Source organism: Panthera pardus, unplaced genomic scaffold, assembly GCF_024362965.1.
Source record: "Panthera pardus isolate Hobbes unplaced genomic scaffold, ASM2436296v1 HiC_scaffold_26, whole genome shotgun sequence".
NCBI lineage: Eukaryota > Metazoa > Chordata > Mammalia > Carnivora > Felidae > Panthera > Panthera pardus.
Window position 1 is genome coordinate 34135951 of NW_026526832.1, and position 517088 is coordinate 34653038.

General features: G+C 46.6%; 7 protein-coding genes, 2 long non-coding RNA genes, 1 other non-coding gene and 1 pseudogene across 25 annotated transcripts; 6 read left to right on the forward strand and 5 right to left on the reverse strand.

Annotated features, from left to right (window-relative positions):
- Nucleotides 1-9518: 9518 nt before the first annotated feature.
- YWHAQ (tyrosine 3-monooxygenase/tryptophan 5-monooxygenase activation protein theta) lies at nucleotides 9519-49023 on the forward strand. Its single transcript, XM_019452411.2, has 6 exons — nucleotides 9519-9649; nucleotides 10042-10398; nucleotides 42691-42814; nucleotides 45491-45654; nucleotides 45855-45950; nucleotides 47943-49023. The coding sequence occupies exons 2-6, from the start codon at nucleotides 10105-10107 to the stop codon at nucleotides 48000-48002; spliced, it is 738 nt and encodes a 245-aa protein (XP_019307956.1). The 5' UTR covers nucleotides 9519-9649; nucleotides 10042-10104; the 3' UTR covers nucleotides 48003-49023.
- Nucleotides 10869-37012, forward strand: LOC128773699 (copper transport protein ATOX1-like). The gene is made up of 2 exons (XM_053891213.1): nucleotides 10869-10913; nucleotides 36563-37012. Exons 1-2 carry the CDS (start codon nucleotides 10869-10871, stop codon nucleotides 36821-36823), a joined length of 306 nt encoding a protein of 101 aa, XP_053747188.1. The 3' UTR covers nucleotides 36824-37012.
- Nucleotides 49024-67711: 18688 nt separating the features above from the next.
- On the reverse strand, nucleotides 67712-70400 carry LOC109268836 (uncharacterized). Its single transcript, XR_002080812.2, has 2 exons — nucleotides 69898-70400; nucleotides 67712-67907 (listed from the first exon to the last, which is right to left on the reverse strand). It is a non-coding gene; the product is annotated as an uncharacterized LOC109268836 (long non-coding RNA).
- Nucleotides 70401-70526: 126 nt separating this feature from the next.
- On the forward strand, nucleotides 70527-123677 carry ADAM17 (ADAM metallopeptidase domain 17). 5 transcript variants are annotated; one of them, XR_002080805.2, is made up of 19 exons: nucleotides 70527-70762; nucleotides 81062-81194; nucleotides 87355-87485; nucleotides 88293-88381; nucleotides 93025-93193; nucleotides 94886-95019; nucleotides 97881-97970; nucleotides 100004-100117; nucleotides 102187-102331; nucleotides 102439-102527; nucleotides 103897-104049; nucleotides 109899-110098; nucleotides 111196-111299; nucleotides 116342-116476; nucleotides 118033-118163; nucleotides 118482-118560; nucleotides 119727-119815; nucleotides 121259-121377; nucleotides 121469-121519. XR_002080805.2 is itself a non-coding variant. In XM_019452425.2 (19 exons), the coding sequence occupies exons 1-19, from the start codon at nucleotides 70666-70668 to the stop codon at nucleotides 122290-122292; spliced, it is 2487 nt and encodes an 828-aa protein (XP_019307970.2). In that variant the 5' UTR covers nucleotides 70528-70665; the 3' UTR covers nucleotides 122293-123677. The 5 variants fall into 5 exon arrangements, 4 of the variants coding, with proteins under 4 accessions (XP_019307970.2, XP_019307994.1, XP_053747144.1 ...); XM_019452425.2 differs by lacking the exon at nucleotides 121259-121377 and adding an exon at nucleotides 121939-123677 and having other exon boundaries at nucleotides 70528-70762; XM_019452449.2 differs by lacking the exons at nucleotides 121259-121377; nucleotides 121469-121519 and having other exon boundaries at nucleotides 70528-70762; nucleotides 119280-119806.
- A 105-nt stretch (nucleotides 123678-123782) lies between these two features.
- IAH1 (isoamyl acetate hydrolyzing esterase 1 (putative)) lies at nucleotides 123783-137081 on the reverse strand. Its single transcript, XM_019452459.2, has 6 exons — nucleotides 136987-137081; nucleotides 135534-135586; nucleotides 130009-130157; nucleotides 127310-127471; nucleotides 125277-125398; nucleotides 123783-124118 (listed from the first exon to the last, which is right to left on the reverse strand). Exons 1-6 carry the CDS (start codon nucleotides 137056-137058, stop codon nucleotides 123936-123938), a joined length of 741 nt encoding a protein of 246 aa, XP_019308004.2. The 5' UTR covers nucleotides 137059-137081; the 3' UTR covers nucleotides 123783-123935.
- A 2665-nt stretch (nucleotides 137082-139746) lies between these two features.
- CPSF3 (cleavage and polyadenylation specific factor 3) lies at nucleotides 139747-179285 on the reverse strand. 3 transcript variants are annotated; one of them, XM_019452483.2, is made up of 18 exons: nucleotides 179078-179284; nucleotides 174587-174650; nucleotides 173408-173505; nucleotides 172154-172282; nucleotides 170757-170934; nucleotides 169513-169602; nucleotides 168913-169063; nucleotides 162487-162662; nucleotides 161070-161228; nucleotides 160023-160169; nucleotides 156763-156915; nucleotides 153304-153412; nucleotides 152002-152100; nucleotides 150535-150629; nucleotides 148942-149029; nucleotides 143968-144037; nucleotides 142468-142564; nucleotides 139747-140046 (listed from the first exon to the last, which is right to left on the reverse strand). In XM_019452483.2, the coding sequence occupies exons 1-18, from the start codon at nucleotides 179125-179127 to the stop codon at nucleotides 139945-139947; spliced, it is 2055 nt and encodes a 684-aa protein (XP_019308028.1). In that variant the 5' UTR covers nucleotides 179128-179284; the 3' UTR covers nucleotides 139747-139944. The 3 variants fall into 3 exon arrangements, 2 of the variants coding, with proteins under 2 accessions (XP_019308028.1, XP_019308037.1); XM_019452492.2 differs by lacking the exon at nucleotides 179078-179284 and adding an exon at nucleotides 174784-175788; XR_002080828.2 differs by lacking the exon at nucleotides 143968-144037 and having other exon boundaries at nucleotides 139858-140046; nucleotides 179078-179285.
- Nucleotides 179286-179386: 101 nt separating this feature from the next.
- On the forward strand, nucleotides 179387-192067 carry ITGB1BP1 (integrin subunit beta 1 binding protein 1). 6 transcript variants are annotated; one of them, XM_019452508.2, is made up of 8 exons: nucleotides 179387-179529; nucleotides 182636-182745; nucleotides 183714-183818; nucleotides 186431-186509; nucleotides 187793-187929; nucleotides 190588-190680; nucleotides 191202-191351; nucleotides 191835-192067. In XM_019452508.2, exons 3-8 carry the CDS (start codon nucleotides 183747-183749, stop codon nucleotides 191904-191906), a joined length of 603 nt encoding a protein of 200 aa, XP_019308053.1. In that variant the 5' UTR covers nucleotides 179387-179529; nucleotides 182636-182745; nucleotides 183714-183746; the 3' UTR covers nucleotides 191907-192067. The 6 variants fall into 6 exon arrangements, with proteins under 6 accessions (XP_019308053.1, XP_019308081.1, XP_019308075.1 ...); XM_019452530.2 differs by lacking the exon at nucleotides 179387-179529 and adding an exon at nucleotides 179591-179613; XM_019452518.2 differs by lacking the exon at nucleotides 179387-179529 and adding an exon at nucleotides 179652-179761.
- Nucleotides 192068-192442: 375 nt separating this feature from the next.
- ASAP2 (ArfGAP with SH3 domain, ankyrin repeat and PH domain 2) lies at nucleotides 192443-366409 on the reverse strand. 5 transcript variants are annotated; one of them, XM_053891165.1, is made up of 28 exons: nucleotides 365909-366409; nucleotides 303981-304053; nucleotides 285483-285628; nucleotides 267694-267768; nucleotides 265883-265932; nucleotides 263664-263793; nucleotides 258192-258277; nucleotides 252208-252283; nucleotides 251582-251668; nucleotides 243070-243173; nucleotides 242891-242960; nucleotides 236757-236844; nucleotides 233291-233339; nucleotides 233043-233209; nucleotides 230080-230213; nucleotides 222989-223083; nucleotides 216665-216854; nucleotides 215185-215270; nucleotides 213551-213666; nucleotides 212417-212484; nucleotides 211071-211184; nucleotides 208309-208561; nucleotides 205529-205663; nucleotides 204051-204222; nucleotides 197745-197794; nucleotides 197218-197306; nucleotides 196668-196790; nucleotides 192443-195023 (listed from the first exon to the last, which is right to left on the reverse strand). In XM_053891165.1, the coding sequence occupies exons 1-28, from the start codon at nucleotides 366032-366034 to the stop codon at nucleotides 194949-194951; spliced, it is 3027 nt and encodes a 1008-aa protein (XP_053747140.1). In that variant the 5' UTR covers nucleotides 366035-366409; the 3' UTR covers nucleotides 192443-194948. The 5 variants fall into 5 exon arrangements, with proteins under 5 accessions (XP_053747140.1, XP_053747139.1, XP_053747142.1 ...); XM_053891164.1 differs by having other exon boundaries at nucleotides 197218-197309; nucleotides 365909-366408; XM_053891167.1 differs by lacking the exon at nucleotides 205529-205663.
- Nucleotides 207534-207640, reverse strand: LOC128773713 (U6 spliceosomal RNA). The gene has a single exon (XR_008418149.1). It is a non-coding gene; the product is annotated as a U6 spliceosomal RNA (small nuclear RNA).
- A 12110-nt stretch (nucleotides 366410-378519) lies between the features above and the next one.
- LOC128773709 (U4 spliceosomal RNA) lies at nucleotides 378520-378601 on the forward strand (annotated as a pseudogene).
- A 74383-nt stretch (nucleotides 378602-452984) lies between these two features.
- LOC128773643 (uncharacterized) lies at nucleotides 452985-455219 on the forward strand. The gene is made up of 2 exons (XR_008417988.1): nucleotides 452985-453096; nucleotides 454124-455219. It is a non-coding gene; the product is annotated as an uncharacterized LOC128773643 (long non-coding RNA).
- The last annotated feature ends 61869 nt before the right edge of the window (nucleotides 455220-517088 follow it).

Here is a 517088-nt window from a genome sequence, read left to right on the forward strand (position 1 = left end):
GCAGGGAGAAGGGCCGGGGATCGTTCATTCATTAGCATTGATTAGAGCAATTGCTTTCTCCAGGCATCTCGTGGCATATTAATAGTGGAGTCAGGGCGGGGCGCCTGGGTGGCTCAGTCCACTCTTGACTTTGGTTCAGGTCATGATCTCAGGGGACTTGGGATTCTCTCTGTCCTCCTCTCTCTGCCCCCCCCCCCCACCCTTCTAAATAAACCTTAGGAAAAAAAATAGTAGCGCAAGGGGGGCATCAGCGCCTTTCTTCCAGGGGCAGCTTTTGATGGCACAAGTTATATGCGTTTTGTTTAGATGTATGATGCCCCCAAGTTTCTTGCCCGGGCTTATCCTGGCTTTAAGGAAATCCAGAAGGGAAATTGTCCAAATAAATGAGGGAATATCATATTCAAAAGAATTCCTTCCTCTACGAAAGGTTGCTTCCCTGGGTTCTCTTCATTCCCAGGCCTGGTGCGGTTGGGAGCTTGTTTACAGAACTGGACAGGACTGAAGGGAAGGAGGGCCACAGGGGGCTGCCTGGAGCTTCCAGCCCCTCCCAGCCAGAGTCCTGGGTGCTTCCAGCTGGGGGCTGGCCCCGGGCCAGCCTGAAACCTGAGCAAACAGCCTCAGCTCCCCCTGCCCTGTGGCCACTGTGCCCTTCCCCGAGACTCCTCCCTCCATCCATCTTCTGTCCATTTCGTGGCACCCAGTACATCCACCAAGCACTCTGCTAGGCACAGGGGCTACCCAAGCAAACCACAAAGGCATAATCCCGCCTTCCTGGGGCCTCAGCTTCTAAGGGAATCAGACCCAGGAGAAGTGATGTCATGCGCTTCATGCTCAAGGAGCTCACTCAGCTGGGAGTGGACAGAAACCCAAGGACAGCTCTGAGAGGAAATGTCATTTCTGCGGAGATTCGGGAGTTGAGAAGCTAGCCAGGTGGGAATGCAAGCTGGTGCAGCCACTCTGGAAAACAGTATGGAGGTTGCTCAAAAAACTAAAAATAAAACTACCCTACAACCCAGCAATTACACTACTAGGCATTCATCCACGGGATACAGGTGTGCTGTTTCGAAGGGACACATGCACCCCCGTGTTTATAGCAGCGCTATCGACAATAGCCAAAATATGGGAAGAGCCCAAATGTCCCTCGATGGATGAGTGGATAAAGAAGAGGCTATATATATGTATATAATGGAGTGTTACTCGGCAATCAAAAAGAATGGAATCTTGCCATTTGCAACTACGTGGATGGAACTGGAGGGTATTATGCTAAGCGAAATTAGTCAGAGAAAGATAATAATCATATAACTTCACTCATATGGGGACTTTAAGAGACAAAACAGATGCACCTAAGGGAAGGGAAACAAAAATAATATAAAAACAGGGAGGGGGACAAAACAGAAGAGACTCTTCAATATGGAGAACAAACAGAGGGTTACGGGAGGGGTTGTGGGAGGGGGGATGGGCTAAATGGGTCAGGGGCATTACGGAATCCACTCCTGAAATCATTGCTGCACTATATGCTAACTAATTTGGACTAAAAATAAAAAAAAAAGAAGCTAACCAGGTGAAGATATGAGCAAAGAGAGGACAGCGGAGCAAAGCTTAGAAGGGACTGAGGCCCCAGAGAAAGGGGGGAAAGCCAAGAGATAAGGAGAAAAGCTACAGTGAGATCACTGAGGGCTTGTGAGTCCCCGGAAGGATTCTGAGTTGATTCTGTTTAATGAACAGGTACATAGCACTGTTCAAAGCGTTTTATCAATATTAACCCATCAGATCCTCATAACGACCCTTTGAAGAGGTATTATTGTTATCATCATCTTCATTTCACAAACGGGGAAACTGAGGCACGGAATAGTTAGGTAACCTGCCCAAGATCACATATCTAGTGAGTCGTGGAGTCTGAGTCCAACCGAGAAGCTGCTGCTAAATGCTGCTGAAGGATTTTAAGCAGGAAAGTAATGCAAGGGGCAGACTTAACATTTTTTGCAAGATCCTCCCTGAGAAGGGGCCAGGAGGTTAGCGTGACCAGTCTTCCCAGTGTTGCCTGCACTTGTTAAGCTGGTTATGTGGCTGAGCTGGTTATGGCTGAAGGAAGGGAAAAGGCAGAAGAGATACCAAACTCTCCGTGGGTGGTCTGCATTCCAACATGCTGTCCAGAGCCATCTCCTGGGGTCACCCCTGTCCAAAGCGGGCTTCTCACACAAGGAAAAGAGACTGTCGCCTTTCTGCCCGTCCAGAGTTATCCAGCAGCGCAGCAGAAAGGGGGAAAATACAGACCTTCCTCCTCTTGGTGGCTCTTCCCTTTTCCTACGGCGACCCCCTTTTCCTAGTTTTCTGACGCCTGACATCTTCTGCAGTCTCTCCAGCCCACACTCGTGTCTCCCTTCCCTCGACTCCCATGGCACTTACTGTGAGAGCCACACAATCAATTCCTGTGTACATTGTTCTCGGACGGTCCTCTGTTCATTCAACTGCTCAACTGCCCTGAATTGTGGGTAGATGAGTCATAATTTGGGAGGTGTTGAAGATTTGTTGCTTTATGTACCAAAACTTAAATACTGAAATACATACACACACATGGACATATAACTGACGACAATGAAAAATGAGAACATCATGGACATTTTTGTGGGATGATTAAGGCTCACTGCTACATACGTAGGCCCTTAGATACATTTGTCGTGCACACTGTTACTAAATGGTGCAAACCTCTTGAGCTTTTTCTCGTGCTTTTCGTAGGTTTGTTGTCTCTGCCCTGACAACTGATTGTCTTGCATGGAGCAGACTCTGGGGCAGCCCCTGGGCCAGGCCTTCCAAAGCCCCAGCTCTTCCTCTGCTCTAAATCCTCTGGCAAGAAGGTAGAGTGGATTCAGAGGGATTCTCGGGTGTAATTCCACTCCTGTCTTCTTTTTCTTTGTTGTTTTATTTGATAGAGAAGGGGTGCAAGCAGAGGAGAGGGGCAGAAGGAGAGACAGAGAATCTTAAGCAGACTCCACGCTGCAAGCATAAGCCGGAGAGGGGCAGAAGGAGAGAGAGAGAGAGAATCCCTCCTAGCCTGGCACGGGGCTTGATCCCATGACTGACCATGAGATCATGACCCGAGCTGAAATCAAGAGTTGGACGCTCAAACAACTGAGCCACCCAGGCGCCCCTCTACTCCTGAGCTCTAATCAGCTACCTCTAGACCAGTCAGTTGAGCATGTGAGAACTGAAAAGAGAGGGGAAACCCCCCCGCCCAGCTCCTCCCTGAGCTCTGGGTTTGGCACCCTACGTCTGGGCTCTCTGCCAAGTTCCTCGTAGGCACAGACTGTGTCTTAATCATTTTTGGAATCCCAGACCCTACGATGGTGGCTGGCACGTGGCAGATTCTTCAGTTCTTTGTCGAATGACCTAGCGAGAAATTGATCCTGATTTGGGGTGGGGAGTGCTCCTTCAAGTGTGGTTTTGTGTGAGTATTCACGCAGGAAGTTTAGGAAGATTTTCTTCTGAGTGCTCAGGGACCTTCCGTGCTGACTTCAAGGCTCTTCGTGTGTTCTTCGTAGCATATGCAATGCTGTGTTTGTGGCATTTGTGAATTTACTACCGCTCTATGATTTCATATATGGTTAGGTTGCACAGGAAGCATACAGTGCGAACAATGGCTATTATTGGAAATGCCCCCCGTGACGGCCTGGATTCATTTTCAAAACAAACCTTCACTGAATACCTTCTATGGGTCAATCAGAGTCACCGGGGGCACAGAGGGCAGATGAAAGTCGGCCACTGGAAGGTCACAGGCTAACCGGAGAGATGGACATGTAACTAAAGGGAACAGACGAGGGGTAAGAAGGTGCCCTCTCCCTGCAGATGCGTTGAGTGTAAAAACAAAGACTTCCACATGAAAATAAAATCAGCCACTGACCCACTGGCAGACATATACTCAGCCACCCACTAGCCTCAAATAACTCAACATTATTCCCAGGCTGGTAAACATCAGGGCTTCTGTCTTTCGTCGCAAGTAGCACCGTGTCTTGTTTACTGTCGTAAAAGAAGGTGGAAATCAGACAGCCCTGTTTTTGAATCTTAATTCTATTGCTTACCAATCTGGACAGGTAATCTAGCTCCCCTGAGCACAGTCTATTCGACCACATAGTGGGGATTATAATACCTCATTTTTGTTGAGAGGGCACTAGAGATACAAAAGCAAAAAAGAAAACTCTTGGGTGCCTGGCTGGCTCAGTTGGTAGAGCATGTGAACTCTTGATCTCTGGGTTGTGAGTTCAAGACCCATGTTGGGCATAGAGCTTACATCAAGAAAGAAAGAAAGAAAGAAAGAAAGAAAGAAAGAAAGAAAGAAAGAAAGAAAGAAAGAAAGAAAGAAAGAAAGATGAAGAAAGAAAGAAAGAAAGAAAGAAAGAAAGAAAGAAAGAGGGAAGGAGGGAGGGAGGGAAGGAGGAAGAAAGAAAGAAAGAAAGAAAGAAAGAAAGAAGGAGGGAGGGAGGAAGGCAGGAAGGATGAAAGAAAGGAAAACTCTTACCCTTAGGAAGCTCACAGTCTGGCCGAGAGAGATTGATATGTTATAGACATACACTTAAAGCTATTAAAAAATATCATATTATTTGTTGAGTGAAAAAAGAAAGTTACTGGTTGTATTAGTCAAGATTCCCCAGAGAAAGAATACCAATAGGATGTGTATATATACTGAAAAATATTTATTACAAGGAATTAGCAAATCCAAAATCTGTAGGGTGGGCCTACAGGTTGGAGACCCAGGAGAACCAGTATTTCTGGAAACTACTCTTCTTTTCAGGCCTTCAAGTGACTGGATGTGGCCCACCCACATTATAGGAGAGCAATCTGCTTCCTCCAAATCCACCAATTTAAATGTTAATCTCTCCCCAAACACCCTTGCAGAGTAACGTTTGATCACCCTGTGGCCAAGTTGATATATAAAATGAACCATCACACTGACCAAAGTGAAGAATGTCATTGTGTACATGTAAGGTCACATACATGTGTCCAAATGAAAACAGATGTCTACAAAGAGGTCACCAAAACACTAACAGTGGTCACCTCTCAGAGTCAAGCTCTTAAATTCTTTTTAATCTCCCTTGTACATTCACGTATTGTTTCATTTTTTGTGTAGAATGGGTGCTATTACATTTTAATTAGCATTATCATCAGCACTATCATTATTACAAAAGCAATCAAGGGTTTTAAAAAATACTCTATTATGGGGATCCTGGGTGGCTCAGTCAGTTAAGTGTCTGACTCTTGGTTACAGCTCAGGTCATGGTCTCATGGGTTCGTGATTTCGAGCCCTGCGTTGGGCTTTGTGCTGGTGGTGCAGAGCCTGCTTGGGATTCTCTCTCTCCCTCTCTGTCTGACTCTCCCATGCTTGCTCTCTCTCTCTCAAAAATAAAAAAATAAACAAAAAAATAAAAAAATAGGGGCGCCTGGGTGGCTGGGTTGGTTGGGCTTCTGACATTGGCTCAGGTCATGATCTCACAGCTAGTGGGTTCGAGCCCCACGTAGGGCTCTGTGCTGACAGCTCGGAGCCTGGAGCCTGCTTCAGATTCTGTGTCTCTTCGCTCTCTGCCCCTCCCCCACTCTTGCTCTGTCTCTATGTTTCTCAAAAATAATAAAATGTTAAACAATTTAAAAATAAATAAAAAATAAAAAATAAATAAAAAACACTCTGTTGTCTGGCATATAGGAAATGCTGGGGAAATGTCAAGAATGCTGGAACCCTTCCCCAAAAGGCCAGCTGACCAAAAGCTATTTCAGGATGCCTGATATTCTACCAGTGAAGTTTTGTTCTTCAAATGGAACAGCTTTCTTTCTTCTTAAAGATGAGATCATGACCTGAGCTGAAATCAAGAGTCAGACGCATAACCGATTGAGCCACCCAGGTGCCCCAGACTTACGTATTTTTTAACGAAGGAATGACTTGATTTGTTTTTTTCCTTAGAACACACGGTGAGGGTTGGAAAACAATTATGTGACCGAGGGGTGTCCAAGAGATGCCAGAAATGGGGCAATCATGGGCACAGAGGGATGACAACAGATGGCAGGAATAAACCTCACCAGGTGCACCCCTGATGGGAAACTGAGTTCTATAGGCCTGATGTGGCCCGAAGCCGGGGAATGTGTAGAAGCCTTCCCTGACCCAGCTCCCTTGATTTCCTTACCTGGCCGGGCTCTGTGTGAATCTCCTTTAGCACTTCCAGGGAGAGTGAACGGTGGGGCAACTCTTCAACTATCCACGAAACAGAGGATTGGTAATGACGATACAGGAATATGGGTGAAGAGTCCCACTCGAACGTTTGCTCGTCGGTAAAATATCTGCCATGTGGCGGGAGAGGAAGACGTTGCTCTGGAATGACCCACTGCTCTGTGCAAATAAACCACTGAAACAATTTATGAGTAAACTCAACTGAGAGGACTCATTCATTCTGAAATGTACACTGAATGTGGCCATTCTGCAGACCATTAACTCCAGTAATTACAACAGTGACTCGAGAGATAAGGCTCCTTGCCGCAGACAGGCATCTCCCTCCCTCCCTCCTCTGCGCCCCATCCACAAAGAGGGGGAAAGAAGGAAAAACACCTAGCATTTACTGAATATTTGCGATCCGCCCGCATCTTCCTACGTGATAGCTCTACCACAACCCTCTGAGGCAGGGATGGTTTTCACAGATTAGGAAACCGAGGTTCGGAGGGGATCACGGTGTCCGAGGTCAAACTGCAAATTAATAGCAGGGTTGAAATTTAGGATTTTCAGGCTTCAAAGTTCAGGGTGCTCTCTCTTGCTCTAGCAGCTTCTTCTCACCAAGTAACTCGGTAAAAATAACAAGAACAGCGAACAAATAAGTAGTAACTGCTCAGGACTTTGTTAGCTGTCTGGTCCCTAGAGTTCTTCCCAGCATGGCGGATGCGGATGTTTAATGTGTTTCATTTTGACGGGATGAAACTCCCGGAGAACACAGGCTAGTCTGATCTTTCCTAGAGTCCCCAAAGCACTGGAGCAAAAATCCAGCAGAGTGGAAACAACAGAGACGGGCTTCAGTGCCCAGACGTCGAACACAGGTCCACATGCAGGCGTTGCCAACTTCCTAGCTAGGAGTTCTGTGCAAAATATAACCTCCATGAGCCTCAAATTCCTTATCTGTGAAACAGAGATGATGATCATAATAGTACCTACTTCACGGTGACATTAAGCAGATTAAATCAGTTAATCCGAAAGTCTTAAAATGGTGTTTGACACATGTATCCACTTAATGAATGTTAGCTTTTTGGAGCATCTGGATGGCTCAGCCGGTTGAGCATCCAGCTCTTGATTTCAGCTCAGGTCATGATGTCACGATTCGTGGGTTCAAACCCCGCATCTGGCTCTGCGCCGACGGCGCAAAGCCTGCTTGGGATTCTCTCTCTCCCTCATTCTTTGTCCCTCCTCCTGTACGTGCTCAATCAAGCTCTCGCTCAAAATAAATAAACTAAAAAGTATGTATATTAGCCTTTTATGTGTCAGGGGACTTGAAGTTCCCAGGGCTTTAATTTTCTCTACCTGAGCTCTTCCAGGTGCAGAGGTCTTCAGACACATACTTGTCCCTCTAGACCTTCATAAAATACTTTGTAATTTCATAGTGTGCCTTAATTTCGAAGCAGTTTTCACTCATGATTGCAGATGATTGTAACTATTCGAGTTGGTGCTCAATGAATATTTGATGATTGAATGAAAGCAGAAATTTTAGAGACTGTGTTACAGAGAGCAGCAGAAACTTGCTCAAGGTCACCCAGGGATATGGCAGTACAGCCCAGACTTTCTGGCAAAGAATTAGCGTGCTTGCCCCTTCCCTCGCTGCCTACCACGGAGTTTCAGTCCCCTGACAATTCCCTTCAAGGGTCTCTGTCCCCCATCCACCTCCACTGGTATGTCCCCTCGCTTGGGCCGTCACTAATTTCTAAGCCTGAAATTCACTGGTCATACACAAAGCATTTTATCTGGCCTTCCACATGCCAATTCTTTCCATTGGGATTTCTTGGTGTCAGCTCCACCCCAGCCCACATGGCCATAAACACTTGTGTGTCTGCAGCCTGGCCCCAGGGATTCCAGAAATAACAGCGGGGCCCTACATTAGAACGCTAGAACATAGTGAGGCATTTTTGCGTTGACACAGGCCCTTTGCAACCCAGGCCTCCCCTGTCCGTCAAAGCACAAAGCAACCTTTACGAGTCTGGACAGGGAGGGGCGTGTAGGAGGGAATTTAGATTTCTGGAAAGTCTGTACCTTCTCCTGCCATCTGTGTGACCTCTCAGATCTTCTATTCTAGAGATTCTCCAGATCTGCTCCAGCCCCCAGTTAGATTTAAAAATCCTTCCTCAGCTGTGGCATTCTTTGGCTTTCAAAGATCCACTCCCTTGGACGTGCTGGAATTGGAATCACAGCAGCGTGAGCCCAGATGGCAATTTGCAACTTAAGGTGGCACAGAAGCCTCTTCCCAGACGCCCAGAACAGTCACCTTATTTGTCAGGCACTGGGGAAGTGCCAGGAGAGAAAGGAGTGGCTGGAGGGGTGTGCCTAGTTTAAAGAGAAAAGAAAGTGCTGGTGGTGACCCTGAATAGGAGCCATCTGGGGCAAACTTTCTCCCTTCAGAAGGGTGTGACCAGGACAAAGTCGAGAAGAAAGTCAAAAGTCAAAAGCGAACACCTAGGGAGAGAAGTTTAGGTTTTCAAGGGTCCTCTCAAAAATAAAACCCATACACACATATAACAATGTGGGAAAAAACATGTGTTCAGATGCATAACCTGGAAAGACTAGAAAGAAATATAAGAGCTGCTTTGGGCGGGGAGGGGTGTTTAATGGGTGTTTTTCTCCAAATTATCCCGAATGTCATTTCCCATTTTAAAGAAAATCAGAATATCTGGCCATTGCCGGAGAGACCTGCTTGGACTTTCCTGGGGGTTTCATAAGGGAGTTTTCGGTTTTAGGTGCCTGTCTGAAAACTCGAATTAATCATGTAAAGTCATTCTTAAGCCACCTTCTCCAGGAACGAATTCTTCTTTAATGGGGATGGGATCATTTCTAATTCGCAGCTCCAATCGCAACGTCATTAAAGGCTGGGTTCGGTGTGTGGAGCTCCAAACCTTTGTCTCGAAAAGGAAGGTGGCGGTTCAGAAAGCAGCTCGTGCAGCGGTGCTGCAGCAGGAGACGCGGCCACCGCAGGAGAGGTGGTGCGAGCCTCCCGCTCCCGGGCCGCACCCACAAGTGCTGGGGGTGGCGGGGAGGATGAGGGGAGTTGGTAACAGCATCGCCATGGCAACAGTGACGTCCTTTTACCCTGGATCTAATTGGAGGAAACCCCGTGGCCGAAGCCGCAGCCTGCCGGCCAACCGAACTTGCCCAAGCCGACCCACCCTCCTAGCCTCCGCTACCCCTCCCGCCCCGCCCTCTTTGCCCCCTTCCGCGCGCTCAGTGTTCATTGGCCAGCCGCGGGGCTGGAGGCGGGACTCTCGGATGCAGCTCGGCGCGTCATTGGGCGGTAGGAGGGAGGGCAGCCGCGCGGCGGCCCGCCCCTCGGCTCCGGGGTAGGCTGAGACGGGAGGGTCCTCGGCTAAAGCCAAAAGCGGATCAAAGTGGTGGGACTCGCGCCGCGGCCGCGGAGACGTGAAGGTGAGCGCCACGGTCGCCGCTGGCCCTCCTCGGGCCTGGCCGGGCTTGAGGGCAGGGCGGGAGGCCGGCCCCCGGGAGCGGCCGGCCTCGACGCCGCTCTCATCAGGGGCGGCTCTGGCGGCAAGGTGTGGGCCAACGGCCGCTTCCATCTTGGGCCGGGCGGGCGCGGGAGCGGCCCTTCCTCCTCCCCTCGCCGCGGGCCGCCTCCGCGGGGCGCCCCTCGGCCTCCCGGGCGCCGGCGGGGAGCGTGGGCGGGGGAGGGAAATTCAACTGGGCGGCGCGTGCGGGGACGGACAAAAGGGGCGGCGGGCGGGCGGGCGGCCCGGGGCGGCGGGCGCATTGTCTGACGGCGCCGCCCCCGCCTTTCTGTCCGCGCCCTCTCCCGCCCGCAGGCCGTCCGCACGCCTCCTCCCGATCCGGGTCGGTGCTCGCCCTCGCTCTATCTCCCCGTCCTCATGGAGAAGACGGAGCTGATCCAGAAGGCGAAGCTGGCCGAGCAGGCCGAGCGCTACGACGACATGGCCACCTGCATGAAGGCCGTGACCGAGCAGGGCGCCGAGCTGTCGAACGAGGAGCGCAACCTGCTCTCGGTGGCCTACAAGAACGTGGTGGGGGGCCGCAGGTCCGCCTGGAGGGTCATCTCGAGCATCGAGCAGAAAACCGACACCTCCGACAAGAAGTTGCAGCTGATTAAGGACTATCGGGAGAAAGTGGAGTCTGAGCTGAGGTCCATCTGCACCACGGTGCTGGTGAGTCTACACTCGTCGGGGTTGGGGGTGGGGGGGAGGAGAAGGGGCGGCGGGAGCCGGGGAAATGTGCGTCTGGGGCGCCAAGGCCCTTTTGTGTGAAGCCTTTCATTGAGAATTTCATGGGAACGGGAAAGAAATGTGGGCCGGGGCTTGCCTAATTGTCTGCCGACGTGTGGAGGGTTTGAGCAGGTTAGCTTTGGCCTCCTTCATGTGTTTAGTTCCTGAGACTCAAAAAGCTGCTTTTCCAGGGGTGAGCAGATCTTTGCCCAGATGCTGGGTTGCTTGCTACGCTGTGTAGCTTCGAAACGTCCGAGTAGGTTTGTGCGAGACTGAAAATCATTTCTAAGCTTGCAGAGGAGATCTGGGCACCCTTTAAAGGTACGGAAACAACTCACAGACTCGAGCCTTTTTGAGCGGAGGTGCCGATGGAGACCATGTGTGAATAGTAGGTTTTCTTCGTAAACCTAGCAATGGAAATTTACTTAGAAAACCTGAACAGATACTTCGTTTTTCGGGTAAGAGTATCTGCTGAGCTTTTCCGTGTAGAATGGAGGGGGTGGGGAGAGTTCGGGAACTGTGAAAAAGGTGCAGCTGAATCTAAAGAACAAAATGTCCTGATAAATTTCGGTATTTGGTGACGTTTTCTGGCTATCAGTTAGTTACACTTCAACACTGATGTATCGAATCAAATTCATTTCTGGTGTGGAGCGGGCGAGCAAAGCTTTCCAGGTTTTGAACTGTCCAGTTTTAGCAAGGGTGGCAATTGGGTGGAGTAGGGGACTGCTCTGATTCACTCTTACTAGTGAGAGAGAACATTTTTAGCTTTGTCATTGCATGCATCTTTTGGTCAATAACATAAGTTTTTAAGCTTCAAATGCCAGTGTTGTATCCTGAAGTGGTTTTTTTTTTTTTTTTCTTAGTACTACTTTTACAAAAGGCTTACTGATTTTTAACGTTTTAGGTGGGCTTTGAAAGGCAAGCATGCTAGATGGATGATTGATTATTCAGGAGGGCATAGAGGGGAAAATGCCTCTTTCCTTCCCAACCTTCTCTTCCTTGCCCCATCAGATCATGTGGGCAGGATTTTTTTTTTTTTTTACTTCTCTTTCTAATACCAATAATGGTTGATCTGGTCAAAATCATGGCTGATGGAGAGAGCAGGTAAAGGAGCAATGCAGAACGTGCACTTTATGTTATATTTATAGATCTCCTTAGCTTCCACACTCTGCCTGGCATGGAGGAGGCACTTTAAAAGCTTTTTGAGGGGCGCCTGAGTGGCTCAGTCCGTTGAGCCGCTGACTTCAGAGGGTTGGAGTCCGAGTTGGGCTCTGCTGACAGCTCGGAGCCTGGAGCTTCGGGTTCGGTGTCTCCCTCTTTTCTCTCTGCCTCTCCCCTGCTGGCTCGCGCGCGCGCTCTCTCTCTCTCTCTCTCTCTCAAAAATAAATCAACATTTAAAAAATAAAGTAAAAGCTCGTTGAGCCGAATTGCTGCTGTCTTCGAGAAATTTGCCTACTTGAAAGCGAAGGTAGACTTGAATAGCATATGGTGATGGTTACTGACGACATTGACTCTATTCGCGAAGGAAGACTCCTACAAATCCCTTGTGTGAAAAGGAGAAGCTTTTCCACGAATGTAGTACTTGGGTGGCTCTCGCAGCACGTTTGTCTCTTTCTGTTCAGTTATTACTTTGCACTTTGTTAGTTACCTTGCAGCAATTTAGAATTACCCCAGAGCTTTTCCTGTTCCCGAGCAAGTGAACTGTGGGCCAAAGGGATATTTAAGTTTGTGGTTCCTACAGATTTGGTTTTTATGATGGCACGAGTAGAGGAGAGTTTTGTTTGGTTGATAAGTGACTTGAAAGAGAGACCAGGGATATTAAAGCAGACTTTCATACGGACCATTTCAGTAAGAGAGAACCCCTGAAATGAGGACAATTTTTTTTTTTTTATGCCTAGTGAAATAGAAGAGTTTTAACTTGATTAATTGGCGACACCAAGGTGTAAGGAAAATATTTTTATTAACAAAATGACTTGACAAACTAATGATGACTTGATGGCTAGCCTATAAAGAAATGCTGGGAAAGCCCGTCTTTAAGTTGGCAACTGTATTTGAGGGTTTGGTATGTGCAAGGCACTCTGCTAAGCAGTATGGGGAAGAACAAAGCTGAGAACCATAGATTTTGTCTTCTGATAATTCATGGTAAGGAGTGCATATGGGCAATACCCAAATATATAATTTCCCTAAGAGGGTTATGAACAAAATGCTACATAGTTCAAAGAAAACTGAAACCTCAGGAAAAAAGCCTCACAAAGCGAGGTTTTTGGAGTGAGCTCTGGTGGAGGAGCATCTGCAAAGGGAGGGAGGTGGGAACTCCGTATGACAATGTCATGGCTTTCCTCCTTTGGTTGACAATGGTGGAGGCATTGATTTTTGAATGGGTGTTGAAGGCCCTGTGTGTAAGCAGCATCTAGAATTCATGGTTTGGGTGCTAATTTGTAATCGAACTGATAAGGAAATGATAGACTAGGGAGCAAGAGTCTGATGACTGATAAATTAGTGGTTTAATGTCGAGTCTATCAAAATAATGTGACGAGTGAAACAAGAGGTTTCCGAACATGGGTGCTATAACAAGATTTTTCTCTTTTTTCCTTTGTTGAACAGGAAGGGAATTTGGTGTGGAGGAAGTGAATTGTTATAGAAGGTGAAACTGACTTGTAGAAGACTAATAAAAGAGTAACCTGAACGATAGACAAAATTTTGGCCCTAAATAGACATTTTCAGCCTCTTTCCCTTTTTTTTTTTTTAATGTTTATTTTTGAGAGAGACACACATACACACAGAATGTGAGTAGGGGAGGGGCAGAGACAGAGGGAGACACAGAATCCAAGGCAGGCTTCAGGCTCTGAGCCATCAGCACAGAGCCCGATGCGGGGCTCGAACCCACAAACTGTGAGAGCATGACCTGAGCTGAAGTCAGACGCTCAACCGACCAAACCACACAGGCGCCCCAACCTCTTTCCCTTTTATAGAGCAGTAGGTTGGGGTGGAATTATTTAGACTATTTAGTCAAAATGACCATGGTGGACAATTCTTTAACTTTTTAATTTTATTTTTTGTTTTAAAAAATCTTTCTAAATATTTGTTTATTTTTTTTTTTAATTTTTTTTTTTTAACGTTTATTTATTTTTGAGACAGAGAGAGACAGAGCATGAATGGGGGAGGGTCAGAGAGAGGGAGACACAGAATCTGAAACAGGCTCCAGGCTCTGAGCTGTCAGCACAGAGCCCGACGTGGGGCTTGAACTCACGGACCACGAGATCATGACCTGAGCCGAAGTTGGTGGCTTAACCGACTGAGCCACCCAGGCACCCCAATATTTGTCTATTCTTGAGAGAGAGAGGGAGACACAGAGCCCGATACGGAGCTCAAACCCATGAACCAGAAGATCATGACCTGAGCTGTAGTTGGATGCCCAACCAACTGAGCACCAGGACCCATCTTGTGATAAACACTATATTGAGAGAGGATACTGAACTGTAGAGGCAGAAAAAAATGTTAAAATCCAAATGAGTAATTGAAAGAGCAAAGGAGAATAAGAGGGCCCAAATGGCCAAGACCAGACTCTATGTAGAATCTTAGAGAAGTTAAAGATTTCACCAAGTTACCTGTCTCTCAGTTTGTGAAACTGGAGGGTTGGGCTAAGTTTCTGGGGTCTCTTCTCATTCTAATTTTTGGGGACTATGAAGTTATACAGGTCATGGCTATTCTTTCTACCTCTGTTCTGACTTTCTCTGAACTCTAAAATGAGTAATATTTAAAGTCCAGGTCGAAGAACATGTCATCGACAGTGTATGAAATGTTGGAAGAACTAACAATAGTGAAATGGTTGCAGGAAGAGGGGGTGCATGAGTTGCTGGTTTATTGGGAGTAGCAAAGTTTAAGCAAGAAAGAGTAGTAAGTTGTATGACAACCAGGCATGTGTGTAAGGGTCACCAAAGTCTTCTGGGACTTGGGAACAAAATCTCTCCTTTACAGAATCAGTGACCTTGAAGAAAGAACAAGACACTCAGAATGTATACAAGATAACCGCTATCTCAGACAATCCTATGTTGTCCTTTTGCGTCAGTGATCTCTTAGTAGACTAATTTTAATAAGCTGCTTCAATGTAACACTAATAATAACAGAAACTAAGGTGTATGTAAATAACAATCATTTAAAATGGGATATAGAAACTGAAAGTTGTCCGTGTATAAAAGCAGTGTAGCCTTAATTCAGTAATATGCTTGAATTTAGTTAAGGGTTCTAAATTAATCTTTTAATGAAAATTTGTGTTATTATTTTGAAGTAAGACTGATCATATTACTCTTGATAGTTAATGAATCTTAGCCTAATTTTATTGACATTGGAAAAATTCTGGGCTCTGGAATCAGACGGACTATTTTTAAATCCTTATGCCATAGCCTTACACTGTTTTGACCGTGGGCAAGTTTCTTAATCTCTTGGCCTGTTTCTTCATCTATAAATTGGTGATAACAGTGCTTGTCTTAATAGGTTTGTAGCTAAAATAATAGCAAATAACTGACATTTATTGGACACTTACTATATATTAAGCACTGTTTTAAGCATTTTATACTCACTTTGTTCCCGTAAGTTGATAGTATTATTTCTGTTTTAAAGTTAAGAGAACTTAGGCAAAAGGAAAATAACTTGGTCAATGTATCACGAAGTCAGTAAGTGGTGGAACAGGGATTTGAACCCAAGTAGTCTGACTCCAATGAAATTGAATGGAACTCATTTGGCCCTAAGTACAGTGTAGCTGACTGAAGATTACAGTGTGAGTCTTTTTTGAGGCATTTGTACAGTTTGATATGAGCCATTATGTTTGTAAGTTGTGAGGGAGGGAAGATAGATCTGTGGTGGACAAAACACTCTGAGTCTATAATTTTGAAGCCCTCTTTATATGCAGGATATTGCAATAAAATTCTAAAATTCTTGACTCTTGCATCTTTTGTTTTTAGATTGTTAGCTCTTTGAGCCAAGAATTGTTTTTTGAAGAGTGAAATGGAAAGGAACGTTGTACGTACAGACATCCAAGGGTAAAGTTAGATCAGGGGTTCTCAACCAGGTGAATTTAGCTCTTAGGGGACATTTGGCAAGTTCTGGAGATAGTTTTTGATTGTCAAGAATGGAAAGGAGGGGTGCCACTAACATATGAGTTAGAGACCTGAATGCTGCTAAGCATCCTTTAATGCACAGGCAAATCCACAACAACAGAATTACCCAGCCCAAAGTGTCAGTAATGCCAAGGTTGAGAAACTGTGGACTGGATCATGAATAAAATGAGCAGTATTCAGTTGGTCTGGATTGTATAATGCCTGTCCTTCGGGTCCTTATTAACATGTTGGCATCTTGTCAGAACCCTTTGTCTAGAGTTCAGTCATTTGTGTTTTTTCTCCTTGTTACTATTGTGTGTGTGCTGTTTAATTCTAGAGTTCACTTTTCTGGAACTTAATCTGGTGTCCTGTATTTTCAAGGATACGCATCATGGGTGCCTCCAAAGCTCTGAGCTTTGCTCTTTGAAAAACTTGGCATAGAAGAAAAAAAGATCCAACTGAAATTATAGTGAAATTTATTAGGAAGAGATGATTAAAACTGATGAATGGCAAATATTCCCCTCTCATTCATAACTGCCACATATAGACTATATAGCAGTGCATATCCACAGGTGGTTCCAGGCTTTTAAACCCTTGGTGTGTGTTTATTTTAGGATGTTGCATAATTATACTGATGGCTTATTGAACATTTAGGTTGTAAGTCTCACGTATGGTTTTACTTATAAAATGGTACCATAGCATGGGATTAGTTAATTCAAGGTGCTTAACACTTGGGAGATCTGCTTGATCATATTGATATTGATGTTCCTGTGTGATACTTCTCAATACCGGCTTTTGTGTTTAGCTCTGTTTTTTTCAGAGTAAGAATAGAAAATATCTTTATACCATTGACTCTCTAGGTTTTAAGGAAGGGTAGTAGAGAAGGCATCCATTTAAAAGATAGGAAGAGCTGGGGTGCCTGGGTGGCTCCGTTGGTTAAGTGTCTGACCTCAGTCGGCCATGACCATGAGGTAATGATCTCATGGTTCTCGAGTTCAAGCCCCACTTTGGGCTCTGCACTGACAGCTCAGAGCCTGGAGCCCACTTCAGATTCTGTGTTTCCCTCTCTCTCTGCCCTCCCCCACTGTGGTCTGTCTCTCTCTCCCTCTCTCAAAAATATTAAAAAAATTTTTTTTTAAGATAGAACAAAAAATAAATAAAAATTATAGTTCATCCATTGCTACTTTAAACTCTTAATCTGTAGGTAAATCAGTGATGAAGTTTTCTTGAATATTTCATGATAAATAATTTGACCAGATTTGATAACATTGTTTGCATTTTGAAGTATTTCAAGACAAAATGACGTTATATAGGACTTCAGAATAATGGGTGGGGGTGTAAATAAAGAGTGGCTATGAATCAATATAAGTGCAGCTGGCTTTAATGGGAATTCATTATACTATTCTTTCTTGTGTATGTCTGAAATTTTCCATAACTAAAAAGGTTTTCCCCTCCCAGAAATACCACTCGCTAGGTATTTACACAAGAGGGATGAAGACGTAGGTCCAGAAGAAGACCTGGACAAAAATCTTTATCCTAAAAGCAAAAAATTGGCAGCAATCCATTAGTAGTAAAGTGGATAAACTGTGATAATGTATATATGGTGGAATACTGCTCAGCAATAAAAAAGGAATGGACTGTTGATATACACTGCAATATAGACAAGTTTCAAAAACATGCTGAGTGAAGGAAGCTGCATGAAAAAGTACATTGTGTGATTCCCTTTATATGAAATTGTAGAAGAAGCAAAAGAGTAGTCTGTGGGTGAAAAATCAGAATAGTGGCCTCTGTGGGAACGTAGGCAGTGATTGACTTGACCAAAGGGAGCTTTTCGTGGTGATTATGATGTTCTTTATGTTGAAATGGGTTGAAGTTCCACAGGTATATGCATCTGTCAAAACTCAAAAAATGTACACCTAGCATTTATGCATTTCATTGTATGTAAATTTTGCTTCAAAAGGAAAAATGAGTGAATGTATGTACTGATATCTTCAGTTTACATGCAAACTAATAGAAATGAGTGGATATGTGATAGAGCGAATATAATATGACAGAAGGTTAATGGTAGAATCTGGGTGGTGGGTATAGAGGTGCTCACTGTAATTGGTGGTAGCCATGTATTAGGGGTATGACATTCCCCACTGTTGTGGTTGAATGCCTTTAAAACCTATAGCAAGAAAAAACAGTGAAACCTAAGTCTTACTGATGTCAAGATACGAGCATATATAGGAAGGTATTGATACCTACCTCAGAGAAACGGACTGATAGACTTGGCACCAAAGGGGTTGTTTTTATTTGGTGATGAGTGTTAATTAGATTGGAGTTATGGGGTACAGTGGAAGATTTACATAATTGACCGATACTCTAGGGCAGTGGGTTTGTTTGTTTGTTTTTAAGTAAACTCTTTGCCCAACGTGGGCTCAAACTCACAACCCCGAGATCAAGAGTTGCATGCTCTACCAGCCAGGACAACCACACCTACCTCTAGGGCAGTGGTTTTCAAACTTCTTGGACTCTGGACACCTTTGCAACCTAAACACATTGTGGAACCCAAAAGCTTTTGTGGAAATTATTACCTATAGATGTTTACATTATTAGAAATTAAAAGTAATTGTTTAGAATGCATTTGGAATAATAAGCCTCTTAGTTAATATAATGTGTGGTTTTTAAGATTGTGGTAAAATATATATAACATAAAATTTACTATTTTAAGTGTACCGTTCTAGGGCATGAAGTACGTGTACATTGTGCAACCGTCACCACCAGCCATCCCCAGAATTTTTTCATCTTTTCCAACTGAATTCCCTGTTCTTCCCTTCTGGCAACCACCATTCTTTCCATCTGTAAATTTGACTACTTTAGATACCACATATAAGTAGAATAATAACTTCTAAAAAGAAAAGTAAATAGTGGCATTGCTTCACGTTCTGTCTATTGTAATGTCCCATCTCTTGTAGCTTCTAGAAAACACTCATTTAAGAGTGACGGTGAGAAAGCAAATAGCATCTTAATATTGTGAAAATGGTTTGACTTTGTGCCTTCTCCCCAAAGAGTGCGAGAGAGACTCCTAGAGATCCCCAGATCACACTTTGAAAATTGCTACTCTGGGGGGATTCTGCCTTGAAACTTGCTAGTCGTCATTGTGATGAGTGATTGAGCACTTTTCTGAGTAGCTGAGTCCATATTAATTCCTGAAAAATGAAAGAACTGGTATTTTGGAATGGCTTCTGCTTCCTTAGATTGAGAATGTTAATGTAAGGTTAATATAATCTCTGTCTTCGCTCTGATCTCTCAACCCAAAAGCAGAGTTGGCATTAATGAAATATGTAGATAATGATCTTTTGGAGTTGCTTGCATTTAAAATTTTTTTTTCAACGTTTATTTTATTTTTGGGACAGAGAGAGACAGAGCATGAACGGGGGAGGGACAGAGAGAGAGGGAGACACAGAATCGGAAACAGGCTCCAGGCTCCGAGCCATCAGCCCAGAGCCCGACGCGGGGCTCGAACTCACGGACCGTGAGATGGTGACCTGGCTGAAGTCGGACGCTTAACCGACTGCGCCACCCAGGCGCCCCAGGAGTTGCTTGCATTTAGCTTTGAAAGTTACACGGCTTTGGGGTGCTTGGGGGGGCTCAGTTGGTTAAGTGTCTGATTTCGGCTTAGGTCACGATCTCACGGTTCCTCGGTTTGAGCCCCCATTGGGTTCTCTGCTGTCAGCACAGAGCCCGCTTTGGATACTCTGTCCTCCTTTCTGTGTTTCCTAGCTCATTCTCTCTCTTTCTCAAAATAAATAAACTTAAAAAAAAAAAAAAAAAAAAGAAGTTACACAGCTTTTGAAGACAGGTTAGTTGTGAACCAGCATGGTCCAAGCATCTCAAAAAAAACCTTTGTCTTTCACACAGATCTTCCCAATCCATTTTACATTTTTTCTATCTACATGAGCTGTATTCCATTGATCTCTTCATCCTCTGGACCTTTTATTCTAGCTGGGTTTGGCATAATGTGGTACTAAGTGTGTGTCGTAACTATTCCTTAGTTTAGCGACGGTGAACATGGTCTCTCCTGTATGTTTGCCTAGGCTTTACTTGCAGAAATGGGGAAACGGTGGTGCAGGTGGTGAGAACGTGACTGAGGATTTCTAGAAATTTAATGTAAGTGCTTTCTTCTTAAAGGGCAAGCTTAGATTGCTGTTTATAAATGTCAGGGTAACCGGGAATTAAGTGAGAAGGTACATGAAAATACTTCTAAATACTTAAGAGTGTGATACTGATGTTCACATCACACTTTTTACTGGTCAGGTTACTCTTGGCCGGCGTTAGTCCTTTAGAATTAGTACTCTCACTTCGCCTCTTGTTTTGCTCAGTCCAGGCCATTACTTGAACATAGCTCAGAAAAGTTTTGCTCTTTAAGAACTATAGTATTAGAGCCCTGCCGTTAACACACATACATAAATGGTGTTTTGACCTTTCTGCCTGGTATTATTTCCACGTATTGAGCAGTATATTTTTTAGACCTTCAATGCTTGTGCTGTCTTCTCATAATTCTGATAGACTAGTGAAGAGGTCGGAAAGGTTACAGTAAGGGTTTACGCATCTTTTAATCAGAAAATACTCTAGATTATTTGGAGGCTGGTTACAGAGACCATCTTGGTGATGTCAAAAACTTAAGAGTTTGGCAGGATTGAATATCCCATTAATATCATTATGTTATGTGAAAGTTATTTTTAATGTAATTTAGCTTTTACTGTATTTAATCTTGTAAGTATAATAAACATCCAAGGACCGACATTTGAAATGGGAAATGGTGTAGTATGTTGAAGTGACTTCATATTGAGATGAGAGCATTTATCAAACTACTGATGGTCCCCAGAAAATTTTTATTTCTTCCTCCTTTCCCATACCTGCCAAGATATTTGAGGTAGAAAAAACTTGGGAACCATATAATTAGAGGAATGATCAAGAGAGTAACAACTTGAGTAGATGAGGGAAAGAAGCAGAGGAGTGTGCCTTGGCTGGGCTCAATGGCTAAGTCTAAGAGTGAAGAAGATATTTAAAAGGCAGTGTTTATTCGGCAAATTTCTTTTATCTAAGGGCATTTCGTTTATTTTGCACAGAGATTAGACTATAATTAAGAAAATGGCATTTTTTATTATTTTATTTCTTGTCACTATTTTTTATCTTTATTGCTGTATTTAAATATGGCAGAGTGGAGTCCCTGGCTGGCCCGGTTGGTAGAGCATGCAACTCCTGATCGTGGGGTCGAGAGTACAAGCCCCACGTTGGGTGTAGAGCTTACTTTTAAAAAAATAATTAAAAGTGTGTGTGTGTGTGTGTGTGTGTGTGTGTATATATATATGTACGTATGTATGTATGTATGTATAATTCAAATACTGTAAAATTCGCCTATTTAAAGTATATGGTTCCGCAGTTTTTAGTGTATTCACAAAGTTGTGCAATGCCACTACTGTAATTTTGGAACATTTTCATCATTACAAAAAGAAAAACTATGCCTGTTAACAGTTACTCCCCATCTTCCTTTCCCCCAGGTCCTGAGAACTACTAATTTACTTTGTAATTCTTTTTTTTTTTTTTTTTTTTAATTTTTTTAATGTTTATTTATTTTTGACAAAGAGACAGAGCATGAGCAGGGGAGGGACAGAGAGAGAGGGAGACACAGAATCCGAAGCAGGTTCCAGGCTCTGAGTTGTCAGCACAGAGCCTGACGCGGGGCTCGATCTCACAAACCTTGAGATCATGACCTGAGCCGAAGTCAGATGCTCCACCGACTGAGCCACCCAGGCGCCCCTAATTTACTTTGTATTTCTATAGATTTGCCTATTTTGGACATTTTATCATATAACTGGAATCATACACTCTGCGGCCTTTTGTGTCTGACTTCTTTCACATAGCATAATGTCTTAAAGGCTAAAGACTTAGCCACGTCTTTTTATGGCTGAATGATATACCATTGTATGAATATACTACATTTTTATCCCATTATCTGTCTGTGGATATTTGGATTCCTTCCAAATTTGACGATTTCCAATAATGCTACTGTGAACATTCATGTACACGTTTTTGTGTGAACATGTTTGCATTTCTCTTGAGTATATACCTGGGTCATGTGCTAATGCTTTTTACGCATTTGGGGAACTACTAAAGTGCGTGAGCGGCTGCACCATCTGAAACTCCCACCATCGTGGAATCTGCATCCTCACCAGCGATGCTAGTGGGTGGGAAGCAGTATCTCCCTGTGCTTTTGATTTACATTTTCCAGATGATTAATGGATGTTGTATATATTTTCATGTGCTTACTGGCCATCTGTGTATCTTTGGGAGAATTGGCAGTTCCAAATCTTTGCTCATGTTTTAATTGGGTTGTCTTTGTTAAGTTGTAATATTACTTTATATATTGTGGATACTGTGCTTTTATCAGTTACAGGATTTACAAATATATTCTCCCATTTTGTAGGTTGTCATTTACTTGCTTGATAGTGTCCTTTGAAACACAAAAGTTGGTAATTCTGATGGAGTCCAATTTCTTTTTTTTCTTAGGTTGCTTCTGCTCTTGGTGTAATATGTAAGGAACCATTGCCTAATCCAACGTCATGAAGATGTACACTTTTCATCTAAGACTTAAAGTATCTTAGGTGTTACGTTGAGGGTTTTGGTCCATTTGAGTTAATTTTTGTAAATGGTGGGAGGAAGGGGTCCAACCTTCATTTCTTTTCATGTGGTTGTTCAGTTGCCTGGCACCATTTGTTGAAATGCTAGTTAATAGATCCTTTTTTTTTTTTTTAATTTGTTGATTTTTTTTATTTACAAATAATACAAATAGATGGTTAAAAATTCAGTTCTTACGTAAAAGGGTATACGGTGAAAAGTATGTCTTCTCTCAGACGCAATAACTGTTACCAGTATGCGTCCGGAGGTAATTTCATACCTGTGCAAGCATGTCTCGGAGATAAGTTCATGTCAGTACACATAGATTTTGTAACTTTTGATAGTTCTATGTTACTTTATTGTGAGCATTACCGTACTTAATTTGACTGGTAACCTAGTGCTGGACATGAGGTGGCTTCCAGTTTTTGTGACCACCTAGTGCTTGCATGACTCTCCTTGCCTTCAGGTCTTAGTACTTAAGAGTTTTGAATAATTAATATACCCTTGATTTGAAATTCTCAACTTAAGGAAAAAATAGAAATGGTTTGGCATAAAAGTTCACTTAAGGAAAACTTGTGACTCCTCCGTCCTTAAACTTGAGCCAAATTGTTTACCCAAAGTACTCCATAGTTTGTTTCTTTCCCTCTACCATTTTTGTATGTTGAAATCACAGCTACCCTGCAAGATAATTTAGGTGCCCCTGCACTCATTCCATAGTCGGTTACAAATTATTGTTTATAATACTTTCAGATCTGTTTCCTTGCACTACTCCATGTGCAGTTATGGATAGATGAGACGTGTGTTTACCTGTAAGAAAACTGAAGCATATTAATTTACATACTTACATAGCCAGTTAGCTGTGAACTCAAATTCACCTTTTATAGAAAAGTACTCTTCCTTTTGTCCACTGCCTTTTATCATAAAGCCTTCCTTTACAGACCACGTTCATCTGAGATCATCTCTCCTTTCTCTGGATTCTCTTTTGTCTGGCAGTAGGGAGAATTGGGGCTTTACACAACCATGCTCTTCAACGAGAGCAGCTCCCATTTATCTCTTTCGATACATACTTCTGTTTAAAAAGAGTTGGGGAAGGAAGGAATTATCGATTGGTAAGACATTCAACTATTACCATGTTAAAAGAAGTCCATTTTCCTTAATGGGACTTAGGAGACCTTCCAGTTTTTCTCGAAGCCTCCTTTCTCACTCTTCCTTCCCTCTGTGCTCCAGCCACATGGAACTACTTTCCTGTTCTCCTGTATTGTGAACTTTCTTACTCTTGCTCTCATGCTCTCCCCTGTGTAAGAATGTGTTATCACATTTACGTAACCTTTTCTTTCTCACTAGGCCTAGTGATGAGGCCCAATTCCATAGGTAGTGTCTGGAGTTTACCTGTGTCCTGCCTTCTTGTGGCTGCCCCCAAAATAAATGGTAACCAGTTCAGATCAGTATTGGCAAGCTGTAAGGGTATGTAAGAATAAAGACTTCATCTTTTTTTTTTCCCTCTCTATTTTACTAAGCACTACTTTATTTTTCAAGGTTATTGTTTTGTGCTGTACTCAGTAGTTCAGTAGAATATAATCGGTAACCTGCATAAATTTAGTTCCAAATGTAGAATAATTTCCTTACCACAGTCTCTTAAATTCCTGTTGACTCTTTTCTTCCCTTTGTACCCTATGACAGCTATCTGATAGACGGGAGCACTGTATATAATATAGCAGCAGAGATAAATGTATGTGGCACGGGTTAGCTGTTGATGGGAAAGTTAGTCTACAAATAATTCTATAATTTCCGTGCTTTAGAAATGGCTTAATCCAGCTTGTCATAGACTTACAAAAGACAGAGTTCATGGGGTGCCTGGGTGGTTAAGCCTCTTGAGCATCTTGCACTTGTATTCGGCTCAAGTCATGATCTCATGGTTTGCAGGATCGAACCCCGCATTAGGATTGAGTGCACTGTCAGCATGGAGCCTGCTTGGAATTCTCTCCCTCTCTCCCCGCCCCCCTCCCTCCCCCTTCCCCGTCTGCCCCTCCTGTGCTCTCCCTCTCAAAATAAATAAACTTTAAAAAAAAGGCAAAGTTTGTATAAAAGTACACCGGTGTCTTCAATAGTATAAGCTATGAACTATTTTTAGTAGTTTTCCTAGGAAATCTCAAAACTTGACCCATATACTAAGCTAGCAAGGCAGTTTTGACCTGATTTTAATTACTAGAACATGCTTTGTATTAGAGATCAAGATGTCTGTCAGTACCAAACTTAAGATTTGACTTCCTGTTTTGTTTTGGTATTCCTTTTTTTTTTTTTTAAGTTTATTTATTTTTGACAGAGATAGAGTGCGAGCATGAGCTGGGGAGATGCAGAGAGAGAGAAGGAGACACAGAATCCTAAGCAGGCTCCAGGTTCCAAGCTGTCAGCACAGAGCCCGACGCAGGGCTCGAACTCACGAACTGTGAGATGACCTGGGCTGAAGTCGGACGCTTAACCGACTGAGCCACCCAGGCGCCCCTGTTTTGGTATTCCTTTTAAGGAAACCTCTTGTTTCTCACTATCATTTTTCTTTTCATTTGCAAATCAGTGGCTAGAGTAGTTTCATATCAGTAAATTGCATAGTTTTCTAAGGGGAAGGAAGTGTAGACGGTGGTATTAGCCTTGGTTCTTTTAGTAGCACTGATATTTCAATGTTGGTAAGTTGTGGTTGTGTATGTGTCATTGTTTCTTATGCAGATTGACAAATTTGGAAAGTAGTGTTAGTACTACCAGCCGGATGTATTAAACTGTCATTCCAAACCTGTATGTCTTGGCCAGAGAGTTGAATCTTTGAACAGAAGGTATACCATTCCTGTTAAGGCAGCTCAGCATCCAGCTGCTAAAATGTGAGGAAATAGCAGACAGGTCAGAGATGAAGGACTGGGCATTACATTTGTTTCTAACATGTGGGTGGATTGGCTCTGCTGCTTTGTGTGAAGCGAAGTACAAAGACTGTGCGTTTGCTTTGCTGTGCGCGCACGGCAGTTCACACACATCCCAACATTTGTTAGAGGCTAAAACTTTGTTACGTGTCTTCACCACCATAGTGGTGACAGCTGTGCAGGTGAGTTAGAAGATAGGATGAACATTCTTCTACAAGAACAACATTTTATTGGTTTGGGGTTTTCTAAAGTACTGATTGTTTAGGGGAGCAGAGGAGGTGCACTGTGTTCATAAAAAGGCCATCTTGGCCCCTAAAAAAAGCACCACTGTGCTGTAGCAGGTGTTGATAGCAAGACTACTGTCAGTGGTAATCGTTTTTCCTCATTCATGGCATGGTGGTGGCTGGAGATCTGATGGACCAGGAGAAAGAATTTAAAATATTTGGGGCAGAAAGATAGGTAAAGTTTTTTTCTTTTTATTGAGAGCTCTGGGTTTTTTTTCCTGCCTTTCCCCTTACCTGTTTATTCTCTGGTTTCTAGCTCCTTATTTTCTTTTGCCCACAAAAATAATCAACTGCTTGACTGCTTGGACCACTCTGGCTTACTTTTTGCTTTTATTATAACTATAGTGACACATATCCCTTTGGGTCTGAAGAATCCATATTAGTTCTCTATGATAACAATTTGTCATGACAGAAATCATATTATTTTGATTTCTTCATTTGACAAATATCTCAGCCAGTGTTGGATTTTAGGTCTGTTACTTTTAGAATTATGCTTCAAAAGTTTGAATACAGTTGGATTTTAGTTTAACACTACAGTCAGCTCTTTCTCCCAAGAATGCATGTGCGCATTCATGAATGCCCTGGGTTTGTATGACTTTTAATAAATAGTAACTGTTGCTATGATGGCCCAGTAACAGTTTTGCAAGGATTCCCTACTGCCACCAAAATCAGGATAAGGAAGAGTTTGTTTGGCAGGGGCACCAGATGAGTAAAAGCATAGTGGACATTGATGGCCCAGGGTTTGTCCCCTTGGCCTTTTGGGCTCCATGTCTCATTTGTTGGCAGTCTGAGAGTGGAACTGCAAAAACTGTAAATCGATCAGAGAATAATGTTAATTGCCTACAGACCAGTTTACAGGAGGAACCAAATTCAGCATTAGGAAATCGCTTGTTGAGCACAGAAATCAACAAAAGGCGATGGTTAGATGATCTTAATGACTAGTTACTCTGACACCTGCTGCATCCAGCCATGGTATAGGTGCTTTGGTTTTGGAAGACTGTGTTCATGGACCCAAGTACCTTGTCACTAGTGCTGGAGATTACTTGGTGTTTGCTTTTTCACTTTCTCCCCAGTACCTGCCGTGTTACCAGCTTCTAACGTAATTATTGCCAATATGTTTGGCTTCAGGTATATGGGAGGTGCCTCATTATTGCTCGGTGCTTGCTCTTCCTGCTGTTGCAGGAATGGTAATCATAGAAATAAGGTTGGACCTCAGTCAGGACAGGGCTTCCCAAATGTTTTTGTGTTATGGTACACAGAAAAACCATCTTTATATGACACACTGGGGAAAATGGATTCCCCCCCCCCCCCCAGCTCACCCTGCTGCTGAGAGGTTCAGTATCTCTTTACCATTTATATTAGTTGAAATCTATAGGTTAGAGTCTTATTCTGGAGGATGGTGAGTGCTAGGCTATGAATTTATTCTTTCTTTAGCAGGCCATTGGGATTTTTGAGCAAGGGATTATTAATATACCCAGAATGGAATTTAAGGTTAATCTGGCAGCAGGCTATAAAATGGATTAGAGAAAGACAGCCCTAAAGCCTGATAGATCAGTTAGGTGATTGGATTAGTTGAGGTGAAATGATACGGTTAACTTGGATGATAGAAATAGGAATGAGGCTTGAGAAGATCAACATGTAGACGCAGAGAGGGCTTGACAGCTGGTGGTAGGATGAGAAAAGCAGAGTGAAAGTCAAAGGCAGTGCTGATGGACCTGGGTGGCTAGGAGGGGAGGGAGGATGGTGGAATAATGAGTAGAAATAAGGACTGTAAGTATAGTAACAGGTTTGGAAAGACATTTACTTCTGTTTAGGACATTTTGAGGTCTAGTAGAAACTCATGTTTATAAATGTATGAGGACGCTCAACCATATAACACTACAGAGAAGTTGGGAGTGTGGATGGGCTGGTAGAAGGAGTTGGTTGCCTTACCTCCCTGAGAGTAGTGCACTTCAGAGCATGGCCTTTAGCTTTGTGGACTCAAACACACTTCAGGGATAGATCCACACCAGTCAGGTTCAATGTGACTGGTGTATAAAACCAAGAACATTGGGGTGCCTGGGTGGCTCCGTCAGCTAAGTGTCCGACTTCAGCTCACGTCATGATGATCTCCTGGTTCGTGGGCTTGAGCCCTGAGTGGGGCTCTGCACTGACAGTGAGGAGCCTGCTTGGGAGTCACTCTGTCTCCCTCCCTCTCTGCTCCTCCCCCAGTTGCTTGCTCTCTCTCAAAATAAATACACTTAGAAGAAAAAAACCAAGAGCATTATTCGTTTACGGTGAGGAATAACTGGCACAAAGATTGCAGTACTTGTATTGGCATGACCAGCATGTTCTTTTTCAGTGGGCAGATAGACTCACATAGGAATCGAGTCATCGTCAGGAAGTTGCTTAGTAAGTGTGGGCTCCTGATGAGTTCCGTGGCTGCTCAAGTGTATAATGGCCATCGTCTCCACGGCAGGGCATGGGTTTGTCAGTGGGTTGATGGACTATAATTCACACTCCTTGGGCAATATGTTGGATTGTTTTCTTCCGTGTCTGTCCCTTTTCTGTGTCCATGTCTCTCTGTTCTTTCTGATCGACTCCTCCTTATTTTTAAAATATATTTATTTTACATACTGTCAGATTACAGGCGTTTTGCATTTTTATTACTTTGCTATACAAAGTTTTGTATCAAATCTAGACAAAATAAAGCCTTCAGTGGTGTATAGTTAAGGAGAGGGAGATATATGTTCCCAAAGTATACAATGCTTATTGGTCTGAGGTTTCCAAATGAAGTCTTGACTGAGGTAAAATTACATCCATGAGTTTAGGTGACTAAATACCAGAGGGCCTGGGGAGTAAGGCCAAAGGAAGCATTAGGATGACACCCAGGTTTCTAACTAGGGCAACCAGGTGCTTTTGCTAAGAAAATTGAATAGGGGAAGAGAATCAACAGTAGACTGTGTTAGCAAGGCAAATTTAATTTTTTTTTTAATGTGTAAAGTTTAAAGTCTCAAAGGCCCGTCCAGGGGGACTTGTGTGTGTGCGTGCGCATGTGTGCATAGGAGCACTCGCTCAGTCTGGTTGTAAGAGAAAAATACGTGTGGTGGTACATGGTCATTGCGGCTTATGTGTCACATAGTGTTCTGGATCAATTTGCATGAACTCCCTTAATCTTCATGACAACCCAGTGGAGTAATAGAGATTGGCATTAACTCTGTTTCACAGGTGAATAGACAGGTTTAGAAGTGGAAACGTTAATTGCCCAAATAGGTAGAGGGCAAATCTGTGGGTCATTAGCATGTAGATGTTGGTTAAAATCATGCCAATAAATACCTCAAATGAACCCACACCTTGTCAGTTACCTTAAAATGGTAGTGAGCTATTGAGATATTTGAGATCTTTGATTATTCTAATGAAACCTTTCTTCCTGGTAGCAAATTAATACTTGTCAGATTTTAGAAAGTGTAGTCAAAAAGGCAGACACTTGTTGAAAAAAAATACAACCGTACTTAAAAATGTAGGGGCTCCTGGGTGGCTCAGTTGGTTAAGCCTCCTGCTCTTGACTCTTGATTTCAGTTCAGGTCATGATCTCACGTGAGATGGAGCCTTGGGCTCTGTGCTGACAGCACAGAGCCTGCTTGGGTTTCTCTCTTTCTCTCTCTCTCTCTGCCCCTCCCCCACCCCCCCCAAATAAATAAGTAAACTTCTAAGAAAAGGTAGATAATCCTCTAAAAGAGGGTTGGGAGACACATGTCCTTTTTATAACCAACTCAGTTCTTTGCACATGCTAAGTACAAAAGAAGTTCTGTATTTCTAAATAATCCAATACAACCCTCTGCGAACATGAGGTGTCACACATGTATTGTTATTCAACATGTTGTAATAATTTTGTGTCGTTACGGTTTTAGGAAAGTGGAAACTTCACAGATCAAGACCAGGAATTTTTCAGTTACGTGAAATTTCAGTTACTGTAATTAATTCTAACTGGTGACTTCTCTTTTATTCCATTATTTCTTCCTTCCCACTCCAAAAGGGCTTTTTCAGTAAAGGTCTGAGTGGGAACTTCTCTCTTTGATAGATCATTTATTTTGCACCTGCTTTTATATGGTACTTTAATTGGTTGAGGAATTCTGACTGACAGTTGTTTTTCTCAGCACTTGGAAGATACTTGATTGTTTTCTGATGAAAAATCAGCCTGTCGGTCATATTGTTGTTTCTTCCTTGATAGGTAACGTGTCCTTTCTCTGGTTGCTTCTAAGAATTTTCTTGTCTTTGGCATTCTTCATCTTACCATGCTGGTCTAGGTATGAATTTATGTTTATTTTATCTTGCTTGGGTTCAGTGTACTTTTCTACTCTGAAGATGGTGTCTTTTATATTATAACTGGGAGAGTCTCAGCCTTATTTCTGAATAGCATCTCTTCTTCATTCTTTCCTTCTCTGGAATTCGTATCACATGTTCTCTTAAACATCATTTTTTAGGCATCTCTGTAGAATTCTACTTGCATCTATAGACTTATCCATAATTTTTTTCATCTTGGTAGTTATTTGTCCTCTGCTTTGATTAGTTTCTTAAAGTAAGCCTTCCGTTTTACTAATTTTCTCTCTCTTAATTCTAAAAACCTTTCCCCCTCTTCCCTCACTTCCAGGCTGCCTTTTCTTAATTTACTGTATCCTGTTCTTCCTCCTAGCTTCTGTTCCCTCCCCCTTTTTTAAAAAAATATTTTTGCTTATTTGAATCAAGTGAAAGTGTCAAACTTCTACAAAGATAAAGAGAATGCTGTAATAACCCATTTCCCAGCTTTAACAATTATGAATTCTGTTTTGTTTATATCCCCACCAGAAACACTCCTCTGCCTCCATTTGAAGCTAGTCCTGGGCATCATCTGTTTGATCCATAACTATTAAAATGTAGGTCTTGAATCATTGTTAACATACTTATTTTAGGGGCGCCTCGGTGGCTCAGTTGATGAGGCTTCTGACTTTGGCTTAGGTCATGATCTTATGGTTTGTGAGTTCAAGCCCCTCATTGGGCTCTCTGCTGTCAGCAGCACAGAGCCTGCTTCAGATCCTCTGCCCCCCTCTTTTCTGCCCCTCTCCTGCTGTCACACATGCACATGTTCTCTTTCTAAATAAATATTTATCATACTTTATGTTTTATTACACACTGTCGTTTTTTTAAGTTCTTCGGGTTCTAACCATCCCTTGTTTGCGTGTTGATCCCGTAGAGTGGATCTGTCCCTTGAGTAGCTTTGTTGTTGTTGTTTTTTAACGTTTATTTATTTTTGAGACACAGAGAGACAGAGCATGAAGGGGGGAGGGTCAGAGAGAGAGGGAGACACAGAATCTGAAACAGGCTCCAGGCTCTGAGCTGTCAGCCCAGAGCCCGACACGGGGCTCAAACTCACGGACCCTGAGATCATGACCTGGGCCGAAATCAGACACTTAACCGACTGAGCCACCCAGGAACCCCTGTTGTTTTTAATAATATGGATGTAGCTTTTTCCATGGAACTTGTGGCTGTGCCTTGCATTTGTAGAAGTAGCTTTACACAGTGCTTTTGGGGATTTGTTTCTTCTGGGCACACTAAGCTTCAGCTCATTTTTACATACATTTTCAGCCCGTGGATTCACACATTGTGTATGAAATAAAAATCTAAATAAATAGCACCTGCACAGAACATGGGTTTGAGTTTCAGTGTTTTATGGGACACCGCACTCACCTGCCAGAAAACCCCAGGAAATAGCTTTCTTGCTACCTTTCAGCATTGATAGGTTTTTCTAGGGTCCCCAGTTCTGGCACACACCACTCTCCTTGTGTTACAAACCTTGACTTTTTGCTCTTAGTTTCATCTTATCCAGCATTTCGATGTCTCCTTTTTTCTTTTGGAGCTCTTGTAGTTTTTCTATTTTATTTGCTTCTATTTAGCGTTTTGATTATTTTTAGAAGGGAAAGTCTGTTCAGTCTCACTGTATTGCCAGAATCAGAGCCTTTTCTGCCCATCTATTTTAAGGTGGTGAGTCAGAGATTTCTTAAGTACTCCACTCCACCATACTAAGAGTGCATGAGTGTGTGTGTGTGTGTATTTTAATCTGTGGTACTGCTCTGCAAGTAACATTTAAAATGTGTAACCGTTTCATGTGGTCAGTAGACAGTACATTAAACACATTCAGACTTGTATTTCAGTTAAAAATCTTCTGTCCTTGTATTTTATTTGGGCTAAAATTGAATAGTCACGTTAACTTGGACTTCTCATACTGAGAAGTATTTTGGTTATATTATATATGACTTAATGTAATAGAAAATATTAATAAATGCCATTTAATTGCCAGTCTTTAGATACATGAAACTTATATGAGATACATCTGGGAAATGAATCCATTAACGTATAAAGAGTTCTTACAAATCAGGAAGATGGCAAAGGACACAAATAGAGTGTTAATAGAAAAGGATACACAACTATTTACTTCATTTATAATCAAGAAAACTGCAAACAGAAGCATAATAATGTATTCTCCCCTTACTAGATTGGAAAAGAGAAAAAAGAATGTCCCCTGGGTTCAGAGGATATTGAGAAGTAGAAACATTAATCACATTGCTAGTGAGGTTATAAATAATTGAAATCACCTGGGTGGCTCAGTCAGTTAAGCATCGACTTCTGCTCCAGTCATCATCTCGAAGTCCTTGAGTTTGAGCCCCGTGTCAGGCTCTGTGGTGACAGCTCAGAACCTGGAGCTTGCTTCGGATTCTGTGTCTCCCTCTCTCTCAAAAAATAAAGGTTAAAAAAAAATTTTTTTTTTTTTTTTTAATAAATTGGAATCACCTCCAGGGAGGACAGTTTAACAATTTATCCTAAGGATCAAGTGTACATTTTGTGCGCAGTTGGAAATATCCAAAGATTTGAAGCAATTTAAATGTTCATCAGTGGAGAGTATTTAAACATTTATAGTATGCCCATTTAGTGTACTACTGTGCAGTTTTAAATACACGGATATGGAATGATCTCAGAGGGATTATATGGAGATGAAAACAGGGTACAGAATAGTGTGTAGTGTGGTGATATGAGCGGGGTGGGGAACATGGATTTTAAATGTATAAAAAATATCTGGAAGAATGTATAAGAAACTGGAGGAAGGAAAGAACCGGATGGCTAAGAACCCAGGGGAGGGAGAGAAACTTTATTTAGCATTTTTGAATTTTCTGGGATGTACGTGCATTACCTCTTATTTTAATGGCAACCAGAGTCTTCTTGTGTGTGAAGAGAAGATACAAATAAGGAAGAATCCTGTGGTGTTGATTTGAATTGGAGATACTAGTATGAGGTCATGATTTAAAAAAAAAAAAAAGGTTTCCTTGAAGGAGCAAAACCGTGAAATAACAGAATAGCAAGACTATTATTTTTCTGTAGGAATAACAGAGGGGTGGTTAACTCTTGCAGTTATTACTTTGATGAAAATAAAGAATCAGAAAAAGAAATGCACCCTGCACCGTTTCAAGGTAGTACTGTGCGTGAAATCCCGTTGCTCTCGCACCTGTGTCAGCATGCTTCTGTGCTATGGCCTGGGTTCATTGGACAAAGAATGAGTCTCACTGTGTGATAGGCACTGTGCTACATGCTTAACATGCCATATACAGAATTTTATGAATGAAAAATGGCAAGAAAACATTTTTATCTAGAGGTCGACTTGCTTAACAGATTGCTCTTTGATTTAATGCCTTAATAGCATAGGCTATTAAAACTCAGTGAATATTTTGTTTATTTTATTTTTATTTCACCTAGGCTTTTGTTTCAGATTTTTATTTAAATTCTAGTTAGTTAACGTATGGCGTGATATTGGTTTTAGGAGTAGAGTTTAGTGATTTATCACTTACATATAACACCCAGTGCTCATCACAAGTGACCTCCTTAATACCCATCATCCATTTAGCCCACCACCCCTCCAAAACACCCCTCCAGCAACCCTCAGTTCTCTATAGTTGAGTCTCTTATGATTTGCCTTCCTCTGTTTTTTTTCCTCCTTCCCCTTTATCTGTTTCGTTTCTTAAATTCTACATATGAGTGAAATCATATGGTATTTCTCTTTCTCTGACTGAGTTTCACTTAGCATAGTATACTTTAGTTCCATCCATGTCATTGCAAATGGCAAGATTTCATTCTTTTTGATGGCTGGGTAATATTAGAGTGTGTGTGTGTGTGTGTGTGTGTGTATCTGTATCTATATTTATATCTACCACCTCTTTATCCATTCATCAGTCGATGGACATTTGGGCTTCCTCCATAGTTTGGCCATTGTTGATAATGCTGCTGTAAACATTGGGCTGCATGTGCCCTTTTGAATCAGTATTTTTGTATCCATTGGGTACATACCTAGTAGTTATTTTGCCTATTTTATAGAAGAGGCAATGAAATTAAGGAACTTGCTCTAGATGCAGACTCTAGAACCAGATTATCAATCTAGCACTCATTCCATTGAGGCGTTCGAACGTAATTCATGATGGATATTAGGAAATTTGGTGCCTTTTAAAAATATTCCTGTGATTTGGGAGTTTTTTGTATTTTTCTTTTGAAAAGATTGCCATCTTCAGTACTTTCCACCTGTTTATGCAATTGTACGTTTGTGCCACAGACTCCTTCCTTCGGAGTGCCTTCTTCCCCCATGCTTTCTGCCTATTTTTGTAAAATCGTATTTACCCTTTAAGACACGGGTCCCTTGATACCTCAAGAAAAACTTGTAGGGACGCCTGGGTGGCTCAGGTGGTTAAGCTTCCGGCTTCGGCTCAGGTCATGATCTCACGGTTTGTGAGTTCGAGCCTGGTGTTGGGCTCTGTGCTGACAGCTCAGCCTGCTTTGGATTCTGTGTCTCCCTCTGTCTCTGCCCTTCCGCTACTCAAGGCTCTGTCTCTCTCTCTCAAAAATAAATAAACATTTGAAAAATAAATAAAAAAGAAAAACTTCCAGTTGCTTAACAGAGTAGTTATTTCCTTATATGAGCTCCCATAGGGCTATTATATATACATATATATAATATATATGTATATATTATATATATGTATTATATAATACATATATATATGTATTATATATATATTTATATGTATACATAATTCATATAAATATATGTATTATATATATATTTATATATATATGTATACATATATATTATATATTTATATATAAATATGTATATATATTATATATGTATATATATTATATATGTATACATATACACATGTATATATTATATATGTATACATATACACATATGTATATATTATATATGTATACATATACATATATGTATATATATACACACACACACATATACACACACACACCATTGACTCACTCATTGTTTCTGAAGAAGTGTAGGGAAGGCAGCACGCTGAGTGAACAGAGCTCAGTGACACTAGACCTCCCTTAGTACATAGACATACAGTCTTGGGTAATGAATGTCCAGCTGCTCACTCATTTAGGTAGAAAACTGTTTTTACAATTATCTGAGGCTAAGACCTAATTTTGTTTTATTAACTAGTTAAACACAAAGGGTTCCCCCCCCCCCCATGGTTTTAATGTATACAAAATTAACCAAGAATGCAACTACTATGTAAAAGTCGAGAAGATTTTACTTTATTTTGTTTGTAATGACTGGTTAGACTGTTAGTGATACTTGTACAGACTGTGGAAGTCTGTATCTGAAAGTTCTCCTATTCATGGTGATTTCTTAGAGGCAAACATCTGGCTGTGTTAATGCTTTACACTTCAGGCGTATAAACATTTACATAGGGAAATACATACTGTTTTACTACAAATTGCTTTTATTTCTCCCTTGTCTTAATGTATATTAATGTAGATTTTAAAATTATGTGTAGACATATTACCTACTAATTTCATTTTAGGATAGTTAAGGACGCATAAAATACTAGTTATGGAAGGGATTATTATCTGAAAGGATAATTGAATAGAGGAGGAGGGGAGAGGCAAAAGTATTAAAGTAAAAGCTGTAAAATTTAGGTCAGTATTGTTACTAAAGATGCTTTGGTTTCATTTTTTGTCATTAATGAGGCTGATATTTATAGTTGGTTGTCCAAATTTGCATCTATTCAGTTGACAAATAGGTGATGTTTAAAAGAAGAAGTTCAGAGAAGGAACTAGTTACATGGCCCCACCTTCGGTTGTCAGTGCATGCTTAAAAGTTTTAGCACCTTCTGTATGATTGTTAAAGGGTATGGCAAGAAGTTTAATCCCTGTTAAAGGGTATGGCAAGAAGTTTAATCCCTTAACTTTTAGTATTGAAATAATACTCTGAACTGTGACTAGGTGTCTGCAGGATGATTAGATATCTTCAGAAATGGGTACTTCTTAAGAATGAAAGAGATAGCATTATAACTGTACCGAGACAGCAGGCTTAAGCCAGGCAAACCAGGACATAGGGTCACTCTACTCCTCTGGTAGAATTCACTAAAAATTTGTTTTGTTCATTTGTAGAGGTTTGGGATTTGATACAGGTTTGAGTAAAGAAGGTAGGGACCTGAATATAGGCATTGCAACTTGAGTTTGAGCTCTTACTGATCTGATCTGCCATGTGATGTCAGCTAAATCACACAGCCTAACCTATGGGATCCCTCACATTGGTGATTAGCCTCTGTGAAAATTTTTACTTCATTCCTTCATTTTTTTAGTTAGGCACCAGAGCTGGGGTTTAAGACTTGGATTCCAAGGCTTAACAGTTCTGAATCAGTAACATTTTTTTAAAGTTTTTCTTTATTTGAGAGACAGCGTGAGTGAGGGAAGGACAGGCGAAAGGGAGAGAGAATCCCAAGCAGGTTCCATGCTCAGCATGAAGCCCAACGTGGGGCTCAAACTCATGACCCTGAGATCATGACCTGAGTTGAAATTAAGGGTCAGACACTCAACCGACTGAGTCACCCAGGTGCCCCAACCAATAACGTTTTTAAATAGTGCTGGGGGTGGGGGCTTGGGTGGCTCAGCAGATTAAGTGTTAAGTGTCTGACTCTTGGTCTTGGCCCATGTCATCATCTCACAGTTCGGGAGATTGAGCCCCATGTTGGACTCCGTGCTGACATTGCAGAGTCTGCTTGGGATTCTCTCTCTGCCCCTCCTCTACCCGTGTGTTCTCTCTCCCTCAACATAAAGAAATAAACTTAAAAAAAAATAGTGCAAGGGAGAGAGCCAGCAGAGGCGTCGCGTCGCTACCACCACATCCACAGTCCTGCTGAAACACGAGTTGTTTGTGGACATGACCTGTGAAGGCTGCTCCAGTGCAGTCAGTCGGGTGCTCAACAAGCTGGGAGGAGTTGGGTTTGGCCTTGACCTGCCTAACGAGAAGGTTTGCGTCAACTCTGAGCACAGCGTGGATCTTCTGCTGGAGACCCTGGGAAAAACAGGACAAGCTGCTTCCTACCTCGGCCCCAAGTAGTGAGGGCCTGGACCCTGGGCCCAAGATGGAGCAAAGCGGGCAGGCCGCTGATCCTCTCCTGCCTTCCCGACAGACCTGGGCCTGGCAGTCCTACTCAGCAATGGGAGTTCCTACAGAGACCCTCACTTGCCCTGCTCCTCCCTAGCGTCCCTGCAATAAAATCGAGCCACTTTGGTTGTAAGTGTTAAAAAAAAAAAAAAATAGTGCAAGGGCAATTAATTGTGCAAGGCATTTATTTTATTAAGGGTAGAAAATATTTCCATAGATTGATAATGTGATAGATGATTAACTTGGATCATGTTATAGATGATTCATTGCCTCCTTAGTTAAGGCAACAAGTCCTTTATGAGATTCAACCCTAGCTGGTATACTTAGAATGGTAATTTTTTTTTTTTTAAGTTTATTTATTTTGAGAGAGTGAGAGAGCACGTGGGAGCAGGGGAGAGGCAGAGAGAGAGAGAGAGAGAATCCCAAGCCAGCTGTCAGTACAGAGCCCAGCGCAGGGCTCGGACTCATGAACCGTGAGATCCTGACCTGAGCCGAAATCTAAATGTTTAATCATCTCAGCCACCCAGGCGCCCCTAAAATGGTAATTTCTGAGAAGAGAAGGCCTTTGGATCATCATATTCTCATTATATAAAGAAGCAGTTTTGAGAAGCTGTGATTTGCCACCAGGTCATAGAGCTAATGACATAAATCACTTTCACAAAGGAATCTAATTTCTCAAATCATACATTCTAAAATAACCCAAAGTTACCCTGGTCCTTTATCTTCCTCTCTTTCGGACCCATCCTGTAATTCCAGCCCATCACATGCAGCCTCTGAAAGGTCCACTCAGCCACCCCAAATCAGGGTGGTTATGTGTGTATAATTTCTTTCTGGATGAAATGTGATTTCCTTCTTGAGTCTTAAATTTTACTTTGATTTCAGTGCCTTGGATTAATCAACCTAATTAGGAGACAGTTAATGTCTAGAGACTATTTTTCATGCATATCATGTCAGTGGTTTTTTTTGTGTGTGCTACATGATACTTGAGGTTGGAATGTCAGAAAAATGTAGCTCTTACCATTCAGTAAATGTTCCAGTTGTTAAATAATCATATTGCCCTGTACACCATCATTTTGTTTTACTAATTGTAATAAATATCTAACATAAGGACAAATGCTTTTAGGTATTTTTGGGTATTATTAACCTTTATTTTACAGGGTAGGGCTTAGAAATACTACCTCCGGTTTCAGATAGTGGCTCCACTTAATTGTATGACTTGGACACGTTTTTGGACTCCAGTGTGCTTTTATTCATTGTCACGATGGTTTGTTTAGCTGTAAATAATACATAAAGTGCTTAGAATGGGGCTTGGCATATGTTGAGCATTTGACTATTTGCTGAATGGATGGATGTAGTTTTGGTGGTAGTATGTGCTGATTAAACTGATAAAAATATATGGATAATGATTAGTATGTGTCCCCTAAAGTTAGAGATTGAATGTGTTTAATAGCGTTTTATTAATTTCAGTAAGTTAAAAAGAGGAAATTGAAAATCCTTAGAACATCTTTTGTTTCCTTTTGATTATATTTTGTTTGTATTTTAACACTCTTCATCAGTTACCTACTCTTCTAAATAAATCAGCTTCTTATATAAAGAATAAGCTAACTGGGGCGCCTGGGTGGCTCAGTCGGTTAAGCGGCCGACTTCGGCTCAGGTCATGATCTCACGGTCCGTGAGTTCGAGCCCCGCGTCGGGCTCTGTGCCGACAGCTCAGAGCCTGGAGCCTGCTTCAGATTCTGTGTCTCCCTTTCTCTGACCCTCCCCCATTCATGCTCTGTCTCTCTCTGTCTCAAAAATAAATAAACGTTAAAAAAAAAAAAAAAAAAAGAATAAGCTAACTATATGATGAGGGACAAGAGCAGTTTATTTTGTCTGTAAACAGGAATCACTTATAAATGAGTTTAAGGTAAACATATTATTTTAGTTTGTCGAATGCCATGGAATATTACCACTGAAGCCAAAGGAATTGTTTAGAAAAACTGTTGATGTGATGGTAGGATTATTATAAGCCAAAATAATTCACTCCTGGGGATAGAATTAGTATTAGAGTTTTGCTTTCTTCCTAGCCTTTTCTCTAAGACATGGGCTTGAAGAGGAATAGTTGCTGTACTCAATTTACATCAATGTGATTGCATGACAATTTCATTTCTTATACAGTTCTCCATAGCTTTTCTGATACCACCTTTTATTTTTATTGCCATCCTATCTTTATGAGATTAAGCTTATTCTTAGGTCCTTTAGCGTCTCTCAAAGTGACCTGTGTAGTAACTTAAACATTTTCCTCTGATTTTGCTCAGGTTTGTGTTTCTTTGGTTTAGCCCTCAGTTACGAGTCCACCTTGTAATTTTGGGTAGTGAGTACGTGGACTTTACAGATCTCTCAGATTTTCAAAAAAGAATGACCATTTGCCTTCTACCCGAGTCAAGTCACGCAGTCAGTGCTGGAGGAACCCCCGTCTTAGCTCTCCAAGCCTCCCAAGATCATAAAATCTGCAGGTCGAAGAGTTACAAAGGGGATCTCCCGCTTAACTGACAAGAATAATGTGCAGGAGAAATCAGCGGGGGAACTTTTAACTACCTAGATGTTAAAACTGATTCTCTTTCTGTCTCCTGACTTCTTACCAGTTACCTTACATGGAAAGATTTTCTTATTCAGGTACTTACCATTTATCATTTTGGTTCTCTCTCTCTGATCCATGTTGAGTCTTTAAAATAATTTTTTAAATAAAAGTTGTACATTTAGACTTTATACCTTGAAGTATAGCCTTTTTTCTGTCTGGTATTAATAATTAATATTAGTATTTTTAAAAGTTATTTATTTATCTTGAGAGGGTGAGCATGAGCAGGGGACGGGCAGATGAGGGCGAAGAGAGAATCCCCAAGCGGGCTCCATGCGAAGCCCGATGCGGGGCTTGATTTCACGAAGTGTGAGATCATAACCTGAGCTGAGGTCCAGAGTTGGATGCTTCACCGACCGAGCCACTCGGGTGCCCCAGTACTGGTATTGATACTACCTGGTAATAGCCATGATCATTTTGGTAAGACATGAAGCAGAATCCACTGTCTTTTGGGGCTAAAATACACATCTCTACTACTGGTAACGTGTGGCAAGACAGAGTTATTCTGTACCTGTTGTTTCCATCCTTCCTAGGGAGCTAGTGATGTGTGGCATCTGACAAAGGACCCATAACATCTAGCTGAAACTCCAAGGTGGAAGTAACGTACAAGTGACTATGTAAAAGCCAGCCTTGTCGATCGTGTGTCGTGGCTGTATGCAAGCTAGTAGTCAAAGTTGGCAGTTTTAGAAAGGACGAGTTTAGCTCACGAGTGGCTGCGTACTTACTAACGCAATAGTTGTTCGCAGCTTTCCCGATCGTTTGGAGGCCGGTCAGCCGTCCTCATGAGCGCGCCCACATCGGGCCGCGTGACTGAGGAGGGATCGGTGCTACAACCGCCTCCTTTCTCTTCTCGCCCCAAGTCCTCGCCCGGGTCCGGCTTTTCTCAGCCTCTGCTACCACACTTCGGCCACGTTCCATCGCAGAGTACTACGTCTTAAAGGAACCGAGGAGCTTTTGTTGTGACGAAATGTCTTCACCAGAGCTGGCACCTTTTTGGAGCTCCTCTGTGTGATCTCGTCCTAACTGACTCACTCGGGAGGACGAGAATGTCTTATGTGCCAGTTCTCAGTTTGGGTGCAAGCAGAGGTTGTGGCTACCACACAGTCGATACTGTGTTTGTGTTGTGTAATGCAGCTTCTCACAATCCACTCTTGTTGAATTTTTCCTTAAAGGTAGGGATGGCTGCGGTTCAGTTTGTGATTTCAAAACAAGGCCGCTTCTTTGCGGCGGTCCCTCCACGCAAAAGTCCTAAAATCTGGTGTTCCCCAAAAATCATTTTTAAATTGAAAGTCGTCCGTGATCTATACAAATGGTATTAGAGGGAAAAGTTAAAGTAGTACGAATTTCTAAGATTCTGGGAAAGATCAGGTTCATGTTAGCGAATAGCTATTAAAGTTGAATTGGTGATGCTGAGCAGAAGAAATTCTTACAGGCTTCTCTTTTGAATCTTTTCTCAATTAAGAGTTTGGTGGTCGGGAGCCAGCGTTAGTTTTCACTGTTCCCTCTAGTGTTTGGGTGTGGCCCTTAATGACATCTATTGATTCATTCCTGGCCACAATTTTTATGCAGTTTGCCAGTTTTATAATGTATAGACTCCTGGGGCTTTGTTAGGTAATTTTAAAATAAAAAATTTGCCTGAGCTTTAGGCCCTTTTAAAATATTTTTTATGGAAACTTTTAAAAAGTAAATTTAAGGATTTAAAATATGTTTTCCTGTTCATTTCCGTTAAAATAAGTTATGGATGTAATCATTGCATTTTGTTTAGGCCATTTTTAGTCAGATAAACAATGAGAGAGTTCTTGAGTTAGAACCGTTTTCTAAACTTTTTCTTAGCCTTTTTTTTTTTTCTTTTAAACTGTAAACAACCTTTTGCTTCTTCAGTAATACAGTTAGGTGAATTTGAAACCGTCTTAGCTGGATTCTTCTCTAAACTTCCAGTTTTGTAGTTTGTTTTTTTAATGTTTATTATTTTGGGGGAGGGAGGGAGGGAGCAAGCAGGGAAGGGGCAGAGAGAGAAGGAGAACACAGATCAATGCAGGGCTCAAACTCAGGAACATGATACTCATGACTTCAGCCGAAGTTGGACACTTAACCGACTGAGCCACCAAGGCACCCTTGTAGTTGGTATTTTTGTATAATGTTAACTGGTAATATCTGTGGCTATTTTTCCAGAATGCAAAGATGACTGTGGCTGTTTCTTGCTTAAACTTTTTCACTAGTTTTCACATTGCCTAGATCAGTGCTGCTCAAACTTTGCACCGAGTCAGAAGAGGGGCGATACCTGGCTGGCTGACCACTGACACCAACCGCCTAACATGTGACACCGCACTGCGCATTGCTTTCACATCCACTGATTGGTTTCACTTCCAAAACCAACCTATGAGGTATAGGTATTGGTGTCTTAAAATTTCTATGAGAATTTTACTCTCCTCCATGATATTTATTGCAAAAAAATTTTTAAATTACTTACCATCGAGTAAAATTGATAGTCCACAAAGATCTCTATTCCTATTTGTCTTCTGTGACTTTTTTTTTAAAGATTTTATTTGTAAGTAATCTCTACACCCAGTGTGGGGCCTGAACTCATGACCCTGAAATCAAGAGTTGCATGCTCTACTGACTGAGCCAGCCAGGTGCCCTTCTTCTGTGACTTTTCTTCTGGCACACCTTGTACAAATTCCTCAGTTTGAGAGGCACTAGCTCATTGGATCAAGTGTACGTTTCTTTGAGTAAAATAGGGAATAAAGACATACTTAATTACTAACCCAATATTTTCTTTTGAGTTTATTTATTTATTTTGAGAGAGACAGACGGTGGGAGTGGGGGAGGGCAGAGAGAGAGGGAGACACAGAAGCCGAAGCGGGCTCCAGGCTCTGAGCTGTCAGCACAGAGCCTGACGTGGGGCTCGAACTCCCAGACTGCGAGGTCATGACCTGAGCCCAAGTCTGATGGTCAACTCATTGAGCCACCCAGGTGCCCCCAGGCTCTTTCTAATTAGTGTTCGATGTGCTCTAGCTCTACTATTAGAAACTGTGACTTGGCCGTGAGCCAAAGCTTTCAACTGATGACAACCTTGTGACCCCTGCTCTCAGTCCATGTTTCAAGTCCAAGGTGGTATGGTTGTAGTTGCTGTGGTGATGATGCCAGTGCATATTGTTGTGAGCTCATATTAGTGCCTAATATTTTATCTTATTTCTTTCAGGAATTGTTGGATAAGTATTTAATAGCCAATGCAACTAATCCAGAGAGTAAGGTCTTCTATCTGAAAATGAAGGGAGATTACTTCCGGTACCTTGCTGAAGTTGCATGTGGTGATGATCGAAAACGTAAGTATGTTTGGTTTATGGATAAAGTTAAAAATGTAAAGGACAGGAGGATAAATGGGACCCTGTACCAGTAGGCACTATGTCATCTCCAGGCCCTCTTTAACTTTTTAAAAATCTCGGAGTCTTAAAAAAAATCTAGGAATCTATGGAAAAGAAAATTAATAATGTTACCTTAGTTTTCTCAAAAATGAAAATAGTCATGAATTGACCTTATGTGCTGCTGTTTTTGAAAAATTAAACTCCTAAACTCTGATTATAATCTGATAAGATATTTTAAAAATAACTTTAAAAAGCTTAATCTTTTATGCTTTAGAATTTGGCTAAGTGTATTTTTAGCCCCCAGTCATTTGCATATGCTTTGAGTGATTCTGTTGTCTCATGGCCCTTAGTGTCATTATACCTTACAATTTAAGATAATTGGAAATTACATACAGAATATAGAAACAAGATGTTGTACTTCTTCTGTTTGACATACTAATTTATTAACTACTACCTGTTCTGAAGGATCATCTTGTTGACTAATTATAACTACATTTCCGAGGAAGAGAGGTGAGATGAAACTATTATTGCTCGTACATAATTTGTCATAGAAAAATGTAGGTACAGAAAAAGAGAGTAACTGAATTGCCAGTCTTGTTTGTTTAAAAAAAAAAAATCAAAGTGAATGTATTAACACTGAACTCTGTCTCCCTGGAATATTAGTAGCTAAGTATAAGGCAGGTCCTATAACTAAATTTTGTGTATGTGCCTGCTACCAAATTTATCAAGTTCTAGATAGAAGCTTCACTTAATTCCTTATTTCCAGTAGGTTCATTATTCGAATTTTGCCCCATCCAAAAAGAGCGTGCCCCTTCAAATAGTTACTGTGGCTTCCTGCCCGCACAGAGTTACTAACTGAAAGTGGGACAGTGTGACCATCCCAAATATCAGTGTAGTTGAAGATACCAAGAGAAGACTGTTGTACTCTGCTGTAATAAAACTTGTATACTAAACTTAATATTATTGATTTATGATTTCTGTTGCCATAAAGATAAGCAAAACTGAAAGTGACAGATACTTGCAAGTCAAAGGGGGGTCTTTGGGAGACTGGGACATAGGCCCAGCCTTAGTCTGATGATTTAATCCTTTCTGGTTCGTGGGCATTTCTGGTCCTCTCCATAGAATACTCTAATCGTCTGGGATTCGTAGGTAGTCTATATTTACAGCCTAGATGCTGAGACACCTTTACGGCTGCTCGTTGTATGTAGTACTTCCTTACATCCCAGTCAGCGGGAACTCCTTCGTATGTGAGGGCCATATTTAGATCAATAAATGTGCCATTTCAGAGGACGGAAAATGCACATATTCAGGCCAGAAAGGGCTAACCTTAAATTTCTGTTAGGTCAGTATTTCTAAAGCTGTACTGGACCAGTGGTCTCGTTGAGAAAGCCTGCCTACCCCTGTGAACGCATGGATACAATCAGATTAGTGTCGGTAATAATTACTGAACAGTTTTTTCAGGAAGGTGACATTTTTATTAGGTCAGTAATCCACCTCTGGTCAGAGCAGATTTTGTTCTATATGTTGACACTTTCATATTGCCTTTCACGTAATACCTCTTTTGATACCAAGAATCAGTATTATTTTTACAAATAAATCACAAAAATACAGATATTGGTGGTGATGATCTTTGTAAAGTGTTTTCATTATTTTGGAAAGAGGTGTTATAGCCCAGTTTTTTTCTGGTTTTAATGATATTATTGACCCATATCAGTCAAGTTATTATTACTATTTATTATTATTGTTATTATTATTTTAAATATTTTATTTTTAAGGTAATCTCCATACCCATTGTGGGGCTTGAACTCATAACCCCAAGATCAAGTATCACACGCTCTTCTCGTAGGGGCCCCTGGGTGGCTCCGTAGGTTGAATGTCCGACTTCAGCTCGGGTCATGATCTCACAGCTTGTGAGTTGGAGCCCTGCATTGGGCTCTGTGCTGACAGCTCGGAACCTCGGAGCCTGCTTCGGATTCTGTGTCTCCCTGTCTCTCTGCCCCTAGCCCACTCACATTCTGTCTCTCTCTCTAAAAAATAAACATTAAAAAAAAAATTTGCATGGTCTTCTGAATGAGCCAGTCAGGCAGCCATCAGTCAAATTATTATTATTATTTAATGTTTATTTATTTTTGAAAGAGACAGTGCAAGCGGGGGGAGGGGGTGCAGAGAGAGAGGGAGACACGGAATCCGAAGCAGGTTCCAGGCTCTGAGCTGTCAGCACAGAGCCTGTCACAGGGCTTAAACCCACGAACCATGAGATCATGACCTGAGCTGAAGTTGGATGCTTAACCAACTGGGCCACCCACGTGCCCCTCAGTCAAATTATTTTTAATTGCTGCATTTCCAATTAGTAAAATTAAAAGATAGGAAAAAAGTGTCTTAGTCCGAGAGATTGAAAAATCTGGTCACACTCTCTCATGCTGTTTTTTAAAAAAGCTGATTATAAGCAAACAACATTGTAAACTAGTTTTTAAATAGCCTACTACAAGAATGTTTTTGTGGTATAAGTGGTTTTAAGAGAAAACCACAGAAAAATCACTGCTACGTGAGGTAGTAGCGTAAGTTAAAGGTGTTAACGTGCTGCATATTTGATGGATATTTTCAGTATTGTGCTTGTTTTTTTCCTTCCCTTCCCAGAAACGATAGATAATTCCCAAGGAGCTTACCAAGAGGCTTTTGATATAAGCAAGAAGGAGATGCAGCCCACACATCCCATCCGCCTGGGGCTGGCTCTTAACTTTTCTGTATTTTACTATGAGATCCTTAATAACCCAGAGCTTGCCTGCACACTGGCTAAAACAGTAAGTTTCAGATCATTCTCCTCAGTTCTTACTCATACTGATAAGGTCATTGCCATAAACTGAGAATCTGTGAAAATGAGTCCGTTGAACTTTATTTTTAATGGATAGTAGAGTATAAAGTGGTTGCTCACCTATTTAGTAAAAATGGCTTGTAATTGTAATCACTCTGTGTTGATGCAAATATCGTTTACCACGCATAGGCTTTTGATGAGGCCATTGCAGAACTTGATACACTGAACGAAGACTCCTACAAAGACAGCACCCTCATCATGCAGTTGCTTAGAGACAACCTAACAGTGAGTTGTTCCTTCTTTCAATGTTGTTATCCTTTGTCTTTTTTAAGAACAAAAATAGTTATTTCAGTCTCCCTATATTTTGGGGCAGAGCTCAACTTTCTCTCAGAAAATGAACACAGGTATGTAAGTGAAAGTATTATTGAGTGCTTGTTAGTATTCTGTGTGGGCCAAATGTTCTTTTGTAGGCAGACTTTCAAGTTGAATGGGCGTTTTATTAGACCTTCCTGAGAAGATACGAAGATTGTAGGAACTCTTAATATTAACGTCATTGACGATTGCATTGGAATGAAGATGTTGATAATTATGTTAATATAGGAAGGTTTTATAGTTGCAATATTTTCTTGTTTTGGATCAATTAGCGACAGCAATTTAGGAATTGTGTAGGTATCTAAGCTTTCCTAAAATCCCGTGAAATGCCTTGTTATAATGAAAATTTACTTTGTGATGTCTTACAGTCATTTGATAGGGAGTAAACCTTAACCTCAGTTTACTCCACTTCTGTCTCTAGGCCAAGACCTGTTTCACTTGTTTATCTTTTTTGTTTTTCTTTTGTTTTTCTCCTACTTCTTGGATAGGCAGATAATGAAGGGGAAAATAATGGGCCAAAAAACACAAATTGAGCTGTACTTAGCTTCTTTTATAGGCTCAAGTAAATTTAATATGTCAAAACGTTTAGACAAAATGTGGCCGAAGGGACTATTCCTTTTAATATAAGTGTAGTTCTCCCCAGTTTGGAGCTTTATTTTTGCTAGAAAGGATTTTTTTTTTTTTTTTTTTTTTTTTTTTTTTTATGTTAGCACCATATCTGGTCAACTTTGCTGAGCAAGGAAATAATGAAGATACTCCATTCCCAGCCATTGGAAATCTCTGTTCTTGTGGGGTAGTGGTAGAAGAATGATCAGTGTAAAGAGCTTCCATAGAAGAAAAGCAAACTGAGCCATTATATCTCTTCTCAGGAATATTGTGGGGCTGCCTTTATCTTAACTGGCTTTGTTTTATTTTTCTCTCTTAGACAGTTCTTTAGGGATGTTTTGTTTCTATTTATCTTAGTTTTTTAACATAACTTAAAAATTATATACGATTCTTGTTTTTCTAAAATTACCCGTAGTCTCTTTGTGTTGATCTAATAGAAATTCATTTTGTGAACTGTTGTTAATAGTCAGTAAAACTTGACTATTTCCTTCTTCACTTCATTGTTCCATCCTAAAATTGGAGAGGTCCTTGGAGATCAATTCTGTTTTAACATCCTAGCTAATTCAAGAATGCTTTCTCAGGGCACCTGGGTGGCTTAGTTGGTTAAGTGTCTGACTTCGGCTCAGGTCATGATCTTGCAGTTCGCGAGTTCAAGGCCTGCATCAGGCTCTGTGCTGACAGCTCAGAGCCTGGAACCTGCTTCAGATTCTGTGTGTGTGTGTCTCTCTCTGTCTCCCTGCCCCTCCTCTGCTCATGCTCTGTCCCTGTCTCTCAAAAATGAAATAAGTGTTAAAAGTTTTTTTTAATTTAAGAATGTTTTCTGTACATCTTCTTGCCCACTACTGCGTCCTTCTAATTTCCATCACCTGTTCTCGTTTAACCCTTTGCAGCATACAAAATAGGTCTGCTCCTATTTCAATACAGTCACCCTTGAAATATTTGGAAACCGTTAAAATGACTATGGTTCACCTCCTTCCTTAAAAATTTTTTTGCCTTGTTAATTTCATGAATTATATTTCAGTAGTGCTTTCAGGAAGAACATTTGGCTGCTGCGAGCAGAGATAACGTTAAATTCTAACAATAATACGTTTTTTCCTGAAATTATACTACTATTAAAAAAGAGCTTTAAAAACGTACGGAAGCAGTTTGTGTCATTTTGCAAATGCATATTGGGAGGTTTACAAAAATACACTTCGGGGGAGGAGTTGATGGTGTTTGGGAGTTTGAGAAATCTAACTTCTAGTCTTTAGTCACAGTGTCTATTGTCTGGATAACTTAATATGATTTTTTTTTTCCTAGTTATGGACATCAGACAGTGCAGGAGAAGAATGTGACGCGGCAGAAGGGGCAGAAAACTAAATGCGTACAGGGTGTCATCCTTCTTCCCCTCAAGAAACCTTTTTACTCATCTCCATTCCTTATTCCATTTGGATTTCCTATAGCAAAGAAACCCGTTCATGTGTATGGAATCAACTGTTCATAGTCTTTTCACACTGCGGCTTTGGGAAAACTCCATTCCTTGATTTGTGTTTGTCTTGGCCTTCCTGGTGTGCAGTTACTGCTGTAGAAAAGTATTAATAGCTTCATTTCACACGAACGTCAGTAACTTCCAAACACTTATGTAGAGGACTAAAAATGTATCTGGTATTTAAGTAATCTGAACCAGTTCTGCAAGTGACTGTGTTTTGTATTACTGTGAAGATATGAAAATGCAGTTCATTACAATTTCAAAAGTGTTCTACATAACTTCTTAATTTCTCCATTCCCTCCCTTACTTCTTTGGGGGTTTCCTTTTAGTAAGCAACTTTTCCGTGCTCTTCCTGTATTCCTTTTTGGTAGGAATCCAGAAGTATTAGATTGAACGGAAAAGCATTTGGCATTTCTGCGCGGGGGGTCGCAAATTGAAATTCCTCCTGTATCAAATATGATGGAGGTCTTGGGTATCTGTGACAACAGGAAGTTTCCTTATTCATTCTTCATTTGCTGCTGTTTGAGTTGACAACTTCCCTTCCCAATAAAAATTCACTTACACCTCCTGCCTTTTGTAGTTCTGGTATTCACTTTCCTATGTGATAGAAGTAGCATGTTGCTGCCAGAATACAAGCGTTGCTTTTGGCAAATTAAAGTGCATGTCATTTCTTAATACACTAGAAAGGGGAAATAAAGTCCACAAGTCCGAGTCTAAAACGTTAGTACTTTTCCATGCAGGTTTGTGCACATGTGAGGGGGCGTCCGGTTTGTCTAGCGACCCTCGTGTAGAGAGTTGGACCACTGTTGTGTGTTGCTGATCATCGACTGTAGTCCCAAAAAAGCCTTGTGAAAATGTTATGCCCTATGTAACAGCAGAGTAACATAAAATAAAACTACATTTTATAAACCACTTACTATGGCTTTGTAACGGTTGCATACTCATTTTAAGGGACAGACGAATTTACTACTTCCTGAAGTTTATTGATACTCCTCTTTTATCTTATGTAAAATGTAGTGATGCTTGTACCTGCATTGTGACTTCGCTTGTCTAGCGGTGCCTGGAAATGGATACAATTGGACTACATGTCTTAGAGTTAGTGTTTTACCATAGAGCAGTTGTGTGGACCATCTCTTCTTCAGATGTAAATGTTACCCAGTTAAGTGTTACATGGAATAAAGTGGACATTTTAAAACTAGAAAAGTTAATTATGTGAGTATGAGTGCTTTGGTTGGTATTAGAATCATGCTTCCGTGGATATTCAAGCCGAATGTCAGAGTTCCAGAGTATATTACTTGTTTAGTTTTCAAAGAATTCTCTCTCTAAACATTCAGTTGTACCATGAGTGAGGTTCAAATAATTTTTGTTTTATAGTATCACATTGGCTGTTAAACTAGAATGTCTTAAGTGTTGACCTGAGAATTTATTTCAAAGTCAGAAGATAATCTGAAAAATTCAGCTGCGTAGAATCAGCCTTTATCTCCTTAAAACGTGACTATGAAAAGATAGAATTGAATGAGACTTGGGGAAAAATCAGTAAGACACTATGTTTTATTTATTTTTAACGTTAATCATTTTTGAGAGAGAGAGAGAGAGAGTGTGTGTGTGTGTGTGTGAGAGAGAGAGAGAGAGAGAGACAGAGAGAGAGAGAGAGAAAGGGAGACACAATCCAAAGCAGGCTCCAGGCTCTGAGCTGTTTGCAACAGAGCCCGATGTGGGGTCCGAACTCATGAACGGTGAGATCATGACCTGAGCTGAAGTCGGATGCTTAACTGACTGAGCCACCCAGGGCGCCCCAAGACACTAGAAAAAACGTTGTGAATTAGAAGAATCATCACATTGTAACAAGTACTGGTAAGTTCTGAGTAATCACCGAGTTTACCAAAGTAGCCTTCCTTCTTAAAAAGCAGATTATTCTCAGTGTTTAGTCTCAAATTTAAATAAATATGTCCTTGCTTTAGCAGAAATCGGCATCTTGCAAAGAGTCCAGCCTGTGTTATCTCCTTTTAATCCTCTGATTCGGGGACTTCTTGCACTAGATGTAGAGGATTTTTGTAGATCTTTGCTGAGAACCTAGTAGGAGAGAAAACACCTTTCTTCAGGGGAAAAATACATGAATAAAGTTTCTGGTGGAGGAAAGGGTGATAGGCTTCAACTTAAACTTTTTAAATTACTTTCAGACATCAGAAATGTTAAATGTCACCTGCTTTGTAGTTCGAACTTAATTAGCAGAGTGGTTTTTTTTAATGTCATTTAGGTTTTAGTAAAATAATTGGGGGGATTGCATTCTAACATTGACGAGCATTGGGGATTTCTATTCAACATACAGTGCAGTGAGCTATGGTTTGTTGATTTTAGATTGGAAAAGAAAAACTACTTGTCGATTGGGGGCAGGATTGGTAGAATACACTCATGTATATCAAACTTAATTATCAGTAGAGACTGTTATTTTTGTTTTTTAAAATCATGAAAAACACTAGAAAGACCATTTAAAGATGTGTAAAATTTCTAGTAGTAAAAATAATTTGAGAAAATCAGAATTGTAGTCACTTATTTTTAAATGCACTTATTTTTAAATGTAGTCACTTATTTTAAAAAGCCAAACGTTCAGAAACATTTGAGGGTCTATTACAGGCATGCCATGGGACTGTTTTTGTCAAATTGTGAGCCTGATTTTATTCGGACTGATTATAGGTGAGTGTCATCTGAATATATTAAAATTAACACCTAACTTCACCCTTCTTCATAGTTCAGGAAGATTTTCACTTTAAAATCTGATTAAGGCAGTTATGCTCTATGTTTTATTCTGACCTACATCTATCCTCTTCCCTTCTCTGATTTGTATTTAATGAGCTTTGCAAGTGGACAGTTACCATGTATGTATATCTTGTGTATTACTATTGAGTTTTGAGGACATTGCAACTAAGTACCTATATAAACCACAGTTAACTTTTTGTGATCCATTCAGCAGGTGCTTAGGGAACCTGGTACCTGAAGATGTGAAGATCATCATCGTGAAATCCAGTTTGAAGCCGTCTTGCCATTTACTGCTTATCTACATTTCACTTGCAAATGACTATATGCCTTTAGAACTAATGCCTGAAGGGAATAAGTAATAATAAATACCCAGAGAACAAAGCGAAGATTTCCTCCTCTTCCATTTAAAATTATAACACCTTGAGCATATCCATAAGTGGTCCAGCCCTTTTGTTTTACTGACCGGGAACCAGTACTGATTGGATTGTGGTGTCTGATCATGTGCTCTGCCCATTCATATTTAATCCTCTCAAATGCCCTGCCAAGTAAATTTCCCCTTGACTGATAGGGCATCTCATCAGGGTGGGGGGAAATTATCAAAAATTGTGTGTCTATTAAATGGCAGACCTGGAGTTTGAACTCAGATGCTATACCAAGTTCGTTTCTGTGCCACTATTCCCCTGCCACAGGTGCTACAGTTTGAAACGTACGGAGTCCAAACAGACCAACTGACTTAGCTGAGGGCCCAGCAACTAACGAACGTTTGGCTTGGAACTAGACAAAAGAACCAGATGCAAATAACCAAATTCTCCATAATTCTCTACTGGCTAAATTGAAAAGGATTTTCAGTGAAAATTACTCTTAATTCTTTTGGTCACTCAGATTTAGAAAACGAAGGCTTTAATTTATGCTTCTCTAGTTTTTTTTTTAAAGGTGTGAGCCCTCTGACAACCTTTAGAAAGTAAGGAAATAACATTCGTTGCCAAGCATCTTTTTTTGTCATATCTGTGGCTTACTGCGTATGTTTCCCGTTGAATAACAGTCCGTGTTAGTCATGCTCGGTGCTTTGGGCTGCCAGTCCGCTGGCCCAGGCTTCCACTCGTATTGCTGTGTGCGGTCTTGGGCCAACATATTGAGGCCCGACTTTCCCATCTCGACAGGTCCTGTCTTTTTTAAGCATCTTCACAAATATAACTCCCAATAAAATCTGGGGGTTAGATTTGTCTGAAAGGACTCCTCTAAAAGGAGGAGAAAGTTGAAGCACAGAAGCTAAGGACGGGTAGTAGCATCAGGGTTTGAACCTGAGTAGGCTGCTTTCAAGCTGGTACTCCTAGATCCTGTGGTACGTTGCGCCCCGCCCCCTTTTTTGGGGGAGATGGAAGCAGTGACAGCCAATCAGTACTTTTCCCAATTTTAGGCTAAAACCAGATACCAGATGATGGGTTGTAGAAACTTAATGGGTCGCTGCCAGCTTTTTTTGGTTAGGTTTTAACAGGATGAAGAATCGAGGCACCTGGCTGGCTCAGTCGGTAGAGTGTGTGACTTGGTCTCGGGGTGGTGAGTTCAAGCCCCGTGTTGGGTGTAAAGCTTACATCAAAAAAATAGCGTGGAAAATATATGGCATGTTAATAAAGGTAATAGTTTGTAAAGTCAGTTTCTGTGAGTAGGGTCATGTAAAATGGAGTTCAAATGAGTTTGGAAACCATTTCTTCTGGGTGATCTTAAAGTTTCTTTGCAATCCATGTTCTAGGACTGTGCGTTGATCATTTTACCGTAGTGAATAATATCCATTTTTAATGGTTGGGGCCTTTCCGCTTACAGCATTTTGATCTTGGCAACACTTTTCTGCTTAGGAATGTGCTGAGCAATGAGTCCATTAATGCCCTTTAGAAAAAAGGGGAGACTCCCACTTTTGAAAGTGGTGTTTTGATTTCACATTGCTTGAAGGATTGTGTAAAGATTAATTCTTTTATCTTTCCTCTCCGACACTTTCTGCAACGCAATCCCAGCCTTGGCCTAAGACTACCAAGGCAGTACTTAAACCCTGGAAACAGGGCAGAGTTAGGATTTACCCAACTAGCAAAGAGGTTTTTTAAGGGCTTTCATGCGATTGGAATCATTCATCGCACTTAAACTCAGGGTTGAGCCTGGAGTAAAAAAAAAAAAAAGTACAGTAGGCCTCACTACCCTAGGCTCTTAAATCCTTTTGTGTGAGCTGGAATACATCTGTTTCAGGAATATCTGGAGATCTTACTCCTGCTTATCAAAAGGGTGAAGTGCTACAACTCGAACTACAGATTTCGTAATTTCCTGGCTAATTCAGACACAAAGCGATCCGCTGTAGGCTCGTTGTTTGCCATGCTGGGCCGTGGGGGGCTGGTTTGGGGCTCTAGTTCGCTAGGGCATTTGCTTTGCTCTTGCTTGTGATATGTGCCCCTGACTGAGGGTAGCTTTCATGGTCACCTAGGCTATTTAGAAGCACCCTGTTGTGGTTATTGATAGATCTTTGCCTGTACAAAAGTCCTCATTGTTCTTTCTGTGAGCCTTCTGTTGTTTCCTAGATGTCACTGGTGAAAAGTAGAGGAGGTTTGTTTAAAGCCAGCTGAAATTGAACTTAGAGGGCAGCCTAAGGGCTGCCTAAGGAAGCCCTAGAGGGCTTCCACTGCGGTCACATAGAGGAATTAAGCCCTCTTAGTGAGGCTCCGGTTAACGTTATTTCTGAGTGTGGGTGGATGTGTATACTAGAAGTGAGCGTGTGTTGTGAAGCTACCTGCCATTCATTCCACACCAGCTGACTTGAATCAGTCAGGCCCCTGAGGGAGACTGGACCTCTAGTTTCTCATTTTGAGCTCCCATCACCAGGTTTTTCACCATCTGGACTTGGTGAGCGCTCTTTCTCCCTCCTAGACCTGAGGGTCTTCAGACAAGGCTGTGTGTTGCAGCCATTGCCCCTCGACATACGCTGTTCTTTCAGCTATTCTGGAACTCGGATTCACTGGAAAGGTTTTTCTTTTTTCTTTTTTTTTTTTTTGGTTTATTTTTGAGAGAGAGCACGAGAGCGGGAGGGGTGAGAGAATCCCAAGCAGGCTCCACCGGAACTCGAACCCACGAGCCGTGAGATAGGACCAAAGCAGAAATCAAGAGTCGGATGCTTAACTGACTGAGCCACCCAGGTGCCCCGTCACTGGAAGGATTTCTGAAGACTTGGCATTCTCCGACTCTGCAGCGCCACCACTTGAGAGTTGGCGCTCTGAACGGGACCAGATTGTTAACTCTCCCAGGCTAGACTTGCCTCTTCCCACAACTGCAGAACCTGAGGGCCGGTGACCTAGCGGAAACAGTGGCGGCCTGGAAGCTTAAGGTCTAACTTACGTCTTCCTTCGTTGGTTGTTTGGTTCGTTCGTTCATCCGTCATCCACCCATCCCTTCACTAACGGAGAGCCTGCTAGGAGCCAAGGACTACTGGGCACTAGAGCTGGGAACTTTCACTCCATAGCTGTAGAGTCCCATCTCTCCTCATCACCTTTCTTCCCTGTGACAAAGATAGATCCCCTGTTCTGCCCGTGAGCCTCTTTGTGTTAGCATTTCCAAGTGTAAAGGATTTGGAATAGATGCCTGTGGAACACAGGTGGAAAAGAAGCCTAATTTCAGAGTTGGAAAGCTCCAACAAAGTGAAAAGGCTTGCGGATAAGAAAATCGACCACACTTTGAATAGACCTATTGCCCTAGATTTTCAAGGACGCAGACACAAAAAGAAAATGACGGTGTAACTTGGGAATGCAAAGTTAAAAAAAAAAAATTAAGCTATAGTTTTGCTTCTAATTAGCATTCTCTGATGGAATAAAATGGGGAGAGGTCATTGTGTTAAAATAAGAAGAATCGAGACCCAGAGAACAAGCCAAGAAGAAATGCCTCTGTCTCTCAAGAGTTAACTGGTGAGTGACTGATGGTGCCTCCAGGCCATAACTATCAAATGTTAGCACATCAGGAGTACTTGGAGGGCTTGCTAAAACAGGTTTTGATTTAGGAGGTGTGGGGTAGTGCCCTTAATGTGCCTTTGTAACAAGTTCCCAGGTGATGCTGATGCTGGCCAGGACTTGGTACTTCTAGAACTACTGCTTTAAGGAAGTTTGAACAGTTATTTAAAGCCAAAGTAAAGATCCAGTGAGTTTCACAGCAGGGGAGTAAAGTTAAAGGGTTCTGGGTAGAGCAGCACATTGTGAAGCTAATGAAGGAGAGGGTCTTCCTTTCAGCCGCTGAAATTGATTGGGTTGTATGTGCACAAGAGCACCAGAGGCCCTCTGGATAATTGCCTCTGTCCTTTCATTGCCCGTATCAACGATTTTGTATTAAGAGTAAAAACACAGGTTTACTCTTACCCTGATCAAGCAGGTTTCGTGATTTGACAAGATGCTGAGGCGATGAGTTAGTAGACTTGATCCTTAAAGTCTTAGATAAAGAGATTAGGGATCTGGCTGGTATGAGGCCAGAGGTCTACATTCGGTGTTAACGGGAGATCAGTGTTGATGGGAGATTGGCCTCAATCTTGAGGCAGGGGGCCCAGGAACTTGTTAGGGCATCTTGTGAGCTAATGGTTCTGTGAGTCGCCGGGGTCAAACTGAGGGCCCAATATTCCTATCACAAGCTAGAGCACTTGAATTCCTTCCTCTATTTTTATTCACCAATCCCTCCTGCTCCTAAATTGTTGATTTTAAAGCAAAAGTACAATACGAGTGAGACTTTTAGGAGACCGAATAGGGGCGCCTGGGTGGCTCGGTCAGTTAAGTGTTTGGCTCTTGGTTTTGGCCCAGGTCGTGATCTCTCAGTTTCGTGACTTCGAGCCCTGCATCGGGCTCTGCACTGGCCACACGGAGCCTGCTTGGGATTCCTTCTCTTCCCCTCTCTCTCTCTGCCCCTCCCCAACTCGCTCTGTCTCTCTCAAAATAAATAAACTTTAAAAAAAGATCTAATAGAAGCAGTAATATGCAGTCATTTAGTATTGTGTTCACATATTTCACGTGCCTTTAGGGTGCAGGGCTGTAGAAAAGATGAAAAGGCTATTTCAGACCAAACCACAAGGGTTTCTTACGGGGTGACAGATACCCCAAAGTGAGCTCTGCACGTTTTGCTTAAGTTTCTAATAGATCAAATAATGAGAAGGCTGGAGAAATGATGTTCAAGTCTTTGTTGCTCACCTAGTACATTTCCAATCCTGTGTTTGGTAACAGATTTGAAAATCTCTAAGGGCTGGCTTCACCTGTCAAGTGAGGAGATGTGTGTCATGAATGCACGGAACACCAACACGCCAAAACACAGTTCCTGCCCCCACGTAGCGGCTCAACGTACTCATCGGTGAATGAAATGTGTGCGGTGTGCTAACAAATGTCAGAGTTTAGGAATGGGACGCGAGTGCAGCCTACGGAAGTGTGGGAAAGTAGGCTCAGGATGCTGGCTACCGTCCGTTTTGCCACCTGCCAGAAGAGTTCCTGGATGTCTGACAAATCCCACGGGTGCTTGTTAGGCGGGTGAAGTGAGATGGCTCTGGATTCGAATCTTGTGACCTTGGGCAAGTCACTTCGAATGTGAACCGGGGATAATGCTTCAAAGGGTTGTTAGAGGATCAGAAGAGAAAATTTATGCATCGTGCGTGCAATAGATACCTGATTTTGAGATCCCAGCCCTTCTGCCAGGTGAACAAAACAAGGGATCAGGCAGTGATAGAACTTGGGAGATGTTTCCATAATGTACTGTGTTTCATGCCACGGTATGGTTCTGCCCTAATTCTTTATCAGGAAATTATTGCTCTTGGCTGAAGTATTTTAAAGCAAATAACAGGCATTATGTATTTTTTACTCCATAATTCAGTGTACATCTCCTAAGAAATACAATGTCTTCGATAATAATGGCCATTTTCACACCTAACAAAATCACATTCATTCTTTGGCATCGTCTATACAGTTCGTAGTCCTACTGCCTCAGTTGCCTCAAGAATCTATTTTTAGTGATTTGTTGGAATCTGGGTTCAGAGAAGGACCACATGTTGCATTTGTGGTGTTTCACATCTCTTAATCTAGAGCGTGCCTCTTTCTTTGGGTGGGGACGTGGGCTTGTTGCAGAAGCAGGGGTAGGTTCCTTTAGACTGCCTCCCATTTTAGATTTGTCTTTTGCTTCCTTGCGGTTTTATGTAGCTGGTTCCTCTATCCCCCATCCATATCTCCTATAAGTGGAGGTTAGCTCAAGAGGCTGCATTAGATTCAGGTTCAGCTTTTCTGGCAAGAAATCTAGAACTTGTGCTGTGTCAGTGTGGCACATCTAGAGTCGTGCTTGTGGGTCCTTATCAGTACTGCTCCCTGTACCTAGCGTGTCCTTTCCTTTTCTGCCTAGCAAGTTCCTATTCATCCTTCAAAATCTTTTTTCTTTGAAGGAAAGCTAGAAGAGACCCCGTTGCTAACTCAATTCAAAGTGAAGAAAAGTTCCTGATGGCTCCAGGGAGATGTCACTTCTAAAGTAGAAATGGGATGCTAATCACTTCCTCCTCAATTCTTCAAAGCTTAAACCAGAGTAAGAGAGATCACAAACCCAAATTAGGCTGCCCTCTTTATCTTTCTTTCCTTAAGAATCTCAAGAGCAAGTATGCCCCTGCATCTCCAGGAGCTAAGAGCTCCTACGGTAAAAGGGAACATTGTATCCTCTCAAGTCTCCCAAAACTCACTTGAATTTTGCCTTAGGGGTTTGACTGCCCTGTTTTTGAGGCACATTGGAGGTGAAAACTGGTGAATAACTGGTGGTCCAGCTGTTCTTTTTGTATATATTGTGCTGCGGGGACGTTCCTGTCACTATCTACTGTTGGACTGCACACTCCTCTGTCAGCCAGCAATCAAAAACTAGCCTGTCTCAGCTGGGGCCCCGTTTTAGGAGTTGTCTAAAGGGTTAACCACCATTGGGGTGGACAGAGCCCCAAATTGGAGATCAGAGAGGCCTGGGCCATCATTCCTGCTATTAACTTGCTGGGGACTTTGAGAAAATCTCTGAACTTCTTTCTGGAAAGTTCAGAAACACTATGACGATGTTCCAGGAGTATTTCAAACCCTGCTTTGATCTACATAAAATAGGTATTTGCATTGTTTCTGCAAAAGATTCCTTTGGGGGATAGAGTGCTGTGGCTGAAAACAGCATCACCAGACCGGATAACAACTGCATTCTTTTGTATATTTAAAGTTTATGTCTATGTCACTAACTGGAGTTTGTTTTATTTTTTTTCTTTTAAGATTTTTTTTTTTTTTAGAGTAATCTCCACACCCAACATGGGGCTCCAACTCAACCCTGAGATCAAGGGTCACATGCTCTACTCACTGAGCCAGCTAGGCTCCGTGGCATCTTTAATGGATGTCTGCTTCGAAATTATTTCTAGAACCAGGCAGAATATAAGTCAATACATAGTTAGATTGTCCTATCGACGAAGCATCAAGGGCTGTGCGTGATACCAACAATAAGCCGCAGCGTCAACTTACTTGTCTGATCTGTACTGCTTCAGAGTAAGCCAATAAATAAATGGTAATGTCCCCCCACCCCCACCCCCCAGGCAGCTCTGTTATGTTCTGGCTCTTCAGCGTGACCTGTCCCTCTGAAGCAAAGCACAGGACTGCATGGTGACCATGCAGGTCAGACCAGCAGGTGTCCCTGGTTTTCATGTATAACCTGAACAGCATGGAAGTGAGAGTGCTTCCTTCTGTTGCCTAGATTCTAGGATGTTTTTATAAGCAGATCTCATTGATCAAGATCCTAGACCCTGACCTCATGGCTCCCTGCAGCAATGCCGCGGTCAGCTAGGTACGCTGCCCACTGCCCAACTACGGACGCCATTCCCATCAGCTACAACCGGAGTGCCACCCCCTTAGAGCAAAGGAGTCTGGAGCACAGATAACCCCAGCTCTGTCACTTCTTCCTCCTAAACCACATTATGGGTAAAAGATCCGCTTTTGTATAAAAACGATGGGCTCATTCCTTATCTGCCAGGACTCCCCAAGCCTCAATTTGTTTCTTTAATAAACTTACTGAGCACCAACTGTGGATGGGGTTGCACTCCTCGGGCCTCCAGCCAACCTGTTTCCCGAAAACCCCTGAGCTATTTCAAAGGTGTAAAAAGCACTCCCCGAAGATCCTGACGCTCGGTTCAGGGCGCACTTGCCTCCAGCTTTGCTGCTCTGCTCTCAGCCTCCTGCAGCCTGATGCCTCGGTTATCTTACGTGTGACTCATGACAGGCTCTCTGCCAGCAGGCAGGGCAGGGGGGAGAAGGGGCAGGAGGCCAGGCACACAGCTACTCCATCGGAGGCTTGGCAAGTGGGCGCAGAGGTTAAATCGCTGGGCTAGGTCAAAAACGTGGGAGTTTCTTGTGGATTTTATTGTTCAACCTCAAGCAAGAAGAAACTGGAATTTGCCCAAAAGCAAAGAACACATCCTTCAAGACTGTTAACCAGTTACTTTATTTTCTGGGAACAGATTCGTGAACTAAGGTTCCTTAAGTGGAGTCAGTCCCCATGCCCAATAAACGTGTTTTCTCTGAACAGTGTATGGGGGCCAGGACAAGGAGAGTTTTTCCCCCACTGTGAACAGAAGCAAAGAGCTTGGGTCCATGCCTAGCGTGTGACCTGGCTTCAGGGCTTCTCAGAGAGAATGGAATCAGTTGAAGAATAGCGATTAAATCACTACAGTTTTCATATTAAAATTTAGGAGCCTGGAGGAGAAGGGAGGAGAAGAAAATGTAAACTAGTCTCTTCTCTGCTGGCTACCTGACATCATCATCCTCCATCAGAAGGGCTTTGGAAGACCGAATATTTGCAAAATGTGTGGTTTTTCTATTTTTCCTTTTATCATTCTGCTGCTCCAACAAATTGCTTTAAAATGCTACAGTTATGGGGCGCCAGGTGGCTCAGTTGGTTAAGCACCGACTTCGGCTCAGGTCATGATCTCACCATCCTGAGTTCGGCCCCGCGTCTGGCTCTGTGCTGACAGCTCAGAGCCTGGAGCCTGCTTCCGGTTCTGTGTCTCCCTCTCTGCCCCCTTCCCACTCGTACTCTATGCCTCTCTCTCAAATATAAATGAAAACATTACAATTAAAAAAAAAATAAAAAACAAAATGCTACAGTTATTTTCCCATATTGCTACCTGACAACATCAGCTTCTCATTAAATCCCTACAAGGTTGGTACTCTTCACTCCCTATTTTAAACACGAGGTAACTTGTCAAAGTAATTGCCAAGTGTTCAAGTCCAGGCTGTGTGGCTGCAAAGTCCATGCCCTCCTTTCTAAGCCACAATGAAATCCTCAAAGAACAGAGCAGAAACTTAGCAATTATGGTATAATAAAGGATGAGATGTAGCTCCTGGACCAGTCCGCATTGGTCCTTCTGCCCCCTTTGCTAGGAGGGTTGCTGTCGCAACGACATAGCATTTGGAAGAACCTGGGGAAAGTGCTGAATACTGTTGAAATTTATTAAATCCGCCTCAAAGCTTCACTTAGTTGGGTTTGGATTAGGGGATTGACTAATTCTCAGGGTGCAGTAAAAATTGTCTCCATGGGGCACCCGGGTGGCTCAGTCGGTTAAGGCTCCGACTTTGGCTCAGGTCATGATCTCACTGTCCGTTCGAGCCCTGCGTCGGGCTCAGTGCTGACAGCTCAGAGCCTGGAGCCTGTTTCGGATTCTGTGTCTCCCTCTCTCTCTGCCCCTCCCCTCCTCATGCTGTCTCTGTCTCTCTCTCTCTCTCTCTCAAAAATAAATATTAAAAAAAATTTTTTTTTTAATTGTCTCCTAAACTCTTCTGGTTAACTGTTCTCTGCCTACTCTTTTTCCATTACCCTGGAATCTTCAAAAGGTGACAAGTGCGAAAAACTGGTCCCAGAGACCTGGAATCTACAACAATAGCTTAAGTTGGCCACTGAAGGGTGGTTAGGTTTTTGATAGCTAGAACTATGTTCTGGGCAAGAGGAATTTCAGAAGAAAAGGCAAAGGGGGAAGAAACCCCCTGGTGTTTGCCATGAGCTTATGGGTCTGTGAGGTCTGTGTAACACATTATCATAAACCCAGTGGCTTCAAACAGAAGAAGTTTATTCTCTCACAGTCCTGTAGGTCAGAAGTCCAAAAATCAAAGGTGTCAGCAGGGCCATTCTGCCTCTGAAGGCTCTAGGAGAGAGTCTTGCCTCCCTCTTCCTGGCTTCTGGTAGTTGTGGGCAACCCTTGGTCATTCTTGGCTTGTGGCTGCATTACTCCAACTTGTTCTTGTTCTTGTTCTTTTTTTTTTTTTTTTTTTTTAAAGTAAACTTGGGATGCCTGGGTGGCTCAGTGAAGCATCCGACCTCAGCTCAGGTCATGATCTCCCGGTCCATGAGTTCGAACCCTGCGTCGGGCTCTATGCTGACAGATCAGAGCCTGGAGCCTGCTTCAGATTCTGTGTCTTTCTCTCTTTCTGCCCCTCCCCCGCTCATGCTCTGTTTCTCTCAAATAAATAAATGTTAAAAAAAAAATGTAAACTCTATGCCCATCCTGCGGCTCAAGCTCAACCCTGAGCTCAAGAGTCGCACCGACTGAGCCAGCCAGTTGCCCCTACTTCAACTTTTGCCTCAACATCATTACATGGGGTTGGGGGGGGGGGGTTTCTCTTTCATATGCACACTAGTCATTGGATTTAGGGCCCATCACAATCCAGGAACACCAACTCTCAGCTTGATTAAATCTGCAAAGACGTTATTACCAAGTAAGGTCACATTTGCAAATACCGAAGGTTAGGACTTGAACCTATCTTTTGGAGATGATACGATTCTACCCACTCCAAGCATTACAATGGTCTCATTTATTTGATTAAAAATGGGAAATTGTGGGATATCTAGCTGTCAGATAACTTACTGATAGTTATTGAATAAATACTGTTGAATTCCTTATGCACAGCAGTGTTACTTGCTATGGAAGGCAGCAGGATCCTTGCCTTAGGAATTTTGCTCTGGTGAAGAAAAGTAAAATATCGGTAGACAACAAGACAGGTTAAAGCAAATATTGACGATAAAAGAAGCAAGAAACATGCCATGAGAAGACATTAAGCCAGTGCTCCCTAGACCAGTAGAGGTGTTGGTGGAGGGCAACCAGAGGCAAGAAAGTCACTTCAGAAGCTGTTAGACCAGTACAGAGGGGAGGTAGTGAAGGATCCCGCCGGACAATTACCTTGGACGCCAATTAAGCAACCTCAACTAGTGCTTCCCTACAGAATGAAATACTTTGAAACAACTTTATGAAATCTAAAGAGTATAAAGTGGGGGCTCCTGGGTGGCTCAGTCGGTTGAGTGTCTGATTTTGGCTTGGGTCATGATCTCATAGTTTGGGAGTTCGAGACCCATGTCAGGCTCAGTGCTGACAGCTCTGAGCCTGGAGCCTGGTTCGGATTCTGTGTCTCCCTCTCTGCCCCTCCCCTGCTTGAAGTCTGTCTTATTCTCTCTCAAAAATAAATAAGCATTAATAAAAAGAAAGAGTAAAAAGTTAATGTAGTTGAGGCACCTGGCTGGCCCAGTCAGAAGAGCGTTTGACTCTTGATCTCAGGGTCTTGAGTTTGAGCCCCACCTGTGTGCAGGGATTACTAAAAAATAAACTGAAAAAAAAAAAAAAGTTAACGTAGCTAAATGCAGTGTGGTACCCTGAGTTGGACTGGGAAACAGAAAAAGAACATTAGTGCTAAACTGTGTGATCTAATTAGTGCTTGCTAGGGGCTGGGAGGTGGGGGTAATGGACAGTGTGGGTGTGAATTTCTCTTTGGGGTGATTAAAATGTTCTCGAACCAGATAGTGGTGATGGTTGTACAAATACTGAATGTCACTAATGGTAAATTTTATGTGTTTGATCACTATTTTGAAAGGCCATAAAAAGATACATTGTCCTTAAAATTGTGAAATCCGATGTTAATTTTTTAGTTTTGACAAATATACTATGATTATGTAAGATGTGAACATTAGGGGAAGCGGAGTGATGAGTATGTGGGAACTGTGTGCGAACTTTGTAAATTTTCTGTAAATCTAAAATTATTCCAAAGTGAACATTCTATTTTAAAGAATTAACGTGCAAAAACTGCCTGAATCCAGTATTGTTTTTAGGCCAATATCACATTGTGTGTGTTTTTGTTTCTATGTACCTTTCATCTTTGAAATAGAAGTCCTTTGAGGGCAAATGTTGAATGTCGGTCTCTTTGGTACCATTTTTCACCCCACCTTTATTGAGGCATAATCAACAAATACAAACCGTGTATTTAAGGTGTACAACATGACGATTTGATATACCGATACGTTGTGAGATGCTTTCCACAATCAAGCTAATTAACACGTTTATTACCTCACAGAGTTAATTTTTTTTGTGTGTGGTGAAGAACACATACTCTCAGCAAATTTCAAGTATACAATACAGTATTAACTAGTCACCATACTGTACATTAGATCCCCCGGAACTTACTCATTTTGTTTTTTAATGTTTATTTATTTTTGAGAGACAGACCGGGGTGGAGGTGGGGAGGGGCACAGAGAGAGGGAGACACAGAATCCAAAGGAGGCTCCAGGCTCCGAGCCGTCAGCACAGAGCCCCACGCGGGGCTCGAACCCACGAGTCATGAGATCATGACCTAAATCAAAGTCGGAAGCTCAACCGACTGAGCCACCCAGGTGCCCTGGAACTTACTCATTTAAAAACTGAAAGTTCGAGGCACCTGGGTGGCTCAGTCGGTTGAGCTTCCGACTTCGATTCAGGTCATGATCTCAGGACTTGTGGGTCTGAGACCCGTGTGGGGCTCTGTGCTGACGGCTCAGCCTGGAGTCTGCTTCGGATTCGGTGTCCCTCTCTCGGCCCCTCCCCGACTCATGCTCTCTCTCTCTCAAAAAATGAATAAACATTAAGAGAAAAAAAAAGAGGGCACCTGGGTAGCTCAGTCGGTTAAGTGTCTGACTTTGGCTCAGGTCATGATCTTGCAGTTCATGGGATCGAGCCCCGTGTCAGGCTCTGTGCTGACAGTTCAGAGTCTGGATCCTGCTTCAGATTCTGTATCTCCCTCTTTCTCTGCCCCTCTCCTGGTCGCACTCAGTCTGTCTGAGTCCCTTCCTTAAAAAAATGAAACTGAAAGTTTGTTTCTTTTTTTTTAAGTTTGTTTATTTTGAGAGAGAGAGAGAGAGAGAGAGAGAGACAGAACATGTGAACAGAGGAAAGGCAGACAGAGAATCCCAAGCAGGCTCCATGCTGTCAGTGCAGAGCTCGACACAAGGCTCTGTCTCACAAACTGAGATCAGGACCTGAGCCAAAATCAAGAGTTGGACGGACACTCAATGGACTGAGTCACCCAGGCACCCTGAAAGTCTGTGCCTTTGACCAACATGTCCCATTCCCACCCCTCCCATCCCAGCCCCTGGCAACTACTATTCTACTCTCTGCTTCTTTGAGTTTGCCTTTTTAAAAATTCCACGTATGAGTGGCTTTATACATATACAGTATTTGTCTTTCTGTGTTGGATTCCTTTCACTTAGCACGATGCCCTCCAGTTTCATTCATGTTGTTGCAAATGGTAGGATTTCCATTTTTAAGGTTGAATAATATTCCATTGTATGTGTATACCACATTTTCTTTATCCAGCCTTCTGCCCATGAATACTTAGGTTGTTTCTGTACCTTGGCTATTGTAAATAATGCTACAGTGAACATGAGGGTGTGGATATGTGTTTGAGACAGCGATTTCATTGCCTTTGGGGATATTCTCCTTAAAAAAATACCAGTAGAGGGGCGCCTGGGTGGCTCAGTTGGTTGGGCGGCCGACTTCGGCTCAGGTCATGATCTCATGGTTTGTGGGTTCGAGCCCCGCGTCGGGCTCTGTGCTGACAGCTCAGAGCCTGGAGCCTGTTTCTGATTCTGTGTCTCCCTCTTTCTGACCCTCCCCCGTTCATGCTCTGTCTCTCTCTGTCTCAAAAATAAATAAAATGTAAAAAAAAAAAAAAAATACCAGTAGAATTACCGGATTTTAAACATTCAACAACTGAGTTCTGTTTTTCTGAAAAGTGCTAAATAGAACAGGTTTTCAATTAAGGTCGCTGGCCACTGAAGATCTGGAGGGTAATTGGCGATAGCCTCCTCTCTGGGGCCTGTCAACCCAAGAGTAATGACTTATGGCCACTTTAGACCTGAGGTAATTTCAAACCAGCACAAGTTTCCATTTTTTCTCTTTATCCAATCTACTCTCTGTGTTCAGTTATTCATGTGGTTCAATTACTCTGAGATCTCAAGGGAGAGAGAAGGGATTTAAGAACAAAAAGAACCAACACAGCTCCCTTTTTTCTTTTAAAAAAAAATTTTTTTTTTTAACGTTTATTTATTTTTGAGACAGAGAGAGACAGAGCATGAACGGGGGAGGGGTAGAGAGAGAGGGAGACACAGAATCGGAAGCAGGCCCCAGGCTCTGAGCCATCAGCCCAGAGCCCGACGCGAGGCTCGAACTCACAGACCGCGAGATCATGACCTGAGCTGAAGTCAGACGCCTAATCTACTGAGCCACCCAGGCACCCCATAGCTCCCTTTTTTCTATGGCGTATGATATATATATATATATATATATATATATATATATATATATATATATATATAGGCAGTATGATACCTCTGCTCACAATGTCCAGTGATTCACTACAAATAATCCCGTGATAAAGATTCCTAATAAGAAAAAGTCATAAGGGGTGCCTGGGTGGCTCAGTCGGTTAAGCATCCGACTTCAGCTCAGGTCATTATCTCACGGTCTGTGAGTTCGAGCCCCAGGTCGGGCTCTCTGCTGACGGCTCAGAGCCTGGAGCCTGCTTTGGATTCTCTGTCTCCCTCTCTCTCGGGACCTCCCCAGTTTGCGCTCTGTCTCTCTCTGTCTTTCAAAAATGAATAAATGTTAAAACATTTTTTTTAATAAAAAGTCATGAAAATAAAGTGTGGGGGGGGGCGGGGAGAGGAGGGAGGAAAAAAGAAATGGTTACTAAAATTTTAGAAATGAATCTCCTTGAAATAATATTTTCAATGAAATGATTGGTTTTCTTCTCGCATTGAACCTGGGGGGAAATATTATTCCAGTTTCTATCAGGCCTGGTTCTTTTTTTGCCCATTAAAATAATCCAGAAAAGAATCATCTGTTTATCAGTGAGGATCCTCAAATATTCTGCTCTGCTCCATGCGTGGTATATTTTTCATGTTTCTTTCTAAAAGACCCTGCAATGGGTTAAAATTTCTGAACTGAAATCTTGGAATCTAGAATTCTTGGTGTATAACTTTGTATATAGTCGTGTTCCAGGAATGGCGTTTGTTATCTGATGGAGATTTGTGAATTGATTCACGTTTCTTGAAGTAAGTGCTAGCTTTACAGAGACTTGTTCACTGGCAAAAAAAAAAAAAAAGCGTACAGATGTAGGAATAATTAGCATTTTAGAAATGGAGTGAGGAAGGCACTATTCATCTATAAGTACTGGTGGGATTAGGACAGAGAGTGGCTAATAAGAGAAATAGAGCTAGGATGACAGAAGAAGTAAAAACAAAAAACAACAAAAAAAACAAACAAACAACTCATTTAGAACCAAACAGCTATCTCTCTGATCATTTAGACAAAAGATCTTACCAACACTTGTGTGGATTTGGTAGTTAACTCCAGAACCAGATGTGGCTATATGCATTTAGTATTTGTAAGTATTTTACTTTTTATATTTTAACTTTTTTTTTTTTTAATGGTTATTTTTGACAGAGAGAGCATGAGGGAGGGAGGGACAGAGATAGAGAGAGACACAGAATCCGAAGCAGGCTCCAGGCTCCAAGCTGCCAGCACAGAGCCCGATGCGGGGCTCGAACTCACGAACAGTGAGATCATGAGTGAGATCATGACCTGAGCTGAAGTCAGACGCCCAACTGACTGAGCCACCCAGACTCCCCATTACTTTTTATATTTTATTCTCAAGTTCACTTGCATTAAGTATATAAATTATAAACAATTCAGTTTATAGCAGATCAGTGAATCTCAAGTATCTTTTACTTATCTTTATTGAATTCTAAATTAAAGGAACCACTTCTGGTGTTAAGGAAAGGAACCTAGTGTTGCAGGATTTTTTTACCACAATCCCTAGGATTCGTTGTCTCGCCGCTTGGAAGAATGGAGAGGTGGACACAGAATGAGCAGCGGGCAAAAGTTTATTAGAATATAAGATTAGAAAGGGAGACTAGTAGGAAAGCTCTCTTTACAGAGAGGGGACTTGTGAAAGCGAATGCCTGTGACTCTAGACAAGGGTCCTTGTTTTATAAGGTTCTGGTCAGCGCCCACCTCCCCTTCCCCCTCGTTCCTCCCCAGGTCCTAACCCTATTGGGCGGATAGCTCTGGGTGTTGGCTTGTCCATTCCTGATTGGCTCGTGTCCATTGAATGAGGGGTGGCCCATGGCCTCACTTAGGTCTTTTGTCAAACTCCTGAGGGGAACCCTGAGGGGGAGTAGGTGGGGTCTTACAGTCTTAAGAGGAAACTTGAGGGGGTTTGCTGTGTTCAGACACACCCAGCATTATTCCAAAATGGGTGTCCCCCCCCCCCCCAGGGACCTCAGGCTCTAATCTTTCCCTCTCTGCCTAGTGAAACCTATTGTCTCCTATCATACTAGTCAACCTGCTCCTGTATTTTTTAAAAGCAGGCCCTATGCCCAATGTGGGGCTTGAACTCATGACCCTGAGATCAAGAGTCACGTGCTCTCTAGACTGAGCCGGCCCGGTGCCCCTGGCTGTAGTGTTTTTAAGTGGATAATAGTGGCTGTGTAACAAATGACCCCTACCTTAGGAGCTTAAAGCAACGTTTATTCTCTCCCCAAGTGTCTGAGGGTCAGGAATCAGGGAATGGCTTAGTTCAGCGTTTCTGCCTCAGGGTCTCCAGAGGTTGCTGTCAAGCTGTCGGGCTGAGGGACTGTGGTCACCTCATAGCTCGCCGAGGGCTGGAGAATTCACTTCCAAGGGGATCTTCAGCAAGTCTGACCTAAGAGAGAGTGAGCAAGCCAAGTGAGCGCATCAGATGCAAGACGCAGTCTCTCACAATCTTGGCAGTGAAATACCATCACTTCTGCTGTACGCTGTTGGTCACACAGACCAACTCTGGGCCCAGTGTTGAAGGGGGTTGGCTATACAAGAGTGTGCGTATCAGGAAGCAGGGATCACTGGGGGCTACTGAGAGACCAGTGGCCATGGAAGCTACCAGATCTCTGATGTTTATATCCCATTGGGTAAATCTGAAAGAAGGACTTTTAACAAATTCAATTTTAAAAGTTGTTTATATTATGCTGGAAATTTCATCCTTTCATCCTGATCAATTCTTTTTGGGATAAGAGAATAAAAGCTTGGAGACAACTGGCTCAGACTCCTAGTTTTCCTATCCAATATGTCCCTCTTATCATGTTCCTCTGACTCTTTACCTCCCCCACGTGGTGCTCATTCATCTTATTTTACTTATTTATTTATCTTATGGACAATGAGAAATGAAAGACAAACATCAAATTGGAATTTGGGTCCTGATTTGTAAACGGGAGAGATTGCTTTGAATTCCTGAAAATCTAGGACTTCTGGATATGAAAAAGAAAGTAGACCAGGAGCTTCACTTTTACGGGGCCACTGGGCAGGCATAGCTGGTAAAGCAGAAGACTCCTGGATTGTGAGTTCAAGCCCCACACTGGACATGGAACCTACCTAAAAAAAAGGGCTGCCCGGTTGGCTCAGTTGTTTAAGCATCTGACTTCGGCTCAGGGCATGATCTTGCGGTTTATGGGTTTGAGTCCCGCTTCGGGCTCTGTGCTGACAGCTTGGAGCCTGGAGCCTGCTTCGAATTCTTTGTCTCCCTCTCTCTCTGCCCCTCCCCTGGTTGCACTCTGTGTCTCTCTCTCTTTCAAAAATAAATAAACACTAAAAAAATTAAAAATGGCATTTATGAAACAGATAGCTTAAGTGTTTTCTATGAGCAAGTGTAGAGCCGTGGAAGACACCGAAAGAATATAAGTGAAGATCTAAATAAAGTTTATAAGCTGGAGAGTATGGTGCCTAGGTGTTCAGGAAAAAAAAAAAAATTGTACACAATGGTCACATTTTTTGGGGAAACAATTTTTTTATTTTTAAAAAATGTTTTATTTTTATTTTGGGAGAGTGCACACAAGCAGGGGAAGGGCAGAGAGAGAGAGGGAGGCAGAAGATCCAAAGTGGGCTCTGCTCTGACAGCAGAGAGCCCCGATGCACAACTCGAACTCTTGACTCGTGAGACCATGACCCTAGCCGAAGTCGGATGCTCAACTGACGGCCACCCAAGATACAATTTTTTCTTAAGTTGGGTACAATTTGCAGAGGCAAAATTCTGCCTACCTTTGACTAGGCACGCCATCAGTGTTTCTATTTAATGAAGGCCTACCTCAGATGAACCAGTTGGGAGGTAAACCAAAAATGCACAAAGCCAGTAACTATGGATAACAACGGTTGGAAAAGATGCTGAGATTTTACTAAGGCCCTACCACAATGAACCTAAATTTAAACCATCGTTTGTGTATTTTATTAGGAGCCAGCCTTGAAAGTTCACCAAGCAAGGCTATATTCTATTCCCAACAAGTTATCACTTCATAATGGAGAAAAGGCTGTTCCACTCACTCTCAAGTGGGAAATGTGTTATGTCCTACTTGTATAACTTTTAGTTGAACCAAAATAGCAATACGCATCAAATGTTATTAGAATGTTTTCTTCAATACTATAAACACCCAACTACTAAAATTATGCGAAGGATTGCAACACAAGATACAAACTGCTTTGGGAACTCTCCAATCTAAGCTAAACGAACCAAGCAGGACTGAGTTTTTAGAAAGTTGGCTGGAAGATTCTAGCTTCTGTACTCACAGATGTGGAGGAGTTAGGGCTAGGATTCCAGTTTCCGTAAAAGCTTGCAGACCCTCTACCTACAGCGGGGCCAACGAGAAAACTCGCGTCCAGAAGGCTACCTTTCATTTCCCGCCACCAAGCCTTGTTGATCACGAGGGACGCCGCCGGTGGCCGCACGTTAGGCGCCGACGGCCCGCCTGGACACCCCACTTGCGTCCGGGAGGCTGGTCTCCCAGGACCCTGGCGCGTGGACAGAGATTCTCCCGGGTCAGAAGCTGGGCCGCCTCCAACCGGCGTCCCAGCCCAGGCGCCCCTCGCGGTAGGCCCTGGGCCGCAGGGCGCTTTCTACAGCCGTGGAGTGAAAAGCGTAACGGGGATCCTAACCAGACGTGGGACTCAGACGACGGAGGCGGCCCGACGCGCCTCTGAGGGCCTCGTCACGAGCTCCCGCCTCCCTCGCGGCGGTCACCCGAGGACAGAGGCGAGGCCCGGATGGGTCGAGTCGGGCCGTGTAGGCGCCGGCCGCGCCCCTGGGGAGACGGAGCGGGAGGGCGGACGGGCGCTGAGGGGGCGGGGCGCCGGCACGGGGCGGGGCCAGCGAAGGCCTCCCGGCATGCCGCGCAGGGCCAGGCTTCCGGCTGTGGGCGGTGCGGGGGCCGGAGGCGGCCGGAAGCGGGTTGAGCCGCCCTCTCCGAGCGCTTCCTGCACTTCCGGGGACCTGGAGCCGAGGTCTAGAGTCTTCCGGTAGGCGGCGCGGGAGGAGTCAGAGTCTTGAGGGGCCGGGCCGGGCGGATTCCCTTCTCTCCCAATGTGAGCGGTGTCCTGAGCGCCCCCCCCGTCAGGCGAAGGCTGCCCAGAGAGCTGGAGCCGGTGGCCGGGCCGGGAACATGAGGCAGTGTCTCCTCTTCCTGACCAGCGTGGTTCCTTTCGTGCTGGCGCCGCGACCTCCGGACGGGCCGGGCTTCGGCTCCCCGCAGCGACTCGGTAAAGACCCGGGAGAGTTGGCTTAGACAGGCGCCGGGCGCCTGGAGCGCGCTGCTTTCGGGGAAGAGCAGGGGAGCAGGATCTTTCAGGTGTTTGGGGGCGGGGTGTTGGAGGACGGTGGCGCGTCCCTAAGTTTTCAGTGCAGGAAGGGGGTGTGGCCCTCGGAGTTTAGGGAAAGTAGGAGGACCGGCTTGACTTTCTGAATGGGAAAGGGATACTGGAAGGGCCCCCTGTGGTGACTGAGGCCCGGGGAGGGGTCGGCCTCCTGAGTTTGTGTTTGGGGAGTAGTTCGGGAAAGAGGGAAGCACGGGGCGGTGGGGGGGGGGGGGGGTGTTGGCTCGTGTTTGGGGAGGGAGATGTGGTGCAGGTCCCTGTCCTACTAAGGGGTTCCTACCAAAACCGGGACTTGGTGGAGGATGGGAAGGGCCCAGAGCCCCACAGCTCTCCCTGGCTCTCCAAAATGAACTAGAATTTCTGCTGTAGGAGGTACTTAAAGTAGTAATCTGGTTGGAAGGCGGAGACCGGAGAGCTCAATCTTGAACTTGTGTTTTGCGAACTTTTAAGCAGGTACTTATTTAAATTGTAGCTTATTGGAGGTGCTGGGAGGAGGCGCTTAAACCTACCAAGTGGACTTTTTGATGCTGCGTGAAAGCCTTCCTTGCCATTTTAAGACAAAGAAGTTCTCAGAGACGACCAGTTTGATCAGTTTTGAGCCCAGAAAGTAGAGAGTTCTTATTTAGATTTTCTAAAGAGGCTGGATTTTCAGGATGGACGTATATTCAGAGATGTGAAGTTCGTGTAAAGTTACAATGTCCTAGGGTCTTTTACCTTCCAAAAGTTGACATGTAAGACAGTTTAATTAGTAATTACATATGAAGCCTAGTATATTTTCCCAGTGTGCAGGGTTGATTTTTTCATAGTTGTATTGGTCCCCAAATACCACCATGATTCCATATATGGTGTTGTGAAGATTGAGACACCACGTGGGCTTTCTTTATAGCTAATTAAACCCTTCACATTAGTTTGCCTGGCAATTCTTTTATTTAAGGGGAAGAAATTGTAATTGACTGAGGGTATTAAAGGTGTTGAGTGTCCTCACTGGAACAGCTGCTTTGTGGTTATCTCAAATTGCAATGGATTACAGGTGAGTAGTTTAATGAACGACAAGGGAGCTCGTTAGGAAGGGCCGAGATGTGGTAAGTCAGTTCAGACTGAAGGGGAACTTTGAGGGAGGGGTGGTCAGGATGGAGGGATAGGGTAAGGATCTCCTTCGTAAGGATAAATGTTGATAAAAGGAACGGGTGTTTTGAGACATTAACATTATATTTTCACCAGTGTAACACGGCTGTTTCACTTTTATTAACACGCTCGTGTTCACAGCTGGAAAGTCAGTAGCATGTGAATCCTAAGGGTGCGCACAGAGTGGAGGAGAACCTTACTCTCTAGATGAACCCTCTACAACATTTACAGATCGTAGAGGTGTGTGTGTGTGTGTGTTGGACGGTGTGCTTTGTATTTGTGATGTGGCTACCACCAGTGCCAGAAAAATGCGTAGACTTATCCATGTATTCACCAGATGTTAGAAGAGCACGTAGCGTATGCAAGTATTACGTGTGGCGCTGGCAATAGGAAGATGAACAGTGTTCATCTTGACGAAGCTTTCCCGTTAGTCGTGTAGAGAGGTCCAAACGGACAGTTCCAAAGCAACATGGAGGAGACTGATACAAGTGCCTCATGGCAAGTATTGTTACCACGAGGAGGCACCCGACCTGGCCTGGGAAGGTTATGGAAGCTCCCTGAGGGAGGTGATAGTCAGAGCCCAGACTTTAGGTAGATGAAGAGGGAAAATAAGGACACTCCTGGCGGGGGCACTTAGAGGCTGTAGAGTGGCAAGGAATCTGAGAGATCATGTTTTAGTTTTTAAAATAAAACAGGAAAAGATGAATCTAAGGAAGGTGTAGTGAGTTGTCCCGTTGTCACAGTGATAAATGTATGCCTTGTGGGTATTCTTTCTTTTGAAGAATGACTGTGTGTGTGTGTGTGTGTGTGTGTGTGTGTTCGATGGCTTAGGATGTGATTGGTTGCTTAACTGCTCAAGATCAAAGAATAGTTTTATAGTTAAAGAGCATGGTTTTTGGTAGCCTACTTATTCTATAAATGCTACTGTAACCTCAGTATTACTTTTCTTAAGTAAATTCTACCCCCGACATGATGCTTGAACTCACAACCCCAAGATCAGGAGTCATTGGGATTTGGCAACAGTTTTTGAAGGATAGAAATACATACTAGAATCCTGGCTTTTGAAGTACTCCGTGGGACACCCAAGATGATTTCGATTGAACTGTTATGAATTGCATAATTCAGGAAAATTATGAGTCATGTGAACTTAGTCACGATGATATCTTGTTGAAGTTGCGGCTGGGGTGTATAAGTCTCACTCTGATTTCAAAAGTGTTTTCCTTTTGTGTTACTTATAATAAAAGAGGATGTAGTGGGTGGAGGGAAAAAAATATAGGTCATAGATGAGGGATGAAAGTTTGTATCAGAAACGTTTTGAAATTTACCTTGAGGTTATTGGTGTGGGGATTCTCCACGTTGCAGTGCTCGTTTCTCATTATTGGCCACCATTTTGCTCAATGGTTTGACATCTGGCTTCCTCTTCTGATGTTAATTTTGCTTACAGGCTGCATTCCTTTGAAACCGAAACACTTAACCACCCTAACTGCTCCAAGAGAGATTTAATGCCAGTCTGCTTTGAACTAGTCAAAGAGATAAACTGTATTTCATTGAGAGAAATCCCTTTGGCCTTTGCAGAGTTTTCCAGAACAGTAAGTGTAGGTGTCCTCTGAGGCCAAGGGTGGTTGATTTTTGGGTTCTTTACCAATTTGTACTTGTGAGAGATGGTGTTTTCAGTTAGAAGTATAATTTAAAGAAAGTCTGAAAAAAGACTGATAGAGGGAAGGAGGGACCAGAGTAGAGAATAGATTTTACTGAGGTAGGGAAGTGAAATCAAATGCTTTTTTTTATATACCTTAACTTAGTCCTAAAATTAACCAAGGAGAGTGGTATCTCCCTCCCACACGTTTCTTTTCTTTTCTTTTCTTTTCTTTTCTTTTCTTTTCTTTTCTTTTCTTTTCTTTTCTTTTCTTTTCTTTCTTCCCTCCCTTCCCCTCCCCTCCCCTCCCTTCCCCTCCCCTCCCCTCCCCTCCCACATGGGTTGTCGACTTTGACAAGTCTCATCTGCTGCCCTCCTTTCACTTACATATTCTAATAACTAGTAAATCTGTATCTCTGACTTAGACTTGTCCGAAGCTCCACACTCCTGTATCCAACTGCCCACTTGATATTTCTGTCTCCTGTTCACAGGCACTTCAAATATAAGTTCAGAATTACTTACCATCTATTTGTTTGATGAGAAGAAAGTATTGGGTACAGTGGTTAGGAATAGGCAGAGGTGCTGGAAGGTGTGGAAGTAGTTCACTGCCTATTTTGGATTTGCATCCCTTTCAGCTACAGAGCTGTATGGACGGATCTTGGTTTCCTTACAGGTTCCCTTGGGTTGTGCTAACTTTTATTTGGGCTTAAAGTTGCCATGTGGCTGGTCTTGCTGGAGAATCTTGGCCCTGGTGAAGAGTTCTTGATAAGGAATTATTGAGACAGCTCATCCTCCATCACCCCTAACTGGTGTATACCCATGAAATTAGGTTTTTAGTTCCCAGGCTCTGGGGTCCACTGCCCGGCAGAGAGCACCGCTCTCCTTTTTTCTCATCCTTTAGCCCCAGCGAGGGATTTACCCACATCCAGAGCCCATTTCACAGTAACCTGGCCAGGCCACTCCCTTATCCTGCATAATTTGGGTTTTGGGGAGTCCTGAAGAGTGGTCAGGTCTCCTGTGTCTTCTGCACAAGCAGACTAAATACAGCAGTCCTGCCTTTTTCCTTTTCACGTCTGACATTAGAAGTAGGAGCATGACACTCATGTGTCACTTTGGGGAACTCTGTACTCCACCCAGCAGAGCAGTGGTGAGTAGGCCGAGGGCTACAGTGGTTCTGCATTATACTTGGAAGTTACGCAATTTATTGTAAAAAGAAAAATTAAGTAAAAGTCCACAAATGTTCCCAGACTCTTCTCATACAACACCTGATTGTTTAAAAATTGGTTTTATCATAGAAGTGTTGGCTCTGGGCTAGATGAAAGAAATATGGATATAGTTTGTATCAGTCAGTGGCCATAAAAGCAGATCCCAGAGATGAAACAGTTTGGGTGTAAAAGAAGGATGGAATGGACGGTTTATCAGATCTGTAGGCCACTTCACACCTACATGGAGAAAGCCAGTTTACTGCAAGCCTGAAGCTCCAGTTTTCTCCTCCTCCTTTGACAACATGTAGAAGGAATGAAGTATCAGCTGCTTTTTACTGCTCATGTCGGTGTTGAAAATTGTATAAAACAGATTTGCTTTCTCTGCCTGAAATCACTATGTGACTTATCACTGACAACTGCAAATGTATGATGACTAAATGCAGAAAAATCTTACGTAAAGGAACAGCGTAATTGCAAACTGTATAAGAAACAAGATATAGTATGGAACTCCAGAATCTTTCAGCATCCAGCTGTCCCCCATCGTCTCTTCCCCCAAACCTGCTCCTACTCGTGTTTTGTTTGTGTTTTTTTTTTTTTTTTTTTTTTTAATATCTCCGTGAATGTGGTGCCACTATCTACCCAGGTACCCATGCCAGGAACCTGGGGGTATTTTCATGATCTCTGCCTGGATGGCTTGTCTGCTTACTAGCCAATTTCCCAGACTCCGGTCTTGTTCCCCTTTAGCCCACTTTCCACACTGCAGTCACATTGAAATTTCTTACAGCTGTTGCCTTATCTAGAGTCCAAATCCTTAATTTAGTTCCATGGCCTTCCTTGACCGAATTCTGCCTGCCTCCAGTCTCACACCTCTTGTGTCGTTCTGTACTCTAGCCTCAGTGAGTTACTTTCATTTCTTTGAGTATTCTGCTCTGTTTCCCGTGGACCTCAACGTATATGTTAGGCCTTCTACTTAGAACCCTGTCCTTTCTTTCCCTGGTGGACTCGCCCTTTTGGTCTTGGCTTCAGTACCATTCCCCAGGAAAGCATCCTTGGCTTGCCAGGCAGGAGTCATCCTGCTCTGTCCTTCCATGACTTCTTGCAACTTCCTCTCCCTGGGTACCTGACATACTTTATAATTTTTTTTTGTATGGTGGTCTTCTCTCCAGTGTTATAATTCTATCATATATCTATTTCTATTATATCCCTAGTGCCTGGAAGGTGGGATATTTTCAACAAATGTTGAATAAATGAGTAGGTGGGGTCTGGTAGGAGGGAGGAAAACTGTGCAGACTGTGTATGCAGGAAAGGAGCAGTGGGGGTGGGAGAGCAGTAAGGACAGAAAGAGTAAGGACAACTAGACAGAAGAGGCCAAGTGAGGGAAACCATAGCATGTGGCAGAGAAGAGCAGGGAGGGATGGTAGGCAATACCTAAATAAAGTAGTACTCTAGTCTGACCTTTTGAATTGTGTCTGTTGTTTTCTAATTTTGTGTTTGTAGCCAGCTAAATTGAGAAAAAAGCTCAGTTGTTTACGGGACTGCTGAAAGGACTTAGAAAGCAAGGAAGATGTCCTCATTGTAGAGAGTGCTGGGCAGCCTTGGTGGAGTGCTAAGAAAGATAATTAAATGGATTCTATTTAAGTTTATTCCGAGATTTGGATATGGATAAAAGATAAACTCTTGGGAATTATTTCAAATTCTGTTGAAAAAGCAATTGAAAGTTGAGATGACCAGTGTGTTTGGAATTTCGGAGGTGAGGTACGGCGGAATGCCAAGTATCTGAGAGACTCCTTGCTGGTGCAGGCGGGTACTGAGAGCAGGATCTCTGTTGGATGAGGGGCGAGCGTTTACTCTGTCGGATGAGGGGAGTGGTGCCAGGGGATCCAGTGGGAGATATCTAGTAATTATAATATGGCACATTACAGTTGAAACACATTACTTAGGCATTTCCAAGTACTTTAGCAAGCTACATTTTAAAGGTGCTTGTTATGGAAAATATACCTAAAGATAACCAGTGATGTTACTATCGTGCTCTTTCTTTTTTCTAGGCCTATTTTTATACATAGTTAAGATCATGCAATATGAATAGTTTTTTTTTAATCTACTCTTGTTTATTTATCCTTGTTTTCTTAATCTTGTTTACTTATAGTGTATTTCCCATGTTCTTAAAAACCTATTGTTCCCAGCGTTTTTAATGATTGCAGATTTTTTTGTCATTTTGAAGTGCTATAATGTCTCTTTTTCTCAGTTTATTAATGTACCTTGTTTCTGATTTTTGTTCTTAAAAATAATGGAAGGCTGAACAAGGACCGTCTTTGTGCCTAAAGCTTTGTCTTCACTTTGAGCTACTTCCTTGAGCCTAGTTCAGGGGTTCTCAGACCTGAGTGCATCAGCATCACCTGGAAGGCATGTTAAACACAGATTGCTGGGCCTCAACCCCAGGATTTCGGACTGAGTAGGACTGAGAAGAGGCCTGAAAACTGGCCTTTCTAACAAGTTCCTAGGTGGCGCTGCTGGTGTAGGGACCACACTTTGAGAACAACTGGCCTATCTTATTGACAATGACACTATAGTATTGAGGTTAAGGTTTGCAGCCAGTAGGAGTGATTATGATCTTGAATGAAACTGAGTTCATGTACCAACCTGTACCAAGGAAGTTGAAGAGCTATAAAGGATTGTATCAGCATCTTGGCATTGAGGATTTGTGCAATTGGTGCACACAGCAATGCTGTTTTTTGCAAGGTTCTATGCTGGGTGTTGTGAAGTAAGGACACTGTGAGTAATAAAACCCAGCTCCCTTTCGGCTGTTTTACAATCCGTGAGATAAGACAAACATAACACAGAAGTACTGGAAAAAAGAGTTGTAAACAAAGGGCTACAGAATTCAGAGAGAGGCAAGGTCATGTTTGGTTGACACATCAGAAAGTAGGAGGTCAAGAAGTAGAAGGTCCAAGAAGAGCTAGGATATTTTTTTTTTTTATTAAGTTTATTTATTTTCGAGACAGAGAGAGACAGAGCATGAACGGGGGAGGGGCAGAGAGAGAGGGAGACACAGAACCGGAAGCAGGCTCCAGGCTCTGAGCCATCAGCCCAGAGCCCGACGCGGGGCTCGAACTCACGGACCGCGAGATCGTGACCTGAGCTGAAGTCGGACGCTTAACCGACTGAGCCACCCAGGCGCCCCGAGCTAGGATATTTTTAAGGAGTTTCACAAATATGACATCAGTGAAGCGTGGGGTTTTCAGCCAGACAAGCCCAAGTTCAAATCTTGGTTCTGTGCTGCATTAGTCCTGTGATATTATTCTCCTTGAGTCTGTTTCTTCATCTGTAAATGGGGATACTATGCTAGGTATGTTGTGTGGATAATGTAATAAAATATCCAGCAAAGTGTCTTGTAGGAAGTACACACTCAAAAATTGTTGAATAGGGACACTTGGCTGGTTCAGTCGGTAGAGCGTGTGATTCTTAATCTTAGGGTCGTGAGTTTGAGCCCCACGTTGGGTGTGGAGCCTACTTAAAAAAAAAAAAAAAAGTAAAAAAACGTTTTTGAATAAATGGTAGCTTCTTGAAGGTTTCTCATTGGTACTGCTAAGTGTTATACTTAATAATGCCAAATCAACAACCATCCATTGGCATAAAAGTGATTGATGCCTTTTGAAACAGCTTTTCTGTTGATTAAATTTTAAAGGAAATTTTATTGATGGAAAATCAATGGTACCCAAAAATGTGAACTTTGCTGCCACTTTATTTAATCTTATCTTGAGTTAGAGCCTTGAATGGATTTTGATGAAATTTACTTTCAGGGCCTCTGGCTGGTTCAGACGTTAGAGCTTGTGACTCTTGATGTCAGGGTTGTGAATTTGAGCTCCATGTTGGGCATGGCACCACTTAAAAAAAAATTTACTTTTATCATATAACAGCATGCTTACCTCTTGTTTTCTTCAGGTTTGCCTAAATATTATGTAACAGTGAAGCATCTTTCCTTCTTTGACCCCTCTTCTTAAACTGGTCCTGCCTACTGCCTGTCTTTGCTATCCTGCTTTAACGTCCACAGTACTGACATTTTTGTGCATTGTCTGTCTCTCCCACACTAAAATGAGTACTTCAGTAGACAAGGACTTTGCTTTATTTAATGCGATATCAGTACTTAGACTAGGGCCTGGCACATAAGAGGGAATTAATGAATTGGTGACTCAACCAACTGAGGATATTTAGGGGAAGAGGGACGAGTTTTGGATCAATTCTTTTCAAAGTGGTTTTGTGGGCATATTTAACCTCAGTAACAATATACTTGTATTTTAAGCTCCTGGTGTTATATTTTAAGGACATTCTAAGTCCAGTGGAATGATTTTGAACACCATTGCTTCTGTAGTGGTATTTGTTGAGAGAAAAGGAAAACATCAGCTCCAATATTTTTAGACAATTTCTACAGACTTCAGTCACCAAAATAGTCTTCCAAAAATCCTCCTGATTTTGGAAGAGGCAGCAGAGCTGATGATGAAAAGTGACTTACATGGGTATCATATACTTTATAGTGTTTACTCTTGCTCTATACCAAATAAAAATGTTTTTGTGCATGTTTTGTTTTTGGGGCAGTGCATCTTTGCTTTTCTTGGGTTCCAAGTCAGTCTAGTAAAATAATTAACGTTGGTTGTTTTTTTTTTTCAGGGATTAGTTTGGTCATATCACTTCTACTTCCTCATGTCCAGTGGATTGATCATTCTGCTGTGTCTGTTGAGGGCAGCAGTGATGGGGATATTACCTGTTTTTTGCTCTTTAATTTGGAATATGTAATTTTTCTGTAAAAGATTTACTTTCGGTTTGTTCAGGCCATTAATACATTTGTTGCTCTTTCGTACTACACATGAATTGTTAAGGAATTGATATAGCCCTGGTTAACAGTGGTCAGTTTGAGTTGGTCACCTTCATCTTAGCAATTCTAAGCTGACAAGCCAGAAATGCCTTTAATTTAGAAATTAGCTCATTGCGTAACATGATACTTTTTGAGATATCAAAATTATTAGTAGCTAGTATGAATGTGAACTCATGTTCAGATTTCCCTAATTGTCACAAGTATCTTTTCACATTGGTTTGTTTGACCTAGGATCCAAAAAGGTCGAGGTGCCTGGCTGGCTCGGTTGGTAGAGCATGTGATTCTTGATCTTGGGGTTGCGAGTTTGAGCACCATATTGGGTGGAGAGATTACTTGAAAATAAAATCTTTTAGAAAAAAAAAAAGGTTCACACATTGGCTTGCTTGCCATATTCTTGTCTATAGTAGTTCCCTTCGTCTGTGGGGGATACATTCCAAGACACCCCTCCCTCCACCCTGTAGATGCCTGAAACCATGGATAGTACTATCCAAGCCCTGTGATATATTGTTTTTTCCTGTAGGTGCTTACCTATCGTAAAGTTTCATTTATAAATTAGAGTAAGAATTAACAGTAATAATAAAATCGAACAATTATAACAACATACCGTAATAAAAGTTTATACGAATGTGGTCTCTCCCAAAATCTTTTTTTTTTTTTTTTTTTAAAGTAAGCTTTATGCTCAGCATGGTGCCTTAACTCACAACTGCAAGCTCGAGTGGCATGATCTACACTGAGCCAGTCAGGCACCCCTCCTAAAGTCTTATTTTACTGAACTTACCCTTGTGACAGTGTGAGCTGTTAAACTAAACTGCATACACGTTAAGAGGAAGTAAGGTGAATGATGTAGGCATTTTGACCTAGTGTTAGGCTACTGTGTATTGACCTTCTGACGGTAGATCAGGAGGCTCATTTGCTTCCAGACCACAGCTGGCCTTGGGTAACTGAAATCTCGGAACTGGAAGCCTCAGATAAGGGAGGACTGCTGTGTTTTGTCTCTGCCCCACCCTTCTTTCCCATGCCATTTATTTCCTGAAGAAATTGGGTCATTTGTTCTGTAGGAATTCTAACATTCTGGGTGTGGCTGATTGCTTCCTAAGGGTGTTAGTTAATTTGGCAATCTAATCCCTTTATGTCTTAAAAAGTGGAAGTTAGGTTTTGATTAAATTCAGGTTAGATTTGTGTTTTTTGCCTTTTAATTAATTAATTTAGGGGGGCAAGAATGCTTCATAGGTTATGCTTAGCACTTCAAAATGCGTCAGGAAGAGTTTGTCGTCAGAACTTGTCATTTTAGTGATATTACAATTGATTAGTAAGTTTAGGTGTTAATAACCTTTTTACCTTTATTTCAGAAAAGCTTGATTCTTTACTCTCAGACTACGATATCCTCTCTTTATCCAATATCCAGCAGCACTCAGTAAGAAAACGGGATCTACAAGCCTCAACACATTTAGAAACACTACTAACTTTTTCAGCCTTGAAAAGGTAATTCGAACTATTTATAGAAAAATATTGGGACTTATAGAAAAATGAGGGACTTAGTTTGGCAAAAGGAGAAAAATAAGGTGTTTACTGAGGTCTTAGGAAGTTACATTTTAAAAATTTGTAATCGATATAATTACAGTCGGTCATGATTCTTAATACTGCTTATTCTAAAATTCATAGTGATGGTTATTAAAAACAAGCAAATGGGTATTCCAGAGGTATTAATGATGGTAATAATGTTTATGGGATGGGTTCTAACAAAGGATTTTGATTGATTGAATGATTTATAATGCCTTAAATTTTTTGTGCTACTTTAGAACCATCAGCTATGTAAAATATTTTTATTTATATATGAAGATGCTAAAGTTTAGAGGTAAAGGATTTGTTCAGGACCCCACAGCCTGGTGGTAAGCTGGATATAGAATTCAGTGCTGTGCATATATTGGATTCTTGTTAAGTTGTAGCATAAATTGATAGATGTGGTCTATTTGGGCAGTAATTTTACTTTCTCTTATGTTTTGTAGATGTAAGTGATAGATAATTGCAGGCCTTTTTCTAAAATCTTTTTAGGGAGATTTACTAATATCAAAACAAACACTGAGAGAATATAAATGGACTGAATCATTCTATATTCATAGGTTAGGTCTTCCCTATCAAATATTTAAAAAAATTTTTTTAATGTTTTTATTAATTTTGAGAGACAGAGCACGAGTGGGGGAGGGGCAGAGAGAGAGAGGGAGACACAGAATCTGAAGCAGGCTCCAGACCCTCAGCTGTCAGCACGGAGCCCGACGTGGGGCTTGAACTTACAAACTGTGAGATAATGACATGAGCTGAAGTTGGATGCTCAACCTCCCCCCGCTCCCCCAAACAAATATTTTAAAAAAGAAAAGTAATACATATATTTGGTTTAAAAAGCCAACTATGAAGGGTATAAGAAGTTTTCACTTCCTCTTCAATCAAACTTCCCAGATCCAGAGAGGTTTCCTGTATAAACCTCTAAAAGGTTTTAAGGCATATTTTTTGCGTACAGATGCATATACATGTAGGTGATATAGATAAGTGTATCATTTTTCACAACCGCATAATGTTCCTGTTGCATAGAATTGTAACTGTTTATTGGCTAGTAACCTACAGATAGATCTGTCTAACCAAAGTGATTTTTTTTTCCTATGGCAAATAATGTTGTAATAAATATCTTCGTGAAAATACCTTGTCTAGGTATTTTGATGGGACACATTCCTGAAAGGAGAATGGGTCAAGGAAATATATACTATAACTGTTTACTGATATTACCATATTTCTTCCCAGCCCAGTTTATTCTTCTAGCAGCAGTATATGAGTTTACCCATTTCCAGTAAGGTTTTATCAGCCTTTACTTTTTGTCCCTGTGAAAGAGGATGGTATCTCATAGTTGTTTTGATGGTCATTTTCTGTGAAATTGATCATCTTTTCACGTCTAAGTCATTTGTTTGTGTCTACCTTTTCATATCCTTTTACCATTTTTCTGTTGGATTCTTTTGGTTACTGAATCAGAGTCATGCTTAGCATATTTATCATTTATCATATGTGTAACTGATATTTTATGCAAATATATTTTACAATGTCATTTTGTTTTTCCTAGTTACTGCCATCATCCTTAGATTTTTTTGAATAATTTCTTTCTCTTAAGAGTTCATGTCAAAATATTGCAATATTGGTGATAGAGCTTCCAGACTTGTAGAAAATTTGAGCAGAGTGGTGATAATTATAGTTTATCAGTTGCTTATTTTGTGTCATTCACTTCAGTAGGCCCTTTGTGTCTATTATCTCTAATTCTTACCGTGCTCCACAAAGGAATTTTTGTAATCTCTGGGAAAAAAAAAAAAAAATGAGACTCAGAGAGGTTGGGTAACTTGCCCAAGGTCATTCAGCCAGTAGTAGAAGATAAAGGATTTGATGATAAGCCTGTGTTATTTCTGCTGTGCTGATGGAGATTTTGGTGAAGGAGTGGATATGGTAGTGAGAGATGAATAGGAGCAAAGGGAAAAACTGCAAAATAACTCAAAATTTAGCTTTCTAAGGTTTTTTGTTTGTGTGTGTGTGTTTTTTTTTAAGTTAGGTTTGAGGTACCTCATAGAAACTTTTCTGTGGAGGAAAATAGTCCCGTAGCCTTCCATATTCTTTCCTGCTTCATAGATGCCATTGATTCATTAAGAAAATGTTCAACAGTATCTACCTATTATCATCTCTGTGTAAGGCAGCAGAGAAATTTGTAATTTATTTTACAGTTTCCATCTCAGATGTTTAAGTGGAAATGTATCTAACAATGAACGATAACTTTGGACCAGTTACATTAAAATAGTTGATTTCATTTTACCCTGGAAACCATTCAGTTGGTAGGTGGTATTATTTTCATTTGTAGATGAAGGTTCAGAGGTTCAGAGGTTAAGGCCAAGATCAAGCATGAAGCAAGTGGTGCAGACAGGATTTAATTAAACTAGGTTTGTCAGACTCCAAAGCCCACACCCCTTCTTTCTGTTACACTCTGTTGTTAAAAGAAAAAAAATTAGGGTATTTGAAATGATCTCTTTATATACAGCTGAACTTACCAATGTGAAGTCACTCATTACTTGATGGTGATGGTAAATGATTAGATTTTCTGGATAGTAGTAAAAGGCAGAGTAATTTAAACCATGATCATAAAATTAGATGTGTGTGTAACTATTAGCAGTTGAAAAGCATGGAAGCACTGAGAAATTGTAAGAGGATTTAAAAAGTAATTTTATGGGGGCGCCTGGGTGGGTCAGTTGGTTAAGCGTCCGGCTTCAGCTCAGGTCATGATCTCACGGTCCGCAAGTTCGAGCCCCACGTCGGGCTCTGGGCTGATGGCTCAGAGCCTGGATCCTGCTTCCGATTCTGTGTCTCCCTCTCTCTCTGCCCCTCCCCCATTCATGCTCTGTCTCTCTCTGTCTCAAAAATAAATAAACGTTAAAAAAAAAATTAAGTAATTTTATGAAGAAAAACTGTTTGAAATATGCCTAGAAGTTACATTTCCTCTGTTTTATAAATCAAAAAATACTATTATTCTAAAGCAATGAAAAAGTTAAAAATACTGTTTTAATACTTTTTAAAAAATGTTTATTTATTTATTTATTTTTTTTTTGAGAGAGAGACAGGGTGAGAGCAGGGCAGAGCAGAGAGAGAGGGAGACACAGAATCTGAAGCAGGTCCCAGGCTCTGAGCTGTCAGCACAGAGCCTGATGTGGGGCTTGAACTCATGAGCCATGAGATCATGACTTGAGGCAAAGTTGGAGGCTTAACCGACTGAGTCACCCAGGTGTGCCTGTTTTAATACTTTTTGATAATGTTACCCTTAAAAAGATTTAGGTATTTTTTCCTCTTTTTTTTTTTTAATTTTTTGTTTTATGTTCTTTATTTTATATTTGAGAGAGAAAGAGAGGGAGACACAGAATCTGAAGCAGGCTCCAGGCTCCAAGTTGTCTGCACAGAGCCAGACATGGGGCTCAAACCCACAAGCAGTGAGATCATGACCTGAGCCGAAGTCAGATGCTTAACCGACTGAGCCACCCAGGCACCCCTTGTTCCTCTTAAGAGTGAAATATCTCCAGTTACTTGAAGGGGGCTAGAACTGATAAAGAAATGGAAGTGACATTGGAACTTCCATATCCAGCTGAATGGACCATTGAAAATAGTTACAAGGTGCAAACTTCCAGTTATAAAATAAATAAGTCATGGGGATGTAATGAACAGCATGGTGACTATAATTAATATTGTATATATGAAAGTTGCTAAGAGAGTGGATCTTAGAAGTTCTTATCAAAAGAAAACAAATTTATAACTCTGTGTGGTGACAGATTTAATTAGTCATTGTATTATCTATACAGAAAAGGATAGGAAAATACTATTAATTCAGGTGGATTAAAAAAAATTTTTTTTAATGTTTATTCATTTTTGAGAGACAGAGACAGAGCATGAGCTGGGGAGGAGTAGAGGGAGAGGGAGACACAGAATCTGAAGTAGGCTCCAGGCTCTGAGCCGTCAGCACAGAGCCTGACATGGGGCTCGAACCCACGAACTGCGAGATCATGACCTGAGCTGAAGTCTCATGCTCAACCGACTGAGCCACCCAGGTGCCCCCATTAATTCAGGTGGATTGACACTAGTTTGTAGTTACTGTAAATCCTTAAAACTGAGAGAAACAAAACTGCTGAAGGAAGTCTCTAAGTACGTGATTTCACATAATTTTGGTAGGATAAAGCAAAATCTAAATTCCGACTGACCTATCCTGTCGGAGGTTTTTATAGCTCAGAGGTGAAGATTGGAATGTCAGAAAACAGTGGTACCATTTCTTGGTCCTTGTCTTTACAGAAGAGCAGATTTTTAATGTCGAAAACAAAGAGTGGGAGTCCAGTGATTTTTCTGGAAAGAACATTCAATAAAAGTAATATTGAGACTGCCAGAGGACTCTCAAACTAAATAAGTCATTTACAATAGGATGCTTTTCCTTTCAGAGTCCTCGGCATAACTGACGGGGAAAAGTTCGTAGCTGTGAGTGTGTGGGAAGATATGTTTTAGGATAACAGGAGAAAATGTTTCAAGGGTTTCTGAAATAATGTCCTATTGTCTCTCCCTCTGACCATTAAAAAAACCACAAGCAAACTGAAATTACTTTGTTATGCACAAAAAGTTAAAAAGATGTGTTACCATGGAGACGGTCCCAGTCTAGCTTCTTTTTGGCAGTTCAGACTTACGCATACCCACAGGGAATTAACATTTCATGCTTTTAACCCCACACCTGACAAAATTTGTTCCTGTGGTTGAGATGAATCACATCTTTATCTTCGGTGTTCGTGGGCACACTGAGAGGGTAAAGAATAATTGAAAAATTCTTGCTCACCACACCCAGATTTTATGTCAGGACTGAAACTGGTAGAAAACAAAAGAATATTAAGCCAACTAAAGAACTGGTGTATGTATTTTAATGTTTGTGTTGGATACCTTGTATTTATTTTCCTGATAGTAATTGTGGATTAATTTTTTTCAAGATAGGTTCTCTTTAGAAGGAGGAAAAAAAAGCTTGAGTGCTTTTAAATATAGAAAGTAGCATTTATTAATTTTGCACAGCAGTAAGACCAGCTTGATTGCTAGAGGCAGGATGGTACGGGGGTTTTGAAATAAACCAAGTTCAGTTTCCAGTTTCATCATTTACTAGCTGTGTAACCTTGAGTATGTTGATGAACCTCCAACCCTCACTTTTTACTGTGTTAAGCGTAAAGAAAGCATGTAGTGCTGAGCAGGTATTCAGTAAGTGGTGTCTAGTAATATCAGTCTGATAAATATTTCAGACAAGCAGGATTTTAACTTAAATTATCTAGATGTGGGTTTCCTTATTAAAAAAATGTTTTTAGTGTTTATCTATTTTTGAGAGACAGAGCACAAACAGGGGAGGGGCAGGGAGAGAGAGACAATCCGAAGCAGGCTCCAGGCTCTGAGCTGCCAGCACAGAGCCCGACGTGGGGCTGGGACCCATGAGCCATGTGATCATGACCTGAGCTGAAGTTGGACACTTAACCGACTGAGCCACCCAGGTGCTCCATGTGTTTCCTTACTCTTCACAGTCTCCAGAAAAGATGAATGCATAAATTCTTTGAATCCTTTTTCCCCGCAATTCTGGTTTTTTTTTTTTCTTGGCCAAATTCTTTTTTTTTTTTTTTTTTATGCTTTTATTTTTTTAGAGAGAGAGACAGACAGACAGACAGACAGAGGGCGAGCAGAGGAGGGGCAGAGAGAGAGGGAGACACAGAATCCAAAGCAGGCTCCAGGCCCTGAGTTGTTAGCACAGAGCCTGACACAGGGCTTGAACCCACAAACCATGGGTTCGTGACCTGAGCCGAAGTCGGATGCTTAACCGACTGAGCCACCCAGGTGCCCCCTGTTTGCCAAATTCTTACAGTTAAAGAAATCAGTCTGTTCGTCTTTATCGGGGATATAACACTAAGTACCTAGTAAAATAGTAGTTGTAACTTGCATAGTCGTTTATTAATGTCAACTCTCTTGTCAGCTTTTTGAAGAAACTTCAATTTCATGTTCTTAGAGTAAAATTTTGTGCGAAACTTTTATGTGCTTTGAGTAAAATATGGACGCAATCTTTCCTTAGGCATTTTAAATTATACCTGACGTCAAGTACTGAACGCTTTTCCCAGAATTTCAAAGTCGTGGTGGTAGATGGTAAAGACGAAAGCGAGTATGCCGTCAAGTGGCAGGACTTCTTCACTGGACACGTGGTCGGTTAGTACGGAGCTTGCTTGTTTGCCCTTGTGTCCCGGGTGTCGGGTGTCTGGATCTCGTTTGACTGCCTGTTCTTTTTTGGTGGGGGGAAGAGGGGATGTCAGAGAAGTGCCATTCTTTGTTTTATTTGAGGCATATAAGTTTGAAAGCGGGAACATTCAGACAGGAATAAATGGGTATTATCCAGCACGTATACTGTCTGTTTAAATGATTAAAATGAATTTCCTCTCAAGTGATAAGAATTTAACCTCCTCCTGACTCCAGGAAAGGATTGTAGGCTTCCCTTATGAGATTTCAAACAGGTGAGCTACAAGATAAAATAATTGGCTTTACGATCCTGTTAAGTATTTTTTTAAGACCTACATCCAACAAGCAATTGTGGTTTACTTCTGAAACTTCCTTTGCAGAAAAAAGAAATGGCATTAAAATCTGCAAATAGTGCAGTTCAAGCCCTGTATAATCCAGATCGTGCTTTTTGCCTCATCTTAGTTCTTTCTTAACCAAAAGTAGGTAAAGTTATTCCAGAAGAGCATCTACACCTTTGTTTTTTGTTTTGTCTGTAACACACTCTAGATAATTCTCATAGGAGGATTGAGGGAAAGAGGTTTTAAATGAGTTGAGGCTACTCTTTAGGAGTGTGAATACCTTGCTGCTCGCTGGGGCCTGTGTTTCTTTGGTGTAGATTTCTACAGTCCCTAGGCAGATTCCACTCTGATGAAGGGTTTGGTTGATTTGCATTGACACTGGTGCATAGTTTAGTTTTTGATATAAGTATTTCTTAATGATGGAATGTTTTTTTCTTTTAAGGTGAGCCTGACTCTAGAGTTCTAGCCCACATAGGAGATGATGATATTACAGTAAGAATCAACACAGATGGGGCAGAATATAATATAGAGGTAAATCTACATGTGAATTTTTTTTTGGAGGGGAGCTGTTATAAAAAGCTGTTTCTCATTTGTTTTAAGAAGGCAAAGGTCTTTGGGGCACCTGGGTGGCTCGGTCTAAGTGTCTCTTGATTTCGGCTCGGGTTATCACCTCATAGTTCGTGAATTTGAGCCCTGCCTTGGGCTCTGTGCTGACAGTGCAGAACCTGCTTGGGATTCATTCTCTCTCCCTCTCTTTCTCTCTGCCCCTCCCATGCTTGTGTTCATGCTCTCTCCCTCTCAAAATAAAGGAATAAACTTTAAAAAAAAAAAAAGACAAAGGTCTTTAATTATGCTTACTTTTCCCCTTGTATTTAAAGTTTTTACCAGTGAAGTAAATGATTATGATTTTTTATAGTAAAAAAGGTAATATTTTTTTTACATGGCTGAGAGGCTGTCATAAGATGCACCCTGTATTTCCTTTTTTTAAGTTTAACTTTTTTTAATGTTTATTTTTGAGAGAGAGCATGGGTGCACGTGCACATGGGGAAGGGGCAGAGAGAGAGAGAGAGAAAGAGAGAGAGGAGGATAAGGGATCTGAAATGGGCTGTGTGCTGACAGCAAAGAGCCCGATGTGGGGCTTGCACTCATGAACCGTGAAATCATGACCTGAGCCAAAGTTGGGTATCTAACCGACTGAGCCACTCAGGTGCCCCCTTTTATTTATTTATTTATTTTGTAAGTTTATTTAGGAGTGCCTGGGGTGGCCCAGTTGGCTAAGCCATCCCACTCTTGATTTCTGCTCAGGTCATGATGTCATGGTCACGGGATCTAGCCTCACATTGGAGCCTGCTTGGAACTCTCTCTCTCCCTCACTCTCTGCCCTTCCCCCTCTCATGCGTGCTCTCTCTCTCTGTAAATAATTAAATAAAATAAAAAATTTATTTTGAGAGAGAGAGAGAGAAAGCACGAATGGGGTGGCAGGGAGAGAATCCCAAACAGGCTCTGCACTGTCAGTACAGAGCCTAGTGCAGAGCTTGAACTCAACCACCAGATCATGACCTGAGCTAAAATCAAGTCAGATGCTTAACCGACTAAGCCACTCAGTCGCCCCTGATTTTTATGTTCTTTATTGCATAATTCTTATCTGCAGTTACCTTGATATAAAAATTATTGTATTAAAATCTTAGACATAAGAGTAAACAGGAAAATGTATATATCTTATTTTTATCACATCACCATTAAACATTTTAAGCCATCACTAATTTTATCACCAAAGCTTGCTATAAATAAGGCTTATATGAATAAGCCTAGGTTAAACTTTAATCATAAGATGATTGTTTTGGAATGCCTGGATGGCTTAGTTGGTTAATCATCTGACTCTTGGTTTTGGCTCAGGTTGTGATGTCATGGCTCTTGAGATCTGCATCGGGCTCTGTTCTGGCAGTGCAGAGCCTGCTTGGGATTCTCTCTCTCCCCCTCTCTTTCTGTCCCTCTGCAACTTGCACGTGCACCTTTTCGTGCACACACACTCTCTCTCTGTTTCTCTCTACATAATAAACTTTAAAAAAAAAAAAAAAAGATGATGTTTTTCCTCCCCCCTTTCTGCTTTGAAAACGTTCAGATTTACAAAAGGACTTTATAGATACCCTGTGACCTTTCATTAACTGATAGCATACTACCACGTGTGCTTTATTGTTCTTTTTTTTCCCCTCAAAGGGAAAATAAGTTTCAGACATCATGACACTTTACCCCTAAATGCTTCAGTGTACGTCTCCTAACATTAAACGTACTCTTCTACATAGCCACAATAAGCACACCTGAGAAAATGAAAATAATTCTGTAGCATTATCTAACAACACATAGTCCAGATCTCTAGTCATCCTCAAAATCTCCTCCATAGATCTTCCCCCTCCCAATGTAGGGTCAGTTAAGGTTCTTGCCTCTTAATTAGTTGTTCATCAGTTGACTTTTTCTGGCCACTTGTTGATAATGGTGATAATAGGATTTGCTTCTATTAGTAGTAATAGTAAGTACCTTTGTCTTGAAATCTTAATATATAACTAGATTCATTATGTTATCTTTAAGATAGATGTATCAGTACTTTACCCCATGAAAAAAATTATGTTCAGATAAGTTACTTTTCGAAGGCACATAGTAGGGGTACAGTTGAGGTCTGAACCCAGATATCTCTGATCGCAAAGCCTGCTGTCTTTTTCTGTGTTAGACTGGCTGTATTAGGAAACTCTTAATATGAATTTAGAGATGTTTGATCCAGAAGAAAACATTTTTCTCTCTTCCTGTTTGTAGGCCAAATGACGGTCCCTACAACCAAGGAGTTGGTTAGGTAACTTTTTGAGGTTTCTGCTAACCCTGTGGTTCACCATCTCTTTCTTTTTTTTTTAATTTTATTTTAGAGAGAGAGCGTGAGCAGGGGAGAGGGGCAGAGGGAGAGAGAGAGAGCTCAGCGAGGAGCCTGACATGGGGCTTGATTCTGCAACCCTGGGATCATGACCTGAGCTGATCAAGTCAGACACTCAACCGACTGAGCCACCCAGGAGCCCCATTGTCTTGTTTCTTAAATCTACTCCATACATGGATTATGAAAGAAGACACACACACACACACACACACACACACTTGACTGTTGAACAACATGGATTTCAACTGCACAAGTCCACTTACATGCAGGTCTTTTTCAATAAATATATTAGAAAATTGTTTAGAGATTTGCAGTAGTTTGAAAACACAGATGAACCATGTGGCCTAGAAATGAAAAAATTAAGGGAAAGTTAGGTATTGTAAGAATATAGTATACAATACATGTAATGTACAACATATGTGAATCAGCTGTTTATGCTGTTGGTAAGGCTTCTGGTCAAGAGTAGGCTGTTAGTATTTGTTTTGGGGGCATCGAAAGGTACGTGTGGTGGATTTTCAGCTGCATGGGGGCGTCAGCGCTCCTAACCCCTCATTGTTCTAGAGTCAACTATATTTAACAGCTTTATTGAGAGAAAATTCACATTCCGTACTGTTCACACGTGTAAAGGGTGTACTTCGTTGGCTTTTCGTGTCTCCTAGAGCTATGCAGTCATCACCACCCAACGATTTTAGAACATTTTCATCATCCCCGGAAGAAACACTGTACTCTTTAGCAGCCCGCCACCCTTTGCCCCCAACTTCCCTAGACCTAGGAAACCACTAATCCACGATCTCTGTAGATTTGCTTGTTCATTCGTGTAAATGGAATCCCAATATGTGGTCTGTTGTGTTTGGCTTTTTTCACTTGGGATGTTTTTTATTTTTTTTTAATTTTTATTATTTTTTAAAAATTTATTTGAGGGAGCACGAGTTGGGGGAGGGACAGAGAGAGAGAGAGAGAGTTAGTCAGTCCCAAGCAGGGTCCGCACTGTCAGCACAGAGCCCCATGCGGGCTTGAACCACGAACTGTGAGATGATGACTGGAGCCGAAGTCACACACTCAATTCACTGAGCCACCCGGGCACCCCTCGCTTAGAATGTTTTCAGGGTTCACCCATGTTGTGGTTCGTGTCAGTACTTCATTTCTTCTTATTGCCAAATAATAGTATATTTTATGGATGTGTCACATTGTGCTTATTCATTCATCAGTTGGGCACTTGGGTTGTTTTCACTTGTTTGGCTCTTGTGAATAATGCTGTCGTGGACATTTGTGAACAAAAGTTTTTGTGTGAGTATATATTTTCTCTCGGGTTTGTAGTAGGAGTGGAATTTCTGGGTCAGATGCTATCTCTATTTTTAACCTTTTGAGGAACTGCTGAGCTGTCTTCCCCAGTGGCTGCACTTCGCATTCTACCATTTTTCATTCCATAGTACGTGAGGCTTCCGACTTCTCCACATCCTCACCAGTACTTGTTATTACCTGTCTTTGATTCCAGCTATCCTAGTGGATGTGAAGTCATGTCCTTGTGGTGTAGATTTTCATTTCCATAAGTTATGTGTATTATATAAATGTGTGTACGTGTGCACGTGTGTATATAAAATATCGTTTTGGTACTTTTCCTCACAAGCTGCCTAGTTTTGATGAGACCGGCATCCGTACAGGAGCTTTGTTCTTGCCTTGGGTAACTTTTCAAGTATGTTAGCTCTGATTTACTGTGACCGTGCGGTAGGAGAAGTGAAGATTTTTTAGAAACTGCTTTCTTGGGAAAGCGATAATAGGTTTTGGGTAACATTGCTGTGAGTTTTCAGTCTTCCCTCCTGTGGGCAAAACCTTCGTGGCACAAAGATACCGAGGAAGCTGGAATAGGATACCATGGTCAGTCTCCCTCCTTGCTAGAGGCCGTCACCCAGAGTAGGGTTGGTATGCAGCAGGCGCTCCACAAATGGTTTTGAATGATTGGAAAAGGTTATGTGTTTTCTCTTCTGGAGCTTCTAAAAGGTTTCATAACTTGTACAAAATATATACATAAAATGCTTTTTTCATATATACATAAAATCGAAGAGTGAATAATCCATGTATTTATTTACCAGCAGAGAAACTCTGAGGAAAATTGAGATGATTTATTTTTGATAAAATGACTAATCGGTTTACTTAACCTGGAAATGAACGTCATCTAGAAACAAAGAATGTTGTTAAGAATTTAGTGGTGAGGAATTCTTACATTTTGCATCTCAATTTATGTTTTCTATTTTAGCCACTTTGGAGACTAATTAATGATACTAAAGACAAAAGAATGTTAGTTTATAAATCTGAAGATATCAAGAATATTTCACGTCTGCAGTCTCCAAAAGTGTGTGGTTATATAAAGGCGGATAATGAAGAGTTGCTTCCAAAAGGGCTAGTAGACAGAGAGCCACCCGACGGTAAGACTTAAATAGTTTTTCAAATGAGAAGCAAGCATGATGTCTGTCTTCAGTAGGGGTGATTATTAATTGGGGGAAAATATTATCAAGTTATTATAGTATTTGACTTGAAAATAGAGTTTTATTCAGAAATTTAATTCTTTTGCCTATAATGTAAGAATCGAAAACACTAGAAAATAATGGAACAATAAAGATTGGAAAAAGACTGCAGAAAAGGGAAATTGAATAATCTGAGGGGATTTTTTTTTTTTTGTAAATATTAAAGAAGGATTGAGCACATATAATGTTTCAGTGGATGTGGTGAGGAAGGAAAGTTTTTTATTTGGAGAATTTAAAAATGAGAAAATAGTACCATTGAGAACAATCTTGAGATAAGTTTATAAGAAATTAGTTGGTACCAAGAGAGGTCTGTACTTTTCAGAAAGAAGGCTATCAGCCTTGGGACAGATCACTTCAGAGTCATTTAAAAACAAAACCATCTTGGAGAAATACTCTACTGTCCTCATTTTTTGAAAACTTAGAAAATTTATTACTAACATTTTAGTATATAAATACATAAATTCTCAATTTTGTATTTGATAAGGAAAATGATCTGTTACCATAAATGTTTTTAATGCCTGATTATCTTTATAGTTTTATTATTACTTTGGTTAATTCATAGACTTCTAGAAGAAAATGACAGTTTCATAGCCCAGAAGTAAATTAGTTGCTTATTTTACTTGAAGTACTTTTTTTTTTTTTTAAAGTTTTTTTTTATTTATTTATTTTTGAGACAGAGAGAGACAGAGCATGAACGGGGGAGGGTCAGAGAGAGAGGGAGACACAGAATCGGAAGCAGGCTCCAGGCTCTGAGCCATCAGCCCAGAGCCCGACGCGGGGCTCGAACTCACGGACCGCGAGATGGTGACCTGAGCCGAAGTCGGACGCTTAACCGACTGAGCCACCCAGGCACCCCTGAAGTACTTTTTAAAGTATCCTCATTTTAGAAATTAAGGAGGCACTTTCCTTGGTTTTGAATTCCACGTTAAAAAAAATTTTTTTTTAATGTTTATTTTTGATAGAGAGGGAGCGTGCATGTGCACACTCGTGCATGAGCAGGGGAGGAGCACAGAGTGGGGGTGGGGAGACACAGATATGAAGCAGCCTCCAGGTTCTGAGCTGTCAGTACAGAGCCCGATGCGGGGCTCGAACTCACGGACCGTGAGATCATGACCTGAGCTGAAGTCGGCACTTAACCAACCAACTGAGCCACCCAGGCGTCCCTGAATTCTATGATTTTAAATTTTTTTTTTTTTTAATGTTTATTTATTTTTGAGACAGAGAGAGACAAAGCATGAACGGGGGAGGGGCAGAGAGAGAGGGAGACACAGAATCTGAAGCAGGCTCCAGGCTCTGAGTTGTCAGCCCAGAGCCCGACGCGGGGCTCGAACTCACAGACCGTGAGATCATGACCTGAGCCGAAGTCGGACGCTTAACTGACCGAGCCACCCAGGCGCCCCTATGATTTTAAAACCTCATATGACTTTTCATTTTTCTGTCTTCCTCCAAATTGTTTTTTTGTTTAAAATATCTTTAAGGATACTGAGCACAAATAATGTTTGTTTCAAAAGTATGCTAGATTTAAAGCGTTACTATAAAAAACTCCTTGTTTTGATGAATTTTGATTTAATAGTGCATACAAATTCATATTAGAGCTTGTTCATCGGGTGAAGAGACGAGCTGACCCTAATCCCATGAAGAACACGTGTAAATTGTTGGTGGTAGCAGATCATCGCTTTTACAAATACATGGGCAGAGGGGAAGAGAGCACAACTACAAATTACTTGGTGAGTATCTGATACTGCATCAGGTCACTGGACACAAAGACCCAGTTAGGTAGGCGAATTCCGTCCGAGAGAAGACTGCTGTGATGTGAAATGTGATGAAACAAGATTTGTTTCAGATGCCCTGTCATTTCCTAAAATATCTGGGAGCTCTCTGAAGTTCTTAACATTACTCTGTAGAGATTCTAGTTTCAAATATTTGAAACCCCATTTTACCTTTGAACTACTCTTTTCTGCACAAGAGAATTTTTATGCATACTAATTAGGTTTAGGAAGAGTTCATAACATAGGCTTCCCTTCTGTTCAAGTGAACTTTCTGGAAACATCACTGCTATAATGGCCGTGATCCTGTTGGTGACTCATGTATGGATGTATGCTCCAGAGTGGAAAAAAAAGTATTTGTATGAACCTCTGTGTGTTCTTCGCCTCTATGTTTATTTCAGAGGAGATGGTCTGCTTGTTTCATGTTGTATAAAATAGCTAATTGTTGGAATATAAATACGTGGAATAGATGGGATTTACAAGGTCCTAACTGTAAAGATTCAAAGGAAAGATTACAGAAGTACTGACATGGGTTTTTAAGCCTTTACTGTTATAATTTGAAAAGCCAAGGGAATCCTATTTCATTGACATTTTTTGTTGCTATGATCTCATTCGTCATGATAACTGGGCACTGACAAAATGTTGTTGTTGAGGGAATAAAAGAGAATACAGCTATTCATGATCCAAGAGCCTAGGCCTTTCTCATTGCCTTGCTCATTGCCTTGCTTGTTCCGTTCTCTGTGTTTCATTTGTACCCTCCCTCACCCTTCTTTCCCTTCCCTTCCAATGTCAAGTGAAAGAATTTATTATGAGGGTAGTAGGAGTAGTGTGTGAAGTCACTGTAATTCTTGTTCCGAATTGAGATTCTTTCTTGAAAAAGCTCCTTTCTCAATACGGGTTTTGTATTAAAAGATCTTAATTTCCTTTTTTTGTTCATTATACCACAATGTGAATATAATGAGAGGTCTAGTCTTAGAAATTGTATTTTTTAGTTTTACACTTACTATAAGCAAAGAACAGTTTCTTAGATCTGTAATGTGCTTCACAGTTACTGGAACAAACCTCATCTGGCTAGTTTTTGAACAATAGAATAGTCTCCTTGAGGAAAAGATGGGTAATGAGCATTTTGTTCTTACGTAGTTTGAATCATCCTTGACCCTCCTCCCCCAGTATTCTTTGTCTGCCTCCCTTCCCAAAGCAGAGAACAGAAGAAAGGAGGAACGTGGAGCCTCACTCCTCTGTCCATCTCTTTACCTGGTCCTTGGTGCTGGTTTGCCCAGGGAGGGTCGGGGAGGGATTGAGCAGTATCTGTCCCTGCTCCTCATCTCTTTTCTTCTCTTTCCTTTCCTTTCCTTTCCTTTCCTTTCCTTTCCTTTCCTTTCCTTTCCTTTCCTTTCCTTTCCTTTTTCTTCCTTCCTTTTTTCTTTCTTTCTTTCTTTCTTTCTTTCTTTCTTTCTTTCTTTCTTTCTTTCTTTCTCTTTCTTTCTTTTTGAAATTTTAAATTTTATTTAAATCCAAGTTAATATACAGTGTAGTATTGGTTTCAGGAGTAGAATTCAGTGATTCATCACTTACATACAACACCCAGTGCTCATCCCAGCAAGTGCCGTCACCCATCTCGCCCATCCCCCAACCCAACAACATGCCTCCAGCAACCCCCAGTTTGTTTTCTATATTTCAGAATCTCTTATGGTTTGCCTCCCTGTTTTTATCTTATTTTTCCTTCCCTTCCCCTATGTTCATCTGTTTTGTTTCTTAAAATCCACGAGTGAAATCATATATTAATCTTTCTCTGACTTATGTTGCAAATGATAAGATTTCATTCTTTTTGATCAAGTAATATTCCATTATATGTATATATGAGGTATATATATATATATATATATATATATATATATACATACACATACATACATATATCATATATTCTTTATCTGTTTGTCAGTTGATGAACATTTGGGCTCTTTCCATAACTTGGCTATTTGGGTTCCTCCTTTCCGAGAAAGACATTTGAGGTTCTTGCTAAAAACTAGAGTGAAGAGACTACTTCTTAGAAGGGAATATTTTAGGTACGTTGATTGACTTTGAACTTTCAGTATTATGGTTGAATGGAATGGCAGTTTTTTAAAAAAGTCTGTTACTTGATATTTTGGTTCCATATGCAATTGATAACCTAAAATTTGAGATTAACTGTATCATTTCTTTTTTTTTTTTTTAATGTTTTTTTAAATTTATTTTTGAAAGAGACAGAGCATGAGCAGGGGAGGGGCAGAGAGAGACAGAAACACAGTCTGTGTGATTCAGACTCATGGTCGCAAGATCATGACCTGAGCCAACGTCGGCTGCTGAAGGGACTGAGCCACTCAGACACCCCTAACTGTACCACTTCTTGGTTCTGGTAGCAGTATGTTTGCGGCTAGGAATCATTGTTAGTGTTGTCAGTGATGAAGACTAACTTCTTTTTTTTTTTCCTAAGTTTATTCTTGAGAGGGAGAGAGCTCACACACGAGCGCAAGAGGGACAGAGAGAGAGAGAAAGAGAGAGAGAGTCCTCAGCAGACTACACAGTGTCAGTGTAGAGCCCGACACGGGGCTTAAACTTGTCAACTGTGAGATCATGACCTGAGCCCAAATCAAGAGTTGGACACTCAACTGACTGTGCCACCCACACCCCCCAAGAATAACATCTTAATGCTTGTTTTCTCATTGGTGGAAACTTTCACAGTGACATTTTCTCTAAACTGGCGTTTGTAATCCCGACAAAATTTATATTACATTGCAAAGCGTAGTAAACATATGCATGTCTTTCTTTTATAAACACAGATAGAGCTTATTGACAGAGTTGATGACATCTATCGGAACACTTCATGGGACAACGCGGGTTTTAAAGGTTACGGAATACAGATCGAGCAGGTACTTACCAACGGATGTGGCTTTTATTACTCAGCTGAGTGATGCCATCTAAGTATTTGTCACTTGTATTCAGAGTCCAGAAGCTTATCTTAGATTCTGATCTTAAATATTTTCAAATGCCAGTGATTTTTATCTAATAAATTGTGCAGCGTTTTGAAATAATTATTTATAGATTGTGAAGTTTTTTGTTCTTAGGCTTGTTGTAGGCAGAATGCTTTTTTACATTGCTGTGATTTCTTCTTTCTCAGAATTTATTGTTTTTATCCTCTTCATTGTTTTACTTTTTTTTGATGATGCTTTGCATCTTTAGTCAGAATGCCGATACATACTGCTGAATCCTTAGAAAATGTATTCAAAAATACTGTGTACATTTGTAAGGCATTTATGCCTATAGAACCAGTGGGTCTCTTTTCCCCAGAATCTTCTGATTTTTTATAGTCTGTCAATGGAGTATGTCCAGCAATGATGTCTCAGTGTCATCTTATCTTGCAGTAAAAATTGTGTTAAATTGGTAATACTGATTAAAAAGATTTCTGAAATCAGCTATTGCTTTCGACAGACATTTTAATGTGTAAATTATCTTTATTTTTTCCAAGCTGTTTGTATTAAATTAACTATATTCTTATAGGTTCTATAGCCTAGAATTTAGAGCTTTAAAAAAAAAAAAAAACTTTAGAAATCATGCATCATACTATACTTTATAAATGTTAAACGTTTGTAGTACTTGTATAAAACTAAGAGAATTATTTTTCCCTTTTCCATTCTCTTTTACTGTTTTGCATTTTCTTTTAAGTTATTATCTGAATAGGTAATGTATACACATGGTACAAAAGCCAGTGAAAAGTAAGTCTCTTCAGCCTCTGCCCACTGTCAAACCAGCCCCTTCCCAGAGCCATCCATGTCACGAGTTTCATAAGTATCGTTCTAGAAGTACTTTGTGCATGTATGGCATGTGTATGTGTATGTGTGTATTTGACACATGGTGGTCTGCTCTACTCTTGCACCTTGCTTTTTCATTTTGCGAATATGTTGGCGATTATTCCGTTATGGTACATAGAAAGCTGCCTCACTTGTTTAAAACAGCTGCATTGTGTTCAAGTTTTAGGGAACCAAGAAATAAAACTCCTTTTTTGCCTTAAGAACTTGGAACCACTTGGAAAAATAGGTGCAGTATAGGAGATAAAAATCTCAGCTTTATGATAACGATGACACTTGGGTTGGAGGATGTGGTTTAGCTGGGCAGTTGCACTGGGCTTCCCTCTATTTCATCCCAGAATTGATCTTGACCACCTACCACCAAAGCCGCAGAGGCAGAGCCCTCCCCTGTGAGCTTACTGCTTGGTGGCAGACCATACACACTCTGTCCAGGCAGGCAGATCCGGAAGAGAGGCCAGAAACGGCTGAGCTGAGCATGGCTTAGTTCTTTTTCCTAAACAAACTCACCAGTTGATAACGTTTCATTTCTTTTGGAGAAAACCCTTTGTTCCCTTTTTTATTAAAGCAGGATTAACATGAATTTTTACTGTATGTGCAAGGAAAAGCCCCTGTCCTTTACAATCTTTTATTCCTCTGCAATGATAGACATGTAATTGTTCTGTGTCTCTGAATCATTGATTATATTGGAATAAATATTTTAGGCTCATAGAACCCAAGTTCTCATTTTATCAGACCAAATATAGAGGAAGTAAGAATTTTTTTTACATATAATTTATTGTCGAATTGGTTTCCATACAATACCCAGTGCTCATCCCAACAGGTGCCCTCCTCAATGCCAAGGAAGTAAGAGTTTAGAAGCACATTTATAAATTGATAAATCATTCATTGACCTACATATTTTCCATACCATATGCTTCTCAGTTTGTTTTTAAACATTGAATATTAGAGCTGAAGAATCTTATGGAACTTGGGTTTAAAACATTGTTTCTAGAGTGGTAGGTGATCTTATTTTGAATAGCTAAAACAATGCAGTATTATTCCAGAGTCTTCTGACTTTTTTCTGAAGTGTTCTAAGTGTATCGTCTCTTTAAGTATAGATTCGCATTCTCAAGTCTCCACAAGATGTGAAACCTGGTGAAAGGCACTATAACATGGCAAAAAGTTACCCAAATGAAGAAAAGGATGCTTGGGATGTGAAGATGTTGCTAGAGGTAGGTGGTGGAATCCTTAGTGGGACCCTGTGAGCGTCCTTTCTGGTTTCTAATACACGAGGTGTGTCTGCATTAATGAAGGGGCACATCAACAAAGGTTATTGAAAATCAGGAGCAGCTTCCCCCCCCCCCCGCCCAATCCAGCAGTGACCTCACCCCTACAGCCGGGCAGACAGCACAATGGGCCAAAAAGTTATGAAAATGAAAAATGCTTGAGAGTGGTGCTTCTTAAACTTAGTATCTTTGAGAACCTAGTGAAGTATTGGGACTTCAGAAAGTAGATGGATACCCAATATGTACATTTTTTGCACACCGTTTTGTGCAGGTTTCTTTGAAACTCATCAGTAGATCTCCTAGGCCAGGATATGTCAAACAGTATGACAGTGTATTGGTAGAAATATAACTTGGAGATCTGAAAGTTTTCTACAGGATTTAAAAATCTTTGTATCTTGGGGCACCTGGGTGGCTCTGTCAGTTAAGCAGCCAACTTTGGCTCAAGTCACGATCTCACGGCTCCTGGGTTTGAGCCCCACATCAGGCTCTGTGCTGACAGGTCAGAGCCTAGAGCCTGCTTTGGATTCTGTGTCTCTGTCTCTGTCTGTCTGTCTCTCTCTCTCTCTCTCTCTCTCTCTCTCTCTCTCTCTCTCTGCGCCCCTCCTCTGCTTGCTCTCTGTCTCTCTCACTCAAAAAAATAAACACTGGAAAAAAATAAAAATCTTTGTGTCTTTATTCTGGTGATAAATCTAAAGGTAGCCTAATCATTTTCTGCCATTTGGATTCTTGACAGGGATGATTGATCCTTTTTGCCACATGATTTCAGTGTCTTGGGTTTGTATATGCTATTGCTTTGTGGTAAAATGGCCTTCTATGAAGTGATAGTGATCTTTAATATGTTAGTAAGTGTATTGGTGTCCAATGGTTGCTCTCACAAATTACTGCAAATTCAGCAGCTTCTAACAATGCTTATTTATCTAATAGTTTCCATGGGTTAGGCCATGCATAGCATGGCTCATCAGTCTCACAAGGCAAAAATTAAGTTTTCAAAGCTTGAATTAAAGGATATTCCCAACTCTTCATCCAAGTTGAGATCGATAGAGTGCTTCATCGTATAGTACCCTACATGCCTTATCTGCTGTGTTTCACTGCCATCCCAGAGGTTGAGACAGCACTGTTTCCCCCCCCCCCCTTTTTTTTAATGTTTGTTTATTTTTGAGAGAAAGAGAGATAAGTATGAGTGGTGGAGGGCAGGAAGAGAGGGAGACACAGAATCCGAAGCAGGCTCCAGGCTCCAGGCTCCAAGCTGCTAGCACAGAGCCCGATGCGGGGCTTGAACCCATTAGCCGTGAGATAGTGACCTGAGCTGAAGTGGGACGCCCAACTGACTGGGCCACCCAGGCGCCCCTAGCACTGTTGACTTCTAAAGAGGCTCACCAAGTGAGTTAGTGTGTTAGGTCTGCTAGTAACAAAGCACCACAGACGAGGGGGCTTAACAGAATTTTATTTCTCATAGTTCTGGAGGCTGAAAAACCAAAGCAAACTTAAAAAAAAAGAAAGAAAAACCTGCAGAACCTGGGCACCTGGCTGGCTCAGTCAGAAGAGTATGCGACTCTTAATCTTGGGGTTGTTTGAGCCACGTTGGGTGTAGAGATTACCAAAAATAAATAGGGGGGAAAAACCCTATAAAACCAATAGAATCCTTGAAATACTTTAGAGGGATCTGTTTTGGTATGAGGTCCTACATCTCCTCAAGGAAATATTCAAGCACTGAGACTGACAGAAGTGGAATGTCTTCAGGGCCAGGCTGCATGTCTGCACACTAGCCCTCTTAGTTTTGAGCTGTTCTCAAAAGCTGCCAAGCTCTTCCCTGTCATACCCTCCTCCCTGACTAGACAGCACTCCGTTCCTTAATGTGTGCAGGTGGGTGACAAGTGTAGGTAATTGTACTCAGTTTTGTGGGCTGAAGCAGAAGTGCAGTCAGTCATATGTTATCGTTCCCCGGTGTCGGGCTGAAACGTCTTTTAGTCTGATGTCATTGTTAATCTAATTAAGAATGCTTTTTTTTCTTAAAGCAATTTAGCTTTGATATAGCTGAGGAAGCATCTAAAGTCTGCCTCGCACATCTTTTCACCTATCAAGATTTTGATATGGGAACTCTTGGATTAGCTTACGTCGGTTCTCCCAGAGCAAACAGCCACGGAGGTGTTTGTCCAAAGGGTAAGTTTCCATTTGTTGTGTGGCTGTGTGAGAATGGCAGACTGAGTAGATTGTATTGTAGTTCTGTGCTAAATGAGCAATCTGTCTCTGTTTCCTTTGTCCTCTAGCTTACTATAGTCCAATTGGAAAGAAGAATATCTATTTGAATAGTGGTTTGACCAGCACAAAAAATTATGGTAAAACCATCCTTACAAAGGTATGTTCTCTTATTTTTTAAAAGGATAGATTTTGAGTTTATTGTGGTAGAACCTCAACTTTATATATTTACGTAGGTATCTTTTAGAAAAGTAATACATGCTTTTGTTAGTTTGTTTCCACCTAAAAATATAACATGTGTTTTGGTGGGAAATGTGAAAATAAAAAATACAAAGGAAAAGATAAAATTACCTGTGAGATTTCTTTTGAGACCCTCCCACCCAGGGCCATTGTTTCTCCTGAAGACACCACCACCCACCCACCCCCCCACTCCCCGCCCCGGCCCTGCCCCGAACTCTTCATCTTGTGGCTCCTAGGCTCCTGGTCCTGCTGTGTAGCTGTCATTTGAAGACCTCTCCATACTCCGTCATTTCCTGAACCTCATCTTCTTCCTCTTTGTTGATTTATACCATCATTTTGGTGTAGCGTATGTTCCAGAGCTTCCTAAGAAAGCATACGTGAGAGGCAAATTGAGATTTTTACATATCTGAAAATGTCTTTACCCTACTCTTAAATTTGATTGATAATTAAGTTTTCTCAGTGCTTGAAGGCATCGCTCCATTATCTTCTACTGTTTTGTGTTACTATTAGAATCTGAAGTCATTCCGATTTTTTATCCTTTGTATGTGACCAGTTTTTTCCTCTAGAAGATTTTAGGATCTTGTTTTTGCCCAGATAGATCCATTAGGAATGGGTAAGGCACATTCCAGCAAATCCATACAACTGAAAAGCCAATAAACATTGACTTAAATAATAGGGGTATTTGCCTCAGTCAACGACAAGGTCATGGATAGCATCCTGTGGGTGCTGTAGCAGCTCGGTGATGCCCTCAGGGAGCCCGGATGTTTCCAGTTTTCACTCAGCCACTCTGAGCACAGGCCTCTGTCCTCCTGCTTATCATCTCCTGCTCACAAGGTGGTTCTCTTCTGTGTTGCAGAAAGGAGGACAAAGCCTAGTCTGTCCCTTTCTAAAAGCTTCTCTGTGGAAGTCCCACCCACTGGCTTCTGTTTATATCCCACTGGACAGAACCAGTCACGAGGCTGACCTGCCCTCAAGGAAATATGGAAAGGTGGTTTATTTTAGTTGAGTGTATTGCCACCGGAGTGGGATTAGGAAGGGGAGAATGGATATTGATCGGAAATACGAATCTGATACGCTGGTAGTTTGGCTACGATGTTATAGTTGGTGTAGGTATTTTATTCCACTGTGCTGGGCCCTTCAGTCCAGACACTCCCAACTCCCACAGTCCAACTGATACTCTGTCGTTGATCGCATTCATCAAGACCCCATTTAAGAAATCACGGCCTAGCTGGCCAATGCAGCTGATGGTTGGTGTCAGGAAATAATGTTTTCTTTGCACGATCCTTAAGGAAGCTGACCTGGTTACAACTCATGAATTGGGACACAATTTTGGAGCAGAACATGATCCGGATGGCCTAGCGGAATGTGCCCCAAATGAGGACCAGGGAGGAAAATATGTTATGTATCCCATAGCGGTGAGTGGAGATCACGAGAACAATAAGGTGTGTATCTTTTGGAGCTTTTTAAGGTTAGGAAAGAAAGAGGCTATATTTAATTATAATGAGAGCCCAGTAAAGCATTCAGTTCTAGGGATGGAGCTGCAAATTACAAAGTACCCTCAAACCTGGTTGTGTGTTTGAGAGTGAAACATGGTCCATCAGATCTGGTTAAAGCTATCATTTCGACTGGTATCAAAGCTAATCATATGTTGATTTGGGCTATATGGAAAATCAGTGACAGTAATGGCTTGTATTGGAGGTCTAAATGGCAAGGTCTGGTGCAAGTTAAAAATTTCCTGTCATTTCTTATACAGGTTGTCATTCATTTTAAGTCTACAGTACTTAACAATTGGTATGGTTTTTTGTTGTTGTTTTGTTTTTAACATTTGTTTATTTTCGATAGAGAAAGAGACAGAGTGTGAGCCAGGGAGGGTCAGAGAGAGAGAGGGAGACAACAGAATCCAAAACGGGTTCCAGGCTCTGAGCTATCAACTATCAGCTCAGAGCCTGATGCGGGGCTCAAACTCACAAACTGTGAGATCATGACCTGAGCCGAAGTTGGACACCCAACTGACTGAGCCACCCAGGCGCCCCTGGCATGGGTTTTTAAAAAAAAATTTTTTTAATGTTTATTTTTGAGAGAGAGAGAGACAGAGACAGAATTCTAGTTGGGGAGGGGCAGAGAGAGGAGACCCAATTTGAAGCAGGCTCCAGGCTCTGAGCTGTTAGCACAGAGCCTGACGTGGGGCTCAAACCCATGAACTATATGAGATCATGACCTGAGCTGAAGTCAAACACTTAACTGACTGAGCCACCTAGGCGCCCCTGCATGTTTTTATAAACTTCAACACAATCCGTAATTTGACAGAGTATAAGCCTCCCGCAGGAAAGGCCTGTGCTTGTCGTGTTCACAGCTCTGTCTCCAGTACCTAGTAGGGGTACCTGGCATATAATAGTTTGTTGAGTAACTAAATTAACAGTTGGCTCCTAGGATTTTTGAGAGTACACCAGTCCTTGGCATGGGGTACTGTGAGCCTCTTGAGAGACCGTAAGAGTGGCTGTGGCTGACTTAGAGTTTGGATTGAACGTGTTCATCGGTGTCTGATTCTTGCATTTTACTTGGTGTTAAACAGCATGAGGCATAATGAGGAAAACATACTGGTTTTGTTGCTGAGTGAGAGTTGGCTGGCTCTACCCAGGAAAGACGGTGAAGTGTTTCTCCTGACTCTTCTTTTGAGCCGGCACTTGGCTCTTTAGAGCCTGGCATGGAGCTAGAGGACCAGGTTATTTTTGTGTTTCCCTGGTCCCGGCCCTGCTTTTTTGAAAGTGTCTTTCTCATGTTCTTTTGTCCTCTTTTTCCTTGGCTGTTATGTATAAACAGTCTCTTCTTCTTTTGCATTGCACCTGAAGTTTTATTTTTCCTCTGCCTGATAGCTCGCGCCGGAGGCCCTTTTCCCTCCTCATTTCTGCCTACTCTTCCGACTTATCACATTCCCTGTTGAGTTTTCCTCCATTTTTCTGAGTTGTCTCTGCATTTCTGAATATGTACATTGTAGTTCAGGGCTGTTCAGTAGAAGGTTCTGGGATGATGGCAATATTCTGTGTTAATACAGTAGCCACTAGCCAGATGTGGCCATTGAGCACTTGAAATGTAGCTGGAGAGACTAACTGAATTTTAAGTTCTATTTTATTTAAATTCAATAGTGATTGCCTGGGGCTGGAGGTAAGAATGGGAATTAACTGTAAAAGGACACAAGGGATCTTATTGGAGGCAAGAAAATGTCCACAATGTGGTGATGGCCACGCCACTTGATAAAGTGACTGGGAATCGTTGACTTGTACATTTGAGATGGGTGAATTTTGTGATATGTAAAATACGTCTTACTAAAGCTATTAAAAAACAACAACAACAACAAACCAGTGTGAGGGCAGAGGGGAAGTGGTGAGGGTACAGAAGAGTCATGAAGGCGTGAGTCGGTCCTCGTAGAAGCTGGTGAGCGGCATGTGGGTGTTGACAATACTGTTCTGTCCATGACGAGTGAACATTTCTTTTTTTTAACTTATTTTTTTAATTTTTATTTATTTTTTAAATTTACATCCAAGTCAGCATATGGCGTAACAATGATTTCAGGAGTAGATTCTTTAATGCCCGTTACCCATTTAGCGCATCGCCCCTCCTACAACCCCTCCAGTAATCCTCTGTTCTCCATATTTGAGAGTCTCTTATGTTTTTGTCCCCCTCCCTGTTTTTATATTATTTTTGCTTCCCTTCCCTTATGTTCATCTGTTCTGTGTCTTAAAGTCCTCATATGAGTGAAGCCTTAAGATTTTTGTCTTTCTCTGACTCATTTCACTTAGCATAATACCTCGCCGTTCCATCTACATAGTTGCAAATGGCAAGATTTCATTCTTTTTGATTGCCGAGTAATACTCCATTGTATGTATATACCACATTTTCTTTATCCCTTCATGCATCGATGGACATCTGGGCTCTTTCCATCCTTTGGCTATTGTCGATAGTGCTGCTGTAAACATGGGGGTGCATGTGTCCCTTCGAAACAGCACACCTGTATCCCTTGGATAAATACCCAGTAGTGCAGTTGCTGGGTCATAGGGTAGTTCGATTTTTAATTTTTTGAAGAACCTCCATACTGTTTTCCAGAGTGGCTGCACCAGTTTGCATTCCCAGTGAGTGAACATTTCTGTAAGTGTGAAGTACGTGGTGAGGAAAAATAAATTCACGGAGCCACACTTGGCTCGTGGCTACAGTATTGGACAGTGCGCTCTAGATTGTAGTCATTTGCTTCTTTGTTACGAGGATGGGGTCGGTGTTTTGGGGGAAATCGTCTTACTTTTTGGCAGACTCTTTTTGTACAAGTTCTCCTCAGTGAACTTTCCCCACGAGCTCTTCAAGCGGCCCGGGAAGGACTTCTAATGAGAACAGCGCCTGGCCAGGCCTTTTGTTTTTTAATTCAGGAAGTGTTGGTCTGTCCTTGTTGGATGTAGAGCTTACTTAAAAAGTCAAAATAAGAAAAGATGGGCCACCTGGGTGGCTCAGTCGGTTGAGCGTCTAACTAGCTCAGGTCATGATCTTGCGGTCAGTGGGTTCGAGCCCCACATTGGGCTCCATGCTGATAGCTCAGAGCCTGGAGCCTGCTTCATTTTCTGTCTCTCCCTCTCTCTCTGCCCCTCCGCTACTCACGCTCTCTGTCTCTCATAAACGAACGAGTGTTAAAAAATAAAAGAAAAAAAAAGTGTAGGACAAAAAAAGAGGTGTTAGTCTATCAAAAACAATTTATCCATTTATTTATTTTGTTCCAAGCATGTCATATTTTGCGTATTTTCTATTAGTTTGGTTTACCCAACTAACAAACTTGTAAAAATATATTAGGTTATCTTCTAATCTACATTTTAAATCGATTCCTTAATAAAAATGTTTTTAACTAGATTAAAAGGGCTCCAGGTTCCTCGACCTCAAAAGACAGGGCCTGGCACCTCCCGCAGACCAGCTGCTGAGAAGTGACATGTGGCCTAGTGACTTGTGCGGCAGGCCTTCTGTGTGGCCAGATGGCCTGAGGGATTTTTGGCACAAGAGGAGAGAGTGTGGGAAGGATGCAAAGAGAAGGCCAGAGGTCTTCAGGGAGCGTGGAGGCCACAAAGGGGAGACCAGAGCAACGGCCACATTCCCCTTGAGCCCTGCCGAGGGGCCCTGCTGCTCAGGTGTGGCTCTGATAAGTTAGTGAGGAGTTCTTCTTATGGCTTCGGTGTCCATTCGAATTACTTATGATCTCATCTCCCATAAGTGAACTTCTAAAGTTGAGTTCATGGATCTGCAGTGCTCGTGAATAAACCCAGCAAATTCTAACCGCCTGAGGCTAGACAGCAATAATACCCCTTAAATATCTTTATTTAAAACAAATACTTTTACTATAAAATAAAAATCTTTACCATAAAAAAAAAAATCCTTTAATTTTTTTTTTTTTTTTATGTTTTTATTTTTGAGACAGAGAGCATGAGCAGGGGAGGAGCAGAGAGAGAGGGAGACACAGAATCTGAAGCAGTCTCCAGGCTCTGAGCTGTCAGCACAGAGCCCGACGCGGGGCTCGAACCCACGGACCGTGAGATCATGACCTGAGCCGAAGTCGGACGCCCAACTGACTGAGCCACCCAGGCGCCCCCAAAAATCCTTTAAAAAAAAAAGCCCGGGGCGCCTGGGTGGCTCTGTCGGGTTAAGCCTCCGACTTCGGCTCAGGTCATGATCTCACGGTCCGTGGGTTCGAGCCCCGCGTCGGGCTCTGTGCTGACAGCTCAGAGCCTGGAGCCTTGGATTCGGTGTCTCCCTCTCTCTCTGTCAAAACTAAATAAACATTAAAAAAAATTAAAAAAAAAAAAAGCCCAGTTAGGATTTCTGTTCAAGGGATAAGGTCTTGAATATCTTCTAAAAGTAATCTTTCAGGGCTCAGTGGTGGCTCAGTTGGTCGCGTCCAACTCTTGATTTCAGCTCAGGTCATGATCTCATGGTTCGTGAGTTCAAACTCCGCATCAGGTTTTGCACTGACAGTACGGAACCTGCTTGGGATTCTCTGTCTCTCCCTCTCTCTTTGCCCTTCTCCTGCTCGTACTTTCTTTCAAAAATAAATAAACATTTATAAGTTAAATAAATAGATAAAGAGATAAATAAAAGTAATCCTTTTGTCATCTGATTTCGGTGGTCACAATTACCTTTGGAGGGTCCTGTGTTCTCTGCTCCTCAAGGGAATGGTCTTCTCTAGGGAGAAAGTGAAGCCATTTTAGCAAAAGTGCAGCAACTGTGGAGACCTTCCCTCAAGAAACTGCACTAAATTTTCCTCAGGTCTCTTGCTCCTTTTCTTGCTAATTTCAGATGGTTTGCAAAATGGACTCCATTTTAGAGCTCCTGGTAAAAAAAATCCCCAAATTTATAAGAAGGCCATTTCCATGGTTCTGTACCGAAAATGGTGGGGGAACTAGGGTAGAGGCTTCCTTTGAGATACTGGTCAACTGTAGAAATCACAAAGAAATTGTTAAAATCACGGGGATCCATGTGAATGTTTAGGTTACAATTTGGGATTTAATCTTTTAGTAGACCATATGTAAGGTAATCTCATGCCTCTGACTATGCTCAGCTATTTAAAAGCTTTGTTGTTTTTTTTTTTTTTTTTTTAATTTATGTTTGAGAGAGAGTCTGCAAACGGGAGGGGCAGAGAGAGAGGGAACCCAAGAATCTGAAGCAGGCTCTGTGCTGACAGCAGAGAGCCCCACACGGGGCTCGAACTCACGAACCCAGAGATCATGACCTGAGCCTAAGTCGGTCACTTATCCGACTGAGTCACGCAGGCGCCCCTAAAAACTTTAAACATGGGTCATTCATACCCATAGGCAGGGAAAGAGAAGGAGGTGAATCAGAAATTCGCGGCATCCCCGAATCGTTATGTCCTGGAAGATGATGGTGTGTTCCTAATCCTCACTGGCACTGTGGCGGTGTCAGGTGCCATGCCTGGGGACAGGACAGCGTAGAGTCTGGTGGAGCCAGACTGTTGGTCCTCTCGAGGGACAGGCTGGGATGCACGGTCTCACTGTACAGCCTGCCTGTGAAGAATTTTTAGGCTCTTACCCAAATCCACACCAGCTTTTAGCCCCCTACTCAGGGAGGTAACTTGATTCCATATAACTGGCATTTTGAGGAGACAGTGATGGAACTTGACATGCCTTCAAGGTGGCTCTGACTGTGGCTTTTACATTGAGAGTTTGTCTCTAGGGAAGAAACACGAACACTACGTGGGAATGCATTTTTATTGTTACTTTGGGTCCTTTGTGGCCTTCTTTCTTTCAAGATGTTTTCAAACTGCAGTAAGCAGTCCATCTATAAGACCATTGAAAGTAAGGCCCAGGAGTGTTTCCAAGAACGAAGCAACAAAGTGTGTGGGAACTCCAGGGTGGACGAAGGAGAGGAGTGTGATCCTGGCATCATGTACCTGAACAACGACACCTGCTGCAGCAGCGAATGCATGCTCAAGGAGGGTGTGCAGTGCAGGTGAGCGCACGTGGCTGTGGGGGAAGAGCAGTTGGAAAACGCAGGGGCTTTGGAATCGTGAAAGGGTGCGCGCGCGCGCTTGCACGTGTGTTTGTCCTTTTTGTCCTTGTTACAGCAAGAAAAATGCTTTCTGGAAAGCAGTTTGACTTTATGTTACAAAATCTGTAACCTCGTGTACTCTTTGATTCCGCATCTCATAGCTCAGAGAGTCTTTTCTAAGGAAACAGATGTACGAGAGAGGTGATTTCATGGCTACATTCTTTCATAGTGATAAAATATTAGACACAGAATGACAGTCCTCCTGAGATCGAAATTAATTCTTGTGTTTCTCTCCAATAAAATAATGTTAGAGATTACTGTTTAATGGCCTAAGCTAAATACGGAGGAGGCAGGTTACAAATTAGAAGGTACCTGTGTTTCCATTTTTATGACCAGTGCCTGGCTTGGCAGTACAAGGGGAAAACTTGGTGAATAGCGGATTTGACTATGAACATATTGATGTTGTAAAATCTTTTTTTTTTTTTTAAAGATTTTTAAAAAGTGTTTATTTTTGAGACAGAATGAGCATGTGTGGTGGAGGGGCAGAGAGAGAGGGGACAGAGGATTCAGAGGGGGCTCTGTGATGAGAGCAGTGAGCCCGATGTGGGGCTTAAACTCACGAACTGGGAGGTCATGACCAGAGCCAAAGGCGGATGCTTAACCAGATGAGCCATGCAGGTGCCCTTGATGTAAATTTTGATGGGAACTAGGACTCTGGTTGCCTGGCTTCCTTACCACGGTTGCCTTGCAGACCCATGTCTTCCTTTTTTAAGAAATTATGACACTAAGTTAATGAAAACCAAGGACACCAAGGTGTTTTAAGGATGAGTCACCTTGGGCCTGTCTGTACTTACTGTCTGCACTGCTTCCTGACACCATAGTAGGAAGGGCCGTCAGTACATGCAGGTGGACCAGCACCTGGGGGGGCGCAGCACGCAGGCCTGGGTGACCCAGCCACAGGCCTTCCCTGCGATCTTCAGGACCTTGTGACATGACGGTAGTGTGTGCCGCGGGGCTGATGTTTGACTTGGACTGTCCCGTCTGCTCTCCCTCTGCAGTGATAGGAACAGTCCTTGCTGTAAAAACTGTCAGTTCGAGACTGCCCAGAAGAAGTGCCAGGAGGCTATTAATGCTACTTGCAAAGGCGTGTCTTACTGCACAGGTATGTCCCCCCGGGGCTCCTCGGGATACTGTGCTCAAGTGAGCATGTGCGTGTGTTTGAAACCGCATTGTATTTCATTGAGATGAAAACAACCCTTCATAAACCTCATGTGCAGGCTTGTTTTAATCATACTCCTTAGTTTGAGATACACTTGTCACTGGTCTTTGCCAGCCCCATTCTGTTTTTTTTTTTTTTCGTTACTTCCCTGTCATTCACCTCGTCCCCATCGTCCCCTTCCTCTCCCGGGCAGTGTCCTAATGTGTTTCGTATTTGCCTGGCCGTGTGTATTTCCTTGAAAGTTCGTGTAGTGTTATTCTGTGTATATGGGTGTTTTTAACATGCCAGAATGATATTCTACTTTAGATCTTTTTTGAAACTCAGTGCCATGTTTTTAATCATCTGTGTAATGCTGTACGTCTTTGTCTACATGTCTGTATCCGTGTTTATACATAGTTCATCGTTGTGGCACCTGCTGAGTTGACGTGTATGATTTAACGTATTTAGCGTACTCAGCTGTTCACTAAGTGATGGCTTGGATTGCTTTCATCTCTGGATCCTGCAGATAGGACTACAGCAGACGTCGTCACACATGTCTTCCAGGTGTTGTAAGAGTTTCCTGGGTACATGGGCAGCAGTGGAATTGCTTGGCTACAGAAAGCGGCAGAACATTGATGTCTAGAACGGCGGTCCTGGTGTGTCAGTGCCGCCAGGAGTGCGTGCGGAGTCCTGCATCCCAGTGTCCTTGCCAACCCTCAGTATTGTCCAGGTGTCTTATGTTTTGCCAATCTGATGAGTGTAACGTGATCTCTCATCCCTGTTTGCATGTTTCTTGAACATTTTCTTAGATCTGTTAGCCATTCAGAATTTTCCTTTTGTGAATAGCCAGTTCATATACTTGGTCCAAATTTTTTTCTTTTTTAATGCAGGCTTCGGGGCTTGAACTCACGATCCTGAGATCAAGAGTCCCATGCTTTACTGACTAAGCCAGCCAGGCACCCCTGTTTAGTCCATTTTTAAAAGTTGGGTTTTATGTCTTTTTGCTATTGTTGATTGAAGGAATTCTTGCATAACTCAAGCGGTTTAAACATTGCATATGCCTTCCTCCTATCTGTTGTCCTTCTTGGAACACTTTTTATGTGTTTTTTTGAGCGAGCATGCGCGTGGAGGAGGGGCAGAGAGAGAGAGAAGGGAACAGAGGATCTGAAGCAGGCTCCACACTGACAGCGGAGAGCCTGATGTGGGGGCTCGAACTCTTGAACCATGAGACCATGACCCCAGCTGAAGTTTGGATGCTCAGCGGACTGAGCCACCCAGGTGCCCCTCTTGGAACACAACTTTGATTTTAATAATTAGATCTTGCCGTTGTGACGGGGTGTGTATTTTATTGAACTGTGGACAGTTACAAAGATATTTTCCACGGTGTTTCATTAGGTTCATTATTTTACCGTTTACCTTTAGACTTTAATCCACCTGGAGCTAATCTGTAAGCTATCTATATGAACTATGCATATTTTCTCAGTTCCGTCAGTTCCTTAAAAATTTTCAAAACTATGTTATTAGGTACGTAACTGGACATACTGTCTACATTTTCATGATCTGCTCTTCCTTTACCCAGTATATAATGTTTCTTTTTGACCCTTGTGACTTTTTTGACCTTAATGTTTTATTTGATACTCAGTTACCCCAGATTTTTTTGTTCCTATTTGTCTGGTGTATCTATCCCATTCTTTTATTTTTTTAACTTTCTGTGTTTTTTGGTTGGTTGGTTTGGTTCTCATAACAGCTTTATTGAGATACAGTGAGGGGTGCCTGGGTGGCTCAGTCGATTAAGCGTCCAACTTCGGCTCAGGTCATGATCTCACAGTTCGTGAGTTCGAGCCCCGTGTCGGGCTCTGTGCTGACAGCTCAGAGCCTGGAGCCTGCTTCGGATTCTGTGTCTCCCTCTGTCTCTGCCCCATCCCCACTCACACTCTGTCTCTCTCTGTCTTAAAAATAAACAAAACATGAAAAAAAATAAAAAAAAAAACCAATTGCATTAAAAGAATATATATATAATGAACATACCATACTGTTCACGCATTTAAAGTGTACAGTTCGGTGTTTTTTAACGTATTCGCATCTGTGCAGTCACCACCACGCTCCGTGTTAGGACATTTTCATCGCCTCGAAAGGAAACCTGTCTCCTCTAGCCGTCACCGAACCTCCTCATCCCTCCCAAGCCCCGGACAACCAGTAATCTACTTTTGGTCTCTGTGTATTCGCCTGTTCTGGATGTTTCGTGTAAGTGGGGTCCTACAGTGTGTGGCCTCTTGCATCTTTCATTCAGAATCACGTTTTCGAGATCCGCCCATGAGGTAGCCCGTGTCAGTACTTCGTGTATTCCCAGCTCTGCATCCCGTCCCGGTGTCCTAGGATGGGCCGCCATCACCTGACGGACTTTTGGATTCTTTCCGCCCTCCGGCTCTCGTGAATACTGCCGTGAACACCTGTGTGCACGTGTTGTGTGGACATATGTTTTCCTTTCCCTTGTGTGTGCCCAGGAGCGGAACCGAGTCCCGTGGTCACTGTTGAATCGTTTGAGGAGCTGCCGGGTTGATTTCCACGGCGGCTGTACCATTTTATGCTCCCCCCCGCCCCCGGCGGCACCTGAGGGTTTCTGTCCGTCCACACCTTCACCAACACGGGTTGTCTTTCTGATTATAACCATTCTAGTGCAGTTTTGTCTCATTTCCGTTTTTCTTTGAACTCCTAAATGTGCATTTTATCGGACGGCACTCGCGATTCTTGCATTCTGAGATCTGTCAGCGTGCCGGCCATCTGCCACGTCAGGAGCCAGAATGTCTCAGTCAAGTTTACATCAGCGTTTTCTAGCTGTGCTCAGTGTTTCTGTCTTTATTATAATAATAAAGCAGATTCAGAAAAGTGTTTTCAATAAGCATAAGCAAAGCAGTTTGAAAAACTCGGTTCATTCTCGTCAAGTAGCCTTTTGTCTCCTTGGTATTTTCTATGGAGCAGCACTCGCGGAGCGTGAGCGCGTTACAAGGTCACCATCCCCGACCAGCAGCGTCGCATCACCTGCCATCTCGTTAGGCGGGAAGTTCTCGGCCCCCTCCCCGGGCCCCTCCCTGCCGCACTGCCCTACCTGCTAGCTCTGACGCACCCTGAACGGGACAGCCCAGTGAGACAGGTGACACTGTGCCTTTACGGATCTTCCTCTGTGTCGCTACTCTGATACCAGTCTCTTGAGAACAGGCGTTTGACAGATAGTCGCGAAGCATTTTTTACGTATCTGCTCAGGGCAGCGTCGTAGACCGAAAACACAGTGACAGTGCAGAGTGTCCCCCTTCACCGCTTGCTGTGCTTTCCTCGCAGCCTGCGCTCCGCAGCGGCAGGCCTGTCACGTGCCTGCCCCGTGGACGCCGAATGCCCGGCGCCCACGAAGGGTTCCGTGAGACCAGAGGCAGGTGTGGCGCACCTGAGTTAGGCTGGGGTGTATCCCGGGCACTTAACGAAACGGGGCAGGTTCCTTTGCGTTTGGTGTCACTGCCGCACTGACTTGGTGGGTCGGTTCCATCCCCCCGTGGGAAGGCCAGGCCTCCAGCTCTGGTCCCCGCCCATTGTTTTCCTGCAGCAGTTTCTCTCGTGTCGTGCTCGTGCTGTTCACTTTCCAGAATGAGTCACTCATTCCATCCTCTCACTGGAGTTTAACCTCCTTCGGTGGCTTTTATTTGTCCTTAAGAATCATTGATTCATTTAAGAGATATTTGTGATGTCCTTATGGTGTGATAGGGATTGGATATAAATGGATTCATTAAGAGGTTTGATCTTCGCTCTCGTGGAGCTTCCCATTCTGTGAGGGGAACAGAAAGCACATCATCAAGTAGATGTGAATTGCACCATGTGTGCTTGAAGGACAGAAGTCGCTGTAGCTGTAGCAACGGAGCACAGTGGGGGTGAAAGCGAGGGTCCCCGGGAGGGGAGGTCCGAGGGCGGTCTGTGAGCCAGATTTAAAGGGGGAGTAAGAACCAGCCCTTTCCCTTAGAGATGGAAATGAGGGCATTCGGGGCATTCCAAGTGGACGGGACAGCCTTCGTTAAGGTTCTGTGGTGAGAGACCTTGGAGCAGTGAAGAAATGGAAGGCGGCTGAGCGTGAGGGCTCGGGAGTTGTCGCTGGTGAGGTTGGAGGGGCCTGGCCGGCCGCTTCTGTGAGCCTTCCCCAAGCTTGCTTTTCAGTCCAAGTAAACGGCTCTAATGTTTGTTCAGTAGCGTGTAGATGTTATTGTGTATGTATATATATAATTTATCTATTTTGAGAGAGACTGAGAGCGTGAGCAGGGGAGGTCAGAGAGAGAGAATCCCACGCAGGCTCCGCTGACAGCACGGAACCCGACGCGGGGCTCGATCGCACACACTGCGGGATCGTGACCTGAGCTGAAACCAAGAGTTGGCCGCTTCACCGACTGAGCCACCCGGGCGCCCCTGTGTATATTCTTTTATACGTAGTTGTGTTTCACGACATAAAGGTAAAAGCAGGGCTGCCTGGGTGGCTCAGTCAGTGAAGTGCCCAGCCGGCTCAGGTCACGGTCGCCTGGTTTGTGGGTTCGAGCCTCAAACTGGGCTCTGTGCTGACGGTGTGGAACTTGCTTCGGATCCTCTGTTTTCTTCTTTCTCTGCCCCTCTCCCGTGCACAAGTGCACACGCATGCTGTTGCTCACTCGCTCTCTCAAAAAGAAACAAACACGGAAAAAGAAAAAGTAAAAGCAAAATGTGAAATAGTGGCTGAGGGGAGGCCGGGGAGACTGAGTGCGCACGTTTGGGAGCACGGAGACTTCGCACCGCGGGGTGCTCGGTACCCAGCGAGGCACTCGGTGTTTATCGGCCGGTTGGATACAGGCTGCCGGCGTCCCGCCCCGTGGGTCGCTTTTTCCTCTTGGTGAGGTGAGGCGCGGTGCGGCGCTGACCTGCGAGAATCCCGGGCCTGCCCCGTAGGACCGGTGGTCGCGTGGCTCCCCGTGACCTGTGTGCTCGTCGTGTGCTTCCAGGTAACAGCAGCGAGTGCCCCCCTCCCGGAAACGCCGCGGATGACACGGTGTGCTTGGATCTTGGCAAGTGTAAAGACGGGAAGTGCGTTCCCTTCTGTGAGAGGGAGCAGCGGCTGGAGTCCTGTGCGTGTAACGGTGAGCGCATCTCCATGCTGCGTCCTCGCCGCCGGAGGGAAGATGGCCTGTGTCCGCCGGGCCCTGTCCCTCCCTTCGGGGGCCCAGCAGGATTAGCCGCTCGCCCCGGCCAGGGCGGCGGTGAGAACCCAGCCAGAGTCGGGGAAAACTCAAGGGCGGTCTGGGAGACGGAGCTCTCTGGATTCAGGTCCTCGCCCCTCTACCTGGTCTATGAAAACCGTGCTGTCGGTCGGCCTTCCTTCTCGCGATGTTTTCAGACCACGTGGTGGTGCAGGCTGAGGGGTGGGATAGGAGGGAGTTTTGCTGCGGTTGAGTGGGTGGGTGGAGGTCTGTCCTCGCCGCACACACGCACGCACCATGTTAGACGCCCCACGAGCGCAGCTGGCGCCGTCTGCATCTTACGGGCAGTGAAGTGCGATACCTTCAAGGCTTCAACCGGGGAGAGCCGATCCCAGGACCTGACCCTGGCAGGGTATTCGTTGTTGTCAACAGGCTGGGCCCGCTGCCGGGTGTCTGGGACAAGGGCCCCGCTTAGCGATGCCTGGTGACATCATGCTGGCCTCTCAAGACACTCGTCCTCAGGTTTCCACCTTCTATTTTGGAACTCCTGGGTCTGAGAAGGGGCCTCGGGGACTGACTGGGCTCCAGCCTTCCCGCCCTGCCTCACCTGAGAGAGTTCTATTGCTTTCCGAACCCCCCAGAAGTCAAAACCGCCAGGTTGGGAACTCACCATCCGTACAGTGGAGTAAGGGCCTCCTCCAGGTGGAATAAGAAATGAATAAGGAAGGTATTTGACACAGTAGATGTCAAACAAATCATTTATCGAGTGTGTGGCAAAGGCTTGGGATGCCCCGGAAGAACACATAGTAAATGCCCAGGAGATGCTCGATAAGTGAAGGAATGATGAAAAGGTTTTTCTTTCCCCATTGAGGCGGTTTGGCCTGTTGTGTGTTCTAGTGAATTTCTGTTTCTCCAAGTAAGGGTAAATATGGGCTGCCTCCGGGTCAAGTACCGTCCCGAGTTACACCGCCAGGTGACTTTTTGGGCATCTCCGCTGTTAGTGTCTGTGCCACGTGGCTTATGTGGTGGCGTTATTTCCATCACCCCACGAGCCGTGCTCTGGTCACACGGCGGGTGACTCACATCTGCAGTGGGCCCCTTCTGTCACAGTGTGTTGGCTTCTCACTGGAGCCTTGGCTGTGCAAGGAGTATTTCAAACTGAGAAGGGAAGGATCGAAAGCAGTGTAATAAGAACGTTGGGATAAAGGGAAACATGTAGCATCATGAAGGATCTGAAGTAGAATAAGTTGGCTTTTAATCCCTTAAAGAAAGGAAACTCTTGGGTGTGAATGAATTGTTTTTACCTTGTGGCCTGAGGACCCGGGAGCGTGAACTCAGAAGTTAACTCTTTGGGGCTGAACTAGGGATCGTTTGCTGTTGAAATGAAAAATGAGTGGAGTTGCTTCCCTTTGGGCGTGGGGGTGGGGGCGGGGAGGAGGGACGGGAGGAGCGCCCTGACCCTGACCGGACTCCCGCTGTCCCCGGTTCCGTTTCAGAGACTGACAACTCGTGCAAGGTGTGCTGCCGGGACCCTTCAGGCCGGTGCGTGCCCTATGTGGACGCCGAACAAAAGAACTTATTCTTGAGGAAAGGAAAGCCCTGTACGGTGGGATTTTGTGACATGAATGTGAGTGTTTCCTTCTGTTCAGCTTTTTCTGTAACGGTCAGGTGGGCAGTTTTTATATCGCAAAGATTTGCTTTTGCAAACGGAAGGAGTGCCTTTGGCGCCCGCTGTTCGCTCTCCCGCACGTCTGTCTGTCTGTGGAAGGAGGCAGCCGAGCCCGGGAAACCCGAGCACTTTCTCCATAGCCAGAACCCTGAGTCCAGAGACCGGGTGGGAGCTGGGGCGGCCTTTTCGGTAAAGTTGGTTGGTTTTAGGTGGTGAGCGTTAATTACTTGGTTTTTTCCTCCACTGATTGTAAAATTGACTGTTTTCCGGTCCTAGGGCAAATGTGAGAAACGAGTCCAGGACGTCATCGAGCGATTCTGGGACTTCATTGACCAGTTGAGCATCAACACTTTTGGTACGTGATTTCCCTGGGTGGTTGTTTGCGTAGAGCTGAGCTGCTTTCAGTTCTAATGATGACATTAGAAAAGTGTGGTTTCAGATTCATATGCTCTCGTCTGGCAACAGAAGATGGAAATATTCGTAGCTTTTGTCTTATTATTACTACTATTATTATTTTATTTTTTATTTATTTTTTTAACATTTTTATTTATTTTTGAGACAGAGAGAGACAGAGCATGAATGGGGGAGGGGCAGAGAGAGAGGGAGACACAGAATCGGAAGCAGGCTCCAGGCTCTGAGCCGTCAGCCCAGAGCCCGACGCGGGGCTCGAACTCACAGACCGTGAGATCGTGACCTGAGCCGAAGTCGGCCGCTTAACCGACTGAGCCACCCAGGCGCCCCTACTATTATTATTTTAAATGTTTATTTTGAGAGAGTGTGTGCAAGTGGGGGAGGGACAGAGAGAGAAAGGGAGAGAAAGGATCCCAAGCAGACTCCTTGCTGTCAGCGCAGAGCCTCATGTGGGGGGGGGGGCTCCATCTCACGAACCATGAGATCGCGGCCTGAGCCGACATCAGTTTAACCAACTGAACCACCCAGGTGCCCCTCACAGCTTTTGTCTTGAAACATGTTTGTCAGCTAAGATAAAATGGACTCACGGGTCTCCCCCTGTGTAGTGTGGATACGTAGATTTTCAGACCAGGAAAGTCAAATATTGGTTTCCTTCTTTCCTAGAAAATGAACACGTGACCGCATAAGCACGGTTCAGTGCTATGGGTTGTAAATCTGAGTCGTGTTCGATGTAAGCATCGTTTATTTTAACAGTGGGCCTCAGATGTTGCAGAAGCAGCAGTGTGTTCTGTCCCGCAGGGTTCATCATTCATCGTCACAAAAATAGAACCCAGAAAGCACCAACTTTGTCCTGTTAGGCAGCAGCACGAGTAGGAGTCTCCTATGTGATTAGTCCCTCGCCATCACTCAAGGGACTGTGTGGAGCATCGTGTGATGTAATCTGTTCTTCTCAATAAGCGTGTCGGGGCTCTGTCTGCAATGACACTTCTCAGCAGTACCGCCTGACGAACAGTCTGTGGCATTTGACACAACGCTGGTATACTAAGAGCGCAGAATTCTGAGTGTCTGAGGTACTCAATCAGGATATTCACGGTTTCGAATTGTTCACAGGGAAGTTTTTAGCGGACAACATCGTGGGTTCCGTCCTGGTTTTCTCCTTGATATTTTGGATCCCTTTCAGCATTCTTGTCCATTGTGTGGTAAGTCGCCGACTTTAGGTAATGAAGCGCTTATTACGATTTTGCACAATTCCAAACTTACAACTTTTGGAAAAGGTAAAATTGTTCTTAGCAAGATTCGACCTGATGTTTCCAATGACATTTTTTGCTGTTGTTCCTAGGAAGGTTTATTTTGTGAAAATTTTAGCTAATATGTCTTTTTTTTAAGCTAATAGTCTCTTAAAAGAATTATGCTTTTTGTGTATGGATGTTTGTTCTCACGTGTAATTTGAGGACTGTTCTACTCCTGAGCCTGGGGGGACTGTTTAACTGGATTTGTGCAGGACCTCTGACTGAAGCTTTGAAACGAGCGTTTCTGGCTTTGTTAGACCAGAGCATTCCAAAGACGGCTCCCTCTACCCTATAGATCCCTGGCCTTACATAGGGATCCTATGTAAGGATCCCTTACCCTGAATAGGGTATTCAGTCCTCCCATCTAATAAGAGGGAGCAATCCTCATTATTCTCGTTCAAAGCGAGTAACAGCTAACGAGTTGAATTGGGCTTTCTCTAATGAACCCCACGTGATTTATAAACTTGGGGGCTTTAACATTTTTTTCTTACAAATCACCCACCTTGCTTCTATGGGAAAGTGAGAATTTGTCTGCTGTAGAGATGAGAAAACCCAACCCCGGCTTCCAGACTCGTGCTCTGGAACAAGTCTTGTGCAGTGCCCCCTCCTTTGAGCACCTGGAAAATTCCGGCACAGCTACGTCTCATGAGTCTTTGCTGCCTCTGCTTCCTTACGTGTCTTGCCCGGGCTCTCACTGAGCAGCTCGTCCCCGGGGACGGTGAGCGTGATGGGTGTGGCGAGGGTCTAGGGAGCAGCTGTGCTAGAGCAAAGCTGTGGTGAAGGTGACGTGGCTGAAGCTTTGACAGGTGGCCGCGACTGCCGCTCTTAATGTTGCTTTTGCTCGCGGCCAGCCTCCTCTGTTTGCGTCGCAAGCTCCCATTGTGACAGAGGCCTGGCCCTTGGTTTTGGAGCAGAGCCGCGGACGGGAGGATGCCGGTGCCTGGTTCCTGACCACGGAACACGTGACGACAGCTGCACCGGGAGCCAGGCCTAGATTGTCGGGCTCGGCCTCCTGTCTTGCCCGTCACCGTGTTTCATGTCGGGCAGGGGCTGGGGGCAGGGACAGTACCAAGCGTTCAGCCTTCTGCAGAGAGTGTGATGTGGGGGCTCGAGGCCCAGTCCCTCCGAGCATTTGGGCCGCGGTCACCGTGGACAAGGCTGAGGAGAGTGCGCGGGCCTTGGCGGCCTGGGGCGTCTGAGCCGGCGCAGCGCCCTCTGACCCCCGCGGCTGCCCCCGCGTCCCCAGGGGTGACGTGGTTCTGACCCCTCAACACGTGGGGAATGGCTTTGGGAGACATCGCTCAGAAAGACCGTACTTAAACATTCCTGGACCGTTTGCTTCGTTAACACCAGTACACTGACTGCCTCAAGGGAAAGAAACACTTCAGGCTGGTGGCAGAACTCCTAAAGTTTATCTGAGACGTTCTTCTCCTCTGCTGGACTTGCTGCCACTTTCCACACTCACGTTCGGAGTGAGTTCTTCGCTTAGGAGGGGCCTGAAGGGAAAGAGCGTGTAACTGAATTTTCCTAAGAGTGACCTCTTCCTGCTCGTTTTCCTTCTAGGATAAGAAACTGGATAAGCAGTACGAGTCGCTGTCTCTGTTCCACCCCAGCGTAAGTACCCACGTGAAAGCAAGTCGCCTTCGGGTGCGTCCTGGGCCCCGCTGTGGCCTCCCGTCAGCCCCACGGCCGCCGCCGGGGCGGGGGCCCTGGCGGCGGGAAGGCGGGAGGCTGGGACTTGGCGTTAGTTGTGTGGATGGAGGGAAAGCCGAGGCTGCCCTGCCCCGCCCCCGGCCCGGATTTAGCGCCTCGGCAGTGACCTTCCCGTCTTGGGATCCGAGCTTGATAGGGTTATTTGTGAGTTCTCTTTTGGGTCCTCAGAGGGCAGGTTGTCAGGATTTCGGGAGGTGAGGGAGCCTCACCTCGTGCTTCCCTTAGCGGAGGGGGTCACGGTCCCCGTAGGGTACAGCCGCCCGCCGGGGGAGGTTGGAGCTCCGGGACCCGGAGCCGCCCGTGACTCCCTGTCTCTGCAGAACGTGGAAATGCTAAGCAGCATGGACTCGGCCTCGGTTCGCATCGTCAAGCCCTTCCCCGCGCCCCAGACCCCCGGCCGCCCGCAGCCCCTCCAGGCCGCCCCCGCGCCGCCGCCGCCGGTGCCTGCGGCTCCCAAGCTGGACCACCAGCGCATGGACACGATCCAGGAGGACCCCAGCACGGACTCGCACGTGGACGAGGACGGCTTTGACCAGGACCCCTTCCCCAACAGCAGCACGGCCGCCAAGTCGTTCGAGGACCTCACGGGCCGGCCCGTCACGAGGAGCGAGAAGGCCTCGTCCTTCAAGCTGCAGCGCCAGAACCGCGTGGGCAGCAAGGAGACAGAGTGCTAGGCCGGGGACCCGGGCCGGGCCTCGGGTGTGCGGGCTCGTCACACGTGGGACTTGAAGTCGCTGCATCTTTTTGTGAAGATCTGGGAGACCCGAGTGACTTCACGGCGGACGCCGGTCACGTGTTTGGGCTCCTTCACACGCAATGAACGACGCTCGTGTGCTCAGGCCCTTGTCCTTTGGAAGAGGGAAGGTGAATCTAGCTTATTTTGAGGCTCTCAGGTTTTAGTTTTTTTGGTTTTTAAAATATCCTTCAACCTGTGGTGCAAAAGCAGAAAATACAGCTGGATTAGGTTATGAATATTTACGTTTTTGTAAATTATCTTTTTTGATAACAGCACTGATTGAGGACACGCTCAGTTGCTTTTCTATACACTGTAATGATCCGCTGACTCCAGGGGGGCATTTAGCAGGCCTTAGTTCTGAGGGCAACTGGAACACAGATTTTATCTTTTGCCTTCAGGCAAAGACAAAGGAGATAAAAACGGAGGAGTTCTCCGTTGTTTCCAGGACGTGGGTTCTGTTCAGAGGCATCCGGAGCTTGTAGCAGCGGGGAGAGTCACCCCAGTTATTCCTAAACTCAGACGGGGTAATGCTTCTTCAGATTCTGAGGTTGGCACTTTCTAGAATTAAAACAGTCTAGCTTACAAATGGTAGCCCAGTTGAATTTACAGACTCCTGCCCACTGTTTAGGACCCCAATTTGCTGGGCAGTTTTTGTCGTCAAAGCAGGTCTAATACTGTTGCCACGCTGGGAAAATGCTCACCATTCTAAACTGCTTCCAAATGAGAGCACGTCGCCTCTTTGCAAATTAGTGGCCGAGGGGGCGCGTGCGCGAGTTCTCCCCAAAGAACAGGTGGTCTTGAAAGGCCAAGGTGCTGGGCAGGCGGGGGACGCTGCCCCTCCCGGGCCTGGAGCTCTCTCCCTACACAGCTGGTTCCTAAAATCCCTCTGCAGTGACCTGCGGGTGGGGCATCCGCACTGCTCCCGCTTTCGTGCTTCGGGACTGTCTGCGTTTACTTTGTGAAGGATAAACATCATCAGAGTGAATTCTGATTTCCTTAAAATTACAGCTAGGGGGGAAGAAAGCTTTGAAGTACTGAAATGTGCTCAGCAGCCAACACACTCTGACCGAGACGACTTGTAAACTGAGGGCAATTAACCAAACCTGTGACAAATCAAATCTTTTCTTCTAAGGACGTTTATTATGCAGATGCCTGTTACACTAATACTTGAACTCATACCTTGTGGTGTTTGCTGTCTTCTAACTAGTTGTGATATATTACACTTTTGGAATCTGCTAGGTGAGTGGGTGTATGTGTGAGAGTGAACAGTTCCCAGCTCCGTGTAAGAAAATCGTTTTTTATAAAATGGACTTTTTAAACAAATTTGTCTTCGCCTCGTTTCCACTTACAGAATTAATTTTGTAGCTTGTGGCGCTGATGACACCTGCATCAGATGTTACCAGAACACAACACACGTAGGTACAAAGCTTTCGTAAAAATTCTGATGCTTTTATTAATCTTGGTGGCAGATGGTGTTTTTTATTCCAAGGTCGTGAGCAAAGGTCTGATCGCTTATCTCAGGATCTCTGTCACACTGGCAGCCTCGTCTGTAAGTTAACAGCCAGATTGGGTTTTCTGTGGCTAATGGTCCCCGTCTCCCAGAAGACTTAGTTCGGGTTTGGCTTCTGCTACGTCTCGCCAGTAAGGGAGCAGCAAAGGCAAGGAGGAGACTTTCTTCTCGATCAGAGGCCAAAGGTGGGAGAACAAAAACTCATTTCCCTCCGGGGACAAGTGCAGTCCGTCTGACAGAAAGGACGAGAAGTCCTGCAGGGGAGAGAGTTGGGAGAGCGTGTGGGGGACGTTTCCGGGGCCCCACGAGGAGGTGCAGTTCATCGGAGGGGGGGGGAGGGGAAGAGGCTGAACGAGTAAATAAGGTACATTCACGTGAACGACAAGAACGACATGTGCTGTTAGAGGAGCTCAGGGCCCAGGGTGCCCGGCTGCTCCGACTCCCCTAGTCTAGGTATTAAGTCGACGGGCGGGTTATTTAGGTGTAAAGAACTTGAACCATCCGGCCCAGAAGAGTGACGGTCCCGTGCTCACGGCCCCCGGGAGCCGCTTCTCCTGGGTGAGCGGTGTCGGCCCTACGCCAAGGCCCCGTCCCTGCCAGAAGCCGGCCGGCCCACAGGTTCACGGCTCCTCCAGACCACGGCTTCCCGAGGCCTCGTCTCGGGGAAGGCCCCTCCCTCCCCACCCTCCCCCATCCTAGAGCCCTGGGGGGTGAAATCTCCAAGGACTTCATCAGAGCCCCTCTCAGATGGACACTTAGCCCAGACAAAAGCCAGGACTGTGGCTGCGTCGCTGCTGCTCCGACCTGGGAAGCCACAGGAGGACCAGCACCAGGTCTAGGCACGGCTTCGGAGGGAGGCCGAAGCGCAGGGTTGGCTTCGCGAGGGAAGCGCCAGGCTGCTGGGTCCTGTGGACACAACTGTACGGAAAGCGCCAGCGCCTTCCTCGGGGGCTGGGCTGCTCCGTGGGGACCCGCTTTCACCGTTTCTGGCTGTAAACGCGCTTTCTGGCTTCCAACAAAACCACGAGAACCAGATAGCTCAAAAGACGAATTTTAGCCAACACCATGTCCTGCTTAAATTTGTTTTGCCTCTTAACGAGTTTAACCTCCTCCTCCCCCACATTCCAAAAGGACTTGCTCTGAATGTCCTTCACTATGAACCACTGATTTCACTCTGTTCCGGGTCCCGCCCGGCTGCTCAAGGGGTCCCCGGAGCAGGACGGCAGCGGCTGGGGCCGCAGAGGAATGAGGCCGTGGGCGCCGTCCCGGAGCCTCCGTGCTTCCTCCCCGCAGTGCTCTGGTTCAACTGGGGAAAGGGACAGCTAACGGTCTTACCCGCTCAGAGCCCCACGGAGCAGGGTCACTTCTGCATCATCCTCCCGGCCCCGACAGGGCCGAGCAAGCCCCCGTACCTGACTGTCCTTCTGCATCAGGGTCCACAGGTCAAGCACATCAGTCCCACAGTCCCGGGCCACTTGCAAGCAGGCGCCCGCGTATTCACCAACGACCAAGTTCAGGCGATTTAGTTTGCAGCCTATTGAGGAGAGACAGTGCGGGTGGCAAGTGGCCGCTGTGCAAGTTCTACTGGCCTGGGTGCTTCTCCGTCCCCGTAAATAGGCACGTGCTTATGGACCCGACCTGGGTCCGACCGTGTGAGGGCCGTCACCGTGCGCTGCCCTCCGCGGCACGGGGACGGGGGAGCGCACCATCGGTGGTCGCCACAGAGGCAGGAAAGCCCTGTGGCGGCCGCCTCCTTGGCTGAGTACAGGCCAGAGGCAAAGAGAGTGGGGGCTGATGGGGAGGGACGGTGGGCCGAGACCCCTGAATTTGTTGTGTCATGTGAGGCCGCTGTGATACGATGGAAAGATCAGGGTTCGGCCAGAGAAGGGGGAGCTGGAAGGGGCTGCAGAGGTCACTTGGACTGGCTCACGGGTCAGTGACTTTTTTTTTTTTTTTTACATTTGAGAGAGAACACATGCGCGCCTACACACGCGTGAGCACACACACGAGTGAGCACAGGAGGGGCAGAGGAGAGAATCCCAAGCAGGCTCCGCACTGTCAGCGCAGAGCCCGACGTGTGGGGCTCAAACTCACAACCCGGGAGATCGTGACCCGAGCCCAAACCAAGAATCGGACGCTTAAGCGACTGAGCCACCCAGGCGCCCCAGCGACCTTTCTCCACAAGGGGCCGGGCAGTAAATATTCCAGGCTGTGCGGGCGTAGAGTCCGTGCCCGTAACTGCTCTGCCCTCTGCCGTAGCTCAGGAGACACGCAGTATGGAAACCCGGGGGCTGGTCTTCGGTAGAACATTCCCGTAGCCAGCGGCTCACAGACCCGACCCACACCGCCATGTTCTCCACCGGGACTCGCTACGCGTCTGATAAGTGAAACACGGCTCGCACGCGGCGCCGGGTCCCGGACGCTGAGGTTTTCCCTACTCCGTTCCCAAAATGTAACTCGCTTGGTTCTGTGCCCACGAGGGGGTTGTGACCTGCAGTCTGAGAAGCAGATGTGGCTCTGACTCGCACACCTCTGCTCGTCCAGGCGCGGCACGAACACGCTTGCTACCTCCCGAGCGATCCTGATCCTGACGCGAGGCAGACGCCGTCACGAGGGGAGGCTCCCTGGGGGGCCGCGCCTCGCCCTCTGGAGCTGACGACAGGGAGCGTCGTCTACCCCCCGACCGACCGGGCCCTTCCAACACCTGATGACAGCAGGCCTGGCCCCATCCTCCCTGTCTGTCCTCTTCTTCTGGATAAACTTGCCCTCATTTCCTCCTGTGGGGAACTTTCCCGGACCTTTCTAGACGCCAGTACCTTCAACAGAGGGTTTCCGTGCCTGCCACGCCATTCATCACGTGGCTGTCACGTGGCTGCCGGTGTCTGTACGGGACTGTCTCCCTCCCTACTCGACACGCGGGAACCAGGTTCTAGTCACTTCTGTGTCCTGACTTTGTACTTTACGTGCTAAGACGAACGGTCGCAGGGACAGAAGTGGCTCCGTCACAGGTGCCGTGGCCGCGCCCTCAGCCGAGCCTTAGTTTTGGGGAAGGAGGGGTCTCGTCGCCGAAGGCCGCAGCCCGGGCGAGGCTGCGTGGAGAAGGGAGCGCGTTGGGCCAGAGGCGGGCAGAGTGGCGGCTGCGGGCAATCGCGGTCACCGGGGTCGCCGGGAGCCTCAGTGCCACATAGGCCGCCACACAGCTCCGCGGCCGCGCTTGGGGGCCGGGGCCGCCCCCTCCGCAGGGACAGTCCCTTTTCCGGGCCACGGTTCGCGCCTAGAACCTAATGGCCGCTCCGCTCGTTTTGCTTACTCTCTGGTGGCCGAGAACAAAGGCCGAAAGGACTCGGTGGGGAGCCCGGCCCGGCGGCCGCGAAGCAAGGGGCCGCCCGGCTCTGGGCCCCTCGCTCGGTCCGGTCGGAGGACACGGCGCCCGCGGCCCGCTTACCTTGCGCGAGGCACTCCCGCTCCCAGGCCGCCTCGCAGAGCGGGGGCGGCGAGATGAGGACGATCCTGTGCTCCGGGACGTCCACGGACTTGAGGTAGCGCACCATGCTCTTTAAATTCGCCACGTACTCGTCCAGGGGGACGTGCTGCTTGGGGTTCTCATCTGTTCGGGGGGAACACGGACACTTCGGCCCCAAACGCACACGTTTGTCGCGAGGGACAACGAAGACTGACACGAGCTCCCCGATCCGCAAGGCTCAGGACGTCGCCGGGGAGTAGTTCGGACCGCGGACACAAACACGGGGTAGCGGGAGGGGGGAATGGCGGTCCCCGCTCTTCGTGGGACAGACCGCAGAGGCTCAGGCTCTGTCCTCTGGTGGCCAGCGGCCTGGGCTGTGGAGGGAGGCCGCCGAGTTCCACCCCTGCTTCCTCGCGGACCGGCCGCCTGCCCTGGGACAGATGCCCGGCTTGCCTGTACCTCGGCCTCCTCACCGGTAAACCGAGGACGATAACCGGGTCTCCCTCACGGGGTGGTTGTGAAAATCGACAAGCACGCAGAGCACTACAGCAGGGGGCCTACCACACAGGAAGCGGCCGCGGACGACCGCCAGCTGCTGGGGCAGCTGGGTGGCTCAGTGGGTTAAGCATCTTGACTCTTGATTTTGGCTCAGGTGATGATCTCACGGGAGAGTGAGCCCCACGTGGGGCTCCGCACTGACAGTGTGAAGCCTGCTGGGGATGCTCTCGCTTTCTCGCTCTCAAAATAAATAAATAAACTTAAAAAAAAAAAGCTGTTGCTTCTCCTATCATAGTGCAAAGGACTTGTTTTTCCTTTAGAGCACGTGTGCACACGTACGGAGGGGAGAAGGGCAGAGGGAGAGACAGAATCTTAAGCAGAATCCAGGCTCAGCGTAGGGCCCGGTGCGGCCTCGATCCCACGACCCCGGGATCGTGCGTGACCTGAGCCGAAATCAAGAGTCGGAGGCTCAACTAACTGAGCCGCCCGGGTGCCCTGCAAAGGATGACTTCTAAATGGGCTCGCACGTAAGTATCCTAAGACTCACTGCAGGCGCTTTACAAACCACATGTAAGGATAATTATAGGAGCAAAATAAAATCCCTCATGATGCCACCACCCGGAAAACCACTGTTGGCACTCGGAGGTACTTCATTCTAGTCTTTTCCCTGTTGATAGGTGTACTTAAAAAAATAAAAGTAGCATTACACTGAAGATACCTAACCATATGGTTCTTTTTTCCACCTAACATTATGGGCATGTCTGTGTCCACGAACAGTCCTCAAAAACGTGTATCTGCTGGGGGACCGAGAGGAAGCTTCTATCTCTGTGCCACCCAGCATTCTATTTTTTTGCTGTTAGAAATACAATTCGCAGAAACGTCTGCACGTACGCCTGGCTGCGTTACTGAATTTTTTCTCAGGCTGGATTTCTAGATGCGGGAAGTCCTTCGATGCACGCTGTCAAGTATCTTTGCAGAAAGATCACAAGTTTCCCCAGGGACTGGAAGAGAGGAGTGCCCATCTCACTCCACACTCAGCAGCCATAAGAATCAGTGCTTAAAAACACTTTCCAATCTGAGTCTTTATAATCTTTTGAGATTATCTCATTTCACAAAGCTACTTTTTTCCTTTGTGATTTCCTCCATTGCTTTTATGCTTGGGAGGGAGTTTTTTTGTCCTAATTTCGGTGAGAATTCACGTTTTTTGGAGTCTCCTTTCTTACGGTTTTTGGTGTAAGATCAAGTGGAGATCTGACTTTTCCAAACAGTGAGCTCACAGAATCCACAACACCTACGGCTCATACGTCTTTCTCAAGGCGGCGAGCGTCCCTGCCTGCCCTGCCGCCTCGCCTCCCCTGAGCCGTCCCCACCGTGTGCCCACAGATAGCATTCTTCTGGAAGCGGACTTTCCAGAATACAGGCTGACTTTTCCCCTTCATGCTGCGCAAAGGGCCCTCCTCGCAAGAGCAGGAGGGAGAGCAAGGCCTGCGCCCACCGGTCTTCCAAAGACAGGGACACGGTGCCACTTCCCAGCACCCAGGACCGAGTCCGCGCCTGGGCAGGGGTGCTCCCTGAGCTGCTCGGCCATCAGTGTGACCCACGTGGCAAGGCGGGCCCTCCACCGCTGATTCCACCAACTACTGAGAAAAACCTCTGAAATCCAGCACAACACTAATGGACTCAAGAAAACATTTTTGGGGCACCCGGGTGCGTCCAACTTCGGCTCGGGTCATGACCTCACGGTTCGTGGGTTCAAGCCCCACGTCGGGCTCTGTGCTGACAGCTCAGAGCCCGGAGCCTGCTTCGGATTCTGTGTCTCCCTCTCTCTCTGCCCCTCCCCTGTTCATGTTCTGTCTCTGTCTCTGTCTCTGTCTCTCTCTCTCTCAAGAATGAATAAACATGAAAAACAACAAACACATTTTCAAGTGTTGGAGATCAGGTCTGCCAACAACCCAGGCGAGTAGAAAATAAGTTGGGAACAAAATGCACTGACATTAAAGCCAGAAGAAATACGCTTAATAAACTCTGAGAACTCATTATAAATTTGGCAAAACTCATTGTAAGTTTTCTCTCCCAAAAATCTATTGGGAGAGAAGGACACAGTTGAAAAAAATACAGAAACAAGCTGTCTTCATGTCAGGGCAGGCTAAAAATGAACTAGGAAAACACAAAAATGCCTTTACCTTTCAGCGCACTGTCATTGGCACCGAAGAAAATTGTAACTGCTACTGGGCTGTCCAAACTGGTCCCTTTTTTGATTAATCGTGGAAGGATGATTTTGGCCCATCTGGTATTGTAGCCTGAAAATCCACGATTCAGAACATCACATTTTCTGAAATGAAGAATTTTTAAACAAAGATGAATTCCACAGTCCCACAAAGAACAGTTTGTAGCCCCCTGCAGTGAACCAACAGTGAGGGTGTGCCCTCCCTCCGGGCTGTGGCACCTGCCTATGTCCGGGGGCTTTGATGTGCTTGCACTTTTTTTCCCCTTAAGTTCGTTTATTTTAAGTAATTCTATACCCAACATGGGGCTTGAACCCACACCTCTGAGATCACAGGTCACGTGTTCTTCCGACAGAGCCAGCCAGGCACCCCCGATGTAATGTCCCTTTGAGGAAGACATGCCATCCTTAACAAGATACAGGTAAGTCCGTCACATTCCTCCACAAGAGGGGTTATGAATAATTTTGAGCAAAGGGGCTATAATCTTGTCTGCAGACTCGCTCACTCACGCATGGGCAGTGAGGTCCTTCTAACAGGGAGTTTACAGCAGACGGGTCTCGGTTTGAGCGTCTTCAGTAGAGTCACTAAGAAGCTGGAGCTCAAGGGTAATGACGCTTTGGGTAATTTGGGGTGTATACAGAGTAGTTTTGAGACTTTTACAGAGTATTTTTTAAGAGGCATTTTAGGTCTGCAGCAAAATTGAAAGGAAGGTACAAAGCATTCCCACACACCCCTGCTCCCCACGTGCACAGCCTCCCCGACTAGCAACAGCCCCACGAGCGGCACATTTGTTAGATGTGATAAACCTAACACATCACTATCAGTAGCACCCACTGGTTTTGATTCAAGAATTTTAATAAATTACTTAGCGGCTGTGCCCCCGGGACTATGTTTATGGATGCTTCAGGTTGTTCATAATAACAATTTTTTAAAAATGATAAATCTCAGAGTTCAGTTCATGGTTAGCAAATTAATGTGGTTGACTTCGGTATAGTTCAAATTCCCACATACGAGCAGCTAAGCAGAGATCCCGGGGCACCAGCTAAGAAATTCTGCGCGGCTACGAGGCCAGGCGACAGACGCCAAGCAGCAACAGGAGGGGACCTGGTCTTGACACTACTCTAAAAGCTCTCAACGTTTAGAAATCTCCGGGAAAACAACAAAAAAAATTCAGCCCCATTTATTTCTAAGTGTGATTCTTGGTGTTTTTAATGCAGAATGATTACAAAAAGCTGACTAGCCTAGCCATTTTGAAGACTCAGTTTAAAATGGAATACTCTAGGATTTTGACAAGAGGAGTTGGCTTTCCATCTCTCCAATGGTATAGTCACTGCGACACTCCCTAAGGCCGGTGTGGTGTGGCAGTCCAGCACGAGGGGCTGGAATCAGAGCGGTCGGTGCCAGGATCTCGCTGCCTTTGACTAGCACATCAGGCCTTGGCCACTTACTTAATTTCTCTGAGCTTCAGGCTCCCCAACAGTAAGAGATGAACCTAACACCTAATCTGCAGGCAGTGTGAAAATTAAAAGTACGGTAGTAGCCAGACACACGTAAGGCGCCCAATAAATGGCAGCTATTATAGACTGAAAAAAAGATCGTCATTAGAAGAAGGCTATGAGCCAGGAAAAAAAGACAAGTGAGGCCCAGGGTTGGAACTGTTAAAGTTCCCCTCCGAGAGGGGAAAGATATCTGAATCCCTCTGGATTGAATAACATAATCAACGGTGCCCAATTTATTCAAAAGGCTACCGAAACTGGAAAATTATGAAAGGTTTTTAGTTAAATTCATGGCTCATAAAAAGTATTTAAGTTCAGATGAAGAGAGAAGAAGAGTTAATTGAAAGATTCCTTGCCAAACATCCAGACTCTAAGATTTCCTTCCAGAAAAATGTAAATTAAGCTGCTTCATAAAACAGGCAGGGGCATATTTTTAAACGCAAACAGCAGAAGCTTTTAAAAACTGAAATCGTGGGGCGCCTGGTAGCTCAGTCGGTTAAGCACCCGACTTCAGCTCAGGTCATGATCTTACGGTTCGTGGGTTCAGGCCCCATATCGGGCTCTGCACTGACAGCTTAGAGCCTGGAGCCTGCTTTGGATATTCTTTCTCTTTCTCCTCACCCCCCACCCCCCACTCTCAAAAACTAAATAAATATTAAAAAAAAAAAAATGAAAACGGGAAGTTTATTCTAACTCCTTCAAATCCCCCAAACTAAGTATTTTTGTCTAAAGAAATACGGAAATAAGATTGTTTAAAAAAACTGATGAAACTATATCCATAAATTTTAAAAGGATTTAAATAGATTTAAGAATTATTAAAATGATTTTATAGTAAGTATACAAAGATCTTATTTAAAGCTAAAACTTAAAAGATGTCACTATGGAACACAATATATTTTATTTAAAAAAATTTTTAATGTTTATTTTGAGAGAGGGTCACAAGGGGGAGGGGGAGGGAGAGAATCCCAAGCAGGTTCCATGCTGTTAGTGCACAGCCCAACTCGGGGCTCAATCCCAAGAACCACGAGATCGTGACCTGAGCTGAAATCAAGAGTCGGGGGGCGCCTGGGTGGCTCAGTTGGTTAAGCGGCCGACTTCGGCTCAGGTCATGATCTCGCGGTCTGCGGGTTCGAGCCCCGCGTCGGGCTCTGTGCTGACAGCTCAGAGCCTGGAGCCTGTTTCAATTCTGTGTCTCCCTCTCTCTGACCCTCCCCGGTTCATGCTCTGTCTCTCTCTGTGTCAAAAATAAATAAACGTTAAAAAATAATAATAAGAGTCGGACATTTAACTGACTGAGCCCCCCAGACGCCCCCACACTGATATATTTTAGATTTTTCACTCTCCGTGGAGGTCATGTGCACAGGGGCGGTTTTAGTGAGATGCCTCTGAACTTTCAAACCCGGAAACTGGGTGACATTAAACACGGAATTAGTACACCTGAGACTAATTGAACACTAGGTTAATTAGACTTCAAAAACACCCCCAAACCACCGTGAGCGGGTTCAGGGCTGTGCAGACGGCTGAAGCAGACATCAGGAGCCCAGATCGGCAAAGAACACCCCAAGCGGCAAAGAACACAGCTGAAGATGAAAGTGTCCCTCAAAGGGGCAGTTGTTTGGTGTGGCACGGAAAGAAGTCCGTTCTGGCGCAAAAACGCAGGGCGGTGAAGCGGCCGCCGCCTCTGACGCCAGGCGACGCCGACTGCAGCCCCCTAGTCTCTCCCCTCCGTCGCCCGGTGGAAGAACGTGGGCCTAGGACGCCAAGGCCAGTGTCCCCTCCGTCTGGGCCCTGTTGCTCCGCCGTGGCATTTTAGCTTCTACACGGCTCTCGCGAGTTTGGCTGGGGGGGGGGGGGGGGGGGTACGGCCAGGAGAGGCAGGCTTTCTGGGTGGGGGGAGCCCGGATGGGGAAGGATTCACAGAGGCGAGGCCTCTTTGGGGTCAGCCAGCAGCGGCTCGGCTCTGTGTCTCGACAAGAGGCTTCTCGGGGGTTAGAGACTGGAGGCGCAGCAGACCACACACTGGCTACAGGTCTGTCTTGCAACTTCTCTCCATTCTGAAAAATAACTAGCTTCTAATGAAGTGGTCTCCTAGCAAGCAGATCTGCAAACTAGCAATTCTGGCAGGATTTTAGTACTAAACTTAACCACTTACGAAACATCTGTATGTGGGTAAAACATTTGGGATGCCTTGTTTTCCAGGCCACCTGAATCATTATTTAGCTTTTCAGAAAAGGTTAACAGACCAATTAAACGGTTACTGGATTACTAAACATGAAAGCTGCTATATATCGAGCACTTCCAAGTTCAAGGCACCTGAGCAAGCACACATTAATGTTTCCGTCCTCCCAACATGACAGCAGGTGCCCTCATCATCTCCGGAGGCTCAGGACCATGGGCTCCGGAGCCTGGACACCTGCCACTTCTCAGCTGTGTGACCTTGTTATTTAACCTCCCCTCCTTATTCTTCTCACCTAGAAAATGGATCGGAGCCTAACTCACTTTGTTTACAGGCTAGTTGTAAAGATTAAATAAGCCAATACACACGAAGCATTAGTTTTTGGCACATAGCATTCAGTAACACTTAGCTATTATAATCATCCCATTTGACAGAAAGGAAAACTGAGGCATGATGTCATATTTTCATGTTTTTAGATTAAGTCTAAATAGGGAAAGCATTTGGGAACAGAAAAAGCTAGAAGGTCAATTTTTTCATTTCTAGTGTAGGGGATAAAAAATGGAGAAATTGAAGACATTTTAAAACACATTTGGAAATAACTTACAACATATTTTCTTGGTGTATTAACCATACTGGTGAAGAAGATTATCAAGTACCGATAAGCTGGTAGGACATCTAGCTTATTTCTTCTAAAGGAGGAAAAGACATGGGGTGCCTGGGTGGCTCAGTTGGTTGAGTGGCCGACTTCGGCTCAGGTCACGATCTCACAGTCCGTGAGTTCGAGCCCCGCATAGGGCTCTGTGCTGACAGCTCGGAGCCTGGAGCCTGTTTCGGATTCTGTGTCTCCCTCTCTCTGACCCTCCCCCGTTCATGCTCTGTCTCTCTCTGTCTCAAAAATAAATAAACGTTAAAAAAAAAAATTAAAAAAAAATAAAGGAGGAAAAGACAAAACTCCTGATCAGTTTATGGATACTCTACATACTTGGTTTACTGTTTTTAATGTAGAGAATATTTCTACATATTTTTTAATCTCTTGTATTGGGGAAGTGTTTCCCTTTTGATGCCTTCCTTAGCATATGCTTTCATCAAGTCTGGCAAACAAAATACCAAAATCATCGCTATTTCTGATCTATTTTATAAAGAGAATTCGGGAGACAAAAACTTCTCTCCAAAAATGACTCTAACTTTGGTTTGCAAATATATCTTGCTTTCTTTTCAATCAAACTCCTTACTACTCATTTAAATCATACCTACTAGAGTAACTGAAAAAGAACTGATCTTCTTCAGATAGTGAATAACTGTGTCTGTTTGAATCCAAACCCAATATATTTTCAACAACTCTTCGGGTTTGATTTCACATCGGACAAAACTTTTGCGGAACCCTGAGTGCCTGCCCCTCTTCCTTCTGTCCCCCAACCTTGTATATCTACTAACCAGGAAAGGCCGGCAAAGATTAATAAGGGAGGAATTTACTGTTTGACACTGTGTCATTCACTCTCTTTCTCTTCTGAGCTGCAATTACAGTTTTCGATCGATAAGCACTCAAGTATTGGGGCGCCAGGGTGGCTTAGTCGGTTAAGCATCTGACTTTGGCTCAGGTCGTGAACTCGCAGTTCTGTGAGTTTGAGCCCGCATCCCTGCATCAGGCTCTGTGCTGATGGCTCAGAACCTGGAGCCTGCTTCCGTTTCTGTGTCTCCCTCTCTCTCTGCCCCTCCCCCGCTTGCACTCTGTCTCTCCCTCAAAAATGAATAAACATTAAAAACAATAAATAAATAAGCGCTCAAGTTATTAATCTAAAGACTATTCTCACCTGACCAGCTTGTCAGCCAGTGATGCTCCCCATCCACCCTGCTGGAAAGAAAACTGAAAAGAAAAAAAAAAAAAGGCCATTACTACTTATCAGTGTGATTAGCACATTTTAGTAAGGGGCATTTTGATCAGCAACTCCTTTTGTTCTCCCTTTGTACTCCCTGACTTTTTGGCCTTCATCGCTCGCTTTCCATGGAGGTCATTTTAGGGATTACCATAACGAAGCCTCAGCGGCACTCTGGAAACGAGGGGAGTTTTCTTCCCTATGGACTGGATTTGAGCCAGTCATCTGCGTTTCACTGAGACCTGATATTAGAGTCATTTTTACTTAGAAAAGCTACTTCAGTTTATGTGTAAGAGAGAAAATCAATTGTACCTTCAGTAAGGAAATGATGTCCAGCTGTACTACATTTGCACAATCGAAAGAATAAGGAAGCTAATTCTAGAACTCAGGGGGTGAGCCTTTTTAAAATATACATTCCAGTAAGTTTGGAAAGCCCTTCCTGCCCTACTTGCCGAAAAATGGCATCACTTATTGGCACGTACGCAGAAAATTGGTTGAGGAAGTCATGTTTGAAGAGAAAAAATAAGAACAGAACACTGCACCACCGGGGTAATTTTTAAGTGTGCTTCCTCCCCGAAGTAGGACACACATTCTTCCTTAATGTGAGTTGAAATGATCTTGGGTGAGAAGGTGATCTACTGCGTTATTCCTGGGAGACATTTTATCAAGATCAACTCGCTCCACCAGAGGAAGCAGAGGTGAACTGGCTCCAGGGGTTTTCTGCACGGAACGGGCTGTACAGACCCGCAGGAAGTGATTCAGCCGCCGCCGTGCTCTGGCAGGTGACCCACCAGTGGAGCTCCGCGTGGGAAAGCAAGCCCGGGCCGTGCGGTGAGCCACTGAAGGAGGCTTCGTGGAAAAGGAGGCGCACGTCCCCGCCTCAACTTGTACCAGGCCTCCCGATTCTCCCTAGGACACTGACGAAGCGCGGTGAACTCGGCTTTGTCACTCCCAGGGCGTGGCCTGGACGAGTCACTGCACTCCCCCGCACCTGACCTCATCTGGAGGACAGGGTACACGGAACGGGTGTGCAAGTACCGCGCTGCCCACACCGTCATCCCGAGGCCAGGAACAACTCGAGACGGGAACTCTGTCTGCCACGAGGTTCCGAAGGGGCCGGTTAGGACACGACGACCGTGAGGTCGCTGCTGGACGCGGCAGGCATTCCCGAGCAGATCCTGCTCAGGGGCGCTCAGCCTTCGGGGCCGCCTGTGCTGGGGGGAAACGGGGTGCAGGGACGCGGCCTCGAGACGGGAAGATGGGAGCCTGAGAGCTGGGAGAGGAGGGCCAGCGAGGCTGCCAGGCCGGCGCTCTCAGCGGGGGCTTCGCCCAGAAGGCGCGACCGTGGACGCCCAAGGGACCGGGCCACACCAGGGCCAGGCGGCGGTACCTGGGTGATGGAATCTCCGAAGAGCAACACCCGAGGCCAGTACAGAGAACTCGCCGCCTCGCACAGCGCCATATTGCCTGCCGGCAGAGGGGCGGGGCGAGCGGGGCCTGGGCGGGGTTCCTCGCGGGCGGGGGGGGGGGGGGGGGGTGGAAGGAGGCGCCTGCGCAGTTCGTCGCCCTCCGGTTATCCGTCGGGGTGGCTGCCCGCCACACCCCTGGGTCCTGGGGCCGCGCTCCTTTGGCGACCGACCGGTCATTGTTAAGACACGCGGTAGCCGTTGCCCTTGGAACGCTCATTTTTGTCCGTTTCCCAGAGCTCGGCCTCGTGCCTTCACTCCCGGTCCGTTCGTTCATGCCGGCGGAGTCTTTCCGGCGCGGAGCGTGCGTCGCCGCCTGCCCTCGGGGCGCCCACCGACCCTCCGGGAGAGGCACCTCCCCGCGCCCCGCCCGGCCGGGAGGGAGCCACCCCGCGGCTTCAGGTGTTTCCGCAAATGGCGGGAGTGTGAAGTAGGAGCGGTGGGGGTAGGAAGTAGTTCCAAGGCACTCAGTCATCACACAACCAGCTCTTGTTAAATAAACGTCCTCAACCGTTGATCGAAGGTTTTGACCTTAAAGAGAAACTTAACGGCATTTGCTAAAGACAGGAAGGCAGACTATCCAAGGACGAAGATGGGGTTTTGCGGTAGGGGAGAGAAATCAGGAAAGGCGGGGACCCAGAGCCAAGGAGCAGGGTGAAGGGTGGAAGGCTGTAAAATTAGTAAAAGGTAGAGTGTTTACGAAACTGACAAAACCAGATTCTTGTTGCAGGTAGGCCAGGGAGGGAAGATACCAGGCGGGGGGGGGGGGGGGGGGGGGGGGTGAGGAATTTGAGCAGATACCCCGGGGGAACAGACCAAGGGTGGGTATTTTTTTCACTAAACCAACGCAGCAGGATTCTTGCCAGAACTGGTCTGGAGGGGAAACGGACAGAGCCCACGCTGGGTTCCTACTGAGAAAACTCACAGGAGCTTGACTCCTTTTCTGTCCTTACCGCCACAGCCGTGCCATTTAGTGTGACCCCCCCCCCCCCCCCCCCCCGTGCCGGTGATAAAAAAAACGAGCCAGAAGGATGTTTTGAAACAGCCGAGCTTAAGGTGAACACCAGAAGAGCAGAGGGAGCAGTGCGCCATTGAAAAGCAGACATACCGGGGTGCCTTGGTGGCCCTGGGTGAAGTGTAGGACTCAGGCTTGGCTCAGTTTGTGAGTTCAAGCCCCGCATCGGGCCCTGCGCTGATGGCACAGAGCTTCCTTGGGAGGTCTCTCCCTCTGTTGGCCCCTCCCCAGCTGTGCTCTCTCTCTCTCTCTCAAAATAAATAACCTTAAAAAAAAAAAGCAGACATACCTTGGTGTGGCCGGGACAGGGTGTCAGACGGGCGAATGGCTCGGAGAGGCAGGCAGGGGGATCAGAGCACGACCAAGTCTTCAGGCCAGGAGTTCCCTGGCTTCAGCCGGATCATCTGCGGAGCTTTAGAAACGTGCTGATAAAGGTCGCTCACTTCACTCCAGACCAACTAACTTAACCTCTGACGGCAAGATGCGGGCATCAGTGTGTTTTTACTGCTCCCAGGTGATTCCAATGTGCCGTCCATGTTGAGAACCCCTGGCTGAGTAAGGTGTTTGGACTTAATCTTGGTTACAAGGGAGGCCTGAAGGACTTTCAGCAGGGAGGGCTCGAGAGCAGGTGCGTATCGTAGGAGTCAACTATGGGGAGAAGGGAGGCTGTGGCAGGAATCAGAGGGGCCAGGAAGACAGACTCACAGAGCCACGGGGGAGAGATGGCAAAGGCAGATTCAAGAGCAACTGAGAATCCTGAACTCAGACTGGTTACCTCGGGGAGAAGGACTAGGAGAAAACACACGCACGTTCCCTTTCTACTCTATATGCTGTCTTACTGTTTTTAAACCTATCGTAACAAAGTCTTATATGACACTTCTAAAAGGCGACCCTCAGAGCTTTGGTTTGGGCCAGAGACAAAGTGGGGTTCCTTACAGAAGAAATGTATTTCATTTCAAGTAAAACTTCCGATGTGTGCACTGGAGTTTGTCACTACCCTGCTCAATGGCTGTGAAGTTACCAACAGGTGAGGCGACAGGAGGACTAAACAGTGTCGGTGGAGCTTAGTGACTGGTTGGCACGCCTTTCGCTTCACAGAGTGGCTCTCGCGTTAGACGGTAGGTAAAGGTGGGCTCGTTCCCTCCCTAGGGGCGGCCGTCACGCCCCTGTGTGGCAGCAGAGACCGGAGACCCCTGGTGACCTGCTCCCTCAGCACACGGCACCTGCCACTCCTGTGTCCAGTGATGTGCCAGTCTGAATTACACGCACTCCAGGAAACCGGTCTAATGATTACACAGAAAGCAATTCAACAACTCACACCTGAATACTCTTGAACTTGAGTCATAAAAATTATATTCTGAATATCGGAATTGAACGTGCAGGTATTATACAAAGAAAATACCACTGAATCCCAAAAGTCGTCATTTTACAAATGTACAAATTAAGGAATCTGGCAAGAGTATCAGGAGGGAAGAAACATAAAAGGGGCTTTAGGTGATAATCTCTATGCATTCAAGCTCAGAATATGCACATGAAAATACAAACCGTTGTGTATTTTCTTTCCTTTTTAAAAAGGACAGTAAGGCATTCTCGTTCAGTTGCTATGGGCAGACCTGAAAGGTTTCCGGGGCAGCCGTGCACATGCCTGGAAGCAGAATCAGTAAGCCCCGAAGTAACAGTTTATTTGGTAGTTCTGGAATCACGGACAGAGGAGTTGGTAACTTAGCAGCATTTAAGCTGTTGGAACACAGGCCATTTGACATCACAAGTAAATAGGCTATTCCAGAGAGACCAACGTATTTTATTTTAAGAGAAGTCGAGTCAAGCATTGAAGACAAGCTTTAACGTGTCCACAGACCCGCGGTTCTCAGTGAACTGGCGTGAGGGCCTCGTAGAGTCTGTGCGCGGCCAGCTCCACCATCTCCCGGAGGGACTCATCCTCCTCGCTTCCTTCCTCACATTCGACCGTCTGAAAGTGGAAGCACAAACAGGCCTTTCGACCTTAAGTGTCTAGAAGTGCTATAAGGAAGAGAAACTCCTCTTTAAGAAGGGTCATTTCTGGTGGGGGGGAGGGAGGCCACACGGACTCTCAAGAACCCGAACCGCGACACCACACGCTGGGGGGCAGGTGCCTGGATGCAGTTTCCCGACAGCACAATGACTGGGTCTCATTAGAGATGTATTTTGGAGAAAAAAAGAATAAACGGACAATCTATGGTGAACTATATTTACTTCAAAGCCCATATTCTGACCCAGTAAATGATACTACAAGGAAGTTAGTCTTTGTAATACAAATTACTGAGCTCTGGATGTGCTCATCTGCTCAGCATTTGGAAGCTTTTTTTTTTTTTCAGCATTTGGTATTAAATTTGATTTAGGCTTACAATCTTCTAGTTATTTCTCAGCTACAAAACACTATAAGCTGTTTTATTGATTTTTTTAATGTTTATTTTTTGCGGTGCCTGGGTGGCTCAGTTGGCTGAGTGTCTGACTTCAGCTCAGGTCATGCACTCGTGGTTTGTGAGTCTGAGCCCCGCATTGCCCCGCGTTGGGCTCTGTGCTGACAGTCTCCCTCTCTGCCCCGCCCCTGCTCGCACTCTGTCTCTCTCTTAAAAGAGACCTGGAGTTCTCAGTGAACTCAGAGAGAGACAGAGAGAGAGAGAGCAAGCGGGAGAGGGGTACAGAGAGAGGGGAACAGAGGATCCAAAGCGGGCTCTACAGTGACAGCAGTGAGCCCGATGTGGGGCTCAAACTCACGACCTGCGAGATCATGACCTGAACGGAAGTCAGATGCTCAACTGGACTGAGCCACCCAGGTTTTATACGCTGTTTTAAAATTTTTTTATACCATAAATATTGTTCATATCAAAACTTAGTAAAGAAAAAAAATAACACCCTTATTCTATGACGTAATGATAACTACTGTTAACATTTCAGGGTATAACATTCCAGACTTTTAGCTATACATATATATTTCTTTAAAACCAAAATGGGGTAATTTATCATACTTGCTATCTTGTAACTGTTCTTTCCACTCAATAATGCAGGTGGACACCTGTGCACATTAGTCACCCATATGGCCCATCTTCCTGATGGCCTGTATATATATACTTCCCGATATATACAGTACTCCATGTATAAGCACACACCATACACATACTCTATTTATTCGGTTATTCTGTTTACTGTCTCCCACTCTTGGATATTTTGGTCTCTTGCAGTTTTGTTTATATTATAATCACTGCTAAAATGGAAATCCTTGTATATATATCTTTGCTCTATTTTATCATTAACTTGTCTAATTATTTTCTTCGTTTAAGTCCAGTTAAGTGTAATTGTAGATAAAGGCATTTATTTTTTGAGCCTTTCATGCATATCACCAAACTGCCCTGCAGAAAGAACGTGCTGTATCATTTAAAATCGCCTCCCCACCCCAAACTGCACCTGAGAATAAACTTCCTGTTTTCACCATCGCTGGGTCACAGCACTCTTGTTAACAATCTGTGCCCACATGATCGGCAAACAGTGATATTTCATACTTTCAGTCTGTATTTCCTCTAATTATTAGTGGACTGGATCTGAACATTTGTTTCCTGTGTTTGCTGGCTATCCATCCATATTTCATCTCTAGAGATTCACTTGTTTATGTTCTTAGCTTATTTTTCTACTGGGGTAAGATAAACTCAGTGTCTCCTCAAAGCATCTGTATAGTTACAGAACATAAAAGATATTTAAAACATGTTATTTGCTTAGAACTGTTTTAATCTTCAAAACCAAGCCCGCAAGGAAGATATACTTATTCATTTATGCTTGTGCAATACTTATGTGGGATCTGCGGTGTGAGACCAGAGCAGGCTCGAATCCTATTGTCTGGAACAGCCACTTGGATCTTGCTGGTGCAAACCAGAGAGCGGCTTCTCTGAGAAAATCTAAAATCAACCGGATGCCAAACTAGAGAAAATGCCGGGGTGGATTCAGGCCTCTCGTGGAACAGGAAGACAATGGGGGACTATACACATACCGACGTGTGCTGTGGAGTGCCACGCAAGAACACTTAGACAGGATGGGAAAGAAGCAATAAAGTGGGGGGCCTGCCCGGCTCAGCCGGAAGAGCACCCCACTTCCCATCGCGCTTGAAGTTGTGGGTTCGAGCCCTGCACTGTGTGTCGAGATTGCTTAAAAAATAATTAAAAAATAAATAAAAGAAAAGGCAAGAACGTATGACTTTACGTATAGTAACATAAACCCAGCCTGTGAAAAGCATATGTAGGAAAAATCTGGAAGGACATGTCAGAATGGAAAAGTGTGCTGTCTGGTGTGAGACCAGATCATTTTTGTTCTCGCTTTCTTTCCCAAATGTCTTGATGTGTAGGAAGGAGCAGTTACGTACCCGTGTCTCCAGGTTTATATTAGCAGTTTTTCCATCCACTGTGACACTGAGAATGGAACCGTCTTTTACACTTACACAGTCTTCTCCAAATATGTCCCTTAAGACAAACAAAGACGCAACATTAGTACAAAGTACATTTACAAATAAGTCAAGTACACTTTCATATACTGAGGGAAAAATAATATTGAACATAGCCCCTAATTCCAAAGTAGACGACTTCTATCTATTCCTGAGATGTACTTGATGTAACTTCACGTATTTTGTTAATTTTATAAAATGAGTAAAATCCACAGCTATCATTAAGAATGCTTGCTTCAGGGGTGCCTGACTGGCTCAGTCGGTAGGGCATGTGACTCTTGATCTCAGGGCCACGAGTTCAAGCCCCATGTTGGGCCAAGAGCTTACTTAAATCTTAGTAAGAAGCCCCTTCTACACAGAAGGAAAACGAGACACATGGAAGGGATCTGAAGCCCCAAGGCTGGAAAGCAGCGGAGCTGGTGTTCAAATCCAGGCATCTAGTTGAAGTGGCTCACAAGTCCACAGGCTGTCTGCCCCCTTGAGTCAGTTCCAGAAGCCGCTGAGTCAAACTATTCACTGAGCATCTTTTGTGCGTCAGAAGTCACGAAGACACTGCCTCTGTCATTGAGAAGCTACAGTTTTTTATTTGTTTTATTTTAGAGAATAAGAGAGCACGCACGAGTGGGGAAGAAGGGAGGGCGGAGGGGGAGAAAGAGAGGGAGAGGGAGAGAGACAGAGACAGAGACAGAAAGAGGGAGACAGAGAATCTTAAGCAGGCTCCATGCACACCTCGGAGCTCAATCCCACGACCCTGGGATCATGACCTGAGCTGAAATCAAGAGTCAGACACTTAACAGCCACCCAGGCGCCCCTCAAGGAGCTACAGTTTAATCATTAATTCGCACATCTGTCCCCATCAGTTACAGGGGCTCCTGCAACAGCAGTCCAATCAGCAGGCTGGACACAGGCAAGAAAAGGCAGTCAGCGAATCTTCGTCAACTATAACAGAAACGGCGGACCACAGAGGTCAAAGGTATCTGGAATTAGCTAGAGTGTTTAGCTGGAAGGATGCAGTTCAAACCACGAAACAGAGGGGCGCCTGGGTGGCGCAGTCGGTTAAGCGTCCGACTTCAGCCAGGTCACGATCTCGCGGTCCGTGAGTTCGAGCCCCGCATCAGGCTCTGGGCTGATGGCTCGGAGCCTGGAGCCTGTTTCCGATTCTCTGTCTCCCTCTCCCTCTGCCCCTCCCCCGTTCATGCTCTCTCTCTGTCCCAAAAATAAATAAAAAACGTTGAAAAAAAAAAAAAATTAAAAAAAAAAACAAACAAACCACGAAACAGACACAAACTCAGACATCCAGAGCGGTCAGGTAACCTGTCTGAGCCTCACAACCATTAGTGAGTCAGAACTAAATGCCAGCTGCCTCCTCCCCGCCCTCTGCCTTGCTCACCCTTGTGGGGCAATAATTGGGGCAACACTTACTGGAGCATGATCTCCAACCTTTTGCTGTAAACGTGCATTTCTAATTTTTTAGAAACCTTCTGTACTGCACCTGGGGGGAAAAAAAGCAAGAGTTCAATTTCCAAATTCTTATTGAAAAGAATTCCCGAGTCAGTAATCTGAACAGTTATTGATTAGGTAATTAACTATGGAATCCTTCAAGTGACCAACACTCCATCCGCCTGCTGCGGCAAACTGCTTTTTTGTTCTTGTTAAACAAAGAACACAAAATGACATTGAAGATGATTTCAAATTTTATTTGTAATGTTTCTCAAACTTTTCCACATTTCCTTCGTGAGTGAAATGAAATCGTGACTCTAGGAGTTCTAGGGGCACATCCATGCTCAGAGATCTCTGAAGTTTTTGCTTTACCTAAAACATTATACAAATTTAGCACTGTACTATATATAATGCACCTGTAATGATTTTACTAAAATTAATATTTAAAATCATTTGCCAATTAGGGGGTACCTGGCTGGCTCAGTTGGTGGAACGTGTGACTCTTGATCTCAGGGTTATAAGTTCAAGCCACACACTGTGTGTAGAGATTACTTTGAAGAAAAAAATCTTTAAGAAATGGAATGAAATAAAATAACTTGTCAGATTACTTAGCTTCCCCTTCCCAAAACAATCTGATGGTTCAGGAAGATGATCTGGAGTTTCAAGTGTGCCCAGGGACATAGCCATCTCCCAAGCTATCACCAGCAATAAAACAGTACAGAACTATCTGGCCGTTCCTTACAAAGTTATTTTGCCATAAAAAGGAGTGAAGACTGATTCATGCTACAGTGATGAACCTTGAAAGCATTATGCTAAGTGAAAGAAGCCAGTCACAAAAACCCATGTGTTATAATTCTATTTATATGAAGTGTCCAGAAGAGGCAAATCCATAGAGACAGAAAGTAGATTAGTGGTTGTTTGGGGGATTATAGCTAGAGATACGGTGTCTCTTTGTGGAGTGATGTAAATGTTTTATTTAAAAAAAAAAAATTTTTTTTTAACGTTTATTTATTTTTGAGACAGAGAGAGACAGAGCATGAATGGGGGAGGGTCAGAGAGAGAGGGAGACACAGAATCTGAAACAGGCTCCAGGCTCTGAGTTGTCAGCACAGAGCCCGACGCGGGGCTCGAACTCACGGACTGCGAGATCATGACCTGAGCCGAAGTCGGACACCCAACCGACTGAGCCACCCAGGCGCCCCAGATGTAAATGTTTTAAAGTTGACGGTGGTGAATCTACTCTCTGGAAGAGTCAAATTGTCATTTCTTCTAAATTACTCTATAAGTCAGACGATAATAACTCTGATTAATTTTAATTCATGAGTCTTTTTCTTTTTTAAAAAATGTAGATATCGGGTTGTCTGGGTGGCTCAGTCGGTTAAGCGTCCAACTCTTGGTTTCAGCTCAGGACATGATCTCACAGTTCGTGGGATTGAGCCCCGTGTCGGGCTCCGTGCTGATGGTGTGGACCCTGCTTGGGATTCTCTCTCTCTACCCTTTTCCTGCTTGTGCTCTCTCTCTCTCTCAAAATAAATATTTAAAAAAATGTAGATCTCATTGACATAGAACATTATAGTAGTTTCAGATATACAACATAATGATTTGATATTGGTATACATAGCAAAATGATCACAGTAAGTGTAGTTAACCATCCATCACAACACACAGTCACAAAAGTTTTTTTTTCCTTGTGATGAAACGGTTTCATGAGTTTTAACTAAATATACAACAAACCAGATGCCAGCCTAGAAAGCTATATAATAAAACTTTATACTTCAATTATGATCAATTCTATTAAGTATCATACAAGTACTTAACTGACATGTAAAATCTCATAAAAGACAGCATTAAAAATATTTAAGCCATGAAACTATTAAAAGAAACTTTCAAAAATGTGAGTGCACATGTATGTATATTTGCATATTTATTACTAATATTTAATAAGCTCCTCAGACACCTAAGTTTACACTGTGTATAATGTGAAATCATAGTTATACACGTATAACTGCCCTTAGTAGTGTGTGTGTCAAAACAGGACACAGGCGCAGAAGAATGTAATGGAATGTAAGAACATAAAATAATATATTTTGAAAAATAAGCTTTGCTGTGCGTCCTCGTCCTCAGTGAGAAGGGATACAGAAATTGAAGTCGGGGCTAAACACACACACACACACACACACACACACACACACACACACAGACACAAATACAAGTTTCCCGAATCTGAACCCAAGTGTCAACAGGCTAAGAAATTAAAGGGGAGCGAAATGCTAGCAACACAGAATCAGACTGTTCACAGAAGCTGCCTCTCAAATAGACTTGGCAAACTTCTGGAAATGGCCAGATCGTGTTTTAGGCTTTATGAACCACATGGTCTCTGCTGTCAACTACTCAACTCTGCTGTGGCTGCTCAAAGAGCAGCACTAGACGGTATGTAAACAAACGGGCATTGCTGTTTCAATAAAACTTTATAAAAACAGGTGGAGGGCTGGACTTGGCTCGTGGGCCTTAGTTGTTGACTGTGCTCTAACACGTTAAAATACCATGTTTGGATACGACAAAGTCAATTCTTGCCACAAGAAACGTACAGAATGGACGTCCTTAACTGCCCCCTGTGCAGCAAATGAAAAGAGGGAGTGTGTCAGTCCTTGTAATATTTTCCAGATTCTGAAGAAGTACTACCTAGTAAACCCTGTCACTTAGCCCTGAGGGTGACAGCAGGGCTCCATGCTAAGGTATCACTTCCTGAGTCACTCCTTGGGTCACTGTCTTCTCTCTGTAAAATTCATCTGTTTTCTCTCACCCTCTGTATCTGACCCAGCAGGAAACACTGCTGGCTTGACCTTCGACGTATCTCCAGAATCCAACCACTTTCTGCCACCAGCACCACTCCCACCCTCCCCGGAGTGCCACCTCCTACCTGCAGGGCCACAGGAGCTCCAACCTGAAACATCTGCTTTCTTACTTGCCCTCCCCAATCTCCTCTCAACAAGCACCACAGCAATCCTTTAAAAACCTTACAGTATTACTCAGTATTACAGTATTACACTTTACTCAGACTACAAGTCCAAAGTCATTCCAATGGCCCACAGAACCCTACACGTCTGCCCCCACTCCAAACCCCGTGAGGCTGCCCCAGCGCTAACATATCCGCTCCCAAAGCATAACAATCTGCTTTGTTTGCGGTACCTGAAGCACCTAGAAGAGTACCTGCCAAACAGAAGGTGCTCAATCAGTATGTGTCAAATGAATATGCGAGCCCCTCACTACTCCAGAAGAAAATAGTATCCTTTTCATGTAACACAAAGTAGGCAAGAACGAGGGAAGATAGGCCAGCCAGCTAATTTAGCACAAGAAACTCATGGAAAAAAACCTATTCCTACTTGTCTGCAATGAATCTCTGCTGAAATGCCCAGAGGCTAACTTTAGGGAGAAATGTTTATATAATTATTGTCACTGAAAATGGATCACTAATAATAGTTGCTTCTGACTCAACGACCATCAATCAGAGGGAAGGTGCATTTTCACGCTGGATCAGAGCACTAAGAAAAATACCCGGTGTAAGGTCGGACCTTAGGATGGCTCCCATGTTCCTTCCCTACAACACAGACGGGAAACACGAAGCCCGGCCGTGTCCTCAGCAAAGTGGGCATCAACACCGAAAGGTGAGCCCATGAAAAACCCCGCGTGTAATCCTTGGGTTCTTGTCCCCTGCGTTTCGCGCCGTCCCTTGTTCCGCTGCTCCTAACTGCTGTGCCACTAATTAGTGGTGGCCTCTGTAAAAGGTTCCCCCTCCTACACACACCCCCCACCCTGCACTTCGTCCTTTACATTTGTATCACCTAAGATAAGCAAAATGTAAAACCGTCAAATAAGAGAAAACTGACAACTGCCTTTAAAACTGTTCTGGCCTGGGCGTGTTTTGTGCTCCAGGGCAGAGACTGGGACGCTGAATGAGCATCCTGTGAGAATCCGAGCTGGATGTTCTCCTGTGGCCTGTATAAACACACAGCTCCCTCCCCGACATTAGGTGCACACAGGGGGATCCATTACCCATTGATTCAATTAGAACACATGATCAGTGGTGCCCAAATTGAAATTTTTAGTGTTACTCAAATTCAAATGCTTACCTCAGATGAGTAATTTACACTTGTCTAGGTATTTATTCATTCCAGAATTTAGTTGTTATAAGAAGATGCATTATGAACTATTCAGTAAACATTTTTTCCTTCTGAAATCAAATACTACTAACCCATTTTTTATTTTTTTTAATTTTTTTATTTTAAGAAAGAGAACTATTCTATCAGAGAACAAGATCTGAGGCTAGGAGAGGGGTACAGGCTGGCCTTTATTTCAGGCTGGCCCCTGAAATTCTTCAGGGTGACTTCCTCCCATAGTAGCAAAAAGGGCTACTCTATATGCCAATGATGCATACCTTAAGACACGTTTAATATTGATTTATGTATAAAATAGAATAAAACTATGAAGAAATAACACAAAGGTATCTTTACTAACACAAAGATATCTTTCCTTGTCTGAAAGTTGCTACGTACCAAGAAAACAAAAAGTGGTTGCAAAATTGTCCTATAGAGAGATTCCATTCAGTTCAACAAGTTTTACTAAATACGTATAAGGCAGCATTATTTTTTATTAGACATGCTGGCTCAATTCAGCAATACTTTGGAATTTCTGTTAAACTGTTTTTAAGAGGACTATTACTAAGGAATTTTATCTTTGTGTTCATGGCAACCAGAATTTTGGCAATAGCACAAGTAAAGACCCAAAACAGAAAGTAAAATATTAGTAATCTGCATTGTTCTACATATATTATATCTTAAAGGTGACAGGAAGGGGAAAATCAGATTTCAAGTTCTAGGACTCTGTCTTCTGCTTTTTAGTTCACAGACCACGGGAGAAGCCAAAGAATTAACTGATAAAAATGAAATAATGTTATACCTTTCCTGATTTTCGGGTTTGACTGAACTTCCAGGATCACGGTTGTTACTGTATCCGCATACATATCGTTGGAAGGGTTTGCTAACCACTGGGAAGCAAAAGGCAGAATTAGGAAGGTAGGAATACAGCTAACCACAAAAGACTGTACATATGGGACTTCTGTTTCTAGCATTTTCCACTGACATTAACTAATTGTTTCCTAAAACTAATAATGCGGGACTTCTCTAATGTCCTAACTAATAACAATAGTAACATGTCCAGAGCACTTCCTCTGCGGCAGGGGCCTGATACACATTCCCTCATTTAATCCTCCTACCCAGCACCTTCGTCTCACAGAGGTCACTGGTGTGAGGTGACCGGTGGGGACTGCTGGCAGCGGGCCGAGCCCTAAGCACCATGTTTCAGAAGCACGCCCAGTGCCGGCACAGGGTAGTATCTCGAAACATGTACTTTTGTTTCTCACACGAAGCCGAAGCCTAGGACCCTGACACTTGTGCACATGCCGGGTGGGTGTTCCAAGATAGTTTTCCAGGCCTGCCAGGCCAGGGAGAGAGCAGGTGAATCACTTCAGGAACACGTGCCTTCCCTACCTGTTACCTTTTTCAAAAAGCGCTTTTACAAGCGTTGTGAGGCACTTGAAAACCTTTCTCTGAGACGCTCTTGGACATGTTAATTCCAGGGAATACAAGTACAGCATTTAGTAGAAAGAGCTAAATGGACGTCTCTAATAATTTTTCCCTTTCCTAGGGCAGTAATGTTTATGTATTATTGTGTCTGACATCGTGTTATAGACAACTACTCCTTCTGACACTTTCTTCAGTTACTTTCATCTTTATGAATCAAATTTCAACTTAAATCCCAGAACTGCAGTGGAACCCGAGTTGGCAGATCTTTTTTAGTTTTAAAAAATAATGTGTATGAACAAAATAGCGCACCGTCTAGCTGGGAAATTTACATGCAATTCTCCCTGAGGCAGAGAACGAAACCAGGCACCTCCCTGGATCATTCAGTTCGAGGATTCACTCTACAAGTCCTTCTTTGAACCGGACAGAGGCCAAGCTATCAAAATCAACCATCAAATTAATTTGGTGTCTGGGTTCCAAATTCCCCCTGTAGGAATTTAAAATTCTAATAGTAGAAACCACACTCAGTGGTTTCTAGCCTTTGTGTATTTGGGTCATTTTAATATTGCTTATTTGAATTTTCAAAATTCCACTGTCTTAAGAGTGTTAACATGACAAGTCTATTTGTTTCAATGTAACAATTTGATTTTTCTCTTGAGAATGTCGGATGTTCTGATGTAACTGAAGACATCCAGGGCCATCACAAAATTAGTTGAAACTTCTCATCTGAGAGACCTATACTCACTACACATGCTAAATATTAAGCCTTAATTTAATACTAGTTTTTACGTTACTAGAACTACATAGAAAATGCCCAGCGAGGTCATATTTAAAGCTGGTCTTGGAAAAAAAACATGCATGGATATATTTTCCAGTAATTTTTTTCTTAAGAACAAATTTTCTCTACAATTATATGTGAAGTCTTAAAACTTTTTTCCCCTCTTTGTTTAGGTAAATGATCTTATCTTACTTCTAATACCACCATTCCTGGTTCCTGTATTACAGTAATATTTTTGAATACTTTCAGAGCAGGTTTTTCTTGAATTTCTAATTCTTCCACATCACCTGAAAAAAGGAAGTAATATTAAGATGTATATAATTTTCTGATAATCTTCCAGAGGCATCATTATTCCTTTGTTTATAGAGATAGCTGAAATAAATCTGATTCACAATGAAAAAATTAATTACTCATTTGAATAGTGAGATTTCAAATAACTAAGTTTTATATTGATTGCTTACAGCAACTGAAAGATCTCAACATGTATTATAAAAATTCATATAATGAGGCAGGATTTACCCGGGACATGAAACATTTTATCAGTTGCAAACTTTGGTGATTGTTAAATATCTGTGTTTAGATAAGAGATTTAGTCACTAGTGTCTTAATACTCCACTAGTATCTTAAAAACTGACATGAGACTAGTCAACTACTGCCAATAGTCACCTCTTCCTTCTGTCTTCATAAGCTTAATCATTCTTTAGGGAAATTCTATTGTCTAAGAGGAGGCTTTTCTGGTCCTCCCAGTCACCTCTTAATTAAGAATTAACTCAGCCATATTTTATTAACTTTCTATGTTATGACCTGTAATTCTCATGTGAAGATGAAGCAAAAAAAGATTTTCTTTCTACTGATTTATTTTATAGTAATATTTTGCTATTTGAATAACAAAGAGCACATTAATAGAAAGTAATTTAAATTGTTCCCGCTTTGGGGTGCCTGGGTGGCTCAGTCTGTTGAGTGTCGGACTTCGGCTCAGGTCATCTCACAGCTTGTGGGTTTGAGCCCCGCACTGGGCTCTGTGCTGATAGCTCAGAGCCTGGATCCTGCTTCAGATTCTGTGTCTCCTTCTCTCTCTGCCCCTTCGCTACTTGTGCTGTCTCTCAAATATAATAAATAAACATTAAAAAACAATTATAGAAAAAAAAGTGTTCCCGCTTATTAGAGGGCATCCACGCCTTTTAACTTAGTCATTGTCTCTCATTATGTTAATACATAAAAATCTAACTCAAATGATCTAATATGAAAACAGAATAGGTTTACTGTTTTATTGGCCTTTGGCCAGTGTTCGTTGTTCTTCTAAAACCTGCCGTATAGACTGGTACTGATGGAACCAGAAAACCTATTTTCACTGAACAAAGAAAAGAGATAGATAAAATTTAGAAGAGTAAACTAAAGTGGATTTTAAACATGAGCAGCAAAGGTTACTGATATTTTTAGAATTTTCAGTGGATCAAAGCTAAGAAGTATAATGCAATTAAAAAAAACTTAGGAGTATATTTTCAAAAATTTACCCAAAGGTGATAACATGTCCAAAGTGCACATAACATCTGTGCAATTCTGAGACAACAACCCAAATGGAACAGTCTCCTTTCCTGGGTATATACTTCTCTTACTCAAAAGCAGAAAACAATTAGGTGAATTTCAATAAATACCCACCTGTCAACTTCTGTAGCTGGTAATAGAGCAAATTAAAAGGACCAGTATACGGAATGGCTTGGGTCTGTTTCACAGTGCTCATGGCCAAGTCAGTATAATCTGAAGAGGAAATGAGAATAGATACACTTTAAGTAACAATACTGGTCGCAGAAAATAGAGCCTGTAAACACATACACGAGTAGAGAGAAATTAAAGCAAAGTAAAGGAGAACTTATTTTTGAGAAAGCTTAGAAGATGCTCCTTAATTGGTTCCTGCCCTACATTCCCCCCTTAACTCCCCACATGCACCCCCCACTAGTTAGCTTCTGCTTCAGCCGTAAGAAAGCAGCCTCACTGCCCTCAAAAAACCAGGTCCCTGGAGATCTCCGAGCCAGGGCACCAGCTGTCCTCTGCTTTCTTCTGGGCCAGGCAACCCCGGCAATCCTTCACCACCTGCCACAAGGGCTACCTGGTTTGCAAAACTTGTTCCGACTTGTCTGGGTCCGTTCTCTCCTCATGCACTTACCATGCACCTCTCTGTCACTCGTCAGTGCTGGGACTAGCTCTTGACAAGGCTGCGCCTCTCCCCAGACAGCCTTCCAGGGGCTGGCACCATGCTCTGTAGCATACCTTTAGTCCTCCAACGCCTGGCACAGTGCCTGGCACAGAGTAAGATCCACTAACCGCTGGATAGAGAACAAGTTACACCCCACTGTGTGATGGGCTAGAAGCTGACAGCTGGCCCAGCTCAGATGAATCCCTAAACACTGCTATTTCTTCCTCCTTCATAAGGTGCTCATACTCTGTTATGGCTATCTGCATAAAACTGAGCACCGTTATTGCAGATAATAATACCATATTTACTGTGAAAGCAGTGATGGCTCAGCATTTACACAGGCACACGACATAAAGGCCCAGCAAGGAACGTACAACTATAGGTCACAAAGACCAAAATGCGTGTGTGTGTTGGGGGTGGGGTTGGGGGGGGCATTCAAGTTTACGTTAGAAAACAAAAGTACCAGGACTCCACTGTAAAAGGTGGAAAACAGGCTTGTAAAGGGTCAGCAGCAGCAGTCAACCTGTCTTAGAGGTCAACTTATGTTCCCAGTTAAGAAAAAAGTTATTTTGCAAAGAATTCAAACATTTAAGTAGTTCAAGGAAGATTTTTTTTTTCCCCCGTAAAACTATGTGGATCATTAATTCATCAATTTCTATTTTATTATTTGGCTGCTACTTAAGATTTGGCCATTAGTATGAAAAGTTTTCACAGATTTTCTTTCAATATTAAAATAACTGATATTTGATGTTTAATAGTATACTTACTGGAGAGGTCACAAGGAGAAAGTATGTGATAATTAAAGTTTCTTTTAACAAGTATTCCTGAGACCCGCTGGCCTTGTTCTGGTTTTTTGTCTGCTAAAAAGCCCATGACCTATTATTAAAAAAAAAAACACAAAAAACTTGAAGAAAACAGAATCTTGGAAAATGCAATTATTTAGATATTCAATCACAATGATGACCATCTGACATGTGAACCATGAAAATGACATGAATTTTAACATGAAAAATAAAAAATGTTATATAGGTCTATGATGAGGACAGGAACAGAGCCACCAAGAGACCAAAGGCAAGAGTCACGGGGCAGATCTGGCAAGAAGAGCTAGGTTCAGTTCAGTTCAGATCAGTTCAGCAACCAAGTAAACGTATAGGTGCTGGGGCCTCCGAAAGCTGTCAACAGTTGTAATATGGTGGGAAGGCTGCAGGTGCAGGCCAGAAATGTACGTGCTCCTGCACGCTGGTTTAGGCCTCGTACACGGTGAGCTCCCTCATGCAAAGGTGCAAGTCTATACTAGGCTCAACACTAGCAGAGGAGGAGCATCTTTGGATAGAGAGGTCAATAGAGATAGGTGATATCTCATCAATAAAGATAAGATTTTGCCAATATCTGTCCATAAAGACAGGTGTTGAAGAACTCCTACGACCAAGGGGCAAGAATTTTTAAAAGAATGATTGCTCAAAAACTAACAAAACCAAATACCTTACAAGCATGAAACCCAACTTTCTTAAATGTGACTGGTCTTCGCTACTAATAAGTGAACCCAAAGAGGAAAAAGCCAGTGTATTTCAAACTTGTTTCCTCTCATCAAGTAAGACAAAGAGCAGCCAGGCAGTGGTAACAGCGTTTGCTCTTATAACTGTATGAGGGGACAAAGCTCTACGTCAGATGATTTGACAGGGTGACTTTTCCCTTAAGTGCTGGTGAGGTAATGAAAGCAGCACTGCCCCCAGGAGACAGATCTTAAATACAGGGATGGCCCAGATGCCGAGAAGCTGGGTGAGCTTGTCTGCCTGCACACGAGCACCTCAGAGAGCAAGACCGAGAGAGAGAGGATTCCTCTGACTTCGCCCGCTGCGGCCGGCCGTGCCGAGCGCGTGGTTTCCAATGTGCTGATTTATTAACATACATACAACTGGCTGGCCTGACACGCGTACAAGGTGAATGGCTTTTCTGATAGTTCTCTGTGGATCTGCTTCCCTTCACCTACTTCTGAGTTTCTGTTTTGCATGGTTGAGGATGGCTGCCGTAAAAGACTTCACCGTAAGTAAAGTGACTGCACTTAGGAGAAAAAAAAACTAGAGCTAATGATTTTAAGTAACCACACCTATGGCTGAAATCACAGAACCACATTCTAATACAAAGCTATATTTGGTATATCAATACCTGTACAAAGAAACAGGTATTGACAATAGTTTCTCTATGCATATACACAAGTTATACATAAGTGACATACATATCTATACTGTGTTCCCAGTTCTGTAGTTAAAACTTTTTAAAATGCTGTGTACTGTATTTCTTGAAGATTTATAATGCATAATGGTATAACAAAACTCTGAAAAGTCCAGCGGTAAGGAAAACAGCTTATTTTTGTTCAACTCCGCTTCTCCTAAATAGTCTGACTATAAAACCTCTCCTCCCTCCCTCTCAACCAGCAGAGTCTGGGAAATCAGCTCTCAGATTGCCAACTGAATACATTTTCCTATAGGTATAAGATTGCTTCCATTAAAAAGTTTTGTGAACAGGAGTCAATACAACCCTCTGTTCTTCTCTGGCAACAAAAGCCTCAAGTCCTAACTTTTTTCCCCCTCAAACTCAACTGCAAGGAAGGATATTCATCAATTAGTCTTCTTATATCTGGCTCATTATATATTAAAAGAATTGCTGTAAATTTGCTCATTAAAACATGTCTGATATTTAAAACCAGATAAATCATTAAAAAGTTTCCCTTAGAAGTATCTTAAAAAAAATCTTAACAGAAGGGGTGCCTGGGTGGCTCAGTCGGTTAAACGTCCGACTTTGGCTCAGGTCATAATCTCACAGTTTGTGAGTTCAAGCCCCACATCGGGCTCTCTGCTGTCAGCACAGAATTGGCTTCAAATCCTCTGTCCCCCTCTTTCTCAGCCCCTCCCCTGCTCACACACACTCTTTCTCTCTCAAAAATAAATAAACATTTAAAAGAAAAAAAATCTTCACAGGAGGCACAAATGTGGATACCTTATAGTATCGCTCTGAAGTCTCAGGTAAGATTTTTAACGATTTTATTTATCTTTTTAAATGTTTATTTATTTTAAGAGACAGAGATAGAAGGTGAGCAGGGAGGGGCAGAAAGAGGGTAACAGAGAATCCCAAGCAGGCCCTGTGCTGTCAGTGCACAGCCTGACTCAGGGCTTGAACTCATGAACCATGAGATCATGACCTGAGCAGAAATCAGTAATTGAACGCTTAACTGAGTCACCCAGGCGCCCCTTTAACTATTTTTAAATTCTGAAAATACTATATTTCAACATCAAAAAAGGACAAATTTTTGTAAGTTCCATCATACCACATATGTTTAAAGACACAGACCTATCTATCTTTACATTCTCTGGGAGAAGGACCAGTAGACATTATACTGTATGAGATGTAGTAATAAAACAGTAATGAATTTCCTTCCTCAGATACAGGAATGAAAAGGAAGTGGAAATGTGGTTTAAAAAGCTATCAAACTCAACTGCATTAAGATCTAACGTACTTGAAAATTTTCTATGTGAAGAAATGAACTAGAAGAATCAGAAGAAGACCTAAAAGAGCATAAGGAAACAATTCCTTCAGTTCCCTTTTTTTAAATGCTTATTTGTTTTGAGAGAGAGAGAGTGAGCGAGTGAGCAAGGGGAGGGCCAGAGGGGAGAAAGAGGGAGAGAGAGAATCCCAAGCAGGCTCCAACCATCAGTGCGGAGCCCGACTCGGGGCTCAATCCCACGAAGTCATGACCTGAGCCCAAATCAAGAGTCGGACGCTCAAATGACTGAGCCACTCAGGCACCCCAAGATAAAATTCTTTTTTTAAAAAAAAATATATTTAATTTTATTTTTTTAAATGTTTATTTTTGAGAGAGAGAGACAGACAGACAGACAGACAGACAGACACGGATTATGAGCAGGGGAGGGGCAGAGAGAGAGGGAGTTACAGAATCTGAAGCAGGCTCCAAGCTCCAGGCTGTCAGCACAGAGCCCAAGGCGGGGCTTGAACTCATAAACCATGAGATCACGACCTGAGTTGAAATCAGACGCTTAACCAACTGAGCCACCCAGGTGACCCCAGGAGAAAATTCTTATAGTATACTAAGTAAACAGAAATCATCATTAAGCACATTATCTTGCTTTGATTAAAAGAAGGCTGTATTTTTAAGTATACATTTCCCTTTAGAAAAGACCTGGGTAAGATTAGAAACCACAACCTTTTACCTTGGCTAGCTTTTCTCCTCTGAAATTCAAGGTCACAGCTTCTGTATTCCGAGGATTATGAACCTCTATGTGAACTTCATCGTTATCTTCATATTCTCGAATCAGGGCTGCTTTCAATCTGGCCATTTCATTTTGTTCTCCATGGACTAAAATCTACACAGAATGAATTTTCAGAGAGCACAGGGAAACACTCTTAGTGTGGGTTAATGATGGCCCTTATCTGACTTAAATATTGAAACACATATACTCGAAATTATTAAGCTGAACTACTTTGAAGGATCTCCAGTCAATCAAACTTGTATAGGTATTTTCATTCTGTTTGGCCTTAAAAATCCTGAAGTGGAACTATTTTAAGAGAGAGTAAAGAAACTTCAACTTCAGTTTTTTGCCACTAACAAGGCATACAACTTGGTGGACGTGGACTTTTTCTAGACTTCCGTACTCAACTGCAAAGGGCTGGACCACGTGACTTCTGTAAACTCCACAGCCTCTACCAGCTTTAGACACATGATTCCTGTATGAAACTATTGCCACTCCTACTAATGAAGAAAACACCCATAGTTTTCTTTACATTTCTTAATACAAGCCTGTTTTTTTTTTTTTAAGTTGACTTATTTTGAGAGAGAGAAAAAATCCCAAGCAGGCTCTGCGCTGTCAGCACAGAGCCCAATGCAGGGCTCCAACTCACAAACCAGGAGATCATGACCTGAACCGAAATCAAGAGTCGGACGTTTTACTGAGCCACCCAGGTACCCCATCTTAATACAAGGCTTTCTAAAGAAGCTTTTTATAGGAGATAACAAAGACCTTTGATATTTTCTTCTGTTTATTATAGTAATACCAAATAAAATATTTCAGAACCAAATGAAATTGTGTTTGAGGGGTATTGACGACAATTGCATCAGATACCAGTCTCTTCCTATTCACTTTTATAACCTATATTTTACAAGACAGATCATCCTTAATCTACAGATTGCTGCCTGGGCTAACAGAAGCCAACCCGGCCTCACTACTAGACCTAGCAAAGAGTCCAGGCTTCGAGGCCTGGCTGCTTAAACACAACGCCCGGCTCTTCGAACACTTACTAGGCTCCGTAAACTTGAGCAAGTTAATGTAACATCTCGGTTTTCTCATCTATAACCAGTTGTTGGTTGTAAGGAGTAAGCAAGTTGATACACGCAAAACATGAGTACAGGGGTGCCGGGGTGGCTCGGTTGGTAGAGCACGCACTCTTGATCTCAGGGTTGAGAGTTCAAGCCCCACGCTGGGCCAGAGATTACTTCGAACATGAGTACAGTACCTGGCACGTGGTAAATAATAACTGATAGCTGTTGCTCATTATTACTACTAACACTATTGTTACATTATCATGTAGACATACTTTTGCTGACCTGGTTACTGAAGGAAGGTAAGCATCGAGCTGAATCCAGGAATTTTAACTGTCAGCAGAGAGAGAGCCTGAAGAGCAATGAAATGGCCTGAGGATGAGGTGGTGACACCAGAGAGAAAGGGCAGTACAACACTCCCTCCCTGGCTTGAAAATGTGGGGGGAATATCCATAAACCACATACGCTAGGAAACACCTGTAAGGAGCCTGCGCTGTAGCTCAATTCGACCGTTCATGATGCTAAAAAGGAGAGGGATTTTTCCCCACCCGAGAATCTGCTTCCTAAGTAAGGACCAATGGGAAAATACCTGTGAGGACTGCCATGCTAGAAAGAACTCAAAAACGAACAAAAAAGCACATGAAGGGATGCTCAACATCATCAGTCGTTAGGAAGTGGAAATCAAAACCACAATGAGATACCGCTTCACACTTACTAGAATGACTATAATTAAACAAAGGCAACTAGCAAGTGTTGTCGTGGATATGGGGTAACCAGCATCCTTGTGCACTGCTGGGGGGAAAGTAAAATGGTGAGGCCACTACGGGAAGGGTTAGTGAGTCCTCAAAAAGTTAACAACACACGATCCAGTGATTACACTCTTTGGCATATGTGCAAAGGAACGGAAAACAGCGACTCAGATTCTTACAGGCCCACGTTCACTCTAGCGTTACGTGTTCATTGGCAGATGTGCAGGCAAAATGTGGGACCTACACACAACGGACTGTTATTTTCATCCACACAGAGGAATGAAGTTCTGATACATGTTACGATAACAGATGAACCTTGGACATATTATATATATTTTATATGAGTTCACGGACACGAAATATCTAGAATAGGCAAATTTACGGAAGTTAATTAGAGGTTACCTGGGGCTGGGGAGGAGGAAATGGAAAATTTTTGCTTAACAGGTACAATTTCTTTTTGGGGTGATGAAAAAGTTTTAGAAATAGATAGTGGTGATGGCTGTACAATACTGTGAATGTAATTAATGCCACTGAATTGTACACTTAAAAAATGGTTAAAATTACAAGTTTTATGTTATATATATTTTGCCACGATAAAAAAAAAAAAAAACTTAAGGAAAAAAATTAGCAGAAGGCTATTTCCTCTAACTACTTGCAAATACATTCAGAAAGGGCACTTCATCTGTTTCCCAGACACATATTCCCTGAGTGTTCTGTTGATTAAAAATACATGTTTTTTTTTAGCTTTTCCCTCTTATCCCCTCCCTAGTCCCACCAAAATATAATTGTTATTTTCATAATTACATGAAACTTAAAAATATAAACAAAGCACATCAGTAAGGAGCTATGTAATACATTTCGTATCTATTTGGATCTTTAATTTCTACCATTACATGACTTGTCTTTCCCTTCTTTCCATCTTATTAAGCATTTACTACATGCCAGGCACCATTTTAGATGCTTTAGATATATATGTTCTCTCACTCCTTCCTCACAATAACCTTATGAGGCATTGTTATCCCTATTTACAAATGGGGTACAGAGAGGATAAGTAATTTGCCCAGGGTTACACAGCAAGTAAGGGATAGAACGGGGATTCAAAACCAGCATACTGCAAAGCCTGTGCTCTTAAGTTACTGGGGAGGCAATAGAAAGGGACAGAAAGAGCACTGGGTCTGGATCTGGTGGATCTGATAAGTGACCTCAGGTAAGTGGAGAAAATTACAGTGCACAGCTTGCCTAACTCAAAGGGGAGTTGTAGAGGTCAGATCCAAGTACAAGCAAAAGTGCTCTGTTGAAAGGCTACCTTAGTGACAAGCGGTGTTTGACTTGAAAACCAGCTGCTACAGTTTCTTGGGTATGTTTCTTTCCCCTTTAATGTTAGAAATCAAATTCATAGACTAACCACATGAGGCGGTTTCAAAGCACGGATAAATTCACTGGTTTGTTGGTAATCTGTGTGAGCAGAGAAAGAAATGTAATCAACAGACATTTTCAGTGGTAACTTCTGTCCAGACATGGTAGTGATTTCTTCTGGTTCAGACATGATATGCTGTTAAAAAGAAAGAAAAATTAAAAAAAGCAAAACAAATAAACTACCCAATCAGAAAAGAAAAGGGACATTTTCTATTTTTTAACGCAGCCATAAACTCTTACATTAAATTTAGGACCTTTAGCACAAAAAATCATTCTAATAGTGACTTAGTAAATATCAAATACTTATTTTCTTGAGCAAGCAAATATTTAATCAGGAAAGCAGGCAGGTTAACTAAATTTCAATGTATTTGAAATACTGGAAGTGACAATTGTTAACTTGTACAATTGTACAACACAAGCCAAACTTGTATTCCCAACTATTCTCTTGCCTGGTAAAGCCGCTTTTCAAACAGATGTGCTTCTATTCTGGAAGTCAATTTTATTTTATTTTTTAAACATTTATTCTGAGAGAAAGAATCCCAAGCAGGCTCGTGCCATCAGCACAGATGGATGCGGGACTCGAACTCATGAACTGTGAGATCATGACCTGAGCCAAAACCAAGAGTTGGACATTCAACCCACTGAGTCACCCAGGTGCCCTGGGAATCACAACGTATTTTAAGGAATAAGACAAGTTATATAGATAACAGGGGTAAGAGAATGTGATGCTTGGATGTTCAGAAACTGTTTCTAAAGTTCTGCACGTACTTCCCACAATGTGTACATCCCGAAGAGCTAACATCAACCACTCTGCATCATTAGGAAGAAGGGCAATCAACCCAAACACCTTCTACGGCTTTTCAAGAGAATACATATTAGTAAACTTCTTCAGTGAATGAGGGTATTCATGTTTTTGTTGGTCTCAACTAGGTTCCTTTCCATACTTTTTACTGCAACAAGATTAAGTGCCTCTCAGACTTTAACGTGCCACCTTGGCAATTCTGATTAGGAATGACACAGTGGTCTCATAGCTGACCTTGGCAAGTGTCCCTTCTACACAGTACCCTGCTATAATGACGCCGTTCCTCTTATCCGTGCACCAGCTTTCAAAGAGCTCTCTGGATAAGCCACTCTGCATCATGCCCGGGGAGGCCATGACGACACTGGGACCAATGTCATCAAAATGATCCATGCTCTAAGAGAGAAAAAGGAATGGTAAAAGCGTGCTAAGCACCAGGGTTTGGCAAGGCTGTCCTTATTTTTAAAGAATAACGAAAAGGTAGGTGAAAAGATTGATCACACTACTGTAAGGACCTCGGAGACGAGCAAACATTTTAAGTCTAATTTCTCAGTTCCTGAACAACTGAAGCTAGGAATGAAAGGAAAACAAAGTGATAAGAAGCAGTTAGTTCACACTGTCCTTCTAAACCTTCTACTGGTAGTTAATGGGCTATTATAGGACCATTTTCATTGCTTAGTGGGCAGGCAGGAAAAAAGTAAGAGTCAAATGGCTTTCTATCTGCCCAAGAGAGAATTCCAAAAGAACTTTCCCACTCACAATGGCTTTGCATACTTCACAAATATTTTGAGCTGGCCTAAAAAAATCTAACCAAAAAGTTTAACATTGTTTCCAGGGAAAACTTGGCTCTAGTTCTTAAGCAATTAACTTAAAAAATAATACTTTATGGACAGAGCCCACTTACAACTGGAAGATGACTTCTAGCACTTGAATTATTTGGGGCATTATTTTATTAAGAGTATAGCATTAACTTTAATAAAACAACATATATATTTAAAAAAAATGTTTTTTACATTTATTTATTTTTTGAGAGACATAGAGAGACAGAGCACAAGTTGGGGAGGGGCAGAGAGAGAAGGAGACACAGAACCGAAGCAGGTTCCAGGCTCCAAGCTGTCAGCACAGAGCCTGATGTGGGGCTCGAACTCACAAACCATGAGATCATGACCTGAGCCGAAGTTGGACGCTTAACCAACTGAGTCACCCAGGCACCCCAATAAAACAATACATTTTTAAAACAACATTTTTTTAACTAAAGAAAATCAGCTTTTATTGAATGCTCTAGAAAAGTAAACATATGAAAATGTTCATACATGGAATTTGCAGTGCAAATCAAAAAGACGACTAGGTTTGAGGAAGGACAGAAAAACGTTAAGACATAACATAAGATATTTTTCTCATCAAGACTTTCTGTTTCTATGGCAGGGAGACTAACTTATTCAGCAATAGTAAATACTGAGAACCAATGGAGACTTGGAATGACTGGCAAGATTTAAGCAGAGGAGAATGCCAGTTGCTAAATTTTTGTTTTCCTGCAGGAAAATGGTGCCTGCTACAGAAAAGGCGAGACCTCAGCCAAAAGGACTCGGCCCCGGAATCAATGTGCTATCGACTTCTCTGTGTTTACCGGTCCTTCCTCTTCCTCAGCACTCACCTTGAGGTTACTGATGTGCTTGAACACAAAGGGATTGTTGATGTTGATCTGTTTGCGGATTTTGTCGTTCATGGCATTTACGTACGTCTGGTACACTGCCATGCACTTCTTGGCCAAAGACGACGCGTAGTATATGGGAATATCATGGAGTTCTGGGTGATTCTGCCAGTACTCATCTAGAGAGATTTCATCAGAAGCAAATTTCATTTTGTTATGTGGGATAAATAGTTCAAATAATAAGGGATACATGTAATTAAAGAAATTCAGACATCCAAGAAATAAATCAAAACGTTTAAATATGTATATAAATCTGTATCTATAGATTTATATCTATATTTATAGAAATAAAAAAACTCTATATATCCTTCTCTTGCAATTTCCACAAATCACTAATTTACGTGTTAACAGCAAAGATATCAAGATTTGGAACCCCCAGGAGTGTTAGAAATGCAATTTGTAATTACGAGCACACAACAATTTGTTCAACATGTCGGCTATGTCTGCAGTAATTATTACCCTGCTTAAGGGTAAGCCACATTTGAGACATTGTTATGCACAGGGATGGAAAGCCAGGGGTGGGGGTGCTGGGCTCGGACCTTCCTTGTTTTCCTTCAGGCCACTTCCTCTCTCGGGGTCCCTTCTGGTCCCTCCCGCAGTTGGCCTTGTCCTCATGGCTCTGCACCTGGTAGGCCTCTCACAAGGCTTGGCCCTGCCGGCGGACACCCAGGTGACAAGTAGCGGGCACTCCTTCCTGGGACGCATTCCGAATGGATCTTGCCTCCTGCCCTCAGGAAGGGCCCTGTTCCAGGCTCGCTTCCCACTTTTCCTGGACAGTCTGGGACACCAATACCTTCCGGTACATTCCCTCCTGCTTTAGTCAGTCAGCCTGCTGTAGGCTGCTGGTAATCAAGACTCCGACTTCTGCCCCTTGGTGTCCCTTAGCGACCCTGCAGTCCTGTGGCGGGGACAGTTAGCTGCACTAGCAGCAGCTGCTATTTCCTGAGCACAGATTCTACGCTGGGTGCTGAAGAGGGCTCACGTAGGGTGTCTGCAACCACACAGAGGGCACGGTCCACATTTTACAGAAGGAACGGAAGCTCAGAAATACCAAACCACTTGCCCAAGGCGCAAGATCACGCACTGGAAGGCAGGCAGCTAGGATTTGATACTAACAGATGGCCCGAGGCCCTGGGATGCGGCCTCTGGTTGGAAAGCACGCCCCTTCATTCAACACATGTTGGCCCCCCTTGTGCTTTAGCTCTGATGCAAGGTACAGAAGCTACAATAGAGCAAGGGAAGGGACTGTCAGGCTCTGAAGGTTTCCTAAGTGCCCAGCCCCGGCTAGGCTAACATTTCTTTTTTTTTTTTTTTCCTTTCAAATTGAAGTATAAAGTATAATTGACATATCCCATTAGTTTCAGGTGTACATCACAGTGATTCAATATTTTTATACATTACAAGATGATCCCCTACCTAGCATCTGTCGCCAAAATTATTACAGTATCACTAACCATATTTCCTATGCTGTATGTTACATTTCCATAACTTACTTATAACTGGGAGTTTGTACCTCTTAATCCCCTTCACCTATTTTGCTGGACTCCTAAGCCCTCCGACCTCCAGCAACCAACAGTTTCCTGTATCTATGAGTCTATTTGTTTGGCTTTGTTTATTTATTATTTTTTAAAAGATTAAAAAAACACATTTATTTCGAGAGAGTGCTCAAGCAGAGGAGGGGCAGAGAGAGAGGGAGAGAGAAAATCCCAAGCAGGTTCCTCACTGTCAATGCAGAGCCCAATGAAGGGCTCAGACTCACTAACTGTTGAGATAGTGACCTGAGCTGAAATTAAGAGTCAGACACTTAATGGACTGAACCACCTAGGCACGCATTTTATTTTTTAGACTGTACACGTAAGTGAAGCCATACGGTATTTGTCTTTCTGTCTTATTTCACTATGTAATACCCTCCAGTTCCATCCATGTTGTTGCAAATGGCAAGACTTTGTTCTTTTCTAACGTGGAGTCACATTCTCCACTGTATATGTGTGCCACATCTTCTCTGTCCACTCATTCATCAATGAACACGTGGGGCATTTCCATGTCTTAGCTATTGTAAATAACGCTGCAATGCACAGGGGTGCATATATGTCTTTAAACTGGTGCTTTCCTTTTCTTCGGATAAAAACCCAGAAGCAGAAGGGGTGCCTGGTGGCTCAGTCGGTTCAGTGTCCGACTCTTGATCTCGGCTCAGGTCATGATCGCCTGGTTCATGAGTTCGAGCCCTGCATCAGGCTCTGTGCTGACAGTGCAGAGCTTGCTTGGGATTCTCTCTCTCTCCCTCTCTCTCTCTGCCCTTCCCACACTCTGTCTCTTAAAATAAATACATAAACTTAAAAAAACAACAACAGAAGTGGAACTGTTGGATGGTACGGTAGTTCTCTTTTTAATTTTCTGAGGAAACTCCATGCTGTTTTTCAGTGGCTGCACCAATTTCCATTCCCATCAACAATGTGTGACGGTCTCCTTCTCTCTATATCCTGACCAACATTTATCTTTTCGTTTGTTTGTCTTTTTGATAACAGACAATCTGGCAGGTATGAGACGGTATCTCACTGTAGTTCTGATTTGCACTTCCCTAGATGATTAGTGATGCTGAGGATCTTTTCATGTGCCTGTTGGCCATCTATACGTCTTCTTTGTAAAAATGTTTCTTCCAGGCTTCTGCCCGTTTTTAATCACGCTTTTTAAGTTGTGTAAGTTCTTCATATATTTTGGATATTAACCCTTTATCAGATGCATGATTTGTAAACATTTTCTCCCATTTAGTAGGTTGCCTTTTCATTTTGTGGCACATAACTATGTTTTAAAGAGTTCAAAAAAAATTAGCCTGGTCCTTACTAACTTAAACTTACAATATCAAAACTTATTTCTGAATACTAGTGCAAGACCTAAAAAGAAGATTGTGATCATAGTCCCAAGCCATGGAAGCTTTTATTTTTAATTAATTAATTTATTTATTTATTTTGAGAGAGAGAGAGAGAGAGAGAGAGAGCAAGCACAAGGCGGGGAGGGGCAGATAGACAGGGAGAGACTGAGAATCCCAAGCAGGCTCTGGGCTCCACGGGGAGCATGACACAGGACTCACGCTCACTAACAGTGAGACCACGATCTGAGCTGAAACCAAAGTCAGCGCTTAATGGACTGAGCCATCCGGGTGCCCTGACGTGGAAGCTTTTAAAAATGACTCAGTAGAAGTTTACGCTGAGTAACAGACCATAACTTATTACCTTAGAGAGACTAAATCCTGTGACAATTTTAAATAAAAATGTATTCTCAATATTTCAAAGACTTATCAAAATTAGACTTTGTGTAGTTAAACTTTGCCAGTTAAAAAACAGGACTGTCGAAAGAGTTAAAATAGTTTCTGAACACATACAAACAATATTACTGTATGACTATATTTTTTTGAAAAGCTGCTAAACAGTTTCTCATAATAAACAAAACCTGTCAGGGTATCTGGGTGGCTCAGTCGGTTAAGAATCTGACTTCAAAAAAAATCTGACTTCAGTTCAGGTCAGGATCTTATGGCTCATGAGTTCAAGTCCCATGAGCCCCACGTGGGCCCCTGTGCTGACAGCTCAGAGCCTGGAGCCTGCTTCAGATTCTGTGTCTCTCCCTCTGCCCCTCTTGCGCTCACACTCTGTTTTTCTCTCTCTCTCAAAAATACATAAATATTACAAAAATTAAAAAAAATAAAGAAACCATCAAATCATTAAAAAAAAAATAAACAAAACCTGTTGGCAATATATGCTTACAAATTGTGTTTCTTTTTTTTTTTTTTAATGGTTATTTCTGAAAGAGAGAGAGACAGAGACAGAGCATGAGCAGGGGAGGGGCAGAGAGAGAGGGAGACACAGAATCCGAAGCAGGCTCCAGGCTCCGAGCTGTCAGCACAGAGCCCAACATGGGGTTTGAACCCATGAACTGCGAGATCATGACATGAGCCAAAGTCAGACGCTCAACCGCTGAGCCACCCAGGTGCCCCTAACATACACAATGTATCTTTAAAGGAAGGCTCATCTTACGAGAAAACTCTCATTAAATCCCAAAATATTATAAGAGTATATGGTCAAAAGGTATCATTTGTTCTCCTAGGTGTACCTGCATTTAGAAAATGCATTAAATGCCTAGTATGCTATTTACATTTATCATTTCTAATTTTTAAAACAATTCATCTCCATCCTATAGATTAGGAAACTGAGACTGAAAAAAGGTTGAAGAGTGTGGGAATGATATTTTCCTACTTGATTTATAAGTAAAAACTCTATATAAGGACAGGGACTTCTGTCATGTAGGTTAAAGCCCTTTGCTTTATTCTGCTCATGTTTTTACTGGTGAAATTCAAAATTTTAATGCTGCCTAAGTTTTCTCTTTTATTTCTCAAATACCTTGCATTGCCTACTGCATCCCAAGATCACATCACATCTCCTATTTGTGTGTGTGTGTATTTTTGTGGATACATTTTAAATATCAAAGAAAAGTTGAGTAACTTGCCCAAGGTCACACGGCTAGAACACAGATGAGATTTGAAACCACTCATTCAAATGGCTGCCCTCTTTCTGTTAATACTACACCACAAGGGAGAATTTAGGGGAAAAGGAACAACCAATTGCACAGAGGAGGAATCACTATATGCTCTGATGGCAGACTTGCCAGGTAAAATTATCAAATGCCAAATTAAACTTGAATTTCAGATAAAAAAACACAAGATTTTCGGTATAAAAATAGGTTACTAAATCTTTGAGACACTTGTGCTAAAATATTCTTCATTATTTTTCTGACGTTAAAATTTAACTGGGTGTCCTATATTTTTATGTGCTGAATCTGGTGACCTAATTTGACGGTAACAGCCATGGCTTCAGCTTCCCAATTTGTTCTGTTCTTCAAATTACTTTGTTACGGAGACGTTTTAGTTTGAGACTTTTGAGGGCAAATTTGACTTGCAGTTAGAAAAAAAAAAAAGGAGCAAGAGGGGAGCCTGGGTGGCTCAGTCGGTTAAGTGTCTGACTTCGGCTCAGGTCATGATCTCGCGGGTTTTGAGTTTGAGTCCTACATCGGGCTCAGAGTCTGGAGCCTCCTTCGGATTCTGTGTCTCCTCCTCTCTCTGCCCCTCCCCTGCTCATGCTCTCTCTTGCTCTCTCAATAATAAATAAGCGTTAAAAAAGGAGCAAAAGAACATTGGATTGGCTTAGGGCGCAGAAAATGCAGTCCTACTATGTCTGATCTCTCTCACAGATCAGCTTTCGAGCTGAGGTCATTTACTCTGTTTTTCCTTGTTTTCCTTGTCAGTGTAACAGGGACAGACTTATCCGCATCATCCTAGAGATGGGAGAGCTGAGAGCAACAGCTTGATGTGACCATTTCTAGTTCTTTGCACTGAAGCTCTTTACACACAAGGCACTCAATCAGTCTTTAAGAAGAGTGCTTTCCCCAAACAGCACCATGGAATGTCTGAGTTAGAATCATTAAATATAAATACATGCAAAGAGTGGTACCCAAAAATTTATACATGCTCATTGAAGTATTTGCAAAGTAGAGAAAAGCAGAAAATAAAAAAAGAAATCATCCACTTTCTCATTACGCAGGCTTAACATCTTTCCAGTCACTGGTGTATTGTTTTTTAAGATTTTAGTCTTATACATCCAAAGTGGGGATTGAACTTAGAATCTCGAGATCAAAAGTCTCATGCTCCACCAACTGAGCCCGCCAGGCAGCCCTATTTGTATATTTTTAAATAGGATCAGAGAACATGCTGTTCTGAACTCTAACCTTGTGATTCCAATTAATTTTTTCCTTTTTCTTTCTTTTTTTTTTTTAGGTAGGCTCTGTGGGGCTTGAACTCACGATCCTGAGATCAAGACCTGAGCCGAGATCAAGGGTCAGACGCTTAACCGAAAGCCGCCCAGGCCCACTGGTCCAATTATATATATTTTATATATGTCCATATGCATTTTATGTGCCAACATATAATTACTCATCTGTGATTGATTTTTTCCTACAAGGTGATATTTCCTGACATGATATTTCTTTAAAAATACTGAAACGATGATTACTCTTATTCATAAAATTGTCTTTACATCATTTATTTCCCACACGTGGTACTGCTGGATCAAAGGGCAGCAGATTTTTCGGACTTGTGAGCTCACTGCAGAGAAGTCTGAGGCTGATGGCAAACAGAAGGGGGAAATATTTATTCCCAGTAGCAGCGCCCAAGGGCCACTGTTTCTCGGGGCTTTTATATCTGCTTTTAGATGCAGAAACTGAAGCCTGGAAAGACAGAATGACCTAGCCAAGGCCAGGCACTTATCTTGACAGAGCCACACTCCAAGATTATGAAAATCCCCCAAACAAAAAGGAAAAGCATACCTAAGATCAAGAGCAGCTCCTGAGCCCTTCCAAGAGCAAAGACAGGAATGAGGCCTCTGCCCCCTCTGTTTACAATGTCATGAACAGTGTTACAGAATCTTGCTTCTCTCTCTTCACGCTTCTCATGGATGTGCGTCCCATACGTAGATTCCTAAATAACACATTAGAAGTGGGAGACCAAGATTGACGATTCTCAAAGAATACAAAAGTGAAACATCAATAAAATGCAGAAGCAAAGTGATTCGTTTCTCTGTTAACATGCCATTCACTTGAACACATACTGTTATAATACTAATTGGAAAAAAAGAGCAAATAAAAATGTTAGAATTCAGATCTGGCCAAGCAGTAAGAGACTTTTAGAAAATGGCATCAGGACTGGGACGCCTGGGTGGCGTTGGTTAAGCATCCAACTTTGGCTCAGGTCATGGTCTTACAGTTTGTGGGTTCAAGGCCCATGTCGGCTCTGAGCTGCCAACTTGGGATTCTCTCTCTTCCTCTCTCTGCCCCTCCCCCACCCACACTTTCTCTCGCCCTCTCTCTCTCAAAATAAACAAATAAACATTTAAGCGAATAAATAAAATACACCACACTAATACTTACAATAATGAGAATGTCAGGTTTAATATTCGGAATTTCAGCTGCCATTAAGTGTCTATCTTCTTGTCTTGAGAAATCACCTGTGTACAAAAGCTGTGAAAAAAAATAAAGCTAGAAAGTCAGGATTTGGAAGGCTTTGTTTTACTAGTAAATATATTTAGCTCATAAAATCTGAAGGTGAATTTCAGTAGAAACAACAGCCCACAAGGGATGAAACTTAGATGCAATATTAGTAATTCAAAGTGTCTAACTTAGTTCAGTCATAAACCATCCAGTGTTTCAATTATTCCCTCTTAACTTGGGGGAATGATACACTCCCAGATGCATCCAGCACAGGTAACCTGTGTATTAATAAACTTGAGAAGGTGCTCTGAACACCCAAGAGGAAAAGGGCATGATGAGGAAAGAAATCTACTGAGGTATATGGAAAAACCATCTAAAATGGAGGATAAACACCAAATTTCACATGGGAACATCGATCTGCCTTAGTGTTATTCTCTACTTATTTTTTGTGCCTCTGAGCAAACAGTAAGGATAAATGATTTAGCAACACTTAGTATAACTCGATATGTAAACGTTTCACATCTACGAGCGGCTGCTAACTATTCAGGACAATATTACGCCGGAGCATCGATTCTCAGCTCTGCCTACACAGAGGAATCACCTAGAAAACTTGAAAAAAAAAAAGGGCAAAGCCACACCCTCAGATTGATTCAATGAGTGTTTTTAATAAGGCTCCGCAAGTGATCCAACGTGCACTGGAAGTAAGTGCTGGTGCGGCCATCCACCGGTCTTTTGCAAGTTTATTGACTCCCTTTGTCTTTTTTCCTCAAGGATGGCGGCAAGGATCTGTTCTGATTAACACCTGTCACTCATGCAGCACCCCCTTCAGGGGCTTACACGTGATTGCCAAATCACAGTTTGCTGTTAAATAGGTGCAGCCAGGAAGAAAGTTCTGCCCTCATCATTCTCCTAAAGGACGCCGGAAAGGAACTGATCCTATGATATTGTGAAAGAACGTTAGTCTTTTAAGGAGCTTATTTTACTCTTTATAGTCGCGATAGAGGAAGTTGTACCGTGGGGGTATGAACTGTGATATTTAAAAGGAAGAAGTCTCAATTTAATTTTATCCTATGTTTCAGTGTGTAGCACTCTGCAAGTCTTACGGAACTTTCTTCAGTATCCCTTGCTGGCACAAAGCTCTGCACTCATTACTTCTGGGGAGGAAGTTGCCAGAGCAAAAGTACCTTCACGCCCGCGATCTCAATCATGAACATGGCAGCTCCTAGAACGTGGCCTGCATGGTAACACCAAAACTTGATTCCTGCAACTTCTTTAACTTCATGAAAGTTGATGGTTTCGATTTTGTCCATGCTCTCTTCCAAATCTGTCTCCGTGTACAGCATGTCGTCTGCTGATATGTTACTAAATTGTCAAAGATGTCAACAAGAAAAAACTGAAAGTCAGATTTTTTAAACTCTTGAAACTCAGAGACTGTGAATGAAGGAGCCACAAAGTTATTTCACCTCAAGGATTACACTATTTAGAATCTCTCGGACATTTTTTAATTCTGCAATTATGATAATAAAAATGTTTGGTGTATACAGCTACAAAACATGATTTTAAGCAAAGTACATAGTAAATTAAGGCAAAGTACTCTATGATGGTATTTCTCCACGTCTTTTTCTGCCCCGACACTCCCCAGTGACAAACTCGCTCATATACATTGAACAGAGATCCTCATATCAGGATGTGAGATTTCTCTAAAAAGGGTAGTGTAAGTTTTCTCCTGAAAATTATACGAATGTACTTCCAAAAAAGCAAAAGGGAGTGGTGGCTAAGGACACGGACTCTAGTGCCAGATTGCTTGGGTCTAAATCGTAGCTTTGTCTCTTACTATGACCATCACAGGCATGTCACCTAGCCTCTCTGTGCCTCTGGTCCATCGCCTGTACAATGGGATTCTTAACAGAACGTGCATCATGAAGTTGATATGAAGATTAAATGAGTTAACATGCTGAGGAGTGCGGACTGTGTCTGCACATGGTAAATATCATTCAAGTGTTAAGCAGAATAATTATTACTAAGGGCACCTCTTCCATTCTTTTGTATTTATATGTGAAGAGTAATAAATTGTATCCAAGCTACTCTTGGAATATACAAATTAAACAGTAAGCTTTCCAAGGCTAAAAACGTTTGCTGTACCTATCACAAAAATACTTGTAGCTTGTCTGATTATCCTCTTAAAACTGGAAAAACCTTCCTTGGGAAACTTTTTCATTTCTGACGGTAATGTGCTTTGATCAAATAATCTAAAATAACATTTCAGTATATGTCACTGTATCATGTACCTGATCTTAAATTTTAATAAAATCATAAAATTCTGTTTATAGAATACTGCTAGCATACCTTATAATTCACCTAAATTACAAAGATTCAAAAGGATGTAAAAACTTCATAAAGACTTTATGGCCAGGAAGGTGCTAGGTACATGCTGGGTATCTGAGGAGTTGATACTGACAAATGAATGACATCCTTGTGAATAAAAAGAGTGTCTCACTTCAAAACATAAAAAGGTCCATATCTTGAACTATATGTATTCTGTAGAATCAAATCCCTGTATAAATCTAATAGAGGTATTTACCTAACTTTGACATAATCTGAGAGAAGCCATCTATAAATAGCTTTTGTAGCGTGAGTCATAAATGTCCTTCCTTTGAAACTTGTCTTCTGTAGAAACCAGGGCAAAGCTCCACAGTGATCCAGATGGAAACTTAAAAAGAAACAAGAAGATTCTGTCAATTCTATTTTTTTATTTAAAATTTTTTTTAACATTTATTTATTTTTGAGACAGAGAGAGACAGAGCATGAATGGGGGAGGGTCAGAGAGAGAGAGGGAGACACAGAAGCGGAAGCAGGCTCCAGGCTCCGAGCTGTCAGCACAGAGCCCGACGAGGGGCTCGAACTCACGGACCGTGAGATCATGACCTGAGCCGAAGTCGGACGCCCAACCGACCGAGCCACCCAGGCGCCCCAGATTCTGTCAATTCTTAAAGTATTATCCATCAAATACCACCTGAAAGAAAGTGCTGCTGACTGTGCAGCAAAGTTCTACGTAACAAGTGCGTATGGGTACTTTCAGAACACCAAGGCTAGGTTATACGCAGAGGGAAGGAATAATGCATCCAGCTCTACCATATAGACGACACTGGAAGTATTTTTTAAACATCAAAACATTTACCAATGATAATTACGGAAGGAGGAACATACCCAAACCTCCTCTTGACAGCCAGAATCATAATAAGCACTTCAGTGGTATGAAGCTAAAACATTTACAAATGAAGCTCCTACAAAGTGTGTCAAGGACGTGACCTCAAGGAGATATTCTGGGAAAGGGCTTTCTTGGTCTCAAGTTTTACAGTGACCCAAAGTGTATGCTATCTCTTTCTCACGTACTCTACAAGCAGGAAAGTAAGTTTTTCAGAGTAAGTGTCTCTAAAGTTAAACTTATTTATTCTGAGTGAGTGAGAGAGAGAGAGAGAGAGAGAGAGATAGCGCGCGCACATGTGCACACAAGGGGGCATGAATGGAGGAGGGGCAGAGAGAGAGAGAGGGAGAGCGAGAGCATCCGAAGCAGGCTTCATTCTGTCAGCACAGAGCCTGATGCGGGGCTTGATTTCGTGAACCGTGAGAGCATGACCCGAGCCGGGATCAAGAGTCAGATGCTTAACCCAATGAGCCACCCAGGAGCCCCATAAGTGTCTCGAACCCGTGATGCCAAGAGGGAGTGTTGTCCTACCCGACTGCAATATGATTCCTAGTAGTCTTAAAATCTGAGAATGATCTTTGGAGTGAAAGTTCTTGAAAAACCGTGTCATGAGTAAAGAAAAGGACCTACTGACTAATTAACAGGAGATCAATCTCAGCGGGGTCGATTAAATCAATATAAGGAAGCGCGTCCATTCCTTCCAGGCCAGGGTGGATCCCGCAGTCCAACTGCAAGAGAAAAAAGGATCGCAGTTTCCTACACGTTATTAAAACTTATTTAATAAACAGTATTTATAACAAATCCATCACACACGCAATCAGGATGGACTGTATACACTGACATCTGGAATCCAGTCCTTAGTCAACGTGGCACAGATGCCGTTAACAATTCTAACTCCTCAAACATAAAATACAGCCCACATTTCAGTCATAGGAAACAAGATCTAAGACACCTTCTCTTCAGCTGGTTTTGTGAATGCAAACTAACAATGCATGAACTCTTTTTCAAAAACCTTGGTTATCAGAACATGGGGGGCATTTTAAGTTCAGAGATTCACTACTACCAGACCTGACTGTTGTGAGAAGATGCTAATCAAAAATGGGAAACTGAGCGGGTCAGGGCAACGTAAGTATTTTAACGTATTAGGGAGTGAGTTCTTAAAAGTCAGTCATTAATGAGTTACCTACTCATTTTGGGGGCATGACTACCACATTCACACAATAAATGACTAAAAAGATGACAGTATCTGGCATATGCCTGTTCTTTAACGATTGGGAGAAGCGAGAGAAGTGGAACCACAGGAACAAGATGAGCCACTGAAATGCCTTTCTAGTGAGGACTATGGAGATCATCTCTCGTCTTTCAGACAAGGAAATGGGCAGAGAGGGGCAGACTGCCTTGCCCAAGGTCAGGGGCCCCCGAACTTAGGCATCTACACTGCCGAACCAGGGCTCTATCATCCCGGGCAGCATGGGGGTGGCTGGGGCTCTGCACCTGTTCCGGCACTCAGTTCCTTGGCTGTCCTCCACGGCGGGTGGGGCCAGTTGGTTTGACCCGACCCTCCATGAGCAGAAGAGGGACCTGGTTGACAATTTTACAATTTTAGAATACATCTTCTCAGTTAACTTAATGTTTCGTCAAATTACTAAACAGAAGTCTACGTTATTCACATTAACATTATGCAGCACAGACTACATACACAAACTATGACATTTTTCTGGGAGCTGAACAGACAGCTACAGTACCAGGAAAGACCTAACCCCCAATGCAGACACAGCTGTACTATTAACCTCTCTACAAAATAATTACCATTATTTTTCTTCCTTTGAACTCCAGGATAATACATGATCTTCCTACTTCTTGCCCAGCTCCACTGCAAACATTCAAGGGGAGAAGTAAAAATGATTAGAAACAATCAAAATCAAGCCCAATAAATCCAAACTTAAATAGTGCCCCATTTTGACGATAACACTTATCTGAGGCAGGTAAGAGTTCTAGAAACTTACAAAGATAGGGAAGAGCGGTGTCAGTGTGGGAAAAGATGGAACTTAACCCTTGGGAGTTCAGGGATTTTGCAGTTGCTAAAACTTGAGAGGAGACGGTGCAGATACGTGAAGCCCAAGGTTAAATCCAATCTTCGGAATGTTAGGGCTAAATTATGATGTTAATGGAAAAGTAATCTAGCGGTTACGCAGATTATCTGGTCATACTTTTAGGATCAGCACTTGAGTGTGAACCCGTAAGAACTTCCAAATTCTTTCATTTTCTTTAGGAGAATCATGCATTTACTACATAGCTTAGATTTAAATAGACTTATTTTATTCCTGGCTGTGAACCTCAGTCCCTTTTCCCTCTGGTTTGTTATTTCAGGGTACTGGATGCCAAGTGATTAGGCTATTCTCCTTTCTCCCTAAATGAGTAAAACAGCCTTAATTTCCAATTATCCTAAGATGCACTTGAAGCTAAGCCCCACCCGTTTTTTCCAGTCCCTCACCTTCTGTGATGCCTTTTCCCACCCATTCTAGGTATCACTGAATTCACTCCCTGAACATCAAGCACTGTACTCTATGTGCCTCTCATACGGAAATGCCTATTACACGGACCCTGACTTCAAGGACCTCAGTCCACTCACTGGGAGACAGACATGGGGCGGCTCCATCACCAAATGGAGATCCTACCACCCAGGGGGACTCTGATGAACAAAAACCAAACAACCGTGGTGCTGCCATGAGTTCCTGGCCGCCCACGTTAACTGGCCCTCTAGGCAACTTCTTAGGTGTCCCCAGCTCAGTTTTCTCTTAAGAGTTTCCACAGCGACGATTTCAAACTTTGTCCTCTTTCCTAACTTTCCCAACCTTCTTTCTTCTTCACTTGAGGCAGCGGCCGTCTCTGCATCAAAAAACATACAACTTAGGGGCGCCTGGGGGGCTCAGCCTTCGGCTCAGGTCATGGTCTCAGGGTTCGTGGGTTCGAGCCGCGCATCGGGCTCTGGGCTGACAGCTGGAGCCTGCTTCGGATCCTGTGACTCCCCCTCTCTGCCCCTCCCGCGCTTACACTCTGTTTCTTTCTGTCTCTCCAAAATAAATAAATGTTAAAAAAACATACAGCTTGTTTGCCAGTTTACGACTTCACTTCCCAACTAACCCACATATTTCCCCTCCATTTCTCCTATAGCAAACAACAGAGCTCTCTTTCTGTCCAAGGCTGACCTTGCCACCACGGGTGTCCGCTCTGCACGCTCTGTCCTCCGGAGGCCCTGGACGCCTCCCCTCCCGCCTACTTTTGCATCACGACCCAGACCTGCCGCGGCGTTCTCACCCTAACATTAAAAGGCCTCCCTTCTGATTCCCCTCGGTTCCCACGCCACTCCTCTGCGCGGCCGCCTCCTGAGAGCCCCGCACACTCCCTGTCGCTGGCCTCTCGGCGGCTCCTCGCCGTTCAAGCCGGCCTGGGATTTTGGGCTCTTCTCCCTTGGTGTTTCTGAGTCACGCTCTCCTCTGTCTCACTGGTTTTCCTCTGGAGTTTCCCTACACTCACAGGCCTCTGCCCACACTTCAAACGTTGACACTGCGCGGGCCTCTCCTCGGCCCTCTTCTCAGGCTCCGTGATCTTCGGTCCCACACGTGTGACAGGCTGATGAGTTCCAAGTCTGTACTTGTAGGCGGTTAGGTATTTCTACCGGCAAATCCCACAGGCACCTCAGGGTCAAATACGCCAAACTCGTCTTCACCTCAAGTCCCTTGTCCTTGCTCTTTTCCCTAGAATGCTCTGCCCTCACATGTTGACACGATTGGCTCCTTTGTACCCTCTGGATCTCCGTCCAAATGTCACCTTCTGAGGCCTCCTCTTGACTACCTCCTCTCCTTTGCCCTTCGCACAACTCTACCTATCACAACATTCATACCTACACGAGGTTACTATATCCACTTACTTACGGTTTGTTTCTATTAAAATGAAGGCTCCCTAAGAGCAGAGACATTGTCTTTCTTACACTATTTAGCTGTAGCGCCTGGAATGCGGTAAATCTCAAGAAATTCTTGCTGAATGACAAAAACTTCCAAATTATAAACCCTGGAAACATAAGGCTAAGTGAAAGAAGTCAAAGCCAGTCCCAAAAGGTTACATATCATATGATCCCATTTAAGTGAGATGTCCAGAATTGGCAAATCTGTAGAGAAGGACAGCAGAGTAATGGTGGCCAGGAGCTGGGGAAGTTGGGAGGACAGGGGGGTGACTGCTAATGGGTACAGGGCTTATATTTGGCATGATGACAATGCTCTGGAATTAGATAGTGGTGATGGTCTTACAACTCTGAATATACTAGAAACCACTGAATTGTACACTTTTAATGAGCCGTATGGTATGTAAATCGTATCTCAATAAAGCTGTTATAACACAGCAGAACTCCCACCTTTATTCCAGAACTGCCCCAGCTCCTGTACTCAAGTGACTAACACGACCCCTTACCAGTTGCCCAGCTTAGGAACCCAAGACCTCCTAACACTCCTCCCCACAACTGCCCCTTCCAATACATCTGATCAGCTACAAAGCTGCAAAGATGTCACCTCCTTACTCTCCGAAACCTACTTTCCAATTCATTCAATGCTCATCTCATTCCTGCCAAGCCCTCACTGCTTTTTACTTGGATTATTTCCATTACATTCCTCCTGGATTCCCTCCACCGAACTCACTCATCTGCTACACTGCTGGAGCAGATCTTCCTAAAGGAGCGATCTTAGGAGAGATCTTCCTAAAGCGAGAAGATCCTTAGGAGCGATCTTCCTAAAGCCGAATTCCCACTGTATCTCATCCGTGCTTAAAGCCTTCATTGGCTCTCTAGAACTGACATGACAAACACCCAAACTCCTTAGTATGTATACAGAGTCCTTCATAAGCTGGTCCCTGACAGCCCTTCTCCCACCTCACCAGCTCATCTTTCAGCCACAGCCATGAGGAAACCAGCCACACACTGTGACCACTCTTTTTCACATGGGCCACTTCCTCTGCCTGGAACATCCTTGCCCGACACTTTACCGGTCTTTAATTCCTACTTATTCTTTAGGACTCAGCACTGCATCCGCCGGGATGCGGGAGCTAGGTTTTGCTTGTCAGCTTGTTAGAAATCCCTTTTCCGTAGTCTCCCAGCACTCAGTGCAATGCCTATCGGTACTCTTCTAAGAGTTACCATTTACTGAGCACCTACTATGAGCTTCACTCCTTGCAATGTGTTGCTCTATTATTTAAACGTGAAGAAATGGGTTCAGTGAGGTTGCTGTCCTAGCAAATGAGAGGAGGGACTGAATTCCACGTCTGACCCCGAAGTAATGGTCTCCTATTGTTCCAAACGATCTCTCCAGAACTTTTCACTTTGCATTGCTATTCGTACCAAGAGTGAATTCAGTTAACTCAGCGCTGTCTTAGTGCCTAGTGCGATGCTTGACACTTGCTCAGTGTTCGCTGAACACAGGGAGAGAGGACAGGTGTGAACTAAGCAGTGGGGAACCTGTTATGTCTCCGGTAGGTGCTCAACTAATCCTTACTGGATGGATGCAGAGACACTGTCTACCTTTTGAAAAACGCACGAGTTAATGCGATGCTAACTTCTACCTAAACATGCATTTGTGAACGCAAACCGCTCATCTCTAGGACAGAGTTCTCCGCTTTGTCTAAGTTCTAAGCAGCATTCTAGATCTGTGAAGTGTTTCTCTGGCAGAAGGCCAGCTCCACTCAAAGACTAGCCTTCTCTCGTGGACAATTAAGGTTTGAGTTTTTGTCCTTCACATCTCTGCTCTTTCTCCTCTTTCTCCCTCCCTTATTCTGCTGGGGTCTGAAGTCAGAAGGTCAAAACTCAGAGCTCATGTATTTCCTCTTTCACATCCTGGCAAATGTCAAGTCCTGGAGGTAACGTAAGAAACAGATCTGGCTCTTCTTCACACCTGCCAGAGCTTAACCCAGGTCCTCGTCTCATCCTGCCGTCATCTGCATTGCCGCTTCCACTCTTTAGCGTCTAGGAAAGCGCCCAGCGGCCCAAAGAGACATTTCTTCCCGCCCCCAACTCCCACACACTCTCCCCTGAGACTGAAGAAAAAGCAAAGTCCCATTCAACCTAGCAGGCCCGTTCCGATCCACAGTTCTCCAAACCCCTTCAGCCCGAGAGGCCTGGCCCGCAACTGCGGACCAAGGGCAGGCTCCCGAGGCCTGCGAGCGTGCGGGCGGGCGACTGAGGCGGCCAAACATCCGGTTACCCCTCCTCGCCTCTCACAGCCCGTGGCTTCATTCCCTCTCGCGCTGGTCCCTTACAGGGGTCGGATCAGCAGCTGGTCACTTTCCTCAGCAGGAATCGCAGACATCTCGGAAGTCTGAAGGCGAAGCGGGGCTGAGGATCAGGTCACGGAGTCTTTCTAAATTGGAAGCAGAACCTCGGGGAACCGCAGGTAGGAGAAGCCCATCCATCCAGAGCACAACTTCCGGCCCTCCGGCGCCCGCGACACTAAGCTCCTCCCCCCCGACTTCCGGTCGGAGAAACCGGGACGCGAGGTTCCTCCCCTCAGCGGAGTCCGGAAACCTGGGGCGGGGTCAGTTCTGCGCCTGCGCGACGTCTCGGGGGCGGGGCCCGGCGGGCGGGGCCTGGGGCGCCGGAAAAGCTGGCACTGGAATTCGAACTGGAGTGGCTGCCCCAGTGTCCGCTGCCTGGGCTGTGGGCGTCTGACCCTGACCGCAGGCGGCCCCAGGGGCGGGCCAGAGGCTGTGAGGTGAGAGCCGGGCCCTGGCCGGTCCCGGACTGAGCCTGGCCGGGAACGCGGGCCCCGAAGGCGGTGCCGGCGGGGAGGCCCGCGGTAGGGCGGATGGGTGGGGCCGCGGGGGCTGCGGTCTCCCCCGGGACCCGCCTTCCCGGGGCCGGGGACACAAGTCCCCAGGTGGCGCGGAGCGGGCGGCGGGAGTGGAGGAGCAGGCCCGGGCCTGCGGGAGGATGCGGTGCCCCAGGTGCCAGGTTCCTGTTTGGGGTGGGACTGCAGCGCTTGTGACGGCAGGTGTCGTGTGTGGATCGGTCCCGTCGGACACGGAGACAGGAGTGGGAGCCTCCGCGGGGCTGCTTTCGGAGTCGGACTCCGCTTTGTGGGGCCGTGAGGAGCGCTGTCTTTTTGTGCCGGCTCCTCTTGGTTTCTCCACGGCTCCAGCCCCCTCCCCCCACCGCGAAGGGCCGGCGTGGTGTCTGTCCTGTTTGCTTTCATCCTGCGCACCTGCACGTGGCAGGCGCAACACAACAGTGCGGACTACGTGGGAAGCAGGGTGGGGTCTGGAAAGAGCTTCGGCGGTCGGGTGTGTCTTAGGTTCCAAACTTGGCCCCACCCATTATGAGCCTAGCGACCTGGGGCAAGACGCTTAGAGTTTTGGCTTCTTCATTTGAAAGGGGCTGTGATACTGCAGCCTTGCTGGCCAGTAGCGAGGGTTACAGGTTTGTATAGCGCCCAGCACTGGGCGGCGCACGGTAGGTGTTCAGGACAGGAAATTGGTATCTGGGAGAAGGTTCTTCAGTTCATTAAACGTGTCCTTTGCCAGTCTGTGCCAGACGTCGGGTACACAGATGAAATACCTAGCGCCCATCTTTGAGGAGCTCACAGTTGAGAGAGTTCCAAGTGGGCAATAGCCGGCTGATGCTATGACCAGGGTGTATGCTCAAGCTGTGCAGTGGCGGTCCCTTAGCCCAACCTGGAGGTCCAAAGGAGGCTTTCTAGTAAAGAAGAAGCCTGAACAGAGTCTTGAAAGGTGAGTAAAGTTAGCTGAATGAATAAAAAGGTGGAAGGGCGTCTGAGGCAGACAGAATGGCAGGAGCAAAGCATGGAAACAGGGAGCTGTGTGCCTGCTCTTTGCATTCCTTCGAGATGAACCTGTGAAGCTGGTCGTGGAAGACGAGACTGGAGAGGTCGATAGGAGCCCCCGTCACGGAGGACCTTGCATGTCCTGGCCAAGAGCTTTGGCTCCACTCTCTCTAACTTTGGAGAGCCAGTGAAAGATTTTAAGCACATTACTGGCATCAGATTTGAGTTTTAAAGAAATCTTTTTAGCTGGAGGTTGGTAGTAGCTTTAAAGTGGCAAGGAGTCCCGTTGGGACACGAATTCCTTCCTCAAGTTGCATGCCAAACTCTGGGCATCTGTGTCTCGCTGTGGGTTGGGGATGCACTGCTTTCATCAGGTGATGAAAGAGTGATTATACCCAGCAGCGGGCTAGTGATGGCATGCACCTGTTAGAGGTGTGGATGAGCCAACGGTTCAGGAGGTTTATTCAGCAGATCTTAGTATTTTATTGGAGGTGGGGCTTGGAGGACATTGCGGAGTTGATGACTTCCTGGTTTCCACCAGAAATAATAATAATTTACTGAAAGGGAAAGGAGAGGAGCAGAGCAGATACGGAAGGGAAGGTGAAGCGTTTGCTTCAGCCATTTTTTGCATTTGGTAAGTTTGGAACATCCAAGTGGCAATCTGTATCTTTCGCCTCATTTTTGTGCGTGAATAATTTAGAGGCAAGAATAATTTGCTTCAGAACATGCATCAGAATAGCAGCAGATATCAAAGACTTTAATAAGTGCCTTTCCCTCCCTCAGCTTCTCAATCGGTGGTGGAAAGAAAGTCTTAAGGAGCAGCAAAGGCGTGATTGTGCCAGTGTGCTGATTTCCAAAGCATTCCAGTATTCCAGGGACTTGAAGGGATGCTTCAGGATTTCACTAGGGATGGCATAAAATTTTATTTTAAAGTCATATTTAAAATTGTTGTATATTGAAACATACACACACACACACACACACACACACACACACACACTTAAGATATAATGTCCTTAAATGTGCTGTGCAATATTTTGACTTATCAGAGACTGCTAACATGGTGCTTTATGCTGCTAGGTTAACCCAGTTTGTGCAGACTTCGGAATAAGGCTCTCTTGCCATCTTGTTCTTACTGAAAAGCATCCCATGAATGCAAGGTGATTGGTGGCAGCAAATGATCTTCAGTAGCCTGCTAGTCTCCCTCTTTTTACTTACACCTCCTGCGGGTAGTTCTGTACCCACAGCCAGTCATCTTTCTAAAACAGAAGTCTGATCCTATCGCTTGACTGCCTTTTAACAGCCTCTGGAGTCTTGCTGTTAAACCTAAAATAACCCCCAGACTTTTGTTGTGGTTTGCAAAGCCCCCTTGCACCTTTCTGTTCATCTGTCCCTCTCCCTCCTGCTCCCGTGAAAGCCAAGTTGGCCTCTCGCTGTTCCTGGCAGCAGGCATGTGCCCTCAGGACCTTTGCACTTGTGCTGCTCTCTGCTGGACTGCTTTTCCTCCGCACCTGTGCGGCCACCCTCCTTTCCTTCTTCACGTCTCCTTATTGCTCACTTCCTCGGAGCATCTTTTTCTAATGTGCTCACCCTTCCTTCCATCAGCTGCGTCTCCTGAGCTTGCCTTCATTTCCCTCATAACAGTTCTTTCCTAACAATGTGTGTGTATTTGGTTTTCTTGTTGGTCTGTCTCATCTTTCTGAGAATGGGCCCCCTGAGGTCAGGGCCTTTACCTGTCTTATTCACTGCTGTATCCCCAGCATCTAAAAGGCGCTCACTGGGTACCCAGGAATGAATGAACGAATCAGATTTTCTTGCTACTCCACAGATGAATCAAAAATGTAGAAATAAGTTGGATGATGGGGCTAGTGAAAAAGCTTGGGCTTGGAACTCAGTCTTGGGCAAGTGGCCTAAGGACAGACACTGGTGAGTGGCCTGAGAATGATGGGGTCTCCAGATAGAGTGGGAGAAACTTCTCATGGGAGCAGGGACATTCAGTGACCACCCCACGATTTATTCATTCTTGTTCTTTCATCAGGTACCTTGTTTTTCTGAAAAGAACCGATCATGTCGGAATGACAGGAAGCTCTCTGTGCACACGGCCGTCTGTGGGAGCTTTGAAGACAATAAAATAGTCTTCGTTCTACCGTAAGCAGATTCCCTTGTTCCCTTGGTAGGATCCAGTCCTTAGTAAAAATTTGTTAGGTTATCTTACTCATAAATCCTCCTGAAAGATGGGTCACAGTTCCCTCGTCTATAAAACGCAGATTATAACCTACCTTCTATAAGCCCCCAGCTTAATATGCGGCACAGATGAGGGAAACCCTTAGAACAACCTCTGGAGCAAATGAATGTGTCACCAGGTTGCTGTGACAACAGTGACATGATGCATTTGGAAGCATGTGAACCCTGAAGCATTGCCATGCAGGTTACTTAGTAATTTTTCAACTATAATAGATGTGCTCCTGTGAAACAGGCAAGTATAAATTTTGCTTCCAAGGCGTTAATTATTACCTAAGAAAAAGATATATACAAGACTGACTCTGGAAGACTCAAGGCCGCCTCCTTCCCTGGCCTCACGAGAGTGCGGAGGGGAGAGCTGGCACCTTGGAATGTTTTTATGTCAGTGTTTTCTGAAAATTCGCTCCAGACCTGGAGAAAAGTGCACATTTCTGGGCTTCCGCTCTAAGCCCGACCATTCACAGGATGTGACCCTGAGACAGCAGCTAAATCTCAGTGCCTTGGTTGGTCAGCTAATACGTCACATGTTTTACTAAGGCCTTGAACTGATTAAAGAGCAGTGAGGCACTTGAGTGTTTTGAGGAGTAGATGACGTGTGTGTGTGTGTGTGTGTGTGTGTCACCCCTGAGAACGATGCTTCTCACGCCCCTGGATAGGCCAGGAAGGTTTCTGTCCTTCTGGTTCATTGCGTCAGATTTTTCAAACTTAAAAAGAAAAAAAGAACGAAACAGCAGCCTCCGACTTCTGTGGTCGAAGGAGACTATTCGTTTCCGGTGAGAGGACCCAGAAGGAATTGGTGATCTTTATTCCTGCGACGCATGAAGTGACGGGAGGTTATTTCTCCTGCCATGACTAACTACCATTTGTCCTTCCAGGGGGAGCTCCTCTGCGTCGGGCGACGGTGAAAAATGTTTCGGAAAGGCAAAAAACGGCACAGTAGCAGCAGTTCCCAGAGCAGTGAAATCAGTACTAAGAGCAAGGTAGGGGGAGCGGACGTAGGAACAGAATCCTAAAGCGGGGAGAATCTTGTCTGTCCTCACTGGCACCGCACGAAGGTACCAACCGCGGCACAGCTGCCGGTGTTTTTCGGACTAGGCGCGTCTTCACATCCGTTGTTGGTGCCAGAGACGCATCATCCCGCGCTCGATTTAACTCCGTTCTGTTGTGGAGATCTGCCGAGATTCTTCCATGCCCGAACCCAGCTGGGACAGAGGACGGGTGAACGGTCTCAGTGAAACACTGGTTTTGCAGCATTTTACATGATAGAAATTGGCAGGCAGTCGGGGGGCCGGAGCTCTCGAATTCTGGGATCGGTGGTTGTGTGTACGTAACTATAGTTCTATTCACTTACCGCTGAGCTAGGTGGATGGTGAGGCAAATGCCACGTTTAGGGCTCTGGAGAGAGTGAGAATGTGGTTTGTAAAGGGGCCTCAGAGGCCTGAGTCCCCGTCCCGGGACCGGCCTGTGTTTCTCGGTTTCACCGCTACCCTTTCCACCCCCTCCCGAGCTCTCGGTTCGAAAGAGACGAGTGTGCTCATTGCTCGCACGCGGTGGGGTGGGAGAGGAACCCGCGGCACAACGTGGGCGGGTGCCCGCCCCCGGGGAGGTGAGCCCTGCGCTAGCCCGTGCGGCCACACCTCGGTGGCGGAAGACCCCGTGACGGCCACTCGGGAGTCTCACTGAGCCGGTGGGCTTCTAGCCAGAGGCACGGGAATTTGGCGTCTTTCGGAATCCTGCCCGAGAGTGGGAAAAATCGACCGTTTCCCTGAAGGGTTTTGAACTGAGGCTGGTCGAGAAGCTTCCCGCTGTTACCTCTGCAGCCCTTGTGTGGGGCCCCCAGCCTGGGCATCTGGTCCGGCCCAGTGTCGTTCTCTCGATGGGAGAGCGGATAAAGGGGCCTTGACCTGCTCGGGCAGAGCAAGACCGGAGCTCGGATTTTGCGGACTCCAGAGGGAACCTGCTAATGGCCTGAGATGTTGGTTCCGGGCCACGGGTTCTTTGAGGTGGCCGGTGGGGCCCGGAGAGGTGCGGAAGGGGCCACCTGCCGTGGAGTGAGGGCCTGAGCCCCAAGATGATGGTGACCGCCCGCCCTGTGGCAGTTGTAACATCATCTCAGTTCCGGCTGCCTTCCCCCCACCCTGAGTGTGTACGCTCTTTCCAGTTTTCAGTCCCACACGGAACGTTACGGTGAACGTCTCTGTGCCTAGAGCTCTGTTCTCATTGTACGTTCTGCCCTAAGAGGCGCCACGACGGGAAAAGGGAAAAAACATATATAAGGCCTGAAACAGTTTTGTATTCTCCTCGATTTCACTTCTCAAACACGGAGAAAATATGAGTACGTTGTACTTTTAAAATCTCACTTTGATTTGAGGTGAAAAACAGTGGCTAATTTTTTGAATCAGGAATTTTCACGGAACGCCATTTCTAACGAAATGAAGCCTATCCAGGGTACGATTCTATAGAACAGACCACGCTAACATGGATGATTCTTTGTGTTTTGCTTAACAGTTTCATTGAGTTTTCTCTGCAATTCACATTGAGAATTGCGCTCTGGTTGCCGGTCGGCCCGCGCGTGACCGCGTGAGCCACGTCCTCGTCAGAGTAATTGCAGAGGCGCGGGAACGGGGATTAGGCCTCGACTGGAAGTCTGGGGTATTTTCTAGATGTAACCTTGGGTGAATCACTTCACCCCGCTGGGTATCTTTGCTCATTTATAATATGGGATCATGCTCCCTGCCTGCTTTCTGCACCGGCTTCTTTTTGGGGTCAGTGGAAACTAAGTGAAAGCAAGGCGTAGATTTTCACACAACGACCTGACTACCAGGTATCTTACAAGGAGGCGGGTGTAACGGCTGTAGTTTATAGCGGGAATGTCCACACCGTGTTTGTCTGATGCTGTTATGGTAGGAACAATTGGGACTACCTGAAGTTTGCTATAGAATTTGTCTTTATTTATTTATTTTTTAACATTTATTTATTTTTTTAATTTTATTATTATTTAAAAAAAAATTTTTTTTTTCAACGTTTTTTATTTATTTTTGGGACAGAGAGAGACAGAGCATGAACGGGGGAGGGGCAGAGAGAGAGGGAGACACAGAATCGGAAGCAGGCTCCAGGCTCCGAGCCATCAGCCCAGAGCCCGACACGGGGCTCGAACTCACGGACCGCGAGATCGTGACCTGAGCTGAAGTCGGATGCTTAACCGACTGTGCCACCCAGGCGCCCCAACATTTATTTTTGAGACAGAGAGAGACAGAGCATGAACGGGGGAGGGGCAGAGAGAGAGGGAGACACAGAATCGGAAGCAGGCTCCAGGCTCCGAGCCATCAGCCCAGAGCCCGACGCGGGGCTCGAACTCACGGACCACGAGATCGTGACCTGAGCTGAAGTCGGACGCTTAACTGACTGAGCCACCCAGGCGCCCCTAGAATTTGTCTTTAGAACAACCTGTCACGTTCGATCTGCCTGAATAGTCGACCTGCTTTTGTACGTGTTGATTCAACTATAAGAAGTAATTTGAGTGTTTGTTAGAGGATTTGAGAGAAGACAGTGCTTCTAATTCTGTTTCCATTTTTGTTTTGTTATTTCTCAGTCTGTAGACTCCAGCCTTGGGGGGCTCTCACGATCCAGCACTGTGGCCAGCCTCGATACAGATTCCACCAAAAGCTCAGGTACGGAGAGGAGTTGGGCCGCTTATTAAGGCTTTTAACCGGTGTTCACAGAGTGTTCCCGGGGTAGCACAACGAATTCTTGTGCGCTGGGCTTTTTTTGTTTGTTTTTTTTCTCCTCTGCCATTTTGGACAAGAGTTTGGAAATGGCCCAAGATCTGGTGGGACGCAGGTCGAAACGGCTGGCGAGAGCCACTGCTGTGGTGGTGCTAGCACACGTGGGCGATCTGCTCGTCAGGGCTTCTAGAGCAAACACGTGTGAAAAATAGCATGGTAGCAATTTAGGGGTCTCAAAACAGCTTTTCAGGACATGGGGTGGCAAAGCATGAGTGATATGGGAATGACCTTGTTTGAGGGCCGTGGGAGAAGCATCTTGCTGTTGGAAGGGTAGCATCTGTCAGTCTGTACCTTCTCATCCAGGCCAATAAACGGCTAGAGTCTAACTGGAAATATAAAAATATATATATATTTTGTCCACACTCTTTCTCCTTTTCCCTTCGGGATCAGAGACTAATCGGTCTATGAAAGTGGGGATGGCAGAGGGGTGGGATGAAGGCAGGAACCAGATGATGTAAAAGAGCTTATGGTAGCGTAAGGTCTATTATTTTTACTTCCAGATGTCTTAAAAACATTAGAAACGTGGGCATCTTTTTCTACATAAACATAACCTAAAAGTAACCACGTAGTATTCCTTTAACGTGGAAGATTACGTAGTGCTTTGTGGGAATTTGGGGACTGGCTAGATCTTCCAGCCCACATGGTTCTGCAGCCTGATGCCGTCTGTCGTGTAACAGAACATCTGTTAATGTTAAGGGACTTCCTGTCTGGCATTATTCCATCTACATGAAAAAAAAAATTGCGTTTTTTTTTTTTTTTTGTTTTTTTTTTTTTGACCGGTAGAGGTAGACCAGATTTGCTGAATGGGGAAAGCAAATTAATAGTTAACATGGTAAAGAGGAAGAAGAAACCAAAAAAACTCTAAATATTTTAACGTATCATGAAGGTACCCAATCATTATCTAGTTGACAATTTTTCTCCTGTGTTTTGGTTTATTCCTGTTGAGATTTTTATGTTTAGTGTATTATGAGTCACTGAGGAAACGGTTAGTGAAATTCCAAGTTCTTTCCTATTACTTCAAATAATTTTGCATTAAAAGTTTTTTATTTTCATTCATGGTGAAGTTCTGATGACAGTCTGTTTTTTATTTGCAAAGGGGTTGAGGATACCCTGTAACGCAGACATTTCTTTTGAAGTCTTACCATTAACAATTTTTCTTTCACCTTTAGGACAAAGCAATAACACTTCAGATACCTGTGCAGAATTTCGAATAAAATATGTTGGTGCCATTGAGAAACTGAAATTCTCTGAAGGGAAAAGTCTTGAAGGGCCCCTAGACCTGATAAATTATATAGATGTTGCCCAGGTAAAAAAAAAAAAAAAATAAGAATAATATTAGAACATTCTAGAGAATAAATTCATGGCTTTGGAAAAAATGTTCCATGCTTTTATCACTGTTACAATGTTTACTGAGCACTGTGGTTATAGGTGGTACAAGGTATGTAGGACGGAGTCTCAAGGGAACAGGGACAGTTCTTTCCTTCAAAAAACAGCACTTTTTACGTTCTCGGGGCTGACTGAGCTCCTCATTTAAATGAGGAGCTGAGTGCCGTGACTGGTTACACACCATAAGTTTGTCTTTTCAAACAGTCTGGCAAACCTTACTGTATTTCCGTTGAACTAGTTACAGCTCTTTGGATAATCTAACTCCTAGTGGTGTTGACCTATCGATTAATACCCTGTTTGCAACAAGAATTGAGGTGAAGTGGGTTTCAAAAACATCCCAGTCAGTGGGGTGCCTGGGTAGCTCAGTTGGTTGAATATCCAGCTCTTGATTTCGGTTCGGGTCATGATCCCAGAGTTGCAGGATCGAGCCCCATGTTGGGCTTCATGCTAAATGTGGAGACTGCTTAAGGTTGTCTCTCTCCCTCTGCCCCTCTCTCCTGCTTGCACACTGTCTCTCAAATTAAAAAACAAAACAAAACATACCCTAGTCAAGAAGATTTAGACAAAATAGTTGTGAAGGAAAATCAAGAATAAAAATTAAGACAAATCAAAGATGTACAGTGAGTGCATAAAATACCGTAAGACCTGTGCCCTTGCCAGTGTGGAAGTGGACGAACCAAAAGACTTAAATTGCTTCCTGAATTTCCACAAAATGGAGCCACAGGTCTTTGTGTTTAACAAAGGGATATTACCACAGTTACTGGTTATAGTTAACCAGTATGCTGGTTACTCTAGGGATGTTTGGTCTGGTAAATCATGGAGAATGGGATCATTAGATACAAAGTCACGTCCTCAGGAAAGCACAGGAAGTCTCTTCTGTCTGAAGGGAATAAGCCAATCTAATTTGCCATCTAACAGAGACCTCTTGGTAGTCTGGACTGATACAGTTAGTGCCCCGGCGTTCAGTTTGGGATACGGTCATTGCAAAAGTGTGCAAGCAACAACCAGTCCAAGTATCGTACTGAAGGATGGCTAATGTTCCCCCCAGAAGCAGACTCGGATTATTTTCATTCTGATAAGGACCCGCTGAGTTTCTCAGATCACCCCGGGCTTGTCAAAATTCCATCAGTGACAACAGCATTGCTATTATCCCATCTTTTGGTTCTTGAAATGCTGGAAGCCCACGGTGAGAGGTCCCTGGCAGGAGGTTACTAGAACCATGCGAGGAGCCAAGAATGGAGGCATGCAGACATAGCTTCTTTATCAGAATTTCCTTAGCGTAGGCAAATGTTTCCACACAAACGTTTATGGCACGGAACATCTACTGAATGCCAGCGCTATCTTGTTAGTTGTGCAGAAGACAAGTTAGGCAGTATTCTGACTTAGGATAGAACTGGAGAATCTGCTAGGGAAACCATCAGGTGTCATCTGCTCATCAAGCTCAAAGCCCTGGGACGTGGCGGGGGGTGGGGGGACCCAGACCTACCTAACAGCTGGGAAGGGTGTAAAGTGGCTTTGAAACGTGCTTCCTGCAGCTGTTTCCTGATGGTTTCATGTGCTGACATCAGCATAAGCTTGGAGTATTTTAAGATCTAAATACCTTCAGGGGCACCTGAATGGCTCAGTTGGTTGGGCATCCGACTCTCGATTTCAGCTTGGGTCATGACCTTGCAGTTCATGAGTTCGAGCCCCACATTGGGCTCTGCGCTGACAGTGTGGAGCCTGCTTGGGATTTTTCTCCCCCTCTCCCCCACTCTCACACACACGCACGCTCTCTCAAAATAAAGTTAAAAACATAGATTTAGGATCTAAATACTTTTTTTTTTTTTTAGTATTTACTTTTGAGAGAGAGAGAGCATGTGCATACAGGCGGGGGAGCGGCAGAGAGAGGGGGACAGAGGATCTGAAACAGGCTCCGTGCTGACAGCAGAGAGCCTGATGAGGGCTTGAACTCACAAACCATGAGATCATGACCTGAGCTGAAGTCAGACACTTAACCTACTGAGCCACCCAGGTGCCCCAATAGCTTTATTTTTCTGATGTAAACGTTTAAGCGTCCCTGGGACCTGTGAGAAATGTTTTCAGTTTATAACTGAAATTATTAACGTCAAGACAAATGGATGTGAATTTTGCTCAGCTCTGTGAACTGTGAAAACAACAAAATCCTGGTGAAAATTTTTCTTCTGCCTCTTTGGAGAACGATTCTTGCCAGGCTACTGTGTACCCTGCATTCTTTTTTTTTTTTTTTTTTAATGTTTATTTTGTTTTGAGAGACAGAGACAGAACCCGAGTGGGGAAGGGGCAGAGAGAGAGGGAGACACAGAATCCAAAGCAGGCTCCAGGCGCCGAGCTGTCAGCACAGAGCCCGACGCGGGGCGGGAACTCACTAACTGTGAGATCATGACCTGAGCCGAAGTCGGACGCTCAACCGACTGAGCCACCCAGGCGCCCCTTGTGTACCCCGCATTCTTAAAAGGGTTTGGGTTTGTGATGGCCAGAGACTAAGCTTGGCTAATGAGATTTAAGGAATGTGACATAATTGTTAATGTAGACCATGTAATTTATTTTTACTTTAAAGCAAGATGGAAAGCTGCCTTTCGTTCCTCTGGAGGAAGAATTTATTATGGGAGTTTCCAAGTATGGTATAAAAGTGTCAACATCAGATCAGTATGTAAGTAATATTTCTTAGAGAATCTGGGAGGCAGGCTGGGAAGGGGCCACTGGTAGTTTTGTCTGTTTGCGGAATTGTTGGTTGGTAAATGTTCCTGGCAGCTGGTCTTACAAAAATGACTGATTTCTGAGAGGTAACGGAGACCCCCTTTGGCTCCTCCTGTATGGCAGGGCCCCACCAGCACCCCGCACTGCTGGCCCCTAATGCGTTTTTAACTTAGGATCTCATGCCAGCTCAGGGCAGATGTCAGCTTGGAAGCCTGGCATAGAGAAGAGGCTCATGAACTCAGATCTTATTCCTGTCTTTCTGGAATTTTAAGTAGGAAGGGATAACCCTGAAGGCAAAGTACCCATTAACTGAACATTCTGGAATGTCCGTTTGGGTGAAAAGCCTATAGAACTGTTTTCTGCCAGATCCATAGCCAGGCTGTCTGTGTAAAGCCTCACGATTCTGCACGGAAAATTAAGTATGTAAAACACCTGTAACACAGTCACCGTCTTGCGTTCTCCTGACTTCCGTAGGATGTCCTGCATCGGCACGCTCTGTATTTAATCATCCGGATGGTGTGTTATGATGATGGTCTGGGGGCAGGAAGAAGCTTGCTGGCTCTGAAGACCACAGATGCCAGCAATGAGGAATACAGCCTCTGGGTTTATCAGTGCCACAGCCTGGTGAGGTTCAAGTTGGCTTGCTTAGGCTCTCATTCATCAGACGAGATGGTGAAACCACAGCGTGCTTACGGTCTTCTCAGAGGCCGAAGAGATGCCACCCACCGTGCCTGACACCTGGCGTAGTGTGGGTGACTGGCCCCAGGTCAGCCAGCTGGCCAGACCTGCCGCGGGCGGGCAGTTGCCCGGCGGGGATCTCGAGGTCGGGGCGGTCACAAGGCCGGTGGGCAAAGCGGTGTGCCGTCCTGAGCAGAAGCCCCCCCCCCCGTTCTGTCCCTGTTGTCTTCCGGACTCATCAAGGTCCCTCCCAAAGGCCAGGTTCGAGTTACCACGCATGCTTCTCTAAAGGCACGCAGGAAGGGGGCACGTGACACGTGCAGGTTTAGGAGAGGTGTTAAGAGGGTCCGATGTGAACCTCTGCTGGTCAAATTAAATTCAGGAAGAGATGGACAGAGTCTCTTACTCTATCTTTTTCACTTAATATAGGAGCAAGCACAAGCCATCTGCAAAGTTTTATCCACCGCTTTTGACTCCGTATTAACATCTGAGAAATCCTGAATTCTGCAATCAAGTGGAAGCTGACTTCGTGTGGGAGTTCGGCGGCTTTTAGTCTGCAGGGTTGAGCTGTTGTGGGAGTAGGAAGTGGTGAAAGCGAAGAAATGCGGTGTGTAACATACTGATCATTTGCTTTTCTATTAAAATGTGTCTTATTACGGTGAGTTAACTCTCAACGAGGTTGTCCGCTTTCTGCGACTAAAAAAGAATCCTCCCCTCTCGCTTTTAAACACAAATGAGCTTAACACCTAAGCGTCACAGAAGTGCCCTCAGCGAGTGGCGAGCACGGAGCGCTTTCCACGGAGGTCACGTACCGTCCCCGGGGCGGCACGTGGGCCCCCCGCTGGCTGGGAGCGCCGGTCACCTGGTCTGGAACAGCGACGCAGCGCTGCCAGCTCACGACACAAAAAGTAAGACCGTGAAGGTGCACCGTCAGGAGGACGTGCTCGGAAACCAAAGCATCGACCTCGGCGTTCCCAGACCAGAGATCACCGCGCGTGTTAAACAGCACAGAAAGAATCTCATGTACAGGAGGCTGGTGGGTTTTTCTAAAGGACCTTTTTAATATGCAATGCTTAAAGGATTAAAAACATTAAAAATAACACTATGTCCATTTACAGGTGTTTTATTTTTTTCCAGTCAAATGACTAGTTCGCGGGAAGAGCCAACTTACTGAACATGCTCTAATTATAAATCACTGCATTAAGGACAACGAAAATAAGAATCGATTTAGGTTATACAATATATACAGTTGCGCTGCAACCAGATCAGAGCGATCAAGCGAATGAACGGAGTATCATTGTCTCGAGTAGCGTTCCGAGCTGCAGGCCACACCATCCACCCCTCAGCAGACCACGCGGGAGCTGGGAGTCTGTGCACGTGTGGGGCCTCATCCCTCGAAGTCGCGTCTGATGGAAAACGGCACACGACATGCCAGCGTCCCGCAGCTACGTTCGTGAGGCGTCAACTTCAAATATAAATAGATATCTACAATGTTTTCCTTTCTCTCAGGTTGTTTTTTGATTTGCAAAGAGCAAAGAACTAGGAAAGGATGTTAGCAGGGAAGGTACTAGAATTTCTCCTCTGGCAAGAGTAATGTTAACGACTGCACAATAGCACCACCAAATTGCCGAGTGGAAAAAATATTTCCTAGATATTTCTGTACCAGTGAACCTGATAGATTAGTTTGGGACTGGTGTCTGAATGTCAGTGAGAATCAACTTTAATTCCTTATAAAGCTGGCACCAAGTAGTCAAAAGGCTGATTATAAGACACGAATGCAAAAGGACTGTGTTAAAATATACATAAGAAGTGCACTGTGCAAAATATACCTGTTTACTTTCTTAAATCTATGAGGGAAGTAACCAAATGAAGGGTTCAAACGACAGAAATGAGCAATTAGTGAAAATACATGTAGTGCTTTAAAAACAAAACAAAACCAAAAAAAAAAAAAACAACCAAAAACACCGAAAACCCAACCAAATTTAATTACAGATCTAACATTTTTACCCGGAACTTTGAAAGGCAAAAAGCAGTTGCCACACCACATCATAAAACATTCCAGTTTGTTCTGTTTTCCTTTATAAAAACAATAAAAAGTAGAATGCAATTAATAATTAAAAAAAAAAAAAAAGCTCTGCACTTACAAGAGTCTTGCCTAATAAAGACAGGCTGCTCCGATCAAATGTACCATCGTAACCGTGCGATGAAAACATCGCCGCCTCGCTTTCCAAGCCTAGACCTAAGCTTATCCCTTCACTTCTGGTCAAGATCCGAGTGGGCATTATAGGCCTATATATTTTCAGAGAGTACCACGATGTCCAATATTCCTATCACGAATCTTATACTCACAATTACTAAAAAGAGGTATGATAATCAAGTTCGTTAAACTCATGAATTTTGGTTTGTCATACACAACCTAATCCCCCCACCCCCAGTAAGAATGACGTGATGGATTTTAGCAGTGACAGTGGGACGTCTGTTCAGGAGTATTACCCGGGACCTACAAATTTCGGATATGCTCTTGATTACAAATGGACAGATTCAATTTCAAGACAGCATAACTACCATTCCTGTTGGTACAGTATATAAATACAAGCCACTAAATTGAGTAAACATTCTTGGGGAGCCGGAGAGGGAAGGCAGTGGTACACTCAACAGGAAACAGCAAGTGTGTGTGAACACAGTGGGGTCTGCGCCACGGTACTCGAGCTGGGTGACGGAGGAGGGTCAAGAAGGCAAGTTCCAAGACACCTAAAGCGTATCGACTAGTTTAAAGAACTGTTTTGCAATCCATCATCCTTAGTTTTCAACCAAATTCAGGAAATGCAGTTTTCTCTAACGTGGAACTGAATTAACCGCTATGACCGTATGCCGTAATAAACCATGGGTAGTTTGGTTAAGCAGGATTGTTCACAACAGGCTACACGCACATGCAGAATACACTGATAGTTGCAACCTCACAGATGAGGGCTGGAAAGTACAACGCTAAGGTGTAAATTTCCAAGTTGCTTTAGCTAAGCCTTGGGTGGGTTTCAAAGGAACTCTTTAAAGGTTTCTTTAAAAAAAAAAAAAAAAAAAAAGTCTTTAAAGGTGAACTGATAGCATTTTTTCTAGACAGTCCAGGACTGGGCTACTTCTAAAGCAAGTTTACCAACCTAAGACAACTGTAGTAACTGACCCTAGAAGCAGGCCAAGGAAAGCTGAAGAATTTCTAATCCTCAAACTTTTAGGTTCAGCTAAATCTGTAGATTGAGGGTCTCGATTATGTAGTTAAAATGACTTCTCAGTTCACCTTTTAGGAAATTCAGTTTTTCCTAATAAAAGTATGGCAGTATTTCATGAAAACCACAAATTATAAAAACAATTCATTTATACACATAAAGTTGCCTTTGAGTTTGTAAAACAGAAGAGCGGTGTTAGAGAAAGTGGGCTACCGTACAATACATTTCATGAAACGGGTCATTCTGGCAAGAGTTTTGGTACCAATAACAAAACAGGAACATAACGAGCGTTAAAAGAAGTGTTTTTTTGTTCAGTAGCAATTCAGTCAGCAATAAAGTGCACAAATGATACAGGAAATGCTCCTTTGCGACTGGGATCTCCGTCAATGTGGCCAATCTGAAATGAACAAAAGTTCCGGCGGTTATAAAAATTCTCAATGTTGGAACCTTCGAAGGACATTATATAGCATTTGGAGAAAAAAAAGGGAAGATTTGTTCAGAAGAATTTCTTCTGAGAAAGAATTACCTGGGTCAGACATCTAAACTGTTTTTCCTTTTTTCTTTCACTCATGTTTCAAATATAGTTGACCCTTAACATGGGGTGGGGGGTGGTTAGAAGTGCCACAGCCATCCCCCTCCAAGCTGAAAATCCACCTATGACTTCCGACTCCCCCAAATCTTTGCTATTAGTAAACCTGTTGACCAGAAGCCTTCCAGATAACATACATGGTAAGTTAACATGTATTTTCAATATGACAGGTGTCATATACTGTGTTCTTACAATAGAGCTAGAGAGAAAAAATGTTAAGAAAATCATAAGGAGTAAAGAATACATTCAAGTGCTTGCTATACTGCATTTACATATAAAAACTCCCCACGTAAGTGGACCCACGCAGTTCACACCCACGTTGTTCAAGGGTCAACTGCGGGGTATGCCGGCTGCGTAAGCAAGACTATTACGGGCGGGCCAGGTGTCGGCCCAGAAGCACAGTCCCCAGGGCCCCGGCGTTCTTGGGGGGCAGGCAGGACGGCTGACTACTGCCCCCAATTGCCTTTATGTTTTGTTTTGTTTTTTTAAGGAAGAAACGGAGTGTCAGAAGTTTGTGCGTTACAAAGTCCCAGAAAGTGGCAAACGTGTGGTTGGTTCTATTTAAATGTAGTCAAGCATTTACCGAAGGCTGCGACAGATTCACTTATTTTCACTCTGGGTAAATTATAGAAGTTCTACACCAAGTAAGATCTCAACAAGGCAAATTATGGAGATAAGTAAAAGTCTAAAAGAAAATCGCCCTAATACAACTGATGAGACTTGGGTGAGAGTATGGGCAGCATTTCCTTCTTTATACCTTTCTGTATTTTCCACAGGTTCTGAAATGAACAGGTATTTTCCAGAGGGCTCAGCCTACTGTCCGGCTGGGGCCCCACCCTCGTGCCGGGTTGGACACGAGTGTGAAAGCGCTGGGGGCAGTCGGGAGGGAGTCAGTTCAGGTCCCCACGCTGCGGGCGCAGGCCGGCCACACAGCAGCAGCTCAGGAACAGAGGCTTTGCGACACGGGCAAGCTGCCCAGCGTCCCTGAGTCTGTGGAGCGCGGGGTCTGGTCTCTCAGGGTCACCAGGCGAACCGCCACACTCCTGCTGTTCCTGCTCCCACCTGGATGTCACCACTCCTTTCAGGACCCAGACGGACACCCAGGGGCTCTGCCCCCACGCCGGCTTCTTACACACCTCCCCAACAGACCCCCAGTGTGGGGGAGGATCGGACCGGCTCTAAACTCACGGCCTCATTTCAGGCCCTCGAGTGAACTCTGGGAACTGCAGCCCCAGTGCCCGCCCACCCTCACGTGGGAAAACCCACCCGGGGGGAAAGTGGGCCCGCTCAGAAGTGGGTGTACACGGGAGAGACGGGTGGGGGGCAGATGGGCCTGAGGGCTGAGGATGCACCGGCAGAGGGCCTCGCCTGCGAGCAGACCTCTCGTGCCAGGTGGGCCGGGACTCACCTCCGCCCTCCCAGCCACATCCCGGGCCCAGACCCCCGACTCACCCACCACTCTTGGTCCTCCTCCCCATCCACGATGATCACATCCCCCTCGGAGAACGTCAGCTCGTCTGGGTTGTCGGCCACACAGTTATAGAGAGCTTTGACCCGCTTGGGCTTTAACTTGGTCTGGACGGAGGAGCGGGAGGGTCAGAGGTTAGTGTGGCAGGGAGGCGTCAGCTCCTGGGGTGGAGGGTGGGGCTGCTTCGTTTCTAATTAGTCCCAGGGCTCCCGACCCAGCAGGCCCGGGAGCCCACGGGTGTCAGGGCGGGAAGGTCCGTGTGGCTCAGGGGCAGGGGGACCTTCTACCAGGCTCGCAGGACAGGGAAGCAACCCCAGCTGAGTGCAGAGAACTGGGGGTGAGGCAGCCCGGTGCCTGTGCCGGAGGAGCCGAGCCCTGCGACTGCGGATCGGGGGTCGTGTCCCGTCCAGATTCAGGAAGAAGCCTCCCCTCCGCCCCGCCGGGGGAAGAGGGCGAGACTGGTTTCCTCGGAGACTCTCCCGCTCACTGCTGGCCAGAGCAAAGAGGCAGGAAAGGAGGGGCCCTTCCACTTACGGTCTGTGACTTCCTGGGCATGGGGGCTGGGGGTTGGAGGACCGCGCTGTTGGACAGAGGACCCAGAGCTTCTGTTCCAGAGAGATCCACTGCTTGAGGGCCAAAATGAATCAACTTCACAATATGCCCTCAGTGGTGACCAGCGAGTTACAAACAATATAAATGCCACAGCGTCATGTCTGAAAGGCAGCTTTCCTGAGATTTTCTCATCTACAGAGTGAAAAGTCCCCTAAAGGCCCAAGAACCACGTGACTTCCATCAGTCTCTGTAAAGCGTGCGGCGCACATGAGTGTCACAGAGCCGGACAAAGGCCGCCAGCTCCTCTGCAGATTTCTAGATCCCTGCTGGGGCTCCCTGCCCTGCCCCCATCAGAAGGGGCCAGACACAGGACACAGCAGACAGCAGCCCTGTCTGTGAGAGGCAGGGTGGCTGCTGGGGCCCGACACAGGGTTGAGCACGGCTGGAAATGCCTCCCGCTTTGCCCCCACGGACCACGCAGCAGTGAACCCCATAAACGAAATCATTACCAGGTCCTCTCGGCTGGCCTTTGTTGATCAGTGGGATCGACTTGTCAGCCCTAAAAGAAGGAGAAGGTAGATTTATTGACGTCTGAGGCCCCACAGCACGTCAGCTGTCCCCACCCCACACCGCTTCATAAAGGAACCTTCTGTGTCGTCTCAGAAGGAAGGTGAAGAAACATGGCACTGATTTTACACCTATTTTCAAGGAACTCAAAAGGTCTAACGTGTGAAGGCCCCACTCATCTGACCCGTCTCGTCATTTGATTTCCGTCAATGTCAAGACAGAAATCACCATGCTGGGGGTGCCTGGGTGGCTCAGTCGGTTGAGTGTTTGACTCTTTGATTTTCGCTCAGATCATGATCCCAGGGTCGTGGGATCGAGCCCCATGTCGGGCTCAGCGCTGAGTGTGGAGCCTGCTTGAGCTTCTCTCCGTCTCCCTCTGCCCCTCTCTCCCACTCGCACTCACTCTCTCTCTCAAAAAAAAAAAAAAAAAAAAAAAAGAAATCATCATGCTGACCCCCTTTGCCTTTCATCACTCCCAACTACAAAATGCCTACGGGAAAGGCCTGAGCCTCTAAGACACCAGTCAGCAAACCTTCTTGCTAAAGGGCCTGACAGTTGAGGCTCTGTGGGTTACAAAGTCCATCAGGACTACCCAGTGCTGCCACCACAGCACGAGAGCAGCCACGGATGATGCACAAAGGAGCGTGGCTATGTGCCGAACGCTTTATTTATGGGCACTGGAATCTGAATTTTATAGAATCTTCATGTATCAGGGTGCCTGAGTGGCTCAGTCAGTTAAGCATCCAACTCGATTTTGGCTCAGGTCACGATCTCACGGTTGTGGGATCGAGCCCCGCGTCGGGCTCTGGGCTGACAATGCAGAGCCTGCTTGGGATTCTCTCTCTGCCCCTTTCCTGAGCTCTCTTTCTCTCAAACTTAAAAAAAGAAAATCTTCATGTATCATGAATAGACTTCTTTTGGTTGTTTTCAACCATTTGAAAAAAAAGAAAACCACCTTAGCTTGTGGGCCATACAAAAACAGGCACGGGGCTGATCAGGCGTGCAGGAGTAGTTTGCCAACCGCTGCTCAAAGAGAGCAAAGGTGGGGTGCCTGGGTGGCGCAGTTGGTTAAGCGTCCGACTTCAGCCAGGTCACGATCTCGCGGTCCGTGAGTTCGAGCCCCGCGTCAGGCTCTGGGCTGATGGCTCGGAGCCTGGAGCCTGTTTCCGATTCTGTGTCTCCCTCTCTCTCTGCCCCTCCCCCGTTCATGCTCTGTCTCTCTCTGTCCCAAAAATAAATAAAAAACGTTGAAAAAAAATTTAAAAAAAAAAAGAGAGCAAAGGTAAAAACCCAGATTTATACCCAGGATAAGACTGGGGGGGTGGGTGCTTCCTTACGAAGAGGCCACAGCGGTGTATTCTTTTCAAACGGAACTCCCTCGGGCAGTGATGACAGGCTTCCCTCCATCCAAAGGGGTCTTGGAGACACCCCAGCATCACCCGCTCTGCTCCCTCCCCACCTCTGCTTCTGGTCACACGAGATGAGAGAAAAGGATTCCACGGAGCAGGTAAAACCAGGTAAGACTACACTAACATACCCAGCAACCCCAGCTCAGACTCTCCTGCGAACCAAGGAAGCAGGGAGGCCTCAGAGCCCCCAGAAAGACCGTGCCCAGGACCCTGCATTAGCGACCAATACACCCCATTCTCAGAACCGCCGGGTGACGGCTGGCAGCCGACTGGTGCTCATCTAGAAGTTCAACACGGGATTCGGTGTCTCAAAGAACAGCTCAGAAAGAGCAAGTATGCAGGAGCTACAGGGCAAGAGGGGGGCAAACAGAAGCGGGCACAGACCCTAATGCAGAGAAGCTCGGCCTGTGGCCACTGAGGGTAGGCGTGAGAGTGTATTCCCCACCACATAACTCGGTAACTCATGAGACTGCATATGTGCTGCCTGGAATAGGAAGGCAAGGATGTTCACATTCTAGTTTAGGAAGAGATCTTACAAGGCAGCGTTAAAGAAGTTCTGAGAGGCTTCTGGTTAAAAAAGTAGGTCTGAGGGGTGCCTGGGTGGCTCAGTCGGTTAAGTGTCTGACTTCGGCTCAGGTCATGATCTCGAAGTTCCTGAGTTTGAGTTTGAGCACTGGACTCCACATTCTCACTCGGTCCTTTCTCTCTGCCCCTCCCCTGCTTGTGCCTTCTCTCTCAAAATAAATAAACTTAAAAAAAAAAAAAAAAGACTGAAATACATTTACTTCCACTTTCTCTCAAGGAAAACAATTAGAAAAAACTTGAGGGGCGCCTGGGAGGCTCAGTCAGTTGGGCGTCCGACTTCGTCTCAGGTCATGATCTCACGGTCTGTGAGTTCGAGCCCCACGTCGGGCTCTGTGCTGACAGCTCAGAGCCTGGAACCTGTTTCGGATTCTGTGTCTCCCTCTCTCTCTGCTCCTCCCCTGCTCATGCTCTGTCTCTCTCTGTCTCAAAAAGAAATAAAAACATTTAAAAAAATTTAAAAAAAAGAAAGAAAAAACTTGAACCAGGCGTGCGTGGGTGGCTCAGTCGGTGAAGCGTCTGACTCTTGATCTCAGCTCAGGTTGTGACAGCAGTTTGTGAGATCAAGCCCTGAGTTGGGCTCCAAACTGAGCATGGAACCTGCTTAAGAGTCTCTCTCTCCCTCTCTGAGAAAGAAAAGAAAAAAGAGACAAGAAAAGAAAAGAAAAGAAAAGAAAAGAAAAGAAAAGAAAAGAAAAGAAAAGAGAAAGAGCAAGAGAAAGAAAGAAAGAAAGAAAGAAAGAAAGAAAGAAAGGAAGGGAAAAAGAAAGACAGACAGAAAGAAAGGGAACAAGCTTAAACCAACAAGACAAAGAGAACTGAAGAGGAAACATTTTGGAAGTGGCCACAGGAGGGAAGAATCCTAACCACGTCAGCTCATCTGAGGAGGGAGAACCCTCACGCAGTAAGGAAGCCCTGAAGGACCCCCATCTGTGCACAAGCCCCCAAGGCTTATGAGCCCGTGGGAGGGGGCATAAGGCATGGCAATAAACACAAGGATTGGCTCAAAATCTGCTCAAGGAGCTACTGAATCCCCGGATTCCCAGACCAACCCTGAGCAACTACCCTACCTCAACCCATTGAAGACCAGAAGCTTCTATTCTCAGAGAGGGGAGAATAGAGGGTATCTGAACTTGGGGGTACCAGTGTGATTGTTGGGGGCATCTTTACAAAAAGGGGGACTAAGTAAAAACTGCCGAGTGAGACCCTCCACAGCGAAGTCCACACTGGACTCTGCACATGAGGGTGCAGTTTGCAATCAGGTTTTTTCAAATGTTTAGAGAGAGAGAGAGAGAGAGAGAGAGAGAGAATGAGAATCCCAAGCAGGCTCCGAACGGTCAGCGCAGAGCCTGATGTGGGACTTGATCCCACAAACCATGAGATCATGACCTGAGATGAAATCAAGAGTCGTAGGCTTGACCGACGGAGCCACCCAGGGAGCCCTGCAGTTGGTTTTAATGCCTCAGCTGCAGTGGCAACTTTTGGGCAGAAAACACCAGATCTATGAGGAAAAGCCCCTAACATAACAGAAACGAAAACAAAGACAATGGACAGGGAAGAAACAAACTATGCAGAAAAGCAAAAGCTAAACTAAACAACTCCCCCTCCATCCCTATAACCATCATTAATAATCTGAGACAAGAGAAAATGATTTCATGAAACAAAAAGGATACTACTAACTTGAAAATTATATGACGGCCGAAACAAAAAAATTCAATGAAAGAACTGGAAGATGACATGAAGGAAATCTCCCAGAAGGCAGACTTAAAAAGCAAGCAAGCAATGCAGAAATGGAAGCGACAGGTGGCAGAGAGCGGTCCCTCCACGGAGCAGAGCTGCACTTCCAGCCCCGGCCTCCAGGTGGAGCCATGGGACTGGCTCTGGTCAAAGGCACCCTTCGCGGGTCTCTTCCTCAGGAAATAACCCTAGGAACAGGGTTCAGAAGTAGAAAGGGTCTGGGTCTCTGACTCGCCCCTTGGGGCTGCTGCACAAGCAAGAATATGGGCGCTCAATTTTGTGTAAGAAGTCAACTTCCAGCTGTTAAAACAGGGAGATTCAGGGGCAGGCTGACAGAGCTATCAGCTTACCCGAATGAAAAAGAAAAGACGATACATGTAGAGGAAAAGCCAACGGAGTCTGACATGTGAGTAACACGAATTACATTACAAGCAAGAACAGAGGGGCACCTGGGTGGCTTGGTCAGTTAAGTGTCCGACTTCAGCTCAGGTCACGGTCTCACGGTTCATGAGTCTGAGCCCTGCGTCGGGCTCTCTACTGTCAGTACAGAGCCGGCTTCAGATCCTCTGTCCCCCTCTTTCTCTGCCTCTCCCCCGCTTGCGTTCTCTCCCTCTCTCTCAAAAGTAAACATAAATAAAAATAAATAAATAAACAAAAGAACAGAGAAAACAGAAATTAAGACACTAAAAAAAAAAAAAAATCAATGAAATTTCTCAGAACTGAAGGAGGTAGTTTATATCCTGAAAGGCTCCATCATCTACCTGGTGGCAGGGATGAAAAAAGGCCCATCCTGGGGAGTCGGAGCCTCGGCAGGGACAGGAGGCCTGAGGGGTGCGCCTGAGTGGGACGGAGGAGGGTGCTTGGCGGGGCAGTGAGAGCCCCAGCAGGGTGAAGATGGTCTCCATGTGAGGCCCCAGATCTCAGCAGGGAGAGGAGGAGGTGGAGGCAGAGACGGGAGACTGGCTTCATGGGGGTACTGATCGTCAACGTAGAAGCCAGATTTCTCATCACCGGAAAAGGGAGTAAGGAGCCCAGAAAAGGAGATTAGAATAGACCCTGTGGTGCTTTGAGAACACTGCCCCCAAACCCTTTCCTGAGAGCTGGAGTCTACACCACCCTGTGCTACCATCCCCACGCCAACCCTGAGTCTGGGATCTGCCACTGTTTGACCAGTGACACATGACAGAAGTGACAACCTGCCATTTTCCAGGGCTGGGCCTGTCTCTTGGGACTTGTTCTTGGGCCCAGTCGCCATGATTCGAGGAAGCCCTCGCCACATGCAGAGGCCACATACGTGCAAGCTTTCTAGCCAACGGCCCCAGCTGATAGCCAGCATCAACCACCAGACGTGTGGGCTGGAGAGATGACACGAGCCTCAGCCCGTGAGTCACTCTCTGTGTTGGACCATCCCTGGCCTTGAGTCTTCCCAGCTAGGGCTTCAGATATTGTGGAGACCAGATAAGCTAACTTCACGATGCTGATCCAAATTCCTGACAGAGTCTGGTAGCAGAGTACAATGGTTGTGTCCCACGTCAGTAAGTCTTGGTGTGGTTTGTTACTACAACTGAAATGGGAGATAGTGTGAACTCATGGATTTTGACCAGAAATAGAAACACAGAGATAAATGTGTTTATAAATACAGATACGCACAGATATACACCTACGTACGTACATGTGTGTGTCCCCAGTTCTGACCACTCAGAAGGCCTGCCTGGGAGCAAGGATACCCCAAGAGCAATGAGCACACACAGTATTCGGACCTTGGCTTCTAAGTATCACTGCCGCTAAAAGAAAACCATCTTTCACTATAAGGATCCAGCTGGAAACCATGAACTGGATCCCTCTGTGGAAAAGGACAAACCTTTGGGTAAGTGGCAAACCCGGTATGGGTTTTAAGAACTGGAAGGTACTAATGTGTCTATGTTAACTTTCTTTTTTAAAGATTTTATTTTTAAGTAATCTCTACACCCAACATGGGGCTCGAACTCACAACCCCGAGATCAAGAGTCGCACGCTCTACTGTCTGAGCCAACCAGGTGCCCCACTGTGTTAGCTTTCTGATCGTGCTGGTTGTAGTGTGCTTATGCAGGAGAACATCCTCGTCTGTAGGAAATATATGCCCACATTGCAGAGGATGCATACGAGTAAGATAACCTTGCGAGCAACAAACTGAAGCTACAGGCCCAGCATCTCGAGGAACTTCGTTCCCCCAAATCCAGTGCCTGTGCTACACAGAAACCTACACTCGTCATGTGGATAGAAGACATACGTTTGTATGAAAATTTTTAGCTTAATAATGTTGATAAATTATTTTTAAGACGCTTAAGCCTGATGAATTCATCAGGTGACACCGGTACTCAAACGTTAGAGTAGAAATTTCAAATGTCTGCACGGAAATTTCAGGATTGGGATTGGGGCCCCAAGGATTGGGGCCACTGCCGCTTGGAAGCTCCTTGAACGCAAGAAGCCAGGATGGCAGTTTGGCCAGGCCCTGCGGGCCACATGGAGACAGGCGGTTACCCGGGAGCAGGCCTCTTCTGCGGGAGGCGGCTGGGCGGCTGGGGTGGCAGGGGCGGGGGCGGGGCTTTGCTCAGCGGGATCCCAGGCTGGGCAGACTTGCTCGGCTGGCCCAAGGCTTCGATCACACTGGGCGTTTTTGCTACCGGAGGGGGCGGCGTGGGAGCCAGGGGATCTGTGGAAAGAAAAGGAGAGCCACACAGATTGTCAGACTTCCTCACGTCCCCAGCCTTCTCACCCAAGGCTCCTCTGATAAGGGCTTCCTTTTCTCTATGGTGATTTCATAAGAACAAAAGCCTCTTTTCATTGCAGGTTTTTATTAAGCAGTATTGGCAGGGAGTCCTTCCGAGCCTCAAGTCAGGGTTAAAATGCCTCTATGAGCCTGTACCTTCCCCGTTGGAAGTCCCTGTGGGGACGCCACCACAGTTTTGTGCTGTCCACCCTGAGACCTGGAGAGACAGCAGGGGGGAGGCTCAAGTCTGGGGCCGGGCCTTCCTGGGCCAATCCTCTTTCTGCCTCAGCCGCCCCTGTGGGCCCTGCACATTTCACCAGGCTTCCAGCAGGTCACTGTGAGACCGCCCTAAAGTGCTCACTCTGTGAAGACTCCACAGTCTGTGCGGAGGGCAGGGCAAAGACTTGGGAGGCTGAGGATCAGAGAGGTGACGTGCTTTCCCCTAAGGTCAGAAAGCTGGTGAGACGGGCAGTTGGGCCTCGAGCCCTTGGCTCCTCTCCCCGCTTTCCCCTCTCGGACAAACACTAGTGCTGTCCCCAAATATCCAGGGTCCTCGCTGAGGCAGTTAACTGTCCTCAGGACAGGACGGGGACACCCAAGGAGCCTTCCAGTGCCACCAGTGCACGTGCACATGGCACTTTACTGCAGCTGGGGTTCGGTTTCTCCTGCCTTAGCTTAAAAACTGCAGGGGAAAACCTGGGGGAAGTCCGTGCTCCCAGTGTGGGCCCCGAGGTGCCAGGACCCCTCCCCCTGCCAGCCCAGCAGAGCAGGGACGAGACAGGCTCAGGGCCTGCATCCAGGGCTTGCCTCACTGCTCCAGGAAAGATGTTCCTCTTCTCCAGCCCCCTCCCCTAGGTCCCGGGACTTTCACCTACATGTTGACATTGAAGAAAAACACATGCCAGATTATATCCAAATGACTGTGCCCAAATATTGAGAACCGCCAAGTGGCCAAAGGAAATGAAGCCCCGGGCTCATGCGTGACAGGAGGAAATGTTGCTGAAATGCTCGGGAAGACAGAGGAGGAGAGTGTGCGAGCACCCCCCTGGCATGGGGTGCGGGACAGACAGGAGCCTGCAGCTGGGGAGGGCGGCCGGAGGGGCCAGGGCTGGGAACACAGTGCTGGGCTCCCGGCAGTGGCTTGCGGGCGTGCAGCGTCGCAGCTGTCCCCTCGCGGCTGCCGAAAGCACCCCCCAGCCATCCAGATCGAAAAGCCCACTGGCAAGAAAGGAAAAAGGAAAAAACGTACTGGTAGATGTCACGCGAAGAGGGGGCAGCGGTGGATGGACAGCTGGCGGATCTGACGAAGATCGCTGCCTGCTTACACCGTCCACACTTACAGAGTTTGTCTTCCACAGGGCGTTAGCGGAGGAGGCTGGCTGAACTGCACACGCACGCACATGCACACGCACGCACATGCACACGCAGGCATGCACACACACACACACGAATGCACGCACAGGCACAGAACAAAAACAGAAACAGAACACTGCATTATTGATCCTCTCTCTCAGAAAAACGATAAATATGACCCTTCTAGAATAGCATTAAGACCACCAATAGAATGTTGATTTTTTTTTTTTTTTTTTTTTAATTCTTGTCTCTGGTATCTGGAGGATGGACACTGCTACACACAGTGGTGCTTCTGGGAAACTTATCAGCTGGTTTTCACAATCTTACGGATTTTCTTTCTCCAATATGAATACCATTTGAGGAGGGAAATGAGTAACCAAAATGACATATGTCCTGAGCATTGCACTCCAGCCTGTAGAACATCTGCTGGCCTCTACCCATCCATCAAGTCCTCCCCTGGGTGCACGCACAGGGGAGCACCTGTCCTCGGACCGCATGGAGAGAAGGGTACAAATTAGAGACAGGTGAGGGCTCCCCACCTCCTGCAAACATTTCTGGCTAGAAGTCAGGTGACACCAAGGAGGCTCGGCTGACATACCAGGGAGACGGCACCTGCCCAGGTCACAGTCCCTCCTCTGCCCCACAAAGCTCTGCACACAGGGGGGGGGCCCTGTGTCTGAGGCTGTGCATGACCCACAAAGTGGGGCCCCGGGCTTGGGGTGGAAAACAGGCACCCCCACGCAGGGCATTTCTGCGGTGGACGAGGTCCGTCCCCAGGTAGGGCATGCAACGTTGGCTCCCTTTTCCGTCTGTCATGTGGGCACCAGGGTGCACTAGACTGAGAACCAGGGGGCCCTTTGGGGGGTCATAGGGATGAAGTGCCAGTATACCATCAAAGGAGAACATGAAGCTAACCACAGGAATAGCCAGAAAAAGGAACTATGAAAAACCCCAAAGCCTCTAAGACTTTAGGAGAGCAAAAAATAAAGATGAACAGTTTTTTATTCCTTTTGCATGACCACAGAGCAAAATAGTCTTTCCTCCAATGACACACAAAGTCAGTAAAAGCCACTAATGGGGTGGAAGGGACCAAATCATTGCAGCTGCAGCCTTGCACAGTGAATACATGTACACAGGGCGTGGGAGGAGGCTGGGCAGACAGGAGGCCCCACAAGGACCCGACCATGGCGGGTTGCCCTGGGCCCCTCCTGGCCAGTGCAAGAAGCCTGACCTTGCGGCCTCTCTCCTGCTCAGGAATTGCCCCAACAAGCCCAGGGGTGTGGGCACGAGGGGGGCACAGGCTCTGTGGGGGAGGGCAAGTGGGCTGCTTCTGGGGCCTGCCTGGGCAGCACCCGCTCTCCTCTCGGGGGTCTGCTCCAGTGACCTAGACGACAGGCCCCTCAGCCTTCTCTGGGCCTCCCTGAGAGCTGGGGACAGGGCCATGGTGGGGGTGGCCTCGACCCAGGTGCTGGCAGCTGCTATCCTCGCTCCCCTGCCAGGGCTACAACCCTCACTCACGTCCCCTCCCGGAGAGCAGCTGTTGCACAAATGCCACGTGGACCGGCAGCAGCCTCCAGCGGGGCGGGGACATCACACCCTCCTTCTCGTGGGAAGCCCTCCGGAGGCCACCGGCCGCGTCGGGCAGCCCCAGCCCACAGCTATGCCGGCTGCTTGCTGGACCGGCCTTCAAGGAGCAGAATGGCCAGCTGGCCGTCAGTCCTGGGAAAATTACCTAACTTTTGGGGGCCTCAGTTTGCATTTTTTTTTTAATGTTTTAAAATCTTTTTATTTTCTAAAATTTTTATTTATTTTTATTTTACTTTTTTGAGTTACATCCAAGTTAGTTACCATACAGTGCAACAATGATTTCACGAGTAGATTCCTTATGCCCCTTACTTGTTAAAAATAAGGAACGCTTCATGACTTTGCGTGTCATCCTGGCACAGGGGCCGTGCTAATCTTCTCCGTATCATTCCAGTTTTAGTGTGTGTGCTGCCGAAGCGAGCACCTCAGTTTCCATTTTAATAAAACTAAAAACCAGCATCTGGGAAGTCCAACTCATTGCGTTGTGACAGAACAACTAACGTCAAGCACGGCAAGCTCTGGCACTTAAGGCACCGGCAGGACCCACGGGGATCATTTTGCATTTTTACAATTAGGTTGCGCACCGTTCCCCAAATCAGCATCTTTGTATCCTTCATTTCATGGGGCTGGCAGAGATAGAAGGTACCAGGCATCACAAGCTGGCTGCAGGCAGGCGGGGGGCGGGGGGGGGGGGGCAGTGGAGGGATGATGACACAGGACAGAACTAAGGCAGAGGGAGGGGTGGTGAGCGGTAAAAGCAGACAGAAAAGAACAGAAAGGAGGTCTGCGGGAAGGTCTCACAGGACCAGCGTCACGAGCTGAGCCACCCGCCTCAGGCTGCCCTGGTGGAGTCTGTGCGCACTGCCAGTGACACAAATGCCACACCTCTGCCCAGAACAAGGACAGAGTCAGAGGCTCCACCACCATCCGGCATCCTAAGACCGGAGAGCTCCTTGAGGAGGTCAACACCATGACCATAGGACACAAAACCCCACATGTCATCGAGCAGGGGGCAAAGCAACCAGAAACTTCCCAAAGCGAAAACCAAACAACGCCCTTCGTGCGCCGGCGGGAGCTACGACGGTTCAGTACCTTTGGCAACGTTCCGCGGGGGCAGTGGGGGGGCGCTGGCCGTGCTGGGGGCCGCGGGCTGGGAGGGCGGCGGGCTGCCACTGAGGATGGCTCCGTACGTCTCGTTCTGCAAGATGCTGGGCACAAAGCCCCTCTGCTTGTCCTTGGCCAGGCTGGCGGCATCTCTGGCCAAAGACGCGGCATTCGACTGCAGCTGGCTGGACCCCAGCTGGTAGAAGCTGACGGGCCGGTCTTCTCGCCGACTGGGACTGGGCTGCAGAGGGCGAAATGCACACACGCTGACCCCCTGGTCACAGCGCCCAGGCTACTCGTGCACACCACTGCTACTTGGGCCCGGTGCCTTTTTGGCTCTCAGCCATTACGTGAGAGCTGCAAGACTTTAAGAGTTACTCTCACCATGTGTCTTAACAGACACACACACACACACACACACACACACACACAGCCATGATTTATAATTTACACATCTCCATTCTGTGAAGGATTTAAAACACGGGCGATTTCATCCTTATTAGCCAGAGCTAATTTAAGCTAGATCTGCATTTTCATTGCATTTCCCCTTCGTACACATGCTTTCCATTGAGGACCCAGCTACACTCAATCCCCAACAGCTACGTGGCAAATTCGGGGGAGGTCAATGTTTCTTCCAGTATGAATGCACCTCTTGAGATTCCTCTAACTCAGGGTCAGCAGACCACGGCCTGGGGGCCACCACCTGCTTTATAAATAAAGTTTATTAGAACACAGCCATGCCTAGTCATTTACAAATTGCAGTTGCTTTCAAGCCACCCTGCCAGAGCTGAGTAGGCGCAGAAAAGATGGTGACAGTTCAGGCCCAAAGGCCTGAATATTTACTACCCGGCCCTTTTGGTTTGCTAACCCTAGCTCCGTCTGAAGGTCATGTGCATGGAATCACGACTTGGGTGACTCAGATCTAATTCATTTTAAACGTCAGCTTCATTGTAACAGCTATGATCTTCAGCAACTATCTTAACCTGGCTGACCCTGTTTCTCCTCTGTTCAATGGGTAGAACTTTGCTTCTCTAGCACAGTGCCAGCTTAGCAGTTAAACTGCTGGCTGATATACCCCACTTCCCCTCACAGGACCACCTGCCCAGTCAAGGCTCTGGCCAACCCAGTGGCCCAAACTCAGCTCAGCTATGCAGAACTCGATGGCTAGTGGTCTTCACACATATTTTGAATTCAACAAAGCCCATGGCTATATGAACTACACCCACCTCTGCTGGAAACAGGGAGTGGGTAGATGAGTGTTAGCACTTGCTGTCAGACTTCTGTTTGGACCATGGGACCTGCCGTGTCCTGCTCACGCAAGAATGGGATATGTGTGCTCACTCTGGGGCCGATGCATCCAATCTTTTTTTAAGGTGGGTAAGTGTAACATTAGTCAGCTCTCCTTACTTTGATACCGTTTTATACCTAACTCAGTGGAGAAGTTTCTTATTTGAAGACATAGCAAGCAGGTATGTTAACGGCTCCATGAACGAGGAAAGTCAAGGAAATTTCGGAAATGGCGTATATACATGTAATCAGACAGGCTCAATGCACATCAGAATATTCAATACGAAATTTTACGTGGAGGACACCTGGGTGGCTCAGTCGGTTAAGTGTCCGACGTCAGCTCAGGTCATGATCTCAGGTTTGTGAGTTTGAGCCTTGCATCAGACGGGCTCTCTGGGGTCAGTACAGAGCCTGCTTCAGATCCTCTGTCCCTCCCCTCTCTGTCCCTCCCCCACTTGTGTGCTCGCTGTCTCTCAAAAATAAAGAAAACATTTTTTTTTTAAAAAAAGGAAAGTTCAGGGGCGCCTGGGTGGCTTGGTCAGTTAAGCATCCGACTTCGGGACTTCGGCTCAGGTCATGATCTCACGGCCCGTGAGTTCGAGCCCCGCGTCGGGCTCTGTGCTGACCGCTCAGAGCCTGCAGCCTGTTTCAGATTCTGTGTCTCCCTCTGTCTCTGCCCCTCCCCTGTTCATGCTCTGTCTCTCTCTGTCTCAAAAATAAATAAATGTTGAAAAAAAATTAAAAAAAATAAGAAATAAAAAAAGGGAAGTTTACATGGCATTTTCCACTAATTTCACAGCAGCTAGGAGTGTGGGCTCTGGAGTCCGCCTGCTGGAGTCTGACTCAGCTCTGAGACCTGTGTGAAGGTGGTAGGTACCCTGCCAGGAGCCCTCCAAGTGTGCAAGACAGCGTGCCATGAGCAGGGAGCTGGACTCAGAGGCAAGTGCCCTCAGTCTGGCCCCAAGCTGGTCTCTAAATACTAAGCTTCACTGTGGCCGAGTCAACTTCTCTTGACTCTCAAAGCTTCCGTGACCCCATCGAATAGAGGAAAAAGTTGGACCCACAGTTCTAAAGGTCATTTAATGATTCTAGTTAAGGTTTTAACGGCTGATGAGTGGACATGACCCGCGACACTGGGGGCCCCTGGCTCTTTATCACATGCACAGTGCAAGGACTTCCTCTAAAACCCACTAGACTCCATGGCCCCCCCATTTCTTTCCCTCAGATCAAACGGTGGGCAGCTAATGATGACGACACAAGGAATGTTCCCTTGTTCCTAAGAGCTGGGAGACAGGTGGCAGCTGTGGGAAGGGTGAAACCAAAAACCTACTGAGATCAACGGAGGCAAAAAGCAAACTCCACTTCTACAAAACAGCTCTGTGCACAGATTAGAAGCCAGGATCCACCCCGCTCGCCACAAAGCTCACGACGACACCCCTGGCGTCCCTCGGCCGGGCACTGACCTGCAGTTTCTCGTCCACGTCGTCATCGCTCTCATCCAGGTCTTCGTGGAGCAGCCGCCACTCATACTCGACGTGGACGTGGGAATTGAACCTCCCAGATAAGGCCTGGGTCAGCTGAGAGGACAAAGGGCCGTCAGTGACACTGCACGCGAGGCGAGCAGCCCTGGGTGGCACGGGGTGGGGGAGGCAGAGACCCCAGGGTGAGGCCGGCTGAAACTCCCCTCCCTATTTCACAGAGGACCTTGAAACGCAAACCTCGTAACTGCCCTTTCGTGTTCTGTAAACGGTACAGGGCGGTGGGCAGACAAGGGCTATTCGAGGTCTCAAGGACGGCCCGTAGGTGCTGACAACCACACACAGGAGCCAACTCAACAGAGAACGGACGTTTCCACTGTTAACCCAACCGTTCTTGACCAGCACTAAAGATGATGCCCCAAAGAAAAGGATGTGAATGACTATTTTCACAATACTCTCGGGGAACAGGTAGCTAGTTCCATTTTAGATACACGGGAGAGAAGCAAATCCCTTTCTTAGCACGTTAGCCCTTAATTTCCTCCAGAGCCAGAGAGTAGCTGTGTGACCTTGGGCAAGTTACTTAACCCTTCTGTGTCTGTTTCCTCACCTGTAAAATAGGGATAACAGAAGAAACCGTGTCATGGGTGGCTATCAAGATTGAACGAGTTAGGGGATATCAACTACTTAGAATAGCACCTGGTACTCATCCCACACTTCCGTAACATTTACAACGAATAGCTCTCTTTACCGAGCACTGGTTGAGCTTCCGAGTGCAACACTAATTCCCACAACAACCTTGTGAACTGGTAGAGCGGACTCCACTTCACAAACAAGGAAACAGCGAGACAGTTGGCATTGGTGCGGCCTTCCCGAGTCATGGTGGTGGAGCCCTACCGCCTGAGCCCACGGGCTCTGCCCCCTAGCTGCACTGTCACTGCCTGATCTAGAACAGGACAGGAAACGATGGTGCAGAACCATCTGGAAGATTCGGGGTTGGGGAACAGAGTAAGAACACCAGCTCTGGATGCTGCTGTGAAGGGACGAGCCGGTGGCTTCCCGACTCCAGGGATGAGCCAAAGCCACGGTGGCCCCCGGATCTCTGCTCCTGTTGCCCCAGATTAACGCCAGGACCACCATCAACATGTCCAACCAGCAAATGCCCGCTGGCGTTCTAAGTGTCATTACGAGGGGGTGGCCACCTCCTCTTGAAAGACCCCCCGGTGTGCCTTCTCCTGGCTATCCCCTCTAGGGTCCACACTTCGCAGAGGGCAGGGCCCCTTCCTGGCCCAGGAAGGGCCCCCTGGCCACGTCCACACCGGGTGGAGACTCACCAGCTCCTCACAGTGCTCGTGCCGGAGGCGTCTGGCGATGTCCAGTGGCGTCTCCCCCGACTCGTTAGCTAAAAGGCAGGGCGACAAAGGGAGGCATTATGACAAAAACAAGCGAAGGCCGGATTATCAGGAGGCAGTTAAAAGAGGTACAGAGAAGCAGCACTCAATCGAAGTGAGCACGATTAACGAATCCCACGGTTGAGTCTGGGGCAGGGGCGGAACTGGTCTCGTAACCGTACAGACCTGCGGTGGAACACGGTCGGGAGACGTCAGGAGACCGTTTGAGTTGGCCATGGGCACAGAACGGCACTCCTCAGCAGTCTGCAAACCCGAAACCGTGCATTTTCTTCTAAATAAGCCTCTGCCAACAAGGTTTGATTAATAATAAGAAAAAAAAAAAAGCCAACTCAGAGACACCTGGGAAGCTCAGTTAAGCATCCGACTCTAAATTTCGGCTCAGGTTATGATCTCACGGTTGTGGGATACAGCCCCGTGTCAGTCGCGTCAGGCTCAATGCTGGGCAAGGAACCTGCTTCCAAATCTCTCTCTCTCCCTCTACCCACCCCCCCAAAAAATAGAAAAAAAAAAAAAAAGAAACTTGACTCAAGAAGGTGTGTGCCTTCTTTGTGTTCTCTTTGCTCTCTGTTCCACAGTTCTTCCAAATCACTTCCTCCCAACACAGTCACCACCGCCTGCCTTCGGATGGCTGCCAGCGTGTCAGGGTCCCACGCGGGAGGGAGAAATGAAGGCCCAACAGATCAGGGTCCCTCGTGGAGGAGACTCGGTGCCACGAGTGGCAGTGAACAGTGTCTCTTCACTGCCCCGTAAGTAAATTTTCCACCCCGGGGCCAGGAAGAGACTAAGCCTGATGCTGGGTGGGGGTTCTGAACAGGAGGGCAAGACGCCCCAGAGCTTGTTCAAATTCACGTCCGCGTGAGTGTTGTCTGTGGGGCTTGAGCTCTGCTTCTCATAACCTATAAAATACCTGCCGAAGGTGGGAGGTCTACGTATCGGAGGGAGGGCGACTGCTGACAAATACGGGACGCGGCAGCCGTGTGGGGCACGCGGGGAGAGGCCCCCCGCCTTCAGAAGGCAGGGCCCGCACACGGGGCCGGGCCGGCGCCACCCGCTCACCTGTCTCGATGGAGGCCTTCCCCCGCAGGAGCAGCTTCAGGCACTCGGCGTTGTCCGTCAGGCAGCAATAGTGCAGGGCGGTGCTGCCCTTCCCTGTCTGCTTATCCAGGTTCCCACTGGCCAAGAACGGGGACAGAAGAGAAAGAGCAATGAGGGGAAGGCCAGGGGGCCTGGCAGGTGAGCAGGGGAAGAGTCAAGCAACACCAGACAGTAGGGGATTTCTCCGAATCCCCCTCCACGGTGGGGGCACAGGGCAGCACCCCCGCTCGTGGGGGTGAGGCAGCCGTGGCGGAAGGCCACCAGGGAGCCAGCAACAATGGCAGAGAAGGCCAGAAAGGGAGAGAGGCACCCCAAAAGGCACCGTGCTCCCCAGACGTGGGACAAGCCACTCAACCCCCTGGTGGGCGAAGCCCTGAAACGTGGCTGTCATCATGAGGAGGAGGGACAGTGGGGCTTTGTGGCCCCGGGAAGGACAGATGGGGACGGTCACCAGGAGGAGACATCCACTGCTCTTCTCAGGACAGAACCTGCTACACTGTGAAAATAAGCTTCATCTTCTGACCTCTCCCCTCTTCCTGCTGCCCCCCTTCCATTCTGGAAGAAAGGAAACCAGGATTTCCCTTCTCACGCTCCAAGAATCTGCACTGGGAGAGGATGACGTCACTGAGCTGTTTCATCCAGGGTCCGCGGAACCGCTGTCGCGCGCTAGGCGCTGGGCGGGCATTCGGGCTCCATCAGCGGGCGGCTTCCACTGAGTCCAGCAAACTGCTGACCGGCCCCCAGCCGCTCTGCCTCTGGCTGCCTCTGGCTACTTCTTCACTCTCTCCCCCAGCAACAGCAGGGAAAGGCAGAAATGCTGAATATGACCTTGCCATTGCACTGTGGAATTTTCCACTCCGTTTGGAGCCGTGTCAGCGGCCTGTGACCAGCATCTCCCGCAACACACGCCCCAAACCACGATCAGGGAGTCAAGATACACCTTAACGGGTGTTTGTGGCTGGCTGGCTGCCGCCAGGCAGGTGATAAACCAGAGTAGGGTGGGACGCACCAAGCAGCAGGACTATGCAGTGCACACACACGTGCACGTGCACACACACACACACACACACACACGCGCGCAGCGCGCTGCGCGCGCACGCGCAGGTTCTTTAAAGGCTACTTCTAATGAAGATATAGAAACAACTTTTCAAACCAGACAAAATGCCCACAACCCGGTGTTGCAGTTTACAATCTCAGCTTAGGCGGGTGGCTCAGGTATGGATCCCTGTGTCCCTGTGACCTCTCCCCACTGCTCTAGGGTACCCCACCTGGGTCTTATGGGACACTCACAAGGGACGTGAGTGTGGGGATGGCCCTGTGCACACAGGCGGTTGTGGGGGCCACGGACAGCCTGCCTTCCGGAGCCCAGAATTCAGATGTATCGATCTGAGATCTGCTGAGTCCCAGACGCCAGAAGCTGGATCTTGCAGATATCCCACGAAGGGTCTCTGTCTTCACGTCCTAGGGTCTCTCAGGACTGGCCCCTGATGGCTCACTTCCTGTCCCACAGCCACATAATGAGGCAGGAACCTGATCCTTCCTCAGAAACACCAAGGAACAAAATCAAACGCCTCCCCTAAGTTTAGAACACCTACCTGTTCTGGACTAAAAAGTCTACGATGTGGAGAGAAGTCCGGTCCACCGATCTGACTGCAAGATGCAGGGCAGTTTCATCTGGCTCCTGAAGACCAAAGAGAAACATTCCAGAATTCCAAGGGGAGCGTTCAGTTTTGTGTTCAATGTGAGCAAAACTGTGTCTCTCTCTTCCAAAAGCCTTTTATTCTTTCTTTCAAAATGCTTCTAAGACATATGGTGTCTCTCTAGTCTCCAGAGCAAACTCTGCTCTTGGGACCATTTCGAGACTGGTCTTCCTTTCTCCACAGAAAATAATGAGAAATTCAGGGAGTTCACCTCAAAGTCCCCTCAATCTTGATATTCCTATCTCTGCACTAACAACATGAGGTGTTGCCTATAAGGTGCGTGTGGGGGTCTTCGTCCAAAGACCCTAGGAAGTTTCCCCAGGCCTCTTATACCCAATCTTTTATACCTGCTGCCTGAATAAACATAAATTCTTATTTTAAAAATAGCATTAGAGTTTTTCATTCTGTATTTACGGACAAGGCCAGGAGTGCTAATGCCCAGACTGTCTTCAATTTATACCAGGGGACACATGACCTCCACTGCCTTTTCTGAAAGAGTTCTGGCAGGTGGGGGAGGACCGACCAGAGGAAGATGGTCTCAGGTGGGTGGGTGGGCGAGAGGGCTGGAGGCAAAGGCAACATCCATGGAACAGGGAACGTGGGACAAAGAGGGAGGTGGCCCTCAATCCACCTGCCGGACCTGCTCAGCCAGCCAGGGCCACTCCCCCGTCCTCTGGCTGGGGCAGGGCTCTGAGCTGGGCATGCCCTGAACCACCTGGGCTTGACTTCTCTCTGTCTCTCTCTCAAACATTGGATATCAGGCTCCATAGAACACGTGCTCGGCTGCTAAGGGGTAACGCCTGGCATCTCGCACCTTCATTATGAGGACAAGGAGGTTTCAAGGGAACGTGAGCGTGTGTCCACAAGGTCACCCGTGGAAGAGAATTAGGACACATGCCGAGCTGTGACACTGGTAGCCGGTTTCCTATGGGATCGATCCTGCCATACTCGATCCCATGCTACCCTGAGACCCCACCCTCTCCACAAGGCTCTCCCAGGAAAGTGGGGGGGATCCCTCCTTCTCCGGCTCCCTCAGGGAGGAGGGCACAGGTGGGGAGCAGGCTGGGGAGCTCTCCCTCCCAGGGAAGCCTCAGGAGCTGCTCCTCAAAGTCTGGCCGTCAGCTGCCCTGCACCCAGGAGACAGGACCCTCTGGCCTCTGAGAAGATGCTCCCTCCCCCAGGGGATGGGCTTTCCTTCCAAGGCTGGCATCATATTTTTGGTTAAAGAAGAATAAACCATGAATTTCTCCCCAGAACCAATGTTGTCTTCCTTCAGAGAATTATGCTACTTTCTCAGCATTTGTGATGACGCTGCCCTGCCACTCCCCACCTCCCCTTTCTTTTCTTTTGTGAAAGTAGCAAGCCACGCTCTTACGTGTCCGTTGGCCAGTGGGATTTTTTCTGTAAGATCCACACCATCAGCATACGCTTGGAGTAATCCAAAAATATCTCTGGTTTTGACGGCCTCACAAAGGCTGTGGAGTTTGGCCGCATTATCCACATGCTTTTTCCTTGCGTATTTCCTCTCAATGTACTTGGCAGTAATGTAGTCCTTCCTGGCATTCCTGAAACCAAGCATAACTGCCTTGTAAATGATTAAGGGCCTCTATTCAAACGTATCTAACCTGCAATTATCTGTAACCGTTAAAAAAAAAAAGAAAATCCTGCCTACACCTTCCTTGCGGAAACACTGGCGGGTAGGGAGCAATCTGCTGTGTGACCCTGGCAGTGCCTGTGTCCGGGGACACCCAGGGCAGTGAAATCCTCCAGTTTCCAACACAAGAGGCCTCGAGGCCCAGCGCAGGGTGACTGGGCCTCACTCAGGTGCCAACGGTAACTGGCCAGGTTAGGCAGGCTGGGAGGCCCTCCTTGAGAGCGAAGACATTGTTGGGTCCCAGGGTGGCTCAGTCGGTTGAGCGTCTGACTTTGGCTCAGGTCATGATCTCGCGGTTTCTGAGTTTGAGCCCCGCATTGGGCTCATTGCTGTCAGCACAGAGCCTGCCTCGGATCCTCTGTCCCCCCTCTCTCTGCCCCTCCCTGGCTTGTGCTCTCGCTCGCTCTCTCTCTCTCTCTCTCAAAAATAAATAAACATTAAGGGAAGAAAAAGAGGGAAGACCGTTATCTTCTCGTTCGTGGGCACTGTGCCTGGCAGAAAACGCACCACTCATCTGATGAACCAGAACAAACTGTCAGCCTTTGTGGTCTATTTTCTGGCCTTCACATGGCATTGTGTTCACAGACTCTACCTCCCCCATGGAGCCTGGAACAGCACCAACTCCGGGGAGGCCAGGAGAAGTGTGGGTTCAGATCCCGCCCCCACCATACTGACGGTGTGTCCTGGGACAAGCATTTCATCTCTTTAGGCCTCAGGTCCTATTTGCGCAAACGTGTAACACACGCCCTCGAGGAACTGGGAAAAATACATGAACTGACACATTTGCTGGGTACATGGTGGGTCCTTAGAGCCCTGGAACTTGCTGATCGAACTTAAAAGATGGAGAGCAAGGGGTGCCTGGGTGACTCAGTCGGTTAAGCGTCTGATTTCGGCTCAAGTCATGATCTCTCGTGGTTTGTGGGTTTGAGCCCCACGCCAGGCTCTGTGCTGACAGCTCGGAGCCTGGAGCCTGCTTCGGATTCTGTGTCTCCCTCTGTCTGTACCCTCCCCCTGCTCATGCTCTGTCTCTCTCTCTCAAAATAATAAACATTAAAAAAAATGTTTTAAAAATGGAGAGCTAGAGAAACAGTAGCTCCTGGTCAGGAGGACTTTCAGCATTTTACTCCGAGGACCTTAACAAACAACAGCTGCAACAATAAAAAAAAAGTAGACAGGATTTTTGAGAGCTACAGTAAAAACGAAATTCCCTGTGGCAATCAAGTGAGAAGGGGCAGGAAGCAGCCCAGCTACCCATCAGCCGGTGAAGGGACGAGCACACGTGGTCCGCCTACACAACGGAGTACTGTTCAGCCACATCGAGGAACACAGCTCCGACAGGCTACATCATGGCTGAGCCCTGAAAACATCGTGCGAAGGAAAAGGAGCCAGACGGACACACAAGGCCACATGCTGTATGATCGCATTTACACACAATGCCTGGAAGAGGCAAATTCGTCGGGACAAAAAGCAGATTAGCAGGGCTGGGGGGTGGGGGGTGAGGGAGTGGAGGGGAGGGTGGAGTGGGTGATGCCTGACAGGCACAGCGTTTTGTTTCGGGGGCAGAAAAATGTTCCAGACTGCGGTGATGGATGCATACTCTGTGAGTAGGGTGAACGTCACTGAATCTCATTTATTTATTTATTTTTAAAATGTTTTACTTTTTTTTTTTTTTTTTTGAGAGAGGAGAGAGACAGAGTGTGAATGGGGGAGGGACATACAGAGAGAGAAACCGAGACAGAGACAGAGAGAGAGAGAGAGAGAGAGAGAGAGAGAGAGAGAGAGAATCCAAAGCAGCTCTAGGCTCCAAGCTGTCAGCACAGAGCCCAACGTGGGGCTTGAACCCATGAACTGTGAGATCATGACCTGAGTTGAAGTCGGACACTTAACCGATGAGCCACCCAGATGCCCCTGAATTTCCATTTAAATGGGCGAGCTGTATGGTATGTGAATTGTATCTCAATAAAGCACGTCAGAGAAAACTGAATTCCACTGACAATACAAAAACTTAACGTTAGTCAACAGATGCACAGAAAACGACGCAACAGGATCGATTCCCTTGGCTCCTTTCTGGAAAGCGTGAAGCACACTGGAATTTCAAGAAATTGGGCGGGGGAGGCTGACGGAAAAGCCAGGGCCTGGTGGTCAGCTCTGGGAGACCGCACAGTTCAGAGCCCGGGCCCCCGGTCAGACGGCTGCTCAAACGGGTTCCACTGCTTCCTGTCGAGGGGACAGCGGGCAAGCCCTTCCCGTGACCACACCTGCTCGCGGGGCTGTTGCAGGTTACACGAGATAGCGCAGCATTCTGGAAACGCCAGCTGTCAGGACCACAACAGCATGGGAGGAGGGGCCTCACAGTGAACCTGGTCGGCTCTTCTCAGCTCAGGGACTGTTCCTTCCCATCCTGCCGCCAGGGCTGTGCCAACTGCGTCTGCCGTCAGCCACCGAGCCCCTCAGGTCAACACCGCGGGCCCCAGGGGGCGATGCAGGTCTGGGAGCGGGCAGGCCAACGCCAGGCTCCCAGCGATGGGGGGCTACTCTCCCCACTACCGACCGCCTGCCCTAAGACACTCACTGCCTGGGTGCTAATGAAGTGTGCTAACACACTTTCCGTGCGTCACCTCACAAACGTCCAGCCCCTGGGCTTACAGGTCGAGCTGAGACAGGCGGTCTCATTTGGTCCTCACAACAAATGCTATCAATTTTTCTCGCCTCCCCCCTGCGGATAAGTAAACTGAAGTCTATCAAGAGGACCCAGAGTTCTGTTTCCACACACAGTGGGAAGCTCTCTGAGGGCCGCCCCTGCTCTCGGGGTCCAGGTTCTCCTCGGGGGGCCTCCTAGCACAGTGCGGCATGCGGGGAATTGCTTAGTGACGTTTTGGGCTCGATGACGTGCCACATGTGACAACCTGTCTAATGATTCAAATTCTCCAGGTCTCTTATGATGAGCGGTGGGACCAGACAGTTGTGAAGTTCTAGGTAGTTTCAGTAAAACCCTTGTGAGATAATCATCACTGCGACCTCCCCCTGCCTTCCTTGGAAGGGGCTCAAGACATCCCGGACCCTGAGTTCTTAATGTTATTCACCTATCCGGGGCTCTGTGACCCCTGGAGGTCACGCCCACACAAGCATGGGCACACACCCGGTCTTTGCACCACCACGCTCCACGGCTTCATGAGGGCAGTTTATTTACTCTGTCAGCATGCTCCCCTCCCCACCTCTTGTTGTTTTGGAAAGGATTAGACTTTTGGAGAAAAGCAATGAACTTAAAATAACAACACATTTGGCACGTACTTCTGAAGGATGGGCCTGTGTAAGGTCCTTAATCGCAGAAAAGGAACAGCGCTGCCTCCATAAACAGACACAAATCTGCCTGCTTCCCCCTCCCACCTATTTCTCTCTCTCCACACCCACCCCCAAATCCAAAATCTGGGGATTCATAGGCCACTAGAGGGTCTGTGCCTTCCCTGTCAACAGATTTATGTGCAGATGGTATGTTGTCCCGAGATAAAGCCAGAAGCATACACTCCTTTTCATCTGCAAGTAAAATACAGTTTATTTAAATAGCCACAGAGCTGGGACTTTATCTTTGACTTGTTGATTCGTTAAATATGTATTGAACCACCACAAGCAACATATTGCGGTGGGAAATACAAAAATCAGGAAGACGTGATCTATTAGAGAAATATGTGTAAATACTTTGGTACGATATAAAGTGGCACGGAAGGTTTTAAAATAGAGCCAAAGGCTACAGGAGCAGACAGACCAGCAGTTAACTTCACCCGAGCAGGTATGAAAGCAGGTGGCGTTTTGCCATCACACTGGCCAACCGCCCTCAATTTGGGGGAAAAAAAAAGAGGGGGAGGGCTACACTTCCGTCTCGTTTGTGCCAAGGCTGGCGGTGGGTGGGGGGTGTTTCAATGCAGACAGAACGTTTATACTGAAGGAGTCAAAGCAGATCGTGTTCATGTTTTCGAAACATCTAGCCCCAGAGTAAACAAATTCTCTGCTTTTATAAGGCACCCCTGGTACTTGGAAGAAATTACTTGTCAGACGCTTTGCTCAAAACTGATCAATATTACGGCGACTTGGGAGACCGGCACCTTCCCTGTCTGTCGATTAGACTGTAAACAAACGCAGCGTACCAGACCATGACATTTCCTTTGTTGAACGGGAGCTTCCAGCAATCTCGGGAAGAGCTGGCTCACCTCTGGGTAACCCTCCAATTGAAAGCTAAACGGAGAGGACCCTGATCTCTCAGGGTTTGTGGGTTCGGTGTGCAGCACTTGAGTCGCCTCTACTGCCCACACCCAGGGTGAGCGCGCAGAGCTGAGGACACCACCTGGGTCCAGCTCTACCCAACTGTCCCGCTGACGACCACTCCGCTGGCTCTCTGAGCGGGCGAGGGTGGTCATATTAGAGGAGGGAGCTCAGAGCAGCCCCGGAGCCTGCCCAGGTCCCACGATTGGCTAAGGTCCTACGTCCTATACCACCTGCCTCTCCGGGTTTGGGTAAGAATACAGATTTGGAACTCAGATCTTCATGCAGAGAGGACAACAACCTAGGCTCGTGCCTCGTACCCAGTCCCACAAAACCACTATTGCCAGCATCTGCTACAGGATTCCAACAGGAAGCGACCCTAATCCAACGCCAACCAAATGCTCATCGCAGATACCCGATATCTGAGGGGGTGTATCACGAACACGGTGTGTTCATGCCTGTACATGTCTAGGCTCTCTCACTGCATTGTTACCTCACCCAAATGCAAAAGAACACAGATCCCACCATCTCAGCTTCCCAAAGACAGGTCCCAACAAACTGGTTACAAACACTTAAAATTCTCTGCCTTTGCCAAGGGCCTGTACTCCACCTGCTATGTGAAAAACCACTCCTAGAGCACTGTCCACGGCTCCTCACCTTATGTCCTTTAGGAGAGACCTGTGCCATCAATCCCCTCTCAACCTTCTTCCAAGGGCAATGTTGTCTCTGTAAAAGAATTTTTCTACTCTCTCTTATCACATTTTTCTCATTCCCTCCTGTCCTGCCGGATCACTGTGGTCCAGGCTCAGCACTCGAATGCAGGCGCTGGGTCTTTTAACTGCCCCGGGGACACCCCTTCTTCCATCTGTCTGTCCCACCTTGCATTGTATGACAGTAGGTGATCACCCTCTAGCCACCTGGAGCAGAGAGGCCATCCACTGCCCGGACGTGCCAGTCTTCCGTCCACCTCTCATGCCCAAAGACCAGTGTAAGCCGGGTGACTTATGCTCTATTTGATAAGACTGGCAGGAAAATCTCCTGTAAGCTCTGCCCCATCGGGCCAGCAGGATGCATGAGGCACAAAGCTTCTCGGTCAGGTTTTGGGTCAAAAGTGAAACAAGAATAAAAAATTCTTGTTGAAGAAAACAGCACACTCTCCACATTTGCAAGGACACTGGGCCAGAAAAGGATACGTGGCTCAGAATCTATGCAGAGAGGGGCGCCTGGGTGGCTCAGTCGGTTAAGCGTCCGACTTCGGCTCAGGTCGTGATCTTGTGGTTTGTGGGTTCGGGCCCCGCGTCGGGCTCTGTGCTGACAGCTCAGAGCCTGAAGCCCGCTTTGGATTCCGTGTCTCCCTCTCTCTCTGCCCCTCCCCCGCTTGTGCTCGCTCTCTTTCTCTCCCTCTCTCTCAAAAATAAACATTAAAGAAAATTTTTAGGATCTATGCAGAGGGAAGGGGCTTGAACTCCCCTGATGCAGAAGGTGAGGGGGTACCCATATGCCACCAGTGAGGGCGACACTCCTCACTCCTCTGTCATAGACCTAGAGCATCGGCCAAAGCTGCCTTGCTGTGGCTTCTTCCTAAGAAAACCAGCCACACCAATTTTTTTCATCTGGATGCCCAAAAAGGTGACTTGCCAGAGAAAAAACGAAAACAAACCAGGGTAATCTATTCCCCAACGAAACAACAACTGAGATCCCCTACACCTGTTACTGTCCTGCCTCACGGGGCTTGGGTACAAGGCCAGTCTTTGCTCAGAAAACAAAACCAGGCAGGTCCATACTTACATGTCGCTGCCCGGGTTGGGTTTGACCGAGTCTTCAGCCGGAAGGCAACACTCCATGATCTCATTGAAGCCTGCATTCCCAATATTCTTGGCAAGCTGCAAAAGCAGAAGTCTATTTCAGGGTACTCAATTATTAATGCATTCCACTGCTGCACACTACTCATGCGTTGATGATTTATTTAATGGCCACTAAGAAATAGAGCAATAAAGTGGTTTGCCGTTAATAAAGATGGACAAAACCCAAACCCCAAAGGTACTCATAAAACTAGAGATAAGAAGCAGCAGGTCTATTACAGAGAAATGTTCTTATAAAACGTCCCCTGGATAAAGCACCGAGGTGGACAGGAAGGGGCAGTAACTTGGTCCAATGTCAGTTTCCACCCTTATCCCCTCCCCCGAAAAAACCTGTGCTCCCACTGAAATGGACCTAAAAAGATCTACTTATGCCAGCAAGGAGGCGGCTCTCATCCAGTGGAGAGTGCTGGGCCAGGAAGTCAAGACTCGGGTTCAAATCACGGTTCTATTCCCTGGCTTTGTGACCACACGCAAGTCAGTTTACCTGAGTTCCAATTTCTCACCAGTAAAACAGGGATGGTACCTACCTTGTAAAAATAATAGAGTGGGGCAATTTAGGCGAAAGCCTAATTCGGTTCCATAAACCGAAGCACAAAAATGTACTTGTTCCAAATGTAAGGTCCTCATGCAACGATCAACTTTCTTATTCATTAAAATTTAAATGAACACATTTTAATCAACGCTTCCTGAATACGAGGCAGTGTGTTCAATGCAGCTAGACTAGGGAGACAACTGTCACGGCTTGTCTTAGTCAAGCACAATATGGCAACTGGCACTCTCCTGAGTGGAGGCACAAACTGGGTGAGCAGGAGCTCCTTAAAAGCAGGGGTTTAATCACCTTATTTGAGCACCCAGCCCAGCACCTGACAGAGATTAGCTTCTTCAATGTTTAATGAAACCGAACTGAAAGGCAGCACCTGGCCCAGGGCTCTCACGAGAACAGATAGTTCACCTCCCGCGTTGAAGAGGGCACAATGGGGCACGTGGAGCCTCTGATATCTCTGTTCTCGAGCAGTGACGCGGACACAGGGTCACAGGGCATGTTCTGGAAGATCAGGCGGCTGCCTGAGCACCCCTTCTCTCTCCAGGGGTAAGTGACTGAAGTGACAGCCAAGGGGATCTGAGTTAGAGGAGCCTGAACTTTCTGGCGGTGAGAAACGTGAAGCAGTGAAATGGGATTGCGAGGGACGCCGCCGGACAAGGGATGTGCGACACCTTAGTAACCGTCCGATGCACTTCCTGATTTTACCGTCCTTGGTAAAGTGAACACAGTGTCCTAGATGGCTCAGAGCACCAGGCACTAAGCAGCCCCACCTGGGCCCTCATTCCCGGCCTGGTGGCCTCAGGCCATTGTCAGGGGACAAAACCCTGGGGCTGCCTCACTGTGGTTTCCCCAAGAATGAGGCTGATGGCCAACCACACCAGGCGACAGCGCCCATGTACCACGGACGCAACGCCCGCAATGATTTCTTGGATCGTCAGGGTCAGATCCGGGACTGAACCTCAGCGTCAGAGCCCCTGTTTGGAGCCAGGCATGGCTGAATGACCCCATGCTTCCGTGTAATGTGGACACCGTGCCCTCGCCAGGCACAGTCGTCTCTCTTCAGAAGGTAAGTGACGGAACGGGCCCCAGCGCCCTTCTGCGAGCGAGGGCCCCGCATGCCTCTGAGTCTATGGAAAGCAGATGGGAGGTGGGGCGTGAGGAGGAGAATTCCCCGCGAATCAGCTGCCTCCCTTCTGCTTGGACTTGGCTGGTTTACCAGGGGACAGCTGGTCCAGGGAGCCACCGCATCCGTGCGTCACACTTGCCCAGTGCAGAGAAATGTGCCGCCTCACAGTTTTGCCAAGTTCCAGCGAACAGTTCAGCCTGCAGAGGACTCCTTTAGAATCATCAACAAAAGCAAAGCATTTGCAGATGGAAGCTGCAGGGTCACGTCGAGAAAATGCGGGTCCCAGTGGGCCCAGTGGGCGGGAGTCAAGGAACCAGGAAGGCTGGTGTTATGCAGCCCCCAACACACATGCCCCCCTACTCCTGGAGGTCTCCCTGCAGCAGACACAGGGCCAGATCAGATCTAGGAAGGTCTGGGGCACTTTAAGTGCTACATCACTCACCAATGCAAATCCCAGCCCCAGGTCAGTCCGCGAATGCACACCGAGACCTCAGATGCGCTCGGTACCGAGCATGAGACACAACCCTGCTTGGGGGAAGCTCTGAGCTCAGTCTTTGTTTTGTTTTCTTTTCTTTTTTAAGTTTATTCACTTATTTTTTGAGAGAGCACGTGCACGAACAGGGGGAAGGCAGAGAGAGAGGGGGAAAGGGAATCCCAAGCAGGCCCCGTGATATCAGTGCAGAACCTGACATGAGGCTCGATCTCCCGAACCATGAGATCATGACCTGAGCCGAAATCTAGAGTTAGATGCTCAACCAACTGAGCCACCCATGTGCCCCAGAGAGAGCTCGGTCTAACGAGACAGAGGTGAATACAGAGAAATGCACGGTGTTGGGGGCTGGGAAAGAAGTCCACACTGAGCACAGAGTATGGAGACAGCAGGTGTATGTCAGCAGGAAAGCTGCCTGGTCAAGACGCCCACGACACCACACACACCCTGTGTGGAACCCTGGGTCCCTCTCCCTCGCTGCACGGAAGCACCTGAGGATGGGGACAGAGTCACGTGTTTCTGGAGACTCTTAGCACTGACCTGTGCCGGGCCTACGGACCCAGACCGAGACCTCAGACTTTACCCAGAAATTGTTTTCCGAGTTTGGGGTGAGGAAACCTGCCCGTTTTACTGTTTCCGGAGGGAGGGAAATCTGCTGTCACCTTCTTCCCTGCTCTTACGCTCCCTGAGGGGAGGAGCGGGCAAATGACAAGAAAGAACTTCCGTGACTGTGGGCCTCAGCACCGCCACACACACAGGAGGGGCTGTGGGCTCCTCCTGTTCCCGCCTGTGTGAACCTCATCAACCAATCTGGCTTCTTTCAACAACGAATCAGACTTTTGATCTCTCAACTGGTCCCAAATCCAGGAGTCGGCTGCTTAACTGAGTCACCCAGGCGGCCCTGGCCTCATTTTTAAAGACAGAGTTCTTGTTTGGGTCAGACACAGTGTATGTAAAGCACCCTAGGACAATGCCTGAGTGTAACAGTTGCTCAATAAATGGTAGCTGGGACCACATTTCTTGCTGCCCTTAGGGTCCTGAGAGCAGCTTCGCTGCAGTCCCAGGGGAAACAGCGGTTCCAGCTGTGAGCTATGAGCTCACAGAAGACTTTGGAAGAAGATTTTAAAATTACAGACACAAATAAAATTTCGTAATATCAGAATTCCCTTTATTTCATGTTTGAGGTCAAATTGATCATACGATACGAAGACCCCAGGACCAACGGTACTATCTTACACGTGAGCTGGAAATCAATGCTGAAATGATCTGTGTTGGGGCAGGAGAATCTACCTTTCCAAAATCTGTATTTACCAGGAGGGTTTCTGAAAGTGGGTTTGCTTTGAAATCTGAGGACACTGAGCGCACACGCTAGAGGACCAGTTCAAGTGGGGTGATCTCCCAGGACGAACCAGTGCTTCACGCACTCATGTGTTTCCACTGAGTAAGACATGATTCTGACAGCAGGTAGAGGGAGGAGAAGATGACTGCTAACTAGCCACCTTCGCAGATGCCGCCGAAACCCGTTCAGGTAACATGGAAATCAAGCATATGCTCTGAAACCAAAATAAAAAAAGAAGGAAATGAGATGTTACCGTAGCACATACGTGTGTTTCCAAGGGAACAGTGTGCAGATGCGAAACCAGAAAGTAATTTATGGAATTAAGCAAAATGATTTTTATCGTGACGAATAATACGGTGAGGCCATATGGGAGGACAGGAGTGACCAACTATGTGGTGAGGGTCTGTTTAGGGTCAGCCAAGGATGAAAGTCTGCGCCCATCACAGCGCATCACCCTGAGATTCGGGCTCCAGGACTGACTTACCTGAAGGACAGAGAACCACTGCACCTGTAAAGCAACTTTGCCCAGGATTCTCCCCTGGGGACGCTGGGAGTTAACTTTCCAGGTCACCTCTTATTTCCTCTCATAGGGTGCAAGGCGGCTCAATCAACATTTGCTACACAAGAACACACACTACGACAAACTCAAGCAGAGACCCTGATGTCCCTGCTCTGCACATCCTCAATGTTCATACTTGCAGCAGAAAACCGGAGTGGACTCTCCCTGTGGATTCATACGTTAGGACACGTGGATTGTTCTTCTGAAAGGATTCAGTTAAAGTCATTCTGGAGTAGAGAATAATGAGAGCTAATCCTTCATAGTCTTTACTGTGTGCCAACATAATTCTAAACACACACACACACACACACACACACACACACACACACAGGTCTATGTGTCAAGCCTTCAGGAGATCTTCTGTTCAAGCATCCAACTGTCTAAGCAGAATAAAAATAACCTGGGTGCTTCAAAAAGGCTTGAACTTCTCATGTTTTAGAAATGAATCCTAACACCCTGACAAACACAAGTCAAGCCATGCAGTGCTTGACTTAACGGCTGAGCGGTAAGGGTTCTGGGCAGGACATCAGGCTCACTGTCCTGGCACGCGGTGGGTGGGGCTGGGGAGATGCCCACCTCCCATGAGCAACCAGATGACCACACAGGCAGAGCTGAGGGGCAAGAGGAGAGCGGGGAGAACCCCACAAGACTCGGGGGCCTTTTCCCTCTGTTTTTCTGCAACAACTGAGGGTGAGGCAGACCAGGAGAGTCCGAAACTAAGGCAGAGATCAGGTTCTGAAAATACCTGCAGATACTAAATAAGCAGTCTCTCCTGATGGCTCAAAAGGGCTGACAGCTGGCCAAATGTTAACCCCCCCTGTGAGGAGGTGCAGACAGAGGCTCTGGGAGATAAAGACCAGGGTTCTAACCAGGGGTCAGAAGCCACCTCACTGTTTCACCAAGACATGAACATCTTCCCTTCTACCTTCTTTGGTGTTTTCCTGCTTAGTAGGCAAGAGTCTCATGAAGACCATCATTTTAATATTTAAGCAGGTGTAACAGATGTGCTGGGGTCAAGCCTCGACCAGCTCACGAGAGCCATTATTAAAATTACATTATATAAACTCCTAGTTAAGTAAATTACACTAAAAACAAAGTAATAAGTGCTCAAAACTCATCACCTCCTAATCATTTTACTATTCTGTTTCTGAAGCCACGGACAACCAGTGTTTGTGCGGTGAACTCAGTTACATTCAGTGACTCACGCTGGTTACTGACGATGGCACAGAGTTGAGAAAATGGCCACGGCGGGAGTACGGACATCTGTGGACCGGCTGACTACAAAGCAGGGCTTTCTTTTTCTTAAACATTTGCTGGGGATGGGGGATGGGGGGTGGAGGGTGGGGAGTGGGGGATAGGGAGGGACAGTAGTGATGCTTAAATGCTCACCACACAGCAGGACAGGCCACCACAAGGACCAGTTCGTTTCCCAGGCTCTTCAGAGGTGAATCGTGAGCTCTGGATTAAAGGGTCCCGCCCTAGATCTGGCACTTTAATAACTATACAACCTCGGGTACATTAAAACATTCTAAGCCTCAGTTCCTCTGTCATAAAGAGGGGATAAACAGCAAGGTCGCTGGGTTGTAGTGAAGGACAAATGAACTAATACATACAAAGAGCTCTGAGAAGTGCTTAGTACAAAATAAGCAATTATTATGTCACCACAAATCACTTAACACTTCCCGCTGTTTTGAGGAAGTCAGTATGGCAGCAGACCAACTGCCAAGGGTTACCAGTGCTTCCTGAGAATTGGTGTTTCTTTGAAAATATACTGTGGGAATCTCAAGGCTAACCAAAGTCAGTTACCCAGGCTACCTCTTGTACACACACAGCTCCACCGCAGAGGCTGAATGCATCACGACAGTAACAAGAACGGCATCGTGGAACCAGGAAGACACTGCCTGAGTCTTGCTGAGTCGCGCTCCATTTCTAACTTGAAGTAATCAGGGACGTGACCAACCGGGCGACCAGAATTCACTCTCGTTTCTCCCAGCTTCACCTTTCAAGACCATAAAGGAATTCTTTGCCAAGACCAGGAAGATTTGACAAGATAGTTCAAAATGCATTACAAGTTCAGACCCTGGTTCTAGAGTAGTCATCGATAAAATTTATGGCCCCTTGAGAGGTATACTGACCACAATAATTGATTTCCTGTCAAGATGATTGCTCTTTTCATTACAGCCAACGGCGATCTATATCCACTTAATGTTCACTGCCCAGTGCCCAGCTACACCAAGAATTTCAAACACTGCTTCTCAACCAGCAATCACAGGCTTTGAAAACAGTCCACCAAAGCTCCATTTTAGGTGGCCTCCAAACAGCTAGTGTGATGTGCCTTTTCCTCCGTGGGGCTGGTCTCAATACTCTGGATGTTACTTCACAGAAAATGCTTCAACCTCCCAGTATCCTTCTATACCACGCCGCAAGGCTCATATGTTATCACTGAGCCAAAAAGGAAAGACTTCTTTAGAAACAAAGGCAGTAAAAGCAGAGGCCGAAATCTCACCCAGAGAGTGACAGTAGAGGCAGGGGAAAAGTGGGCCGGAGGCCTGAGCCATGTCGTGACCACAGACTCAGCAGGGATCTGCTGGGGGCTCCGGAGAACGAGCCCTCAACTGTCTCTGGGCTTTCCGTTGTGCACGCGTTTAAGGAATGGGGTGACCCAGACTGTGTCGCCATCGTATTCCACGTCGTACACACGTCTCAGCTCTCCTTTTTTGTGTCACTTCACTTTATTCGTTTAGGAAGAAGGTTTTACAACAAAAAGTGCCTTCAACTACCAGTAGCTGAGAAGGAGGAATTACCACTGAGGTTCTCATTGCCCAAACCCATCTGGCAAGAATCAACAACCATCAGCCCAGGGGAATTGCAAGAAAGCAAAATGGGTTCGAACGCCAAAAGGAAAACTTAGAATTCGGTGCATTCATTTTCATTTCAAAATCAATGATTTGAGAATTACCAGCAGCTCAGACGTTCCCAATACATCTAACGTCAGGGACTGCATCCTGGAATAGTGAACCCCGAGCTCTCGGTGGATTCCGGAACACTCAATACAGGTCAGGATGCCCAGATTGGTGGAGAGCCAGGTAGGATCTGCCAAAGAGAACAGGGAAAGTTGGAGTTCGCAGCGAGTGCAGGGCTGGGGTCACAACACTTTTCCCGTATAGTTATTGCACATGGAGTTTTGAGCATGAGCATTTTCTCAACCCTGGACACAGCTGGAGCCCCCCTTCATCACTCATTCTGCATTACCACCCACTTACACACAATACACACATATGCACCTGTCTGCTCCCCCTCCCTCCATTTACTTAGTCGTTTATCCTGCCCACCCTTCCGTTCATTACGAACTCCCAAGTGACAGGTGTGTGTCCAAGAATAAACAGGACACAGTGCCCTCTAGTGGCCACGGGCCCCTGAAGGCTGTCCTGAATACAAACCACGCCCATCACCAACCCTGGTCATACCAGCAAAGGGGAGAGAAAAAACGAGGGCCGCCAGTCTAGTGCTGTACAGGGAACAGACTTAAGACAGGTCTACATGTTCACAAAATGCTAACAATCACGACGGAGAACACACTACGTGCTGATGCCACACTCTGTGCTCAACACTTCGGTGGCAGCAGAAATAGTTCCGAGTGCAAGAGCTTCCGCAATTACAGATGCTGTCACCTGATCCTTCTTCAGCACACACGAGAAGGCCAGCAGGCAAACAGGGCAGGGGTCTTCATGGTGCTCCGAAAGGAGAAGGGGCTTGCTCGAGGCCGCAGGGGGTGCGGAGCCAGACGCAGTCCTACCTGGGCCCGAGCCCATGCTGGCACCGTGTCACCGAGCTTCTCCCGGAGCACAGCTCCTAAGTCACTGAGCCATCCTACCGTGTGCTGGGTACACAGCAGACACCCAAGGGATGCGTGACACACGGATGCTGAGTGTACCGAAAATGGGGCGTTCAAAACAAAACACGCCAGAGCACACTACCCCGGCCCTTGCGTACCGTTCTCTTGCGAATTACCCGCTCCCCTTAGAAACTTGCTGCGGGGAACTATCGCAACCTTGGTCACCAGCGAACTGTCACGTTACTTTTTCAAAGTTCAAGCTATAAAAAATTTTACCCATTTGGGAAACTTCTGGGCATCTGTGTTTGCATTTCTGCCATACCGGCCGTAGCACACTTTCGGGAGGCAGGAGTATGTTTAGATCACTTTATATCAATTTTCACGTCAGCTATCTTGTCCATTTCCAAACAAAAACGTCCGCAGCTTTGACTTCTTTATGAAAGTGTCTTAAAAGTCCCAGTGAAGTGTTACACAGCCCTCTTTGCTTAAGGAAAAGCACAATTAGGGTCACCCGGGGGGCTCAGTTGGTTAAGAGTCCGACTTCAGCTGAGGTCAAGATCTTGGGGTTTGTGAGTTCGAGCCCCACATCGGGGTCTCCTCTGCTGTCAGCCCGGATCTGCCCGCCCCCACCCCCCTTGAGCTTGCTCTCAAAAATAAATAAACGTTACAAAAGAAAAGAAAAGAAAAAACACAATTCACTACTTACCACTCCCTACACCTCATTTCCTGCCAAAAGGTACTTTTTAATGGATCCAAGACCCTGAGGGAATACCTACCCCTCACTACCCCCAGACATACAGCTTTTTGGGGCAATAGGAACCTCCTAGCAATTCTCAACTGCCCACTCTATTTTTGTTGTGTGCATTTTTTTTTTAATTTTTTTTTTTAACGTTTATTTATTTTTGAGACAGAGAGAGACAGAGCATGAACGGGGGAGGGTCAGAGAGAGGGAGACACAGAATCCGAAACAGGCTCCAGGCTCTGAGCTGTCAGCACAGAGCCCGACGCGGGGCCTGAACTCACAGACTGCGAGATCATGACCTGAGCCGAAGTCGGACGCTTAACTGACTGAGCTACCCAGGCGCCCCTGTTGTGTGCATTTTTTTAGAAGAACGGTCATAGAACTGGAGGAATGAAGAAGGTAACTGACACTCCACAAGCTTTCTCATTTTGTGAATGTTCAGGAACAGCTATCCCAAAGCTCCCAAAGCACCCTTCCTCCTTAATCAGAATAACTCCACTCCTTAAGCTTTTGAAAATACCAGCTCTTAGAATCTGCAATGATACCGCTCTATGTCCATTACAGAATGGAGCTCCTCATAGGCTTTATCAAAACGCAGACATCAACACCTCTTTTCACAGAACGTGACGCCTGGAAGGGACCGGAAAACAATCTCGACCAGTTCCTTCATTTTCCATACAGGGAAACCGACAGCTAACAAAGAAAGTGGCTCTCCTGGGGTCACAGACTAGACAGCGGCTTAAAGTCACTGCACAAGTTCTACAAAGTAGCACAAAGGGAGGCTGGAGTAAATCCCGGGAAAAGCCGCCCGACGCAGCCTCCGAGCCAACACAACGAGCAGATGACCTTGGTCTCACCCGCGTTCTGTGCTTCGGCGTTCGTGTCTCAAAAGGCTTTATTTTTTTTTTAATTTTTTTTTTAATGTTTATTTATTTTTTGAGACAGAGACAGAGCATGAACGGGGGAGGGTCAGAGACAGAGGGAGACACAGAATCCGAAGCAGGCTCCAGGCTCTGAGCCCTCCGCACAGAGCCCGACGCGGGGCTCGAACTCACGGACCGCGAGATCATGACCTGAGCTGAAGTCGGACGCTTAACCGAATGAGCCACCCAGGCACCCCTCAAAAGGCTTTAAATCTTTTCAGCTCTGTGAGGCCATCTTCACGCTCCTGCGTCTTCCCACCCGCCCCCTGCAGCTATGCACACGGCCCCGTGGGCCACGAGCTCCCGCACGGGCTCGCTGCACGCAGCTCTGTGTCTGCAGTGAAAGGGAAAATCCGTGACTGGTTTCCATGAATCGGGATGAGAGTCAACGGAGGGGTGGGGCGGGGAGGGGCGGGGCTCACCTGGCGCCCCGCAGTCGCAGCACACGTCATTGCCCGTCATCCTCTGCACTTCCGCGATGATCTCCTTGGTCAGCTCTTGGACGATGTTATTTTCCCCGGTGTTGTCATCCCCCTTAAATGCATTGTTTAAAGCTTCTTCTTTGCTGTTCTGCAGCACAGACATCCATCTAGAAAAATGAGAGAGATGCTGTGTTAAATCCCAGGGACTGCCGAGTCCCGGCCCCAGGGCCCACCCCCGAGGAACTTACATTTGGCATTCCTGTTCGTCTTCTGCTTGGAAGTGGTACGTCCTGTCATCTGCATGGCAAGAGAAGTTTTATCTGCTGGGAGCCCGGCACAGTAATCCGTACACAATACCGGCAGAAAGTGTTTATAATTAACCTCGGGAATGATCTTAACTCTCTGCTGCGAAATGAATGATTTGTACAAAATGGCGCACTCTCTCGCGTCCTTCACCCGCCGTGCCTGCCCTTGCTCGGTGATTGTGGCTTTGGAATCCAAACTAACAAACCTGTCCACATCCAAGCTTAAGAAGAGATAAAGCTTCCCCAAACAGGAGCTACTCAGGGATGGAAACCATCATTATCCTTTCAAAGGCTTTGTTTTCTTGAACTCGCCAAGAAGTTGGCGCCCCAAAAGTAATTGTTACAGCCCCTTGAATAATAAAAGCCTTTTCTAAATGAGTATCTCACACGTTTTCTGGCCTTAGAAAAAGATGAGAAATCCTAACCACAGGCCGTGGGAGTGCTGTATTACAAACACCACGGAAGCAGGAGGAACAGCTGAAGGCTGTTGGGACACCAGATCCTTTTTTAAAAAAATCTCTTTAATGTTTATTCATTTTTGAGAGACAGAGACAGAGCACGAGTGGGGGAGGGGCAGAGAGGGGGACACAGAATCCGAAGCAGGTTCTAGGCTCTGAGCTGTCAGCACAGAGCCCGACGTGGGGCTTGAACCCACAGACCGCGAGATCATGACCTGAGCTGAAGTTGGACACTTAACTGACTGAACCACCCAGGCACCCCTAAAATAATTTTTTTTTTAATTAAAAAAAAAATTTTTTTTTTTTAACGTTTATTTATTTTTGAGACAGAGAAAGACAGAGCATGAACAGGGGAGGGGCAGAGAGAGAGGGAGACACAGAATCCGAAACAGGCTCCAGGCTCTGAGCAGTCAGCACAGAGCCGGACCACGAGATCATGACCTGAGCTGAAGTCAGACGCTTAACCGACCGAGCCACCCAGACGCCCCTAAAATAATTTTTTTTAATGTTTATTTATTTTTGAGAGACAGACAGCACGAGCAGGGGAGAGGTAGAGAGAGAGGGAGACACAGAATCCAAAGCAGGCTCCAGGCTTTGAGCTGTCGGCACAGAGCCCGATGAGGGGCTCAAACTCACAAACCTCGAGATCATGACCTGAGCCGAAGTCAGATGCTTAACCGACTGAGCCACCCAGGTGTCCCTGTTGGGACACGAGATCTTACACTCACACACAGCCGTGTGCAAACACGGCGATGTCTCCAAGGGCTGTGCCAGACCGCTGACCCCTGTACGCAGAGCAGAGAGGAGGGGCATGTGATGCGCTATTCTTGCCCCAAATGCAGAGCCTCAGGCCCCCGTGGGAAAGCAGTGGAGAAAACTAAGGGACATTTGACCAAAAAAAGGATCAATCTTCTTCAAAACAAGTATCAAGGTCACGGACGACCAGGAGAGGCCTCACAGAGTGAGGGTGACTCTGGGGCCTGCGAGACTCACATCTGGAGCAGCCTCCTCACTGCCTATAGTGCAGCCTGACTTTTCTTCTCCAACCGCCAAATGTTTAAAGGCCTCGCTCATCGTGATACAGGTCCCACTAGCCTGGTCAGCAGGCGGGGGAGAAACAGAGAGGGTGACAGCCTCGTTTCCTGAGTCAGGCACAATCGGAAGTGAACCCAAACCCAAACCCCAACCTTCTTGGGATGTGCAACAAACCAGGGTTTCACTGCTCTGTGGCGGCTCCCTGGATCACTCCCGCGGGGTCTGGCTGTTTTTTGGAATTCTCTGAGACAAGCAGAGCCACACGGCACTGGGACAAAGCATTTTCACCAAACTACCCTCAGGAGAGTAACACCGTTTGAAGACTAGGATGAGAAATTTGTAGGATCGGGATTCACTCTAGTCATGGAAGGAGAGCGGGAAGAAGAAATGAGCTTTTCTCAAAGAATGACAATGCATTCTGGCACATTTATGAAGGCTCCTCAAACCGAATTCAGCAAGGCCTTCTGGGTGTCTGAGGCAGGAAGCCGTGGCCTGAAGAGGTTTATCATGCAGCAGGTAGTACATCAAAGATACTGAAGGCATCTTGGCAAACGTCAGCCTGCCGGAGCGCTCACGCGAAACCAGATTTGCACAGGCCCGCCTTCCCACACGTCCCAGGAAAGCGGTGACACACGCCTGCCATCTACCGACCCTCCTCGGTGCCTGACCGGAAGTTACAGGCGTGCGGGCTGGAGAGTGCTTCTGGGTTGTCTGCAAGAGTGGAAGAGATGCTCCCATGACTCTCTCATGGGAGGTCCCCAGGGGTGCTGAAGGTGCCCGGGGGCAAGCTGACTGGCACCCAGTAGTTAACGAAGCTTGCCCGGTTGTGCACACATCGGGGGGAAGATGTGAACACTTCTTAGGGACATGGGGTTTGAAGCAGGATAAAGTCAGTTTTTATTTTACAAATTAGTCTGGAATCTGAAGGACAGAACAGTGCCCAAACCCTTTAGGCACATCACACTGCTCGACACTCTCCTCCAAATTAGTACGGTGCGTATTAGAACAGGGAAACCAGGGCACGAGGGTAAGCTGCCATGGGCCTCTGCCTCCTCACCCAGACTAGTGGAGGTGGTAATAATTACCTCGTAAGCTTGCTGTGAGCAATAAATTACACCGGAAATAACTCCCTAGCCCTCAATAGTGTAATCCAACAGACATCTCAGAAAGCAGCCACTCACACTCTGGGAAACTGAGGCAAATAAGAAAGCACCCACCTTCCGAAAATGTATGGTACAGACTTTTCCTCTATAAGTACAACTCTTGTGCCCAAATCCCTCGTGACCCTCTTGTGTAAGGGGTGCTGGCCCCTTCCTTCCCCCAAACTGTAACCCTGCCACCTAAATGGGCCAGGAACAAAAAAGGCCAATGTTGTTTCCTTTAAAACACACTCGTCCGTTCCTTTTTCCTTAGGGATGCCGAGTAGACACTCAACACAGCAGATGGTTCTGTGGTCACTCTGTCATGTGTGCCACAAAAGAAGAAAGACGTACGGAAGCAGGAAGACTAATTCTGCGGTGGGGAAGGCAAAACGATTTCAAAAACCAAAGTTTCCAGGGTTTTGCCAAAGACCTTATCACATTAGCCGTGCAGCATGTCTAACATCACCCAAACCACGGAAGCCTGGATGACAGAGTCGTCCTTTTTTATAGTTAAGTGAAGGGATTTCAGGCTTGAGGGCCAACCCAGTATAATCTCCGTGTTTACAGGAGCCCATGAGGAGAGCGGGGCCACCCTCAGCGTCAGGTCCTACACTGGACACCAGCAAGCAGACAATTATGAGTGGAAAGAAGAAGGTGTGGATGTCACTTGAAAGGAAGGCATTTCTCCTCGACAGTCAATTCTCTGAAATGGGATTGATGCCCCAGCAGCCAGTTTAATTTCTCGGTGGAGCAAAATCTGAGAAACAAACTTACGTGAAATAAGGTCAAAACACTTTTTCTCCTCGGGGTTGGTCTTCACTTGACAGGTTAACAGGTTGAGCTTCGCGGGAGGCCGGTTAGCCTGTTTAGAAACAAAGGAATGGAGATGGGTGGGAAGGAGGACAAAATCATACCGCACCATTTCTCACTAAAATACAGCAAGAACAGGATTTCCACCAGTTTGCAAAAAGATCGCTTTCGGAAGGCAGATTTTGTGTAGGAAGACACAACACAGGCACGACACAGGGTGTCCTTGAATCTCAGCTCCCCGGAGGGCAAGCTGCCATTCCCTGGGAGGGACACTTGGTGGCCCACACACCCACCCGGCCAGGGGGACAAGGGCTGCTGGCTTTGAGGTCGATAGCACTGGGCTTCCTGAGAGCAAAATGCTCCACGGCTAAAGCTCCGAGACATTCCTACCGATGACACAGATGGTTGGCTGGGTGACTTGGGCACCAGCTCTATTTCTGGTGAGCTTAAAAGTGTTTCCCTGAGTGTAAACACTTGCTTCTAAGGAAAGAAATCTCACGGCACAAAAATGACAGAGAAATAATTTTCCCTACTTTTTGAAGTCACGACAGGTAATAGATAAATAACGTTAAATGCTAAACATCTGTCACTTACGTTTCAACAAAACCCAACTCGTTCACATAAACACCCCGAATCTCCCCAACACAGTGGCAACAAAAGATCACAATTCGTTTCTGGCAGACAGGTCTCAAAATGGGTATTTTACTACCGTTTCAAAAACTACCACGGGTAGTCCAAAAACAAGCAAAGATCAAAGGATAACATAATTTTAGGGGGGAAAAAAAAGAACCTGTGACTATTCAAATGGCAAAATGTCTCTCAGAAACCTTGGAGAACTCTCCAAATATGAATGGGCTTATCCTACCCACCTCCCAAGCTGCTGAGGGAAAGACCGAATAAAATGCTCTATATGTGAACCTCCTGTTCAACCTCCCGTGGCTGCCGGCTGCATTTACAAGTTGTAAAGGCTTGGATCCGGGATTCATCGAAAAAACACATGTACGTGCATCCACACCTGGGTAGTCCCATGAGACCTTCATTCATTTACAGACCCCTTTCCACTCAACTCACAGAGTCAGTGGTAGAGGCAGCATAATCCCTGTTAAAACAGGACGGATCCTTACAGTGCAAACAGTTTGGGTTTGATACAAGGAAGGCGGGATGAGAAGGTGGATAAACAGGGTGGACCAGACTCTCCTGGCTTGTGGGATGTCGGCCTCATCTCTTATACGAAAGTCACTGGATGTTCTCCACCATAGACGCCTAACAGAATCCTTGGATCATCAGAAATCAGCATTTGTTTCAAGTTATTTATTTATTTTGAGAGGCGGGAAGGAGGGTCAGAGAGAGAAGGAGGCAGAGAATCCCAAGCAGGCTCCCGGCTAACAGTGCAACTTGGGGCTCAAACTCATGAACCATGAGATCATGACCCGAGCTAAAACCAAGAGTTTGACGCTTAACTGACTGAGCCACCCACGTGCCCCAGAAATCAGTATTAAAAGACTGCAAGTTCTGTCTAATCTTGCGAACCTTGACAATTCCAAGTGGAAGGACCATCAATCCAATTTTGGATCTTTACCAATAGAATTACCTGGCTCATCCGGGAACCAATACACTGAATGACATATTTCTACAGCACCAAGTAGGAGACCATACCACGACGCGACCACGTATTTCACCACGTAAAGTCTGTGTCTGTACCATTACCTCCTGTGATGACACAACCATATATATGTGCATTTAGGGGACATTCCTGGCCTACTTCCAAACTGCGGCTGTCCGTGGGGTCTTAGACACAGGAACAGTAAGAGGGGTTGGTGAAATCTGGTAAATACAGGAACGTTTTCACACACAAGTGTTCTAAGTATGTTTAGTAAATTAGCTCATTTAATTCTTCTAACTGACCTTTGAGGCAGGAACCGCTCTAGTTTTACAGATAAAGGTACTGGCCCGCACAGGCTAATTAATGTGATGGACCTTCTTTTCTACAGCTTGGGAGGCAGTGAGGCCCCATGTGAGCCCGCCAGCCTGGCCTCGGAGCACAAGCTCTTAACTCCTGCTCCCGCCTGCCCTCTGCATGGCTTTCTGTGGGAAGCAGTCACCGACCTGGACGTATCAGTGCGTATCTCCGGGTGCAGCAAAGCAGCACAACCTAATTAATACCAGCCCTGCCCGGGCCCCTCTCGCTTATATTCTTTCATTTTCCCCGCACCACGGGAAAAGCTGTCCCTTCTCACTGAGACAGCTACCATCAAAGACAGACTTCGCCCTTCATGGCATACGAACACCACAAAACATGGGAAAATATTCGGTGCCTACATATGAAGTTGGAGTAATTATAAAGGCACAGAGGTGGCTATGTGTAAAAAAGAACAGCGGTAAGAGGAGGTCCACAAAATTTAGAACGGCCGATACCGCTTAAGAGGGTCAGGTTCCATGTTTTACATTAATCGTTGTTTGCTATTTGTCCAGCCAGATTACCAGAGCTGTAAGAAAAATCTATGGGAGAATATTTTTAAACGGAGAAAACTCTACCCATTAGATTCCCTCTCCTGCTGCTATTTGGGGAAAATGGTGTCACCATTTAATTCAGCTACAGAATGGTTCTAATTCATCAGATACCAGCGCTCTCCAAGGAGTGGGAAACAGAGACCCCTAGATTGCACGGATGAGTAACTATGACTGAAGGTGTGGATTATTAGGGTTCCTATCATTTTAATCATGCCATTCTATTTTTTCCCAATTTGTCAGGCTTTTAAAGTTTGTGGGTTTTTGTGTTTTTTTTTTAACATTCATTCATTTTTGAGAGACAGAGCATGAGCAGGGGAGGGACAGAGAGAGAAGTAGACACAGAATGGGAAGCAGGCTCCAGGCTCCGAGCTGTCAGCACAGAGCCTGATGCGGGGCTCAGACCCACGAACTGTGAGATCAGGACCTGAGCCGAAGTCACTTAACCAAATGGGCCAGCCAGGGCCCTTAATAGGTAGTCTGGACTCTTCATGACTAACAATCATTTAAAAAAGAAATTTAGACTGCAGAAGAACCAGTGGACATTTCTCGCAGCTTAAACAGTCCCCAGTCCTTGGCAGTGTGGCAAAGCGATGCATGCATTTGGCAAAGGCGATACCCAGTCAGTTATTTTGTCCCAAGGATCACTTTTCCCAGTGCCAGAAAACACAACGAATCTCAGCGAATGGGGAACACCAACTAGGCTTTCAGCGAATGCATCAGGACGTAATCACCGTCCCTCTGCTAGAATACGGAGCACGCCGTCTCATTTCCCGAAGGCTGCCAGCTTTCGGGGAAGAAACCGATTTGGGGAACATCGCAAACACGCACCCTGTGCTTCCACAGCATCAAGATCGGATTCTCCACTGAGGGCCAGATCCTGCTCTTAGAGCCCCATTTACTCAGTCAGGTCTTTGAACCACCGTCCTTCTCTCCCCGGATGGTAAATCTGCCTCCTCAGGGAGGTGCTGGCTACCTAGGTAGGCCACACAAGGAGCCAAATGCAAACAAAATCACACAAAAAGGCATCTCTCAGATCCCTCTCTCGGCAGAGGTTAATTCACAGCACCGCACGTGAGCGCTCTGTAGGTGCGACGGCACACCTGTGTGCGTGTGCGCGCACGCATGCGCACGGAACAGGCAGGATGCACACAGAGGAAGGAGAAAAGGAGAACCCTGTGGTGTACACACAGCTCCTTCTATAGTACCCCTCTTGTCTTCCGGGCCAGAGCCCCCGCCTGCCACGCGGCCGGGCTGGAGGCAATGTCTGCCCCAGCAGCTCCCAGCCCGGGCCGCCCCGGGCAGTGCGAGTGAGTCATACAGAGAGCACGGATTCCCTAGAGAGGGAGCCCCCTAAACACAAAGCACTTGTTAAATATGCAAGTTGTGTGGCGAGCTGAGCCGTCAGCAGGCTACTCACGCTAGTTGTCACTGCACCATCTGCCCAAGACTGGAGCAGCCCATCGACGTCCACAGGAAACCGAGTCTGCGTCTTCCAGAGACAAGTACGGGTAATGGAAGCGACAGGAGCCCAAGCTGACCCTGCCAGCAAACGAGTACTAGGCCTGCTTTCACTTCCGTCGCGGAGGGAGGACCGCTCACTGGCTTAAGCTGAGGCCCTGGGTCCGGGAGAACATGTTAATGAGGCAAAAATGCCAAATGCCTTAAGAGCTGTGAACAAGCACGAAATGAAACTCGGTCTTGCTTTGTCAAATTTTCTGCATCGAGGCAGTAAACCTGAGTTAAAACAAACAACCGAGTGGAAAACCATTTGAAAGCAAATCACAGAATCATAGGTGTTTAGAGCAGGGAGGGAACCTGGCCATCACCCAGTTTAAAGTTTATTCACTTGGAGAGAGAGAGAGAGAAAGAGAAGGGGAGGGGCAGCGAGAGAAGGAACAGGGAGAGAGAATCCCAGGCAGGCTCTGTGCTGTCAGTGCAGAGCCTGATGCGGGGCTCAATGTCACAAACCGTGAAATCACGACCTGAGCCGAAACCAAGAGTTGGCCACTTAACCGACTGAGCCACCCAGGCGCCCCTACGGTCTTGAGTTTGAACAGGCATGGTGGTGACTGAATAAATTTGCCTCCCTGAATCTACAGCACTCCTCCCCAGACACACAGGCATGTCTATATGGAGAGCACATCACATCAGGGTCCAAACTCCAGGGCCCCAGGAGGGAGGTCATGACCATGAAGGAGCCAGTAACAGCTCCATATTAGAAAAGAGGAATGACTTCTATTTGCCCGGGCAGGAGATACATTCAGCCCCCAGGCCAGAGGGCCAAAGAGATGGCTACAGACACTTGACGTACGCTAGGTCCCAGTCAGGGACGATGAAGGGGCCCCAGGAATTGTAGGTCCAGTCTTCCCATTTCCTTCCAGAGTACTGGGAAGAGCCCACACTGAGCCGTGACCTGTCTACAGGAGCCTGTGCTCCTGCCCAGCTCGGCCTGTCACCAGGGGAACTGGTGGAAACCAGGGGGAGGGGAGGAGACGACAAAGACCCAGGGTCATGTCCACTCCCATCCACCCACAGGACGGAGGCCGCCAATATGCACACAGCACCAGGCCTCCTGCTTGGGGAACAGAAATGCAAGGCACCACCCATGCCGCGTTCTCATTAGCACCAAAATAGCAGCAACTCTGCCTTTAGAATTTTCCAAAAACATCTAGCAGCCTACGTGGTATTTACCGGATTGTGTCATACAGGTAAGGTGACAATATGCCTGAGCCACTGTGGGAAAGAGCGCTGTGGTGTGAAGGGCTGTGTTGGGAACTGTGGTTAAAATCCTCGGTTTCTGAGGGGCGCCTGGGGTGCTCAGTCGGTTGAGTGTCCGACTCTTGGTTTCAGCCCAGGTCATAATCTCACGGTTTGTGAGATTGAGCCCCGTGTCAGGCTCCAGGCTGACAAGCACGGAGCTTGCTTGGGATTCTCCCTCTCCCTCTCTCTCTGCCTCTTCCCCTCTCGTGCATGCTCTCTCTCTCTCTCAAAATAAGTAAACTTAAAAAAAAAAAAAAGTCCCCAGTTTCTGAAAGCTGGATTAGTAAGTCATCTTACTCTGACTGATTTCTCAACAGGCTCAACATACAGGCCTCAGTTTCTTGCAAGGACTCTTACACACAGGATGACAGAAAAAGGACTTGACGAAGGTTGGACGCCACGTGTTGGATTTCTATAATAATATTCCTGAAGTTTCTCTTCTCTTGGATTTCGGCTGCCCGGAGTCCTGACCACTTGAACGCTTTTCCCTTTATGGAGAAGTAGGAAACCTTCCCAAGTAGGAAGTTCAATTTCTGGAGACGAAGACAGCTGGGAAGTGGTGCGCTGTTGGTTTCTGGAAGCCTCTGGCTTCTAAATGACCTGACGCGTCAGGTATTCCTAACTCTGCCAGGCAGCGAACGACACAAAGCTGTCCCTGGCCAGAGAAGCACAGACGGGGCAGGTGCACCGACTCAAGAAGGACCCCAAACAAAACTCTCCCAACAGGAAGGCCTTTAAGAGGCAGGTGCAATGCTGTCCTGGGCATGCGGCTTGTATCACTCTCTCACCTCACTGCAGCAGACCGAGAAGTAAAAGGGAATACTTACGGTGCCGTGGGATATGGTCAGAAAACCGTTTTTAACCGAACACTTCCTTTTCTGCCACACTTTTCGGATCCTGACAGATAAATGGGGGGCAGAAAAAAAAAAAAAAAAAAAGCAGACTTCAGCAATTCTGGACACGGAAGGGGAACACGCATTCAAACTCCGCAGCACATTCTGCTTACCCATCGCTCTTCTTGTACAGGCTGCCGTTCCGCTCGGTCCCGTGCTCTTTGTTTCCCTGAGGCTGATGTAAACTATAGGCTGTACTCTGGCGAATTTGTGACTCCTAAAAACGGTCAAGAAGTGGTTTTTAATCCTGTCCAGATTCCAAGCTTAAAAAAAGCTGTCCTTAATTTTTTTTTTTTTTTTAATTAGAGACATGTCACCTATCACCACACCAAAAAATGGACAGAAGATTCATACCCAGGAATTCATAAACGTCACCTACCAGGCTGGAGAAGGAAATGTCAAACCAGCATCCCCCAACTGGCTGAAAGAAATGAGCCATTTGGAAATTACAGATTTTGCTTAATTATGAGCCTTAAGTCCCCGATAATGGCAAGAAGCTCTTGGTGTGGCAAAAGCAGTCCTCAAGGAGAAAAGTAACCTATGTGTTAGAAAAAGCAGCACTTTTAAGCAAGAAAAAACCCAAAACAAGGTTCTACCCCTGACTTTAGGCAAGTTACTTAAGCTCCCTGCCTCAGTTTGCTCCTTGGGAAATAGGAAAACAATACCCAGCAAATGGTAAATACAGCAAGGTCTGAGTAAGATGACACGTGTGACCACCTGGTACATAACAGGTATCGAACCACATTCCCTTCCTGACCCATCAACCCAGCAGAGGGGCCAGAGCACTGGACCTAACTGCCTTAGCCTCAGGGTAGACAGGCCACTTGCTCGGCTGAGAATCTGGCTGAGTCCGCCACACCGGGGGACTCCAGTCTTCAGCTTCTTAAGGGCAAGGACCGTCAATGAAACCCTGGACATCCAATGGGTGCTCAACTATTTGACAGATGGGATCGGAAGCCCCGAGCTGTGAGTGGGAAGGAGCTGTCCAAACTAGCACTGGAAATTCTGGCAGACATAAGGAACCCAGGGGGAGCAAAAGACAAACAGAGTTCACAGGCCAGCTGTTTATTGAGAACCTCCCACCCAGTCCATTTCATGACGGAGGAAATAGAAACACAACGAGAATCAGAGATCTACTTAAGACGCAGAGCTTGTTAGGGCCAGAGAGGAGACTTGAAGGGATTGCCACCTCCCTCTCGAAGCTCTTTCCATGAGCCCTCACCACGAGCCCTCACCTCGTCCTGAGACACGAGGGCCATGTCTCCTCTCCACCGTCAAGCAGGTGACCATCCTTGGGGAAGCCAAGGCCAAATGATGCCAAACAATGAAGAAACTAATGCATGACAATCAGTGTTATCCAAGCCAAGAATACAAGTGCTCAGGAAGTGAAGAGCCAAAGGAGGAAAGCGTAGGAGTCTAGAGAGAGGGAGTTTTCAAGATGAAAGCAAGAACAGGCAGAGAATAGGGGAGGGTAGTGGTAGCTGTGGTCATCCTCCATGGAAATTAGAACAACCAATGTAGCTAAGGTAAAGTGGGCCCAGTGGTTGAAGGGACAGACAGGCTTGAGTCAGAGTTCAGACTTTATCTGAAAGCAACAGCAAGCCACCTGGATTCTTGATAGGTCTTACGGTTTTTGAAGCATAACATATTTAAAAATTTGTTGAAAATTATCTATAGTTTCTTTTGTCATTTGTACTTTAGATGTCACATCTAAGAAACCATTGCTTGCTCCAAGGTCATGAAGATTTACGCCTATGTTTTCCTCTAAGAATTTTAGCTCTTAACAGTTAGGTCTTTGATCCAGTTTGAGTTAATTTTTGATTATGGTGTGAGGTAGGGGTCTAAATTCATTCTTTTGCTTGTGGCTATCCAGTTGTCCCATCATCATTTGTGAAAAAAACCATTCTTTTTTCTCTGAATTGTCTTGACTCCCATGTTGAAAAATCAATTAATTGGCCATAAGAGTTAGGGTTTATTTCTGGACTCTTGATTCCATTTCAGTGATCTGTAAATCTATCCTGTGTCAGTCCCACACTGTCTTGATTACTATAGCTTTGTGGGGACTGAAATCAGAAGTGTGAGTCCTCCAACTTCTGTTCTTTTACTGTTTTGGCAATTCTGGGTCCCTTGTGTTTCCTCATGAGTTTCAGAATCAGCTTGTCAATTTCTGCACAAAGGCGGGGGTGGGGGTTGATAAAAATGGCACTGTATCTGCAGACCAATCTGGGGGCTCTGGCTGTCTTAAATGTATCAGATCCACCGTTCCATGAACATGGTCTATCTAGCACTGACTTTTTTTTTTTAACTGTGAAATACATCTGGGACAACTTTGCAAAAAAAAGAAAAGTAAAAGAAAATCTTGATCTGAGAAATCAATAATGGGCTCAGGCATCCCATTACTGAATTGATCACAGAGCCTCAACAAGCAGACCGAAGACGGGAGAAACGTCCTCATTCTTCATAGGGAGTTCACGCGGCACTCCTGCCTCCAGACAACTGGGGCAAACAACTCATTCATCAGGTGAGGATAGTGCCAGTTTCCACATTCTCTCAAAAGGGCAGGATATTAGCACTAGAAATCCAGAGCAAACCCAGCTTTAAGCATCACTGGGAATGAATGCAGGGGAGGAGAAACAGAAGCGTGCTCACCTCTATGAATCTCTGCGCAAGACTAAAAATAAACCTGTCAAAAGACTAAATGGCACAACCAAGAAATACGACTATTGATCTGGGGTGGGAGGAGGGGGGACAGAGCCTGCACAGAGTAAATGGTGGAGTCATGTGATAACACTGCTCAAAGTGTTTGTGCCAAGCATGGTGATCAGAGCCCTCACAGGCCTGAGGCACAGAATAAGGGGCTTTCCTCTTACCCACAGAATTGGACTCTCTACCAGACGTTAAGGAAGAAACTGCCGTTTTTATTCTTTAGACCAGGCATTTCTTGAATCAGTTAAAAAGTGGAGGAAAGTCTGAAGCTGCACAATTTGAAATGTGTACATCGGAGGAATATAATCCGTTTGACAGAAAACCGAACCTGCTCTCGTACTAGTTATCTCACCAACTTCAAGGTGACTTGTAGGTGATCCAACAAAACCAGCCCTCCTTCATCTGCTCATTCAGGTCATTTTGTTCACACCTGGTCAAGTGAACGGGTAACAAATGAAGTCCGCCTTTTCACATAACCAAGACTGCAATTCAACGGAATATAATCTGAGGGAAAAGAGCCTTTACTTCTGGGGAGAAGGAGAATCTAACATAGATGGAGGTGACTGGTGGGGGGCAGGGGTGGGAGAGACCCTTGGAGACTCTCCATCATACTCTGTACTCTCCCAGAAAGCCAAGGATGCCCTAGGATCTGAGTCTCACCACATGGAGATGTTGTCTAAAGCACATAGGTTAAGTCGGCATTTTATGGACCTTCAAAAGGCTCTCCTAAGATCTGTCAATATGCACATATCCTCTATCCTGTGACATCCAGCCATGTTCTCGGATCCCAGGCACCATCCGTGACCTTATATTCTGTGTGGCCGTATGAAATACTAGCCATTGGGTCGTGCCAAGGCAGACTGCCCAGGTGAGCAGAAGACTTAGCATTTGAAATGTTCGGGAATAGGGGAAAAAAGAGTGATGATGTTGCACGTGTTATACATATAAAAGTTTACTCATTAAATCAGAAGGATCCCCAAGGTCCCTAAGACTCTAGATCATAAAAACATACACACTTTATCTGTCTACCTCTTAGAAATTCTGTATTCAGACAATTCTTGCAATGAATGGATTGCCAAGGGGTCACCCCTGGACACTGAACGCTTCTCTACCAAGGGAGAGCTGTAACGTCCACGTATCTCCCAAGTACGTCCAAGTACCTTCTCAGGCTACGACAGGTATGTCCACCAAGTGGACACAACCTAGAGCAAGAGGCTTTGCTAAGTAAGCACTAAGCTGTGGTCTAAGAACAGTGTTTTCGCTGGTCTCAGTATCACACATTCCCCATTATTTCTGGATAATTTTTAAAAAGATTCTGTCTGATACAAGGTATTATTAAAGTCATATAACCTAGCTAAAGGGAATATGCTTGCAGTGGAACAGACCGCGCTTCAAATCCTGGCTCTACCACTACTAAGTGGACCCCGGCAAATACACTTTTCCCCTCAGACTGAAGGCGTAAACGTGGACTGTGATACCACCTGCCCTGCCAGGCTCTTGTCTGCATCACTGCTCACAGCTACAAGGTGCCCAGAAAGACCTGTGAAGTGAGGCAGGTAGGAATGGCCAAACCAGAGAGCAGACCCCAGAAACAGTGAGGGGTCAGGCAGTCAAGTGCTAGTGAAGGCAGGGAATGGGGGAAGTGGGCGTAGGGGTCAGTCTAGATTGGGGTGTGACGGCTCCTAGGTCAGAGTGGGCAGGGGGCCAGTCATGAAGACAAGATGCCAGATCACAAGCCGACACTGGGGGCCAAGTGGGCATTAGGATGACCTATCAGAGACAACACCACCAACATCCGTCTGTCACTCTCCAACCCACCAGCAGTGGGGAATTAGGTATTTTTTTTGCTCACTATGGTTCCTCAGCACTAGGAACACAGTATTTACTGAATGAACGAACGAGCGCCTGTTTATCAAGACACTGTGTTGAGTGTTTTATAGAAACTATCCCTTAGATCTCATAACAACTGTGGGAGGTGACAGTATTATTCCTGATTGACTGATGGAGAGACCAAGGCACGGAGAGGTCGGGAACCTTGCTCCATGCCTTCCTGGTAGGAAGCGAAGACCCACGATTCATCTATGCTCTTCTGCTCTGCTAGACAGCTACCCAGGCAAATTTTCCATCCTGGTCAGAAGCTGGCCCACCTGCCCCACCTGCTGGGACGCTATTAACTCCGAATCATCTTCCAAACCCTCATTCCTGACACACACCCGCCTACCCCACACTAGGGAGACACCCATTCTTGGACTGGCCTCCACTGAAGCCATCGTCACACTATACCCCAATGACTTTGTGACCCACTCCCCGATTATGAGCCCCGTAAGAGGTGAGAGCTGTATCTATCTTCTTCTGTTTGTGCACTGCGGTGCCTAGCTTAACATCACTGCTAAGGAAACGGGATTTCACCGTGTGACTCAAGGAACAAGTCTTCCACGGAAGGCGCACTGACGGCCAGTGTCAAGCCACCTGGGAGCTTGGCAGGAGAGGCCAGGAAGTGGACACCTGGCCAGAGGGTTGTGACGAAGGCCAGACCCCGGCATGAGAAATGCAAGCCTAGACCAGAAAAGCCAGCGACGGAAGAGAATTATGGCCGTCGTGGACCTCTGCTCCCTGGACAGTGCATATTATTCAAACACACTCCCACCACACAGGGACACTCGAAAAGGGGGGAGTGTAAAGCTGACATGAAGAGAGACCACAGTCGAGGCATCCAAAGTGGGAAAGTCACTATAGCTTCGGCACTCAGGCTCCCAGAGGCTGAGTCCTCCCCGCCGGAGGGACGAGCCTGGGTTCTCGACATCCAACGACTCAGAACCCACATGCCAACGACGAGGTTCTGGCAGAGAATCTGCGAGCACTGCCACGGACCTGTCCCACAGGACTCCGCGGAGATGGGACGCACATGGGACGGGGAAGCAAAAGGCTGATGCAAAAATCAGCAGTACTGAAGGGCTTTAACTTCAGAGAAGGGATCTCTCCCAAGTGTTAAAACTGTGGTGCGTACATAGGTGCTCACCATACATTTTTTTTTAACTCTTCTGTAAGTCTGAAAAGTTTCATAGTGAGATAGTAGAAAAATCAAACAGTAGAATCTTCTCTACAGAGAGCAGAAATACGAAAAAATAAGCATGTCAGTGATTCGGAGGTGTGGGGGCGCTGGCATCATAATGGCATAGTCTCCTTTCCAAAATGTAGCCACAGGGTGACAAAGAGAAGCAGGCCAGAGCCACCATATGCAAGAGCCATGCTCTTCATTTAAACCAAACGATTCATGTTTGAGATTTACAGGAAGGCAACAGGAAAGGGGCTCCCACCAACCATCAATGCAGTTTCCTTGGGGCATGTTACCTAGTTTTTATGAACTGAAATTATGGAGTAAGAATTTTTATAACATTAAATAAAAACCATAAACACCGGGGCGCCTGGGTGGCTCAGTCAGTTGAGCATCCCGCTCTTGATTTTGGCTCAGGTCATGATCCCAAGGTTGTGGGATGAGCCCATGTTCGGCTCCCCACTGAGCATGGCACCTGCTTAAGATTCTCTCTCTCTCCCTCTGCCTCCCCCCACCCCAACTCGCACACACTGTCTAAAATAAAAACAACAACAAAAAACCGTCAATGCCTTCAGTTTTCTAAGTCACAGGAAGAATCCCAAGAAAGGGGTTGAGAGCTAAACAGTGCCCAATGTTTCATTCTTGCTGCAACTGGAAGGATATGAGACAGACCCCCCCCCCCCCGCCCAATCATAAACATTATTTAGAAATATATAAAATTCTGCTTCTACACATTTGCTTCTTCCTGGCAACTGTGTCCACAGACCATCCAATCTATGGAATGCATCATCGAAAAGCAATGCAGAGTGTAATATACAGTACAATACAATCACAAGCAAGCGCCCGGAGAGTTCGATGTTCGGGCAGAAAGCTGAAGACGAGTGGTAGAGAGGGTTCTTATGACCCCTGTGTGCAGCAGGGCAGCTGGGCTGGTCCACAAAAACACACAAACACAACAAACCGTAAAGACTTCTGATCTCTGCTGGCAGACTTCTTACACTTCTCTGTAAAGCTATAAATAACCAGCTGACAACAGCCGGTTTTCCCAAACCTCCTGATTCCACACAGCCAAAGTAAACACGGCCTTTGCACTGCGCCCAGAGGACCACTCAACTCCAGCATCTGCTCTCCTTTATCGTAAACCTGAGCTTCCCTTCACGGGACCGATACTCCTTTCCAGGCAGGAGCAGCTCTGAAGCACTCCCAGCGCCGCACTGGAGGGCCGGCTGCCTCCGTGGCGGTGGGGCTCCCACACCCAGCACCACCCTCTTCCAGTCATGATTGAGCCCGCTCTTTTCCCCACACTCCAAGTTCTTTTGCTCCTTCTTATTCTTCTGCGTGCAGCCCATGTTTGGGAATATCGAAGTGTCAGGATCTATATTCCGCAGACTGGAAGGAAGGGAGGAAGTCACCATCCTGTGGGTAACTTCGAGCACTCCCATGTAACTGCGATCTGCCAATCTCTCACTTAGCTGACCCGCGCTCACCAAGAGCCTAGCGAACGAGCAATATGGTACAACGTGATGGCTGGCGCAGAAGGCGGGAGGGCATCCTCAAGCTGCTCAAGGTCTAGCTAGAGAGAAGAAGCATCTGTGCACTTGAAGACACAGCCAACAACCCCAAAAGAAAATATCATGATTGAAATAACACGAACTCAGATCACTGGGGCTGGGGCGAGCAGAGGGGGTGTCCAGAGACAGGTCTGGGGATGGATGAGAAGGACATGGAGACTTCAGCTAGGCAGTGGCGGGAGGGGGTGGGGGGGCAGAGTCACTTCGCGTCCACAAAGGAACAGCAGCAAATGCATAAACCGTAAACTTGGAAATTTTCCATTTCACTAATATTTGTGCATTCAAATTCGTTAGCCTTTAATAAAACCCAGAGAAAGGGTTAAAATGAAAAATACCACTGGCCACTAGCAGACGCATGGAAGAAACTAATTTTTTAAGTTTATGAAGAAAGCATGCAAAACTCTCCAATTTATGAAAATACTGAACTACTTACTCTCCTAGACTTCGGTCACAAAGGTAAATGCATTTGGGAGAAAAACAACAATATTCAGTTATAGTACAGGAACTTAAAACAGAGCACACGAAACCGCCCACCGCGAACATCATGTTCTAGGTAGTTCAACAGTCATTCGTCTAAACTCTACTAGTAATACATTCAGATAACAGTCCTTTATGGACAAGGAAGTGGACAATGTTAAATTTCCCATCATAATATCCACTCTGTAGTAAACATACCATATAATTACCTTAAAAATGTACTGTTTGGTATTTTTTTAAACAAGCCTCCAAAACACAAACTGTCACTGTGAACGTGTCAGCATGCAGAAAAGGGAGTACAGGACAGACACGAGGCCAGAGAAACTGAGGTCTCCTGCTCATCCGAATGCAGCTGTAAGAAAATGTAGCTCCCCATGTTTTTCAGGGTACAATCTCGGGGCTGGAGGCCTAGGTGGCCACCTGTTACCTGCTGATGCCCCCGAGGACAGAGAGTCCACAGACACGGGGGCACGGAAACCACAAAGTTCCAGGTAGAAAATCAACGGCATAAATAGTGAGCATCTGAGTAACGGAGATGTTAAGAGCTACTCGTGAACAAAAAAGGGTTTAGGAGATGTTAAGAAGCCACACCCACAAAAGGGTTTATATGCTGCTGTGAAGGCCACACCTCCAGTACATGCCTCCCCCATGAAATAAACACATCTAAAAAGATGGTCTTATAAAACCAAACTCAAAGAACAAACCACAAGTTCGGTGGTGGCTGACAGAGCCCCGCTGAAAGTCACGTTCTTGAGTCCCAAAGCCCCCGCGACACCGGTGTAAAAACAGCAATCTTTCAAAATTAAATCCCCTCACCTCTTTCTGTTCAACCTGCAAGGCTGATTTCAAAATATCGCGAAGCTGTATCAACTGCCTTCTCTCTTCATCCTGGGCCTGCTTGATCTTGAAAAAACAAAACAAAGCGGAGAGAAGCACGCCTGAGGTACAGTGAGGCGCTGGGGCTCATAGGGCATCTCCACATAAGCGCCTCAAATGCATCCCCCTCCGATCACACCCTCTCGCAGCCAAGACAGAGGACGGGAACGGAGGCTTCCACGAGGCATCACGAGGCTGTCAGCATCCGGGTAGCACGGCACGCAAACACAGGGGCGCGCAGAAGCAGTGTGGAAGTCAAAGCATGTGCTGCATAAAAACCACTTCAACACTGGGGCGCCTGGGTGGCTTGGTCAGTTAAGCGTCTGACTTCGGCTCAGGTCATGATCTCACGGTCCGTGAGTTCGAGCCCCGCATCGGGCTCTGTGCTGACGGCTCAGAGCCTGGAGCCTGTTTCAGATTCTGTGTCTCCCTCTCTCTCTGCCCCTCCCCTGTTCATGCTCTGTCTCTCTCTGTCTCAAAAATAAATAAACGTTAAAAAAAAAAAAATTAAAAAAAAAAAAAAAAAAAAACCACTTCAACACTAACGTGGGAGGGAAGCCACTTACTGTGTGAAGGTCTGTTGAAAGTGTCTCAATGGAAGGCTTGAGGCTCTCAACTGCTTTCAGTCCATCCTGGAAAAAACTAAGAGGACAAAAGAAGAAAGAGGAAACAATGTTGTTAGATGGAGAAAATACTTCTTTAAAGGAAAGTGAGTGAAATCGTTATGTAATTCCTGGGGGGGGGGGGGGGGGGTGGGGGAAAGACTGTGGGACCCAAACTTTAAAATGTCAGGCAAACAAAGAAGAAAATCACACTTAAACTACACGAAGTGACAGAAAAGGAACGGCAAGAAAGTCTACGTGTTTATCATTGTTCTTGACGCAGAGGAAAGGAGCCCTAAGTTTTCTTTTTTAAAAAAAAATTTTTTTTCTTAATGTTTTTACTTATTTTTGAGACAGAGAGAGACAGAGCATGAGCAGGGAAGGGGCAGAGAGAGAGGGAGACACAGAATCAGAAGCAGGCTCCAGGCTCTGAGCCATCAGCACAGAGCCCGACGCGGGGCTCGAACTCACGGACTGTGAGATCATGACCTGAGCTGAAGTCGGCCGCTCAACCGACTGAGCCCCCCAGGCGCCCCAAGAGCCCTAAGTTTTCAGTGTGTAGCGGGAAGCAGGAACCTCCTGGCAGCAGGCAGTAAAGGCTTTGGCTCAGGAATGGAAGGATGTGAGGTCAGAAAAGCATGGGGTGCAAAGAATAAGACACTGAAGCCTCTTCCTTCACAGTTAACAGCAAGTAGAAAAGAGAATGCAGGGAACCGCCATGCCCCATCTGCAGCGTAGGGGAATGTGGCTGCAGAACTGGACCTCAGATAGAAAAAGGAAACTTTTTGTTTTAAAGCTCAGAACTCCACGTTTGTGAGGTCATTTATAGTAAGTGAGGCAAGAAATGTCACAGAAGGCAGACAAGTTTTCCTGCAGGAACAGTGAGCTGATGCTCACCACTGCCTCCGAAGCATGTTGTGTACCACCCTCTTGACAGAAATGAAGAAATCGCTTCCCCACAAGCTCAGGACAGAGTTCAAAACCTGTCATGAGACCTGTAGCACCCACGTGCTTTGGCTTCCGCCTGTGTCTCCAGGCCTCAAGTAGCACCATTTGCCCCTTCCATTCACTAGATTCCAGACCTACCAGCAGTCTATGGCCATCAGATCCCTCCTGCCCCAGGACCTTTGCATATGCTGCTTCTGCTTTCTAAAAACCTCTCCCTGCGAGTATCTTCTGTTTTGCCTGGATTATTCCTACCCATTCTTCAAGTTTTAAGTTAAATATCACTTTGTTAGTGAGGTCTCCATGCTTTAAAAAGAGTCTCCTTGCTATATTCTCTGAGCACTCTGTCTCTTCCTTCAAAACCCTTAGCACAACTAGCATTACGTAGCCATTAGTGTGATTGTTTAAAATACACCCACCCTCCCTTAGATCTGAAGTTCCAGAGGGTAAACACACGGTATCCACAAAGGCTCGCACATTTCAAGCACACAGTATGTGCTGAATAGAAAAACAAACTGATGAAGGGAGGAAGGACTCTCCAGCTTTGGCCGGATGACTGGAAGGAGACGACCTTCAAAATGTGATGTGGGTCCCACATGTGTTCACGTGAGGTGATGGTTATTCCTTCTAAACTCAGCAACGGTCCTGGGGGACTTTCCCTGGTGAAGTATGGAATGGACAGGAGGAGCTATAAAGGCCACGCAGCGTGACATTTAACGCGGTAATTCCAAGGGGGAAGGGAGAGGAATATATATGGACGGAATGTGGGTTATGAACCGTTACTAGCCAGGCAGCAGGAATCACAGAAGCTGTGCTGTTCTCGCCTGAATTTGCACATACAGGCGTAACTCTTTGTCCTATATTCTCATTCCTGTATTTTACCGAAGTCACGTCAGAGTGTTCAGAGGACTGCTCCACGTGTCTGCGTCCACCGTCAGGGCGGAGGGGCTGTGCCTTCCACCCCCTGCCACCACGGCCGGCAAATGACAGGCGCTCCTCTAAACTGGAAAGGAAATCAGGAAGCACACACGCAGGAATGGGAAACTGAGCTCCTCCCCTGCTGTCACCAACTCCTCTGGTTCTCATGCTTTGCTCCGGTTACATTTTTTCTTTATAGAAACTATCTCTTCAATCACTCCAAATTCTTGTGGAATAGGTGGAAAGAGAGGGAGAAAGAGAGGGAGAGAGAGAGGGAGAGAGAGAGGGAGAGAACACCAGGATGAGGAGCCAGAAAAGTATCACAGAAGATGGCACGGAAATGGTCCTGCTCCTGGGGACCCACGAAGGGGAGCAGGTGCACAGCTCCAAGAATCTCTACGCCTGCAACCGTCCGTGGAGAGGAGAGCCCTGTTGTGGAGGCAAGTACTCAGAGCTCAGAGAACTCAGAGTACAAAGAACTCAGGGCTTCTAGTCACACATGTCATTTCCAGCATGACCCTGGATGGTGCGCTGGGGGTAACGACACAAACTTGGGTTTAAGATGCGGTTCTTATCTTTGTAATCACCCAGCCGATCTTGACCATCTACTTAGAGCACCTCCTCCCTCTGACTGTCAAAATCCCTATCTTTCTGTACCCTCCTTTTTGAGGCGTGTTTTGGCACCTCAGTATACCCTCCCAAGCCTCAGGGAAAGTGTCGAAGAAAAGGGCCGTCGCTGCTTCATCACCTGCCACCACTGTGACATTTCCTTTCTTTTTTTTTAAGAGTTTATATTTAAGTAATCTCTACACTCGACGTAGGGTTCAAACTCACAACCCTGAGATCGAGAGTCACTGGCTCCACTGACTGAGTCACACCCCATCACTGTGACGTTTCTAAGTATAAACCCTGGCACATTTTTCTTAGGTTGAATCATCAACACTGGCCCAACCTTCAGTCAAACAACGTTTACCATCAATACCACCAAATATCAGTTTTTGTTTGTTTGAATTGTTTTTCGTTAAATGGTTTCTACACAGCCTGACCGAACCCTCAAGCCTTTAAAATGCACCTGCCGAGGCTCAGTCTTCAAGCTCCCGCCAAGCAGGGTGCCCTCCGCCTCTGGCTGTAGCCTTCCCAGCAGCATCCTGCCATCAGGGCCCAGGACTCGCCTGCCCTTTGCGCCCTGGCCCTGCCTTTCAAGGCAGCAAGCTTGTCTGGGGCCCTGGACCTGTGTCTCCCAAGTTCATCAGGCAACAGCTGGTCATGGCGGTTCTCAGCAGAGAATATGCTAAGGGAGACCAGGAAGGAGCTACGAGAACGTGCGGCGTGCAGCCACGTGGTCCTCCGTCCAATGGCCAACTCATTCCAGCCCTGCATTAACCTCCAAAATGTGGATGAGAAAAGTCAAAGCTGTGCAAATGATGGGAAGAGCATGCGGTACACACACACACACACACACACACACACACACACACACACACAGGAAGTAATGGAAGATTCATCATTCTCAAAGGTTGCTGAGCTCATGCCCATAAAAGGCCAACTAATTCACTTTTCCACCACTGGTCTGTTGCTACCCAACGGATCAGTTTGGGCAAAATAAAGAGGAAAAAAAGGAAATCCCAGAATAGCTCTTCAAAATAAAATATTATCAAGGAAGCGACCCACTTCCTAATCTGTCTCACATAAGGTTACAAGGACAAGTACTGAAGAAGTAATTTGTACGTTAATCACAACGTTAGGATTTTGAGTCTCCATAAAATAATTCATCTTGGAAATTCTACAAATTAGAAGCCGTTTTCTGTCCTCTGAGACTCTTTCCAAGCTTGGAGCTCTTCCCTTAGCCTACGGAGAATCACACGGCACGTCTTCCTCGGTGGTTTGACCTCGAGTGCACTGGAGACGTGCTGTCACCAAAACCGTAGTAAGAAGGCCAAAGCTGTGCCAAGTTCAACAGTGCGATTTCCTACGCCAGGTAAATGCACCACGCATGACAGACTGAACAAATGTCACGGCCCCTTTCCTTGAAGTCTACGTGGTTCGGTGGGAGACACGCCACAGTATGAAAGATGCCACGCTGGAAATATACAGGAGGTACGTGGGAGTGTCGAGATAATGCAGAAGGAAGAGAAGTAATTCCATCAGGGGAGGACCAGGTGATTTCAAAGTAGCAGTTAGGCTGGAGGTAGGTCTTAGGGATGGACAGAAGCCCGGGGAAAGCACAAAGGCCCAGCAAGACATTCTAGAGAAGAGAGCTGCATGTGCAAAGATACATTAGCGTGGGGCATGGCCTATTTGGGGACAAGCAAGCAGACAGGCGTGGCGATTCAACCTCCAAAGACTTCTCACATCAGTCACGCCCTCCATGGGCACCGTCCCCAGTCTAGGCCAAGACATCGTCATCTCTGGACTGCGCCGGGACAGAGCTGTGGGCGTAAGTGATCACTCACACCCACTCTTGCTCCTCGTTAAAGCAGAAATGGAATCGAGAAGCCTTCCCAGAGGTTTCCCATCACCCCTGCTCTCCTCTCCTCGCCTCACACTGCTCCACTGTTTCACAGCCGACCCCGCCCCCCGCCGCCAAAACCGTTACAGACATCATGTGTTTACTATCTGCCCACCTCATTAGAACCGGAGATTCGTGAGTAAGAAGTATCACCAGGACCCCAAACAGTGCCCGGCCCATATTGAGCCTGGGAGCTCGGTATCTGCTGAACGGAGCCCCGATTCGCAACTTTCGCGAGCTTCCTCCGTACATTTAGGATAAAACCTAAAACCTGTCACAAGCCTCCTAAGGCCGTCCACGTCTCTAGGCTCTTCCATCTGGTTTCATATCCCAATACCTTCCCTTGCCTCATTATGCTTAAGTCACACGAGGCTTCTTCCTGCCTTGAGACCCTGACCTTGCCTGGAATGTTCTTCCTCTACTTCTTACCTTCTTGACCTTTAGATCTCGGAGTCCATGCCTCCTCAAAGAGGCCGGCAGCTAGAGCCAGAAGGACGTGAGTATCCGCTATATCCTAGCAAGGATATATACAGCAAGGAATGGGGCGGGGCGGGGGTGCGGAGAAGAAGAAAAACCCAGTCCCTGCCTTCCATCTTCATCTAAATCAGGTCCTTCTACTCTTTCCTAGATTCCAACACTTCAGAACACGTTCCAAATGTGCAGCATAAAGCCGTTTGCTGAAGTTCACTCGCCTACTGGATTCGAGCAGGAACGGTGCCCGTGAAGGACAGTATTTCTCTCCAGCATCCAGGACAACGCCAGACACACAGCGCATGCTGCGAGTGAGGGATGAGCGAGGGGCTGGGCTATGCCAGGACCGGGGTTCGGGCAGCAGGAACGAAAGTGTGGCGTGATGAGGGCCGGGCTGTGCGGGGCTCACGTGTGGGCCAAGTGGAGTATGGGAGACGGCCACGAACACGGAAGCATCTCCCTCTCTCCCACACTCAGCCTCCTTTGCTCATCGTGGTCACTTGCTTTACAGGATAACTCACACAGGACACTATTTCCTTAATTTAACACACTAATTTTTTTTAAACAACAATAACACAAAACATCTGTGAATCATGCATGAGATCAAACTGGTCTGTCCCTCTGCAAAAAGAGCAAAAATAAATACATCTGATGATTACTATAGATTTTTATATTATTTGTATTTTTTATCGAAGAGTCTTACACCACAAAATTCGCCCTTTTCAAGCGCACCACTCAGTGCTTTTTGTATATTCACCAAGTTGTGCCATCATCAGCACGGTCTCATTCCAGAACATTTCATTACCCCAACTAGCAGTAATCCCCTACTTCCCCCAAGCCCTGGCAATCAGTCACCTGTAGATCTATTCTTGGCCTTTCAAAGAGATAAAATCACATACAATGTGGCCTTCTGTGTCTGGCTTCTTTCACTTAGCACATTTCCAAGGTTTACCCGTGGTACAGCGTGTATCCGTACTTCATTTCTTTTACTAGTGAGTTTTAAATGACTGTTTATTTTCCTCAATGCAATACTGTATATCTACCAGGAGCTGCCTTAAAGTGAGAAACATTTGAAATGACATCATAACAAAGAAGAAGAACTTACTTGCATTGGGCATGAAAGTATTTGATCAGATTCTGAAGTAAATCCACTCCCTTTTTAATCTTAATTTCATTGACCTTCAGCAGGTACTGTTAAAAAAAAAAAAAGGCATGTCATAAGCAGAACAGAAGCTTGTGAGGACAGACCACCTTCTCCACTTCTCTGACATCTTCTACTAGGGGTAGAGCTCATGCCAGATGCTTAATATTTTCTGAAGGCCAGAACTGAACATGTCTCTTAGTTTGGGGCGACATGAATTACCTGATGTCCAGGTAACTGAATGTTTAAGTGCCGAGAACTCCTAGTAGTAAGACACTGTGCCTTAACCTGCTGGAAGAAATTTTCTTCGAGCTGCACAAAGGATGCGGATGGGTGGAGTGAAAGGGCTCTACCCATCCTGGACGCTTCTGTCCACATCCTCCTGCCCACGTCCCTTCTCTGGGCAGGTCGTCAGCTGCAACACTAAGTGCTAGTGTTTAGTATCTGAGACTCCTGTCACTGTGTCTCTGATCTTGGCACTTAAGAAAATGTGGCTGCTTATAAAAACCAAATTTTAAATTTTTTTTTAAAAAAATGTTCTATTTACTTATTTATTTATTTAGAGAGACGCAGAGTATTGAGTAGGGGAGGGGCAGAGAGAGACGGAGACACAGAATCCAAAGCAGCCTCCTGGCTCTGAGCTGCTGTCAGCACAGAGCCCAAAGCGGGGCTCGAGCTCACGAACTGTGAGATCACGACCTGAGCCAAAGTCGGACGGTTAACTGACTGAGCCACCACCAGGCGTCCCAAAAACCAAATTTTAAGTTGAAATTACTTAAAGCCACTCTTCACTTTTCATTCATTCAGGAATGACCACTAAAATATCAGGAAGTCCCCAGGAATCTACAAAACCAGCATCAGGAAATGCATTCGTTCTTTGCTAACGGTTTACAGAACAAAGACTCCGTAAGTTCTCTATCCCTTCCACGGTGAGGATATGGCATACAGACCCCTGAGAACATGTCATCTCCGAGACTAGATGCTCCCGAAAGAGCGGCCGCCCTGCTGACCACACAGGCTTCTCGGCCACCAACTGGAAAGCTGACGTTCAGGCCACAGAGCCCAACAGGAGAGGAAGCAGCTTGTAAGGAGTTGACTACAAAATCTCAGTTTCCTACACCAACCTCCTGCATATCTTCCCCTTCTTTCAGTCTCATATTTATTCGCTGTTAACAAAATAAGATGTTTGGCAATGGATCGAAATGGTTAAGTGGTTAATAAGATGCTTGGCAATGCGTCAAAATATAAAACGTGCACCTTTTTGGTATAGATATTCTACTTACGGGAACTTTTTCTAAGAAGATAATCATAAAAGTTTATGAGCATGAATAGAAAACAAGGTTCACTGCAGATCTGCTTATAAAAGTAACAAACGGCAACCCAAATGTAATGAATGGAAAATTAAAGTACGGTGCAGCCACACACAAAAATTACTACGTAGCCAGGAAGCTAATAAAGCAGAGACTTTCTGACATGGAAAGATGCCCATGACATACTGGTGGCTCAAAATAATCAGGATACAAAGCACCAGTAGAAAATGATCCCGCTTATACAAATTATTTTTATGAATGGACACAGAGAGATATTTGAAAGACGTTTAGCTCAATATCAAAGTACTTATCTTTTGGGGTGATTTTTTTTTATGTTGAATACATTTTTTTAAATTTTATTTTTTAAATTTACATCCAAATTAGTTAGCATATAGTGCAATAATAATTTCAGCAGTAGATTCCTTAATGCCCCTTACCCATCTAGACCATCCCCCTCCCACAACCCTTCCAGTAACCCTCTGCTTGTTCTCCATATTTAAGAGTCTCTTATGTTTGTCCCCCTCCCTGTTTTTATATTATTTTTGTTTCCCTTCCCTTAGTTCATCCGTTTTGTACCTTAAAGTCTTCATATGAGTGAAGTCATATACTTGTCTTTCTCTGACTAATTTCACTCAGCATAATACCCTCCAGTTCCATCCACGTAGTTGCAAATGCCAAGATTTCATTTTTTTTGATTGTTGAGTAATACTCCATTATATATATACGAGTTGATTTTTAATTTCATATATACAGACTAACTTTTAAAAGTGTATTTTTTTTTTTAATTTGAGAGAGAGAGAATATGCATGCATGCACAAGCAGGGGAGGGGCAGAAGGAGAGAGAATCTCAAGCAGACTCCAGGTTCAGCCCAGGGCCCAATGTGGGGCTTGACCCCACGACCCTGGGATTATGACCTGAGCCAAAATCAAGTATTGTACTTTTCAACCGACTGAGCCACCCAGATACCCGAAGAGTGCATGTTTTTATAACCAAAGAAAAACAAGACGGGATCTCTCCTACATTTTCCATTCATGCATGCTCTACATCACCTATTTATGGCACACTGAATTTCTCTATAAAATTCATTTTGAAAAAAAAGTTACGGAGTTTTATTTTTTTAATATTCTTTTAAATTTTTTTATTCTTTATTATTTTTGAGAGAGAGAGAGAGACAGACAGACAGACTGAGAGCAAGCAGGGAAGGGGCAGAGAGAGCGAGGGAGACACAGAATCGGAAGCAGGTTCCAGGCTCTGAGCGCTCAGGACAGAGCCCGACGTGGGGCTGGAACTCACAGACTTGAGATCATGACCTGAGCTATAGTCGGCCACCCAAATGACTAAGCCACCCAGGCGCCCCAATGGAGCTTTAAAATAAACACCTACAAGCCAGTCTTCAAGATTAGATCTTGGGCAACTAAAATTTTAAACCCCTAAACAACGGCAAACATTTACAAACTTGAGGTCCTCAGTATGAGGAACCAGTTGAACAATTTTACCACGATTAACTTCAGCATCTCCCTTGGAGATGTTGGATTCCGGGGGGAATGCTTTTCAGACATTCTTTCTTCCCCACAGAGAGCCCTTTCCAGCCCACTTCTGTTTGGCCCACATCTACATCTTTCATCGGATGCGTCCTCTTCTGGAAACCCCACCTCTGCCTCTGTACGTGCACACAGTGCCTGCCTCCGCTAATGGCCAGATCCACTAGGCTCGGCACACACAGGGGTCCACAGCCCACCCGGGGGCCGGCTCGGAAGGTGGCTCCTTTGTACAACTGAGAGGCGTCATTGACACAGCACATTTGCAATCAAATAAACTATTCTACCAATGCACACGATCCATTCACTGAACCCCAGAAGAGGAAAAGCAACAGTGTGGGGTGCCTACCTCAGAAAGCAATGCTGTGCCCCCCACTAGTAACACACTAATGGAGTTTCACAATTCACTAAACATTCTTTTTTTTTTTTTTTTTAACGTTTATTTATTTTTGAGACAGAGAGAGACAGAGCATGAACAGGGGAGGGGCAGAGAGAGAGGGAGACACAGAATCAGAAGCAGGCTCCAGGCTCTGAGCCATCAGCCCAGAGCCCGACACGGGGCTCGAACCCACGGACCGTGAGATTGTGACCTGAGCTGAAGTCGGATGCTTAACCGACTGAACCACCCAGGCGCCCCTAAATATTCTTAAACAAGCAGTCTTTTGCAGAGTTTAGGCAAATGTATTTTCTCCTTACTGCAGCTGAAAAAAAAAAAAAAGAGCATAACCCAAACACACATATATACATACCTGTTCCAAATCCATTCTTTGTAAAACACTGCTACTTAATTTTACCCCAATTAAATAAAAACAATACCTAGTATGTGTGTAGCACATAGCAATTTCCTATGCCAGTCTTGTATCCTCTGGGCTGATTCCTTCAACACCGTGAGAAATTGGCCAGGCAGGCATTGTTATATACGAGGTCTGTTTATAAGACAACATGTATCTAAAAACATCCACTCTCCTATCTACAGTAAGACTTTGAGCTTAGCTGACTTTCTAAATATTCACTTAATGGAAAAAAAAAGTAGCAAAGGAAGAACAAAAGAACAAAGAAGACATGAGACATAAAACAACAAAAAAAGTAAGACAGTAGACATAAATCCAACCACATCAATAGCAACATCAATGTGAAAGGATTAAACAATCCCATCAAAAGGCAGAGACTGTCAGACTGGATTGAAAACATGCTGTCTACAGGAAACACACTTTAGATTCACACATACACTACAGGTTGAAAAGAAAAAAAACCATGCAAACAGAAGCTACGAGAGCTGGAGCAGCCGTACTAATATCAGACTAGTATCACCTCCTTGATCCCGGGACTGATTCTCCTCCACTGAGCACTTAGGAGACTGCTCTGGGAATAAAAACGCGTGTAAGCATACTCCTAAGATGCACTTGTCTAAAAGCTGAATGCCTGCTGCAATTAACATTCTGAAATCAACAAGCGCCTGTGCAACAGCCCTGCGGTTGACTGCTCCGTTGACTGCTCACAGGGACTCGAGAGCAAGGCTGAGCCAGCGACAGTGCCTGTCACAAACGGTACCTGTGCACCGTGCACACTTAAAACTCAGGTCTGCACCTGCTACGGCACAGACGCCGTCGAGTACACGGGCTTCCCCGGAACTGCCAGGAGAGCAAACCCTCAGGCAGAGGCAGGAGTGGTTTCCACAGGCCGTTTTTACAGAGACCCACAAGCAAGACATAAAAAGGCTGGAGGCAAAGGCCTTCAGGATTGGTTTCTAGTATTTTCCAGCCCCAAGCCTCTGCCAGGGAATGTCCCAGAGTGTCAGCACTGTTTCCTTCCCCCTCTCCAGAGGCAAGGGCTCAGGCTACAGACAGGCACTCCCCAGGGCCTCCCACCTCGATGAGCGGACCTGGGAGGAAGCACTTCAGAGGCAGGTGGCTTGGCTCCCGGATGCCCTCTGTCACTGACGCCCGCATGCACCCAGACCCACAAGGGGACCAGCTGCATTTTCTTCCAGCTGACTTCTCCCTGGCCTCCTCATGGATTCCACTGTATAATGAGAGCCCACATACCTCATTAAAAAACACTAATGGAGGGAGTACTTTAGCGACGCTCCGTGTGAGAGGGAAGTCTGAGTACGTATTTGAGGCCAGAGAGGACATTTGTTTAAATTTAGTTTCTTTCTTACCTTTTTTTTTTTTAAGTTTATTTTATTTATTCTGAGAGAGAGAGAGAGGGAGGGAGGGAGGAAATCCCAAGCACTGAGCCCGAAGCAGGGCTCAAACTCACGAACCAGGAGATCATGACCTGAGCCGAAGTCAAGAGTCGGCTGCTTGCTTAACTGACTGAGCCACGCAGGCGCCCCTCTTCCCTACCTTCAGTTAGTGGTTGGGGTTGGATTCAACTCATCCCACGCTCCAGGAGACTCAGCCTCCCCCAGTAAGAGCAACTGGACAAGTGGAGTCCAATCATGCCCCGGTGTGCTGTCTGAAGCCTCTGGAAGTGTGCATTCTCCGCAGGAGTTGACACGCGGTGAAGACCGGCTGCAAGACAGCACCCACCCCCCCAGCTGGCTGCCTGTCCCCCGCAGGAACCTGCACCCCCCAGCTCTCACCTCGCACATCTGGAGCTGGAAAAGCCGCCTCTCCTTCTCCATCTCTTCGGCGATTTCAGCCCCGCTGATCTCGGTGCGAATCATCCCATGCAGCTTGGCATGCTCCTTCTTCTCCTTTTCAATTTTAGTGCTGCAGGTGAAAAAAGCAAGGATAATTTGAGATGCCACCTGGCACGGCAGTCCAAACCAGACCAGACGGGCCTGCGGGGATCCCATTACTCAGCCTGTGAGACAAACGTGCATGAGTCTTCTAGAAACAAGACGGCCTCTCAACTCACCGGAATGGAAGATGCGTGTGGTCATAAGAACGTCACACTTGGCCTTTTTTGGGTACTGACTCAAAATATACTTTCCTAAGCACCTACTTCGTGCCAGATCTGGGTCAGAAGAGGTAAGAGAGCCTGCTTACACCTCAGAGGCTTCCTTCAGGGCAGCGCTCTGTTTGTCCGTCCGTCCGTGTGTGTGTCTGTTGGTGTGCCCGCTGAGCCACACACAGGGTGCCATGTGGCGGGAGACTCCCTCCCTCCTGGGATTTCTCCCTGCTGCTCTCCACCCGCCTCCTCGCTGAGTGAGGTCTTGCCAGGGCTCTGCCTCGACTAGGACAGCGCTCTCTGTCGCAGAACAACCCTCACACGTAAATGGTTAAAGAGTTACTTTTAAAAACTATCTTAGAATTATTTCAAGCTCTCACACTCTCAAATCCTGGGATTTTGTGAGTAATTCTGTCCCCACTCCATGTACGTATGTCCTGATTTTACCGAATTTGATCTCATTCCCCTTTCAAACCTTTCCCTTTCAGAACCACAAGAGCCTCTCAGGTAACCTGCTTCAAAATCCCCCTCCGTGCCCCTGGTTCAGAAATGCCCAGAAGGTCTCCTCTGAGAGGCCTGAGGGCGGCCCCAACAGCAGCTGAATGGAAATCCACCTCTGGCCGTGACCCGATGACTCTGGCGGACTGGCAACAAACCAGTGAGTTTTGGCTTCCTGTCTACACGGGAGGCCTGGTGAGCCTCTCCCTGTCGAGTGCACAGCACTGGTCAGCGGAGGAAGGAGGCTCAGGGCAGGGACAGCAAGCCTGGAGCTTCTCCGGGATGAACAGACCTTCACGTGCTCCAGTTTATTCCATTAGTAAAATCCAGAATTTGGGGATCGGAGCCACTTGGAGAAATTTTGGTGTAGAAATTTAAGATTTCCAGGAAGGGACAAGTATCAGATGTTTGGTATTCCCTGGTTTGAGCTTTGTGATCCTTCTCCACCGAACAGATACCCGGGGCTGGTTTTAAAAACAACACACACACACACACACACACACAAAACCCCAAGTCCAATTAAATACTTGTAGTGACATCTCGAACAGCTTTCTTCTTAACACCTCTCACTTTGCCAGATGGCTTCATGTTAAAGTCTCTCTCTCCACTCAGAAAACTACATTGTTACCCAATGTGCAGTCATTACACAGCAAACATGAGACATTTCAAAACATGTTCTCTCTCTCAAGTATTTACAGTAATTAAAACCACTATCGCTGCAATCACCAGCCCAATTCTAGTGAGCGAGTGGGATTGTCTCCATGCTGGGAAGGAGAAACCGTGACCAGGAGCGATGGCTGGAGCCCACCCGAGAGGTCCTGTCTTCAGGGGGGACCATGGTGCACATCCAAGAATAAGCTGACCCTTTTCTTCACATTCTTGCAGCAGATGAAGCCATCAAATAAGGCTAGCGTGGGGAGTTCCAACAAGCTCTTTTCTCTCTCTCTTTCTAAACCAAGGGACTGGTGCTTTGGAGAAATACAGACACAAAGCTAAAAGCAGATGGCTCATGCAAATCGCCAGCAAGATGAAGTCTGAAATCGTGCAACTGTCATAAACGGTGATCAAGTAGAGAAAGTGTTTTTTTTTAAAAAAGGAAAAAAAAAAAAAAAACAACACACCTCCCGAGAAAACCTGGCCTTATCCTTCAATCAGCTTTCCTGAAAATAACCCTCTACACCCGTGATGACATAACAGAAAAGGGACCAGGAACAACTTGTTTGAAGAGGTCCAGGGCGTCGCTGAATTTAGACACCGAGTATGGAAGCATCTGGCACAAACCACAGCAAGACGGTTTTAAGGGAATTCGTCCCTGGGTTAAGGTTTATTTAAGAAAATACCTTTAAGCTATTAAAAGCTCAGTTTAAAGTTAAAATCTCAAATTACCTACTAAAAAATGGCAACACTCACATTTTTGTTTCATAGTCCTTCCAAGCTTTATCAAAAGGCTTTTTCAGATCCTGCAAACAGAGAGGCATAAATTAAACAGAACTAGTATTAACTTCCGGGCAAGACAACTTACTTATTCCTAGACTGGCCCGAAAGGAACATTAATTTCTGTAACAAATGACGCATGCGATCCCAGGGAAAAGAAAGAGCATGAAAAAAGCACAGGCTTTTAACGAGATGAGCAGACATATGCCAAATGCATGGAGGACAAGAATCCCATCGCACACCCGCTCCCCACTGGCGTATCAACTCATGGCCTGTGGTGTTCGACCCATACCCTGCCCTCTGCCTTAGGACTACTCTAAAATTAAACCCAGAAAAACATTTAATCTGCAAGTATTTTAGTACCTCTCTCTACAGAAAAAAAAAAAAAAAAGGCAGGGGGGGACTCTGACTTTTTCTACGACCAGGAGAGATGTAACCCCGATTTGGGCCCCAACAACAAGGATATAAAAGCCATTCACCTTCTCCTGAGGTTTTTGTAGAGAGAGGTACTAAAATACTAAAACACAAGAGAAGGTGAATGGCTTTTATATCCTTGTTGTTGGGGCCCAAATCAGGGTTACATCTTTCCTGTTCGTAGAAAAGTCAGAACCCCCCCTCCCCCCTTTTTTTTCCTACTCTTGTGTCTGGCACTTAGGACCTCGGACGCTGATAAAGCCAGTCTCAAAAGCACACTGAGCCACTAGAAATGCTACCAAATGGCTCCCACCTACTTATGCTCCCTTTCCCAGGGTTCCTTTGTAAGAAAGGACCTCCTTTTGGGGGGAGGGACTTATTTTTTCTCTTTTGACTATTCACTGTCCTCATGACAAGGCCAAGGCTCCTCGCCTGGCATCCGAGGCCTTCCAGGAACTAGTCCTTCCCATCGGGGAAGCCTCGGCTCCTGCTCCTGCACCTCCCCGGTCAAAAGCCACATGAAAAGCCTCAGGAGCGGGACCCTGTCATGCTCCCACGCCCGTATACACGTGTCCCTCTGCCCTCCCATCCTGCTGACTTGGCTGGCATGTTATTTTAGGACCCAGGGTCGGTCCAGGACAGCGAGGAATGTTCCCCGGGTCCTCCCGGCTCACCAGGCCCAGGGCTCCCGCTGCCCCAACAGCCTGCCTGTGCTTCCCATGTGCCAGACATGACTGGGAATCAAGTGCAGATCCAGTCAAAGAATCTCATCTCCTAAGAACTGGGGCACAATCATCTGTTTTTCGTATGACACATCTGTTTGTGCCAGGGACACGCTCAGCGTCTGGTATAGATGCCACTCGAGCCGAATGTTCCTCACTCACATGCTCACGGAACAGTTCACACCTGAGGTCTCTCTTCCCGAACAAGGAATATCCTTTGGAGGACAGAAAGATCAAGTCGGCTCAAGCCGCCCTGGGCCAGATTTTCCTACCGGGAAACCACATCCTGGCCAGGACCTTTCTCCCAGCGGTCAACCAGCCACACGCCAGCCGGACAACCAGACTTCCCCGCACGGGTTTCCCCGCTCAGCTGACAGAGCCCCAAACCGTTCACAGGTTCCCAAAGGGCTGTTCTCTCCCTTCACGCCCCCCTTGCCATCCCACGTTTAGAGCACCAGCAGGAGGACCGGAAAGGCCATGGGTCACCCCTGGTGTGGCTGAAAGGTGGTGCCAAGGTAGCAAATCAAGGGAAACTGAGGGAGCAGGATGCCGTCCTGCCATCCCAGTAAGAACACTGCTGCCCCAACAGGCTGGCGTGACTGTGGTTCTCGGTTCCACGGGGAGCAGGAATCAGAGTCATTAAGGACATACCCCTTTCACGCCTTTCAGGTCCCCCTTCAGCAGACTGTCCAGAGGGAAGGAGATGATGTTGTTCATATTCTGAATCTAAAAAGCAAGCACACAAAATTCTTATTCGATTTCCTTTTTTTTTTTTAATTTTTAATTTTATTTATGTATTTCTTTAGAGAGAGATAGAAAAAGCACGAGGAGGGGAGGGAAGACAGAGAGAGAGGCAGAGAGAGGGGGAGAGAAAGAACACCAAGCAGGCCCCTTGCTGTCACTGAGAAGCCCGACGCGGGGCTCGATCTCATGAACCGTGAGATCATGACTTGAGCTGATAGCCAAGAGTCAGACGCTCAACCTATTTCCTTTTTTTTTTTTTTTTTATTTTTTATTTATTTTTGGGACAGAGAGAGACACAGCATGAGCGGGGGAGGGGCAGAGAGAGAGGGAGACACAGAATCGGAAACAGGCTCCAGGCTCCGAGCCATCAGCCCAGAGCCTGACGCGGGGCTCGAACTCACGGACTCACGGACCGCAAGATCGTGACCTGGCTGAAGTCGGACGCTTAACCGACTGCGCCACCCAGGCGCCCCCCTATTTCCTTTTTAATCTGAAGTAAGAACAGCAGATGTTCAAGAACACCTGGTAATAATTAACCTTCACCAAAAACCTGGTGCATGATCGCTTTACCCATTCCTACGTTCTTCGTGGCGATTTCATTTTACAAATAAAACTGTAACAAGTCTATTTTTCACAACAGCCTTCTACTACTAAAGTATGAAGTTTGTGGAAAGATAATTATTACAGTGAAGACAAATTATTTCAAAACAACCAATGACAGAATCACTTTAAAGATATCAGAACAGAGGGGTGTCTGGGTGGCTCAGTCAGTTATGTGTCCGACTTCGGCTCAGATCACGATCTCCCCGTTTGTGAGTTCGAGACCCGCATTGGGCTCTGTGCTGACAGCTCAGAGCCTGGAACTCCTTCAGATTCTGTGTCTTCGTCTCTCTCTGCCCCTCCCTCACTTGTGGTCTGTCTCTCTCTCAAAAATAAACAAACGTTAAAAAATAAAATAAAATAAAAAAGATACTAGAACAGAATCACAAACACTTCCTGCTATCACTCGTGGCTCTTAGCTCCTGGGCTATGGCTTACTCAAGTCTCAGGCTCACAGACCACAGCATCCCCACGGTGGCCCCCCACGGGGAAAATGAGAACGAAAAAGAGAACGAGAGGGGCGCTTCTGTCTCTTGGTGAACGTGTGGGAGTCAAGGTTCAGAGAGAGGAAAAGGAACGAGTGTGTGTTTGTGGTGTGTGTGAGGTGTGGGGCGCGTGTGGGATGTGTGGTGTGCATGTGTACAATGTGAATGCGTGTGTGTGAAAGCGTGTGTATGTGTTCCTAGTGTGTGTGCATGTGGCTTTATGTGGTGCGTGCACATGTGTATACAGCGTGTGTGGGTGTGTGTATGTGGGATGTGTGAGATGTGTGTATACGTATATAGTGTCTGTACGTGGTGGGGGGGTGTGTGCGTGTGTGGTGTGTGTGTATGTGTATTTCTGTGTGCGTATTTATCTGGAGATAAATGAGAAAAGCAGGGAGAGAGGTTTTGAGATCCTCTGTTCCCTTCCCTGAAGCACAAAAGCAAGAGACAGTGACTTAGCAGGTTGTCAGCATGGATTAAACCGACCAGAATCAAACCCTCCCAGCACACTCGAGCCCGTGCACACACAGCCAGCAAGGCTGTCCCCGCCGGCTTCAAATGTGAGGGAGCAAAGACACGACGCTTCGGTTAGGAACGTTCAGGCACAGACTCCCTGTGTTCTGGACCCTACAGAGTCCCTCCCCGGCAACAAGCTGAAGACCTGCTTTCTCCTTTCCCCGGGCTCAGGCCACTGCCTTCAGTCAACACAACACGGGTCACTTGGGGATACACACACCTAGGCTACGGGCCTATAAAAAATGAGACACAAGTAAGGACTTTGGAACCATATGCATTTATTCTTACACCTGAGCAGAGGAAACTTAATTTTAGTAGAATTACCTGGAATAGGAAGACCAACTATAGGCATAATTTTTAAGGCGATACGGGATCTGATTTTCATACACTACTCGGCCCCACGAAACTTCAAAACAGAGGGAAGAAATTTACTTGAAAGCTACTGGTAAGGGGCGTGATAATGCACCGAACTGCCAACCTGCCAAATAAATGATCAACTAATGGCTGTCGTTTCAGAAATGCCTCTTTGGGGTAACTTTTGTCCGAGGCTTACACAACTCCACGTCTGTCACGCACCCGACGCTCTTCCGGGGTACGGCGTAATCAGCTATGAGTGGCGAGCATTAGCCTTAAGTTAGATGTTCGAACGCCGAGACGCTGAGCTGGAGGTGAGGTGTGAGGATGACTGGACGGAACGGGGACAGACAAAAGGCCGTGCCGGTGAGTCAGCTGATGGCACGCACGCCTGGTTTCCACCGTGGCAGGACTAAACACGAGTGCAGGGCGCGGGGCTGCCCCACGCCTGTCTCCTTCTACATCTTCCATGTCTGCGGGCACCCACGTGCGCCCACGCCAGCTGCCACCCCACGCCGGCCCTGCCCGCGGCGGGCGGGTCCCTCACACCGGGATCCCCTCCGCTCCGCCTTTCGGACCAGCTGCTCGCCCGCGGACTCCCTGCGCGCCGTTCTCGCCACCATGTTTTCCGGACCGAGGCAAAGGCTTCCCCTGCTCCTGGCCACCAGCCCCTGGTCTCCGCCTGCCCCGCCCCCTCCTCCGCAGTTCTGTCAGATTCAGCTGGTGTGGTGCCCCTCACCCCTGCCCTCGGGACCCTCCACGGTCCAAGCCCCTTCGCCACGTGTCATCTTCGTATCCAGCCAAGCGGAAGCCTTGGCTGTTCCCTGCTCGTGCTCAATCTGTTCCACCCGTTCAGCGTCTTCCCGCAGCCCCCTGTCCAAAGCCTTCCCCTCCATCAGGCTCCCCGCAGATGCTACCTTCCCCGTGAACATCCCCCAGCCGCCAGCAGGAAGTGATCCCTCCCTCCCAAATCCTCCAATATTCTCTTTTTAAAGAATTTCTTCAGGTCCTTGACGGGTTCTACCCTGCTTCATCTCATCAGTCTGACCCCGTACGTCCGAAAGGACGACTTTCAGTGTCCTTCATGCTATATTCTCCACGGCACCTAGTGCCGGGCCTGACCCGGAGCAGGTGCGTGAGAAACACGGATTGAGTAAATCAATATCTGTAAGCATTTTTCTGAGCATCTAAAGAGAAGAGACAGAATCCAGAGATACATTAATATCTTTAAGCCAAACATCATACAACAAATGCGTATGTGAATTAACTAGTCCATTCGTTGCGTATTTATTCAGCACGTATTTGTAGACAGCAGCTAGCTGGCTACAAAGATACATAGAACACAGTGTTTGCCATCTCAGAGGGAGAATAAATATATACACACCAAGCTTTAAACAGAGAAAGTCTAAGACATACCCCATGTAGCATATTTTACTCTGTACGGACACCAATGGCTCCTTGTGGAAACAGGCAAGAACTTTGGCTCTGAGCAGCCAGGTAGGCTAATCTGAGTTTGGGAAGGAGGTGACTGTCCCAGTTGCTGAGTCTTGAGACACTGCCCTTTCAGTGACATGATCACACAGAGCCATGGCTAACAGTCAGAGGCACAGGTCAATTTGGCCCTGAACACCATCTAGAGACGAACCAACATGGCATCATCTTGGACAAGGCAACTGCGAGACAGGGGCCGCAAAAACAGCCCAGAGCGGGGCATCAGAGCCGCCCAGGGCGAGAGGCTGAGACAAAGGCACCAGCACAACTCAATTTTATAGTGGGTTGGCGAACAAGGCGCTTACAGATTAAAAATCTTATTTCCAGAAAGAAGCCTAGTGGATTTGTTACAGGAGGCATGCGTAAGTATAAATGCACACATGAAGTGAGTGAGGAAAACAAGATCCTCTACAGTGGCGGGGACAGAACACCACACAATTTGGTTTATAAATCTATTTTGAGACTATTTGTTATTTAATTCAAATAAGAATGTAGGTACTGACACACAGGTATTAGGGCCAGAAGAGGTAAACTAAGCTTTGGCATCTAGAGTGAAACTGTCAAGTTGAGGAGTGAAAACTTTTGGAGATCTAAACACACTGACCAGCTTGCTTTCATTCTAGATACTGCAGATGGGGCCCAAAGCCTAGCAGTGACCAGGACATTAAAGAGCCCCTACAGCTGCCAAGGAGATGCACAGGGTCCTTAGGGAGTGACAGGAGAGGAAGCTAAAGAGGCACAGAGGGGTTAGCAGCAAAGATGGATTAGACAGAGCCTCAGTCCCCAGGAACGCACCATTTAATAGGAGGGACAAAGCCCATAATTAAGTAAGCAAACTGCCATGTGGCTCTCAAGAGCCATAAATAAAGCACCACAGAATTTCCAAGAAAAGAAAATTACTTTTAGGCTGGACACCAGGGAAATCTTCGCTGCTCAGGGGTTATGTGAGACGGGCCTTTAAAAGAGGGAGAATTTCATCTTGCAAGACGGAGTAGAGGGTATCCCAGGCAAGAAGTAGTGTGGACAAGCGAGCAAAGACACACACCAGCACGTGAGCAGAGAGAGGAGCAGGGAAGACGATGCCGAAAAGAGAAGGCTGGACGCCAGATTGACTGAGGAAGTTTTGGCCTTTGTTCCAGGTGATTTTTCTTTCTGGAGTTACTCAAATGATCTAAAGTAAGAAACTATTACTTTTCTAATCAGAAAATAATTAGCTTAATTATTATAAAAGAAACAAAGTAGATTAGTGGCTGCCTGGGGCTGGGTGTTAACTGTAAGAGAACATGAGGGGCTGACCTTACTGGGGGCAGAAAACGTCTCCAGGCTGATTTACGGTCATGGCTATGCCACTTGGTAAAATGACTAAAAATCACTTACTCGTATACTTGAAATAGGTGAAGTTTATGAGATGTGAAATACACTTCAATAAAGCCATATTTTAAAAGAAACATACAGGGGTGCCTAGGTGGCTCAGTCGGTTAAGCGTCCGACTCTATATTTTGGCTTAGGTCATGATCTCACAGTTCATGAGATCAAGCCCCGCACGGGGCTCCACATGGTAGTGTGGAGCCTGCTTGGGATTCATTCTCTCTCCCTCTCTCCCTGCCCCTCCCCCACTTGCTCGCTCTCCTCTTTCTCTCTCTCTCTAGAAATAAATAAAAATAAACTTAAAAAAAACCCGGAAATATACAATTACAAATACAAACAGAATCCCCATTCGTGGATTCACTAACAGAGCTTCCATCCTCCTGGACTTTAGCCTCTCCACTTACACGCTCCGCGTACGTAACGTGCACAGCACAGCAGCATTCTGACTCAGGGTGAGCGTCCCAGGAAATGACTGCTCTGGTCTCTGCCTGGGCCGGAGAACACGTGCACCAGAGCCCAGATGTTCTGTCTTGGCAAGCGTGCCCTGCAGCACCAAGGCCGGGCTCTGGATCTTTCCCTGACTACGTATGTTGGGGCAGCCCCACAGCCTCAGGCCCACAGCTAAATGAGCCATCTTCTGCTCTGGCCAACAAGGGTGTAAACCACAGCCAAAAGACTAGTGCACATCCTTGTGCTCAGCAGCCCCAGCCTCAACTCATGAGTCATGAAATTTTTATGACCTATGGGAAGAATTAAATTATCCCTGGGTAATCCAACTAGAATATTTCCTTAGCGCCAAGCAAGCACTGGGCTTTTCCCTTCTGCTCCGACTTACTTTTTAACAAGCATATTACAAAAACCGGCTTTCTGAAACATCAAGTATGGTCTGAATGTAAGTTCTTAATCTTACACTGCTATTAACTATGGACCTAATACCAATAGCAAAGAGGCAATCTTTTCTTTTTCTTTTTTAAATGAAAGCTCTTATTTAACTCAAGTCTACACCCAACTTGAGGCTTGAACTCATGACCGTGAGATTGGGCGTCACATTCCGACTGAGTCCGCCGGGCATCCTGCAGTTTGGCAATCTTGAAAGTAACAATCCTCCCTTCTCTCTCTTCCTGGCTTCACCTGACAAGATGAGGCCACATGGAGTCAAAGGCGAGCAATCTCACAAGGAGAAATACAACGATTCAATTGGTAGGGCAGACAGGGCTAGAACAACCTCAAGATCAAGAACAACCTCATACGCCCTTGCCACCGACCGGGGAACTAAAACGGACAAAGAGATGAGGTGGGGACTGGGAGAGACAGAGCCAGCCAACAGCTGTCTTTCCGTGATGTTCTTCCTAATTATTTTACATTTTTGGTCTTAAAATTCCTGGCCTCTAGCTTTGTCACTTCCATACTCTGTATTTGCACTTCCCCTCCTATGCTGCCTCAGCTCACAGGGTGCCATCTCACCTGCTACCTTAGCTCTAGTCGCTGGTGATCCAGCCAGAGCTCTACCCTTGGTCCCACGTGTACAACCGACCCTGGGGAACCTCAGTGCTGCCTTCTCCTTGACTTAGGCAGAGCAAGATGGCCTTGCCAAAGGAGATCCATCTAGAAGCCTGAACCTAGACAGGATGCTCCTATCATAGCTATCTTTAAGAAGCAACATGAGGGGTGCCTGGGTGGCTCAGCTGGTTAAGTGTCTGACTTCAGCTCAGGTCATGACCTCACAGCTCCTGAGTTTGAGCTCTGAGTCAGGCTCTGTCCAGACAGCTCAGAGCCTGGAGCCTGCTTCAGATTCTGTGTCTCCCCTTCCCTCTCTGCCCCTCTCTCCTGCTTGGGCTCTCTCTCTGTCAAAAGTAAATAATAAATGTTAAAAAAAATTTAAGGGGGCCTGGGAGGCTCAGTTGGTTAAGTGTCCAACTTCGGCTCAGGTCACGATCTCACAGTTTGTGAGTTCAAGCCCCATGTCAGGTTCTGTGCTGACAGTGCAGAGGTTGGAGCCCGGAGCCCGCTTTGAGTTCTGTGTCTCCCTCACTCTCTGCCCCTCCTCTTTTCACACTCTGTCTCTCTCTCAAAAATAAACATTAAATTTTTTTTGTTTGTTTAATTTAAGAAGCAGCACAAGAAGAATCACAACAGAAAAAGTCCCTGGGCAGACTTCCTACCTCTGGGCTGATGAATCCAGAAAAGAACAGGTCTTCCCAGGGCTCTCCTCCAAAATCCTTAATAGAGTCCAACTCTCTTCGGGGATAATTAGCTTGTCCTTAAAGGATCAATGTATCACTATATAAAACATGGCCAAATAATCTTACCTGAGATTTACCTGTGTCATGTAAGTTTATTTTAATCTGCCTCATTCATGAGAAACTGGAGAGGTAGATAATACTTTGAGACCTGTGGAGTTTTCCTTTTCTTTAAAAATTTTTAAGTCATTTATTTTGAGAGAGAGTGAGTGCACAAGCACACATGCAGGGGAGGGGCAGAGCCAGAGCGAGAACCCCAAGCAGACTCTGCACTGTCAGTGAAGAGTCTGAGGTGGGGCTCACCCTCATGAACCGTGAGATCATGACCTGAGCCAAAATCAAGTCGACACTTAACGTAATGAGCCACCCTAATGAGCTCCCCTCTTTTCTTTTTCTAATTTTTTTTAATGTTTATTCATTTTTGAGACAGAGAGAGACAGAGTACGAGCAGGGGGAGGAGCAGAGAGAGAGGGAGACACGGAATCCGAAGCAGGTTCCAGGCTCCGAGCTGTCAGCACAGAGCTTGATGTGGTTTTCGAACCCACAAACTGTGAGATCATGACCTGAGCCGAAGTCAGACACTTAACCGACTGACCCACTCAGGAGCCCCCCTCCTCGTTTCTTTGTAACATGAGCAAATGCTGCTCAATCACCGAGTTAAACAAGTAGAATCGAGGCTTCAAAGAGAGGCAAACCATGTGTCCAGCTTTGGCACAGGGCCAGCACCTCCCTGCCGGGGTGGAGGGCTGCAAAAAGACCTCGGACCTCATTGCTCCAATTAAGGGCATGGTTCTTAGTAGAGGTTTCCATATTAGTAAGGATAAGCACATATGAAACTCCCATCACCTGCTGGAAGCTTCACGTTATTTCCAGGAGCCAGAGCCTAAGACCCAGGAGGGCACGTGGGTGGTGTTGCTAGGGTGTTAGAGTAGCGGGGAAGCCTATACACCCGTGGTAGCCACCGGCTACGTGCACCCACTCTCACTTAAAATTACATCAAGTTAAAGACCAAGTTCCTTAGCTGTACTAGCCATATTTCCAGGGCTCAAGAGCCACAGCTGGTTACTGGTTGATTACACTGGACAGATGTAGACCATTTCCATCAGTGCAAAAGTTCTACTGAACATCAATGCCTTATACCAATAACTTAAACGTTTTTAAGCAGCTTTATAAAGATGTAATCGACACGCAACTAGCTGTACACATTTTAAGATGTACCGTTTGCTAAGTTATGACACATATACACACACACCCATGAAACGGTACCCAAGATCCAGACAGCGAACACATCCATCCCCCAAAAGTATCTTTGTGCCCCCTTTGCCAGCCCCAACCCCCTGCTCCTCACTTCCTGGGCTGCCACTGCTCTACTTCTGTCACCACAGAACAGTTTGTGTTTTCTAGAATCTTATACATACGGAGCCGCGTAGTACGTGCTCCCTCTCGTGGCTGCCTGCGTAACCGCGCTGAGCGCGAGCACACCTGCCTGGAGAGCCATCCACGGCCCGCTCCTTGTCCTGGGAGCAGTCCACGGCCTGGCTACACCACCGTCGGCTTATCCAGACACCTGCCAACAGACTTCTGAGTGCTTTCCAGTTTGGGGGCTACAACAAATCTTACAAATAAAGGTGCCACGATTGTTCGCGGGATGGGACTCTCAAATAGCGGTCGTAAAGGCCTTCTCAGAAGGTGACATTTGAGCAGAGTATGAAGTGAGGCCCCGAGCCCTGGGAGAATCCGGTGGAAGAGACTTCCCAGCAGAAGGAATTTCTCACAGGAAGGCCCTGCGGCAGGAGTGTGCCTGGTAGGTTCAAAGTTTTCTATGTGCTTTCCAAAGGCTGCTTCCCTGAACGAATGGGCATCCAGGCAAAGAGATTTTGCAGAAGCAGAAGCCGTTAGGTAAAATGGTCCAAATCTTTAAATGGCACTGGGCCGTTTGATCTCATTTGACCCTTACAACTGTTCTGAGAAGTATGTACAGTTATTCCCATTTTACAGATCTGTAAAGCAACAGAGGGCTGAGTCACCCCCTCGGCCCCCGGACCCCAGTGAGTAGAAGCAGAGTCGAGCTGAGAGGCGGGAGCCTGAGCTTGACCTATCATTTCGCTCCCAGAGACAGCCTCATACACATGACCCGAGAGCAGAGCAGGAGAAGTTGGGACACTGAACACAGGCTTCTCTATGAGGGGCCGTCTCCGTCAGAATTTCCCTCTGGTTCCTTGATACACAAGCGGAACCATCAGGTCACTTTGCTTTTGGCGTCAGCGAAGAGACTTCGCCCCCCGCTGCCAGCAGGGGTCTCCCGTGCGGGGCACCGGGGACACAGGCTCCCAGGCCGCCTGCTGTGGCAGCAGAGCCCCGCCGCTGATTTGTTTAATTAAAAACGAAGGGAGGGGAGCCCACGCTGATCTTGAGTTAAGTCTGACACAAACTGAAAGATCAAAACCAGCCAGCTGCCAAAAACACACTGGCGACTTTCACGCCTGAGACACGAGGGGATACGGCTGACCTGGTTTCTGCCTTGCACGCTGCGTCTCTGCCAGTCACACGGCTCTGATCTTTCACGGTTCCGAGTGGAGAGAAAATGGTGACCCTCTGCCCCTCTTTTCCATTCGACGCTAGGTGCTAAAGCTGCACACTTCGGCCCACCTGCAGCCATGCTGAAAACCGCGGACGGCCAGCTCCGAGGCTCAGGGGAGCACCGGGAGAACCCAGGATGTGTGCCATCCCAGGATTCCACAACTTCTCCTGAAGCCCACATGCTGTGAAAGTTAAGCCATCGACCAAAAATGAAAGCACCCTTTCAAACTTCTTACCTCCTAGCATGCAAGGTTGGGAGATCCTTGCTGGGCTCACAGAGGCCCAAGCATCAGCGTCCCTCTCCTTGGGGGTAAGAAGCCTCGCAGGCACTTCACCCCACTGTCCTCTAGGCTAGCTGGCTCCTGACCGGCGAGGTCAGCATTACAGGGAAACTTATCAGACATGCACATACTCAGGAACTCTCAGAACGGGCCCAACGAAGTGTTCTCACAGCTGCCCGGCACCCGAGTCTGAGAACCACCATTCAGTAGGTGCGGCAAGGGGCCGTGATTTTTACTTGAACGAGTTCCAGGTGGTGCCGGTGCTGCTGGGCCCGGGACTGCACTTGGAGAACCTCTGGTCTAGAGCAATGCTTCTCCACCTGTGTGCCTACTTGTCCCTTGGGGACCTTATAAAGATCCTGGTTCTGCAGACCTAGGGGACGAGGGCCTGGCAGTCTGCATCTCCAAGAGGCCCCAGAGGATTCCACTATGCCTACATGTTCTGTAAACTGGAATCTGGGATATGCAAGCACAGATATGGTTTGCCAAGTTTTAGATTTTAAGGAATGATTGATTAGTAGCTGAAAATTCCCAAAGAGAGGGGAATGCGCACAAAGAACCTAGGACCTTGAATTGATCTATATAAATCCACTGATGACACCCCACAGGGGCAGGGGCGGGACTCCTGGCCGAGCAATTTGCCAACAGGAGGGGACACCGGGAGCACAGCTCAGAGACGCCCTCTGTACCATCAACCTCTCACAGCCACCAGCCCCGCCCCTCTGTCACTTTCTCCCTCCCTTACCAACCTCCCCCAGCACAGTGAACACCTGCCGTCCCCTCCTCCCTCTAACGCTTCTCCTCGTGCTACCAGAACTTGTCCTCTGCTTTTACACAGTCAGGGAAAAGGTCACTGTGGCCTCTTGGTCACTGAGGTCACTCATCAGGGCTGTTCCTCCAGCTCTCTGGCTGCCAGGATCTCGCGGACCCTCTGCCTTCATTCATATCTTCTACCCCCATCTGTCCACACATTACCTCTTAGATTTCACAAAAGCTTTTTTTTTTTTTTTTAAGTTCAAGGTCCCCTATATCATGGTGGTTGTCCCTTTTAATAGCCAGCAATTGAGATCAACTACAGGATGGTGAGAGAGAAGACAAACCCTGTTTTGAGTTCATTATTATGATTCAATCAATCATTACATGAGTATGTCATAATAGTGTGTCTTCTGTGCACCTGGCAAGTCATTAAAGCTACGCGTAGGACATGTTCATAAACCTGCAATGATGCTCGTGTGCAGATAGACCTGAAGACTCCCCGGCCCCATCTCCACCCCAGGGACCCAAGGACCAAGGCGAGGGCCACACCCTCAGGGCTCTGTGGCATTTGCACAGTGGCCACTGGAGCACACACGGCTTCTAATAAAAGCATCTGTGTGTCCCCGGCCAGATGGCAGCGTTTACTGCCTGGAGAGCACCAGTGGGCAGCCAGTCACCCCCCTCTGTTTCCCACCCCCAACTTTCCCACTTTCTCTGACTTCCACAAGTCAGTGTGCCATGAGGATTACAACGAGGCAGCCCTGACGTTCAAGAAAGAAAGACAGAAAAAAGAAAAGAAAAGAAAAAAGAAAGAAAGAAATATTATTGAAGTACTTTTACATATATTAGGTGTCTGTGCTACAGCCAAGACATGGGGCCCTCAGATTAGCTTTACTGCTTTTGTTGTTCTGGTCAAAGTTAAGGATGTGTTTTCTTTTCTGGTCAGGGATCTGGGAGCGTAGGGAGAAGCATACAGTGCTGAAGCCTTTGCGAGTCTAAGACAAAGCATTTCCCGCTGTGTATCAGGCCAGTTAAGAAATCAGTGCAAAGGTTTCTAGGCGTCCAAAGTAACCGTCAGTAGGTCTGTCCACAGACTCCATCCTCCTGGAGAGGCTCTAGCCCTCCTGCCCTCCTCACTCAAAGCTTAGAGATTTTTACTTTTCATACAAGCCTACGGCCAAGTTAGCTTCTAGTCCAGCAACCAGTGCTGTGGAGCAAGAAACCGTGGGGGCAGGCGCCGGCAGAAGCAAAACACCAGCAATTAGCAGGGAAAGGAGAGGACACCAAAATGTCAGAAATGGAAAGTGCATAGTCTGGCACCGATCGAGGGGCAGAGAGCCCCATACGCCATGGACAAGACACTAGGGGTTTCTCTGTACTTCGGCGTAGTTCATTAATTTATGCCCCCAACAGTGGTTACGCCTTCCTCCCAAGAAGAGGAAACTATAATCAGTGTCCCTGTTGTTGATAAGAAAGTAAGACATTTTAACATAGAAGACATTTTCAACAAAAGACGTTAAAAGAGAAGAAGTCTGTGTACGTACCGAGGGTGAAGGCCTCTGGCAGGAAGCTCTCTGTACACTAAGCAAGGAGATGAGCCGTATTAACCTGGGGCAGCAGCTCACATTTGGGCAGACGTGGAGGGCGTGGCAGGAGAACACTGCTGGACTGTTCCCCGCACGGTGGGGCGGGACGCCTCTCCGTGGGCTGTGCCCACGTCCCCAGGACACGGCCCGCAGGCCACCACGTTCCCCCACAGAACGTCACTAGCTCCGTACTCTGCTGCTGTGATGCCTTGTCATGTCGATTAGTTACGTAAAATAAATTCATGACTTATGTGCATGTTGGTCAGTGGAACTCTCAAATTCCTCTTTCAATGTGAGAGAGGTGAAATGTCCTCCGCCCCCGGATCTGACGCCGGGACGCCCTCCTTTCCTGGGCACCCGCTGGCCCTGCTCCCACCTGGGGAAGTTTGCCACCCGTGAGAGCTCAGTTCACTACCAATTCTCTGAAAGAGGACACAGGGACTCCGTGTCTGGGGATGACCTTTCAGCAGTCTGTCCTCTAATGCAAAGCCACCTCTCAGCACAGAAGTGGTCCCTGGAAAATCTTTCCAGGATTCTCACATCCATCTGCTAAGAGGAAGAAGAACCTAAGAAAACTGGGCTGAGTTTAGAACCAGCTTCATTTCACACATGTTACATTTCTGGAGCTGCCTTGTTTCTCCCCTTTTCTGCATTAACTACAGAGAAAATTCAGAGGCTCTCTGAAGGTGAGAATCTCACCCCTTAGTAACAAGATCTCACTTTATATTAAGTTGGCCTTTCTTTGGAGATGTTCCAACGGCTTTATAAACATCCTTTCACGCCACAAAGCAGGTAGGTGGTAATTCTTCTGTCCGGACAAGGGGAGAATTGACAATCTCAGCCACCCAAAACTGAAATGTTTTTAAATGCCTGAGAGAAAGTAAGAGCAAGGCTGTAAAAATAAGAGATAGGACAGATGTGACCAAAAATAGGAATAAGAATGGTATACAAAATACCAAAAAAGGAGAATTTTCCTGTAATCAGCTCGCTCTCAGCAACAGCTTCTTAGAAGCGGCCTCTTGGTGCTCTGGTGGCCGGGCAGCTTTGCCGTCACCACCGGCCTGGAAAATCAGCCCTGGTGATGCTAAAGCTAATTTTGGTACCAATAAGACATTCTCCCTCTCTCTCTGATCTTTGCCAGAAACAGGATCAACCACCCTAACTCCATGAAGTAAAAGCTGAGACTAAAGGAACGCACACAGTCTTGCGCTAACAGGAAGCTCCTATGAGCAGAACTGAAGTTAGCGCCTCAGAACGACACTACGATGTCACTGTGTGCTGGGCTTAATTTACAAAAAACCTTTCCCGCTTACTCCTTTCCTCTTGGTGCTGGCCCTGAGGCAGGCCTGGTTTTCCCACCCTTGTGTTACAATGAGGAAACCAAGGCCACCCGGCTGCCTCATGGCCACTGCCACTCAGCCTGGCCTGCGTTTCCCTCTACGCTTTCCCCACACTGCCATCCCTCCTGTTCGATCCTTTCCTCTCCAGAACAGCTGACAAGAAGGCTCAATTTCCTTAAATGCCACAGTGGACACAGTATGGATTTGGAGCTGTGTTTGTTTTTTTCTTTTGTTTTGTTTGAGAGAGAGAGAAAACGAAACAGAATCCGATCAGCACAGAGTCTGACACGGGGCTTGAACCCACGAACCGTGAGGTGGCAACCTGAGCTGAAATCGAGTTGGACGCTTCACTGACCGAGCCACCCAGGTGCCCCTGGATTTGGAGTTTTAAGACCTGGATTTGAATCCCAACTCTGTCGCGTCATCACTACAGACCCGGTAAGCCAATCAGATGAAGGTAACACAAGCCGTCTCCCACAGCCGTCAGGAACGGAAGGAACCAGCAGGAACAAGTGTCCCCTTAACGCCTCACGCCAGGGTTACTGCCCCATGGGTGCTCATTAACGATGGCCACTGACAACTTACTGCAGAAAGCGGGGCCCTGCCGGGACTCCCACAGTGCTCAAGGCGGCAAAGCCGTGGGGTGGTGGGCGGGGCAGCAGTCCGCAAGGTCCGGGCCCTGCCCTGCCCTCGGTTTTGCAGAAAATCAGGAAAAGAAGGGGCGGTTTTATTTAAGCGCACTGGTGTCTGTGTCACTGATGGAGAAGGCTTGCCTCGCCAAAACCACGTGCCCAAGTTTGTTATTTCTAAAATTCCATTCAGAGATGGATCAGTGATACCTCGTAGTTCGCTCTAGTTGTGATTCTGGCACATGCGGTTAACAGCGAAGGGCAGTTCCTTTCCAACCGCATGCCTCAGTCATATAACCTACAGAGCAGGGGGAACACGGACTCGCTCGACGGGGTTGTTGTAGAGATGAAGTAAGTTAAGACGAATAAAGCAACCGGCAAATTCCACACACAAAACCGGGTATGGTATTCTCGGTCCCGTTTTCTCTAACAAAACAAAACGAACACACCCAACTCCAAATCCATCGTCCTCTCCCATTTCAGAGCAGAGAAAAGCCAGCTGTAGAGATGAGCCGGATGAAGATAAAGAGGAGCTGCCTGGGTGAGGGGGAGGCCCCTGCTCGAGGCCCTGCTGGCGTTCCCTCTGCCGTCCTCCTGGGGTCCCTGTCACCGCCTCCCTCCCGGCTGGATCCTGTTTCCTGACTCACACATCTTCCTCTTTCTTGGCTTCCCTCTTCATTTTGCTAAAGCACGTCCTTCAGGAGTTCCAGAGAAATGACGCACTGGCGCCACACTTTTTGAGCCTTGCATGTCTGAAAGTGTCTCTGCTTCTACCCCCGTGCGCAGCTGCTGGGATTCCAGGTTAGAATCGTGCTCCTCAGGATATTGGTGGCCTTGCTCCGTGCCTTACAAATTCCAGTGTTCCTGCTGAGATGTCCAATACCGCTGATTTTTTTAATGTTTATTTTGAGAGAGAGAGAGACAGAGAGCGCACACAAGTGGCAGAGAGGGAGGGAGAGCATCCCAAGCAGGCTCCTTGCTGTCAGCACAGAGCCCGACACGGGGCTCGAACTCATGAGATCATGACCTGGGCCGAGATCAAGGGCTGGACGCCGAGCCCACTGAGCCACCCAGGTGCCCCCGACACCACTGGTTCTTAATCCACCATGTGCCTTCTGAAGTGTTAAGACCGGTCACCTGCGGTGGGTCCTCTTCCCTCACTGTTCCGGGCACTGGCCGGCCTTCGATCTGGAGACCAGCCACACCTTGTTATGCTCACGACACCCTCCTGTTTTCCATTCTCTCTGAGGCACCTGTCCACTGAGGATTAATCCTCATCTCGTCTTTTATTTTCCATGTTTTTGTTTTGCTTTATTTTTGATCTGTTTTCTGAGAGGTCTCTATTCCAACCTTCTCACTGGATTTTTGCTTTTACATTTTCTCACAGCAACCGTCTCTGTCCTTCAACGATAAGCTGCATCCCGGCCCCTTCCCTCTGACACAAGGTCTACCCTGATCTCTCTGAGGCATTAAATGTAGTCTCTTTAAAGTTCTCTTCTGCCCTTCACGCTGCCCGTTTCCTCTAAGTCCTTTCTTCTGCTTATTTTGGTCTTTCATTCTGGAGGCCATTCGCTCCTACTCAAGAGCGAGGCGCTCAGAGCAGGGAAGGGGCAGACCCACAGGGGCGCTGGGAGAGTGGGCTGCAGGCAGCCTGTGTCACAAGAAGACCCCCACAGGTCTTCCCTGGGACCATTCAGTTTCTCCAGTTTTAAATTTTTTTTGATGTCTATTTATTTATTTTGAGAAAGAGAGACAAAGCCGGGGAGGGGCAGGGGGAGAAGGGGAGCGAATCCCAAGCAAGCTCTGCATGGTCAGCAAGGAGCCCCATGCAGGGCTCTAACTCGTGAACACGAGTTCCTGATGTTTCAGATCAGAGTTCTGAGTTTCAGATCATGACCTGTGCTGAAATCGATTGTCGGGTGCTTAACGAACTAAGCCACCCAGGTGCCCCTTCTCCAGTTTAAAAAAAAAAAAAGCTCCAATCTGACTCAGTGGTGAGAACCTAATAAGCATGTCTGCCGGGGTCCAGGGAGCAGGCCGATGGGGGGCTGGAGCTCCCTGTTCGAGGTGCTGGCTGCCAGCCTGTTTGGAGCATGAAGAAATGAGTGACCAACTTGATAAAACCCCACGAGATTGCAAATTAACGTGAGTAAAAAACTCAAGTACAGTAGTGGCTTTTTAGTGCTACCATTCCTAACTGAAATATTTTACAAGTGAAGACACAGCCTTAAGAAACTGGTTCCTTCCCCTCTCCCTTGTTAGCTCATATACAATGTTCCCTTCCTGCCACCTCCTCCAGCCAGACGTACAAACCCGCCATCATCACCACTCCAAGAACGATGAGCTACTTTCTTCGCTTGTAATTCGCGTGCGGACGGGAGAAATGAGAAAGGCACTGCTGTTGGCGACCCTGACCCGCTCTGGTCACCCATGACTTTGGGGGAGCGAAACAGGAAAGAGATGTGGGGACCATCCTGGTGTACATTCCCCTTGTGGAAGAGACCAGGCGGCAGGTCACAAACACCCTCTCGGGCCGTCCACGTGTTCGGGACTCTGTTCCCACAAGGGAAGGCACAGAGCTGCCAAGCCCAAGAAAGAACCCCATTCACCCCGACTCCCCGGCACCTACCACAGGCAAGAAGTGCCTATTCCGTGTTTCCACGTACTTAAGAAGTGACTTTTTTTAGGCTCTGCATTTGGGAGCATAAAAGGCCTTTAAATATTCATAGCAATTTCTGTGCTTTGATTATAGGTTACCTTGCTGTGTAAGACAGGCCTGAAACATATTTGTTAAATATTGTTAAGTTTAAATGCCTACCATAATTACCAGAAACAGGACTATTCTACATAGTTTAGAAACTTAAAAATTGAAGTCAGAGGCCCTTAAGAAGATGAATGCTTTTATCCATTTCGTCCCACAGCTGTGCATATTTAAAAGGCTGACTTGAATTTAAAAAGCCGTGTGACCATGAAAATTGCAATTCTAAAATGTATTCCAAAGTGACCTAATGTGATGGAAAATACAATTCCTTTAGGTACCACATGAGCTATGAAATTTATTCCTGTTCATCAAACAAACCTTAACTATCCTCTACCGAGCTACCTTTCCATCTAAAGTAACGGCAGGGGCACCTGGGTGGCTCAGTCGCTTGAGCATCTGACTTCGGCTCAGGTCACGATCTCAGGGCTCGTGAGTTTGAGCCCCACGTCGGACTCTGTGCTGACAGCTTGGAGCCTGGAGCCTGCTTTGGATTCTGTGTCCCCATCTCTCTCTGCCCTTCCCCTGCTTACACACACACACACACACACACACATACACACACACACACTCTCTCTCTCTCTCTCTCTCTCTCTCTCTCTCTCAAAACTAAACTTTAAAGACAAATTTTTAAAAAGTAAAATAGAAAAATAAAGCCACGGCAGGCATGTCGCACGTGGCCCACGAGCTGCACGTGTATGTGGACACTTACCAGGTTTTTGAAAAGTGCCGTCAACTCCTTTGTGAACACTGAGAACTTCAGGAATGCACTTCCTAAGTCCGGGTCGTCTCTGCACACACAGTTGCCACCGAACTTCTCCAGAGCCTGGGTGTACTGCTCTTCATTTTCCACGTGAGCTACGGGCAGCAAGGTGAGATGCGTGGTTAATACGGCAACCTCTCCATCCCCATCCTCAGCAGCCTCTTCTTAGTTGTGAATAAAACTGAACACATCAGCAGGACAAAAACCTGAGACAAGTCAAGATGCACCAGGAACAGAAATCACTTTGCCGTCCTGACAACGCCCCGTCGTGCTGGCAACGGATCCCAAAGGACAAGCACGATGACCGGGAGGGAAAGCCCCCAGATTCTTCCTCGGGTAAAGAAAACCACTGCCAGCCAATGCCAATACCTGGGCCTGAAAACCATGGCAAGCAAGGGGAACATTTGTCTGTGATGGGTCGCCCCTGACCCTGAGCCAGATTCCCATGACCCCTGAATGGTGTGCCCGCCCACCTTACCAGGGAGGCGCTATGCCCTGGACCCCCAGTGGTGGCCTCAGGGGCTTCCGACATGAGTCTACCAAACAGAAGAGAAAATTAATTTCACTGTTTTAAGCCCTTTTTCCTTGTTTTTATTTTTATTTTTTCCTTTGACATTTCAGAAAAGGACTTGAGAGTTCTGGATAAATTAAATGCATTTCTGAGACTATACTCAGCAAACAAGACAGAAAAACACACAGATGGGTCCTGAAGAATGTGTGGCAGAGCAGGAAGAGCCCTCAGATCTGGGTTCTAGGCCCATGCCTTCCGTGGCATGGAAGGAGCACATACGTGACTCCGGTGAGTAAATGACCCAATGTCTCAGCCACAGGAAGGTCAGAGATCTGCTGTGCGATACTCACAAGGGTAAGGGGAGAATCCAAGAAGAGTGTGGCTGACATCGGCCCCCACCCAACAGCACTGACTGGTAGTCAGAAATAGCAGATGTCATTCATATGATGCACAGTTTATGTTTTTCCACTCCTCACGACAACTTTGTAAGACATATGCATTTTTTCTCATCATGGTGAAAAGAAATCGGGGCTCAAAGAGATCAAATAAGTTGTCCTGGAAAACAGAGTCAGCAAGTGGCCGAGCCAGAGTTCAAACCAGCTTGTTTCGGGGGGTCCAGGGTTCTGTGCACTGGTGTCTGTGTCACTGATGGAGAAGGCTTGCCTTGCCAAAACCACGTGCCCAAGTTTTTGATTTTTAAAATTCCATTTCAGAGATGGATCAGTTATACCTCGTAGTTCACTCTAGTTGTGATTCTGGCACATGCGGTTAAGAGCGAAGGGCAGTTCCTTTCCAACCGCATGCTCTTTTAGAACTATTTCAAAAGTTGGTGGTCAAGACATGGGCAATTCCAGTGTGGTTTTGGAAGGGAGCAACAGCCACAACAGACGTCTGGTGCTGAGGTCACTCCACTGGGTGGGAGAAAACAGAAACGCAGAGACCTAAGTCGCCCTAGGAGCCAGGGGGGAGCCCCTCAAAATGGTACCTGTGCCGCTCTAAGTGAACACTCATGGCGCACTCATGGGGTGAGGGGATTCACCTTCAGTTAATGCCTACCAGGTGGCCTTTAAAGTCTTTGTTCAACTTAACTTGGTAACACTCCGAGGTGTTAACATTATCATCCCTGTTACCTTCTGAATGGGGTGGAACTCAGCGGGGTGATACGATTCGATTCGCCCAAGACGGTACGATTGGTAAGAGGTGGGGCAGGGGTCAAATCCACCCTCTGCCCACTCTGCGGGCTGCCTCCCATGGTCAGACACCGGGGGGAAAGAGGAACCTGCCTTATCTTCACTGGTCGTCAGCCAACCCGATGCAGGACAGACAGCAAGGCTTCACGCTGCAGCACCAGGAAGAATGACGAGCCTCCTGTCATCCCTGCCTTGGGGCTTCTCAATCGACTGCCTCGTACAGGTTATGTCTTAAAACATTCTTTCCCTTACAAATCGTCAAAATAACCTGCTGCTTCCAGCAACCCCAATCATCATCAATGAAGTGTTTGGTCCATCATCATCACCATGATCTCACACGTCTCAAGTGTTCTGTTCCACTGCAGTCATTATTTCTGATGCTCAAACTGTCCCAACTTAGGTCAGTGGGACCCTCTTCACACTGATCTCACTGGGTTTTTTTTTTTTATTATTATTTATTTTTTAATGTTTTTATTTATTTTTGAGACAGAGAGAGACAGAGCATGAGCAGGGGAGGGGCAGAGAGAGACAGGGAGACACAGAATCCGAAGCAGGCTCCAGGCTCTGAGCTGTCAGCACAGAGCCTGACGCGGGGCTCGAACTCACAAACCGCGAGATCATGACCTGAGCTGAAGTCAGATGCTCAACCGACTGAGCCACCCAGGCGCCCCTCACTGGGGTTTTTAACACAAATTTCTCTCCTTGCAAACAAATTGGTAGCTTCTTGAGAAAGACCGTAGCCCTGTATCTCTCTGTGTCTTCCTGAAACAGCAGTGTGGTGCCCCACTGTGAGCACAGTAAACCCTCCATAAATACAGATTAACTGATTGACCCACTGGTCCAGATCGCCCAAAGTTCTGAGATTTTCCTACTAGAGAACAGGAAAGTAGTTGAGCGCCTTTATTTTTCTTTTGCCGAAAACAAACTTAAAATAGGAACCCAAAATAAATAGCTTGGGAATAAAGTTTCTGGAAGGAACCCAAACTGGTCTATCAGCTTTTATTTACGAAATTGTGAAAGCTGTTTTTCTAAAAAGAGCTCGCTCTCTTGCCTCCCCCGATGTTCAAATATATCTTAAACTCTGGTTCGTATTAATGATCCAGAACCCCAAATCCTTCATGTGAGAGGGACTTAGGAAAATGAGGCTCCAAGTCCCTGAGACCACGGCAGGACAAGACTCTGTTTCTTTCTCAATTCTAACCCCACAGCCCTTCCGTTTCCCACATCCCACTGCCCCGAAGTCACACTTTCCACCAACCCAAGTAAAGGGATGAAATGAGAGAGTCTCACAGAAAAGTCTATTATGAAGCCAGTAAGCACACGTACGTTCTGAATTTAGAAGTGAGGACAGCGTTTTGTTGTGTGCTTTTCAGTTTACTTGGTTCTGTTATTTTCAAAAACCCTGGTACCAAGGAGAAGGCCCCGAGCATACAGTGGAAGCCCAAACAGTTGGACCCTAACAGCACAAAGGCAGCCTGTTTATTAACCCTGTGTTATTCCACAAAGGGCCAAGCACAGCGAGGAAGCAAGCGGGGGGCCCAGCACTGCCAAAGGACAGCAGGGGTCCAGAGCCAACTCACCTTCAACCAACCCTTACTTCCACCTCATGTATTTCACTCGTTACCCCCAAGCCTGCAACAGGGGTGGGACCATGTGCTGGGGCGGGACACGACGACGACGAGGGCGCACGTGGTAGCTGGCATGTGTCTCTAGGGAAGGACACGCTAATCCACGCCGCCGATGGCCCGTGCCGTGCCAGGTGCTGAGGATTCAGAGACGCCAAGAAGCCGACATCTGAACTGGGGCTCCAAGGTCAGGTGGCAATTTCCAAACAGGGAAGAAAGAGGAAGGTAGTCGACCCCAGGGAGCGGCGTGGAGCCTCGTGTGTTCAGAGGCTGTGAACGCTTTCTCAGGTGGAAAGCCCCGGCCTGCACGCGGCGCTCAACCCTCAAAACCATCACAGGGCAGCACAGGCCCTCCTCCTCAGGGCCATCCATGCCCACCACTAGGTCTTTTCAGTTGAAATGGGCCCTGGCCCAGAAGCCTCTCTTTACAGACAGGAGCGCAAAGCTCCGAGAGGGTGCCGACTTGCTCAAGGTGACGCAGCAGATCTGGAGCAGCGTTGGAGCAAGAGCTCAGGTTTCCTGACACCCAGTCCTCCAGCGTTCTCCCATCTGCTCGCCACGCAGCCACCACTCTCGGCTCTAGGCTGACGGAAGTGTCACAGTCTGCCAGCCGAGCACACGTGCCGGTAACCCAAACACCAAGGGCCACAACCAGAGAGCAACGGTGGTGGGCAGGTCACCCTGACTCGGCCCATCCGAGCCCCTGCTCCTGGCCAGACCGCCAGCCGCTCCGGTCAACCCCGTCTGACACCACACATCCCAACCACCCACACAGACAGCTCCGCCAAGGGTGCATTTAGGAAGAGACGTATGTTTCTCCGCAGTGGCGGCTTTACAAAGACACTCCCTGGATTGCATGGCGATTGACAGTCACCCGTGGGCCACAATTTTAATGTCAGGATAATCTGCACATCAAGGACACCATTTCCCCGCACACGGGCGACCCTACGCATCTTTCGCATCTGACGTGGAGCACGCAGCTCCCGGGAGAACAACGGTTTCCCGAGAGGATCAAAGACGGCCCCTGCTTCCAACAGGATCTCTGCCCTGTGACCATCCATCCCGTGGGAGAAAACCGTTTTTAGAGCTTTATTTCCAGAGTCGTCCCAGATGAGAGCCGCTCAGTTCACCATCTGGTAATCTGTATCGACAGCCCACAGCAGTTCTGCCATCCAATAACCCCACTTCAGAAATCTATTCTAAGGAAACAATCCAGGTGACCAAGAGATGTGTGTACAGAAGAATCTGCAGAGAATGAGAACGGAGACCGCCCAGCGCTCCGACAATGTGGAAATGGTTAAAGAACGGTCTCTCCAAAGTGGAGTCCTATGGAGGTTTTTGAAATCATGGAGTAGGAACATGTCAGGATACGTTTAAAAAAAAAAAAAAGGTAGGATACAAAACTGCACATTTAGTGTCCACTTTGTAAAAAGTTAGAATGTAGAGGAGTCTGAAAGGAAAAGGCATCAAAATGCTAAGTGGTGGTAAACACAGCGAGCACTCAACCACCAGCGCGGTCTATGCGACACTGGACCCTTTCCAGGTGGGCGTCTCACGGCCCCGGGAGCATCCGTGGGAGCGGACACGCCCAGCCCGGGGCTGCAGACCAGGAGCACACCCCAGCCTGTCACCTGGGAAGCGGGACCTGCCCACGACCATGCCTTTGTGCTACTGCTTTTCTTCTTTCCTTTTTGATTTTATTTGGAAGTACTCGTCGCACCCAACGTGGGGCTCGAACTCACAACCCTGCGATCAAGAGTCGCGTACTCCCCTCACTGAGTCAGCCAGGAGCCCCTGTTCTACTGCTTCTCTGAATTTTTCTAAACAAAGCTCACATAATCTTTATAATCCGAAAACAACATCTAGAATAAATAAATTAAACTCAGGTGTCAGCTACAACGGGTAGATTACTCTGGCTCTGTGTGCCTGTGGAGGATATTATATTCTGTCTCCCCACCAGTCTCTCCTGGACAGGCTGACATGATGGAGACAGACCTTGGGACCTGAGTACCTACCCGAATTATCTCTGACAAGACACAGGTGCCTATAACCAAAACCAGTTTGATGAGAACACCCTCCCTACTTTATAACCCCTGAGCCCACGCTCAAGACAAGCCAGACAGGAGGGAAAGATGGCCTCCCTCTTGGAACCTCATCACTTGCCATGTCTCCAACATACTGTGCTCTTTTCTATTTTCAAAACTCATTTCCTTTAACTCTTTCCTGGGGCGTCCCCGCTGACCTTATGGCAACTACCAGTCCTCACGGAGGTCATCACGGATGTATCTAGTCTGGTTATGTCTAGCATGGGAAGCTCGCGATGGAGTCAAGGTCAAGGTGTGGGCTGGCTATTGAAATATGAAAACTTTAGTCTGAGATCACTGCATACTCTTTGATCCCGCCCTATATTAATGACAAAAAAAATGAGAGTTAGAGGTCTGTGTGAAGAACTCCACACAGCCCCCCTGCATCTATATAAAACTCCCACTGCCCGCAGAAAAGTGCATTTGGGAGGAAAGGGGGAGGGGGGAAGAACAGAGACCAGTCTACTAGATGAGGTCTTTTTTTTTATGCTGTCCTTTCTGTCACTTTAGATTACAGGCTCAGAGTACAGAAAACCTCTCAACATGCACTTGTATGTACTCATTCTGTAGCTCCCGAATACGCGCTACCAGTCGAGAACTTTCTGGTTATGATAGGGTAACAACCCAATCACCCTGAAAGCCCATTCTGCAGCGAGCACTAATGAACACTAAAGATTCATGAGCCACAGCCCCTGCCTCAAGGAGCAAACCTCTGCAAGAGAGAAAGACTCACACGCCCGTCAGTTCGGTGCAGAGGGCGCAGCTAGAAAGGGAACGACACGGGGGATGCTCGGGGGCCAGGGATGGCCAGAGCCCGGGGAGCATCCGGCGGGGGTCAGAGGAAGGACCGCATCCGAAGTAACAGAGGGTCCCAAAAGGCTGTACAGTGACATGATTAAGACTCGTATTCAAGACCGTCGAATCTGGAAGGGACAAAGACGGATAAACCCTGGCACCTGCCAAGGCACAATGTAGCAGGATGGCGATAAACGTGCAAGAACAGCCCATCGCTGGCGATGCTGCCGGAGGTAGAAACACAGCCTGCGATGAGGAAGAGTCCATTTTCTGGGGCTGGGGATGGAAAAGGCTTCTCAGAGGAGATGAAGCCTAAAGGACTCTTGTGCTTCAGAATCCAGTCCAAGAGATTAAAGCCAAGCAGTCAGCTGCTTGACTCACCCCGGCCTCTCCTTATGCAAAGAGCTGCTTCCCATCCCCAGGCTGCTCTACCACCAAAGCAGAGGAGGAGGCAGGAGCTCCGGCCGAGGAGCCCCTTCAGCCTGGCGTCCCCAGGGGCCTGGCCCAGAAAGCACGGAGGCAAATCAACGTCTGCTGACTGTGGACTGTCGCTGCTGGAAACGTTACGCCCCCGAACTGCACGGACGCCCTCTGTGGGCAAAGCGGCTTGACCGGCCACACTACACAGAGTGCATGTGGTCACTGCAAAGTGCTCTCAGCCTTCCTCCCCTTGATTCTTGCCTCCTCGTCCCTGAAGGATACAACTCACATTACTTCCAGATGCTCCCCAGACTCCCCCCACCCCACTTCTTTGATAGCACAGCCAGCGGACCAGAAGGAAAGACCACTCCTGTGGTGTGGCGAGGTCCCCCAGAGTCTTCATGCCCAGGAACAAGCAGCCTTGAAAAATCAGTGGTCTCCAAGCCTCATGTAATAGCTGCCATTTGTGTAGGAAAAATTGTGGATACACATACATACATACATACATACATACATACATATATTTACACACACACACACACACACACACACACACACACAATCTTTCACGCCTACAACTCTGGGAGATTTTACAGATGAGGAAACAGGTTCGGATACTCTCTGAATAATGCAGTCAATGTTTTATAGTAAGTAAGGCGGAGAATCGGCTCTGTGATGATACCCACATCTGTAAACTGTGAGGGTTTAGCCAGATCAGTGTTTCTTTAATCTTCTGTTGATGACGGACACCAACAAAAATCAGAAAGATGTTTTGATGCAAGGAAAAGGTATCTTCACATAATTTTTCATACACATTTTGGGACACAGACCCCTGTCCGCAGACCCTACATATGCCAGGTGAGAAAGCCCTAGCCTGGGTGAGCTTTTAAAGTCCCTCCCAAATAGATACCGTGACCCTCGGTATGATTCATGTTAATACTTGGGACTTGAAGTCACAAATCCTAGCGTTCCTTCTGATTAGCTATCCTTCCATGATTAATACATTGATCACTGCTACCAGGATTCCACAATTCCCCACCTAAATTCCAACCATTATTCTTAACCTGAAGAGAAGAGGCCACAAACCCACAAACATCTCGGAGACCTATAGGTGGACGGCCTCTGAAGGTCTCAGAGTCAATGTCGCCATGGCCCCTACAACCTCCTTAGAAAAGAGGCGCGCCACGCCAGTGACCAGCTCACCCAGCCAGCTCCTCTCTCGTGTTTGAGTCAAAGCCCGATCCCATGAAAGTACCCTCTAGAGAGGAACACGTAATATCTCACTTCCTCATCCGAGACAACGCCTTCGGATATGCGTTCTCCCTACCCTCCCGAGCCAAGATGCACCAGCACCTTCCAACGTCCTCCTACAAGGAGGTTTTCAGCTTGAGGACTCTGAGGTTCCTCTTTAAATGCTGCTCCTACAATTCAGTAATGGGGGTTAACTACCTTTTTGGATTTTTTTTTTAAACACACTTCCCCTAAGGTCACTTGACTCACCTTTGAGCTTCTCATGTACTGGGTCACACCAGTCGTGATCAACCAAAACCACCTGGAGGTTTTCCAAAGGATCATAGGGCTCAGCCAGATATCTGGTACATTCCCACCGCATTACTGCTTGCTCCTTCTCCACTGCGGGCCCTCATTCACAGACAGCGGTGCCACGGTCAACAGCAGAGGGGGGGGAAGCAGGTCTGGGTTTGAATCTCAGCTGCTCTAATCGCTAGCTGTACAGCCCCGGGCAAATGACTACTCTGCACCTCAGTGACCTCATCTGTAAGTGGAGTTATGGACAGTACCTACGTCACAAAGTTGTCGGGAGGGGTATATTTAAGTAAAGTACTTATTTAGCATAGTGCCTGCCCTACAACAAATACTTCACAAGTGTCAGGTTTTTATTACTGTTATTATGCCTCCACTCTCCAGTTTATGAACATCAATACAGAAGCATTTTCTTTTCTTTATTGTGTGTTATAATCTCCTATTCCTTTTGATCACAGATATGGTATCAGACATTTCGTATCCTGAGTTTTTATAGGCTGGATATTCCATCATCGGTATTTTTCTTTGTGTTGCTACAGAACCATAATTCCCTCAGGTAGTAGGTCCTAATTCAGTGACAGGAGGCTTTCGGGTTTTCTCTGTGATAAGGCACTACGACAATGCAATGAGCCTTGCTGTGCATCTTCCCGCATCAAGATTTGTATTTTTCTTCATATGAACTGCCAAACTGCTTTTAAAAAACTCCATGCACCAATTTTCAATGCCACAACAAAGGGGAATACCGGTTCCACTGGATTCATGCCAATCACTGGGGATTACCGTGATTTAGTTATTCTCTCATGTAACAGGTGGAAAATCATGCCAGATATAGGACCTTCCGAATGCACGATGAAATGTCACTTCCCAAACTATTTCACAGATTTCTTTTAAACTGCTCTCTCCTAATTGTAAGATATCTATAATAGAGACAATTCTCTGCATTAATTTTGAGCCCTGTATTAATTTCATAGCCATATTCTAATTAGCATCACAAATAACACGGAGAAATACACATACACACGCACACAAAATTACTAAATTCTCATTTCCTTTTGTATGGGTAAGGGTTTACGGGAAGATTAGCATTTCTTTCTTTGTACTTCTCATTTCAAGGATGTGACAAACTTCTCTAGGACATTCACATCAAGGGTGAAGAAGAGATTTCCCTCTCTCAGGAAAAAGCCCCACCACGTCTTTAAAATGGAGTCATTCTAGAGAAGGGAAAATGAAAGTCTTCCGTTGCTTCCTTCTTGAGAAAGATGAATTTTTCCACCCACTGATATGTCAAACAGCTAAAAATCCCCGCTCGCTTCAACTTCCCACTGGGGGAGCTGAAAACACCACTGGACTAAAACAGAGCTTGGGAAATTTTAGACTAAGAAAAGTTTTAGAACAAATGTAAACTGGGTGTTTTTAAGAGGTCAGTAGCAGTCTATCATGAGGGGGGAAATTACCATAGACACTGCTTCTCAACAAACATTATAATAAGTTATAAAGTTATTAAACCATTATAATAAGCGCTTCTGCAAACCTGTACATAAGATGTACCAGAAAATACAGCTGGCTGGCTGGTCATCTGTTTTGAAAAATGGGAGTGAAGATAATATACTTGCTACTGTGTTGTATCTACAGGGACATACTTGATACCCTTTTGGCTCAGTCCAACGTTCAAAGTCGTGTGTGTGAGAGCGTGTGTGTGTATGCACACGTGTGGTACTATTCTCAAAGACCAGCAGCTTCGGCGTCACCTGGGAACTCAGCAGATTGGCAAATTCCCAGGCTCCATCCTGCACCCTACTGAACCAGAAACTCTAAAGGCGGGGCCACCCAGCAACCCGTGTTTTAATAAGACCTCCAGGGGATTCTGGGGCGCTCTGAAGTTTCAGAACCACTACTCTAATGCTCAGGTTGGCAAACTTTCTCCTAAAAAGCCAGAGAGTAAATATTAAAGGCTTTGCAGACCAAGAGGCAATATTGAGGTTACAGTGTAGGTCCATGGTGAGACAGTAAGACCCATCCTTAGCTCCCTGGCTGTAAAAACACAGCTGGTGTCTCTAAGGCATCTCAAATCCCCCTTGTACATAAATCTGTATCAATCCTCACACAGCAGAATACACACTCTGCCATCATCATGTACACCGCTCACATCCAAAACTGTAAGAGGACGGTCTCAGAACTCGCAGCGGAAACACGGTCACATACAAATGGGTATTTATTGGGCACCTGCTCTGGACGTGCCAGGCTCTGTGCAAGAACACTCAGGGAGTATATTCGCGGCTGCCATGCTTACCATGTGCCCGGAACCAGATCTGTCACTTCTGTTGCGTCACCTCGGTTAATCTTTATTAACAGCATTTTAAAATATTAAGATTCCCAGTCTCACCTATGAAGACACTGAGGCTCAGAGCGATTAGGCAATTTTCCTGCCACAGGCTTTTCGAGTAGCACGTGAATTTGTTCCAGGCTTCTTGGACTGTAACACCTGTGTGCTCTTACCCTAAACCACACTGCCTCCAAGAATTGGTCAGTGACCTCAAGGACCTGCCTTCTAATTGAGAAGCAGAGGTCAACAGACATAGAACTATTAGAGAATAATAAAGAGCAGTATTTAAAGGGTAAATAATGCCTGTTTATTAGGTACTCTTATTTCTGGCTAAACGAGAGTCAAAACGGATTCAACTGCAAGACTCAGAATTCAGAGGTGAGGTGTGGAAGGCAGAAGAATGTCTGCTCTCGCCCCAAAGATGCGCACATCCTAATCCCTGGACCTATTCCAAGTCCCTGGACCTATTCCTAATCCCTGGACCTATCCCTAATCCCTGGACCTAATTCCTAGATGTCCTGCTGCCTGACAAATGGGAATTGAGGTTGCAAGTGAAATTTATAAGTTGTGAATCAGCTGACTCTGGGCTGGGGAGATTATCCTGGGTCATCAGCGTCGCCCAGTGTGACCACAGGATCTTTACCTGTGCAAACGGGAGGCAGAGGACTCAGTATCGGCTGCGGACAAAACTGTGCCGTGTTCTCCTTGCACCTACGCTTGTATCTTGAAGTCCCACCCCCAGCGTGATGGTATGCGGAGGGAGGGCTTTGGGAGATAATGAGGTCTGGATGAGGTCACTGGGGTGGGGCTCTCCCGATGGGCATCCTCGAGTTCCACCACGTGAGGACACGGAGCCAAGGCAGCCGTCTGCAAGCCAGGGAGAGAGCCTTCACCACAACCCGGCCGTGTGGACACCATGCTCTCAGGCTTCCGGCCTCTACAACCACGAGACACACGGGTCTGTGGTTTAAGTCACCCAGTGTGGTGTTCTGTCATGGCAGCCTGTGCAGAATAAGAGTCACAGTGACAGGGTGTGAAAAAGACTCTACCGGCCATCGCTGGCTTTGAAGAGGGAAGGCCACACACCAAGGAATGGAGGCAGCCTCTGAAAGCAGGACAAGGCAAGGAAGCGCCTGTCCCCTGGGCCTCCAGGAAGGAGCTCTGCCAACACCCCCACTTCAGCCCATGAGACCCGTCTCAGACTCGTGACCTCCAGAGCCGTGAGCTACGTTTGTCGGTTTCCTGTTCATTTCAAGTTTTTGCTGAAAGCTGTGTATCAGATCACTTTATTCCTGCATCCTCTCAGTTGTTTCCTCCCTTTATATGCTCCTTTCCTTTCCTACCTGGCGAGATCTGGCTTTACACTCCTTTTTCCAGGATCTTTCTGTGGTCTTTGTCCAGTGTCAGTCTAGCAATAACCACCTCGCCAGGGTGAAGGCCACACGGACAGCTGTGACGCTCGCCTTCTCTGACCACCGTGTACGTGCTGGGTGCAGATAACGTACGTCTGCCTGTAGAGCTGGAGTACTCCGCCAGTTTGCTGACCTTTGTAGTGTCCTCACACTACGTTATCCTTGCGGACGGGCACAGCTCGGACACTGTGCTTCTGTCTCAGCTCTTTAGAAAGAGGGGAAGCATCTTCCTGTGAACGCGGGAAGGTGCACTGAAATGCCTTTTACAGTTCTTGGTCCGGTCAGAAGTCACAAAGGGACTGAACTTCATCTTGGCCCCTGGGGCTTCAGCGATGGCCACAAAAGGGAAGAAATAAATTTATCATTTAAGGCACTCCGTTGATGGCAAGTCGTCGTGGCAGCCATGGAAGACTAATACAAGAGACTAAAGAAGACCTACACCGGGTCCGGTGTCGGCTTGATGGAGATGGGTGGGGAAGGGTGGGCAGGTTTTCAACAGGTACCTGGGTCAGGAGGGAGCAGGGAATGGGGCCAGATGGCAGACAGCATGCAAAGACAGATACGGTCATGACATGCTGATGAAGCAGGGACAGGTCAACCAGCCCGGAACAGAGACACTGGGGACAGCTGGAGATCAGTTAGAGGTCAGATGGGGCCAATCCATGACCAATCAGGAAAGCAGGCAGGGAAGTCCCAGCCTCAGAGAAATTAAGGAACGCAAGATGGGAAAGGTATGTGGCAGGATCAGGCATAAATGGTGAGTTCTTGTTGTTGTTCTTTCAATCACACATGAAATGAGTGGTCTTCCTCAGCAAGCAGTTGCCTTAGGACATTAAGCACTCCAAGGATCTGGAACTGGGAACTACCTGCCCCCAGAGGCAGAAGGAGTGCACACTCACATTGCTCCTGAGCGACCGTGGTCGCCCACGGCTAATCCTATCCAGAATGCGCCCCACTGATCTCTGATGTCTACTGCTATCCTTACTCACACCCCTCTACCAAAAATATTCAAGAGAATGTATTACTAAAAGCAGTTCTAGAGAAGAGTTTTCCAAAATGCTGTGAACAGTGTCAGCAGCATCACAGGAAAAGGCATAGGGTTTCCTCAGGTGACTTTTTTGAAGCAGGACAACACTGCCCTGAAATAAAGACTTCAGGATCAGTACTCTGACTTCAAAATAATTCAGACTCATGGCCTTATCATAACTCAAGCTTGGCATGATCTATTAGATGGGTAAAAAAGATCACAGAAATAGGAGGTCCCCCAAGGTCAGGCTAACAGCCTGCTGTGTGGCACCTCTGGAAGGACACAGGTTGGGTGCCCAGAGTACAATGTTAAAATTCCAGAACCAACTTCTCAACTTGCTCACGCCTCAGTTTCCTCTAATAAAGTGGCAAAATGTCACTTCGAGCAGACAGAAGAGAATGTGCAAAGGGAAGAAGGCACAAATACTGGCATGCTGGGGGAAACTCAAGCTATTCCAAAGACAGGCACAGAGAAGGGACCCCTGGACAGGTGGCCTGGGGCCAGGGGGGCCGGGGGGGGGGGGGGGCAGGGGCTCGGTCTGCATCTGGTGTTCTGCTGTGCTTAACTAAGTGGAGGCTTATGTTGGATTGAGGAAGGGAGTCAGTGGCAATTTCATAAGCAAACAAATCTGGAAAAGGTTAGGACATCTCCTCTCACAATCCACATTAGCATGTTAAAATCTTCAGCTAGTCCTGCCGGAGTAGACACCTGCTTACCTGTGCTTTTACCCCAATTTCCCTAAGATTCTAGAGCCCATGAAGGCCTCCCTCATCTCTCCCAGGCTCTGCAACTCCCCTTCACAAACATCAAAGTGGATAATGTGAAAACACCGCAGAGTTCTGAGCAGAGAAGTGGCATCACTAGGCTCTATTTTTTTTTTAACTTTTGTTTTTAATGTTTATTCATTTTTTTGAGAGAGAGAGAGACTGAGCGTGAGTGGGGGAAGAGCAGATAGAGAGGGAGACACAGAATCCGAAGAGGCTCCAGGCTCTGAGCTGTCAGCACCAAGCCTGACACGGGGCTCGAACTCACAGACCGTGAGATCATGACCTGAGCCGAAGTCGGACACTTAACTGACTGAGCCACCCGGAGGCCCCCACTAGGCTCTATTTTAGAAAATGACTCTGGGGCAGGTAAAGGAAGGGGGTTTGTGGCCCACGCTCAACAACAGAGGTGAGAAAGGCAGGTGAGACATGAGTGTTACTAAATTCATACAGTCTTGCTTCCTGACACCAATGTGTTTACGCCTCCTCCCTCTATGCTTGTTTAAAGCTACAAGGCACAGCACTGGGCCGGCCTATGGGGACACGCATGTCCTTCTCAGGACTGGTGGCAGTCACGCGGCCAACGTCTGCATGAGAAGCGCAGCGCTCCATTTTTATTTCTGATCAGAACAGCCTTCTCGACATACGACTTTAAAATCACTTTTGAACCTGATCAGATTATAAAATACCTTTTTGAACTAGCCTTAAATCATAAACTCAAAAGCCCAAGTGAGCGCAGTAAAAAAGCAAAAACTCTCTTGAGATACTGTTTGAGATCTGTTGTTTGTCAACAGAGCTAAGCAACCATCTTTGAGCGATTTCTTGAAATCCTGAAGACAGTTGGTCAGCGTGCCAGACCCACTGAGGACGTGTGGCTGCCTCCAAGCAGAGCAGCCTACCGAGCACAGTCCTGTGTTCTTGGAACAAGCGAAGTTCCACGGAGCATCCTGGGAAGACGCTGAGCCCTCTGAACTCAGACTGCTCGTTCACAAAATGAGAACAGTTTGTAAAGACCAGCATAATGTATAGAAAGCACAAGGTTTGTAGTAAGTGTTCCAAAACATACAAATGATCATTATTCCTCCCCGTTCCCCGACTTTGTCCAGGAAGAGTTAAAGGCAGGTGACCAGTTTGGATAGTCAGACATTTGTTTCAGTAAAGCTCGGTGTGGAGTTAAGTGAAGAGTTTTAGGCTCTTTGTTATTTCCTTTTAAATAGAAACTAATTTCCTACGTATGTTTACTTCCAGTTACATGTTAGCCAATGATAGTTCGAATTCCACTTCTTTCTTGCATAAAATCAGCAGTTGTCAGGTAGCCAATCAATGTTTACGCAAAGGCAAGCTAAAGATGGTGGCTTCTGTCTTTGCTTTGTTTTTTATACGCCGCAGAGGACTCAAGCACACCTGGACGAGGCCTTCCACTGTGGCACTGATGACCCTCTGGGCCAGCTAATTCATTGTTGGGAACCGTCCTGTGCGCTGTAGGACCTTCAGCAGCATCCCTGGCCTCTACCGTAAGGTGCCAACGGCACGCGCACGAGGCCCCCACACGTGCGCACACGCACCTCTCGGGTGTTCATACCAAACGGGGGGTGCAAGACCACCCTGGCTGAGGACCACCGATCTGCATCCTAACCCAACTGGATTATCTCAGAGCCAAGGAAACCAGGGCTGCAAAGTGCTAAGCGAGCTGCCCCAGGGCACAACGGCGAGGGCCACAAAGTCCAGGTCCAAAAAGCTTTCGAATTCAGTCAGGACAAGCTCGGTCACAAACCACTTAAGTCCCTCCCACCTCTTCTTTGCTTTCTTGAATTTCTTTCACATCCATTTGGAATTTAGCCATAAACAACTTAATACCTGTCTAATCATTTTAACATCAATACATTACAATATATGAAATATGGAAAGTGAAAGGAGGAAAAATATCTATAAAGTCAAAATGCTAAAGCAATCATTTTTTAGCACATTTCCCCCAAATATTTTTTATATATATACATGCACAGGGACATACGTACACACATACATACCATATACACTGTAGGTACATATACATGTGTGTATAATCTGTTTCCCTTAGAATTTCAGTGGACTCTCTCAATCTGAGATCTTAAATCTTTCTTTAGTTCTGAGAATTTTTCAGCTATTACTTTTTCAAAAATTTCCTTTTATTTTTCTTATTTATTTTTCAAAGAGAGAGAGAGAGAGAGAGAACGTGCACACACAAGTAGGGAAGGGGTAGAGAGAGAGGAGGACAGAGGATCTGAAGCAGGCTCTGAGCTGCCAGCACAGAGCCCAAAGGGGGGCTGGAACCCATAAATCACAAGATCACGACCTGAGCCAAAGTCAGATGCCCAACCACTGAGCCACCCAGGTGCCCCCACTTTTCCATTTTCTCTTCCCTCTTCTGGAAGTCCTTTCGGGTGGATGCTGATAGTGACCCCTCTGAATCTATTTTCTGTGGCTCCTGAGTTTTACTTTACAGCGTCCATCCCTTAAGCTCATGTTCCGGCAACAGGGGGCCTCACAGACCACCCTCCCCCTTTCCTATGTGTACAGCCTGCTAAATATTTAGCAAATTTTAGTTTTTATTTCAACAATTACATGTTTTTCTACTTCCAAGCCTTCTGCTGGTTCTTTTTCACTAGTACCTTTTCTGTTTCAGTAACTTAATAACCTCCTTTGCCTTTCTAAGGGTGTTAATCATATACTCCTATTTTAAAGTCCTGTTCTAATTTAGTTTCCTCAAGTGTGAGCTCTTCAGTTTCTTGACTGGGGGCCTGTCAAATGTTAGGCTATTCTTAATAGCATTTTTGAGCACGTAGGAGTGTCTCATTTTGATGAAGTTTAATTTATCGATTTTTTTCTTTGAAGCCATATTGCCTTCTGTGTTCTATCCAAGGAGCCTTGCCCACCCCATGTTGTAAAGATGTTCTCCTATGTGTTCTTTAAGCAACTTTTAGTTTTAGTTTTCACAGGTGAATCTATCATCCACTTTGAATTACTGTTTGTGTAGGGTAGAAGAGAGGGCTGTACTTCATTTGTTCTGATGGAAAGATCCAGATGCTCAAGCACCACGTGCTAGAAACACCTTCATTTCCCCAGGGGACTTCCTTGGCAACATGCTGACAAGCAGAAATATCTCAATAAGGGTCTACTTCCAGGCTTTTTTTTTTTTCCTTAAGATTTTATTTTTAAGTAATCTCTACAACCAACATGAGGCCTGAACCCACAACCTCGAGATCAAGGGTCACACGCTCTACAGACTGACCCGGCCAGGCACCCCTACACTTTGTCTTTTGTTCCACTGATCTCTTTGTTGGCCCCCCCATCAGCAACACTGTCTAGATCACGACTATCTCACAAGACTTGAAGTCAGATGGTTGAAATTCTCCAACTTGTTTTTGTACCCTGATTGCTTGGCATTTTCTGGGTCCTGTGTGTGTTTCCACATAAAGTTTAGAATCAGCTTGTCAATTTCTCCTGCAGGAATTTTGATTAGGATTGTGCTGCATCTTGAGATCAATTTGGGGAGAAAAGACAAAGTAACTATATCGAGTCCTCCAACCCAGGTATATCATACACCTCTCCCGTTTATCTGGGTCTTTGATTCGGTTTTGTAGTTTTCAACATAGTTCTTGCCTGTCTTTTGTGAAATCTGTTCCTAAACGTCCTTGGCAATTCTTGACTGCAATATCATCTTTGCAGCTGAGGCTCCCTACTGGCCTCTTCTCAATCTTGGCTTGCACTGCCCTCCCTGAGGGAGGCGAAAGCAGTTACTGGAGCTGGTGCTCACAATGGCCGGACGTGAGTGGGGGCAGGCTTGGGTGCAAGAGGCACTTCCAGACCCTTCTGTGCCCCTCCTTCCTCTTAGCCCTCTGGCATTCCCTGTCCTCCTACTCTATTCACTACTGTCGTAAAGGGAAACACCACGAGGGGGAAGGGGACGATGTACGGCTATCCATGGGCTGACTACTTCTGTAGGTGCAGACCCTGGGCCCCCTCACCCTCTCCACCCAGGCCACCAGCCGTGGACAAAGGCAGTGTTTCTGCCCCACTTAGCACTGGTGTGCTCGCCCACAGGCCAGCCATGCTGTCTGCCATCCATCACCTCGCTCAGCCTCTCTGGGAGCCCTCACAACCCCCAGTCCTCCAAGGCTGCCACTTGCTTATTTCTGGGGGAAACCACATTGTCACTTAACGACTTAAAAAAATTATTTTCGGGGCACCTGGGTGGCTCAGCCGGTTAAGCATCTGACTCTTGATCTCAGCTCAGGTCATGAACTCACGGTTCAAGAAAAGTTTTAGTCCCGATCAGACGTTACTTGGAGCAGTTGATTGTGCTTTTACGTTAACGGTATCCAAAACAAGAAGGCCGAGGACTGGAGAAGAGCAACGGAGGGGCCGCGCTGACATGAGTAACACACAGACCACACAACGGAGGCTGGAATGAGGCCGGCGCTCCTGCTGACCAGTCAGACAAAGTTGGTTCATGCAGGACGGAAAACCCAGCTGCACTTCAGGGAACAGGAGGCAGCGCAGGAGATGGTTGGGGGTGGAAGGTGAACCACCAGGCCAGATCTGACAATTTACAGAACAAAACACACTCCTAAAAGCTAAATATCCCAAATCAACTTGATAATGCACACGCCTAGAGGAAAAGTTTGGTTTCATCAATGGTGATCACCATCATGGCACCAGTACCGCTAACGTGAGGATTTGCACAAGGAAACCGCTAGGAAAGGATGTGTACTCACCCAGCCCAGAGATATTTATTGCTTTCACGGATTTCTTCATTTTGTAAAGAACCATCCGGTCCACGTCCAAAGCCTAAAACATAGAGAAGTAGATTAATTAAAACGTGTTTGAGCTCAGATCACGACTATCAGAGAATGGCCTTGTGAGAGTCACTCTGGAGGCCCCTGCGGAACTGTTTCCGTGGCACAAAGCCCCAGCGTGCGGCTCAGCGTGAAGACGGAGTCATCCCCATACGAGTTAAGAGTTAACCCGGACCAACTCCACTCCCACCAAGCCTCAATCCTCCCTGTGAACAAGCAAGGCTCGGGAGCCTGCCAGGGGCTCCTTCCGGACACAGGCCAAGGACAGGGAGCAGGGGGAGGAGCGACGGGGGGCGGGGAGGCAGATCTGTCACAAGTGTGTCCCCACCCTGGCAAGACCGCCAACGCGCAGGCCAGACCGCCCCCCCACTCAGAGGCAGCGCGGTCTGGTGGGAGGCAAACCCACTCTGGATTTGGAAAGACCCAGACAGGAATTTGTTTGGGGTTGGAAGGCATGTTCTGCCTAGCCCTTTTCTAGCCTAGATTTCTCTTCCAGAACCAGGGATAACAATTCCTACTTCGCCGGGTTGAATGATTAATTAGACACACCTACAGTCTTTAATATTCCTCTATGACGCTCCATTTGCTATCACACCTTAACAGACCAACCACTACACGGCGGTAGCATGCGGCCCTCATGACGCCTAGCACGTAGTAAGTGCTCACGGAATACCTGCTCAGTGACTGACCAAATCAGGAGTCTGAATTACAGCTCTACTTTCACAAAAGGCACGGGCGTCAGATTTCCCTTTAACCCAACTGAACACCCCAGAAGAGCAACGTGTCACTTTCAGTGGTGACAGGCGGAAGAGAGCATCTGTAACCTGGGATGGTGACACCCATCACGCAGGCTACCGTAAAGAAACTAAGAACTCCAGAGCGAGTGCTGAGCCCCAAATCTGGTATGCACTCAATGACGTTATTAGTACTCATCGTGAGATTTCATCACAAAACCCTGCAACAGACTGTCATCAGAAACAGAGCACACGGCCTCAGAGCAACAGCACAGTCCTTCCCTGCCAGGCTTCCCGAATCACCTTCCACATCAACATCCTAAGTCCTATTCAAAAGCGACAAGGACTGTTTTAGCAGAGGCTAAGAACAGATGTGATTGGTGCTGACAATTATTAAATAGAAAAATGATCACCAGGCAGCAGACAGTTGACAGAGTGGTTACAATAAAAAGAGAAACTGTATTTTAGTTTTTAAATGTTTGATTTATTTGGGGGGTGGGAGAGAACAGTGTGAGCAGGGGAGGGGCAGAGAGAGAGGAAGACACAGAATCCGAAGCGGGCTCCAGGCTCTGAGCTGTCAGCACACAGCCCAATGCGGGGCTCGAACTCACGAACTGCGAGATCATGACCTGAGCTGAAGTCAGACACTCAACCGAGTGAGCCACCCAGGCGCCCCGAGAAGTTGTATTTTAAAAAGCATTATTTTCTGACATACTGGAGGAAGAGGTAGGCATGAACGGCCACAAAGATGTCGAAATTTCTCGTAGAGAGCTAGCTCTTATTTTCCTAGGTCATCTCTCATCCGTTCCAGACCTTCCCTTGAGATGTGAAAAGGGATTTGGAAAAAGTACATAACCAGTGAACTCTCTCCCGAAGACTCATCACTTTCTACTCCCCAGTCTGCCACCCAGCAGGCAGGGCCCTCCAGGGTGCGCACCGACCTGTTGGGTTCTACCAGGGGCCGCAAGAAGATGGGACGGATCTGCTCAGGGCTGTGTCAGAAACACTGGCTCCCGAAGCTTTATCGACCGCATGTCAGAGAGTACGACAGTTCGGTGCACTCATCACAGCTGTGGAAGGTCCCGACCCCCACGTGAAGGGCCATGACTGAAAAACACATGCGATCTAATCGACATCTACTCCAGCACTTGGAGAGAATTCGGTCGGGAATCGCGACTGCACTCAAATAATTAAGCCTGCTCCTCCTCCTGAAGCTTCCCACAGACAGCAGAAGGTAGCCCCCCAGCCCGGTTAGCCTACACGGTAACAGAAGTCAGCCAATATTCTCACGAAGCCCTTTCTGCGGGCTGGGAGGAGGAGTGAACGGAGAAAACACAGGAGAGAAGCGCGGAACACGAGTCCGAGGGGCCACTCCCAGCCCACGACGCTGGCGCTGTTTCCGCACGTCCCCAGAATGAGGCCTCAACTCCGTAGCAGCTTTAAAACCTCCTCACGATCTGGCCCCCATTACTTCTCCAGCGTCGTCTCTGGACCCCTGCCCCAAGCGCACCGGAAGTTCCGTCCCAACGAACTCCTGCAGCCCCTCCCAACCTTCTTCCTCCTCTTTATTTCTAACACTGTGTGCTCTTCCCTGCCTCCTCTTGACCCCTTAGTTTTACCCCGGCTTTGCGAGTTGACTTGGAGGCAGGTCCTCCTCCTGAAAGCCTCCTCAGACAGGTTAGGTACTCACCCAGACTTTCCCCGTAACCCTGTGCTTACTCAATAGTTCGCCTGATGAAATTTAGTGAGGACCTACTATGTGCTAAGTACTAAGCGAGGTGTCCCAGACACAACAGGTGAGCAAAACGGCCACGCCCGTGCCTGCATGGAGTTCCCGATGTAGCAGGATAATGCCCTAGAGAAACACAAAGCCAGAAGCCCAGGACTCTCACGTAACGGCTTTTCCATTTGTGCCGCTCACCTCAAGACCCGCGCTTCCTAGCCAATGTACCTACAACACCCGCGTGTCCACTGAGCCTGGAAATACGGCCAGCGCCACACAGTCAAATGATAGTATTTTGGACATGTTAGGTTAAAGAAGATATTAATACGATTAATTTTACGTCTCTTGTTACCTTTTTCAGAGATCTCCCGTAAGGGCAGGACGCTCTCCGCTCTGTCCCCAGTGCCCAGCACAAAGCTGACACGGGACGGGACTCAGAGAGCAGCTCCGTCCGTGACCGTGAGACCAGAAAGGCAGGCAGGGACACAGAGGCTGGCAAGGGTATCCGGCTGAGCCTGCAGACAGCGGGCAGCTACCGAAGGTTCTCAGGCAGGGGAGAATGGAGAGCTGTACTTGAAGGTCACTCAAGCCACAGTGGGAACAATGGATCCGAGCAGGCAGGAAGCAGACTCAGGGAACGGATACCCAACAAGGAAGGGCCCGGCTGGGACCCATGATTAGGAAGCCATATGGGACTGGTACAGGGCGGCAGACATTCTGGAAAAGTCAGTGTGTGCCCAGGGAGATCTATTCGGCCTCCTCAACTGAGTTTAGCTCTCCAGGCTCTGGCACTCCCACAAATGACAGAACAATCTTCTGTCCACAGGGCTTTTGCTCAATTGTGCCGAGAAAACTGTGGACCAGACTAGCCCTATACACCTCAGTGCGGAAGGCCGACCGCAGATGAGATAGGCTTCATAACACTGCTCAACGCTGGCAAGTTTCCTCCCACGTCGTCCTGTGGGGCACACCCCTCCCTGATCTTTTCCTGCATAAAAGTCTTGTAAAAATAGGCCACCATATGGAATATTCTACCTCTGTTATTAAAGGGGATGTGCTGTTTCCTGAACTCAGGGGAAGAGTGGATAAACGGTAACCGCTGCTTTTCTGCAGTCTGTTAAGAAGAGCCTGGAAAGAAAGGTAAGGTAGGCGGAGAGGTAATTTTAAATTAAAACTGCAAGAGGGAAAAGCAATTACCTCCCCACTCAAAACCACACCCTTCATTACGGAGCATATTTACAGATAATTAAGATTAAGCTTGGGCAGGAGAAGTCGGAATGATTAAGACTGAGTGCTAGAAATAGTCTTCCGTCAATTATAAATAAAAACAGCACTGGAAACCTGAAACAACAAAATAGCAAAACTGGAGAGCCTCAAGGAACCGAAGGTGTCCACCAATCGGGCTGAGATCCCTAACGGCGGCGCTCCCCCACACCCGCCCTCCCCAAAACTACCCGAGCTAAAGAGGAGGAAAAAGAACGGCCACCTTGGTCAGAATGTGTGTGGAAACACTATAAACACAGGCAAAAGCTGAACAGCCACTACGGACCTAGGCGGGGCCGGCACAACAGCTAACGTCTGGCCAAACCCCATTAATCCTGAGGGCCTCCACTGCAGCTGACCCTCAGTTTATAAAACAAGTTTCACAGGGTAAATTTATCACATAAACAAGACTGTAGAGATGTGTCTCAAGATATTTTAGAGGAAAATAAACAACGGTTTCCAACCATTCTAAAAGCGCCTCCTTTGATCCCTTGGACCCTTGCATGAAGGGCCAGGGTTCTGGTTCATTCCTGCGAGCAGCTCCCCGTGGTCTCCGCGGCTCGTCCACCGACGCCGGCTCCCGGGAGGGTGCAGGGGGCGTGAGGGGAGCCCTCCCAGGAGGGGACACGACACCGTTCACTCCTTTCCTTCTTCACACCTGTGCTGTCCAACAGGGCAGCCGCACAGGAATATGGAAGATAAACTACAATTTAGTCAAGTAAAAAATCCAGCTCCTGTCTCGCCACCTTTCTCCGGAGCCGTAGCCACATACGACATACCGACCGGGTCTAAACACGCAGCCCCTGTTTGCTCTTCCTCTGTTCCTGCAGACCCCTCCGTGCGCCATCCCCTAACGCTCCGGAGCCCCTGGCTTCATCGAGGGGGGCCTCTCCCTCCTTCCCCCATGGGCAGCGCACAGATGTGACCGTGTGACAGCTCTTCTCCCTCTGGAGGGCTGAGGTAGTGTCTGTCCCCAGAGCCTACAGGGAAGTCCATCCTGGCTCAGAGGCACCTACGTCCTGATGCTGGATGGTGGAGGCCAAGTCCACGGTCTGTCTGAGGAGATGAGCCTGGGGCAGGGGGGCACCTACCGGGGGGCCGGTTTTTGCACAGCCACATGCTAAGGATCTGCACAGGTGAATGTTTCCGCTCGACAGGACAATGAGGTGGAGGGGAACACTAGCTTTGAATCCCAAGGAAGAAATCTCCCCCGACAGAATTCCCCTCTTCTGATTAAGAGACGAGCGTTACCAAAGGGTTATACTCCAGAGATACGATATTTTGAACTTTGTTAATAACAAACTTGTGGAAATTTATTTTCCCTCTTATTATGTAAGCACCTATATGAGACCCTCACTTTTGCCTCTAGGCCTGCAAAGCCTAAAATGTTCACTGCCTGGCCCTTCACGAACTCCGCCAACCCCCGGCCCAGGAGATTCACACAGAGGTTTCTCCAATCTTATCGGCCACCCCAGTCTCCTCTTGGCACGGGACCAGTTTGGCCCCCCAGTTCTCAATTCGAGCCAGCAATGGTGGAGAGCAGCCGGCTTCATCCTGGGAACCCAAAGATGCTGCCACGGGGGAGGAAAGGCCGGGAGACCACGGTCTGGGCCGCCGGGGAGGCATGTTCTACTCTGCTGTCCCGTCGTATCTCCCTCGTTCCTTTCGGGAAAGGCTGACCTGAGGGGAAATGACACTTTCGAAAGACACAGACCCAATAAGAAAACAAAGCGACACCCAGATCTGTGCCCCCAAGGACAGCTTTGCCAAGGAAGACTCACGCGGACATCTAGATGGCAGCTTCGTCTCCTCTCCCGCTTGACATTACTTTTGAAGTAACACAGGACACTAATGACAGTGTCAGATATTTCCAGAAGCCTTCTGGGAAGCGCAGCAATGCACTGTGGCCTGCAGGCTCGGTGTAGAGCCAGAGCGATAATGGATCTACCTCCTCCCGGGAATACAGCAGAGGCCTGGGGAACAGCAGGTGTCACGAAGAATTAGGATCAAGTAAATACGAAGCTAAATCAAGCTGCGTGAGGCACGTACGCATCAGGGCACACCAGAAGGTCACGCTTGGTATTCTCTAACGCAACTGGGGTTACTCAGAGTATACACACATCTGCACCACAAGGCGAGGATGGTCGTGACCCTCTTCGAAAGAGCCGAAAACGGGACAAACCCACATACCCGGTGACGGTAAAACGCGTGAACCGCTGCAGGGAGACGGACAAACATTACCCACCCAGAACATAAACGAATTTCGCAACAATGTTGTGCAAAAGAAGCAAGTTGCAAAAGTATGCAGGCGGTATACGACCATAAAAGTGGAAAGTAGGAAAAACTCGATGATGTTGTTCCTGTTTAGGAACGTAAGTGTTGCTGATACAACTGCAAACGGAAGCGAGGAGAGATGTTGATGGCCCAGATGGGCCGGCGGCTCCTCGGAGGGTGCTGACGGGAAGGCAGGCGAGCGCTCCTGGAACGCTGACGGGGGCCAGGGGTCAGGGAGGGACAGGTGATGGCTGGATGGGTGTTTGCTCATAACCAGCCTATAAATTATATCTCCGTGTGTGTGTAGGCATACTAATCTGAATAAAAGTAAATTTAAAGCCTTCTCGATGGAAAAGAAATGAAAATCAACTAGAGTCTGGGGGAAGAGCCAGAAAGGCTGCCAAAATGACAATGCCTCACAGGGCACTTTATTAGCTCAGCATTTTGGTCACGCACAACGAGTGAAAGGAACCTAGAGATCGGTCCCCTCGTCCCCTTTCTGAGCCATCTGAGAGCAGACAGCACAAGTTGGTAAGCTGGAGACAGAGGTGCACAAGAACCCAGGTCAGCCAACTCCTAAAGCAGGCCACCCTTGAGGACCAGCAACCAGAAAAGACAGACTTCTTTCACTTTTCTCCAACACGTCGTGTTTACTCCTCAGAACGTCTCAGATTCTGTGCCTAGTGCCAGCACCAGGGCGGGCAGCCAGGTGAGCACTGATTCAGAGGACAGCCAGCCCCCTCACCCAACTGCCAACTGCACCTTGACCATGTCTTCAATCGCAGGTACTTGCAATAGATGCGTCCAAACCTGGGGGGCTGTCATCAGGGAGAGGGGTGCCACCACACCCGGCCCGTGTACATGTGGCTGATCCTGACCCACGTGGGTATATGTGGCACTAAGAACAAAAAAAACCACAATAAAGCGGCTTCCAAAGATCGAAATGCGACAGACCTTTCTCAAAATTCCGTCTTGGGAGGTAGGAAAGTACAAGGTAATTTATTGAACCAACTGAGCCTGCGAGCCTGCGCACACACACTCAATTGTAAGCAAGAGATAAACTTTATAAACTAGAGAGGATAAGCAAGTGTCGCATTGTATACACAAACTGCGTATATAAAGATACAGGAAACAAATAATCTTTGTTGTCTCAGGGAAAGTTGGGGGACTTTTCGGATTTTTCTACTTTTAAACATATCATCAACATGAGTACGTTATACTTGAAAAAATTTTTAAAAGGCACTTCAATATCCTACACGGCTATCTTCTTCAGTTGTTTTCACATCAAATAGGATTTAACTCTGAGCACAAAAAAATGCGTCAAGGAAACTGATGAAACAATAAAGAAAAATACTCAAAATTGTGTCTTTCCATACACAAATATATACACAGAACAATATCCTGGAAGACACATGAATCCATCCCAATGGTTACTGAGGAGACAGAAAAGACAGTGAAGGCAGGCTCATTTTTTGGTACTGTTTGAAATATGTTTATGCAGGACTTGTGTGGTTAGAAAGATATAATGGAAAATAAACAGCTCTCTGAAATAGAAAAAGGAATGTCACTAACCCAACCTGACTGGCTGAGACGGTGTGGCCCCAAGCTCTCTGATTACGGCCATCAGTGGCCATCAGAGGCTGGACCCCAGGAAGCTAAGAACTCATAAAACATGAAAGTCATTGAAGGTCCCGGGACAGATAAAAGATATAAATACAAATCAAAAGAACAAAGGCACGGTGGGGGGGGGGGGGGGGGGGGCGGGCACGATGGTTTGAAACACAAAACAGAACTGGAGTCTCCAAGCTGCTCCCCGCCATGGCAGATGAGGGCATCACTGCCCTCCCTGGTCTTCCAGAAAGTACGCTTGCCAGACGGGGCAAAGGGCTTCACCAAAGCAGTTTCTCTCCTTCTGTCCCCGTCCAATTGCAGAAATACGTCCCCATGTCCTCCCTCCTTTCCACACAAGTTACGTCTACAAAGATGTTCTCAGCAGGACTTTGAAAGAGAAAACAATAGGAAAGAGCCCCAAATGCCCAACCAAGGAGAGTAACTGCACAGACTACTGGGCATTCACACGATTACATTCTAGACAGTCGTCACCATGACTGAAGTGGAGCGTGTCGCGCACAGACTATGTGACAATGCCGTGTTAACAAAGGAGAGCCTCAAGCCGGTAAAGTTGGAACAGCCAAGTACCCACAGGCCCTCCCATGAACCCCATCACTGGAGACGTCAGCCGGGAACTCAGGCTTTGACTAGATCACTCTTCTAGAGAGGCGGAAACAGATGACAATGAATTCCAGCTTTATAAAAATGCTTTACATCCTGATTTCCTACTTCGGGGGAAAGAGCTTCTGGGAGATCTGGGGGAGTTGACAAGAGAAAGGAGAATTTTGGCAAGCCAGCTACAACACCCCAGCAGCCAAGAAAGGCAGTCCTCGTCTCGGAGGCCCTGGTGCCCCTTTCCCAGAGGAGGGTCTGGGCTGAAGTCCCGGGCACCTCAACAAACACGGCATCCCTCAGTTCTGCTCCCCTGGATGGACTGAAGAGCCCAGATGCAAGCAGGAAATGGGCCATCTCTGGGGAACAATGACAAACAGAATAGGGGCCATCATACCAGAAGATGTCTGGTATGCAGGGCTAAGGCCGCTGCACAGGGCCAGGCGGTGGGGGCCTGGTGATATGGAAGCAGCAGGAGAGGCTGGGAAGGTGACCTTCAGTTGGGGCTGAGGTCAGCCTTCCACATCTGTCCCAGTTCCAGAAGACAATGTAATCGCAGGCCAGGCTGATTTCCCCAGGAAACAGGGTTAAGGCCACGTGACCTCCACTTCAGTGACATAAACAGGAGAGAGGGGACGTGAGCGAGCGGTTTTCTCTGGGCCCCACATGCAGCCAGGGGGTGCTAAGTAGGACTCTGCTTCCGGGGCGCAGGGGGTCTGCCCGCAAACCAGCGTTCACACTCACTCTACGGGTTCTGCCCCCAGCCTCGTGGCTTTTAGCATACTGGCTCCTCTGTGCCAACTGGGCCCCTGACGGGCGGGGGGGGGGGGGGGGGGGGGGGTCTTTCTGCTGTCAGCCGGCTGCCACATTTGTGTCTCATGAATTCTTTCCAAAAGTACATCTTGTAACTGAAACTAGACTTCAGGTAACACACGCATCGAAAAGGGGAAAAACCGAATTCCATTCAGGCCTCCTCATTCCCTTTTACCACCGACATCCCAACTCCACAACGTCGCCTCCGGGGAGACACCAAAAAGGGAAGAAGCCAGGAGAAGGTGCTCTCAGTTCTGGTCTCTCAGTGCTGGATCCTATGGAATAGCGCAGAGGTTGAAAGTCACTGGTTTTTTTCACCAAACACAAAATTCTAAACTGGACTCTACATATCAACAGCATGACCTCAGGAGAATGACTTCCCCTCACCGACCTCGGTTGTTTTCCTCCGTAACTTGGGAATGAGGTTTGCTTCGCAGGAGAAATCATCGGCGGGTTCGGTATCTGTGCACTGTAGGCGCTCTGCCACGGTGAGCTTTCGTTAGTGCCCCCTGGGTCTCCAAGGGGTCAGATCCACACTATGCCAAACAAGGGGGCCGTTCAGGAACACCATCTCCCCAGGACGGGGGCAATCGCTAGGATAAATATTTTCGGGTCTGATAATGGTTATGGTAACAAGGGAAAAAAAAAAAAAAAAAAAGAAGAAGAAGAAAAATACCTGTGTAGCTCATGCCAACCTTTCACTTCCGGTAATAAGTTTTTTCCCCCATCAACGTTTAAATTCTTCCAAACACTCCCTGGTGTGTTTCCAACTCCCCAAAGGGGTGACACGGGCAAAGGCAGGGCCACACAGCAAGTGACACAGCGGGGTGCTCTGGGCCAGCTTAGTGGAGGGGGTCACTTGTCCCCTCTGGGCTTTCACACACAGGGTCAAATGGGGCAGAGTGGGCACAGGGGAAGCTGATAAGACGCCTGGTGTCAGCCTGTGCCCCGCTCCCCCACCCGGCAGAATCCTGGGGAACCCCGCTTTCCAAGCAAAGCCTCCAGGCAGGCTTCCCCTCTCACACCTGTGTCAGTGCAGCACAGGCCACCCTCTGTGCCCCCTCCCCCCACAAATGGCCACACCAAGGTGTGGGAGCAGGACTGGGTGGCCCACAGGCTCCGGGCGTGTTCCCAGAAGCAAAGTTACTCAGGTAGAGTTGGCGGCCCTGGGTAGAAAGGCCAGCAGCAGACAAGCTACGTAGACATCTATAGTCCCAAGAGTCACAAAGCACCTGACATTCCACAGAGCACTTTCTTTTAAGTTTATTGATTTACCGCGTGTGTGAGAGTGAGTGAGACGGGCAGAGAGGGAGGGAGGGAGAGAATCCCAAGCAGGCTCCACGCTATCAGCCCAGGTCCAACACAGGGCTCTATCCTACGAACCGTGAGATCATAACCTGAGCCAAAATCATGAGTCGGACGCTCAACCGGCTGAGTCACCCCGGGGCCCCTCCACAGAGCACTTGAAGCATCCACGACTTTACACGATATTCACAGCGTCTTGTGAAAGCACTGCCAATTTCCCCAATTTAAAGTAGAAGAAACTGACTCAAAGAGCTGGACTTGCCCTAAGTCATTTATTTGGCCTTGAACTAAAGAGTTCAAACTGGGAGAGTTCCGGCACACTGAGAGGCAAGCTTCCAGGACTATGTGGTCCCCGTGTCGCCCTCCCTCTAGTTTATGGCCGCTTGGCTTCCAGGGCCGGGAAGAGCGCATGGGACGCTCCAGGGACTTGTGCTGCTACCTGCTGTCAGGTCTGGGCAAAACAATCCCCCTCGTCCGCCTCTGCCTCAGGCTTCCCTTACGCCCTTCGCCCAGCCCAGGGCCAGAACCACCTGGCACTGCTCATCCTTACCAGGGATGCCACCCACTCCCACTCACCGAGAAAGGCGTCTCCCGGGCCGTGTGACCGCCCTGCTCCTGCCACCCCAGCTGCGCCGCATCTGACCTTCACCGGGAGCTCAGGCGAGGCCCACCTAGACCGCCTGACGTAAGCAATTCTGGGGTTCCAGAACCTTCCCACGGGCCTGAGCGCCGGGGAGTGGACAGAAGGCAGGTGATGGTGCGACGCCGCCATTGGCCCATGTCCAGGTTGCACAATCCATCCTTGGGGCCGGCTTTAAGGGGAAGATTCAATGACCACCGTCCCGAGCCTTGCCGTGTCTTGATCCTCCACGTCTCAGTTCCTGTTTCCCATCCCAGAGACCCGGCCCCGCTGCCCTACGATGGAATGGGAAGTAGGGACGAGGAGGGAAACCCAGAATGAGGAAGGGAGAAGGAAGGAACGGCCAGGCGTGTTCAGGCCCCAAATGGCCTGCCACCTCCAAAGCCAGCCTCTAAATGCGGCAGAGATGGTTTCTGGAAAGAAAGGAGGGGGGGCATGCAAATGAACCTGACGTGCTAACCAGAACCGTTCCCCTTCCCGTACTCTGGCACAAAGACGCCACAGTGCCCTCCCTCTGTCCACGGCTCTCTGCCCCCAAGTCTGTCATCTCCAGAACTATCCTCTTGTTCTGTCATCCAAGAAGTGCAGTGACGGGCAAGAGGCAACATGAGCGGGAACCACCAGGCGTTGTTTCCTGCAGCCCACTTCACCCTTCCGACCCAGGTTTATCGTGAGAGCCACTGGTACAATAAAGGGCCCATGGGCTCAGGGGACACAGACTGAGCTGGAGTTCCCACATCCCCACACACAGATTCCTTATCTCCTGGGCCTCGGTTTCCATATCCCTAAAACAGGGAAATAACATCCATTTGATATGGCTGTTGTGATGATTATTTGCTACGCATGAGCACAGCGCCGGCCACTGGAAAGCATCTGGGTTAATGTGAGGGAGGTCCCCTCCCACCACCCCAACGGACGGCACAGCAGACCAATCAGGTCATCCGGTCAGTGACCGGCTCTAGGGCAGGACGGGACCACCGTGGACCTGGGTCTTGCTCTAGCTCTCCTCCAGCTTCACCCCTCTCCACGCATGGTAAGGTCAGAGGGCATTACCCCCTCCTACTGCACCGCGGATACCCAGCACCCCACCACCCCCTGTGCCAGCAGCCTGAGTCTGTGTGGGTCTTTTCCCCAAACTTTTCCCAGATGGGTTTAACCCCAGACCCAAAGGGTAGCTGTCTGTGGGGAGAGGGTGGACAGAGCTTGGACAGGAGGTAGCCCCACACAGGTGTGAGAGGGTGACGCCTGCCCAGAGGCCTTTAGAAGTGGGGTTCCCCATACCAAGGAGTCTACAGGGTGGGGGAGCAGGGACAGGTTGACACCAGGTGTGTGTCTGCTCCCCCTGACCTAGAACTGGGGTTCCCTCCTCTGCTCCGTTTGACCCTAGGACTACGCAGAACCCTTGAGGGCCCAGGTGCGAGAGCTGAGAAGGTATGCAGAAGGTTGGCATCAGCACCCACTCCTGGCTGCAAACGTGGCAGGGCTACCTGGTCAGTACACGCATCAAGCATCAGCACTCATTTGAAGAAAAGATGCCTCTGCTAAGGACACAGACACAGTACTGGATCCCGCAGCCTACAGGAAGGACAGGAATCCACAAAATGGTGCTGTGTCCCGACAGGCACGCAAGCCGCGGAGCAGGAAGGGCTGAGAGCCAATGGGGAGCAGCGTGGGGGCAGAGATAAAGGCCCCCCAGAGATGCAGATGGTCTTGTCCTTTCTATGAGCGTCTTCAGACAGCACGCACTCACCTAGGAAGCAGGAGTAAAAGACAGGACAGAGATTTGGGCAAGGCTGGGTGAGGAGGGGCCCGGAGAGCATGACCAGCTGGCAGCAAGGCCATGTGACAGGGCCAGACGAGGCGGTGGGGGCAAGGCCAGAAGTAGGGGGAAGAGGGGCCAAAGGCAGGGCAGGGTCCCTGTCACTGAGGGGCAGTAGGAGGACAGGACACGCAGCAAAAGGCACAAATGGCTCTTGGCTGAGGCAGCTCAGTACCTTCTTGGGCTTCTGTGGGTCGTTAGAGGCTGTTTATTTTCAGTATTTGGGGATGTGAGCATTTCTCCCCAAGGGAGGGCTTCAGACCATTAGTTTTACTTTGTCTGGTCTCCACCCAAAGAAAAGAAAATTCAAAACCCCAGCTAATAAAACAAGAGGGAAGGCAAGGGCAGGGGTTCCCTGGGCCGCCACACTGAGAGGAAGAGGCCGCCCTCCCACCTACAAGCCTCAAGTGGGGAGGACCGACCCCGGGGTCACGGTCGTCATGCTCCCTCCCCACGGAGACACTGGCCTGCACAGGACACAAGGCCCCGATGCGCTTCCCGGGGAACCCCACAATGCTGAGTCCTAAAAGCAGGCGCTGCACGTAATGGTGCTGCTGAAGGACACAAGAGGGACAGAGATAAAGACATAAGATGCACAAGTAAAGGGGCACCTGGGTGGCTCAGTCGGTTAAGCATCTGTTAATTTCAGCTCAGGTCATGATCTCACGGTTCCTGAGACTGAAGCCGGAATCAGGCTCTGTACCAACAGCATGGAGCCTACTTCGGATTCTCTCCCTCTCTCTCTCTCTCTCTCTCTCTCTCTCTCTGCCCCTCCCCTGCTCACACATGCGTGTGTGCACATCTGCTGTCTCTCTCTCTCAAAATAAATAAATAGACATTTAAAAAAAGAAGATGTACGGGTAACGATAGCCCAGGCTTCTCAGGCCAGAGTGCCCTCTGCCTTGAGGCTAACATGCAGGGTATTCACCACCCTACACACAGATAACTTACTACTCATCCCAAAAGCGGGGGACACTGCAACAGCCCAGAGAAGAGAAGCCGGAGGGTCTGGTTCTGTTGCCACAAGCTACGTGGCCCCGGAGCGCAGAAAGCTTCCATTCATTAGTGACAGGGAAGGCTGGACTGTGCGAGAGGAGGGCCTGCGTGTGGTGGGGGAGGAAAAGGCCAGGAGCTGTGGACACCATGTGAGCTCTGTCACCCCCTCAGATTTGGACCGAGATCAGTGACTTCTCCTCCGAGGCTGCAGACATAAAATTCTACAAAATTACTGTCTTCAGCTATGCTTCCAAAGAGCGATTACAATGGTATTCAAATATAGGTGATGGAAGGGTTAACTTTCCCAGTGAAGCTGAGAATCCTGCCCGGAAGTGTCTATGAAACCAACTGACAACTTAATTCTATGAATAATCCTAGTCCAAACGTGAAGACAAATATTTGGTAACGGCAAAAAGTGATTTTTAACAATTTTTAACAATCCCACTCTATTTCTCGGGTGTGGATTTCTCAACTAGGCTGGAAGAAACGCCAGGTGTAAGAAGGCACGGCTCACCGGAAGGTCAGGGACAAACGCAACAGTACCGGCCGTGGTAGGGAGGGGGACAGCGGTACGCCCCTCACCTGAGCAGCACCTGAAACAAGAAATGCTTTTACCTACATTACAGCTGGTGATTCTCAAACTCTGGGTTAGGCAGGTAATATTACAACAGGGCAGAAACCAAAGGAAGGAAGGGAAACGAAGCTATTTTTCCAAGGCCATAAAACCAAGATGCCATTGTAATTTCCTTTTTCAGTTCACAAATACCCCCACGTTCTCCTAGCCTGTCGTTCTTTCCGATGTCACCTGTGTTTCCTTAGTCTGTTCAAAGTGAACGACTGTTAAGAAGTCAAGAAACAAGGACCCAAGAAAATAAAGGTATTTTCATCTTGGGGGACAAATTGTAGAACCCGCAGTGAGTGATTCCATGATGCTCATTAGCAGCTGTTTTGTTCCGATCGCTGTCTGAGCTTTTGTTCCGAACTTGCTGTTTGTGAACCAGCGATGGAGACTTCTCGGAAACTGAGCCCCAGGGAATGAAGACAAGACCATCAGCTCCTTCGGGACAGAGACCCAGGACTCCTGTCTCTGAATCCCGGCACCTAGTAGGGCACATGACACCCATAAATGCTCCATAAACACGGAATGCATGAAACCACACTCCTCCAACACTGCCGCAGGCTGTCGGGGGAAAGGCTTCCTGCAGTCGGTAAGCAGAGCCAAGGGCTAAAGGTTGTCAGGACACAAGGAACCCCAGGCAGGGAGACCAAACAGTCAGGATCATCTCCCTGCATCAGGCTGGCTGGCAGTGGTGGGGAAGAATCTGGGAGAGAGAACGGGAACATGAATGGGCAGGATAAATGGCTCAGAGATAGTTGTAATGGATTTCATTCACTCGGTGGTAGTTGTTTAAGACACGATTCCTCTGTACGCAGTGGATTAAAAAACTCTCTGACTAGTGTACAAATTGTTCAGACACATAACATCACGTCCTATAAACTGAATCAGTGAAAACAACGAGGCTGTTTTCATTTATCTGAAATTGGCGGCATGGATGCTCATGGCCTGTACTTTCACTTCAGAACTCTTACACGAGATGGGGAAAATTCTGATTTGCTCATATAAATACAAACAGATGGTCACAGACATTCTTTAAAAAAAAAAAAAAAAAGCCCAATATTCTTTATTTAAACTAACTCAAAAGCTCTGAAATAGTAAGAAATTTATTTCAACTCCCTACCACTCACACCATCTAAAACCACCTAGCAGTCCTCATCTCGTACACGGTCCACAACTAAGCTTGCGGGAACCGCGAAGCCCACGTAAATATTATCACGGCATTGATCTGTGAAGCACTGATTCCTTCTTGTACATCGACTGCTGTTTGCTGCCTTTTAAACCAAAGGTGGCATGTGCACAGACACACACACTAAACACCGACTTTTAACATCTTGGTGCCCACACACCAACATGCTAACTTCTTCCTGGCTTGGTCGCCCCAGAGTCGTGCTTAGCACGTAGCTGGCACTCGATAAATCATAACTGAATGAATGTGCTGCCAGGATAACCTTCTTTTCAGAGACCCCAGAACAGCTCTTCTCCTGCCGTCTCTGTGAACACGTCTGAACCCGTAACTGTCACTGATCAGCACGGCTGTCAATTAGCACTGGTCATTCTATGAATGGAGGTCTCCGTATGTTCCTTCATCCAAACAGGGCATTAAAAATAACCGAACTTTAGAGCTGCGGCATTAGAACAACTCCAGTTTATAAGTATTCCTCAACACCTAATGTGCCACCAACCAGCACACAAGCATGGATGTGACTCTGCACCCCGCGTATCACGAATGGGTGGGTCCACTTTTAGCAAGAGCTCGAGACGTTGTGGGCTATCACCTCACTGCCGAGAGATGGAAACAAGAGAGCATAAATCTTGGCTTCCGACAACTTTTAATTTTGTTCCTCTTTTTAAAAATTTTTATTTGTTTATATTTTTTTCTTCGTTCCACTGGAGTTAACACACAGCACTGTATTAGCTGCAGGTGTATAACACAGTGCTCCAACAGTTCCACGTACTACTCAGTGCTCATCAAGAGAAGTGCACTCTGGATCCCCGTCACCTATTTCACCTGTCCCCCGCCCACCTCCCTCTCCCCTCTGGTAACCACCACTTTGCTCCCTACAGCTTAAAGCCCGTTTTTTGATTTGTCTTTCTCCCTCCCTATGTCCACCATTTTGTTTTGTACATTCCACACGTGAGTGAAATCATATGGTATTTGTCTTTCTGTGACTTATTTCCCTTAGCATTATACTCTCTAGATCCATCCTCGTTGTTGCAAATGACAAGATTTCAGTCCTTTTTATGGCTGAGGCATACTCCTTTGTATCTATCACACGCCTTCTTTATCCATTCGTGAATCGATGGACACTTGGGTGGCTTCCATATCTTGGCTATTGTAAATAATGCTGCAATAAACAAAGGGGTACATATATCCCTTCAAAGTAGTGTTTTCGTATTCTTTGGGTAAATACCCAGTAGTGCAATTACTGGATCATAGGGTAGTTCTATTTTTAATTTTTTGAGGAACCTCCATACTGTTTTCCAGAGTGGATGCACCAGCATGCGTTCCCACCAGCAGAACAAGAGGGTTCCTTTTTCTCCACATCCTCACCCACACTTGCGTTTCCTGTGTTTGGGGTTTTAGCCATTCTGACAGGTGTGAGGTGACAACCGTGGCTTTGAGTTGCATTTCCCTGATGATGAGTGATGGGGAGCATCCTTTCACATGTCTGTTGGCCGTCTGTCTATCTGTTCATGTCTCCTGCCTATTTTTTAATTGCATCATTTGGCTTTTTGTTGTTGAGTAGAAGTTTGTTGTTGTTGTAGAAGTTCTCTATCTATTTTGGATATTACTGGATATGTCATTTGCAAATATCTTCTCCCATTCTGTAGGTTGTCCTTTAGTTTTGTTGATTGTTTCCTTCACTGTGCAGAAGCTTTTGTTTTGGTATAGTCCCACTGGTTTATTTTTGCTTTTGTTTCCTTGCCTCAGGAGACATATCCAGAAAGATGTTCTATGTCTAATGGGCATAACTTTTTAAAAGTTGCTGGCCACACTAAAGATAAAAGCAGTACAGAGAAACCCTGAAGAAGCTCCGGGGACCCTTGGGGTCTCCGCACCAGTTCTGCCCCTAAATCCCTTTGTAACCTTAGGCAAGTTGCTTCACCTCTGAAAGCTGGGAGGGAGTGAACCCCACACCCTGTAACGGCACCAGCTAGAACTATCTGTGGCTGTGAACGCATGGAACCAGCAGGCTACTGCTTCAAGCTCCAGGGTTCATCTATATCAAATCATTTCACAGCAGCAAGATGATGGGAGGCCATCTCTTTAAAACTTTATAGAAGAATTCTTAAAAGCAAATCGCAAGCTATGGGTTCTTTAAATTTTTTTCTGTAAGAATGATTTATCCTAGCTCCCCAGAATATCTGCAATATTATTCTGCAGAGTGTATCTTTCGGAATCTCGATTCAGATGATTGCTATTTAAATGTTCCATTTCTCTTGAACAGACCCTTCCATAGAGCCATTCAACACTCATTATATTCTCTGCTCTCACAGTGCATTTCAAGATATAAAAAGACAACTTACGTTGCCTAAGTATAGACATATAGATCAAAAAAGTTACACGATGGCCAATGAGAACATGAAAAGCTGCTGACCATCATTAGTTATCAGGGAAATGTAAGTTAAGACCACAATGAAATTCCACTACATGCCCGCTAAAATGGCTGATAACGCCTAGAATGTGAAGGAGCAGGAACTCTCGCACACTGCCGGTGTTAGTGGAAAATGGCACAACCATTTAGAAAACAGCGTGGCAGTATCTCATGAAGTTACACACTCAGCATGTGACACAACAATTCCCATCCCTAGGTATTTGCCTAAATCTAAAAAATTCAACATGTCCACACGAAGACCACTGTTCATGGCAGCCGTACCCAGAGCAGTCAAAAGCCAGAAAGTACCCAGATGCCCATCAACGGCTGAGCTGATAAACACACTGTGGTACAGTCCCACCACAGAATATGCCCAGGTGCTATTTGCATGTAACCCCACATTCTTTCAAGTACCTTCCAAAGGCCTTTAATATAAATTTCTCTGGATTTGCTGGTTCCTCGGTCGTTTAAAGTCTAATGCAGCTGCAAGGTCACAGCGGTTGGTTCCAACATCATTGGCCATCCGTCTGCCCTCCCTGACCCCACTGCCCGCTCTCCACAGCAGCACCTGTCAGCGTCTATGCAGTGTGTTAATAATGGCTGTCTTGACACTGAGGATGACTCTACTCCCAGCATTCCCCAGAGGGACCGTGTTCTGCAGGCTAGACTCTAATAATCTCTACTGGTCAGGGTGTCCCAAGGACACAAAACACTGATGAAGAAGAAACTTGATGCATTCACATGATAATTTTTTTGAAAAAAAAAAAAAGTTTGTTTTTTATTTTTTTTTTGAGAGAGAGCGCAAGCGAGCGGGGGAGGGGCAGAGAGAGAGGGAGACAGAATCCCAAGCAGGGTCGTCACTGTCTGCACAGAGCCTGATGTGGGGCATGATCCCACAGACCATGAGATCATGACCTGAGTCGAAATCAAGAGTCAGACACTTAACCAAATGAGCCACCCAGATGCCCCCAAAAAAGTTTTTTAAGGGAAGGAAAAATGAGAGATGCCGGTGCACACTTCCTGTTCTTCAAGTCTCTTCTCAGTTCACAGGGGGGGGCCGTCCCTGGTTCTGTCTGTGCACACACAACTCCCTTTCCTGCCAGTGCCCTTGCCGGATGGGCAGCTGTTACTATCTCTCAGCTATGGCGACCTCCCCCTGCCATCATTACGGAAGGCATCCCGTTTTCCCCACTGATGTCCTCTCCCCAGCACAAACTGAAGGTCTCTAGGAAGGATGTCTGCCCTCTGAAAGGAAGGGTACTTTCCTCACTTTTCCCTTCACCTCCTCCCAAGGAGCACCGAGTCCTCACGCTCGCCAACCGGGATGGGGGAAAGGAAAAATCAGATGAGGTAATGCATTTTTAGTAGAGTACAAAATGCACACTTTCTCTCTAGTTATTAAACCTACAAAACCCACTCAGTGGACACTGGTTCCACACTGAGCTTCTCAACTTCTCCACATCCTTGTGTCCAGACCCATGCAGCAAGCCAAACGCAGCCAGGTTCCCAAGCTTTCAGCACCCGCTGGGAGGACAGAGACCCCAGAGACTGCCCTGCGAGGGGCGCAGTGAGGGTGGAAGTTCTCAGGACCTCGGCTCCCGTCTCTATAAAATAAGAGACCCCAGGCACATGTCGGCTCACAGAATAAAGCCCCTTAATGTGACAACTGAAGCTCTTGGCACTCTGACCCCCTTCCTCTTTCCAATGTCCATCTTCACAACCCCTCTGTCAACCCTCCGTACTCCATTCCTATCAGACAGCTCATTCCCCACAGGAGTGCACGTTTTCACATTTCAGTGGTCCCTCGAGTGGAATGCATTTCTCACCTCCCATCCTTTCTCCAGTTATAACCCTCCAGCCTTCAAGACCCGCCCAGTGCCACCTCCTCTGAAGCCTCTCCATCCCCGATGGGCTCCTAAGGTCCTCTGATCCCACCTCTTTAAGAACATCTACGTTCACCCTGCCTGGTTTTGTAGTTCATTGGTAAAAATTGTCTTCCCCACCAAATCTTTTTTAATCTATTTTTAAAAAGTTTTTTAATGTTTATTTATTTTTGAGAGAGAGAGGGAGAGACAGAGTGTGTGTGATGGAGGGGCAGAGAGAGAGGGAGATAGAGAATCCAAAGCAGGCTCCAGGCTCTGAGCTGTCATCACGGAGCCCGACATGGGGCTCGAACCCACAAACTGCAAGATCATGACCTGAGCCAAAGTCAGACACTTAACCAACTGAGCCACCCAGGTGCCCCTCTTCCCCGTAAGTTGCTTGAGGGTAAGGCCTGTGTCTTCTCTATTTTTGTACCCTTACAATGCTGGCCTCAGTGTGTTGTTCACAAATGGTCCGTAATGGTTGCATTTAATCTCTCAGTCCCCTTTCACTTCCAAACCTACTGTTTGACTCAGTGAAAATTAACAGGAGTTGCAGATTAACAGGAGATCAACACCTCAGAGGTGTTGAAACACCTCCCCCTCCACCTGGCTCTGATTATAGCTTCTGGGTGCATAGCCCAGGGACACCTGTCCCTCTCTTAAGTTTATTTATTTATTTTGAGAGAGAGGGGGAGAAAGCACGCACAAAGGGGGGGAGGAGGGCAGAGAGAGAGAGAGAGAGAGAGAGAGAGAACCCCAAACAAACGGTCAGCAAAGAGCTCAATGTGGGAACTGTGTGACCTGAGCCAAGATGAAGAGTCGGACACGACCGAATGAGCCACCCAGGCGCCCCTACCTGGCCGTCTCAGGCACGTACTGATTTCCACTGTGTTGGATGGTTATTTGTGGACTCAGCTTCAGCCAAACACCACCAGGCTGTATTCTCCTTAGGGGCCAGGCAACGTGTCCTACGTCAGATGTCCACCATGAAACGGGGAAACACTATACGTTCCAAGACTTGGGAAGCGATTGAAAGAGCCAAGGCTCCGATCACTGCACGAGGCATGGGTGTGACATCTTCAACACCACCCTTGGCACCTGGAGCACTATGCCATCTCTGGGAGTTTAGGAACAACAGTGCAATGACCCTGCTTTACATTTCTTGTTCCTTGCCCTGTGTCCAGCATAAAGTCTGTGGTCAAGTACCGTCAGCTGCGTTATTAGCAATAATTACCATGTTTGAGGGGCGTCTGGGTGGCTCGGTCGGTTAAGCCTCTGACTTCAGCTCAGGTCATGATCTCACGGCTCGTGGGTTCAAGCCCCGCGTCGGGCTCTGTGCTGACAGCTCGGAGCCTGGAGCCTGTTTTGGATTCTGTGTCTCCCTCTCCCTCTGCCCCTCCCCCACTTGGACTTTGTCTCTGTCTCTCTGTCTCTCTCTCTCTCAAAAATGAATAAACATTAAAAAAATAATTACTATGTTTGTAACACACCTTACAGGTAACAGAATTTTATTCAACAAACGTTGTACACTCACTTTGTGTCAGGGTTAAATGTTAAAAGTGCGTTAAATGTTAAATGCACGTTAACTGTTAAAAGTGATGCCGATGAAGGTACAGTATCTGCAGAAAGAAGACCCTGGGTGTCATTTTAGCTTCAGAACAATCCTAGGAGGCAGCTGGGGCAGGTGTTAACTTCCTCATTTTACAGACAACGAAACTGAGGCCAAAGTGATGAGGTAAACTTTCCAAACAAGAAAACGGTCCAGAGGGGAAGAGACCTAATCCCAGACGTGGCCCTGCTCCTGCCTGCACAGCGTGCAGCCTCTAAACGCTGGGAGACAGACCCTGACGTGCCTACACTCCTCCCACCCTAAGCACGACTGGCCCCAAAGGGAAGTCCAGAAACTCGGCAGTCTGTTTTCTGGGCCACCCCTCTGTGACTGAGCCCCTGGGGTATCCTGTGCAGTGTCCCCAGGGAGGTCCTGCCAACCCAGCTCGACCCGGCCATCACGGGAATGCCGCCCAGAAGGGTCATGCTGCCTGAGCACCAGGACGTGGGCAGGGCTTGTGCAGACTCTAGCTCTCGTGGAGGCCCCAGGCTCCGGGGCCACGGCTCCAGCCCCACACAGGCTGTCCACGATCTGCGAACACACCAGCACTGTGTTGCTCTATCTGCTAAGGCCCCATACGCCTGTCTGTGTGACAAGTCCCCACGTCATTTCCTTCCCAGGAATATCCGTATGACCTCAGCAAGGTCCTTCCTGTATGTAGACGATCCTGGCAGGCTCTAGGGGAATGTCTGTGGCAGACAGAGAGACTTCTGGTCTCCCCTCAAGCCCATCCCCATCTGAGAACCAGGCAGGCAGGTCCAAGGGCGTGGCTCAAGTTTATAAGCATGCAACCCTTCAGACACCACAGTCATCACAGAAATGAAAATTACTATCAGGAAGGCCCTGCCATGCCCTTTGGAGACAAGGGCAGGCTGATGCAGACAGAGACAGGCTAAGGGGCAGTGCTAAGCCACAGACCTTGGTGCACAGACCAAGTTCCTGCTAAGAGTTCACTCCACATTTAAGGTCCTCTCGGGGTAAAACTTCAAGACTGAAGTTTCACAGCAGAAGAACAAGACATTAAATCCCAGCAGCATTGTAAGGGGGGAAGAAACCTGGTCTGTGCAATACCCAAGGACCAGCCTGGCTCCACCACTAACTGCTTGTGTGGCCCTGGCCGAGGGACAACCTCCCAGGCCCTGTCTAGGCTGGCCTATCTCACAACATGTGATCTGTCCACAGGCATGCTGAAAGAAAGCCTCATTTAGACCTAAAACTCTAGGAGTCTAAAATTCTATATACATGGGGACAGGGTGATTACAAAAGTCAGAAACATCAGTATTTAACATAAATTCTTTCTCTGGATCTGGGGACAGGGAGAATTCCCGGTGAGAGGTGAACGCAATGGCCAGCCTCACTCACAGCCAACACTGAGCCCATGGCAGAGTCAACAACGTGGCAGTGACCACTGGACATAAAACCATGATCAGGGACCAGCTCACTTACCATAAAGAACTTACAACTCAACTGAAATACATAACTGCCAGGGGTGCCTGGGTGGCTCAGCTGGTTAAGTGTCTGACTCTTGGTTTCAGCTCAGGTCATGATCTCACGGTTTGTGGGTTCGAGCCCCATGTTGGGCTCCGAGCTGACAGTGCAGAGCCTGCTTGGAATTCTCCCTCTCTCTCTCTCTCTCTCTCTCTCTCAAAATAAATGAATAGACTTTTAAAAAATTATTAAAAAAAAATATATACTTGCCATGTCAAGTGGTGTAAGAAAACTTACACAAGGGAATTATTGTTGTATGCGGAATAAATAGCAGGGAAGAGTAAATTCCCACATCCACCCAGCGCCTGTATCTGACACCTTCAGGTTGGTGACTGTCATTCTCCTGGTGACCCTCTGAGCGAGATGGGGTTATCCTAGTTTTGTAGATGAAGAAACATGCAAACAATTAATTCTTGTTGGATCACCAGCAAGTAGGTAGCGGGAATCAACAAGATATTCTAAAATTTCCCTCATACTTAAAAAACGAAGAGTTCCACATAAATTACCCAGAAAAAAATGACACCAAAAGACAAAATTCAAAAACAAACAAACAAAAAACCCATCTTCGTTGGAATCCCAGGGAAACAAATGTTGTATTTTCCTGTTTTCTTAAATACAGAATGCTGAGCATGATTCTGCCTTGATACGCAGGATTATTGGCAGAACCAAAGACTGCCTGTCTTGTACATTCTGGAAGATCAGCATGAGATACAGAACCGCTGGCCACCAAGCTGAAAGACCCCACCCCGCTGGGCTTTTACGTATTCTCTCTGCTGCCAGCTGTTCCATCTTCCATCTCGTCACCCACCGTCTGACCTAGACACGAGAGCCACAGAGCTGAGAGGGCTTTTCTGTTGACTTCCGGAGCCTGGATACGCTCCAGATGGCAGAGGTTGCTAAAAGTCTGACCTCCAGATAAGTGGAGCATAATTATGCTAAGAGCTGGGGGGAGACACATCATAAAGAGGTTATGGGGCGGGGGGAGTGTGTGTGTGTGTGTGTGTGTGTGTGTGTGTGTGTGCATGCACGCACAGGGGAGCGGGGAACAAGGCCAAAGAGTGATAGTTTCCTGGATCAGCCAAGCTTGGCACCAGATTTTAAACCTAAGAACATCAAGTGTAGAGTAAGGAAGAGAGAGACTATTTAAGGACAGGAACTGTTCTCATGCGTGCACAAAAGATAACAGTAATATCTCCCATTCACTGAACACCTAGTCTGTGCCTGGAGCCCACCTATGTGCTCTGTGAACACAGTCTCAGTTAATTAATGACTTGGTATCATTCCCAAATTTCAGAAAGCTGAGGACCTGACTGAGCTTTTAAGACCAAAGACATGAGCTAGTAAGCAGCACAGGTGGGATCTGAGCCCAGGAATATGAACACGAGTCAAGTTCCTTCCTCCACATCATGTGGCCTTAAAAACCCTTCTAACAGAAGCTGCCAGAAAATGCACAGAGGCACTCAAATCACAAAGCTCAACTATGAACAGAAGGAAGCACATGAGATAATGAGGTCCATGAGAGCACCATCCTATTAGACAGGCAACCTGTTGAAAGGATCGCCTGGTACAGATGAAAACTGGGGATGGTCTAAGGCTCCCCAGGCATCTGGTGATGTGGCACCATTCCAAGATGGTGCCTCTCTCGCAAAGGGCAAGTAAGTCTCCTTAACTGAGGAGCAGAGAGTTCATCCCCATCAAGATTTCCGGTTGCTGCTTCCCAATGTCAGATCCGTGGAATGTGTGCTATCAAAACTCATGAATAGACAAAACTGCAGTCACACAGAAGATCCTTCTCAATTAAAAATATTACTGCATGATTCTTCCTCAAGCAGGCTTGTGTGGAAGCCATTAATTTCCCAGGAACAAGCCTTTCCTACACTGAGGACTCATCAGGGCTACATGATTTGGATGTGTGTTAAAGAATCAAGAGCATTAAGGACAGAAAAGCAAGAAAGGTACTTGCTTGTACTACTAAAGATTACTAAATTCTAGACATTTTACAGGTTTTTAAAATTCTGGACCCAGGGGCACCTGGTGGCTCAGTCGGTTAAGCATCCGACTTTGGCTCAGGTCACGATCTCATGGTTCGTGAGTTTGAGCCCCACATCGGGCTCTGTGCTAACAGCTCGGAGCCTGGAGCCTGCTTCGGATTCTGTGTCTCCCTCTCTCTCTGCGCCTCCCCCACTTACAATCTGTCTGTCTCTCTCTCTCTCTCTCTCTCTCTCTCTCTCTCAAAGTAGATAAACATTAAAAAAAAATTTAAATAAAATTCTGGACCCATGGTGAAACCTCACACACAGCTGAATAATTAAACATCTCACACAGTTCACCTGCTCAATACAAGATGGGTTACTAAAAAGTTACATGCCAATCAAAAGTGGGTAAGGTCTGCCTATTTTAAACATCTGGGAGTACGGGGCTTTGAAAAGACTTTACAGAGACCCCCACCCAATTTTTTACATAAATGGAAAGAGCTGCTCAAAGTCACACAATTCATCAGGGGCAGGACCAAGGCCCCTAAATCAGGTGTCCTGGTGCCCAATCCAGAGTTCCTTCACCACCCTAGGGTACACCCCCCACTCCACACACTAAGTGTTAAAGGTCTGATTATATGAAAGCATCAAAGGTGGGGCTCACCTTTCCTGCACGTGGGCCCCAACGACCCAAACAACAACATATTTACGGAGAACCGGTCACGTCCCAGGCACTGTTCTGGCCACCAGGGAGCTGGTGGCAAACAAGACAAAATGAGGTCTCCGCTGTCAGAGTGTCGAGCGTCATTCCGGTGGAGAGACAGACAATAAACTGATAAATGCACGCTACACACTGTCAGACAGGGACAACTGTGAGGAAGAAGAGAAAGCAGGCTAACGCCAGCTCCGCCAGGAAGGGATTTTGTATCTGTTTGCTGATGCAACACCAGCATCCAGGAGCGCTCGATAACTATTTTTTGACTTCATGAAGGAACACACAGAAAGCAAAGAGTAGTGCTATTTTAGAAAGGGAAGTCAGGAAGATGGGAGGTGATATTTCAGCAGTATGTGAAAAAAGGATTTAGAAACTGTGTTACAGAAGGTAACTGCCATCACTTGGAGAAGTGACCAAAAATAAACCGATGACTCATCTTTTAGGGTTTGTTTTCACAGAAAGCGCCACACCTAGCCCCAGTGAATGACCGAGCAGGCCGGTGCCGCGTGAGGGTGGCCCCCATCCCAGGTGTCCCCAGAGCCCCAAGAGCGGCAGCAACCTCGTCCTCCCCAACAAAGACACTACGAGTCTTTCTCAAGCACAGTTCCCGGGATCTCCATTAATTACAGTAATATTATCATCACCACCTTCTACAGAACCCTGACCATGTGCAGCATACCACAGGAAGCTTAATGTGCAAGATTACATTTGACCCTCCTGACGATTCTGCAGAGAGACAGGAAGTCACTTGCCTGAGGCCACACCACCATTCAGAGGGAAGAGTGCACATCCAAACCCAGGCCTGGACGATTCAGGTCTTTACCTTCCGCATCACAGTAGGTGATCACTTAATGTCGACTAAATGCAAATGAACTCAGGTACCACCTTGTCACCATGTACGGCAAGCCTTTATTTCAGCACAAAGGCTAAATAACCAAACCTAAGCCATTCTTTTTTATGATGCCTTTAAAAGGACCTAGTAAGGGGCGCATGGGTGGCTCAGTCGGTTAAGTGTCCGACTCATTTGATTTGGGCTCAGGTCATGACCTCACGGTTCGTGGATTGGAGCCCCACATCAGGCTCCATGGGGCTGGCAGTGTGAAGCTTGCTTGGGATTCTCTCTCTGTCCCTCTCTCGCTCTGTCCCTCTCTGGATTGCTCTCTCTCTCTCTAAAAGAAATAAACTTAAAAAAAAGGGGGGGGGGGGACCCAATGAAAAATGTTTCTCATGTCAAACATTCCAATTATACTGTAAATAAATACACACTAAATCCATCCACTGCTCTTTCTAGAAACACTAATGGGTCCTTGGTAAAGTGTTCAGGGCACAGTCATTAAGCATTGTCTACACTGTGGCACCATCTGAAAGCCCCAGTTCGTGATTCTGTCTTCCAACCAAGCAAGTGTCAGAGCCACTGAGGCACAAGAGCTTAACGTGGGACATGCCTCAACTTAGTGTGCCATCCCAGGAGGCTGTCACATGCTCTGTGCTAGAAGCTATTCGGGTTCTCTGTTCTACTGGCATCATGAAACCCTAGAATCTCATTCAAGGATTTTCAGAGCCCTCTCTGCCTCTCCAGATTACATTCGCCTGATATTCCAAAATCAAGTATTTTAATTTAATCCTAATCTGAATAGCTTCTTAAGGTACTTGACATGTGAAGGCCTAAATATATTCAAATTCTTTTAATGATGAGTTTGTATGAAAGTAATTTTTCTACTAATTCCCAAAAGGAAACTTCGCGCACACATCCACACACGCGTGCACACACAAACGCAAACATACACACACACACACACACAGGTCATAAAACCCAACACATGCACACCACCTCTCATTCTGGAGAACAAAATTCGCTGGCTATTGCTACCACACTATTTCCTAATTACTTGTATCTGTCTCTTACAACTAGACCCTGAGCCCCAGAAGGTCCAGATTCACAGAATTCTCAGCAACCAGCACAATACACAATCAGATTGCTTGATGAGTAAATGAACGAATGAATGAATGAATGAATGCACACCAGAGGGGTCTAGTTATATACCCACTCTGTCGAAAATTAACCTAGATGAAAACGAAACGGGGGGGGGGGGCACCTGGGTGGCTCAGTTGGTTAAGTGTCTGACTCTTGATCTTGGCTAAGGTCATGATCTCGCGGTACATGAGACTGAGCCCTCTGTGGGGCTCTGTGCTGAGTGTGGAGCCTGCTTGGGATAGTTTCTCTCTCTCCCTCCCTATCTGCCCCTCCCCTGCATGCGTTCTCTCTCTCTCTCAAAATAAATAAACTTTAAAAAAAAAACAAGCTTTAGCTTCTCAAAGCAGAAATGCTACCTCATTCTCCAACCCATACCCCCCTTCAAAATACAGTATATCTTTGATTTTTCCATCAAACTGGATTTCAAAAGTATTTGAACTAAATTCAACTGCGTGACATACAGCAAGCAGGTATTTTAAAAAAATCATTATAATAGTTCCTTCTCTGATCTAGCCACATTTCCCATCTGACTTCCTCTGCCAGCTGTGATTGTAATCTATGAACAAAAACGTGCTGTATGAAAAATTTTAAGGCTAGCTAACGGCAACCCATTCCTGTTCTTGGAACCTGAAGTACAAGCTTTTGTCGATCCATATTTTCCCTCCATAAATACCTAAAGCCATCATTCAGATTAAGCCAAAATAAAGAAAGCACACAGGACTGCTTGCACATCCTTTCTGAGAATAAATTTGCTTTTTATGTTATTGGACCTTGGTTCTATCCAGGCAGGAGCTAATGCTCACCAAGGTCTCAAACCTAATGGTTGGAACAACGAAAGGGTCTCCCAGACAGTCCTCACACAATCATAAGCCACTTCCCCAGTATCATGCTGCCCTACAGAAGGCAATTTTCATCCGTAAACAAGGTAGGAAAAGAAAAGTTGGAGCAGAAAAGCAAACCGAAGAAAAGGGATAAAATGGTGGTCAGCTGGATTCTCTCCCTGAATCTCTGGGGGTGTTACAAGGAGCCACAGGCCTCTGGATCACCTCTTCCTCACGGTGACCTGGCCTCCAACTAGTCTTCCCGAAGGCTTCCGCAAGAAGGCTTGGAGAACGAGGCAACACTCTGTTCCAACATTAGACGTTCGCTGTGGGCCAGGCTGGAGGCACATCAAGGGCCCACCACCACTGGACCGCACAGAGCTTGCTGCCGTGCTGGCGGCCAATTTCCCAGAGGCGGAGCCTCCCAGAAGAAACGGCTTATAGACGCCGAAAGCCAGCGGGTTACCGGAAAACCTTCATACAATGATTCCGCCAGTATTTAACCAGTGCAACCAACGTGCCGGCACTGTGCTAAGTGGCCGAAAGGCAAGTGACAGCCTCGGCAAGGGACAAAACCTATATTCCCGTGTGAGTCCACGTGCAAACCACCAAAGCACCATCTCCTTAAGCTCACTGCACAAACTGAACACTTACCATTACCATCTGGCCAAATAATCAAGTTTCATTCCAGTGCAAAGCCCAGACCTCTCGCCTCATTCTAAGACAAGAAACACACACTGAATGCCTTGAAATAGACATTGTACCTTCATCTTTTTTTTTTTTTAATATGAGAACACTAGAGCTAAAAAGAGCTTGCCCAGAAGTGCAGAGCTACCAAATAGTAGAATGTATCCAATAACAAAGTTCTACTACGCTCCCCTAAAAAATAAAACTTATGTGGACCCTAACATATGCAACCAGAAAACCCTCTGCCCTCTTTTTTTGTCTGCTGAATTCAACCGTTCATCTGTTTTTTGTCTGCTCAATGTCAGTCCTTTCTCTTCCCCTCCTTTTCCTTGACTTAGCATAGTGTCGGCACAAAATGGGCGCTTAGTCACCGCTGGCTGAGTTGAAAATATACATGTCGACCACAGGAAAATTATGGTATATGTTTTTTGCTGAGGCATGAGCGTGTACTCAAATCAATCAATTTCATGTTCTCGGGTGTATGTATATACTCAACTCTGACTACATGGAAAGAACTCATAACCATAGCTACGGCTTGGCATACAACGTGGCTAAAGGGCGATGGCTTCCCAGAAAACCTTCCACGGAAAAGTATCAGGAAAAGAAAGAATTAATGCTTTACATGCATATCGAGTCAACCAAATTCTGCAAAACCATTGTGTAATAGCAATAAAATATCTTCCTGAACATAAGCTGAACTAAGAAGAAGATTGTTGTTCTAACAGATAAATATATGAACTAATAATATTTAGTTTGGGAATATATTTTTGTACTCATCCTGATATTCAGGACTGTGAAGATGAACTGTGAAAATCTTGTCTACATCTTGTTTTAGGACATGGTCTAGTTTTTCATCCTGACCGAATTCCTGTCCCGTTAAACCACCCCCAAAGTGGCAATGCAGGGAAAATAACTCAACTGGGAAACAGAAGATCTCCATTCAAAATCCAGCCCTGCTGCTCATCAGCTGTGTGGTCTTGGGAAAGTCACATAAACCTCTCTATCGGTATCTTCACCTACAGAAATGAGGTACGAGTCAGATGGATCCAAAGGGCTGACACAGCAAATAGTGCTCAGGCAATGGCAGGTGAAAGGAAATTTACTTCTCTTACCTGCAAGAAGCAGGACCTCAATTTCCTCATTTGTAAAATGCAGGAAATGGCACCCACGCCTTTGGGGCGCTGTGAGAACTAAGAGGTCCTATTGTCTGGCATAGAATAAAAACTACAGAAGGGTTTGTTGTTATTCTCTCCCACATAGACACATGGCTTCACTCCACCCCAATACACAATGAAATCGTAAAAAGGTTAACAGAGTTATGCTTAAACAGATCAGACCCTACAAGAAAGAATGGCTGTGTAGAGTCACTGCTGTTAAAACTCTGAATGTACTATGAAATTATGAAGTGCGGAACAGCTAATCCCCAAATCCCAATATGATGACACAAAATCTGTGCTTACCCTACACAGAAGGCTTCCGTACCAAAGGGTATCACAGCCTTAGAAATGTAATGTAATTCACCACATTAACAAGCTAAAAAAGGAAAACCATATGGTCATTTCAATCGATGCAGAAAAAGCAGCTGACAAAATTAAACAGTCATTCGTGAGGGAAACTCTCAGCAAACCAGAAATAGCAGAGAACCTGATAAAGGGCTTTATATCAGACACCTGCAGCTACTGCCATCCTTAACAGCGAAAGGCTGAATGCTTTCGCCTTAGGATCAGGAACCAGGCAAGGATGTCCACCCTCCCCATGACTACTCAACGTTACCGTACCAGAGGCCTGGAATGTGCAGTAAAGCAAGAGAAATAAATGGAAGACAAATGGACTGGAAAGAATAAGGTAAAACTTGTAATTCACAGACCACATGATCATCTATGTAGAAAATGCTAAGGAATCTACCAAAAAAAAAAAAAAAAAAGGGCACTAGAACCATCAGTAAGTTAGCTTAAACCAGGAGGAAACCTTTTGGGGTGACGGAAGTGACCACATGACTGCACACTTGTCGGAGTTCATCGAATTGTACCCTTAAAATCAGTAAGTTTTCCTATATGTACATCACACCACAATAATATATACACACCATCACAATATAGTGACCAAAACAGGAAACAATACTGGACCACTCCTCACTCACAGGCTGCAGTCTTGCTGTCCCTCCTCCTACACACACACACACACACACACACACACACACACACACACACACCCCTGTGCTTACATCTGAAATACTTGAAGCTTTGTGGTTTCCCCATCTCAAGTGGGGAATTTCTGACTTGTAAATCAGAAAAGCCTTTGAGAAAGACATTTTCAGTGATACAGAACTGAAACAGCTCACACATGAGGGGGGATACAGTGACCAGGATTCTGCACAGTCTGGTCAGACCACGCTCTGTAAAATGAACGTGGCTGCAGCCACTAACGCTGGGCACAAAGGACATCTGTTTACGAAACCCTAGAACATGAGAACTGAGACCAGAGCCCCCCAGTCTCTCCCTGGTGCTACCGACAAGAAAACTGAGGCTCCAGGAAGAAGCAGTGACTTGCTTGTAGAACACACAAGTTTCTACCAAAGACCAGAAGGATAACATGCTCTTTGGTTTAAGGCAGAACCTTAATTAAGAAATAAAGAAGTCAATGAACCCTCAGAAGAAAATAGACACCTTTTATCTGATGTGCGAAAGGAGAATAAGCAAGAGAAAAGAGAATTTTAACTATGCTGGAAATAAATTATAGTTCAAATTTCAAAGGCAGGGCATTTTTTTTTTTTAAAGTAAAAAATATGGGGCCCCTGGGTGGCTCAGTCCAGCTCTTGATTTCACTCGGGTCATGATCCCAGGGTCATGGGATTGAGCCCTGCGTAGGGCTCTGTGCAGAGCATGGCACCTGCTTGGGATTCTCTCTCCCCCTCCCCCACTCTCACGCACACACATGCACCCGAGTGTTCACTCTCTCAAAAAAAAAAAGTAAAATGCAATGAATGCATCATGTGTAGCTCACACACAGATACAGATACACACACACACACACACACACACACACTCCTACACATACCCACGTGCAATAACAGGGTAATAGGTTGTTTTATTTTTTTAATTCTATCAATCTTTCACTTTCCCTTTGAGCCTCCAGTGGAAAGTTTTCCTATGTTTATAGATAACTAAACTGAGATTGTTTAACACAGATAATTATAAAAAGTCAAGTGAAGCTCTTTAAAGGAGTACTAAGGTAGTTTTTAATTTTATTAATCTTCATTTCATAAAAGGCTTCAAAATACACCCCAAAGGAGGTCATCTGGCATATGCACAGCACAAGGTTAAAAAATAATACAAGCAGAGATGAAACATGTCAGGAGTCTAAGAGGATCAGCATTTTAATGCAACTCTTTGAAGATCTCCATTGACTTAATACATCCGAGTGCCCTGAAATCACGATCCTTACTTCACGGTGCTTAATTAAGCTTCAGCTTAGGATGATTTCTCTATCACCTTCATCCTGTCCAACTTAAAAGAAACAGGCCCACCAAGACCTTCCCTCCTTCCACCGGGAAACTGGGGCCCAGGAGCAGTGAGGGTGTAGAGGACTCCCCCCTGCACCGGCCAAGCCTCCCATTACTTGACAACCTGCTAGCCCAGGAGCGGTCAGCGCGGCACCAGTGACGCCAGGGAGGGCACCTGCAGGACATTCAGCAGCACCCCTGGCCACCCATCCACTGGATGCCAGCGGCACCCCTTCCCCCAGCACCAAACACATCCCTGGACCTTGCCGAAAGTCCCAGGGAGGACAAACCGCCCAGGCTGAGCAGCTCTGCTCGAGCCTAATCCACCTGCCCCACCACCATTCAAGGGCGGCATCACCAGCCTCACCCTCCAGCAGAGTTCTCCGGGCACCACCAGCACAGCCACCCTCAGGGGTCCGCATCGCTGGCAAGATGGCCTACCCCGCTTTTTAAATGTTCCCACCGCTGTGCCACCAGGCCGGCCCCACACCGCAGCCAGCCAGCCTCTCCTGCACCGTCTGAAGCACCCCCCAGCCTCCACCCGTCCCCCGCGCCTGCCCTTCCCACGGCTCGAGTGCTCCCTCTGATTTTTCTATTATTTCACTCCCTAATGTATCAAGCTTTCCAATCAGCCTGCCAAAAGGCCTCGGGCGATACAAAAGAGAGCCACTGCGTGATGATTTAAAACATCCGGCCTCTGTTAGAATGAGCAGGGCCTGTAATGAAAACTGAAATAACAGCAAGCTACGGTAAAACGAGACCGTCCAGAGGGAAGAGCCCTCGGTGTGCAGTGTGCGCCCTCCGTCTGCCCTGAGAGGCCAGGCCTCCTTTGCTACTTCTTACAATAAGGCTCTGAAAGCAGCTCTGACCAGGGGCGCTGGCACAGACTCCATCGCGGCCACCGCGCTGCACACGAAGACGGGCCATCTGTTTGGTTCAAAAGGTCATCTAACTCAGTCAGGTTCAGCGCTCCAGGCCCCATCTCTAATTTGATTAACCCCATCATTAGTCACCGTGTAGCCACACGCAGCTCCCTGCCCACAACACGAGAGGGAGAACTCCAGTGGGCGCAGATCGGGTCCAGGCAGTGACGCAGCACATCTGGAGACCCTCGCCTCACTGGGGGAGCGGGCGGGTGGGCGCTGTGGGGGTTCCCGGGGGAAGCAGAGAAGCAGAGGCATCTCACCACTCATCGTCAGGAGCACGCTTCACACCGTTCCGAAATGTCTCTCTCATAACACTTCCCCAAACAGGAAGTGTCCAATCAGTGAGTCATGAAAAATAGCATATTTCTACAAATCCACTGGAAGGAAGGTGTGGGAGAAAATTTCTAAAGGGAGAGAACAAAAAGGCAATATGCAAAGCTAATTAAGCATTCAAAAGGCAGGAAGTAGGGTGGCTGCGCCCTCGGTGACCTGACCTCACAGTGGCTGCCCAGCCTTTCATCCCCCCGCACCACTCAAGAGGGCAGCCCAACAAACCCATCTTCCTGTACCTCGTCATACTCACCCATCTGGTTGAACCCTGGCTACTTAACCAGTAAGAGCCCCAGCTTCTGGAGCTACCCAATGGGGAGTCAGCTTCCCGACATGCCTTGGCAGGCCTCCCCTGCTCCTTCACAAGGGTATCCTCGTGCTCCCAGAAATAATCTGTTCTCAGTGCCCTGTAAGGGCCCTCAGCACCTGCTACCTTGCATTAGTATAATTTGTGCCCCATCTCCTCTCCCTCCATTAGGCAACAGCAGCACCTGTCGCCTTGAGCCCTCTCCGGTGGGACCCGCTCTGGGCTAAACGTCCTCTGTGAGTTTTCTCACTGAATTCCTACACCGACCCTGTGCCCAGGCAGTGTTGTTACCAGCTCTCCCATTTTACGGATTTAGGAGGCTCAAGCTAGAAAGCTGACAGGCAGATAGATAGTACCAGTGATGAGAGCACGGAACTTAAGAGCCTGAGTGCCCGGGATTGAAATTCTGGCTTTACTCTGCCCTGCCCAGCTCAGCGATCCTGGGAAAGCTACTTAATCTCTGTGTCCCGGTTTCCTCTTCTTTGAATACGGATGACAACAGTCCCTACCCACAGAGTTGTCATAAGGATTAAATACATCTAACCTTGGGTAAGCACTTGGTGCCTGGCACATAGTAAGTGTTATGTAAGTGTTTGTTAAATAAAAGTCGGTCAGCCTACCTGCCCAAGGTCATACAAGTATTAGCCCGCTGAAATCACTGAGTCCAGATCCAACTGGCTTCACTTTTTTTTTTTTTTTTTAATTTTAGAGAGATAGCGTGCAACTGAGATGGGGAGAAGGGCAGAGGGAGACAGAGAATCAAATAAGCTCCACACTCAGTGCAGAGCCCAATCCTGGGATTGATCCCATAACCCTGGGATCATGACCTGGGCTGAAATCAAGAGTCAGATGCTCAACCGAATGGGCCATCCAGGCACCCCAAGATCCAACTAGCTTCAAAGCACATGCTCTAATCATTGCCTGGGCTGAGGAATAACGTAAGTTCCTCGGGACCTGACCATTTCTCATTCACCCCTGTGCTCCTGCAAAGCATATTGGTCCCAGGCCACCACACAAGTTTTAGGAATGTTACTCAAGAGTGAGATCTGAAGAATTTATAACAAGCTGTCTCTGAAAAGAGATTATAAACACTAAAGAACTACCAGGACCTGCAAAAGAAAAACATACCAAAAGCACAAAAGCCTCTCATCAAGGTAACTGTATAATCTGGACATCCATTCTGACTACCCTTATTTTGGAGACCCTGACATTAACAAATAAGACAATGCTACAAACAGGAAAACAGGGTGACAGGGCAGGAGGTAATCATGGCTTCTCAATTCCTTCACTATCTGATAGACTCTTGTAGTCCTAACATAATAGCTGCTTTCATTATAATTGTCACATGGACATGGATCGCCATCACTAAAGCAACCCCCGGGGGTTCATCTCCCAGCCACTGTGGATAATAATTAGATGACTCACGCAATTTCAAAGCCACGTCTCTGAATCTCTCTACTGTAGAACTAGTTTGGTCCCACTGAGTAAAAAACTAAATAAATAAAAAATACGGAGCACAGACTGGCAGCGCTCTCCATTCCTAACCGCAGCAATTTGGAAATACACAGGTAATCCCTGGAGCCCTGCTGGAAGGGAACAAGACTGGCCTGCTACACATCTAACCCTGGAATCCCCTCCTCCAGAGTGGGGGTTCTACAGAAGTCACAAGTGCAGTTCCCACGGCACTAAGCCACTCAGACGTGTTCTTACTGTTTCAAGGGATCCATACTCACTAATTCAACTTTTCAAACACTACCCTCTTAGTCTCTTCTCTTTGGCCAGAGAAATGAGATGTTTATGAGCCAGCAACACCACCATTTCTGGAACACCATGTGTCACTCTTTACAATCTAAGCTGTACCTGCTGGCCATTTTTACCCATTCAGCAAACATGTATTATGCATCAGGCACAATTCTAGGCATTGGGGATGCATCATGAAATGAGAGAGTCAAAGATTCCCCCATGAGGCTTACAATCTAATGTGGGGGTGGGGAAGACAGAAATTAAAACCATAACAAGAATGTACTGGGTTAGGAGAGACCAAGTGCTGTGGGAGGAAAGGGAAGGCCAGGGAACCGGTGTAAATGGTGCTCAGTGCAGGTCTCTTGAGAAGGTGATGTTTGAAAGAGGTGAAAGGAGGGGCGCCTGGGTGGCTCAGTCGGTTGGGCGTCCGACTTCGGCTCAAGTCATGATCTCTCGTGCTTTGTGGGTTCGAGCCCCACATCGGGCTGTGTGCTGACAGCTCGGAGACTGGAGCCTGTTTTGGATTCTGTGTCTCCCTCTCTCTCTGACCCTCCCCTGTTCATGCTCTGTCTCTCTCTGTCTCAAAAATAAATAAACGTTAAAAAAAAAAAAAAAAAGAAAGAAAGAAAGAAAGAAAGAGGTGAAAGGAGTGAGCCACATGGATCTCCCGGCAGGAGAGAAGACATTTCCAGGCAGAAGGAACTGCCACAGCAAGAGTTCTGAAGCTGAAGAATGCTGACGTGTGTGCACGGCAGCCAGGAGGCAGCGTGGCTGGAGCAGAGGAGGGCAGGGGCATTTAGGTCGGAGAAGACAGTGTAGGGACCCTCATCAAGGGCATTCCCTCTTGGGGAAAATGAGGGTGGTATTGACAGAACACCAGCAACCTTAACTCCTCAGCAAGTGCTTCCTAAGTGCAGGACCTCAGACAAATAAGCCAGGTCTCTGTGCTCGAGCAGCTCATGGTCTGATGGAGACAGGTGGGTACAAGGTGACAGTACACATGCTGACCGCCAGCCCTGACAGAGGTGCCACAGAGGCTGTGGAAAGCCAGGTGGAGGGCCTGACACAGCTTCCCAAGATGCTCCAGCTGAACTTTACAGAACAGGCAGAGACAAGATGAGGAGGAAGTGAGTCTACCGGTAGAGTAAGAACATTCACAAAAAGACAGTGACACGGGGCGGGGTGCCGTGTTGACTGTGGCTGGTGGGCAGAACGGGGATGGGCCGGAGAGGCAGGCAGGGCCAGAACCTGCTCATTAGCCAGAAAGCAGAGGCAGCCACAGCGAGTTTTAAGCTCCAAAGTCAAAGGCCAAGTCTTGGTTTTAGGATGGTCGCCGTGACTGCAGCAGGCACAGGGGCTGCTGGGCAGGTACACCCCGCAGTTGGAGGAACAGAGGAGGAGTCCGAGCGAGAACAATGAGAGGACTAGTTAACCCGCTGGAGGCCAGCCAGGCCGAGGCACCGAGCGTTTCCCAAGGGAGCACTCATCCACTTCAGACGGGGCCGGGTGCTGCCCTCTGACTCCCACCTAAGCAGGAAGGGGCAAGGCTGCTAGAAGATGGACAGAAGCCAAGCCCTCCCCAGGTCCGCCCCAACGATGGCAGATGAGATGTTAAAGTGCAGGAAGTCTCCAAAGAGCACGTGCAGCAGGAGGCAGGAGGGGTCCAACAGCAGAAGGAGGTTGGGGATACGGACGGCAGATGCCGGGGACCCCCAAGGGCCAGTTAGCAGGCAGGCTTCCTGCTTCAGGGGCGTCTGTGAGCAAGAACATGGACCTCAGACAGGCAGGAGGCCACAGAAGCAGGGCAGGGGTGAGGGCAGGCGTCCTCGATACAGGTCGGACAGGCAGCTAGATGTCTGAACAGGGGCACCAGGCCGAGCCTGGGCCTCCAGACGGAGGCCGCTTTGTAATACAAGTAAAAACCATTTATTGGCATTCGCTAAGCAGGTGGCAGGCCCATTTCATGACATAATCAAGCCCAGGCTACCGACACCACACTAGACGCCCATTAAAACTGGGGCTCAGAACTAGACGTGACTTCATCTAAGTCCCCAAGCGAGTCCCTCTGGACTGAGGTCAGAGGAAAGCTGAGGTAGGGAAAGGAAGAGCTCAGGAGAAGATACAGAGCCTGAAAACCCAGTCAGGAGTCAAGGGAAGAGGATCAGCGGCTCCCAGGAGGCGACAAGCTCCGCCCAGAGAGCTGGGAGGGGCAGAATCGTGCCAGAACACCCTTCCAGCAGACAGGAGAGCGCCCTCCGATCCTGCCAGCAGGAGGAGGAAGCCCTCCCGCCCACGCTTGCTCGCTCGCATGGGAAGAAGAAGGAAGGAAGAGGCCCAGGGAAAGCGACTACCGTAACCACAGGCCAACCCACGCCTGGGCAGGGATCTCCCCTCTGAAAACGGGCAGGCTTTCGTGCCGCCAGGAGGCAAGAAGCTGACCTGTCCCCTAGCCCGTGGGACAGACCAAAGGCCTCTCTCATACACACAACTCCCAAGTCCCCAAAACCCTGTGGCCCGTGCCTGCGGCGCAGACTACCAGGCCCTGGCACCTGGCCCTTGTCGCTGCCCCAGACACAGCTCCTGCCCTGTCTTCTGTTCTCATCGCAACCCTCACAGACCCTCATAGTCCTGGTCGGACTGCAGGGGCTTTTCCGGTGGTCAGAATGCAGACGAGGGGCGCCTGGGTGGCTCAGTCAGTTACGTGTCCCACTTCGGCTCAGGTCATGTCTCACGGTAAGTGGGTTCCAGCCCCACATCGGGCTCCATGCTGGCGGTGCAGAGGAACCTGCTTGAGATTCTGTCTCCCTCTCTCTCTCTCTGCCCCTCCCCCACCTGCTCTGCCTCTCTCTCAAAACAAATAAAAACAATCTAAAAAAAAAAAAAGAAAATGCAGATGTTTTCCTGACGACCCTCCCTCAAACAGGGGAACGAACCTCCTGTCCTTTCCCCACAGCTGCCCTTGCTGCCAGCCGAGAAGGAAAACAGGAACGGCCTCTCCACCAAGGAGCACTCAGGAGACACATCCTCTCCACCAAGTAGCTCAGGAGAGGCAGGAACTATATTTAGCAACTTGGCTCCGGCAGAAGCCAGGTCCATGTGCAGAGGCTGCTCTCCGTCCCTCCCAGCCCTCCTCTCCAGGAGGCTGCATCTACCCAGGGAGAGCCTCTTGCAATCTGATTACAGGTCTGCGCTCTAGGGAATCAGTCACAGCACAGGTTTTTCTTGCTGGTTCCAGAGCGTTCACAGGCCCCGGACTCAGCCCGAGGTTGCTGTGGACACCTGCTCCGTCAACCTGCCGTGGGGGTTGGGGCTGACTCAGGCGCCGCGGGGCTGGTCCGTCAGCATCACGCCGGTCCACCGGGCTGTCCACCAGACCCTGGGCAAGCAAGCCTGCTGGCTCTCGCAGGTTGTGATGAGCAATCTGACGTTGCCATAGCAACTGCCTCTGTATCCTGCCGCATTCATCAAACCGTATCCTAATTGTTTGTTTACGCATCTGTTTACGCTGCAAAACTGTCAGCTCCTAGAAATCCAGGACGCTCTCTTGATTCACATTAGCGAGCACGCCAGTGCCTGAACGGGACAGGCAGAGCTCCAACGAGTGAGGTAAACTAGGCAAACACGATCCTGTCTTCTCGCAGAGATCGGCTATTCTCAACCAATGCCTTCCTCTCCTCTTGGATTTTATGAGGCCCCCTCCTCACGACGCACACGTCTCCGTCCTAGCCCACACGGACAGAGGGCCTCAACACCTCCCCTGCCCAGATGCAGAGGTGAACACGGTGCACAGAGCCGTCCCCACCAGGGCCATGCACTTTCTTACCCTTCCTCAGGCAACTCACCTCACCCTCCCAGGCTCAGGTACTTTGTCTCCCTTCCTGCAAGGCTCTCTCCTATCTCCCTCTGCTACCATTAATTCATCATTACTCAAAAAATCTCCTCGAGGGGCGCCTGGGTGGCTCAGTCGGTTAAGCGGCCGACTTCGGCTCAGGTCATGATCTCGCAGTCCGTGAGTTCGAGCCCCGCGTCGGGCTCTGTGCTGACAGCTCAGAGCCTGGAGCCTGTTTCAGATTCTGTGTCTCCCTCTCTCTCTGCCCCTCCCCTGTTCATGCTCTGTCTCTCCCTGTCTCAGAAATAAATAAATGTTAAAAAAAATTTTAGGGGCGCCTGGGTGGCTCAGTCGGTTAAGTGTCCAACTTCGGCTCAGGTCACGATCTCGCGGTATGTGAGTTCGAGCCCCGCGTCGGGCTCTGTGCTGACAGCTCAGAGCCTGGAGCCTGTTTCAGATTCTGTGTCTCCCTCTCTCTGACCCTCCCCTGTTCATGCTCTGTCTCTCCCTGTCCCAGAAATAAATAAATGTTAAAAAAAATTAAAAAAAAACTGTCCTCGAATGTTTTTTTGTGCATCAGGCCTCGCTCCCGGCTACCCCACGCCCGCCTGTGCTTCTAGGTCCAGTAAAGGTTCACGCTCCTGCCGGAAGCAATGCGAGTCCCACTGGTCCCACTGTCCTCTCCAGACCCGAGCCGGGCCTTTCCCGCCATGCCAGCAGCACACCCAAGAGGCCGCTCACATCTCCTACTTCCTTTGCGGCTGCCCCAGCACCCAGCTCAGCAAGGGCTGGCGACAGTACTCAGGTTGCTTATCGACAGGTGGGGAGACTCCTCTGTCAAGGCCCAGGCAAGTTCAGAAGGTGAAGACAGCAGAGGTGGGGCTAACACTCACCCCTGTTGTTGCCACTGAGTGAAGTCTGGCCCCCCGCCAACGTGCCCAGCAGAGCACGGCGTGCGACTCCACCGGGATGGAGTGAGGTCCCCTCCGGCACATGCTGCCTAGCCCCAGCACGGAGCACGCTCCGCTGATAGAACCCTTCTGTCAACCTGCTTGGATTCTTTGTCCCTGAATTTAGGATGTGATGACCCGGGAGGGAGGGACACAATTCTGAGAAGGCAAAGATATCTTTCCTCCCAAAGTCCTGCCTTCCTAGTCTCAAGGCCCTTCTATCTTTACCAAAACTCCCCTCCTCCACAAAATCGTCTCGCCACCTTGACCGTCCACTCACCACCCTGTCCTCCATCAAGCATTCCCACATCGAGAACAGTCATGGCCTTTAGGAGGGAGATGCGAGGGTATTTGGAGCCACTAGAAATGTCACAAAAATTCATCAGGAAACAGGACTATTGATGCACTTTCACTACTGTGACAATAAAACTAAAATTTCAGTTACAGAGCACAATTCAGGAAGAGTACCACTCGTAGTGTCTTTGTCAACTGAGCAGCATAAATTTACATGTATTAGATACCAATAGACATAATTTGCATTTGGGTGTGCCAGCTCACATACACATTCTGTTGTCCCTAGGGATTCTGACAAATTCAATGTTCAAATGGCACCAATGGTTTTGTTTTTGGTTTGTTTGGTTTTTGTGTGTGTGTGGTTTTTGTTTTTGTTTTTGTTTTTTTTTTTGCCTATGTGACAGCCAGCTGGAAAGAGACCATTCATTCGTCATTCACAGATGAACCCTGCTCAGGAGGAAGGGCAGCCTCGAAACGGGCTCATTTGTCCTGCGGCCACCCAACCGCCCTTCCCCAAAGAAAGAGATCTAAAATCAAACATCAAAGCAAAGCAATCAAAAGGAAAAGACCCTAAAAACAGGGATTATGGACTCAAAAGCCTGGGTCCTGCTTAGCTACCACCTAGAATCCCTTTCTCTTCTCCTTAATGGTAACCAAGTGAGTGGGTGGGATACCAAAAAGGAAATATGCAATGTAACTAGAATACTCACTATGACACAGGACAGAAACATTTTTAACACTAAAGACAGGATTCTCTCAAAAGGATATTGCATTCCAATGATAAATAATTCAACACTGATGCCTTCTCACGGCTGTACGGCCAAAGAGTATCTCCTGTCACAGACAGGACATAAATTACGCCTTTCACTAAAATTTGGGAGCTCTTGAAAACCTTTTATTTAAAGATTCCCCTCGCTGCGTTTAAATTATAATTACACCTACGCTCATGTTATCTGAGCTTTCTTCTCCAATCCTGCTGCTATTATCTGGTTATTATGAATAAATAGTACCTTTTCCCGGAACAGCTAATACCACTCATATTAATAGTAACGGCTACTATTAACTCTCTTCTGATGTAATGTGCAAATATTTCTAAATTATCTGTCCTCTCTAGTCATTTCTAAAGACGGTAACACATAGCAATGCATGTACAACACTTTCAATCTCTTTTAAAATAAAGAGACTGAACAGAGAGGCTTCTGAGCATACAGAATCTGTGCGTATGCACATGTACTCAGTGCTACACCCGCACATTTCTTTTTAACTCAATAAAAATGATTACTGAGCAGCTCTCAGATACTCAGATGGTTCTAGATAACAGAAAGATCATTCATCGGGCAAGAGCTGTAAATCCCTGTTCAAATCTCACGACTACTGCTTACTAAATATCTTATTTTACGAAGCCATTAAGCCTCTGGGAGTCTGTTTCCTCGGCTGCAAAGTGGGCATAAGGCTTGTCCTGCACAAACCGTGTTTTGAAACAAATCAAGTATAAATAAAATAAGAGACTTTTTTTTTAACGTTTATTTATTTGGGGGGAGAGGGGTAGAGAGAGAGGGAGACACAGAATCCGAAGCAGGCTCCAGGCTCTGAGCTGTCAGCACAGAGCCTGATGCGGGGCTCAAACTCATGAGCCACGAGATCATGACCCGAGCCGAAGTCAGATGCTTAAATGACTGAGCCACCCAGGCGCCCCAAGAGACCTTTTTTTTTTTTTTTTTTTTTTAAAAAAGCTCCTGCTCTCAGGAGTCCGCAGTTTGGTTTCAGGAAAAGACCACAAACACAGGAAACAGGTCCACAGTGCAAACGGTGTGCTTGATTCATAGGAGGTTAATCATCGTCAGGGAGGGCCTCAGCGCCGGGCACTGTGGGACACAGGGCACATGACACCAAAATTAAAACCCTCCCTTCGGTGAGCACGTGCCCTGATAATGAAGGGGTAAAGGGGGCAGCAGAGGTGAGGTGCCCCAATGGAGGTTACCATGATCAATGAAACTCCTTTTTTTTTTTTTTCAAATGTTTATTTTTGGCGGGAGGAGGGGCAGAGAGAGGGAGACAGAGGATCTGAAGCAGGGCTTGAACTCATGAACCACGAGGTCATGATCTAAGGTGAACACGGATGCTTAACCAACTGAGCCACCCAGGCACCCCGTGAACGGAAACTTCTTAAGCACAACAGAGCTGGAGGAAGGCTTGGACAGTAGATGGGTAGGATTATAGAGCCATGTAGGGGAGGAAATCTTCTGCCATCGGACAGTGCCCCAGGCACAGGACTCCCTCTCCAGCATCCTGCCTTGGTTTGCACACCAAACTCCCCTCCCTAACCCCTCTGGGCTGGTCTCTGCTGACAATCACCCTGTCCCTCCCCCCACACCTCCATGAGGCCAGGCAGGAGAAGGGACTGGCTCCTAGACCAAAGTGTTCAGCCTGCAATCTCTGTCCAGACCCCAGTCACCTCTCCACCCTGGGGTAAGAGCCGGCGAGGCGGCATCCGGACAGAGTGCACATACGAGGTGATGTCAGGCAAGGGAAGAGCCCGTTTTAAGATCACTGACATTTTGGTGGGTGAGCCACAGACTTCTTTGATTTTCTTCCAGGCTGCCTGTGACCTATTCCTTGAGTCCTCTCTCCCACTCAGACACCCCCCTGGGACTAACAGCCCAGTGTGAAGACAGAGAAGTGGTCCAGGATGATCCAGGGAGGACCCGGCAGAGGCCAGAGTTCGGAACATCTTTAGGACAGCTCGCTCCACCCTTCTCCCCTTTACAGGCAGTAGAACGGCCTTCCAAAGTTACAGAATTCCCAAGCTGGAAGATGTCTTGGAAGTCGTTAATGGACATTCGCAGAGGAGGAAATGAGGCAAAAGGTATTTGGAGGGAAAAAAGTTCAGGAGGGGCAGCAGGCAGATGTGTGAGTTCCGCGTGGCCTGAGGGAGGTGATCCCACTCCCTCCACATGCATGCTGGCGATTACTAAGCATATATGAATGTAGGAATATAATGTGCCCGAGATAAAATAAGTATCGAATAAATACATTCATGGTTGAATAAATTCACGAAGAAAGTCATCGTTGATCTTTTAAGCGGTCAGTTCTTTAAAGGCAGAGACAAGACTGTACTTCTAGTATTTTTGGTATAATGTTCACTTCTCATATACAGCCTCACGCTCTACATATACGGCCTGCTGCCAAGATCAAACCCTCAACCTGAGTCCCTATTACGTGCAAGGCACTGAGGGTGAGGCGTGCTCTCAAGTAAGTGCACACAGAACAAACCCCGTCTTCAAGGAGCTCACGGGCTGCCACCTCTTCCCCAAACTCTCATCTTCCCCCTGGCACAATCCCTCTTTCTCCCCTCTAGCTCGTGAGCACGTTCAAGGCATGAGCTCTGTAGAGCCCAGGGCCTGGTGACCTACGTTTTTAATTAGGGAAAGATGAAGGCCCAGACCACCAACCACAAACCAACCCACTCTTGGAGATGGCCAAAGCCAGAAGAAGACAGGTCTGACAGAGGGGTAGCCGCCGTTTTACTCCTTAGCAGTTCGTGCTTCCTTTGTATTCCCACTGCCCTATTTCAGGCCCCAGTGACCGCTTCCTTGGGCAGTGGCCAATGCTTCCCTATTGGGTCCCCTCCCTTAGATCCTTCTCGCCCCCACCCCCATGCCAGATCAGTCTTCCTTAAGCCCAGCTCTGTTCACTTCACTCCCCTACTCAAAAGGCGTGGATTATTTCCCTACAACTTGGGTAGAAAAGGCCACTTCCCCGGATAGCAAGTACCTGGTCATTGCAGCAAGCAGAGATGTTTAAAACAGGGGCCCATGTGATCTGTGGACCACTAGACTAAGCAACTTTAAGGCTCATTACACCCAATATTCTGTCCAGGTTGGGACAGGCTCTATACTCATACTCAATGCTCTCACCCAGGAGTGGGGAAACTTTCTCTATAAGAGCCAGATGGTAAATATTTTAGGCCTTACGGGGCACATACACAGTCTCTGTTGCATATTCTTTAGAGTTTTGGGTTTTTGACAACTCATTTCAAACTATAAGCAAGAATTTTAGCTTCTTTTTTTTTTTTCTTTTGCATACAAACACAAGCTGCGGGCTGTAGTCTGCCTGCCTTGACAAAACAGGGGAAACTCTGAGTGCCCCAAACCCAAGTTGCATCGTTCTCACTTCCACAACACCTGGAACCACAGGCTGCTCCTTTGTCCTCCTCTGATGAGATTCTTGCTCTAGAAGCATGAACACACTGAGGAGGGAAGCAAGGGACCCCCCAGTATCCAGGGAGCACCTCCAGCTGTGTGGCCCACCCTTCGCAGCTGCACATGACACATCCCAGGTCTGTCCCAGGGGTGGACAGATGGACTGATTGACAATGGATCAATGGATAGATGGACAGTCGGATGGATGAGACAGATGGATAAAAGGGGACCAATCCAAGAGAGTCAGAGAGTAACCACTTTAAGAATTTGGAGAAGAAAGGGGGTCGGATGGACTGGGGATATGAGGAAAGGGTTTACAGAAAAAAATGACATGATTACTATATTTTTCAACAGAGAAATTAGATATTAATAGGGATGCTTTACGGAGAGCAGATCTTGATCACTCTTAAAAAGACTTTCCTGTTTCAAAGGATGATATGCCAATCTTGATTTTGCAAAGAAAAAGAAATTTATTTCCAAACACATAGCAAGCCTTCTGAGGGAAAGCTATAAAATCACATCCAAAGAATCACCTGCAACTTCACGTTCGACAGACACTCCCTGAGAACCACGTACTGGGCTCTGCGCTGGTTGCTAAGGATTCACAGAGAAGTAACACTTAATCCTTATCCCAGGCACACTCAGTCCGGTATGGAGGCCCAACGTGAAAACTAGTAACAGCAAGCAGGACACGCTTCGGATTTGGAAGCTCCCTCACCCCGTAAAGGAAGTGCCAAAACACCCTGAGGTCAGACGGGAAACCGCACGGCTAATTCTCCCCCTTCTCACACTCCTAGCAGCGGACTCCTAAGGGCCAAGGGCTGTCCTCACAGGAGGCTGCGTGTCCCAGAAACAGATTTCTGCATCAGTCTGCCATGGCCCAAACCCCATCCCGAAAGCTATATGCCAAATGCCTCCTTTGGGCCAACACCAATGGGAGAAGTTGTTCCACATAAGTTCATATTCTCAGTAAACTAAAGCTCATCCAAATTACACCACGAAGCTCCACGCAAATGCTCTTCGGGGGACGGCCTGCTTCCCTGCCCACCACAGCAGAGGACACAGATTTGGACTCTGCTGTGGCATCGTGAGACCCTCGGGGACTCCTGGAGCAGGGGTGGGCCCACTCTTGCGCACAAGTGTAATTTAATTCTCTCTTTTTTTTCTCCCTTCTGCTGGGCTCAGCTGTTGAGCACTGGTTTCTGCTACTTCCATTTTACTATCTGGTCTTTTCTAGAACCTTGTGGGTGACATGGCGCTGACCTGCGGAGAAACACAACAGGCTTCACAATAGCTACTTTACTCTTCTTACCCGGGGGTCTTTGGTTTACTTCCAGGTTCAAACACGTGCCCTACAGGCACCACCTTTAATTATTCAACCTAATGGCCCATGTTCCCTTGGAAAAAACAGTAACAAATTTCTGAAACACTCATTTGCGGACACTACTACACCCTAATCCAAACCAAAATCTAACAAAGCGTCAGAACCCTGCAGCAGGTCAGCTGGTGTTAGGGGCAGAAGTAAAGCCCTGAATGTGACATCTCGGGCCTCACTGGCTTCGGGCACAGATGCCTGGTGGATGCAAGGTGGTCCGTAAGTGAAAAGAGCAAATAAAACCGAAGCCCTTAGGAGATTTCATATTAGCTCTGACTAAAGCAATCTCGTCATCAGATCAGTCAAGCCTCCTTTACTTTGCTCTGACCACAAAGAAGAAAACTGTGCACCTCAAAACTTAAGGTCCTCCCACACTGCCACGCAAGAGAGTAAATCTTTTTTAAAAAGATAGAATGATAAACGAGTTCTGGAAAATGGAGGGAAGGCAGTATGGCAGGAAAGAAGGCCAACTTTAAATGTCATCACCAGGCAGCAGCTTACCAGAGTGCCTTGGGAGATGGAGGGAGGCAGGCCTCCGCCGGAAATCCCAAATTAAAGCTTCCCTCCTGAGTCCCCTCTGGCTGCAATATCCTCTTTTAAAAAGAAAACACAGGGCTGAGAGGGTCTGGAAATACAAGGAAGGAGTGAAGGGGGAAAGCAGGGGAGAAAGAGGGGGACGATGAGAATTTTACGCTTTGGACACCACCTCGATCGCGGCATAAGTAACTTGGCCCCCCAGGAAAAGACACAGGCAGGAGTGAGGAGGAGGAAAGAGAAGGAAGAAGGTGAAGAGCCATTTTGCCTCCCTCACGGTTTTTACCGTGGGCCCTTCTTGCTGGCAAACGACCCAGCGGCACCTCTTGCAAATCAAAAGCCTGCGACCTGGCAAGCCACAACCAAGACAGACGAAAGCTACAGGTTCTGACAGCCCAGCAGCCCCAGCAGTAAACACATCTCATTCCTATTTGCCACAAAAGAGGTTTACGAGGTGAGAAGAAAACAGGGGAGTCTCAACAATGACCTTTTGTCAAGAAGTGAGTAGTCGCCACGGTGAACGGTGAACGTGTACAGAAAGGAACAACCAGAAAGCCACATTAGCCAGCAAAACCAATGGGCTGTTCAGCATTTGCTGCTGTAGAGACAGACAAGGCCCGGCTCCCGGGCTGTAAACCTCCAGGTGATGACTGAACATCCAGGCTGAATGAGGCAAACATCTGAAACCCACTTACCAATGCAAGTGACATTTCTACTAACTTACTTTGCAACCGAGAACAAGCAGGCGACTCTTCCAATTTCCTTAGTATATTCAGAGCCCAGATGAGAAGGAACAAAACAAATTAAATGTAAGAAATTTGGGCTGTACACACGAATGGATTTCTTAAACGAAAGTCAGTCATCCCATAAAGTAATTGAGCCCCTATTCTGTGCAACTGAGTGGGCATTTAAAGATGATTAAGAACTGATTCCACAACTAGGCAATACAAAGAAATGAAAGACTTCCAGACCGTTAAGGAAGAAATAAAACTATCTCCATTTGCAAATGACATTATCTTGTATATAGAAAATCCTAAGAAGTGCATGTACACACATGCAACTATTAGAGCTAATAAACAAGTTCGTCAAGATTGCAGGATATAAGATCAATATACAAAAATTAACTCTAATTCTATACACTAGTAATTAATAATCCAGAAATGAAATTAAGAAACCAATTCCATTTATCGGGGCACCTGGGTGGCTCAGCCGGTTGAGTGTCTGACTTTGGCTCAGGTCATGATCTCATGGCTCATGAGTTCAAGCCCCACATTGGGCTCTCTGCTGTCAGCACAGAGCCCACTTTGGACCTTCTGTCTCTCTCCCTCTCTCTCTCTCTCTCTCTCTCTCTGCCCTTCCCCAGCTCGCACTCTCTCAAAAGTAAACAAACATTAAAAAAAGAAAACAGTTCCATTTATAATAATAGCATAAAAAGGAATACAACATTCAGGAATAAATCTAACAAAGGAAGAGCAAGACCTATACACTGAAAACTACAAAACATCATTAGAAGAAGTTAAAGGCTTAAATAAATGAAAAACATCCCAAGGTAACAGATTAGAAGATGCTAAGTTAGATCGTTAAGAGGTCTATACTTCCAAAATTGATCTGCAGATTGAATGCAACACCCAACAAAATCCCAGCTGGCTTTTTGGCAGAAATTGACAAGTTGATCTTAAAATTCACATGACAGTGCAAGGGACATGAATAGCCAAAACAATTTTGGAAAAGAAGAACAAAGTTGGAGGACTCAAACTTGCTGATTTCAAAAATTACTATCAGCCTACAGTAATCAAGACTGTGTGGTACTAACATAAGGACAGACAGAAAGATCAATGGAATAGAACCGAGGGTCCACAAACAAACGCATACATCAAAGAACAAGTGATTTTTAAAAAGGGTGCCAAAAGAATTCAATGGAGAAAGAACTCTTTTCAACAAATGGTGATGCAGGGCACCTGGGTGGCTCAGTCGGTTAAGCATCCGACTTCGACACAGGTCATGATCTCAGGGCCTGTGGGTTCGAGCCCTGCATCCGGCTCTGTGCTCACAGCTTAGAACCTGGAGCCTGCTTCGGATTCTCTGTCTGTCTCTCTGTCCCTCCCCCACTCACGCTCTGTCTCTCTCTCTCAAAAATAAATAAATATTAAAAAAAGTTCTTTTTAATAGTGCTGGGAAAACTGGATATTCACATGCCAAAGAATGAAGTTGGACTGCTACCTCACATCATATACAAAAACTAACTCAAAATGAATCAAGGACTTCAATGTAAGTCCTAAAACTAGAATTCGCCAAAGAAAATATAGGTATAAATCTTTGTGACCTTAATTTAGGCAACAACTTCTTAGATATGCACAAGCAACCAAAGGAAAAACAGATATTCTGGACTTCATCAAAATTAAAACCTTCTGTGCTGACAATCCACAATATGTGAGATAATACTTGCAAATCATATATTTGCTAAGAGTCTAGTTTCTAGAATATATCAAGTACTCTTACAATTCAACAATAATGACAAAAAACCCATTTTAAAAAAGGGCAAAGGGTCTGAAGAGCTATTTTCTCTAAAGAAAATACACAAATGGCCATACGCACAGGAGACCATGCTCGGCACCATAAATTATCCATCAGGAAAGTGCAAATCAAGTCCGTGTGATATTAGGTGACAGCCACTAGGATGGTTATAAAAAAAAAAAACAAAAACAGACAATAACAAGTGTCGACAGGGAGAAATTGGAATCCTATACACTGCTGGTGGGAACGTAAGTAGTGCAGCCCCTTTGAACAGTCTAACAGTTCCTCAAAAAGTTCAACAGGGGCGCCTGGGTGGCTCAGTCGGTTAAGCATCCAACTTTAGCTCAGGTCATGATCTCCCAGTCTGTGGTTTTGAGCCCCATGTCGGGCTCTGTGCTGACAACTCAGAGCCTGGAGCCTGATTCAGATTCTGTGGCTCCCTCTCTCTCTGCCCCTCCCCCACTCATGCTGTCTCTCTCTCTCTCTTCTCTCTCCATCTCTCAAAAATGAATGGACATTTAAAAAAAATTTTTTTAAGTTCAACATAGGGTTGGTTGCCATATGACCCAGAAATTCCACACCCAGGTATATACCCAAGAGAAAACATAGGTCGACTCAAGAACTTGTATAAGAGTATTCGCAGCAGCATTATTTATAATAGCCAAAAAGTGGACACAACCCAAATGTTCATCAAGTGATGAGTGGATAAAGATGTCAAAAATCTGCACGATGGAATAATACTCAGCCAGAAAAAGGAATGAAGTGTAAGCTCACAGTACAGGTAAGATGAACCTCAAAGACATTACGCCACGTGAAAGAAACCAGACACAAAAGGCCACATACTGGATGAGTTCCATTATATGAAATGTCAAGAACAGGCAAATCCAGAGACAGAAAAGAAATTAGTGGTTGTCAGGGGCTAACAGAAGGGGTGACAGTGACTGCTAATGGGTATGGTTTCTTTTCGGTGTGATGAAATGTTCTGGAATTGGACAGTAGGGAAGGCCACACACGACTGTGTGAATAAACTAAAAAAAAAAAAAATCAATGAATTAGTGTAAAAGGGTGAACTTTATGGTAGGTGAATTGTATCTCAATTTTAAAATAAAAAGCAACAAAAAATAAGTGCCCCAGGAAGCCACAGAAAGGTCTTTTTTTAAAAAAAACTCAGCTTGAAAATATAATTCAGAACCTACACTTTCTTTTCAGGACTACAAACTAGCCATTTCTTGCTGATTTTTATTCCCATCATTTATTCTGGAGTCTTTTCAAACTCAACATATGTGATACAAAGATCGATAGGATTTTCAAGCTGGAGAGGGTAGTCAAAGATTGACTAATCCAAACCCCTCATTTTATTTATTTTCTTAAGAAGGTGAACCGGTTTCTTTATTTTGAGAGAGAAAGAGCACGCAAGCAAGGGAGGGACAGAGAGAGAATCCTAAGCAGGCTCCATGCTGCCAGCTCAGAGCCCGACACCGGGCTTGATTCCACGAACCGTGAGATCATGACCTGAGCCAAAATCAAGAGTCGGACACTTACCTGACTGAGCCACTCAGGCGCCCCACCAAACCGCTCATTTTAGAGACCAGACATTCTGGGCGGTGACTTGCCTGAGGCCATATGCAAGGTGGAGACCAAGGTAGAACTGGAATCCCCTCTCTTCATGGCAGGCTCTTTCCACACCACCGTATTAACACAACCAAATCCACAGGGCTTCATCATAAAGCACAGCTTCCAATGAGGAGAATACTGGCTCTCCCAAAACCTAGAGGAAAGCTAGGAGCTATGAGCAGGATTTACTACAAGTTCAACAGTCCAAAGTATTCAATGATCACAAAACCCTGCGATCCTATCATTAACACAACCTGCTCTTCACCAGCGAAGCAAAGCACAACAGAGACAGAACCCAGAGGCCAAGACATCGCAGCAGAGACCGCTCAAGCTGCCCCCAGGCGAGCAGGGGGCCAAAAAACCCTGCCCCACTTGTCCCAAACTTGAACTAGAACTGCACCCAGTGACACTCCAGCTCAAGTACGACCATCCTGTTGACTCCAGTGATCTTCTGGGCAAGGGAATCTCTCAAGGGGGGAATGGAAGAGGTGAAGCTTATTTTCACCTCTAACCTCTTGAAAAGCACGAGTATGAACAGCTCAGAGGCAGAGAGAGGAGAGGAGAGGATCAGAAAAAGTAGAGTGGCAAGAGGCAGGCGAGTCGAGCTGCAGACATCCGTAGACGCAGAATGGTTAAGGGCTGGAGAAGCCCCTGCCTGCACTCCAGCTCATCCAGCTCTCCATTTCCCAAAGAGGCCACAGAGGCTGGGCCAGAAATCCCCAGCACAAGGTCCACCAGCTGGCTAGCCACAGGTCAGGGCCGTCGGAGGAACAAACACGGCACAAGGACTTGACGTTCCCCCTTCCCTGCAGAATCTCCCCCAAAGTCCCCTAGCTGGCAACAGGGAGCTGACTCCTCAGCCTGAGTCTGCCTGCACACACCAGATCTGTGATTCACCCTTCAGTGGCCTCTCAAAACACAGATTTGCTGACAAAGAGAGAAATCTGTATGCATCTGATCCCTGCCTGTGTGGCTGTGGAGTCCTTTACACACAGCTGTGACAGTATTATCAGTCCCTCGGCTCTGAGGAAGCCAGATCTCTCCTTTTAACTCACTTCGAGGTAGTTAAGGGTCACTTAATAAACACCCCTGATGCTAAGTACCTCCCCAGGGGTTAGTGTCTGATGACCCTGTCCGGGCAATCACACATTCCCGAGGTCAGCGACAATGCGGACTGGCCTACAGAAGGTCTATAATTAGCGACCTGCACTAAAGAGACCCACAGAGACACCCAAAGAGGAACAGAGATGCCAGCAGGAGACATCAGGTGGTGCATCCGAGGACCAAGAGGAGAAAGCGCCCAAAGGACACCAGTGCTAACAGTGTGGCTGGGAGTAGTGGTTCCATCAACTGCTAGTGTGGGATTGGGGAACCGCAGGCATGTAACTTGTCTGCGTCTGGCCTTCCTCGACCGTTAAGACAGAGGTAACAGGACCTACCTCACAGGATCTTTGAAAGGATTCAATAATCAATTTAATACACAGCACAGTCCTTAAAACAAAATTAAGGCCGAAAGCAATGTCAGCCATGGTTGCAGTTGGCATTAAAAAAAAAAAAAAAAAAAAAGCCATAATAAAAATGTGATTTCTTCTGGGAAACTAGAGAAAGAGGGCCCCAAATCCTGATCACCTTGCTAGAATCCTAAAATACAGAGGAATTCATCATCAGAGGGAGTTTGTCTCCATCAGCCACTCGATTTTATTGACAGCATCTATGTATAAAATCATATTGACAAAGCCATCTTCAAGATCGAGTGGAAAGATGACATCATTACTAATACCGTTAGTAGGGCAGGCCTCCTGCCAGGCTGTGAGCACTGCCCTGGGCCACTCATCCCTGCAGGGCTGGGCATGTCGGCAGAGCCGTGAAGTGAAGCGAGTAAAGAGAAATCATTTCTACAGCAACAAGGACAGTGAGGGAGCAGAACAGCAAGGACTTCCCCAAAGCATGCACTCAAGAAACGCAATAGATGCCAGTCACTAACGCTGACAGCGAGAGGGGTCCCGGTCGTCACAGAGGCATCAACACAGGGAGGCTTTTCTGGCCCAAGTTACACGGAGGCAGCCGGCTGCTAAAGGAGCAGACCCTCGTGTCAAAATGCTAGAGTTGGAATCCTGCCTCGAGTACTTCCCAGCTCTGTGATCTTGGTAAAGCGGCTTAGGTTCTCGGAACCGTGCAGCGTTTTTGTAACAATCAAAACAAGGTAATAGTATATGCAAAGAACTTAAAGCATGTCTGGCACACAGTAAGCACCCAATAAATGCTAGAAAGACAAGAGGGGAGAAAAAACAACAACAGTGACTGACAGTCATGCTTCGGCCATGCTGTGGATGTCCCAAACGCACTCATGCAACAACAGCACCAAAAACAACCCAAGGCCTGCAAAGTTTCCCTTAAAACTCTGGACAGGAAGATACCTGAACACGTACTCTGGCTTCACAAACAAGCTTGCCCTACAGAGTGAAAGGATAGGGTAGAACATGCTCGCAACACAGGGGAAGTGGGAACTGGCTTGTGGAGAGGCAGCCCAGCTCAGGGTCCTAAGAACAGGACTCAGAGATGCATCCACAGTCTTGCTCAACTCCAAGGCACGCGAAAGTGCAACCCATGCGACCATAGGAGAGAGTGCCGAGCCCGGACTCTGAAACAGTGCGGAGCATACCGTGGCTGCCAAACCACAACCGCTTCCCCTAAACACCTTCACTACTCGATAATTTTAACACCGGCTTAGGAGGCGACATTCCTCAGCGAGACTCTAACAACCAACTCGTGACGATGACAGGGTACTAACCGTGAAGCTTGTTTAAAGAGCATTGTTACAGAGTCAATCACGCACTCCAAAAACAATTAACTGAAAGGATCTTATCGTCAAGCCTAGGAGTCTCTGTCTGAATTCAAGGGGTCCATAAATTTGGATTGGAAAAAAGAAGTGCATCTGTATTTCATGATCCCGAGTGAAATGTAGCATTTTCCCTCAGTAATGAATATAAGCAACACGCCGCACTAACATCAGCCACACCTGTGAGTCTAATAAGAGCTCTATCAATACAACTGTACAGTTTGAAATGTCTCACGATATTGCCTATACTCATCAGGACTTCTAAAGTGGCTTATGGGGAAGGAGCCCTGGCCTGGCAGTGACAGCATATTGGTAGGTGCCCAGCATATATTTATGAATCAATAAACTCAGCAAAACCAAATACAAATAAAACTACAGCCCAAGTATTCCAGACCCGTTTATTCCACAACGTGATTCACATGATGAAATGATGATGGTACAAAAGTACCTGGAAGGGCCCTTGGCAACTGCTTTAAGAGCACACAACACACAAAAGTTGAAGCCAGGGAGGCATGTTTTTACTGCTGGACAGTGACCAGGCGAACTCCCCTGCTCTCTGTAGCAGGGAAAGAGGGGTGTTTGGGGAGCTGGATCAGAGACAGGATCTTGGGCATCTGACACAGTCAATGAAGTGTCCCCTGCTGTCCTCTGCAGCGGAGGGAAGTGAACATACCCCTCCAGCCCAGGTCTACACAGCTAGGCTTTGAGTCTACCCCATCCCTGTCTGCCATGAAACAAAACAAATATTCAGGATTGTTTTTTTTTTTAACATTTATTCATTTTTGAAAGACAGAGACAGAGCACAAATGGGGGAGGACTAGAAAGAGGGAGACACGGAATCCGAAGCAGGCTCCAGGCTCCAAGCGTTCAGCACAGAGCCTGACGCAGGGCTCGAACCCACGACCGTGAGACCATGACCTGAGCCGAAGTCGGCCGCCCAACCAACTGAGCCACCCAGGCGCCCTCCGGATTGGTTTTAACAGAAGTTCTCCAACCAGTGAAGGTGAGTGGCACACAGCTGGCCTCGATGCTGACACTAAGCAGCAGCAGCAAACGCTTCACTCTAGAGACGCAGGGAGGTCTATTCTCCAGGTGGCCTGCGTGAACTGGGCTTGACTTCGGTCTTGCGGGGCAGGAACTCTGTCCTGCTCACTTCCCTGGCATACCAACACTCCATGCACCACAGATCTCTCCACCAGACCTCTCCTCTCCCCCACCGCTACCACCCAGGCCAAGACCCTCTTGCCTGGATGCCTGCACCAGACTCCTCGCCACACCAGTCTCCTGCCTTGCTGGTCTATTCTCTGTAGAACAATCGCCGTGACACTTGTAAAATGTAAATGGGACCATGTTATTCCCTGCTCAAACCCTCTGATAGCTTCCCATCACATCAGAACAAGGTCCGATCCCCTCCCAAGACCATCAAGGCCTGTGTGACCTGTCCCTGCCCACCCTCACCCTTCTCTCCTCACCCACCTCCTTCTTCCTGTCCTTAAATGCCCTAGTCCGGTCACATCTTCTGGCCTTTTCACGTGCCGTGCTTCCATTCGGTGCTTCCATTCGGTTCTTCCCGGGCTGGATTCCTCACTGCATTCCGGGCACTGCTCTAACGTCACGTCTTCAGAGGCCTTTCTTGATTTGCCTCCCAATATCCAAAGTCACTTGCTACTCCCAAGTTCTACAGAACTTTTCTTATCACTTATCATTACTTGACATTACATTACATAACTATCTGTTTACTGCAATAATTACCAACTCCATTTGTGCAGAAGCTTTCAAATGCCAATGAGCTGCAGGCCTCACCCAAACCAGTAAGTCAGAGTTTCAGGGAATAGGCCAGGCACCTCTAGTCCACAAAATCCCCCCTACGTGATTCTAACTGCAGCAAGGATTCATACTCTTACATCATACTCTTACAGTTTGATTCTCAAACTTTAATATGCAGACAATGCACCTGGGGATGTTATTAAAATATAGACTCAGGGGCACCTGGGTGGCTCAGTCAGTTAAGCATCTGACCTTGGCTCAGGTCATGATCTCGCGGTTCCTGGGTTCTGATTCTCTGTCCCCCTCTCACTCTGCCCCTCCCCTGCTTGTGCTCTCTCTCTCTCTCAAAGATAAACATTAAAAATTTTTTTTAAGTTTATTCATTTTGAGAAAGACAGAGAGAAAGAGAGAGCAAGTGGGGGAGGGGGAGAGAGGGAGAGAGAGAGAGAGAGAGGGAGGGAGAGAGGGAGAATCCCAAGCAGGCTCCACACTGTCATCACGGAGCCTGATTCAGGGCTCAAACTCACAAAACGTAAGACCATGACCTGAGCCAAAGTTGGACACTTAACCAACTGAGCCACCCAGGCACCCCCAAAAATAAGTATTTAAAAAACAAAAATATAAAATAAAATGTAGACTCAATTTCACTAGGTCTAAGGTGGAATCTGAGATTCTACATTTCTGGCAAGCTCCCAGATGATGCTAATGCTGGTCAGTGGACCTTGCTTTGAGCTGCAAGGGTCTAAAACATCACCGTCCAACAAAACTTTCTGCAAGGATGCAAATGTTCTAAATCTACACTGTTCAATACACACGTGACTACTGAGCACCTGAATCTCGGCTAGTACAGTGGAGAAACTGAATTTTTAATCTTAGGGTACCATATTAATACAGATCTAGAATGTATATGCTCCATGAAGGCACCAATTCCTAGAAATGTGGAGCATAAGAAAAGAATTAAGGATCCCTGCAAACTCTTGGCCTGAGCAGCCTCTGTGGATGGGACACTGTGAAAACTCTATCAGAGGCTTAGATGGCACCAGCTCAGGAGTGGATCAGTACTTACCTAGGGCAGGAAGGCAGCCACAGAAGGCCATTCTGAGACACTTCAGTGACCAAAGCATGCGGTAACCCACAGATGACCACCTTGACCTCATGACTCAACCGCACTCCTAACCACAACCCCAGGCACCCTTGACCAATGCCATCCCTGGGCATCCATGATCCTGGACAATGTTAAAGCCCCAGCTCTCACAGTGACTTGCTTTATTGCACTGATTTGTTATAGGATGTCTGCCTCTCCCACTAAGTTGTAGGTTCTTTCAAAGAGGGAACTTACTCCACTTGGTATTCTATTCCCATCACCTAGCACACAGCAGGACTCAATAAATACTGCATGAATGTCAGAGCCTGGACCCTACTGGGAGAATCATTAGTATTTTTACTGTTAATCACAAGAAACAGGGGAAACAATTGGGAGGAGGAGGGAGGATTACATAACAAGAGAAGATCGGTTCCTCCTTAAATGACTCAAAAATTTCCAAACACGTTTTAAGTCCAGATTTCAGAACACAGCATAAATAAGGTGGCCCTGTTTGACCACAAAACCTCATTTCCAAACACAAACACACGGGCAGGAAAAGATTATGTCCTTCCGACAACAGATGCAAAATCTACTAGTCTGGGATCTGGAAGAGCCCTCTTCACAAAGGGCTGAGGTTCAGAATCACATTCTTGCCTAAAAAGCACATGGGCCAGGTTCCCACTAGAACTGCTGGGAGGGGCATCTGGCCCCAAGGACAGCAAGGCCCCTGGGAATCTGTGCAGCCCACAGGCTCATTTTACCCCTGCAGTTAGAACCCTGTGCTTGTGACAGCAATGAGATTTCCAAGGTAACCAAGCACAACAGAGTAGAGAATTATGGCCCCGGAAGGAAGCAGATTAAATTGTAATACTTACGAGTCAACATCAAATTTATTTTTAAAACTACATATCTGACAAAAGCCAAATAGGCAAGGCAGCACGGATGGTGTTTTACAGGAGGACTGAACTATCAACATGAATATTCCAAGTACGTCTACAACTTTTTCTTATTCTGAGAATATTTCAAAGTGCCTACAGACTCCAAGAAACGGAGACAGAAATAACCCCCCCAAAAAGGTGGGGGCGGGGGAGAAGCTCACTTCTCAGAGTTATGTCACAACTACTTATTTTTTTCCATTATTTCCAAAAACACAGATTCCATCCAGTTGCAGCAGCAGACTTTGCTAAAAATGTGCACAATAATTACTTCACCCAGAGAAAGTGATCACCAGGCGAGACAACACACTGGTTAAAAAAAAACAAAAAAACAAAAAAAACAAGCATGGGTTAACAAATATAGTTTTCATTCACTTAACTCATTCAACCATTCCTCCGTTTCCTCTACTCTTCCTACCCGACCCCCAGGTAAACCCATGGTGGTGCCAGAGCCCTCAACAGGTTCTGCGGATTAACTATGTTGTCAAGCCGTTAGCATTTACTAGACCCGGTGCCTGTCAGAGGCTGTGCTGTATCTTATCTCATTGAACCCTCCCCACCACCCTCTGAAGTACAGAGGTATTGGTATCCAGAACTTAGTGCTGAGGAAAATAAGAAAACGCATCTCAGCCAAGTTCACAAAACTGGCAAGTGGTGGAGTCTGAACTTGAACCCATAGCTATCCAACAAATGAGGAATTCAGAGAATTCAGCATCACTAAAAGGGACAGAAGACGGGGGCGCCTGGCTGGCTCAGTCGTGGAGCATGTGACTCTTGAGCTCAACTTCTGATCCCGAGGTTGTAAGTTCGAGCCCCACGCTGGGTGTAGAGATTACTTAAAAATCATCTTAAAAAACAGCAACACTTCTGAAAACAGCGTGGAGCCACCTCTTCAACTTACTAGGCTCTATAACCTTGAACAAATTATCCTCTCTGAGCCTCAGTTTCCTCATGTATAAAGCAGCAATAAGGAATAAATACAACAGATGTGATATTCATAGCGCAGGGTAGGGACCCAACAGCTACCAACAACCCAGCTACACATGTACGTATCCAAAAAGTACATGTCAGTTGTAAAACACTTTTTATCAGACATAACCTACATTGGAAAAAATAAGTTCCCAAAGGTTTATCAGTTTAAAATTAGTTTGCTAATCCCATGACTCATTTATTTAAACACAGGAACAGGGCTTGCAAATTTTAAATTTATTTTATGTTAAATGAGTAATTTATGTCACAAGAGCCACTCTCTGCCTCACTTCAGTATGAAAAGTTAATGCTTGTTGAAAACTGAAATATGTGGGCATCACTTGTTAATGCAACTATTTGGAACAAGTTTTGGAAATGGGAATGAACATTACACACCCCAGGAGAGAGCATTATTTAAAGGAATCTACAGTGATTCCTCAGAGAGTAAACACCTCTCGAATCTAGTTTTCTCACAAATCCAAACTCACGGGCCGCCTGGGTGGCTCAGTTGGTTAAAGCATCCGACTTTGGCTTGGGTCATGGTCTCTCGGTTCGTGAGATCAAGGTATGTGGAGCCTGCTTGGGGTTCTCTCTCTTCACTCCTCCCTCTCTCAAAATAAATAAACGTTTAAAAAAAATCCAAATTCACATATTTCATATCATAGTATGAACAGTGGATTTGCCTAAAGTGAAAAGAGACCTGGGACGCCTGGGTGGCTCAGTCCATTGAGCATCTGACTCTTGATTTTGGCTCAGGTCATGATCTCACGAGTTCAAGCCCTGTATTGGGCTCTGCACTGACTGCACAGCCTACCTGGCATTCTCTCTGTCTCTCTCCCTCTCTTTCTGCCCCTCCCTCCCTCTCTCTCTCTCTCTCTCAAAATTAAATTTTTAAAAGTGAAGATAGACTTGTAATGATTTCAATTTTTTCATTTTTGAAAGTTTAACCGATCCGTGTGCTTGGATGCCAACAGGGAGCGAGCTTGCAATTTAATAAAATGACCAAATCCAGTCTCTTTCTAATCTGCTCAGTAACTGAGCTCTCGGGTAATCTCCTGCACAGCATACAAAAATAAGGCTTTGGAAATTACACACTGCAAACGAAAATTAATCAGAGGAAGGGTATGCCAATTTTAAGAGCAATTCCTATTTGCCTAACTCTCCAGCACCTGCCAGTGTTAATAATATTTAGCTGACAAACAGCAGTGGGGAAAAGAAACAGAACTTTACATATAATCGAGCCTTCTTTAAGGCATCGTGTACAAGGCTTCCTTCCCTAAAGAAACACTCAGCTACTTTTTTGGTTGCAATCATTCCATAGACATCATTAATGGTGTATTCTCAAAACAGGATGAAAATGTTCCCCTTGCTTTTCAACCAGTACTTCTGAAAAAACTTCTCTGGGTCATCTCCATCTGCCTCATTTAAAGCTTTTTTTTTTTTTTTTTTTTTTTTTTAATTTGAAGCCAACATTTTTAAGCCTTGCTGACACAAGTAGATGTGGGATTACAGAACTCACTACAAAAGGTTTACATGCAGCTCTCCTCCACCAAAAAAACAGGAGAGAAGAAAGGAGGGAGGTAGGAGGGGGCCCTAGCTATACTTAAAATATTCAGAATGCTAAATCTATCACTTTTAACTGTCTATGTCTACACAAATATAAATCCCCATTAAGAGAAACATTCTGGGTTTTTTTTTCCCCAAGCAATTCCTAACAGCAGATGCTCTGCTCAAAGTGGGCAAAAAAAATTAATGGCATCGCTTAATTTAAAAAGCTCTGCCATGACCTCCCCTCCCTCACTCTAGCCCAATCATCTTCTAAAATGCCTGCGATACCCCATTTTAAGGCTGTAACTTGACATTCTGGCCAAGAGAAATTTAATCGTCTATTCCATACTGGCACACGTGTGGCTTGTAAACCAGTTACCTATTACGAGCCAAGCAGAGTGCTAAGCACGTCACACACCGCGTCTCTGACCCTCATAATAGTCCGGGAAAGGATGTATTTATTACTCCTGTTGGCTAGGTAAGGAAAACGAGAGCAGAGAGGCGAGGAGCTACCCTAAACCACACAGCAGCGGGGGCCCTGGACTCACAAACTCTGCCCTACGACGCATGCTGCTTTGACTGTCAACCTAAGCTTGTTCATTCCTGAGGGTTCTCTCCGCAGGATGCGGAGGGCTTACCAGTTAGCACTAGGCATGATGACTTTGCACCTTGAAAGCACTTGATTAAAATCAGGCCTTTTCCAGGCTGATGGGGAGGAGGGCAATCGGGGGGGGGGGGGGGGGTTCAAGAGGGTGAGACACACGCAACTGGGGGACGGCTATCACACGTCTTCGGATCAGAAGCCCCGGCTCCGCACTCAGCTCCCCGCACTCGGTTGCCGGGCGCGGTGTGGAATGCGGTCAGGCCTTCCCCGCTAAGGTGTGCACACCTTCCCCGGACGGCCGGGGTCCTCCCACGGTCCTCCCGGCCACCCGAGGGGCGGGCAAAGGGGGCCAGGGCTGCAGCGGGGCTCGGAGCACACGGCTGCGCGGCGGGGCGGGCTGCGGGCAGGGGCTCTCCCAGAACAAGTGGGAGGTGGGCGCCGGGCGAAGGCTGGCGAGCCCACCACCCCGGCCGCGGCGGGCGCGGGGGTCCCAGCTCACCGCCCACCCCGCCCTCCCGGCCAAAGTTGGCCGCGCTGCGGGAAACCGCCCGGCCCGGGGCCCCGAGAGGGAAACGAGGGCGGCGGGAGGAGGGGGGGGGTCTTAAAAAGGCCCAAGGTAGCCATCAGCCATCTCCTCGGAGCCACCTACACGGAACAAAGGGCTTCTGTGTCGGGCAGGGGTGGCCCGGCCGCGTCCGATTTGGAGGAAAAGAAACTTTTCCCGGGCTGCGGGCGCGGGGGGCAGGGGCGGGGGAGGGCCGGGCGGCGGGCAGGGCGCGAGGCCACCTGAGGCCGGGGCCACCCGCCCCCGCCGCCCGGCGACGCCCGCCCGGCGCCGCTCACCTCCTCGATGGCCGCCACCGTGTTCCGGCACTGCGCGGTGCGCGTGGTGAAGCTCGAGGCCGTGGGCGCCTTGTAGTCCTCATGGGTCTCGGCCACGAATTCCGACACGGAGATCTGGTCCGGCATCGCCTCGGCGCGCGGGCGCGGGCGGCCGGCCGCGGGGGTGCCGCCGCCTCAGCCGCCGCGCGGGCTCCGACCGGCCGCTCGGACGCCGCCGCCGCCGCCGCGCCCGCAGCTCGCCCGGCCGGCGGACAAAGGGAAGCGCCGGGGCGCGGGCCGCCGCCGCAGGAGCCGCAGGAGCCGCCGCAGGGCGCGGGTCGGCCGCCCGCGGGGCCGGGCGGCGGGAGCAGGGGCCGCGCGCGCAGCCCCGCGCAGCTCGGGCCCGGCCGGTCCGCCAGCCGCGCCGAGGGCTCCGCCGCCTGCCCTCCCGAGCGAGCCCCGAGGCGGACGCGCAGAGCCGGCGGGAACTGCCGGCCACCCAGCCGCGGGCCCCGAGCGACTCCCGCGGAGAGGGGCGGGTCCGGGCCGGGGGCGGCGGCCGGCCGAGCGCGGGGCGGGGCGGCGCGGAGGGCCGGGCCGCCAATCCGCGCGCTCGCCGCCGCCGCCGCCGCCGTCGCCGCCGCCGGGAAGCCGAGCCTGCAGGAAGGAAGGCGGCGCGCGCCCCGGCCCGCCGAGCCGCTCGCCCGCCACCGCGCGCCGCATTGTCTCGGCGTTCGAGCCCCGCGCCGCGCGCCGTGGTTCGAGGGCGCGCCCCCACCCCCACCCCACCCCCACCCCGGGCCTCGCGGGCAGGCGGGGCCTCGTCTCACCCTTCCGGGCCCAGCCACAGTCTACCCTCCCCTACCCGGCGCTAGGAACCTTCCTTGGGGTCCCCCCCTAAACCGCGGGGAATGCCCGTCCAGGCGAGAGAGAAAGTGTGAGGAGCTCGCCCCCTGCCGGACGGTGCGCTCCGCCCCCCGCCCGCACTCGGCGCGACGAGTGTCTCCCGCGCCCGGCCGGGCATCACCCGCACCCCACCCCCCACCCCCCCCACCCCCCCACCCCCCCGCCCGCCGCCAGTCTGGGGTTCGGGAACAGTGACAAGAAATGACCATATGGTGATGCTCCCGTGCTCTATGTAAAGTCACCTAATCCTCACGAGCTCACGAGGCACGGAAAGCGAGGGTTATTTGCTTTATATAGAACACGCAGCCGCAGAGCACACAGTGAAGGCCCCGGGGGCGACCGGGGCTTCAAACTCGGGTCCCGCTGACTTCGAAGTCTGGGCGCTGCCGAGCTCACAGGACCCTAGGAAGTGTCCCCGTCGTGTTTCCGAAAGCTTGTACGAGCCTAGGTCATTCTGCGTTCGTTGGAAATAGTTTTAGAGTACCAGACGAGGACCCACCCTGGGAAGATAACTGCATGCCCTCAAGTGAAATTCCTGCAGGAAGTGGAGGGAACCCAGGCAGTGGACGAGAACCTGGGGAAAGAGCCCCTCTTCCTGTGGTTTCAGAGGGGACACGCAACAATGGCAGGCAACTCTCATGCATGACTGATTCAGCACGCAGTTTGAATTCGTACAGATTTTCATGTAACAGCTCTTAAGGAAACTTTAAGGGTTATTTTTAAAAATCCAGAAGCTCCGAAGACACTGGTCAAATGAAATCACACCCTATAACTCTCCGCCAGGCATGTGGCATGGTTTCTGTAGCTGCCAGCAATAAAAGCAAGAGAAACTTTACAAAAACCTTTTGTGCATCTGAAAAGGAGGAAGTGTGAGAGACATTGGAAATTCAATATGTCAGACAAAGCAGCCTCCTGACGCTGCAGGACAGTGGACCAGTCAAACAATCTTTTTTTAAGCTCCCATGTAAGAATTTGCTATATGAGATGGCAGCGTGGGTCAGACGTTATGTATGGCCTTTGGTATTTTAGTAGCATTGCATGTGAAATTTAACTTTCTGAAATAGCGGTATTAGTGGATAGCTTTTATTGCCGCACTAGGCAATGAGTTACAATTTTTAAAACTGTAGCATCTCTGCTCCTGTCTTCCTTTTAGCTGTTTTCACTCTTTTGGTGTCTTTGGTGGGTTTCCTCTATATGCTACTAAGTCTACAATCCAAGTCCTGTACATATTTATGTTAATACATCCTCCCCTACACCGAGCAGACTCTGTTTTCCTCCTCACTGGTTTTCCAGCTACAGCTTTTGTTTCGTTCTTTGTTGTCACCGGAGAATATTCCGGATAGTTTTTCAAGTCTTGATTTTTAGAGGACTAGTATCCATCAGGCTGTGAGGGTTAAAGAGGAGGAAGTCGTGTTTTTCCCTGGCATCTAGTACAGCATTAACCAGACTGATCAAGACTACTTTCACAAGGACAAAGTTGAGCTTGGTGTTCTTCTCTGCTCTCTTTATATGCAACGCCTGTTCTTGTTTCCTGTAGTTTAATATAACTTTTCAGGTAACGTTACAGGAGACTTTAGTAGCCACAAAAATAAAATTGCACAGCTGCAAAGCACCATGCAAGTGGTTGGGAGGGCTGGTGGGAAGCAAGTCATTACCAAGTCCTCTGGTGTATAAAATGACCTCTGTGACAGAACACGAAAGCCGTGTACTCTCGCAGACATCCCGGAGAATCGCAGAAAACCTTGCCCTGTGCACAGGCTGGGAATTAAAACAAGATCTGAGCCAGACACAGCTAATGTGCCTCTGAGATTAATATAACAAGAATGAGTAGTTTCCAACAAATAATAATAGAATTAAAGTTGAACGTGGATCAAGAAAACATTACACACATACACGTACATTTTTTTAATGTATGAAGGGAAGACTTTCCGATAACATCATTAAAGGTCTGTATTCCCTCACCAAGAAATTTTGTATCTACATAGCCCTGAAAACCTAATGTTTTAAAAAGCCTTATGGTGGGGTGCCTGAGTGGCTCAGTCAGTTAGGCATCCGACTTCGGCTCAGGTCATGATCTCGTGGTTTGTGGCTTCGAGCCCCACGTTGGGCTCTATGCTGACAGCTCGGAGCCTGGAGCCTGTTTCCAATTCTGTGTCTCCTTCTCTCTCTGCCCTCCCCGGCTTGTGCTCGCTCTCTCTCTCTGTCTCAAAAATAAAGAAACATTAGAAAACTTTAAAAAATAAAAAATAAACAGCCTTATTAATGGTAAATCTGACCTGAAATGAACTGACACGAAGCTGTTTATATTCTTATTTCTCCCACTTCATTTGAATAGTTATGTTTTACTACAAAATATAAATGTGCTTGATTATGGAGTATTGCCCCAGACCCCACTGGGGATGACTCAGAATAGCCAGTATATGTGCTTTATTACCATTCTAAAACCTGAAAAGTTCTGAATTCCACACACATCTGGCCCCAGGGGTTTCAGATAAGAGATTGTAGGTTTGTATTACTTAAAAAGAAAAGAAAAAAAAAAAAAGAAAGAAAGTAAGAAACATGGTGTTGGAGGCTTGTCATTTCCAGGGAAGAGGAAAGAAATTGTCCTCTCAAAAGTGACATTTTCAGCAGCCCATTGAGACTGGCCAACAAGCCCGTTTTCCAAAGGAATTTTCTGCCTCCAGTCATTCTCAAGAACCTGGGATTTTTCACTCTCAGATCAAGGTATAAAATGTGTTCTTGACTCTGAAATGTGCTTGAGGGTTGGCTGGTTTAACGCAAGACTTGCCCAGTTCACTTGCTATTAATTTGTGAACAATTACTCTTGGAATGACTAGATCTGTGCCTTAGAAGAATTATGTAGGGCGCCTGGGGGACTCAGTCGGTTAAGTGTCTGACTCTTGGTTTTGGCTCAGGTCATGATCTCACAGTTCAAGAGTTCAAGCCCTGAATTGGGCTCTGTGCTGACAGAGTGGAGCCTGCTTGGGATTCTCTTTCTCTCTCTCTCTCTCTCTCTCTCTCTCTCTCTCTGTCCGTCCCCTGCGGTCTCACTCTCTCTCAAAACAAATAAACTTTAAAAAAAAGCAGGGGGGCTCCTGGGTGGCTCAGTCAGTTAAGCATCCAACTTCTGCTCAGGTCATGATCTCAAGGCTTGTGAGTTCAAGCCCTGCTTCGGCTCTGTGCTGACAGCTCAGAGCCTGGAGCCTGCTTTGGATTCTGTGTCTCCCTCTCTCTCTGTCCCTCCCCCACTCACACTCTCTCTCTCTCTAAAAAAAATAAACACTAAAAAATTAAAAAAAAAAAGAATTAGGGTAACAGTGTAATGAAATAAGAGGGAGCATATCCACAACAACCCTTGTGATGTAATATGTAAGTATACATACTCAGAGGTTTCTTTTCTACAGCCTAACAATGGTTCTCCCCGAAACAGTATTACTCAAGGCGCCCACTTATCCCAAAGTAAGAGAAGTCTGAGTACATTCACCACAATGATCTCATCTTGCGCTTGAGAGAGAAAAATTAGCACACAGAAACTATTTTATACTTGAAAACTTAGGTTTTGATATCAGCTTTGCTTCTCTGACTTAGATAAGTAAATTAACCTCTCTGGATTCCGTTTATCTGAAGAATGAAAGAAGCTGGGCTAGCTGAGTTTGAAGGCTCCTTCCTCCTTCCTGCACTGGCCTTCTCCCGATTCCGTGACCCGTGTTTTATGTTAGTTTGGCCACAAGAGAGAAAATGCCACAGGGGCCATATTATTACTGAGAATCTTATCATTGGTCCTAGACTTTTGAGAATGAGCACTGTTTTAGAGGATATTCAAAGCCAATTTTTGAGAACGTTGTCATTTTGTTAAGGTGGAAAATTCAGATGACAAGCTGATATATTCATAGCTAACTTCGCATTAAGATACTTGAGGTCTGGTTTTGTTTTTTGTGTTTTTTGTTTGTTTTTTGTTTTTTTGGTTTTAAGCAGTTTCTCCAGGTGACCCTCCGGTTGGTAAATTGCAAGAGACAGTCTAGAAAAATGAGGTATAGGGGCGCCTGGGTGGCTCAGTCGGTTAGGCGGCCGACTTCGGCTCAGGTCATGATCTTGCGGTCCGTGAGTTCGAGCCCCGCGTCAGGCTCTGTACTGACAGCTCAGAGCCTGGAGCCTGCTTCATATTCTGTGTCTCCCTCTCTCTGACCCTCCCCTGTTCATGCTCTGTCTCACCCTGTCTCAAAAATAAATAAACGTTAAAAAAAAATTTTGAAAAATGAGGTATAATCGATACTATGCTGGAGCCAGCTAGATCTGATTCCAGAGAGAACAGGCTGGTAGATTTTCAGAAGTTTTGCAAACTGTGGGTTGTACCTCTGTGGTAGAAACACTACTCTAGGGGCGCCTGGGTGGCTCAGTCGGTTAAGCGTCCGACTTCAGCCCAGGTCACGATCTCGCGGTCCGTGAGTTCGAGCCCCGTGTCGGGCTCTGGGCTGATGGCTCGGAGCCTGGAGCCTGCTTCCGATTCTGTGTCTCCCTCTCTCTCTGCCCCTCCCCCGTTCATGCTCTGTCTCTCTCTGTCTCAAAAATAAATAAACATTAAAAAAATTTTTTTTTAAAAAAGAAACACTACTCTAATGGTGTGCTGTTGTATATCTCTTCCCAATTCCCGTTCTCACAGCTTGGAATCGTCCATGGTGGGAGTATTTACAAATGCTAAAAATCAAGGTTTTATTTATTGTTTTGTTGATCGTCTAAACTTAATAAAGTGGTAGAGAAAATGTTAATAACGCAGATTAAAAGTGTGTCGGGTCTATAACCTTTACGTTGTGAGTAGTGAAAATATTTGAGGTAATATTCTTCTAGTATTTTCAGACTGTCACATGATTCAGCGAAGAGGTCGCTCCTGACTGATGCGTGAAGCTACCACATACCTCTTCATGGCTTCACTTCTGTGTTATTTGTTAACACGGACAAACTATCAACCAACATTCATGTCAGAACCACACTCATTTATCCACGGCAGGAACAACTGCTTTGCTGGGCTGGATAATCACCAAGCATTTATCCACAGTCTCATTGTGTCAAATCATGGTTGACTTGCAAACACCCTTGGGCCACGAATGCAAGGGTTCGGCCAAAATAACGAAAGCTTTCCGTGAGAATCAATTAGCTGCATGGAATTTACAATAAAGAATATTATGTGGGGCGCCTGGGTGGCTCAGTCGGCTGAGCGTCCAACTTTGGCTCAGGTCATGATCTCACAGTTCGTGGGTTCGAGCTCCGCGTCGGGCTCTGTGCTGGCAGCTCGGAGCCTGGAGCCTGCTTCGGATTCTGTGTCTCCCTCTCTCTGGCCCTCCCCCTCTCACGCTCTGTCTCTCTCTCTCTCTCTCAAAAATAAACAAATGTTAAACAAATATAATAAAATAATATTGTATAATTTGTTATTATTTTTCAGTTGGGCGCTACATTTCCTTTATGTCAGCGAAAATTAAATGTATGTGCACACACACATTTTCTTCCAAGAGCAGGTGGTTAAACATTTACCAGCCCACTACTGAGTATAATTGTATCTTCCCTGCCAGGAGGCAGAGAGTTAGACCTTCCCACTCTGAGTCATGCTTATGGGATAAAGCACATATAGGACAAAACCTCAGTAAATTGGACTATACACGCAAGGGCAACTTGTGTTAATAAAAATTATCTTAGAGTAATTAAGAAAATGCTATTTGTTGTTTTCAAGTGCTTAGAACAACACAATTAAGCACCAACAGAGGGTGTGGTCTGCTTTAATGAAAAAGCAAAGAAAGTTTAATTAGCACTCTGTATGTAAATAGATTTTCTAAAGCTTTTACTGAGTGCTCGCAGTAATTTATTTTCTTGAATCAAATCACTGGCTTCCCCCTCCACTCAGCTCCATTTTCAAGCTTCGTAGGTCACCCAGGTGGCACAGATTTCCACTTGTGCCTCAGTTGAACACCTTACCCCTGCCCTGAACAACTCCAACGGTTCCCTATTGGCCACAGGATAAAGTTTAAACTCCTTTTTCCCCCCAGGCTTTTTTCCAGCTTCCTCCACTATTACCTTCTCTTGACCTTGTTCCCACCCAGAGTCTGCAACTATGGCCCAGGGGCCAGATACGGCCTGCGGACTGATTTTATACTGTCCTTGAGCTATATATATACATATATACGTATATATATACGTATATATATATATACATACATATATACGTACGTATATATGTATGTATATATATATAACATTCTTAGCTCATATGTTTACTTATTTATTTTGAGAGAGACACAGAGAGAGAATCTCAAGAAGGCTCCTCACCGGTGGCACAGAGCCCGACTCAGGGCTTGAACTCACGAAGTGTGAAATCATGACCTGAGATGAAACCAAGAGTCAGACGCTTAACAACCTGGCCACCCAGGTGCCCCTGAGCTAAGAACAGTTTTGACGTTTCCCAAAAGTAGAAAAATAAGTCAAAAGAAGAACAATATTTTCTGACACATGAAAATGATATGCATCCCATGGGGCGCCTGGGTGGCCCAGTCGGTTAAGCGTCCGACTTTAACTCAGGTCATGATCTCGCGGTCTGTGAGTTCGAGCCCTGTGTCGGGCTCTGGGCTGATGGCTCAGAGCCTGGAGCCTGCTTCAGATTCTGTGTCTCCCTCTCTCTCTGCCCCTCCCCCATTCATGCTCTGTCTCTCTCTGTCTCAAAAATAAATAAACGTTAAAAAAAAAAATTAAAAAAAAAAAGAAAATGATATGCATCTCAAATGTGAGCATTGATAAAGTTTTATTGGCACACAACCACACCCATTCAGTTGCAACAGACCCTGAATGGCTCACATACCTAAAATGTTTATGGTACAATCTGACCCTTTGCAGAAAAAGTTTGCTGGCCCCATTTTCACCACACTAAACTCCTCATTTTTCCCAACTCGCAGAGGTTTTTTGCAGTAAGTAGTTTGAACATGGTTGTCTACCTTTAATCTCTGTTTCCTGGAGGGCAAGTCCTAGCACAGGACCCACGGCCTTGCACAGGCTTCCCCCCTGCTCCAACCAGTTCACTGAGTCCATGAAGTATTTTCTCACCACAAAACCCTCAGTCTGGAACATCCCTCCCCTTGTTCATCTACCACACTTCTCATCATCCTCCAGGATCAAACCCAAACCTCCTTTCCATGAAGTCTCTCCCTCTCTCTCTCTTTTAATGTTTATTTATTTCGAGAGGGAGCAGGGGAGGGGCAGAGAGAGAGGGAGAGGGCGAGTCCCAAGCAGGCTCCACCCCAGCATGGAACCCAGTGTGGGGCTGGATCCCACGACCATGAGATCACGACTTGAGCAGAAATCAAGACACAGACGCTCAACTGGCTGAGCCACCCAGGTGCTCCCTCCACGAAGTCCCTTTTAAACATTCTAGGCCAAAGGGCACCTGGCTGGCTTAGTCGGTCCATCTCAGGATCCTGAGTGCAAGTTGGATGTGGAGCCTACTGAAAAATAAAAAAGACATTCTGGACAAAATCAAGCACCTCCTCCTCTGCTCTCAGTCTCTCAAAAATAAACAAATGTTAAAAAAAAAAATTTTTTTTTTAAATGCTTCAGTTCCCCCAAAGTTCTAGGTGCTTCCACCACAGGAACGTCCCCATTGTATCATGACTAGCACACGGGTTTCCTCGTCTCACTGCTGTCACTAGACTAGACTCTTGGGACAGAGGGGATGTCTTTGTACCTCTAACTCCAAAACACAGGGCGGGCACACAGGAGGTGCTCAGTAGGTGTTAACAGAATTGAATCGCACGTAAGCGCTTGGCTTTCAGCATTGAAAATGAGAGAAGACATATCGACTCAACACACAGAAAACGCAGAGGTGTGAGAGAGAGGAAGGCGGGTGGGCTTTTCCCGCCATGGGGCCTTCTCCGTGGGCTCAAGTCTTCTGTAAAGATATGTTTGTAGGGGGAAATCCGGCATTGGAGAGTGGAGAGGGGATCGTTCTATGACCCGACCCCTTCAGAGACGGAAACGTGCACTTTTCCTCCCTTGCTATGGGAAGGCTTAACCGTGCCAGTGTCGAGATGGCAGTGATGTGGCATCATCACATGTGAGCTGAGGCGCTCCTGTCCCCTCAACCCTTCTGCTGGCAGTGCGGTCCCCAGCCCGGCAGTGTCTACATCACGTGGGGGCCTCGTGGCAGTGCAGAATCCCAGACCTGCTGAAGCAGAGTCTGCACGTTAGCAAGACCCCCGGATACGTGTTTGCCTTTTAAAATTTGAGAAGCGTTTGGGGCGCCCGGGTGGCTCCGTCGGTTTAGCATCTGACTATTGACTTCAGCTCAGGGCATGATCTCACGGTTCATGGGATCAAGCCCCGAGTTAGGCTCTGTGCTGACAGCACGGAGCCTGCTTGGGATCCTCTCTCTCCCTCTCTCTTTGCCCCTCCCCTGCTCGTGCTTTCTCTCTCTCTCTCTCTCTCTCTTTCTCAAAATAAATAAACCTTTAAATAAAATTTGAGAAGTGTTTTTAATGGGCAAGGATACACTGCTTGGCTTTCCCATCCCGTCAGAAGCCCAATATTCCAAATTATGTAATCTCTACTGTGCTGGAGGGACTTGGTAAAACCCAGAGGATTGAGGTTCTTTCCAATCCTGAGATTTATGAAGGTTTCTTTCAGTTCTGAGCACCGCTCTATAATACACTCTCTAGTTGCTGCCGTATTGCATGGCTCAGTAATTCAACTAATATTTCCCAGCTACCTTCTCTATGCCCAGCACTGTCCCCAAAACTAAGGTGTAGCAGTGGACTAGCCAGAGAAGGTCACTGCTGTTATCAAACTTAGATTCTAGCAGAGAAAGATAGTAACAACTTGCATAAAATTGTTTCTGGGGTGCCTGGGTGGCTCAGTCGGTTAAGCGTCCGACTTCCGCTCAGGTCATGATCTCGCGGTCGCTGGGTTCGAGCCCTGCGTCGGGCTCTGTGCTGACAGCTCGGAGCCTGGAGCCTGCTTCGGATTCTGTGTCTCCCTCTTTCTCTGACCCTCCCCTGTTCATGCTCTCTCTCTCTCTCTCTCTGTCTCAAAAATAAATAAATGTTAAAAAAATTTAAAAAATTTAAAAAAAAAAATCGTTTCTTGTGAGTCCCCTTGACAGAAATGGAACAGGGTGATGTAACAAAGACTATCCAGGGTGTGTGAGGAGTTGTTACATTAGAGAGGGCAATCAGGAAAGACTTCTTGGAGGAAGTTGCATTTGAGCTGAATCCGGAAGAGAAGGAGCAGGTGAATGTCAGTTAGAGAGGAGCGTATAACAAAGGAACAGTCAAGTCCCTACAGCAGGAACTAGGTGGATTTAGAGAAAGGTCGGAGAAGCTGGGATGTTGTGAGCAAGAGAGATAATGTAAGATGATGCTGGAGAAGTGGGGGGAGCCAGATCACATAGGGTAATCTTTGTAATTTTCCTACATGCAGAGGCCTGGCAGGGTTGCTTTATCCCTAAAAATAAAAAAGATCATTTTGGCTGCTCTTGGGAAAATGAATGCAGAGGGGCAAGAGTAGAGGCAAAATAGGTGGATAAAACATTAATTAGCAATATATACAATGGGCTTCATCAAAATTAAAAGTGTTTGTGCTTTAGTAAAGGGTGCCTGGGTGGCTCAGTCGGTTGAGTATCCACCTCCTGGTTTCTGCTGGGGTCATGGTCTCACGGTTTGTGGGTTCGAACCCCACGTTGGGCTCTGTGCTGACAGCCAGGAGCCTGCTTGGGGTTCTCTCTCTCCCTTTCTGCCCCTCCCTCGTGAGAGCTCGCTGGTGCACACACACACACTCTCTCTCTCTCTCTCTCTCGTTCAAAATAAATACAAATAGAGGCACCTGGGTGGCTCAGTCGGTTGGGCATCTGACTTCAGCTCGGGTCATGATCTCACAGTCTGCGAGTTCGAGCCCCGCATCGGGCTCTGTGCTGACAGCTCAGAGCGTGGAGCCTGCTTCAGATTCTGTGTCTCCCTCTCCCTCTGCCCCCTCCCCTGCTCATGCTCTGTCTCTCTCTGTCTCAAAAATAAATAAAAAAACATTAAAAAAAACGAAAATAAATAAAAATAAACATTAAAAAAACCTTTTGTGTTTCAAAGGACACATCAAGAAAGTAAAGAAAACACACAAATTGTGGGAAAATATTTGCAAATATCTGATAAGGGACTCATATCTAGAATACATAAAGAACTCTTACAACTCATGGGGTGCCTGGGTGGCTCAGTCGGTTAAGTGTCCGACTTCGGCTCAGGTCACGATCTCGCGGTCCGTGAGTTCGAGCCCCGCGTCGGGCTCTGTGCTGACAGCTCGGAGCCCGGCGCCTGCTTCGGATTCTGTGTCTCCCTCTCTCTCTGCCCCTCCCCCGCTCAAGCTCTGTCTGTGTCTCTCTCAAAAATAAATAAACATTAAAAAAAAAAAAAGAACTCTTACAACTCAGAAATAAAAGACCAACCAATGAAACGATGGACAGAGACTCTGCATAGACATTTCTTCAAAGGAGATATACAGATGGCCATAAAACGCATGAAAAGCTATTCAATATAATTAATCATTAGGGAAATGCAAATCAATCCACAGTATGATACTGCTTCCAACCCACTAGTATGGCTGTAATAAAAAAGACAGACAGTAACAATGTTGGTGAAGGGGTGCATGGGAGGCTCAGTCGGTTAAGCGTCCGACTTCAGCTCAGGTCACCATCCCACGGTTTTTGAGTTCCAGCTCTGCATCAGGCTCTGTGCTGACAGCTCAGAGCCTGGAGCCTGCTTCGGATGGTGAGGGGGAATCTGTTCCACGCATCAATCTGAGCTGCTGGTGCTTGGTGGCAACCTTTGGCATTCCTGGGCATACATACACATCCCTCTCATCTCTGTGTCCACAGGTGCTCATCTTGTGTGCACGTCTCTGTGTCCAAATTCCCCCTTTGTATTAGGGCATTGGTCATGCTGCAGTCAGGACCCACCTACTCCTATACGACTATATGCATAACCTCCAGTATGATCGATCATATGGACAGTGTTCCTATTTCCAGATAAGGTCACATTCTGATGTACCAGGGAGGGACACAATTCAGTTCGTACAACAGGGGGGTATTATTCGGCCATAAAAAGAGATGAGGTACTGATACAGGCTACAACATGGATGACCCTTGAAAATAGGTTGAGCAAAGGAAGCCAGACCCAAAAGGACACATAGTGCATAATGCCACTTACACGAAATGTTCAGACTATAGAAATCTATAAAGGCAGAAAGTAGATGAGTGGTTGCTTACGGATGGGAAGGGGATCTGGGAATAGGGGAGGTAGTAGTTAAAGGGCACAGGGTTTCTTTTTTGGTGATGAAAATGTTCTGTAATTTATTGTGATAAGGGTTGCACAACCCTGTGAATACACTAACGATTATTGAATTGCACACTTTCAAAGGTTGAATTGTAGGGTATGTTAATTGTATCTCAATAAAGCTGTTACCAAGACTAAACACAAGTTAGGGTTACAAAAAGTGTTAAAGACTGGGTGGCTCAGTCGGTTAAGCGTCGACTTCAGCTCAGGTCATGATTTCACGGTCCATGAGTTCGAGCCCCGCATCGGGCTCTGTGCTGCTAGCTCAGAGCCTGGAGCCTGCTTCCAATTCTGTGTCTCCCTCTCTCTCTGCCCCTCCCCTGCTCATGCTTTGTCTCTCTCTCTCTCAAAAACAAATAAACATTAAAAAAAAAGGTTATCTTTGTGCAGTGGCAGTATCGTAGCCAATGAGGTTTATCCGAGGTGCAATTATTGCTTAATGGAAAAAAAAAAAAAAAGGTTAGCGATAAAAAAAAAAAAAAATGATTTCTAGGGTTTGGAGTCCAAAGTTCCAATCCCAGCTCTGCAACCTTCTGTTACCTTAACCAAGTTTCTCTAAGAGCCCTAGCTTCACTGGAAAGAAGCAGGTGGGGAAGGGAGGTATGACCACGAACCAGCAGGGTTATCCTAAGAAGTGGAGATTAGCTCGGTAAAATACGTGGCACATAGTAGTTGCTCGATAAAAGGTATTATTAGTCATACATGTTACATCCGACCCTTGAAAATACAGTGTGAGTCCATCACAGATAAATCTTTCTATGGGTCATTTATTTTCTTAACTGGTCAAACAAGGGCTTTTTAATGCCTCCCAGCAAGCAAACTCCCAAAATGGAGCTAAAGCTTAGAAGAGAAACCTATTCCCTCACGTTATTCATGCCACAGGAGGACCCAGCTCTATGCTACTTTTCTGCCTCTGGCGTCTCTTCCTGACTTTTGTTTTTATTCCTTGAGCTGATAATCGAAGCTGTCAGAGAAGGCTCACACCGCTCAGTAGTTCACTGACGATTTCCAGCTGGGCCTTGTAGAGCGTGTTGCTGAGTTGGAGAAAGAGCGAGAAGGCCCCTCAGGAAGGAGCCCACACTCAAGGCGCTGGTGGATTTGAGCATCCGGCTGATTGGTTATTCAATGTGCTTCAGGAGGGGTCCTCAGCGCGCGCCTCTGAAGGGACAGACCTGAGTCAGCGTGAGTCTGAAGAGCAGAGTGAATCCAGAAAGACCCCTGGAGACTAAGTCACTGAAATGAAATCAGAGTAGACAGTGCTTCCTGCCACAGGCCTAAGCATCTCCTGACGCTTTCAAGGGAAAACGAGGCTCAGATATGGCTCTGGTTGTGAGCTGGACATCTCCGTCAAAGTGCCGGCAGCCCTAAGGTCGAGCAATACCGAGGGATGCGATTGTAAGCAGCGCAGTGGGGTCCACGGACGATGTACTGCGTGTCAGGTGCTGTGCTGGCCCCCGAAACACGGCGACAAGGGTGGGACGGTGTCTGCAGCGAGGCCTAGTTTCACGAACAGAAATCAACAAGGCCTTCAACTGAGCTCAAGGTCGCAGAGCCACACCGGAGCCCCACACCATCTGAGTATCAAGGGCTGGTCAAGCCTCCCCCCAAATTATATTTTCTCCTAACTCTCTAGACCGTCTACTTCGTTTCCTCCACCACTGTGCCCCGAACAGGTCCTGTCCAAACAATCCTAGGGTTATGACTCATAATCTGAGCAGCAATGGCCTTATTTAGCATAGATTATTCAGGGATGATCTTCTCATGAGCTTTGAGGAAATGCAGAATGGCTGGCAACCCCCCCCCCCCACCCCCAACTCTCAACCCTCTCACCCTTGTTCTGAAGGCTTCTTCCCTCTCTCCGGGGTACTCCTCCCTGCTGTCCCCATGCCCAGCATAGGCCTCTATTACCAGATCCTTGGGGTCACCCAAGCCAGCATGGTCTCCTTCCCATTGTGGTCACTGCTTCCCTGTTGCTGTTGCGGGGGGGGGGGGGGGGGCGCGGTGTGTGGTGGGAATGACCATGGGCTGGCCCGCCCCCTCCACCCGTGTCCCCTGGCTCAGAAGCATTGCCATTACTTGCCTGACAGTAAGAATTTCCAGGCACCCTTGTTAAAATCCAGATTCCAGAAGGCACCACTATAAACCTACTGAATCAGTCTTCAGGGGACAGGCCTGGACATCTGGGCTTTTAATATGTGCCCCAGAAGAGTCTAGATAAAGCAAGTTTGGGGAGCTTTATCCGGCGTTTTAGAGTAAAACCTCAAAACCAAGGCTCTAGGACTTCTTTATAAGCATCTGTAAGTGTTGGACCAAATCCTAGAGGTGAGTGGGTTTTTAAGTGAGCAAGCCCTTTTCCATAAGAACATTAGTTCTCTCAGCTCCCTGGAGAAGCATTTACAAAATTATAATCTGAGAGCAAAATGTCCCCCAGGGACCTGAGAGTGTCTAATGCTCATTCTGAAAGTGCTGGCTTTAACTGCCACCCGGGGAATGGTTGGTCTGCCTGCAGGATTTGGAGCCGCAGACACTTCCGGCCTCTGTGCACAAGCAATAATGCCTAGTTGTATAAGAGACCTCCTCGTGGCTTTAAACAGAAACTTCATTTTCTCAGAAGAGAAAACAGAAACTTTCATGTCTCTTCATGGAGTCTGCTTGGGATTCTCCCTCTCTCTCTCTCTCTCTCTCTCCCTCTGCCCCTCTCCCCTGCACAAGTGCTTTCTCTCTCTCTCTCAAATAAAAATTAAACCAAAAAATAAAAATGCAAATATAGTTATGGCACTTGCTTAAAAGTCTTCCAGTGGCTCCCCACAGTCTGTGAAGAAAATCCAAATGCCTTAATGGGCTACATAAGAATGGGAATTCTGGGGGCGCCTGGGTGGCTCAGTCGGTTGAGCGTCCGACTTTGGCTCAGGTCACGATCTCGCGGTCCGCGAGTTCGAGCCCCGCGTCGGGCTCTGGGCTGATGGCTCAGAGCCTGGAGCTTGCTTCCAATTCTGTGTCTCCCTCTCTCTCTGCCCCTCCCCTGTTCATGCTGTGTCTCTCTCTGTCTCAAAAATAAATAAACGTAAAAAAAAAAAAATTAAAAAAAAAAAAAAGAATGGGAATTCTGTGAAATTCCCAAAGTCTGTGTGACTCTCCTTGGAAAGGGTTTGTGAGTTGTTTTCTAAGGTCTTTGAACTTGACTGGGGGCAGCGTTCGGTGAACTGCTCTGGGAAGCCTGGGGGGCAGATAGCAGATGAGCAAGGGTAGACTGCCTCTGGATTTGCAGTGGCCACTTACCTCCCCCCCCCCGCCCAGGGTTCCTTTTTCAGTCGTTGTAACAAGGGCTGCGTCCCGGTGACATGTGATCCGGGGTCCCCTTCCTTCCTCTCCTTGACTCTCCCCCTCTCGGTTTGAGATCCTCAGCCAAAGTTGACCTCACTTGCTGACTCCACGTTGCATTTTGGTGAGTCCCAGTTACAGATGCCAAAAAGTGAGCCGTGCTGTTTGCTCAGGCTCTGTTCAAATTTTCCATAAGGCTCTGAGCATAACAACTCAGCCCGGACTCCCAGCCTCTGCCGGGGTCCTGTCCTGAATCTCCCTTGGGCGGTGCTCAGAATGTGGCAAGGAGTTCCCCCGCCACCCCCTGCCACGGCCGAGACCTGGGGAAACCGAGGGTGGGCACACTGGGTCAGGCAGTCATTGTGCTGGAGACAGGACACAGCAGAGGAATGACCTAGGAATTTAATGGCGGCGGACCAGCTAATGAAAGCCTCCTTTGTGCCTGTCCTGTGACACAGCAGTGTAGCCAGGAGCTCGAAGAAGCCAAGAGCACATCTTATAGACTTTGAATCACATGGAAAGGTGCTGATGTGATAACCAGATAGGACAGACTGACTCACTCGGGCTGCAGACTGAACAAGGGTTCTCCCACGTCTTGAGTCTAAGAGGTCCCGGCAGAGTGAAAGACAGATACTGTTGCTTCCTTGCTCAGAAAGGCTGACCAGAAGCAGCAGAAGAGATGGTTTTCTTTGAGGCCCTGGTGACCGACAACCCAAAGTCAACAGATAATCTGCTTCATGGTCCTGTTGATTTAAATTTGCTCTTTTTCCTCATCTAGTTGCCCCAACAGAAACTGTGGCACCACTTTCAACAATGGCCAAATTACGGAAAGAGCATAAATGTCTATCAACCGACGAATGGATAAAGAAACTGTGGTTTAGATACACAACGGAATACTACGTGGCAATGAGAAAGAATGAAATCTGGCCTTTGGTAGCAACGTGGATGGAAATGGAGAGGGTTACGCTAAGTGAAATAAGTCCTACGGAGAAAGACAGATCCCATATGTTTTCACTCTTATGTGGATCCTGAGAAACTTAACAGAAGTCCATGGGGGAGGGAAGAAAAACAAAAGGAGGTTAGGGAGGGAGAGAGCCAAAGCCTAAGAGACTCTTAAAAACTGAGAGCAAACTGAGGGTTGATGGGGGGTGGGGGATGGGCATTGAGGAGGGCACCTGTTGGAATGAGCACTGGGTGTTGTATGGAAACCAATTTGACAATAAATTTCATATTAAAAAACAAACAGAACTGTGGCACCATCCGGAATCTTCCTCCGTGTCCCACAAAATCACTCAGTCACCAGATCCTGATGTTCCTCCTTGTTCAATAGCCACACAGGCGTCCCCCCGCCCACCCTGATTGCCCACCACATCCCTCATCCATCCAGGCTCTCACCCTTTGAATACTAAGAATGTGGCTTCATTGGGGCACCTGGGTGCCTCAGTCTGTTAAGCGTCTGACTTTGGCTCTGGTCATGACCTAATGCTCGGTGAGTTCAAGTCCTATACCGGGCTCTGCACGGAGTATGGAGCCTGCTTAAGATTTTCTCTCTCCCTCTCTCTCTGCTCCTTCCTCGCGCGTGCTGTCTCTTTCTCTCTCTCAAAAATATGAATAAACTATATACAGAATAAATAAATAAATAAATAAAATAATAATACATAAATAAATAAATAATAAATAAATTTTAAAAAAATGCAGCTTCATTAATGAGTCGTCCTATCTCCAGACCAGACAACCTTCCAATCCATCCTGTTTCCACGGACGCCAGAGTTATCTTTCTGAAAGTGATCCTTTTAAAAATGCAAATCCAGGGGCACCTGGGTGGCTCAGTAGGTTGAGCGTCCGACTCTTGAGTTCAGCTCAGGTCATGATCCCAAGGTCGTGGGATCGAGCCCTACCTTGGGCTCCATGCTGAGCATGGAGTCTGTTTGGGATTCTCCCTCCCTCCCTCTCTCTCTCCCTCTCTCCCTCTGTCCCTCTCCCCTGCACAAGTGCTTTCTCTCTCTCTCTCTCTCTCTCTCTCTCTCTCAAATAAAAATTAAACCAAAGGATGAAAATGCAAATCCAGTTATGGCACTCACTTAAAAGTCTTCCAGTGGCTCCCCACAGTCTGTGAAGAAAATCCAAATGCCTTAATGGGCTACATAAGGCCCTTCACAGTCTACACTGCCTAACCGTTCAGCCTGATTTCTCTTCAGACCTCACTTGGCCCATTCACTGAGTTCCTAGTATATACCAGATTCTGTGCTGGGCTCTGAGAACCCCGTGGTGAGCAAGAGAGTCATAGATCATGTAGAGCTGGCCATCTGAGGGGGACGACAGACTTGAGACAAGAAGGCCCATGGAGTTCAATGGGTGCTATGCTAGGGCACATGCAGAGGGGCCCCACCTAGCTTAGGGCACAGGGAGGGCCCCCTGACCCAAAGGAATTGGGGAGTGAATATGAGTTAGAAGTTGGTAGTGGGGGGCGCCTGGGGGGCTCGGTTGGTTGAGTGTCCTACTCTTGATTTTTCCTCAGGTCATGAACTCATGGTTCATGAGATCAAGCCCACGTCAGGCTCTGTGGGCATGGGGTCTGCTTGGGATTCTCTCTCCCTCTGCCCCTCCCCCACTCTCTCTCTCTATAAACAAACAAACAAACAAACAAACAAAAAACAAACAAGTCGGTGGTGGGAAACAGTATGTGCAAAGATTAGAAGGTGAGAGAGCTTTGTGTTTTCAAGCAACTGAGAGAAATGTGGCCTGTTAGTGATGAGAGAGAAAGCTTGGAGGTAAGCAGGAGCCTGGTCACGGGAGAGCTTAGAAGATCCCATGTTAAGGACTTCGTGACTTTATCTGGGGATAAGAGAGAACTGCAGAACCATTTTAGGCAGATTTGCACTAAAAAAAAATTTTTTTTAACGTTTATTTATTATTGAGAGAGAGACACACACACATGCACACATAGAGCATGAGCAGGGGAGGGGGAGACACAGAATCCGAAGCAGGCTCCAGGCTCCGAGCCGGCAGCACAGAGCCCGACGCGGGGCTCGAACTCACGGACTGCGAGATCGTGACCTGAGCCGAAGTCGGACGCTCAACCGACGGAGCCCCCCAGGCGCCCCGGCAGATTTGCATTTTTGAAAGGTCTCTGGCTGCAGTTTGGGGAACAGGGTGAAGCATTTACAGCTCCCCAAGTCGCTCTGCATTTCTACACAACTGTGCCCTAGCACCAACGTTTTCATCCAGCTAGAATGCCCTTTTGGCCCTGTTTACTTAGTGAGTTCCTTCCATGTTTTAAAAGTCAGCTCAAAATCCTTAAAATTCACAGTGCTGGGGCACATCTCCATCTTTGCTCCCATGATGTATATCGTTCATCATTCTATTAGAGTATCTTTCACATCGTCCGTCAGTCTCCGTTACTGGGCTGTGAGTCCGTAAAGGGAATCTAGCCTGTGTTCCATTCAGCTTTATACCCCTAAGGGCTAGCCAACCCTTAGTAGTTGCTTTCAACATGTTCTTTGAATGGATGAATTTATATCAGGGGCAAGGAAATACCGAAAAGCCGAGATGCAAGACGTCTGGGACTCCCTCCGTGTTAGGTCTTTCTCCAGCGGTGGGCGGGGAGGGGACCCCACTCACCGCAGACCCAGAAGCTGCACCAGGGTTTACCATCCCTGAAGGCTTTCCCCTTTCACATCAAGTACGTTTCAGCAAGTGGGACTGAAGGAGGGAAAAACTCTACAGCAGCCTTCCCATCTTTTCTGATGGTGGAAACCCTCGACTTCGTACCTAAGTTTGGGCAGAAGTCTGGTCAGGAAGTCTAAAGTTTATTTTCACTGAAGTGGCACGAGACAGGTTGTGTCGTGAGTAACTCAGGTGTCGCATTGAAGCTGCATATTTCCAAGCTTTTCTGAGGCAGGGGGGCAGACGTCAGTAGTGCCTTGAGGAAGGGGTACCCCTTCCAACCACCCAAGTGGCTCTGTGTGGGTCTCATAAACCAGAAGGAGTGCGTCTATATGAAAACGTCAGGAACTTGGTTTAGTTGATTGTTTATTATTTATAAGTGGCTTCTAACAGTTCTCAGTGAGGGGTAATTGATATAAGGAAGAATGGGCTTGCGTTTTTTGGAAAGGGTCTTAACATCAGCCAGGCAGAGGTGTTTGATTTATACCATCGGCCCTACAAAGGGGACTAAGGATCTGGAATCTCGCAAGTAGCAAATGCCTTTGCTGAAGTTACAGGTTGTTTTTGTTCCTACGTACAAGTTGGTGGAAACCGGGATTCATTCATTCATCCATTCACGCAACCCTTTGTTCACTCACCCAACATGTTTATGGAGCATCTTTTGGGGCCAGACAAGTTACCTTCTGCTTTACCCAAGTTATGTCCTCACAAAGCCTTTATTGTGCAGGTATGATCGTTCCCGAGGCCCAGCTTATGAACTGAACAGGCAACGTTAAGTCCTGCGTGAGGAGCCACCTGTTTAAGAGACACTAGAGCTGGGACTCCAGCCTGGGTCCTCTCCCTCCAGGGACTTAAACTCTTCCAGGGGAGACAAAACATATAGAAAAATACCTATGGTCTGCAATAGAATGTGACAAGTGGCCTCCATAGCGGTGGCCACAATGTTTCTGGAGGTAGAGGAAGAGACCATTTCTGACTGCCAAGATATGAGATGGCTTCTGGGAGCAGGTGGCATTGGAGTTAGACTGGATAGGATTTGGATATGCAGAAAGAAGATGAGCCCCCCCCCCCCCCCCCCCGCCCTCCACAGCCCTCAAGTGGTGGTTCTAAGAGCTTCTCTAGAGCTTTAAGTCTTAGAAGGATGCAAATGTTAGGAAGCGGTGAAAACGAAGGGCAGAGCATCAGGAGTTAATTATTCGAGAACGTCTCTTGGCACAGGTTCTGGAGAAAGCTTGTACAAAGCCTTGGCCTCTACCCCAGTGGTCAGCAAATCAAGAAGCAGACAAGTGGCCACACACTGTACAAGCACACATAAGGTAGGAGGGCATCGAATTAGCAGAGCAACATCCAGCGGCCAAAGCAATGTTTGATTTTATCTTCATAGGCAATAAAATCTGAAGTGCATTCTTTGGCAGCAATCAGAAAGGCTGATTGCTGGCTTTTCGTCATTCTCTGGAGTTCCATAGCATGGCAGTTCTTGCAACAGAGAGATACCTTGTGCCGAGGCCGGCTGAGTGTGCAAGACGAGTGTGGCGAGAAGGTTAGAGCTAGTGACACAGCGCTTGGCCTCCAGGCTGTTCTGCCTCTTCTAAAATACGTTCAATTAAAGAGCTCATCTGGCACACATTCCAGGGCTCTCGTGGGAAACCATGGCTCGTCTTTAGGTGTGTGTTTTACATGAAACCAATTATGACAATGTTTCTGATGTGAAGGCAACATTGTTACAAGTGCCCGTTTAGTGTCCAGTGTATTTAAGTCCCTGGGGTTAGTTCCCTGCAGCTTCAAATGCATTGTACTTTCAAGAATGTTTCTCACCGGGATCGTTTTAAGTTTCGTTTCATAGCCGTCTGTTGAATCAGGTTTAACACGTGAATTAAATAATCAGCGCATAGATCCTGATGATCGTCTCTTCGTCGTGGATAACCTCTTCCAATGGACGGTTCTCACGAAAAGTCCTAACTTCGCATGCATCAGGATGCTGGATGTGTGTTCTTTTTTATCTAGGGATTCTACAGTCTGTAAGGATGTTGGCCCCTGTGTTGCAGATGAGGAAACTGGCTCCGTGAAGTGATTTCCAGTGGAGCCTACGTAGTGGGGGGCTCAGCTGGGATGATGAGCTTGGGTTGCCTGAAGCTTCTCTAAGTCAGACCCAGCAATCAGGTGCAGCAGTGAACCTCCCACCTTCCACCCAGACGGTAAGACAGGAGCATCAGTGATAAGGCAAGACACTTGTCCCTTCAAGTTTCTAGAATTGTGGGGCGTGTGATGAAAAGTAAACCAACTCAAAAATCACACCTTCCCTGCCACAGAAGGAAAACACAAAGCCTCATGGGTCAGAAGGGAGAGCAGCCAACCGTCTCCTATTTACCCACAGAAGGAACATGTCAGAATATGTCAGGGCACACTCTGTTGAGGGAGGTGCTTCTGAGTGTCCCTCACCAACTCATCCGCTGCGTCCCTCCCCCGGAATGGGGATCGGGGCACTGGGACTGTGACTTCTTTCTGGAAAGAAGCCAGTTGAGGGGATGGCACTCTGCAGTCAAGCCCCCCTTCCTGTTCTCACATTTCTGGTCATACAAGGTCCAGGCAAGAATATGTTGGTGGAACACAAAAAGTGAGTCAAACAGAATCTAAATATCAAATGGCTGCTTTTCTGAACTGATTACGGAGGTGGACGATCGGGCGTGGGCCTGTCCCAGCCCCTAGATGTCACATCTGTTCTGAGGTGCTAGGCTGAGAGAGGACCAGCCGAGAGACATGCTCTTAGCTGGTTGTAGGGGACAGATATCTTGCCCCTTTCTGCTTTCCTGCTGTTCAAGCTCTGTCTTTTGTGGGTTTTTTTTTGTTGTTGTTTTGTTTTTTAGTTTACTTATTTATTTTGAGAGTGAGAGAGAAAAGGAGGGGCAGAGAGAGACAGAGGGAGAGAGACAGCATGGAGCCCGACGCGGGGCTCGAACTCAAGAACCGCGAACTGCAAATTCATGACCTGAGCCCAAATCAAGAATCAGATGCTTAACCAACTGAGTCACCCAGGTGTCCCCAGGTTCTGGGTTTTAACTATCCTGAACCCAGATTACTTAGCAAGTCACAAACTAGAGGAAATAGCCTGGTTGGGGCACAGGGTAGCTTGTGGGCTTGCAGCAGGGCCATCTGGGGCCCACGTGACCTTGGGAGGCTCCCACGCCAAGGGGCAGGCTGGTCCTGGCCCTGGGCCCCGGAGAGGGTCAGGCTGCTGCTGGAGGAAGCCTGGCCTGGAGGCAACATCAGAGCCTGCCAAGGTCTCTGCCAAGGTCTGCTAATAGTTCCCGTCTATCATCAGTGGAAGCGATTTCTGAGGCTAGATAATTGACTTCTGTTCATTGTGACAGATGAAGTTTTGACACGCCTGAGCCCACGCCTGTCTCTTTCATTAGTGACAGGCTCTGCCTTGGGAGGGCAGCTCCGTGGGAGACGGAGAATCGTGTCCCGGCTTTCATCCCAGCGCGGGGAGCGAGCTGAGATCTGATGTCGTTTTTTCTGCCATTCAAATAAATCCCCATTATCTTTGCCTTTGGAGTTGTGCAAGAAATGTACTGATCATCTCGAGGTTCTAATCGAAAGAGTTAATAATTACTTACATTCATACAGTTTTTTCTGCTCTTTCATGGTTTATCCGTTTTTGAATTTCTTTTTTAAATGTTGACTTATTTTTGAGAGAGACAGAGAGCGCCAGCAGGGGAGAGGCGGAGAGGGAGAGGGGGGAGACACGGTCCAAAGGGGGCTCTGTATTGTCAGCACAGAGCCCGATGCGGGGCTCAAACTCACGAACCGCGAGACCGGGACCTGAGCCAAAGTCGGACGCTTAACTGACTGAGCCACCCGGGCACCCCGGTTTATCCTTTTTAATAACAGCACTAATAGCCAACCTGTATATGGCATGTTACAGAGACATCATTTCATTTGGTCTTTCTGCGAGAGGCGGGGGTGCTATTCTCCCCTCTGAAATTCAGAATGGTTAAATGACCCGCTCAGGGTCGCACAGAGAAGAAAGAGCAGAGCTGGGATTCCTGCTTTCGGGTTCTGAAGGGCTGTCCCACTCCCTCCCCAGTTTGGTCTGAAGGCTGCCCCTGCCTTCGTCCCCTTGTCCCTGCCCTAGCTGGGGTTCCCCCACCTCACAGCGGGGCGCTCCAGCAGCCCCCGAGGGGCACCCCCACCGCATCCGGTCCATCCAGGACACCCGCACACGGGTACAAACCGGTTCGGCCTCCCAAAGCACCACTTTGCCTCCGTGGTGAACTGCACCCTCGAGAATCTGCAGTCAGCATCATTTACTGAATGGGAACAGCCTCAGGGCGAAGAGCATGCTGTGTTTACCAGTGGGAACCCACAACTCAGCACAGGGTGCACGGTGGCACCCCCAGTGTTGCCTGAGCGATGGGATAAACAAGAGACTGCCTGTCTCCTTGCACGTTCTCTCTGTTTAATCAGTGTTCAAACTGCTTAGCCTGGCATTCAATCCACTTATAAGCCATTTCTGTATTAGTCAGGGCGCTTTATGTTTTCAGAGATTAAAAATCCAGTTGCAAAGTATTGAAGCATAAAAAGGGGAATCTATTGGCTTGCATAACCAGAAGGTCTAACTATCAAGAATAGGATTGGGGGGGCGCCTGGGTGGCTCAGTCGGTTGAGTGTCCGACTTTAGCTCAGGTCACGATCTCGCGGTCCGTGAGTTCGAGCCCCGCGTCGGGCTCTGGGCTGATGGCTCGGAGCCTGGAGCCTGCTTCCCATTCTGTGTCTCCCTCTCTCTCTGCCCCTCCCCCGTTCATGCTCTGTCTCTCTCTGTCTCAAAAATAAATAAAACGTTAAAAAAAAATTAAAAAAAAAAAAAAGAATAGGATTGGGGCGCCTGAGGCGAGATCTGGGAGGTGGACATGTAAGAGGGGGACCAGAGATGATGGGGGACAGAGGGGTGACCTATGTTGTACGTGCTTGAGCAAAATCCCAGAGTCTGGGTTTTCATGCAGTCCTGGGACTTTCGTCTGAATAGGGCAGGACCAGTGGCTTCAATGGGTAACATCCTGTGGGTCTAAGGACTAAAGGCTGGGACCCCTCAACCTGGGGGTGGGAGTGGAAGGAGGTGCTTGGAGAGGCCACACCAGAGGTAGGATTAGTTAGGAGCTTCTATCCAGTAAGAGAGTCAGTTTTGGGTAACACCCCCACCCTATGCGAAAATTGCTTTCTTCCTGTCAAGAACATTAGGACTGCTATGGCCCCAGATAACTTTCTCTCTCTCTCTCTCTCTCTCTCTCTCTCTCTCTCTCTCTCTCTCCCTCTCCCCCCCCCCCCCCCCCGGGGATCTGCGCCAGAGGGCTGTTTCCTGTGGCTTCCACTGCTCTGATTTCAGAATTGGTTCCCTTTATCAACACCAACACCATGCGATTCCCCCAGTTTGATGAGGGCAAAGAGAAGAGAGCCAGGTGGATGCATACCAGCCATATTTCCTGGAAATATCCGCCCCCCCCCCCCCGCCCCTGGCCAAAGCTAGGGCACTCCAACAGCCAAGACTCAGATCCCACAGATAGGAAGGGAGAGAGCCCCTACTCACAGCCAGGTTTCCTGACTCCATGGGGAGTGTCCTTTCCACCTCACAGAGCCCAGACTCTGTAGCCGGACCTCTTGGCTTGTACCCGAGCTGGGTGATCTTGGGCCAGTGTCTCACCATCTCTGTGCCTTGGTTCTTCACCTGGAATGCTCTAAGAAGGAAAGGAGTCATTGCACAGAGACCACGTTCAGCACAAGATAAGTGTGCTTATCTTTGGACGATTATTACATCATGCTGCTGCTGAAAATGGTTTGCACCCAGAAAAACAACATTCTAGAAAAACAGGAAGCCTCTTTTCAAGTGGAACCCCGGGAAGACGAGCAGCCCTGGGAAAGCTGGTCTTCCTTTTCCCGTCTTGGTCAGTGTGTTCCTCACCAGTGAGCCCAGGCCCACGACAAGGCCCACAACAAGGCCCTCGCGGGAAAGGAAGGTCAGCCGGAGAGCCTCGGCCGGTTTCGTCCTCGATGGCCTAAATTAGATGGTCTGACTGCCGTTTGGAAAAATGCACTGCATTCTTTATGTATTTTCCCCATCAAAACACGTCTGTTTCGTTCTCTTTTAAAGGGCATTCATGAGTCATTCGGCAGGAACAAAGAAGCTTCAGTCTGAAAGTTCCGCGGGGAAACGGTTTCAACAGTGTGGGCTCGCAAGGTTTTCTGAAAGCTGAGCACACGCCTTGGAGGTGCCCCTAAGCACCTGACAGCGGCTGTTCTCTCCTGACAGCTGGATTCCAAATGTAAACATTGTTTGTCTGAACGCGCTGCGATCATTTGCATGCCGATGTAGAGGCTCTGCGGCAGGGTGTGCTGGGAAGCAGCTCGAACATGCCTTCCGTTTGCGCCGTCTGGTGGGGCCCAGCGCGCGTTTCTGGACGGGCCCGTCGCGCTGTTTCCTAAGGGGCCGAGAGCCAGGCCAGCACCGTTTCCCTTCCCAGGGACAGCTCTCCGACTCGAACTCAGTCCCCGGGCCATCCGAGTGAGGCGAACACCCGGAAGGCCAACGGGGTGGAAGGGGAGGGGTGGGGGTGAAGTCCTGCCACCTGCAGCCCGGGTCCAGACATCCGGACGCCCGGCACCTGTGCCCCCACCTGTGCGGTCCGTCTGCAACCCCCCTCTCAGCTCCTTGCGCACCTGAGCCTGCCCTGAAGTGCACGTCGCTAGCAGAGCCGGGCGGGTGGCGATTCGGGCCCAGGCCCCGCCCTGTTGAGCCACGCGACGAGGGTCTTGGTTCCTCTGTGCCCGAGTTTCATCAGCTTCTCAAAGGGGATGATAACGTAACGAGTCTCCCTCGTGGGGTCAAGGCGAGGATTCGATGATGTCACGCGTGTGAAGTGCCAGCCCGGCATCTGACTCAGCTGAGCACTGGGCACGTGTCGCCATTGTTCAGCCGCTCACTCATTCACTCATTCATTCCCTCACTCACTCACTAATTCATTCCCTCATTCACTCACTCAGTCACTCACTCACTCAGTCACTCATTCACTCAGTCACTCACTCACTCATTCACTCAGTCACTCATTCACTCATTCCCTCATTCACTCACTCATTCATTCCCTCACTCACTCACTCATTCACTCCCTCATTCACTCACTCATTCATTCCCTCATTCACTCACTCAGTCACTCATTCACTCATTCACTCAGTCACTCATTCACTCAGTCACTCATTCACTCACTCACTCATTCACTCACTCAGTCACTCATTCACTCAGTCATTCACTCATTCACTCACTCATTCAATCACTCATTCACTCACTCATTCATTCCCTCACTCACTCATTCACTCATTCACTCAGTCACTCAGTCACTCATTGACTCACTCATTCATTCATTCAGTCACTCATTCACTCATTCCCTCACTCACTCATTCATTCACTCATTCACTCACTCACTCACTCATTCACTCATTCAGTCACTCACTCACTCATTCCCTCATTCACTCATTCCCTCATTCCCTCACTCACTCATTCACTCACTCAGTCACTCATTCACTCACTCAGTCACTCATTCACTCACTCACTCATTCACTCACTCAGTCATTCACTCACTCAGTCACTCATTCACTCAGTCATTCACTCATTCACTCACTCATTCACTCACTCATTCACTCACTCATTCATTCCCTCACTCACTCATTCACTCATTCACTCAGTAACTCATTGACTCACTCATTCATTCCCTCACTTACTCATTCACTCACTCATTCATTCATTCACTCACTTACTCACTCATTCACTCACTTACTCCCTCATTCGCTCACTCACTCATTCACTCACTCAGTCATTCCCTCACTCAGTCACTCATTCACTCACTCACTCATTCACTCACTCACTCATTCCCTCACTCACTCACTCATTCATTCCCTCATTCACTCACTAATTCATTCTCTCACTCACTCATTCACTCACTCAGTCACTCATTCACTCACTCACTCATTCACTCAGTCACTCACTCACTCACTCATTCACTCATTCACTCATTCCCTCATTCCCTCATTCACTCACTCATTCGCTCATTCCCTCCCTCACTCACTCATTCATTCCCTCATTCACTCACTAATTCATTCCCTCACTCACTCATTCACTCACTCAGTCACTCATTCACTCACTCACTCACTCATTCACTCACTTACTCCCTCATTCGCTCACTCACTCATTCCCTCATTCACTCATTCCCTCATTCACTCACTCATTCATTCCCTCACTCACTCATTCACTCACTCAGTCACTCATTCACTCACTCACTCATTCACTCACTCACTCATTCACTCACTCAGTCACTCATTTACTCAGTCATTCACTCATTCACTCACTCATTCACTCATTCACTCAGTCACTCATTCACTCACTCATTCATTCATTCAGTCACTCATTCACTCATTCCCTCACTCACTCATTCATTCACTCATTCACTCATTCCCTCATTCACTCACTCATTCACTCACTCATTCACTCACTCATTCATTCCCTCACTTACTCACTCATTCACTCACTCATTCACTCATTCACTCACTTACTCACTCATTCACTCACTTACTCCCTCATTCGCTCACTCACTCATTCACTCACTCAGTCACTCATTCACTCATTCACTCACTCAGTCATTCACTCACTCACTCACTCATTCACTCACTCATTCCCTCACTCACTCACTCATTCATTCCCTCATTCACTCACTCACTCATTCACTCAGTAACTCATTCATTCTCGCATTCAATCACTCACTCACTCATTCACTCACTTATTCAATCACTCATTCATTCACTCATTCACCCACTCACTCACTCATTCACTCACTTACTCCCTCATTCGCTCATTCATTCCCTCATTTACTCATTCATTCACTCATCTACCTATTCGTTCCCTCCCTCCCTCACTCACTTACTCACTCACTCAACACATATGTACTGTAAGCCTAGTGTGTCCCTGGCCCTGTGCTAGTCCCAGGCAAAGCCCCAGCTTCTTCCCCCATGGAGCAGGGGAGACAGAAGGACCTCGAGGAAGTGATTTCTGAGCTGAAATCAGGATGAACCAGACTTAATCCGGCTCGGAGAAGAGGGAGAGCAGCCAGGAGCATGGCAGACAGAGGTTCCCTGAGCAAAGGCTAAGCAGGAAGGCCAGGCCCTCTAGGACCATCCTGGGAGGGTCCTGCAGTTCTGGAGACCCCAACTCCCTCCTCTTATTCTCCCTCTGCCCCTGCACACCCAGGTCCTCTGCATGAGCTGTGCTCTCTGCTTGCAAGCCCATTCTCCTCACCAGCCTTGCCTCCCTGCTGGCGTCTTCTCCCGCCAGGCTCAGCCCCATGGCCTCCTCTGGAGGCCTCCTGGGAACCCTCTTCTCTTCACCCGGATGATGGAAATTCTTCTTATTTGGACAGCCCCTTGGGCTCACCTCAATCTGAGTGCTTCCTGCTCTGTGTTTTCTTATTTTATCTGTCTTAGTTTTATTTTTTTTATTATTTTTTTAAAAGTTTATTTATTTTTGAGAGAGAGAGAGTGTGCGCACAAGTTGGGGAGGGGCAGAGAGAGAGAGAGAGAGAGAGAAAGAGAGAGAGAGAGAGAGAGAGGGAGACACAGAATATGAAGCAGGCTCCAGACTCTGAGCTCTCAGCATAGAGCCTGACCTGGGGCTCAAATCCACGAATCGTGAGATCATGACCCAAGCCAAAGTCAGATGCTCAACTGACTGAGCCACCTGGGCACCCCTATTTTTATTTTTAATTTTAAAAAATGTTAATGTTTATTCATTTTGAGAGAGAGAGAGAGAGTGAGAGAGAGAGAGCACAAGCAGAGGAGGGGCAGAGAGAGAGGAAGACACAGAATCCGAAGCAGGCTCCAGGCTCCGAGCTGTCAGCACAGAGCCTGACGTGGGGCTCGAACCCACACACTGTGAGATCGTGACCTGATCATGATCAAAGTCAGTCCCTTAACCAACTGAGCCACCCAGGTGCCCCCTGCTCTGTGTTTTCATTGTCTATTTGTCTCCCCAGACTGAAGTCTTTGACAGTAGGCACTGCCTCACTGAGTGGCCTGGGAGCAGAGCATCTTGAAGCCAATTCTGTGCCCAGAGAGCACCCGCTGAAGGAATGAATGGCCTGGGTGGACCCTGCTTGCTTGACACGGGTTTTCCAAAAATACTCTCCCAGGGCAATGGAGTTCGGCCTTGGATTCAGCTCCTTTGACTTTAGTTCATCTCTCTGGAGCCCACTTGGGCAGCTAGGATTGGTGCTAGGATTGGCCAGAGGTGATAGACAAAATATGTCGCGACTGCTGAGGCGCAGGCACTGACCCACCTGAACAGCTGGCAAGAAAAGGTCGGGCAAAAGGGCCGCTCGTGATAAGGAATCACGCCATGTCCCCAGGTGTGGGTGCCTCTGAATCGTGGTTTGTGGGAGCGCATGTCCCGTAAAGATGGGATTTGCTTCATTGTCCCACACATGCTGTTAACTTTGGCTGCCAACGGTTCTAAGGCAGAGCGCCAGGAGTCCTCTCTCATGACCAGGCACCGGATCAGCTCGGTGGGATGACTCTTCTTTCTTCCCTCCTATAAGTGGACATATGGTACAGAGGAGGGAGCAGACGTTCTGGAGCCAGATGCATGAACGTTGAAATCCTTGCCCCACGACTGTGTGTGATTTGGGGCAAAATACTTAAAACCCTTGACCCTCGGTTCCTTTTGTATAAAATGGAAATAATAAGTATCCAACTCAGCAGTTATGAGGTTTAAATGAAAAGCACGTATGTATAGGGCATGGTGTGTGATCGTCCTATGGTAGTATGATCTCCCTCCTGCTCTGGTGGTGGGTGGGACTCGTTCACCTGATGGTTTCACCGACGTGCTTCTCCTACTCTAAAACCCTACTGGCCCCGCCACTGCAGGCCATAAGTTCATGGTCACCAGGTGACTCCCAAGAACGTTCTCACACTTCTGTTTCCATCACATAGCCACCTGCACAGAGCTTACCAAGGGGCAACTGTTGTTCCCAAACCCGTTTATACGGTAGTGCCTGCTACTCTAATGATACAGTGTAATTACATGCAATACCACCAATAAAATACGAGGGTGTACATAGAGCTGTCTAGAAACAACTTCATTTTAAGTAAAAGACTGAGGGTGAGTTACCACATGTGGGATTGTAGTAAGACACGCAAAACTCCAGTTAGGTACAATTACTCAAAATATGAGTGGGTAAACGTACGTTTTAAGTTACAATAAGATGTTTAAGAATAAATAAAGCATTTCCTATCACTCTCTGCTTCATCCCATTATGTGGTGGAGTGACCAGCCGCTAGTTCTGGTCCCATTATAAATGCACTCAATATCTCATTGGAAGACTTATGTATATGTCTCATTATCTTCACCACAAGCTAACATTTTTTAAAGTTTATTTATTTGTTTTCAGAGAGAGTGGGCACATGCACACACGTGACTGGAGGAGGAGCAGAGAGAGAGGGAGAGAGAGACTCCCAAGCAGGCTCCAAGCTGTCAGTGCAGAGCCTGACTTGGGGCTTGATCTCACAGAACTGTGAAATCATGACCTGAGCTGAGATCGAGAGTCGGACACTCAACAGACTGAGCCACCCAGGCGCTCAGACCACAAGCCAAGATTAAGTGGGGCTGTGTATGACCTAAAAACTTAAAAACAAGATAAATTTAACTAAGCTAACATTTCCTTTTCACATAAAGGAAGTCTAGAAGTAGGGAAGGCTTTGGTGTTATCAGGGAGCCGGGGGCTCTCATTTTGCTTCCTCGGCCATGGTTTCCATTCTCAAGATTTCTTCTTGAATCCAAGATGGCTGCTAGGGCTCCAGGCATCACACCCTCAGCTCCAGGTATCAAGTCTTTGTTTCAAGCAACAGGAAGAAGAAAGGGGTGGTAGTAGGGAGGGCCTCTCTGTCTTTGTAAGGCTGGGAATTCTTTTCTTCTTGGTGAAAATACAGCTAAAATTTGGGGTCTTGTTCACAAGGAGAAAGGTGAAAATGGTTATTAGGGTTGGCAATCAGCAGTCTCTGCTGACTATTTTCATCCCCATTTTACAGTGAGGAAACTGAGGCTCATGGAGGGAAGATCACACAGCTAGTAAGTGGCAGGGCTGAGATTCAGACGCAGAAGAACTGAAATGTCTGACGAGGTAAAAACATCGTCCTGGCATCGAGCGTTTGCTAAGGCAGCACTGACCCAACGTTCTGAGTCACCCTCTCTTAGGAATGCCTGCGTGTTTAAGACTCTGAAGCCTGCCTACTTCAGCACCATTTAAGAGCTCTGAGCCGACTCTCAGTCGTATTTGTCCGCGGCAGGTTTTTAATTGGTTTCCATTTTTGAAAAGTAGTCATAGCAGCTTTGGTCATTACTCTGATGAGGTTCTTGAAAGCAATTTCCTGTTACAGAAAGATAGAATTGTCAGAGGAAAGAGCCATGAAGACGGTTAGAATAGTATCAGTAAACGAGGTGGCTTTTGTGGGGTCTAGATTGGTGGTCTTCAACTGGGGCAATTTGGCAATGTCTGGAGACATTTGCGGAGGTCGTACTGGGAGAGGCTGCTGCTGGTATCTCGTGGGGAGAGGCTGGGGATGCTGTTAGACATCTGCGATGCACAGGACAAGCCCCTGTGGGAAAAAAAAAAAATCAGTAGCGCCTGGTCCAAACCATTGGAACGAACCGAGCTAATGTAATACGGTATCTGCTGTTTTATATGGGCGTCTTAGGAAGAATCTGGGGACTGGGTCCTCACCTGTCTCTTCAGAGATCCTGCAGAAAAAGAAAATCCTGCAGAGGCCTCCTCAGTGGATGTTTGGTAGACATTTATTATAGATAATAATACCCACAATTATATCTTTAAATCCATCACTAATCACTTTTTGCGTGGCCTCCATCCACAGAGCAGGAACTTAGAGATCATCCAGTACAGAGACGTCAAGTCCTTCGCATCCTGCTTTCGCCCAAGCCTGTAGGAAGTCTTCAATCACAGCAGGGTTTTTTTTGTTGTTTTTTTTGTGGCGCCCAAATGCAGCTTCGGAATCCTTCTCAACACGGCCATCCGGGGACAGCTACTAATGAATATAGATGGCACGAAATGTGAAACCCGTTTGCCTTTCCTCTTCTGGTTCATCCCTTATTACACGCTGGCTATAACCAGAATCTAGGTTTTGCGATTTCTTGCCCGCTGTTCGTTTTGCTACCCCATGCGAGAGCCTGCGACTTCCTTTAGTATCTGTTATGGCTCGAACTGGGTCCCCACAAAAAGCCACGCTGGAGTTCTCAGCCCCAGTACCTCAGAAAGCGACCTAATTTAGAAAGAGTGTTTTTACACGGGTAATCAAATTAAAACAAGGTCACAGAGACAGGCGTGCGCAGAGAGGAGACGATGTGAAGACACAGGGAGGAGATGGCCATCCACCACCAGCCAGGAGACCCCCGAGGCTACAGGACTGGGGACAGAGTTTCCCTCGCAGCCCTCACGAGGAACCGGCCCTGCTGACTCCTGGATCGTAGACTTCCGGCTCCCGGAACTCTCAGTAGTTTAAGCTACTGAGTCTGTGGTCATTTTTTATCGCAGCCCTAGCAAACTAATACAAAAGAGTACAAGTTAGGTCTTCCCTAACGAAAACTACTGTTATTCCAGATTTGCTGATGTCCACGGTCATGGGCTTCTCCGATGTTTACATATTTTTGTTCGTGCCGTGCTGTATCTGATATCTATTTTCCGCAAGTGCGTGCGGCAATGAGTAACCTGCTGAACGCTCAAGGGACGACGGTCCGCAGATCTCCAGAGTTCTTCTCTCCCGTCTGGTCTTCTTCCTGCAGCTAAAGCCACCTGGCTCCGGGATTTCCAGCTCCGTGTCCTCAAGTCACAGGGGTGGCGACGCCCTGCCTGGGTCTTGTCCTGCTGCCACCGCCTGGAAAATGTCTCTACTGAGTAAGCCGGAGTAAGGGCAGGACTGCCTCACCTGTTGCCGGGCTCTCGGGCATCACTGTCCCTCATTACCTGCTGTCCCGTGTCTGGGTGTCAGTGTTTGACGATTCTGTCTTGCTGTTGAGCTGTTTCGGGTAGAAGGGCGAAGGGGACTCCATGTCGACGGGGAGTGGAAGGTTCCACAGGTATCATTCTGCTTCTGCGAGGCGGAGAGAGAGCAAAGAGCGACCCGGGAATTAATTCAGGTGGGAGGAAGCCGGGAAGCCGGGAGGGCGTGCTGGGCGGAGTGAGGACCTCTGCAAGCTCTTCCCAAAGTTGCCGAAAACGTCCCCTGGGCCTGAAAACAGTTGTGTGGGGCTGGGGGTGTCACGAAACAAGGCTGAGACAAAGGAGGCCAGAAGAACGCAAGCTGGCCTGGACTTCATGGTCGTCTTGGGGAGGCTCTGACCTTCCACCCGCTCTGGACCAACCCCACTGGGTCTCAAGAGGCTCTAGACGAGATGCACCCCACCCCCTCCCGCCGACTGAGGCGTTCACTCCCCGGCTGCCGGGGGCGTTGCTGGCCAATAACTCTCAGCTGACGCTTGAGGCGTTGCCCTCAGTCAGACAAAATCTCCTCACCCAAGGCTGCGCCCTCCCCCGGGGCAGCCCGCATCCAGGACTGGCTGATGAAGGGGTACACACCCTTGGTCCCCCTAGGCAGACAGTTCTGGAGGCTCAACCAATCTAGGGCTCCCCGTGGGGCCATGGGATTGGCTGAGGTCTTTGCTGTGACTCAGTCCCACATCACACTCAGGCTTTTCCCTCTGCCTCATCCTGCTGTTGGCTCCCTTTAAGTGTTGATTCTCAGGGTGTTCTCCGTAAGCCCCCTCCACGAGAATTTCTGTGTGTCCGAATGGGTTACATACAGCAGGTGCCATACGAATGCGTGCGTGTCTGTATGTATCCCATACAACAGACGCCTTACGTGTGCGTTCAGCAAATAGACACATCAATGTCAACATTCGATGGACCTTTCAAGGCATCAGAGTTTAACTTACTGGGATCCCAGTTGAGAAGGGCCGTCCGGGGTGTGCACACCCACCTTTCCGGTCTGGAAAGTCTGCTCGAGGCCTATCCCGGGAACACGTGACCAGCTCCTTTTGGGGCCGCCGCCCTGGGGCTCACACTGTGGCCTCCAGTAGCTCCTGTGTCCCAGGTCTGTCCTGGCTTCCCTCTGTACCCTCTGTCCTGCTCCGAGGGCCCCTCCCCGACCTCCTCCCCAGCTGCGGCCTTGCACGCCTAGGCCGCCTCAGCTTGGTTGCCCTTCCAGGTTTTCTCAGCCGCTCGCTCTGTGGTTCCTTCTCGCTGACCGCAGGGGATGGGGGGCTACTCGTCTAGCCCTTAGGAAACCCCGGCCAGCAGTCGGAGAGGCATTGCCTTCTGAACAACAGCGGGAAGAGAGTTTCCTCCTGGAAACAAAATAGGCCTGTTTCTATTTCTATAGTGTGTCGTTCCTTCTGTTCTAAAGAGTGACCTAGCAGAGACCAGGGAAGGGCCTTCTTCATACTTTGCTTTTACCCATTTGACGCCCACCACAAGTGGGTTACACCATCACATAGGGAGAAGATTTAAAAGATACATTTCAAAAACTAACTTAGCGCCTAGGCATAAGGGATTTCTGGTGCCTTGGCCTGGGAAGAGGCTACACGATGCGTCTGAGCTCAACTTGGCTATCTGAACGTCTAACACGTAACTACCACTGGCTAAGGTGCTAATTACAGTATGTGTTTTCAAAATACTTGGTGCACAGCAACGGATCCCTTATTTTTCATGGTCCAGGCACTGAATCTCAGCTTTACAATGGGGTGTGTGGCTGAAGGAAGGACTTCGGGGCAAAATTAAAACTAAACCCCCAATTTCTTTTCTTTTTTTTTTTTTTTTAATGCTTATTGATCTATTTTGAGGGCGGGGAGGGGAAGAGAGAGAGAGGGGGAGAGAGAGAGAATCCCAAGCAGGCTCCAAGCTGTCAGTGCTGAGCTTGACAAGGGGCTCATTCTCACGAATCTTGAGATCATGACCTGAGCAGAGATCAGCATCATACGTTTAAGCAACTGACCCACCCAGGCGCCCCTAAACTCCTGATTTCTATCCAGACATTTAGATCATATCTTGGGATGTAAAGTACCTTGACCTTCCTCAAGAAAAACACCTTACTGTAAGGAGAATGCTCAGAATTTCTATTTGTCTGCCTGTCTCATGGGAAAGTAAATAGCCTTAACCGTGAGAAGCATATTTCAGGCAGTATCGTAAGAGTTCATCAGAGTGATCTCTTTAGATTTCTCAAAGGTTGGTCACCGTGTCACACGTCCTTGTACCTCTGAAGTCAAAGTTGACGGCATAGCCAGGAGAATGTGAGGCTTCGAACGTCTTCCCAGCTAATGATGGGTTTGGGGACCCAGACTAAAAGGTGCTGCCTTATTTAGTAGGACTGAATATTGACAGAAAGGCCAATTGGACAGGGCTGAACGCACAGTCCTGAGATGAAAGCATTCTGTTCTGCAAACAGGTGCTGTTAATAAAATGACACGGGCAGGACGGCAAGTCGCTGAAGGATTTCATGCAATCCAAGGGCCAGAGGGGCCCCTCAAGATCACGGAGTCCTGAGGACATGGGGTTCAGCCTGGTGAGCCGCAGGGCCGTGGGGGAGAGCTGGGCCCCCGGAGCTGCCGTACTCAGCTCTGGCTGTTGCTCGGCGGCTTCTTTCCTGACTGCCAGCGGCGTCCAGAGGGGCTGCGGACAGTTGCGCCTCCTCCGATCACTCCGATCCGCCGTGAGGAATCACGGTGGAGGCTTGTCCTTTTCCGGGCTAACTCTCCCACTTCCTGACTCATGGCCCCTGGGAGGTGCGTCACCTCGAGGGAGAGATGCTCCTGCAGATGTCTGGGTAAGTGGAATTATCGCCAACTCCTCCTGTGGCTTTGGCAGGTCACATGACCTCTCTGGGCCTCAGATCCTTTATCTGGAAGTGAGGACATTGGCTTCAAGACCTTCCTCCAGCCCTCCAACCTGCACTTTCTAGAATTTCACTTTGCACTTTCAGTCGGGTCGGCCTTCCTCCACAGGCAAGCCAAGAAACAATGGGCAGCAACAAGCTGAGGCCGGGCCCTGGTTTAGGAAGCCTCCGGTTTCATCCATTACCCTAGATGGGGTGTGGAATTCTTGAGGCAAAGGCATTTCTTTCATTTTCCTGTGCCACGCAGTACGTGGGGTGGGAGGCAGGCGTGAGCTCCCCGAGATGGATAGTGGGTGAGCACCACCAGCCCACGGTGCTCCTCCCTCATCCCCAGTGCTCCTCCCTCATCCCCAGTGCTCCTCCCTCATCCCTGATGCGCCATCCTCATCCCCTGTGCTCCGCCCTCATCCTCGGTGCTCCTCCCTCATCCCCAGTGCTCCACTCTCATCCCCAGTGCTCCTCCCTCATCCCCAGTGCTCCTCCCTCATCCCCAGTGCTCCTCCCTCATCCCTGATGCTCCATCCTCGTCCCTGATGCTCCATCCTCATCCCCGGTGCTCCGCCCTCATCCTCGATGCTCCGCCCTCATCCTCAGTGCTCCTCCCTCATCCCCAGTGCTCCTCCCTCATCCTCAGTGCTCCACCCTCATCCCCAGTGCTCCGGCCTCATCCTTAGTGCCCCACCCTCATCCTCGGTGCTCCACCCTCATCCCCAGTGCTCTTCCCTCATCCCTGATGCGCCATCCTCGTCCCCTGTGCTCCTCCCTCATCCTCAGTGCTCCTCCCTCATCCCCAGTGCTCCACCCTCATCCTCGATGCTCCGCCCTCATCCTCGGTGCTCCTCCCTCATCCTCGGTGCTCCTCCCTCATCCCCAGTGCTCCTCCCTCATCCCTGATGCTCCATCCTCATCCCCTGTGCTCCGTCCTCATCCCCAGTGCTCCTCCCTCATCCCCAGTGCTCCTCCCTCATCCCCTGTGCCCCACCCTCATCCCCAGTGCTCCTCCCTCATCCCCTGTGCCCCATCCTCATCCTTAGTGCCCCACCCTCATCCCCAGTGCTCCTCCCTCATCCCCAGTGCTCCTCCCTCATCCCCTGTGCCCCACCCTCATCCCCTGTGCCCCACCCTCATCCCCAGTGCTCCTCCCTCATCCCCAGTGCTCCTCCCTCATCCCCTGTGCCCCATCCTCATCCTTAGTGCTCCACCCTCATCCCCAGTGCTCCTCCCTCATTCCCTGTGCCCCACCCTCATCCTCGGTGCTCCTCCCTCATCCTCAGTGCTCCTCCCTCATCCCCTGTGCTCCGGCCTCATCCCTAGTGCTCCATCATCATCCTCAGTGCTCCTCCCTCATCCCCAGCCGGGCAGGCCTGCCATGGCCCCGACCTCTGATGCTGGGCCCTGCCCCTGGGCTCTGTAACATTACAGCCTCTCTCCTCCGCCATCTATGTAACTGGCTCTGTGCACTGAATTCTCTGCTTTAAATAATCAGAGCTGTTTATCTTCCTGTGGGCCCTGATGGATAACACCAGATGGCCACAACGTCCCTCCCTTGCGGATCCAATGCTCTTTTCTTCTAGAGTCCTCTGTTCTCCATGCCTGCCCCCGCTAAGTTGATTGGTCTATGGGCAAATCACTTCCGTATGTCTTTGGTGGGCTTCAGTTCCTTCCCAATGTAAGAGCTCTTCACCTGTAACTAATCCTTAAGGCTCACCTGGGGACTTGTATGTATGTATATATGTATGTTTATTTATTTTGAGAGAGAGAGCATGAGCAGGGGAGAGAGAAGGGGAAAAGGAGACGATCCCAAGCAGGCTCTGCACTGTCAGCACAGAGCCCGATGCGGGGCTTGAACTCACGAACCTTCGAGATCATGACCTGAGCTGAAATCAGTAGTTGGACGCTGAACCGACTGGGCCACCCAGGCGCCCCTCACCTGGGGATTGAAAGTCACCATTGGGTCCGGCGATGGGGGTCAGGCTGTAGCTTGCACAAGCGTGGATGGCCAGGAGGGTTTGTTCAAAAGGCAGGAATACAGGCACAAAGCCTGAAGACTGTGGGGCAGATGGTCTGGGGCAAGGCCCAAGAATCTGAACCTTCTAGGAGATTCTGCTGCCCTTTCTAGTGACCTAGTGACTCCAGTTTATATGACAAGCCACTAAGGCTGCCAGAGTGTCTCAGAGGGAGCTGTGTGGCTCGGCTCGTTTATGCTTTGCTCTTTGGCCCAGTAGTGCTGTGATGTGTCAACTACATGTTTTCTTTTTTTTTTCTTTTCTGATTTATTCGTTGTTTAATTTACATCTGAGTTAGTTAGCATCTGGTGCAACAATGATTTCAGGAGTAGATTCCTTAACGCCCCTTACCCATCTAGACCATCCCCCCTCCCACAACCCCTCCAGTAATCCTCTGTTCGTTCTCTATATTTAAGAGTCTCTTATGTTTTGTCCCCCTCTCTGTTTTTATATTATTTTTGCTTCCCTTCCCTTATGTTCACCTGCTCGCTATCTTAAATTCCTCATATGAGCGGAGTCATATGATATTTGTCTTTGACTAATTTCACTTAGCATAACACCCTCTAGTTCCCTCCACGTCGTTGCAAATGGCAAGATTTCATTCTTTTCAACTACATTTTTTCTTACTCTTCTTTGGATTCTAGCTCTGATCAAGTTCTTAGTTTCAAGCAAACAGAACACAACTCTAGCTAATTCAGGTAGAACAGAACTTTATTGGAAGGCTGTTGGACAAACTCACAGACTCTCCAGAAGGACTGGTGAACCAGACTCACACGTCACACAGCCAGAACCATATTCATGCTGCAAAGCGTTGCTTACCTTTCCAGAACGCCACTGATCCTTGGCCCTGGCCACTGGCCACACGTGATGCCGCCGTAAAGGTGGGAATTTTACGTCACTGTTAGCCCTCGGGATCCAGCTGCTTTCTGCCTGTCGGTTTACTTCCATCCAGCCATTCCTGTCCCACATCTGACCCATCATATTTGGAACACTCCCTATGCCCCCACCCTGCCCCTTTGCAACCACGAGGCATTGTACGATTGGATGCTATTTGAATGAAATTGTTTTGTTTTTAAATCTTAAAGCATTTAAGAAAAAGGACCTATAAAAGGAGCATGATTTAATGAAGTAGAAGTTATCTGTTCTCCCTTGTCTTAAATAGATTTATTGCGCTCTGGCCACAGGCATGACAAAAGCCAGCAAGATGGAGACTGGTATCCGTGAAGAGAACAGCTCGTGTCCAAACCTCATGGGAAAATCGATCAGACGCAATTTTTAACTAATTGATGAATTGCTGTCGAAAGTCCATTCATTAAAACACACTCTTATCGATGATGATGGAGTCATAAAATTGCAAAAGCCCCAGGAGGAGGGGAGAGAGCCACTGTCCCTGGAGACCACGGGCGGCTCTTAAGGTGGCTGCCTGCTGAGCCAGGCCCAGGGCGGCTTCCTGAAAACCTTGGGCAGGGGAAAAGAGCCTGGGCTTCCGGGGCAGAACAATCCTCGGTCTGACTCTCAGGTGCACTTAAGTGAGCGTACCCAACACCTCTGAGGCTCTTCTCCTGCACGTGGGTTAAATGCAGGGTATCTTTCTGTAATATATATAAATGCTCCTGCAGAACAGAATGTCCAGGGATTCAGTAAACATCTGCCTATAATCATTGCATCTTGGGGCTGAGTTGAAAAGGGAAAAGGAGGGGTCGGGCCATCTGTGAGAGATCTTCCCTACAGGCTGTCGTTAATGTTCCCGCCTCTTGGAAAGGAGATACCAAATTCGTACTGAGGGTTTGGGGTTCAGATCATGCCAGGACAAAAGTCACTATACTGGTCAGCGAGACTTGGCTCAGAGAATGCTCATGTGTACTAAAAGTGAGTTAAAGCAGCTGAGCTGTTAGCCATTAGACATGCTCCGGTGTTCCGATAGGGCCTTTAGGACGACGGTGCTGGTGGGGAGCCTCCTTCTTGTCTTTCTCTGTCCAGCCTGTGGAGTCAGTCCTCAAGAGTCGGGGAGCATCTAGAGCCATCCTGTGGGGCTCCCCCGGTGCCTGTGCCTGGTCACTGCCCTGTGATATTCAATGCGTGAATAGTAGATGAAAGGCACCCCAAAGCTAGCCATTTATGGTAGAATTTTCTCGAATGATTTGGGATGACCAAAGGGAATGATCAGTTCTGAATATCGTGCCCTCAAACCCGCATGAAGATGGTTTTCTCTCTGCAGTTTGTCCCCTCTTGATTTCTGCATCTTTTTTCTAGACAGCACTGGGGCACAGGTGGTCCACGCAAGCTGAAGGCTTTTCCTCCTTTTCTGGATCCTCCAGGAGCCCTCCTCTCAGCCTGGGGACCTGAAGGGACATCCATCTCTAGGCTGAGTGACAGAGCCCATCGCTGGCGCTTCTCTGGATCTGGACGACGTGGCCCTCCCTGTGGTCTCTCCCAGGGGCTGCCAGGGCCACAGCTGGGGCCAGTTGCTATGGGACAGAAAACAGTTTGCCTCAGAGGCCACTGGAATCTGTCTCTTGGGAGGAGGCCTCCTAGAGCCACACTCGAGGTCAGCACAGCTGACCATTCAGTTGAGCCTGGAAATGACCTTCGCAACTCTGTCCCCAGCTGGCTGTGTGATCCTGGCCAAGTTGCTCAACCTCTCTGAGCCACCGTTTCTTTAGCCATAAACTAGATTTCAGAGAGACGAGGCTCAGAGCACTGCAGAGGTAGAAATGCTGAGCCCAGCTCACACCCTTCTCACAGATCCTGAGTGGGGTTCTCACTGCGGGCTGGGCTCCTCTCCTTGAGAGCACAGAACATTCATTGTTTAAAATTTTCTCGATTCAGCATCCCCTCCGCACACATCCAATCTGCACACTAGAGTATACGCTCCATGAGAGCAGGGCCATTTTTGGCACAGCTTTGGCCGCTGCCTGACCTTGGGGCTCTGGATACTTGTCTGCTGAACAGACAAATGTGTGGGCCCCTTCCTTTGACTGGCTTGGCCGTTTCCCCACCCAAACCCGCGAACTGGCCGTCCACACCCATGGCCTGTCCCCACGTGCCAGCCGTAGTTCCGGGCCTCCAGGTGGGTTAGCCCGCTGATCCCCGCTCCAGCCACCATGAAGTGGGTGCTCCTGTTCCCATTCCACGGATGAGAAAAGTGAAGCGCAGGGATGTGAATTCGATTGCCCTCAATCACACAGTCTGTAAGCAGGAAACCAGGATTAGAATGCCTGCCAATCATTGGGATTTTTACCTACTCCGCTCTGGATCCAGAGAGGTCAAGTTTATGACCCCAATCACTAGTTGACCCAAGCTGAATCCCCCTTCCCCTCGTCCTCCTCCTGCTGTGGGTCGCCTAAGGATGGGGTTGTACTGGAGGGCGGGGGGGGGGGCAGTGCCGGGCGTTGGGTACACTCTGTCCAGCCCCTGACAGGACCAAGAGCTAGTAGGCTGTCACCAGAGTCCCTTCAACGTCCAGTGGGACTGCCCTAGAGATGGGCAAGTGGCCCTGGGCGCTGTGCCCCATCAGCGTCACCTCTCTTTACAGGCAGAACCTGGCCCAGGATGTTCTTCCCGAGGAGGGGCTTAGCTCGGTGGGTTCTCGACAATCACAGCCAAGCAACCAGGGAACCCCCTCTGTTTCCAGTCAAGCCCTCAGCAGAGCTGCAGGAGCAGTGAACAAGGTGGCAGAGGGTCCCAGGCTTCCCCTCCCCGGCTTCTCCCTCCCGTCCCGCTGCTAGAAGGGAGGGTGGCGGCTGTCATTCCCGGCAAGTTCAGCGTCTCTGCACATCTCCGTCCTTGAAAGCCGGTCCGGCCTGGGGTGCGGGCAGCTTCAGAAATGCGCGGGATGTCCTCGATGCCAACTCGACCCCCCCCCCCCCACCGCCCCGGCTACCGAAACTCACATCGACCGTGGGCACCGGCATCCGTGGAGAATAGCTGGCAAATTTGTACTCGTTTTGCACCATTTGTACTCGTTTCGCACGGGGCAAGAGCGCTCTGGGCGGCAGCTGTGCCCGGCACGACCGGAGCGTCTCAAGCACGTGCATGTTCGCTCTAGTCGTCGACTGCTGTTCACCGGCTGTGTGGTCTCAGACCCCTCGTCTCATTTCAAGCCTCAGATCTCTTCACCTGCACAAAGCGGATAGTGAAGTTCCAACCGTGCAGGGCGCCAAGTTGCAATGGTGACTGTGAAGGGCTCAGCACGATGCCTGGCGTGTGAAGCGCTTTGGAAATTTTTACTGTTTTTGAACACTTACTTGTGCTTCCGTGTGCCAGGGCCCAATGGGTGCTGGGAAACAAGTGCGAGAGACAGGAGCTGGGCCCTTCGTGTCCCGGGCGATCGAGTGAGGGAAGAGCCCACCCACGGCGGCAAAGTCAGGCGTCGGGGCCGAGGGAGCCACCAGCTGCCTGGGAAGGTCAGAAGGTCTCTGGAAAAGGCAACCGTGGACCCGGGGCCTGTGGGTGAACAAGAAACTGTCCTCCTGGTAGACCAGACGGCATGACCTGGAGATCAGAGCTCCCAAGCCTTACCCCCACCCCCACCCCCACCCCTACCCGCTCCCGTCCCCACCCCATTCCTGGGTCAGGCCAGAGGAGGGGAGCTGGGAAAGGACGAAAGACCAGACCCTGAGGGCCACCTACCTTTTAGAAGCTGATTGTAAGGGAGTTCACAGAGGACACCGACACAGCATGAGTGTGGGGAGAGAATCCTGCCTTGGGGCCTGGGACGAATCTCTAGGAAGAGGACAGGAAACCAAACGCTGCCAGGATGCAGGCTGGGTGAGCATGGAGACGGTCTTCCCATTTTAGGATCTTCAGTGAGGAGGGGGCGCAGAACTAGATTGCTGGGGCCTGAAGAGGGGTCAGGGGTTCTGGGGAGCAGAGTCAGTGAGCACAGGTGCTGCCAGGGGGGAACAGGGCAGATGGGACCCAGGGGAGAGCAGGGAGTGGGCAGGAGGGGCAGTGGAGGTGGGGGCAGGGGGGTGGGCAGGAGGGGCAGGACAGGTGGGAAAACAGGGGAGAACAGGAAAGTGGGCAGGAGGGGCTGAGGAATTGGGACACAGGGGGCAGGGGGGTGGACAGGAGAGACAGGGGAGGAGGGACATGGGGAAGGGGTGTGGACAGGAGGGGCAAGGCAGGTAGCACACAGGGGGGCAGGGGGGTGGTCAGGAGGGGCATGGCAGGTGGGACACAGGGGGCAAGGGGGTGGACAGGAGAGACAGGGGAGGAGGGACATGGGGAAGGGGTGTGGACAGGAGGGGCAGGGCAGGTAGCACACAGGGGGGCAAGGGGTGGTCAGGAGGGGCAGAGGAGCAGATAGGAGGGGCGGGGCAGGTGGGACAAACAGGCGAGAGCAGGGAAGTGGGCAGGAGGGGCATGGCAGGTGGGACACAGGGGGCAGGGGCGGTGGACAAGAGAGATAGGGGAGGAGGGACACGGGGAAGGGGTGTGGACAGGAGGGGCAGGGCAGGTAGCACACAGAGGGGCAGGGGGTGGTCAGGAGGGGCATGGCAGATGGGACACAGGGGAGAGCAGGGGAGTGGGCATGAGGGGCAGGGGAGTGGGCAGGAGAGACAGGGGAGGAGGGACAGAGGGGGCCATAGGGCCAGGAGTCCTAGCAGGGATGTGGGATGTGGTGGGCGAGTTCTGGAAGGTTTATCAGGTCACAAGCCCACCCCTTCCTTCCTCCCAGCTTCTGGAAGTGAGGCTCCCAGCTCCCCAGGCTTGAAGTCTGGAAATCATTTCTGTCTCTGCCTATTTCTTCGCTGTTCTGCTAAGGAGGAAGGTGGGAAGGAGAAAGAGCACTGATCTAGGGTTGGGGAAGACTCTGGACTTGCCCTCAGCACTCAGGCTGAGGTTTCCTCAGCCCGTTTCCTGATCTGAGCAATGAGGTGCCCCTCCCCGCCCCCTCAGCCTCGGCGTGGCCTGGGAAGCAGCTGAACTTGGAACAGGTGCAACACGCCCTCATCGCCGCACCACCCCCTCCCTGCTGTCCACCTCCAGCAGCCCTGATCTCCTCCCAGCTGGCACCAGTCCCCAGTCCGTGCCCCGGGCTGGCCACAGCTCAGCTTTCTGCAGCCGCTCCCATCCGGTCTCCACTCTGCTTTCCAAACCTTTCCTGAAACGACCACGACGAATGCTTGTGTTACTATCAAAACATTTAGACAGAGCTCCTCACAGGCTAGCGCTAGGCCCTGTGCTGAGCGCTTGGCAAGCAAAGGACTCAATTCACAGCTGTTTTGCATAGAATCGCACCTATTTTATGGATGAGAAAACCACTGCACGTGAGGTTATGTAACCTGCCCAAGGTCACACGGATTCACAGGCAGGAATCTTGGAGCCCATGCCCTGAAACTAAAGCATTTCTTCTCCATCCAGATGGCTCTTCTCACTTTCCCCCCACAGATCTCCTGGGCACGGTGAGACCCACGTACAAAGGAGGAAATGGAGGCGTGGAGAGGTCACATGACTTGTCAGAGGCCATTTGTGGATCCTAGTGCCGGAGCGGCTAGGAATCAAACTGTCTCCAAAGCCCACACACTTCTGTTCTACGGTCTGATCTCTGAGAAGCTTAGGGGGCAAGTTAAGAAAAATTCCAGATTGCAGAAAACAGAGCCAAGTGGGGGAGGACGGTTGCTGGGGCCCTGATGAAGGAGGGAGAGAACACGCCAGACACTCTCCCCATGGGGATCGCCTGGGTCTCAGGCCGGCCTGTCCCGGATGGAACACGCACCTGGGCCGTCTTGTTTAACCCGTGAAGCATGATTTCCACGCACAGGGAGCCGACCGCCAAGTTTTTCTGAAGCTCCATCGGGTTCTGGAAACTGGAAGTTCAGGTTCTGCCACGTGGTTTGACAGATTAGACCCTTTTCTAGCCTTTGTGTCTGCCCTTTGGTCCCGAAGCCTCGTTCAATGAAAGAAGTGAATTTTTCTTCGAAGGCTGTCAGAGACCCAGAGCTGAGCGGTAGCTGCACTGGCAAAATAGATTTTAATCAGGAACTAGGGCAAGAGGGGGAAAGGGACCTTGGGGCAGAACTGCGTTCAATCCTGAAAGCAGCGTGGACAAGTGGACGTGTATATCCAGAATTGGCGGGGCGGCGGTGGACGGAGGGTTGCTAAGAGGAAACAGGGAGGGGCGGGTAGGCTGGATTCTGGTTCACCTGACCCAGCAGGATTCTTGCTGGAGGCAGGCCAGGGGCTCAGACATCACCTGGGGTGGGGGTGGGGGCGGGGGATGAGGAACCTGCTCGGGCGTCGAGGGTGACCAGAGGGTGGGGGGTTTGCAACTGACTTAACAGGATTCTTTCTACGACCGGGTGGTGCAGGCCTGACAAGCAAGGACACCCCGGTCGAGGCCTGGAGGCTCCGGGAGCCTGACCAGGGTCGGGTCGAGGAGTTCTGTTACTTCCTCAATTAATTCTCTATTTCTACCATATCTTCGGACTTTAAAGCAAAACCTGAGCATGTACAACGCCTGGGAGCCAAGAGGATAGGACGACGTCTATGTTTCAAAAGGCTCATGGTCGGGGGCGCCCGGGTGGCTCAGTCGGTCGAGCGTCCGACTCCTAGGCTCAGGTCAGGGTCTCACGGTTCATGGGTTCGAGCCCCGTGTCAGGCCCTGTGCTGACACGTGCGGAGATTCTATCTCCCTCTCTCTCTGAGTAAAATGAATAAATCCACATTGTAAAATAAATAAACGAACAAAAAGGTGCGTTGAGGCTGCAGGCTGGAGACACATCTGGAGCCGAAAACCTGCACATCCGGACCCTTTTGGGGCAAGGGAGAAGGGGAGGTGAGGACCGCTTTGGGTTTCTGGCCTGGAGTTCCTGGGGTGGGGCTGGGGGCGGGGGTCCCTCGGCCATGCTGGTCTGAGGAAGCTGGGGAATCTGGAAGAGGGAAAGGTCATTGGACACATGAGCCTGGAACATGGGACAGAAGTGTGGGCTCAGGTAAAGGTATAGGCTCACAGGCATCTTTTTTTTTTTTTTTAATTAGAAACATTTGAAATAATTACAAATTCGCAGGAAGTTGCGACAAAAGTACAGTTAGGTCCTCTGTAGCCTTGATCCAGTTCCGCTCAGTGGTAATATGTTGGAGAGCTGTAGCACAATGTCAAGGCCAGGAAGGTAGAACCTATGATGTTTATTCAGGTTTCGCCAGCGAGTATCTGCATATAGTGTGTGTGCGTAGTGCCGTGCAATTTTATGACACATGAAGATTTGTGTGATCACAACACCGTGCGTTTATTTATGTGTGTACATTCCATTACGGTGTCTTGGAGGCATCTCGGATAGATACTAAACGCCACGGACTTGGATGGGATTTCCAAGGACGGGGCACAGGGGGAGAGAAGGAAGAGGCCCGGGATGGAACACCAGATGCAGGCGGACAGCTTTGCTCTGGCCCACGGAAGAGAAGCTTCTGTGGGGGGAAGAGAGCCCGGGCTCCCCTTAAAGGCACCATGCTGCCCGCAGCCCGCCCTGCACCTGTCTCTGCTCTCAGACCTGCACCTTCCGGTCCTGCTTGTAAATCCCCAAATTACCAGCCCAGGGATGCCAACTGGTGGTCCCTAAGTTACACTTTCCAGAGAGCAGTTTGCATCTGGAATGCTCTGTTGGGCCATGGGCACCAAACGTGAGCACCAAATGTAAATATACTTGTATGATATGTCAACAACACTCAATGGTATTACTAGAGTTTGTTCTGAGGAGGCCCTGCCGTGCAGTCAGACCCTGGGGGGTCTGGGTCACCCCAGCACAGGGCCTGGTGCAGAGGGGACATCCGTGTGCAGCTCAGTTGTTGCTGGCCACCTGCTACACTTCTGGCACCTTTTTTCCAAACGGAGAGCATAGCCACGCTGAGTTTTCCTAGAGTCTTGGCAAGTCAACTCCTCCTCCACTAGGGAGGATCTTTTTTCCCTAAGCAGAAGGGAAGTGCCTCAGTATGTTTCATGCTCTATGTATTTTTACTCTGTCGTCTGCACATTAATTTTTTCATCCATGAACTCTGAATTTTACAGAGTCTGGCGATCACAGCTTTAGACACGTGCCCAGTGGAAACCCCTCCAACGGCGCCTTGCAGGCTGAGGTGGCGTCTGAATGGCGCGGCAGCGCCATCTGCTGGTGAAAATAAGAACTGCACCCAAGCGAGGTCGACGCTTTCCTTGTACGAGCAGGTGCTCCTTCCTTAAGTTCCTGCTGACAGGCGCCCGGTTTTCTCGGTCTCAGACACTCTTAGCTGCCTCTCACCCAGCCCAGAGAAAACCTGGTGTGATGGAAAGAGGTGTAGACCTGGAAGATAGGGACGAACGTTTATGGATCCCTACTGTTTGTGTATCAGGAGTTATGCTGGCTGATGAGGACCAGAGATGAACGGGAGACACGGTCCCTGACATCCCAGAGCTCACACCCTGTGGAAGGAGACAGATCCAAGACAGGACAAGAGCTAGAGACTCTTGGAGTCTGAGTCGGGCTCTGTCCCTTGCCAGCTGTGGGACCTGGAGCAAGCTACCTAAGCTTTTTGAGGCTCAGCTTTTTCGTATCTAAACAGGAAAATGGGGCTAATGACTAGTCCCTGGTGTGGTTGCTTTTAAAAGACACACTTTTTGCGAAAAGTAAAGTACATAATAGAGATTCACGAAAGAAAATCTAATGATACTTTCCATTGATGTGGGAACAGTTGGTCAGACCGAGAAGGGAGTCCTGGGGAGTGGGAGTGAGGAAAGGCTTCGCAAATGAGGATAACATTTCAGCAGGTTTTGAGGGATGAGTAGGAGTTTTCCAATCAGGCAAAGGAAAAGGGTGTTCTGGATGGGTGAGCCATGTGTACAAAGACCTGGTAGTAAGAAGAACCATGCTGGATTTAGGAAACTGTAAGTAGTTTGGTCTGGTCTGAGTGTAATGTGGGAGAAGGGAAATAGGTGAAACTGAAACTGGACGGGCGAGCTTGATGAGAATCGCCAGGAGTGGGTTGTGGAAATCTGTATTTGGAGAAAGAAAGATTCCCAGGGGATTCTGAGCCTGCCACAAGTCCAATCAGGAAATCATCACTGTACCAGGCATTCGGCATAATTCTCTCTAATCTGTACCACATCTTGGCAAGGTAGCCATTATTGTCCTTATTTTACACAACAGAAAGCTGAGGCCCAGAGAGGTCAAGTGACTTGCAGAAGGTCACACAGCCAATGCGAGCCAAGATTCCATGCCTGGTCCATTTGACTCCAAGCTCCACCCACACAGCGAATGCTCATAAAAGCAAATTTACCCTAAGTGGCAATGCCCTTCAGGCCTGGTCGCCAGGTATGCCAGTCTCCTGTCTTCCAGAAGTCTGTCGTGTCAGCATTTGAGGAGAGGCATGGGTGGGGCCAGGGAAGCTCACTTCGTGGGCCAGATTCGTGTGCTGGGTGCACGCCATTAAAGATTTTTTTTCTGGTTAGACTGCCTCCTTGGAAGGAAGAGAATCCTGCTCTCGTCTTTTCAGGAATTTGCCAGAGTTTGGTAGGTGTGCACGTAATGCTTTTTTTTTTTTTTTTAATTAAACAAAATCTCAAATTTACCGAAAACTTTTAGCACAAATTACGTATTTTTCTCCTGGAACCACTTGAGGGTCAGTTGTGGACCTGATGCTCCATCGGCCCTGACGACTCTGGTGTATTTCCTACAAGTAAGGGCGTTCTCCTGTTCGGCCGTCACACCACCATCGCTCCCAGTCGGGAGTTAAGCAGGACGCTGCACAGCAACTGAGGTCGGGCCGGCTGTCCCAGGCGTTCCTTCATAGTAAACGGATCCAGCTCAGGTTTGCAGGTGGCATTTGGTTGTCTCGTGTCCTTAGTCTCCCTCAGTCTGGAACAGTGCCTCAGTCTTGCCTTTCACGACCTTGACTTGTGGGGATTAGCAGCTGGTTGTTCTTGACTCTGACACTTCTGTCGATTATGGGCCAGTGATTTTGTCGACGCCGTGTGGGTGCGTCTGCTGTTCCCTGGGGATTAGGTTCAGGTTAAATGTCTTGGCAGGAAGAGCCCACAAGTGCTACTTAAGGTGGCTCATGACTTCAGTTCGCCCCATTAATAGGAAGCTCACTTTGATCGTTTGGTTAAATAGATTCTGCTAGGCTTTTTGTCTGCAGAGTTCTTCTGTTTCCCTCTGCAGGTAATAACTACTTTGTGGGGTGGTATGTTGAAACTGTGTGACTAGCCCCAGTCCTCGTCAGACTTGCCATTTATTCATCCACATCAGCGTGGCCTCGTGGGTTATAGTCGATCTGGTGCTCAAATTGGGTCAGATTTGGCCGATGGAGAGCCCCTTGATGGCTTCTGTGTCCTTTTGACATGTCCCCTCGTTCTCTGAGTGCCCCCTTGCTCTCTGGTACAATAGGATACCAAAGCTCAGTTTATACTTTCTCTGCCCCAGCCCTGGAAGCAGCCAGTTCCCCCAGGGCCCCCAGTTCCCTTGAGTGGAGAATAGAACTTAAATATCTGGGTTTTAGCTATACTCATTGCTCTTGAGGGGATCACTGCTTCCAGATCTTTTCAGTGAAACATAGGCATGTATATTGTATATGTGTGGATATAGATGTGTGCGTGTGCCTGTGTGTGTGTGTGTGTGTGTGTGTGTTGTGTACATCTATATTCTATCCCTATCTACATGTTTACGTGTTTAGATCACATACTTATTTATCGACCTCTTCCAGGTTAGCAGTGTCTTAGCTAGATGGCTTTTGAGTTTCAGAGAGCAGTGGAATGTGAAAGCTTTGTGAAAGCATCCCCTCTAACCTCTTTACTTTGCAGATGGGGGTTGAGACCCAGAGCTGGGGAGCGGGGAGACTCGGGTCTCAGGTCTGGGACTCCCAGCGGCCTGTCTGGGAAGAGGACGCAGAACGCCAGGCGGACTCAGCTCCAAGAAGATGCCGGTTGTGCTCGGATAGATGGAGCTTGTCTTCCGGGAGAGGAGTGGGCTCACCTGGGAGGACCCCAAAGGCGGAACAGAACACTGTGAGAAAGCAGATACCTGCTTGCAGTGAGGAAGGACTTTGTTCGCCATCAGCTGGTCACACTGGGGACAGGTGGCCGGCGGTGGGGAGTTGCTCGCTCGCTGACCGCCCACGTGTGCTGCCCCAGGGCTCGTCTGGCCGGGGTTGGTGGAGGCCCTGGCTCCTCTCCAGCCGTGCCCCCGTGATCCGCCCGCCGTGTCCCAGTAAGCCATCGTGGGAGACGTTCCTCATGTCCTAAGGGCCTGGTTTCCTGGCTCGGTTCTTCTAAAGTTCTCCTCCACTCCACGGTCCATCAGGGGCCAACTCACTCCCCTGAACCCTGAACACCCCAGCCCTGGGACCCACTGGAGCCTCCCCTCCCCCTAGATTCCCTCTTCTCCACCCCCTGACCCTGTAAGGGAGACTCTCCTGCACCCTGGGCTATTGTCCAGTTCAGAGGCACGGCCATGGTCAGCCTTAGGGCCGAGCGGGAGCTTGGGGCCAGCTCACCCCTCAGGCCGCAGAAGTTCAAGGTCAGCACCAGCAAGCTGTCACCCTGCCTTCTGCAGTTACATATGCCCCCTCTGCCCGGGTCACCCAGACTCTTCTGGGCTTCAGCCTCCCCCTACCCCTTGGGTTCACTGACTTCACTTCCGGCCCTTTTGAGTTCATGTCTAGAATTGCAGACGGGTCATCTGAGAACCCGTGATCCTGACATCCCCCTGGGGTCTCTCCTTGGATTCTTTTCCCATCACGGTGCTGGTGGCCTTTGGCCAGAAATACAAAGCGACCAAGAGGTGGTGCTGCTGGGTCAGGCTCACCCCTAAATGCAAATTAAGCTCAGAGAAGGGACTGAATGTGGGGAGAAAGGGAGGGGTGGGGACTGGGCACTACGGGCTGTGTGGGCCACCTAAAAGCATTCTGAGTGTGCGTGCATGTGTGTACCAGTGAACCCACACATATGTGTACACACACACGTACATCATAATACGGGGAAATATGTCTTCCCCCACACACACAAACATACCAGTATATACATGCCCACATACCAATATGTATATATATATATATATATATATATATATATATATACATATATGTATACATATATGTATATATATATATATACACACCAGTATGAATATATGTATATGCACATATGCTTACTAGTATACACACACATATACCCACATGCGGAAAGGTGAAGAACCAGTATACAGCTCTAAAATACACACATACACACACACACACACTTACCCATGTATGTGTGTTGGTGTGTATGCATACATGTGTGTAAATCCTCACTGACATGTACATGTATGTATTTGTGCACACTCTGGTATGTGCATATGTGTACGTATATATGTACACACCGGCAAAGAGGCACTGCCGGTTTGTGGCTCTGACTTCCGGCCCGTGAGGCTCCGAGAGGGCCACAGCTTCTCCCTGGATCCTTCAGGCCATTGGTCACATCTGCACACACCTTCAGAGAACGTGGCCCCAGGTTTCCAGGCTCCGGAAATCTCCCTGAACGAAGAAAGAAGCGGGTGTGACTTGAGTGAGCATTTTCTTTCTGGGGTTAAAGTGGTCAAGGGAGGCCTAACAGAAACACAGACGCGGAAGGGACGTCAGAGAACGCCTGTCCGATGCCCATATTATGTTCCAGACAGAGGATATGTTGGTTTGCTAGGCGTCTGTAACAAAGCACACAGACCGAAAAAAGAAAACAACAAAGTACGCAGACTGGGTGGCTGGAAACACCAGAAATTTGTTCTCTCATGGTTCTGGAGGTGAGAAGTCTGAATGTGGGCAGGGTGGGTTCCTTCTGAGGGCTGGGAGGGGGTGGTCTGCTCCGTGCCTGTGTCCGGGCTTCTGGTGGTTTTCTGGCAAACCTTGGCGTTCCGTGGCTTGTAGACACATCGTTCCAGTCTACACCTGCGTCGTCAGACGGCGTGTCCCCTGTGTGCGTGTCTTTGTCTCTTCTCTTCGATTTATGGGACAACAGTCATAGAGGATTCAGGGCCACTCTACGTCAGTGCGACCTTGTCTTAATTCCATCTGCAGCAACCCTATTTCCGAATAAGATCAATTCTGAAGTCCTGGGGCTGAGGACATCGACATATCTTCATTAGGGGCCACAGTGCAGACTGTAACAGAGGGAATACGACTCGATCGAGGCTCACAGCGTATCCATCGATCAGTTCATACGGCTCTGCCTCTGATGCCTGATTAATACAAAATTAACTTTCTGCTTCCTGAAATTCTAGGAACTTCTGGCTCGTCGGCAGGTCCTACGCACCTATGGTTCGGACAAAACGAGATTTGCTTGGTGGATAAAAAGAGAGATCAGCTCGTTGTGTGCAGTGTCTTATTTTCTGCAAGACAGCTACAAGCACTAGTTCTGGGGGAGAAAAGGGTTGCGTAAGACAAATGAGGTTCTCACGGCCAGAAACACTGCAGCTTTGAGGAGCTATTTCCCCTGTCAGTGCCCGGGGGGAGTGTTAATGGATCTGCCTATCACTGGCTTGAACCTTGGCAAGGGAGACTGGGTTTCTCCTGTAAAGAAGGCAGCTGCCGGGTCAGCCAAGAGATTGCAAATCTGCAAAGTGGGAAATGCTGAAGGACGCTGGGTCAGCTGGCCCGAGAGATACACGGCCACAGGGCTGGTGGCTGGTTCTTGGGGTCCGAGCAAAGCTCACAGCCCAGCAGACTTCCCTTCTTGTTGGAGCCAGAGAGAAGGGGTGCTCAGAGATGTCCGCTCAGCGTGTCTGGGCGTTGGCGTGACAGGGTCTAGGGCTGGCTTCAGGAGAGGGTGACCTGGGCAGTCACACAGCGACCCTCACATAGAAGAGCCCTGAGTTTGGTTTAATGCTCGACGGTCGCCGTCTTGAAATTCTTAGCGATTGTTTGACAAAGGCTCTTGCGTTTCCGTGTCGCACCGGCCCCTGGGAATTACGTGGCAAGTCCTGATGAGTGTCCTCAGCGTGTGTGATTATTTGTGGGGCCAGCGGGGCCACAGTCTTCAACCTTCCCTCTGGTGTCAGAGCGAGAACCCAGGGCCACTGGAAGGTAACCTGAGGCTGGCGTTTAGGACCCTTAGGCTTTCGTCTCAACACTGCTAGGACCTAAAATAGCTCTGAGACCTTGGGCAGGCGTCCTGTAGCCTCTCTTGGCCTCAGTTTCTTCATCTGTAAAATGGACTTGTGACAACCCTGCCTACCTCACACAGAATTGCTCTGAGCTCCTCGAGCCTAGGGACTCAACTTCTCCCTCTGCACCTGGTGTGGAATCCAGCCCAGCGCTTCGCATTCGATATAAGCTCAGAGCACACTTGATTAAACACAGGAGATAACGCAGGGAAAGGTGGGGGGCGAGGCCCCTCGAGTGAGATTGGTGCCCCGTGTGTGACAGGCTGATGCCTCGTGCAAATCTGCCAGCTGGCCTCTGCCGCCCTGGGGCTTCACAGAAGACCAAAGCAGACCCTGCTCCCCTCGGGGCTGAGCCCTGGAATGTCTCCCCTGGTGGGTGCTGGGAACACTCAAATGAATGACTTAAAAGAATCTACGAACGCTTCCCTCTGGGCAGCCTGGTTGCCACAGTCCGGATCGTCCCTTCGGGCGGTACCATAATTACCGTGGTAGCAGCCACCCTCCTGAACGTGCACGGTGCCTGCAGGTGATTTCAGTCACGTCGTGCCCCTATTACCTTCTCTCTCTGTTTGGCAGATGAGGCTCTGACGTAAGGGGCCTGCCTGTATTTCCTGAGAGAGAGGAGCAGGGAAGGGGCAGAAAGAGGGAGAGAGAGAATCCCAAGTAGGTTCTCGTCAGCGCAGAGCCCCCCGTGGGGCTCTATCTCACAGACCGTGAGATCATGACCTGAGCCCAAACCAAGAGTTGAATGAGCCACCCTGGCACCTGGAGACAGAGAGAATCTTAAGCGGGCTCCACGCCCAGTGTGAAGCCTGATGTGGGGCTTGATCCCACGACCCTGGGATCACGACCTGAGCTGAAACCAAGGGTCGGTCACTCAACGGACCAAGCTACCCAGGCGCCCCGCCACAGCTCATTTTAGAACATGCTCATCACCCCTAGAAGAAACCCCACAGCCTCCCTCACTGGGCGGCCGCTGTCTACTCTCCGTCTCTGTGGACTGGCCTCTTCTGGACATTTCATACAAATGGGACCGTGCAGTGTGTGGCCTCTTGTGTCAAGCGTCTTTCACTGAGCATCGTGTTTCCAAGGTGCATCCCTGTTGTAGCAGGTGTTGGTACTTGATTGCTTGTGATGGCCCAGTAATACTCCCTTGTGTGGACGCCATGTTGTGTATCCGTTCATCGGTAACCTGGGTTACTGCCGCTGTTGTGGCCATTGTGAACGATGCTCTCCGGACATTTGTGCATAGATTTTTGTGTGTGCAACGTGCCCTTACTTGTCCTTTATTTCACATCATTCTTTTCTAGGAGCCAAATGTGGTCTTTCGAGTCTGCTCGGGCTCAGGTTTCTTGTGTGTAAAACAGATGTGCCAAGAGTGGCACAGTACACGTGTGTGAGTGTGTGTGCACATGTGTGTGTCTTCCTGTGTCAGGCAGGAGCGAGGGTGGAGAGAGGGGTGCTAATCAGGAAGCAGGCGAGGAGTCGAGCTCGAGGCACCCCCCCCCCCCAAGAAGGACATCCCTGGAGGAGAGGAGTGAGAGATCACCAGCCCCTTCTTCTCTCCAGGTTCCTCTCTGCTGTGCTGGCCAGAGGTGCAGGTGAAAGGAATTTAAGACACTTTGGGCTCTGGCCTCCGACTGGTGCCATTTGACTTGGAAAGTGAATGTGGAATCATGCCATCGATGAGTCAGCCAGCGGGGACTGCCTTCCAACAGGGAGTTGGAATATGGCCCCTATCAGCAAGGAAATTCTTCTTCTTCTTTTTTAATGTTTATCTATTTTTTAGAGAGAGAGAGAACCAGTGGGGGAGGGGCAGAGAGAGGGAGACACAGAATCGGAAGCAGGCTCCAGGCTCCGAGCTGTCAGCACAGAGCCCGACGCAGGGCTCGAACCCACGGACCGTGAGATCATGACCTGAACCAAAGTCAGACGCTTAACTGACCGAGCCCCCCAGGCGCCCCACAGCAAGGAGCTTCTACCAGAGACCTTGCCTGGAGGGCAGAGAGGATGCACTGTTCCATCCCACCGCCTGCTGTTTTGTTTCAGGACAAGAGGCATCTCTGGCTCCTTGAAGCGTGGTCCTCATTTGGCCGAAATCATTCCGGTTCTTCAAACACAGCTGGGCAGGGTGGAAGGAGAATAGACTGTGAACTGGACACGATTCAAACCCTTATTAGGTGCATGGACTTTTGCAGGCCACTCACCCCATCTGAGCCTCATTCTCTGTATCTGTAGACGAGGCTGATGATTCTTACGTGGTGGGATTGTTGAGACCATCAGGTGCCGAACACCGAGTGCCTGGAGGTAGTAGACAGTCACCGATGGTCGCTGTCGATGGCAGAGCATTCTGGGTGATCTAGTGAAGACACACCCAACGGCTTGGCCAGTCTCATCTGACCTGTGTGCAGATGGCAGAGAACAGGAGGCTTCTGCTTTTTACTCGGGTTCATCTTTCCACAAATGCTCTTTCTACTGCATATCTGTAAACTCATAGATTTCCAAGGGACTCTGAATTTTATTTCGTATATATATACATATATATATATTTTAACTTTTTTAACCTTTATTTTTGAGAGAGAGAGAGAGAGAGACAGAGCATGAGTGGGGGAAGGGCAGAGAGAGAGGGAGACACAGAATCCGAAGCAGGCTCCAGGCTCCGAGCTGTCAGCACAGAGCCCAACCCAGGGCTCGAACCCATGAACTGCGAGATCATGGCTGAGCCAAAGTTGGACGCCTAACCAACTGAGCCACCCAGGTGCTCCTATATTTATTATTAATATTTTTAAAAACCCATGCAGGACACCTTTTTTTTTTCTAGTTTTTCAATTATTTTTTTAATGTTTATTTTTGAGAGAGAGACAGAGCGCGAGTGGGAAGGGGCAGAGAGAGAGAGGGAGACACAGAATCGGGAACAGGCTCCAGGCTCTGAGCTGTCAGCATACAGCCTACCGTGGGGCTCAAACTCACAAAGCGTGAGATCATGACCTGAGCCGAAGTTGGACCCTCAACCGACTGAGCCACCCAGGCGCCCTGGAATTTTAATTTGATGAAGTTTATAAGTTGTATTGCATATGTGAGTTGCATTCACTTACTTTACAAATATTTATCCACCTAACCAGCGTATACAAGTCCATTTTCTGGCCTACTTCTCCGACAGGTGGAGAGAAGGGAAACTATTCGAAAGGTGTATAAGGCATAGATACTCTTCACAAACAGGTCAGGGACCAGGGGGAGGAAAGCTGGTTCATGGGATCCCAGACGAGGGTTTTCACTCAGCTGTGGCTGCTGCTCTTCTGTCACTCAACCTTGGATTCATGGGTTCCTTTCAGAGCAGAGTTAAGTGGATTTGAAGACCCCTCACCAGCCCCGACACTCTAGAAGGACAACCTTCAGAGGTTAGCCTTGGGTCGCCGATTCCCCTCTGCATAGGAGCACATCGGCCCTCATTGCTCAGTGGGCACGGACACACAGCCTGGGAAAGGGGACACGTTGTGTACCCGGGCTTTCCTGGTCTAGGGTCTTACTTGCTACACATCTGCTTTGTCCTTAAACTGGTGACTGTCAGAGCCAGGAAGGTGGGACGTAGCACATCTGGACCTGGGCTGAGGCTCGGCAGCATCCAAGGAGCTGAGCAGTGTATCGACGGCTTTGTTGCTTCACTTGCTTTTAATTTTTACTAAGGAAACTTCAAACACGGAGTAGGTAGAACGGTATAATGAGTATCTACAAACTCATCACCCAACTTCAACCATTATTGGCCTTCTTCTACCTTGTTTCATGTATCCTTCTTCTCTAACACATTTAAAAATTTTTTTTAATGTTTATTTTTGAGAGAGAGAGAGTGCGCACAAGTAGGGGAGGGGCAGGGAGAGAGGGAGACAGAGAATCCGAAACACGCTCCAGACTCCGAGTGGTCAGCACAGAGTCCGGCACGGGGCTCGAACTCACGGATCTCGAGATCATGACCTGAGCTGAAGTCGGCCGCTCAACCGACTGAGCCACCCAGGCGCCCCTCTAACACATTTTTTAATTTTAATTTTATTGTTCAGCAAATCTCAGACATCTTATAAATCCACCTGTGAGTAATTCAGGATTTATTTCTGGCATGCCTAACTGTACTCTATACACCTCCAAAGCTATTACCACATCTAACAAATTTAACACTATTATCTACCACCCAGGTCATATTCAAGTTTCACTCATTTTAAAGACTGTCCAAATTATGAAGGATATGTTGGCCTATCCAAGCATTCATTCATTCATTCATTCATTCGACTGGCAGCATAAAGTCTTTAATACGGCCAGTCCTTGACAGAGCTCACCGTCACATCGGGAACTGTGATCCAGTGGGATAAATGTACAGTAGAAATTGGCACAAGTGTGACCGTGTCACAAAGAAGGGCGCAATCAGTTCTGCGGGAGGGCGGGAGGGTCACGGAGGGCTTCGTCAAGGAGGAGGAACGTGGCTGAAGGTTGAAGGATGGACAGGCGGTTGGCAGACAGGTGGGGGGGGGCGGGGCAGGAGAAAGAGGGCGTGGGAAGCAAGTGGCACTCCGGATGCACCAGGAGACGTCTCTTGGCAAGTGCGCGTGCCCGCTACTCTTCTGGAGTTGTGAACACAACATACTTGTGGGGGAGGACTCACGATAATGTAATAAAAATAAAGTCTACAATGTGCTAAAAATAGGACTATGGAAAAGGAAATCGGAACAAAAAACGAGGTGAAGAGGATTAGATGTGCCAGGATTGGGGCGGGTGGCCTATCAGGGTGGGGGTGGGAGAAACTGGCTAGTTGCTCGCACCTCTCTTCCTCCTTTGCACACAAGACCAGGTTTCTTCGCCCCGTTTGCAGTAAGGTGGGGGCAAGTGATTGCGTTCTGGCTGACCAGAGACAAGTAGAAGTGACTCGAGCCACGTCCAGACCTGGTCACGGCCCCGAGTTCCATGTTCTTCCTTCTTCTTCCGCCAGGACTTGTCGGAGGCCACACACCGGAGATGAGATGGCAGAGCCCCGGTCCCTAAGTCGCTAGTTTGCAACTGTATTTAAAAATTCCGAACTCAAAGGGGGCGCCCGCGTGGCTCAGTCGGTTAAGCGTCCGACTTCGGCTCAGGTCATGATCTCACGGTCCATGAGTTCGAGCCCCGCGTCAGGCTCTGTGCTGACAGCTCAGAGCCTGGAGTGTGTTTCAGATTCTGTGTCTCCCTCTCTCTCTGACCCTCCCCCATTCATGCTGTCTCTCCCTGTCTCAAAAATAAATAAATGTTAAAAAAAAATACAAAATTCTGAACTCAAAGGGGCACCTGCGTCGCTCAGTCGGTTAAACGACCGACTTCGGCTCAGGTCATGATCCCACCGTCCGTGGGTTCGAGCCCTGCGTCGGGCTCTGTGCTGACAGCTCAGAGCCTGGAGCCTGCTTCGGATTCTGTGTCTCCCTCTCCCTCTGCCCCTCCCCTGCTCACACTCTGTCTCTGCTCTCTCGAAAATAAATAAACGTTAAAATAATTTTTAAAAAGTCCTGAACTCAAAGCCAACATTCACAGTGGAGATGTATCCTGCTCTCACCGCGGGTCCTCCAGCTCTCTTTTCTTCCCCTGTGTTGTGTCACCTTCCCAGGTCTAGGACAGCAGCTGCCCAGGGCAGGGAGCACAGGCCGAGGCAGGCAGGGCGGGTTGTGCCGGCTCAGAGATGCTAAGCCGAGCGTCTCAGACTGCCCACCTTCACAACACTGTCCTTCTGAGCCTGGTTTTATCACTCGGCAATTCTAATTAACAAGTTTGGCTACTGATGTCCTACAAATGTTAATTCTCTTTTCGTCCTAGTAATTTGATATGAGAAATTTCAAACATGCAGAAAATTTGAAATAATTTTACAGTGAACACTCACCACTCAGATTCTACCCTTAATATTCCTCTACACTGGCTTTACCACACATCCACCCGTCCAGCCGTCCAAGAATTCTTCTTACTTTTGAAATATTTTAAAGTAAATTGCACACGTCAGTGCACTCCCCCTCAAATTCTTCCGTCTGCCTGCATGTCATTAACCAGAGTTCAATATTTGTTTATAGTTTTCCCCTTTGGGGGTAAATCTTACATATAATGAAACGCACAGATCGAAAGGCACAGGTGTGCTTTTGCTGAGTTTTGACAAAACACCTGCGAACGCTTATCACCATGCAGAATATTCCCGTTGCTCCTGAAACTTCCCTCGAACCCCTTCCCCGTCACTCCCTGACTCCACCCTCCAAAAGCAATCCCTATTTTGATTTGTTCTACTGTAGATTAGTTTCTTCCTAGAGTTCCAGAATCTCACATAAATGGCATCCTACAATATGAAATCATTTATATAAGGCTTCTTTCATTCAGCAGTATGATTTTGTGACTCACCCACGTTCTGGCATGTATCAGTGAGTCCTTTCTATTGCTGGTAAGCATTCCTCTGCAGGAATATACCACGATTTGTTTATCCACTGACGGACACCTGGGCTCTTTCCAGGATTTGGAAATCACAGCTTAAGCTGCCATGAATATTCTTGTTCAAGCCTTTCTGTGAATTGGGGTGTCTCTTTACTACTTCAATAGGCATGCATGCTACCTTCAAATTGTCATAAATGCCATAGCTTTAGTTGCCAGCGATGCTGTGCAAAAAGTTTTTGCCCTCTGATAATAATAATAATCCCCTTTCTTGAATGTTCGCTATAGTGATGGGCCCTCTAATTTATCCTCATAAGAATCCTGCAAAGCAGATATAATTACATCCATTTTACATACGAAGGGACAGATGTGGGCTCATTAAGTAAGTTGAATGTGTAGACGCTGAGTCACTGCTCATCTGAGGCTCCCTCCAGACTACTCCGGGTTCCCTGCGGCTGTGACGATGGCTTCTGAGTAAACCCCCTGGACGTTGTGCTCACTCCTCAGAGCGACATCTAGATCTGAACAGGACCCAGTTCGACCAATTTAAATAATTTTGTTAATAAGCTCTTTGCAGTTATATCAGTGACATATTCTCCATGTTCTCTTTTTTTCTCCTTGATACATATTTTGTAGAATTTTGTTGCTCAAAGATGTGTTTATTCAAACCCATCTATCTTGCCTGATGACAGGCTCAATTTGTTAAGAGCCAGAAATTTATCTTTGCTCCACTGCCAGAAGAAATATGTAGTGGGGCACCTGGGTGGCTCAGTCGGTTGAGCGTCTGACTTCAGCTCAGGTCATGATCTCGTGCTTCGTGAGTTCGAGCCCCGCGTCAGGCTCTGTGCTGAGAGCTCGGAGCCCGGAGCCTGCTTCGGATTCTGTGTCTCCCTCTCTCTCTGCCCCTAACCCACTCGCATTGTGTCTCTGTCTCTCTCAAAGATAAATAAACATTAAAAAAAAAATTTAAAAAAAGAAATATGCAGCTCTGTTTTCTTCTTTTTTATGCTTTTTGTCTTTTGCCTTCTGATATATTGGAAACGTGTGGCCATACGTGGCGTGAGATGTGGAACCACCTAAGTTCGTGAAATGCCTGCTCAGTAAATAAATCTAAAATAGAAGAGCTACGTCTATTTCATACATGTGAAATAGAAGCCCAAATAATTAAAACCTGTTTCCTGAAGTTGGGCAGCTGTCTGGGTGGCTAGGGGGGAGCCCCCAGGAGGCCTCGGGGCCAGCAGGACATGGCATGGAGTGGGGCGGATGGGGGAAAGGGAGCCATGGGAGACCAGGGAAGGCCCCTCGTGCAGAAGCTCCAAGTTTCCCCGCAGAGGGGGTGTAGGACTCGGTGACCGATTCAGTACTGGGGGAGAGAAGCAGGAGGCAGAAATTGGGAACGGACCCCAGATTGGATGGGACGGTGCCCACCATCGAGGGGGGGCATGAAAGGGCACGCACACTTTTCGACACTTTTCGGGGACGATGACGCATTCCATTTTTGACGTGTGAGCTTAAGATGATGTGGGTCGTCTAGATGGCTCTGACCAAAGGGAAGAGGCATATTCAAAGGAGCATTGCACCTGTAGGTAAGGGGCTGAGACTCACCAGCAAATGGTGTTGAATCAACTGACAGGTGAATTACCCAAAGAGAGTGAGTGGTGGGGCAAAAGAGGGGGCCAAAGACAGACCCTTCAACATTTAGGGGCAAATGAAAGAAGGCACCCAAGAAGCAACAGTCCAAGAGGGAAGAGGAAAGCCCTGAGAGCCTGCAGAGGCCAGTGTAGCAGTGAGTTTTGAGGAGAGAGAGGGAGGAGGGCACAGCAGGAAAGATGAGGTCTGAAGACTGTATTAAACCATTAAAAGGGTCTTGCAGGGGGCACCTGGGTGGCTCTGAGGGTTGAGAATCCGACCCTTGATTTCAGCTCAGGTCACGATCTCACGGTTTGTGGGTTTGAGCCCTGCATCCGGCTCTGTGCCGAGTGTGGAGCCTGCTTGGGATTCTCTCTCCCCCTCTCTCTGCCCCTCTGCCCCCTTCCAAATAAATAAATGGACATTTATGCAGAACTGAGTTTGGAGTGGGTGGGTGGAGGAAAATGCAGATCGCCAGTAACTGAGTTCCGGAGAAGGGAAAACCCAAGGGGACACCTGCAGTGTGGGCTTTTCTTCCAGGAGGTTTGCAAGGAAAGGGGAGGAAACTAGATGATCACTATGCAGTGTTAAGGCAAGTGTTCCTGGTCAGGTTGGTCAAGGCCTGAGGACGTGAAAAGGCTGAGTGAGCGGACGGAGTCTGCTGAGAGAGACGGGGGAGATTCAGGGCTGAGGACTGAGAGAAAGGCTGTCGGGGCCACGCCCTGGCAGAGGGCTTGCCTGGGACTGAGCAGGGACCCACCCTGATGGCGGTGAGGGAGGAGGTGAGGCTGGGTGGTGGTGCATCTATGTTTGTAGGGGAAGGAGTGGTGTGGAGTGTCCTGCGGTTCTCGCACATTCTGAGGCAGAGTTGTCTGAGGAACGTAGCCCAAGCTGCAGAACTTGCCAGAAGCCTGGGGGCCAGAGGTGTAGCGCGTTAGTTAGAGGTCCCTCGAGGTGACCTGAGCTGGGAGATCAGGTCTTGATCTCTGCAGACACAGAGTGGATCCTGGGGACATCGGGGGGCCTCACCTTCACACCAGGTCAACGTTCTAGAAGCTGGGTGGGGTCCGAGACTGGTAGGATCTGCTCCAGTCCTAGAATAATTACCCTGTTCTAGTGAAAGGTATGTCAGTTCAGAGGTACCAATTAGGGATGGGCAAATTGGGGCAACAGGAGGCAGTGCCCTTTCTTTGTGTCCTATATACGAGGACACAACCCTCCTGCTCACACCCAGCCTTTGTTCTCCTTCAAGAGATGAAGCCAGGGAACGCAATGATTCTGGAAGGCAAGGGCAAGGTCTGTGCCTTGGTGCTCTGGGCCCCACCTGCTGACCATTTTAAAGGGATGGAATTAACACCTGTAAAACTACCGCCCAACCTGAGATCTAGGGCCTTCACGACGGCTTACACCTAGCTGTGTGATCCACACCATTGTGTCCCCTCCTTCTCTTCTCCAAGAGTGACCACCACCCTGAGTCCCGTGTGCATTCTCGTTTTCCTTTTTTATATCATTTCACATTATCTATATGTGTGCCTCTCCTCTATATGCATTCCCAAAACGTATCTATTAAATTTTAATTATCTTTACCTTAAGAAGGTATCAGGTGCACCTCAGTCGGCTAAGCGTCTGACTTCGGCTCAGGTCATGCTCTCGGGGTTCACGAGTTCAAGCCCTGTGTCAGGCTCTGTGCTGACAGCTGAAAGCCTGGAGCCTGCTTCAAATTCTCTTTCTCTCTGCCCCTCCTCTGCGCTCATTCTCTCTTTTTCTTTCTCTTTCTCAAAAATAAACATTAAAAAAAAAGGTATCGGGTTGTGTGTAATCTTTTAGGACGTCGTTTTCTCACTTAGTATTAAGTTGGTAAGCCTCATCCACATTGCTATGTCACCGTATCTCCTTTATCTTGACTGCTGCATGATACTTCAGATAAATGATAGATAGATAATGGATAGATAGATAGATAGATAGATAGAAAAAAGATAAGTGGATGGATAGTTAAATGATAGATGATACATAATAGATGGATAGATAATGGATGGATCGATAGATAATAGATGGGTGGATAGGTAGATAATAGATGGATAGATAGATATGTAGATAGATAGATAGGCAGATAGGTGGACAGATATAGATATGTAAAGAGAACATTTATTCTAGGAATTGGCTCCCATGATTATGAAGGCTGAGAAGTCCTGACATCTGCCATATTTAAGCTGAAGAACCAGGAAAACTGACAGTATAATAATTCAGTCCAAGGCTGAAGGCCTGAGAACCAGGGGAGATGATGGTGTTAAGTATGAGTCCAAAACCCAAGAAATGAGGCCTTACGATGATGTCAGTCCCAGCCCGGGTCTGAAGGCCCAAGGACGCCAATGTCCAAGGGTAGAAGATGGATGTCCCGGCTCAAGCAAAGAGTGCATTTTCCCTCGCTCCCCCTTTTTGTTCTATTCAGGCTCTCAGTGGATTGGATGTGCCCATTCACATTGGTGAGGGCGATCTTTACCGAGTCTGTTGACTCAAATACAAACCGCTTCCAGAAAATACCCTCAGGGGCTCACCCAGAAATAATGCTTAACCAGCTATCTAGGTACGCCTCTGGCAAATCGAACTGACACATAAAATTAGCCATCGTAGTGGGTAAAATGGCATCACCGTATCCTGTTCCATTTTCGGTTCACCGGCCCTTCCAGACCCAGTTCATGAACGGGTTCACCCAGGAAGACCTCTCTGACCAGTCTGTGTGTGCAAGTCACTATTCTGGCTGCACTCAACTGTCTTCTCCCACTTCCCCACTATGTCCTTGACTCTTTGACATCAGGGGACACGCGTGTCTCGTCTGACTCCACCATCAGGTGTATACTGCATTGTACATAGTATCTCCTTCAGTTAATGTTGCTGCATGAATAAAACAGAATTACTGTTTATGCAGATCAAGGAAATCAAATGCCATTTATAAGGGAGGTGGAAGGGTCCCTGAAGGACTGGGGCTAGGAAGCCAGCTGAGAGCTCGTGACCGTAGGTTGTGGTTGGCCAGGTAAGACCCTAATTAGCCACTCTCGGAGGGCCCTGAGGGGATTGCTGGGAGCAGTGTGACTTCTCCCAGCAGGCTGGGGCCAAGGCCTCGGGGAGTTGAGCCACGTCACGGGGCAGGAGCTGATGTTTTGCCCAGAGGCAGAGTTTGCCTTCCGTCTGGAAGAGGTCAAATCGATAGCCCATTATCAGGCCTGCTCTGGTCTTGGTACTCTCTTGGAGGCAGCGAGGAACCACTAACCTCAGCCCCTGCCCATCGGAAGCTCTCAGCCAGGGGCGTGGCGGAGATTCCGATTCACTCCAGGCTACAGTTGTAGGCACATGGTCTGTACGACACCACCGGCCAGGACAGACAGACTGGGCTGAAGTGGACTGGCGAACGGGGGGGCTTGGGCAGGAGTGGAGGGGCACCCCAGTTTCATAAAGCCCGCCTGGTGAGGACTTTGTCCTTCCGAAGAAAGATGGCGGCTTGCAGTAGGCATGGAGGAGGCCAGGAGCCAGATTCCCCACCACACCTGCCCATCTGTAGTTAACTGGAGTGTTTTCTTTCCAGCATGCCTACATTCCTCTGGGGTCAGGGAGCTGCTTCCTTGTGGCCTCAAAAAATCTGAGGCTGTGCACAGAAAATAGTGGGGGGGCCACACTGTGCTGGGGATGATTCTTCTAAACCCGCAACCTTATGCCTTCAGTCCTGGCCTCTGTTTGTGCTGCCTTCTGACTACAACCCAGGGGGCCCCAACAAGAACCTCCTAACTGTTGTTCCAGGATTCTGTCATGCATATAAACAGACGCTGAGGATACAGAAATGTAATGCATGACCACGTCCTCAGCCTGCTTGCAAATCCTGGAGGCAAGACTTCCACGAAGCTGTCGTGGTAGGTGCTGTGAAGGGTATGAGTGAAGTTGCCTCCTAACAGGGACGCCTGGGTGGCTCAATCGGTGAAGCATCCGACTCTTGATTTCAGCTCAGGTTCAGGTCATGGTCTCATGGTCCGTGAGGTCGAGCCCTGAGTCGGGGTCTGTGCTGACCATGCGGAGCCTGCTTGGGATTCTCTCTCTCCTTTCTCTCTCTGCCTCTCCCCTGCTCTGTCTCCCTCTCGATAAAGAAACTTAAAATAAAAATCTTTCTTTCAATTGCCTCTAAGCAAAACGCCTGCCCTCCTTTAGAGGGAGACACATCTGGCCTTGCCGTTGGCCCCCTGTGTGTCATCGGTGGGCTCCCCCCACCCCCACTTTTCAGCCACCTCCTGTGTAAACCATGACCCCCAGAGCCACCATTTGTCATGTGCCCGCGGTGTCCCCGGCAGGTGTTTCTCCCCACGCACGGCAAGGCCGCCCTGCTCACTTCCATGTGGCAGAGGAGAAAGTCAAGTTCTGGCAAGACAGGTGACCAGCCTGCCTCGTTCACCCAGTAAATGGCGGGGGTAGGGAACAAGATCCGTTAACGTTTGGCTTCTAAACCTAAGTTCTTGCCATTCCTTCATGCTGCCTCTGGAGCTATGGAGAGGATTAGATGCGATTTTTCATGCAAAATGCCCAGACCGGAGCCTGGACACTGCAGGTTGCTGAGAAGGAGCTATTCCGGTTCCCTCAGCAGTGTCTCCCCTCTCTCCCCGTCAAATCCACTACGTCACCCTCCCAGATGGGACACGAGGGTGCATTTCCCCCTTGTGATAACTAATACATGTGCCAACATGTTTATGGAAGATCGCTCACACCATGCCTTTCATCTCTAAGGACCCAATAACGTTTGGCGAGCAGGCTCCCAGATGCGAGGCTGGTTCTCTCCGCCAAACAAAGGGAGGAGATTATCTAGGAAATTCTGACAAAGAAAGCAATTACTCTGGTCTGATCAATGTGGGCTACTCATGCCCAAACTGGAGGTTTTTGCCCGAATTACCTGAGTGGTGGGTCTATGTAGACCCAGATACAATTTTCTTAATGCTTCTCTCGCCGACCAAGTCCCCCTTCACGTCCTTGGACCCCAGGCGAGCAGGCACCGAGGCTGAGCTGAGCCCGGAGCCCTCCCTGGTGCTCTCCACCATCTGGGGAGCTGGGGAAGATCCTGAGTCCCTCCTCACCCCAAAACTTTAGTGGTGCTGCTAGCAGTAAGGGTCCCGTCCTCTTCCTCTTCTGAGTCTTTCTCCCCACCGTGGTGCCCTGGTTTTCTCTGATCTGCCCACGCCGGGCTGCTCCTGGGCCTGGGGAGCCGCCCGCTAATCCCTACTGGGGATTAGCCAGCCCCCGGGACCAGCGACTAGACCAGCGTTTTAGTAACAATAATGCTTCTTACGTTTCCGCAGTGGTTGGCTTTCACATCCATTATCTCGCCTGATCCGTACCCCAGCCCTGCGAGACAGGCATTAGTGGCACCACTTAAATGAAATAAAGAAAATGAGAAAGGAAGAGAGTGGGTTTATCCCAGGTCAGTCTAGAAAGAGCAGAGCCAGCCCCAGACTGAGGGGAGGGAACCCAGAAGCAGGTGCGATGATGTGTGATTGTCTTCTCTTTCCACTCTCACGTTCTGCTGCATTCTTAGGGGGAAATCAAAACCCAAGACCCAGAGGAGTGGATTTTTGAATGGAGGGATTTCCAGCCCCCGTGAGAAGTGATGGGGGAGTTGTCTTTGGCTGCGGGCGGAGGCCTTTCAGGGGCTTGCTTGTCAAATTACACCCCACAGGCAGCTGCCTCCTTGTGGGCAGAGGGGCAGGAACGGGGTGCAGGGCTAGGGACACAACGTCCCCAAACGAGACAGCATCTCCCTGCAGAAGTTTGGAATCTGGGCAGTAAATTGGAGACCACGTCAGCTGGACGTCCAGTGGCGGCTGCTGCTCCTGACGAGGGCAAAGCAGCACTTTCTACCGCAGAGATGCCCCGTGGAGAGAGAGACAGAGAGACAGACACAGACAGAGACAGAGGGGGGAGGCAGAGAGAAGCGAAGGACAGCTGACGCCCTGGATAATTACAGCTGGCAGAGCACCTTTGAACAAGGATCAGAAAGGTCTTCGCAAACACTCAAGAATTCTCCCCACCCTGTGAAGAGGGACTAGTTTCTAAATGCGTCGACGCTGCCCAGGTGGTCAGGCAGTGGCCTCTCACTCCCCCAAAAGTCACTGCTGACAGAGGGGACCTGATCACCAAGTCTTTGCTTGGTCTGACTGCGCCCTGGTCCCGCCCTCCATCCCCAGGAGATGCCCCAGTGCGAGCTCACCTCTTCCGAAAAAGTCAGTGGAGCCGAACGTGCAAGGCCCCCCCCTCAACTGTCCTTTCATTTTTTCTTTCTGTAGTCATTGGTAGAGAATCTACGTCACCTGCTGACCTGGCTGGGAGACCTCACAGGGCGACTTTGGCAAAGTCAACAGACTCGCACGCGCTCTTCCAGACATGGTCCGGCGTGCATCACTTCCAAATACGTTTCTCGCGGTCTTTTTTGTGTGTCGGAGACGATGACTTTTCCTTTCCACGCCCCTCACCTCTGTCTCCCCCAAAGCCATCAACACTGGAATCGCAGAAAAAGCACTTTGTAAACTGTAGAGTGTCACACAGATCTCAGCTCTTATTATCACCCTCCTGCTTCCCGATTCTTTGCGCTACATATGCATGCAATTTGCATGCTGGTTGAAGACACCATAAAACAGCTACCCAAAGTGAAAGGAAGACAAAAAATGAAATTATGCTGTTATACAGAAAATGCTTTAGAAAATTGCTATCCACGTAGCACTAAATGGAGTGGTCTTGTGACATTCACTCATGTACGTAGGTGTCCGTGACTGGCCGTGGGTTCATTCAGTTATCGAGTGTTTGTTGAGTGCTCCCGAGGGACCATAGGCTTCGTGGTCCTGGCCTTTCAGGGCATGAAGGGGTCGGAGGTTATAAGATGGGTGGGAAAGACCACTGCTGTGTCTCTTCGAGGCTTGTCTCTCCATTCCCTCTTTTCTTTTTTTTAATAATTGTTTAAAACATTATTTATTTATTATTTATTTTAAGAGAGAGAGTAGGGGAGGGGCAAAGGAAGAGAGAGAGAGAGAGAGAGAGAGAATCCCAAGCAGGCTCCATGCTGTCAGCGCAGAGCCTGACGTGGGGCTCACTCCCCCAAATCGTGAGATCGAGACCTGAGCCGAAATCAAGAGCCAGAAGCTCACGTTCCCTCTTTTCTGCATTAGCTGATCTGCCTCCAATAATTCCTGCCACCTGCTCCCGTGAGTTTGGATTTGCAGAAATCTGTCTTGGCTTCCAGCTTTCCTAGTGAAGGTGATTTTCAACAATAAGCTGAGAGGCTCCTTCAGATTCCGATCTCTCAGGAAGGAAAAAGCCGAAACAAACAATTCTTGAGACCTCAGACCAAGCCTCCTGATTCCCCCAACGGGCCTCCTAGGGGACTCTCAGACCTCCAGCTCCAGTACAGACGTGAACCCCTGTGAGCCCGGCTTGGCCCCTTGAGGCCCCGAGCCCCTCCCGACACCCGCATCACGAGGGTCCCCTCCGTTTCTGCACGACTCACCCCGACCTCTCCCGAAGGCTCCCCTTTCTGCCCTGTTCCATAGGGCAGCAGCCCAGCCCCACAGAAGCACCACCCAGGTCCTGCCTCCACCTGGCCCCAGGGCCTCGGAGCTGCTCTGGGGGACTCCACGCCCAGCCGAACTGGCCGTTCTGTCCTGGCAAGTCCTACCGGAACCAACAGGCTCGGACCTGTTGCTTTCCCCTCAGTTCTCTGCTTAACTCTGGCTTCTCAGGGATGACATCACTCTCCTTCACAAGGCTTCATTTCTGGTCTGATCTCCCCTTCTGAAAACGGTGGAGTGCGTGGGCAAAAATCCCACCTGGAACCCCTGGAATCGGCACCCATTTCCAACCCAGGCCCGGCGACTCCCTGAAGCTTCTCCAAGCTAACCTTGCATCAAAGGGACTTACGACACAGTCCTGTTGTCTTTCTGCAGCGTTAATGACACGGTGGAATATGAGTACCTGAGTGTTTTTACAGCCTTCTGTCCCTAATCAGGCCAGCTAGCACTTGCTAATGCTCACTCGGCATGAGGGCAAGGTGTCGTATTTCACCCCCCTGTGGTCATGGCACCCTACTTTTTCAGGAACTGCCCCCCTAACGGACTGCACATCCTGCCAGAGTCCCCTGTCCCTGAGCCTTTCCTGACTGGTCTGCACGCCCAAGACCCCCATCTGCCGCCATCCATCCTGTCCCTGCTTGGGCAAATTCCCAGGCTCTTGGTCTTGTCCTAGGGGAATAAGGCTTGTCCCCTGTGGGCAGATATCCGGGCTTCGGTTCCTCCTGAGCCCACGTCCAGGGCTGTCCCGGGCTTGTGGTGCCGGCCTCCCCTCTCCACTGTCTGTGCTACATTCCTGCTCTCAGAGCTTGGGATTCTGGCCCTCAGTGACTTTGAACAAATCTGCACGTTTGGGTGTTTATTACCCTTGTCTGTCTTTCCTACTAAACTGGCGATTTTGTGAGAGCAAGGACTCTACCAAGTTCTCTGCCTCATGGCTGATTTCTCAGCACCCAGCTCAAGGACTGTTTGTTGAATGCGTGAATGAATACAGGCAAATAAAAAACAGATGTTTACACACCACTTTATTCTAAAAGCAATGTTAGGCAGCTTCCTTTCCCATCTATTTTCCTCGTTTTGTGAACAACCTCTCAAGGGTTAAAGTCCTCTTTAAAGATGAGAGGAGAGAGGCCCAGGGAGAGTTAATGAGTCCACTTGCCTGAGGCCACACGGCGAGTTGCTCAGAACTGGATGGAACCCAGATACCGGGAGGGTGGAAAGGGGCCCACGCCTGAGTGCGGGATAAGGTTCTATAAATAGTAAGTCACAGCACCTCTATAAAGAGCCCCACCCCACCCCCAGCCTGGGGGGGAAGACGCTTGTGGAGCAGGAAGCATTGAGTTTGACATTCCTGACATTTTAGTCTCCACCAAGCGTGGTGACCGCAGTCCTGGGGAAGCGGGGCAGGCGGCCAGGCGGCTGATGTCCTGTTGCAGGAAGTGCCGGAGGGCTGGACAGGGGTCCCACAGCCTCCTTGGGAGCTTCTGGACGCCCCGGGGGCCCTGGGGTCCCAACACCCGCCACTCTGGTGGGTCTTTTCTTTTCTGTTCACCGGGCAGACTGTGACGTCCCCATGGGCATCTTGCGTGTCTGCATCTCAAACAGCTGCAAAGGTGGAACTTAAGGAAGGACTCCTTCTTTGGAATAATGGGGAAATAGATGTGTCTGAGGTCACCGTCACGGTCCCCCCTGGCCTCAATGAAAAGGACGTGTGTGGTGTTCAACTCTGGCATTTAGATTCTGCCGAGCACCTCCCCCCACCCCTGACAGCCTCCTCCAACAGCCGCGCCTCCTGCCCTCACCCCAGCCTGCTCCTCAGGGGCTCCCTCCTGCCACAGGGCCTGATTCTTGTCCCTCCGGTTGGGTGTCTTCCAGCTTTCAGATGCCCACCCCTGCAGCCCCTTGGGTGCTACCCACACCCTCCTGCCCCAGACCTGAAGAATCCCCACCCAGACGGCAGGGCTCACCAAAGACCCCCTCCATGTGCCTGGGCTTGCCATTAGCCCATTCTGGCACTTTCTGTGCAGGTCACATTCAGGCCTCCTGGGTCACAGTCAGGGTCTTTTGTAGTCCTTAGCTTCATCTGAAGGGACTGTAGTGTCTTGTGGCACCTCTGATGACATCTGATGGCACTCTTTGTTGACCGAGCAGAAACCGTGAGAAGCCAGTGGCCAGGGAAGCCGGCCTGGCTGCCCAGCTGGGTCCACACCCTTCTCTGAGGCCTCGGGCCTTGCTGGGTGGGTGTGCCAGGCCCGTAGGGGCCCCGCTCTGTGGGTGGAGCTCTTTGGGCTGAGACCACAAGGGGCTGAGGGCGTGTCCTCTTTTGCCAGTAGGGAAACCCTTCTGACACTTTTTTTTTTAATTTCTTTTTTTAATGTTTGTTTATTTTTGACAGAGAGAGAGACAGAGCATGGGGCAGAGAGAGAGGGAGACACAGACACTGAAGCAGGCTCCGGGCTCCGAGCCGTCAGCACAGAGCCCTAAGAGGGGCTCGAACCCACTGACCGTGAGATCATGACCTGAGCTGAGGTCGGACGCTTAACCGACTGAGCCACCCCGGCGTCCCTCCCTTCCGTCATTTTTGATGTTCATGTGATTTAAGTTGTCCCTATAACTCTGGACTCCCAGGCAATCTGTGGAGGCAGCAGTCTGTCTGGCATACCGGCCACACCTCTGCACTCCCCCTCCTTCCCGTGTCCCTTCCCTCACCCGAGATCCCCAGACGCCTCGCTAGGGATCACAGAGTTTTGTGCCTGTGCAGCGGGCCGTGCTTAACCCGGGAGAGGGAGCCGCCCCCCCGACGGGGTGTTTGAGGCCCCTGTAGGGAAGCAGTGGGGCCTGCGAATCCTTCGGCGCCCTCCTCCCTACTGGCCTACTTTCAGAGGGAGTCCCGGGCCAGGGACTCCTCCACAGGCTGGGGGCAGCACAGGGCCACTGCATTTCCCGGGCTCCCTTTCAGCGCAGACTTCTGGGAGACTGTTTGTTAGTTCGCTTCCTGGCCTTCCTGCCAAGTGCCCTACAGCCTGTGGAGCAGCCCGGCAGGTTCAGCTGAGGATTCCGACCACTGCTGCCTTCGTCCCCAGAATATCAAGTAGGCTCGGGCCGCCTTGGTCAGCGATTTCTGCTCCCCTAGCCTCGCCTCTGCTGGGGGTGGCGTGTATGGGGGTGGGGGTGGGCCACGAGCCAGCTTAGGGTGGCATTAGGGCCACCGGAGTGGGTTTGGGTTTGGCCCATTTGCATGGATTCAGCCTGGAGAGCTCGGAACGGTGGGGATGACAAGAATCACAATGACAGCCGCATTCGTTCAAGGGCAACTCAGTCACATCTATGCGTCCCTGTCTCTCGTGAAGAGCGCGTTCCTATGGCAGAGCTTTGTGCTTCAGGGCACATCATCTTTGTGAGCGATGCCACCGCCACCCTTTCCCTCACTTCGGAGAAGAGCAAAGAGTTGTTCGACAAGAGCATCCAACTTACTAAAACCATCGCATTTCTGTGAAGCTTCTCCTCTTAGTTTCAGAATGTATGCAAAGTCGACATCCTACTCCGTTTTTTAAAGAGTTTTAAAAATGTTTATTTATTTATTTTTAAATGTTTATTTATTTTTGAGAGCGAGAGTGCGAGTAGAGGAGGGGCAGAGAGAGAGGGAGAAAGAGGATCAGAAAGGGGCCCTGAGCTGTCGGCCCAGAGCCCGACATGGGGCTCGAACTCACGAACCACGAGATCATGACCTGAGCCGAAGTCAGACGCTTAATCCACTGAGCCACCCAGGTGCCCCTAATGTTTATTTATTTGTGTGAGAGAGAAACAGCGTGCACAAGCAGGGCAGGGGCAGAGAGAGAGAGGGAGACACAGAATCTGAAGCAGCTCCAGGCTCTGAGCAGTCAGCACAGAGCCCAATGTGGGGCTTGAACCCACGAACGGCAAGATCATGACCTGAGCTGAAATCGGTTGCTTAACAGACTGAGCCACCCAGGCGCACTGACATCCTACTCCTTAATATAACCATGTGTACTTTTATGTAAAAGTGATATTTTAATGACCGAAAGACCACTTAATTTACTGATTTCACCCCAAATCTCTGAGTAAAAGTGACACATGACGAAGATTAGCATATCTACTCCCTGGCCTGGCTCTACAAACCCACAGGTAACACACATTTCCCAGTTTGGGAAGCAAGGGAAGAACATACTATTTTCTTTTCTTTTCTTATGTTTATTTTTGATATATATATAGAGAGAGACAGAGCACGAGCAGAGGAGGAGCAGAGAGAGAGGGAGACACAGAATCCAAAGCAGGCTCCTGGCTCTGAACTATCAGCACAGAACCCTATGCAGGGCTTGTGACAGATCAGAGGCCGATGCGGGGCTAGAACTCGTGAACCGCGAGATCGTGACCTGAACCGAAGTCGGACGCTTAACTGACTGAGCCACTCAGGCTCCCCTAGAACATACTATTTTCTGTACAAAGCCCAATCATCAGGGTGCCTGGGTGGCTCAGTCAGTTAAGCATCTGACTTCGGCTCGGGTCCTGATCTTGAGATCCGTGAGTTCAAGCCCCACATTGGGTTCTGTGCTGACAGCGCAGAGCCTGGAGCCTGCTTCGGATTCTGTGTCTCTTTCTCTCTCTACCCTTCTCCTGCTTGTACTCTGTCTCCCATCCAAAAATAAATAAACAAACAAACAAAAAAGAAGAAGGCCCAATAATCGCCTTTCTTGCCTACTTCTGTGGGCTTTATTAATCATGGCCACTCACTGTGATGTTGTGCACGTAACAGACTCAGGTTCCCCTCCCCACGTCCTGCTCTTGGACACTCTTCCATTTGTTTCCACATTTAAAGCTGAAGGCTTGAGTTCAACACGAGTGTAAATTCTCCCCGAGGTGTTCCACTTTCAGCAACTGTCAGCTCTCGATGTGCGAGGGCAGGAAGGAGAACCTTTAGGGAGATGGTTTAAGGGTCTGGGCTGGATGACCCTTAAGGGGTCCTCCGTTAGGGGTCACAGAACAATCAACAAAAACACTGGCAGGACTAGAGCCCTGGCCAGTCGAGCCACACGTGTGGTTCTGGGGCTCCACACCAGGAGACCAGAGCTTCGCACATAGGAGGAACTCAGCAAAGCTTTGGCTGCTTGAGCTGTTCTATTTTTGGGAGTTCTGCTTTGTCACTTAGGATGCAGCCTAGGACGCAGACCCATTGACATGGTGCGTATGAAACGTCATATTGTGGTAAACCTGAATCCGGATCCGGTAACCAAGTGATCCTCCTAGGTCCTCCCTGGGGGGAAGGATGGTTTTCTTTGAATGACAATCCTGGTTGTGGTTGCTGCAAAGTCAGGCAGTGGAGGGGGGTTGGCGGATACATGACGGGAGGCAAGGAAGCAAAGGCACGAGGCACTTTGACTCCGGTGGCCCGGTACAGAAAGAATGGAAGAGGGAGAGGAGGAGGGAGAGGTGGGCAGGGGCCGGGCAGGGAAGGCTTTCAGTCCTGCAGTAGCTATGGGGCCTGCCTTCTACGCCCCCAGCCGAGATCTCCTGATTCATCTTGGGTTCGAGGACCAGCTGGGCTGTACACAGCCTTCCCTGGCAGCTCACGAGACCCTCACAATCCTGGTCGCCTGGGTCACTGTCAGAATATACCTCGAGGCGGAAATACCACGAGCAGAGCTGTGAGCACTGGACACACCACCTCAGGCCAAGGGACGTCTATGCTTGAGGACTCCCTGGGGGCAGGGACCATCCCTAGGGTCAGAGTTTCATCTCCATCACCCAACACAAGGCTTGGGCAAAATAACTGCCCACAAATATTTGTCAAGCGAATGAATGAACAGCGTGCTCCGTACCTTGAAAATCAATCAACATAATTCACCATACCCACGGATAAAAGAGGAAGTCGGTGGTCATCTCAATACGGTCAGGAAAAACACATGACAAAATTCAGCATTCACTCATAACAAAAGCACTCAGCAAAACTAGAAGCTATCAACCCAATAAAGGCACTTCTGCAAACACCTACACCTAACATCACACTCGACTCAGTGTTTTTCTGTAAAAAAAAAAAAAAAGGATGTCTTCTTTCACCACTTCGAGTCAATGTCATGTCGGAGGGCCTAGTCAGAGCAGTAAGGTATAGATACGAAATAAACGACATAGATTGGAAGAGAAGAAACAAACTTTTCTTGTTCGCAGAATTCCCAAACAAGAAAAATTTTAATGTTATATTTATTATTTTATTTTAGTTTTTAAAAAAATTTTTAAAAATATTTTTTTTTAATTTTTAAAAATTAAAAAAAACTTATTTTTGAAGGAGAGACAGAGTATGAGTGAGGGGAGGGGCAGAGAGAGAGGGGGAAACAGAATCCGAAGCAGGCTCCAGGCTCTGAGCTGTCAGCACAGAGCCCAACGCGGGGCTTGAACTCAGAAGCCTTGAGGTCATAACCTGAGCCGAAGTTGGACACTCAACCAACTGAGCCACCCAGGCGCCCCTTGTTATATTTATTTTTGAGAGAGAGACAGAGCGAAAGCAGGAGCGGGGCAGAAAGAGGGGGAGACACAGAATTTGAAGCAGGCTCCAGGCTCTGAGCTGTCAGCATAGAGCCTGATGAGGGGCTCGAACACATGAACTGTGAGATCATGACCTGAGCTGAAGTTGGACGCTCAACAGACTGAGCCACCCAGGCGCCCCTCTAAGTTGTTAGAATAAACAAGTTTTTCAATGTCATAGGATATAAGATCAATATACAAAAACCAATGAGGATGTAAGAATTGAAAACGTTTCTTTTAGAAAAAAATGTTTATTTATTTTGAGAGAGAGGAAGAGCACAAGCAGGGGAGGGGCAGAGAGAGGGAGAGAGAGAATCCCCAGCACAGAGCCCGATGCAGGGCTCAATGTCACGACCATGAGATCATGACCTGAGCCGCAGTCAAGAGTCAGACGCTCAACCGACTGAACCACCCAGGCTCCCAAAACGTTTCTTTTATTTTTTCCAAAAAATGTTTCTTAAATAAGCACTTCATTCAGTGACCAGTCCTTTTCGATGTTCCATAAATATGCAGTCGTATTAGGTGCTCAGGTCATTCAGATACTTAATACTAGAACAGGGATTAACATCAGTCCAAACAAGATAATTTTCTATCACATATCCTATGTCACACGGCTGCTGGCTAGCTGGACTTTAAAGGAATATTTGATTTAAATGGCATTCATCGTGAGTTATTATAGATAGCCTTCCCTGGTAACTTTACGTTCGCAAGAGATCAAAAGCAGCGTAACTTCCCATTTCACAGTCGCTATGAGCATACTTTGAAACCTTAAGTATTTTAGCGTGCCTACCTCCTGCCCTCCTAAAGATAAAGGTAAGCCCCAGATATTCCCATCACCAGGTTAGCAAACTGTTCACAGTTGTTGGCTCCATCCCTCCAACACCCAAAAAAAGGAGGAGTTTCCTGCTGAGCTGGTACCCGTGATGGGATTACTCAGCCCCCAGTCGCCTGTCAAGTGGCTGGACGTCTTGTTAAACAGAACAGCACTGTTGAGCACGGTTCCCTTGAATCATGTAGTAACCAAGATTTCATTAAGTGGCGTAAAGGGAAAAAGAATTAAAAGACGTAATAGCTTCTAGGGGGACTGTTTAGAAATGTACTCAAAGATGAAGTAACTAAGACAAGAGCTGTATGTCCTATTAGCACGCCTACAGACTTCCACCCAAGAGATTTTATCATGGTGAGTACGCTTTGGACTTAATCAGTGGTTCTTGTGTCTTTTGTTTTGTTTTTAAGGTTATTTATTTACTTTGAGAGAGACAGTGCCAGTGGGGGATGGGGAGGAATAGAGAGAGAGAGAGAGAGAGAGAGGGAGAGAAAGAGAGACAGAGAGAGAGAGAGAGAGAGAGAGAGAATTCTAAGCAGGTTCCATGCAGCCAGTGCAGAGCCCTAGGTGGGGCTCAACTTCACAAAACTGTGAGATCATGACCTGAGCCGAAATCAAGAATCAGATGCTTAACCGACTGAGCCACCCAGGTGCCCCAATGGTTCTTGAGTCTTAAATCAACCAGCAAGAGATAACCACCGGTGGCTCCTGAGCTAGAGCAAAGCTGCAAAGCTTTGGGGGGTGGGGGGGGGGCGTCCCTCTCTCACAGTCTCCGTCTTTGTGGACGCACACTGTCTGAGACAGATACGGGGAAGGCCTCCTGTCCGACTAACCTCATCATTGGGAAATAACCTAGTGCTCCCAGCAATGCAGACACAACTTTGTTTGCAAAGGGGTTTGAGGTACATTTTAATCGGCTGCACATTAGAACTATCGGGAGGAGGTAAATTTTGTGGTTGGTGCATTGGACAAAGTGTGAACTGTGGAGGGACACATCTCAATTCAAACCTTGGCTTGGCCAAGTCCCTACCTGTGTGACCTTGAGTGAGAAATGTGCTCTCTTAGCTTCAATTCCCTTTTCGGTGGGATTACCACAAAAGCACAGAGGAGTTGGACTACATCTATGGAGGCCCTTTTGCATTCTACCTTACAAATTACACCGAGCACAGTAGCAGAAGGCATGACCCTCTCCTTCAGCAGAGATGGGGAGCAAACCCACAATAACATATAGATTTCTTTTCTTTTAATGCTTATTTATTTATTTTGAGAGAGAGAGAGAGAGAGCACAAGCAGGGGAGGGGCAGAGAGAGAGGGAGAGAGAGAATCCCAAGCAGGCCTGACATGGGACTTGATTTCACAACCATGATATCATGACCTGAGCTGAAATCGAGTCAGATGCTTAACCGACCGAGCCACCCAGGTTCCTTTGACATAGAGATTTCTAATTGCTCGGTAAGTAATGATGATGACAAGTAGAGAAAAAAAAAAATCAAAACGCCTCCGGTCAGTAGGGAGAAGGTACACGATTAGTTTATTAGAATTACTTGATTATTTTTTTCTCTTCATTTCTATGTTTAGCACTCTAATAATAGTGAGCAAATGTGTACAAAAATGTTCCTTCCCTCTAGCAACCAAAGGAGTGTAAATTAAAGTAAACTGAAGGGAACTTTTTACACCAGATTATCAAAAGATAAAAAGGGATAATGCTCCATGCTGGTGAAGATATGATGAAACTGGCACTTTTTTTTTTAAAGTTTATTTATTTTGACAGAGTGCAAGCGGGGGAGGGACAGAGAGAGAGAGAGAGAGGGAGGGAGAGAATCCCAAGTGGGCATTGCACTCAATCTCACGAACCATGAGATTATGACCTGAGCCAAAATCAAGAGTTGGATGCTTAACTGACCGAGTCACCCAGACACCCTGAAACGGGCACTTTTTTTTTTTTAAATTTTTTTTTTTTTCAACGTTTTTTATTTATTTTTGGGACAGAGAGAGACAGAGCATGAACGGGGGAGGGTCAGAGAGAGAGGGAGACACAGAATCGGAAACAGGCTCCAGGCTCCGAGCCATCAGCCCAGAGCCTGACGCGGGGCTCGAACTCACGGACCGCGAGATCGTGACCTGGCTGAAGTCGGACGCTTAACCGACTGCGCCACCCAGGCGCCCCGAAACGGGCACTTTTAACTCATATTGTTGTGCAACCTAATCAGAAAGAAAAATATTGATGTTTGTTCACTGCCATATTCTCTAGTAAAGCAAAAGCTATGTGTAACTAAAATATCCACGCCCAAGAGAATGAAAAATTAGAGTTCATCAGCAAGCAGCCTTTTAAAAACTATTTTTAAGAATATGCATAAACATCAAAACATCGTAAGATATAAATATCACATAAAAGCATACGTTGGACATGATGGCAAAAATATGGCAATGTTCATATATGGCTGAAGAATGAGAGGCATATGTAAAAATGAAAATAATGTCTGTATTAGGATGGTGAGATGATGACTGTTTCTTCGGGAATTTACTTTAACGTTACCCTGTTGGTTTTAAGAGAAAACAACCCTGGGAAATATGATTTCCTGTTCATCTTTCTTTGACGTGCATCTTACAATCTTATGGGACTATAATGAGAGTTAAAGGTCCATGAAGAATCACTTCCGCCAGCCTTCGTGATGAGCTTGTTAGGTAACACAGCTAACACTTGAGCAGACACCGTGGCTCACATCTAAGGTCAGTGAGTTGGAAACGAAATCTTCTGAATTAATTGTTCACATTTGAATTTACATTCATTTGGTCTCCCCCTAGATCCTACGAGGCGCTGAAGGCTGGGGAATGTACCAGCAGGGCCATTAACTCGACACAAAGGTGACTGTGTGTTCTTGACTTTGAGTCTGTCTGCCGTTGTGCGGTCGGCTTTATTTAATCTTGGACTGTTATTTCTATCGAAAGGACCTGAAGCCTTTAACATGGATATACTGCAACATAGCTAAAAATAGAAGTAAAATTAGGTTCCCTTGCTAGACAACCCAATTGTTAAGAGAAAGAAAGAAAGAAAGAAAGAAAGAAAGAAAGAGAGGAAAAAAACAGAAAAGAAAAAAAGGCATATCGCACCTTTCAAAGCATCATTATCCAGAGGAAGATTTTAACTCCGCCTGACATCCCAGGGGTCAAAACACTTGAACACAATAACCTAACACCGAGATTAGTTTTGTTTGTCTTCTCATATCCTAGTTTGATTTAGTTCTGAGATTTTACCCTCAACATATTTAGTGAAATATGTAAGGTTACTGTTGTTAACTCTTACCTATGAGAAGTATATTCTCTCCCGGGGCGCCTGGGTGGCTCAGTGGGTTAAGCATCGACCTCGGCTCAGATCATGACCTCGAGGTCTGTGAGTTTGAGCCCCGTGTTGGGCTCTGTGCTGACAGCTCAGGGCCTGGAGCCTGCTTCGGATTCTGTGTCTTCCTCTCTCTCTGCCCCTCCCCTGCTCGTGTTCTGTCTCTCTCTCGCTCAAAAATAAATAAATGTTAAAAAAATTAAAACAATTTTTAAAAAAGGAGTACATTCACTTCCTTCGCAAACAAATCCCAGGGGTTTAGATTACATAATACAATGGCTATAGTTTCATAATCATTCCCCACTTATTAATTGGCCTGGGATCTTGTGCTGGTCGCCGGGAGGAAGAGAACGCAGTCCCATGTCTGGTAAATGGTGGGATATTTTGTCCCGGCTGCTGCTGTCTTTGCCATGCACTTTTCCAAAGAACCTGTCATAGTCCCTCCTAATTTTCACCACCTGTGCACCAATGGCCTGCCCCTCTCTCTCCACGCTCAGGCTTCATATCACACGGCCGGTTTTTTTGCTGGATATGTCCCAGAAGTCTCATGGACACCTTAAACCTCATTCACATGACACTGGACCCACCTAGATCTCAAACTTGTCTTTCTTTCTTTCTTTCTTTCTTTCTTTCTTTCTTTCTTTCTTTCTTCTTTCTCTTTCTTTCTTCCTTCCTTTCTTTCTTTTTTTTCTTTCTTTCCTCCTTTCTTTTAAATGTTATTTCTGGTATTATCCTGTATTTAAAAAAAAAATTTAACATTTATTCATTTTTTGAGAGAGAGAGAGAGAGAGAAGAATGCAAGCAGGGGAGGAGCAGAGACAGGGGGAGACACAGAATCTGAAGCGGGCTCCAGGCTCCAAGCTGTCAGTACCGGGCCCAACGCGGGGCTCGAACTCACAAACCGTGAGATCATGACCTGAGCCGGAGTCGGACGCTTAACCAATGAGCCACGCAGGCGCCCCAAACTTGCCCCTTTTGTGTGTTCACCATATCACTTGGTAACGACCGCCATCTGCCCTCACCTTCACTGCCCCCCTTCCCCAGATAGCAGCTCTGTTTGGTTTGACAGCCTACGTATTTCCAGCTCAGATTCCTCTGCTCCGTCCCCGCTGCCCTTTTCTCTGTTGGTCTTTCTTTCCCTTCTTCCCATGCTGCTGTGGCCACGGCTGCCCCCGGCGTTATGGGGAAATATGTTTTTGCGGGGCCCTGCTTATGGACACACTTTGATTAGAGCTGTATTACAAAATTCACGGATCAGATAACCGTGAGCGATTGATTTATCAATGAGGATCTAGAAACATCGGTAGAAAGAAGGGGCTGTGTTTTTGTTGATCCTCTGGGTAGTGCATAGGAAGGGCCACCGTAGCGTCAGGCCACCCCTCCTTCCTGATCAGGCCCGGAAGCCCCGTCTTCATGTTCTCTCCTGTGTGTCTTTCTTTGCTGGCTAGTTTCACCTGAGGAAAAGGTAGCCACCCTGTTCTTGCTTGCAATGCCATGGCTCTGCTGGGATTAGAACTAACTTTCCTCTGCAGTTCTCTGATGTCGTTTGTTTAGTGCTGTTTCCGGCATTACTCTTGATTCTGCCTTTGCCACTGTGGACCCCGTGAATAAATGGCTCCCTCAAAATAGCGCATTTTTCGGCCACGTCTTCTACTGCTCTCCCTAGGCCCTAACTGCTGCATCCCCAGGATGTGATACCTTTCAATGCCGACTGTACCCCCGACTGCAGACCGGCGGGGACGATATGAGTGATCCCGTTCGCTGGAAGAACGTCGCATGCCCCGTGTGGCACGACGTAAGACTGACCTGTAAATACGAAATGTCACCACATGGTTGGAGGCAAGAAAGGACATTGTTCTGAGAGTAGAAACGGAAGAGGACAGGGACACACTGCTGCTGACATTGTGAAGCAAAGGTGTCAGAAGACTTCTGTCTCCCTTCCAGGACCGCCCGAAATGCGACAAGGGTCCTGCAGAAGGTGGGGCAGCCACCCTGGGTGCCAGCTTCCTGCTATCCTTAGTGCTGTAGACTGGAGGCAGCACCGTGGTTGTGCCATGCAGGTGTGGAAACAACCTATGGGGACACAGATGTGGCTCCAGCCCAAGGGCCAGCCATGGACTCTCAGTGGCCTAGAGCCTTGAAGTTATCTTGATCCAATGTGAGGGGGAAACAACCCAAGTCATCACGTCAGCACCAATGTGGTGGCCCAGTTTCAAGGTCCCATGAGAGAAATACAGTGCTGGCCAGGTGGAGCAATCTGTTTGCCAGGCCATTGTCCTAGAACCTGGGCCCTGTGGGATGACACCACGGATGTGGGTCTTGGCATTCCACAGGGCATCTGGTCAACCCCGCATGCAGGACAGAGGGTAGGAAAGCACCTTGACGGAACTAGATAAGGGCTGGGCCGCATAGTTCTTCGTCCAGGCTTGGGACGCCCCGGGCTCTGCAGATCCAAGCCAGTCCCAAGCACTGGAGGGGGCTCGGAAAACTTGGAGGAAGGCCCTCCAATGCGTGGGGAACCCAGAGACTCAGAGCATGAGTTAGGGGCCAGACCTAAGAGTGGATTCAGCTGCCTTCTAACCCAGCTCCTGACCTACACATGCACATATCATGCTGTGATTCAGCACTGGGCCTTTGCTCAGGACATGCCTCTGCTTGACAGCCCTTCCCTCCATCCCAACTTTTACCAGGACAGCTCTTAATCATGATTTAAGATGCAGGTCAGGCATCACTTTCTTCGAGAAGCCCCCACTTAACTCTTCAGCCTGGGGAAGGCACTTCTTCCTGGGTGCTCGGCTCTATTACTGCACCTGCCACATGCTGTCATAATACTGTGTTTCCGGGTCTGTTTCCCTGAGAAACTTATGGTTTCCTTAAGGTCAGCGATTTTCTTCATTCATCTTTGTATTTGTAGTCACCTGCAGAGTGACAGATACATAATTGGTGTTCGGTAAAATGTCAGCTGGATAAGTTACTAAGGAAAGTGTGAAGGATGTGAGACTCTTTAGAAACACGTATTCAAAAATAGGTATTTTCATGGACTCATCATCATTTTATTTTTTTTAATTAAAAAAATTTTTTAATATTTATTTATTTTTGAGAGATAGGGGGATACAGAGCATGAGCAGGGGAGGGGCAGAGAGAGAGGGAGACACAAAATCCGAAGCAGGCTCCAGGCTCTGAGCTGTCAGCACAGAGCCTGACGTGGGACTCTAACTCATCAACTGCGAGATCGTGACCTGGGACTCATCATCATTTTAAAACACCTAGTTCCAAATGTTTCTTTTACAGTAACCATGATGTAGTTCTCAGCTGTCATTATCCTTACATTGATTCTTTGGGATTGAGAACTTGCCATGTGATGGTCCAGCCTGTCTACTGTTTCATCAAATATGTTGTGTATATGACACAGTTAGGCCAGCGATTGGTGCAGTGTGTTCATGCGGTACATTTATTATTGTTGTCAGGAGACTTAACTTCCAGTTTCTGGTTATGATAGGATATATTTCAGCCCCAAACCTCCCAATGAAAACAACCGAAAATGCTAGATAAATTATTATTGACAATCTTTTAAAAGGCACCAGAGATCTGACAAGATAGTAAAGAGCTACGAGGCCAAAGTTGAAGGGAAATGGAAATTCAGAAACTGTTAGAAAACTTGAACTTGTTTTTCTTGGCTTCATGGAGCAGTAGAGAGAAACAAAGCCCAGGGCTGCACGAGGTGGGGATGCTAAAGGAGGTCTTCCTGTAAAGAGTGGAGGCCCCACGGAGATTCAACCTCATGGGAGGACTAACCCTAAAGCAAACCAGCTCTCACAGGGACTGGCAGCCAGATTTACATCGTCTGGTTGGTTAAAAAAAATTCCCAAGCCGTGGCCTTGGTTTAAAATGGTCTCAGGGACACCTGGGAAGCTCAGTCGGTTAAGTGTATGGCTTCAGCTCAGGTCTCACAGTTTGTGAGTTTGAGCCCCACATAGGGCTCTGTGCTGACAGTTCAGAGCCTGGAGCCTTCTTTGGTTTCTGTGTCTCCCTCTCTCTCTCTGCCCCTTTCCCACTCATGGTCTGTATCTCTCACAAAAATGAATAAACATTAAAAAAAAAAAAGGTCCCATATTGGGATGCCTGGATGGCTCAGTCAGTTGAGTGTCTTACTCTTGATTTCAGCTCAGGTCATGATCCCAGGGTCATGGAATTGAGCTCTGTGTTGGGCTCTGTGCTGAGCGTGGACCCTGCTTAAGACTCTCTCTCTCTCTCTCTCTCTCTCTCTCTCTCTCTCTCTCTCTCCTCCCCCTGCTTTCTCTCTCTGAAATAAAATAAATAAAACCTTCTAAAATATAAAATAAATAAAAAATAAAATGCTCCCATACTGTTTATGCCTACTGATGTCTAGAAAAAGCAAACACAGATACTCTCTAGATAAAGCACCTTCATTGCAGTTTTCAAATTTTTTCTTAAAAGTACATTTCAGGTGCAAGGGACAGCCCACAGTCAAATATAACCAAGCATCTAATGATGCAAGCAACATGTGAGGGAACCATCTGAAAAAACAGATGACAGAAGCAGACCCGCAAATACTTTTAAATCCTGAAATTATTGGGCACAGACTGCAAAATAACTATGCTTACTGTGGTCGGCTCCTTATAATACCTGTGGCCTCCTCCGCAGGCCTATTTTCAGCGTGGATCAGAGAATTACTCTCAGGAGCTAATCCAATCATCGATTTCTCCGCACTCTCAATGATTCTGTCCACTACCGATGTCCTTTTCTGCTTAAACTGGCTGGAGTGGGGTCTGCCTTCTGCAGCTAAGATCCTAACCAGTACAGTGATATTGTCTCTGTGTTTTGCATATCCACGGTATCTTTTTGTTCATCCGGCTGTGTTTTGGAGTTGTGTTCTTTTCCCCCACGGTGGTCTGTAGATTCTACTCTAATGTGCAGTTTCCAGAATTACAGTTAACAGTCTGATGGCAGCTGGATTCCTTCTCCTTTGCAAGGAACTTGTCCTTTCCCATCGAAAACTTGGAAGTTTTTATTTTTAATTTGGATATGCCATGCTTGGATGACGATCCTTGTTTGAAAAACTCTAATGAATGCCATTAAAGGATCTGAGGAATCACAAAGGATGTGAAAACATTTCTTCGGAGCTGGATGAATAGGGAAGAAATGGCACAGCATTTTCCCAGATGAACAGGTAGCACCCAGGCCCCTTGAGTCCTCATGGATGGTTCATGGCCAAAGACCTTCAAGAGCGGCAGTCTACAGGTGTGAGAAGCCCACTTTCGCTTTCTCGGGTTTTCCACATACCTTCTGGCCCCTTCTGACTCTTCTGGATGTCTACCCATGTGCTCTAAGGGCAAAGGACAGGTACAAACTCCACCAGCACATTCTTGAGCGTTCAGCATGTGATTCTTTGAATCAAAAATCAGGTGTCTGGGCCTTCTGTAGTTTAAGCCGTCTCTTGGAAGGATTCCTGCTCTTTGGAATATATGAATTTTATGAGAATATGCTCGGATGTGCGTCTCTTATCCAATCTTGCCTGATTTGGGGGACACTTACTCTGTAGATTTATCTTGCTTCAGATGAGGTTTTTAAAAATTTTTTTTAACGTTTTTTATTTATTTTTGAGATGGAGAGAGATGGAGCATGAACAGGGGAGGGGCAGAAAGAGAGGGAGACACAGAATCGGAAGCAGGCTCCAGGCTCTGAGCCGTCAGCCCAGAGCCCGACACGGGGCTGGAACTCACGGACCTCGAGATCGTGACCTGAGCTGAAGTTGGACGCTTAACCGACTGAGCCACCCAGGTGCCCCAGATGAGGTTTTTAAAAATTGTTTCATTATCACTCCTCTTTATCTCCTACATGTTTTGTGTTCCAGGATTGATTCCTGTTTTCCATGTTATGTTTCCTAAATCTCTCCCCCATGTGCCTTATGTTTTCCAGAATGATCTCCAAGTCTGTTTTGGCTCAGTTTTGACAGAACCCAGTCCTCCCCTCTATCAAGCAGACTGCAACTCAGGCCACAGTGAAGTCTGTTTCTCAGCCTGTTGAATTTTTAAATTTGAAAATTCTTTCATTTTCATTCCCAACAATCCTTCTTATGGTCTAGCTGAATCTGCAGAAGTGCTTTTTTTTTTTTTTTTTTTTTGCTAAGTTAAGTTATTATTTGATTCTTCCCAGGGTTCATTTTCAACAGCAGTTGCCTGCTTTTAGTGGGCCCAGCGGTCATGCACTTGCTTCTCACTTCATACCCCTCTATCTTTGAGTTTGCTAGAGTTACATCATTCCTTTTCTCCAGCTCACTTTTTTTTTTTTTAGTGTATTTGTTTATTTATTTGTTTATTTAGAGAGCTCGCAAGCACACAAGTGGGAGAGACAGAGAGAGAGGATGAGAGAGAATCCCAAGCAGACTCTGCACTGTCAGCACAGAGCCCAGATCAGGGCTCAAACCCACGAACCATGAGATCATGACCTGGGCTGAAATCAAGAGTCCAATGCTCAACTGACTGAGCCACCCAGATGCCCCTCCAGCTCACTTCTGGAATCTATTTCCAAATACACGTTAGTATCCCTCCCTTAATTCTCAGCAAGGTAAACCTTGTGTCTTTTTTTTTTTTACATTTATTTTTGAGACAGAGAGAGACAGAGCATGAACGTGGGAGGGTCAGAGAGAGGGAGACACAGAATCTGAAACAGGCTCCAGGCTCTGAGCTGTCAGCACAGAGCCCGATGCGGGGCTCGAACTCACAGACTGTGAGATCATGACCTGAGCTGAAGTCGGACGCTTAACAGACTGAGCCACCCAGGTGCCCCCTTTGTGTCTTTTTTAAGCAGGTGAGGGAAGGAAGTGAAACCCTAGCAGCTCAGTAACATAAAAGCACCACCCACCTTCATGAGCTTCTGAAACCACCAACAATCAATCAAAGCACACAATAAGTCTGTCTCGTGGCACGAGTCTTTAGAAGACTGGCTATTTCATCTTCAATCTTTTTTTATGTCCTAATTAATAATGACTGAATTATCTGGGACACTTACACACCGTTTCTAGCCTATTAGAGCACATATCTTCCCAAGATGGCCATTTATGCTGTTAACGTTTCACAGTTTATAACGCAATGTCAGTGTGAGCCTTTAGAGTCCCCCAGGAAGGCAGTTATCTGATGTGGCTTCAAGGGAGGGGAGTAGCTTTTGAATTTCTCCCAGGGCTTTGGAGGCACCATGCACGGGGGAATCTATTCCATGGAGCCATTTCCTGAAACATGGTGGAAACGAACTGGGTACTATTTTTATGGATCAAGGTAACCGGGGTCACATTGCCAATAGAGCAAGTTCCATACAACCCAGGTTGAAGGAATAATTTCCAAGTCTATTTCCACTGATAAAATATAAGCCTTTCAGTGCCGTAAGAGCAATTTTGTTCGGTTCACAGGAAATTACGTTGGCGTAAGACCCAATACTATCCTTGGAACAATTTACCCATGATGATTTTTAACATGTCAAAGAGGAAAATTGGACTCACAACCTTTGGAACGTCTCCAAGGTGAGCTATAAGTATTGAAAGCTCTGGTATGAGGTAACTGTATTATGACATTTACTGCCAGACCCTTCCAGCCAGCTCCTGAACTTGCTGGTCACGTGGACGGGCTTACACTGTGAATTTCACTTTATGGTACCGTAAGGTTAATAGAGTTAAGGCTAGTGGAGCCTGCTGGCGTATTCAGTAAGAATCTGCTTTTCTGAAAGGAAAAGAGCAGAAGGGCCCATTCCTCGTGTGTCTGTGGTAACCTTGAATCTCTCATGGGCTCCCTGCAGGCAATCATTTACAGCGTTGTGACCTAACTGACCCAGAAGGCCAGGGTTCTCCCCAAAGACTCCCGGACTCAGGTCAGACACACTGAAACAGTTAAGTCTTTTCCCAATTGTGGTCTCAATCTTGCTACACGGCTGTCACACGGGGGTGGCAATGTGATGGGTGAAAGACACGTGGTAAGAAGAGGTTACAGAGGGAATTTAATGGTGGTTGGTGAAAAACTCTTTGGGGATCATAATATAAGGCAGAAGACCACACAGACGTAAATGCGGTTTCCCAGAACCTCAAGCAGTGCCCGACCGGTAGTACCATTGCCTGGCATGAGGACCCCACCAGGGAAAGTGACTTGCTTTGCCGTTCTCGTGGGGAAGGTGTGGCTTAAATTCCCATCCCCTGCACCACTGCACCTGACTTGGGATACTGCCTACATGCCTATGTCCTCGTCACACGTAAGCAAGTGGCACCTTTCCGCCCTCCCCCAGCACACACAGAACGTTGACTAGGACTCTGGGTTGACTGAAAGTCAATCCAAGCTCATCATACGGTTAAGCAGACCCAGGAGTCAGACCTGCCTCAGGTCCATTCCCGCACTTCAGTTGAAAGTGTATTTTCCTCTGAAACCCCTTGCTGGGCAGCAGATCAATTGTCAGCTCAGATCATTCTGAACTGAGGGGTGGGGGCCTACATGTCTCTGCTTTGTCCCCTCAGCAGACAGTCAGCAAGCTGGAGTGTGTGAGCCTCTTGTTTTTGTCCTCAGGATACTCTCCCATCTCCTTTCCCTGAGGAAGGCCACTGCCCAAACTCCTGCTCTAACAGCACAGGAGAAGGGGAGCCATCAAGACGTCAGACAGGTGTATGCCAACTAGTAGATAGATCCGAGCAAGACAATGACATCTGAAGATAACAAGTCCTTAAGGTGGAGAAGATATCACCAGCATCATCTTTCTGTCTTCAGAGCTGCAATCACAAATTCTGATTCCAGGCATCTAAGGCTGCCCTGGGCTGTATGGGCTGCTGGCCACGAGGCTAGCTGAGAAACTGGAGGTGTAGAAATGAAAATTTCACTTATGGAGGAAGGAAGATCCTGTTACCACCTCAGAGCACAGGGTACAGTAATTGACCCAACATGGACATGTGTCTCCCACTGTAATCAGGGGGCTGTTGTCACAAGAAGCTAAGAGGTATTCGAGGCAAAGAATAGCTACCATGGTTGGACGAGATGCAAATCCTGTTTTTCTCCCATACAAAGATGGCCGGTGCCATTTCCAAGAACACCATTAACCCACTGGGCTTACCACCTACCGTAGGGTATGCTCATTGTCTGAGCAATCATGAGCCAAGTCTCCACAGTTATAAATATCTGTATGGAGAAGACGTGTCATGTCAGGAGATATTCACTGAAGAACTGACCCCTTGAGGAATCAGTCCCCATTCAAATGTCTTTCCCACTTAATATTGATATCTGTCCCGGATAACTCTAGTCACATCTCCACCAATCTCTCACAAATTGTATCTGGAAATGTAATGCGAACCCATGCAAATTGCTTGTGCAGGAATATTGTAACATTTTCAAAAGATGTGGGATTTTCACGAAGCTGGTGAAGAGAGGTCGGTGAATGGCCGGTCCCAGTGAAGACCAGTGAACAACTAAGTAGAACACAAGAACACTGCTTGAGGAGAAGGATGTGAATAACAGAGGGTTAAGAGAAACCCTTGGGAAAATTCACCCGAAGCTCTGGAATGTTTTTGCAGACGTGCCTCTCTTAAAGATCACTTTTTGAAAGTCAAATGGGAAGTGAAGGATGTGGTTGGTTGTTTGGGGAAGTAATGCCAATAAAAACAATCAATATTTAGTTCCTCTTGTGTTCACTCTACGAGGTAGCTTGTCCTAGCAATGGTAGATAGAAGATATGTTTCCATTTTTCGAGAGAAAGTCCCAGTCAACCTTTTCTTCACGGTCTTCTGTAAAAATTGAGTCCCTATTTTATTCTATTGTGACTTCTCCCGGTATCCATTACCTTGAGATTATGAGATTATGAGATAATGAGATTATGGTGATATGTATTTGTTGTGATGCATATAATGCATGATGCACATAATGATAGATAATCAGAAACTTGTACTCACAAGCACTGAAATATAATGCTTCCCCTCAATTACTCTTTTTTTTTTTTCAACGTTTTTTTTTTTTTTTTTTTTTTTTTTATTTATTTTTGGGACAGAGAGAGACAGAGCATGAACCGGGGAGGGGCAGAGAGAGAGGGAGACACAGAATCGGAAACAGGCTCCAGGCTCCGAGCCATCAGCCCAGAGCCTGACGCGGGGCTCGAACTCACGGACCGCGAGATCGTGACCTGGCTGAAGTCGGACGCTTAACCGACTGCGCCACCCAGGCGCCCCTCCCCTCAATTACTCTTAATCAACTTCATACTCTTGGAATCAGGACATGCAAATCCTGAGGGAATTCAGATGAACACTAGTCAATAGATTCTCAGTTTTGGTTTCTAGTTTTCCAAGGCTGTAAGTGAACATGTGTGCTGGTTACTAGGTGAAGGGAAGCAAACCTTTTACCACCTGCAGCACCACATCATGTCAGTTTTTATTTTTGGCTTTGCCACTAATTCGCTGTGTGACCTTCTACAAGTTCCTCTCCTTCTCCGGGCCTGAATTTCCTCATCCGTAAAGTGAGGAAGCTGAAATAGATCAATGGTCTCAACCTTGGTCAGACATCAAAGTTACCTGGGGAGATTTTTAGTATGTTTTCTTTTAAAAGCTCAGAGTACCCCTCCTTCTCCATGGCCCTAGATCAAGGGAATCTCAGGACCCCGGCATGTGTCGATGTTCAAGCTTCCAGGTGATTGTAACCTAGTTTCGTGTTCATTCCCCTTTTATCATTATTCAATATTCTTGGAGTTTAGTTTTAGTCCTAGGGGTGAGTATCGGTGCAAAGGAAGTGTTTACGTAAACCAGTCTCACTCCGGTTGACGGAGGCTTTGTCATAAATAGCTCCCTGATGAATAGTGAAGTTTTGGGGGAAAACATGCCACCACTGTTTTTGCCACATTTTTTTGTGAACACAGAATTCTCACTTCGCACAAATCCACGTTCCAGTGAAACACGATGCTGTCACCTCACCGTAGAAATGTCCTACAGCTGCTGTGACTACAGAGAGGTGACAGACAGAGAAAGCAGCGGATATGGTCATGCTGTGGATGGAAATAGTCTTTGGACTTTTCTTGGCCACGGCTGGCCAGGGGCTCCTCTGCCGTGTGACTCCTCTGTGTGGTTGGAATGTGCCTGGAAGGCTTCTGGGTAGGACGAGGGCTGGGCAAGGTCAAGTCTGAGACTAGGGATGCTGGGCGGGTGCGACTTCACACATGTTTTCTGTTTCCCTGAAGATCGTGTATAATAATTAGGCCGAGAAAAGAATTAGGCTGAAACCAACATGGCTGAAATCCTATTGTCGGAGCCCCATCCTTCTTTACTCTCGTAAAGTGAGACTATTTTGAAATTATTTACCAAGGAATTAGGAGCAGATGAAGTGCTAAAGGTTTCATGGCAGCTTCTTGTTGTGATGACAGGTGGCAGGTGGATGTGGTGACAGTTCAGCCTGAGTCAGCCTCCTCTGAGCCTCTCTGATGAAACCTTGTCCTTGGGCCTTATCTTCAACCTGCTCAACCCAGTTTCAGCAACAATGGCCCCACTCTGGATGTCTGACAGCCTTCGGTCAGGTTCCTTATCCTTTCCTTCCTTTTTTTTTAGTTTATTTATTTGAGTGGGGGGAGGGGCAGAAAGACAGAGAATCTCAAGCAGGTTCTGTGCTGTCAGCACAGAGTCCGACATGGGGCTCTATCCCACGAACCATCAGATTATGACCTGAGCCAAAATCAAGAGTCAGAAGCTTAGCTGACCTAGCCACCCAGGCGCCCCCCTCATCGATGCCCAACTCTTAATATCTGATCACGTCAGCCCGCCTTCCCTGATGACCCTGTTGGGTCGGGTGAGCTAGAACCCCTCAAATCTTGATCTCTCCTCTCAGTAATTTTCTACCCACGGACCCCTCAGTCTGCACCCTGGCCATCATCCCCCCTCGTCCTCGCTACGTTCAGAGTTGAGCCCCATCCTTCACCCTGTTGTGACAGAGTTGACCTCCCTGGCCGTAGTCCTGAAGGAAGTCTACCTCGCTGTTTTAACAAGCGTCAGAATGTTTCTCTGATGCTGCAAAGTGACGGCGCAGCATTGTTCAAGCCAGATGTGTGAGACATTAGCACCTTCGGAAGTTTATGAGTGTGGCAGAGCTGGGGGAAAGGGTCCTGCACTCCCGTCGGTTTAGGAAATACATAGTAATCCAATAGTTTTCTTTCCTGCAGGACTTTTTTAGGTCCTTCAAGGTGCTAATGGGCCTTAGGACATTCCGAAGTGGGATACAGGGTCTGGAGATGCCCAGATTTAGTTGCCCTTTTGCCTGGAGGTGCTGGGTATCTTTGAGTTCTCGTGTTGCATGAAGCACACGTTGTCAAAGCTGGCAAAGGGGCTACTCAGGCAGGGGAGGAACCTACGGTTTAACGAAGTTACACGGTGGGCACCAGGCAGGGCAGGGGGTGAAGGCCTGTCTGGAATTAGAATCCAGAAGTCCTAGGGGCGCCTGGGTGGCTTGGGCGGTTAAGCATCCGATTGTGGCTCGGGTTATGATCTTGTGGTTTGTGAGTTTGAGCCCCGTGTGGGGCTCTGTGCTGACAGCTGGGAGCCTGGAGCCTTGGGATTCTGTGTCTCCCTCTCTCTCTCTCTCCCCCTCCTCCACTCATGCTCTCTCTCTCTCTCTCTCTCCCCCTCAAAAATAAACATTAAAAAAACTTTTTTTTAAATCACAGAAGTCCGAATTTGCAGTCCATAGTCCTTACTCTAAATCCTACTGCTTATAAGTCAGCAAATACTGATGGATCTTCGGCTATAATACCTGCCTTATGCTCAGAATCATGTCACATTTCCCCCGAGCTGCCATAACAACGCACCACAGGCCGAATGGTTTAAACAACAGAAATGCATTCTCTCTCTCGAAGCTTCGGAGGCTGCAACTCTTAAACAACATGTCTGGAAGGTTGGTTCCTCCGGAGGCCTGTCCCCTTTGCTTGTGGACAGCCGCCTTCCCGTACATGCTTTTGTGTGTGTGTGTGTGTGTGTGTGTGTGTGTGTGTGTGTGCGGGTGCATGCGTGCGTGTCCTAACCTCTTCCTGTAAAGACACCGGTCATATTGCATTAGGGCCACTCTAATGACCTCATTGTAACATAATTGGCTGTTTAAAGACCCTATGTTCACGGAAGGTCACATTATGAGGTGCTGAAGTTAAGACTTCAGCACATGAATTTTAGGAGGACATAATTCAGCCCATAACACTTGCATAGCTTAGAGATTTATTTGCAATTTACTGTAGGATGGAGATCTATTGATTCACCCTGTAATTTGGGGTTTATTTAATTAAGTTTTTTAAAATTCCAGTATAGTTAACATACAGTGTTACACAATTTGTTTTTGCTGCGGTAGACCCATCTGGAAAATATTATAGCAAAAATATTTCTCCCGTCCTCTGGAAGCCTGAGCTCTCCTTTCCCTCGGAGGGAGAACCACTTGTTTGTTTTTGATGTTTGAAAAGAATAGAAGATTCCAGGCCTGAGTAGGATACCCTGGAGACCATTCAACCCAGACTTTTGTATTTGGAAGGTCTATGCCCTACAGGGAATTAGCTGTACCGTTCAAGAAAGAGAAGAATCCGCCGAGTTTGAGATGTGAAGATTTAAGAAGGGAGGGGTCTCCACAGACAAGGTGAGGTTCTCTGAGACTGGGAAGGGCAGGTAAGAAGCAGGAACGTGTTACAGGGGCACTCGGGTGGGTGGGACAGTGGCCCATGTGCCCGCAAGAACTCAACACTAACGGCTTGGACTGAGCATGGCTGAGGTGGCTAATTGTTCCTCAACTCCCTTCCTCCTCTTCTCTCATTTAGGGATGGAACCTCTCAGAATGTTATCAGGGCACAGAGCCACCCAAGTAGATGCCGCAGTTCCAGCCTCCTTACTGCTAGATGGGAGGCTGTGTGACCCTGGGGTTTCCTTTTCCTCCTTGGTGTTGGTGGGAACGTGGAAATAGTTGGAGGTGAGTCAGCTTTGACTGCACAATGGACATGGCGCCCTGGCCGGAAGTACCAAAAGCAGAGGAATGGAGTGTGGGTCACGGAATAACCCCACCGTGCACAGCCGCCTTAGAATCTCTGATTGCTCACCTCTGAGCTGTTACTTGAAGAAGAAATAAATTTAACTTTAAAGCCGCAGTGTGTTAGAAACTTTTTGTTGTAGCAGCTTAACTGATACTCCTATCTTAGACCTAGCAAGTGGGAACTTGAGTCAGACTTTATCCCATGGAGAAATTCAAACCAATAATATATGTTGACAAAGCATCCTGAAACTGCTTCTTCCTTAAAAAAAAAATCACTTATAAATGATTTTGTTTTTAGGCCTATGAAAACCTTTAAGTAGATTATATTTCAATAAGAGATAGGAACTTTTTTGGACTAGAATGTGAAACCTTTTTGGCAGAGGGAGGAGAACACTTTATACTGATATAAAGAACACATTATGCTTTTTCAAAGAAAAATATAATGCTTTATAGAAAACTTGCAAATTAAAAAATGATGAAGAGGAAAAGTCAAATCAACTCAGAAGAATCTACCGTCCATATTTTGCATTATGTTTTTCCAGCTTTATTTTGGAAGTTGGGATTAACTGTGTAGGCAGAATTACATCCTGCTTTTTTTCTTGTAACATCATAGCACGAATATACAAATTCCAAGATCACGAGAACTTCTTGAAACCTGGGATTTTTACTGGTTGCAGGATGTCATGTCATAGTTTGCATTTTATTTGATCATTTGCTTTTTAAAAATTTTTTTCATATTTATTTTTTTTTATTTTTGAGAGAGAGAGACAGAGCATGAGTGGGGGAAGAGCAGAGAGAGAGAGAGAGAGAGAGACAGACAGACAGACAGACAGAATCCGAAGCAGACTCCAGGCTCTGAGCTGTCAGCACAGAGCCCGACGCGGGGCTTGAACCCATGAACTGTGCGATCATGACCTGAGCTGAAGTCGGACACTCAACCGACGGAGCCACCCAGGCGCCCCGATCATTTGCTTCTTTATTGGATACTTAGGTTGTTTCTCACTGTCTTTGCCGCTACACATTGCAGTGATGGTCTATAATGAACGGGTGCCATCCTTTGGATAACTTGGTAATTTCCCACTTTCTGGGCCCTTCGTTGGCAAGGCAGAAGCCAGAAGGCTCCCCTTCACAGATCCCTGCCAGGCTGCGGTTGCAGCTAGGGCACAGACTCAGATACACCCAGTGACACTTAGCCCTGGTGGGTGGGAGACGCTGTGAGGCTGCCCCCTGCAGAGGTGTTGATTATCTGGCAAGGGTGGTGACGGCATGTGGATTTCAAGGCTTCATCGGGGAGCACCTCGCACTGAGAAGTGGTGGCCGTCAAGTTTCAACCAGAGCAGCTTCTGTGGCACAAGTAGACGTTGTTCCGGGCCGTGAGCCACAGACCCCAGAGTCTGGCACTCCCAGGGATGAGTTCTCTGAGTTTTCTACTATCCAGTAAGAAAATCGAGTTTGGCTTAAACAGTCAAGAGTGAATTTAGGGGAAGTGTGAATACAAAATGGTACAGCTGCTTTGGATGACAGTTTGTAGTTTCTTCTAAAGCTTAACATAGGTTTACCTTAGGATCCGGAAACTGTGTCCTTAAGTGTTTACCCACTGACTTAAAAACATATGTTCAGGGGCGCTGGGGTGGCTCAGTTGGTTGAGCATCTGACTTTGGTCCAGGTCATGATCTCACAGTCCGTGAGTTTGAGCCTCACGTCGGGTTTTGCGCTGACAGCGCAGAGACTGCTTAGAATTCTCTGTTTCCCTCTCTGTCTGCCTCTCTCCCCTAGCATGCTCTCTGTCTCTCAAAAATAAATAAACATTAAAAAAATTAAATTAAAGACAAATGGATATCCACACTAAGACATGCGCATGAATTTTTACAGCAGCTTTATTACAAACTGGAAACGACCAATGTCCTCCAACAAGTAACTGGATTTATATACTGGGGTACATCCAGTCTACGGGACACGACTCAGTGACGAAAACGAATGGACTGTCAGGCCATGCAAAGACATATGATGAATCTTAGAGGCGTACTGTGAGGTCAAAGAAACCAGTCTGGAAGGTGGCGTACTGTATGATTCCGTCTATATGATGTTCCGGAAAAGGCAAAACCGTGCAGAAGATAAACAGATCAGTGGTTTCCAGGGATCTGAGGGGAGGGGACGGTTGAATAGACGAGGCACAGATTTGTTTTAGGACGCTGGAACTGTTCTGTATGATACCGCAGTGACACATACGTAACACTATGTGTTTGTCAAAGCCCGGAGAGCTGCACGGCACAGAGAGTGAATCTGAAGGTATGCAGCCGAAAAGCTAGGGGGCCATGGGATCCCAGGATGGAAAGCAGAATGTGACAAGAAGGACGTAATCATAGGAATGTATATGACTTTGGAAATGAGTGGAATCTATAGGAATGAGGCAAAATGGACTGTATGTAAATACCGAACTCTAGTTGATAGACTCGTTTCCCGTGGGGGTTTAACAGCTGTGCTATTGCTACATATGTATACTAGAATCAAAGGGTTCAGTAGGTAGATATCATGGTGGGAGCCATGGAGTGGTAGCTTATAGATGCCCAAGGGGAGAAGGCCAGAACGATCCACGTGGTACGGGGTTAGAGTTGGAGTCCTCAGTATGAGCTCATGCTTAGCATAATCTAGAGACAGATGGTTATATGCAGAACTGTTTACAGATACGTGTGTCTACATGGGTCTGTATTTCCTTGCTCTGTCAGCTGACAAGGGCTGGGGCATCCGGTCGTGTCAGAAAATAAGGAAGTGCTAAAAACGAAAACAAAAACAAAAGCAATACAATCCCCACAAGGATGGGGCATGTCAGGGGGACACAGGACCCGCTGAAAGAGCATCCAGTGTCTGAAACTGGAAGAGTTTGGGCAAAGCAATAAAATAGTATTGGACCATAACCCAGAATCTAAAATAAACATCCATGGGTCCATACTGGTATAAATAACGGATTGAATAAATAAATGGGGGAGATGAGACAAATCTCTCCTGCAAAGGAACTCCAAATGGTTCACGTGGAGGTTGAGGAGGGGGAGCACGACCCCCCACACCTTAGGTGTGACCCACACAGAGTGACTCCCTTTCGAAGAGGACAGTATGGATGGGGGGCGCGGGGGGTAATTTTATAGTGGAGGAGCCTGACAAACATACCTCAGCCAGGTGGCCAAGGTCAATATCAACCAAGATTAGCTCATATTTATCGTATACCCCTTTAACTATATGCTACGTGGTCTTCCTCCCCAGAACCTAAAACCTCAGTCTAATCATGGGAAAAACATTAGATGACTTCCACCTGTGGCCTGACCGGTATTCCTTAAAACTGTCAAGGTCTTCACAAGGGACGTCTGGGAGACTTTCATAGGAGCCTACGGAGACGTGGCACCTAAGTACAATGTGACATCCTAGAGCCAAACAGGACGATAGGTCAAAGCTAAGAAAATATGAATACAGTATGGACTTAATAACAATATATCTATACTGGCTCCTCAATTGTGACAAATGTACATTACTAATGTATGATGTTAATGATGGGGGAAACTGGGTATGGGATATATGGGAACCCTCTGTACTATCTTTGCAGTTTTCCCATAAATACAAAACTCTTCTGAAATCAGTTTATTAGGGACGCCTGGGTGGCTCAGTCACTTAAACATCCGACTCCTGATTTCAGCTAAGGTCATGAGGTCATGAGATCATGAGATCAAGCCCCGAGTCTGGCTCTGTGCTTTGGTGTGGAGCCTGATTGGGATTTTCTCTCACCCTCTCTCTCTGCCCCTCTCTGCTTCTGCTCTCTCTCTGTCTCTCAAAATAAATAAATAACTAAACTTAAAAAAATAAGTTTATTGGGAAACAAAACAAAGACAAAACTTGTCTGTTGCTGGTTCTCAACCCATTAAAGCGTTGTTGTAGCTGGAGTTTAATTTATCCTTGGTTTTCTGTTTTCTTCATTTAGTGCTCATTTAGCTGATAACTATAATATAAATTGTCATTCAAGCCATGGCAAACCTTGCAATCATTAAAATTCTAGAAGAAAGACTCTAAGTTCAAATTCCATCTCTGACTCACAAAAAACAGAGATTCACACCGCGGAAGCCACGTGAGGCTTGGTGCCTTCAGTTTACTTTGCATTAAATAAAATTATACATCAAGTGAAAAAAAATGGGCTGTGGGTTATGGTTGAAAATATGAGTTCTTTATGGTTCGTAAGACAATGGTGCATTATATAATCAATGTACCTTAGATTTGACTGAATACAGCAGTACCTTTTAAACTTGTGTAATAACGGGTAGGAAAAATACTTCTCCCTTAAATTTGCAATTTTGGGGAGAGAGTTAGCACTTTTATTAATTTGTATGCTTTTAAACTATTTGGGGAATATTGGTTCCTTGTTCCTCATTCGTAACAAATATTTCCCCGATTTGTTTGCCTTTAAACTCTGATTATGATGTTTTGCTCTCGAGTACTTTTCGTTATAACGTGCCTTTGTTATGAGTCTATTACTGGTGGGGGAGGGGGGTGGTCCTAAGAAGTAGCTGCTGCCGGAGTAGATTTTCATGCAGGATCAGATCCAGGGAGCAGAGACAGGGAGGGACAGTGAGAAGGAAGGAGAGAAGGCCTCACGGGAGGTGTTCCCTCATGGGCGGAGCAGAGACAAGTATAAATTCAAACTAAGTGGCTTACGTCTCCCTGTCGAAAACATGGAAAGAGATTTCTCCCTCTCCCTCTTCTCAGAGCATTTATGTTAAAAAATATATAAGCACTTTCTCATCTCTTTAAAATGTATTGCTTTGAAGACTAGACAGGTATTTAGCCAGCGGAGCTTGCTGTTGTTGTTCTTGTCTTTCTTTCTTTCTTTCTTTCTTTCTTTCTTTCTTTCTTTCTTTTAGCTTTATGACCCAGGAATGTCTTTCTCAAGAGCCTGGGAGCCATCTCTCTCTCTCTCTCTCCCTTTTAAGAAAAAAAATTTTTAATATTTACTTATTTTTGAGAAAGAGAGAGAGTGAGAGCCGAGGCGGGGCAGAGAGGGAGACGCAGAATCTAACGCAGGCTCCAGGCTCTGAGCTGTCAGCCCAGAGCACGACGTGGGGTTTGAACTCATGAACCACGAGAGCATGACATGAGCCGAAATCAGAGGCTTAACCGACTGAGCTGCCCAAGTGTCCCTGGGAATGGTCTCTTTAAAAGGCAAACATCAAGGGGCGCCTGGGTGGCTCAGTCGGTTAAGCCTCTGACTTCGGCCGAGGTCAAGATCTCATGTTTGTGATTTCAAACCCCACATCTGACTCTGTGCTGACAGCTGGGAGCCTGGAACCTGCTTCAGATTCTGTCTCTCTCTCTCTCTCTCTCTGCCCTTCCCCTGCCCCTCTCAAAAATAAACATTAAAAAAATTTTTTTGAAGGCAAACATCTTAGAGCCATCTCTTTGAAATACAGGCATGAAAGGAATTAGTTCCTTACCTCCCAATTTCTGTGGGAAGGGAGGAGCCTGACTTTGTGGGAGACTTACTTCCTGTCATAGAGGTAGAAGGAGCTGGTTTTCCCACTGGATAAAGCCATTAGGGCCAACGCAGATGGTCCCTCCGGTTACCAGGTAAAGTTAGGAGGAACCATATGTAACACATGGTCCTTCCAAGGTATCACACTTGAGAACTGGCTCTTGTCTGCCTTGGGAGCAGATATGGAAAGGGATGTATCTGCCGGCTGTAGACGGGGGTGAGATTCCCTTCTGTCTCGGCAATCTCTCAGTGGATCACCCGTGATGGGCATCACGTTCTGGTTTAATGCTCTTGGTTTTTGTTTTTTTTAAATAATAAAAGAGTTTTCTTTCTCTGCTACCTCTGTGGAGAGGATTTCTGGGTTGGGAGAAGATTTTGTTTCTAATTCTATCTCCCTGAACAGCTACCGCTGGAAGCGACCAGCTCTCGGTCCGCTGCGATCACGGGAGCCCTGAAGAAATGCTCCCCAGAACTCTGGATGGGGTTCAGGGAGAGGAGCATTTATTCATAGTCTCTCACACCCCCTGGTCTCAAGGGGGCTGTTGAGCCCCCACACTCGTGGGCGTGCATGCCGGCGTGCAGGGTTTCACAGTTCTCCCTGACCAGGAAGCACAGGGCAGGAAGGGAGAGGTGAGGTGTATAGTTTTTGGCTCGGTCTGTCGGGTTGTGTCTGTGTAGAGCTGGCCGAGACCGGAGCAAAGCTGGTCTAGCAGCCGTGGCTGGAGTCAGGCGATTTGAAGTAGAGCGAGAGAGGCACCTGGCACGTCCACGCTTTTCTGGTTGCTTGTTTTTTTTTAAGTAGGAAAAATCTAAGAGTAGGTTTTGCTTGGGTCCTGAGATGTCATGAGTTACCGACGCGTGTTTCTTTATTTGGTCATGTTGCCTCTGAGGTATTTGCTTACAAATAACACCGTGATGATGATGGAGGTGCCAGAGAGCAGAAGCGAGGATACTCTGGCCTTGCATAGAAGAGGAACAATTCTGTGTTCCTCAGAGAGCACAGTCTCCATGTTGGAGGACACCCTCCGACCCATCCAGTAGTGGCATCTGTTTAAAACACGGGTTCTCTTGGGGCGCCTGGGGGGCTCAGACAGTTAAGCGTCCGACTTCGGCTCAGGTCATGATCTCACGCTTTGTGAGTTTGAGCCCCACGCAGGGCTCTGTGTTGACACCTCGGAGCCTAGAGCCTGATTCTGTGTCTCCCTCTCTCTCTGCCCCTCCCCTGCTTGTGCTCTCTCTCTCTCTCTCTCTCTCTCTCAAAAATATATAAACATTAAAAAAAAAACAAAATAAATAAAACATGGGTTCTCTTGTCAGTATCCCAGCCCTTCTGTCACCCACTCTTTGCTTCCAGATTTCTTTGTGGGAAAGAATTTCCAATGATGGTAATGATCATGGTCCCCTCCCTGATGTTGTTAATGTTGTCATATTCCTGCTGAAATTCCTTTTCTCATAGCACTAGAAAATTGAGCAATACTTAGGATATGTTGCCACATTAAAGATGAAATTAGACAAAATAGATTTATAATAAAATTGGTGCTTTGCTGCCTGGATAAGGAAACCAGATCTGTCTTGTTTCAATAGAGAAAATGATGTTTCCACAGACTGGAGAAAGTTATGATCAGCCATACATAGCATAACTAGATAGACAAGCTATATAAATGTACTCCTTTAACTCAAATACATGATAGAGCATTCGCCAGAAAGATAAAAGCAACATCGTACCAAGCTAACCGTACCAAAGAAAGCCTCAATAAAAGTATTCGAAACAGTGAAAATTAACCCCGACAACACACATACCATTACAGAAGCGACAGAATCGTTTTGAGGAGCCTTGATTCAACCGATACCAACTACTTTTCTAAAAGAGAAAAGGAAGCCTGTTAACAAGGAATGCTCTGTACCTTGGAGAGACTATAAATGTTCTAGAGAAACCTAAGACATCAGTGGGAGTTGTCAACAGCAGAGCTGTTGCAGCAAAGACACAGTGGGGCTGACAATCCGCCAGCAGAGAAAACCCAAATTACAGCTGAATCGTATGAACACATCATAAGGATACCAGGGAAATGAACCACCCTAGCTAATTGAATAAGAGTCAGCCTAGTAATAATATTGGTACCAAAGAAATCAGACAGTGCAATTAAGCACTTATTAAAGAAGATATTCCTGACATGAAAGGCAGTCGATTTATGGATATTGAGAGGTGTCTTTCCAAAGGGGACAGAGGAAAGCAGGGACGTTGCTCTGAGAGGGTGGAGGGCCACAGCTAGAAATTAATCGTGTGCCTTTTAGAATCGTGTCAGCTAATGCCCTACGGTCTAAAGGTAACGCCCGGATCGGACAGGAGTGGGCGTTCTGCCGGACGGACTGGAGCCATCTGTGTGAGGTGATGAAGTATGGATCTCGGGTCCCTCCAAACCCCCCAAAGCTTTTTTCCAGTCGCAGCTGGGGAGACAGCATGAGGCCATATGTACAAAGGCAAAGTCCCGGACTGGCCTGACCTGCTATTCCCCATCCGTGTACTTCGGCCCAGGGTGTTAAGGGAACCCATCCCGGGCCCAGATTGTTAAGTAAGAGGAGCCATGAAAACGAGACCTACTGGTGTTGCTGCTAAGAAGTCTAATAAACATCACAATAACCGTCATAAACAATATACTTGTTCGGTTTTTTGTGTTCGCCGTGCCTGAGGGTTTTATGTGGTTTATTCACGAATGACTTTCTGTAAGCACTCTTATTATTACCACTTACAGCCTTGGAAGCAGAATCAGAGAGCGCAAACGTGTGCAAGGGCACACGATTAGGAAGAGCCAGGATTCCAAATCGGGTCGGTGTGACGTGAGAGCTGGTGCCATTCCTTCGCTGTGACACGACGTGGCCCCTCAGCCTCGCGGGACAGTCCGAGATCAGTGAGGTGAAATCACTGACTGCTTCCGGCACCGGGTCCCCCAGATGAAACCGACATACACCCCACGGGTTCTCCAGGAGTTTGCCATCCAGTCCTGGTGGAGAGAGATCCACGCCCGTCTCCAAAGAGAAGCTCAGCTTCTTTCGCCGTTGCCCAGACCCAGCTACAAAGAGCGAAGATAATAAGCGGGAGAGGTCGGCTAGGGACAGGCGCACGTGTGCTGCACACGCACACTCACACGCTCACGCTCACGCGCTCACGTTTTCCCAGCCAAGGGGTGGTTCTTTACAATGCTCCTTTCAGATGTGGTGCTTAAGTAAACTAGAAAAAGCAAATGGTTCCAGTGGCCAAAACTCAATCAAGAAACCCCTCCACGGCCAGGGGAAGGGAAGCTCAACGAATGGATGCCTAGGGAATTTTCTGGCCCGAACTAAGGGCCATAGCAACTGCTGAAGACCCTTTTCGCCATCACCATCCCACTCTTTTCTGGACAGGTGTTTACTGTGTAATCCTGACCTTCTCCTTCTGCGGTGGATGCCAAGAAAAGGCAGAAGTTGTACAGACTCGTTTTCAAAACCTAGTGTAATCTTAAGATGCTCAAGTTCATCAGGTTTGATGGGTCTAAATCAAATTTAATGACATATCAAAATATTTATTACTACTCGGTATATTAGTTAGCTGGGGCTTCCATAACCAGGTACCCCAGACTGGGCAAACGACACAATGATTTTCTCCAGTTCTGGAGCCTGGAAGTCGGAGATCAAGGTGTCAGTGGGATTAGTTTCTTCTGAGACTCCTCCCTCCTTGGTTTGCAGATGGCTGTCTTCTCCGTGTGTCCTCTCTTGGTCTGCCCTCCGTCATCTCTGTGTCCCAGTCTCCTCTTCTTATAAGGACACCAGTCATATTGATTAGGGCCCATCCTAATAATTTCATTTAAACTCATTACCTCTCTAAAGACCCTGTCTCCAAGTATGATCACGCTCTGAGGTACTGGGAGTTAGGACTTCTATGTATGAATTTTCGAGGGACACGATTCAGCCCATAACAAAAAGTGAGGTTTATGCCATAGTTCGACTTGTTTTTTTAAACAATGAAACCATGTGCCCTTTGACCGGCACATCCCTACTTCCCCCTTCTGCCAGCCTCTGTTCATTTCTGAGAAGATATTTTATTTTTAAGTTGATTATTTATTTTGAGAGAGAGAGTGTACATGGGAGGGGCAAAGAGAGGCGGGGGGAGAGAGAGAGAGAATCTCAAGCAGGCTCCATGCTGCCAGTGCAAAACCTCACATGGGGCTCGAACTCATGGACCTCGAGATCATGCCCGGAGCAGACATCAAGAGTGGGTCGCTTAACTGAGCCACCCAGGAGCCCCTGAAAAGATATTTTAAAGTGTTATGTTATTTCAACAGAAGGCAGGTAAAAAGAACAAAAGAGAAGTAAAGGAAATGACAAGTGGAAACCCAGTCCTCTGAGGTGAGAACACTGCTCAGCCGGTGCTGGAGTCTCTGAGGCTGGCATGGGGGGGTGAGGGGAGGCAATGGAGCAGATTCCACAAGTATTAGGTTGCAAACTGGATTTAGATTCTTTAAAGAAAGGTTTTTTAACGTTTATTCATTTTTAAAAATTTTTTTTTTTAACGTTTATTTATTTTTGAGACAGAGAGAGACAGAGCATGAACAGGGGAGGGGCAGAGAGAGAGGGAGACACAGAATCCGAAACAGGCTCCAGGCTCTGAGCGGCCAGCACAGAGCCCGACGCGGGGCTCGAACTCACGGACCGTGAGATCATGACCTGAGCCGAAGTCGGACGCTTAACCGACGAAGCCACCCAGGTGCCCCACATTTATTCATTTTTGAGAGACCGAGAGAGGGAGGGCATGAGCAGGGGAGAGGCAGGGAGAGAGGGAGACACAGAATTTGAAGCAGACTCCAGGCCCTGAGCTGTCAGCACAGAGCCTGGCATGGGGCTTGAACCCCTGAACCGCGAGATCATGACCCGAGCTGAAGTCTGACGCTCAACTGACCGAGCCACCCAGTCGCCCCTGGATTTAGATTCTAGAGGAAGGAACCACCGCCCCAAGGGTGAGAAGTGTCGCGAGGTAACATTCACAGGGACAGCAAGCAGACAGGAAGTCACACACAGTGGACAGAAATCACACAGGAAGTAGACAGGAAGGCACATCGTAGACAGAAGTCAGCCAGGAAGTAGACAGGAAGTCACACACAGCAGACGGAAATCACACAGGAAGTAGACAGGAAATTGCATAGAGACAGAAGTCACCCGGGAAGTAAACAGGAAGCCACGCGTAACAGACAGAAGTCAGCCAGGAAGTAGCCAGGAAGTCACACACGGCAGACGGAAATCACCCGGGAAGCAACTGGGAAGAAAATAAGTCCCTTCTTCCCTCCAGTCCGATAGCCTCCCCTGAGTATTCCTGTTGACTGAGCCAAACACGGAGCCGCTGGCAAAAGGGAAATGTAGTCCGCGGAGTCCCAGCTCTGGGATCCCCAAGTGAAGTATTAAAGGTGAGTGCAGAGCTAGTCGACGGTAACTCTGGCACATAGATCTCTTCAGTCTGTTCTTCCAGCACTCGGAAATGCATGATCATCTTGCCGGAGTGCGTTTTTGGTGGTAAAGAAAAACTCGCAAGCCGAGGTTACTCAGAAGACCTCACTCCTAAAATAACAATCATGACAAATTCCTTCATGCAATCCCTTTGCTCCCCCTTCATAAGGCGCCACTTTGCTGTTCTTTCACGCTCACCGAATCGAATTGTAGTTGGAGAAAAGCCTCCCAACACTGTTGAAATCCGCTGACTCATTCTCCAATTTCCAAGCAGTCAGAGGTTATGTCGAGGCGATCGAACGCGATGGGGATATCCGGACGTCAGGGGTACCCTCGGAGGTCAACGCCCAGACATGTTTATAGACAATCGTAAAAAGGACACAACATACTAGGTATACCTTATTTATAATGTAAATCTTATAACTGTACAGAGAGGATTCCAAATAAAACTGGAATATTGTAAATAGATTCGGGGTGATTGTAGCTGCAGGTCGGCACTACGTTAAGTGTTTCTTCCTCAAACGTCGCCTAAGTTTGTAACTTTCTTAAAAGGGAAAATAGGATATGAGAAAATTTGCTCATTCACATTTCCCAGGCTGCTGTCCTCTCTGATCTCAACATGCCTTTGAATTTGTTTTCCTTATCATCTTTGAACAAATGAAATACTGTTGGTCTTGTCTGACCTAGACTCACAGCTTTTCAAACAACTCATGCTTTCACAGCTGCTTATTCTAATATTAACAGGCTGAGGGGAGTTTGCCTTCAAATTAGTTTTCAAAATAAAACAAGATTGAGATGTACAATTAAGGAAAATGCACTCTAGACTTAGGACAATTGTTCTTTCTCCTGGTTTTTGTTTGTTTGGTTTTGTTTTTTTAAAAGAACTAACATTGCCTGACTTTGTCCTTCTTTATGCAGAACGAAGCACGATGAAAGTATTGTGTGTGCCTGGTGATAGTACCAAGTAGGGAGGAAAGGGAAAAAGTTCCTCCTGTGAAAACGTTTTTCTTTGATAGGACACTCTCAGTCTCTGGTTGAAGAGGGGCAGAGAGAAAACAGCCAGGAAGATTCAGTTCTTTTCTCCATCATAAAGATGCCTTTTGGGAATGATCAAGGGACGCTGAGGAATGAAGAGTAAGGCAAAACATTATTTCAAAACATTAGAATGACCTCAACTTTTCTTTTCTTGAGCTCAGGGTCCTCTAATAGAACTCTTGTAAATTTCTTCTCCTTCTCCTTCCTCTCCTTTATGTCTGTTTGCTTCTTTATTTAGACAGCGTGCACGCAGGGGAGAGGGAGAGAGAGAGGGAGAGAGAGAATCCTAAGCAGATTCTGCGTTGTCAGTGCAGAGCCCGATGCAGGGTTCGACCTCACGAACTGTGAGATCATGACCTGAGCCCAAATCAAGAGTCAGACGCTTAACTGACTGAGCCACCCAGGAGGCCCATCTTTTTCTTCTTCTCATATTGTTCTCTTTATTTTTCCCATCCATCTTACAGGAACATTATTCTAAAACTTCAGCTCAGCATAACAGCTATATACGAGGTGATTGCCATGTATAAGTTATCCCACATTCTCTAAAAAATTCCTTTTCCCTTTTAAGCAAGTTGGAGTTCGTCGTGTTCTACGCGGCCAAAGTGATCCTAACTATTACACCCGCTTATTCCTTATAAAACAAAGTCCAAACTCCTAAGAACTGCTTGTAAGGTCTATGTAGTGTAGCTTTGTCTCACCTTTTCAACTTTATTTGTCATTGTTTCTTAGTTAAAACGTTTTCTCCAAACCACCAGGCACGCTCTGTGTTCTTAAACACCTGGCCCTGTTCATTCTCCTACCACACCTCTGCTCATTTAAATATCTTTGCCTCACTTTCTCTCTTTAAATCCCAGCCATCTTTTAAAGCCCACTTATTTCAGATCTCCCTTTACAATGGAATTACTTTTCTTTTGATTATCTAGAGCACTTCCTATTTGTGCAATTAATTTGGCATTTGTCACATAGTCTCATGAATCGTTATTAATTTAAAATAATTTTTCAAAGCTTATTTATTTATTTATTTTTAATGTTTATTTGTGAGAGAGAGACAGAGAGACAGAGCATGAGTCAGGGAGGGGCAGAGAGAGAGGGAGGCACAGAATCTGAAGCAGGCTCCAGGCTCTGAGCTGTCAGCATAGAGCCCGATGCGGGGCTCGAACTCGTGAACCACGATCTCATGATCTGAGCCGAGGTTGGATGCTTAACCGACTGAGCCACCCAGATGCCCCTATTTATTTATTTTTAATAATGGAGTTGAGCTTTGAAAGTCTCTGTGGGTCTTTTTATTTTTTTAGGCTTCAGTTATTTTGAGAGAGAGACTGAGAGCACAAGTGGGGGAGAGAGAGGGAGAGAGAGAGAATCCCAAGCAGGCTTCATGCTGTCAGCGCAGAGGCCAATGTGGGGCTCAAATCCATGAACTGTGAGATCATCACCTGAGCTGAAACCAAGAGTCGGACGCTTAACCTATGGAGCCACCTAGGTGCCCCTAAAGTCTATTTTACAGAGAGACAGAGAGATTGAGAGAGAGCGTTCGGGCAGGGGAGGGTCAGAGAGAGTGGGAGAGAGAGAATCCCAAGCAGGCTCTGTGCTGTCAGTGTGGAGCTGGACTTGGGGCTTGATCTCAAAAGACTAGATCAAGAATCTGGTGCTTAACTGACTGAGCCACCTAGGTGCTCCTGGATCATGATTAATTTAAACAGTTTTTGTACATATATGAATAAACTGTAAGATCTTTGGGGTCAGAAACCACATTTTTGCTTGTTGGTGTTCTGAAGGAGAAGCAGAAACAAACATTTTCCGATTCACTAGTGATGCTGGGTCATTCCTAAAACTTACACTCATATAGAATAAGTATTCTTTTGCCCAAGGGAATCATGTATAACACTTAAAATCATTTACTAAACCGTGTTTATCCAGGGCATTCTATATGCTAGGTATTGATGAGATACACAACGCAGACCTCACAGCTGATAGTCATGACACAAATGGGTCACAGGGAGCCAAACCCAGAGCCCAAATTATAAGGGACACGGACTGTCACAGGACGGAGAGCACAAGAAAACCGAGCTGACATGGGTGCCTTGGTGGCTCAGTGGGTTAAGCGTCCAGCTTCGGCTCAGGTCATGATCTCACGGTTCGTGGTTTCGAGCCCTGCATCAGGCTCTGTGCTGACAGCTCAGAGCCTGGAGCCTGCTTCGGATTCTGTGTCTCCCTCTCTCTCTGTTCTTCCCCTGCTCACACTTTGTCTCTCCAAAATAAATGAACATTAAAAAAGATTAAAAAAAAAAAGAAGAAGAAGAAAACTGAGCTGATAGAGGGAGAGAACATTCGAGAGTCAAAGGCTGTCAGTTACAGGCATTTTACGGAACCAGCAAGACTCCACACGTGCTGGGGCTTTCGGGAGAAGGAAGGGATTGATACACAGCAGTGCTTTCCTCCACTCCAGAATCTGAATTCAGCTGAGGACCGGAGAACCAGATTGAAGGAGAGAGGAGGACATGACCTAGATTTGTGGCAAGTGCAGTGCCCTCGTTCCCCTGAACTGACTTTACCCCGCCAACGGCTGGCCTCACCTGCACACAGAAGCTGCTCACTTAAGCTCACTGCGTTATTGGAAAGCAAACCAGGACCTGAAGCAAGTTAGCCTCTAGCCTGTGAGACTTTGGGGGAAGAAAAGAAAAGGTCACGCACAGTTCCTATCCTCTGCTTCTAAAAGACACTGATGCACAACGTCATTTTGTGCTCTTCTCTGGGCCTCTGGGGAGTCAGGGAGGCCCTCCTCTGGCAACACATTACCATCTAGGAAGGCACTTGGAGAGGAGGGGAGTGGAGGAAATTATGAAAGGCAGGGTCATATGAAACGCAGAATGATTTGGGTTTAAATGCCAGTTCTGTCATTTATTCACTGTATTATCCCGCAAATAACTTCATAGAGTGTCCTCTTCCTCATCTATAAAGTGGGAATCTTATCTTACAAGGTTTTTATAAAGATAGACCCAGTATATTATAGATCTTCAAAAAATATTTCTAAAAATTTCATTTTAAAGATGCCTTTTGGGTCTCGAACTCAACTTTTTTTTTTTTTTTTAGTCCCATTTTTATTTTTTTGATTTTTTATTTCCTTAGTATAATTTATTGTCAAGTTGGCTAACCTATAGTGTATACAGTGTGTTCTTTGTTTGGAAGGGTAGATTCCCTTGGTTCATTGCTTACATACAACACCCAGTGCTCATCCCAACAGGTGCCCTCCTCAATGCCCATCACCCATTTTCCTCTCCCCTCCCCGCCCGCATCAGCCCTCAGTTTGTTGTCTGTATTTAAGAGTCTCTTAAGGGGCGCCTGGGTGGCTCAGTCGGTTAAGCGTCCGACTTCAGCTCAGGTCATGATCTCGCGGGCCATGGGTTTGAGCCCCGCGTCGGGCTCTGTGCTGACAGCTCAGAGCCTGGAGCCTGCTTCAGATCCTGTGTCTGCCTCTCTCTGACCCTCCCCCGTTCATGCTCTGTCTCTCTGTCTCAAAAATAAATAAACGTTAAAAAAAAATTAAAAAAAAAAAGTCTCTTAAGGTTTGCCTCCCTCCCTCTCTGTTTGTAACTATTTTCCCCCCTTCCATTCCCCCGTGGTTTTCTGTTAAGTTTCTCAAGTTCCACATATGAGTGAAAAAAATCTCTGACTGACTTATTTCACTTAGCATAAACCCCCAGTTCCATCCAGGTTGCTGCAAATGGCATGATTTCATTCTTTCTCATTGCCAAGTAGTAGCCCATTGTATATTTAAACCACCTCTTCTTTATCCATTCATCAGTGGATGGACATTTAGGCTCCTTCCATAATTTGGCTATTGACGAAAGCACTGCTATAAATATTGGGGTACGTGTGCCCCTATGAATCAGTACTCCTGTATCCTTTGGATACATTCCTAGTAGTGCTATTGCTGGGTTGTAGGGTAGTTCTAGTTTTAATTTTTTTGAGGAACCTCCACACTGTTTTCCAGAGCAGCTGCACCAGTTTGCATTCCCACCAACAGTGCAAGAGGGTTCCTGTTTTTCCACATCCTCACCAACATCTGTTGTTTCCTGAGTGTTAATTTTAGCCATTCTGACCGGTGTGAGGTGGTATCTCAGTGGGGTTTTGATTTTTAAACTTAACTTCTGATTAAATAAATAATTCCTTTTCTAGTAATAAAGTGATAGTAAATAAAAACAATAATTTATTGCAAAGAGACTATTGTAGAGATTAGTTAACATGAAGCGTGTATGTTCCAGGCTTAGGGAAAGGAGTGAAAGCACATCTAGTTTGGTTTAATTTCTTCTTAGCACCTGATAAAAAATATAAGAATTTGGGAGGAGTTGGGATGGGGAGGGTTTATAGCAAACGTATTTTAAATTATAGAAGCCCAAGGCTTTATAGATTTCTCCAAAGTCCTTCCTGTACCTTTGAGTGTGTATTTCAGACATAGTGACAGTCTATGGCATCAAAGGGATACATAGTACTTCTCAGTGACATTGAACTCCAAGGGTAAGATCATCCTAGGTGTGTCCTACCCTTTTCTGTTAACTGCTGTGATGAATTGTTTTTCTCTAGGAAGTGATACTCTTTCATTTTTATTCCAAGAGAAAAACATGAAACTACCCATTAAGAACAAGGATAATGTCGTAAACAGAACTTAATACATTTTTTGATATTCAACTAGATACTTACAATACCATTAAATAATCTCTAAACATGCCACTTTATTTTATTTTAATTATTGTAATTTTTAAAATATTTATTTATTTTGGAGAGAAACAGCACGAGTTGGGAGGGGCAGAGAGAGAGGAAGACACAGAACCTGAAGCAGGCTCCAGGCTCCATGCTGATAGTGCAGAGCCTGTCGTGGGGTTTGAACCCATGAACCATGAGATCATGACCTGAGCTGAAGTTGGACACTCAACCAACTGGGCCACCCAGGTGCCCCTAAACATGCCACTTTGAAACCAGATAGGGGCTCCTGGCAGGCTCAGTCAGAAGAGCTTTCAATTCTTCATCTCAGGGTTGTGAGTTCAAGCCCCACATTGTGTGTAGAGATCACTTAAATAAATAAATAAACTTAAACTTACTTTTAAAAAATCCAGGTAAATAAAGCAGCATGAAAAGCAATAAATAGGGATGCCTGAGTGGCTCAGTTGTCCAACTCTGGATTTTGGCTCAGGTCATGATCTCATGGTTCGTGGGATTGAGCCCCAACATCTCTGCTGTCAGCTAGGAGCCTGCTGGGGATTCTCTCTCTCTCTCTCTCTCTCTCTCTCTCTCTGCCCCTCCCCTGCTCACACGTGTGTGTGTGTGTGTGTGTGTGCTCTCTGTCTCTCAAAATAAATAAATCAACTTAAAAAAAGAAAATAAGTAAAAGAAAGATGATTTGAAAAGCTGGAAAAAAATGACATTTTAGCAAAAATAATCAAATCGGCCAAAAGCCAGCTAGTCATCTTGACTATTGCTACAATTTCTTCCATTTGCTATACTTCTGTAAGAGTTTGTCTCCTTATTTCTTCCAGAGCCTCTAAAATTGGCAATCTGTTGATTGAAAAATTGAGAGCCTAAGATCCTAATAAGGATTCAAAAATTCAAAAAACTCCCTTGACCATCATGTGGTCTCATATAACGGCAAAGAACTTCTCAAGCAGAAAACAGACAAATTGGGACTATCCAGAGAGAGACAGAGGCCTTACACCCCTTCTATTTTTATAATGCATTTAAAATAAAAGAAAAAAAACCAAATCACGATAAGCATTCTCAAAACAGGATCATGAAAAGTGTAGTACATTTTTGATGTTTGCACTTAACCATTGAAGTGGCAGGATGGAAATTTTCTTTTCTTCCAGTGCCGTATCTCTGTAGCTATTTATAAAACCTATTCAGAGATAGCATAGAACAGCTGAATCTGAGGCCAAGTGTAAATAGGCCCTGATGTAAACAGATAATACAAGAGATCATCCCTGGTCTTAGTGGCCACTTCCGGAAGAGAAATACACAAGATTTCTGCTGACTGGGGGTGGTTTGAGTCCATGTTTACATGGGCCTTGATAAATGGAAAGATGAGATGAATATCTGGGTAATTTAGGCCATGTCTTCCCTTACTGCTTTTAAAGGCAAAGCAAGAGACTCGAGCCGAATTAGAGGAACGAGGGACAACTAAATATGGGCCCGCACAAACAGCTGTCACCCTGACCGCAGCACGTCTCTCGCCTCACCTAGATGCCACTGCGATGGGGCCTCCATACCCCACAGACTGGACCTTCCATTCCCCCGTGGGGGACCCCCCCCCCCACAGACTGGACCCTCACCCTCCCATCTCTTCCCACCAGAGCTCAGGACACCAGAGACCACGTGACCCTGTGGCCGGAGCCACCCCAGGGCACTGCCAGGCCCAGTAGGAGGCTGCAGGGCCTGGGGGAGCAGGGACAGCTCTGGCTGGATCTCCATTCTGCTCTGGTAAATTTCACTTTCCTCATCTGTAAAAGGGGGACAACCACAACTGTAGCCACCCCACTGAGCTGAGGGGATTAAACATAAATTGCCTATCTCATGGTAAGTGTTCTCTCAAGGTTCTCTCAAATTTGTGGTGACATTCCACAACTAGTGTCATTGACGAGTCTTGCCAAGTCGATTATTTGTACGATAGTCGCACAATGGTAATTTTCAAAGACCACCATTCTCTGATGGGGCACCTTGGAGGCTCGGTCGGTTGAGTGTCTGACTCTTGATATCAGCTCCGGTCACGATCCCGAAGTCGTGAGATCCAGTCCCGAGCCAATGAAGCCTCTGCTTCGTGTGAAGCCTGCTTGGGATTCTCTCTCTCTTCCTCTCCCTCTGCCCCTCCCCCAGTCACGTTCTCTCTCCCCTCCCCTCTCAAAATAAACAAATAAACATTAAAAACAAAACAAAAAACAAACCACAACCCACAACGCCACCATTCTCTCTAACTTTGTTAGTTCCATCAGGAAGCCTTTCCCTCATTTCGTCTTTGCTATTTAATCAGTGTGGACTAATGGCTTCTTATTTTACTCAGTGGGTTATAATCCATTATTACCATCCTTGATCTTGATGCTCAGCGCTTGGTCCGTGGGAGCTCATCTAGGTCGGTTCCTATGTCCCTCAACGTGTTCCCTCAACATGCCTCCGCCATACTTTGGACACTTCTTTATTTTGTGGCCCAATCTAGCGTTTCAGGTTCATCTTGTACTCCCCTTGCCTCAGCCTTGTAATCAGCCATTTTTTTCAAGAAGCTCCAGTTCTTTCTAGTGGAAAACAGTATCTAGACTGACATCTGGGCTCCAGATACGCTCACGGCTCTTGGGTGTTTAGGTCCTTCCGGCAGACAGAACTGGAGAACACGCACACGCTTGCAAATGGAACCACATCTCTGCTGCAGATTCAAAGATCGTGACTTCGTCCTACTCTTCCGACTCCAGCCCAGCGCCGTAGCCTCTCCTCAGCCTCTCGCGTCCCGTGTTTGTACGTCCCTTCTCAGGCATTAACGAAACGCGTCCTCGTTCGTTCAGTCCTACAGCGTGCAGAAAGCTGTTTCGGAATTACTAAGCCACATCCCTGCTGAAACAAACCTTCCTAGTTGGGCTCAAGATTTGTCTGCATCCAGTTTTGTCATTAGAGTCAAAGCACTATGTTCAAACCGTTCTTGGGAGCGGGGGGGATGAATTTCATGGGATTGAATTGCATCTCCACAAAAATGTTCTTTAGGAAAGTTACTCGGGTTCGTTCCCCTCCCCTTCAGTGTGGTTGTGGTCTCCATTTTAAGCACAATGAAGTTCATTCGCTTGTATTCCACTGTAGGTTTTTTTCCTCCTCCATCTATTGACTTTAAACTTAATTTAATTTAGGAGTGTATAAACATACGCATGGCTCTAAAAGCTCATACTGTACAGAAAAGTTACATTCAGAGGTGTGACATTCCCTTCCTCCTTTCTTCCACTCTATCCCTATAGGTAATTAACTTCATTAATTTCTACTTCACCCATGCTCTCTCTCTCTACAAAAATAAGCCGATGAAGCTATCTATCTATCTACCCATCTTCCATACACAAAAGATAGCAAATATACTCTTTGGCCCTTTGATTTATTTTCTGCTTGCATCCTAGCAGAAATCACCCCATGTTACTTTTAACTATCCTCCATATTTCTCTTTTGTTGTTGCATAGTACTCCATTGTGCCGACATACCATCACTTAGAGTTTCAATGGACTTTCACGTGTCTCATTTGATCCTCGTAATAACACGATGAGGTGGGCAAAATATGATATTATCCCCATTTTATAGCTGAGAAAATAGAGATTCTGAGGGGTCTAGGGACAGCTCTCAGAGCTTGAGCATGACCCTCTTCCTACTACATGGTGCTATGAGTCTTTAAATCTCTTAATCCTCCATATTATAGGGGAACTCAGATGTTGTGGGCTATTCTGGAACACTGACCATTGTTTATAACATATCTTTAGGTTTAATGATGATAATATGATGATGATGATGATGATGATGACGACGATGTATTCTGTGTAAATTTTATAAAAAATTTGGTAAGTGAGTTATAAAATTTTGTAAAGCAGCCTATAGGAGGACCCTAGCATACTCAAACTTGGTAATTTGAGGAGAGTTAATAAAGGATCCTGTTGCTGTTGGAAAAACAACAATGAGATAACTTTTCCTAATCATCAGATTGGCAGAAATTGACAAGCCTTATCAGATCAAGTGTTGGAGAAGATGTAAAGAAAAAGGAATCTTCCATACTTCGATGAAAGTATGCATTTGGTCACTTTGGAGAAGAATTTGACGATATCTCGTTTATTATTGCTATTTTGAACATACGAATTAATAAATATTTTTAAATTTTCTCAGTTTTCATCTCTAATCTGACAAATACCAGTAGCTCTAATACACATAAATAAAACTTCAAGACTGTAAAGTACTAATACAAAAAAATGTTTCAGAACTACTGCTCCAGGGAAATTTTGGAACACACAGACAAGGAGAGCTATTCACAAACATTCATTGCAAGATTGTTGGTAACAGTAAAAATGTGGATACGCTCTAAATGTCCATCACAGGAGCATAGACAAATAAGTTGCTGTATATTCACACTAGGGAAACATATGGAAACTAAAATGGATCATTTTGGGGTAAGTCTCAAAAACAATGCCGGCTGAAAAAAAGCAAGTCACAGAATGCTGCAAAAAGCACGACACATTTTCTTTAACTTTAAAAATTGGCAAAACAATGTCATGCGTTGTAGACACACATGGCTGGGAATAATGTATTCCAATTTCAAAATAAAAGGCTTCAACTCTATCATATGACTTTAAAAAAATGTATCTGAGGTAAATATGAGAAAATATTAAAACTTTTGTAGGTGATACAAAGGAAATGGTTACATTAAAACACTTCCTTTCTGTGTGTTTGTAATACAGAAAGGGAGGGAGGGTGGAAGGAAGGCCATCCAGTTAATTGTAGGAGAAGAGATAATTTATCTGGACAGATGGTCAAACATCCCTCAAAGTGAGAAGAAAGAGCTTGAGATAACACAAAAACATCCCAAGGAAGATCTTTTAGGTTCTTTGAGAGTTAAGACCTGTTGAGGTGCATTGTAAAAAAGTGAGAAGAGGGAACCTGATATTTATTGATTGGTTCTTATGTGGTTGTTGCTATCTTACACACTATCTTGTTTAATCCCCAGAACAACCCAACAAGGTACCTAATACATGGCCCTTGGAATGATAATACATTACTTCATATTTACAGATGAGCAAATCAGAGCCCAGAGAGGTTGCCCAGGTGGCCCGCATCATCGTGACTCAAACAAGAGAACTTTGCCTTGTACAATTCTGTGTATTCGTCAGTTGATAGACGTTTGTGTTGTTTCCACTTTGGGGCTATTATAAATAATTATTAACATTCATGAACAAGTTTTTGTGTGAACAGGCTTTTGGTTCTTTTGGGTATATACTAGCAGTGGAATTGTGTAACATAGTGTAACTCTATTTTTAACTTTTTGAAGAATTGCCGGGCCGTTTTCCAAAGTAATTACACCATTTTATATTCCCACTAGCGATGTATGAAGGTCTAAATTTCTCCACATCCTTGCCAATACTTGTCTGTCTTTTTCATTTTAGAAATTCTAGTGGCTGTGAAGTGGTATCTCATTGTGGTTTTGATTTGCATCTCCCTAATGACTAATAATGTTGAGCATCTTTTCATGTGCTTATTGTCCATTTGTGTATCTTTTTTGGAGAAATGTCTATTCAAATCATTTGCCCATTTTTATTTATTTTTTTATTTTTTTATTTTTATTTTTTAACGTTTATTTATTTTTGAGACAGAGAGAGACAGAGAGAGACAGAGCATGAACGGGGGAGGGGCAGAGAGAGAGGGAGACACAGAATCGGAAGCAGGCTCCAGGCTCTGAGCTGTCAGCCCAGAGCCCGATGCGGGGCTCGAACTCACGGACCGTGAGATCGTGACCTGAGCTGAAGTCGGAGGCTTAACCGACTGAGCCACCCAGGCGCCCCAATGCCCATTTTTAAATTGAGTTACTTTTTTTATTGTGATGAGTTGTATGAATCGTAAGAGTTCTTTTTATATCCTGGATACAAGTCCCCTATCAGATACATTATTTGCAAGTATTTTCTCCCATTCTGTGAATTGCCTTTTTACTTTCTTCTTTTTAAAAGTAGGCTCTACGCTCAATGTAGGGCTTAAACTCATGACCCCAAGATTGAGAGTCGCATCTACTGACTGAAACAGTGCCAGGACAATTGGATATGCACATGAAAAGAATGAAGGTGGGCCCCTATCTTATACCATATTCAAAAAAATGAAGTCAAAATGGTTCATAGACCTAAATATAAGGGCTAAAACTATAAAACTCTTGGGGCGCCTTGGTGGCTCAGTTGGTTAGGTGTTCGACTTCGGCTCAGGTCATGATCTCATGGTTCACAATTTGAACCCTGTGTCAGGCTCCGGGCTGACAGCTCAGAGCCTGGAGCCTGCTTTGGATTCTGTGTCTCCCTCTCTCTCTGCCCCTCCCCTGCTTGTGCTCTTTCTCTCTCAATAAATAAACATTAAAAAAATTTAAAAAAATAAAACTATGGAACTCTCATAAGAAAACATGTGAGTAAATATTTGTGGTCTTGGATTAAGCGATGGTTTCTTAGATATGACACCAAAAGCACAAGCAATGAAAGAAAAATAGACTATATCAAAATTTAAAACTTTTGTGTTTCAAGAGACACCATTAAGAAAGTGAAAAGAATTGTGTATGCCATTCTGATATGACATCTGACTCCTTAGTACCTGCCCTTTTTTTGTCTCTCCAGAAGTTTTTGTGATCTTTTTTACTTGACGCTCTGAACTTTCATTGTAATATCTCTTATTCTGGGTCTTCTCCTCATGCATTGGGCTGGGTACTTAATGAGTCTTTTTACTCTCGGGACTTGGGTGGTTCAGTTTGAACCATCTTGTACTCTGATGATACCTTTTTAAAAACAAATACATTTCTGTTCTTGTTTTGTGGATGCGTTATCTTTTCTTATCTCTCTCAGGATATTAACACTAACTCATATTAACATTGACTCATTTCCTCTGAATTCTTTTTTTCTCTTGGTTAGTTTTAGCTTCTTGTTTATTGAAACCTTTCCTCAAATGCCTAGCAGTCCTTAATTCTCATATTTAAGAGTGGGACACATAGGACTTTGAGAGACAAAACAGATGAACATAAGGGAAGGGAAACAAAAATAATATAAAAACAGGGAGGGGGACAAAACAGAAGAGACTCACAAATATGGAGAACAAACTGAGGGTTACGGGAGGGGTTGTGGGAGGGGGAAGGGGCTCAGTGGGTCAGGGGCACTAAGGAATCTACTCCTGAAATCATTGTTTCGCTGTATGCTAACTAATTTGAATGTAAATTTAAAAAAATAAAAAATAAAATTAAAAAAAAAGAGTGGGACACAAAAAAGCTGATTGAAAGTTGAGTGTGTGTGGGTGTGTTGTGTGTAGATGTGTAGTGTATGTCTGTGTGGTATGTGTTTACGTGTGTGAGTCTGTGAGTATGCAGTGTATATGTGGTGTGTGTGTGTGTGTGTGTGTGTGTGTGTGTGTGTGCTGGGGTGGGGTAGGACTGGGAAGAGGAGTTGGGCCTCACCATCGTGTGATCAGGTGGTAAGCTAGTTACTTTGTGGGGGAGGGGAGGGTTTGGGTTTAGGGGTTCAGAATTCTCCTGACTTTATCAAAGATGGAATTTGTGTTTCTAATTTTTATTTCCCTTTCTGGTTTTTGGATGATTTTCAAGAGGAGAAGGAGGTGGGAACATCCTCCAGTCATCCTAAAACAGGAAGTCCCGTGTTTTTCTTTATAGTGTTTCCCAAAGCAAGGAGACTGGCACAAAAGAAAGAGGTCCAGTGGAAGAAAGTCAGTATACAAAAATCTGTGATTTTTTTTTTCTTTTCGTGTTTATTTTCAAGACTGTGTTACCATAAGTGACAGTCACACAACCAGTATAATGAGTCATTGCAGGACTTCATCGTCTGGGGAGAACAGTCTAATACATCCCACCGACCTTTCTTGAGTCAGAAATCGCTCTTTCCTGCAGGTGAAATGCCACTGGCTTTTCACTGATCTTGGGAGGAGTTCCATATCGTAGCAAAGAGAGACGTATCTTTCTGGGTCTTTTCACTCTCAAACAAACTCCGATAGCCTGATGACACCTGAAACGCTGAGTGAAGAAGTTCTTGGAAAGTCAGGTGGTATGTATCGACAGGGAAAACCTCCAAAGCTAGAGATGAAAACAGCCATCTCAAGGAATCCATCAAGCTTGGCAAACAGTTTGGCCAAAAGAAAGAGGCTGTGTGATTCAACAAGGAGCATTTAGACGAGCAGATTTCTTTGGCTGCCTCCTGGCATGTGGAGACAATGCAAACGCCAGCTTTCTATACAGGTTGTTAAATTATTTTGCTTGGCATAATAGATTTCCTCAAAGTGTTTGGTTGTGTCTTCGTATATCATCAACTGAAAACTGTGGATTAAATGTATTCAATTACTTACTTCAACTATTGCCTCTCCCTATGTGTTCATTCCATAGCTAATATCCACCTGCTTCATGGAGACAATCTCATGAACTTAGTAAATCTAAGTACATGCTTCCTTGCCTACTTAGAGTTTTAGTAAGAAATGTTTTAGAGCTTCAGACTCGTACTAGTCAAAGTGACTTCCGCAGCTTTGTCCCAAGCAACCAGAGCAGATCTAGAATGGCTTTTCCTAAGTTGTTCAAGATGTCTCTAGGGATCCTACATTCTCTATGGGGAGAGCTTCCAAAAGCAATATGGCACTCAGGAAAACCCCCACATTACATAATCTAAAACTAAACTTTATATGGGAGGGCCATTATGATCAGTTGAGCCATGAGATAAATCCCTTACATATGACGCAGCCAAGGTTCTGGGATATGCTGAGATACTATTTGGCAGAGTCCACACAGCTTGGATTGGAAGCAAATTAGAAGAATTTCCATTGTATTGCTGGCCTAGGGCAAGATGGTTTCTCCAAAAAGACTAGAATCAAAATGAAAGACTGTGTATCTAACCGTTTCAGTCGCACCCTTCAGAATACATCAAATGCCTTTGGGTGATGTTTTTCTTTTTGACACTCTTCTGTATTTCCACGTATTCTATGTGGCATGTCTATGCGTTTCTGTAGTAGTTGCATCAGGATTAATGAATTCTACTTTGAAACTTTGACAACCCAAAAGGTATAAATTAATGCAAGGGAATTTACAACAGTCAATATTTCTGATACATTCACAGATAGTAAAACCAATTATTACCGTCTAGTTAGAGAAGAGCAAGTTCTTCTGACATTTAACCTCGATCATTCCAGCCCCAGCTCTGTGATGATCTCCTGACAATGAATACTATAAATCTTATCTCTTGGGGCTCCTGGGTGGCTCAGTTGGTTAAACGTCTGACTCTTGATTTCGGCTCAGGTCGTGATCTTACAGTTCAAGAGTTGGAGCTCCATGGAGCCTGCTTGGGATTCTCTCTCTCTCCCTCTCTCTCTTCCCCTCCCCCTCTCTCTTCTCTCTCTCTCTCTCTCAAAATCAATAAGTAAACTTAAAAAGGAAAAAGAAATCTTAATCTCTCCAGACACAAGACAGAAAAATAAGCATGCTCTCCAGAAGATACACTGAAATTCCACCCACCCTCACAAAAATAGAATGTTTTCCTTTAAGCCATAATCGCATATAATTTATATTTTGAGGGTCAAATTCTGATCTGCATATTGGAATTTCCCCCAGCTCTTTTCTTGGTACCATTCCAAACTGGCAGGAAAGATTTCGCTGGTTAACGGCCAAGTAATTACTTCATCACGAGGCTCAGGAGACAAAGAATCTCTATTACCTCTGCTTGCGAGGATGCACCTTCCAAAAGATTCAAACTCATTGCACAAAGGATGGAAAAAGCCGCACAGGCACGTGATTTAAATTTGGCAGGAGCACAGAGACCTCTGAGATATTAGATTTTCCAGTTGCGTTGCCGAGCGGAATGAAATTTGCCAAATTTGGAGAGGCTTGCTTGCGTTTGGCATATACTGATAGTGCTCTGTCCACAGGATCACCTCAGAGGTGAGGGAAGACCTATGTTGTAAGGCTAGCATCTTGGATAAAGTCCCCAAAGGAGAGGTCTGTGTCTCAGTTTCCTTGAACGCGAATATATCGAAGTTTGCTGCTCTGATGCCTCTTCTCCGATAACATGAGAAAAGAGCACTGGATCAGGAGTCAGATGCGGGCTCTTGTCCTGTGTTTGTCACTTAGCATGTGGCAAGACATCTGAACTCCTCTGAACTTCAGTTTCCCTGTCCGTAAAATGGGGATTCTAATCCCTGGCTCCTAAGGAGTTTTACAATCATAAGATGATAAGCGAGAAGGTATTCCATAAATTATAAAATGTTATAAACACGTAAGGTATTATCAGTAGTAAACAGAATGCCTATAAGGGAATTTTCAATTATGTAAAAATGTTCCATAAGTACCATTATTGTGCCCTTTCCAAGTTATGCTATCAAAACGTGGGATTCCAGAGAGCTTTTTATGTTATTTCATCTGCTTCACCCAAAGTATTTTATTTTTTTAATGTTTATTTATTTTGAGAGAGAGAGAGAGAGAGAGAGAGAGAGAGAGACAGAGCATGAGTAGGGGAAGGGCAGGGAGCGAGGGAGACACAAAGTCTGAAGCAGGCTCCAGGCTGTCAGCACAGAGCCCAACGTGGGGCTCGAACTCACGGAGTGTGAGATCATGACCTGAGCTGAAGTCAGATGCTTAACTGACTGAGCCACCCGGGGGCCCCAGATTTACCCAAAGTATTAAACTCTGTCAAAGGTGTCCTCCTGGGGGGACTGGGCCTGTGCTGCTTTCCTCATCAGGGAACACGACTCTGTGCAAAGAGCACCTGACTCGGGATCAGACCTCAGGTGGCACCTAGGTTGGATTGCTGACCACTCATATGACTTGTAGAAAGTCGCTGACCCGGACTTCTTTGTCTCTGACGTGAGGGGTTGGACCAGATAACATTTAAAGTCCTACCCGGTCAGAAAATTAGATTATTTTGTATTTGTTTAAAATATCAATTCCGGGGCGCCTGGGTGGCTCAGGTGGTTAAGCATCCGACTTCGGCTCAGGTCATGATCTCACGGTTTGTGAGTTCGAGCCCCATGTCGGGCTCCGTGCTCATAGCTCAGAGCCTGGATCCTGCTTCAGATTCTGTGTCTCCTTCTCTTTCTCTCTCTGCCTCTCCCCTGCTCATGCTCTCTCTCTCTCTCTCAAAAAAAAAAAAAACAAAAAAACATTAAAATAAAATAAAATAAAATAAAATAAAATAAAATATCAATTTCCTTTGAGGGTTTGCTAGACCGATTCAGAGTCTCTGTGTCACACGTAACATGAGGGGCTGTCGTGTAATTGCACAGAAGCCCTGAGCTACTTCGAGGCAGGGTTAAGGAGAGGTATTTTTGTTTTACTGCCCAGAGCTGGCCTTGCGCACCGAGTAGAATATTTAACAAGCTAGGAGCCATAAGGAAACAAATAAACACCGGTGGTCCTACCTGGAGGCCTAGAAAGGTGCACTTCCTTACCATGGTGCTCTGGGAACAGCTGAAGTATAAACCTATACCAGGGCACCTGATTCCATTGCTTTAAAGTTACGGCCTACCTTACAGGAGAGTCCTAAGCCCTAAATGCTCAGGGAATTCATGAATCTGTCAGGTATTTCTGAAAATCCGATCGTATTTTGAAGCTGTTCATCAACCAAAGGCATTCAACATGAAAAAACACAGGCTTTTGAATCAGAGCGTCATTGATTTGAATCCCAGAGTTTACTATTAGGAGACGTTAGTTCTCTTAATTAATCTCTGAGCCTCAGTTTCTTCATCTCTAAAACGGGATAATAGCTACTTTGCAGATATACGAAAAATGCATAAAAATACCTGGCCTATGTTAGGGGCTCAATAAATGGCCATTGTTACCCATGATGAAAATGTATTTCTAAAATTCTGTGACTAACTGAACAATTTATTTATTTTTAAAAACATTTTTTAATGTTTATTTATTATTGAGAGACAGAGAGAGACAGAGCATGAGCATGGGGGTGGGGGGGTGGTGCAGAGAGGGGAGAGACACAGGATCCGAAGCAGGCTCCAGGCTCTGTGCACAGAGCCTGATGCGGGGCTCGAACTCACAAACCACGAGATCGTGACCTGAGCTGAAGTCGGACACTTAACCGACTGAGCCACCCAGCCACCCCACTAATGGCACAATTTAGATAAGAATGAATCTGAAGGGTTTCAGGACGATAACAAGGTCTTTGACAAAGTTTTTCCAGTTTTAAAGGCTCAAATGGTAAACTGATAGAACCTTTATAGAACTTACGACCTGCTACTTGGATTTTATTATTCCTTATTGTACCAGATGCTAAAAGAATAAGGGAATTCTGTTTTATACATTATCTGAGATGTACAACTTTTGTATATTTTAGGTTTTGTGGGGGGTTTTGTTTTGTTCTTTTCCAATTTCATGTTTTTTGAACCTAACTTTCTTCATCGAGCCATCTGAAAATCTAAATTATTACAGAGTTGATTCAGATCCAATGGTGTGCTGGCATTGGCTCATAGCAGTTCCTGAGAGCTGTGTTTGCACATGTGTTCCTAATTCTACACTCAGTGACATCTTGTTGATAGTTGAAATTGGCCGTAGTGGGTGTATTTACACCATGGAAATCAGCAAACACTACAAGTCAGGTCTCTTTAATTTTTCCAGAACCAGTTGTTAAACACTCCCAAGCACATCGCTGGATAGAAAACTCCTAGAATTTTTTTTTTTCATGTTTGGCTTTGGTATTTAAAAAGTTCCTTTCCAATTTGTGATTTTTAGTTTTTCCTTGAAATGTAAGCTTTATAAGATCAGGGACTTTATTTACTGATGAGTCCCAAGTGTCTACAACAATAAATATTAGAAATAAGCAACTGTACTTAGGTAGCGTTTCCCCTGTGGTATACTTACAACTTTCTGCTATTCCGAATCTCTTCAAATGTTCCAACTATCACTAAATTGAAGTCCAGGTGTCTCCCTTAAAAAAATTTTGTTTTGATGTTTATTTATTTTTGACAGAGAGAGAGACAGAGCATGAGCAGGGGAGGGGCAGAGAGAGGGGGAGACACAGAATCCGAAACAGGCTCCAGGTTCTGAGCTGTCAGCACAGAGCCTGGCGTGGGGCTTGAACTCACAGACTGTGAGATCATGACCCGAGTCGAAGTCAGACGCTCAACCGACTGAGCCACCCAGGTTCCCCAGGTGTCTCCCTTTAAAGCAAGAAAGGCCTAAGGGATTTTTAGGAGGGAACTTGATCAAACACCAACTTTTAATATAATACAGCACATTTGTAAATATATATATTTATATAAAACTATGAGCCAGGCTGCTATTGGGAGGGTCTCAAGAAGGTATTCAGGAAACAACCTCCAGCTCAACAAGTTAATCTGCTGAGTAGAATCGTTTGGCATTCACTATCTGAACGTTAGCGAGATGAATATGACTTTGACTTAATTGATCGTAAGCTGTTCTAAGCGGTAACTACGGCTAAAGTGGTTCTAGATGCTAGTCCTGAGATACCAGTTCTTGTAGTCAACATGTAAAATGGGGTCATGTGCAAGGTGGGCTGACATACCTCTGATTAGACCTGGGTTAAATTGATGAAGTGCAGATGGTAAGAAGAAACACTGTTTTAGAGATATTAACAACAAAAGAAGTGACCAAAAAAATGATAGGTTGGTTGGAGAATTTGGAAGGGGATGTCAAAAAGCCGAATTAGTATAAAAGTGAAGGACAGAGAATTTCCTGTCACTCTTTGAAGGGGAAGATGATGAGCCTGGTTTTCAAAGTGTTAAGTTTCAGGTGTCAGAGAAGCATTCACATGGAGATGTTCTGGAAGAAGGCTGGGACACGATAAACTAGGCTCTGGCCCATTCCCCATCACTATCTCACCAGGGTCATTGTGCCGCTATGAAGCACCCACAGATTTACAAGAACGATCAAGTGTAATCAAAGACTTGGGGCGCCTGGGTGGCTCAGTCGGTTAAGCGGCCGACTTCAGCTCAGGTCACGATCTCGCGGTCCGTGAGTTCGAGCCCCGCGTCGGGCTCTGGGCTGATGGCTCAGAGCCTGGAGCCTGCTTCCGATTCTGTGTCTCCCTCTCTCTGACCCTCCCCCGTTCATGCTATGTCTCTCTGTCTCAAAAATAAATAAAACGTTAAAAAAAAAATTCAAAGACTCAACAGTTTTCTTTTCCCTTCTCTCTCGCTCTGCACACCATGATCCAGCTCAGAGTTATGTTAAAATTCTCCTCCACAGCATGAAGGAAATCAGAGGGCACTACTTAAAAAATTTTTTTTAATGTTTATCCATTTTTGAGAGACAGAGCACAGGCAGGGGTGGGGCGGAGAGAGAGGGGGACGCAGAATCTGAAGTAGGCTCCAGGCTCCGAGCTGTCAGCACAGAGCCTGATGTGGGGCTCGAACTCACGAGCTGGGAGATCATGACCTGAGCCAAAGTCAGACGCTCAACCGACTGAGCCACCCAGGCGCCCCTCGAGGGCATGACTTTTTTTTTTTTTTAACTTTTTTTTTTTTTTTTTAACGTTTATTTTTGAGACAGAGAGAGACAGAGCATGAACGGGGGAGGAGCAGAGAGAGAGGGAGACACAGAATCGGAAGCAGGCTCCAGGCTCCGAGCCAGCAGCCCAGAGCCCGACAAGGGGCTCGAACTCACGGACCGCGAGATCGTGACCTGAGCCGAAGTCGGACGCTCAACCGACTGAGCCACCCAGGCGCCCCTTGAGAGCATGACTTTAAAAACCATATATAATATACCAGACACTATGATATCATGCTAAATAAAAGCTCGGACTCTGAAGGCAAACTCTGAGTCCCAGCTCTACAATTTACTGGCCGCATGACCACGGTTGTTTATGAGAAGTGTGACCGCTGCCAAGTTACTGATTCTCACCACACCTCAAGTTTTCTTCTCTTTAAACTGGGTATAATAATAAAAAGATAATATTCTAGTATTGTGAGGATTCAAGAAGACAGTGCATGGAAAGTGCTCAGCCTCGCTCCCAGCACATAGGAAGTACTCGGTCAACAGGAGCAATTATACGGCACGAGTTCCACTTGACCCGCATTGAGCCCAGGAGATGAAGCCTGGTAGTGGGAGCTGTAAGCTGTTGTATATTCCTCATGAAGATGAGTTTTGCCGTTCTTCTAGTCCCTTAAACTCTTGGAAGCTACTGCACACCCAGGCTATCGGTACTTCTGGTTACTATCCATGTACTTGGCCAGTCCTCCCAGGCCACAGTGACTTTATCATATACTTCAAGGTGACTTCCGCTCCTCCTTAATGGCCTGCTGATCATGCACTTCCGTTTTCTCCACCATTTTTTTTTTCTTCCTTGGTGCAAAACTTGCTTGTGGACGGCCAGTTTGAGATGCTGGCATGAGACTTTGGCACTGTCTGCATGCAGCACGATTATTTGTGGGGGACACCATTTCTGGGCAGCTCTGGTCACCAGAATGTGGAATACTGACCTCCAAAGAGATCACACCAGGGGAAGGAATCGATCAGGAAGCACCTTCAAACCAGGGAAACGTCATTGACTGACAGAGCGCCGTCGAGATGGTGCTTGGTATTTTTGGTATAAAGTCGTTTGGGGATGAGCAGGGCCCCGGGCGGGTCAGAGAATCAAAACAGAAGCCTGTCCTTAACTGTGTGCTAAAGCAGAGGGTTTCCCCAGAACATGATCCACTTTAGAAAAAGATCCCGAACTCAAGTAAAACTGAGGAACGCTGCACAAACCTTAGGGCTATTGGGATGCAAAAGACTCAGGAAAGTCCTAAAAATTAATCCTTCTGACTTCGTGTAACCCACACTTTCTGGAATGACTGGACTGCAAAACAATTTTTTTGTGTGTGCAATAAATAGAAAGTTCCACCAATTTTCCCCTTCTGGGCATTTCCTGTCACACCCCATTCTGGTCAGATGATTGTCCTTCTCCCAGACCTTGATCTTTAGGATTTACAAATCCTTATAATTAGTACACATGACTTCCACCTCTAGCCCCAAATAACTACTGTTTCAATCATTTTTTATTTGTTAGACCAAACTCCTTTCTCTTTGGGGCTTAGGTACATTCTGATTATCACCAGTTCCATTAATCCACTCAGCTATGCCTTTACAGATACTATTTCTTGTACTAACAGCCCATACATTTGATTTCCTGGAGCAGTGTTGTCCAGTGGAATTTTCTGTGATGACAAAAATGCTCTTCCTCTCTCTCTGCTAGGTCCAACACTCCAGCCACTAGCCATACATGGTTATTGAGCACTTTAAATGTGGATAGTGCCACTGGATTTTTAGTAGAGCTGAATTTTTAATTTTATTTCGTTTTAATTATTTTTTTTATTAAAAACATGTTTTTAATGTTTATTTGGGCAGAGAGAGGGAGACACAGAATCTGAAGCAGGCTCCAGGCTCTGAGCTGTCAGGGACTGGAACCTATGAACCCTGAGATCATGACCTGACCCGATGTCTGACACTTAACACTCAGGTGTCCCTATTTTTTTTTTTTTTTAATTTTAGAGAGAGAGAGAGCGTGAACAGAGGAGAGGGGCAGAGGGAAAGAGAGAGAGAGAATCTTTTTTTTAATGTTTATTTTGAGAGAGCGAGCGAGCGAGCGGGCAGGTGTGCACATTGGGAAGGGACAAAGAAAGAGAATCCCAAGCAGGTTTTGCACTGTCAGCACGAAGCCTGACACGGGCTAGATCCCATGACCTTGGGATCACGACCTGAGTGGAAATCAAGAGTAAGACGCTCAACTGAATGAGCCACCCAGGAGCCCTACTAAGTTTTAGTTAATTTACATTTAAGTGGCCACATATGGATAATGCCCGTCCCATTGGACAGCACAGTCTCAGTGGGTCCTGTATGTCTGTCCAGGGAGGAAATAAGAGGGCAGAAGTCATGTCAACGAGGTAAAGCCACAATGACTCCCACTATGCATAAAACATTGTTGATCACCAAATATCTCTTCAAAATACATCACGTTGAATACTTTTCTGATGAGCTCTTTATGCAATTCTTAATAACAAGAAAACATGGGCGCCTGGGTGGCTCAGTCGGTTGGGTGTCCGACTTCGGCTCAGGTCGTGAGCTCGCGGTCCGTGAGTTCGAGCCCCGCGTCGGACTCTGTGCTGACAGCTCAGAGCCTGGAGCCTGTTTCAGATTCTGTGTCTCCCTCTCTCTCTGACCTTCCCCCATTCATGCTCTGTCTCTCTCTGTCTCAAAAATGAATAAACATTAAAAAAACAAGAAAACAGATAATTCTGGGTGTGTTACAGAGGAAACGCACTATTTAAGTATAGAACATGAAACCACTTTGTGGAAAGACTGGTATCAGAGACAGAAAGGAAGGTTTGGAAAGACACGCTTTACATAATGATGGAAAAATTGGAAATAACCTCCAGGGATATTCAGTTTGGATCAACTCGGATGTAAAATTGACCTTCAACTGTTTCAGCAGAGAAGGCCAAAACTGAAAAACAACAAATCTGTGTGACTGAAGTACCTGCCTGTGTCCTGTGGCTCATCTCCACACAGCCTTCCGTTTGGTAAGAAGATGACACAGCCTCCTCGGTGGCCACAAAAGCCACATCACACCTAGTAACTGGAGCATTCAGATCTCCCTTCAGGTTACGGTAGTGGTTATCTGTTCCGCACCCACCTGTGAGAGACCCGAGTTGTGAGTTATCCGGACCAAAGCCCACGTGAGACAAGCGTTATTTGGAAGGGCCTTGTTCCTTAAGGTTCTCCACATTTTCTCCCTGTATCAGATCAGATCTCTAGAAAGCATGGGCTCAGCTGGATCTCCTTGGAACCTTTGTCATCGAGGAAAACTCGGTATTTAAGTCTCAGCTTGTATCGAAGGCCACATAAGAAACAGCCATAGATGGAACTTCCGCGCCTCCTGTGTGAACTTACTGGGACCACATTGTCCCGTGTGCCACTCATGACGCCACCCACTGGAGAAGTTTCTCTCAGATTCCAGAGCCAGGAAGTGCTGGTTGCACGATGAACTGGAATGTTTCATCTTCTAAGGCGATGGAAAATACATCTTGTCTCCCTCTTTGTCCCCAAAAAACTCAGAGCTGGTTACGTGCTTGTCTGCCCAGAGATCTTCTCAGCCCAACATTTCTATTATAATTTTTCCTTATCTTCCATCATTTATACTTGGTCATCTTATTTTTGCTACATTAATTGTTTTATTACAGTCGTAATTTTTATGGCCGTCTACGCCAAGTCCATTTTGGAAGGGGTGACAAAGATTCACCCAACTCTACTCAATCCCCTTAAGCTTTTCAAATAGGCCTCGAATATCTGGCTTCTGTGTTTGTCTCTGCATCTTCCTGTCTTGGCAAGAGCCCAGCTAGGTCAGTGTAGCTGTAATCCTGCCCCTACCCTGGGGGTCAGTGAATTTCCACCCGCTGACCCCTACCCTTCTCCTTCACCAGAAAGTCCCACTCACCTCTGCTGTATTCCGAACTGAGCCAGGTTCTGCACCGAGATCTTTCTTTTACTTCAACTGTCCTGAAGAGAATGTTTTTATTGCTTGAACTACTATCCAGCTCTGGTTTTTCTTTAACAGAAGACAGAATATAAGTTCATATATACAGATTTGTCTTCCTTCTTTTGTCCCCTAAAAACATCAGAACACCTTCTTAAGAGTTCTTATTCTTACTCTTTTTAAATTTTATTTTAGAGAGAGAGCGTGGGCAGGAGGGGAGCCGAGGGAGTGAGAGAGAGGGAGAATCTCAAGCAGGCTCCACACTCAGTGCAGAGCCTGACTCGGGGCCCAATCCCACGACCCTGGGATCCCAACCTGAGCCAAAATCAAGAGTTGGACTCTCAACTGACTGAGCCACCCAGGTGCCTAAGAGTTCTTATTCTTTAACTCTGGGCTCAACACTAAGAGCGCAGTAAGTATGCACCTTCTCTTCCATGGCGTTCCTGCAAACTGCTCCCCAGCCCACCCCCCATCACAGTGTCACTGGGGGACAGACGACTCTACACCAACATGTCAAGCGTCATCCCACACGACATCCCATTTTAGGAAATAGCCTTGGACCTCTTTCAGCCAAAATGAGAACCCTGTGGCCCAGCCTTTCAAGATTTTCTATTTCTTCTGTATTCCTCCAGAGTATCAGCTAAAATCCTTTTCAACCAAAAAGCCTTAATCAAGAGTGTTGTTTCCAGAAGGTATTCTTCCTTGTGAGCAAACGTCAGGAAAAAAAAAAAAAAGAAAAGAAAAAGAAAGAAAGAAATCCATGTTGGCATAAGGCATATTTTGTTGGATTGAGTGGAAAACAATTTTTAACTTCAGGCTGGTTTACTTTCTTTAACGTGCAATTAACTATAAATGTTTCAAAAGAACAACTTATATATTAAGCAATAAAGCATCGGCCAAAACATGTTTACATCTGGGGCAGCTCACAAAAAGGATCCAGACTTTTCCCTGAACCTCGTGCCTCTGCTTGAACACCGTTCTCGTTCTGCTCATGATGATCAGAACGAAACGTGAACTATAACCTGCTTTCTAGATGATAAAAGGAAAGTTCTCACCCTGAGATTTTTTAAATTCACATCTTCTCAGGGAGTCTAGATCCACAAAATGAAACAAAGGGATACGTTGCTGGCTGTCACTGGGACACTTGACTCTGGTTCGTAAAAGGTGAGCAGACCGTTCATTAGGTTTAATGCAGACACGTCAATGGGTCAGAGGTGGGTATTTTTGTGCTCAGTTTTTAAACCCAGGCATTCTTTAGACAGAAGAAATCCGGCTGCCTTTCCTATGGCTTTCTCCACATCTGCTCTTTTGTCTTAAAAAAAATTTGTTTTAATGTTCATTTATTTTTGAGAGGGAGAGAGACACAGAGTGCAAGCAGGGGAGGGGCAGAGCGGGAGGGAGACACAATCGGAAGCAGGCTCCAGGCTCTGAGCTGTCAGCACGGAGCCCGACGTGGGGCTCGAACTCACGAATCCTGAGATCATGACCTGAGCCAAAGTCGGACGCTTAACCGACTTGAGCCACCTAGGCGCCCCTGGTTTTTCTTTTAACTGAAAGCCATGATTTAAGATTTCTCTTGTCTACATGTGTTGAATTACTATTTGAGGGTACTGTTGGCTATCTGATATATACTGTAAATATATTCATACAGCAAATCATATGCGTATAAGGTAAATAAAATGCATCCTTCTGTTTATAGCCCACCAAATACAGGCCGTACGGCAACAGTCTTTGAAGTAAGGTAACTGTCACGAGTGAAAAATTCAGGCACCTGAAGACGTTAACAATACTGTATAGTATTGTAGTTACCGTCACGCAAAACTCAGAGTTAGCCAAGAGGTTTCTCTGTGACCAAGTACAACTCAAGACTGTTTGCTTGTAAAATCTCTGAAACTCATAATTGACTTACATGTCCACTATCCTTCAGAAAAGCCCCATAAAGCTTGATTACCTGGCAGAGTTGTTTTTACCCCCTGCCTGAAGAGTAGCAATGCTGGTTTCACCACTCAGAACTTGCGGAATGATTACTGCAGTCTCAGCAGCCTGAGTACCGAAATTGTAGTCATGGGTCAACGGGAACCACAGAAATTCTCAGTCCAGACTTCTTACCCGCGGAGCTATTTAGACAGGGCAGTGGGTGGGACAGGTATACACACGGGCAAGGGCCAGACGTTGTTTCTAAAGCCAGTGTCATTCCTAAGACAATCTGGGGAAATTGCAGCCACAGAATTTCAGAGTCAGAACATAACTTAATCATCCAGCAGCTCCCTCCTTTTATAGAGACCCGAGAGTGACTTGTTTATGAAGATTCCCTGCCCTTCCTCCGGTGCTGTGTTACATATGTGTGTTTTGGGGGTAGAATTTAGCTTTTGCTTACAGAATATGAAAGATCTGACGTCATCAAATTATCAAAGCATAGCATCACAAATAAATCGCAGCCGTTAAAACTATCAACTCAAGGGCTGATGGGGGAGCATCGTTAAGGCAGGGTCAGGGCACTAACACCTGAATCCACTGGGCAGTTTTAACGTCACCAAGAAAGAAATACCCCGATATTATACGTTTCCTGATGCCATGCAATACGAAATACACATTACCGCCCACGGGAAATTCTTGTCAGAAAAATCAAGCCTGAATACGATCAAGGCTCTAGATCTAACTACCGGTTGAAGGGAAAGAGAGAGGATAGAAGGTTATATTAAACCCCACCACAGGGACACAACGGGCCAAATCCAGACTGAAAAATTCTACAGAATGGATGACCCAGTTTCCTCAACAACAACAAAATAAGAAGAAGAGTAGAGAAAGAAATCAGAAAAGAGAGAGGGAGGATTTTTGTATATTAAAAGAAACATAAGAGATAGTAATCAAATGTAACCTGCACCTTGACTATCTCTTGATTCAAACAAACAAAAATGACAAAAGCCTTTTCTCGCACAATCAAGGAAATTTGAACACTGGCTGACGTTAGACGATATTAAGTTTCTATTCTTACTAATTTTAGGTGTGTATCTTTTAGAGATACAGGCAGGAGTATTTCCAGATTAAATAACATAATGTCTGAGATTTGCTTTGAAGTTCTCTAGCTAGGGACAGGGGCGTGGGTTGTATAGATGAAAGAAAATTTGATCCATGTTGGTAATTATTGAAGCCAAGTGACAGATACTCATCACGCTATTTTCTCTACTTTTATGTGTGTTTGAAAATCTTTGTTAAAAAGGTGAAAATAAAAAGTAAGATAAACACAATACGAATGATAGGCTGTACACATACATTCTGTGCCATTTTTTTTTTTGTAGGATTAAAAGGATCATTTAGTTGGTGATGTTTCTATTTAAAGTTACAGTCCTACATCTTTACTGAACAGCATCCAAACATTGCTTGACAGGTGGTATCTCTGACAGGTCTCTATTCTGAACTTTGCATCATGATAATCCTTTAGCCTGTACGTCCCTCCCATTGAAGGTCTTGAAGGGCAGAGAGGCTATATCTTCCTCTCCCTGGTCCATAGAACAGTGTTTGATCTGCACCAGATACAGAAATGGATTTTCAGGAGAAACATTTTTCTCATTTGCACCTGTAACCACAATTTTATTTATGTTGACATGCAAATCTGTCCTTGGTGGTGGTGATGTCATTCTGCCCTTACCAAAAATGGAAAACAGTGTTAAAAAGAATCAAAAAAGAGTAATCCAATCCTCTTCCATAGCTCCCCACCTTCTGCCCACCAACCTTTGATTTCTAAGCTTTCCTTCGTAATAATTACTTACAAAAATCATTACTATGTATTTGCCTTGGAACTTTTCCAGATTTCCAATCTTACTCAAGCTGAAATTTTTAAAATCAAGATCCTTCTACAAACTGTTCCAACAACTTCTGACTATATTATGCCTCACCGTTCATAAAGAAAACTCTGATTCAATGCAGGGGAAAAGAATTTCTGATCACTTATTTAGGACATTGTTCCAGTACCAGTCACATAAGCTTTTCCTATTCAGCTACCTGAAAACCTTCATTTCTTTCTTTCCACATTGGGATTCAAACACTACTAATTTACTTCTAGAAATTGAAAAGGAAAAAGGGGGTGTGGTTGATTGTCTGAAAAGATAGCTACCAATAATTCTTCGCATTCCTGGCTGCTCCTTCCATCAAGGGGTGGAGTGTATTTTCCCTCCTTTCGAAACAGGGTTGATCTTGTGACTTATTTTGATCAATGGAATGTTATGAAAATGTCATTCTGCCGGTTCCAGGCTAAAGTCTTAAAAGCCCTGGCAGCTTCTGCTTTCACCCTTTTTGGAGCCCTGGGCTGAAGATGAGGAAGTCTAGCTAGCCTACTGGATGTGGAAGAGCAGCAATGTCCCAGCTAACAGGGAGCATCAAGTTCCTAGACATGAGTGGGGCCATCTTGGTTCCTCTAGACTTGATTTGAGCCCAGCTGACACTGTATGGATCAGAGACAAGCCATTCTCATTGAACCTTGCCCCAATAGAAGGTCCACAGAATGGTTGTCACTATTTTGGTGGGTAATTTGTTATAGCCATAGATAATGGATATAAAGGGGGAAGGTGAAATCTTGTGTTCAGCATATTCCTTGTTTGAGCCTAAAATGCTAATTTCTATTTGCTTTGCCTATCAAAATTCTACCCATCTTCAGAACTACCCAAAGGTCTCAAAAGTTCAAGAGAATGGTGTTTCCAGGTTATTTCTTACCCAGAGCCAGGACAGAGTAGGTTTGAGATGGGCCTGGAACACATTGTCCCAGAAAATTTTCCATATGCCAGGAAGTAAGGAAGTGCCTTCCAAAATTATAGGGGTATATCCTAAGGACACAGATGCCAGCTTGAAGGGGTTCCCAGTGGCCAAAGCTGGGACAATTCACCCATCAAAATCATTAAATCCAATAATGAATTAGAAACCATTTAAAAAAAATCATTATTATCAGATTATAAGAGACAAGGAGAGGAAAAGGGAAAGAAAAAGATCAGTCAATCAATCAATCAGTCAAAAATGGGTGAGAAGGCGGGAGGGCTTACTTTTACACCAGAATGTGCTACTCTTCACCATTTGTGGTGAGAGTGCATCTTGCCACCATTATGCTCAAGATTGACTCCAGTAATCAGTGGCTGTTAAGTTTAAGGGAAATATTGATGAGGAGCGGGATATTTGCAAGGTCTTAATGTGTCACCTTCTAATAAAATTATTTATTAGTTGTAAGGGAGGAAACTAAACATTACAGAGTGGAGATATTGGGTAACCACTTGACCAGGTGATCAAAATTCACATCACCTAAGAGGGATAGACTGATAACATGCCCAAAGAATGCTAAACGGCGTAATGCAGTATGACCTCAATCCAATCACAAAAGAAATGTCAGGTAAGCACAAAAATGAGGAGTACTGTACTTAAAAAAAGAAAAGTTGGTGGAAGCTAGAACTGTAGTCTCCCAAAGCGTCAAGGTCATGAAAAACAAAGAAAGGCTGTGGAAATGTCCTGGATTGAACAAGGCTAAAGAGACCTGAAAAGCCATCGTGATCCTTGACCCAGGACTGGATCCTGTACTGGGAAAAATGCCCTAAGATTAAAAAATGCTATTAGATCATCTAGTAAAATTGAAGTATGGATGATAGATGAGAGATTAGATAAATGCATTACATATTAATATAATTTATGAAGTTGATAACCATATTTTGGTTATTTAAGAGAAAAACCCTAATCTTAAAAAGTACACACTAAAGTTTTCAGGGGTAATGGGCCGTAATGTATGTAACTTATCTCGAATTATTCAGGAAAAAAATGTGTGTATAAAATGAATGAACGAAGGAAGAAAGAAAAACAGCAGAGTCTGACAAAAGGGTACACAAGTGTGCTTGGTACAATTTTTGTATTTGTAATTATTTTCAGGCTGAAATTATTTCCAAACAAAAAGTCAGCAAGCAGTTCTACTGTTCCAAGATGGAGTCCATGAAACCATTTCTCCATCTTCGAACCTAAACTATCTCCCTTCCCATCTCTGAACACCTGTAGCACTTTACTGTTTTGTTATTGGGTTTTTAAAGTTTATTTATTTTGATAAATAAAGTTTCTTTATTTTGACAAATAAAGCGCAAGCAGGGGAGGGGCAGAAAGAGAGAGAGAGAGAGAGAGAAAGAGAGAATCCCCAGCAGGCTCTACGCTGTCAGCACAGAGCCCCACGCAGGGCTCGATCTCAGGAATCACGAGATCATGACCTGACCCGAAATCAAGAGGCAGATGCTTAACTGACTGAGTCACCCAGGTGCCCTTCTCGTTACCGTTTTTTTAATCCTCACATGCGGCCTTGCATTATTACTCAGTTGTTTCAGGCTGATTCGGGTATGGAAGAATGCATTTCATCTTCCCCAGTGCATGTGAAGTCCTTGGCACACTCTTTGTAACCCTCATGTCCTCGACGGAACATTGGCACAGAGTAGATGCCCTGTCATCTGGAAAGGGCTCTGGCCAGGAAGACTTGGTTTCACACCTCTGCTCTGCCACTCAACTGCTCTGTGAACTTGGGCAAATTAATGTACCTCTCTGTGTCTCCACGTTTCCATTTGTTTAACTGGAGGACTATAGGTGGCTTTTCCTGTTTTAAAGCTAGTGGTTACAACTTTTTGCTTTATGTTGAAGTAACTTTATATTCTAGAAGTAGCATGTAAAAAAATAAAGAGTTAAAATACTAGTTTCTACGGGCACCTGGGTGGCTCAGTCGGTTAAGCTTCTGGCTCTTGATTTTGGCTCAGGTCATGATCTCACAGTTCATGAGTTCGAGCCCCACATTGGGCTCTGTGCTGGCAGTGCAGAGCCTGCTTGGGATTCTCTCTCTCTCCTTCTCTCTTCCCCTTTCCCCCCTTAAGCTGTCTCTGTCTCTTTCAGGATAAATAAATAAACTTCAAAAAATGCAATAATTTTGGGAGTTCAAAATCCTAAAAGTGACATTTTGACCACTTTTGTTGAACCGTATGTAGATCCTTCTACTTGTTTCACCTCGGTGACATTTTTTTCTTTACCACGAATACGGCAATAATTGTGGACTGAAGCACTAAGAAAGCAGATTTCCCTGAATGGTCTTTTTCAGCAGTTAAATTGGTTTTATATGTTTCCACATTCTACCCAGCTTCCCCATGGTTAATAAAACACACTGGTAAGATAGTTAGTGGAGGTGATTAAGTGTGTCTGATGCCCTCAGCAGTCTGATGTTCATTTAATAATTTTTCATTTCTTACTTTATTACTGATGCTAATGGTCTTGAGCAGAAGCCCATAGAAATTCAGTCTTCTTTCTTTCTCCCACTCAGGGCCAAAAATTGCTCAGTTTTCAGATTGAAGCTATAAGAAGTCTCATTCAAATACACTTTTGTTACTGAAAGATTAAAATAATGGACCTAAAAAAGAGTCCCTCTCTTTTACCGATTGAAGGATGTTCTCTCTTTTAATTTGATCGTTGCCTATTTCATAGCTAACCAATCTCCCATCATATTAGAATTTTAAAAGGTATCAGCTGTTTTTGAAAATATTTTGATCCATTGGCACAGTATCAAAGTATACTTTAAGTTTTATTTATATGTAGAAACAAAATTACAGCTAATAAAAATTTATGTTGAGCATCATGCTTTGCAATTGTCAAAACTCCCATAATGCGTATGACAATTAAGTGAAAGGTGTGTGTGCACTGAGGTCAGACACATAGTAAAGAGGGTTTGCAGTCCGTGGAAACACCGTTAGATGTGTCTCTATGATCTCTTCAGAAAGACAAATATTTCGTGATTAAACAGTAACTAAGTCAGTTCTATAACTGTATAACTAATGTATAACTATGACTATAGTATAACTATAATAACTAATGTATATTAATTTCATGCACTTCATATGAATTTGTAAATATTTTCAAAACACTCACTTAGTGCCCAGTTATATCCGTGAATTGGTTTCATCCTGATTTTGTCATCTGTGGAAGTTTTAAAGGCGAAAGTTGGGATTCCTAAAATATCTAATACTGGGACCATTCATGCTAATTTTGCTTATCCATTCAGGTTGAATCAGATTTATTTAATTCTCCAGTTGGGAACATTGTGCTGAATGAGAGTAGTTATGACCTCAGAAGAAATATTGTCCTGCATAATTCTGTATCACCTCCGAGACCTAGTTTTCTTCCACTATATTACTGTGTTTGTGTTTTATGTTGGTTAATTGACCTTATATTGGGAATAATGGCACAAACTTTCCACAAATGACCTGTTGTTTGCATTATACTTTTAAACATTTTTATTTATGTATTTATTTGTTTGTTTGTTTGTTTATGAGAGAGAGAGAGTACACGAGTGTGGGAGAGGGGCAGAGAGATAGAGAGAATCTTAAGAAGGCTCCGCCTGAGTGGTTGTGATTCTACAATCCTGGGATCATGACCTGAGCCCAAATTAAGAGTCAGATGCTCAACTGACTGAGCCACCTAGGTGCTCCCCCCCCCGCATTGTACTTTTTGAAGGTTGACAGGAATTTTATCTTGTGCCATAGCTCTTACAGGTATCAAAATGGTCAGTGGTGAAAATATTGTTCAGAATTTCTACCTTGCCAGCAGCATAGAGTGATGGTCCATTTCACTCTATCATTGTTACTTCTTTAAATACAATTTTTTACTTTGTGAGTATGATATCTTGGGGAAGAAATGCTTGATATATAGTATATATACCACATACATTATATAAAATATATATACATATATATATATATATATATATATATATTCAAATATATTACACAGACCATCAAATGGGACCGCTGCCTGAAGTCAAAGATGTATTTCACTTTCTACAGGGATACCATTGAAGGGGGAGAAGTAATATTATGTGAAATTCATGTCCATGTTATAACCCACTGCCCACATCTGCAAAAGCAGTATTGGTTTCTCTAAAAGTCATTGATTTTCAATACATTGATGAGTTTATAACTCGCCCTCCTCCTTTTGAATAAAGTATGTGTCGTTTCTAGAAATCTAAGAGGTATTTCAACTCCGAAGTCTAGGGTCTTACTATTGTATGCCATACATTTTAAGATGAAGATTAATTTTTTTCCACTAAATTGTTTGCCTGCCTGACAGAATGTCGACACCTCAAATCTTGACAAACATCTGAATTCAGAATAGGTTTATACTTTCACTTCTCAATAGGAACAAATCAAGCCTTGGAAAGGTTATTGTAAGTTTGTCTAATTCATACACTTAAGAATTATCTTTGTAAGAAAGGCTTAATTCCTAAATATAACCTCGGAAAGTTGGTAAACTTGGTTCAAAACTTAAATCTTGGTTCAATACTTAAATCTGAACATTGTTCATTTGTAACTTGAAGTATTTTAAATTTTAAAGATGCATATATGTCTGTTTCTGTTTTCCTTTTCTAAATAAACCGTAATTCTTAACAACTATTCCAACTGTACAAATATTAATTTGGGGTTGGGTATACTAGGTTTGGAATTTAGGTTTGGAAACTGCTGATAGGTGAATTCATGTGTTTTGATATGGTGCTATGTCTTACGATATGTAAAGTTGGCTAATTTAATGGACACTAAATCCCATTAAAACACAGTTCATACGGATACTTTAACATGTGTAAGCATGACTCTTAGTGATATTTATTTGGTGTTCTTAATTAGTCATGCTATTTTACCATGTTGAGTCAGATTCTCCTCGTATGTGTCATGAAATCCACTATTTCGGTAACAACAGCTGCCCAGCAGGCTTTAAGAATTAAGTTTGCTTTTTACTTTGGAAACATTGAATATTTAGGGTTGATAAAGATGTGACTGTGAGTTGAGTGCTGATACTGTGAAAACCAGAAACATGAAGTGGATGTCTTACCTCTTCACGTTCTCACTTACATTTCACAAGTGGTTGATTCAGTAATTATGTCAACAGTGCAACATAGTGAGTTAGTTGATGGGTGTGCCACCTTTGGCCACGCATCTGGGTGTGTTGGGAGTGATTGTGTTCTTTTGTTGTACAAATTCCTTTTCTCGCAACATGACATGTTTTAATGTGTAAAACATTTCATTATTATCTCATTTCGCTACTTTTATTCATTGCAAGAATTTGCAGTGAGGGATGTGTATAATTTTCGTGACCGATCTAATAAAAAATGTGTGAAGGAAGGAAACCAGTGAATTAGGAAGATAAAGTTGAGAAAGTGTTATATGAGACAAAGAGCCGGAAAATAGAAAAAAAATTCAACGAGAGGATCAATTCAGGAAGTCCAAGAGCTTACAAGTAAGAATTCCATAAAGAGAGAACAGAGATAATGAAGCAGACAAACTATCAAAGATCTCAGAGAATTTTCCGGAATTGAAGGTGACGTGTGTTTCTAGAAATGCATGGGCCCCCAAAATACCCAGGACGAGAAATAGAAAAGACCCCCGAGACACGTCACTAAAATTTCAGAACGTTGGGGCCCCTGGGTGGCTCAGCTGGTTAAGTGTCCGGCTTCGGCTCAGGTCATGATCTCACGGTTCGTGAGTTCGAGCCCCGCGTTGGGCTCTGTGCTGACAGCTCGGAGCCTGGAGACTGCTTTGGATTCTGTGTCTCCCTCCGTCTCTGCCCCTACCCTGCTCATGCTCTGTCTCTCTCACTCTCAAAAATGAATAAATGTTTAAAAAAATTAAAATTTCATAATGTTAATGATAAAAAGAATATCCAGGAGCACCTGGGTGGCTCAGTTGGTCAAGCGCTCTACTCTTGATTTTGGCTGAGGTCATGATCTCTCGGTGAGATTGAGCCCCACATTGGGCTCTGCACTGTTGGCACCCAGCCTGCTTGAGATTCTCTCTCTCTCTCTCTCTCTCTCTGTCTCTCTCCCCTCCGCTGAGTGTACTTTCTCTCTCTCTCAAAATAAATAAACTTAAAAAAAAATAGGAATATCCCAAAAGTTTCCAGGTAAAGAAAAAGAATAATAAAAAAAAAAAAAACAGGTCATGTACAAAGAATCAGCATCATTGGAACTTATAATAAAATAATAAAATGGAACAATGCCTTTGAAATTCTAAGTGCAAAAAGGTTTCAACCTAAAATTCCAGACCCAGCTTTGGCAGATGTTACAGACAGGTGCACTCAGCAGCCACCCGCCCTCTTTCCTCTTCCGAAGCACCTTCCTCTGCTTTAAATACTCCAAAGCTAAAGCCGTACTTCCCAGGTTCCCTTGCAGCAAAAGTGCTGTTTTTTACAAAGGTCCCATCAAGCACGCCCACCAATAGGGGCCTCGGAACGTGGAGACGGCTGACATACTAGCCACGCTGGGTATCAGATATGCTGTGGCATCTGTGGCAAAGGCTGTGGTATCTTAGTGTTTCTCAACCTTTTTTCTTTTTTATGATTGCTCCCCTGAGGGGCCTTTTTAGACATTTCCCCCCTAATTACAACCACCTATGAAATTTTAATACTACAGATATACCGTATATCCATTTATGTGCTGCGTATATGTATATTTTCTATTTTAAAAGAATGAGTGTTTTTGTCCCACCCATTCCCTCCCCAAACAATTTTTGCCCCTTTCGGGGCAATATCGTTCTTGCTGAGAAAGCATGTATTGCACGGTCCCTAGAATCCTAAGTATCAAACAGCACGTGGTAGTGGCAGTGGCAGCTGGATTATTATTTGAACAGCCAACTGGTGTGATCGCGTGTCGTTCCTGGCTGTGTAACATCCAGGTGTCCTGCTACGGGAGAACGATGAAAGAAATCCTTCCACGACACCAGAGGAAAATGCTAAGCTGAAGGCTTGCTTTGGAGCTCAGAAAGCAGCCCGTCCAAAATGGAGCAGGAGAAGGGAGGGTGCCAGGGCACCTGGGGAAGCACAGAACCGAAAGCTTACCCCATGCTTTCAACCATGCTGATGGGTGTTTTAGGGTTGTGTACTCAGATTTGGGGATGAATTAGTGACAGTTACACAGAAAACTGAATGAAGGAAAAGAAAGTGAATGTGAACTCCTGGAAAAACACAAAGTCGTGGGGAAATGGAAACATAATCATAGTATATATACTAGGGGACTCATCTTTGAACAGTATTTATGAGGGAGGTTATAATATGGAAACTCTGAACATTTCTTTAACCCACAGTGGTGATATAATTATTTGGGGAGGATAGGGTTGAGGGAAGGGTGGGAAAAGAGCTGTATTCTCATCATCCATAATAATGTGGTCAATGTATAATGTCTAAAATGAGAAAGTCTTGAAATAACAGTATAAACTTTTTTTTTTTTTTTTTTTTAAGTAAATTCAGGGGCACCTGGGTGGCTCAATTGGTTAAGCATCCAAACCTTGATTTCTGCTCAGGTCATGATTTCATGGTTCATGAGATCAAGCCCTGCATCAAGCTCTGGCTTGGGATTCTCTCTCTACCTCTCTCTCTCTCTTTCTCAAAATAAATAAATAAACTTTAAAAATAGTAAATTCAGAGGACAATAGAACAGTTTTTTAAACTTTTTTAAACATTTATTCATTGAAAAAAAATTTTTTTTAACATTTATTTCCTTTTGAGACAGAGAGAGACAGAGCATGAACGGGGGAGGGTCAGAGAGAGAGAGAGGGAGACACAGAATCTGAAACAGGCTCCAGGCTCTGAGCTGTCAGCACAGAGCCCCACACGGGGCTCAAACTCACAAACCGCGAGATCATGACCTGAGCCGAAGTCAGACGCTTAACCGACTGAGCCACCCAGGCGCCCCAACATTTATTCATTTTTGAGAGACAAGAGACATGGCACGAGTGGGGAGGGGCAGAGAGAGAGAGGGAGACACTGAACCTGAAACAGGCTCCAGGCTCTGAGCTATCAGCACAGAGCCCGATGCCGGGCTTGAACTCATAAACCGCGAGGTCACGACCTGAGCCCAAGTCGGACGCTTAACTGACTGAGCCACCCAGGCACCCCCAGAACAGTTTTAAGAATTGCAAATGTTGACCATGGGAAGTAAAAATCAGGAGTGGGGAGAAGTAGGACAGGGAACCTTCCTTTCTTGTTAAAGTCTTAGATTGCTATTTGATTTTTAACTTGTACATGTAGTGCCATTTATGCACAGATAAATGAAGTGAAATTCAAAAAATAGAAACAAACAAACAAAAAAAGCCTGCATTGTTCTAAGACCTCATCACTGCTTCTTTTTTCATTTTCTCCCTGGATGATCTTGTGAATATTTTTCTAGAATTGCTTTTTCTTCATAGAAGTCCTCAGATATAGCATTCCTTTGCAAAGACTTTAGATATGCATATTATTTATAGGTTTTGATCTAAATGAACCTCTTAAAACTGAACACTGTGGTAAACGAATTCCCTTTCCTCCCTACATTCTCTTCCTGGTCCCAATATTCTATCATTTGAATGGTATATTGGCCAATACTGGCTTTCAAATGCAGGATCTCAAAGTTGGCAGATTTCTGATATTTGTAGGAAACCACATTTATCAGAAGCATAGAAGAATACAATATCTTTATATACATATATAATCAAGAATTTACTCAGAGCATTTCATTTTTTTATGTTTATTTATTTATTTTGAGAGCCAGAGAGAGAGAGAGTGAGCTTGTGAGTGTGCGAGCAGGGGAGGGGCAGAGAGAGAGGGAGAGAGGGAATCCCAAGCAGGTCCCATGCTGTCAACACAGAGCCTGTCGTGAGGCTTGAACTCTCAAACTGTGAGATCATGAGCTGAGCCAAAATCAGGAGTCTGTCACTTAACCAACTGAGCCACCCAGGTGTTCCAAAGCACTTCATTTTGATTTCATTTAAATAACAATGAATCTAATAATGTTAGTTTTCATAGTTATCATTACTAATTTAGCACTAGTGAATCTAGTTATTTTGACATAGAAAAAGGGTTATGGGTTGACTATTTGTAAATTTGAATGATGATAAGACCTAAATTACTTGTTCTGGTATAAGCGTCAGCATCTGTGACTTGTTTCTGTATTTGCTTAATTAAAATGAAGTTGTTAACAAAATGAGACCCTAGTGCAATGGTTCTTAAACTTCAGTGTGTGCTTGGGAATTACCCTTGGACACTGGTAAAATACAGATACAAGGGCCCTAACTTTTAAATCCTTCCCTTGTCCCCTCTCTCTTTCTCCTTCTCCTTTTTCTTCTTCAAATTCTGATTATTTATGTGTTTGGTATTGTCCAGAAATCTGGATTTTAAACAAGTGTCCTGGGTGATTCTGGTTAAGCCGCTGAGATGCACTGACTTGTTGGGTTGTATCAGACATATTTGAGTTGGTTTTCTTTTTCTTTTAATTTATTTCTCAATGACACTCAAGCAACTCCATAGGGAACAGTTTTAAGTGCTCTCTCAGATAAGTATCTAGGGACCAGAGGCTGAATGTGTTTTACGCGAAGAGGAATAGAGTAGCTTTTTGCAATAAGATCAAATTCCTGGCTCCCGTCCTAGAATAATATAAGATCATTTCATTGGTTACCAGTTGGATGCTGACCAAAAAAAAACAAAAACAAAAACGATAAGTATTTGTGGATTCAGAGAGATGATATTTAAAGAAATAGTATACAGAGGATGAAATCTACTGGCACCTGGACTTTTCAACATAATCACTCAGAGTCATAATTTTTAAATGTCTTGCAAAATAATACTCCAAATTATAAATTGTACATTCATCTGCTTAGTTCTCCATGAAATCCTTGTATTAATTACTATTTGCCTTTGTCTTCATATTTTCTACTGTGCAGGTTGTAAAGGCTTGGAATAGACACCGATGGTTAAAACCAAAATAATCCAATTTACAACAGTATATTACAGCACTTATGAAGAAGATAAAGTTTAAAAATAGGTGTCCTCTTATCAATTTCTGTGAATATAAAGCTCTGTAAATGCTTTCAGGTGAGGTAGGCCAGGACTGTGATTAGTCACTTAATGTTCTCAGCAATCCTAAAATTTGTATGGAACCATAAAAGACCCCCGATGGCTAAAGCAACCTTGAAAAAGAAAAAAAAAACAGGGGGCATCACAATTCAAGTTATATTACAAAGATGTAGTGATCAAAACAATATGGTACCGGCACAAAAATAGACACACAGATCAATGGAACAGAATAGAGACTCCAGAAATGAACCTATAATTATATGGTCAATTAATCTTCAACGAAGTGGGAAAGAATATCCGATGAAACAAAGACTATGTCTTCAACAAATGGTGTTGGGAAAACTGGACAGCAACATGCAAAAGAATGAAACTGGACAACTTTTCATACACCATACACAAAAATAAATTCCAAATGGATAAAAGACCCACATGTGAGACCTGAAACCATAAAAATCCTGGAAGAGAACACAGGCGGTAACTTCTTTGACATCAGCCATAGTTAACTTCTTTCTAGATGTGTCTCCTGGGGCAAGGGAAACAAAAGCAAAAATAAACCATTGGGACCACATCAAAATAAAAACTTCTGCACAGCAAAGGAAATAATCAACAAAACTAAAAGGCAACCATGGAATAGGAGAAGATATTTGCAAATTATATATTTGATAAAGGGGTATTATCCAAAATATATAAAGAACTTATAAAGATCAACACCCACAAGATGAGTAATCTAATTAAAAATGGACAAAAGACACGAATAGACATCTTTCCAGAGGAGACTTCCAGATGGCCAACAGACACATGAAAAGATGTTCAGCATCACTGATGATCTGGGAAATGCATCAAAACTACAATGGAATATCACCTCACACCGGTCAGAATGGCTGAAATCAACAACACAAGAAACAATAGGTAAGGGTGTGGAGAAAGGGGAACTCTCTTGAACTATTAGTGGGCATGCAAACTGGTGCAACCATTGTAGAAAACAGTATGGAATTTCCTCAAAAAGTTAAAACTAGAACTACCCTACGATGCAGTAATTGCACTACTGGGTATTTACCCAGAGAATATGGAAACATTCATTACAAGGGATACATGCACCCCACTATTCATAGCAGCATTATCTACAATAACCAAATTATGGAAACAGCCCCAGTGTCCCTCAGTTGACGAATGGATAAAGAAGAGGTGTATACACACACACACACACACACACACACACACACACACACACACACACACACTGGAATATTACTCAGCCATAAAAAAGAATGAAATCTTGCCATTTACAATGACATGGATGGAGCTAGGGAGTATTATGCTAAGCAAAATAAGTCAGTCAGAGAAAGACAAATACCGTATGATTTCACTCATGTGTGGAATTTAAGAAACTAAACAAATGAGCAAAGGGGAAAAAGAGAGAGAGAAACAAGCCAAGAAAAACTCTTAAGTATAGACAACAGACTGATGATTGCCAGAGGGGAGGTGGGTAGGGGAATGGGTTAAATAAGTGATGGGGATTAAGGAGTGCACTTGTGATGAGCACCAGGTGATGTATAGAAGTGCTGAATCACTACATCGTACACCTGAAACTGATAAGACACTGTAAGTTAACTACACTGGAATTTGTTTTAGAGCGAGAGAGAGAATGCACACGCATGCACATGAGCAGGGGAGGGGCAGAGGGAGAGAGAGAGAGAATCCCAGCCAGGCCCCATGCTCAATGTGGAGCCCGACGTAGGGCCCAATCCCATGACCCTGGGATCTTGACCTGAGGTTGAAATCAAGAGTCAGACACTCAACCAACCGAGCCACCCACGTACCCCTTAACTAACTGGAATTTAAATAAAAACTTAAAAAAAGAGAGAAAAAAATTAATGTTCTCTTTATACTCCAAATTTTAGTCCTTGGCGGTTTTGTTTTGCCTCTCAATTTGGAGAGATATGCTGACTAAACTAACTTCTTGTTGTTAATCTACACTTCTACTTGGTCTATGGTTCTCATTGTAAATGTGACCATATACTTAGAGACCTGAGACTCCTGTAATAACAATGGCGATGATGATGATGATGATGATGATGATGGCTAATGTTTACTGGGAGCTTACAGTGTGACAAACATCAAATGATTTGAACAGCACAAATCATTATTTTTCCCATTTTATAGATGGGAAGACTGAGGCCCCAGCAGATTAATTACCTGCCCAAATCAAACAAGTAACAAGTAGGCTTCAAACTCAGGAAATCTGGTTCTAGTGCCCAACTTCTTTCCCTAGTACTTTCTATAATTCCACCCTCCCATTGCCTTCCCAAAATTAGGGATAATATTTCAAATGAAGAATCTAAAAAGGAGCTCCCACTGGTGGTATTTTCACCTGCTCCATGTTCTCATTTTGGAAATGTCAACTCGTTATTTATAAATCTAATATACAATTGGTTTAAGCTACCTTGGGAGCATTTGGTATCTCATTGTAGATTTCCACTTGATTTTTTTCAATAGCTTGTCAATTATAACTCAATTTCATTTTTTAAGTCAGCTCTATGCCCAATGTGGGTCTCAAACTCACAACCTCGAGATCAAGAGTCACATGTTCTACCAACTGAGCCAGCCAGGCGCCCCAGATTCCCAACTTAATTTTAATGTGTTGTGATTTTAATAGGAATTGTCTTGTGGCATACACTATTTAAAACTGGGCATACACCCAGATCAGGGGCGCCTGGGTGGCTCAGTCGGTTGAGCGTCCGACTTCAGCTCAGGTCACCATCTCGCGGTCCGTGAGTTCGAGCCCTGTGTCGGGCTCTGGGCTGATGGCTCAGAGCCTGGAGCCTGCTTCGGATTCTGTGTCTCCCTCTCTCTCTGCCCCTCCTCCGTTCATGCTCTGTCTCTCTCTGTCTCAAAAATAAATAAAAACATTAAAAAAATAAAATAAAATAAAAAAATAAAACCCAGGTCAGAATTTACATATAAAAACACAAATAAGAGAGAATAACTATCAGCTTTCAAATGGAAAATAAATTAAAAGATAATTTTATGAAACTGAAACCAGACCATTCTTTGCTTATAAGGCATTCCTTAGCAAGTACTTCATGTTTAACCTGAAGAACCATCTGTACAGGACAGCAAGTTCTTTGGCAAGGGAACTAGGTTAGATGTGGTAACAACCATCGACTGTATATGTAGAGATGATTCTCATTCTTAATTCTTTACTGCTTAGGGCTCTTGCATCAGTATTGTAATCTGGGAAGCAAAACCCAGCATCCGAAAAATGACAGTAATGGAGGAAGGGTTTGAGCAGAAAATACCTACAACACAATATGTTCTTTGACACATTTACCCACGAAGAGGGAAATTTGCTCAAAGTGTTAGGCCTCTGGGGGACTACACAGAACGTGGTGGGCTGGAGAATCACCAAAGGCTTTCTCTTTGTTGCCTCGCTGGCAACAGAAGAGGAGGGTAGAACTCCTCTCCGCTAGTCAGACTAGACTATTTAGAAGAGCAGTGGGATATCAACATTTCTAAAGAAGGGAACTCTTCTTATAATTGTAGGTAAACAGAAATAACCTGAAATATTAGGCAGAACTGAGAAAATGAAGCCTTCCTATGCGGCGTAGTACCCCAGATAGATGTGGTAAATGTTACTAATGGTAATGGTAATTATGATGAAATCTGGGGTAGGTAATGTGACTTACATTTAACGCGTTTCATCATTTGGACACAAATGCTATTACGCAAACATGGGGAAGCCTGAGAGTTTGTACATTGAGACCAAAGGGTTTCAGATGGCATACTTATGATAAATAAGCTGTAAGGGGGTATTCTTTTTATTGAGACTTGACTCATTCATCTAAACGTGAAAAAGCTGAACAAATCTGTGAGGAAAATGGATCGTTTCCCCAAGATACAGAGATGTAACACAGAAGTCATCACAGGTCACTGAAAATCATGGACATTTTGAAGACGAAAGTTTGATTAGAGATAAAATAAATGAGACTTAGTTCTGAAACCAGCAGAGCAAATGCAATTCTCAAGCTGATGAGTAATAGTTTTGTTTATACCTCTAGTCAAATAAACCTAGACTGGATGTAGTCTCAGGGAGACAGAAAAAAATCTAGAAATTCTTGGGAATCATGTAATTTTAGAGGAAGAAGTCACCCATGCAATTATTTAGTTTCTAAATCTCCTAATGTGTACAGGGATGAAACCGAAGAGATCTGTTCGTTGTTATGGGCCTGGTTCAGGCAGAGCAGAAGACCGCTGAGCCAAGGACTTCAGTGAAGGTCTCCTACCTTTACAGTTTCCTGTATTGGTTACGCCTTATTCAGTGTACTTTGTGAAGTCCTAATGGAAGCATGTTAGGTCTTAAAGGGTGACTTCCTGAATTTCATGTTTGGTCCAGTAGGGTTAGCTTGTAAGTGCTCGAAGATGCCAGTTAACTGGGGCTTTTATTGTGTGAATGGTCCAGTGCCTTTCATCAGCCAGGTTATTCTAAGATATAAGGACATAGAATAGGCAGGATACTTGGTCTGAGAACGCTCATTTCATGACACATGCCATTTTTATGAAACAAAAGCAGCTTGGCAGATTATTCATTTCTTGTGAGTGGTTTATTCAAAGTTAAAAATAAGTTTCATTTTAGCAATCTTTAACTACCATAGCCATTTTACGGGGGGCAGGGGTGGAGGAGAGCAAGGGAGACAGTCATTTTATCATATGTGAACCCTGCTCAGTGCTCTTACAATTTGGTCTAAGTTACTCTTGTTAAAATGTGGTTGCTGTGTCGAAACCTCTTTCCTACTAGTTGTTATTTCTAACACTAATATCTTTACTAATATCTCTAAAAATAATTTAGCCTATTATTAACTTCACATTCAGAGTCACAATACTTTGGTGAGGCAGGACGAAGTTATATTACCCAATTTGACAATGAGCAACATTTCATGAGGCACAGAAAAGTTAAGCAGATTTCTCAAGTTCACAGCTATTTGGTGGAAAAGTCAGGACTAAAACTCAGGCCTTTTGACAACACATTCTCCTGGGTGTGTTCTTTTGATTTAGAAAAAGGACCTTACTTGGCACTTTTCTTACAGCACTTCCCTCTCTATTTTGTATATGACTGTCTCTTCCTTTGATTATAGCCCCACAAAGTTCATGAACATAGCAAGTACTCAATAAACTTTAAAAATTTTTTTTAAGAATGAAGATAGTGAGACTCACTTTTATAAGATGGATGTTATCTGAGGTAGGATAGTGAGGCATTATATATTATTAGTTCAATTCTCTCCCCTTTCATCACAGTTTAATAGCTTTCAGTCTAATTAGCAGATACTGGGCAGAAGGCTTGCATCAAATTTCTGCAATCATCACTGAATTATTAGCTCAAAATATGGGCCTCAGTTTCTTCACTAAAAACATGAAAATGTAGTATTTTTAATATGAGAAAAATAGTTTCATTTTCAGAATTACATTTCTTGGATGGTAATATATTGTTTTAAGTTTTACCATGTACCCAGCACAGCTCTGAGCTCTTGATTTAGGTAAGTTTTCTAACGTTATAACTCATGGCTTGGGTGCTATTATTATGCTCATTTTTATACATGAGGAAACTGAGGCTTAGAAAGTTTGAGTAGCCCAAGGTTTTGCAGTGAATCAAAGGCAGAGACAGCCGAAAATCTAGATCTGACTTCAAAATCTGAGTATTGATATTACACTATATTTTACGTATAGCTTTACAACTCTGACGCAAATTTCCGGATGGCTAAAACCCTCCCTATTTCAGATACTTGCACCCCAAGTAGAGGTGTTTCATGTTCTACTAAGATAAAAATTCAATCTAAGGAAACTCTTTTTTTGTAGACATTATTTGTTCTAGACCTGAGACTGTATCTTTACGCTACTTTATTTAGCTTGCAATATGTTCCCAACACCCACCTTTTAAGTTTTTTAAATGGTATTTCAATTCCTCCTTCAGTTTTATGCTCAGACACCTGTATGCTTTCTCTACGATTCCCCCAAGTGGAGAAGAGGAAAAGAATAACATTTTCTAACATTATATTAATAGAGAGTTCCAGATTATTGGTATGTTTTAATGAGCAGCCCATTGAACAGGTTTCCTCTCTAATTGATTACAACTCCCACTGGAACACCACTACCCCAAGGCAGAACGAAGGCCTTGGCATTTCCTTCTGTCCTTTATAATCAGTTTGGTTGTTAGGATTAAGTTAACCCGACAACCAAAGAACGTTATGCAGCGGGAGATTGAACCTAGTAATTCAGCTGCCTCCTTTTCAGAGAGACAACTGAGGTCCAGGGAATTTACAGCGGTCCGTGTATTTGTATCTGCGCTGTCTCAGCATCCAAGACTCTCCAGTAGGAATGTAATAAAGGGAACACCTGCTGGCTGATGAGAACTTCTGGACTGGGTTTCAGTGCGAGGAAGAAGAGGGCCTAGCGTTCGAGAGATAAACTCTAAAGGTATAATCCTTGGCTCCCAATCCTTTCTCTGCTCCCTATTAGCTGTGCTCTTTTGGCAATTTACCAAACTGCTCTGTGCCTCCGTTTCTTTGGGGGGGGGGGGGAAATTGTACTTATGTCACGTGGTTGGCCGATCGATACCTTTAAAGCATTCAAATTAGCATTTAACCCGTGGTTGAAGGCTCATGAACCATTAGCTGTTCCTACCAAAAATTTCAGACCGTTGAATTTTGAGCTTTCCTGATATTCACCTCCAGGAGTCCTTTTGAAAAAGTCTTCTAAACAGATACTTGCATTTTCAAGGAACTCAAATGGTTCCCTTTTTTACTAAGTCTGGGCAAATAGATTCGATATACACATCACACACAATAACCACCACACACATCGTGCGGCAAAAGCAACAGCAGTGGGGACTGGGGGGAGGTGACCGAGGGGTACAGAGATGCCCCGGGAGCAGCTGCTGGCCACCAAGAGCAAGCAGTTCAGGTGAGAACGGCCTCCAGCCCGGGGTCGCGCGTCCAGCTGCACCGGGGTCTCTTGCCCCTCGAGGGCCCCGGGCTGGGGGTGGCGGGGGGTCACTGAGGGGCACACACAACTGAAACTGGCTTCAAGTTTGGGCTTGTCCACCGCACTGCTTAAGACAAAGGGACATCTTAGCCAGGTCACTTTTTTGGTTTGTCGCCCTCCTCTTCCCAGCCTCCTGGTTTTGTCCCCAACTTCCCCCAGTCCTGGCTCAACGACGACCCTCACGTCGTTCCCTTTGTCTGGCGGCCACCCCGTTCCCCTTTGTTGTCCACGGTTCCTCCTAGCGAAGGGTGGCTGTCCGCCGACTGTCGGGAAGGACGACGAAAAGGGTGACCGGGCAAAACCCCGCCACGTCCGCACCGCGCAAGGCCGCCTGCGATCGGCCCTCGGCCGCGACCGCCCCTCGGCCCCTCACCGAGGCCTGAGATGGGGGCGGGGCGCGGCGCGG

Excerpts from the sequence above, each read along its gene's own strand:
- YWHAQ (XM_019452411.2), top strand. The coding sequence starts at position 10,105 with ATGGAGAAGACGGAGCTGATCCAGAAGGCGAAGCTGGCCGAGCAGGCC. Across the intron at positions 10,399-42,690 it reads CCATCTGCACCACGGTGCTG|GAATTGTTGGATAAGTATTT; the intron begins GTGAGTCTACAC and ends TATTTCTTTCAG. Across the intron at positions 45,655-45,854 it reads CCTGCACACTGGCTAAAACA|GCTTTTGATGAGGCCATTGC; the intron begins GTAAGTTTCAGA and ends TACCACGCATAG.
- LOC128773699 (XM_053891213.1), top strand. The coding sequence starts at position 10,869 with ATGGAAATTTACTTAGAAAACCTGAACAGATACTTCGTTTTTCGG. Across the intron at positions 10,914-36,562 it reads ACAGATACTTCGTTTTTCGG|TGCAAGGGAGAGAGCCAGCA; the intron begins GTAAGAGTATCT and ends AAAAAAAAATAG.
- ADAM17 (XM_019452425.2), top strand. The coding sequence starts at position 70,666 with ATGAGGCAGTGTCTCCTCTTCCTGACCAGCGTGGTTCCTTTCGTGCTG. Across the intron at positions 87,486-88,292 it reads CTTCACTGGACACGTGGTCG|GTGAGCCTGACTCTAGAGTT; the intron begins GTTAGTACGGAG and ends TTTTCTTTTAAG. Across the intron at positions 88,382-93,024 it reads GGGCAGAATATAATATAGAG|CCACTTTGGAGACTAATTAA; the intron begins GTAAATCTACAT and ends TTTCTATTTTAG.
- IAH1 (XM_019452459.2), bottom strand. The coding sequence starts at position 137,058 with ATGGCGCTGTGCGAGGCGGCGAGTTCTCTGTACTGGCCTCGGGTGTTG. Across the intron at positions 130,158-135,533 it reads CTGGCTGACAAGCTGGTCAG|AAAATGTGATGTTCTGAATC; the intron begins GTGAGAATAGTC and ends TCTTCATTTCAG. Across the intron at positions 124,119-125,276 it reads TGATGCAGAAGGACAGTCAG|GACTTCTCGTCCTTTCTGTC; the intron begins GTACGGGGGCTT and ends TCTCCCCTGCAG.
- CPSF3 (XM_019452483.2), bottom strand. The coding sequence starts at position 179,127 with ATGTCTGCGATTCCTGCTGAGGAAAGTGACCAGCTGCTGATCCGACCC. Across the intron at positions 172,283-173,407 it reads GATCTCCTGTTAATTAGTCA|TTTCCATCTGGATCACTGTG; the intron begins GTAGGTCCTTTT and ends TTTCTTTTTAAG. Across the intron at positions 144,038-148,941 it reads AAACCCGAAAATCAGGAAAG|GTGCAGTACAGAAGGTTTCT; the intron begins GTATAACATTAT and ends TTTTCCCCCCAG.
- ITGB1BP1 (XM_019452508.2), top strand. The coding sequence starts at position 183,747 with ATGTTTCGGAAAGGCAAAAAACGGCACAGTAGCAGCAGTTCCCAGAGC. Across the intron at positions 190,681-191,201 it reads TGTCAACATCAGATCAGTAT|GATGTCCTGCATCGGCACGC; the intron begins GTAAGTAATATT and ends TGACTTCCGTAG. Across the intron at positions 191,352-191,834 it reads TTTATCAGTGCCACAGCCTG|GAGCAAGCACAAGCCATCTG; the intron begins GTGAGGTTCAAG and ends CACTTAATATAG.
- ASAP2 (XM_053891164.1), bottom strand. The coding sequence starts at position 366,034 with ATGCCGGACCAGATCTCCGTGTCGGAATTCGTGGCCGAGACCCATGAG. Across the intron at positions 233,340-236,756 it reads GTGTTTTGACCTTATTTCAC|ATGACAGGACGTACCACTTC; the intron begins GTAAGTTTGTTT and ends CTTGCCATGCAG. Across the intron at positions 216,855-222,988 it reads CCCAACCCGGGCAGCGACAT|GAATGCCAGGAAGGACTACA; the intron begins GTAAGTATGGAC and ends GCTTGGTTTCAG.